Source organism: Chionomys nivalis, chromosome 14, assembly GCF_950005125.1.
Source record: "Chionomys nivalis chromosome 14, mChiNiv1.1, whole genome shotgun sequence".
Classification (NCBI taxonomy): domain Eukaryota; kingdom Metazoa; phylum Chordata; class Mammalia; order Rodentia; family Cricetidae; genus Chionomys; species Chionomys nivalis.
In genome coordinates this window covers 17,775,938-18,352,653 of record NC_080099.1, presented here as the reverse complement: position 1 = coordinate 18,352,653, position 576,716 = coordinate 17,775,938, and the positions used below count along the sequence as shown (strand labels likewise).

The 576,716-nt window shown below is 42.5% G+C and overlaps 6 protein-coding genes and 1 pseudogene across 20 annotated transcripts; 5 read left to right on the top strand and 2 right to left on the bottom strand.

The window, feature by feature from the left end:
• Window positions 1-9,279: 9,279 nt before the first annotated feature.
• Window positions 9,280-31,712, top strand: Seh1l (SEH1 like nucleoporin). Of its 2 annotated transcripts, none has more exons than XM_057788478.1 (9): window positions 9,280-9,566; window positions 12,777-12,827; window positions 16,276-16,422; window positions 17,915-18,126; window positions 20,330-20,428; window positions 23,569-23,709; window positions 24,215-24,372; window positions 27,974-28,124; window positions 29,400-31,089. In XM_057788478.1, exons 1-9 carry the CDS (start codon window positions 9,456-9,458, stop codon window positions 29,410-29,412), a joined length of 1,083 nt encoding a protein of 360 aa, XP_057644461.1. In that variant the 5' UTR covers window positions 9,280-9,455; the 3' UTR covers window positions 29,413-31,089. The 2 variants fall into 2 exon arrangements, with proteins under 2 accessions (XP_057644461.1, XP_057644460.1); XM_057788477.1 differs by having other exon boundaries at window positions 9,282-9,566; window positions 30,948-31,712.
• Window positions 31,713-37,301: 5,589 nt separating this feature from the next.
• On the top strand, window positions 37,302-126,222 carry Cep192 (centrosomal protein 192). 5 transcript variants are annotated; one of them, XM_057788474.1, is made up of 46 exons: window positions 37,302-37,341; window positions 37,823-37,993; window positions 41,702-41,869; window positions 44,003-44,131; window positions 46,787-46,926; window positions 48,642-48,694; window positions 50,487-50,607; window positions 51,641-51,768; window positions 53,990-54,131; window positions 54,667-54,794; window positions 56,116-56,656; window positions 58,088-58,231; window positions 59,574-59,638; window positions 60,697-60,903; window positions 65,670-65,781; window positions 68,039-68,169; window positions 71,044-71,863; window positions 71,950-72,070; window positions 75,028-75,196; window positions 80,413-81,319; window positions 82,658-82,806; window positions 84,433-84,663; window positions 86,996-87,121; window positions 87,287-87,430; window positions 87,555-87,615; window positions 88,158-88,297; window positions 89,702-89,794; window positions 90,442-90,560; window positions 91,626-91,802; window positions 92,699-92,789; window positions 94,113-94,289; window positions 104,596-104,856; window positions 105,209-105,324; window positions 106,889-106,998; window positions 107,776-107,908; window positions 111,274-111,464; window positions 112,081-112,204; window positions 113,002-113,107; window positions 113,809-114,013; window positions 117,016-117,095; window positions 117,666-117,761; window positions 121,616-121,735; window positions 122,552-122,673; window positions 124,348-124,477; window positions 125,058-125,116; window positions 125,788-126,222. In XM_057788474.1, exons 2-46 carry the CDS (start codon window positions 37,884-37,886, stop codon window positions 125,924-125,926), a joined length of 7,836 nt encoding a protein of 2,611 aa, XP_057644457.1. In that variant the 5' UTR covers window positions 37,302-37,341; window positions 37,823-37,883; the 3' UTR covers window positions 125,927-126,222. The 5 variants fall into 5 exon arrangements, with proteins under 5 accessions (XP_057644457.1, XP_057644456.1, XP_057644455.1 ...); XM_057788473.1 differs by having other exon boundaries at window positions 65,670-65,793; window positions 124,351-124,477; XM_057788472.1 differs by having other exon boundaries at window positions 65,670-65,793.
• A 24,626-nt stretch (window positions 126,223-150,848) lies between these two features.
• On the top strand, window positions 150,849-461,140 carry Ldlrad4 (low density lipoprotein receptor class A domain containing 4). Of its 6 annotated transcripts, none has more exons than XM_057788516.1 (7): window positions 150,849-151,075; window positions 184,910-185,049; window positions 268,380-268,854; window positions 309,810-309,950; window positions 432,661-432,815; window positions 443,372-443,425; window positions 455,069-461,140. In XM_057788516.1, exons 3-7 carry the CDS (start codon window positions 268,815-268,817, stop codon window positions 455,597-455,599), a joined length of 921 nt encoding a protein of 306 aa, XP_057644499.1. In that variant the 5' UTR covers window positions 150,849-151,075; window positions 184,910-185,049; window positions 268,380-268,814; the 3' UTR covers window positions 455,600-461,140. The 6 variants fall into 6 exon arrangements, with proteins under 6 accessions (XP_057644499.1, XP_057644496.1, XP_057644500.1 ...); XM_057788514.1 differs by lacking the exon at window positions 150,849-151,075 and adding an exon at window positions 151,596-151,865; XM_057788513.1 differs by lacking the exon at window positions 184,910-185,049.
• LOC130886581 (60S ribosomal protein L17-like) lies at window positions 375,109-375,664 on the bottom strand (annotated as a pseudogene).
• On the bottom strand, window positions 460,017-500,658 carry Fam210a (family with sequence similarity 210 member A). Of its 4 annotated transcripts, XR_009058295.1 has the most exons (6): window positions 500,463-500,658; window positions 480,602-480,649; window positions 479,568-480,080; window positions 473,639-473,750; window positions 468,112-469,201; window positions 460,017-460,062 (listed from the first exon to the last, which is right to left on the bottom strand). XR_009058295.1 is itself a non-coding variant. In XM_057788519.1 (5 exons), exons 3-5 carry the CDS (start codon window positions 480,041-480,043, stop codon window positions 468,968-468,970), a joined length of 822 nt encoding a protein of 273 aa, XP_057644502.1. In that variant the 5' UTR covers window positions 480,044-480,080; window positions 480,602-480,649; window positions 500,463-500,658; the 3' UTR covers window positions 461,515-468,967. The 4 variants fall into 4 exon arrangements, 3 of the variants coding, with proteins under 3 accessions (XP_057644502.1, XP_057644505.1, XP_057644504.1); XM_057788519.1 differs by lacking the exon at window positions 460,017-460,062 and having other exon boundaries at window positions 461,515-469,201; XM_057788522.1 differs by lacking the exons at window positions 460,017-460,062; window positions 500,463-500,658 and adding an exon at window positions 499,780-499,869 and having other exon boundaries at window positions 461,515-469,201.
• A 102-nt stretch (window positions 500,659-500,760) lies between these two features.
• Rnmt (RNA guanine-7 methyltransferase) lies at window positions 500,761-523,424 on the top strand. 2 transcript variants are annotated; one of them, XM_057789173.1, is made up of 11 exons: window positions 500,761-500,839; window positions 505,404-505,816; window positions 507,245-507,380; window positions 509,283-509,408; window positions 511,783-511,895; window positions 514,168-514,349; window positions 514,491-514,655; window positions 517,212-517,329; window positions 519,182-519,283; window positions 520,451-520,484; window positions 521,763-523,424. In XM_057789173.1, exons 2-11 carry the CDS (start codon window positions 505,418-505,420, stop codon window positions 521,798-521,800), a joined length of 1,413 nt encoding a protein of 470 aa, XP_057645156.1. In that variant the 5' UTR covers window positions 500,761-500,839; window positions 505,404-505,417; the 3' UTR covers window positions 521,801-523,424. The 2 variants fall into 2 exon arrangements, with proteins under 2 accessions (XP_057645156.1, XP_057645155.1); XM_057789172.1 differs by lacking the exon at window positions 500,761-500,839 and adding an exon at window positions 502,238-502,492.
• Window positions 523,425-539,371: 15,947 nt separating this feature from the next.
• Mc5r (melanocortin 5 receptor) lies at window positions 539,372-540,389 on the top strand. Its single transcript, XM_057789206.1, has one exon. The coding sequence runs from the start codon at window positions 539,412-539,414 to the stop codon at window positions 540,387-540,389; it is 978 nt and encodes a 325-aa protein (XP_057645189.1). The 5' UTR covers window positions 539,372-539,411.
• The last annotated feature ends 36,327 nt before the right edge of the window (window positions 540,390-576,716 follow it).

Sequence of the window (576,716 nt, the reverse complement as noted above, 5' to 3'; positions counted from 1 at the left end):
TGAGAGGCAGGCAAATATCTATGAGTTTGAGGCCAGCCTGGTACAGAGTAAGTACCATGCCAGTGAGAACTATACAGTAAGATTTTAAATATTTTTATTATTATTATTATTATTATTTTTGGTTTTTCAAGACAGGGTTTCTCTGTGGTTTTGGAGCCTGTCCCGGAACTAGCTCTGTAGACCAGGCTGGTCTCGAACTCACAGAGATCCGCCTGCCTCTGCCTCCCAAGTGCTGGGATTAAAGGCGTGCGCCACCACCGCCCGGCTATTTTTATTATTTTTAATTATGGGAGGGTGGGTAGGTGCCTGTGAGTACGGGTGTCTGTGGAGGTGAGAGGCATTGGATCCCCATGGAGCTGGATTTACAGACAGTTGTGTGCTTCCCAATGTGGGTGGTGGGAACTGAACTCCGGTCACCTGCAAGAACTTTTAAACTCTGAGCTACCCTTTCGAACCCTTTAAGAAACTCAAATCCACAAAGCCCTCTGCCCCTTTCGAGGCAAGAAATCAAGTCCCTTAGCACCACCACAAGGATACTGCTCCTATGTTTCTCTCCTACATCTCCCTCTGTTCTGCCCCCACTACTACCCTGGATACTACGATCTAAATCACCTTCTCCCACCCCACTTTATTCGGAAGGAAAACAAACTCACCAGCCACTCCTGGCTGAGGTAGGGTCTCTTCGTGAGAACTCAGGAGTGAGACCACGCATGTGATGACTGCCTTAGGCATGAGGGAACATACAGTTCTCAAATGTCTCACAAGGATTCCAGGAAAATCCTCAGGGCTGCAGACTGAAGTCTGACTTAAGGACCTAGCTTCCCTCCAGAAGCCTTAAGGACGCTCTCTGGCCATCCCCTCCATGGCGAAACTCATCTTTTTCTTCCCTGCCAAACTTCCCACGAGAGCGAGCACCTGTATCTTCTTTGCCTATCTTGTGTTGTGTTTCACAGTCCTACAGCCAGAACTCTGGCTTCCTCAACTGTGTTGAGGACAGAGTGCGTGTGAGCGGGGCTATTCTGTATTTGTGTGGTGGGAACCCGGAGAGAAAGGCGGACAGTTCCCACACAGAAGCAGTCACAGCCCGTCATATCACAGCAGATGTAAGCTACTCTGCCACTCCACGACAACATAAAAAACAAATGAACAGAAAGCAGCAGTGTTAAAACAAATCTCAGCGCTGGGGCTCTCCCTCAGTTGGTCCAGTGTTTGTCTAGCATGCGCCAAGTCGTGGATTCGATCCCTGGCATTGTATAAACTAGGCGTGGCGGTGCACATCTGTAAACCTAGTACTTGAGATGTGGATCCGAAGTTCAAAGTCATACATGATTGCGTAGCAAATTAGAGGCCCATATCCAAAACAATTTTTTAAAAATGTATGTGTCATTTAAACTGACCTAGAGCAGATAAAACATGTGAAATCTAACTCACTGTAGATCAGCATACTTCATGAATCAGAAAAGGACAGCAAAGCAGGCAATAAAAGCATGTGATCTCAACCAGTTGGGAGGCTGAGACAAGGGGAGCAAAAATTCAGGGGCTACCTATGCTCCTGAACAAGTTCAAGGACAGCCTGGACAACTTGGTGAGACTTCATCTCACAGGGATCCGCCTGCCTCTGCCTCCAAAGTGCTGGGATTAAAGGTGTGCCAGCCAGTCCTAAATTCTCAAGGAGGGCAAAACAAACACCCTTGGAAACAATAGTGTGTTTCCCATAAGCAAGGGTACCATGCCCACCCTCTTCGAAAGAATAATAACAGAAACATTGTTGGGGACTGCGGACCACCAGACCCTGAATTTCTTGTAAACAACTTGTTTTTCTCTGCGCTGAGCAACCTGCAGCTGCTCTGAGCACGAGACCCTGATGGCAGAGGAGTGGGTTCTGATGAGCCTGCAGCTGAAAGATCCTGAGAGCTGGGGTGTGGCCAAAGCCCTATGTAAGCTGCCCTGAGCACAATAAAGGGAGCATGCTTGGGATTCTTGTCTTAAGGATGTCCCTGTGGCCACATCTGTCTGTCTGTCTGTCTATCTCTGTCTGTGTTTGTCTTAAAATTTTCAGCCTAGTTCCCGTAGCAGTAGGGCCTGGAAAGGAACCAGTGCTTTACAGAACCTAAGTATGGGTAGGCTTATCCCTCCTCCATTAGCAGACATTCAGGGGCCCTAAGCACAGAGATCTTGCCTAATTGTAAGCTACTGGGTGAGCAGGCGTCACCTGGTGACACCTTTGTGTTGGAGCAAGAAAATCTTTGTACTAAAAGCATGGCTATATCAACACCTACCAAAATGACAAACAGCCTAAGGGGTCCTGGCAAGAGGATGGAGTCTCAGACCCTTCCACGTTGTCCGTACTCTCCCCTACCACAGCTGACTTCTGTTATCAAGAAGCACTTCAGACGTACTGAGGAAATCGGTGTTGAGCTCTAACAAAGCTAAGCTCTTACAGCCTAAGGAAAAGTCCAGGAATTGCGCAAATCCCGAATTCTGCGGAGATTGTGGTTCCCAGTTCTATACGAGATGTTTTGGTTCCACCTACTGGCTGCTGTCTACTAAGGCAATCCAGAGCCCTGGATGGAGTCCATCCACAGCCCCACCAGCAACCAAATGGGTGGATGGACCTGTGAAAAGGGGATGGTTCTCACAAATATAATCTGGGGGGAGGAAAGACAGGTTGGAAATTACACTTGAAGAAAGTTATCAAACAAACACTGAAACTAGTGGAGGCAGAATTTCCCAGAGAAAATGAACAGGAGATCCAGATCTAGGTATCTTTTTTTTTTTTTTTTTTTTTTTTTCGAGACAGGGTTTCTCTGTAGCTTTGGAGCCTTTCCTGGAACTCCCTTTGTAGACCAGGCTGGCCTCGAACTTACAGAGATCCGCCTGCCTCTGCCTCCCGAGTGCTGGGATTAAAGGCGTGCGCCACCACCGCCCGGCTGGATCTAGGTATCTTAAGAGATTGTGTTTTTTTTTTTTTTTTGGTTTTGTTTTTTATGTTTTGGTTTTTCAAGACAGGGTTTCTCTTTGTAGCCTTGGTCATTCTGGAACTCACTCGGTAGACCAGGCTAGCCTCAAACTCACAGAGATCCACCTGACTCTGCTTCCCGAGTGCTGGGATTAAAGATGTGCACCACCACTGTTCAGCCTTTTTTTGGGGGTTGGGGGGACAGGGTTTCACTGTGGAGCAGTCTTGGCTGAAGCAGTGTTGGTAATAAATGAGTCCGGTTTCCTGCTCCTGGGAGGAGGATTTGTTTGTGTGGTCCCAGGGACTGAACCCAAGATTATCATGTGAAGGCGCTGCTCTCTACCACAAGCCTCCGTCCTCACCCCAGGATGGGGTTCAACAGCTGCAGATGCAGGGGTACTCATTTCCGGCTCCAGTGGGACTCAACTGAGCTTGCAAGATGAGCACACAACTTGCAGTTTGTGGCGTCTTTGTATTTTGAGACAGGTCTTTAGTCTATAACCTATACTGGCCTTTGACATAGCAATTCTATTGTTTTAGCTCCCAAATGTTAGGATTACAGGTGTGAGTCACCATGCCAATAGAGCTGATTCTGACGGCTCTAGCTATTGCTACTGAAAGACCTGGATAAATCCAGACCCCCCTAGCAGGAAAAAATAGAGCCAAAAATCTAAGCAGGGAGAAAAGAATCAGAAATCTAGGATTAGCTGGTTCAGTGACTGTGTTTCAGGAACTAGCTGAAGAAAAAGTTAGATTGTAATCTTGAGAAACAGGGAGTTTCCCCTTTGTGATTATCATTGGTATTTTTGGAATATTGTGTTTCAGGAACTAGCTGATTATGACCTTGAGAGTGATCTTGAGAGGCAGGGAGTTGCCCCCTCGTGATCATCATTGGTATTTTTGGAATTTTCTATGATGCCCTCCCTACCCCTTTGGATTACTGGACTGTGGCTTCCTCCTACTGGTGGCAAGTATTCTAGCAGGAGCAGACTAGCGGCCAACCAGTAGTAAAATGACTTTCATTAGATCAACCTGAAGGTAGAGAGCAGTAGCCTACCTATACCTACACAACCCTGGGTGATGCTGTGTTCTCTTTTTGCCTTGTCTGTTTTCTTGGGTAAGATCTTCTTGTAGTCCAGGCTAGCCCTCAATCTGTGCTCTTTCTGTCTCCACCTTCTGAGTGCTGGATTTACAGGTTGCAGCACCAAGGCTGGGAACTATTCCTTTTGCTTCTAATTAGCTCTCCCCAATACATTTGAAACATTTTTGTGTGTACGTGTGTTTCAGATTCTCAGACTGAAATGGCTAAAGGGAAATGGTTTTCTGATTGAATGTTTAATAATAGTATACGTAACATCAATTACAAATTGTTGTTAAAATTGATGTTCCTAAGGGAGTCAATGTTGAAGCTTAATGAACAAAAATATATAGTAATATTAAAAATATAGATACAAAACTACAGAGGTGCTTTAGAAATCCCTAAAACAATACAGGGCAATCTCTTAGCTGCCTGCCAGAATTTGATGGTAAGAACTGACTGCTGTCATGAGGCACAGAGAAATCTAGCTGTTGCTGCCTGGCAGACTTCTTCCTGGCCAGGTAGCTTTCATATTACTGGAATATGCTATAGGGGCTGCTAGGGAAGACAAGCTAATAGTTTTACCCAGCTGTGAGCCCTGCAAACTATAATAATGCGTGTTTGGCAAGATATGCCCATGGGAGCATCAGTGGCATAACCGGTACAGGGGACTCAATAGCTTTCTGATTGGATTCAGGGCCTGTTGCATAGGAAGAAACTCATGCCTAGTATTATAAATTGGGCTAAGAATTCATTGCTGGGGAAGTCATCAGGTGGTAGGCAGAGCCTACTATTATTCTGCTAAATGGACATAGAATAAATCTACCTTATCTCTATACCTATGCATTAGTGCGGCTCTTAGTCCTTGTCAGAGAAACTTCTTTAACTGAGTATGAGGCTTAATACAGATTCATGACTCGTCAAGGTACAGAGAATAAGTATCTGTGAAGTGCTCAGCCATAAATGGGGCATTGATTTCACATTTTTTCCTCCCCCAAGTCTTAGGGTACATCTTAGAAGAGAGGATGGAAAGATTACAATTGTCAGAGATTGTGGGGCGGGGAGCTGCTGAGAAACTGTTTTCTGGACATCGCACACATGACTTGAAAGCAGTTGTGACTGCCTGCACAAGACCCGTACAAGATCAAGCCAGTCACCATTTCAGTGTGGGTGGGGGACAGCTTCACATGTGGTTTGGAGAGGTTGATGGAGAGGCCAGTGATTTTTAGGGGAGCGCAGGATTGTTAGGGCAAGGAAACTATTTTGTATGATGTTACAGTGATGGATACAAGCCATTTTATGTTTGTCAAAACCTACAGAACATATACCAAGAATGAACCCTTATGTAAATTAGACTTTGGTGTTGCTTCTATGTTGTCATCATAGGTTTCCTGACAGTAACAATAATAACAACAGTGCCTGCCACGCTGTAGAATGTAGATAGCAGAGGGCATTGTGTGCATGCAAGGGTCTATTTAGGAGAGTTCTGAATGTATTTTGTGTCAATTTCTCTGTGAATCTCAAAGCACTTTAAAAACTTAGGTTTGGCCGGGCGGTGGTGGCGCACGCCTTTAATCCCAGCACTCGGGAGGCAGAGGCAGGCGGATCTCTGTGAGTTCGAGACCAGCCTGGTCTACAAGAGCTAGTTCCAGGACAGGCTCCAAAACCACAGAGAAACCCTGTCTCGAAAAACCAAAAAAAAAAAAAAACAAAAAAAAAACAAAAAAAAAAACTTAGGTTTGTTTTTCTGAGACAGGGTTTCTCTGGGTAGCCTTAGCTGTCCTGGAACTCACTATGTAGACCAGGCTGGGCTCAAAACCACAGAGATCTGCTGCCTCTGCCTCCCAAGTGCTGAGATTAAAGGAGAGTGCAACCACTGCCTAGCATTTCTTCTTCTAAAAATCCCATTCCCTCTATTTCATATTCTACTTTCAGATAATGTTTACTATCTCTATATAAACTTGGTGTCTAGGGCTGGAGAGATGGCTCAGTGGTTAAGAGCATTGCCTGCTCTTCCAAAGGTCCTGAGTTCAATTCCCAGCAACCACATGGTGGCTCACAACCATCTGTAAAGAGGTCTGGTGCCCTCTTCTGGCCTGCAGACATGCACACAGACAGAACATAATAAATAAATAAAAATATTAAAAAAACAAAAAAAACAAACAAAAACCTTGGTGTCTAGGAGCTGGAACAATGTCCGGCAGTTAAGATTACTGGCTGCTTTTACAGAGGACCTGGGTTCAGCTTCCAGCATCCACATGGCAGCTCACAATCTGTTTGTAACTCCAGTTCTAGGGAACCTGACCCTCTCTTCTGACCTCTACAGGTACTGCATACACAAGTGATATACTACAAACATGCAAGCAATCCACTCATACACATAAAATAAAATTAATCTTTAAAAAATAATTAAGGTTAACTGGGTGGTGGTAGTGCAGGCCTTTTTTTTAAAAAAAATTTATTTATTTATTATATATACAATATTCTGTCTGTGTGCATGTCTGCAGGCCAGAAGAGGGCACCAGACCTCTTTACAGATGGTTGTGAGCCACCATGTGGTTGCTGGGAATTGAACTCAGGACCTTTGGAAGAGCAGGCAATGCTCTTAACCACTGAGCCATCTCTCCAGCAAAATATTTATTTATTTATTTATTTATTTATTTATTTATTTATTATGTATACAATATTCTGTCTGTGTGTATGTCTACAGGCCAGAAGAGGGCACCAGACCCCATTACAGATGGTTGTGAGCCACCATATGGTTGCTGAGAATTGAACTCAGGACCTTTGGAAGAACAGGCAATGCTCTTAACCTCTGAGCCATCTCTCCAGCCTTTTTTGGTTTTTCGAGATAGGGTTTCTCTGTGGTTTTGGAGCCTGTCCTGGAACTAGCTCTTGTAGACTAGGCTGGTCTCGAACTCACAGAGATCCGCCTGCCTCTGCCTTAGTGCAGGCCTTTAATTCCAACACTTGGGAGGCAGATCTCTGAGTTTGAGGCCAGCCTGGTCTACAGAGCAACTTCCAGGACAGGCTCCAAAGCTACAGAGAAACCCTGTCTCCAAACAAACAAAGATTGCTTAGTGTTCCTAAATATATATATCTTTTTTTTTTTTCCTTCAAGATAGGGTTTCTCTGCAGCTTTGGAGACTGTCCTGAAACTAGCTCTTGTAGACCAGGCTGGCCTTGAACTCACAGAGATCCGCCTGCCTCTGCCTCCCAAGTGTTGGGATTAAAAGCCAGCACCACCACCGCCAGGCAAATATTTATTTATTTTCTTTTTAAGATTTACTTATTTATTATGTATACAACATTCTGCTTCGATGTATGCCCGCATGCCAGAGGGGGGCGCCAGATCTCAGTACAGATGGTTGTGAGCAACCATGTGGTTGCTGGGAATTGAACTCAGGACCTCTGGAAGAACAGCCAGTGCTCTTAACCTCTGAGCCATCTCTCCAGCCCCCGCAAATATTTATTTTTAAAAGTATACATTGTACTTTTATATAGTGATTGTTTTTTCTGGAACCGTCTCAGAACATAAAGAGGTTACAGTTATTCATTTTCTGTGCAACATAAAAGGGTTACAATTATCATTCACTTTCTGTGCAACTGATGCACCTGGAGTCTACCTCTGAAATAGGAATAAAATATGTTTAAAAGAATTACTTTGAGCCGGGCGGTGGTGGCGCACGCCTTTAATCCCAGCACTTGGGAGACAGAGGCAGGCGGATCTCTGTGAGTTCGAGACCAGCCTGGTCTACAAGAGCTAGTTCCAGGAAAGGCTCCAAAACCACAGAGAAACCCTGTCTCGAAAAACCAAAGGGAAAAAAAAAAAAAGAATTACTTTGAGCCAGGCAGTGGTTGCCCAAGCCTTTAATCCCAGCACTTGGGAGGCAGAGGCAGGCGGAACTCTGCGAGTTCAAGGTCAGCCTGGTCTACAAAGTGAAGTCTAGGACAGATTCCAAAGCTACAGAGAGAAAAATCCTGTCTTGAAAAACAAAACAAGCAAATAAAAAAAGGAAGTATTCTAACCAAGCCAGGTAGTCTACAGGACAGCCAGGACTGTTACACAGAGAAACCCTGTCTCAAAAACGAAACACACAAAAAAGAATTACTTTTTTATTTATGTCTCTCTCTGTGTATGTGTGTCTGTTGTGTGTCGGAGAGTGCAGGTTCTCATGGAAGCCAGATGTTTCAGAGTCTCTGAAGCTGGAATTAGAGGAGGTGAACCATACAAGCCATCTCTCCAGGCGCAAATCTTTTTTTGTTTGTTTTTTGAGACAGGGTCTCTCTGTGTTGCTTTGGAGCCTGTCCTGTAACTCATTCTTGTAGACAAGGCTGGTCTCGAACTCACAAATATTTGCCTGCCTCTCGAGTGCTGAGATTAAAGGTGTGCGCCACCACTGCCAGGCTGGTCCAAATTTTTTTTAATTTAAAGAAGATTAAGGAAAATTAAGGAAAAAATAAAAAAACTGATAAGATCATTTCACTTCCTGTCTCTACAGGTTTATAAACAAATCGATCATCAGAGAACGGAAGCCAGTAATTTTGATATCTTTTTAGTCTCCTTTTTAACACAATTCTCATTCTTTTTAAATGTTTATTTTTATGTGCATACATGTTTCACCTGTATCCATGCGTGTGCACCATATGATTTCCGTGCCCATGGAAGCCAGAAGCTGACGTTATATTCCATGGGAATTAAAGAGGACAACCAACCTCCCACCTAAAACCTTGGTAGAATGAATGTTCCATCACTTCCTAGATTTGTCTGAACCTCCTGATTTTCCATCATAGGTTTCTCTCTGCAAGCTATTTTTTTATTTCACTTCTCCATTAAAGACTGGCTCCGTGCAAATAAATACTGAACATCATTTTGGGTCTTGCAATTTCTCTAGGTGACTTAATTTCTATTTCCTCATTCTGGTTTGGCTGACTCTGTGAGATCTCTCAGGACTGACCACTGTTTCTCAGGTCCTCCGAACTCTCCGTCTCAACTCCATCCTTCAGCCGTCAACTCGTGCTCGCTGAGCGGGACTCTCTAAGTCACATCTTTGGGCGTCTCCATCCTTCCTGGAAGGCTCTAGTGACGCGGCTGAGCTCCCGGTTCAAATCTGCAGCGGGAGTCTCTACTCGCCCGGTGCACCGATCACGTGTTTACGGGCAGACACCTGCAGGTTGACCCCGGAAGGATTTTCACCTTTTCACCCTCCTGCATCCCCCAGCTTCCCCACGCCGCTGCAGCGGGTTTGAGCACAGGCTCCGCCCGCACAGGGCGTGTCTCTCGGGGCGTGGCGCGCCGGGCCGACGCGGGCCGACGTACCGTACGCGCCTCCGCGGCGGTCCGGGGGCTGCCGGCCCCGCCGCCGCCCTCTCGGAGGCGGGCCGGGCAGAAGGCGGGCCGGGCAGACGGCGGCGGCCATGTTTGTGGCGCGCAGCATCGCGGCGGACCACAAGGACCTCATCCACGATGTGTCTTTCGACTTCCACGGGCGCCGGATGGCCACCTGCTCCAGCGACCAGAGCGTCAAGGTGCGCGCGGGGCGCTCGGCTGCTCGGGGCCCGGCACAGAGGGGACGGAGGGAGGGAAGGACGGAGGCGGCGAGGACTGGAGCAGATCCGGCCGAGACGCACGCGACCTGCGGCCACGGACGCCGCCGCCCCGGAAGCGGCGAGAGCCCTCCCCGCCGGCGGATTGTGGGGTCACGGCCGCCCGCGCTCGCGGTGCTCGCCCTCTGTCGCGCCTGCGCTGGAGGACTCCCGGCCTCCGGGCACTGAGCGCACGCGCGCGCCGAGTTTCCGGCGTGGAACCTGGTGGGCCGCGACTGTGGTGGCTCAACGTGGGGATGTCTTTTCCCTTTGGCCGTGTGTGTGTCTCAGTTCTGTGGGCCTCCTCGTCTGTGTTGGCTGGGACGCTTCCCTGATTGGATTCCCATGAAGGGAAAATACACACAGCGCAGTTGTGTTCTTGGTTTTTGGAAACTGTCTCAGTCCTCCAGTCTCAGCTTCAGCCACGTTGGGGTTACAAAAAGCATGAACTCCGATTAGACGAAAACCTGACATTTTTACTCTTGTTCATGCTCCCGTGGTCTCCGAAGATTATAACGAGTGTCCGTTGAATATGATACGATATATTTTTGTTTGGAGACAGGATCTCAGTTCTGTAGCCCTGGTGTTGTACCTACCTCTGCCGGGAGTGTTGTGATTATAGAGATGCCAGGCACGGCTCCACTCCTCCATCCCCTCAATTTAAAGATTAATTTGCGTGAGTGTTCTGCCTGCATGTAGGTATGTGCACCGCCTAGTGTCTGATCCCTTGGAGTTAAGGTTGTGATCCATCTTGCTGGGAGACCCGAACCCCGGTCCCTTTAAGGGCTGAGCCAACTATTGTCCGATGAGTACAGCTGGTTACAGGTAACGGACATCAGTTAAGCCCTTAGGAATGGTGTTTAGACTAAGATAATGTAGCAATACTGGGAGAGAAGGTAGTTTTGCATGCAAAGTTTACATGTAAAGACAGTCAGCGAAGGGGCTGCTTCAGCTGTCAAGCCACCAAATTGCTTTGCCGCTTTCACAGCTTGGTCGCTGGACTACTAATCTGTGCTGCCTTTGCTGTCCCTGATGATGATTTTTTTTTTTTTTTTTTTTTTGGTTTTTCGAAACAGGGTTTCTCTGTAGCTTTGGTGCCTGTCCTGGAACTAGCTCTTGTAGACCAGGCTGGCCTCGAACTCCCAGAGATCCGCCTGCCTCTGCCTCCCGAGTGCTGGGCTTAAAGGCGTGCGCCACCACCGCCCGGCTTGATGATGATTTTTTGTTATCACTTTTGCCCATGCTACTGAAAGTAGGCAAGAAATAACCATCTGAAGCCGGGCAGTGGTGGTGCACGCCTTTAATCCCAGCACTCGGATCCAGGAGGATCTTTGTGAGTTCGAGACCAGCTGGTCTACAAGAGCTAGTTTCAGGACAGGCTCCAAAGCTACAGAGAAACCCTGTCTCGAAGAAAAGAAAAAAAAAAAAAAAAAGAAATGACCATCTGGGAAGCCTTTTTATTAGGCATAATGTTGTCGCACGAGGAGAGATGGGACAGGAGAGTGACCTCCAACTGACTGACTTAGTGAGCCTCAGCAGCCTGCTTATACACCAGAGAATGGGGTCTTTGAACCACAACCATGAACCTTTAGCATCTGTTATAGCAGGTTGACTTGGCTCCTGCTTGGTGGGAAATGGTCATTGAGAGTTCCTAAGGCTCGTTATTGTAAAGAGTGCAGACAGCCATGCTGGAGCCGTGCCTTCTTGGGGCGGTCATGGGGCGGTCAGTCGCAGTCGTGGAATAGTTTCAGAGGGTTGGTGGTCAGGTTGTCTGACAGTCCTGCTTCCGGTGGAAGGGAGAGCCCAACAGTGCCTCCTGATATTAGGTTAATTAAATTAATCCTCTTCTGGGATTAAAGACATGTATCACCAACCACCCGTCTTTTTTTTTTTTTTTTTTTTTTTTTTTTTGTTACAAGATCATGCTCTGTATCCCAGGCATTTTTGATGCAAAGTCTTGCTATATGTGTAGCTCAGTCAATCTTCCTCCTTCAGTTTTCCAAGTGTTGGGATTATAGACCATGTCTGATTACAAAAAGAACTAAAATAACTTACTAATATTAACAGTGATGTAAAAAAAAAATAGACTTAGCAAATGTCAAGTGCCCCTCTGTCTTGGGATGGCATGTTTTCCCCTAGAAAAAATGAAAAACAGAATAACAAATTAATATGCATCATTATTTTTTTCCTTATTAAATTTAATTTGTTACCTCAAAGTGAAAACCCACTGTGCTCCTCCTTTCACTCCAAGCTGGTCTGGAACTCATAATGTAGACTAAGCCGACCTGGAACTTAGAGATCTACTTTCCTCTGCCTCCTAAGAGTTGATTTAAAGGTGTGTGCCACCATGACTGGCCCCACTGTGCTTTCTCAGGCATTTACAAAAATGTGGAATGACCATCTGTCTGCAGAATAGTCTCATTATTCTTAATAGACACTGTGTCCGATAACTCCCCATCCCCATCTGCCTAGGGCCCCTGGTTGCACCTTCCTAGCTGAGCTGGAACAGCACGACTCTTTGTATTTGGCTATTACTATAAACAAATCTTGTTCACAGTCCACTCCGTGCCACAGTTTGTACACTTATTTTGTCCTCGTGTTGGTGAGTTCACAGGTGAAAATGGTTTTCAGGGGCAGTGCTGAAATGCTTTCTAGAGTTGTCTTGTGCCTTAGCAGTGTGTTTGATACGCGCCCTTCAGGAATGATTGCCATCTGACGAATTGACAATTTATGTCAACTTAAAAGGTGTCTTTAAACAGAGATACACACTAAGTGTATCCACCAGATTCAGGAACCTAAACTGCTGTGGACAGTGTTTCAGTAGTCAACATTACTTCCCAAAGCATGATTGGGGGTTCACATCACACTAAGCAGGCTCAAGACCCTGGGCTCAGCATTCAGTATCAGTACATCACCAGCGATGGCAGCACCAAACAAACAAAAAAACAAAAAAACAAAAAAACCGGCTGGGGGGGAATTTGTTGACTGCCTATTAGTGCTCCTGGATGCCTTTGTGCTCAGCCCAGTGTTGCTGCACACGATTTCCAGTGAACATCGGCTTAGGGAGTGAATGCTTCCTTCTGCTGCTTCCTGTGGCGTTGGCGCTGATGTTTTCCTTGTGCTTATACTCATTTGCCTTTTTTTTTTTTATAGGTCTGGGATAAAAGTGAAAGCGGAGATTGGCATTGCACTGCTAGTTGGAAGGTTAGTTTTTATTTTTACATGGTTTGAGAAAATTGAAATGTTTGCTATTTTAGTATTAATTACTTGGTGTTCAGCTTCAAGAAAATGATAAAATTGATATGGTATTCTTTCCTGGAAAGATAGCTTCTGGTTTATTAAATTATGACTTTATTATTAAAGCAATAGGAAATTTGAGAATAAGAAAATTTGTAGGTGTTCCCAGGTATGGGATCCCAGTGCTTTTGGGTTGCTGAGGCAGGAGATTGCCATGAGTTAGAGGCGAGCCTGGATTACAGAGTGAGACCCTGTCTCAAAACTAAAGACTGGAAAAATAGGGGCTGGAGAGATGGCTCAGAGGTTAAGAGCATTGCCTGCTCTTCCAAAGGTCCTGAGTTCAATTCCCAGCAACCACATGGTGGCTCACAACCATCTGTAAAGAGGTCTGGTGCCCTCACACACAGACAGAATATTGTATACATAATAAATAAATATTTAAAAAAAAAAGACTGGAAAAATAGTAATTTTTGTAGCATTCTTTAACCACTACTAGGATTTCAGCATATTTCATGTTTTTTCCCTCCTCTCCTCAATAGTCCCAAATTTATACTCTTTCTCTGTTAAACACAAATCAAGAAACAAAAACAACCCCCTCACAAAAAATACTTACAAAACCACAAAAATGAAACAAAAAACAAGCAAAAGAACATAAGAACATCAAACGAAAGCAAAATGAAACAAAACCCCACAAAATTACCACTGAGGTCTTTTTGTGTTGGCCAACTGCTCCTGGGTGTGGGCCTGCCCTGTGGTGTGGTTGATAGACTCAGTGAGACTCCGTTGGAGAAAACTGGGTTTTTCCTTTGCTGACAAATACCAACTGCAGGTAGCTTCTTGGTTAGGATGGTACTCTGTGTCCAGTTCTCCCTTTCAGCCCTGGGACCCTCTGGCTTGAACCTGTGCAGACCCTGTTGTGTGTAGCCATAGTGTCCCTGAGTTTGAACATCAGCCCTTTTGTTCTGGAAGACACTGTTTCCATTGCCCCTGGCTTTAAAGTCTTCTCACCTTCTCCTGCATAGATCCCTGAGCCTGTTTAGGACTGAGTGTTTCAAAGTCTATCACTCTGCACATTGTCCAGTTGTTCTTCTTTTGATGTGTTAATTCCCATCTACTGTAGGAAGCAGCTTCTCTGATGTGAGTTGGGCATCTATGGGTAGAGCAGTATGTCATTAGGAGCCATTTTATTACTATGTTCGTTTATCAAAAAATAGTAGGTGACGTACCTAGTCACAGGTTCTTGGTCATTTTGGCAGAGTCAGGTATGAGTTCTGTTTCATGGAGTGGGCCTTAAATTCAGTCAGAAAGTGGTTGATCTCTTCTACAATATCTTAGCCACTACTGCTTCAATATATCTTGTAAGAGGGGTCACTTGTAGGTCACAGGGTTTGTAGCTGGGTGACCCCAACTGTGCCTTTTAGGCACTAACATCAATTTTAGGTTTAAATCATTGTCTCAACCTCTAGTTCTGTAAGTTAGTCTCAAGAGGTCATTAAGGCCATTTTTGCTTGAGGATCAGTCTTCCTCCTTAGTCTGGTCCTCGTAGACCGTTTACTTCTGCTTATAGGGTGCAGCTCTATCTTTACTTTTGATTGCTTGCCCTTTAATGTGGGGAGATCTGTCCTCTACTGGTTGGCTCTTCCCTAACCCAAGGTGACTGCAGGTTTAGTGAGAACAGGGATTTCTATCCATGGCTTCAGCCTTGCAAGGGGATGAGCTGGGATAGACAGCCTACTCCTAAGTGATTGGAATGCCTTTGTTGAGCAAGAAGACATTGACCTATCCACATGAGGCACAGTGCTGCTTTTTCATCCTGTGTTTATTGCCCTGTGGACCTGTGAGCAGTCCATGGTATCCAAAGCAGTTTCTGAGTGTTTGTCATGAAACCGTATGTTGTATGTAGCAGCCCTGTTTTCTCCTTGCCTCACATGACTACTGCCATCACAAAGCTGAGTTGCCCTGGTGACCTCCAGAATACCCTGACCCTGTAGTCACAACAAGGAAGTGAGTAGAGAGCACAGTGATGGTTAACTCTATGCTAGCGTTCCATCGTAAAAGGAGATGGAGAAGAGTCCACAGATCCTTCTTTCTGCCCCAGCTGCATGAGGTCTTGGATGTGACAGTACATACAAGGTGGAAGGGTGCCTGAAGGTGGGCATGCTGCAGTCTGAGTTGTCACCCGGGCTGACATGGGACTTGGTGATGCAGCTTAATGACTTATATTGTCCTTTGTATCTGGTTAGTTCCCTTAACAAAGGTTCATCCATGTTGTATTATGGATTTTTTTGTTTTGTTTTGTTTTTTGTTTTTTTGATTTTTCAAGAGAGGGTTTCTCTGTAGCTTTAGATCCTGTCCTGGAACTAGCTCTTGTAGACCAGTGTTTTATGTTTTTCTTTGAGACAGGTTCTCACTGTGTAGCCCTAGCTGTCCTAGAACTCAGCCTAGACTAAGTTGGCCTCAAACTCAGATACACCTCCTCCTATCCCCGAAGTGCTGGCATTAAAGACGTGTGCCGCCACACAAGCATTATTTGTTTTTATATAATACTGAGCAGTCTCAGTGTATAGATGAGCCACATTTGTTCCACCACTCACCTGCTGATGGGCAGTTTTTTAGTGTTAGAAATGTCTTTTTCCTTTCTGTCATTGTGACAGATTGCAGGTTTAGCAACATGCCATGTGCAAAGGAAACCCCTCTGTCTTCTTCTCAGTGCTGTCCTATGACTTCAAAGCTTTTTAGAAACATCCAGTAACTATTCTGTGTTGATTATTGGATGGAGATTCAAAATTTTGTTTTTGCTTGTTTGTTTGAGATAGCCTGGAACTTGGTATGTATCTGTCTTCCAACTGCTAGGATTACAAGCACCTGCTACCACACCAGGCTATTTAATTTTTAATTTTCTTTTTTGAGACAAGGATCTTTGTAGTCCTGGCTGGCCTAGAACTTGCTGTGTAGATCAGGCTGGCCTTGCTCACAAGATGCACCACCATGCCTGGTTACTAAAATTTTTAAAAATTGTGGTGACATCTTTGTGCAGACCTCATTCTTTTGTTAGAATGGGAATTTAACATTTGATTAAGCGAATATAACTTAGTGTGTCTTTTAGTTAACAGCTTTTTAAAGTAAGAATTGAAGGGAAGCGCAAAAGAGGAGACAAACAAGTGGGCAGTCCTACCCTTTGTGACATTGTTACCATGTTGAAGTTACTGCCCGGGTTCTGAACCCAGGAGGCAGAGGCAGGCAGATCTCTGAGTTCGATGTCAGCCTGGTCTACAGAAGAAGAAATTAACTCTTTATTTTGATGTTAAGCTGGTGTCTTTCTCATCTTTCTGAAGTAAACAGCTCACGTTCTATTTTCTCAAATAAACTGCATGTGTGAAAATAGTAAACTAAGTTCTGTTTTTAAATCCCTCAGACACATAGTGGATCTGTGTGGCGTGTGACATGGGCTCATCCTGAATTTGGACAAGTTTTGGCTTCCTGTTCTTTTGACCGAACAGCCGCTGTTTGGGAAGAAATAGTAGGAGAATCAAATGATAAACTTCGAGGACAGAGTCACTGGGTGAGACATTTAGTATCATACAGGAAAGCAGATCTGTGAACAATCAGACCGTTAGTAGCACCCTGACCCCTGACACACTGTTAACACTGCCCTCTGTCCGCTTGCCCCCTTCCTTCCTTCCTTCCTTCCTTCCTTCCTTCCTTCCTTCCTTCCTTCCTTCCTTCCATCCATCCATCCATCCATCCGTATTTTCTCCTCTTTCACGTTTGCTTGGCTTGCTCTGGTACTTTGTCCGTCATTATTTCTAGTGATTAAGTCAGTATTTGCTTTGCCCCCATTCTGTCTATTTTGTCTATTTGCTTTGCCCCCATCTGTCTATTTTGAATGATTTGGAATGGTAGCTAGTGCATGATTTTAGACTTCTGAATTGAACCCAGGGCCTCCTACTGTCACTGAGCTACACTCCGTGGTTTCCCTATCTGCATCTACTGTAAGTTCTACCTCAGCCTTTAGTGAATGATTGGATTTGGACAGGAGTAGTACCTGTGTGCTGCTCACATTACTCAACTGTAAAAGCAGAGCATTGGACTAGATTATGAGACTTTTCCCTGAAGTTTATCATGTAAAGTATTTTATTTTCCTTTTAATTTGTTTTTCTTAATAATCATACAACATAGAATTGAAAGCTATAAAAGGATGTATGCAGTGAGATATTCCTTTTCTCTCGCCTCCTGGTTCTGCCATAAGGTAGTTTAGTCTGCAGGCGTTTTTTTCTGTCTTTTATGTAGTCCATTTCTTTACTGACATCGACAGAAGTCGCAGGCCTTATGTTTACTGTTAGAGGATCCTAATTCATTTGATTTACTACTTGTAGCATGCTTTGTATGACAGCTCTTTGTAAAATATCTAATGTTTTCTGGTTTGAGGATCAGTCTGTCTATTGAGTGTCTTATTTAGAGTTTCTATAGCTGTGATGAGACATGACTATTATCAATGCTTATAAAGTCAAGCATTTAATTGAGGGGGTTCTCTAACAGTTTCAGAGATTTAGTCCATTGTCATCATGGCGGGAGCATAGCAGCCTGCAGGCAGATGTGCTGGAGGAATAGCTGAGCATCCTACATCTTGCCGGCATCGGGAAGTTGACTGACTGTCACTCTGAGGGAAGCTTGAGCAAAAAGACCCCAAAGCCCATCCCACACAGTGACACACTGCTCCAGCAAGGCCACATCTCCTAATGGTGCCACTCCCTTTGTGAGCCATTTTCTTTGAAAACACCACAGCGTGAATATTTACGTAGTAGGCAGACTCTTCTGTCTTTAAGACAGCAGTTAATTACAGCTCACTAATTTGTTAGTGGTTCTTATATAAGCAAAGTGCTTCATTGGAAATAGAGACCAAGGCTTCAAATGACTCTTGCAAGAATAAACACTTTGTGAATGGCAGATATGTCTTTGTGATTCTGAAACATTTCTTATTCAGATCCATCATGTTTTCTTGTTGTGTGTGATCCAAATCATATATATGGTTTTTTTTTTTTTTTTTTTTTCAGGTGAAGAGGACAACTCTAGTGGATAGTAGAACATCTGTTACTGATGTGAAATTTGCTCCCAAACATATGGGTCTGATGTTAGCAACCTGTTCAGCAGATGGCATAGTAAGAATATATGAGGCTCCAGATGTTATGAATCTCAGCCAGTGGTCTTTACAGCACGAGATCTCATGTAAGCTGAGCTGTAGTTGCATTTCTTGGAACCCTTCCAGGTAAGCTTACATAGCAAACCTTTGATAAGTCTGCTAAAACAGGCGAGAGGTTTTTCAAACTAAGAATTTGTTAGTTTGATTTCTCAGATGTACTTTGTAACTACATAATATCATCTAGAAGGAAGTTTCCTCTTTCCTATCTGGGTATGTGTCTTGTCTCTCTTATCACAGATGAATTCATCCATTATCAATAGTTTGATGAAAACATGTAGAACATTTTCTATGTATGCAAAAATAAATTGGAGCTGGGCTGTGGTGGTGCATGCCTTTTATCCTAGCACTCAAGAGGCAGAAGCAGGCGGGTCACTGAGTTCGAGGCCAGCCTGGTCTACAAAGCAAGTTTCAGGACAACCAGAGCTCAAAAGTGATACCTTGTCCCGAAGAACCAAAATAAATAAATAAAAATTAGGATATTTTCAAGAGACAGATATACACAAAAATAATGAGATACATACCAACATTAGGAGATATGGTACACCCCTATATGTATAAAACCCATATATTTTCCTTGAAGTTCCTTTTCTTACAGAAAAATACTTTGTGTGCCTTTCTTTACATATTGGTATATAATTTATAGAATTTCTTTTAAAACATTTCATTCATTCATTTCAGGGATTTCTTGCTGTGTTGCCTTTGCTAGTCTAGAACTTGCTGTATAACCGACCAACACTGGTATTGAACTTACTATCCTGCCTTACCCTCCTGAGTGCTGGGATAATAATAATATGGTCACCACACCTGTTTAAACATCATTTCTGTTTAAATGTTCCACAATGGGTGTGATTGTGTGACTATGCCATAGTTGCTTTTAAACGATGTTTTAAAGAAACTTATGCATGTCTGTCACCTGCGTGTCTGGTGCCCTTGGAGGCAAGAGGAGGGTGTTAGATCCCTGGAACTGGAGTTAGAGACCGTTGTGAGTCACCATGTGGGTGCTTGGAACTGAACCTGGGTTTTCTGGAAAAGCAACAGGTGATCTTAAGTGCTGAGCCATCTTTCCAGCTTCCCTGTTTGCTTTTTATTTTTTTAATTACTTAAGAAAAAAATGCAAATATATTTAGAAGAGTATAAAATAAAACTGAAAGTTATCTTTCTAAAATTAAATACTGTCACTAGTTTAATTTCTAGATTTTCTGGTGGCCACAATTGTGTTTGTTTGTTTTGTTTTTTCGAGACAGGGTTTCTCTGTGGTTTTGGAGCCTGTCCTGGAACTAGCTCTTGTAGACCAGGCTGGTCTCGAACTTACAGAGATTCACCTGCCTCTGCCTCCCAAGTGCTGGGATTAAAGGCGTGCGCCACCACCGCCCGGCTCACAATTATTGTGTATTTCATTTATATTGTTAGTTCTTGGTCTCAGATCTAAACTGCTTATATTCACTGATAGATGAATATAGCTCATTCATTCATAAATGACTAGTAGGTATTTGTGGTAATCTTTATAGTTATGTTGGCAATTGCAATTTTAAATGTATCTGTTCTTATGGATTTATTGTTTATTATTAAATTAATTATTAACTATATTAATCATATAGTTCTTAGACTATATGATTACTTTTAAAATTTAAAATTTTGACATTTTATGTGTATTATTGTTTTGCCTGCTTGTATGTTTGTGCAACACAATCATGCAGTGCCTGTGGAAGCCAGAGAAGGGCATTAGCTTTTCTGGAACTGGAGTTAAGAGATCATTGTGAGCCACCATATATGTGGGTGATCTTCTAGTGCTCTTAACCCTTACATTTATCCAGCCACAGAGATTCCTCTCTTAAGAAAGAAAATTAGCCAGGCAGGGGTAACACATGTACTCCTGAGGCAGAGTCAGGCAGATCTCTGTGATTTTGAAGCCAGTGTGGACTATAGACCAAGTTCCAGGACAGCCAGGGCTACACAGAGAAATTCTGTCTTGAAAGCAGGGAGAGAAAATGAAATGAGAGAATATGAGCTTATTTTGCTTCTGTTTCATGTTGAACTTTATCTTTTTTTTTTTTCTTTTTCTTTTTTGGTTTTTTTGAGACAAGGTTTTTCTGTAGCTTTGGTGGCTGTCCTGGAACTAGTTCTTGTAGACCAGGCTGGCTTTGAACTCACAGAGATCCACCTGCCTCTGCCTCAGGAGTGGACATCAGATGTGGTAGTAAGGACTGGCTAACTTGTAGGTTTCTAATTACGTTAATTCAGCATCTATGAGTGTCCCCTTCATTCCTAGCTCTCGTGCTCACCCCCCCATGGTCGCCGTGGGAAGCGATGACAGCAGTCCAAACGCCATGGCCAAGGTTCAGATTTTTGAATACAATGAAAACACCAGGTCAGAATTTTTTTAAGTTATTATTCCTTTATTTATTACTTGCATTGTACATGTTCGTTGTATATTCACTGGTTTCCTGTGACATATCATGTTCTGTGCCGTGTTTTCCTTTGTGGGTTTTTTGTTTTGTTTTTACTTATGTAAAAAAGATTTATTTTCCAAGTGCTTTTATGCGTTTATGTCTGTGTACCATGTGCATGCTTGGTCATTGGCTCCTCGAACTGCTGTTGTGGTTTGGTGGGAACCACCTTGTGGTGCTGGGAATAAAACCAGGTCCTCTGCAGGAGCAACAGTGGTCTAAGCTGCTGAGCCATCTCCCCAGCCCCATTGTTTTTTGCTTTCTTTCTTTTCTTTTCCTTTCTTTCTTTCTTTCTTTCTTTCTTTCTTTCTTTCTTTCTTTCTTTCTTTCTTTCTTTCTTTCTTTCTTTCTTTCTTTCTCTCTCTCTCTCTCTCTCTCTCTCTCTTTCTTTCTTTCTTTCTTTCTTTCTTTCCTTTCTTTCTCTCTCTCTCTCTCTCTCTCTCTCTCTCTCTCTCTCTCTCTTTCTTTCTTTCTTTCTTTCTTTCTTTCCTTTTTAAAATATTTACTATGTATACAGTGTTCTTCCTTTATGTATGCCTGCAGACCAGAAGAGGGCACCAGATCTTGTTACAGATGGTTGTGAGCCACCCTGTGGTTGCTAGGAATTGAATTCAGTACCTCTGGAATAAAAACAGTGCTTTTAACCTCTGAGCCATCTCTCCAGCCCTTTTGGGTTTTACATTTTGTTACCCTGGTTGGTCTTGAGCAAGTTCAGTTAGTTGATCTTCCCATTTCCGCCTGCCGAGTGGTACTTAAGGCATATGCTCGTTTGCCAATAAGTAGGGTGGAAGAGATGGCAAGTAGTATCTCAGTATGTAGCATCCTGTTGAGAAAATGGAAATCAATACTAAGGAATGGGATACACCTTCTGAACTAAAAGAATGAGGATGTTGAAGAGTTTTTTTTTTTTTTTTTAAATATTTATTATGTGTACAATAGTCTGTCTATGTGTATGCCTGCAGGCCAGAAGAAGGCACCAGACCCCATTACAGTTGGTTGTGAGCCACCATGTCGTTGCTGGGAATTGAACTCAGGACATTTGGAAGAGCAGGCAATGCTCTTAACCACTGAGCCATCTCTCCAGCCCCCTGTTGAAGAGTTTTCTACCTGGGGAATCCTTGTCTAAGGATTAGGTTAGGATTGTTCACTTAGAGGAGGACCTAGAGGGTGAGCACAAATTAGCTAGCCTTCTATGTGCAGAAGACAGTATTTGATAAGACCTGGGAACAGGACACAGTCACGGCTCAGGTCGGAACATCACAGGCAAATGGGACTCAAGAGCCTGTGCCATTGCTGTAGTGTCATCCTGCTGGTCATGTGAGTGCAACTACAGGGTCGGATAGTAGTTTAACTTCCGTAGATAGAAGCATTGTGGAAGGAGCATCACTGGATTCAGCGTGAAGATGCTGTTACAGTCATCCAGTTGGGAGATTATTAGTGTTTGGCATAAAATTAGGACAATGAGAAAGGAGGAAGATAGCAAGATGATACAGGTATGTGCATTTACATAGGTGATTAAGAAGTGCTTTGAGTTTTTCATAAGCATCGGTTAGAAGTATTAAGTGCTGCTGAGCAGTGGTGGTGTATGCCCTGGCCAGGAACTCAGTCTTTATTGTGTTCTTTTTCTCCCAGTTTTTTTTCAAGACAGGTTTCTCTGTGTAGCTTTGGAGCCTGTCCTAGAACGCAACTCTGTAGATCAGGCTGGCCTTGAACTCAAAGAGATTGACCTTTTTCTGTCTCTTGAGTGCTGGGATTAAAGATGTGTGCCACCACCGCCAAGGTCTTATGTACTTTTTTTTTTTTAATATTTATTTATTGTATTGTATACAATATTTTGTCTGTGTGTATGCCTGCAGGCCAGAAGAGGGCACCAGACCACATTACAGATGGTTGTGAGCCACCATGTGGTTGCTGGGAATTGAACTCAGGACCTTTGGAAGAGCAGGCAATGCTCTTAACCTCTGAGCCATCTCTCCAGCCCCTCTCATGTACCTCTTAAGTGATGATGTTACAGGTGTCTGCCATCATGCCTACTAATTTCCTCCCTCTCTCCCTCCTTTCCTTCCTCTCTTCCTCCTTCCTTGTCTCCCTCTCTCCCTCCTTGCTTCTGGTTAGACACTGTGTGCGTGGTCTTGGTTGGCCTGGAACTCACTATGTAGACCAGGCTGAACTCATAATAAAAGAGTTCTACCTACTGAGTGTTGGAATTAAAGGCATGAATCACCATGCCGCTTTCCCTTTTCTTAAAAACAAACAAAAATACCTACTAATAAACCAGATTTTAGTCTAGCCAAGTTTTGATTAAATATCTTAATATACACTTACATTGCAAGATTGAGCCTTATATTGATTGGTTCTAGGGCTAACCCAACAGAAATTTCTTCACTTGCAGGTTTGGAGGCCAGAGGTCTGAAATCAAGGTGTTGTTTGGTTGTGCTCCTTTGAAATCCTTGCTGGCGGCTCTAGTTTTGATAGCCAGGGGCGCTTCGGCTTATGGCAGCCTCACTTCATGCCTGTTCACTATTGTGTCTTTTTAAGGACACCAAATGTCAGAGTCAGTCCTACCCTAGCAATAATGAACAAGAATAGATAAATTATTTTTGATAAGGTCATATTTATAGGCTCCAGTTTGGACTTAGGAGTTAGTTTATCGTCTGGGCCGCTCTTCAGTGTCCTACAAAGGCAAGCGTTTATTCTGAGCAGTATGAGAAAAATGGAGATATATTGGAGTTTTTCAAGTTTCTGAAAAATTTTAAAAAGTTTTATTTATTTTGAGACAGGATCTCAGTATGTAGCCCAGGCTGACTTGGAACTCACGGAAGATTTGTTTTTATTTATGTGTATGTGTATATATGAGTGTATGCTGCATGTGTGCAGTTGCCTACAGAGACCGGAGAGAATATTTTCCCCTGAAGCTGGAGTTATAGGCAGTGGTAAGCCACCTGATATAGGTGTTGCGAATCCAGCTGTGGTCCAGGAAGAGCAGCAAGTACTCTTGATCACAGAACCAGCTCTCCAGTACCAACTTCTATGTCTTATTTCTTTTCTTTTCTTGAATCAGGAAATATGCAAAAGCGGAAGCTCTCATGACTGTCACAGACCCTGTCCATGATATTGCCTTTGCTCCGAATTTGGGGAGATCTTTCCATATCCTGGCAGTAGCAACCAAAGATGTAAGAATTTTCACATTAAAACCTGTGAGGTAAGTCGAATTAAAATAAGGAATTTGAGAGTGTATGTTCCTTTTGATTGTCTTTCTTTGTGGAGGTGCGGGTCTGAGGACTGCATCCTCTGGTGGACAGTCCGTGTCACCTTTCGGAATGAGGGTGTAGTTTGAATTGTCTCAGGGTCCTTTTCCTGATCTGTACTTCTTTCTGCTAGTCTGTCATATAAAGTTGTCATGTCGTTGGATTCTGAACCTCATTTTGGGGAATGATATGCTCAATTGGTTTTTTTCTTCTGAAAAAAAAAAAGTCACTGAGTACCATCTGTGGGATGAAATAAGTCCAGGTTTTGAGAAGCCAAAGAAAGTGACTCTTGTGTAGCCTAAGGGCTCAGTGGTGGGGACATAGGTGTGCAGTTAGGGAAAAATATGGGAAGCATATTTATTTGTGTTTGTATTTCTTACTTAAATTGTGTGTTTATGTGTGAGAGTGTGTGTATACACATGACACATTTTTATGAAAACTTCATTAATCTTGTTTTAGGAAAGAACTTACTTCTTCTGGTGGTCCCACAAAATTTGAAATCCATATTGTGGCTCAGTTTGATAATCATAATTCTCAGGTTTGGAGGGTGAGCTGGAATATTACAGGAACAGTACTAGCGTCCTCAGGAGATGACGGCTGTGTGAGGCTGTGGAAAGGTAAGACTTTACTGGAGGATAGTTGTTACTTCTGTTTACTTTCCGTTTAAAAGTGTACTCTGAAATAGAACATTATTTCATATATATGACAGGGTTTCTGTGTGTATTCTTGGCTGTCCTGGAACTCACTACTGAAACATATTTTTATTTTTATTTATTTTTTTTAATATTTGTTTGTTATGTATACAATATTTGGTCTGTGTGTATGCCTGCAGGCCAGAAGAGAGCACCAGACCCCATTACAGATGGTTGTGAGCCACCATGTGGTTGCTGGGAATTGAACTCAGGACCTTTGGAAGAGCAGGCAATGCTCTTAACCTCTGAGCCATCTCTCCAGCCCTGAAACATATTTTTAAAAAATTGTCTTTAATATTGTTTTAAAATAATTTTCGCTGAGCGGTGGTGACACACCTTTAATCCCAGCACTCGGGAGACAGAGGCAGGCAGATCTCTGAGTTTGAGGCTGCAAGAGCTAGTTCCAGGACAGGCTCCAAAACAACACAAAGAAGTCCTATCTCGAAAAACAAAAACAAACAAAAAAGTTGTCTTATTTGTGCTATTTTGAAATACCAGATTACTTAGTTCATAGACTTTAATGGCCAGTTGAAATGTTTTGTTTTTGTGTGGAAGAAAGCCTGTTTTAAAACTAATTAGAATATGCAGCCTCTTAGTGAAAACTAACTTGTGTGGCTGCTTTCTGGGAGAAGCCTCTGGTGGTCATTGGTAAAAGTGTTGGCCTCAAATGAATGAGGACCTGAGTTTGAATCCCCAGAACTCACCTAACAACCAGACACATAGCTCAGGTGTCTTAATTTCAGTATAGGGAACTGGAAGGCAGAGAAAGGAGAATCCTAAACAGCTCTGGGCCCCTACGCTGGTGAATGCAGCACAGTAGAAAAACAGTGTCCCTATCTTAAACAGGCTAGAAGTGAGGACTGACAGCTGAAGTTGACCTCTTCTAGTGCTGTGGCACTCATACACACACACTCACACAGACTTTAAGTCCACTGTCTTTTCTATTTCCTCTCTTTTGACTCCAAAATTCAAGAACACTGTCTTTCTGATTCTGAGCTTCTTGTAGTGCTACACGGAGGGAACTTGGTCCAAGCCATTGACGCTGACTTTGGCATCTGTAGCGTCACAGTGGACACACACTATTCTAAACATCAGCTTTACAAGTGCAGTCGATTGGCCGGTGAAGTGCAGTCTGGCTAAGCCTTATGGCTTCCCCTGATAGTCCTAGTATATATTCTGTAGTACCAGCCCAGGCTTGACTTTCCTCAGTTTGATTTTAGGGACTTTGTCTGTCCTTTTGCTTTTAAACCTTAAGTAGCACAATTAGGTCTTCAACTTTGATTCACTGGGTTGACTTCAGCGACCAGTTTTGCATTTGAAGAACGAGACCATATTGGATGAACCACTAACCTGCCACACTGAGGTTTTCTTATCGGTATATCTACACAGGTACCCATGTAATGTGTATGTGCATAGCCAAGAGACAGCTCCCTTCCTTGTATAGATTCTTTGTAAGAAAGACAAAGAATTTGAGTTCATTTGTTTTTTTTTTTTTTTTTTTTTTTTGGTTTTTCGAGACAGGGTTTCTCTGTGGCTTTGGAACCTGTCCTGGAACTAGCTCTGTAAACCAGGCTGGTCTCGAACTCACAGAGATCCGCCTGCCTCTGCCTCCCGAGTGCTGGGATTAAAGGCGTGCGCCACCATCGCCTGGCGGAGTTCATTTGTTTTTTAAAGGTTTTATTTTGATACTAATTTGAGTGTGCACACACTTGTGCAGGTTAGAGGACAACCTTGGGTGTGTTATTCAGGTATGACCTACTTTTTTGGTTTGAGACAAGGTCTTTCTTGCCTGGGAACTAGCCAAGTAGACTAGGTTGGCCAGCTGTTGAACCCCAGGGATTGTGTGTATCCCTGACACCCCATTGCTGGTATTACAAGGGCATGCCACTTCATCTGGTGGGTTCTTTTGATAGACTCAGGTCCACATGGTTGTAAGGCAGGTATTTTATTGAGTGAACTATTTCCACAGCCTGGATAGGAACTATTGTTACTAGAGAATGGTCTCCGTTGACTCTCTTGCCAGAAAGGGAAATCGATGGTAAAAGCTCTAGTGTTTTTATATTACTTTTGAGACAGGATCTCTTTGGTTAGGTTAGTCTGGAACTCGCTGTGTAGCTTAGGATGGCCTCAAACTCAGAGCAATCCTTCTGCCTCAGCTTCCTGAAACTCTGATTACAGGTATGAATTACCATGGCCGGTTTAAATTAGTAATTCTTTTTTTTTTTAAATTTTATTTAGCTTTATTTTATGTGCATTGGAATGAAAGTGTCAGATCCTCTGGAACTGGATAGGTGTAAGCTGCCAAGTGGGTGCTGGGAATTGAACCCGGGTCCTCTGGAAGAGCAGCCACGAGCTCTTAACCACTGGGCCATCTCTCTAGCCCTAGTAATTCTTCAAAAACCTTAAAAGACTTGGTTATGCGTCTCATCTAAAAATTGTTTTGACGCTTACCTGGAAGTTAACATCACTTACTGAGCTGTGGAGATGGCTCAGTTGGTAAAGTGCTTGCTGTAAAAACACGAGGACTTAAGTTCAGATTTTTAGCCCCTATGTAAAGCTCAGGCCTGTTGTTTGCAGTAAAGTCCCTGGAGCTCCGTGGACAGTTGGTGTAACCAAATTGGTGGGCTCTAGGTTCAGAAAGAGACCTTACCTCAAAAACTAAGATGAAGAGTGAAAGAGGAAGACCCCAGGGGTCACCAACTGGCTTCGCTGTGCATGTATGTGTACACATGCACATGAATGGAATTTAGGCAATCGTTGCATACATACAACTGTTTTTATTTTTTAAATGTGACCCATATTTTGTCTTATTTTTTGTGGTTTAGGAGAAGAGTACAGTGTTGTTTTTAACAAAATCTCAACTGTTGGATTTTAGCAATAGACACTCAGGAGCCAGATGCTGGGGTGAGAGCCGGCTAGCTCAGAGAGGCAGAGAAAGCCCCCGCTGACCTCCCTCCTCTGCTGCCGTTGTCCCTGAAGCCTCTGTTTCCCGCCTTTTCAAACCTCAGATTCAGTGTCCCTCCCTTCCTCTTTTTTTTTTTTTTTAAATATTTATTTATTATGTATACAATATTCTGTCTGTGTGTATGCCTGAAGGCCAGAAGAGGGCGCCAGACCTCTTTACAGATGGTTGTGAGCCACCATGTGGTTGCTGGGAATTGAACTCAGGACCTTTGGAAGAGCAGGCAATGCTCTTAACCACTGAGCCATCTCTCCAGCCCCCTCCCTTCCTCTTGACTCCCTTTTAGTCTTTCTGTTTTCTTCTTAATAATCCTAGGTTCACTAGGTTGCTTGCTCTGCCTCTGCCCCTGCCCTGTGCTTGACTTTATTTAATCCTATTTACAATATTCAAGCACAAAGTTCTTGGATTAAAGGTGTGTGGTAGGCCTGAGCCACACCACAACCAAAAACAGGTTTTTCCAGTAAACAACACTCTCAGGTTCACAGTGTGATCAAAATCCTCCGACAGTACAGGTATGAGTAGATGTTAATCATATTAATATATTTGACTTATTTTTTCTTTCAGCTAATTACATGGACAATTGGAAGTGTACTGGTATTTTGAAAGGTAACGGGAGCCCAGTAAATGGGAGTTCTCAACTGGGAAACTCAAATCCTTCACTAAGCTCAAATATTCCAAATCTTCAGAACTCACTAAATGGATCTTCTGCTGGCAGGTAGGCTCTTCTGTGGGAAAACTAGAAACCCCATCCCCTACCCTGGGCACACTTTTTATTTTATGTGTATGGCTGTTTTGCCTACTTGTATATCTGTGCACCACAATGTGTGCAGTGTTTTTGGAAGCCGAAAGAGTCAGATGCCCTAGAACTGGAGTTAAGGATGAAGGTGAGCGTCCATGTGGGTGCTGGCAACCAAACCTGTTTACTCTGCAAGAACAGCCAATGCTTTTAATTGCTGAGCCATCTCTCATGGTAGCCATACTAAAAGGTGACTTTGCAGGTGTAATAAAGTAATTCACCAATAACTGTGACACTTATTCTTGGTATTTCATTCTTGGGTCTGTAGTTAATGGCTTCTTTGGTTATAGTATATACAATACAATAAAGAGTCACTTTCGCCGGGCGGTGGTGGCGCACACCTTTAATCCCAGCACTTGGGAGGCAGAGGCAGGTGAATCTCTGTGAGTTCGAGACCAGCCTGGTCTACAAAGGGAGTTCCAGGACAGGCTCCAAAGCCACAGAGAAACCCTGTCTTGAAAAGCTAAAAAAAAAAAAAAATAAAATAAAATAGTCACTTTCATACTCACATTTTAAATGTGTAAATGTGTAATATAAAATTATTTTAATATTCCTTTAGGAATATTAATAGAATATTATATTACTAGAATGTTATATTAATATTGATAGCATAGAGTTTGGGAAACTTTAAAATCTTAAAACTGCTCTGTGGTTATCCTATTGTCATCCTAAACAAAGGAAGAAATTATATTTTAAATATTTATTTATTATGTATACAATATTCTGTTTTATGTAGGCCAGAAGAGGGCACCAGAGGGCACCAGACCTCATTACAGATGGTTGTGAGCCACCATGTGGTTGCCGGGAATTGAACTCAGGACCTTTGGAAGAGCAGGCAATGCTCTTAACCACTGAGCCATCTCTCCAGCCCAAGAAATTATATTTTAATTTTCCCAGTTGTTTTGATACTATTGTATTTTTTATAAAGAAATCTTATTTGATTTTGAGGTTTTAAGTATTTGCAACTACAGAAGCAGTTTCAAGTTAACCATAGAGAGAGCAGATTATTTTATGAAGGAAAGCATACTAGTGTTGTTGATTTTTAAAACCTTGTTTTAGGTTATGGCTTTTGTACTGTTAATTTTCTTCTGTAAATAGCTTTGGTGGTTTGACCTGTTTTCTGATTGTGCCAATAACCATCTGTTGGATCTGTGATCATTTTCCCTTTTCCATTTGTATTATGTCCTCTAACAGAAAGCACAGCTGAGTACAAGCTAGCTGGAGTAGCTTTGCTGTTTGGCTGCTTGTTGCATGCACACAGGAATGGAAATCGAACTCCTTTCCCCTTCCCCAGCGCCGTTTGATCTCTCCCAAGATGCACCAGCAGCCTGATCACTACTAAACACAGTCCGAAAGGCCTTTAAAATTGCAGTGTATATAATTTTTTGTACAAGTCAGTTTACCGACACTATAAATGGAAAGGCTTTTTGTTGAGACATAATCACCAAAACAATTTTTTGAAATGTTCTTTAGACTAACTTGGGCTTAAAAAAATGGAAAAGATTGCTACTATCCTCATAAACTATTGGGAGGAAGGAAAACACAATATTATTCCATTTGGAAAATATAGGGATATGTCTTTTATTTTCTAAAACAATAAGCTAAAATGATGAGTTTTTATAATTTTAATTTGAAAATTGAATAAATATTTTTCATAAAGATTGTTTTGAGTGCTAATTTGTTTACCTTTTGTAGAATTGCTTTATAGGTGATATTATCTACACAACTGGTTTTTCTTGTAATTAAAAATACTAGTAAAGGAGCAGATAATTAACGTAGCACCAGAGTTCAGATAAAATGGTTTGTAGCTAAACATCAAATTAGCATTTGCTGCAGTTTTTTTTGGTAGTAAAATAGTGGAAGCACTTTTAAATTTTCATCCCGTCCTCAGTAAAGAGATGGCTGTTTCTATGTCGTGCATGGATGCTGACGGTGTGCTTCTATACAACTTGGTTTCCTTTTAGACAATTTGGAAACAGAAGAAGAGTTGACATTTTGCTGAAAATTTGCATGCAGTTGAAATTCCATGTCTCAGGATTTTTAATGTGTTGTTTCAATGAATTCCTGTCTGCTAAAACTCTTGACTTTGACAAAGTTATGCACCTTTTTATTTACTAAATTGCATACATATTACGGGTAAGTTATAAGATGGAAGAATAACAGACTATAATTCTTTGAACCTTTTTAGACACCAAAATCTGTAGCGATTGTCAGTTTTTTTTTTTGCAGGAAACCAAAACTGTTCAATGGTTATATTTTTCAAAAGCATGTTGCAGTAGCCAGCTTTCCAGTGTGAGAGCGTGTTTGGGTTTGTTCTCAGTATCATGTGTGCACTGAACAGTTGTGCCTGATGCTGCAGCAAATGCAGCTGTGCTCATTCGTAAATTACGAAATCAAATGAGAGATTAGATAAGGCTTTAAAATTTATAAAATTAATGTCTCTGTAACATATGTACTGATAATTTTTTTGGCATTTTAACTTTAACAGATTTTTTTCTCCCAAATTTTTATACTTGCTTAAGCAACCTTGATTTAAGTGAGAGTCTTGATTTATACTATTATGTTCCATTGGTTTTGGCATGAATATACAAGCTTTTTTTCCTTTTTTTTTCTTTCCAGCATGTTTTCTCTTCTTTGGTTCTCTTTGTATTTACTGCTTTTCTCTTTTTCTTCTGTTTTCCCCTCCCTCCTTCCCCCTGTTGTTTTTGTTTTGGTGTTTTGTTCCTGTCTTCATTATTTCAGGTATTTCTTTCCCCCTCTGGATTCCCCACGGGCTGGATCAAGATGGTCCAGTTGTGCCCAGCTCCTTCCTCCTCCTGCTCCTCTGGTAGAGCACTCTTGCGATGCCGACACTGCCAACCTCCAGTATCCTCACCCTCGCCGAGGGTACCTCTCTCGGCCTCTTAATCCCTTACCTGAGAATGAAGGGGTTTAAAACACTGACTAAAGGCCTTGTGCAGATGCTTGTAAATGCTTTTATTCTGGGCTGCTTTTTTGTTTTTCTTCATTTTCTTTCAGAAGATCCTTCTTATTTAGGGCATGTCTTGCATGTATTACAACTGAAGTATTTGGAACCAAACCTGTCCTGCACCAGGAAATCCTGGCTTCACTAGTTGGTTACCTCTGATGAGATGAGCTTCAAAAAAAGCAACACTAACTGTGAAAGATTCCCGTATCTGATTCTAAGTGCCTGTCCTGTAATTTCTGTGTGGAGTTGTTACTGTAGAGTTCAGTTTAGCCTGTTTATAGGCAGCTTTATGTGAAAGCTTATCATTGTGGGCTTCACTCTGCATTTCAGACATTAAGAAACGTTTTTAATTTTATAGGTTGATGTTACAAATGCTTGTAAAGTAAATCATTCCTGTGTATAAAGCAGCAAATCATAAGGATATTTTTGTTTTTGTTTTTTAAATGAAAATGCCTTTCATTACTTGGAATTACTGCTTAAAGCTTTTGTAATTATTCTCCAAGTAGATAATTTAATAAAAATATTTTAAAGGATATGAATCTGTTGTCTTATAGAAACCATATGTACTTGGGTCCTGTTTTTGTTTTGTTATGAAACAAAATCTGTGTAGCCTGGCTTTGAACTGGCTCAGTGGCCTAGGATGACTTTGAACTCCTCCTGACACACCTTCCTCCACCTCCAGAGTGCTGGGATTACAGCACCACCACAACTGGCTAAAGTAGAATATTCTTTAGTCTACTTTATAGAATAGCTCTATATTTCAGGCTTGATTTCCTTTTACTCTGTCACAAAGCCAAAAAGCTGAAAAATACAAAAATAGATAAATTAACATTAAAAGATATAATGCCAGATGAGATGACTCAGTGGGTAAGGCGCCTACCACCAGACTTTATCATCTGAATTCGTTCCCCAGAAACAACATCGTGGCAGGAGAGAAACAGCTCCTGCAGGGAGTTCTTTGACTCGACACAAACCATACTGACAAATACTGACTTCAGTCTCCCTACTCAACATTATTAGTTACTGGTTTTTTTTGGGGGGGGGCGGGGGGACAGGGGGACGGGGTTTCTGTATAATCTGGCCTCTCTTGGAACTCACTGTGTAGACCATGAACTCACAGAGATCTTCCTGTCTTTGTGTTACAAGTGCTGGCATCAAGGGCATGTGCCACCATGCCTGGCTCAAAGCTCTTTTGTAGATGAAGTTAGAAAGCAAGTTATATTTGAATATGGTTACGTGATCAATACTGTGGAGCTAGTAATGTATTTTGGCCTAGTTTTCTTATGAATAGTTGAGGCCTTGCAAGGCAAAAAGATGTCTTTTTAAAAAAACCTGGGGCTAGAGAGATTGTTCAGCGGTTAAGGGCACTGACTGCTCTTCCAGATGACTGGGGTTCAATTCCCAGCACCAGCATGGCAGTTTACACCTCTCTGTAACCAGTTCCAGGGCTTCTGACACCCTCATATAGACATACATGCAGTCAAAACACCAATGGCATAAAATACAAAAAGGTGTTTTAAATTAGGTTTATGTGTGGGTACATGGATTTGTGAATTCAAGTGTTCTTGGGAGTCCAGAAGAGGGGTGCCAGGTTCCCTGGAGCTGGAGTTAAAGACTTTGTGAACTGCTGGACATTGGTGCTGGGAACTTAACTAGGGTCCTCAGCTAGTGGAGTGAATCATTCTTAAAATACTGAGTAATCGTTCAGAAAATGGAAAAATCTCCCATGCTCTTGGGTAGGTAGAATTAACACAGTAAAAATGGCAATCTTACCTAAAGCAATCTATAGATTCAATGCAATGCCCATCAAAATCCCAGCAACATTCTTCACAGACCTTGAAAGAACAACACTGGAAAAGCAAAAAAAAAAAAAAAAAAAAAAAAAATGAGGATAGCCAAAACAATCCTATACAATAAAGTAATTTCTGGAGGCATCACAATCCCTGACTTCAAACTCTACTACATAGCTACAGTACTAAAAACAGCATGGTGTTGGCATAAAAACAGACAGGACCAATGGAATTGAATCGAAGACCCAGATATTAATCCACACACCTATGAACACCTGGTTTTTGACAAAGAAGCAAAAAATATCAAATGGAAAAAAATTCAACAAATGATACTGGCATAACTGGATATTAACATGTAGAAGAATGAAAACAATTTCGTACCTATCGCCATGCACAAAACTCAAGTCCAAATGGATCAAAGACCTCAGCATAAAGCCAGTCACGTTGAACGACATAGAAGAGAAAGTGGGAAATACACTTGAATGCATTGGCACAGGAGACCACTCCTAAATATAACCCCAGTATCATAGACACTGAGAGAAACAATAAATGAGACCTTCTGAAACAAAAGCTTCTGTAAAGCAAAGGACACGGTCAACAAGACAAAACGACAGCCTATATAATGGGAAAAGATTTTCACCAACCCCACATTGGATAGAGGGCTGATCTCCAATATATACGGAGAATACAAGAAATTGGTCATCAATAGAACAAATAATCCAATTAAAAAATGGGGTACAGATCTCTCAACAGAGAAATTTATAATGGCTGAAAGACGTTTAAGGAAATGCTCGACAGCCTTAGCAGTCAGAGAAATTCAAATCAAAACAACTCTGAGATTCCATCTTAGACTTGTAAGAATGGCCACGATCAAAAACACTGATGACAACTTATGCTGGAGAGGTTGTGGGGTAAAGGGAACACTTATGCATTGCTGGTTGGAGTGCAAGCTGTTACAACCCCTTTGGATATCTGTATGGCAGTTTCTCAGAAAATAAGGAAATAACCTACCTCAAGACCCATCAATACTACTTTTGGGTATATATCCAAAGGATGCTCAATCACACCACATGGACACATGGTTAACTATGTTAATAGCATTTTTTTTTTTTGTCATAGCTAGAACATGGGAACAACCTAGGTGCCCCTCGACCAAGGAATGGATAAAGAAGATGTACATTTACACAATGGAGTACTACACAGTGGGGGTGGGGGCGGATAATAATACATTGAAATCTGCAGGCAAATAGATGGGTCTAGAAAACATTATATTGAGTGAGGTAACCCAGACCCATAAAGACAAATATCATATGTGCTCACTTATAAGTGGCGGTTAGACATAAAGCAAAGAAAACCAGCCTATGATTCACAATCTCAGAGAACCAAGACAACAATGAGGACCCTAAGAGAGACATACATGGATTTAATTTACATGAGAAATAGAAAAAGACAAGATCTCCTGAGTAAATTGGGAGCATGGGGACCATGGGAGAGGGTTGAAGGGGAGGGAGGGGAGCAGAGAAAAATGTATAGTTCAATAAAGTCAATAAAAAGAACTAAGCCAGGCGGTGGTAGCACATGCCTTTAATCCCAGCACTTGGAGAGGCACGCGGATCTCTGAGGTGAAGACCAGCCTGGTCTACAAGAGCTAGTTCCAGGACAGGCTCCAAAGCTACAGAGAAACCCTGTCTCAAAAAAAACCAAAAAAAAAAAAAAAACCAAAAAACAAACCCACGGATAACATTAAAAACTAGATCACAGATTAAAAACATAATGGGTTTAAAAAAGGGAGGGGAGCCGGGCGGTGGTGGCGCACGCCTTTAATCCCAGCACTTGGGAGGCAGAGGCAGGCGGATCTCTGTGAGTTCGAGACCAGCCTGGTCTACAAGAGCTAGTTCCAGGACAGGCTCCAAAACCACAGAGAAACCCTGTCTCGAAAAACCAAAAAAAAAAAAAAAAAAAAGGGGAGGGGATCATAACTACTGATACCGATGAAATCCAGATATGAATATTAGGTTATATTTAAAAAACATATACTTAACAAAAAATGGAAAATTTAAAAGAAATGGGAAATCTCTTGATAGTTATCACATGCCAAAATTAAATCGAATCAAATAAATAGATCTATAATACCTAAGGAAATAGAAACAGTTATTAAAATATAATATGTTCTCACTTTGTTTGTTTTTCAAGACAGGGTTTCTCTAGCTTTGGAGCCTGTCCTGGAGCTAGATCTTGTAGACCAGGCTGCCCTCTAACTCAACAGAGATCCGCCTGCCCCTGCCTCCCGAGTGCTGGGATTAAAGGCGTGTGCCACCACTGCCCGGCTAAATTCATATCTTGTAACTTGGATATTGACAGAGGCATTCCACTGAAAGCATCAGACTTTTTATTTCTTTTTTGTTTTGGATAGGCATCTCTTATAATTCCTTGGAAGATACCACTGGTTGCATGACCTCTCCTGGCTCTAAGTTCTAAAAAGATTTGCAAGTTACGTTGGAAATTCCAGTTTTTCTTTAGAGTTGGCAAGTAAGATAAGACAGCAGCTCCTGAAGTGCTTCTGTGTCCCACGGATAACTTAGGGTACATTGCTAGGACCAGGGAGGGAGACTCCGTTTACATTTATTTAGGTAATCTAGAATCAGAATTTAGTTTTTTTTTTTTTTTTTTTTTTTGCCTGTGTTTACTTTGATTTGTTCATCTCTGTCACCAAGAATTAACAGGTTGCTGAGTGATTAGGTACAAGGTTGGTGCTTTAGGATTGTGCATATTTCTTGAGTTGGGAACTCAATGATATAGGGTGAAAGACTCCTAGAAACATTAAACAGCTCACCTCCAGTTGGGTTAAGATCCTTTGTATCAATTTCTTCTGAATTCCTTTGAGCCCTATAGCTGAGGATTTTGGAAGGTTTTGTGTGTGTGTGTGTGTGTGTGTGTGTGTGTGTGTGTGGGTGCGCGCGCGCGCGTGTTTTTAATTGTTTCTCCAGGCAGGATTTCCATGTGTAGCTCTGGCTCCTCTGAAATTCACTCTGTAGATCAAGCTGGTCTCGGAACTCACAGATATCCTCCTGTCTCTGCCTCCAGAGATTAAAGGTAGTGCACCACCGCTGCCTGACAGTTTTTTGATACTGAGTTTTTATTGGATGTGAGTGATAGGTAAGTACTACAAAAGGAAAAAAAGTGTGTCAAGACAGAGTAGTCGATGGGAGCTCCATTCATTTTTAAAAATTGTCTCGGTTTTCTAAGGTAGTGTCTTGGTATGTGCAGGCTATCTAGCATTGGGCACTGTATCCTACTTCCTCAACCAGCCAAACGCAGGGATTACGGGTGTGCGCCATTAATAGCCATTGTTTCCGGAAAGTAACCCTGAAGAGGTTAACCAAGGGTGACCATCTAAGGAAGCTTTTGGCAGACACAGAAAGGAAAATGATCAAGTAAACAGATGTCTTTCCCCACCAGGCTAACCTCAGGTACAGCAACTGTTGGCTTTGTATTTCTTTTCTCTATGTTTATTTTTTCTTTTCTTTTTTCTAGACAGGATTTCTCTGAATACCTTTTTCTGGAACTTGCTCTGTAGACCAGGCCGCCCTTGAACTCAGAGATCCGCTTACCTCTGCTTCCTGAGTGCTGGGATTAAAGGCGTGTATGAGCACTACTGTCCGGCTTTTGTTTCTTAAAACGATATTAAAAAATTGTTGACGTTAAGGAATTAGCTTAGGAAAAGAGGTAACCTCTTCCCCCTTTGAGACTCTAATGTTTAATATCGACATAGACTTTTTTCCGATAAAGAGCTTGAACTGAGCATTGACAATTGTGGGATTCGTGTGGTCTACGAAGAATGGCGGCTAGGGAAGAATTTTTCTTTCTCTACTTGGTACCAGTTTTATCCTAGGCTGTTAGGCTTAACTAGCTGTCGTGACACGCGTATCCCAAGAAATGATTTATTGAACGCAAACCATTTAGTTTCTGCATCTACCAGAGGGTAATATGTAAAAAACAGCGGGCACATTTCCGCCGGAATTTTTCCCTGGTGTGTAAGGTGACTTTCCAGGCCGTGGGGCGACCTCAAACTGAGTAATTCATCCCAAGACTTTGAAGGCGGCATCTAGCTGCAGGCTTCCCGGAGCCCAGGCTGCGCGGCTTCGGACCTTCAAATCTAGGGACGCGCCATCCTCACCAATCAGAGGCTTCGGCCGGCCCCTTCCCGACGCCTAGTCCAATCCGGTGTGGGTTATGAGGCCACGCCCCCTCTCGCCGAGGGAGGGATGCCTTGCGGATTTCCGCGGCGCGCGCATGCGCACTTTCAGCGCTGCGGAGCCGCCCCTTCCGCGGTCGTTTTCCTAGCGCTCGCGACTGTGGGGTCTGGCGTCCCGGCCTGGTGAGGAGGGTCGTCGGGGCGGTGGACCTGAGGGACAGGACAGGACTCTTTATTTGTGCCCGCGCCGCGGCTTCTGGGCGGCCTCGGGACGGCCCGGCCTGGTGGGGACATGGGCTGGAGTCTGGGCTGCTCTGTGAGAGATCAGGTGCCCGCGTGTGGCCCGGACTCCCGGCCTGGCCGTGGGCTTTGGAGCGACCGCATCCTTGTGTCCTTCGGTCCGGCTAGTGACTGTCCACCTCAGAGGAAGGGACACATGGCCTCTGAGCCTTGCGGTGTTTTCTTGCAAAGTGCTCTGGCGACTGCTTTGCTGGTTTGTGATGGGCGGTCCTGTCCTTCTGACTGACATTCCTGGAAGTAATGTTTTTGTTCGCTCTTATGTCAACTGGTGTCTGCCAAGCTTCATTCACAGTTATTCCTAACAGTTAATGCAAAATGAAAGACTGTTTACTGTCTCCCTCCTTTCCTCTGCTCTTGATTTTAGACTTTGTGTAGTTAAGCATGAAGTCCCTTTGGACACAATCGTGTGGAGGACAGCTGTATATATGACAATACTTCCATTCGCAGTTACCATTTTGAAGTCATGCTTCTGGTATTTTCATTACCCCCGAACCAACCTTTCCTCCAGATTACAGATTTGCGGGCCAAGTTCATGGTAAGTTTTAGAAAGTAATATACAAAATGTTTCCCTGATTTTGACATGTATCTCTGTGTGCCAATAGTTAAATGATGGTTGCTGGCAGTTTTGACTGTGTTTTGGGTTCTGCAGGATGCACTTTTTAGACATAACTAGATACATAGACTTGCAACGACTACAGGAAGTAATCGTTTCTGTGTCCATGAATGTTATTTATTAAGTACAAACAAGTAAGCGCATATGTGAAATTTGAGGCTCCTAAACTTTTTTTTTTTTTTTTTTTTTTTGGGACAGGGTTTCTCTGTGGTTTTGGAGCCTGTCCTGGAACTAGCTCTTGTAGACCAGGCTGGTCTCGAACTCACAGAGATCCGCCTGCCTCTGCCTCCCAAGTGCTGGGATTAAAGGCGTGCGCCACCACCGCCCGGCGAGGCTCCTAAACTTTTTAGAGAAAATGGCAAGAAGGCCAGCCTGGTTTACAAAGCGAGCTCCAGGACAGCCAGAGCTACACAGAGAAACCCTGCCTTGAAAGACCAAGGGGGGAAATTAGCAAGTGAAATCCTAAAAGTGTCTACTTGTCTAAAATGCAATATTAAAATATAATAAGTAGATAGCATCGTATTATCTTCACATTACATGGTGAATAATTCCTGAGGGAAATTAGGGCCTTTTTCCCATCCAGGAAAGCTTTAGGAATGTGCTGTATACATGAATGAGGTTTTGCCTAGCTTTTTTTTTTTTTTTTGGTTTTTGGAGACAGGGTTTCTCTGTGGCTTTGGAGCCTGTCCTGGAACTAGCTCTTGTAGACCAGGCTAGTCTCGAACTCACAGAGATTCACCTGCCTCTGCCTCCCGAGTGCTGGGATTAAAGGCGTGCGCCACCACTTTTGCTTAGTTTTGAAATGTTATTATCATCATATTATGTGCATGCACACGTCAGGGGATAGCCTGTGGGAGTTGCGTCTATCATATGGGTCCTAGAGATCCACCTCAGGTCGTCAGCCTTGGTGGCAAATACCTTTACCTGAGGAGCCATGTGCTTTTTGTTTGTCTTTTACATTTTGTTTATTCAGGATCTTCCCCTGTAGCTCTGTCTGGCACGGTACTGGCTGTGTAGCCCAGGCTGGCCTGAAACCCGAGGCAGTCCTGCTTCAACCTCCTGGATTATACAAGTACAAGGCTAGATTTAGGCAGGAAAGTCGAAACATTTTGTACAGTTGCTTAAAATGTGATGGACGGTTGGGTGGTGGTGGCATGAGCCTCCGGAGGGGTAGAGAGGAGGATCTCTGTGAGTTCAAGGCCACCCTGGTCTACTGAGTAAGAGCACTGGCTGCTCTTCCAGAGGATCCAGGTTCAGTTCCCAACACTCATCTGGAAGCTCATAACTGTCTGTAACACCAGTTCTAGAGGATCTGACACCTTCACACAGATATACATGCAGCAAAGCACCAATGCACATAAAAAATGAAATTATTAAAAAAAAAGATATCTCTAACTGAGAAAGCAGGAGAGCTTAGAATGATCGGAGGTCCCCAACTTGTGAAAGTACTAATGAAGGGTGTTGGGGCTGGATCTAGATTTGATAAGAGACCACTTTCCTTAGAAGGTCACGTTTAAGTTGAGGTCATCGTCAGGAAGAAACTCGGTATGCACTTAGCTGGGAGAAGAAAATGTAGGCCTTGAGGTGCACATAGGAGTATTATAGGATATGTAAACAAGCCTGAGTGGGGAAAGGGACAGATGGGAAACTAAACTGCTTTTAGCAGGGGAATTGTGGTCCTTTAAAGTACTGTGTGTGAGGTGGCAAGGATGTCAGCATGGAATCTGGAGGTCTAAAGGTGTGAGGCCGGATGAGGGTCAGATGAAGATGCTACTTTCTGAGGGTATTTACCCCAAAGGCATTCCGACTGAGACATGAATGGGGTAATGTGTAACCTGGGTTATATAAAGTCTGCAAACTGAAACATACGAGGCAGAGGATAGACGAGACAGAAGTAACTGTGAAGTGGCCTCCTGGGCACTTGGCTGTGAAGGGAGGTGAGAAGGGAGCTGGAAATGATCAGGCCGACCGGGTTCTTTCTGCCTTCTCTATTCTGATGGAGGAGAACTTTGAACATGCTTGTAGAAATGAAGAGAAAGGAAGTTAGGAGAAAGGAAGGAGTCAAGTGTAGTGGTGTCTGCCTGTAATATTCTTGGCCCTTGGGAGGCTGGGGCAGGAGGATTGTGTGTTGCAGTGCAGCTTGGTTATATAGTAAGGCCCTGTCTTTTTTAAAGCAAACAAACAAAAATAGGGGAATGCCTGGGGAAGATCCCTGTTGTGTCGTTAAAGCGTGGCCACTCAGATTTGATGAGGGATGGCATGTAGGGGTGGAAGGTGGTGTCTAAAGGCTCGATGACTAAGATTTTTGGTATAGCTGATTAGGGGTTGGAGTTGTCAGTTTTACTGGTTTGGCAGATTGACTAGATTTTTTTTTTTAAGGATGAGAAGGATACAGAATCATGATTTATACTTTGGGTGCTTGTTAGATACCTAATACCTAGAGCCCAGCCTGGAGGTATACATTTCACATCGGATTTAAAGCCTTAAAACTGAAGACAGATGTAGGAGGAAGAGGTGCAGGACTGTGCTCCCCCTGGCGATAAGGAGAAGAAAAAGGAGCAGCTGGGGGAGCAAGAGGAGAGCCAATAGCTGTCTCTTGAAAACCATGTGAAATAGTTTCTCATTGAAGGAATAATCATCCGAATCCTGTTCTGACCATCCTACAAGCCCAGGGCTAAATTTAGATTTGTTCTTACTGTTTTTATTCAGTATTGAAAATGACTAAATTGGTCTGGAGAGATGACTCAGCGTTTAAGAACAATGACTGTTCTTCCAGAGGTTCTGAGTTCAATTCCCAGCAACCACATGGTGGCTCACAACCATCTGTGATGAGATGTGTTGCAGGCAGAACACACTGTATACATAATAAATAAATCTTAAAACAAAACAAAACAGATAAATGTCCACTTTTTAAAAGTTATTAAGATTTATTTTTCTTTACATTTATTTATTTCTTTCCTCTGTGTGTATATCTGCGTATATGTGTAGTTGTGGGTACATGAGTGCCACAGCTCATTTGTAGCTATCAGAGGACAACTTACTGATTCTCTCCTTCTGCCATGTGGGATTAAAGTTAGATTATCAGGTTTTATGGCATCTCTACCCAGTGGGCCATCTTGCCAGCTCTAAACTCAATCTGAACCCTAAAGATCATTAGTTATAGCCATCTTTGCTTTCTTTACTGGTTAAGTTTGTGGTAATTCATGTTTCTTCCTCCACTAAACCATGAGTAAGTCCAACTTGTGTTTCTTTACTGTGTTGGTTCTAAGAAGGTAAGTTTAGTATTTGATGTGTTTATCCTCTACTGTAAGGTAGCAAGGTGTTCTTTCTGTTTGTTTTTGTTTTTCGAGACAGAGTTTCTCTGGTAACAGTTTTGGCTGTTCTGGAACTCCCACTGTAGACGAGGCTGACTTCGAACTCACAGAGTGAGTGCTGGGATTAAAGGTGTGTGCCTGATGGTAGCAATGTATTCTGAGGCTTTCCTTAGCTCAGAGTATTTGTTAGTAGGTATTCTTTCTTATTGATTTTGCAAGAATCTTTTTTTTTTTTTTTTTAAGAGACCTTGTTCTTTTAATGGAAAATGGTATCGTAATAGAATAGTCATATTACTTAAAAATGCTGTTGTTGCAGTGAGATGGAAAATTTCCGAGGGATAGCAGAAGAGTCGTTTCCAAGCTTTTTAACCAATTCACTACTTGGTAATAGTGAGGTTTTGGAAAATGTCACTCTTTCATCAAATTTTGGCTTGCCTATTGCTGTTTCTACACTTGCCAGGAACAGATCCAGCATTGACAACAGGTAAGACTTACTTGAACACATGTTCTTTTCAGGCTCACGAACCCTATAATATACTGATCCACAAGAGAGCTGGATACTGAATTTTAGGGCTTGGGTTTCTGGCTCCCTACCTGCTTCTCTGGGTAATTGCCACTCTTTTATTTTCTCAGCTTACTGCTTTTTATATTCTTTCCTGCTTAATGTTCAATAATATGTTTGAAAAGACATCTGTGAATTGCGTTTTCTAGCTACACAGGAGCCTGATAAACTTTCTCAACATTGGCCTGTGATGTGGCTTTGGATTTTGGCGTCTTTTTTTCTGTGACAGTTTCCCTTTTTACTTCACATCAGCCAGCTTCATGCTTTACTGTGTTCGTGTGGCTCCTTTTCTTTGCTAGCCAAGTTTATTGAGTACTTCTGTGTTGCAAGGAGAGTCAGGCCGCTTGTTCGTCCTGGCTGCCTGGCTAGCTTAGCCCCAAAATAACCACACAGAAACTGTCTTAATTAAATCACTGTTTGGCCCATTATTAGCTCCAGCTTCTTATTGGCTTTTATATTAATTTAATCCATTTATATTAATTTGTATATGACCAAATGGCAGTTGCTTACCTGCAAAGATTCTAACTGGTGTCTGTCTCAGGCAGAGGATCCATGGTGTCTCTCTGACTCGTTCCTTTTCCCAGCATTCAGTTCGGTCCTCCCCGCCCACCTAAGTTCTGTCCTATCAACAGGCCAAGGCAGTTTCCTTATTCATTAACCAAGAAAAGCAACACACAGAGGGGACTCCCACATCACTTCTGATTTTGTTTTCCTTTTTTTTGTTTTTTTTTGAGACAGGGTTTCTCTGTAGCTTTGGAGCCTGTCCTGGAACTAGCTCTTGTAGACCAGGCTGGCCTCGAACTCACAGAGATCTGCCTACCTCTGCCTCCCAAGTGCTGGGATTAAAGGCGTGTGCCACCACCTCCCGGCTTGATTTTGTTTTTCTTTTGGTAGTACTGTGGATTGGGCTGAGGACCTTGTGTGTGTTAGACGAGCACTTTAACACTTATCTACATCCCTAGTCCTTGTTGTATGCTTCTAAAGTAACTTAGCTTGTATTCAAATAATTTTCAGTTCCTCAGATCAAATTTTTTTTTTTTTTTTTTTTTGATGAGGGGGAGGATGGGGGTGTGGGGATGTGGGGGTAGGAGGAACTGGGTTGAAACATAGTTTCTCTGTGTAACAGCCCTGGCTGTCCTGGAAACCTTTGTAGACCAGGCTGACCTCGATTTTACAGAGATCGACCTGCCTCTGCCTCCTAAATGCTGGGATTAGAGGCATGGGCCACCACTCCTAGACAGATCAAGTTTCCTATTCTTTTTTTTTTTTTTTTACCACAGCTCCCATTTTTTTTTAGAATTACTTATTTATTTTATGTATTTATGTTTTTGTCTACATGTACATCTGCACACCCAGAAAGGGGCATTAGATCTCATAACAGTTATGAGAATTGAAATTAGGACCTTTGGAAGAGTAGCCTGTTCTCTTAACCACTGAGCCATCTCTCCAGCCCCAAGTTTCTTATTCTTAAGAATCAAACCAGCTTTTATTTTAGTTTTTTATTTTTCTTATTCTAGGTTTACAACTGAGTACATGTTTGACTAAGTACATTGTGTTTATATCATTCTACATGTGATGTGTATAGTTTTCACACATGATTTCATGTATGATCTAGACAGTGTAAGAAATCTGACTATGTTTATGTATCTGACTGACATCTTCTTTGAACCTAGCCATTTGATGAGAGATAACATCCTACTTTTGGGATGAAGGGGCTGTGGTAACTCTTTAAAAGATGACTTTGCACATTGGGGCTGCGGTGTGCTTTTATTTGATGAAGCCTTGTTTTATTATTGTGTCATCCTATGACATTAGTTAATTTTGAGACCAGGCTAGCCTCAAACTTACTATAGCTCAGGATGACCCTGAATTTTTGGTCTGCCTGTTTCCACACAGAATTTTAAGCTTCTACCACCATGCCCAGAGTATGTAGTGTTGGGATCAAATCCAGGGTTTTGTGTATTTAGGCAAGCACTCTACCAGAAAACTCTGTATCTTTAGCCCAACAAGCTGAGTTTTAATTGTAATAATTTAAATCTTAATCACTTTATATAGGTGTCCTGATGTCCAGGCATCATACCTAACTGAAGGAAGGCTTTCAGTTCCTTTTGTCTCGTCTCCCAGTTGCCAGGGTGACAACACTGAGCCAAGAGGAAGATTGCAACTCAGCTTTCAGGGTGATGAGTAAGTTCTTGCCTTCATTTACACTCTGGTAAAGCTACCCTTGGTCCAGTGGAAATGTATGATGTTGTCTGTGACTACTACTTTGCACCTGTAAGAGCCTTCCTTTTAATCTTTTAATTACATTTTTGGCTTTTAAATACTTTTTTTCTGACTGTAAATGAAACATACTCATTGAAAAAAGTAAAAAATATAGTTATTAGGAAAGTCATCAGGGTCTGTTATCTATTAACTAAAGAAGAGACACTGATTACATTTCTTTTTTTTTGGGTTCAAGACAGAGTTTCTTGTGCAACCCTGGCTATCCTGGAACTTGCTTTGTAGACCAGGCTGGCCTTGAACTCATATCTACCTGCCTCTGCCTCCCGAGTGCTGGGATTAAAGGCATGTGCCACCGCTGCCCTGTCTTAATTTTTTTTTTTTTTTCGAGACAGGGTTTCTCTGTAGCTTTGGAGCCTGTCCTGGAACTCCCTTTGTAGACCAGGCTGGCCTCGAACTCACAGAGATCCGCCTGCCTCTGCCTCCCGAGTGCTGGGATTAAAGGCGTGCGCCACCACCGCCCGGCCTGTCTTAATTTTTTTAAAGTATTACATTTATGTGTGTGTGTGTGTGTTCGAGTGTACATGTGCACACTCATACAAGCCTGCCATGGCACATATGTGGTGGTCAGAGGACACCTTACTGGAGTTAATTCTCTCTTTCCACTATATTGGTCCCAGGAAATAAAGTTTGGTGGCAAATAACCTTTGTCTATTGAGCCATCTTGCTGACTTAGTATTATATTTGATCTTTAATTTTTTTTTTTTTTTTGGTTTTTCGAGACAGGGTTTCTCTGTGGTTTTGGAGCCTGTCCTGGAACTAGCTCTTGTAGACCAGGCTGGTCTCGAACTCACAGAGATCCGCCTGCCTCTGCCTCCCGAGTGCTGGGATTAAAGGCGTGCGCCACCATCGCCCGGCTGATCTTTAATTTTTAGAGGTAAAAATAATTTATACATTTATATATATGAACTGTAGAAAATCTAGAAATCTCTCAAACTAAAACTAACTTGAAGTTCTTGATGGTATAGACAGTTTTAAGGTTTTCTGCTTGATTCTAAGTATTGCTGAGGCTTAATGTGCTGAGACATAGTCAGTGCTTTGCTTCTTGATAGATGATAACCTTTGTATAGAAATATTTTTCTTTCTTTTTTTTTTTTTTGTCTATATTGGGTTTCATGGTTTTAAGTTGAAGAGGACCACTGACTCACTGACCACATCTCTTCCTCAAGAGGGCACCAGATCTCATAGATGGTTGTGAGCAACCATGTGGTTGTTGGGAATTGAACTCAGGATGAATAGGCAGTGCTCTTAATCGCTGAGCCATCACCCCAGCCGAAGTATTTTTTTTTTCTTTTTAGAAGTTATTTCTTTCTTTCTTTATTTGAGACTTTTGTTTCATTTGTAGTATTTTTTTACTTATGCTCTTTTTGCGGGTGGGGGTTGAGACAGGGTTTTTATGTGTAGCCCTGACTGGCCTTGAACTCACTGGATCTGCCAGCCTTTGCCCACTGAGTGCTGGGATTAAAGATATGTACCACCACTGCCCAACTGCCCCTGCCCTCTTTTATTGAGGTGAGATTTCCCTGTATTATCTATGAGTGTGCTTTGATTTAAGCTAGAGGTATTTAATATATGGCAGCACTAATAAAGGGATAGAGGAAAAATAGGAAGTAAAGTGTAGGCAAAGGTGTGTGGAAGCATTGCAGGACTCTTTAACGTAAAGCGTAAGGTCTCAGTCCTCTTTTTGTTGAACCCTGACTCTGTTGAAGCTTGGTCCTTGGTCTGTGTCAAATGGTGTGTTTGTTGCACTGTGGGTCTTTCTGATTCCTTTCCTGCTGTGGGGAGCTGCTGTAGACCCACAAGCTAGAAATGGATTGGAAGGAGAATTACCGTTAGCATGAACTATTTCATCTGCATGAGAAATTGTAGAAGCAGCTAGAAAGTCAGGTATGAGACAGAAGTGGGAGTAGGGTTAAACCTGTCAAATCTTCACTTTCTAGGTGTGGTGGCGTAATGTAATTCCACAGTATAACTCCATAGTATAATTCCCTACTCTAATCCCAGCATGTGGGGGCAGAAGTGTGCTGACATACTATCATTCCATACTGTAATAACTAGCACTTGGGGTAGAAGAAGCAATATCAAAAGTCCAGGACAGCCAGGTTTACCTGCAAATTCTAGGGCAACCAAGAATCCAGTGAGAGTCTATAACAAAAGCAAAACAACTGTAAAAACCTTTATTAATTCAAAGATTTTGCTGTTTTGGCAAGCATGCTATTCTAGTATCTGTAAGTATAACTCAGTTTTAGAAAGCTGGCCTTTTTTCTTGACATATTTATGTGATAGAGAAAGGGTTTTTCTCTGGAGAGGTAGAGTAGCAGAGAGACACTGTCCTTGGAGCTGATGGACTGTGCCACAGGACCCCACATGCTTATCTTGTCCCTGGAATCTATTTCCAGTTTCATTTCCTGGCTGAGCTCAGTTTTTATTTCACTGTGTATATCTATTTTCCTTTTTGAAAGATGAGGTGCTGAACTGGTTAATAGACATTTTGTAGATTTACCCAAGGTAACTAACATTTTGTCATAATTCTCCTCCCTCAAAAAATTCTGCCTCAAGGAAAAAGAGCTACATAGAAAACCCACATTTGTCACTTGCTCTTATGAAACCAAGAACAGAAGAGAAGCAAGCTGACACTACAACATCTGTTCAGTGTCAGCGTCTTTTGGATGAAGTTTCCCCTCTGGAACAAGTATCGGGTATGAACTATTCATAATTATTTCATGTATACATTTTAATAGATTTAATTTCCCTGTCCTTTGCTGGATGTCAGTTTTATTTTCTGTCCTGTGATAAACAGACATCTCTTCTTTGCCCTGGAAACCTTGCTGTTAATAGGCACAGCATGTTTCTGTTTAGAACAAAGAGTGCATTCCTGGTACTTTTCACTTTTCCTTCCACCAACCTAAACTTATTTTTGTATTAATATAATTCTAAAATAAATTGTTTTTATATATATATATATATATATATATATATATATATATATATTTTTTTTTTTTTTGGTTTTGTTTTGTTTTGTTTTGTTTTGTTTTGTTTTTCGAGACAGGGTTTCTCTGTGGTTTTGGAGCCTGTCCTGGAACTAGCTCTTGTAGACCAGGCTGGTCTCGAACTCACAAAGATCCGCCTGCCTCTGCCTCCCGAGTGCTGGGATTAAAGGCGTGCACCACCACCTCCTGGCTGTTGTTTATAATTTTGAAATATTCAGAAGTGAGTCATTTAAATTTTTTTGTTTATTTAATAATGTGATTATATTTATTTTTTAAAATTTTAAAAAGAGTTACTTATTCTTCTCTTTGATATTACATTCCAACCACAGTTTCCTCTCCTCCTTTAAAAATTTATTTTAAAGTAGATATTTAAATGATGGTAGAAATGGAAAATGGTGGCTGGGTGTGGTGGTACACATCTTTAGTTCTCCCAGTATGAGGAAGTAGAGGCAGGGGAATCTCTGAGTTTGAGGTTAGATGAGTCTACAAGTTCCAGAACAGCCAGAAGTACATAGTGAGACACTGTCTCTAAAAGAAAAGAAAACAAACAACCATAACCACCCCCCCAAACAAAAAAGAAGAAAGAAAATGTACTCAAAACATTATTACAGATTTATCGTATATATTAAGCAAGCTGTTTATTTGTATTTATTTGTAACAAATGTCTGGAAACCATAAGTAGTGAAAGGCTTTATTGTAGCTTATAGTTTCCGTGACCTCGGTCCATGTGTGGTGTTGCATCACTGTGGGCCTGACAAGATGATTGTTGTGGTGGGAGTATATGTACGGTGGAACCAAACCCCTGACTCCCGGTGAGGGAACAGGGGTCAAACTCAGGGCCTCACACATGCTTAGGGAGCACTAGCAATGGAGCTATACTCCAGTACTATTTATTATGACGCTCTCTGATATTGTAAAATTTCTGTTATATATTTTAGACTATATCTCTAAATGTGTGATCATAGTGCTGTTATCAGTTGGTAAACTTACTTTATGTGCTAGCGTGGCAGCCAGTGTTGATGTGCTTGAATTGAGGTTTGAAGATCATTTGTTTTATCCTGTACACTCACGCTTGTTGAAATAAGGGAGGCCTGTCATTTAGAACTCATTTCTGTATTTGGGCTTGTCTGCTTGCTTATGTGGATGTCATTTCTTTCCCCTTTACTAAATATCTTACTACAAAAATGTTAGCTTTACAGTTGATTAGATTGATGTTCAGGTTTCATGGCACGTGTGTAATTTTATGATACCCCATCCTAATAGTTTTAAAAGTTTAGCTGACCAATGATGGATTCCTGTGTTATCATCTGAACATGCATCTATTCTATTTCGAGCTAAAGGAAATGTTTAGTTCGTTTATTTGTTGCTTTTAAGTATGATTGAAAAATAATCTGATCCCTCGATTTTTATTTTTTCTTAAATAGACTCAGCTCTTGATTTTCACTTAAAGTCATGGATGAATAATCAAGAACACAAGGTAAATTTTTATATATTTGTTATCAATGTCTGGAGTGCTGTAATAGAGTAGAAGTTTGTATTTCTCTCTCTCTCTCTCTCTCTCTCTCTCTCTCTCTCTCTCTCTCTCTCTCACACACACACACACACACACGCTTGTACATAACAGAACTTTTGTAGCAAAATTGCAAATCTAGCTATGCTTGGTGTTATATCCTATATTCCTAGCACTTGGGATACTACCTGGAGGATTGCCATGAATCTGAGGCCCGCAGGGCTGTAAGGGAAGTCTCTGTGTCTTAGTTCCCTTTCCTGTTGCTGCGGTGAACACCTGGTGAAAACAGAGAGAAAGGGTTTACTTTAGTTCACAGTTCCACATCACCACCCTCATAGCTGGGAATTCACAGCAGCAGCTTGAGTGAACTGGTTCTATGAAATCCATAATCAGAACAGAGAACAGTGCATGCATACATGCCCAGGTTTAGATTGCTTTCTCTCCTCTTTTTTTTTTTTTTTTTGCCATCTCTCTGTAGTCGTGGCTATCCTGGAACTTGCTGTGCAGAGCAGGTTGGCTTTGAACTCACAGAGATCTGTCTGCCTTTGCCCATCGAGGGCTGGGATTAAAGGCATGTGCCACCAAGCCTGGAGTCTCTTCACTCTTATATAACCTTGGATTCCCTACTTAGGGAATGATGCCACCTACAGCAGGTGGGTCTTTTCACCTATATCATGTAATCACAGTAAGCCCAGAGATTTACCTCTTATGTGATTCTAACTTCGATCAAGTAGAAACACTATCCATCACCTTCTGTTGAAAAAACAAAGGTGGGGTGGTTTAGCTCTAGTAATAAGGAGATTCAAAGGTAGTTCTATCTGGAGGTGGTGGTACTTGCCTTTGATCCCAGCACTTGTTCTCTTAGTTTAAGACCAGCTTGTTCTACATAGTGAGTTCCAAGCCAGCCACATAATGAGACCTTGTCTCAAAGAAATAATAAAATAAAAAGAAAGTTGTTCTGGCACCAACTTGTGCATTAGATATGTATTAGATCAGATGAGTCCTGTCCTGTATAAATATAAAATCACATTGACATACAATGTTCTTAATCTTGAAATTAGGTTAATTTTGCAATTAACTCTTAAGTTGGTATCTATTGCTTTAATATATATTAAATACTGGTGTGAAGATGGACGGTGGTGACACACGCCTTTAATCCCAGCACCCGGGAGGCAGAGGCAGGCAGATCTCTGTGAATTCGAGGCCAGCCTGGTCTACAAGAGCTAGTTCCAGGACAGGAACCAAAAGCTACGGAGAAACCCTGTCTCGAAAATCAAATCAAAACAAAACAAAAAAAACAAACAAAAAAAAGCTGGTGTGTGAAATAAATGACACAAGAAAGTGTTAAATTTTTATTCTGGGCCTTAACTGTTTTTAGTAAGTTACTCATGCCCTTTAATGCTAGCTGGTTTTTGGGTTGGGAAGAAGAGAAATAAGTAGTTCTAAAAAATGATAGGAAAGATTGCTTGGATCAGGAGTACTTACTCCAGCTTTCTTAGTGTATTCACTCCCTGTAGCAAACTCATATTGCCTGAATTTATTTGTGTAGTTTATTAACTATGTTACTTGATTTGTAAGCTATGGAGGCAGTTTGGTAGGGCCCTACATTTGAAGGTGGGTCAGTGTAGGGAAGTAGAGTAGGGCAAGAAGGGAAGGTACTAGTCCATGCAAAGCCCAAATTCTTTATTGACTGACCTGTAGTTTTCACTTATTAACTGTCTTTTTTGTTGCCTTACATATAACATTTGTTTCCTTTTAGACTGTCATGCCCGATGCTGGGAAACATCTTGAAGACAAGGCTCCAAACAGTGATTTCAGCCACATCAGCTTATTAGAAAATGAGAAACTTTTAACACTAACAAACCTGGAAGATAGCTCTGGTACTATAGAATGGCTGTTTTCTGCCTTTCCTTTGCCACTTGACTTTTTGTCTTTACTGTAGTATTCATTAGACTTCGGCGGGTTATTTTTCCCCTTGTCTTTTCCTTCTCCCTTTAACAGGGCTCTGTTCACGATTCCGAGTGGCAGGGTTTATTTTTAATTTTTAATTTCTTTTGAGACAGGGGCTCACTGTGGAGGCTGGTCTAGAATTCCATAGGTAGATCAGGCTGTTCATAAATTTACCACCGATCTGCCTGCCTCTGCCTCCTAAGTGTTGGCATTAAAGCTACCATGCCCACCATTATTTTTATTTTTATTTAATTTTTGACTGAAAAGGTCTTGCTTTATAGCTCACACTATCTTTGAGCTCTTGATCTTTCTGCTTCACAGATAACTATCAGTCGATCTCTCTCTCTCTCTTGATCTGTTGCTCTCTTACTTTCTCTTTGCCTTCTTGTTTTTTTCTTTTCTTCTGTGGTCTTGGGTCTTAAATGCTGGACCTCCCCTACATGTTAGACAGACACTCTGCCACTGAATTATATCCTAAACCCCAATGTCTCTGATTTCTTTTTTTTTTTTGGTTTTTCGAGACAGGGTTTCTCTGTAGCTTTGGTGCCTGTCCTGGAACTAGCTCTGTAGACCAGGCTGGTCTCGAACTCAGAGATCCGCCTACCTCTGCCTCCCGAGTGCTGGGATTAAAGGCGTTCGCCACCATTGCCCGGCCCTCTGATTTCTTTTTTGAGATAGACTCATGTAGCTATAACTGTCCTGAAACTTGCTCTGTAGACTGGGGTGGCCTCGAATTTGCTATCATTTTTTTTGTTCCTGCCTTCTAAATGTTAGGAACTTATAGGTATACACTAACTCACTTGACTTTATGATAGTTTCTTATGCTAAGCGTAAAAACAGCTACCTAGTTGGTATGTCGTCCACTGCCCTGTTTGTTTTATCAGCCTTTGTGATTAAACATTATGTGTAAATTCAGTTGCTACTTGAAAACCTATTGTGTTTTTCATTCTACTTTATCAATAGATGATGATATTAATGATGAAGAGTTTTATGATGATCATTTAGAAGCATATTTTGAACAACTGGCTGTTCCAGGGATGTTATATGAAGCAGGAGGACAGGAGTCACCAGAAAATGTTTTCAAGTTACCTGTAAGTGATTTCAGTCAAGTACATCTAGTCTTTCTTGCTTTTTTTTTTTTTTTTTTTTTTTGTTCAGTATTGTAAATTACTGTCTGTCTTGTTAGATTTTTTTTATGTTGCTGTTTTGTTTTGAGGTCTAGTTTTATGTAGACCATGCTGGCTTCCAACATCACTGTGGAGCTGAGGATGACCTTGAACATCTCATCCATCCACCTCTTACCTCCCAGTTGCTAGGATTAGAATTGTGTGCTACTACACCTGGTTAATTTCATGTTAACATTAAACTTAAGCTTGTGGTTTTCTGTGGACTTAAAATTGATGAAAAGTTTGATTTTTTTCTTTGCCCCTTTTATTTTTCAATCAACCAAGAAAGTAAAAAGGAAGTTAAGAATTCCAGTACTTGGGAAGCTGATTTAGAAAGATTAGGATTTCAAAGTCAGCCTGGGTTACATGCAAGAAGGCAAGAAAATGAAGAAATTGTAATCAGTGGACATCCTTTCTTTGCATTGAGCAGTTAACATCTTGTTGCCATAGCATTTTTTCTCCCTCTGAATCATTTGAAAATAAATTGCATATGATTTGTGACTACACTAGAATTTATCACCAATGACTAAGAGACATTTCCCCACATAATCACAGTGCTATTAATCTATCTTAGATGCAGTAGTTTAAAATTAAAATATTTTGTGTATGGGTGTTTTACCTACATGTATGTATGTCTGTGGATTACTTGCATGCCTGGTACCCTCAGAGGCCAGAATAGGGTGTCAGATTCCTTGGGACTGCGGTTGCAGATGATTTTGAGCCATTATGTGGGTTCTAGAACCAAACACAAATTCTTTAGAATACAGTCAGTGGTCTCTGTAATTGGATATTTCCTGTTCTGACTGCTTGGTCCCAAATAACTTGGAGGCTTAATATTACTTGTAAATGCTTGGCTGATAGCTCAGGCTTGTTACTAGCTAACTCTTATATTTGGAATAACCAATTTCTTTCTTTTTTTTTAAAGAAAATAATTTATGTAACTTTATTTTATTTTATGTGCATTGATGTGAAGATACCAGGTCCCCTGGAGCTGGAATTACAGACAGTTGTTAGCTGCCATGTGGGTGCTGGGAATTGAACCTGGGTTCTCTGGAAGAACAGCCAATACTCTTAACTGCTCAGCCATTTCTCCATTCCAAATTAATCCATTTCTATTAATATGTATAGTACCATGCGGCTCATTTTTACATGTCCTCTCCCTGACTCTGCCCTCCTCCTTCCCATCATTCTCAGTTTGACTTTCCTGCCTAACTTCCTGCCCAGCTACTGGCCTGTCAATTTTTTTATTAACCAATGAAAGCAATACATATTCATAATGTAGAAAAGGATTGTTTTCACATCAGTTCTTAACCATTCTCCAGTGCCTGATCCATTATTTTTCTTTTTTTTTTTCTTTTTTCTTTTTTTTTTTTTTTTTTTTTTTGTTTTTTTTTTTTTGGTTTTTTGAGACAGGGTTTCTCTGTGGTTTTGGAGCCTGTCCTGGAACTAGCTCTTGTAGACCAGGCTGGTCTCGAACTCACAGAGATCCGCCTGCCTCTGCCTCCCGAGTGCTGGGATTAAAGGCGTGCGCCACTGATCCATTATTTTTGATTAATGTCCATATTCAAACTTGCCCAGTTATCTCTAAAATATTTTTTATTTTTCACTGTTTATGATTCATAATTTAATCAAAGGCTATATGGCCAGTAGTTGTTGGTTTTTTATAGTAACTTGAAATTCTTTTATACATAAAACAGTTTATAAAATTTAGGCTCTTTGTTTTGTAGAATGACCCATAATCTGGAAACTTCTGATTACTATTTCCCCTGATTAGAATAGGTTAAGCATTTGACATATGTGATGCTGTGCACTCCCTCCTTCACAAGGTAGATGCAACTGCTTTTTCTCCTGTTTTTGTGTTTGATGATGTCATTGTTGGTCATATGTGTCTGGATGCAGATGCTATTTTTTGTGATTAAATCATCTGTGCGATGACATCCTGTCCCCAGCAAGTCTTGATGAACTGGTGTAGTTTAATTGCTAAAGCCTCTTGGAATAAAGTATTAATTACACTAGTGCTTGGCATTTTTTTCTTTCTTATTTTTCCTTATTTTCTAACTGCATCCTTTAGTAAAGCGGAATTCTGTTCTCAATATTTTCCTCAAAATGTTCTTTTTTAATTTAAAAGAGGATATTTTCTTAACAGGCAAATGGAAACAATATCTTAAACTGTGAGTTCCAATTAGAAAATAACAGCTCTCTGGTTTTCCATGGTGCATATACTTCAGGAAGTTCTGGAACAACTCACAGAGAGTCTGAGGAAGGCCGTGGTTGTCTTCTGGGGACCAGTAAGTGTTGAAGTATGATTTGTTTGAGGCAAGGTTTTATATAGTAACCTAGGCTGGCCTGGATCTTACTGTGTATTCCAGATGGACTTTAGCTTATTGCAGTCTTGCAGCCTTAGCTTACTGTCTACTGAAATTTCAGGCATGAGCTACTCTTTCTGGATCTTTGTTCTCAAATTTGGATTTGAATTTATCTTTTTATAAAAAAAGAAAATCCTTGTTATGATTTGTTATCAGATGACTTTTATTTTCCCTTCAAATCTTCAGTCTAAAAACTTTGAGAAGAGTTTTTAATACCTGAGCAGAAGGTCAACCACCTCCTACACAAGAAATACTTCGGTACTGCTAGAAATATAGTAGTATGTTCTTGGGTTGGCCATTTTAAATGGTTGTATGCTGTTCAGACATTTGAGAATCAGAAATCATCTTTCTAATTTACTAAATTTGTCATATAAATACTAAGTATTAAGCTAAAAAGAATATTGCATTAGACTTCCTAAACTTTGACATTGTTCCATTTAACTTTTTTCTTTTTTAGGTGGCTATGCAGGTATTTTAGATAATATAAAGCAGGTAGATAATGTGTTACCATTTTATTCTTATACCTGGAGAACTGAGAAGGAAGGGGCACCCAATTTGATGGATGTTGTTCCAGATCAAAGTAGAGTAAGTTAATGAGCATTTTATTTCAACTTTTTAGGAATCTTTCATGCTTGTAAGATATTAAACTTTCAAAACAAACAATCGTTGTTAGCCTCTGAAAAATATGGAAAAATACAAAAATTACTACTTATATGATTTGTGTTTGATTGTATGTATCTTTGGTATTGCTAAAATAAGCAATTATATACATTTTCTTAGATTTAAACATCTGATGTCATGCATTTAGGTTATTTTAAAGTGCTTTAATCTAGTTAGGTGTGGTGGTCTGTGCATTGAATTCCAGCACTGGGGTGGAGGCAAAAGAGTTTAAACTTAGGTCAACTAAGCTATATAGCTGAGTTCAGACCAGTCTGGGATACTTGGGAACTTGTCTTGGAACAAAAAGAAATGAACAAATAAGCAAAAAAAAAAAAACAACAACAACAACAACAAAAAAAACCTACCAAAACAATCATTATCTTTTACTTTGCTCAAGCATGTTTCCTTTTCTTGTGTTAGACCTTTCTCTTTGTTCTGATGCCACCTGGTTTTTCCTGTCCTGAATCATTGTAGCCATTTCTGACTCCTACCTTTTTGTGTGTATCTCGTTTTTATTCCTGTGTGTCAGTCTAGCCTAGCTCCCCTCCTGCCTTCCCTCACTTGACTGAAATAGTCTTTACAGTCTAAGTCTTGGCCTGGGAGGAGCAGCTGACGAAAGGAGGGATTGTTTTGGACAGTGAGTGGTTTTAGGAGATGCAGTCCATTGCTGGAAGACTTTTGCTTGTATGTTTGTTTGTTTTCAAGATGTATAGTCCTGGCTGTCCTGGAAGTCTCTCAGTAGACCAGCTGGCCTTGAACTCAGAGATCCACCTGCTAAAACCCCTGAATCTTGAGTACTTTCGTCCTGGGTTTTTTAACCTTCTTTGTTTGAGGCTTTCAGATAGTGTATTGGCAAGATATTATGTCCTTTAGAGAGACTGAAAAGCTTTTGGATTCTACTAGAGCTAGCGCCAGCATTGGACCCAGTTGATGAGGCCCCGTAGTATCTGTCAGTCCATGAACATCCCCCCCTCTTTTTTTTTAAATTACAATAACCGAGTTGAAAACACTCAGCTTAGTATCTATAATGCATCTGCTGATAGACTTGAGCATAACCACATTTTTAATTTTGGTTTTGGTAAATTGCTTAACTTTGGCTCATACATAATTCAGGATATACTGAATACTGTATAGACTATTTACTAATAAATAAGCATGTTTTAGCAGTTGTACTGCTTTCTCTATTAAATGTTAAAATGAGTGTGAAAAACAGAACTTACTGTTGTTTCATTAATAATTTTTAAAGGAATGTGCAGGAGAGGCTGTTCTCGGGAAAGAGCTGTGCACTGTGGATGAGACACTCAGCCCTCATGCAGGAGAGGCCGTTCTGGGGGAGAAGCTGTGCACTGTGGATGAGACACCCAGCCCTCGTGCAGGAGAGGCTGCTCTGGGGGAGAAGCTGTGCACTGTGGATGAGACACCCAGCCCTCGTGCAGGAGAGGCTGCTCTGGGGGAGAAGCCGTGCACTGTGGATGAGACACCCAGCCCTCATTATCGTCACAGTACAGATGATGCGAAAGGTGGCTTTGACCTGGCTGACTCCAGAAAACGGGATTCAGAGTCTCCTCATCAAAACAAGCATTTGACTTCAGATTTAGAAACAGTTTTGAATGTGGATAGATGCTTAAACACGGAGACTCCTTCAGTGTTCATCCAGAAAGGTGGGAGTGTTTCATCTTTGAAGACTAATGGTGACAATGGAATTAATTCTCCTGATACTCTGTGGTCACCAACTTGTGAAAGGAGAGCATGTGAATTTTATGAGTCTGTTACAAAGTCTAATGACCGTAAGTGAACTATTTCATCAAAAATATAATTTAAGAAGTGTATAAGATGTTTATATATTTAGAATAGACTGATCTTCCATGTAGAACTCTGGAACATTTTAATATTTTCATGGATTTTAAAAAATTATTCTTTTTGTTTTTCCACGATACGGTTTCTCTGTGTAGCATTGGAGCCTGTTCTGGTACTCGCTCAGACCAGGCTGGCCTCGAACTCAGAGATTTACCTGCCTCTGCCTCCCAAGTGCTGGCATTAAAGGTGCGTGCCACCACTGCCTGGCTCTTTAACATTAATATTATTATTATTTCCTACAATACATTCCAGCTGCAGCCTTCCCTTCCTCCACTCCTCCCAGTCCTGTTCTCCTTTCCTCCCCATTTCCTCTTCCCTAGATTTACTGCTCCTCCATTTCCCTTTAGAAAAGAGCAGGATATCAGCATACAATAAGATATAACAATGTACGGCATAACAGTCTACAATAAGACTAGGCACAAACCCTCATCACAGTAGAAGGAGAAGGGTCCCTACAGTGGGCAAAATAGTCAGAGACATCTGCACTGCTCCTGTTAGGAGTCCCACAAACCCCCAGGTTCAACAGCCATTTAATACATTCTGGTCACATTCATTCCCACCCTCTTCTCATCCTCACCCACAAATTCCTCCCCACCAAGTCCTCATCTCATTGATGTTTTTTGTATGTTTGTTTTTGCTTTGTGTCCCATTTAGTTTAACTAGAGCCAGGGTATATATTTTTTTTCCTTCAAGACAGGGTTTCTCAGGTTTTTTTTCCCTAGCTGTCCTAGAACTCACTTTGTAGACCAGGTTGGCCTCGAACTCAGAGATCTGCCTGCCCTTGCCTCACGAGTGCTAGGATTAAAGGCGTGTGCCACTACCACCTGGCTAGTGTGTTAGTTCCCCTGGGTAAGACAGGACCCTATGAGTTCCTCCTCAGGTTATTACAGATTTTAAAGATTTTTAAAATAATACTACTATTGCATGATTGTTGCTCAGAAATAATAATGTTAAGCAGACATCTAGTGCAAATATACTTTTTTAAAAAAATTATTTTATTATGTATACAGTGTTCTGCCTACATGCCAGAAGAGGGCACCCGATCTCATTATAGATGATTGTGAGCTATCGTGGTTGCTGGAAACTGAACTCAGGACCTCTGGAAGAGCTGCCAGTGCCCTTAACCACTGAGCCTTCTCTCCAGCCCCCAAAATGTACCTTTCTGAGTATTTTTTCCTATTATGTCGCATCCTCCATTATAGACTTTTGGGTAAGCTTCGCTTGTTGCCATCAAAATGATATTTTTCTTTTTTGGAAATGGATTTTCTTTTTTCTACCCCATTTGAACAGACTTCAGCACAATTGTTAAGTAAGTTAGTTGTTACACACATCATTCAATGGTTTTGGAATTTACTTTTTAGAAGCAGATCTCTCACAGAACATAGTCTACCAAAATGAGGATGGCAAATGGGTCACTGACCTTGCCTACTACACATCTTTTACTGATCAACAAGATTTACAGATGTCTCCAAATAATGAAACGAATGAAGACTTCAGATCTGGTAGTAAGTATGTGGACAACCAAGTTTATTGTGCCAGGTTCTTGGTTTATGATGATGTTTTGAGACTAGTCAGCTTGTATTGGTCAGTCATATAAAGTTCCTTCTGAAATATAATTTTTGCATTCTGGAAATTTTTTAATGCAAAGGATATTGAAAGCAGTTACAAGGCTTGGTGGAAGGAAACAAAGGATGCGGTTTTATTTACTCCTGTCTGTTGTTCTAACAAGTAAACATTTAGGGGAAAGTGTTTAACCAGTGAAAAATTCAAGTGACAAATGAGATTATTGTCTTAGATTAGTTAATAGTTAGGTTTATATTTTTCTAAAAATATGAAATTCTTCTTCCTTAATGTCCATGGCTGATTTTTTTTTTTTTTTTTTGGGGGGGTGTTTCGAGACAGGATTTCTCTGTGGTTTTGGATCCTGTCCTGGAACTAGCTCTTGTAGACCAGGCTGGTCTCACAAAGATCCGCCTGCCTCTGCCTCCCAAGTGCTGGGATTAAAGGCGTGCGCCACCACCGCCCGGTCATGGCTGATTTTTTGAGAAGCAGAAAAGGCAACACTAGAGTATTGGAGATAATTAACTGAGAAATCTCTTAGGAAAAGCATTTTGAAATAATATTAAGTAGAATTTTGAGGTGTCAATCCAATGCTTTTTAAACACTGTGCAATGGTTAACTCATATAAACAAATTAAGGTTCTTCTATGTTTTCTTCCTATGGGCTGAGTTTCCTTCTTGCCTTTTCTTGACTGAGATTTGGTTGGTTGATGCTTTCACATTTTACTATAGTGTTTTTAGCTTCTTTTGAGTTATAGGTCCACAGAAACATATCTGTATAGATTGTACTATTTTGCATCTAATTTTGGGGGCTTTGTGGTTCTTTTGATGTTCAGTCATAGGTCCTCTGTTATGGTGATTGCTTCAGCAGACATATACCCAGTATCATTCTGGCAACAGGAATCCTGAACTGTGTTTGGCTCATTGATTTTCCTTACTAGACATAGAACATACTTAATATAATTATATAAGTCATGAGAATGGAAGTTTTGCATACTTAAAAAAATTGTATTTCAGAACTAGAGAGTTGGCCAATGGATAGAAGTGCTTGCTGTGCTAGCGTGAGGGCCTGAATTCTGATTCCTAGTATTCATGTAAAAACTGGGGTTGGAAGGTGGTAGGTGGAATCAACTTCTGGCCTCCATACCAGACCAGATACCTGCAGAGGTGCAAACCCCCACACGTATGTGCACCTATTCCAATAATAAAGTGTTTCCTTAGTATTTCATTTCCTTAATTTTTTGGTGTGTTAATATAATATAATTATGTGAACTTGTTCTTTTTTAAGCTGAAGCATTGGATTTAATTGCAAAAGATGAAGAAGAATTTAATAAAGAACATCCCTTTATACAGGTTTGCTATTACTTGTTCTAACCTAAGTTTAATTTTTTTTTGGTTTTAATTTAAATTTAGATCAAAAAAATCTCCTCCCCCAGCAGTTACTATAGAGTTACTTAACTTTTTTTTTTTCACTTTATGACAACTTTTACTTTTTTGTTCTAAACTGCTAGTTGAAAACTGATAATAGTAAAATATATCTTGGGAGGGGAGTGTAGGCTCCTGGTATAGCACTTACTTGGTACGTGAAACCCTGTACTGCATTTCCAGTGCTATATATAACAGGACTAACAACAAAACAGTGACTATATTTTTATTTTAAAAAAGGTTTGCATCTATTTATTCTGTGTGTGTCTATGGTAGGAATACTTAGGGCCAGCATGTGTGTACATGGCACATATGTGGAGGTCAGAGGGCAACTCTTGGGAGCTGGTTTTCTCCCTTCACCATGTGTCCTGGTGATCAAGTTCAACGTCTCAGGCTACTAGCCTAATGTTTTCAAAAAGAATCTTTTAAAAAATTACCTTTAATTATGTGTATGTAGTTTAAGTATCTACATTTGAGTACAGGTAGCTGCAGAGGCCACAGGTATCAGATTTTGTGGTGCTATAATTGCAGGCAACTATGAGCCACCAGATGTGAGTGCTGGGAGTGGTTTTGGGATCCTCTGGAGGAATAGTGCACACTCTTAACCACTGACCAATTTCTTTAGCCCCTAAACTTAACTTTAATTTACTTAACATCTAAAGTTTCCATGGATATCTCTGTGCTTTTTAAAAATACATTTTACGCAAGGTAATTCTCTTTATGCTTAGTAAAGATGTGCATATTCTAACTTGTATCAGTTAGTATTTGATTGAGATAGTGCATATTGTAACATGGATACAAAACTGAGATCTTCTATAGACTTTAGTAGCTGCTCATCCTTATGTTTTATCTAAATGCGTTGGGCCACATTTTGAAAAAAAATAATTTTTAAGTTTTCTTAGTTCTTTTATTTTTAGCTTTACACATTAGAAGAACAGGGAAGAACCTTGTTGATGGAAAAAATGGAATAATACCTTTTTTTTTAGGACGAAAAAATAGATGTTCAGAATACTTCAGCTGCACTTGATGCATCCTGGGTAGCTACAGTTAATTACCATTTGTTGAGAAAATCACTTGGCACGTCAGATTTCGACAAAGACGATGGCAGTTACCTACGTTTGTCACTAGGAGAGTTCTTTGCACAAAGATCTGAAGCTCTTGGTTGCCTTGGTGGTGGTAGCAGTGTGAAAAGAGTAAGTATGCAATGTGTTCAAAGTAGTACAAGTCACTCGTGTCACTCTGTGGCTGGACACAGTACCCGGGACTGGACAGGGAACATAGAAACACTTATTTTTGGCTCTCAGCTCTGGAGGCTGGGAAGTCCAGGATCAGATGGCCACATGTGGTCAACTTCTGGTGAGGGTCCTGTGCCATTGTAGCAGCTTGTAATGAAGGTGTGTGTGTGTGTGTGTGTAGTGTATGTATGTATGTGAGGGGGGGAATATGTGTGTAAGAGAAAGCAAAGAGAACCAAACTTAATTTAGATAAACCACTTTTGCCTTAACTTGGTCACTTTTCTGAAGCTACCCCAATGTCTTCATGAGGGCACATCCCTTTTAGACGAAAAGCCTCTGAAAGACCCCACTACCTCACAATACCATGATATTGGGCACCAAACCTCTGTATCATTTTTGGTGGGGGACCATAGTACCAGGTGTTTTACTTTGAATGTTATGATGGCATAGTTAGAGCATTGCAACTGTAAGACTAGGAACAGACTAGGAACTTCGTAGAATAGTAGTTAAAAGCTTACATTTTATAATCAGTCAGACCTGGCTTCAGTTCAGGTTTTTGCCTTACTAAGTCTATGACACTGAACTGTCTTCTATGCCTCAGTTTCTCCATTTCTAAAGTGTAGTGCTGTTTCATAGGATGTGTAAGATTGTACTGTGTTGCTACATATGAAGCAGTTATCACTCTTGGTCTTCTTAGATGGTTGATTGGTAGGTAGATTTCTAGGACTCATTTATTCCACCATCTTACAAAGATGTTTTCAAATAGGTTTTGATTTTAAAAAATGTGATAGGTACAGAGAATTTTGGAATGAAAGAAGTTCATATAGAGGCAGGTACTATAAAGAATAACTGAGCAGCCGGGCGGTGGTGGCGCACGCCTTTAATCCCAGCACTTGGGAGGCAGAGGCAGGCGGATCTCTGTGAGTTCGAGACCAGCCTGGTCTACAAGAGCTAGTTCCAGGACAGGCTCCAAAACCACAGAGAAACCCTGTCTCGAAAAACCAAAAAAAAAAAAAAAAAAAAAAAAAAAAAAAGAATAACTGAGCAGAAAGCTGCTTCATTGTGCTGCTTAGAATAATGTCTAAGAGGATGACATTGAACTGCATCAAATGGTGAAAAACAGGCAGCCCTCCAGAGATGTAGAGAGCCAGTGTTAACTGGTAAAGGAAAACCATTTGTGCGAGGCCCAGAGGCAGGTCTCAGAATGGTTCATCAAAGGCAGATAGGACTGAAGTGAGGGGCTAGGGTGAAGGTAGGAATGGTAGGATATTAAGAGATTATAAGTCTTTTAAGTCCAGCACTGGGGAGACTGAGGGTCCCAAATTGAAAGCTAAAGTGAGCTGAGCCATATGAAATTATCTTTAAAAAGTAATAAATAACAAGGATCTGATCATTTGGGCTTTGCTGCAGGGGGTCTCAGATGAACTTCCAGGAAGGACTAGGAGGCAGAGAATATCTAGGTCATGTTGTCTAGGTTCAGTTCCATATTGTCACTACCTTTACCAGAGGCTTGTATGGGGGAAAGCCCTAAAACACAGGAGGAATAGGAGTAGACGTAGGCTTAGTAAGGGGGAAGAGAGGTGGTGAAGGCTGGGGACAAGTATGACCTATTATAACATGAAAAGTGCAAGGATTCAAAATTTATTCTACATAGGGAATTTGAGTTACAATAGAATTTTTTAAATTTTACATTGTAGGTGTTTGGTTTGTTTGTTTGTTTTGTTTTGTTTTTCGAGACAGGGTTTCTCTGGTTTTGGAGCCTGTCCTGGAACTAGCTCTTGTAGACCAGGCTGGTCTCGAACTCACAGAGATCCGCCTGCCTCTGCCTCCCAAGTGCTGGGATTAAAGGCGTGCGCCACCACCGCCCGGCTGTAGGTGTTTGTTAAAGCTGAATTCACTAAGGGTAAGATGGTAGTAAAATGACTAAGATCCATTCAAAGAAGGAAGGTTTAGAGTCATGGCTTCACTCCATGGTGGTTTGGCTCTGATGCTTGGAGTTGTGTCAGCACTTCACATCGTGCAGGAGTATGGCAGAGGAAAGGAGAGCGAAATAGGAGAGCAGAGAGGGCAGAGGAGGGCGGGAGAAACAAGGAAGAAAGTGACTGGGGTCCCAATGTCCCCTGTAAACAAAGGCATGACTGCTCAATCCCAAATAATCACACAAAAGCTTATGTTAATTACAGAATGTTTGGCTGACAGCTCAGGCTAATTATTAACTAGCTTTTTAACCCGTTTGTATTAATCTACATTTTGCCACTTGTCTTCAAGGCCCTTTAGCACATCTTGTTCCTCTGGCAACTTTGCATCTCCCTTGACTCCGCCCCTTTTCCTTCCCGCATTTTCAGTTTGGCTTTCTTACCTAGCCTTACTCTGCCTTGCTATAGGCCAAATCGGCTTTTATTATCAACCAGTGAGAGCAACACGTATTCACAGTGTACAGAAGGATTATGCCACAACAATCCTCTTCAAGGGAATGCACTCAACAGTACAACTGTCTTCTACTAGGAACCAACTCCTAAAGATTCCATCACCTTTCATCAGTGACACAGGCTAGTCACTAGGTCCTTAGGATATAGGCCTTTGGGGAGCAAGCCAGATTCAGACTATGGCACAGTATAATGAAATCACAATTTCTTAAACTTGAGTAGAACATTTATTTATTTACATATATGAGTATTTTTACTTTTTGTATGTATGTGCATAGTGTGCATGCATGGTGCTTGTGCAAGTTAGAATAGGAAGTTAGATCCCCTGGAACTGAAATTACAGATGGTTGTGAGCCTTCTGGTGAGTACTGTAATTGAACCTGGCTCCTCTGGGAGAACAATCAATTCTTTTAACCATTGAGCCATCTCTTCAGCCCCCAAATTAATTTTTAAAAGTTATATGTATATACCTGTGTCTGTATGGATTTTTACACATCCATATAATGCTTGCAGAGGCTAACGGGGATGTCGGAGACCCTGGAGCTAGAGTTAGAGGCAGTTGTGAGCTGCCTGATAAGGATGTTGGGAACTAAACCTAGGACCTAGTACACACTCTTAACTACCGAGCTATTTCTCCAGCCCTAAGAGCCTAAGTATGAAACCACACTTTATTTTATTTTATTTTTGATTTTTTAAAAAGATTTATGTATGTATGTATGTATTCATTTATTCATTCAGTCAGTCAAGTATCCTGCCTGTAGGCCAGAAGAGGGCACCAGATCTCATTATAGGTGGTTGTGAGCCACCATGTGGTTGCTGGGAATTGAACTCAGGACCTCTGGAAGAACAGTCAGTGCTCTTAACCACTGAGCCATCTCTCCAGCCCCTTATTTTTGATATTTTAAGACAGCATCTCTCTTTGTAGCCCTGCTGTCCCAGAACTAGCTTTGTAACTCAGGCTTTCCTTGAACTCACAGAGATCTGCCTGCTTCTGCCTCCCAAGTACTGGGAAACCACACTTTTGAACTATCTTATCAATGTAGTGAATTAAAAAATAAAATACATAAAAGAGTAGATTGGTGTTTTTGAGATTATGGAAGAAATAAAAATAACCATTCTTTTTTTGCTTTGTCTTGTTTTTGAAGCAGTGTCTCACTGTGAGGCCCAGTCTGGCCTTGAACTTGTAGTTTTCTTTTTTTTTTTTTTTGGTTTTTCGAGACAGGGTTTCTCTGTAGTTTTGGAGCCTGTCCTGGAACTAGCTCTTGTAGACCAGGCTGGTCTCGAACTCACAGAGATCCGCCTGCCTCTGCCTCCCGAGTGCTGGGATTAAAGGCATGCGCCACCACCGCCCGGCCGAACTTGTAGTTTTCTTATCTCACTCTTTGTTCAGATGCAGTTGTGTGCCATTATCCTTGACTCTGAACTCTTTTAATATAGGGGATGTAGTTAGCCCTGGCTAACCTGAAATTTGTAGACCAAACTAGGCTTGAAATCAGAGACCTGTCATGTCTCTTCCTCCTAAGTGTTGGGATTATAAGCACGTACCACCACGCGTAGCTTTCTGAATTCCTTCCTTAACAGATGAACATAGCATTAGATATTAAGAAAAGAGGTCTGACTCAGAACTTTCATTTTGGTATTATGAATTTTCACATATTCAATTTACTGGGTTAATGGAAGAAACTTCCAAATGAATATCAATCAGAAGCTGAATTCATATTTTAGATCTGTGATATGAGAGCTCTGTAAGAAAGCACAAATTCAGTTCTCTTTAACAAGGCCCTTGAGCCTGTGTTTTTCTAAACTTGTATGAAAGTCAGTGGCAGTATGCTTAATTTCAAGGCATATTTTCTGCAGGTTAATCTATAGAGCAAAATATGGTATGTTTAAGTTCTACAGCATTTTGCTGCCCTCCCCCCCATTCAGAACAGTCCTTAATAAATAGTGACTGTCCTAACAGTTACTGAAGACTGACTAAAGTGTTACTTGTGAATTGCTTGTGTTTTTAGGCCAGTTACAGTGGTTAAGTGATAGCTAGGCCTGAAGAAACAGAAGGTTTTGTCTGAAGCATCTCCTCCTCTCCCTGTGTTGGCTGTGGAACCCAGGTCTTTCCCTGGGCACGGCAGGTACTGCCATGGAGAACCACCTCAAAGGTTCTATCTGGGCTTGAAGTTAAATGGCAAGAGTAGATTTGTTGAATCATTTTGATGTTTTAGTAGTATTAGATAAAATAATCTAGAGCTTTTCAAAGTGGTTGGAAATTAAAGAAAATTAATTTGTGTCTAATTATTTTTGCAGCCATCATTTGGTTATTTTATTAGATCACCAGAGGAGAGAGAACCTTTTGCGTTACTAAAACCTGATGTCTCAAGAAGTAATTTGGAAAAAGAAGTGACTCATCTTCACCAAGGTTTATTTTCAGGTAGTGGGTTAAATAAAAGACTTGAAAGAACTGTTATCTTAACTCATAATCATGTGAATCATGTGATCATACTCTGAATGAAGATGTATACACTGCTTTGTGACTTTTCAACATTGAGTGTAGATTTGTTGTTGTTTTTTTTTTAAATTTTTTGTTTTCTGGTTTTTCGAGACAAGGCTTCTCTGTGTAACAGTCTTGGCTGACCTGGAACTTGTTTTGTAGACCAGGCTGGCCAGAGAACCTCATGCCTCTGCCTCCTGAGTGCTGGGATTAAAGGTGTGCGTCACCACCTCCCACCATAGATTTGATTTTTATAGAACCTCACATTTTCTATTCAACTGAAAGTGGGGAAGACAGCCCAAATCCACCTAGATTTTTGTATAATCTACTATAGCAAATGAAAATAATTTCAAATGACCTACTTAAATTTGGCTTATTAAATTATTACTGTTAAGGAATAATAGAAATTATATTCATCGTTTTTTGTTTGTTTGTTTGTTTTTCGAGACAAGGTTTCTCTGTGCTTTGGAGCCTGTCCTGGAACTCAATTCTGTTTACCAGGCTGGTCTTGAACTCACAGAGATCTACTTGCCTCTGCCTCCTGAGTGTTGGGATTAAAGGTGTGCACCACTATTGCCTGGCCATTTAGAAAAGTCTTTGAAATTTATAGTGTAATAGCCTACATATAACATAACATTCCTGTGATATCTATGCGAAAGGTTTTTTTTTTTTAAATATACTGTGACTCATTTAGAGTCCTTTTTGTCTGAATTTGTTTCTTTATATTTATTTATTTTTTAGATTTTAATTCTGTTTTTATTATATTTCTGTTAAAATCATTATTATGTTACTGTACCATGTTTTTTATTTTGAGTCACCAACCAGCTCCCAAGTCACGACACGAAGACTTATTATTAGTTTTGAATGCTCAGCCTTGTTTAGCTTATTTCTGGTTAGTTCTTTCAATGTTGCCTGGTTTTCTTCATTTATGTTCTGCCTCGGGTTTTTTACCTTTCTTCCTCCTGTATGTTTCTATTTATTTATTTATTATGTATACAATATTCCGTCTGTGTGTATGCCTGCAGGCCAGAAGAGGGAACCAGACCTCATTACAGATGGGTATGAGGTACCATGTGGTTGCTGGGAATTGAACTCAGTACCTTTGGAAGAGCAGGCAATGCTCTTAACCGCTGAGCCATCTCTCCAGCCCGGGAAAGGTTTTTTGTTTTGTTTTGTTTTGTTTTGTTTTGAGATAGAGTTTCTTCGAGTAGCCCTGGCTGACCCAGACTCACTCTGTAGACCAGGCTGGCCTTGAACCTACAGATCCTGAAGGTGTGTGTCACCACTTCTGGCTAATAGAAGGCTAACTTTAAGTTAACTTCCGTTGTTAGCTAAATTGAGCCATTCCTGTTTCCTAACCCAATGTCTTTTGCTGCGAATATGATATTGTATACTATGTGCTCCATTCTTTTTTAAAATTTTCTTATTTTATGTTTATGTTGTTTTGTCTTATGTATGTCTGCATCATGTGCATGCGTAGTGCTGTGGAGGCAGAAAATGGCATCAGATCCTCTAGAACTAGAGTTATGGACGGTTGTGAGTTGCCAAGTGTATGCTGAGGATTGGATCCGGGTCTTCTGGAAGGGCAGCCATCTCTACAGCCCCAGGATGTGCTCCATTCTTAAATAGCCTGTATTCAAACACAGGACTTAGGATAAAGGGTCTATGTGTGTAGTTAGTTCTTTTTTTTTTTTTTAAATTTTATTATTATTATTTTTTATTTATTTTTATTTTTTGGTTTTTTTTAGAAAGTGTTTCTCTGTAGCTTTGGAACCTGTCTTGGAAGTAGGTCTTGTAGACCAGGCTGGCCTTGAACTCACAGAGATCTGCCTGCCTCTGCCTCCCAAGTGCTGGGATTAAAGGCTTGCGCCACCACCCACCTGGCAGTTCAGTTTTTATCATTCTGAAGAAGTATATAATTTTGAAACCAGTATTTGAAACCAAAGTATATTAAATTAGTTTATATGAATATTTGTAGGGGAGACTAAAATCCAGAGACTTCCTTCTATTCCCGGCCTTTGTCTAGATGTCTGTCATTGAAACAGTCTTTCTGAAGACAACTTATGTTTGCAGTACAAAGATATTTTTCTTGACAATTAATCATTTTGACTGGTACTTCTTTATCTCAGATTATTTATGAGAAATAATACAGGCCTTTAAGTTGAATATTGTTTATTTCCTATAGGAAATTTAAATGAACAGTCCCAGGCGCAGCTCAGTAAAGGCTCAATTACACTGCAGGCTGAAGAACTACAGAGTACTCCACAGGGGGATGAGAATGATGTGACACTGACTGCCAACGGGAGCAGAACAGAGGTAGCTCTAACTCTTCTAAAGGACTCAGTGCCTTGATAGGGTTTCAGACCACCTGAGGAAAACTTGTGTCCTTATTTTCCTGGCTTCAGTCTTATTACAGTGTCCTTCAAATGAGAACATTTTAAAAATCAGTTTGTAATGTACATATAGAAGAATATATAAAACAGTATTACTAGCCATTTGAGTAGCTCTGTAGTGGTACTTCTTTGTTTTAATTTGTATTCCTCTGATTGATTGCTAATGAAGTCAATACTTTTATGCTTTAACTGATTTTACATAGTTTTTTATGTGACGTTCCATTCAGTGGATTTCCTTATATATCTGGTAGTTCACTGATCTTTTTACTGAATTTCTTGTCTTGTTTTCCTAATATGAACGTTTATCTAGTATGGATTTTTCCAGAGAGCATAGTTTTTGCTGTAGCCAGTGTTTTGTCTTTTGTTTCATGTGTTGCTACATCGTATTTTCATTATTGAGTATTCTTCCTTCTTCATCCCTCTCAATCTACCTGTATCAGTACTTTTATCTCTCCCTCTCCTGCCGATCTTCCTTCCCATTTGGCTGTGCTGGAAACTTAACACATATTTAGACCAGCATTCTTTGATATCCCTCATCCTGTGCAATGCATTTCTAATTCCTTAGGCCCATGAAAAAAATTTATCTTGCTTAGTTTTCAAGCATTTATGAGATTTTTTCCAGATTTTTAAAAAATTATTTTTATTATTTTATATTATTCACTATTTTTAATTATGTGTATGAGAGGGTAGGGACTGTGTGTATATATGAGTGGCTGCCTACCACTGGGCTTAAGTTGCTGGCAGTTGTGAACCACCTGGAATGGGTGCTGGGAACTGAACTCTGGTCCTTTGTCACAACAGCACATGGTCTTATCATCCACTGAGCTGTCTTTGCAGATTTAATTTTTGTTTTTTATTTATTTATTTTTCTTTCCAGGATTTAAAATAATTGGTTTTAGGTTAATTGTTCTGTGTTTTCAATATTTTTGCTCTTAGTCATTTAAATTTTATCAAGACATATTAAATGGATCTGGATTTGTTCAGTTTTAAAAATGCAGTTTGTTTGCTTGAAGGGAACACCTGTCGTATAACTATTGCCTACTTTCATTTTTTTTTATTAATGTTTTTGTTTCATTGATGCGAGCTTTGTTAAATAAGAATGCTAAAGTTGATTGCATCTTAAAGTTATTTTGCTTTCCTTCAGTTATTTAGGTTTTAACATCATACACTATGACTATATGTTTGTCTGTTACTCATTATGAGTCTGTTTTAGCTTTAAATTTTTGAAGCTATAGTTTTAGGTTCATATAAATCAAAATTGTCTAGCTAATCAGCTTTGACCATTGCACACATCTCTCTCTGTTCCTGTTGTGTACCCTCCCAGGCTGGTATCAGCCATGTAAATACCAACTTTTTCCCTTAGAGTTGTCATGCTGTGTTGTACCCATAAATTTTTGATAGTTAAAGACAATACATTTATTTATTTCTGTTCCCATGCATGTTTCTCAGAGTGTGTGTGTAAAGATGAGAGGACAAATTGCAGGAGTCAGTTCTCTCCTGCTATGTACCGTGTGGGTCTCCAGGCATTGAATTTAGGTTATCTTGGAGGCAATTGCCTTTACCCACTCAACCATCTTGCTGGCCCTTTATACTTTTAATCTTCCCTTGTTCTTATTTTGGATGCTTCTCATTGAAGAATATAGAAAAAGATTTTTAAAAAAATCAAATTTGTAGCATTTGTACCTTTCTTTCTTTATTTCTTTTTTTTTTTTTCTTTTTCAAGACAGGGTTTGTCTGTAGCTTTTGGAGCCTGTCCTGGAACTAGCTCTGTAGACCAGCCTGGCCTTGAGCTCACAGCCTCCTGAGTGCTGGGATTAAAGGCGTGCGCCACCACTGCCCGACCTTTGTACATTTCTTCAGTGCAATTACTAGTCCATGACCATTTGAATCTTTTCACTTTCTTTGTTCCTTGTTTCCTCTGATCTTTATTCTTTTTCTTTAGGTATTCCTTTGGATTGTATGTGACTGTGTTTTATTTTTCTATTAATTTCCTACACGTTTTTCTATATTATTGATTATCCAAGAAATTATACCCTGTCTCCTTGATTTACTAATGTTTAATAAAATCTTCTCTTCCTTTCTTTCTGTTTCCTTCCTTCCTTCCTTCCTTCCTTCCTTCCTTCCTTCCTTCCTTCCTTCCTTCCTTCCTTCCTTCTTTCCTTCCTTCCTTCCTTCCTTTCTTCCTTTACCTACCTCTCTTCTACACCCCTCTTTCCCTTCCTCCCTCCTTCCCTACCCTCCCTCCCTTTCTCCCTCTTTCTCTCCCTATGTGCTTGCTTGTTTGTTTGAGACAGTGCCTCTTGTAGCACAAACTGGTCTTGAACTCGTGTAACTGAGAATAACTATACTCTTAATCTTCCTGCATATACCTGGGCACATGGGGTTCTTTTAAATATACTGTTGGGTTCCAATTGCTTTCGGCAGGAGGTTACCATTATGTATCCTGGTACACCAGAGGTGAATGTTTTAATATATGTTTATAGTTTTTACTGTTGGACCCATCTCAGTTTTATACCTGTGATTCCAATTATGTCTTACTGTGCCCAGTTTATAAATTTAGGTATGCATAGGTATGTATGTTGCCTAGGAATAAGCATAGTGTGTGTGTATGTATGTGTGCATATATCTATATATCGATAGATAGATAGATAGTAGTTTGGTGTCCCATCTGTCCTTTCAGACATCCATTAGGAACATAATCCTTGGATAGGAGACTACACTAAATAAAGATTAAACAAATTTCTACTTGTTCTTATAAGTAGAGTGAGTTTGTTTAATAAAGGTTTTTTATTTTTAGGACATTTTCTGCAGTAATAACAAACTTGAAGAACATAAAAGCGCTCTATCTGGCAGTGGAGATTCTGTACTTAGAATAAGCACCATTGCTTCAGCCATTGCCGATGTGTCTGTGAGTACTGATCCTGCCCAGCTGGTTGCCATGATGAAGGCACTTAAAAATAAAAGAAGAGACAAGACTTTTCAGGATGACGATACTCAAGAGGACTGTTCCACGTCTCATTTCTTAATTAATGATGTAGAAAAAAGTAACAGATTCAATGCATTTGATATGGAGAAATACCTTACAAAAACAGAAGTTAGTAGCTGTGAAGGTACATGGGAGCCCTTTTTGAGAGCAGGCACGTCTGACATTTGGGATTTATGTTTGCTCAAACAGCAAACTGTTCAAGACATCAGTATGGCAAATGTTTGTGCTGCTAATGTAAGGCAACCCAAAGCAGATTCAGCAGCTGTTTTCTATGGTGAAAATACGGAGAGTGAGACTCAAGAGTCACTTAGAACACTAGCCTCTCCAGATTCAGGTCTTTCGAACATGAGCGAGAATAGAAGCACAGTCATAGGGAGGAAGGCAGGCTCCATTGACGAATTACCAGATGTGCAGACCATTGAGAAAGCTGCCTCAGTTTCCATTCCAACACCCGGTAGTTACTCATCAGTAAGGAATCCCAGAGTACCGTCCCTTCGCCTTTTAGAAAAACGTGAGGAAACACAAGATAATAGAGAACACCGAAGGAAAAAGGACTGTGTCAGTGAGACAAGCAGCAGCGACAAGCGCGTCACTTTTGAAGAAGATCGTATAGTCTTACCTAAAAGTGCTGGTAGGTATCAGTGATCGATCACGTTTAAATTGTGTGGTTTTTGTTATTGTTTTCTGTTCTTATTGGAGAATATACCTTTCTGATAGATTTGACAATTTCCTCTCCTGAGAGTGGTGGATCTGGCTTTGAAGACCAGGGGCGATTCAGACTGTCTACTACACCACTCAGCCATTCTTCGCCTAGTGAAATTTCTGGCAACTTATCAGGGTAAGTGCTTACTTAACTTTATTTCTGTTTATTTCTATTATTGAGAATTTCACATAATGTGTTTTGATTAGGTATGTCCCACCTTGATTTTTAAGTTTAAAAAACTTGTGCTATATATAGGAAGATTAAATTGTAAAAAAATCATTTTTAGGTTTATCTCTTTTGTTTTTTGAGACAGGATTTCTCTATAGCACTGGCTATCCCGGCACTCTCTTGTAGACCAGGCTGGCTTTGACCTCCGAGATCTGCCTGCCACTGCCTCCCAAGTGCTGAGAATTAAAGGTCTGTGCCACCATTGCCTGGCTAGGTTCATCTCTTAAAGGTGGTCCCTAAAATATCTTTTCAATTTCTTTACTTTTAATTTTTTGAAATAACGTCTGTGCCTTGCCTTGATTTCAACAGAAATCTTCCTGCCTCTGTCTTCCCAGTGCTATTTCTTCAGTTGTTTCCCACACAATATTTTATATTGAGAAAGGGCCCATTCTCCTATTCAAGCCACTAAGCTTTGGCCAACAAGCAAGCCCTTTAGGTTCCTCCTCTCTTTGTCCCCAAGCTGGCATTATAGATACATACTGCTACAGCTGATGGATTTTTTGTTTGTTTGCTTTTGTTGTTGCTTTTCTTAACATGGGTGCTGGGCATTCAAACTTAGTTCCTCAGGACTACCTGGAAGCACATTAATCACTGAACCATCTCCCAGATCCTATATTCTGCTTTTCCGTATTTGTTGGTTTTTTTTTTAAAAAAACAACATGAAAAGTAATACTATTTCAGAATGCATATGAACCTGTTTTAGTTTCCTTTCTGTTGCTGTGTTAAAACACCATGACCAAAAGCAACTTAGGGGAGAAAAACATTTATTTCAGCTTGTACTTCCAGGTCACAGTCCATCATTGAGGGACATCAGGGCGGGAACTCAAGGCAGGAACCTTGTGAATGCTGCTTGGATGTCTTGCTCGCTGACTGACAGTCGTGCTTAGCTAGCCTTCGTATACAGTCCAAGCCTAGGGATAGTGTCACCCAAGACAGTCAAGTCGGCCCCACAAACACGCCAACATTCCAGCCTGGTGCTTCTAGACTGCCAAGTTGACAGTTTAATGCTAACCAGGACAGGGACTTTCGTGGTTTATTCAGTCTTTCTAGTATTGCTTAGTGTATCTTTGTATTTTACTGTCTTCCAAGATTATTTTACTTCATGTGTATGAGTAACGTATAGATGTAAGTGTTAGCATGTGTGTTCCTGGTGCTTGAGGAGTCTAGAAGACATTGGATCCCCTGTGGAATTATAGGTAATTGTGAGTTGCCACGTGGGTGTTGGGAATTGAACCAAGGTCTGTAAGAACAGCCAGTGTTCTTAACCTCTGGGCAATCCCTCCAGCCCCATGTTTTGTTATTTTAATAACATCAAAATGAATAGTTTTTTTTTTAATTTTTAATTCTAAAAATGTTGTCTTTTCTGGCTTCATAAGAGATCATTTAAGTGTTTCTCTGTTGAAAGACTTAAATGAACAAATTTGAGTAGCTACTGAAATGACTGAAAATGTTATGGTTTAGAAAATAATGGATTTCAGAGCTAATCTACTAACTTTCCCCAAGCTGCCTTTTTTTTTTTTTTTTTGCTGTGTGAATTCAGGCATCATTTCTGAAAAATTATTTTTCCTTCTTCATTCTCTTCTATCCTTAGGAGGGAACGCTCATGATACATTTATGGAGTAAATTCTTAAACTTGTGTCTGTGATTGTACTCACATTCATGAAGATGTATAAGCTTCATTGCCTGTTTACAGGTCAGAGGACAACCTGTAGGAGTTGGTTTTCTCTTTCCACTTTTTGGGAATCAAGCTCAATCCATCAGGTCTGGCAGCAAGTACTTTTGCTTGCTGAACCATCTCAACAGCCCTCCCTAGGCTGTGGTTATTCAGCTTGCTTCCCTTCCGAGATCTAGACTGGAGTCTCTGATATGGCTGCTGAAAAACAAAATGAGATAGAAGTAACACCAGTGTGTGTTTGTGGTAAATAGATGTGGGTTCCATAGCAAAGGCTCTGTCTTTTTTGCTTGTCTGTCTGTCTGTCTGCCTGCCTGTCTGCCTGCCTGCCTATCTATCCATCCACCTGCCCGTCCGTCCATCCATCCGCCCGTCTGTCCATCCATCCATCCATCCATCCATCCATCCATCCATCCATCCATCCATCCATCCACCCACCCACCCACCTATCTATCTTTGTGTTGGCATTGGGTATTGATAGCCAGGTTTTTGAGCATGATCCGACATTGCGCCATATTCTTAGCCTTCATCCATTGAATTTTGTTTTAGTTAATATATTGTGAATTTCTTCCTAAGCCAGAGCATAGTATTCAACAGCATGGTTTGGGGTTTTTGTTACATGTTAGCGGTGTGAACAAACATTCTACCGTTGAATTATATCCTCAGCATGGTTTTTAGTAGTTAAAGAGTTATGTTGTAAGCTTGTGCCGTGTCTTAGTTCCTTTTGTATGGCATTTGAGCTTCCTACTTTATTATCAATAAGCATAGCTTTTATGAAGTGTTATATATTTATCAATAATTTTTTTCTTTCTGGATGAATTTCTCAGATATAGACTGAGTCAATGGGTTTTTTCCTAGGTGTGTGTAATTACTCAGGCAAAAGTTACTCACTTTACGTTTTGATTAGCATTTTTTAAAAATGGTTTTATTAACTGCTGTATATCAGGTATTCAATAAATTTTTATTGAATGAATAACTAATTGTTATGTGTCTATATATGCTATTTATTAATGAAAATGAGACAACTTTTTCTTAAATGGTAGCTTACCAGGTAGGTCATCAACAGGAATATAATTGATTATTTTAATTAAAAATGGAAAATTTGTGATTGAGTTACTTCAAGCTTATAGCTAGATAGTAGTGGTCATTTGCTAATACATATTCTAACATCATGCTTCTGTTTCTCTTTCAGGTATGCTCTGGAATCTCTTAATTTAGCTCATCACCAGAAGCCCCACTCAGAGTGTGAGTTGTCTGAGTTGGCATGTTCCCATGCTGATATGAGCAGGCTGACTTATGTGTCTGAACAAGAAAACACCTATCCTATCACAGCTGCTGCTGAAAGCTTAGAGGACCACAAGGTAGGTGTCACTTGGACTGTTTCTTTAGTAAGCCTTCAAGATCAAAAGTGTTAGTGACGTTTGACTCAAACTGGAATTCTGACCTGTTCAACTTCCATGTTGCTGTTCTGTATCTTTAGAGTAAATTAATGTATGTATATATTTATACTTAAGTCTTGGCATTGACTCTTGCCCACTTCAAAAAGAAGCATCTTTGACCAAGGAAGAGAGCAGCATTGATTGGTAGGTATAAACATAAATATTTAGGAGATACTTTGACAACACATGCTTTTAGCAAAACAATAGTAGTAGGTTCCCCTAGGTCCCATGACCTCCCTGGCCATGGGCTTTTGACCAGATTTACAGTGTCTCAGGTATGAATTCCTTCCCATGGAGTAGCCCACAAATCCAGTCAGAAAGCAATTGGTTACCCCAGTAATAGTCATGCCACTATTGCCCCAGTGAGCGATCTCTCTTGACAGATCAGTATTGTAGTATGCATGGTTCATCACTGTGTAAGTCCATTGATAACTTTTCCTGTGGTCAGCATAGCATCTTTCAATGTTGTGAAGGTTTGCCAGTAGGGAGGAAGTTTTTGGGTCAGTTCTAGCTTTATTTTCCTATGCTCTGCAACCAAAGTGTGTTGTGTCTTTAGTAATAGGTTTTTACCATCTAGTTACAGTGAGCACCGAAGAGCAGTGGCAATAGCATGTGTTGTTTGGGGGGTTTCTAGGATCTCCCTGACCATTAACTTATAGAGAGGTATTCTGTACCTGGCACTGGAATTTCCAAGCTCATATCTTCTAGGTGAAGCATTATTTGCCTGTACAGTGTATCTCCATTCAAACTTTTAAAAAAAAAACTTACATTTTTATTTATTTATTTTATTATTATTATTTGGGGGGGGGGGTTGAGATAGAGTTTCTCTGTGTAACAGCATTTTCTGTCCTGGAACTAGCTCTTGTAAACTAAGCTGTTCTTGAACTCATAGAGTCCAGCCTGCCAATGCCTCCTGAATGCTGGGATTAAAGGCATGCACCACCCACCACTGCCCAGCCTAAAATTTACATTTTTAATTATCTTACCAAGTAGTAGTGGGGTTCCATAAGACTTTTTGTTATATATCCTTAATTTAAATTAACTTCCCCCCATCCCCTGAGTCTCTGTTTTCCTAGCACAGTGTTTATCTGCTGAGTGATGGGGCCTGGAAGCCTCTCTGCCACTCTCTTGGATTACTAGTCCTCTTTAACCCTATTTTCTTCACCCTGGTGAAGGCTATAGCACGAAGTCAGTGCTTGTTCAACACTCGGGACATATTTTTGTATTTTTGTTACTATTTAACTAGTTTCTGTTTAGTATATCTTTGTTTCTTTTCTCTTTCTTTTTTCTTTCTTCCTTCCTTTTCTTTTTTTTTTTTTTTTTTTTGAGACAGAGTTTCTCTGTACTCAACTCACTCTGTAGACCAGGCTGTCTTGAATGCACAGAGATCCGCCTGCCTCTACCTCCCAAGTGCTGGGATTAAAGGCATGCTCTGTCACCACACACTTTATATCTTTTTTTCTAAAGCTTTGGTTCAAGTTACAGTACAACCAAAATGATAAATGAGATAGCTTGTCTGCCACTTACACTTTTATTTACTAATTTATATTATTTTTTATAAAGTTTACAAAGAATCCTTTAATTTGAAAAATATTAGCTGACTTTGGTTCTTTTTAAGATTTATTTATTATGTAGACAGGGTTTTGTCTGTATGTGTACCTGATGGCCAAAAGAGGCCCCCAGACCTCATTACAATGGTTATTAGTCACCACATGGTTGCCTGGCCCATGTGGTTACAGGGCCCATGGAAGAGCAGCCAGGGCTCTTAACTGCTGAGACATCTCTCCAGCCTGTCTTTGGTTCTTTATGTAAATGTTTTTTTTTTTTTTCATTTTTTTTTTTATTCTTTTTTACTTAAAATTTCCAACTGCTCCCCGTTTCCCATTACCCTCCCCCTCCTCCCACATATTGCCCCCTCCCCCTGTTCCCCTCCCCCTATCCCCACTCCACTTCTCCTCCCCCTAATCCACTCCCCCTCCCTCTCGATACTGAAGAGCAGTCCAAATTCCCTGCTCTACATGAAGACCCAGGTCCTCCCACTTCTATCTAGGTCCAGGAAGGTGAGCATCCAAACAGGCTACGCTCCCACAAAGCCAGTTCATGTATTAGGATCGAAACCTAGTGCCATTGTCCTTGGCTTCTCATCAGCCTTCATTGTCCGCCTTGTTCAGAGAGTCCAGTTTCAACCCATGCTTATTCAGTCCCAGTCCAGCTGGCCTTGGAGAGCTCCCAATAGATCAGTTCCACTGTCACAGTGGGTGGGTGCACCCCTCGTGGTCCTGATTTCCTTGCTCATGTTCTCCCTCCTTCTGCTCCTCATTTGGACCTTAAGAGCTCAGACGGTTGATCCAAATTGGGTCTCTGTCTCTCTCTCGATCCATCGCCAGATGAAAGTTCCTGTGCCATTCTCCTTGGCCTCTCGTCAGCTCTCATTGTCCACCACATTAAGAGAGTCCGGTTTTATCCCATGTTTTTTTCAGTAGCAGTCCAGCTGGCCTTGGTGAGCTCCCAATAGATCGGCCCCCCTGTCTCAGTGGTTGGGTGCACCCCTCATGGTCCTGACTTTCTTGTTCATGTTCTCTCTCCTTCTGCTCCTCATTATAACCTTGGGAGCTCAGTCCGGTGCTCCAGTGTGGGTCTCTGTCTCTATCTCCATCCATCGCTAGATGAAGGTTCTATGGCGATATGCAAGATATTCATCAGTATGATTATAGGATAGGTTCATTTCAGGTTCCCTATCCTCAGGTGCCCCAATGAGCTAACTGGGGACATTGCCCTGGGCTTCTGGTAGCCATTCCAGGTTCAAGTCTCTTGCCAACCCTTAGGTGGCTCCCTTAACTAAGGTATGAGTTTCCCTGCTCCCCCATCCAACCTTCCTTTACCCCCAATCACCCCGATTCCCCCAGTTCCCCTCATCCTCTCCTTCACACTTTTCTCTCCCCATCTCCCCTCATCCCCATCCCACCCCACCCCCCAAGATTCCCATTTTTTGCCCATCAATCTTGTCTATTTCCCATAGCTGGGAGGATATCTATATGTTTTTCCTTGGGTTTACCCTCTTGTTTAGCTTCTTTAGGATCACAAATTATAGACTCAGTGGCCCCTATCCATGGCTAGAAACCAATTATGAGTGAGTACATCCCATGATCTTCTTTTTGGGTCTGGGTTACCTCACTCAGGATCGTATTTTCTATTTCCATCCATTTGCATGCAAAATTCGAGAAGTCATTGTTTTTTACCGCAGAGTAGTACTCTAATGTATATATATTCCACACTTTCTTCATCCATTCTTCTATTGAAGGGCATCTAGGTTGCTTCCAGGTTCTGGCTATTACAAATAATGCTGCTATGAACATAGTTGGACAAATGCTTTTGTCATATGCTAGGGCATCTCTTGGGTATATTCCCAAGAGTGCTATTGCTGGGTCCAGGGGTAGGTTGATCCCAATTTTTCTGAGAAACCGCCACACTGATTTCCAAAGTGGTTGCACAAGTTTGCAGTCCCACCAGCAATGGATGAGGGTACCCCTTTCTCCACAACCTCTCCAGCAAAGGCTATCCTTGGTGTTTTTGATTTTAGCCATTCTGACAGGTGTAAAATGATATCTCAAAGTTGTTTTGATTTGCATTTCTCTGATCGCTAAGGAGGTTGAGCATGACCTTAAGTATCTTTTGGCCATTTTAACTTCTTCTGATGAGAATTCTCTGTTCAGTTCAGTGCCCCATTTTTTAATTGGGTTAATTATCCTTTTAAAGTCTAGTTTCTTGAGTTCTTTATATATTTTGGAGATCAGACCTTTGTCTGTAGCGGGGTTGGTGAAGATCTTCTCCCAGTCAGTAGGCTGTCTTTTTGTCTTAATGACAGTGTCCTTTGCTTTACAGAAGCTTCTCAGTTTCAGGAGGTCCCATTTATTCAATGTTGCCCTTAATGTCTGTGCTGCTGGGGTTATACATAGGAAGCGATCTCCTGTGCCCATATGTTGTAGGGTACTTCCCATTTTCTCTTCTATCAGGTTCAGTGTGTTCAGATTGATATTGAGGTCTTTGATCCATTTGGACTTGAGTTTTGTGCATGGTGATAGATATGGGTCTATTTTCATTCTTCTACAGGTTGACATCCAATTGTGCCAGCACCATTTGTTGAAGATGCTTTCTTTCTTCCATTGTATACTTTTAGCTCCTTTATCGAAAATTAGTTGTTCATAGGTTTGTGGGTTAAAATCCGGGTCTTCTATACGATTCCATTGGTCGACTGCTCTGTTTTTATGCCAGTACCACGCTACAGTTTTCATTACTGTAGCTCTGTAATAGAGTTTGAAGTCAGGGATGGTAATGCCTCCAGAAGTTCCTTTATTATATAAGATTGTTTTGGCTATCCTGGGTTTTTTGTTTCTCCATATAAAGTTGATTATTGTCCTTTCAAGATCTGTGAAGAATTTTGATGGGATTTTAATGGGGATTGCATTGAATCTATAGATTGCCCTTGGTAGAATTGCCATTTTTACTATGTTGATCCTCCCAATCCAGGAGCAAGGGAGATACTTCCATTTTCTGGTATCCTCTTCAATTTCTTTCTTCAATGCCTTAAAGTTCTTGTCAAATAGATCTTTCACTTCCTTGGTTAGAGTTACCCCAAGATAGTTTATGCTTTTTGTGGCTATCGTGAAAGGTGATGATTCTCTTATTTCCCTCTCTGCTTCCATATCCTTTGTGTATAAGAGGGCGACTGATTTTTTGGAGTTGATCTTGTATCCTGCCACATTACTAAAGTCGTTTATCAGCTGTAGGAGTTCTTTGGTGGAGTTTTTGGGGTCGCTCATGTACACTATCATATCATCTGCAAATAATGCAAGTTTAACTTCTTCCTTTCCAATTTGAATCCCCTATGTAAATGTTTTAAATAAAATTGGTGTTTACCTTTTATTTCTTTCCTATTGTAAGACTTTTTATAAAACAATGGGTGCAATTTTCATGTGTAAGCCTGCATTTTATATTTGCTGTAGTTTTCCTTTGTATACTCTGTGTTTTAGGATACCATGTAGATTTCATGTTACTTGAGATTTATACCAACATTGGTTGAATATGTTACATTTTGTTTTATCTATGGATTTCTAAGAAACAAAATTTATCGCACTTAGAGTGATCTCACCAGTGAGCTGAGCACCACAATTGTTCGAGCCAGTCCGACTCCATCAGAGGAAGAAACTACGAAGAAGCTAAGAGACGAAGTTCTAGGTCAGACTACAGAAAAAGTATCATTGCCGTGTATTATCCAGGTTGAACCTGGTGTAGGAAAAGTGGCAGAAACTCCTTCTCTGAGTAGCGGATTTGAAGATGGAGAACCTAACTTTACATCGAGTCAAGATATTTCTTCCAGAAGTGGGGAACACTTGGAAGCTAGTGGGGTAGATTCAACATCTGGCCCCAGTGAACAGAACCTGTTTGGCCAGGCTTTCCCGAACAAGCCAGGTCTGTGCCATCGGTCTGGGCCAGCCATACCAAGCCTCCTTGTATTGAACCAGAAGACTGTGGACCGAAGTCAAAGGATAACATCCGCCGGCTTGTCGACTGCCAGCAGTGACTCCAGCAGCCAGATTCCTAACCCCTGTACCTCTGTGAATCAGCCCAGTCTTGCTCCCCACATTTCAGCTCATACTTCTGCTGCTAAGGCACAGAACCAGCCTCCTCTGTGCCCGGCACTCTGGACTGGACATTCTCTATACACAGGTCCTGTGGCCCAGCAGTATTTGGGGCCAGTCCCTTCATCTGGGAATGCCGCCTTGCCTCAGTGCCATGCAGGTGTGCAAGTCTGTGGGATTTCAGGGTGTTCTTCTTATCCTCTTGTTGCTCCAGAACATGTGGCTTCTGGGATGTGTTTAGGACCAAATCTTGCCTCTGGAGTGATGGGTCCATCTTCTCTTTATAACCTGTGTTCTACTGCTGTACACCAGAACCTGCTGAGTACAGCAAAGCCATTTCCTGTGCAGCCTGTTGCTGCAAACTGTGAAACCAAACCATGGGACTTGGGGATGACGTCTGGATTTGGTAAGATGACTTTTCTTGTCATAGTTTTTGTTGTTGTTCTGTATAGGCTGAATTTTCTCAAATGGGTCCACAAAGCTAATTTTACTCAAAGAAATGTTGGTTGAAATTGACTTCTTTATTCTTTTTTAATTTTAAAGATTTTTTTTGGTGTGTGTTTGTGAGTGTATGCACATATACACATGCGTGTGCCCATGGAGGCAGAAGTGTTGGATTTTTTTGGAGCTGGAGTTGCAGGTGACCATGGGCTAACTTATATGGGTGCTGAGATTTGAACATAGGTCCTCATTATTGAGTAACATGTTCTCTTAACTGCTGAGCTATCTCCCCCCCCCCTTTTTTTTTTTTAAAGAAAACAGGATCCCTGTTGGCCTCACTCATATTTACTGTGTGTGGGAAGTTCTTACAAGTTCTTCCTTTGTCTTATAGTGAGAGCATCAGAATGTTTCTATGAAGGGGCACTGAACTTGGCTCCGAACAGCAGTACCCTGTATGCTGACAGCTTTCTGTGTCTTTGTCTTGATGTTTCTTTCCCTCTGCACTTGAGTTTTGCTATTTCTTTAAGTAGGAAATGTCCTCCTTAGGATCATTTCCCCGAATGAGTTACCTTCCACTGGTGCTTCACGGGTGTGATGTAATGACAGTGAGAGCAGAACTCCACTCTCCTCCACAGTGTGCTTTCCCTCTGAAGCCAGGATCAGCCATGTGAGGATAGGGAAAGGGTGTAAGATAGAGCTGTGAAGGCGCTGTGTAGCCAGGCACACCTGTAGTGGAGCCTCCGGAGCTTCTGTCTCTCTCTCTCTCTCTCTCTCTCTCTCTCTCTCTCTCTCTCTCTCTCTCTCTCTCTTTCTCTTTATTTAATTAATTTTTTATTTTTTGGTTTTTCGAGGCAGGGTTTCTCTGTAGCTTTGGAGCCTGTCCTGGAACTAGCTCTTGTAGACCAGGCTGGCCTCAAACTCAGAGATTCGCCTGCCTCTGCCTCCCCAGTGCTGGGATTAAAGGCGTGCGCCACCACCGCCCGGCTCTGGAGCTTCTCTGTATAGTCAGTAGCTCATAACTTGAGAGAGGAAACGGGCATGATAGCAGCCACAAAGATTTGACTCGCTGTGAGTTCTGATTTGATTAGCTTTACCTGTGTTGTCACATTGCTCATCTTCTCAGTGCTGTAGAGAAGAGATAGAAACTGTTGGCAGCTTCCGCTGAGACTTTTTATGTCCTCTTACTAGAGCATTTATTCTATAGACCATAATTGGGCACTCCTGTGTAATGGTTTCCTTTTAGCCAATAGTGCTTTTAATCAGATGTTTACTGTAACTTGCATTTTGACTTGATCTTATGCAGGGAATGCCAGAGTACCCGAGGAACTGAGGTTTCCTCATGCCTGCTGTGTAGGTATTGCTTCACAGACCCTCCTTAGTGTCCTCAACCCAACTGACCGTTGGCTCCAAGTCAGCATCAGAGTTCTTAGTATCTGTGTGAATGGCGAGAAGGTGAGTTTTCCATGTCTGTCTCATTGGTGTCACAGGTGTCCTTTAACCAAGTACTTGACTTCTTTTTTTTTAAATTTTATTTATTTATTATGTATACAATATTCTGTCTGTGTGTATGCCTGCAGGCCAGAAGAGGGCACCAGATCCCATTACAGATGGTTGTGAGCTACCATGTGATTGCTGGGAATTGAACTCAGGTCCTTTGGAAGAACAGGCAATGCTCTTAACCACTGAGCCATCCCTCCAGCCTGGCCCTGGAACTAGCTCTTTGTTTTTGTTTTGTTTTGTTTGTTTGTTTTATTTTATTTATTTAGTTTTTTGATATTTATTGAGCTCTACATTTTTCTCTGCTCCCCTCCCTGCCTCTTCCCTCCCCCCTTCAGCCCTTCCCCAAGGTCCCCATGCTCCCAATAATCTTACCACTGCCCGGCAAAGCAATACTTTTAATGTCTAGCAAGGATCTCACACAATCAGCTACAACTGCTATTAGAGACTGGAAACTTTTCCTCACTCTGATGGCCATGTGTAAGTTGTGAGTAGGGAGGGAGGGAGTAGAGTCAGTTAATTCCTTCTATGAGATGTCCAGATTTTGTACTGGTACCCCCCAGCCACGGATGGTTTTTTTCCCTTTCTCCTCTCTATATCCTTATTTACCTGGTAAAATAGTATTGTCTCTGTCTTAGCTTCTGTTTTTGTTGCGTTGATAAAATACTTGACAAGAACAGTAGAGAAAGGTTTACTTTGGTTCACAATCCAAGGGTATAGGCCATCATGGTGGCAAAGTCAAGACAGTGGGGCTTGAAGCAGCTGGCTATATCATATTCATAATCAGCAACCAAAGAGCCCTGGATACATGCTACTCTCAACTCCCCCTCCAGCTAGGGAATGGGTGGGTCTTCCCACTTCAGATGAAGTAGTCAAAGTGATCTCCCACAGGCACGTCCAGAGACCCATCTCCATGGTGACTGTAGGTTTTATAGTAGACAGTTAACATCAACCATCCCTTCTCTGCTGTCTCTTATTTTCCTCGCTTTCCCATCTGTTACCAGAACATTAAAGAAGACAGAAATATAAAATAACCGGGGGAAGGCATTGTAGGTTTATGGTAAGATTTGGCACAGCATGTACAAATAGAACTCGTCCTAGACGGGTTTCTCAGGCTGAGAAGTACCTCTGTGTCCAGTGTCCTCTTTAGAAGAGTGCCTGTTTAGTGAATGTTTGTTCACTTGAAAATCTTCTAGGAGTGGACATAGTCCATATGTAGAGAGAATTATTTATCTTTTGCTTATATGTGTGGGTGGTGTATGCATGCCATACCATAGGTGTGGGGGTCAAAGGTCAACTTGTGGGCATTGGTTTTCTCCTTTACCAAGTGAGTTCTAGGGTTCAAACTCAGGCTGTCAATTTGCCATCAAGTACCTTTTACCTACAAGTCACCTCACCAGCTGTCAAAAAAACTTTTTGTTTTTGGATTGATTATATATTTCAAATAATGAGTTAGAAGAGTCTTTTAACACTAACGAAAGTCTAGATTTTCTAGTTTGACTGGGAAAAGGAATCTTAAACTGGATGATCAGTTTGAAAAGTAGAGCCATTTCTAACACACTATCTTGCTTTTATTTATAGGTGGATCTTTCAACACAAACATGTTTAGTTTTCAAGAATAAAGTTGTTATAAGACCTCATGCCACAGAAGAGATAAAAATTCTTTTTATACCCACAAATTCTGGAATTTTCAGATGTACGTTCAGTGTTGCTTCTTGGCCGTTTTCAGCAGATGCTGACACAATAGTGCAAGCAGAAGCTCTGGGAAGCAGAGTCACGCTCACTGCTGTTGCTGAAACCCCTGTTATTGAGGTAACGGTTTGTAAATGAGTCTTTGTCATTCGGTAACGGAGGAATTTGTGGGTAGATGGGCCACACTGTTTCTTAGTTGTTACTTAAAATTTTTTTTCTTTTAATTTTTATTTGCTTTTATGTATATGAGTGTTTGTCTGCATGTCCATATGTACACCACATGTGTGCTTGTGTAGGCCAGAGGAGAGTGTTTGGATGGGGTAGTCAGTAAACGAAGCCATTAGAGTTTTCCTCCTCAGACAGCTGGAACTAAGAACTGGGCCATTGTTTCATCCGTTTTGTTTAAAGTCTGTTCTGACCAGTGTTGATCTTTCTATGTCATCTCTCTTTTGTTAATGGAGTCCAGTTTCTTTTAACATCTTTTTGTTATAATGTCTCTTTAAAATTCAGCCAAAAATTTTTCTTCCTTTCCTTGTGTCTTCATTACCTTGAGAGCATACTGTGGAAATGCAAAGAAGGCATGAAAGGCTCTGCCTCAGCTGGAGCTCCATGCCGGTGCTGGTGCTGCCTAGACTCAAGATCTGGTGTTCTTACAAACACTCTTTTGAAATGTACCCATCCCTAGAAAGGTCCCCTATTGGTTTTTGAACACCAGGACAGTTTTTTATATGTTTTGTTTGTTTTTAATATTCCCTGAAAGAACCCTGAATTTCAGGACTTTATGTATGGTGTTTATATTCCATTTCAGCTTTGGGAAGTGTCAAACTTCATCTATCTTGGGGGTTAATTTAGACCCTGACCTTCATTGACCATTGTAGAATTCGGCTCCCACTTGCTAATAAGACCTTGATTTCCTTGTACTTTCATAAACTACAGAAGAGAAGTTTGTGTTTTAAGTATTGTCAGATTTCACATGTGTGGCTGTGAGGGTGAGTCTGTTAAGTTGCTCTGATGTTTAAAGACATACCAGTCTGCTGGGTGGTGGTGGCTCACGCCTTTAATCCCAGCACTAGGGAGGCAGAGGCATGCGGATCTCTGTGAGTTTGAGGCCAGCCTGGTCTACAAGAGCTAGTTCCAGGACAGGAACCAAAAGCTACGGAGAAACCCTGTCTCGAAAAATCCAAAAAAAAAAAAAAAAAAAAAAAAAAAAAAGACATACCAGTCTGACACATAGTACATACTTATTTTTAATCTTTGAAATGTCTACTTGACATAATTTTAAATATTGTTTTTGTATCAGACTGAATCTAAAAATACCAAGTGAAGAAGGACGCTAAAAAGAAGCCCACACTAGCTCAGAATTGAGTATAATAAAGGGCTATTTATTTAGGGGTAGACTCACAGATCAGTCCTCTGCACGAATGGGGAACAGGAACCGAAATTGCCCCCAGACCAGACCTGAGCTTTACATGGGCATATATAGTATAAGAGACCACACCCCAGTGGGCAGGTAACTTAAAGGTTACTGGTTGTAGGAATTCCTGCAGCAACCAAGATCTCATGTTGTGAAAATAATTAAGGAATTAAGAGGATTATTTAAAAGATTTTTTTTTTTGAGACAGGGTTTCTCTGGTTTTGGAGCCTGTCCTGGAACTAGCTCTTGTAGACCAGGCTGGTCTTGAACTCACAGAGATCCGCCTGCCTCTGCCTCCCAAGTGCTGGGATTAAAGGTGTGCGCCACCACCGCCCGGCAAAAGATTTTTTTTTAATTAATTAATTAATTTATTTATTTATTTTATTATGTATATAGTATTCTGTCTGTGTGTATGCCTGCAGACCAGAAGAGGGCACCAGACCTCATTACAGATGGTTGTGAGCCACCATGTGGTTGCTGGGAACCGAACTCAGGACCTTTGGAAGAGCAGGCAATGCTCTTAACCGCTGAGCCATCTCTCCAGCCCAAGATTTATGTTTTATAAAACAATTTGTTTCATCTTACGATCTAATAGTGTTTCCAAAGTAACAGTAGCCACTTTGCCTTATTCTATAGTATATTTAAATACTTAGCCTACTTTAAATGTAGACTTTAACACTAGTTTTATAGACAGCAATAAAATTCAATGGAAAATAAAATAGAATGGGAAAAGTTAGGTTCACATTTACCTATCATGAAGACACTTGTTTTTTTTTTTTTCTTTTGGTATTTTGAGACAGGGTTTTCCTGTAGCTTTGGAGCCTGTCCTAGAACTAGCTCTCTTAGACCAGGCTGGCCTTGAACTCACAGAGATCGGCCTGCCACCAACTCCCTGCCTCCTGTTTGTTTTTTTGTTTTTGTTTGTTTTTTGATCATGCTGACTCTTAACTGTTGCTAAAAGAAGCACTCTTAACCGTTGCTAAGATATTCATTAGTAATAGATTGCTTTTTATCACTTAGTCCTTTTTTCATACTTAGGTAGAAACAGAAAAGAAAGGTGTTCTGGATTTTGGCGACTTGACCTATGAAGGCTGGAAAGCTCTCCCACTCAAGTTAATAAATAGGACACATGCTACTGTGCCCATCCGACTGATTATTAATGCTGTGAGTACTAACCAAGAATAAGAGACTGCCTCCTGAATATATTGATTTGATATTATAGGCAATGCTAATTAATTTTTCCTTGTATAAGTAAATTATATTGCTAAAGAGCCTATTAACAGATGTACTGTTACGATTGTGGTGTACCTGACTTCTGTTTCTAAACAGAATGCTTTAGCCTGGCGTTGCTTCACATTTTCCAAAGAGCCCGTCCATGCTTCTCTGAAAGCTACTCCTTACTCTGATGGGATTGCTCAGCTGGTGGCCCCATCTGTAGTTAGTCACGTGATGCCTGCCAGTTACGATGGACAGGTAAGTTGGGTCAGTTTTAAAAAAAACTGGTTTAGAAGTAAAGAACAAGTTTCCAAACAACTTTTATCTCATTGGGATTAATGAGATTTTTAATACATTAAAATTTTTGTCTTTTATTTAATAGGATCCAGAATTTCTGATAGTTTGGGTTATTTTTCATAGCCCAAAGAAACTACTCACTTCAGGTATCTCTTTTCTTTTTTGGACTTATCCTATTCTATAATTAAACTTCAGATTTAAAGTTTATTTTTTTATTAATTAATGACAATGTTTTGGGTTAGTGCCAAGAATTTTATGCTATTTGGAAAATGGGGACGATGGTGGGGTACTTGGGGTTAAGCCTACATAAGTGTAGGTGGTGTAAGCAAGTGCCGCAGAAAACCCATTTCCTCTCTACTTGTCTCTCTAGTCAGACCTGGGTTTGGATTGTGTTAAAAGTCTTAACTGGTTTTTCTTTTCTTTTTAATTTATTTATTATTTTTGTGTACATGGGCATGTGTATGAATGGCACTAGACAATTGTGTGAAGTTGTTTTTTTCCCTCTACCTTTATGTGGGTTCTAAGGATCACATTCAGCATCAGACTTGCACGGCAAACACTTCTGCCCACTGAACCATCTCCCTGGCCCCTGAATTTTCTTTGGACCCCTAAGGACATGCTTTTGGATGACTGGTAAAATCTGGGACTAAGTATCTGTTTACTGAAGTAAAAGAGTAAACTTTTACAGAAATTCTAGGCTCAGCAGAAGAATTCCTGGCCAGAGTGGATATAGAAGTTGACAGCCCAAACCCTATACCAGTTCTCAGAAGTGTGGATCTCCGAGCAAGAGCAGGAATAGCTAGGATTCATGCCCCCAAGGACTTACAGGTATCCCCATCTTCTCTCTATTGTTATTATTCTTTTCTACAGGGCTTAGTTTGCTCTTTGAAATTCTATAAACTGTTTGTGTCTACTCCTTTGATATCTGGGAATAACTTTTCTTCCTGATTGTAAGATTAGCTCAATGCATGCTGTGATTAGTATTCTTTGCCATAATAAAATAAAATGGCATTTTAAACTAATTTTAAGATTTATTTTCATGTTTTAATTGTGTGTGTACACGTGTGTGTGTGTGTGTTACATGAGTTGGAGTTACAGGTGGTTGTGAGACATGTGTAGGAACTATACTCGGGTTCTCTGCCAGGAGCTTCATGTTCTTTCTTTCTTTCTTTCTTTCTTTCTTTCTTTCTTTCTTTCTTTCTTCTTTCTTTCTTTCTTTTTTTTTTGTGTTTTGAGACAGGGTTTCTCTGTAGCTTTGGAGCCTGTCCTGGAACTAGCTCTTTGCCCAGGCTGGTCTCGAACTCACAGAGATCCACCTGACTCTGTGTCTTCCGAGTGCTGGGATTACAGGCATGTGCCACCATCTCCCGGCAAGCATCATGTACTTTTAATTGTAGCCATTTCCCCAGCTCTTTAAACTTCTTGTGCTGATACAGAGCAACTATGAAGAATGTTACTGTAGGCAGAATCTCCCTCTGCTGGGTGTGGTCTTGCGCTTTTCTCAGGTTACAGCTGAGAGGATTAACTGGGGTCACTGTACCTGAGGTCTTACTGTTATTGTATCCTTTAGACCCCTGTTCAGTTCTGCATTCACCATGAGGTGATCAATCATGATTTTTTTAAAGAAATTTTTATTGTTTTTATTGAGCTATAAAATTTTCTCTGCTCCCCTCTTTTCTTCCTCTCTCCCCTTTTACCCTCTCCCATGACCCCCATGCTCCCAGTTTACTCAAGAGATTTTTTTTTTTTTTTTTTTTTTTTTGGATTTTTGAGACAAGGTTTCTCCTTAGCTTTTGGTTTCTGTCCTGGAACTAGCTTTTCTAGACCAGGCTGGCCTCGAACTCGCAGAGATCTGCCTGCCTCTGCCTCCTGAGTGCTAGGATTAATACTCAGGAGATCTTGTCTTTTTCTTTCTCCTTCTTATATGTAGACCCATAGATCCCTCTCTTGGGGTCCTCTTTGTTGTTGTCTAGGTTCTCTTGAGGTTGTATGTGGCTGTTTTTGCTTTATGTCTAAAAGGCACTTATGAGTGAATACATATTATATTTGTCTTTCTGGGTCTGGGTTACCTCACTCAGTATGTTTTTTTCTAGATCTATCTATTTGCCTGAAAATTTCAAGATGCCATTTTTTACCGCTGTATAGTACTCCTCTAATGTAATTCTGTTGTGTTCAGTTTGATAGTTTTTAATTGTAACTACTTTTTGAATGCATCTTTGCCCTACCCCATAGACTATGCATTTGTTGGCCGATGTAAATTCCTCAACAAAGCAGCCTTTGCCTCTGAAAAATGCTGGGAATATTGAAGTTTATTTAGATATCAAGGTAAGAATTTTTGTAAGAGTGATTTAGTATTTCTACCCCTTAGTTTCTGAAGGCTCCTGTGCTGGCAGCCTTGTTAGGATATTATGAGGACCGATCTAAGAATACCAAGAGGGTTGTGAAAACTGAGAGTCACACTAGCCTCAGGTGTGTACTTGATTCATAGTGAAGCCTAATGCTTTGAATATAAGAATTCTTGCATAGTTTCTTAGAAGTTTGTGTGGCATCTGTGGGTATGTAGAACTGGAGAAGAGTAGTCTGCATATATAGGTTTTATTTCTGAGATCCTTAAATGAATGAGAGCGTGATACTTACTAGTAAAAGGAGATGGTGTAGGAAAAAGATTTGAAATCGAGGAGAAAGGAGGAAGGAAATATCCTTTTGAAAAGGAGTAAGACTGGCGGTGGTGGTGTACATACCTTTAATTCTGGCATTTGGGAGGCAGAGGCAGGCAGATCTCTATGAGTTCGAGGCCAGTCTGGTCTACAGAGAGAATTCCAGAACAGCCAGGGCTACTGCATACACAGAGAAACCCTATCTCAAAAAACAAAAAAAGCAAACCAATAAAAATCTAAAAAATAGCACAGGAAGGCACAGAATACAAGGGAGCATGCTTACATGCGTTAAGTTGTGGTTTTGTCATTTTTTAGGTCGCAGCACAAGGAAGTCAGTTCTCAGTGGATCCAGAGAGTCTATTTCTTAAACCTGGTGAAGAACATGAAGTGGTAGTTTCATTTACACCAAAAGAGCCCAAAGCCTATGAAGAAAGGTAATATGAAAATATTTATAATGACCTCTTGCTTAGTTGTTTTTTACTCAGGTACAGGTACCTATTTTACTTCAACTAATATATGATATAATGATATAGCTAGCTGTGCTTTAATCTTTTCAGTTACCCTTTATGTGTATGTGTGTATGTATTTATGTATGTGTATGCATATAGTATCACTGTTGTATGTGTGATGTGTGTGGTATGGGTGTCACGTGCCATGGTGCTTGTGCGGAGATCAGGGAGATCAGTGGACAGTTTTCAGTAGTTGTTTCTCCCTCCGCCATGGGCTTGGGGATCATATTCAGTCTTCAGACTTGCTCAGCAAGAGCTTTTATCCACTGGACCATCTCACTGGCCCATATTTTTTGTCAGTAAGGTGCTTCTCTTAGTCCAGCTGAATCAAAGTTAAGAAGTTGCTGCTGGGTTTTTTCTACTATATTCTGACAAACGGTAAATAAAGCATGAAATATGGTATTCCTCTTTAACTTTTTTCTTCCAGAAAGTTTTTACTTCAGTTTTTATTTATTACTTACAATTCTTCCCAGGTCTCTTCCAGGTCCTGGACTTTGACATCTAGGTCATAAGTAACTTACAGTCAGAATATTGTTGTTTTTTGTGTTTGAACTTTACTGCATAGGACTAGCTTAGTGTATGTTATGAGGCACCTACTGCTTATCCCCAGTGTGGAGTATAGAATGCCCACATCTAGTTAGTTCATTACTAGAATCTTTTAGAAGAAAAAACAGGGACTAGTTTAAGTACGTGTTTAAGCCTTAAGTGTTTGCCCTCAACCCTGTACTGACTTCTCTTATGACCTTCAACTCTTCCTAAATTCCTCATGAAGAAAGCCCTGTGAAATTTCTCTTGTGCTACCGTGTACACATTATTGTGATAATCACTTCTATCTACTGTGTTCTTTCTCCCGGGAACCTAAGCTTTTGGGATAGAAATAATTGTGCTTTCATCACAGACTCAGTCTCTTGGACAAAGGGAGTGTACAGGATATAGTTGCCAGAAGAACTGAATATGGGACACTTGACTTGTATTTTCTTCTTTGGTTAGGATCTTGAAAATATTTGTGCAGCCATTAGGACCTCAGTATGAAGTAGTGTTAAAAGGTGAAGTTATTTCTTCTGGGAGTAAAGCTCTGCCACCTGAACCTCACTGCTCCGATATTCCACTGATTCTGTCTAATAAGCAGTTTCTGACTTGGGGAGGCATCCCTCTCGGTAGGACACAGTAAGTATTCACAGCCACCACCCAGGAGCACTGAGATTTTGTTGTCTAATTATCTAATGTTACTCTCTCAGGTGTTAAATATGACTGTATTATTCTCTTTAGATTTGAGATAAAGCTGTCATATATTTACTTGATCTTCATATGATGAGAGTAAATTTTAAAATTTTTACCATGTCTAATTTTTAAAATGCACCTCAAACTGCCTTTTATTTTCTTAGGCTTTTTAGTGAGTTTTTAGTTGAGTAAGCATTTAGGAGTGTAAAGCTCCTTTTATGGAAGGGCAGAGAGATGATAATCAAGGCACTGTTTCTTATTAAGGGAGTTTGCAATCTAGTTGATAAATTCTTAGGATAAACTTCAAATTAGGTGATAATGGTCTTCTTTTTTTGTGCACAACAGGGATTTCTTATTTTATGTTAAATGAAAAAAGAAATTAGTTTCAAAGATTCAAGGTTTTTCATACTAGCCACCTGCTCCTTATATGTCCACTTTACTTATAGTCTAATGTCTGTAAAAAGTGAGCTTGCTGAAAAGACTACTTTGTACAAATGAGACTGGTAGTTCTGACCTCTTGTTTCCGAAGGAGTTCCAGCTCCGTTAAAGATTTGATGACACATACATACCTACATACATACACACATACATACATACATACATACCTACATACATACATACATACATACATACATACATACAAATAAGGCCATCTGAGAGGATAAATTAAGAGAGCGATATTAAACTGAAAACCTTGCCTGTGGAGTGATGCCTCCAGCCTACCCAGGTGAGCTGTGGTCAGCCTGTTCTTAGACACTGTGGTCAGGTTCAGTTGACTTTGTTTTGCCACTGTAGCAATATCCATGGAAAAGAAGACATTTAAAGTGTGTCATTGTTTTTAGGCTGCAGAAACTAGCTTTAAGAAACAGTTCTACAACTACAGCCCAAAACTTGCGACTGCTTATTAAAGGACAGGACCAGGATTGCTTTCAGGTTCGTGCCACAGTCTTTGTTTTGTCTGCTATAAACACTTTTAAAGAATGATTTTGTGTAATATTTTGTTTTGTTTATGTAACAGGGTTTCACTGTATAACCTAGACTGACCTGGAACTCATGATTCTACTGTCTCCCACAGGCTTATACCACCACACATGACTTCTGCCTGATGTTTTTTTCTTAGTACAGAACACTCATATATGTAGTCCATATGTTGTCTTGTCTGAAATCAGTCTCACTATGTAGCTCTGGCTGACCTGGGATTTGCTATGTAGACCAGGCTGGCCTTGAACTCAGAGATCCGCCTGCCTCTGCCTCCCAAGTGCTGATTATAGGTATATGCCACCACACTTAGCCTAGACCAGGTGGTTTTGTATCTGTTTTTTTTTTCAGTGCTAAGGATGGAACCCAGGGTCTTGTACATACTAGGCAAGCTCTCTGCTGTTGGGCTATCTCCTCATCCAGACTGATTTTTTTGTTTGTAGCTTTTAAAGATTTTTAAAATTTTGTTTTAAATGCATGAATATGTGTGTTTATGCAACATGTACATGCCTGGTGCCCTTAGAGTTCAGACATTCTCTGGGACTGGAGTTACAGATGCTTGTGAGTGTCATGTAGGCACTGGGAACTTAACCTTTGTCCTCTTCAAGAGCAGTTCTCTTTATTGTTGAGCCATCTTTCAGTCTCCAAGAGTAATGTGAGAAGAGTTTGTGTAGCACAATTAATAAAACCCAGAGACTGATACTGGCGTTCAACCTGACAGTCAGAAAAGCAAAACAGCCAGCCACTGGCTTTTACCTCTACCTCAGTCTGAAATGGTGATCCTGACTCCAGGAATCTCAGATTGAGACTGTGTCTGAGAACTGTCTCCTTATGTCTTATATTCCTCTCTAGGGCTGGGATTAAAGGCATGCACCACTACTTCCTGGTTTCTATGGCAAACTAAGTGTGGCTACTGGGATTAAAGGTGTGTGTCACCACTGCCTGGTCTGTAAAACTGACCAGTGGGGCTGTTTTACTCTCTGATCTCCAGGCAAGCTTTATTTATTAAAATACAAATGAAGGGGACTGGAGAGATGGCTCAGTGGTTAAGAGCATTGCCTGCTCTTCCAAAGGTCCTGAGTTCAATTCCCGGCAACCACATGGTGGCTCACAACCATCTGGAATGAGGTCTGGTGCCCTCTTCTGGCCTGCAGACATACACACAGACAGAATATTGTATAAATGATAAATAAATAAATATTAAAATACAAATGAAATATCACTACAAGTTTATGTTAATGTATTTGAATTTATATAGTGGTTATTTTTAAATTGTAGATTAAGAACACTTTTGGCTCAGAAGAGAGATTGACCAGTAACTGTGAGATCAGAATTTGCCCAGGAGAGGACTGTGTAATCTCTGTGTTATTTGCACCTACTCGATTATCTTGTATGTTGGCTAAACTAGAGATCAAACAACTTGGAAGTCGTTCACAACCAGGCATTAAGTTTATGGTAAGAGAACTTTACTGCTTTTTTTCCTTTCACAGAGTTCATGTTAAGTTATAACCATTGCTTTAATAATGATAAATTATGTATTATTTTTTTCTAAGTTATAGACTTATAAACAAACTATATAATTGTCAAGTCATTAAAAGCAACCATTGTGAAATTTATATAACCACCAAGTATCCTAATGCTTTTAAATTTTCATTTCATAAAAAAAAATATAAATTTTCACTTCAGCTTGAGAAATTTGAAACATACCTGTAAATCCAGATAGTTATTCAATTCAAGAAATTATTGTCTTAACACATTTGGTCCATTATAAACAACAGATACCACAAGCCAGATAATTATTTCATTATTTTATCTGTACGTCTGTTCTGCCTGTATGTCTCTATACAACATGTGTCTGGTGCCCATGGATACCAGAAGAGGGTATTGGGTCCCCTGGAACTAGAGTCAAAGACTATTGTGAGTTGCCACGCGGGTGCTGGGAATTGAACTCAGGACCTCTGGAAGAGCAGCCATTGCTCTTAACTGCTGAGCTATTTCTCCAACCCCACACTAGATAATTTTTAAATATTTATTGCTCTTAATTCTCAAGCTGGGTGTCCTAAATCAGTGTGCCACCAAATTAACTGTCTCACGATGAATTACACTGTTTCAAAGGTGGCACTTATTTTTGACACTTTCTTTACTTTGATAAGAGTGATGTACTCTCTCACCTTTTTTGTTGTTGTTTTCTTCCTTCCTTTCTTTTTCTTCTTCTTCTTTTTTTTATTTTTATGATACAGGGTTTCTCTGTGTGTAGCTTTGACTATCCTGGAACTCACTTTGTAGACCAGGCTGGCCTTGAACTCACAGAGATCTACCTGCCTCTGCCTCCCAAGTGCTGGGATTAAAGGTGTGTACCACCACCCTCCCAGCTTCCTTCACCTTTTATAAGCATACTAATTGTAGTTTTGAAATCAGGGCTGTTATGACTTCAGCACTTCCTATAAATCCTGCTTTCTAATGCTGTTATGTTGGGGATTATTTCAGCATATGGATTTTGTGAGACGCTAACATCCAGCCTTGACAAATATCTCTTGATACAGTTTTCTAGACTATGTTCCAGATAGTAGATCTACAGAGACAAATTTTCAAAAATTGGTTTAAAACCATTTGCACAGATATGTTTAGATCTATAGATAAAAGGTGTAAATCATGGAGGAAAGAAAATAAGGGCAGCACAGTCAAATGACACCCCAGCTACATAGAAGTGAATTCCCTTCAAACTACACATTTTTCTGGCAGTGAGGCCAGAATTGAAATTTGTGTTCTCTTTGTTAATGTCAGCTAGGAATACGATCTATATGAGCTAGGCCAAGATAGCTTGTCTGACATAGGTGTTAGTATCTGTGGAGCTACTTACTTGGCCCGGTGTTCGACTGAACTGTTTGAATATGTAAGTGGTCGCCGGGCAGTGGTAGCGCACGCCTTTAATCCCAGCACTCGGGAGGCAGAGGCAGGCGGATCTCTGTGAGTTCGAGACCAGCCTGGTCTACAAGGGCTAGTTCCAGGACAGGCACCAAAGCTACAGAGAAACCCTGTCTCGAAAAACCAAAAAAAAAAAAAAGAAGAAGAATATGTAAGTGGTCATTCTTAGAACTTGTGGCAAAGCTTTAATGTACATGGGTGCATAGCACTCTGATCTGGTTTCCTATAAATAAAATTGGGTTTGTGGAAAGGCCTAAATGGACTGTGTTTTTCACACTATCCTGAATATATTATGATTAATTTTAGGCTTATTAATCAATATTTGAGGTTGTTGGTTATTTAGGGCCAAATCATTTAACAGTCACCAAGTCCTAGTTCTAGTTTGGCACTTCTTAAACAAACCGGTGTCTTCGTGCAATTTCTGCCTGCATAGATTCCATCGAACTGGGTAGAGGAGGTTTATCTGTGGATTCCCTGGCTCAAAATGGCTTGTATTTTACAAACTTACACCATTGAAGTTAAAGTAGTCTAGTAAAGTGGTACGGGAAACCTCACTTCAGATTTGTGGGAACCTGAAAATCAGTCGTCTTAGTCATTTTCACTCACTCTTGGTTGGCACTTCAATATTTTACCTGTGATGTGCAGCCTCTTGCTGTCCCAGTATTGTAGCTTAGTTCTGAGGAATGAATAGAATGTTCTGTGCTCTGAATAGCATAAAGTATGGGGACTGAAATAAAAATTATTATAATTTGCATGTTGAGCACATGATAAATATCATTAATAATTGGTAGGTGGAATATCACATTTTGTTTTCAGAATAACCTGAGATAAAACTGCTGTTTCCATTTTACATAGGTTAATTGAAGCTACATAAGGTAGAACCCACATTGATTTCTGTGTAATCCCTGTGGTGCTAAGTAACAGCTGTTTCGTAGTCTTTGAGAGCAGTGGTTCTCAACCCACGGCTGTGTAGGGAGAGACTTTTGGCAGAATCTGGAGACATTTTCGATTGCCTTACTTGAGACTAGGACAGGAGTATCATTGCCATCGGCCACACACACACACACACACAAACACACATCTCACCACAACAAATACATGGTGGTATTGTGCTTAAGAAACCCTTCTTTAGTGCAATGATTAATCTGTGTACCTGTTGACATCAAGTCAGGTTGGTTTTACTTAAAATTTTTGCTTTTGTGTTTTAGCATGTGTGTGTTATGTGTACATATATGTGCAAGTATGTGTGTGCATGCACATGGAGCCAGAGGTTGACTTTGGATATTTTCTTTAGTCATTTCACTTTATTTACTGAGTCAGACTTTCTCCGAACAGCTCTTGCTGTTCAAGAACTTTAGCCAGAAATTCTTGAAAAATAGTAACTGTTCTGAGCGTGTATACTGCTTCTCTTGATATTATTTTCTAAACAGTTCAGTAGTAATTTACGTAGCATTTATATTGCATATTATATCCTCTAAAGATGATTTAAAGGGTATGTGGGGATGTACATAGGACATGATAACAACCATGCCATTTTAAATAAAGGACATGATCATCACAAACTTTGGTGTTTATAGGTATGGGGTGGTTGTCCTGGAACAGATCCCCTGAGGATAGGACAGATGCACGGAAAGAATAGTTGTATTGAGTGTTTTCAAAGCTTCCTTTTCTTTTTTTTTCTTTTTTCTTTTTATTGATTGATTGATTGATTTCTTAAAGATTTCTGCCTCTTCCCCGCCACCGCCTCCCATTTCCCTCCCCCTTCCCCGATCAAGTCTTCCTCCCTCATCAGCCCAAAGAGCAATCAGGGTTCCCTGTCCTGTGGGAAGTCCAAGGACCACCCACGTCCATCCCGGTCTAGTAAGGTGAGCATCTAAACTGCCTAGGCTCCCACAAAGCCAGTACGTGCAGTGGGATCAAAAACCCATTGCCATTGTTCTTGAGTTCTCAGTAATCCTCATTGTTCACTATGTTCAGCGAGTCCGGTTTTATCCCATGCTTTTTCAGACCCAGGCCACCTGGCCTTGGTGAGTTCCCTATGGAACATCCCCATTGTCTCAGTGTGTGGGTGCACCCCTCGCGGTCCTGAGTTCCTTGCTCGTGCTCTCTCTCCTTTTGCTCCTGATTTGGACCTTGAGATTTCAGTCCGGTGCTCCAATGTGGGTCTCTGTCTCTGTCTCCTTTCATCGCCTGATGAAGGTTAATATTCAGGAGGATGCTTATATGTTTTTCTTTGGGTTTACCTTCTTATTTAGCTTCTCTAGGATCATGAATTATAGGCTCAATGTCCTTTATTTATGGCTAGAAACCAAATATGAGTGAGTACATCCCATGTTCCTCTTTTTGGGTCCGGCTTACCTCACTCAGGAATAGTGTTTTCTATTTCCATCCATTTGTATGCAAAATTCAAGAAGTCATTGTTTTTTACTGCTGAGTAGTACTCTAATATGTATATATTCCATATGTTCTTCATCCATTCTTCCATTGAAGGGCATCTAGGTTGTTTCCAGGTTCTGGCTATTACAAACAATGCTGCTATGAACATAGTTGAGCATATACTTTTGTTGTATGATAGGGTATCTCTTGGGTATATTCCCAAGAGTGGTATTGCTGGGTCCAGGGGTAGATTGATCCCGAATTTCCTGAGAAACCGCCATACCGCTTTCCAAAGTGGTTGTACAAGTTTGCATTCCCACCAGCAATGGATGAGTGTACCCCTTTCTCCACAACCTCTCCAGCAGAGAGGTGTTTTTTATTTTAGCCATTTTGACAGGTGTAAGATGGTATATTAATGTTGTCTTGATTTGCATTTCCCTGATCGCTAAGGAAGTTGAGCATGATCTTAAGTGTCTTTTGGCCATTTGAACTTCTTCTGTTGAGAGTTCTCTGTTCAGCTCAGTGCCCCATTTTATCATTGGGTTGATTAGCCTTTTACAGTGTAGTTTCTTGAGTTCTTTATATATTTTGAAGATCAGACCTTTGTCAGTTGCGGGGTTGGTGAAGATCTTCTCCCAGTCAGTGGGTTGTCTTAGTGACAGTGTCCTTTGCTTTACAGAAGCTTCTCAGTCTCAGGAGGTACCATTTGTTCAATGATGCCCTTAGTGTCTGTGCTGCTGGGGTTATACGTAGGAAGTGGTCTCCTGTGCCCATGTGTTGTAGAGTACTTCCCACTTTCTCTTCTATCAGGTTCAGTGTGTTCGGACTGATATTGAGGTCTTTAATCCATTTGGACTTGAGTTTTGTGCATGGTGATAGATATGGATCTATTTTCATTCTTCTACAGATTGACATCCAGTTTTGCCAGCACAATTTGTTGAAGATGCTCTCTTTTTTCCATTGTATACCTTTAACTCCTTTATCGGAAATCAGGTGTTCATAGGTTTGTGGGCTAAAGTCAGGGTCTTCTATTCGATTCCATTGGTCAACTTCTCTGTTTTTATGCCAATACCAAGCTGTTTTCAATACTGTAGCTCTGTAATAGAGTTTGAAGTCAGGGATGGTAATGCCTGCAGACGATCCTTTATTGTATAAGATTGTTTTGGCTATCCTGGGTTTTTTGTTTTTCCATATAAAGTTGATTATTGTCTTCTCCAGATCTGTGAAGAATTTTGATGGGATTTTGATGGGGATTGCATTGAATCTATAGATTGCTTTTGGTAGAATTGCCATTTTTATTATGTTGATCCTCCCAATCCAAGAGCAAGGGAGATCCTTCCATTTTCTGGTGTCCTCTTCAATTTCTTTCTTCAAAGACTTAAAGTTCTTGTCAAATAAATCTTTCACTTCCTTGGTGAGAGTTACCCCAAGATATTTTATGCTATTTGTGGCTATCGTGAAAGGTGATGCTTCTCTGATTTCCCTCTCTGCTTCCTTATCCTTAGTGTATAGGAAGGCAACTGATTTTTTGGAGTTGATCTTGTATCCTGCCACATTACCAAAGGTGTTTATCAGCTGTAGGAGTTCTTTGGTAGAGTTTTTGGGGTCACTTATGTATACTATCATATCATCTGCAAATAACGAAAGCTTAACTTCTTCCTTTCCAATACAAATCCCCTCGATCCCCTTATGTTGTCTTATTGCTATTGCTAGAACTTCAAGCACTATATTGAAGAGGTATGGAGAGAGTGGACATCCTTGTCGTGTTCCTGATTTTAGTGGGATGGCTTTGAGTTTTTCTCCGTTTAATTTAATGTAAGCTGTCGGCTTGCTGTAAATAGCTTTTATTATATTTAGGTATGACCCTTGTATCCCTAATCTCTCCAAGACCTTTATCATAAAGGGGTGTTGAATTTTGTCAAATGCTTTTTCAGCGTCTAATGAAATGATCATATGGTTTTTTCTTTCAGTTTATTTATATGGTGGATTACATTGATAGATTTGCGTATGTTGAACCAGCCCTGCATCTCTGGGATGAAGCCTACTTGATCATAATGGATAATTTTTCTAATGTGTTCTTGGATTCAGTTTGCCAGTATTTTATTGAGAATTTTTGTGTCGATGTTCATGAGTGATATAGGCCTGTAATTGTCTTTCTTGGTTGGGTCTTTGTGTGGTTTTGGTATCAGGGTAACTGTAGCTTCATAAAAGGAGTTTGGCAATGACTCTTCTGTTTCTATATTGTGGAATACATTAAGGAGTATAGGTATTAGCTCTTCTTGGAAGTTCTGGTAGAATTCTGCATTTTAACCATATGGTCCTGGGCTTTTTTTGGAGGGGAGATTTTTGATAACAGTTTCTAATTCTTCGTGACTAATAGGTCTATTTAGATCGTTCACCTGGTCTTGGTTTAGCTTTGGTATATGGTGCTTATCTATAAAAAACGTCTATTTCTTTTGCATTTTCCAGTTTTGTGGCATACCGGCTCTTGTAGTAAGATCTAATGATTCTCTGAATTTCCTCTGTGTCTGAGGTTATGTCCCCCTTTTCATTTCTGATCTTATTTATTTGCATGTTTTCTCTCTGTCGTTTAATTAGTTTGGATAGGGGTTTGTCGATCTTGTTGATTTTCTCCAAGAACCAGCTTTTTGTTTCATTGATTCTTTGGACTGTTTTCTGTGTTTCTATTTTGTTGATTTCCCCCCCTCAGTTTGATTATTTCCAGTCTTCTACTCCTCCTGGGCGCGTCTGATTCTTTTTTTTTCTAGGGCTCTCATGTGTGCTGTTAAGTCCCCAATGTATGCTTTCTCCGTTTTCTTTAAGTGGGCACTTAGTGCTATGAACTTTCCTCTTAGCACTGCTTTCATCGTGTCCCATAGGTTTGAGTATGTTGTCTCTTTGTTTTCATTAAAATCACGGAAGACTTTAATTTCTTTCTTAATTTCTTCCTTGACCCAGGTGTGGTTCAGTAGTTGACTGTTCAGTTTCCATGAGTTTGTCGGCTTTCTGGGGGTAACATTGTTGTTGCCTTCTAACTTTAATCCGTGGTGATCTGATAAGACACAGGTGGACACTGATATTTTTTTGTATCTGTGGAGGTTTCCTTTGTTTCCAAGTATGTGGTCAATTTTTGAAAAGGTTCCATGAGCTGCAGAGAAGAAGGTGTATTCTTTCCTATTTGGGTGGAGTGTTCTATAGATGTCTGTTAAGTCCATTTGCTTCATTACCTCCAACAATTCTCTTAATTCTCTATTAGGTTTCTGTCTGATTGACCTATCCATTGGTGAGAGAGGTGTGTTGAAGTCTCCTACTACTAGTGTGTGTGGTTTGATGTCTGCCTTGAGTTTTAGTAATATTTCTTTTACATAAGTGGGTGCTTTTATATTAGGGGCGTAGATATTCAGGATTGAGACTTCATCCTGCTGAATTGTTTCTGTTATGAGTATAAAGTGTCCCTCTCGATCTCTTCTGATTGATTTTAGTTTGAAGTCAGTTTTGTTAGAAATTAGTATGGCCACACCTGCTTTTTTCTTAGGACCATTTGCTTGAAAAACCTTTTCCCAACCCTTTACTCTGAGTAGATGCCTGTCTTTGTGGTTGAGATGTGTTTCTTGCAAACAGCAGACTGTTGGATCCTGTTTTCGTATCCAATCTCTTAGCCTGTGCCTTTTTATTGGTGAATTGAGACCATTAATATTAAGTGATATTAATGACCAGTGGTTGTTAACTCCGGTTATTCTTACTGCTTTTGGTAGAAGAGTTTGTGTGTCTCCCTTCTTTGAGTTGTGCTGTTGAAGGGTCGCTAGATGCCTGGGTTATTGTAGGCAGTGTTGGCAATGTTGGATTCCTTGGGTTGTGATTTTCCTTCTATTACTTTCTGTAGGGCTGGATTTGTGGCAACGTATTGTTTAAATTTGTTCTTATCCTGGAATGTCTTGTTTTCTCCATTGATAGTGAACGATAGCTTGGCTGGGTATAGTAGTTTGGGTTTGCATCCATGGTTTTGTAGTTTCTGCAGTACCTCTATCCAGGACCTTCTGGCTTTCATGGTTTCCATAGAGAAGTCAGGTGTAAGTCTGATTGGTTTACCTTTATAGGTTACTTGGCCTTTTTCCTTTGCTGCTCTTAATATTCTTTCTTTAATCTGTATATTTTGTGTTTTGATTATTATATGGCGAGGGGATTTTTTTTTTTTGATCCAGCCTGTTTGGTGTTCTATATGCTTCTTGGATATTCAAAGGAATATCTTTCTTTATGTTGGGAAAGTTTTCTTTTTCTTTCTTTTTTTTTTTTTTTTTTTTTTGGTTTTTCGAGACAGGGTTTCTCTGTGGCTTTGGAGCCTGTCCTGGAATTAGCTCTGTAGACCAGGCTGGTCTCGAACTCACAGAGATCCGCCTGCCTCTGCCTCCCGAGTGCTGGGATTAAAGGCGTGCGCCACCATCGCCCGGCTTGGGAAAGTTTTCTTCCATAATTTTGTTAAAAATATTTTCTGGGCCTTTGAGCTGTGACTCTTCTCCTTCTTCTATCCCTATTATTCTTAGGTTTGGTCTTTTTATTGTGTGCCATATTTCCTGAATGTTTTGTGATGAGCATTTGTTGGTTTTGCTGTTTTCTTTGATCAGTGTGTTTATTTTCTCTATGATGTCTTCAGAATCTGAGATTCTTTCTTCTGTCTCTTGTATTCTATTGATTATGCTTGATTATGTAGTCTCTGCTCGGTGACCTAGATTTTCCATATCCAGCTGGTCCTCAGCTTGTGTTTTCTTCCTTGCTTCCATTTCAGTTTTCACGTCTTGAACTGTTTCCATTACCTGTTTGATCGTTTTTTTCTTGGTTTCTCAGGGTATCATTTACGTATTTGCTCATTTCTTCAAACTTTTTGTTATACTTCTCATCCATTTCTTTTTTTTTTTGTTTTTTTTTTTTTTTTGTTTTTCGAGACAGGGTTTCTCTGTGGTTTTGGAGCCTGTCCTGGAACTAGCTCTTGTAGACCAGGCTGGTCTCGAACTCACAGAGATCCGCCTGCCTCTGCCTCCCGAGTGCTGGGATTAAAGGCGTGCGCCACCACCGCCCGGCCTTCTCATCCATTTCTATGAGGGCGTTTTTTACATGTTGTTTAAGGGACTCTATTGCTTTCATAAAGTCCATTTTTTCCTCTTCTTCTGTGTTAGGGTGTTCAAGTCCTTGTGTTGTAAGATCATTGGGTTCTGGTGTTTTCATGTTGTTTTTCAGATTGTTGGGTGAATTCTTGCCTTGGCGTCTGCCCATCTCCTCCTATCGATGCTATCTAATGGGTTTGATTTAATTGTAGTGGGGTGATCTGCTCTCAGTGTGGGCTTCATTATTTCATGCTTGGACTATCCCATCCCCGCTGGGTGTGCTCGCCGATGTCTCCGCCGCCTGGGCCTGCATGTGCCTGCCTGACAGGGTTTCTCTGTAGCTTTGGTGCCTGTCCCGAAACTAGCTCTTGTAGACCAGGCTGGCCTCGAACTCCCCTTTTTTGGTTTTTCGAGACAGGGTTTCTCTGTAGCTTTGGTGCCTGTCCCGGAACTAGCTCTTGTAGACCAGGCTGGCCTCGAACTCCCCTCAAAGCTTCCTTTTCCCTTTATCATTTTCTGTTTATTTTCATGCAGCTAATTTATTCTTAAAACTGTAGAAAATGAAAAAAAATGACGTATTTTTCACTTTTGTAACTGTAGGAAGTAATTTTAAACAATAGGATTTGTAGGTTTCTCCTTTGAAGGTCTTTATAACATAGGTATCTGTGAACCTTTGGTTTATTTTTTGAAGGCTTGACTCCTGTAAAAACTGTAGCAAACATCTCTCAAACCCGGTTTCCATCTCAAGCTTCCAAATCCCTAGCCTGCTTTTTGTGTACGGTCATCAGTTTAGTCCTGTTTATTGTTGGTTTAGTTCTCTCTGACAATAGCTCTGCTAAAGGACTATGAGATGGTAGGCTTTTCCCCCCTAAGTATTCTATTATGAAAAAAATTTCTGAATTGCTGAGAAGTTGAAAAATTACCACTTAGATTCTACAATTCATGCTTTGGTATATTTCTTTTACCACACAGCTGACCACGTACTAGTATATCTGTCTTTTTAGACATTTCAAAGTAAATTACAGTTGTATGCTTCACCTTACAAGTGTATGAAAGCATAGGTATACTTGTTGTTTATTGGTCTTTGGTTAAGCTTGGCTTATACAACAGGAGATGGTTGTTTTTTACATAGTCAGAAGGTATGCAGTTTGGCAGTACTGCATATGTAATAGATACAAACAAATGTGTAATATAATATGTGCTATAATGTATATGGTAGACTGGAGGTTCGGTAATTGCAAGCCCCAGGATGCAGATACTAAGACTTCAAGTGTATTAAATCTATGTTTTCTTCTGACTGTAATACATTGTCTGCTTTCTTATGTAAAAATAATTTTTGATGTGTCTGTGTGTTTTTTTAGATACCTTTGTCTGGATATGGAGGAACAAGTAATCTTATCTTAGAAGATGTTAAAAAATTATCTGACAGTTACTTGGTAACAGTGAATGACTTATTCCCTGGCAAAGAAAGTAAAGTAGTTTTTTCTATTCGTAACACTGGCTCCAGAGCAGCCTTTGTTAAAGCAGTATGTTTTAAAGATTCTCAAAGAAAAGTTTTGCTGGATCCTAAAGTAATGAGGATTTTTCCAGATAAATTTGTGCTTAAGGAAAGAACCCAAGAAGTAAGTATAAAATTTCTTCCCTAAAAAAATAGTTATATTTTGACTAGGATTAATTATGTATTTTATGGCCAAGGAGTATGGGCTAGAAGCACTTACCTGGAAGAGCTGTACCCCCCCATAACCCCCCTCACACACACAGGGTTTCTCTGTAGCCCTGGCTGTCCTGGAACTGTTGACCAGGCTGGCCTCTATGCAGAGATCTCCCTGCCTCTGCCTTCCAGTGTGCTGATTCTCATGTCTGTGTTCTACTCAGTATTGCAGAACTGTTCATTCAGCGTGAGATGACTTACTGAGGAAAAATACTGAATATTCATACTCCTGGTTTTCTTTCTTTTTCTTTTTTCTGTATCAGGATATTACTTTAATATACAGCCCATCACACAGAAAGAATGACAGTAAACCTGCAACAGAACTGTTAACTGTGTACTTCTTTGGTGGTGACGAAATCTCCAGACAACTGTATAGAAGGTAGATACTTCATTTAGAGCTGTTGGGATCTTTTCAGTGAAAGCAAGGACAGTTGATGGTTTGGAAGTTCTAGAATATACCTCACTATTTATTAGTCAGCCAGGGCAAAGAAATCCATGGGTAAAATTTGTGTGACTCATAAATTGGCAGAGTGTGAGTTAGAAATACTGGGGAAAACACCTGTGCTGTCCTGCATTCTGCTTTCTTTATTGACATGGATTATGCCCCTTTACTTAATCACCATACTTTGCACTAAGACTTCGCTCCTAACATGCTTAAGAATATATCAGATCAGTTTCAGAAAAGAGTTTAAGAACTACTGACAGATTATATTATATAAACCTACATGATTAATTTAGAATATTTCTAGGACGGTTATAAATTACTGGAAAAGGTAATTGTGTGTAAAAAGGTAAAAATGTGTAGGATGGGTTGACTTACAGATACTTTATAAAAATTGATTTAATATACTGAGTTGGAAATTTTGGAATACTGCTCTAGGTCAAGTGTGATTAAAAATGGTACATTATTTTATGATAAATTCTGGGTGCTTGCTGGGTGGTGGCAAGCACCCAGAATTTAATCCCAGCACTTGGGTGGCAGAGGCAGGTGAATCTCTGTGAGTTCGAGACCAGCCTGGTCTACAAGAGCTAGTTCCAGGACAGGCTCCAAAGCCACAGAGAAACCCTGTCTAAAAAAAAAAAAAAAAAAAATTCTGGGTGCTTCTTATAAAATTGAGTTTCTTGGGCTAGAGAAGCTAGATGAAGATCATGCTGAGAGTGACAGTTCACTATGTGATTCTTCAAACCTGACTTCTTTGTTTTTTGTTTGTTTTTATTGTTTTGAGACAGGGTCTCTCTACATAGCCCTGGCTATCCTGGAACTTACTGTTAGACCAGGCTGCCTTCAAACTCACAGAGATTCATCTGCCTCTGCCCCTGAGTCTGGGATTACAGGAGTGTGCCAGCAAGCACAACTGAACCTGGCTTCTTAATTATTTTAGAATAATTTGAAGAAATCAATTATCACATTTCATGTTTCCCTTTCTCTCTACTGAAACATAAAAAATAGTGTATTATTTCATAATTCGTATTTACCACAAACTTAGTACTAAAATTTCCTCTCCATGAACATCTGAGAATCGCAGAGATGTGTAGTTTGCTTTTCACTTCAAAGATCCTTTGGAAGACGCCTATTTTACTACTTAAATATTTCCCTAAATAGCTTATCATTATTTATTGTTTTTTTTCCTCTCACTGAGGCAAGTTTATGACCAAATCGTCACAAATAATGAGAAGATAAGTCCTCAAAAGGATCTGTTCTTCTTTCCTCTCTCATATTAAAGAGCTTCTGCTTTGATATTACTATTGAACTAAAACTAATGATTTCACTACCATTTCAGCTGACCTTCCAAAGACAGGTTGGACTCTAAAAAGTACTTGTATTAACTTAAGATATATGCTCTAAATATGAATGTATCATGCTTTTTATGGGGTTTGCCAAATACATTTAAGTCTGATTTAGTCCCTTTCTATATAAATTGAGTAAACATCTCTCCTGGCAGAGCCCTGCTGCATAAACCAGGAGCCATAAAGCAGATTCTTCCGGAACATAGTGTGCTCCAAAACATCGACTTTGCTGAAGCGTTTCAGGATGAGCTGCTCACAGATGAAGGTAAGAAGTGTAGCACCCCTGACCGTCTGGGGATGAACAGGAACGAGGTTGGTTTGGATGTGGTTAGCTGAATCTGAGCTGTGAGAGCCCGTGACTTTGAGTGTCCTCCATGGGGTGAGAATGGCTTCTTCCTCTCATCCTTAAGTACTTGAAAATCAGAGGGAAGAACTTTGCTTTATAAATATTTTTGGTTTCAGGAAAGCATTTAAATGTCAGTAAAGAGAAGGCTCATGAATGGAAGGAGGATTGGGCCATTATTACACTCTGGTTCATGCTGCTTCAGATTTATTAATTGTCCATCTCAGTGTCTGTGCTACTGGTGTTATATTCAGGAAGTTGCCTGCCTCAACTTGATATGCCCTGCTTTGTTGACTCCTATGGGAGGCCTGCCCCTTTCTGAATGGGGGGGGGATGGGAGGAGGGATAGACGGGAGGTCGGAGGAGGGAGGGGAAACTGTGGTTAGTATGTAAAATAAATGAAAAACTTTAATTAAAAAAAAAAAAAGGAAAGAAGTTTGAAGTAACCTAAATGTCTAAGCAGACAGGCCATTAGACAGAGATATGAATTTGTGATGAATGTCATTTTAAAAAGGTGTTCATTTATAAAGAAAAAGACCATTTAAATTTTTTACAGCAAAGTATCATTTTGGCAATTTGATAATTGAGATGCTTTCTACCTCAACCTAAGGGAATAATACGGCTGTGTGTAAATTCATTGTCATGTTTTCTGCTGTGCTTGTGTGAGGGCTTATGTGTTTCAAGCATGTTCTTTTGCAGCGTGTGATCTTCCTCAGCGACCTAATGACATTCAGCTCTTTTATGGAAGCATGCGTAAGATTACTCTGTCAGTAATTGGAGAATTCCGAGAATTTCTTCAGCCTTCTTCCAGTGCTATGTTGGAATCTAAAAGGTAAAGCAAATACACAGAAATCTTGCACTAGAGTTCATGACTGATATTCATACTGCAGTTCATCTTCTCCCCACTATACCACGTTTTTCTCCCATTTTCCCACCGTTTTAACGTATTTTGAAATTATTTAAAGCTTCTGGAAAAGGTCAAAAATAGACAACTTCTGAAAAACCAATACTCATATTTCCTAGTTGTTAACATATTTATGTGTTATCCTTTTTTTTTTTTTTTTGGTTTTTCGAGACAGGGTTTCTCTGTGGTTTTGGAGCCTGTCCTGGAACTAGCTCTTGTAGACCAGGCTGGTCTCGAACTCACAGAGATCCGTCTGCCTCTGCCTCCCGAGTGCTGGGATTAAGCCATTTCTTTTTTTTATAGAAATTTTTGTCTTAATCACATAAGAGTGAACTGCAGGCATGAGTAACCCTAAGTTGCTAAAGTTAGTCCTATAGTTAACTATCAGAATTAGAACATTAAACATCAGTACAGTCCATAGTGCATGGACTCTGCCAGAATAAAGCCCTTCACAGTCAAACTGGAAGAAGATCCTCTTTTTTCTTGTCTGAAATCCAAGATTGTACTGCATTTTGATGACCTGTCTCCTCAGTAGTGAGCAGTCTGTCTGTCCTTCCTTACCATTCACAGATGAGAGAGTATGGATGGATTTTCAGATCAGAACCTCAGAGTCAGAAGAATCCCATAGTTAGGCTTTGCTGGTAATTTGAGATAAGTTACCTGTGGTTCTTCCCAGGTACTTTTTGTATTAGTATCTGTTTTCTAGACCAGTTTTCCACAGATTCTCTGTGTTGAGCATATGACAAAAGGGAGCTATTTCAAGCATGAAAGTTCTGTTTTACAGTTTGGTAATTCAATAATTTAAATGATAATTTTCAAAGAGCTATATCCCATAGGCTCATAAATTTCCATTTTTTTTTTTTTAAATCACTTACAGTTGTAAGCAGATGCTACACTAAACATGCTATTACATCATTCTGTAGACAGGGCATTAGCATGCTGCCTGCCTCTGAGATTACCAGATCTACCTAAATCATCTCTTTTTTTCTGAGTTTTCCCAGTAAAAGCGAGAAAATAGTGTACAGGCCAGCTGCTGACCATTTTCCTACCATTGATTTTTTTTTTTTTCAGTTTGCAAATTCAGCTTTGACACTTTCAGCAGAACACCAAAGAAGCAGCGCTGTCTAATTTTCCCATGTGTCTCACAGGTGGTGGTGATGCTGGCCGGTCGTGGTTTTGTTTTTGTTTTTCACTCTGTAGACCAGGCTGGTCACACTCAGATTCACCGAGGGCTGGGGTTGGAAGGAAGCATGTGCCACTGTGCTCAGCAGCAGTAATATTTTTTTTTTTTTTTTGGTTTTTCGAGACAGGGTTTCTCTGTAGCTTTGGTGCCTGTCCTGGCAGCAGTAATATTTTTATAACTTTGTTAAAAATAGTGTAGTTTCTCCACTACCAAGCTAATATAGTTTAAACAAATTTCAGGTGTAGTGAATTATTACCAAATTTTTTATTTCTGTTGGTAATTGCTGCCCGACTCATGTTATTGCTATCCTGGTAGTCAGAGCATTTCTTCTCATTCTGTTCTCTTATATTCTGCAGTTCTCAGTTGGCTGTCCACTGTGAAGGAGACTTTTCTCCTTTGTATGTACTTACTGCTGGCAGGGTGGGCTTGTGTAGTCAGCACAACTCTTGTTCTCTCATCTCATTCTGATTCACTGGTCCTTTGCTGGGTCTCCCGTCAGTCCTGAGATGGTAAGAAAATACTCAGGACTTATCTGACTCAACCCTTCCCAGCTTTATGATTCTCATTTCTCTTAAAAAAAAAAAGTGCCTTTGTTTAGAAAATGACATTGAGAACCAGGGAATGCCTTGGATGTGCCCATCCTACTGTAGTGGAAGACCTAAGAAATGCATGGATTCATGTGTAAATCCACATTTCTGTATCTATTTCTCTTCGTAACTATGTCAGAAAATATGAGTTTATATAAATGCCCCCAGTTCCTTTCTATAGTATATCTTTCCCACTGTGTTTTTCTCTGACTAACCCATTATTCTCTTGCCTTAAGGTTTCACTCAATCTCCCACATTCAACCAATGCTGTTGTATTTTGTCTTCCAAGCCCAGTGCTGCAATGCACACCAGCTTCGTGTCCCCATGTGTTCAATGCCACATCCCAACCCTGCTGCCAGTAACCCTCCTACCTGCTTGCCCCTCTGTTCTCATTCCTTTGCTTTAGTTCTGATAATTTCAAAGGCATTTAAAGGATTAATTAAATTTAGCAGTTATGTATATCACAGAGTAAGGAAATTGTCCTTAGTCAGTAGAAATGCCAAGAACCAGCACTTGTTTCACCTGGTCCTGACTTTCCCAGTGCCTCTCTTGTTTTCTGGTGCTGTGAAGTCTGATTTGAAACCAAGGTGACCATGTGCTGGTTAGAAGAGGGACGGGCTTCCCCTCTGATTTTCTGCTCAGTGCTGATTGGAAGTAAAGCTGGAGCCCCACAAATGGGGCAGAGTTGGGACGCTGCACATTAACACTTCAATTATGATTTATGTTTTTGTGATTACAAAGTAAGTTTGACTAAGAATTGTTTTGTAAGGCTTACTAGAAATTAGCGAGAGTCTTCCTAGACTGGGTCAGTGTTCTCTCCTGTGCACTTTCCAGAAGTCTTTGCCTTTTCAATGGAGTTTGTGTCACTGTTGTGAAACCAGTTACCTTTGTGCAGTTAGAGATATGTTAAAGAATAATTGGTTTTTCTTTTTTTCCCCCTTTCTTCCTTCTTTTCTTTCTTCCTCCTTGACTCCCTCCCTTTTTTCTTCTTCTTCCTTCCTTTGATAGGGTCTGACTGTGTAGTCCTGGCTGGCCTGGAATGCCTGTGTAGACCAGGATAGCCTCCAGCTCACTGAACACTACCTGTCTTGGGCCTGCGGTGTTGGAATTAAAGGCATGTTCCACCATTGGGCCATTTTTCCATTAAATCTTTTAAGACATTTAAGATACAGAAATCAGGCAGGAAAAAAAAAAGGTGGAAATCATCAAATAGTTTGACTAAATGTACTCTTACATTTTTTGTTTCAATTCTCTATCTTTTCTTTTGTGCTAGGATCAGACCCCAGGGCGTTGTCACGCTTGGCAAGCACCCTATCTCAGAGCTACAACCCAAACCCTACAAAGTAATTTTAATATATAAAATATGGAGACTTTATATTTACTAAAAATTATATGACATCAAACCCTCTTACTTGTATCATAACTATTTATTTTATGAAGCCCTGATATAAAATGTGAAATAATTAGATTTGTTAATATTTTTAATGTCTCTTTCTTTTCTGTTTTTAAATATTTTCCCCCAGTGAATCTGGAACTTCTGGAAAACAAAGTGGCAATGTCTCTTTGGATGTTTTGCCAGTTAAAGGCCCTCAAGGTCCTCCTTTTCTCTCACATATTGCCCACCCAGCTCAGGACACACCAGCCTCTGCAGAAAGTTGGGCTGTCCATCCGGAACACTTGATTCTGGTAGCTCCTTCTTCTTGTGATTACCTGGGTAAGGACTTCTCAGAAGTACATTTAGGAGTCAGGGTTTGCATCCCTATAGACCTGACAGTTGATCAGTATTCCATGTAAGGAGCTAGCTCTACCTGCTGCTTATCGATGTAACAGTGATAACTGTTGTTTTAGGGCAGGAGCAAATGGTACATACATGTTTCCCAAAGCGAAGTCAGGTGAGGGCATTTTCAGGTTTATAGTCTCTCTAACCTGGTTCTGGGTAGCCAGTACCTTTGTGGTTTTCAGTAGTTGGTCAAGACTCATTTTAACACAGACTTGAAATTCCTGTTGAGAAAAGCAAATTCCTGTTGAGAAAAGCAAATAAGCTATTTTTTTTTTTTTTGGTTTGTTTGTTTGTTTGTTTTTCGAGACAGGGTTTCTCTGTGGTTTTTTGGAGCCTGTCCTGGAACTAGCTCTTGTAGACCAGGCTGGTCTCGAACTCACAGAGATCCGCCTGCCTCTGCCTCCCGAGTGCTGGGATTAAAGGCGTGCGCCACCACCGCCCGGCGCAAATAAGCTATTTTTATATAAGTACATTTACTCAGGATTCAGTGTTACTGACCTTTGTCTTTTCACTATGGCTAAATGAAATTAACATTTTTCTGGTATATTAGGTGACATGGCAAAAACTGGACGCTTCCAGATTATAAATAACTCTGTTAGGGTACTGAAATTTGAGCTATACTGGCCAGCGCATTGCCTGACAGTCACACCACAACATGGATTTATCACACCGCAGTAAGTATGTTTTTTTGTTTTTTTCTGTGTTGTTATTTAGATGCCATCATGGAGGCTTTTGTTTTGTTTTGTTTTGAAGACATGGTATGAGCTAATATAAGGATAGGGTACCCAGGGTAGACCTGGTGCAAAGCAGTCAATTCAGGCACACTAACACTGAGTGCTTGTCTCATGCAGCATGCCCTTGCTAGCTACTGAGAAAAAAATAGGGGATAGTAGAACAATTATTTTACAGATTGCCCCAGGGATCCCATAGATTAGCGATTAGTAATGGAAAATAACTTTGCTATGCTATTTTTGACAAGTGTGATTTTTTTTTCATAGACATAAGTCTAATCTCTTCATTTAAACTTCCTGAGAGAAATGTGAGAATGGAGAATATCAATAACTGACCAGTTAATATCCCTTCCCCATTTTCTCTCATATTTTCTTCCAGTTTACTGGAAAGTTAATTTGATTTGTGCTGTGACTATATCATCCCCAATTATCAAATGACTCAGAGTTTATGTACTATGACTCTATCTGGAATTGATTCTGAGATGGTATTTCTAGTCAGTGGTTTGTATTAGAAAGAGTTTTTCTTGGGTCGAGGGATTTGTGTCAGTATACCTTTGTTTACCATTGTTGGGTACTGAGGCCAGATAAGCCATGAGAAGAAGATAGGGCGAGAGCTAACCACATTCTGTTTTTTCCAGCCATAGGAAATGATTGGTTATTAGTAGAGCAGCATTTGTAACTTGACATTAATACTGTAAAAGTGAAGAATATTCTCGTTCATTATTATTATTTTTTTACAGGTGTAAAATACAAATTCTTGTGAGTCCTAATTCTTCCCTGTCCACAAAGCAGTCAATGTTCCCATGGAGTGGTTTGATCTATATACACTGTGATAATGGGCAGAAGGTGTGTCTAAATTATTTTTCTGAGCAGCATTCAGTTTCACAATCCTTAAGAACTTATACATTGTGGAAGTCAAATGAAGCCCAAATAGGTTTACTTCTCAGAGCACTTAGTATAGAGTTTTGCCCTTAGTGATCTGAACAGTTTTATTGGGAGACAGGGAATGGAAAATAAGGACCCAGAAACTACTACTAATTATTTGCTTTAAAATCAAAAAGGAAGAGAGAAGGGAGTCAGGGGAGATGGCACAGTGGGTAAAGCACTTGCTCTCTGAGTTCAGGGTCCCAGAACCTATGTAAAGACAGACTAGGAGTATGCCTCTGCTTACCCTGTGCTCCTACAGCAAGGTGTGAGGCACTGGCCTCTTAGCTAGTGTACATAGTCACAACAAGAGGCCTTACTTAAAATCAACACCCAAGGTTGTCCCTTGACCTCCTCATGAGTGCTCAGACACATGCATGTACATTCACACATACCCATGAACATACATGCAGAGGTAGTGGAAGGAAGGGAGGGAGGGGAAGAAATCTAATGCTGAGAGAGGAAATTGAACCAAAAGATTTACTTCTTTGAGATCTGAATAAACTTTAAAATCTAAATTCATAGGTGTTTCATTTGTTTGGAATTTATTATTATTAAAAAACAGAATGTGCCTTTTAAATTGGTAACTACTTTTGTGTCTTATTCATTTGAATTCATTTCAGAAAATGGTAAAGGTTCAAATTCGAGAAGATTTGACTCAAGAACCTTTACCTCATTTGGCCACCAGCACGTTTGGAATTCTTGTTCCAGGACCTGAGCCTTCCATTAGTCATTTGACAAAACCAATAACAAAACCACCTTCCACAAAAGTTGCAATTAGGAGCAAGACAGTGATTTTTCCTCCAACAGAACCTGGTCAAGCCTCAGGTACTGTATCACAAAGTTTGGGTCAGACGCCAGTTGCTGCACATAGTCTAGTGCTTCACTTTTAATAAATCTGTGCATTTGTTTTGTGTGCTAGGTCTCAAAGCTAGGGCATCAAAGCACATGTTAGTGCTTTCCTGCTGAACTTCCAGCTCCTTGTGCTGAAAGTTAATCTTGAGTTATTATGTATGAAATTTACTCCTGCTTAAGGAGAAAATTATGGAGTCGTTGGTAGCCGTTTCAATAATGGGACGTAGTAGGAGGACGCTTGTTTGTTTCCCGGCTGCCGGGCAGCTAAGACCTGAAATAACCACACAGAAGCTATTTTATTTGCAATACTGCTTGGCCTATTAGCTCTAACTTCTTATTGGCTAGCTATTACATATTAATTTAACCAATTTCTATTAATCTGTGTATCATCATGTGGCTATGGCTTACTGGGTAAAGTTCCAGTTACATGGCTTCTCCCTAACTCCTCCTCCTTTCTCCCAGCATTCAGTTCAGTTTTTCCCGCCTACCTTTATTCTCTGTGCAGGCCCAGGACAGTTTCTTTATTAACCAATGGTATTCACAGCATACAGAGGGGAATCCCACATCACCTTCCCCTTTCCGTTTAAATAAAAAGGAAGGTTTTAACTTTAGCATAGTAAAATCACATATAACAAAACAGGTATTAAGCAAGATTACAGTTACAATATTTATATATACTTTTTCTTTTATCATAACTAAGGAAAACTGTAGCTATCTATTCTTCAACTCCATTAAAGACTCCAGAAGGATATTATATTACCTAAGTAAACAGGAAGTGCGTTGTAAGCAACTTCCAAAACTCTAGAGTTGACAAAGGCGTCTCTGCCTCCACATCAATGGGATGGATTTGAAAACACTATCTTAAAATCTGAAGCCTGGGCTCGAATATCTGTGTATTCCTGGTATTTAGGTTTTATTGGGTGGTTATTACTATCCTGTTCCAACCAGGTCTCTCACCTAGTAGCTGAAGAAGAAAGGAGATGGTGTCTTAGGATTTTATTTCTGTGAAGAGATACCATTACCACAGCAACTCTTATAAAGGAAAACATTTAACTAGGGTTGACTTACAGTTTAGAGGATTAGTCCATTATCGCTGTGGCAAGAAGTGTGATGGTGCACAGGCAGGTAGGGTGTTGGAGAGGTAGCTGAGAGTTCTGCATCCAGAATGGCAGGCAGCAGGAAGAGAGAGTACTGCTGGTTCTGGCTTGCGTTTCTGAAACCAAAAGCCCACCCCACAGTGACACACTTCATCCAACAAGGCCACGCTTACTCCAACAAGGGCCAAACTTCCCAATATTGCCACTTCCTATGAGCCTGTGGGGATCATTTTCGTTCCAATCACCACAGTGTAGATGGAGAGACCAAGGCTCTGATCCTGTTTGATTTTGAGATCCTCAACAGGCTGGGTTAACTGTTGAGTTTCCTCATGTGTTAAGGGCCTATTGTAACCATCACCTCCTGGGGCACACTGAGAGTAGATTCAGTCATTCATTTGTTCAGTTATGTATATAAAGCAATGAACCTGATCTTTACCATCTAGTTGATATTCTGTAGTTAATGTCTCTTTATCCTTCTCCTTGCTGATGTTTGCTAAATGGATAGTATTATTTGAGTGTTCTAGAAAGGATTTGGGTCCCTGTCTGACTGAGTCATACGTACCTTTCATTGACTTTGCCTCCTTCTTTGTAGGCCTCTAGACCTTACTATTTACCCCAAAGGCTCACTCTGCTTTGACTCTAAGACCTTTCCTGTCTTTTCCCTGCTTCAGGGATTTCAGTCTAGTCTTTCCAATCTTGTTGATGTCACCATTGCAAGGTCCACAACCTTCATGGCTTCTACCACTTGGCTTAGGTCCTTCTTTTCTTAGAGTCCTTGATTCCTGTGGCCTGTCCTGATGATCATAGCCTTTCCCCTGCTTTCCCTTGTTAATCTTTGGTCAAACCTAGATGTCTGGCCGCTTGTGTTCCCACTCCAGCGTCAGGGCATTACTGGCCAAAACCTTACAGGCTTTGCTGACAGATTCATAGTCCCAAATGTCCCTTTATCATGCGTTCTTACCAGGAGCCCATGTCCCAGCTGTTCCCTGAGTCCTCTCACAGTTTACAACTCCTGATTTTGCCTCACACATAGAAAAGTCATCAGGCTAAATGAAATCTTTCTGTTTAAGGCTTCTGCTTAAATCTAGGCCCGTCTGCTCTGCTTTCTCAGGACTCTCCCTGCCCCCGTTCTTTGTCTCACCTTCCTTTTCTCCTTTTTTGTTGGCTCCTTTCAATGGCCCTCAGTGTGTTCTATTATTACAGACACTTTGGTCTCCACCCCTATCTTTCTCTGCAACTGCTACCTTTCTCAGCACACTCTCTGGTGGAAGGGTCCTGCTCCCAGTCCTCTCTTGGTTTGGTTAGGTGCCATCACAATGCCCGGGCAGCTTGATCAGAGCTCTCAGAAGAGCTGTTTTGCCATGTCTATAGCCTCTTAGGTGGCACTGCCTCTTCCTCCATGGACTTTTCACACTTGGGTGCTGATGCTCCTGGATTTTCCTGTCTCATCCCTTTCAGAATTCCTCAAGACTCTTGTAGCCCAGCTTCTGAAGTTATATCGAAGCCCTGGGCCACTTATACCCTGTTGCCACTCATGTCCTTCCCCCTTCTTTTTGGTCTCCCTGGGCAGTGTGACTGGCAGCTGCTTTTGGCTCACGTGATGTGTTCTTAGAGTTGTTGGACCCAGGACAGAGCCTTTATCTCCTCTAGTCTCACCTTGTGAATCTTTGACACCTGTCTTTCGATTGTATTATAATCTTGTTCTCTTGTTTCAGCCTATCAATATCCTTTGCATTATACTTTGAAAAAGAATCCAAAACAGGATATTTGATTCTCTAGAAAATTCTATTGTTTCTTCTTATCAGGTCATAAGGTTGGTCACAGAGCTGCTTGCCACTAGCCTCTCAGGGTACAAATGTACATTCTTTTTCTTTTCAGAGAACTATCTGGAACTGGAGAACCGTGGCCCCACGGATGTGAAGTGGCACCTGTCATCGTTTGCTCCTCCATATGTCAAGGTCAGTCATCTGAACTGTGGGTTGTTTCAAACCCCGAGTACAAGTGCAGGTTAGGATGTTGGTTGTTTGTGCCCCAGTTGATTCACTTGTGTTTTTTTGTGAGTTAGAATTGTGTGCACCCATACTTTTTCACCAGGTAATTCTGAGAGTCAAAATGGAAAACTTTTTTAAAGTGTAGAACAAACAAAAATGCTTGTTCCATTTAGTTTTTCTGGTTCTGATTTTTAACCTGATATGAATTAGTTTGAGAAATGTTAAGGGTTTTATACTGAGCCCTATGTGTGTACACACTGCTTTCTTTCCATGTGCGCCGTGCTCCTGTGTTCACTCATTGCTGTTGTGTCTGTCATGTTTTAGCCCATGGGAGCTGCTGTGTATCTGGGCAGAGCTCAGCTGGGAGAAGGCCCTTCCTTAGGAATATACTGAGTGTTCCTGACGTGTTATGAGGAGATTTGTCCTGTCCTCCATAACTATAAGAATGATGGGATCTTTTTATTAATTTATTGGATCAGGAAATTCTTTATCATTTGAATAATAATTAAATAATTATTTTAAATGATTATTTTCCAGGGAGTTGATGAAACTGGGGATGTTTTTAGAGCTACCTACACAGCATTCAGATGCTCACCCATTTCTGGCACACTAGAAGGCCATGGAATCCAAAAGGTGAGGTTTGGAAGTTTTTCATAGACAGCTGGTAAGAATATATTCCACCAGGAAAGAATCATATAACCTGGTCGCCTCAGTTTGTTTCCTTCAGACCAGAGCTGGCCTCAGAGCCATCTGTCCACTGGAGAAGAGGTTTGCTTGGTCCAAGCACACTTCCATTGCACAGTGGTGGGAAGTTACTAAGCAGCATCGAATTTGTTGATAAGGGTTGCGGCAGCTAGTAGTGTCGCAAAAAACTTCACTGATCATGACAGTAGTTGTGCCTACCAGCCGTAGCCTTCAAAACCCACTGTTCTTCAGAAAAAAATCAACATTGACAGCATAGTTATCAGTATATTTTCATATATATTCCTTCCAGCTGTTGTGAGCTTTTATTATTTTCAAAGTATTTTGAAAATCATTTATTTTTGAGATTATAAATACTTGTTTTCTCCTTCCCCTCCTTCCTCCAAAACTTCCCATTACTCCTCCTTATTGTCTTGCAAATTCATGACCTCTATTTCATTATTTGTTACATATATAATCCTGCTGAAAACCTTAGAGATCTGGAGAAAAGGCTCAGCGGTTAGGAGCACTTCCAGAGGACTCAAGTTTATTTCTCAGCATCCATGTCAGGTGGCTTGTAACTGCCTGTATCTCCTGCTTTAAGGACTCCTACTGAGGTCTCCCATTGGTGACTGAGAACTCCTACTGAATTGTCCTATTGGTGACTGAGAACTCCTACTGAGGTGTCCTATTGGTGACTGAGAACTCCTACTGAGGTGTCCCATTGGTGACTGAGAACTCCTACTGAGGTGTCCCATTGGTGACTGAGAACTCCCTGGATACTTTTTCCATGCATTTTGACCATTTGTGAGTTTCTGCATTAACCACCATCCCAAAGAAACTTCTCTGGTGAGGTCTCAGAGCTATACTCAGAGAGTGTAGAGAGCCAAGAATTCGCATTTGTTTGTTTATATTTAATTAGAAATGTAAGCTCCATGGTATTTTTATTTTTTATTGTTGTGTGATTTTCTCCTATGGAAATGTAAACAAATACACTTTCAGTCAGATAGGACACTGACAAATAAATCAGAGAAACAATTCCATCCAAGTCTAGCCTGGTGAATTTGAGTTACTAAATAGGAATATAGGGTGCCTCTTGGGCAGCTCCATCATTAAAAAAATAGCAGCAGTAGTGTGTAGTAAACTTTTGAAGTATTGATCAGTGTGGCACAAGGATTGAATGAGGTAATAAACATGAAAGTCTTCAGGGTGTATATTGAGTGTATGATGTGCAGGAATGCTAGCTGTTTTTCCTCTTGTTTTAATTTTTTTTTTTTTTTTTTTTTGACACAGGATTTCTGTGTGTAACAGCCCTGGCTGTACTGGAACTATCTCTGTAAACCAGGCTAGCCTCAAACTCACAGAGATCCGCCTGCCTTTGCCTCTTCCTCCACCTCAGAGTGTTGGGATTAAAGGCTTGCACCACCACCACCTGACCTTGGAGTTTAAAGAGGCACGATTCTCAGTGTTCCAGACAGATGGCCTATTTACTCTCAGTGTTCCAGACAGATGGCCTGTTTACTCTCAGTGTTCTAGACAAGTTGCCTGTTTTGTGCATGTACAGGATGTCATTGTTTTAATGCTTGCCCACTTCTCTTCACTGTGTGTTCAGCTCCCTGGACTGGGTACTCTTGTCTAGATCTGTTCTTCCTTTCCCTCTAAGCTCTCAGAACCTGGGTTCTTATTATGCTCTGCAAGGCAAGAATGAAGCATTTACATATCTTAATGTTTTAGTCCAGACTCAGAGATACTAACTCATTGGTGACCCCTGTTCTTTGGTAAAGCCAAGGCTTTTCAACACTGACTTTATAAAGCACTACTGTAAAATATTGTCACATTGTTATAGTGAGGTGGTAAGTCCTGTCTTTCCAGACTGTCCCAAGAATGGAGAGGACAGACAGTGGATGGGAATCTGGGGGACAGAGGGAGCTTTATTTGCCACATGGGAGCAACAACTTAAATGGGAATGTGGAATACAGCCCTGTGTACTACACAAGGTACCAGTGCAGGGACTGTCAGCAAGTGTTACACAACTTAAAGCCTTCAGCAGATCTCAGGATGCCAGCCAACAGTCATTCCATGCAGAGCAAGTCTGCGTGGCCACAGGCCACAGCAGGTCTGTTGTCTCTGGCATGTTTTGAAGGCTGTAAACAGCTGCAAAAAAATGGATCCCTATTTGAGTCTTGAGGGCTGGGGCAAGAACAAGTCCCCCTACCCGCTGTACCTGCAGGTTGAATCCCAGAGGGTGGAACATTAGGAGTTCCAGTGAGTTTTCTACTTGACGTAGAAGCTGTCATTACAGCAAGCCACCAAGTAGCAATCTTCTTTTCTGCCTGCAGAGCAGGCTTAGTGAATTCTGGCTGGAGCGAGGCTCAGAAGTCTTCCCTCTTTTCCTTCTCAGGCAGTCTGTCCCATTTATCTGACTCTCTTGAGCTCTCCCTCCCATCAAACCCAGGAGGGGAAACAACTCAAGGGTGTGCTCAGTCAGGAGTCTGCATTCCCTGCTACTGGGGTGATAAGGAAATACATCCTTAGCTGTCAAAAAGGGCACCCCTAGTTTTTTGTTTTTTGTTTTCTTTAGGTGTTGGTGGCTAATGACCTTTTCAGAGAGAGGGGCAGTCTCTTGCTTTCTCTACCAGGATTCATTTCTTTGCTGTTGTGGTAGTGATCCTCCTCAGACTGCAGACAGATTTTCACCCCTTGGGGGATGCAGCCTGCTTCCCCATTCCAGCTGCATTTTGAGCTCCTCCTGTCAGTTTTTGTTGAGTAGAGTTTTGCTTTGTTGCTAGTCACCACTGCAGTGACACTGGGGTCTCCCACATGTAAGGCTGTCAGATATTGCCTGCTGCTTTGGGGGTCCCCGTATGGGTTCAGTACCATTGGGATTGTGTGTGTGTGTGTGTGTGTTTCATTCCCTTGCTGCCTTAGCAGCTGTAGGGAAGGAAGCACCTGACTCTTAGAAGGTGGGTGCTCAGTGTGTTGGTTGCTGCGCTCCATCTAGTCAATTGTGGCTGTGGGCTGCCTTTGGACACAGCCTGTGTGAGAAGCAGAATTTGTGGCTGCTACTGTAAAGGTCCGGTTGTCTTCACACCCAGGGTTCTTGGGCCCTGGATACTCCTGCAGAGCTCAGATCACTGTTTGGAGCCTTCCTCCTGCTGGCTCTGCCAGGATTACCACATTCAGGTTGTGTACCTAAGCTGTATAAACAGGACAACTAGCTCTGACTAGCATTTTGACTTACTGTATGAGCTATTATAACCTAACACCATTTGCTTTATTGTGCTGGTCACCCTAACCTTCCACTATTCTCATGTCTGCACTGAGAAGGCCTCAGTGATGAGTTTGAAAGAGTAGATTGTTTCCATGGTGGGATTTTCCTCCAAAAAAGCATATACTGCACATTTGAGGGAATGGTACATATGGCTTTAGAAAAAATATATTTTAGATATGTTATACTAGTGATAAAGTTGTTCACATCTTTCTTTTAAAAGTATTTTATTAGTTTATGTATATGAGTATTTTTGTTTTTAATCTGTGTACCATGTGCATACAGTGCCTGAGGAGGCCAGAAGAGGGCACCAGATCCCCTAAAACAAGAGTTATACGTGGTGTATTGAACCTGGGTTCTCTACAAGAGTAGCTAGTGCTCTTAATCACTGAGCCATCTTTTTAGCCTTCAAACCCATTTTTTCAGAGGGAGAACTAGCCAGTGTAAATGTATTTGCTATTTCACTTGGTTTACACTAAACTTTAAATTCCTAGTATGTGTTTAAAGTTGGGGTCTGTGTGTCTCATGTTTTTCGTAGGTCTCCATCATGTTTCTGCCCAGAGATGGAGGGGATTACGCCCAGTTTTGGGATGTTGAGTGCCACCCTGCTAACGAGCCTCACATGAAACACACATTGAGATTTCAGCTCTCTGGACAGGTGAGCATTGTCCTAGGTACCACGAGCAAGTGATTGTCTGATGGAGGAGGGTCATATGTCTATTGGTTAATAAAGAGACTGCCTTGGCCCTTTTGATAGGACAACAGCTTAGATAGGCGGAGTAGACAGAACAGAATGCTGGGAGAAAGAAGCCCAGTCAGTCAGTCGCCATGATTCTCCCACTTAACCAGACAGACGCAGGTTAAGATCTTTCCTGGTAAGCCAGCTCGTGGTGCTACACAGAATATTAGAAATGGGTTAGATCAATATGTAAGAGCTAGCCAATAAGAGGCTGGAACTAATGGGCCAGGCAGTGTTCAAAAGAATACAGTTTCCGTGTAATTATTCCAGGTAAAGCTAGCCCGGTGGCAGGACGCAGCCCGCCGTTCCTTCAACAATTGTCTGTATTAAAAACCCTAAGTGGAAAAAGTCTGAAAATACATAATGATTTCCTCATATAATTTCATTTTCAGTAATTTATTGTAGCCTCATATCTTAAGATTCTTGTCAGTCTTTATTACCAGACATTTTTAGTCTTCTTTTTGGGTTTCTTGTCTATACTCCACATGAACTCATGTTTGACTTAATTTTGTAAGTTGCTGTCTGTCTGTATGTGTGTGTATGGGCATTTGCACTGGGGGGCAACAGAACCAAGCACACAGACAGTTTGCAGTTCAAGGGATTTACAGGTTGTTTTTTTTGTTTGTTTGTTTGTTTTTTTAAGAAAATAATGGAATTTCCATAAGAAAATGTCTTTGTGCTTTCTGGAGTATTCACCTTTTCTCCTTCCACTTCATGATTTTTTTCTCTGTCCAGAGCATCAGAGCAGAAAATGATCCTGAGGGCTCATGCTCCTCCAGAGATACCCTTATTAAAGTGGATGCTGCAGTTGTGTCCCGGAGGCGTGCTGTGTCTGAGACCTCCACTCACGTACCTGGGTGAGTTTCTACCCACGTCAGTGAGATATAGGTGTAGCACTAACACACCTTTGTGCTTACAAGAGTCACTTCTAGGGTATCTCTGTGCAGCCCTGTCTGACCTGGAGCTTACAGAGACCCACCTGTCTATGGAATGCCGGGATTAAAGAAGTGCACCACTGTGCCTGACTTTCATGGACATTTCTGAGGATAAATGCTTTTATTTTTTTGGATTAAAAATAACTAATTTTTGGGACTTGAGAAATGGGTCAGAGGTTAAGAGCACTAGCTGTTCTTCTGGAGATCCTGAGTTCAGTTCCCAGCAACACATGATGGTTTACAACAACCTATAATGAGATCTGGTACCCTCTTCTGGTGTACAGGCATACATACAGACAGAACACTATATACATAATAAATATTAAAGAAGAATTTTAAAAACGACCTTGTGTTTTTTTAAAAAAAACTAAAAAACTGATTATTACCCCAAATTGCTGGATCATGTGATAAGCATGTTTAACTTTAAAACAAGTTGGTAAATAGTTTCCCTCAACGTGCTTGTACTGTTTTATATTCCCATAAGAAGAGTATGAAATATTCTGGGACTGGTGAGCTAGCTCAGCAGTCATGAGTACTTGCCGTTCTTGCAGAGACCTGGAGTATAGTTCCCAATTCTCTTGTCAGGTGGTTACAACAGCATGTAACTCCAGCAGTAAGGAATCCAGTGCCTCCTCTGGCCTCCTTGGATAAAGTACACACGGGCTCTTGCATATATAGAGAGACATACATATGCACACAAATAAAAACAAATTCTTAAGAAAGTAGGGTTTTGTTAGTTTGTTTTTGACCAGGCTAGCCTACATTTGCTGCGTAGTTGAGGATGATGTTAAATTTAAGATTTATGTTATTTTTATTTGAGTATGTGTGCTTGTGTTCTTGGAATCCAGAATGAGGCATCAGATTCCCTAGAATTGGAATTAATAGGCCATTGTGAATAAACTTGAATGTGGGTGCTGAGAACAAACTCAGGTCCTCTCAGCAGGAAGTGATGTTAACTACTGAGCCATCCCATCTCTCCAGCCCTGAAAGTACATCCATTTTCTGCTGTCCACCTATCTGCTCACCTCATATTCTTCAAATTCTGATGATGCTAAAAAATACTAAAGATGGCAGGGGGTGGTGCTGGTGGGTGCCTTGGTCTTGCCCCCAAAGTTTTCAAATGGGGGGCCCTGACAGTCCTGTCTTCACAACTGGTAAGTTGGTCAGAAGCCCTGAAAGTACTGGGAAGTGAACAGGAAAAGTGACAGACAGCTAGTGTCATGCCTGTGAAACCCAAAGGGAGATTAGAAGGCAGAGTGGCAGAGAGTCAATGCATAGAGTCAGGACTGAAACAGATACAGTGCCCCCCAGCTCCGTGGGAAAGGCCAGAGAGATCATCATCTTTGGACAGTTCAGAATCGCCACGGAAGTATGAGTGGTCCAGGTGACAAGAACCGAAGCAGAAATGGGACGAAGGCACCTTCCCAATGCCCCTCGCCCAGCACTCCTGCAAGACTCCCCATGACTTCATTCACGTCGACTAGATAAACTCCAGTACAAGTCTCTGAGTCGCAGATGAAATACAAAGCTGCACTGTCTAATAAGGTACATGTAAACATTGCTACCAACCGAGTAATTGTAGACCTGTTCCCAAAGCAGGCAGCTTGACTTGAGTCACCGTGGAGTATATGCCCCAAAGGATGTCTACATGTTCCTGCCAACCAAGCTCGGGGAATCCAGAACACTGAAAGTCAATTTGCGAAATAATTCTTTTTTTGCTCATGCAGTAAGTTGAAAATATTTCTGTGGGCTTTCAAAAGGTCATTTCTTAATGATTAGAAATATATTCTATAATATTTCAGTTGTGATACATTGATTTTTAAAGTTACTTTAATACTTTAATAATATTTGAGAGGAAATTCATTTGCAGTCCATGATCTTTTATTTGAAAATCAAATTAAAAAATTCTAACTTTTGGGGCTGGAGAGATGGCTCAGAGGTTAAGAGCATTGCCAGCTCTTCCAAAGGTCCTGAGTTCAATTCCCAGCAACCACATGGTGGCTCACAACCATCTGTAATGGGGTCTGGTGCCCTTTTCTGGCCTGCAGACATACACACAGACAGAATATTGTATACATAATAAATAAATAAGTAAATAAATAAATAATTTAAAAAAATTCTAACTTTTTTCTTTCATAGACAATTTCTAGATAACATTTACATTAGTTAACCTTTAAATGTGTTTCTACTTACACAGCGCTCTTTGTCCTGCCTAATATTCAGATTGAACCTAACTTTATGCAGTTTTGTGTATGACAAATACCAAATTTTCCTACTGTCACAAAATGTCTCCTGTTCATTTCCAGCTGAAGTTTTTGAGCCCCAGAGCCCCTTTCTACATCAAACACTCGAAATACTCCTTGAGGTGAGCTTATCAAACATCACTGTGCTCTTCTGAGGCTGAGGGTACCGGACTCCCTTGAGGAGGGGTCTCCGCTCTGCAGCGTCTCTTCTTCAGCGCTGGCAGTGAGGAACTTTCTGCTCACTCTTCACAAGTATCTAAGAAACTGAAGAATCCTGCCTAGGGTGTCGTTAGTCCCTGGGATCATCACAAAATCTTAGTGTGGGGGGTGTAGGTAAGGGAATGTAAGGGTCATGGTCCTTGACTCTACAGCGAGGTTGAGAGCAGCTTGAGCTATGGGAGAACTGTCTCAAGGAAACAAAAACTGCAGGCCTCAAGCATTCCAGGCAGACATTCTAGAGTTGTACTATCTCAGTTTTAGATTTTCCTTTCCTTTCTTTCAGCAACTTGTTAAATATTAATTAGCTTAAAAAAAAATTAGAAATATGGTGAGCAGTGGTGGCACACACCTTAATCCTAGCACTCAGAAGGTGAGGCAGGTAGGTCTCTGTGAGTTTGAGGCCAGCCTGAGAGGGAGGTTCTACAGGGGGAGTTCTAGGGCAGCCAGGACTACACAGAGAAAAATTATAGATAGGAATCTGCGCTTCTTGATTCTTCCAGCCTGTGCAAGCATTGTGCTGCAACAGGTGCCTGCTGATTGCTGTCACCTCACACCTCCTTTCCTTCTCCCACAGAGCCCGACATTACATCCACATCCCGGTGCACTTCAGACCAGAGTCGGTGGGCAGATTTGAAGCTTTGCTTGTGATCCAGACAGATGAAGGCAAGAGTATTGCTGTTCGTCTAATTGGAGAAGCCCTTGGAAAAAGTTAACTAGAATACATTCTGTGTAAATGACCTGTTATATTTTGGCAATCTCATTTTTCTACACCAAAGTTATGCTGTTGTATATATTTTGTATGATAAATTCAATGTATATAAAGTATAGATTTGTTTTAAAAAATTAGTCCCTAACAAAATATCATGTATCTAGCTCACAGTGTTAACATTTACAGGGAGAAATTCTATTTTTGAATTGATTATGATAGTCTGAATAAATACAGCATATGTTTTAATGTGGTGTATTCAGAAATAAACTTGAGTTTTTTACTGAACTTGTCTTTCTACATCATGCCACCGTATAAAAATTAGAATAAAGATTTATCCTATTGTTCCCAAGCTTCAGAGTCTGTTTTGATTTCTCCTCCTCTTTTACAGTTTTCTTTCCCCTAAGACATTTCTTGTATCTGTTAGCTGGTTGCCGAGATAGGATCTTCTTATTCTGTGTAAAGACAATGGGGAAGCTCATTTGTTTCTTAATTGTGCTTACTGTATTTAGTGCTGGACACGACAGCTGCTCCTGGATGCAGTTTGGACATGACCTTTGCAGGCATGTGCCACCTGACAGGGGACGGGAAGGACCTCATACAGGGAGGTTAGGAAGCAGAAGCTACCCAAAAGGCGGAAGGTGAGAGGCTGCTTTCTGGCTAGCCACTGGTGCATCTCTTGAGCATGGTCACAGGCCCAGCCAGCAGCCTTCTGAGAAGCACAGGTGTTGGTGCAGTGTGGCCCTGGGATTTTGTCTTGGTAGCGTTTTAAGTTTGGATAACTTAAACCCAACTGCAGTTAAAAGGAAGGATTGTGTCTGATAGAAAAGCAAATCTCTGCATTCTCATTTTCTTCTGCCTAGAGATCAGACTTGCAGAGGCAGATATGTGATAACTCATGCCTGCATTGCTAGCACCGTATATATATAGTGCTGGCATTTTATATAAATATAAAAGACTGGGCCTTTAATCCCAGCACTTGGGAGGCAGAGGCAGGCGGATCTCTGTGAGTTCGAGACCAGCCTGGTCTACAAGAGCTAGTTCCAGGACAGGCTCCAAAACCACAGAGAAACCCTGTCTCGAAAAAACCAAAAATAAAATAAAAAAATAAATAAAAGACTGGGTGGTGGCAGCACACTTCTTTAATCCCAGCATTTAGAAGGCAGAGACAGGCGGATCTCCGTGAGTTTGGTACCAGCCTGATCTACAGAGCAAGTTCCAGGACAGCCAGGGCTGTTAAAGAGAGAAACCCTGTCTCAGGGGATTGTTGGGGCAGGGGGTAAGACTTGTTTTGTTATTTTATTTTGCTTTGTGAGATGAGGTCTCTTTGTAGTCTTGGCTGTCCTAGAACTCACTGTATAGACTAGGCTGGCTTTGAACTCATGGAGATAAACCTGCCTCTGCCTCCTACGTGCTGGGATTATTAAATTAAAGCTATATCCCACTACCACACTTGGCTTCTTGCAAAAGCTTCCAACATGATAAGCATGCTTTTCCCCACCCAGCTTATCAATAGATTTTACATGTTACATACAGTGTCACTTCACATTTGTGTGGGCATTTGACCATATTCAGCTTCAGAAATTTTAAGAGTGCATGTTTTGTAATGTTCTTTCTGGTCCTTCATTTCCTAAGGGCTGCGCTGTTTGTTTCTGTGAAACCACAGCTGTGCCTTTATGCTGTACTCAGGAGGAGAAAAAGTATCGAAACGCATGGAACTTTAAAAAGGACTCTACCTCCTTAGACCATCTACTGTTTCTGGACCTTCAGTTCCTATGCCTCATTTCTTGGAAACATGACATTTGGAGTCTTTAGAGCAGTTGGATAAGAGGTGTTGGTTTGTGAGCCTGCCCCCACTGCTGAGTTCATCAGAGCTGCTGATAGGCGCACGGAATAGGTGAGCTTCCAGGGCCATGGTTCCCGATGGAAGCTGCTGTTAGGCCTTTTCGGCTCGCCCCGTGTTCAGTCTTCACCTCCCTGGGCTCCAGGCTCATGTGTCTACGTGGTCATCAAATGGCAATCCCAAACTTAGTTCCCTGCCAGCCTTACATATGCTTCTCTGTGGCTTTTCCCAACTCGGCATCCCCACTAGTCACTGATCCCCTGCTGGCCTGTCTGGGGTTCTTGAACCTTAGCCATTCTCCTATCCCAAAGTTCTTCGGAGCATGGCTTTCCTTTTCTGACTACTACTGTCCAAGGTCAGAGGGGCCTTCCTGGGGCTCCCTGTCCAGTGTCCCTCCTCTCCTTTTCATGCAATTTTTCTTAGGTGTTTCCAAGTTAGCCCACTTGGGCCTGGAAGATGTAAGCTGGGAAGTGGAAAACCTAGGCGTCCTTGCTCACCAGGCACCTCCAGCCCTCAGACACCTCATAAGGCATGCACGTAGCCTGTCACTGGCCACCCAGCAGCCCCTGCCATATCCACCATATGCTTCTGTCCCGGGAGGTTTTCGAGCACTGCCCTCAAGCAGGTGACTAGATGTTCCTTCATCTTCTCAGGCAAATGTGTGTGGAAGACTAGAGAAAAGCCAAGAGAGAAGACGGGGGGGGGGGGTGTAGGGCAACCATGGGGGATGCATGTCTCCTGAGAAGATGAAACTTTAATCTTCTTTGGAACTCTTCTTTGGGGACAGTGTTCCTCAGTATTCTCTGCCACCCATGTTGCCGAGAACCTTCTCCTTTCTTCTCCCTTGAGCACCTCAACCTCCGCAGTACTGAAAATCAGTCTTAAACCCATTACTAAGGAGTGTGTAATCCCTGCAGGAGAACACAGTTGTGCTGTTTATTGGAATTGACACAGCATTAACTGCCTTCCAAACATATTTATATTCATAAACAAATGCCTTAATCAGAGAGCCTCTCTGCGCAATCAGCAGCCTTTTCCATGCTTTTTTAATGTGTAAATTTTGTTTCTTAAAGTTTCAAACAAAGTTGGCAATAATGTAAAGGTTTTTTTTTTCCCCAAAAATGCTTTTTTCTTTTTCTTTTTTTGTTTTTCAAAATGCTTTTTTCTAAGATTGTAAAACCTCTTCAGTTTTCTTTCTCTACACTTCCCACTTCTGCCTGGCCAAACCCCACCACCCATCTATCTTTCAAGGCTGGTTACCATCGAGACAAAATGAAGATATTTCAGAGTCACTTGTGCCCCTCCCATGCCTATGACATTATTGTAACTACGGAGCCTAAGAAATTGGACTTTTCCTGGGAATTTTATGCTAGAAGGAAAAGGTTGGGAGCTTGATGCCAGTTGGAGGGGCAGCTTGTCTCCTGAAGAGATGTCATACAGTTCCAACAGCTTGTCAGGTCTCTCCAGGGGACACTGGAGCCCAGGGATGCCGGGACTGAAGAGTTACATGGATTGCTTGGCTATTGTGATGGATAATCTTAGTTACCAACTCCATCTGGAATCAACTAAAACCCAAGCTGCTGGGCCCACCTGTGAGGAATTTGCTTAAGTCAGGGTATTTGAATCTGGAATTTGAAACCTGGACCACGTTTTCTGGTGGGAGGCCACATAAAAGGATATGGAAGAAGGAAGAGTTGATTTTCGCCTGTTTGCCTTCGCTCTTGCTGGTGGGTTCATCTTACCCTGCTTCTGTGGCTACCATTAAAATGGCTTCTTCAGGGTTCCAATGTAGACTGAAAAGCAGCAGCTCGGGCTGGAGAGGTGGCTCCAATGTTAAGAGCACTGGCTGCTCTTGCAGAGGTCCTGAGTTCAATTCCCAGCAACCACATGGTGGCTCAGAGCCATCTCATAATGAGATCTGATGCCCTCTTCTGGCATGCAGGCATACATGGAGGCAGAATGTTGCATACATAATAAATAAATAAATCTTTAAAAGAAAGAAAAATAGCAGCTCCCCAGCAATCCTCATGGATTCCACTGGCAGACTAGGATTGCAGAGACGTACTCATGTACTGAGCAACTCCCCAGTTCTTGGCCTTTCTGTAGCCAATGGTTTGTTTGGATGATCAGGGACTTGGAAGAGCATGATTGACTGGAAAACGGGTGAGAAAGACATCTGGGGAGGAAGTATGTACATAGATCTCTCCAAATGGGCGAAGGATGTGAAGATACTTGTGTCCCATGTGGATGCTCATCCAAAGGGGACTTCAGCTGAGGAGGAGTTCAGTAATCAGGTAGATAGGGTGACCCGTTCTGTGGGCAGTCAGCCTCCTTCCCCAGCCATCCCTGTCACTGTCTAATGGGCTCCTGAACAAAGTGACCATGGTGGCCGAGATGGAGGCTACGCATGGACTGTCACTCACCAAAGCTGACCTGGTTAACGCTGCTGCTGAGTTCCTGATCTGCTAGCAGCAGAGACCAACACTGAGCCCCTGATAAGGCACCATTCCCGGGGGTGACCTGGTGACCTGGTTGATTCCATTGGCCCACTTCCACGCAACATTGCTTCTGACCAAGGGACTCGCTTCATAGCCAGAGAAGTGCAACAGTGGGCCCGTGCTCATAGACCCTAGGGTCTTACCACGGTTCCCACTATTCTGGATTGACCCAACAGTGGGATGGCCTTTTGAAGTATTGGGGAGGGTTCCTCAGGAGGCTGTATGCCGTCTACACTTTGAATCAGTCTCTACGTATGATACAGCTTCTCCCACAGCTGGGATCCATGTATCCAGTAATCAAGTGGTGGGAAAGGGAATAGTTCTGTACCTTCAGTGACCCACTAGGACAATTCTGTTTCCTTTTCAAGTGAACTTAAGTTCTGCTGATATAGAAGTTTGGTTTCCATATGGGGAGTGCTACAGCCAAGAGACACAGCAAATATTCCATTGAGCAGGAGCCACTGACTAACAGAAACCCCAGTGCCAGTCAAAGGATACCACCCCTTGAGTTGTAAGTCAGGGGGACCCGAGAAACTCCCAAACATGCCGACATCCAGTGACACTGGTGTTGAACTGGTGTTGAAGCGATGCTCTGGATTGTTCAAATGCTTTGATGCTGGTTTTTGAAAGGCGTTGGAAATGACATCGACTGATGATAAAGTTCTAAGTCTGGAACATTTATTCTCAGACTCACTTCCTAATATGTAGTTCAGGAGATGGAAAGGTCTGAGTGCACTCAGTGGTGGTGACTGTCACGGCCAGCCACCCAGAGATGTCCCTGGGACCTGCCTTGTTGGAAAACTACACTGCAGCCATACTTGGCTGCTTTAAAGACTTTGCTGCTACAAAGCACAATGAGTTCGTTTCATTTCTGCCGTCTAATTTCAACCGTAAGGCAACATAAGAAGTTTTAAATGTTCTGGTTATTTAAATCTTTAAACCGTAAATAAAGCCATGGTTCTCTTGAGTATTGGCTGGGATGCCAGGGGACAGGTTCCTTCTAGAGTGAGTTCAAACCCCGCTGAAGCCTTGTGCCCATGGCCAAGGCAGAATGAAAGGAAATGGTGTGCTGTGTAACCCCTTTCTGGAAGAAACACTGCTAATTCTGAGCGTTAGGGAATGTGGTGGAACCTCCTTTCAGGGACCAGTCTCTACCGTGATGTAGGTTGCTTGTGGAAGGAAGAGCAAGGGAATGCCTGCTGTTTGCACACTCAGTACTGTCACACTTATCTCTCTGATAATGAATATGCGTGATCTGAAAAATGTGAAGGAAGTCAGTGCAACCAAACCAATGCACAGAGGCTAGCGAGGCCTTCAGACATCTGCTTCCAGGGCTGCTCTGAGGGCTTGGGTCAGGGCCTGGAGTCTAAATCAGACTCTACTGCTGTGACCTTGAGGGGCTCAGTCCACATACAGAATCCACCGCTGACATGGGCTGCGTGTAGTGTGTCTGTCCAGGTTATGCCCAGGCCTTGCCGTGTCTGTGCACAGCGTGCCTGCACAGAGTATTCCTGCGGAAAGCTGGTCTCCCTGTGTGTAGTTAGTCTGCACCCAGTGCCCTGTACACAGTATTCCTGAGGAAGGCTGGTCTCCCTGTGAGTAGTTAGTCTGCACCCAGTGCCCTGTACACAGGTACACTGGCACTCTGTTAGGGAATATGAAGCTGCCCACCCACCTTGAAAAATACAGGACACATGATAAGCCTTAAGGAGGCTGACAGGTACATACCCCATGGAGGCTGCTGTTTGGGTCACAAGGCAGGCGTCAGGCAGGTGCTCCAGGTGTTCTTTATTCCCTGCTATCATGGGCTCTCAAGTGAAAAGCAAGATTCCCCCAAAGGTGGGGGTGGAGTGAATGCGTCACACTTTCCTGTTCGTACCTTTCTGTCCCTTCCCAGGGCGACCGACCGTACTGGGTGGGACTCATCCCACCAAAGCTGTCCCACGTTGTAACCACCCTGTCACCAGCCAGAGCTGCCAGTCATGCTGCTTTGTGACCATGTCACCAGCATAATCAGCGAGATTAGGTGGCCACAAAGAGATCCATGAATGAGGTGGTAATTGCGTTAAATGGACAAGAGAGTTAAAGAAAGGACTTTCCTTTTTCTCCAGGGCCATGAAAGAAGTGACAGCTAATATTTTAGTGCGGCAACAAGATAATTGTGGTAGGAGATCTTTGTATGTTCTCGGGGGGAAAAATGCTGGGCGCTCATAATAAATATTCAAAGGCTCATTTTGTATCATGAATACCAGATAACTATTTCTAGTGAGACCATTTGCATTGGCCTTTTTGAGACATTCCAGCCCCAGCCTGTGGCTGTCAGAACGAGCCCCACCATATGATCCCCTAAGGCCAGTGTACTAACCTGAACCACTCTGAACCACATCAGGAGGCTGCTCCAGGCCCTTCCAGGACACCCTGCTTTCACAGGAGCAGCCGATGAGCCAAAGCCCCAGGTACGCGTCCCCTGCCTCCACCTTTCACCCTACAAAAGGAACACGCTTGGGGGTGGTGGTGGAGGGGGAGGGGTCTTCAAGAAAGAAAGTGAAGGTGTGAACACAAAAACAGCCTGCAGCCGGCCACCGCCAGTCAGCCCACTAAACCCAGTTTTTAGTAAGTATAAAATCACTCCCAGAAAAATGCTTGGGCTTTCAGAACTAAAATCTCGCCCTGCTCCCATCGAAGGAGAAAAGATCCAATTGTGCTCTCTGTATCTGGGTCAGTGGTCTGTCTTCAGCTGTGAGTGACACACATCTACCCAGATGGGTCCTGACTGTGACAGAGGCCATTCCTGCCACTCCGGGTGCCACAGGAGAAACCAGATTCACATGGCACCAAGGGCCACTCTTAGGCCTCTCGCTTGATTTTGTGGATTTCCGTGAATATCCTAATTGGAGCCTTTGGACACACTGACAGCTGACACACCCAGCACCTCTCTCTGCCATCACAGCCCTCTGTCCCTCGAGGCTCTTTCTTCCTTTTGCTTAGGAGCTGGAAACCTAAAGTTTCTGGTGTCTGAACTCATGCAAATGTCAAAACCACACACAGACTCAATGAGCCCGGGAGCCGGCTGCGCAAACCCCTGGGAGTTTTATAGGCTTTTATTCTCTGCAGGTTTTACAGACAAAACCCCACAGGGGTCCCATTTAGGGCTTTGTGGCAGTGCTCAGACAGGAGGGGCAGTTTTTCCTGCAGAAGGGCCCTCCTCTGTGAACTGAGGGATCCTGCTTGCTGTCCCTTCTTAGAGTAGAAGAGCCGGAGCAGATGGCCATGCCCTGGGTTCCTGTCCAGTCTCCAAGCGTTTACCAATCCAGCTGAAGTGGCCCTGACTTCCTGACATGAATTGTACTGGGACTCTTCAGACCACAAAATATACCCGTGTCCTGCTTCAGTGAAACACCACGCATGAGCCATAGAAAAGCGGAAGAAAACCTCAGACTAACCCTCCAGCTCTCAGCACGGATGGCTCGGCTTCTACGACAGGCCCAGTTCCCAGCCCATCATGAGAGAGGCTGGAAGGTGGCTTAGCTTGGGGCTATACTGCAGGGATCCCATGACACACCTCAGCACCTTGCCATGACACAAGAGTACATCAGACTCAGGCACAAGGAGGGAAGACAAGCCGAGGCCAGAGAGCTAATGCTCAAGGAGACAGTTTCCAAGGCAGTGAGAGGACAGAGGCCATGTGTGTCTGCGTTTGCTTTCTGTTTCTGGGATAAAACCCTTTGACCAAAACAACTTGGGGAGGAAAGAGCATATTTGGCTTAGTGATTACAGATCATTATTGGGGGAAAGCAAGGCAGGAGCTGATACAGAGGGTACAAAAGCACCCTATAGTAGGAGGCCGCTTGTTTGTTCTTGGCTGCTCAGCCCCGAAATAACCACACAGAAACTGTATTAATTAAATCACTGCTTAGCCTATTAGCCTATTAGCTTAGGCTTCTTATTAGGTAGCTCTTACATCTTTATTTAACCTATTTCTATTAATCTGTGTATCACCACATGGCTGTGGTTTACATCTGGCATCTGTCTCTGGAGGGGCTACATGGTATCTCTTGACTCCACCTTCTTTCTCCCAGCATTCAGTTTAGTTTCCCTTGCTTAGCTCTGTTCTGCCCTGCTATAGGCTCAGAGCAGGCATGATCAGAGAGAGCCTCGAGCTCATTTTGGGTGGGGTTTTTTATCATAGCAGAGGTTGGGGTGGGAGATTTCTAAGGTTTAGGACCCCCGATTGGTTGACATTTGTCTAGGAATGTCCTGGTGAAAAGGGATGGGTGCTTGCTGGGCTAAGGGATGTCAGGTGATTCTATCTACAATGGTTGGAACAGTAGGCACTTTCCCCTTGGGTAGTCTGTTCCTGGGTAGTACCTGGGTGGTTTCTGTTGAGCCTGCCATGGCTGGGCCCTACATTCCCCCCTTCACAAGTACGGATGACAGGATCCAATCATGGGTCCTGTTTACTCAGGGATTTAAGGGGATGGTATTGGCACCTAAGAACCATTGGCTAACAGATTTTTCTAGGGTAGTGACCATCTTCTGCTACCAGGCTCTGTAGCTCTGATCTTTGAGATCCTGAATGTCCTCTTTGGTTCTGTGGTTCTGCATAAAGAAAGAAAGAGAGTATCTTATCTTATTGTAGAACTATTTTAGTTAATAAATCTATTAATTGACAACTCTATTTTCCTGGTATGTCAATGGGCATTATAGGTAGCCATTTTGTCCCCCATGCCAGGGAGTTCTCCATCGCCTCAGCTTTTCAGCCTATTTTGGGCAGGGAACATGGAATGATGTGTTCTTTTCTGTAACTACTTTGAGCTGATATTGGGGTGTTATTATCAGGGCCCAAGAAGGCTGAAAGGCTAGTCAAAGGTACGGAGGGAATTCATGTGATAGGACATTTATCTGAAGCATCTGGTTCGCTGACTGTGCTAAGAGACAGGGATAATTTACATGGGTCCATATCAGCTTTTAGCAAGTCCAGGACTCTCAGTCATTTAGAACAGGTTGTAGTCAGCAGCTTAGATGTGTCTGTCAGCCAACTGGAAACCTGTTGAGACAAGTTTAAACTAGGGACAGAAATTAAAATTTATAAACTTAGAGGAAAATATTACGTTTGAAACTTTCAGGCACATAGTCTTAGTAAGAGGGACGGGGAGGAGTCCCAAGATAAGTAGAGAGAAAAATATCATCCTTAGGAATATATGGGTTGGAGAAACTTAGGCCATACTTATCTGGAATCTTTTTGACCTGTAAGAAGTGAATCCAGGTTTTTCTGAAGCCTATATAAATTTTTATTTTACAAAAGGATATAAAAGTTTTGATATATTAGTCTTACCAATCTGTATTGAAATCCATATTGTAGAAAAAGCAGGTAATGGCTATTTGTAAAGCTGCAGAAGTTCTAGCAAAAACCACAGATTTGGGTTAGATGCTTGTACATTTTTCTTTTGTCCTGAGAGCCAGGTATAGACTAGACAGAGATATCTTTGGTCTGATGAGAAATACCTTTAAGTTTATATTTAGATGGAAACCAAAATAAATCAAAAATCTTAAGCTTGTGACTGAGCACTGAGTAGTCACTGCTCCACCAGCCTATGAGAACTCTATTAAATGCTAACTCTATTAAATGAACCTTTTATACCATAGAAAGGGAAAATTATCTGAAACAGTTTTTATATCTTAAATTATTTATTTTTTTTAAATATTTATTTATTTATTAAGTATACAATATTCTGTCTGTGTGTATGCCTGCAGGCCAGAAGAGGGCACCAGACCTCATTACAGATGGTTGCGAGCCACCATGTGGTTGCTGGGAATTGAACTCAGGACCTTTGGAAGAGCAGGCAATGCTCTTAACCTCTGAGCCATCTCTCCAGCCCCTCTTAAATTATTTATATTTTTATAACTTGCGTTTATATCTCAAATCATTTTCTGAGACCCTTACAGCTTATAAACTTTTATATCCTCACATATATCCTTTATTTTTAGACCCATATCAAGGTTTGGTTTTTATATATAAAGTGAGCTAACAAGCTAGCTATAGCCTTGGGGAATAACCTGGTTGCCTGCTGCTAAGCTGACCAAGTTATAACTAGTCCAGCCATCAATAGCGTCTGAGATTCAAGAAGGATAAAATTATACCTGAGTGTAGACCAGGCAGCTTCCAAATCTATTAAAAATGACAGGAACCAGTCCATACCCAGTTAGCCATACCCAGGTCTGCATAGCATTGGAGGCATAAGTATCAGAACAGCAGGCTTCTGTCATGGCTGGTCCTACACTATCAATCAGCAGCAGTCATGAAAATGTTTCATAGACGTAACCACCAGCCCGTCTGATGAACGGAATGCATCAGTTGAGATTCTCTCTCTCTGGGGGACTCTGGTTTGTATCAACTTGCCAAAAGCTAACCAGTGCCGTGTGGAAGGCAGAGAGAGAGAGAGAGAGAGAGAGAGAGAGAGAGAGAGAGAGAGAGAGAGAGAGAGAGCTCCTTTGTGAACCTGTCTAGTTTTATGAATGACTACCTGTTCACTCCTTTCCAGAATTGGAAAGCTAGTCCACACTTCTTCCTCACCCCACCCTCATTTAATCCTTGAACTTTGAAAAGGAATAAGAAGATTTTCCTCATTTCTGGATTGCATTTCCGCAAAGAGCACAGCATTTTGACCTTCCTGCAGTTGCTGCACCGGTAAGGCAAGGCGTGACCAAGATACAAAAATGTTTCGCCAAGCTTGGCTAGTCTGGGATGCTGCAGAGGCTGTGTTAGCCCTGGGGCACTCTGTGTTTGGAACTCTGCCACCATGCTGGTTGTCAATCTGGTCTGAAGCAGAGGCTCTGTGAGGAGGGAAAAGGGGGAGAAGGAAGAACCATGCACTTGGACTCCAGCCTCTTGATGGGGTGGTGCCAGGTGCTGGTGGCCGACTTGTCCCTGAGGTCCCAGGCTCTTTGAACCTCAAAGGGCAGAGTAACCCTTATGAAATCATTAAAGGGGCTGCCATGAAACCTGCGCATAGATTTCAAGGTCTCAGAAGCATGTGATTTGAGGAACAAGATTGCTGTTTCTCAGCCTTAGCAGTTAGACAAACTCACACATTGTTCCAACAGAGGCACGCACGCACACACACGCACAGACATATGCAAACTTTTTTGTTTTCATTCTGCTTTTGCATTTAAAAGTAGCTATTCTTAGCAGATTGTATTTAGGAATAACTTTTAAAGGCAGTGAGGTTAAAATAATTACCAAGACTTGAAACTGAACAGAATCTGGAGGGGGCCAGCGACTTATTTTATTCATTATGTGTCTTCGGGGCCATCTGTGCACCAGATACTAAGTAATTTCCTCACGTTGATGTCATTATTTGTCACAGTTGAAAATGATGTCTCAGACGTGAAGGCATAGTCTAAGACAATGGTATTCCTGCCGTTCTTTTCCTTCTCTTCTTAGCCCAGACTTCTGACTTGCGTTTGTCTAAGACTGAATCACAACCAGTGGACTAAGGATTGTAACTTGAATTTGGTCTAGCTCTGTGTTTGTCTCCCTCAGAGTTCATGAGATTCTGTTTAGACAGATGACTCGTGGTTAAGAGTGCTTGCTGCTCTTGCAGAGGACCTCAGTTCAATTCCCAGCACTCCTGTCAGGTAGCTCATACTTGTCTGTAACTTCAGCTTCAGGAGAAACTGATGTCCTCTTCTGACCTTCTTAGTACTTACTTATACCTCTCTCTCTCTCTCTCTCTCTCTCTCTCTCTCTCTCTCTCTCTCTCTCTCTCTCTCTCACACACACACACAGACACACACACACACACACACACACACACAGAGTCACGTATTGCAAATTCTAATTGGTCTTAGTAAAAATCCAGAGTCAGATATAGGCCAATACTGAAAGATCAGAGGAGTAGAGTAGCCAGCCACTAGTTCTTGTCTCTACGGAATCCTCAGATCAAAGGGGCGATCCTATACCTACAAATACCTACAAATCCTCAGGCTGAATGTGCTGAGCTCCTATCTCCTCCTGCCTTATATTCTTCTCTACCCAGCCTTATTTCTTCTTGTCTCCATCTCCCTAGTGCTGGAATTAAAAGCATATGTCTCTTGTGTGCTGGGATCAAAGGTGTGAGCCACCACCTGACTCTGAATCTCTTTTAGATTGGATCGATTTTGTGTAGCCCAGGGTGGCCTTGAATTTAGAGAGCCATCTGTCTCTGCCTCCTGAGTGCTGGGATTAAAGATGTATGGCATTGTAGTGCCTGCACTATGGGATGGTACTTGAGCCAGGAACTATGCTGGAGATTTAAACACACACACACGGGGGGGGGGAGGGGCACGGGTCATCCTTGATAAATGAATGCCAAGAATGCCCACTTTATTGTGCTCAGGGGCAGCTTTTGTAGGGCTCTGGCTACGCCCCAGGCTCTTGGGATCTTTCAGCTGCAAACATCAGAACCCACTCCTCTGCCATCAGGGTCTCGTGCTCAGAGCAGCTGCAGGCTGCTCAGAGCAGAGGAAAACAAGTTGTTTACAGGAAATTCAGGGTCTGGTGGTCCACGGTCCCTAACATGCCACCACTGCCTGGCCTCTATGGCTAACTAGTGACTTAGCTCTGCGGTCTGATCTTCAGGCAAGCTTTAGTTGTTGGATCACAAACAAAATACCAACACACACACACACACACACACACACTTTAAAAAGTTTATGAGATTATTTAATGATAAATGTTGGCAAGGACGTGGGGAAGTGGGGCAAAGGGAACCTATTTACTGCTGGTGGGAATGCAGACTGGACAATTGCTGTGGAAATCTATGTGTAGGATCCTCAGGAAACTCAGAATGGTACCGCCATATGACCCACCTACAGCACTTCTAGGCATAGCTACCTATGACCAGTGTACACCACTCCTAGGCATGTGTTCAGAAGATACGTTCCATATCTTACTACAGAGCTGCTTGTTCATCCATGCTCCTTGAAGCTCTAGTCACAATAGATAGAACATGGAATCAGCCTAGATGTCCATCAACTGATACTAAAAAGTCCCACAAATATACAACAGAATTTATTTTATTAAGCTGTAAGGCAAAATGAAATTTTCAGGTAAATTGATGGAACTGGAAAAAATTGTACAAAGTGAGAAATTCAGGTCTAAGAAGACAACATATTTTCTTCCTTCCTTCCTTCCTTCCTTCCTTCCTTCCTTCCTTCCTTCCTTCCTTCCTTCCTTCCTTTCTCCCTCTCTCTTTTCCTCCCTTCCTTTTTTTAATTTTTGATTCAGGGTTTCTCTGTGTTGCCCTGACTGTCCTGGAACTCACTCTGTAGACCAGGCTGTCCTCAAACTCATAGAGATCTGCCCACCTCTGACTCCTGAGCGCTGGGATTAAAGGTGTTTGCCATCACTGCCCAGCTTATATGTTCTTTCTTATATGTGGATCCTAGCTTCAAATTCATAGATTTCTATATTTAAATTGGAGTGAGAGGAGAAGCCTGGTTTTGTGTGTGAACTTGACACAAACTAGAGTCATCAGAGAGAAAGGAGCCTCAGTTGAGGAAATGCCTCAATGAGATCCAGCTGTAAGGCATTTTCTCATAGTGATCAATGGGGGAGGACCCAGGCCATGGTGGGTGGTGCCATCCCTGAACTGGTGGTCCTGTGTGCTGTAAGAAAGCAGGCTGAGCAAGCCAGGGGAAGCAAGCCAGTAAGCAGCTCCTCCATGGCCTCTGCATCAGCTCCTGCTTCCAGATACTGACTTCCTTTGGAGATGAACAACAATGTTGAAATGTGAGCTGGATAAACCCTCTCCTCCCTAACTTGCCTTTGGCCATGGTGTTTCTGTCACAGGAAATAAGAAAGGAATCATGTCCTTTATTTGTTAAGTGGATGCATCTGTATGGAGAGGCTGCCCTTCCTCTGCAGCAGGCTCTGGGTGGAGCTGATTCTATGCCTGCGATGGACACCTGGGAGGCCAAGCTTTAAACAGGGCAGGTGGACCAGGAGTAGCCTTTGCCCTTCCTAACCAGCATTCCACCTCTCTGTGTGTGCGCACGTGTGTGTGTGTGTGTGCATATGTGTGCGTGTGCATATGTGTGAGCGTGCATATGCGTGCGTCTTTTCCAGAAACAGACTAGGTAAGGGTCAGAAAAGGGCTTGAACCTGACCCATTACAGGCCTTACTTCCTGCCTTGGTGGTTACATCATAGGTAGGTGTGGGATATCCCCCAGGTTAGAGTTCTCCCACAACCTTTTAGCCAGGCCTCTTAAGAAAAAAATGGCCAGACAGTGATGGTGCACACCTTTCACCCCAGCACTTGGGAGGCAGAGGCAGGTGGATCTCTGTGAGTTTGAGGTCAGTCTGGTTTACAAAGTGAGTTCTGGGACAGCCAGAGCTGTTATACAGAGAAACCCTGTCTCAGAAAAGTAGTTGTTCATTGGATATGCTGGTCTGTTTGTAGGGAGGAGACTGGAGCAACTGGGGAGTTCATGGAGAGAGCCTGGCTGAGAATCAGACCCTGTGGGGATGGACAAGCAGGAATGTGGGATTGGGAAGGGGAAACCTTTATTTAACATCTGGCTCAATGGGTAAAGTGCTCGCTTTGCAAACACGAGGACCTGGGTAGAAAGGCCAGGCCTGTGGCACATGCTTATACATAATACCAGCACTGGGGATGTGGAGATAGTGAAGCCTTGCGAGTTACTGGGTAGCTGTCTTAGTTAGGGTTTCCATTGCTGTGAAGAGACATCATGACCTCTGCCTCCCATGTGCTGGGATAAAAGGTGTGTGCCACCACCGCCCGGCTGACCATGACAGCTCTTACAAACATTTAATTGAGGTAGTAGCTACAGCTTCAGAGGTTCAGTCCATTGACATCATGGTGGGACATGGCAGCATGCAGGTACTGGCTACATCTTGATCTGCAGGCAGTAGGAAGTGGACTGTGACACTGGAAGTAGCTTGAGCGTAGGAGACCTCAAAGCCCACCCCGACAGTGACCTACTTCCTTCAAGGCTATACCTACTCCAATGAAGGCACACCTCCTAATAGTGTCTCTCCTTTGGGGGGCCATTTTCTTCCAAACCACCACTTAGTCAACCTAACTCACTTGGAGAATTCCAGGCCAGACACACTGTCTCAGAAAGCAAAATAAAACCAAAACAAGGCAACAACAACAAAAAGGTAAGCAGCATCTGAGAAATACCTAAGACTGACCTCTTACACATTTGCGCGCGCACACACACACACAAACATATACACACACACACACAAGCATGCATGGGCACACATACACCAATTACAAGAAAACCTCGGCTTTAGAATGACTTGAAATCTCAATTAGAATTTATAGATAGAGCCAAGAAATTCCCTTCCAGCCTCTGTTTAAGGGGCACCTTACCATCTTTAAAACTAAATGCTTTCTTTAAATAATTAATTGATTATTATTGTGTGAGTGGGCAAATGCAATGTGGAGGTTGGAGGACAACTTTGTGGGGTTGGTTCTCTCCTACCTTTCTGTGGGTTCTGGAAAAGAACTTAGATCACTGGTCCTGTGTGCAGTTACCCACTGAGCCATCTGTAAGCAGAAGAATCCTAAAAGTAGACTTTGGGCTTTCAGTAATTGATCTGAGACTGAGGTTGACTGCTGAGGTGAACCAAGGCAATGTTTGTCTGCATAAACAAAGCTGCCATGTCCAGGAAGGTGAGCCACCTCATGTTTGTAAAGAGTAATGCCCACTCATGACATCGTGTCAACGTTGAGGGGCCACAGGATAAGGAGGTGGGTGGACAGCGAGAAGTGTTCAGAGGACGGCAAGGATGACTAGAGACGGAGGTTTCAGTGCATGGACAGCGGCTGACGAAGCCGTGACTGACTGACTTGGAAAAGCAGGCAGCTGCCTTCAAGTCAGGACCCATATGGCAGAAGAGTGTAGCTTCTTTGCACGCACTAGACTACAAACCGGGGTCCTAGGAACCACACCAAAGCCCAGGTCCCGGGGAATGCCGGAACAAACGTCCCAAACTCAATACAGCCCCCTAGTGGCCAGGGCTGCTCTTGGAAGGTGCCTGAGGAAGGTGAAAACCCAGTGGGTAAGAATGTAGTTACCGTTTCTGAGACTGCCTTACGGACAACTCCTTGGAAATGCCAGGATTTATGAAAATGCAGAGCAATGTAGCTGCGCTTTAACCAAGATGCGCTGTCAGCTGAAAACAAGTTGCCCACCTAACAATTTGGGGCTGATCAGGAGTTGCTTTTACGTCTAAATGTTTTTTATTTCTCCTTCAGTGGTCAAATGAATTAAAGAGTTTTGCTCAGACTCTAGTTGTTATAAGCCTCATGCAGAGGTAATGGACTCAGATCTACATGTTTCTGACTCTCTGTTTTCTTCTTTTTATGGCAGGGTCTTTTAGGATTTGAATCTGGACTGTCTCTTGGTGGCCTGTGTGCTAAGGGCATGGTCCTTGAGTCATTAGCATTGTCAGGTGATGGAAGTTGTAAAAGGCAAGAAATGTGTGCATATGTGTGTATGAGTATGTGTGTGTATGTGTGTGTATATGTGTGTATGTATGTATGAGTATGTGTGTGTATGTGTGTGTATATGTGTGTGTATGTGTGTATATGTGTGTATGAGTATGTGTATATGTGTGTATGTGTATATGTGTGTGTATGTGTGTATGAGTATGTGTGTGTGTATGTGTGTGTATGAGTGTGTATGTGTGTATATGTGTGTGTATGTGTGTGTATGTGTGTATGTGTGTATGAGTGTGTGTGTATGTATGTGTATATGTGTGTGTATGTGTGTATGAGTATGTGTGTGTATATGTGTGTGTATGTGTGTATGAGTATGTGTGTGTATGTGTGTGCATATGTGTGTGTATGTGTGTATGAGTATGTGTGTGTGTGTATGAGTATATGTGTGTGTGTATGTATGTGTGTATGCATGCATGTGTGTGTTCTCACTGAGGGTTTGCCTGTCAGGGGGATTTTTTTGTGTGATGCCAATGTCTTTCCGGCTCTCTTTGCTTCCTGGCTGTCATGACATGAACAATGTAGTCTGCCACACAGTCCTGTCACAGTGCAACAGGCCTAGAAACACTCAAAAACACTGATTTGGGGCCTTCTGTAAAATTGGGGGTCGAGATAAATCTTTCTTCTTGATAACTTTGATTATCTCAGGGATTTTCTTACAGTGCTAGAAAGCTCGGTGACATGAAGTCTTAGCTAGGATGGGGAGACCTTTAAGGTATTGTTTTTCCACATCCAGAGTCTACTTCTCAGTATAAACGAATCAATCTCCTCCCATCAGCAGAAGAATGCTGGGGCTCTGGGGATCAATAGCAATTGATTTAGGAGCCAGTTTGGGGGAATGATTGAGAGGAGGGAGGTTGAGAACACTCGACATTAAGTAGGCAGAACAAAAACATTTGTCTGGACCATACTTTCATATTCTAATGGATCATATGTTGGTCTTTATTGCTGAAAAACAAACGGCCCCCAACTCGGTGACCTCGGTAGAAGTCTGGGCCTGGCTAGACTGTCCGCTCAGGTGCTCACCTTAGGCGGCAGTCAGGTTATCTGCTGGGGTCAGGTCTTCCTGGAGCCACAGATGTCGAGGCTCACGTGGTTGATGTTCCTTTAAGCCATGAGTATGTGGTCTGTGTTTGCTCGCTGACACTTGGGTTGCCTCCGAGATCCCACAGGTGCCCTCCATCCTCAAAGGCTGCACGAAAGAGCTCCCTGGCTCCTAATCACCGCAAGGCTGTGACTCTCTGGCCTCCTGTTCTGCTACCAGCTAGAGATGTAAAGGCACGGGAGAGGAATTCAGATACCTTAAAGTCATGTGCAGTAATGTGGTGACCAAGCTGTGCTCTCCTTCTGTGTGCCAGCTCCACTTGCCCATAAAGGGTTATGTAGGTGCAGGACCAGGGCCACTCAGGGTTAACTCGGAGTTCTGCTGCCACACTAACTTATCCTTATTCTTGTGGTTTCTTTTTTCTTGTCTTCATCCAAACAACTTGTTTTGTGCTCTGATACCTTAGATGCAAGGCTTCTGGAGTGGGAGAAGAAAACAGCCAGAGAGCCTTTTTCCCTGGCTTCTGATCTGCAAAATCCTGCACGAGCGTTTGAGGATACCTGGAAGAGGTAAAGCCGGAGGTATTTTTTTATTTTTAAATGATCATCACAGCAAAAGAACTGAGATGAGAAGGGGTTTTCTGCTCAGAGAACACAGAGCTTGTCTGGGCTGTTCTTCCTGGAAGAACTTCCTGATTGGTGGCAGATCCCTGAAAAGGGAGAGAGTAAACAGAATCATAGGTGCCCCTTAAAACATTCCCATGTTGCATCTCAATTGACCACACAGGTAGTGACAGAAGTTCCCATAGCAGAAATGATGGTGGACCACTCCTAGCACTCCCAAATGCTCCAGAATATTGCCAAGTCTTAGGGAGAGGGTGTGTTGGCTACTTTTTCTATTGCTGTGATAAAACACCATGACCGAAGCAACCTACAGTTAAATAAAGCAACCTACAGCTTTATTTGGACTTCTGGTTCCAGAGGGATGGGTGCTCATCATGGTGGGGAAGCTGGGAGCCAGGTGTAGGTGTGATAGTGCAAGCAGGAAGCTGAGGGCTCACGTCTTGAACTGCAAGCGAGAAACACAGTGTGTGGAAGGAGAAATGGTGTAGATCTTTAAACTCTGAAAGTCCGCCTCCAGTGACATACTTCCTCCAGCCAAATTACACCTCCTAAGTCTCCAAACAGTGCTACCAATCAAATGCCTGAGACCGTGGGAGGCATTCTCATTCAAACCACCACCATCGATTGCATCCCTGCAGACCAGACTTGAGTTTCTCACCAGTTCTGCAGAAGGGAAGTTCTGGGTGTCAAAAGTCATGCTCATTACAAAAGATAGTGGTTATTGTGCATCTAGTGTTTGCACTAGGGTTTATACTCCATAAATGAAAAGGGTGGTGTGGCACCCCAGGAAAAACCCTCTGATAACAGGGAGTGGCAGAAAACAGGAATTGCCTATGCGCCTTTCTCTCTGGATCCAGATGTTCAAGACCCGAGGGCTCTGGAAGAGTTAGGTAGATGTAAAGATTCAAAGGAAGATGGATAGATGGTAGATATAGATAGATCGTAGGTATTAGACTGTTGTAGGCATAATTCATTTAAAAGCTATACTGATATAAACATGTCAGTGTTCTGTTTGTGACTATGCATCTCTGCAAACTTTTAGAATTTTAAATTTTAGAATTAAAATGGAATTTTAATTCCCAGTTTGACAATGTTAGGAGGAGGAGCCATTGCAGAAGTGGTCAGGCCTTGAAGACTCTGCTCTCATAAATAGTATGACCTTCCTTATAGAAGGCTGGGCGAAGGGAGTCAATTTCTCTTTGCCTTTTCCACTCCATGAAGACACAGAAAGTGCCACGTGTGATAAACAGGCTATCAGTAGATGTTGCATCTGCTGATACGGTGATCTTGAACTTCCAAGCCTCCAGAACTGCTAGAAATACATTGTTTTTTTCAGCTTATAAACTATATAATCTCTGGCATTTTGATATAATAGTATTAATGAAATATGATCCCCAGCCTATACATACACACGTACAACACTGACATATTTCTTTATGGTAGACACTTTATACTTTTTATCTTTTCCCCCCAGACAGGATTTCTCAGTAGCTATGGAGCCTGTCCTGGAACTAGCTCTTGTAGACCAGGCTGGCCTCGAACTCACAGAGATCCGCCTGCCTCTGCCTCCCGAGTGCTGGGATTAAAGGCGTGCACCACCACCGCCAGGCTGACACTTTATATGTTTTACTTCACATATTTATCCTAATTGCCATTTTAACTGATGGACAACTTATAACTCAAGATTAAATTAAACAAAACATGTGGTTCTTTTTTTTTTTTTTTTTTTGGTTTTTTTGAGACAGGGTTTCTCTGTGGTTTTGGAGTCTGTCCTGGAACTAGCTCTTGTAGACCAGGCTGGTCTCGAACTCACAGAGATCCGCCTGTCTCTGCCTCCCGAGTGCTGGGATTAAAGGCGTGTGCCACCACCGCCCGGCAAAACATGTGGTTCTTGAGTTTTGTGTTGTGAAGCAAATTTTATTACAACACACATATATTACCTTCCCCTCCCAATTTTAAATATACAACTACTGGAGTTTTAGATTCGCCTATACCCTTGTGCATCATGTACATGCAGTGCCCGAGGAGGCCAGAAGGGGGTACTGGATCCCCCTGTAACAGAGTTGCAGACTGTTGTGAGCCACCTTGTGGTTGCTGAGAGCTGAACCCTCCCCCTCCTCTGCAAGGGCAACAAGTGCTCTTAACCATTGAGCCGTCGTTGTGGACCCCAGTGTTCTAATTTCTGTCACCAACAATTAGCTTCTTACACTTGGTCACAGTGTATAAATAAGAGGAAACCACAGTTCTATGTTTCTGGCCTGTCCTCTGTGAGTCAAACAAACGTTTATGTCATTCATCTGTGCTGTGACTGTCAGTGGCTCTAAATTAAGCTGCACTTCATCTTTGATTATATGAATGCACCTAGAACTCTATCCTTCATACACTCTGGGCAGTGGGGCTGTTTTTAGTTTTTCCTTTTGCATTTTAGCGAACAGACCGGTAGAAAGTTTCTTGCTCTTCACGTCTCTTGTCCTGCCCTGGAAGAGGAACTGCCAGGCACACAAATTCTGATGGACCCCAACCAACTTAACATTTAGAGAGGTCAGTTTTTGAAATTTTATCTATTTCAGTGGGAATTTTTTTTCATGAGCTCCATGAAAGTTGGGCGTGTTTCCATGTAGTTACTGTCCATTTAGAATTCTTCGTTGCTAAGCAACTGTTCAAGTAGCTCACCATTTTCGATGGGCCATCCTCTCACTGGGAGAACTACGCCGAGAGAGGCAGACTCTACCCAGTCTTCAGCCAAGACAGGAGCGAGGCACACAGCGGCATTGTTCCGTCAGGGTTTGACCAGAAAAGCTGGACCTTTGTGCAGGATGGGGACTGGGTTTGCTGAGGGAGGTACGAGCTGGTGGCTGGGATGAGAAACTGTGAAGTTGGTTGGGGTGGGTGTGCAATGTGGAGCTACAAGGACAGACAAACCTGGGCTGCCTTTTGTCTCTTCAACTCCAGTGATGCCGAAGATCCAAACGAAAGGCTGAGAACCTTTATAACAGCATTCCCTACACCCAGTTAGGACTTGGTGACACTGAGGATGAGTGTCTGGTGGAGACCCCGGGATGTCAAGTCAAGGGGGAGAGAAGGAACTTCACAAAGAACCACACTGTACCTGTTCCTTCCAAATATCACACAACTTTCTCTCCTGGTCTCCCTGACCAACCTTAGGGCTCATTAGAAAGGGGTTCCAAGAACACAGGTCCCACATGGCTAGGCCAACACCAAAGGAGGCAGCTGTGGCCCTGATGGACAGAGAAGATGTGGAGCTCTGAGGAGGACCTAACAAATTATCAGTACTGGAATGTTCATTTGTAAGTGGCAAATCACTTAGGAACATTTTCATTCCTTTGCTAATGTTGCCTAGATGCCATACACAAGTGGGTTTATGTTGTGGAATATTATTTTAAGATGTGCTGTATTAATTTATGCTTTGGAACATTTGTTTAATGATGCAAAGATGTGTTGCATTCTTTTATGCGTCTGGCTAGAAACAAGCCAAGCAAATGCTGGGCATTCATAAGAAAGAATAAGATTCCGTGTGTGTATTTATTTGGGAGCTGGGTGGTGGGCCCTCCAAGACCCAAAAGTAAAACAAAACACACACACACACACACACTCAAAACCAACCCGACAACAGGCTTAGATGGATCATCTTTGAGGCAACGATTTATTTTTTCCCCTTCTCTTTCCTTCTGTGTGTCACCAAACCAAACCAAACAAAACAAAAACAATAACAAAAACTGTGTAGGTTTTATCCCAACTAATTCTGAAGACAGGATCTTGTAGGTGTGTGTAGCCTGAAGCACAGAGGCAGACACATGCCGGAGTGCTTTGTGTGTGCAGACGGCCAGCATATAGCATCCCAGGAAGGACCATCTCCAGTTTATAGTTTGCTCTCTGAGGCCAGGCCATCCTGGGCCGCAAGGTGAAACCCTGATATTGAGACACAAGGGGCAGACCGTGCTCTCCTGGACCTGTTCACACACAGGTTCTGGTTCTGAGTGTCTAGACTCACTCCTTCAGGACTGAAGTTACCCACAATGCAGCTCTGTCTAGTGCCTTTTCTCCGGTTTAAAAGGCACAACGAGCAGGCTGGGTTATTTTGGACAGCTTAAGTTTCATTTAAATGTTATGCATGAGAGCTGAATAACAGAGTCATATTCTCACTCACATTCATCTTCTGGGCACTTGGGGCCCTTAGATCTTTTTTTTTTTATCAATTGCTCATCTTTTTTTCTATTTTTATCTCTTTTTAAAAAATATTTATTAATTATGCATACAGTTTTCCCTGCATGTATGCTGCAGGCCAGAAGGGGGCACCAGATCTCATTACAGATGGTTATGAGCCACCATATGGTTGCTGGAAATTGAACTCAGGACCTCTGGAAGAACAGTCAGTGCTCTTAACCTCTGAGCCATCTCTCCAGCCCTATTTTTATCTCTTTAGATGATGGGATAGTAACCTTGTATAGACTAGATATGGGCAGGGCTAATCAACACAAGATGAACTGCAATGGATCGACAACGAGAAAGATGTCCCCCCTCCCTCACTTCCTTTTCTTGGAACAAACCATTTCATTTTATTTCTATTCATCTTTCAATATTTTATTGATGTCATCTTTCAATATTGTTTACTTGTCTTTCCCATTGCTAGGCTCCGTCCATTGTCCCAAATCTTTTGAGTCCTTAGTATTTTGTTCTGTGACTAGGAATATCCGTTCTCCTCAGACAGCAGAACAAGGCTCCCTGCTTTCCTAAGCTGCCTGCCTGAGCTCTGGGGTCCAGAGAAGTGGACCATGCATGACTGATATGAAGCTAACTGAAACTAACCCAACCATAATGAATTTTACCTACAGCTAATCATCTCAATACTTCCAGTTTTCCCATGACTGTAACGTGCTGTACACACGTGTAAGGATGTGAGCAGCAACAGCTGAAATGGAAAACAAAAAATTTTGGCCGAACAGCTGGGTTCCAAGCCCCTTCTCCCCTATAGTGCGCCTGTATTATCTGGGACCCGAGCATGCCCACCTGGGAGCCAGCACAGTGCTGGACATTGTAAGCCGTATGTCTGTCCCAGCTGTGCGTGGGCTGAGCTGAACAGAGCTGGATGTGACAGTTGCTGTAGGTAGGTGGCGGTATGGTACGGGGATTCAACACCCAGTGTTGGATGCTGCCGGTCAGCAACGCTAAACCTTTATCTTTGTGGTTGGGGGTACATCATCAAATGTTTCACAGCCTCAACTTCGTCATTTGTAAAGTGGAGAAGAGCTAGTCCGCTGTCACTGTGGGGATTAAATAAAAGCAACCTGTGAGAAATGCTTCATACACAATTCTCCATTGTGGTAGCCATTACTAGATTACAAACTCTGATGGATAGCTATGATGGCTGAGAAGAACTGAAGACATAAGAAAAACTGAACGAATATTCCACGAATGGAAAAGTCACTGATACATTAACTGCAGATTTCAAAACAGTCATTTCTCCGGCATCCTTGAAGTCTGAGGTGGGAGTGGGGTAGAGTTGGAAATGGTTACTCCTTTAAATTTCCGTCTCTGTTAGACCAACCTGAAACCTGGGTTCATGTGTCTTAACGGTCTGCAGGGAGGAGAGTTTTGGCAGAGAGGAACTCGACTCTCTAATTGTGTTGACTGCAATAAAGTCGGCGGTGGCAGCAATCAATCTCCATCAAACATGGCTGGGTAGACCAGTGTCTGTGCTGGTACTTGTGGAGAACCGATGATCTATTGTCTGCACTCCAGTGGAGGTCCTGTTCCAGTTTTCGTAGGACTTGGAGGTCTTTCTTCAAGGGCAAAAGGGTCATAGTTCCTAGAGGAAGGATCCACCCAGCTGCCCAGTCCAGACGCATTTATTTCCCTAGAAGAGGGCATGATACCAGGGAGTCCGGAGGATTCGCTCCAGCCTGGAGGAGGGGGCTCCCAGACGCTTAACCATTCCCACTAACTGTCCTGTAGTCCTACTGTGTGCCCAAAAGAGCCTTGGATCAAGTTCCGCTGTGGGTGGGCATCTACAAGAGGCAGTAGGTGCCCCCCTTCCCAAACCGCACGTGGCCTACCCTCAGCGAGTGAACTCCCCTCTCACCCCAGTTCCAGGCTCTTCACCGGGCTCAGGATCCCGGGTGTGCGTTGATCGCCCCCAGAACTCAGGTCCTGCAGCCTGGGGGGCACCGGGTGTGCACCTGGGCGGGGCCGCATCCCCGGCGGCGCCCCCCGCCCCCGCTGTCTGGCCGCGCGCCGGGTCCCCGCCGCAGAGTCGGGGGAGGAGCGGCCGAGGCTGAGTTGAGACAGACCCGGCCTCGGCGCGGTGGCGGTGGCGGTGGCGGCACCCGGCCCCCAGCCCGACAGCACCGGCGCTCTCCCTCCCTCCCTCCCGTCAGCCGGCGGGGATCCCCAGCGAGCCGGGGAGGAGCCGCGGCGGCCGCCAGACAGGCTGCAAGTCCCGAGAAGGCGAAAGGGGGGCGGGGAGCTCCGGGAGCCCGGTGGCAGGTCCCTCTTAAAGAGCCACGCCGCGCCGTGTCGCGCCACCCGGAGCGCTGCCCCTCCCCCGCAGCCCGCAGGGCCGGTGGCCGAACTGCACGGTGGGCGGTCCCGCTCGCCCACCTAGGGGCTGCTGCAGGTGAGTGCCGCCCGCCGCGGTCTCTGCGTCTGGCCGGAGTTCACCTCTGAGCAGAGCCGGGAGGAGGGGGCGGGCAGAGGACCGGGATGCCCGCCAGCCAGCGCCGGCGACCGCTGCCCTGCCAGCCCTGGCGTCCCCGAGACCCCCGCACCAGGTCTGCGAGGCAGTGCCGCGGGTGGGCGCGGAGGGCGGCCGGGGACGCTTGGCCATCCTCGGAGCGCTCGGCTGGCAGAGTCTTGCCGACCGGGACCCGGTGTTGTAGAGTGTCCCGCTGAAGCTGCTTCATCCAGCAGTGCCCAGCGGTCCGGGTGGGCGCGGGGGTGCGTGCCCCAGGCGGCGACGCTCCTAGGCCTGTGTGCGAACTGCTGCAGTCGTGGGGGGCTGGAGGTCAGCAGCGAGAAGGCAGCGCGGGAGCCTCCCCCTGCACCTTGCGCCCCGGCTCTAGGGCTCCAGGCTTCCCAGCCTTCAGGCTGTCTCCCCGGGTCCCCCCACCCCCCCTCCCGCGCTCTTTGACGTCGGTCGCGGGCTGCCCGGGGCTCCTGGCATTGGTTGGCAAAGTCGATTGTCTGGGGCGGCTGCTGTTACACTTAGGCTGGGTCTCCGGGCCGGGAGGAAGCAGGCGTGTGTTGAATTTCTCTTTGACCCTCACGGTGGAATAAACAGGAAGCGAAGAGCACCCAGCCGGGCTCTGCACTTGCCTTTGTTGTGGGCTCTGCGCTCCACAGGCTGGAGGAGGCTTCCCGGGACCCCTGCGCGGCGTGCCGTCTGGGCACGGCTGGGGGCGCGCCCTGTGAGTACGCTGCTGGGAGACAGTAGGCTCTCTGTGCGTTAACTCGCTGTGGTGCCACAGAGAGCATTTGCTTGCTTGGTTTTAAACTTTTGTCTGCCTTTCTTTTTTTTTTTTTTAATTGGAGGGTTCTCGGTGTGCAGAGGTTTCAGGACTACAGGGGTGCATGGTGGGTGGGCATCATTCCAAGAGCCCACACCAGACGTGTTTGTTCCGGGTTACCTGGAGAGTCATTGCATTGGCCAGTTAGGACAGCAAGAAACTCGTTAAAACAAGTGGAGCTTCCTAGTTTCTGCCCCAGCACAGGAGTGACTGCTGAGTGTCAGTGGCCACATCCGTCAGCAAAGTGTTCTGTTTTCCCACAAAGACTCTTAATGAGCTAGAACGGATTATTTTGATTGGCTTTTCTTTTCCTCTGTGTCTGTTTTCTTTGGTTTTTTTTTTCTCCTTCTTTTCTAATTATTTTGCCACCTTGCCATCCCTGAAACTCCTCACTGAAAGTTAGAATTAATTATGACTGTGATATTTATTGGTGACCTTCTGTGTGTTCACATTGGGGTGTGACCCTCAAGAACCGTGTTAAAGGTAGACCCGGATAGAGATGGTGAGTCCTGCGGGACCTTCAGAGTAGAGTGCTGGAGCGGGGAGGTAATGTGCCCCCGCAGCTGGCTTTCCTAGGATGCTGAGGTCCTGGCTTTCAGTCCCAGCACCAGGTACAAAAAGCAGGGGCCTATGCTGGGTTAGCAGTGCCAAACTCACTTACCATGGCTCCTTCTATTAATTAGCTTGGGTGTCCCCATACTTTATCCTCCTAACTGTAGTTAACCTGGGCCTTCAGGACTATGTGTTGGTTTTCATGGGAGGTTCTATGAAGTATACACACGCCAAGCCAGGCCCACGTTTTGTATGAGAGAAGCTATAGTCTTCGAGTGTAAATTCGGCTCACTGGCATCGGGACTCTGCCTTTGCACATCCCTTTTGGGATATAGAAAATATGTTCTGTGAAGGAACAACGTCAAATTGGAATCATGACATGGACAAGAATGGGTCTGAATATTATCCACATGTATTTATTGAAATTTAATATTTGTTTTCTGCCATCCCCGTGGAAGTTCAATTCTTTAAGAGACAACTTTACTATGAATGTAGAACACAGTTAAGAACCGGAGCCGGGACCACTGTCATGGAATTGTGGCTACCATTCCCCTTGTCTAAACAACAACAACTCCTACAACAACAAAGCCCTCTAGTGTCTTAGCGTTCTGCTCTTACCCCTGGAAGAGTTCACTGCCCGTCTCTGGTTCCAGTTCCTGTAAGTTTGTGTTTGTGTTGGAGCAGACTCTTGCCGGCAGGTAGTTACGGCTATCTGCGAGTCCTTTTGGGTGCTTGCTTTTCACGACCACGATCCCGCGGTGGCGCCCAGCCAGTGCCAGGTGCCTTTTGAGTGATTCCGTGGCCATCTGTTGGCATATGATGTGAGGCTCCACAGTTCTTTCCCCGCCGTTCACCGTTAGAATATAGACATCCATAGGCAAATATTTGTCTTCCCCCAACTGCTAACTGTTCTAAGAATAGTTTTCTTGCCTGGCGTGTTGAGAGCAAGGACCCGTCTGCAGAGGTGTTTACAGCTTGGGTCTGTGCTGTAGTCTTGCTTGACTTAGCAGCCTGGCAGAGCAGCCCTGTAGCTCCTGGGTCACTGTCTGTTTTTTTTTTTTTTTTTTTTTTTTATCCGGGTTGCTGGAGGGGTGGATTCCTCACCTGGCAGGGAAGCAAAGAGAGAGAAGGATGACTTTGCTCCCTGTGTGTAGTTTCTGTCTGTCTGGTAAGTAAAGACCCCCAAATTCTGGATCCCTGTGCATGTACCCCACACTGTCAGTCACTTTACAGTGGTATGTAGGATTGGCCTATGTCATCATTTAAAGCCAAAACCGGTAGGATTCTGAGCAGGAATACCTGAAAGTGTGTAGACTGGGTAAATCTTTTTTTTTTTTTTTTTTTTTTTTTGGTTTTTTTTTTTTCGAGACAGGGTTTCTCTGTGGCTTTGGAGCCTGTCCTGGAACTAGCTCTGTAGACCAGGCTGGTCTCGAACTCACAGAGATCCGCCTGCCTCTGCCTCCCGAGTTCTGGGATTAAAGGCGTGCGCCACCATTGCCCGGCCTGATTGGGTAAATCTTTATAGAACCCCTGGTCATGTCTCCTCTTTTCTTTCTGCTGTATCTGGGCATGTGGAGTCTCCAGCATACATGTCTCCTTTGGGGTCAGAGTTGAAAGCGACAGCAGGGAAGTAACAGGAGTGTAGCATTTTAACCTGGAAAATGTTGGCATTACTCAACATGATTTGTGTGGACATGAATAGTAGCTGTTCCTATGTTTCCCTTCCCTCCTTTCTGTCCTCCCATCTGTCCTTGGCTCACTTGTTCTCTGTGTCCTTAGTCCTTTTTGGTAGAAAAATCTCTCAGAAGCCATTATTTCTCTGGTGTCAAAGTTATTTTCTGCCAGCATGGGCTGCGTTAAATGGGAATTACATCTTGACCTATATTATGAGTGTACACGGGAAGTGAATTGTGAGTTTTAAAATAAGAAAACAGGGCCTGGGGAGATGGCTCAGTCAGTCAGATGTTTGGCACGTAAGCACCAGGACCGGAGTTAAGATCCCTGGTGCCCATGTAGACGCCAGTGCTGAGCTTCAGAGATGAACGGATACTTGGAGCTTGCTAACCAGCCAGTCTAGATGATTTGGCGAGCTCCAGGTTCAGTGAAAGGGCCCTGACTCAAAAAGTACAGTGGAGAGAGATTGAAAAAGACCTGATGTTGACCTCTGGCCCGCACATGCGTGTGTATACGCATAAACACATACACATGCATGCCCGTACCCCACAAAATAGGAACAGGAATTCTGCATATGATTTGAATTTTATAACCCCAAGACCTGCCACTTTTGGGGGAGATTGTATGTGTGTGTGTATGTGTGTGTGTATGCACACATGCGCGAGTGCATGTGCTCATGTGTACACGTATGCCATTGCTTGTGTTCATGTTTGGCAACAAAAGGGAATAAGCAAGCGCCTGTACTGTTCATGGCTATGGATTCTATTGGGTTCACATTTCCAATTAATATTGGTTTTCCTCTGTTGCAGGAAGACTTGAGAATAATGTCTGTTTTGATACATATCCATTTGATTTAAATATGAATTGCTTTTCTTTGAATTCCTCCTAAAAATGGTGCTTTGGCCTTTTTAAGCTGTTTCTCTCCACCAAGCTTGTTTTCCAGTTAGGTCTTGGAAATTATGAAGAACGTAGCTGTAATTTCTCCCTTGATTGGCAGCCGAGAGCTTTCCTGGACAAAAATAAGGCTCTACTGTGCCAAATGGTTGACTTTTCTAGAATAAAAACTCTGAAGGGTATGCAAAAAGTCTTCTGGTTAATATATTGGCATTCCCAGAACCCACTAAAACCCTGACAGCCTGCCAGCTTCCACTTAACGAGGACGCAGAATGTCTGGCTCAAATTCCCATGAGTGGAGCAAGGTGGGGGCTGGATGTCCACACCCTTTATTAATTTTTAATGACGATATTTTTGTTTTGCAGATTTTTCTTCAGTAACCCCAGCACCCTCACAGCTGACCCATGTTGCCCCCCCCAACCCCATTCATTTGTTTACTTGATATTGGGAAACCCGTGAGGCGGTGGAGATCGCTGACAGGTCACTTCTGACTGGGCGGGTTCTTTGGTGGCTGATTTTCTTTCTTGTTCTCCCTTAGTTTTTGAAAAAGGAAGAGAGAGATGGGACAGAAAAGATAACAACTATTTTTTTTTAAATGATGCTTTGTTGTCTGTTGGGGAAAGAGAAGCATTTATGAAACTTTTAAGTTTGTCAGACAGTTTATATGACAGTGCAAGTTGATGCTTGCCAAGCTCCAGACAGATTGTTAATGTTACATGACAGGGATAAATAAATTACTGCTGTCTGCACCACGCTTGCCCTGCAAACCCACTGTGCAGCCCAGCTGGCTATGTGCTGCTCCCGAGGCCTGGTGGAAGGTGCAGCTGCCCAGAAGGCCTTGCCTGCTGCCCGGAGTGCTGGAACTTGGTTGAGAGGTGGAAAGGGTGTGCCTCTCACCCCTTCTGGGTTGTTCAGCAGAATCTGCTTAACAAATCTCCGTCCCAACTCACTATGTTTTTTACTAGGCTGTCCGTCTCTGTCTCCATCTTGGTCTATAGCCATGTTCTTCTTCCCAGGAAAGTGAAGCATTCATAGCTGCTCAGAGCCCGAGGTCTTCCACAGCCGTGTTTCCAAGTTGTTTACAGTTGTGTTCTTTATGCAGGTACAGACACCAAGAACAAATTGCCTGCTGTCGATGGGTGTACGCTGTCCGGGAGGGGGTTGGGTGGCACTCCTTGGGCATAATGTACTTTTATCATGGCAGTTTGACGACTCAGCTGGCAGAGTGACAGGTGTAATGAACTTAATGGTCTCGCTCTAGTTGTTAGTGGACACACTGCTCAGATTACAAAGCCACCTCCTATGTGGAGTCCCAGCCAAGTGATTTGCAATTCTGCTTGCAGATAGGACTCCAGGCCTGCCTTATTAAGTGACATTAAGGTCAGGAATTGGGTGGCTGTGAGAAACATGTGTGTGCCCTTAGCCACCCTGCTTCTGATTGCCCTGGAGCGTCTCTTCAAAGCTTTACTTTGAAGAGGAAACAACCCATCCCATCCACTCTGACTGGCCCTTCCTTCTCATAGGGTGTGGTGGGGACCCTTTGGTGTGTGTAGACTTCCTGCCCTTGGGGTTTGCAGAATGCAGGCTTCCTGCCAAACCGCTGGTTCCTGTGTGCTTGCGGGCCACTTCTCTCCAGATATAGGCAGTTACTGGGGAGGCATAACTGAGCATTGTTCCTATTGTATGTGGCCCCAGGATCTGGCACCCTGTGCTCTGAGTTGGGGTGGCAATTTCTGTAGTAGAATCTCACTGTCTAAGGCCAGAGGGCTGCTTTCTGAAAGCCTCCTTGAATCTGGGCGGACCTGTACGGACCCTGGCACACAGTCAGAGCACAGTGGCAGAAATGCCACTTATGGGTATGTGTTCTCTGCTGGATGCTCTTCTTAGAGTTGCACATGTATTGGCTAATGTGATCTTCACAGAAGCTCTGTGACACACACAGCTGACATTCACGTTGCACAGACCCAAGTCAAGAAGTTATCCAAAGTTATACAAAATGGTAAACAAAAAAAGGAGTCCTGAACAGCTCGGGCCGTCTGGCTAAGAGATGTGTGGCTTTGATACTTTGGAAAAGGGCTACACAGACAGGCTACACGTTCTTCTTCAGAGGCCAAATGAGTTTGAGAAGAAATGGGTGTTGTAAATAGAGACTGCACGTTTGTTTCCCAGCCACCCAGACATGAATAATGACATAGAAACTTTATTAATTACAACACTGTTTGACCCATGGCTCAGGTATTTTCCTAACTACCTCTTATATCTTTTAAAAATTGATTTTGTTGAGCTCTACATTTTCCTCTGCTCCCCTCCCTTCTTCTCCCCTCCCCTTCAACCCTCCCCGAAGGTCCCCATGCTCCCAATTTACTCAGGAGATTTTGTCTTTTTCTACTTCCCATGTAGATTAGATCTATGTACGTCTCTCTTAGGGTCATCATTGTTGTCTAGGTTCTCTGGGATTGTGATTTTTAGGCTGGTTTTCTTTGCTTTATGTTTAAAAATCACTTATGAGTGAGTACATGTGAAAATTGTCTTTCTGGGTCTGAGTTACCTCACTCAGTATGATGTTTTCTAGCTCTATCCATTTGCCTGTAAACTTCAAGATGTCATTATTTTTTTCTTCTGTGTAGTACTCCATTGTGTAAATGTAGAACATTTTCCTTATCCATTCTTTGGTCAAGGGGCATTTAGGTTGTTTCCAGGTTCTGGCTGTGACAAACAATGCTGCTATGAACATAGTTGAACACATGTCCTTGTGGCATGATTGAGCATCCTTTGGATATGTACCCAAAAGTGGCATTGCTGGGTCTTGAGAAAGGTTGTTTCCTAATTTTCTAAGAAATTACCACACTGACATCCAAAGGGGTTGTACCAGCTTGCACTCCCACCAGCAATGCAGAAGTGTTCCCTTTTCCCCACAACCTCTCCAGCATAAGTCGTCATCAGTGTTTTTGATCTTGGCCATTTTTACAGATGTAAGATGGAATCTCAGAGTCATTTTGATTTGCATTTCTCTGATGACTAAAGATGTTGCTAGCTCTTACATCTTAAATCAACCTTTTTTTTATTAATCTGTGTATCGTCACAAGGCTGTTGCTTATCAGTAAGGTTCTGACATCTATCTCCTTTGGCAGCTACATGGCGTCCTTCTGACTCTGCTTTCTTTCTCCCTGCATTCAGTTTAGTTTTCCCACCTACCTATATCCTGTCCTGCCATAGGCCAATGGTAATAAAACATGTTCATAGTATACAGAGGGGAATCCCACATCAGGGTGCCGTTTCTCTACTTGTCTTTGTGTAGGCCTCAGTAAGATTCTGGCCAGCTAGCCAGCTCACGGTCCTCCCATCTACCTCCCTCCCCCACTTGGTGTTTCCTCACCTCTCTCCCTGTTCTGATTCCACTCTCTGCTCTCTGGTCTGTGGTGAGAGCCTCAGTTCTGAGAACTGGACCACCAGCATCTTTGTGTTTGTTAGTTCACACCTTCAATTCCTTGAAAGAAAGGCAAAGCACAAACCAGCGGAGTGCTTTTCCACGTCCTTCAAAACTATATGCATTCCTCTTTCCACAGTGGAATATAGCTGGAGAAGCGTGACTGCCCACTTCCTAGGGATAAAACAGGTCCACAGAAGAGTGTGTGGGGTGGAGGGGAAGCTGGAAGACTTCAAAGTGTCTCTTTAGGATCACGGAGCACCACACTTCTCTCTTTGGTTCACATGTGAAGAAATTTGAAAACACATCTTGAAGATTCTGGACTTGGCACCATAGGGCATCAATTAGTTAGCCACACAGAGATACACATATACTCCTTGTGAACACTTGTGCATCTTGGGATCCACACAGAGTCCACAGGTTTGAGATTATAGGAAGAGGTAAGATCTGAGAGATGCATAGAAAATTGAGCCCTTATTGTGTTTGGGGACCTTCTCATGGCCATAGGACAGCAAAGGACAGCTTCTAAGCTCAATATCTAGCAGACATTTCTTTGGGGCTATTGTCTGGATTGTGTGCCATCTCCTATACAAATATGTATCTGGCGACACTCGTTGCGGGGGCATGTTGGAGCTTTTGCTGGGTTGGTCCACAGGCTGGTCTGGAAGGTTCTGTTTGGGCAGATGGGGTCTCTCAATGACTATCCTGGTCTAGGTTCTGTCTTCCTTGTATCTGCAACACTGTGGGTACTCAGAACTTGGGCCTGTCCAAACGTAGCTGTATCTATTAATAGCTGGGCAGAAATAAGATTTTTCTCCTGTTCATTTACTACTGAAAATAGGAAAGAAATAAGGAAAAGAAAATTTACCGAAATTGCCTATGGCTCCACCATCTCTAGAGTTGATCAGTATAAGCAGTTTAGTTGATTCTGCTCGGTTTATTGACTGGGTATAAACTTATATATAGAATCTTATCGATTGGTTGTAAGATATTGTTCCAAAATATTTCTTATGATGAGTATATACTATTCACCTTTAGAAATCTTTTAGAAAAATATTTTTAATTGTATATGTGTGTCTGTTTGTGGGTATCTTCCCATATGTGCAGGTGCCCTTGAAGTTCAGAAGAAGGTGACAGTCGATTCCTTGAGTTGGAGTTACAGGAGGCTGTGAACCAACCTACTTGTGCTCTAGAAACTGAGCCTGGGTCCTTTGCAGGACAATACTTGCAGTTAAATGCCGAGCTGATTAAGTGGTTGCTTCTCTGTGCTACACGTTTATGTCCTCTGCTGAGGCATGTCAGGTTCTTTGTGCTCGTACATTTCAATGAAGGTCTCAACCCTTCCAGACCTGTATGCTACCCAACAAAGCCTTGCCTCCCACACTGCTCGCTCCTAAATCTTGAGAGAAATGAAAATCATTTTAGTGGGGTCTGATTAATAAAAGTCAGTCTTTTATAGAAGAGCTATAGATGCAGACTGTTTGAAGCAGTTGGAGGATGCAGGAAGAGGGGATCACTCTTCCAGGGCTGGTTGTAATTAGTGTACTGTAGTTATCTTCATAGGCACCTTCATTCCTGGGGTGGAGGGACTTGTGTACAGTGCAAGGCGTTCATCTGTTCTGTGGGTGTGTGTTGGGGGCATGACTCAGTACATAGTACCTGGCAGACAGTAGGCAGGGTCCTTAGGATTGCGCAAGCAGTTCTGTTTTGAGTGAAGCCTTCATAGGAGTGTTCAACAGGGGTACAGGCATGGAAAAGACAGATTGCAGTGCAGCTTGGGTGGCCGTCTCTTCCTGGAGTCATTCTGCACCATCTGCCTGAGCTTTGAATCTCAGAGCAGGTTCTTCTGTGTGTCTGGAGGCACAGTGAGTGCCATATTCTTCCCAAGGTATATACCTGTTCTCATGGGGAGTGGGCAGTGTGCATAGTACCAAGATCTTAGCGATGGAGTCTCATTAATGGGGTGATGACCATTTCAGAGACCTGGCTAGTACAGTCCCTTGGCATGTTCTGGAGCCCATGGTGGTGCTGTGTCTTCAAATGGTACCACTTTTTGGTGAATGTGGTTGCCATGAAGCTGTGTGCTGGGTAGGTACTAGAACATTTACTCAGTATCCAAGTGTCTGAAGGTTACATGGGGTGTAACCTTCCTTTGTGTATGGCTGCCTGGAGTTGCTTTTTATTTGTTTGTTCTTAGTTTCTGGCTCACTCTTGTGCAGAGATTGACTGTCTGGGTGCCTTTTGGATATGTTAGCTGCAGGATGTCCAAGGTGGTGTTGACTCTCAGTTGGCTTGGCTGGATGTTTGCTTTTCTGCAACTTTGGCTATTAAAATTGTTGCCCCACCCTAATCATGCTTAGCTTTTGTCTTATTGGTGTTTGGATTATGACATAATCTTTTTTTTTAAGTGGTGTGGTTCTGTGTTTCAAATATTTTTCATCTGAAAAGAATTTTAAAAAAGTATGTATACAGTGTGCTGGCTAGTTTTATGCCAACATGATACAGGCTAGAGTCATTTGAAAGGAGGGAACCTCAACTGAAAGAAATGTCCCCAAGATCTGGCTATAGGGCGTTTTCTTAATTAGTGATTGATGGGGGAGAGCCCACCCCATTGTGGATGGCACCATCTCTGGGCTGGTGGTCCTGACTTCTAGAAGAGAGCATTTTGAACAAGCCATGATGAACAGGCCAGTAAGCAGAACCCCTCTGTGACCTCTGCATCAACTCCTGTCTCCAGGTTCCTGCCCTCTTTGAGTTCCTGTCTTGACTTCCTTCAGTGATGGACTATTGATGTGGAAGTATAAGCCAAAACAAACACTTTCCTCTACTGTAGGAGGAGGCTGCTTGTTTGTTTCCTGGCTGCCCAGAAACTGAAATAACCACACAGATACTGTATTAATTAAATCACTGCTTAGCTCATTAGCTCTAGCTTCTTATTGGCTAACTATTACATATTTATTTAACCCATCTCCATTAATCTGTGTATCATCACGTGGCTGTGGCTTACCGGCTAAAGTTTCGGCATCTGTCTTTGGCAGGGCTCCATGGCTTCTCTCTGAACTCCGCCTTCCCTTCTCCCAGCATTCAGCCTAGTTTTCCCCGCCTACCTCTACTCCTTGTACAGGCCCAAGACAGTTTCTCTATTAACCAATGGTATTCACAGCATACAGAGGGGAATCCCTCATCACTCTACAACTTGGCTTTCGGTTGTGGTGTTTTTACTGTAGCAATAGTAACCCTAACTAAGATATACAGTTATAATTAGCTTTGCATAGTACATCAGTTCAAGAAAATCATGTTTTTGTTTGTTTGGTTTTTTTGAGTCAGGGTTTCTCTGTTACCTTTGTTGTCATAGAACTCACTCTGTAAACCAGGCTGGCCTCAAACTCACAGGGATTCATCTGTTTCTGCCTCCTGAGTGCATTAAAGGCGGTGCCACCACACTCGGCTGTACCAAGTTTTTAAAATCTGGGCACACTTATATAACTAAAGGTCCTGTCCTGATGGAGAAGGCTGTCCCTGCCTGGTCCACTGACGAAGCTGAGCTGGTACAGGGATTTGAGCATAAACCTTGGGGTAACTGCCCGCAGTATCCGTGGAAGGACTGAGCAGGCCTGTGGCTCCAGGATCCCTGTAGGGCTTATCACTGGGGGTCGCTGTCACCTGTTTCTCCTCTAGCCATCCCTCTCGTCTTCCTGGACTGCTTGGAGACTTTGTCAACCCAGAACGTTTCTAGACGCCATCCCTCACTCTCCTGATCTCCAGCGTAACTAGTTGCCCCTTTCTTACTTTGGGAAGGACAAAATGAGCTAAGGGTGTGTGCAACCATTTGGGAGGGGTCCATTACCACACACACTGCTTCCTAAATGGACGCTATTAAGCCAAATATGAAGTGTGTGTGTAGTGCCTGCCCGGAACTGAAATGTGGTAAGAGGCCCAGTTCATGCTCTTTGGGGACTTAGAGACTATGAGAAAAATGGAATATGATATAAGAAGCAACTGGCAAATAAGGGCTCTTCCATGAGCAGACTTATAATCCAGTCTCGTTTCAGAAAAGCATCCTACATGGTGGAGAGAGAGGCCGCTAGGCCCAAAGGGTGGCGAGTGCAGGGGCTTCCTCAGCCCACCTTTCGCTCACTCTTTCCTCCTAGAACTCATATGCTGTCCAAGCCCTAGATTCTGAGAGTGCAAATACCGAAAGATGCAGGTCTGTCCCCCGCTGTCAGAAGACAGGTGTGCACAGCGTAGTGACAGACCCACTGGAGGAGGGAGGGGAGGCTTTCTGCCGACTTTGGAGGATGAAGGGAGATTTTAGTACGGACTAAAGGTTTGTGTTCTGACTGTGTCCCTCGCCTCCACTTCCCACCACCCTGTTCACACCTATTGTCCCCAGTGTGGCAGGACTGAAGAGTCTGAGCTTTCAGAAGGGCATTAAGCCAGCACTGGGAACATGGAGTAAGATAGAGCTGAACACACAGCCATGTGACTACATGTAGGGGAGGCTGATGTGTCTGTCACGGATACATGGCAGTGCTCACAGCTCCTGAAACTTCAGAGTTTAGGTTTAAATTATTTCTGTTGGTATTTTATTTCTTAGAGTTTCTGGAAAACAAACTCGTGCTCTTTAGTAAGTACTATGCTACCTACACCCCCTAGCTCCTATGTCTGTAGCTTTTATGTGCCAACAACTCAAAATCCATGCTTGTTTCACAGCGTGGACACTTAAGGGCTCCTTTCACAAGTTTTGTTCGGAGGGTCGCAAGGGACTGGCAGCTTCGGTGATGTGAAAGACTAATGCATTGCTGACGCAGAGAAACTGTCTTCAAAATACTGAGATTATTTATTTACTCATGTTTGGAGCATGGGCACTGTTTTAGTTCCTAAGAATGGGGCCTTTTAATTTAGTAAGTTAATTCCGTGTTTGACATGCACAGAGCGCGGGGCGAAGTAACATTTCTTTAACTGGCTTCATGGAATGTGCATCATGGGTAAGACACAAGGGTCTTAAATTTCAGACACTTGTGGGCACTCATGCTCAAGACAGTGAAACTGTGGTGGGAGGCAGCCCAGCATTGGGCTGTTGAAGGAACAAAGTCTTCCTGGGATAGATTGGGCACGAGGGGTCCTGACAGGTTTTGTAGTTGAAGGATGGGCTAGTTCTCCAAGGCGAAAACAGGGTGAGGAATTTTGTTGGAAGACTGTAAACAAGGACAAGAGCACACGTTTGGTTAGCATCAGCCATGGCTGGCATTCTATGATCATTGTCTTGTGTCATGGTGCCGTACTGTGGATGCCCCTCGCCCCCCGCCCATTGAGAGAGACAAACAAGCCTGTTGTATGCTCACTGTACTGGCCAGCTTTCTGTTGCTATGACAAAGATCTGCCATCACTGGCCCATAGAGAGAAAAGAGTCATTTTGTCTCATGGCTTTAAACCTTCTTGGTCTCTTTGTTTGGGGGCCTGTGCAGAGGCAGTGCATCATGGCGGGGATTGGGGGGGGGGATGGGAGGAGTCATGTGGTGGAACAAAATGGTTCATGTCCTGACCAGAACGTGAAAGCAAAGAGGATGTTGTCCTACTATGGCTTTTGAAGGCAAACCCTTGAGGACCTAGAGACATCCCACCTGCGGAGGGATATCACATTTCCCTAGACTGCCACCCTGACGCCCAGGCTTTTGGGAGGGAGCTTCAGCACAGTCATTATAGCCCCTTTGGCCTATTGTTATCGCTGATTGTTCGCACTGAGGGTTGGGGCTTGACCATTGTTGTTTAGCAATTCCTATTTGTTTACAGTTCGATAAATGATTAAATCTCATACCCATTCAGTTCCCACAGGAAGTCAGATCCATCACTTTCATGTGGGAAAAATAATGCTTTCTGTTTGCAAAACATTTCTAACTTTTTAAAGCTTTTCACAGACGACATCTAATTTCATGTTCCTTGGCTTTATGGAGCAAATAATTAGTGAAGTATACATTGAAGTGTAATTAATAAATTTGTTACTTCTATAATCAATGTGCCTTTTAGCTGAGAGTGGAATTCAACTTGGTTCTTTTTTTTTTTTAATTTTAATGTGCAAAGCCAAATTGGAAGGCAATCTCCTGTTACTGTCCAAGCCCCACAGGAGGCTGTTTCCTGAGGGCCATAGAGTCTGAGGAATTACAGTTGGTGGCGGGGCGGGCACATGGTATCTGCAATTTTTAGAGGTTAGGATAAAGCACTAGAAATTGAATTTGCAAGTATATGTAGTTAAACCCACAAGAGTACAGGGGTCAGACTGTGAAGCCCTTTCCAGGGGGTGGTGGAGAACAGAGGCGCCCTGCTGCAAGTGTGAGTTGGGGGCACACAGCAAGCGCTCATGTCCTTCCACAGGAAACACGTGTTTTCTGGGGGAATCCATGACTCTTCAAGGGCCTCAGAGAAGCACTGCAGGTTCTGACCATGTTGAAGACTCATCCTGCTGCTGGCATGATGTCCAGTCCCTTCCTGGGCCTGTGTTCCACTCACGGGAACTTCCGTCCACAGCCTAACCTCTTCCCCTTGACCCCCAACATAGTTTTGGCTTCTGTCTTGGTACAGGGTGTTCAGCTGGGGATCCAAGCTGACTTCAGCTGTTTCTTTCCTTTTGGCCCAAACTGCTTCTGTGCCTTGTCCCGGTTGCCTGTGGTGTGGTCCCGGCCGCTGAGCCAGTCCTGGCAGAGATGGCTGATGCTTCCTTGTTCCTGGTCATCTTTACCGTTGTGTGTGGTGACTATTCTCTTTCTCTGCCGAGTGTCCCGAGCCCCTTCTTGTGTTCCCAGTGTAAGCCTTTCACACTGATGCTCACACTTGCTTCCACAGTTTTCTGCCTTCTCCCTGGAAGCCCCAGGAAATGTTGCATCTGGTGCATGAGCGCCTGCAGCTGCACAAAGCTGCTGCTAAAGACAAGTACTGGGACAGCAGACTCCACCCTGTCTCTGAAGCCGGTAATAAGGACCGAGGGCTGGCATGTCTGCTGGTTTTCCTTGGGTCAGTCCCTCTTAGTTTCCCAGGAGAACAGCAGTGGCAGGCGCTTGCTCCTCTTAACAGTGCTTGAGGTCACCGGTCAATAGTTTAGGTGGCAAATGAAGTGTTTTCTGATCTCTGGTAATTAGCTTGTGTGATCAATACTTGCTAAATAACTTCTGCAGAGGACTTTCCTTGTAGTTACGCACAGCGAGTTGGTGGCGGGCTTGCAATAAGATGGCAGGGTCCCTGATGAAGGGGTCTGCCTTGCAGGAAAACTGTAGATGAAACACAGTCTTTGCATTTGCTTAGAAACCGGGCATGGGTTGCCTCAATAGATAAACTCATTATTTTGTCTGTCACTCAAATATACTGTCTGCCATCGGAAGACAGCGGTAACTGTGATCCATGAAGCTTACTTTCTCGTCTACTGTTGCTAGGCTATGGTAAGACATCAAGGAGGGGGCATTTCTTCTTGTTCCTGGAGGTGCTACAGAGGGATATCTCGACAAGGCTGGGAAAAGAATTTAAGAACTATTCTTGAAAGCAGGCTGGAGAATTTAGCATACTCTCGCTTGAAGCAGATTCCTTCTAGGACCTGGTTGTCACTTTCGGTGTCATTTAAGATAACATTGTCTAGGCAAGACTATCTTTGGGTATCGGCCGTGAACCCTGCCAGCGAGGCAAAGTTGGTGTCATAGTCAGGAGGGAACCAGGGCCCCCTCTTCATTTGCATGTGGAGAGATTTCTAGATGGAAGCAGAATCCTTTCGCTGGAGTGGTTATGTTTTTACATAAGGGAGCTTGCCCTGATTTTCAGGCTCAGAGCTCTTACCCCAAGATGCCTACTGGGCAGTTTCATTTCCAAGTGTCTCAGTCAGAGTGTAGAAAAATGAACCGTAGTGGGGGTGTGGCTCGGTGGTAAAGCCCTTGCCAATAATTATCAAGGCCATAGGTCTGGTCCCCAGCACCATAAAAGGAAGGAAGAAAGAAAGAAAGGAAGAAAAGAGGGAAGGAGAGAGGGGGGAAAGAATGGAAGGAAAAATTAAAAAAATACTCTCACTTCAAACTATATGGAGGTACCTCTTGTTCTCTCTCCTGTCCATCATTGTCCCTTTCAGGCCCTGTATGTTCACTAATATCCCCTTGGTCTCCTCCCTAATGTCCTTTAGTCTCTTGCTGTCTCATTTTGATCGCCGGCAATTCCACCTTCCCAGTGATTCAGGCCTCACAGCTGGCATCTTTAATCCATCACATAGTTCAGCCTTTGAATAAATCTTGTTGTTTATCTGTAAATGCATCATAGATCACACCACCCCTTAGGGTGCTCCCTGTGTGTGCTCCACCTGGGAGTCTGACTCCTCCCTGCAAAGCTCCTCACAAGGAGTTCCTATCCCAGGAACTCCCTGTGATCTCCCTGCCGGAAACATGAGTGTTCCTGGCCTGATTAAGGCCTTTGCTCAGGTGTCCTGCCTTGGTCAGGTGGCCTCCCCATTGTGCTTTTTCCTGTCTATGGCATTCTGTTAGAGCTGGAAGGTATCCCTTCCGAGAAAGCTCTTGAGAGCAGACAGATCACTGCCCTGTCCACTGTCCAGCAGCAATGCGGTTTTGCTAGTTACATAGACAAGTGGGCATGGGAGTTAGGGGTCCTTGTTTGGCAGGGGCCCAGAGAAGTTCAAGACTCAGGGCTTGGTGAGGCTCTGGGGCTGAGGCAGAGCAGTTCATGGGCTTCTGTCTGTGTGTTGATGCCTAGGTGGCTGTCAGGGGTGGGTGCAAGGCCATCACACCTCTGTTCCTGTGGGTTAGGTCAACTCTCAATGCAAACAGTAAGTTCTGATGGAGGGGGTAAAGTACAGGAACAGGCTTGGGGGTCATGTCACTCAATGCTCTCATCCCCCATCCCAGGGCTAAGTCTCTACTTACCTATACTATTTTCCCCTCAGGATTGGAACTGAACTTAGGACTTCATCCATGTTAGGCAAGCCTTCTTCCACTGAGCTCCATTCCTGATCTCTACATCAAATTCTTTTTTTTTTTTTTTTTTTTTTTGGATTTTTCGAGACAGGGTTTCTCCATAGCTTTTGGTTCCTGTCCTGGAACTAGCTCTTATAGACCAGGCTGGTCTCGAACTCACAGAGATCTGCGTGCCTCTCCCTCCCAAGTGCTGGGATTAAAGGCGTGCGCCACCACCGCCCGGCTTTACATCAAATTCTTGTTTTATTCTTTCCCCCACAAAATAGCTGCCTCCTACAACTCAGGAGAAGCAATTGTTTTCTACCCCATCTCTAGCTTTCCTTTTTAACTCTTTCAGTCTTAAATCCCTAGTTGCATAAATTACGGGTGAATTAAATATTGCTATATGTTTAGAGCAAATTCGTCGAGCTGTGACCTAGAATTAGATTTATGAATGTTCTAGAAATCATCTTATGAAGGTGTGTGTTTTTTCTCTATATTCTTTCTCTGTTGCCAGGAAAAGCTCAAAGTGGAGACGGTTAAGGTCTAGGAATCTCTGTTGCTCTCTTTCCAAAACAGACTAAACATTTGACTGTTTCCTGGAAGTCTGACGCACTTCCAAAGTCGGACTGTGCTTTTATTCTGGTATTGCAGGTGTATTTCTGAGTTCAATTATTTTGCTGTGTCTTGGGTTTAAAATCGACACAGGGAAAATCGGTTCCCTTGTGGAACAAGGGGACGAGGGCCTGAGAAGGACGAGTCCCAAAGAGCAGCAGTTCTCTCCACTGGTGTTTTCAGCCTGCGTGTAATCGTCCACAGCACTAACCATGTTTACCTTGAGAAAAGAGCGATTTCTTCCTCTGTTCACTCGGCACACACGGGCAGTCTTGCCTGGAGCAGGGAAAGTGCGAGCAAAGGCTGAACAGCCGTCCTTACCTTTCCTGAGAATCTGGTTTGAATTGTACCTCCTCACCCCCAATCCACAGACCCAAAGACAGACCGAAAGGAAATATACAGAAACATTAAAAATAGATGCCTTGAAGTATGGTGCTAAGGGTGATCTAAAAAAATTTTCTTTTTTAAAAATATGATCTTGTGTTTCTGTTTTTATAATGAGAACATTCCCAGTAACGGGTGTGGAACTGAAAGCCAGTTTCTGAAAAATTGTGGAAAGCAGTTAGATGTGTATCTTTTTCAGTATTTTGGAGGCAGGGATGAAGTTGCTATGGGGACAGAAAGTTACTTTTCACAGAATGATTCCATCTGTCCCTGTCTTGCTCCTGGAGCCAAGCCGGGCAGTCCTCTGTGGGACAAAGTTTGTTATTAGAAGGGCAAACAATTACACGTCAAATTGCTATTCCATCCTTCCCCTGAGATCAACATCTAGTGCTGGGGAAAGGTCCCCAGTCCTTTTTCTGAGCTGACGCTTTGCATGCCATGGTCACCTGTGTGGTTTGGTAGGCAGGTCTGCAGTCTGGAAGGCTCTGCCTCTGCTGTTGGAAGCGCTGCTTGTCCAGGATGGTCCGCGGAATCCTGCTCCCTCATCTGGAAAGTGGGGGTGGAGTGGGGGTGGGTGATGACCTTTGCATGCCTCATAGTATGACCGTGACCACGAGACAGAGGATGAGGACCAAGCGTTCCCCTTGTCCAGTAGTGCTGTGCCCACTTCCTTCTGTGATCAGACTGCAGGGCTCCAGGAAGTGCTCAGAAATGGGCTATCTGCACACGAGGCTGCTGTTCACCTGCTCGATACCAAGGGAGGCTACCACGGAGAGTGGACGTGTGGACAGTGACTGCCAGCATGCCAGTCTCTTATCACCTTGGGGGCAGAGGTGATGTGTTTGCTTCCATCTCTAAGGCCAAATGGAACCCTGGTTAATAGGAAAAGCAGTTGGAAGATGTTCAAGGATCATGGGGTCTTGTTTCTTGCTCTATGTCCATGTAGCGTGAACAACTCAAGGTCCAGTTCTCAGTGGACACTATTACATCATTAACCCGTGCCGGACACCGTGGTCACATAAGGCCCCTAGTCTCAGTTTCCCCACGGAGAGCCCCCTTCATGCTTCCATTGCTATCTAGCTCTTTCCATGCATTATTTAATTTGATTCGTTTAATTAATTTATTGGATTAGGAAGTGTCATGAAGTTGTTTTGCTTATTTCTCAAATGGAGAAATAAGGTCTAGAGAATTTTCTCAATTGGTTGGTTGGTGAAGATCTCGTTTGTATAATAAGAGGCTGGGCAGAGTGTGGTGGCTCCTTGGGCTCCTCCTTGAGTTGGTGATTGTGTCTTCAAGGATTCCATTCTGTGAGGCTGATTGCGAAGGAAACCGTGTAATAAGCACGGTTCTCATACCATCCCTGCTTGCCACGGGCTTGCTCTGAGGAGTTACCCAACACTCCAGGAGCTACTGGGCGCTGTCGATTCTAACAGCGTGGTTCAGATGGCCTGCCCTTGTCCAGGTGAGGACATCAGGTCAGACCTGAAGTGAGACAGAGTTCTCTGACTGGATAGAAGTAGTCTGTCATGAAAGGAGGCGGAAGAAATTCTCAAAAATGTCACTGTTGGATTTGTGCCCTTTATGCATTACCTCTAGTTGGCGTTTCCTTCCTTAGCTCAACCGGAAGAGTATTGGACTTTCCTATGCTGTGCAGGTTTCTTTCCCCTTGGACATGAAGTGCTTAGGGATGGAACAAAAGTAGAACAACTGCCTGTTGTAAGCTGACTTATTTTTTTCTTCCCAGAAAAAGGGTGAACAGGTGAGAAGATGCGTAGACGTGGAATCAGGTACATCCCGCTCTGAGAAGCAGAGTCTGAGGGAAGAGAATTTAGCCCCTACCTGTCTGGCCTCACACTTAAGAGTCCACACAATGGTGCCCGGGGGAGGGGCCTGCACACCGCAGCTGCACCACGGATGGTGGCTGCCCTGGTGTTTTAGCTGTGCAAATACACGTTGATAAAACTGAGCCCTGGGCGAGTCTTAGGCACACTGTGACCAGTACTCGCAGGCCTTAGCCTCTGTGTTGGCTGTGAGGAGTTGCAGAGTTTCTCATCAGAACCTTGGCATGAAGATGGCTGCTGGCATCTGTGCTGGGCCATTTGAGTTCCAGACTGGGTCAGGCCCTGGCCCGCTGGTGGTGAGGGCTCAGAGAACTGGAAATGGTCACCTAGTGAGTTTAGCCTCCTGAGTGCAGGGATCTGAAGGAAGAGCATTGAAGGGGCCACTTGGAAGTTTAAACATTCTCCATTTTCATCTAAGCTCGTATAGGGATTTCATTAGCTCTAAATGAGTTTGCCCGAATAGCTCCCTTTAAATTCTAAGTAGCTAGCGAATGAGCTGGTACGAGTTCTGACTAATCAGAATGAGTTACAGGTATTGATGATTAGTGTCTTCAAGCAAATGGAAGTCCTGGTTACCCAGCCTGGAGAGACTTCCAGTGGTCTAGGGAAGGTTCTATCGTCTTCCACACTTCATCCTCTACCTTTTTGAAGCCCTCACTGGGCACTGCAGGGTCTGGGGACAGGATAAAGATGCCCTAACTGTCTTAGGTGGTCCTGAGAGGAACAGAGTTCAGAGCTGGTTGCTAGTAGGTCTTCGTCCCTGCACACCATGGAGGGTACCCTGTGCTGTGCTTCCTGCATGGGGACGATATCTGTGACATCACACTATGGAGCCAGAGGAAGTGTGTGTGTACCCATCTCACCAGGGCCAGCTTCATCAGGCTCCTGGGACCGGGACACCCTAGCAATGTGCTGATCTACACAATCCATCCCATGCTGGTCATCAGGGACCTGACTCCCACTCAGCCCATTAAAGCAGATTCACAAGTATATAAATATTTCTTTGATTTTGCTTTGTTTTGGAATGGACTTTAGACAGATTCATTGCTTCATGACTAGAAATTTGGAAAAGCCAACTGTCAATTCATGTCATCTATGGACAAACTTGACTGGGGGTGTTTTGCGAAGGGGCATAGGTTCACTTACAGGTGGAACAGTCAGGATGCCCTCTGTCCCACTAAATGTTCAGCTCACTGCTCCCTTGTGTGCCCATCGCTGCTCTAGGTCTTTCCTGGGACTCTTGTGGCCTTTCTGTGGGTTCTCTCTACTGGGAGGCGCTGTTCCCACCACTAGGTATTCTAAGAGAGTACTGGCTCTGCTTTCTCTGAGTGTGCTCATAGAGTATGCATGTATGTGTTCATGTGCCCATGTGTGTTGAATATGTGCACAGACGCATGTGTGGCTGTACACGTATGCATGTCTGCATGTGCCATTGCTTTCTTTTTTAGAGGATAGCTTACTTAATTTTTAAAATTAAGTTCTTTGAGAACTATATATATATATACATACATATATACACACATATATGCGTATAGCTATATCTCTCTATATATTTTATCATATATTTTATATTCCTCCAACTCCCAGATGCTTTTCCTCTCTATCCAATTTCATATTTTCTCTGTTAAAAAAAAAAAGACAAACCTGTACTAAAATCAACCAAACAAACAAAAAACATCCCACGAAAAGTATGGCGTCCGATTTGTTGGCCAGCTGCTCCCAAGCATGGGGTCTGGAATATGGTTGGTACACATAAACTCAGTGTCACTCCTTTGAAGAAAGCTGATTTTTCCTCTCCCAGCAGCTGTCAATTAATAGCTTCCCGTGAGGGGCAGGTCTTTGTGCCCACCTCCTCTCCTCCGTATTGTCATTTTCTCTGGCTTCAGCTTGCTCAGGTCTTGTGCAGGAGTTACCACAGCTGTTGAGGGGTCACAGGTGCGCATCTGCCCGGTTGTGTCTGGAAAGAACGATTTCTTTGAAGTCACCCACCACCTCCCTCCTCAGATCCCCTAAAGAGAGAGGTGTGATAGCGACGTACTGCTCAGGGCTGAGTTCTTCAGTCTCTTGCTCTCTGCACATTGGCGCCATTGCTTTCTGACTGTGACTCTGCCTGCCTTCCCCTGTCAGCCACAAGGACTGAGCAATCAGCGGTTACGCTGTCAGCGTTCGTATTGCTAGTGCCTGACTCCGGTACCTGCTGCATGGCGGGTAATTGCTGAGTGTGTGGATAAGTGGGCTCACAACAGCAGCTCTCAGGGGATAATGGCACGCTGTGTTCTAGTCTCATGCTTGCCTAGGAAAGAACTGAGTTTCATGCTGTTTGTGTCTGCTGGTACCTCAAAGGATGCTCGTTTACAAAAAACCGAAGATGCTCCAAACTCAGCCCTGATTCTGATGCTTGCTATCTGCTTCCCTGTCATCGTCTGTGTCTACCCAAAAATTCAGTGTCCTCCCAGGGTGACCTCCTGCATGCTTTAGTAATTTTGAAATTCATCGTTACTTTGAAGAAAAACAAAAACAAAAGCAAAAACCCCCTGTGTTTGCACTTGGAGACTTGAGATGGGGCAGAGATCCCGCCTGGAGGTAGATAGCAAAACCTGGGCTGAGTATATTGGAACCCAGGCCTATCTTTGGGACGGAGGGAGCTGTGGGGCAGGGGCAGTGGGTCAAGACCTTCATGCTGAAAGCCACTGTTTATGGCCACGGTGAACAGTGTCATCACTTCCCCCTCCTGGCAGGGTTCTGGTGACACAACAGGGGTGCCCCGTCTAACCACAGCACTTTAGGGTGTCCCTTCAGTAGTAAGGATGCGCTGACCTCCTAGAACCATTTATTGTTACGTGTCCAGGGAAGTCCACCAGAGCAATTCCGCTTCGCATTTGCACTTCTCCCTAGTAGGAAAGTTCAGGCCACGGCCACGCCAGCCACCCTACTGCTGGCTTTGCTGGCTTTCCTTCTCCGATTGGTAAAGGGACTTGGTTCCAGGAGCTTGCAAAGAGGCTTTTAATCCTTAGGGACATTTTGATTTTAGGCCTGGAGCTGCATTCAGGTAATTCGTAGCATCTAATTAGGGTAGGGCAGACGAGCTTTATAGATTTTGTCCTGGTAGTGAAAAACTACCTGTAGATACTTACTAGCAGTTTTCATTACAGGGGTGACTTTTTAGATTATCATGGAGATTGATAAACCTTTACTCTTTAACACGGTGTGGACTCGGCATAGTGTATATAGAAAAAGAAACAAGAAACACAGACAGAGTTGTAGTTCTTTACTTACTCTCTACCAAAAGTCACTTCCAAGCAGTTATTAAAATCTTCTGCAGCAGCTTTGGCCTCCCACACAGCTCTGACCCTGGTTGCTCCAGCCTGGTTTATTTCAGCTGTTAAGCAATTAGCACCAAGGTTGGATCTAAGCAATCTCCATGTCTTGCTGATCGGAAGCTTTTGATATGGATCCTCTCTTTGCCGGTGTTTTTGGTGCATCTGGGATCTAATACCTTTGTTGCTTTTCTTCATTCTGCACTCCTGGGCTGTCCTTCACTATGAAAGCACGGGGAAGGTTTGTGTCTGTCCCCCTCTCTAGCACCTCTTCCCTACTGTTCTTGTTTCCCCAGTGGAGAGCACTGTGTCATTGGGGTGTCAGGGTAGGGCCCCAAGGAACAAGAGGTGGGGAATTAAGCGTTCTCTCCCACTCCCACTTCTGGCTCTTAACCTTGGGCACATAAATAACATCAATGAGGTGGACGTAATAACATGTCTCAAACTGCGGCAAGGAAGGATGAGGCAAAATATTGGGACAGCATTTAAAGATTTATGTCAGCGTGTGTCTGTCCCTAGCCACCCTTCCCTCCTGCCTATCTATTCAGTCATTTATCTTTCAACCTATCAATTTCCAAACTTAAATTAATGTTAAGATAAAGGTCCTTGTTTTTGCTTTTTTGTTTTTTTTCTCTTACCTGCCTATGATTTTCTTTGTGCTTTGTAATTGCTAATTGACCTTTGAAATCTTTGAGCATATTTATTGATCCACATGGATTGATGTGGTGGTTAATATTATACTCATTTACATTTACATCTGCAAGTGTGGTCACCAGAGGCTTAGGTGTCTCCTCCTCCCTTCCCTATCATGCAGAAATGGACAGACACACACACGCACACTCTTCTACCTCTAGCATGTCTTCTGAATGTTTCTATGTGGAGTTTGAGCTTTTGGCAGAGTTTATGAACTGACAGACTGCATGACTGAACACATGGTTGGGATTTCTGTCTTTAAGGACAGAATTGCTCATTTGAAAGTGCAATTTAATAAATAGTGAGGAAAAACTTGCATCATATACATCATTAGCAACTTGGCTAGGCCTGTTAGGGGAAGCAGACAAGCTCCCATGAACATGCAAATAACCTGTCTGTGGTCTCTGTAGCTTAGTTGGGACATGTCTTTTCAGACACACACACACACACACACACACACACACACACACACACACACACACACGAGATTCTGAGAAGGCAGAGGGACTGATTCTGGTATCCCGAGTCTCCTTTTGGGGAAGTGGAGAATTCACTTCTCTCTCTGGGAGCTGTGAGTCAATGCATGACAGCAAACAGAGAAGCATCCTTGGAGTGACTAGTGTGTACATTGTGGAGTGAGTAGGGGTGGTTCTGAGTCTAAAGGAGCTCAAATAGGGGCTGCCTTGCTCGTGCGGGTGTCTCCAGGACTTCCTACAAGTCCTACCATCCACGAGAACTTATTCGTAACAGAAATAAAGGAAGATAACACAGGCAGGGAGGGGAGACTTTCTTCACACATTGGGTGAAAGATATGCCAATGTTGGGGGTTGCCAGCGGGTTTTGCGAAGTTTATTACAACATAAAACCCTACTCCAACTAATTAATATTCACACAGACTTTGCCAGATGCTTTCTGTAATGTTTATTATTGCCACACTCACTTTTCACATGTGAATCTGGGACTCAGTGAGATTAAATCATGGGACCCGAGTCCACTCAGCTTCAGTGAACTGGGGCTTCCTTCCAGCTTGTGTGTGTGTGTGTGTGTGTGTGAGTGTGCATGCTTGCTTGTGTAGGTGAATGTGTAGGCAAGGGGTTGTCCTCCAGTGCTGAGGTTACAGATCTGTCCTACCACATCTGAATTTTGAAGGAAAACGATGGTGTCCGGGGCTCTGAACACAGGTCCTTCTGCTTGCAGAACAAATACTTTACTCACTGTGCGATCTCCCCAACTCCCAGCCCACATCTTTGACCTTCTCTCTGTCTTCCTCGCTATGGCTGAGAGGTCCCTAGGGAATCTGGATAGCAGTTTTCAATGGAGGAGCAACAGGTAGCATAGGTCATTTCTAACTTCAAGGGGAGTGAAGAGAAGTGAGAATTTTGAGGTCACCCTGTACAGGATTATGGGAAACCAATGTGTAAAATGCTCAGCCTATATCTCGTGGAATAGGAATCAGGACTCAAAGAGCTCTTAATTCCTCTTTTCTGTTGAGTTGGTCTCTCCCAGGGATTACAAGGCAGGCTCTGATAGACGCATGAACAGATACTCAAGAGCAAATTAAAAACTCATTGTTAAAAACGGATTCAATGTGTGAACAAAGATTGGCATTGAGGTTGGGTCCCTGTGTTTTTAGAGGCTAATTAAAGTGCATAAACAATGATAAATTCAGGTAACCCTTATTACCAGAAATCTCCACTGAGCATTTACCGTGGAGCTGATGGCGGCCTGCAGAGGTCTGGACAGTCTATATCCATCGGCTTTTGGCTATGCTGAGACCACCCTGCTTTAAGATCCCTGGTATCTAGGGATACACATACAAATACATTTCAGCATTCTCGATCTGGGGACTCAACAAGGTACTGGATGCCACTTCTGGAGGCTAGCGTCAGCTTTCTGTAAGAGCTTGACTGGAGCTGAGGCAGGGGACTGCCCATGGGTGCTTGCCCTTATCAGTGATATGCTGCATGTGTTTATTTCATGTAGCTAACTGCCACTCAAAGGACAGACCCCATGGTCCCACTGGGTGTCTGGCTAGATGTGTATGAGCTACAGTAGACACCAGAATGAAGGAAATAGGATCTGTGGCAGAGAATTCCGATTCTGTCAATGACTTGGAAATCGGCCTGTGTGGGGGTGCCTGTAGAGCAGGCCTGGTCCCCGTCTGTCTTAGCCATTTGGGACATTGAGGTGGGTAGGGTGAAACCCCAATGATTAGGCCATGTTTCCTAGTAGCCTATGTAGACCTGGGAAGATCTGCACCTAAGCTCATAGTTAAGCAGATACAGATACATCTTTCATTGTGATGGAGCATTGCTCGTTAGCATCATAGCACACAGTCATGGATCAATATTCCTTGTCACCAGCCATCACCATGGGAGATACGTGCTGTGTCTGGCTAGCCTTAGAAAAGAAAAAGTACAGTTAATCCTTTAGCATCACCGTGAAGTTCAAAGACTGTAAGTTGAACCATTGTTAGTCAGGGCTTATCTGTCTTCTTTGACACATACCAAGACAAGTTTTTTTTTCCTTTTTTTTAGTAAGGCTAGATTAATTTTGTTGCTGGTAGTCTATAACTTCATATTTTTACTTTTGATTTTTGGAAAATTGCAGCGCACAACGCCTGTCTGCGCTCTATGTGCTACCATACAGTTCACGAGCTTCTGAGCTTTGGGCAAGGGGCTGGAGGTTGAAACACACAAACACACACAAAAAGAGAGAGACACACACCTCTAGTCTTTGGTAAAAAGCCCTTTACTCAATAGCACCACGGAGGCTCATATACCCAATAGTCAGGTGGGCCGACAGGTGAAAACCTCATCTGATCCTCAAGGCCAAGGCAACACGTGCTCGTGAAGCAGAGCTGGTAAACAACTTTGACACAGCTTTCAGTAACTCAAATCAGAAGGAAAGTAAAGAGCTCTAGCAGGGAAGAGCAGCTGGAGGCCAGGACTCCAAATGGTCCCAACAGAAAACTTCTAAAGTGAAGTGAATATTCATTGCACACAGATATAGTTGATGGTGTACTAAGGAGAAAAATGATTTTGGATAACTTAAGGCCTCTGTTTCAAACCATTTTACATTTCAAACCATTTTACATTCCGATCCTTGGTTTATTTGTTTCAGGGACAGCAAAATGAGAGACTGTATTAAGAACAGTTCCACCTCTAAGGGAGGAAGTTGGCTGGAGCCAAGAGTTAGCATCTTCAGTGGCCATGCCGTAGAGAGGGGAGGGGCTTTTATGGCACATGGTGAAGACATTTGGCTCATGTGAATAGTGTGGACTTCCCTGTGTATCCTTTGCTTCATGGAGTTCTACATACAATTTTACGAATGTCTGTTAACATCTTAAATTTCCACCCAGTATTGTCATGAGTCATAGATTACCATCAGCCACTCTGGATGTCTTTGTGCCTGTAAGGTGGTTGACTTCAGTTGACTTCATGGGGTTGAGGGCAGGTGAGGAAGGGACATTCAGCCTTTGTGAAAGGCTCTTTGGACCTTCCTCTCTGCCCTAGATTCCACCCTCTGCTCTCAACTTCCCCCTCCCCCGCCTCAGCTGTGGTTGCAACTATTTTGGGGGAGCTAGACCTGCTCCCGTGTGACCGAGGGACATCGTTATTGTGCAGGAGGGACTGTGAACTCTCCCCGCATTTCTCTCTGTTGGTCGGAGAGAAGAACCTGGATGCCTTGGAGTTGGAAGTGGCTGTATCCTTCCTTCACAGAGTCAGTCTGGGCTGTTGAATTCTAGAAGCTACACAGTTTTTCTCTTTGAGCCCAAGACAGGTCCCTCTTGAGCTCCTGTTAGCTTGGTTAAGGCCATCAGGTCTTTTTTAGATAGGAAAATTTGTATTGTCCAGTCAGCATCAGTTTTGTGTTTTTGGGATTCACAGTTTGGGGTTGGTTCATTACTATAACAGAGCCACCTTGGGGTTGGTTCATTAGCATACCAGAGTCTGCCTTAAGTTTGACTCATACTGAAGCGGCCCTGTGGCCCATCTTGCAAGCATTACATTATTCTAATACACACAAAATGTTTTCACTTATGTTCCTAATGTGAGCCCACGGGAGTAAACATTATTTGAACATCCACAATGGAGATGGGGGCTTTCTCTTTAATCTCAAGTATGACTCGGAGTGCTTGAGTCCTGGGTGAATCAAGGATCGCCAGAGCCACCCCAGGACAAGTGGCTTCCAGGTCCTTTGTCCCATGTGCTCAAAGAATGAAATTTACAGAAAACAGGAAGGCGAGTTTAGAAAGGAGTTTTATTCTAGGATTGTAAATTGGGGCTTGAGAATAAGAAACGGAGTAAGCTCTGGAATAGAAGGAGTGGGTCCCTGAAAATGCAGTATCATTGAGCTGCTAGTCTAGGGGAGATAAAGAGAGAAAACCATGCCTTTTGAAGTCAGGGACTGAGGAAGTCATCATGTTCAGCAGTGGAGGTCTGCAAGCAGCTGCGGGATGGAAAGGGGCAGACTGTCCTGGAAAGCATGCTTCATTAAGCCTTCGGCAGGTGTGATGGCTAATCTCGGTTGTCAACGGGACACACCTGGGAAGAAGGAACTGAAATGAGGAACTGCCATCACCAGATGGGCCTGTGGGGGCTGGTTTTCTTCATTTCTATTATGTAGTCAGGCCCAGCCCTCCAAGGGCGGCGCCATCCCTAAGCAGGTGGGCCTCGGCTGTACAGTAAAGTTCCAGGGAGGCTCGAGGCCAGCCCAGTGAAGCAGCGCTCCTGGCTTCTGCTTCAGTTGTTGCCTCCGGGGCCCTGCCTTGGCTTCCCTCAGGGATGCACTGGAATTCAGAAGCCAAATAAACCCTTGCCCCCTGCAAGCTGGTTTTGGTCGGTGTTTATCACGGCAACAGCACAGCAGAACAGGGGAGATAAAGGTGTCTGAAAGTCAGGTGTCTGAAAAAGACTGGAGGAAAAGGAAAATAATTATGCTTTCTGAGTTAGAATTCAGAAAAGCAGCAAGGCTTAAACATGGCAGAAGTTGTGTAAGGGGAAGGGACCTCTGGACGTTATCTCACTATGGGGAAAATTATTCCTTCACCTCAATCTCTTTAGCATAGTGGTTCTCATCCTTCCTAATGCTGAGGCCCTTTCATTTCAGTTCCTCATGTTGTGGGGACCCCCTCATCGTAAAATTAGGTTTTTTTGCTACTCTGTAACTGCAACTTAGCTAGAGTTATAAATTGTAGATATGGAATAGGCAGGGTATCTGACAGCCCCTGTGGAGGTCATGACCCACAGGTTGAGAACCGCTGCTTTGGCATGTCTTCGGGTTTGTGAGGCTGACCACTAGGGAGGTGATTGACAGGCCCAGATGGATTAACTCTTAAGGGAGGGGATGGTAGTATGCAATGTTCTCATCTCTGGAGCAGATCAGAACGTTACAGGCCTTTACAGGGCCAGAGATGGGACTCAGATCCCGTTGTTTTGACCAGGAGGACGTAGCTTCCCTTTAATGGGCTTCCACAAAGTCACTTTTACACATGGTATTTTAAATCCGAAGGAGGGGCAGTGGTAATATTTCCCTTTTAGTGTTACCAGGGTAACGGAAGGTGGTATTCAAAGCTGACCATGCAAGAGGACTCTATCCTCCGAGGCTTCCAGGGCTAACGCAGCACTAGCTGGCTAGTTAATATTTCCCCTTGTCCTAGTCAGGGTCACCATTGCTGTGATGAGACACCATGACCAAGGCAACCTGGGAAGGCAAGGGTTTATCTGGCTTACACTTCCACAGCACTGTTCATCACTGAAGGAAGTCAGGGCAGGAACCTGGAGGCAGGAGCTGATTCAGAGGCCATGGAGGGGTGCTGCTTACTGACTTGTTCCTCATGGCTTGCTCAGCCTGCTTTCTTATACAACCAGGACCACCAGCCCAGGAATGGCACCACTCACCATGGTCCGAGTCGCCCCACATCAATCACTAATTAAGATAATGCCCTACAGGCTTGTGTGTAGCCTGATCTTATGGAGGTATTTCTCTGCTGTGGCTCCCTCCTCTCTGAGGACTCTGGCTTGTTTCAAGTTGACATAAAACCAGCCAGCACACCCCCTCAAAAGCTGAGACCCTAAAGTCATTTGGGAGCTGGCTCTTTCCAGCTTCTTGCCAAGAAAAGCTGCTCACTTTCAAGGTGGCTGCCTAAAAACTTCCGACCAGTTCCTAGCTCCTGTTCTTATCACAGTTTAAAACACTGCTTAGCTTTTCCTCTTGCAGAGGTCTGAGGCCTTTCACAGGCTCCCAAGTTCTCCTCTAGGCCCTCAGGTGGAACCTGCTGGCTTGGTGGGTTACTGTTTTTTTATCGTCCTAGCTCGCTTGCCAACCAGTGCCGGTGGGTATCACAGTTCGGTGGGTACCTCTTGGTGTGTGTGTGGGGGCTTTCCCTTGCGTTTGGATAAAGGAATTGAGCAGCCCTGTGACCAGTAGCATGCAATGTGAGAGAATTTGTAAGAAACTATGTACTTTGAAGGGAGGATGCCGTCTACAGCAAGGAAAGGATTTAAACAGCCCTAGCTAGCTTTTCAGGTGCCCGGAAACAGTAGCATTTGGGGTTATGCTTTCAGGATGGCTGTAAAATTGAAAAGGAAATTCCTTTAAAAAAATAAAAAAAGTTCTATGACATTTTCATAATGAATAGAATTCTAATTATTCTCCCTCTCATCCCTTCAACTTCCCATGTTCCCGACAAGTCTCTCTCCCATGTACATGTCTTTTTGTTTTTAAAATACTCCCTCGCTCTTTCATTACTGATAAGTCTTGTAAAAGAGAACAAGAAAAAAGAAAACAACCTTCCTTTAAAAGTTGTGAGATTTACCACAGACTTGCGAAGATAATACAGAAAATCCTACGCTGCCCACCCTGCTCCTCCTGATACTAACGTCTTACTTAACCAGGTGGAATACAGTAAAGCAATGTACCCTTACATACATACAACTGCTGGTGAAGAACACAGACGTTATCCGGGTCTCATGGGTGTTTCTATGAATATCCTTTTGCTGTTCCTAGGGAAGCCTAGCATGCCACGTTGTATTTAGTCACTGTGTTGGTTAGTTTTATGTCAACTTGATGCAAGTTAGAGTCATTTGCAAAGAGGGACTCTCAATTGAGACTGTGGGCTCCTATGGTTGGCCTGTAGGCAAGTCGGTTGGGCGTTTTCTTGATTAGTGATTGATGTGGGAGGATGCAGCCCCCTGTGGGTGGCACACACTCTATTTTGGTGGGTCTGCGTGATGTAAGAAAGCTGGCTGAGCAAACCAGGAGGTGTAAGCAGCAGTTCTCTGTGGTCTCTGCTTCAGTTCCTGCCACCAGGCTCCTGTCTAGAGTTCCTGCCCTGACTTCCCTTCGTGATGGACTGTGGTCAGGACCTGCAAGCTGAGATAAACCCTTTCTTCTCCAAGCTGCTTTTGGTCATGGTGTTTTATCACAGCAGTGGAAACCCTAACTAGGACACTCACCATACTTTTGAGTCTTTAAACAACTTTATTTTTGACCTTCCTCCATTGTGAAAATACGAGCTCTCAAGAGAGGACGCTAGAGAGTCCCAGCTGATGCTCTTCTCTTTGAAGTTTGATCAATCTCACATCAGTGTCCCGAGTGACTCACGCTTCTAAGGGAACCGAAGGTTTATGTGACCCTCAGCAGTCAGCAGCAGTCAGTGAGTGGCAAGGCCTGCAAGGTTGTGCCTGCTTGCAAGTCTTGTTGTTGTCCCTGGCTGATAATCTGCTTGAGTAGGTGGTGTGAACCCCTGATGGTGAGAACTGTCTGGGCTTCCTACTTCATTCTGTCGCAGTTGCCAGGAGAGACGCTTCAGATGCAAGAGGTACATTAGCAAGTTTGTTGGAAAGCTCACTCTGGAGCCTCTATTTGTCCCTTTGAATTGATGGGTAGCATTCCGTTCTCCTTGGAAGTTGTGGGGACATCTCTGGCTCCACATAGCCCCCCACTGCTTTTGAGATAATTATTCTGAGAGCTTCTAAAGTGACTGTCAAAACAACAGAGACTACCTTTCTTTAAAAAGAACTTTTTAAAGTTATTCATGCCAGGGTTTCTCTGTGCAAATCTGGCTGTCCTGGAAATGCGCTCTGTAGACCAGGCTGGCCTCCAGCTCACGAGATCCTCCTGCCTCTTCCTCCCCAGTGCTGAGATTAATGGCGTGCACCACCACCGCCTGGCTGGGAAAGATTATCATCTGCCTACATTTTGCCTTCCTTTGGTATCAGGGTCTTGCACAAATTCCTGGATGCTGAAGCATTTAGGGTTTCCCTTTGCTCTGCACATTCTGCTTACCCCAGGAAATTTTCCATTCTTATGCCTTGCTGGTGATTGGCTGCTGCTAGCGGAGTGATACCCAATTGGTGTTATTCTGAAATGATCATTGAGTAAATAAATGCGTGACTGAGTGAACCAGTGGCCTCCCAGTAGGCTCCAGGCTTTACCTGTCAAGCCATTTCATGGCGCACTTTCAGCGGCTTCACCTGCTAACCCCCTAGGATTAATTTTCATTTTAAGGAGCAGGTACCTTGAACAGAATTCAAATGCAGAGGTCCTGCAGGCTGCTCTTCTTCTTGATCTTCAAAAGATGTTAGTAGCTTATAGGATAGTTCTGTGTTCGTGACAAAAAATATATATATATATACACACACACACATACACACACACCCCGGGGAGGTTTGTGTGTTTGAAGGGGATTTCACTTTTCCAGCCAGCATTAGGATGTCTCTTAGCTAAAAATTAAGTTTCTAATACAAATGTATGTTGGAGGAGTTACTTTCATTTAATAAAGAAACTGCCTTGGCCCATTTATAGGCCAGCCCTTAGGTGGGTGGAGTAAACAGACAGAATGCTGGGAGAAAGAAGCCGAGTCAGAGAGTCGCCATGATTCTCCCACTCCAGACAGATGCAGGTTAAGATTCTCCCTGGTAAGCCAGCTCGTGGTACTACACAGAATATTAGAAATGGGTTGGATCAATATGTAAGAGCTAGCCAATAAGAGGCTGGAACTAATGGGCCAGGCAGTGATTAAAAGAATACAGTTTCCGTGTAATTATTTCGGAGCATAAGCTGGCCATGTGGGCGGCTGGGTGCCGGGGACGCAGCCCCGCCGCTCCTATTACAACAAATGTAACATTACTGCCGAAGTTCAAATGCATACATACATTCTCTCCTTCAACAAGTATGTACCATGCACTCTGTAGGTGTGCTGTGGAAGGACAGGGTCTCAGGACTGTTGTCTGATCCAGTGACTGACCTCAGATGGCCTTTGATACTTCCAGTCGTTCTTATTAGGATGATTACAAGTAAAAACCATGAGAGTAATGAAGGGAAGGATTGTCAGCTATGGTGGGATCAACCCGTCAAGTCAGTTGGTCCCGAGGGAGGTGAGGTGTCTGTCTGTCTGGGCCTGTTGTTGATGTGAATGACGAGGGGATAGATTGACCCCTGAAAAGTTAGAAGCCGGGGAGAGAGATTAAAATGACATTAACTTGTGTTCGAATCTTTCCTCCTTGTGTGGGCCATTTAGAAACAGGCGCATTTGTCCATGTCCCTTGATGCCCAGAGTTGTTTCTGTGCAGGGCTAGCTGGCTGTGAGCTCCCTGCAGAGTGGCTGCCCTGTTCCTAGGACAATATCCCTCTAGTTGTGCTGGCTTGGCCTCCTGTTTAGTTTGCATCTTGTACTTTGCTAGTTTTCCAAACCACTGGCCACACCACAAGGCTTCATTGAACAGACGGCATGAGACAGACGCATGATCTTGGAAAACCAGGGCCCCAGGGTCAAGGTACAGGCCTGCTTGACACTTGGCACACATCTCCTGTGCCCGATTCGAAGGGTTTTCTGTGGTGGGCAGGGGTCTGGGCCCTGTTCTCTGAGGAGCTCTGGGCTGGTGTTGACAGAAGGAAAGGGTGGAGGTGGAGTTGGGTGGCAGACATCACACTTGCCCACATGCTGCCAGGAGTTAGGGTTCTGAGGAAGTGGGAGGAGTTTCCACATGAGTGGTGCTTCTTGTTGGGGACACAGATCCTTTTCTTATGCTCTGCGGGTCTGAACACACACATGCACAGGCTACTTAGAGAAGTGTGCCTTGTGCTCAGTTTCTTTTTAGAAATGCAAAGCGAATCTAGGAAGAATGATACTTGAAACCCTTCCTTCCTTCCCACACGACTGAGAAGTTTCCCAAGCCCGAGGGTTACTAAGATCTGCGCAGCTGACAATGCGCTCAGGTGGCTTATTTGCTACCCGCAGGCAAGGCTCATTTTTGGTTCCACTGTGACGCATGGCCCTAACAGGAGTCAATTTGTCATGAGAGGGACTTTCTGAAAATGAAAGCTTGGAGTAGAGATAGGGATGTGCTGAAAGAAAATGAAAGTTGAGAAGCAGAGAAATCCTTCCTGTGTTCTCTTAAAGGCACAGTGATCAGCGTTCACCATGGCTTTCTTTCTTTCTTTCTTTCTTTCTTTCTTTCTTTCTTTCTTTCTTTCTTTCTTTCTTTTTTTAAAACAACTTGAACACAAGCTTTACTTATTGGATTATCTTTGGCCACAAGGCTGCCCTTGCCTCTTTGTTCTTGTATGTTACCAAATGTCAAACTGGGTGATCTTTTTTTGACAGTAAATCTCCACCAGGAAGGGTGCTGTCAACCTCTCTACCTGCCTGTATGCTTGCAGCCCTGGATATAAGCCTAGAAGTCCAATTGCTTGGTGCTTTGCTGTGAAGTTGGTAGAAGGTTTTAAGGAACTGAGGACTCAGAGGTACGCATGTAGAATTGCATGTAAAATTGCATGTAGAATTGCATGTATAACTGCTGCTGGAAGCAAGCTATGGAAATCAAACTTGTGGGCCTTTGGGGGTTTTGGATTATTGTTTTAAGGTGTGTGACTTTTGTTTATGCTGTGTCTGTTTAACTCTGTGAAGCTGTGATTCGTTGCCTGTCTAAAACACCTGATGATCTAATAAAGTGCTGAACGGCCAATAGCAAGGTGCGAGCAAGGTTAGGCGGGGCTGGCAGGCAAAGAGCATAAATAGAAGGAACCTAGAGGAAAGGGAGGAGCAAGAGAACAAGGAGAGGAGAATGTCAGGGGTCAGCCACCCAGCTACACAGTCAGCCACGGACGAAGAAGGAAAGTAAGACATAAAGAAGTAAGGAAAGGAAAAAGCCCAGAGGCAAAAGGTAGTCGGGATCATTTAAGTTAAGAAAAACTGTCTAGCAACAAGCCTGGCTAAGGCCAGGTGTTTATAATTAAGAATAAGCATTCGTTATGATTTATTTGGGAATTGGATGGTGGGGCCCTCAAACAAAAAAAAAGTCAGAAGAGTAAATATGTGGGGGAGTATGAACACCAGCCGTAGCCTACGCTGTGAGGAAGCTCAGGCTTCTGAATGCATGTGCCGGGACCATGAGCTGATGGAACAGGTTTTCATGGTAAAGGTGAGAAGGCTTCCCGGGTAGAGGAAGCCGCCTGTGCAACTGAGACATCAGGGCACGTGGCGAGCCGGGGCTGGCAAGCATGGCTGAGCGAGTGTCTGGAAGGCAGGGAAAGGGTTTTCTCTTCTGAGACCCCACTCACTCATTGTGTCTCCAAAGGCACATGTTCTTGGAGTGTTTGTCACCCCCAAGAGGCAGGGCTTAATGGAATTATGCTAGGTCATTGGGGACATGGCCTTTAAGGGCACACCAGGACCTATCCCTCCCTCCACCCCTTCTTTCTTCCTTTTCTTCTCTTCACGTCTTTTTTTTTTTTTTTTTTTTTGGTGTTGGTATGTATCAATGTAGACGTGTACCATGGTGCCCCTGTGGAGGTCAGGGGGCAACTTTGTGAGTTGGGTCTCTTCTTCCACTTAAAAAGAAATTGTGTGTGTGTGCACGTGCGCGTGCATGTGTGCATGCACACGTGGAAAGAGATAGAATGAATGTGGGCACCATGCACATGTGAAAGTCAGAGGGCACCCCCAGACTTTGCTCCTCACCTTCCCAAATCCTTCCCAAACAGGATCTCTTGTTTGCTGGTTCTGGTTCTTATGCCAGGCTGGCTGGCACCCGGGCTTCCAGGGGTTCTTATGTCTCCCCCACCAATCTTGCCGTAGGCACGCTGGGATTACAGATGCATGCTATCACATCTGGCTTTGTATGGTTGCGGGGAAGGGGTTCAGAATCAGGTCCTCATGATCGCCCAGGAGCAGGTGCTTAACCCACTCATCTCTGTGGTTCCATTGTCTTAAGGAGGGTCCCTGTTGCTGTGACCACGACCAAAGAAAGCAGCCTGGGTAGGAAAGGGTTTATCTGGCTTCTCTTCCATATCACTGTTCATCATCGAAGGCAGTCAGGACAGGAACTGATGCAGGAGCTGATGCAGAGCCCATGGAGGAGAGCTGTTTACTGGCTTGTCTCTTTCTGGCTTGCTCAGCCTGTTTTCTTATAGAACCAAGGGCCACCATTGTGATCCCACTCATAATGGGCTTGGCCCTCCCTGTCCCCCATCCATCACTAAGAAAATGCCCTACACCATAAGGCTAACATTCTAAGAAAAGGGCCAGCAACCTTATCATATGGAGGCATTTTCTCAAGGCTCCCTCCTCTCAGATGACTTTAGCTTGTGTCGAGTTGACATAATAAACCTCGTTTTGAGGCAGGGTCTCTCTTGTTGTTTCTGCTGCTGTAATGTACACAAGGCTAATTGGTCCATGAGGTTCTGGCCAATTTTCCCGTCTCCTGTCTCACCACAGAATTGCTGGGATTCCAGATGTCACCACATCTGACTTCTTATGTAAGTTCTGGAGTGGTTAGGTTTACTCAACAAGATCTTCTCACGGAGCCATCTCTCTGACTCCCTTACCCCCTTTCCTTCCTGGCCATTATAATGTGACTAGGCCTTCATCATCTGCTTCTGTAGATAGACTGGAATTAAAAAAAATCCTAAATAAAATATTAATAGCAGAAAATAGCAGAACTTGCAGAAGTGATGTTAAGTTTTGTGATGCTAGACACATTCATTGCTGTCTCCAAAAGGGCCTTGTGTCAGATATGTGGGTTGGTTGTTGGCTCAGTCTGTGATAAGCAGCTATGAGCAGCTAAGGGAGAGGCAGACACACAATCTGTATGAGGTGCCAGGCCGTGGGACTGTACAGACAGATGCCCCTGGAGTTCCGTCCATAGGTTCACACTGGGAAGTGGTGATGGTTGGGTCCCTCAGGTTAGGTTGATTAGGTACAGGGAGTGGAAGGGAGAGTTAGGAACTGGTATGTGTGGTGTGGAAGATGAGGGTGGATCCGAGCCTGTCTCGGTACCTCGGTATATTATAAAAGGGAAGGTTGGAGGAGGAGTAGGTTTCATTGCTGATTGTTTTGTTTTTTCAAGACAGGGTTTCTCTGTAGCTTGGAGCCTGTCCTGGAACTTACTTTGTAGACCTCGAACTCCGAGATTGCTTGCCTCTGCCTCCCGAGTGCTGGGATTAATGGTAAATACCACCAAAAAGACAATATAGTACTAGTGTTAGTCTCAGAGCCTGGTTTTGGCCTGCCTTTTAGCATGCCAACCTTGCACTTAGTAACACAGTAGAAAATGACTTGACATTTATTTAGGTCATTGGCAGTGTTAATGGTTGTCCACAAACCAAACTGAATTTCTTGGCAGGAAAGATTCGATTTAAAAAGCTTTGATTTTTCCAGAAGGTGTACTGTGTACACACAAGGTTTTGTTTTGTTTCTTTCAAGACAGGGTTTTTCTGTGTAGCAGTTCTGGCTGTCCTGGAACTTGGTTTGTAGGCCAGGTTGGCCTCGAACTCACAGAGATCCGCCTGCCTCTGCCTCCCATGTGCTGGGGTTAAAGGTGTGCGCACGTTTTAAACATTATTATTTCCTTGAAAATTGGAGCTGTGTTAAATATGTTGATAAATTCAGGCCCACCAACCACTCTGAATGCAGCAGGAAGTGGGGCAAACAAAGACAGCTTACCTTCAAGTCTACCCTCTTGATGTTCGAGACCTGCCATTTGGGTGTAGAAATCGCTTTTCTCTTAAATTAGGGCCCCAAACCCAGACAGTCTGATACTTTTCCGCACTCCCAATCAGTCAGGTCGCTGAGGTTAGAGGGTCACCTGAGTGCAGAAGTCTGAAGCCAAACTGGGCGATAGGCTTTTTAAAAATTAAATTTTCTTTCCCGGCTCTGCTCTCTGAGCTTTTTCCTCTGAGGATCACAGATCATCCATCCATCTGGGTCCAGGCTGGAAACTGAATCTGGGTCCCAGTCCTGACCCCATATCATTACCTGTTTTTTGAACAAAATCCCCAGGGGATTCTTGTACACTTCAAAGTTTGCGAAGGACTGCGTTAAAACAGTTGAAAGGTTTCTGAAGTTGTTCTTGTTTGGGATCAGAGTTTTATTAGAGCAGCTGGGGTTAAATCGGATGAAGGCTGGCAGGTGTGTCGCACTGGCCAGAGCAGTGCTGGATACTCGGGTCAAGTTACAAATCAACCCTAAGACTTTCTCCAGGAGCACGGTACCCCATGGGTGCCCTCTTCAGTATTGCTGGGAAAAGAACCCCCCACCCTGTAAGCTGGTGTGTATGCTGGCACGGAATAGAAGGCCCTAATTTCTAAGAAAAAGGTGAGTTAGTGAGTGGAGGGAAAGACTTATTCCCACTACTGCAATAATACAAATAAATAAAATATAAAAATGGGAGAGGGTGGTCAGGCTGAGCTCCTAAACAACATGAAGCGGGTGTAGACATTGGTAGAGATTTGTCCTGCCATGATGCTGTTTGATGTACGGTGGTGCGCTTGTTTGGAAAATATTGCCCAAAGCTCTCAGAACTGTTTGCTGCTTTTCTTTACAAACATTTCTCTTGTCTGAGCGATGAGAAAATTGCTTGTGTGGGAACTCGAGAAGTGGGGATTTGTTAATGCCTCCTCTGAGACGGGTTTGTATTCAGAGCTGTTTATGAACTGCCACCGATCATTTCCAGCTAAAACGTGCTGCTGTTAAGTCAGGCCGTGGCGAAGTCTGGGAGGACACATGCGCACAAGTTTCCAGGCTGCCACGGGTGACTCGGGCCTGTATGCTGTGAGTTTCTGTCTTTTAAAATCGGTGGCCTGGTCTGCGAGGACTGAAAGTACACAGGTTCTTGTGCAAAGACCCTGTTTTGAAAATCATCTTTCTTTTAAGGATCTCCGGAAACCCCGGCTTTTCAGGTATCAGAGACAGTCACTCTTCTGATGGTGCAGCTGGACACTTGGTGTCATACACTTTGTTCTTTTGTGACCTGTGTCACTCTGGGTGGTGCAGTTAGTTCATCATTGATAGATATGGACTCAGTGGTTGTTTTTCCCATGAAGAATGGCAGATTCCCCTGCTTTCCACTCTCATTCAGACCTGTACAAGATGGTGACCTGGGTCCAGAGTGCAGCCTGTGGCTGCGAACTGTGGGAGCTAAATCTTAAATCGGGTTTTTTTATTTATTTATTTTTTTTAATGAATCTGGATGTTTTCTAGCAGAGGTTCTCAACGGGGGAAGACATTTGACAAGGTCTGGAGACAGTTTTAGTTCTCATAACTGGAAGACAGGAGTTGTGTTAGCACCGTGAAGATAAAAAGCAGGGATGTTGTTGATGCCCTGTAGTAACAGGATATGACCATACATGGGGTTGTCCAGCCCCCAATGTCAGTGGTGCCTTGGTAGAGAAACTCCGCTTGAACAATAGCGCCTGTTTTAGTGGATGGATAAGACTAGGTAAACTTCAGAGACTATGCAGTGGCGGGAATGATGTCGCTTGAAGACATTGTGTTGTGTACTGTCATGAGTGACCCACGTGTTAGAGAGCTCCACGATTCATCGCTATTCTTTCTCAGCAGATAGATGAGTGCATTGGTTTGACTTGAACTTAGCAAAAGCTGCTTAAGTTTGGGGTGACTGGGAGTCCATGATCCTTTGTAGGAAGTGACAGGCTTCTCGAATAGAGTCTTTAGATGGCCACGTCTTTGGTCAGCTGATTTACTGTCTTCATTGTAGTTTATTCTTTTTGATGTTCTCCTACTGTTTCCTTTCCTTTCTGCCTAAGCCATTCTCGGACCCTCCCTCACCCACTCCTATCTCGCAGACAGTGTGGTCAGTTTCTCCTTGACTGTGTCTATCTGCCTTGACTCTTGCAGAGACAGCCCTAGGGGTTCATGATGCTGAAGCCATCCATTCTGAGGACCTCGTGGCTGCTAGGAGATTTCTCTAACAGAAGAAATTGACTTACTCTCGGTTGGGCTGCCTTCAATGCGCATTGTAAATTATAAAAATTTAAGAATTTAAAGGCAGAGCTTTAGTATGTCCATGTAGCTCAGGGTGGCCTTGAATCTATAATCTTCCTGTCTTTAGTCTCCTGAGTGCTGAGATTTCCTGGCCTGCACTTACTGTTCTGACAGCCACAGCTATGTAACCTTCTAACCTCTTTTCCAGGTTAGAGGGCCCAACTGACTTTCTCCATTCTTCCTCCGGCACGTGACAGCCCCTTTTATTCTGCACTCACCAAAGAGTGGTAGGAGAGGGTTGTGGGGCTCGAGGGGCTGAAGCTGAGCACAGCAGGCCTTAGGAACTGATGAGCCTGTTGGCTGCAGCATGTCAGATCTGCTCTAGCGAGTAGAGGAATTCCCTCCCCGGCAGTTCATTTCCTGGTGAAAAAAGAAAACCAGGCTGACTTCTCATGGTTTGACTTGCTAAGATGATAGGCTTTCTTTCGCCTTATTCGCCAGGAAAGAATGTGGTTTCTGAGCCAAGGCCGCGGATTCCTGGTTCCTGGTGAACTCTGATTCCTTCTCTGTGGAAAGACACTCTTGAGCAAATGCTCAGCAGAGTATCTGTCTGGGTAGAGACTGTTTCAGGAAATGTTGGTAAAAACCCTGTTTCAGTTTGTGGAATGGGGAGCCTTGCTGTTTGATCTTAAAATTTCAACCTCAGTCTTTTACATCTTTTATCCCTTTCTTGGGGGGGGGGTCCCAACTTCAGCTGTATTTGTAAGACACTTTTTGCAAAGTCCACATGCAAATAAATCTGTTGCAAGTTGATAATGCATGGAACGCACCTAACCAGTTGACTCTCAGCTTGGCGGTCCAGCACACTGCAGGACCTCAGTTGCTTCCTACCCCATCCCAGAGCAGGAAGAGTGGTGGTCACTGCCAGTGCCCAGCATTAAGAGTGGCCTACTTTACATATCTCCATTCTGGGGGAAAAAGATTTTTAAAAAGTCAAAATTTGATAGAATGGTTTTTGCAGTGTTGCTAAGTTGGAAAACACTATGTAGTCTCCAAGTAGAAGAGATCTTTATGCACCGATGAGACCCGCAGAGCCAGGAAGAGACCCACTCACCATTCATATAGCCAGCCTTGGGGTTGGACATGGAGCTCTGGTTAGAAACTGTGGTGTTTTCTATTCACTGTCCAGTTCAGAGGGAGGCTTCAGGATTTCTAAAGACACCATCCGTACTGAAGACTGCCCAAGTGTTAAAAGCTAGCTCTGAATGTCATTCCAGGCATAGATACAGTCTCTGGGCCATGCCTAGGAAGGAGAGACTTGTGGGATTTGAGGAACGGAACTACAGATACCTCCAGGACTGGAGAGCAGAGATGAAGTAGGGAATGAGAACCGTGGTCTGGCATGGCCCCTGAAGACTCAGGAGGTTAACATGTCAGTATAGAAATAATAGTTGGGTGAGGGACATCAAGGTCAGTAGATAGGGGAAGCAAACGCCACAGTACAGGGCTGCCTGCAGTACCTCGTCATAGCCAGAGGTGAGGAAGTCATCTTCAGACCATCCTGCCAAGGTCCAAATCCCAGCTCCCCTGCTAATCCACTGTATGATTTTGGATATTTACCTGGCCATCCTGTGCCTTAGTGCCCATATTGTAAAGGGAATATATTGGTTATAGTATTTTCCTAGTTTGTGGACTTCTTTTTTTTTTTTAGATTATTTTATGAGTCTTTTACCTGCCATGTATTTATGTGCACTGCTTGTGTGCCTGAGCCTGGGGAGGACAGACAAGGGTGTCGGATCCCTTGGAACTGGAGTTGTAGATGATTGTGATCTACCACATGGGTGTTGGAGAATTGAACTTGGGTCCTCTAGAAGAATAACCCAGACTATTAGCCACCAAACCATCTCTCTAGCATCCTGTATGAGAGTTCTCATAAAGCTCAGTAGTATACAGTGTATAAAACTTAGCTGGCTCAGCCCGCATACTTGTTTTAAGTGAGGGACCATATTAGCTATGAATGGGTCTTTACTAGGTTATACCCAGGGCTCCACTTCTGTTATATTAATTATTTCCTCTAAAACACAGTCGGTATTACTTTGGAATTTTGGGGAACTGTAATAGAACTCTGGAATGTCTGCAAAGGTCAGTGTGTTTGAGGGGTTGGGCTTAAAGGTGCTGCAGGGGACCAGGGAAGGAGGTGAAGCCACCTCTACCCCTGTGAAAGAGCCCCACTCATTCCCTCTCAGCCCTGAATTTCTCTAGCTGTTTGGTTACATGCCATCTTAGAGTGTGGACTGGTAGAGGGATGAAAGAGCCTGTTAGCAGGCCTGCAGAGCTGAGGATGTACCCGAGGCAGCCCTGCCAGACGGTGTTCTACATTCCCAGCCATTGAAGCACGGGGCCAGACGCTGGGCGGCTTCCCAGCTCCCCTGACTCACATCCTTAGAGCAAAGCTTTCTGCTTTTTCTCAAAGGGAATGTCCAAAATACCAGGCACACCCATGTTTAATAAGTAGAAAACCATCTTAATACGAAACTAAAAAAGAACAGTTTGGGAAGTATTTGCTATAGCTAATTAAGATAGATTTTTTTCCCTGACAGATAACCTGAGTCCTATAACTTAGGTAAATAACATTCTTGGGCAGAGAAGCCTTTAACATGTACTTCATGTTGGACACTCTACAGCATGCTCTTTTTTTCACTCAATCATTCTGGGTATTAAAGCATTGGTTAGTACTTTTCTCTGCAAATGGCTGTGCTTTGGGTTTTTTGGAGTAATTTCTCTATAGCTTTTCCCCTTCTTGCCAGGTTTTCAGATCTGGACTAATTTCTATTTCTGAGCTGCGTTGCTGAAAAGAGTAGTTGAAGGATGCATCTGAAGCCGCACACGGGTGTGTTTCATAATTGTGCTGCTTCATAAAAGTATTTAAAATACCGTCTTCCTGAATCTGGAAGATTCTGAGTTGGCTTACAAACAGATTTTGAGTGTTTCAAGTTGGAGGCAGATGGCAAATTGATCTGTAGCTTATATAAGAGCTTGTGTCGCTTTTACCTGATGTAAAGCTAAGTTGCTTAAACCATGAAGCTGGAGTTCTGCCCCCGCCCCCACTCTCCCACAATCTGTTCTCCATGTCACTAAGCCTTGCATTTTTAACTGCTAAATTTTTATTCTTATTTTTCTATGACTCCTTTCCCCATCCTCCTGGCTACTGTCTTCAATTCTCCACATGTTTTGCTTGGCTCTTTGCAACTGCCTCTGGATGGCGAGTCCTACCAGTGCTTTTGTATTCCTCCTTGGGGTATGGTTGTATCTCTGTGTTTTTTTTTTTTTTTAAACCCCCACAGAACTCTCCAACTGTAGCGTGGTCAGAATCTGCTGCAGGGTTGCCTAACACGGTGCGATGCAGCCATCTTGCATGCAGGGCTGGCTTGTCATTGCCGGGCTTCACTAGTGAAGGGCACACCTGTCTGTGTGGCCTGGTGTGAGCCTCCAGCTCCTTCTCCCTCTGCTGCCCCTACCCACTTCTTGTAGTAACACGGAAGAGCTGAAGATCTGTTGCTTGCATGACCTTGCCTTTCCAGCCTGCCTTTTAGCTCAGCTGCCACTGCCATGCGGCACAAATATCATCTGGCTGAGGCGAGCACTATTCTGTGCTCACTGTCATTTGTTGAAAACAGTGACAAGAAGCGAGGCCTTCCGCTGTCTCCAGAAACAAGATATGCCGCACCTCTTTATTTTTTCCAGGGCAGTGAAATAAATCTCGTCTGAGCTGTGATTCAGTTAGAAAGGCAAGATGGGCTCCTGGCAGTCTTTCGGGGATGCCCCTCCCCCCTGGGAGGGTACTCAAGGGCTTGTCACTCATTCACTCACCCTCCCGCTGGCAGCAGGTCCTGCTTACTTGGCGGCTTGTTAGACTGTGCTGAAATCATGTCCCTAGGGGCAGTCCCACTCCAGTTAGTCCTGGAGAACCCTTGCCCAGCTGCTCCGAGCTCAGCCGTGTGTGCTGTCCTTGGCCGGTTCCCTTCTCCCTCTTGAGGACCCCTCCCTTCTTGTCTTGGGACTTTCCTTCTCCAGTTTTGAGCCCTGTCTTCTTTGCCTTCCCCATCTGTCTGATAGGAGTTCAGGCCTGCGATTTTCAGATGTTGTTGGTGTATTTTAAGAACTATTCTGGGAGCCAGTTAACAATGCAGATTCCTAGACGCCATCTGCATTAGTTACTCTTCTGTGGCTGTGGCAGAACACTGTGAGCATCGGGGCTGGAGAGATGGCTCTGTGGTTCAGAGCACCCGGGACCCAGCACCCACGTGGAAGCTCACAGCCACGACACTTCAGTTCCAGAACCTTCTTCTGGCATCCTCGGATACCAGAGAGACAGGGTGCAAAGGCAAATATGCAAGCAAAACACCCATATACACACAATAATTAAAAATAAATAATTAAAAATAAAACCCTACCACAAGGAAAGAGAACTTCAGGAAGAGTTTATTTGTGGTTCCATAGGGTTAGAGTCCATAGTGATGGAGAAACATGGTAGCAAGAAGCAGGTACAGTGGCCAGAGCAGGAAGCTGGGCACGTACATCTTCAAAATAAGCACGAAGCAGAGAGCAAATTGCAAGTGGTACCAGGATTTCTAATCTCGAAGCCTGCCCCCAGTTAGCATCTTTCCTTCAGTAAGGCTGTATCAACTAAACTTCCCAAAGCAACGGAGGACCAAGTGTTCAAATGCCCGAGACTATGGGGGCCATTTCTTACTCAGATCACTACACTATCCGAAGAGGGTCTGCCTCAGAAGACGGCAAGGTGTGTTAGGTATTAGTGTACCTGTGGTGAGAGTTCCTGGCTTTTTGGACATGACTGGTACTGAGCTTGGACGATAGCTCCTGTCTAGACTTTAAAAACAAAGCTTTTTTGGGGGGGAGGGGGTGGGAATTTCAAAAGTTGCATTTCTCTCACAATCTCATACATAGGTGAAATATTGTGATCATATCCACCCTCTACAGTCCTCTTATCTGCCCTCCACTCCTGCCAAGCTCCCTTCCCCCTCCGACAAGCTGTCTTCCTGTTTTTGTACACTCTGTGTGTGTCTGTCTCTCCTATGGTATTTATATAGGTTATGGGTTGCTTGCATGAGCGTGGGTGGGAGGGGGTATTTATTTGAGTAAGATATGGGTACCACAGCTTGTTATGTCTAGGAAACAATTTCATAGCTCTTCTTGCCGTCTTCCGACTCTATATTCTTATAGCCCTCTCTTTTGTGATGTTTCCTGGGCCTTGGAGGGGGTTATGTAGCTGCTTCTATTGAACACTCAACAATCACTTGCCTCATCATTTTGACAAGTTATGAATCTCTGAAGCATCTACAGAGACTGGTCCGACTGAGGTTACATGTACCACTAACTCATGGGAACAAGTGTGAATGTTGAGAGGGCAGTTTGACACCATGCTCATTTAGCAAAACAACAGTGGTAGGTAACTCTGAGTGCTCCAGGTTTATAGTACCAGGAATGACTTCCTTCCTATGGAGTCAGTCTCAAATCCAATCAGGAAGCAGAAGCGTTCCTGGCACTCCTGAGACAGTTGGCATATCTTGCCTGGCAGGTTGGTATTGTTGTTTGCAGGTTTACTGACGGGTAAGACCTTTGACTTCTTCCTAGCAGACTTCCCAACACCTTTGAACACCATGAAACCTAGCCATCTGGGAGGGAGATCCCAGCTCAGACCCAGCTTGGTGTCTCTGTGGTGTGTGTTTGTGTGTGTGTGTATGTATGTGTGCATGCATGTGTGTATGCATAGCTTACATTTTAATTCATTTACAAAATAGTAGGCTTGTATATTGCTTTCAGATACCCTTAGTTGAAGCCGCAAAACAGTCCCACACCAGTTAAGAATTAGGGATAATAAAAAGGGTTATTTATTTGAGGGGAAAAACTTACAGATCACCGTCCCAAACAACAGTCTCTCTTCGCAAAACAAGAAATAGTGTAGCCTACAGAACGGGAGCCAGAAGCGAGAGAGAGAGAGAGAGCACCCCTTCCCGCTGCCTTTTTAAAGTATAAGAGACCATGCCCCATGGGCTCGTATCTTAAAGGATGAAGGAGCGGAAGGAGCTCCTGCAGTACCTCCCCTTTTTGTTTAAGTAAGAGAGTTCCAAACCCGATACAGAGCAATATACACTAGGAACGTATATCAAGTATAATATTAAGCAAGGAACATATGCTAAATGTTTTAATAAACATCCTACCCTATGGAGTCTAGGTCTTGTATAGGAAATGGCTTGGCTAGATCATAAGAGTATAGTAACTACGACTATCTAATCTACCCCATCAAAGGCCTGAGAAGGGAGATAATATTACTTGAGCAGGAAGGAAGTACAATCAAGTAACTTCCAAAGTGAGCAATATATGACTAGACAATTAGCTACCTGACCAATCGCCCAAAGACTCATTTTGCAACGTTGAATCAACCAACTCTGGCTAAGGCCTCGTGTAACAGACAGACCATTTTCAGAGGCAGGAAATTTTTCAAAACCATTTTACCCTGTCTTGGCAAGATTTGACAGTCCTGCTTATCCATTTCCGGATACTATGTAACTAGTCAGTGGTTATCGCATTGTCAGTTCCTTGCCCAAAGGCCAGTTATGCCAAGAAGAAAGCAAGCTCCAAATGGAGTGTCTTCGGTGCTCAATGTTCTCTCGGGAATAGATTGGTGCTGTCAGAAGCAATCATGTCTCATGTCAACAGAGCCCTAAGTTATTTAAATGACATGTTCCACAGATCCTTGAAATGGTTAAAGAATCCCTATCTAGACAGAATACAATCTCTATGTATCTAAAGAACCGAATTGATCTGATTGTATGTACAACAAACATGAACAACTATTGACCTATAATTGAAAATATACCCTAAAAGTTGTATCAATATACAAAATGTCCTAAACCCAGGTGGAAACATGCATATATACAGTCTGACAAAATAACTTTGTATATATGTACAAATAATGTAAACAAAAGTAACAAATATAATTTGAACTTGTATCAATATACAAAAACTATACCAATGTAAATTATCCATAAATAATAGCTCACAAGTCTTAGTGTTGGTTAACTCCCGTACCCCATCTTTTCTGCTATTTGCCCATTTCATTTCTCTTAAACCCTCCCACCCCCTACTTTGTACTATGCGGCTCATGCTGTTTCTCTTCCCTTAAGGCCTCTTCCCCCTCTTCAGCTCCTTCCTACCATCTTGGTCTCTCCACGCACTCCAAGTTTAAACGCATAAATCTGAAGATTCCAAGCTGGGATGTGCAGCATGTATTAGAAATTCTATGTGTCACTTCTCTTTCTGGGTCTGAGTTACATTGCTTCACGACGACTCCAGCTCCATCCCTTTTCCTGGAAGTTTCATATTTCTCATAGCTGAATAAAATTCCGTCGTGTGTGCGCGCCACATTTTCATATCCGTTCATCAGCTCAGGGTCATCCAGGCCGATCCCGTTTCCTCGCTATTGTGACTAGAGCAGCAATGTACATGACTGAGTAGGTATCAAGTCTACGGAGTCTCTTGGGTATATGCTGAGTGGGATAGCCGGGTCCCAGGGTAGCTTTCTGAGCATCTTCCACACTGATTTCCATATTGGCTGCCCTGGTTGACACTCCTACAGATAGTAAGATTTCCTCTGTCCCCACATTATTGCCAGTTATTTCTTCACAGTTGTTTTCTTGATGATAGCCATTCTGATGGGCATGTGCTAGACTCTCAAAATAGTTTTGATTTGCATTTGCCTGATGGCTGAGGGTGTTGAACACTTTTTAAAAATGTTTATTATCTGTATTTCTTCTTTGGAGAATTCCCTATTTAGTACTTTGGCCATTTTTTTTCCATTGGGTTGTTTGCTTTTTTTTTTTGATATTTTTTTGAGACTTCTCCCACCATCTTTTCTGATTTATTTTTAGCACTCTTATTTCTTCTCTGGACCCAGAAGCACAGAAGCCATTCTGCTAGTCTTTTTAGTTCACCGTGCTCATCTCTTTTCATGACTATACCCTTGAGGGCACAGCCTGCACTTCCCACACTCTGCATGAAGCTCTACACACTAAAGTCTGTGCAGCAGTCTTGAGAGAGATTTTTCTCTTTTGCTTCTGGTGGTGATATTCCTCTTCCTAGGGATGGGAGGATTCTGACAGTCCAGTGGCCGCCTCTTGCAGTTTAGAGTTGGAAGTGGGCATGGTCAAGAATGTTATTTATTTATTTTTCATCTTAAATCCAAAGAGCTGCTGAAGGAGCTTTTACATTTGGATGTTGGCTGGTGATAACTTTTGTGTGTAAGCCTGGCAACTGGAGACTTGCCTCACCCAGCCCTGCAGTGGTGGCCAGACTCCTTACCTGTGCCTCAACCCTGTCCTGGCTCTTCTCTGTCTTTGGAGCTGTTGTCTTCAGGGTACCATTTCCCCCACAGGGGGCATGTCACTGACTCCAGGTAGGATGAAATACACACACAACATTCTGAACAAGAGTAACACTAACTGCTGCATTTTAAATGTTTCAATGAGACTGACAATCTTTTATGTTGCCTGAACCAATCCTTCCTGTACATTTACGTGTAAGCTCTTTCCTGTGCCGTAATTTCCTGGATTTTTGGCTTATGTTTTGGTCACAGTCAACAGAGTGATGAAGAAGATGTTGACCAAAATATTCTCAGGTTGCAGTTCTGAAAAATTACTTAGCAGTTTTTAGTTTTCGTATTTGCAAAAATGTACTTTTGCCTTTGAGGGCTAAATCCATTAGAAATACTGCATATAACTGGTTATGCAGAGCCATACCATGCACTTAAATTCTTTTTCCCTGTACTGTACTTTTAAATCATCAGAGAAGTGTTTGAAGACTCTAGTTTTAATAATTGGAACTGCCCGCTCCCCCCCCCCCCCCCGGCCCCGTGTGTGCATGCGTGTGTGTATGTGCGCGCGCGCGTGCACACGGGTAATCACAGGCTCACAGCATTAGCAGTTATCACAACGTGGTCTGATCTATTTATTTAAAAACTAACAGCACCAACTCCACCTGTCACATTTTATGGTGGAATTTGAGAAGAATGAGGGCAGTTTTATCAGGATTGTGAAGTTTTCCAGGGGCAGAACTCGCGTATGTTAATTTACTTTCTAAAAACAACTTGTGCTGCGCATTCTCATCCTGGAGACCAGCTGTCTGTTTTCACTCAGACCCAGCTCTCCCTGCCATGGAACTTTGCTGGGAGCAAGGCTCGGTTTTTGAAGCTGCCTGGAGCTCACCTGCTCCCTCGGTTCATTCTCATCTTTTGCTTTTCCAGAAGGTTTTAGCCAGAGGTGAAGGTGTCGTGTTCACACTGGGGGACGGCGACCATGTGACGATGGTTGAGCACTTTTCAGGGTCCCTAGTGGAGTGACAGACGCCGAGAGTCACCAGCTGTCCTTGAAAACTTCGGCTGAAGACGGTAGGGTCAGATCAGGGCATTCATTTATTAATTTTCTTAATTTTTGCATATTAAAAGACATGGAGAGATAACGTCCCCCATACTGAGATTGCATGTAGTGTGTCGATCGTCTTCATCACGTTGCTTCCTGGTGACCTGTTGCAGACAGCATGAACTCTGCCTTTCCTTCCCGCCAATTCTGGACCTCCACATTCTTTGCTATGCTCAGCTCCCCTCTTTCTTCTGTCCCTTTTTGCTCCTCTTGCTTCTCTCCTTGCTTGACATTTCTTCCTTCTTGATCTCAGTACCCCCTTATCAGGGGGAAGTTGGCCAATCACACTGTGTGTCAAGGTCTTGCAGCTGTAACTGTCTTCCTTCTCAGGTGGATTCTGGTGACCCGAGTAACACCCCAGTTAGGTTCTGAATTTGTGAGGGCACATTTCCTGGGATGAGTTGAAAATTTGATGTGTCTCGGCGATTTGCTACCTATCTGAGTTTTATACTGTTGACAGTGAGGAAGGGAGATATTTTAATGAGTTGGGATGCAAAATGCTAGGCTTTACAATTACTCCTTTACCTACTACCTGGCAGCCGAAGCACCCCATTCTGCTCTGGGGTTCAGGTCCCCTAGTGTGGCCTGGCTCCCCCAGGCACTGCAGCTTTTCCTTTTTGACTTCCTTTTTTCCCTTTTCTCTGCCTTTAGCTTCAGATTTTATATTTAAGGCTAACGTAGCACAAAAAGCAGAACCGTAAACCACTTAGGAGCTATGCAGTGGTCTGTCATAAATCTGTATAAAGCCTCAGCCCAGCCAGTGGTTTGGATGGCTTTCCGTGAGAAACTCCTTCAGCTATGAGGTAGTAAAACAAATGTCTTAAAACAACCAAACTCAGGACAATTGTTTGACAATGTCCACCTTTTTCAAAAACTTTCCAGACCCAGGTGGAGGAAATGATTCTGAGACTTAAGTAGTGACTTTAAAAATAAAAAACAATAAATGAACATTGACATTATTTGCCAACGACTGCTTTTTTTTTGCCTGCGCCATTTTATCTCATTACCCAAATTGTTCAGACTGTACAAGGAGCTAGAGAGTTTTACTGTCTTATTTATTTATTTATTTAGTTGGAATTGGTTTTGCAGAAGTGGAAAATTGGCAGCAAGTATGGAAAGTAGCAAACCAGTTTACAGTGCTCTGGCCTTCTTAGCCTTAATGAAACCCACAAGAATGAGGAAAGGCTTCATGGGTCTGAGTAAGAGGCTGCCCAGTAGGCATTTCCTTTTCTGGAAGTTTATTTTTACACTGGCTGAGTCTAGTGCACACGGGAGAGCATGCCCAGACTCTAGTTGACTAACAGTGGCCTCGGAGATGGGCGGGACTTCCACTCTGTTATTTTTCCATAGTCCCCTGCAGAAAATGCTGGGAAATGCTTCTAATAATATTGTACAAGCAAGAGTAACTTGGTAATTAAGAAAAAAAAAAGGAAAAAAAAAAAGCAAAACTTGTGACCCTATAGAGTGCGAGTAACTGGCCTACAAAACAGTGCTTGCCCTGGCCTGACAGTCAGATGCTGTGCTCCGCAAGCAGCAGAAGCACGTGTCTAGTTTTGATTAGAATTGTCAGCGGATAAAGGAATGTTTGGAAACTGTGCTTTTTGAACAAAATAGGGTAGGTGATCATTTCCCCTCCCATGATAAAGCCAGTCTGAATGATGAGTTCAGTTGACATCAGCGCGTGTAAAGCTAAAAGCCTGAGCCAAGACCATTAGAAATAACACGTCCACACCTTTAGTTCAGCAGGACTGGCAGTGCAAGTCGCTCCCACACATGTGCTTGTCTCCATCCCCTGAATGGATAAGGTCTTCGTACCAGGCCACTTGCAGAGTTGGTGTCCACACTGCAGTACTCTCTTGCCTGTTCTTTCTGCTCTCACCCCGCTATTCCTGTATGCCCATCAAGGAGTCATCTGCATAGCACGCTGCTGGGCCCTGCCTAAGCATCAGTCACAGCAGGCCCTTGTTCCCAATTCGAACGCACATCCCTAGGAAAGTTCAACTTGGCTGCCTACCCTCCCACCTGCAGTCTAGGGTGCTTTGTTAGGGAACTCAATTGTGCTTCACATTTCTTGGGAGCTTGTTAGAAACACAGAGCCTACCTGGTGGTGGTGGCACACGCCTTTAATCTCAGCACTTGGGAGGCAAAGGCAGGCAGATCTCTGAGTTCGAGGCCAGCCTGGTCTACAGAGTGAGTTCCAGGACAGGCTCCAAAGTTACAGAGAAACCCTGTCTCGAAAAACAAACAAAAACAAAACAAACCCAAAAAACAAAACCAAAAACCCCACAGCCTTGGGGCTCACAGCAGGCTTGCAGAAGTCCAACTGGCCTTTTCTGGTGTGCAAAGTTGAGCTTATGCTAAGCCTACTGGAATGACCATTTACAAGCTATTAAGCTGTGAAAGCCAAGGCCACGATGCTGTGGCAGTAAAATGTGCTTTTGTTAAGCTATTTCAGAATATTGGATTCCAGATTCATTAGAAAAGTCCACTATTTCAGAATATTGGATTCCAATTTATTAGAAAAGTCCACACACTAGTAGTATTGGTGAGTGAGGTTTGTGTGGCTGTTTTTTGGGTTCATGAGTCTTGCAAGTCAAGGCTAGAAATAACAGTCAAGGTTTACAGGCAGGCCAGAGCTTATTTTTCTCTGAATGTCAAAATTCATTGGTTCAGAAATTGTATCAATGGATTACAATCAGTACTGAAATAAGGACCGGCAACCAAAGATGGAATGTCTTTTAGGCTGGAGGGTTAAGTATGTTTTCCAAAATTTGAAAATTATGCTTGTTTATGTATATATTTGATATCATAGCCCTATATGAATATGTAGATACAAATTTCTATTGCATGCATGATCACGAGTGATCACGGGTTCATGCTAGTGAAGTCTGTTATTTTGAGACCAGGTTTTTTATCTTGCCAAGAGGTCAGGGTTTGAACTTTTTAAGTGTTGGAAGCTGTACTTTGAGGTTTCTCCTGAGGTGTCCTCTTTAGGAATGCCAGCTATGACGATAAGGTTATGCTGGGGGTCAGGGTGGGGAAGGAGGATGCAGAGCAGGGATGGAGCTTGATGTGGTGGAAGGAGTCCCAAGTAAGCCTGGAGGGGGGTTGTGCAGATAGTTGGTGGATGCTGAAGAACCTAAGTGTGCAGGGCTGGGGAAGATTAATTAGAGTAGGTTCTAGAATCATTGGCATTATCAGCTAGTTCTCTGTGATCTATACATGTGCTGCTATGTACAGCACTTAAGTGCATGGCTGTATAGGACCAAACATAAAGACATTATGGTCTCTTCCTACCCCTGCAAGGCGGATTTGCTATCTTCATCCATTGGTCTTGAATCTTACGTTGTGATCAACTAGAAAGCATTCTCGATTGGACTCGAAAGTCACTTAAATGATGTCACCCCCCTTTGGTTATTCTGTTAAGGCTATCTTTCTAGATTCATTAAAAACAAAACAAAAACCAAAAGAAACCCATTTTCATTTCCTCCCGTGTGCATTGGGACCTGCTCCAGCAGTGTATCTGTGTGCCTCTGCACGCTAACATGTATGGAGCTTCGTGTTCTTGGTGCAGGACTTGGGAATGCCCTGTTGGCTGTAATTCTTTCCAACACTATGGCATCACCTGAGGGTGGCCTTGTCCTGTTTTCCTTCTAAATGGTTTCAGAGGTGGGGTTTCTGAGCTCCTCTGGATAAGGTATTAGAGCCACAAGTGCTGGGAGGATGGGACACTGGGCTGTTGTTTGCATAGGGTAGGTGGCCTGCGTTTTCCTTGGAGGAAGACTGTGGTTGGATGGAGAAGAGCCAGGGAGGCTCCAGCATGAGACCTCTTCCCTGCTTCTGTCTTCTCACAGACTTTGGAGGACAGTCTTGTCTGCTTTCCAATGAAGCGTGCAGTGCCTCAGCTACAAGGTCCAACCATAAGCGTTCCTGATGGTTGTCAGGGTTTTGAAGTAAGTGGACACTCATGGATACCAGGAAGGACCCTGAGTCCTGTGCTCTGAGGTCTAGGAAAGACAACTTGTTACAGTGGCAAGATGGGACATTTCATTATTGTATCTACTTTGACGAGGCCCTTTGTTTCAATTTGAGGATAAAAACTCAATCTAGGCCAAATAGGTGATGTATCTGACTTTTGAATCCCTCTTGTTCTTTCTCATCAGGTTAATGTCCATTCATTGCCCCTTGTAGCCACATTGTACAGTAATGTATATTAATATACGTTGTACATATAATGTATATTAATGTATATAGTCATGGAATAAGTATCAGAGAGCATCACGAAATGGTTGCCTTTGTGTTCTTTAGAAACAGGTGCTCAGACTTGTAGCCACAGTGAGGATGGTCAGCCAGAGGTGGAGGCTGTGTGCAGTCACCATAGCAGCATGGCCACACGTGTGCACTGGGTCGGGGTGGGGGACTCCGAGCAGGGAAGCAGTTAGAGTGTTTCCTGCCATTCTGTGACTTGGACCTCTCTGGCTGTGGCTCTTTCCTGAGGCAAAGCGTAGTGTGTGAGTCCTGCAGAGCCTCTGAGCCTCGGACAAGCTGAATCTATAACTTCCATTTCTCAATGTTTGGTCACTGTGAAATAATGCAGCCCCATGAGAGAAAGCTGACGAGCAGTTGTCCCGGACCAGTTAAAAAACATGGCTTCAGCCCCCAGGATCTAGCATGGGTGGAGTCAAGGAATGAAGTTGTTGCAGACACGCTTTTGTGTCTGACAGGAATCCAGATGCGCTGCTGTGTCTGAGACAGGGCGCTGAAGAACCTATCTTTAATATTTCTGAAATAAAAATGGCATAAAATAAAAAAGGTTTGGGGAAGGACACCTCTTTTCCTTTCCCTATCTTCTTGTGACATTGATGATTCTAGAAATACCCCCCCCCCCATTTATCCCAAGTTCTAATTTCCATGAAATAGCACTCTTGTTTTAAGGCTTTATTGTATCCTAAAATGTTCTACTTTATGGGAAGTTAGTCATCAGCTAGAGCAAATCTCATTTCAGGGCCGGGTAGGAAGTCTCCTCTAGCTTCTTCTCCATCTTCCTCTACAAGTTTCTTCTTCTTGATGGGGTGAGGATGCTGAGACAACCAAGAATAAATTTCAGGACAGCTCAGTGGGTGAGAGCACTTAACCGCCAACCCTTGTAACTTGGGTTTCATCTTGGAACACAGGTTATGGAAGGAGAGAACCAATCCATAGAAGTTACTCTATGACCTCCACATGAATTGTGGCAAGCTTACCCCCTGTCCCCACCCCCCACTTGCCAAGTACCCCAGTAATCTCAATATTCATGACTCAGAGACAGGAGGATCACTGAATTTAAGATTAGATAATCTTTAGAACAAATTCCAGGTCAGCTGAGGCTATCCTGGAAGGTGTAGGAAGAAGGCCACTTGTTTGTTCCCAGCTGCTTTGCAGCTCAGACCCGAAATAATCACATAAAAACTATATTATTGAGGCAGAGGCAGGCGGATCTCTGTGAGTTCGAGGCCAGCCTGGTCTACAGAGCTAGTTCCAGGACAGGCTCCAAAGCCACAGAGAAACCCTGTCTCGAAAAACCAAAAAAAAAAAAAAAAAAAAGAAGCTATTATTTAAATCACTTCCTGGCTCATTAGCTCTAGCTTGTTATTAGCTAACTCTTACATATTAATTTAATCCATTTCTAGAAATTTGTGTATTGCCATGTGGCTGTGGTTTACTGGGTAAAGTTCTGTCCGGCTCCAGCAGGGCTACATGGCTTCTCTAAACTCTGCCTTCCTCTCTCAACATTCAGTTTAGTTTTCCCCACCTAATTTTTTTCTGCCCTATCACGGGCTCAAGACAGTTTCTTTATTAGCCAATGGTATTCACAGCATACAGAGGGGAATCCCACATCAGAAAGACCCTGCCCCCAAAATAAAACAATAAACACAAAACAAAAACAAAACAGAAAATATACCAAACCAGACTAAAACTCCAAGTTGTACATATTCCCAGCCCTTCATAAATCACTCAGTAAACATTAGCCTCTCAGACATTAGGATTCTCACACCCAAGCCAAGAAAAACTAAAAACATCAGTTCTGTAACACAAGGCTGAGAATTTCAACCAACTCCCCTCTTCCCAGCCTAACTTCAGAAGTAGAGCATTTGTTTGCTCGTGTGTGTGAGGCCCTGGGTTCTGTCCCGAACATTGCCAAGAAACAGACAACAGAGAAGGTAAGGGAGAACGGGGGCTGACTTCTCCTTGATGCTTTTGTATTGTTCCTTCCATGCAACTTTGTCTTGTGGCAAGAAAAGCCCTTGCCACCTGTTAATTCCGGGAGTACCAGCCCATCCTGCCTGTTCCTTACGCCTCATAGGCTCTCCTGCCCACAAACATGTCAGGAACATGTCTTTCAGGAGATGGTTTGGGGTTAGCGAGATTATCGGCCCCACAGGACTGTATTTTATTACGTTGGAAAGCCACGTGTGGATTCCTTAAATACTTTGAGCAGCAGGGTATGTACATGAGGAGCCCAGCCGGCACTTCCTGTGCATGACTGTGCGTATTCTCTTGTTTCTTTCTCTGAAACCCTGGTTTTCTTAGTAAAATCATGCGTAGTCCTTTTTGCTTGGAAGCTCTAGATTTTGTGTTGAGCGTGCGCTAGGGGATTCTGGAAAAGGCATGGTGAATTCTGTAGAAGGAAGGAAAGAGAAAACCTGGGTAGGTGTTAGGCCTGCATTCTGACCTGGGACCTATCATCTTTAGCATAAGTCTGTTTCTTCCTCTGTGGGGATGCTGGTTCCCTGCCAGCTCACCACCTGCCTCCTCAAGAGGACCCTAATCTGTGGGTTATTGCTGTTTTCACAGCTACAGAGGGGCCCCTAGAGAGTTGAAGTTAGGATGGGAAGAGGTAAGTTTGTTGAAATTCTCAGCCTTGTGTTACAGAACTGATGTTTTTAGTTTTTCTTGGCTTGGATGTGAGAATCCCGATGTCTGAGAGGGTAATGTTCATGTTTACTGAGTGATTTATGAAGGGCTGGGAGTACATAATAAGTTCCTGAGTATAGACTTTTGGAGATTGTGATAGGTTTCTGTAATGAATAAAGTTTGTATTTTTACTTTGAAGTACTTTAACTATATTGAAATCAGCCCTTTCAAAAATCTACATGATAGAACTTTAGTCAGGGTTATTTGTCTTTACTGTAAAAACATATTTTTTTTACTTGAGGGTAATGGAGCTCTGAAAATACTTATGCATTCAACTTAAACATTTTTTATTATTGTGTGTGTGGGTGCAAGTGTGTACCTGCAATGGTGTGTATGTGGTGGGGCACAGCACAGTGTTTGGGGGCTGATTTTCTTCTAATTCAAGTTGTCAGGTTCATATGGTAAATGCTTTACCCTCTGAAGCCATCAACTTGTTTTGGTCTTTTTTTTTTTTTATCTAATGTTTTTTGGTATGTGTATGTGTGTGGATGGGCGTGTACCACAGTGTGTGTATGTGTGTAAGTCTGAAGATACTCTTGTGGGAGTTGGTTCTCTCTGTACTCTGGTTGGGTTCTGGAGACTGAACTTAGGTGATAAAGCTTGACAGCAAGAGCCCTTGCTCACTGATCCATCTCACCAAGCCTGAACCCAACTTTTAAACAGAATTGAAACTCAATCTTAGTTAAAAGATTTAAAAATAATGTATTTTAAAAAATCTTACGAGGTTTTAAAAATAGCTCTTTAAGAGGCTGTTTAGAACCAGATCATTGGGCCCTCACAGGGATTTGTTTAGGAATTAAAGATTTAGTGATATGAAAGGAAAATTGAAAATGAATCCTAAGTCTTTCTTTGTACCTTTTTGTAAGGAACTTTTGTTTTTAACCTTGTGCTGTTAGATAAATTGACAAAGATGATATTTGATAGAAGTTTGGCTTATTGGGATATATTTCTTTGTTTTATTTATTCTTTGATAATTTTTATGTGCATATAAAATATTCTGGTCTCTTTTCTCCTCCAGCATCCACTGAACCTCATTTCTCCCACTGATTTCCTATCCGCCTTTCAAGTTTTTTGTTTTGTTTTTGCTTTGTGACCCACTGGGTGTAACAAGGGCCACGTGATTGGGAATGGGTGTGAAGCTATCCAGTGGAGTGTGAATAAACTGGCCAGTGGCTATCTGACTGAAGACAGGGAATTCCTAAAAATGTTTGTTCAGAGAGTCCTTGCTGTGCCTGTATATTGAAGCCTTCCTCATTTTTTCTTTAGCAGTTTCAGAGTCTGATGCTGAGGTCCTTGACTTGATGGGAGTTGAATTTTGTGTAGGGTGAGAGATAAGAATTGAGTTTCATTCTCCATGTTGATATCCAATATCCTGGCACCATTTGTTGAAGATGCTGTCTTTTCTGAGCCCTCTATCCCAGTTCATTGGTCTGTGAATTTGTTTTTGTGCTGGTCTCCTGCTCCGTTTGTTACTATGGCTCTAGTGTAAGTTGAAGTCAGGTAGGGTCATGTCTCCTGCAGTATTGTCTTTGCTCAGGATCGCTTTGGCTATCTTTAGTCTTTTGTGCTTCTGTGTGAATTTTAAGATTATTTTTTTTCCTGCCTTTGAGGAATGTCCCCAGAAGTTTCATAGAGATGGGCAGGATTTGTCTATTGCTTTTGGCAGGATGGCCATTTTCACAATATTCTTCATGAACATGGGTGATGCTTCCATCTTCCATTTCCTCAGTTTCTTTCTTCAGTGTCTTCAGTCTTTTGGCTCCTTGGTTAGGTTTATTTCCAGGTATTTAATCCTTTGGTGGCTGTTGTGACCAGGATGTTTCCCCGAGTTCTTTTCTCAGCGTGTTTATCTTTGGTTTATAGAACAGTCACTGACTTTTGTGGGTTAATTTTGAACCCTGCCACTTCGCTGAATGTGTTTATCAGCGGCAGGAGTTTCCTAGTGGTATCCTCCTGCACGCCTAGAGTTCTATCGTCTGCAAGTAGAGATGCCCCTTTTCCTCTCTGTATCCTCTTTATTTCATCCTTCTGTCTTACTGCTCAAGTGAAGACTTCAAGGACTGTATTAAGGGACGTAAGGAGAGTGGATATCCTTGTGTTGGCTGGATGCTTTGAGGCCCACCCCCATTGAGCATGGCGTTGTTTATAAATTGGTTGGAGATAGACTTTTATTATGTTACAATGTGATCCTCCCATCCTTTCCTTATGAAGAGATACTGGATTTTGTCAAGGATTGGGGTGATCACGAGATTTCTGACTTTGAGTCCAGCGATGCGTCGGAACACATTTATTGATGTAAGTATATGGAACCAAGGACCTTTATTATTGCACATATATGAAGCTATCCCTGCATTTCTGGAAAGAAGCCAGCCCGATTATGATGAGTGATCTTTCTGATGTAACCTTAAATTCTGTTCAAAAATACCTTGTGAATTTTTAATCTGTGTTCATCAGGAGGTTGACCTGTAATTTTGTATTTTTTTTTTTTGTGTGGCATCTCTATCTAGTTTTGCTGTCATTAATACTAACTTTTTCAGAGCCTGAGGCCGCCTTTCTTTTTCTGTTTTATAGGTTAACTGAAGTAGTATCTGTGCCATTCTCTGAAGGTCTGAGAGAATTCTGTACAAATTGCTTGGTCCATATATGTTTTAGTTGGGAGAATTTATTTGCTTCTTCAGTCTCATTGTTGGCTGTTGAGCTGTTTAAGCTGTTTATTTCAAGTTTGGGTTAATTTTGGTGTGTCATAGATATCTAGAAGCATTCATTTCTTGCAGTTTTTCCGGTTTATTGGAACATAGATTTTTTTTTTTAAAGAACCTTTTATTTTGCATTGTTGTGAAGGTGTCAGATCCTCTAGAGCTAGAGCTATAGACAGCTGTGAGCTGTGTCATGTGGGTGCTGGGAACTGAGTTCAGGACCTCTGAAAGAGCAGCCAGTGCTCTTAACTACTGAGGCATCTCTCCAGCCCCAGAATATAGGTTTATTTTTTAAGGGTTATTTTTGTGATTTTTATAAATTCCATCGGCATCATAACATCTGCCTTGACATGTCTAATTTTATGCAGATCCTACATCTCTTTCTTTCAATAAAATTGGCTAAGGATTTTTGTCAGTCTTTTTTTAAAAAATCTTTTCAAAGAAGAATTTATTTTTTGGTAATTTTAATTTCTATTTCATTTATTTTCATATTAATTTCTTCTGTGAGCCTAATGATTTTCTCCCATCAGTTGATTCTGGTTTAGGTTTGTTCTTGTATCATTAAGTTGGCTATTTGGGTTCTTTCTGAATTTTGGAGGCAGACAGTGCTATGAACTTTCCTGAAAATTGCCTTATTGTTTCATTTTCATCCAGTTTAAGCATTTTTTTTTTAACTTCCATTTTGATTTCTTCAGGGGCTTCTTTATCATTCACTAGCGTGTTGTCTAATCTCTGTGCACTTTCTGTAGTTTTTCCTGCTGTTGCGACCTAGCTTTACTTCACTGTGGTCAGAAAGCACACAGGGTGTTGTTCCCATTTTTCTATGCTGCTGAGTCTTGCTTTGTGTCACAGTACGTGATCTGTTTCAGAGAACGTCCCATGTGCTGCTGTGAAAACGTGAATTCTTTAGTGTTTTAGTGAGATGTTCTGTAGATGTATGCCATGTATATCCAACTTATGATGTCATTTAACTTCAGTGCTTCTCTCTCTATTGGTATGAGTTTCCTGTCGGCATGAGGGGTGTGCTGACGTCACTCACTGACACCGCCCTGAGGTCAATCTGCGCCTTTATATCTGGTAGCATTTACTTTATGAAATTGAGTGTACCTTTGTTTTGAGATATACATGTTTTGAATTTTAATATACCCTTGATGGATTATTTCTTTGGCGAGCATGAAGTGATCCTTTTTGGATTTGCAGTCCATTTTGTCAGGTATGACAAAGGCTACCCACGTTCATTTCCTTGGATTCTGAGCATTTATCTTCAGGTTGTGTCTACCTTTGATGGTAAGCAGTGTTTCTCGGAGGCAGCAAAAGACAAATTCTATCTTTAAACCATTCTGTTAGGTTTTTGTTGGGGGAATTGAGACCATTAATATTCAGAGTTATTATTAAAAAGATGTAATTTAGTTCTTGTCACTTTCTTGCCTTTGTGGCGCTTTCTTAAACTTTTACTTTTCACCAGTTGTCCTGGTATTATGTCTTCATGGTCTTTTGGTTTGTTTATTCTTCCCTTCAGTCCCAAGTCCTTTCAGTACGTCTATGGAGCTGGATGAGTGCTCCTTTATTTTTGTCATGGGAAGTTTTTATTTCTCCTTCGGTTATGATAAGTATAGCAGTCTGGATTGGTAATTGATCTTGTGGCTTTAGAAGTGTCTGAGCAATCAGTTGTTGGTTGGTCAGCCTTTCTATGTGACTCTGCCTCTCTCACATGTGGTTTTCAGTAACCTTTATTCTAGGTTTTAGTGGCTTAATTATAATGTGGCACAGGGAGTTTCTTTTGGTGTTTTTTTTTTTTTTTTATTGGTATTCTGTTTCATGTACCTGGATGGTCATCTCCTTCCTTAGATTTGGGGAATTTTCTTCTATGATTTTATTGAAAACACTTTCTATGCCTTTGGAAGACGTTTTCTCCTTCCATGCCCACAGTTCCTAGATGTGGTGTTTTCATGGTGTCCCAAAGTCCTCCCATGTTTTGTTCATGCATACATTTAAAAGCTGTCATTGATCTTGAACGAATCTAATTATCTTACCTTGCTTTCAAGCCCTGAAGTTTTCCTCTCCACACGGTCAGTTAATTCTGTTGGGGAGGCTGTCCACTGAGCTTCGTATGCGGCTGAAGCAGGCTGTTGTTTCCATCATTTCCTTTTGGCTTTGCTTTAGAAATTCTCTCTCTTTTTATTGAATTCTATTTTCATATTTTGAATTGACTTCTTTGATTCAGCTGTTTGTTTCTGTGCTCTTGGAGTATGCTCGCGTCTTTGAGCTGTTTGAACCTATTTATAACCATTCCTTTGGATTCTTTGTCTGGAAGTTCTTCTGTGTCACTCTCATTGGGGATCATTGCTATGGAGTTGGTAATTTCTGGACAAGATATGCCGTCTTTTTTCTCTGTTTCTGCACTGAGACTTTTGCATCAGAAGTTGGTTGACTATGTGAGTTTTTCTTTCCTTCCTCTTTTTCTATCTCCCTTCTGCCCTTCTTTTTTCTTCCCAGGTTATTTTATTTATTTATTTATTTATTTTCACAGAGACAGTTACAATGTTTGGAGAGTCAATATAAAGTCAGTGCCCTGCCCTGGGTCAGGTCCAGCTAGCTGCTTGTTCTCATAGCCTCTGATGTGTGTTGACGTGTCCCCACATATCTAGGCAGCCTATCCCAGAGTCAAGGCTGGGCCACTTTTCACCTCTGCTTTGTGTTATGGGTTTCTCTGTACCTGCTCTGGCCTGCTCCTTGCTCCCACAGCCCTTGCTGTATTTCTGAGCCTTGGTGTACCCTTGGGCACCTTCCCTTGGGTCAGAGGTGGTCCCGTCGTGGCTCTTCATCTCCTCTGCAGTTTTGTCTGTATGCATGCACCCTACCCTGGAGCAAGCCCAGGTTTTCAGTACCTCTGCTCCTTTTCTCTACACTCGAGTCTCCCCACTTTCTAAGAGACATTTCTGAGCACTAACTCAAGTTCACAAGTAAAATTGTGGAGTTAAATATCATTCAGCCTATTTTGAAATTAAACTTGAATCTTTGACCTTTGCTTTGAAGGACTGAACTCATTCAGTTGCTATGACCATATTGTGTTATGTAGAAGCTGACTGGTGATCATTGCTGAAGTTCAAAACTAACCCCATGGGATGGCTAAGTATGTAAAGTGTTTGCCTCGCAAGCATGGAGACTGGAGTTTGATCACATAGAAAAATACTGAGCATTTGGTGGGCTGCTTAAAATTCCAGTGCTGGGGAGGTAGAGACAAAGGGATCCTCAAGGCCCTCGGGTTGGCTGGGCCAGCCTCCTTGCTAGTTTTTCAGGCCAGTGAGAGGATCTGTCTCAAAGGAAGCTGATTATTTTCTGGGTATGACACCCAGGGTTGTCCTCTGGCTCTCATCTGCAATTCCCCGCACATGATATGCTCACACATATCGTGTGAGTTCAGGATACTGGCAATGTATGTAGTTCTTTCCTGTAGGGGTTTCATAGGTGAGTGAGAAAAATTATTCACAGCTGATGGACAAGGCAGTTAATATACATTTAATATAGGAATACATATTCTCTGTATATAATTACATGTGTTCATTTTATATTTCTGAATAACAGGTATTTTTTTTTAAACTTGGTACTTTAAACCAGCACACTTAGTTTCCATGGCCGAGCTGACTGTCTGGTGGTCTGTCTGGTGTTCCATTCAGTTTATTCTGCTCGGCTTTCATAGGGCTGAAGTTAAGATTGTTGATAGACTATGCTCTTTGTGGGAAAGAATCCACTAAGCCTGTTCATGTGGTCGACAGAAAGAAATTTCTTGTAACCATGGGACTGATGTCCCTCTTCCTTTGCTTGCAGTCAGCTGGGACCCTTCTCTGGTCCTAGAGGCCCCTCAAGTCTGGCCACATGTTCTCAGCCCCCTTTGGGCAGCTCACTTTTCATGCTGGCAAGTCAGCCTCTCCAACGGCAGTTCAGGGTTCTTATATAAGGAGCTAATAAGGTGAAAGGCTTGCTTTCCTGTTCTAGAGTCTGTAGGCTCCACTATTAGCAGGAGGGAGATGAATAAAAACAGGGAGGCTTTTGGGCTCGTGTATGGGGTTAGAACTCTACAGGAACCTCACAGTGTTCTTTATGAGTCCCTTTTTGTCTGGATACCTTTGTGTGGGTGGCACTTTGGTGAGTGACATATGGTAGGAACATGACTTGAGGGACAAGTCTCTTGGAGAGTGCACAGCGGCACACAGAAGACACAGATGGCTGCTTATTCTACCTTGGACAGAATATATCCTACGTCCTGGCAGACTGGGTGCTGAGAAGTACCCATTTCATCAGAAGCAGCGCTTTACCTGAAATGGCTTCAGGAGGCAGTCTGTGAATGAGACACAGCGATGCCTCTAGAATGGATGACACAGAGTGTGCTAAGTTGGGATCAGGGTGTTGATGGTAGACGGGGTGGGGGGGAGGGGGGACCAGAAAACGCCTGGAACACTAATGCTGCTTTACTGTCAGGATAGAGGCCACAGGAAGACAGCCTTGTGGATACGATCACAGACATTATCTTCCTACCTAGAGTTTCACTACTACATAGAATTAGATATGTATTGCCAAGAAGGGATGAGATGCACTTGGGTTTGCCTTCTTGTAGTGTTGAAGATCAGGTACACTGAGCTATCTCAGTATAATTTGGGTATTTAAAAAAGAAAAAGTACTCTTTTCAGCAGGCTACCGGAAGGCTAAAACAGTAGGATTAGGATTACCCTGGGTTTAAGGCTGGTCCTTAGGTTATAAAGGAAGACCTTACTTCAAGGGGTGAGGGGTGGGGAGATAGATAGATAGATAGATAGATAGATAGATAGATAGATAGATAGATAGATAGATAGACAGACAGACCCTCACACTGTGTACTGACTTAGTACTTGATGGCATTGTCTGATAGTCTGATAACCTGAGTTTGGCCCCTGCATCCCACAGTGGAAAGAGACTCCAGGGAGTTGCCTTTCAACTTCTATACGTATGCCCTGGGATGCTTGTGTCTGTGCTCACTTCCACACACGCAGCAACAACATTTAAACAAAAAGGAACAAGTCATTGTCACAGACAAATGGGCCTGTCTGAATTTCAAAAGATGACAACCCAGCAAGGTACTGTCCGTTATTTGTGACTTCTCATGGAAGAAAATGTTTCCGTCTTTGGATGAACAGGTGTGTGTCTTTTGAGGTAAAGATGAGAACTTGCTGCCCCATGGCTCCTAGAAAAGACCCTCGTTTAGCCATACCCGTCACTGGAGACTTTTGGCTGTGATTCTCTTTTCCACGCAATACTTAATAATCATGTTTGTATTTTCATTTCATTTTTTTTTTTTTTTTTATATTTGTGCCTTCTATTGTGACAGCTCTGTTATTTTTTTGGAACTGGAGTTGGGGTAAGTTGAACGAAGAGGGACCGAGAACCAGCTCACTGAAATTGTTTGCGTTTCTTCGGCTCTCGAGGCTTTACGTTTGTAGCGTCACACTCTGTTCTCTGATTGGACGGTTTTTAGGACCCGCCCTCGGGTTTATGTAGTTCAGGGGTGAGCAGAGTTCAAGGTGTTTTCTGATGTGTGTGAAGCAGAGTTTGTGATGGAGCTGGGCAGCGGGAGGTGGTTGGCCACTCTTATGATGCCTTTGTGTGTCAATGCAATTATTTTGGAAACATGGAGGTAAAATGTTTAGATTGTAACTACCACTTAGATGGTAGCTACATGTTTTGGTAACTTGGAAATCTTTTTTTTTTTTTTTTTTTTTTTTAAAAGACCAGGTTTCTCTGTGTAGCTTTGGAGCCTGTCCTGGGACTAACTCTTGTAGACCACGCTGACCCCAAACTCACAGAGATCCACCTGCCTCTGCCTCCCGATTAAAGGCATGTACCACTACCGCCCACCTGGTAACTTTAGTCTAAGATTAGATTCAGGGCTAGTCCTGGTGGGGCTAGGTTGCTGTTTGCTTCCCCTGCAAGGATGTGTCTTTACCTCTGTTGTGTTGACTCTTGACTGATGTTATTGATTTCGATCCTGCCTAGTTGACAGGCTTCATCGGATGTTTCCTGACATCGAGTGTAAACATCTGATCATTTTTTAAAAGGTCAGGTGTCCCATAAGGCTTTTCCATGTTTCAAATTTACCAAAAGGTGTGGCTCATTGCTTCTAACAAACTCCACACTGGTGTTCTTTGGGCCAGGACAGCCCTGATCTTTTTTTTTTTTTTTTCCATCCTCCCTCTCTCGTGCCTGCTTGCATGCCTGGTCTAGAACAGTATCTGGTAAGTCAAGCCAATGCAATCCAACTTTTGTCCAGTGACGTTACAAGATGAGGATCTCCCTGAAGGGACTCTGAGTACACATTATCTGGACTCTTGAAAACAAGAAATGTATGCTTGAGATTCACGGAGGCTCCTGATTGGGAGCACCAGGAAGGATACTTTTTCACTCATGTACACAGATCCCTCAATTTAAAAAGACTTTCCACTTTTAGAGCCCCACCCCCAACCCGTGGTGCTGACCATTAGGTGTTGCGCGGCAACCTGCATTTGGCAGCAGAGTGGGTCCAGTTCCTCTCTATATGGCTGAGTTGAGTTCAGCTTATACATAGTTCTTAGTGAATTTCACTAATAGGTGTCTACACGCTTAGAACCCTAGTGATGACTCTCCCAGGGTCGATGGCAAGTGTTCATAGGAGTGAGTGCTTGGTGCATCTTATGGATGTTTGTGTTTTGGAGGTGTTCATGTGTGTGAGCTCTCTGTTAACAACATGGTGCTGGAGAATGCCTTGGTTTTGCTGTCTTACTGTTGGTGATTTTCCTACTGTGGTTCGGCACACTTGTTACCAGTTTAAAGTAGGAGAAAGTCCTCTCCTGAGGCCTGTGGAAGTGTGGGTGCACTTGATTTGCCTTTTTAACTCACATGCATTCTCCTTAAATTCACCCACCCGAGCCTAAAATTGTCTTCCAGGAGTTTTCTAAGTAAGTGAACATAGCGCTGAATTGTGCCCCCAAAGGACTGTGAAATTTGATTTACAAAATTTTGGTAAAAGTAGCAATAATTCTTGAAAATTACATAAGTATCCGATTTCTCTCCTTATATGGGATTACCTCATTCTGTCAACTATTTTAAGCAACTTTAAAATTGGTAATGGAGAACCTTCTCTTGACTGCGGTACCGTATGTGGCTTTTAGGTTAAATACAAAACTCTGTTCCTTCCCGCCAAGAGGTGCGGTTGAACTACTCGCCCTTGCCGCAGGGCCTGTTGCTTCAGCATCCCCGGGCACTCTCAAGCATAGACTTGATTCTGAGGCTTTGTCAGGACCTTCACACCTTTAAAATAGGTTCTTACGGCTGGCCATCCTGAATTTATATTTGTTCTGATACTCATAAAGCTTTGTGCCTTAAACAGCTCACGGCTGGACTGTGAGACATTCCTAAGTGGTGAGCGCTCTGGACCGGGGTCATTCTCTGTCCCTGCTCTGCATCTCTGGGAGGGCCCTGGGAGGTTAAGAGTTTGTTTTTAACTGTACCATAAACATCTTTGCGTGTAGTGGATGTGTTTGGACTTGGCTTTGAAAATGGGTTTGAGTCTCTATGTGTTGGTTGGTTGTTAAGTATTCTAAGAATTCGATCTTCTTAAAGACTCCAAAGGCACTTGCCCCTTGATCACATAACATTGGCAAGACACAGACTTCGGCTTGAGTTTTAAACCTGCCATTTCTAGACCTTTTATTACCTGGGTAAGTTGTCTCTCTGAATCTCAGCTTTTCTTATCTTTCCATGGGAGGTTTATCGTATGGAATTGTCTTTGAAATGCCTCATTCAGCATTTAGGCATATGTATTAAATGCTCAGCAAAGTGTTATTTTCCAGTCTGATGCTAGCCAGCTGTCTGTCACGGATCCTATGTGGGAGCTGTCAGGAAGCAGAGGTGCCGCTGTCTTCCTTCAGGACTGAGCGGGTTTTCTAAAACAGAGCATGAGGTATTTTGCTAGAGCTGGGCGTTATGAAATGGTGACGCGCAGACTGCTGAGATGTAGGTGAAGAAATCATTAAGGTCCTTTGCTCAGTGGTGAGGACAGGGAGCCACTTTGAGAAACACTCAGCTATTAACAAATAACCCTATTCAACCACGCTTCTCTGGCCTGGTCTTCCTATGATTAAGTTAAAAGAAAAACAAAAAAACGAAGATCAAAGGCCAGCAGTACTGGGAGGAGCATTTCCGTACAAAATGATCCCTTATCGTGCGCGAGGAAACTGAAGTGTGAAAACGCGACCAGGGGAGAGCAGTAAACGAGAGCCCGAGGTGAAGGGACGAACTTGGCCTTCAGCTTAGATTCGTGTGGAGGCCCTGGCGATGTGTCCTGTCTGCACGGAAGCTGGGCGGTGGGTGACGGGTTCCTCCAAGTTTGGGCTCCAAGGAAGTGATAGCAAAGGCACCGGAAATAAGAGGCCTGGGGAGATCCCGTCACCGTCCTCCTAGCTTCTCAGAGGACTCCAGAATTCTTTCAGGCCTTCATTCAGGATCTCCTTTTGTCTGGGACCACCATCTCTTTGCCTGTCCATTCCTACAGCTAGTGTGGTGCCTGAGAAAAAGAATCTGAGGGCCATAGCACCCCTCCCCCATTCCTCAACTTGGGGACAAAGGTGACATTAAGAGAAGCAGGAACACGGCGCAGGTGTCCGGAACATTGGACAGCTGTATTTGTAGTTTAGACTTGAAACTGTGACCAATGCGCAGAGCAAGGCTAGACGGAAGAAGAACCACTTTTGGAAGTGTATCACCAGCCCTTCAATCTGTGGCCTGAGACCTTGGAGGACATTTTTCTGTTTGTTTGATTTCTCATTCATTATTTTATTTATTTTTTTTTGTGTGTGTGGTGGGGACAGGGCAAATTTGAGTGTCATTTTTCAGGCATGATCTACCTTTTCTTTTGAGACATGGCCTCTCCCTGGTCTGGAACTTGCCAAGTATGGGAGGCTGGCCCCCTCACCTCTTTCTCTCTCTTCAGCACTGGGGATGACAAGTACAAGCCGCCACACATGCCTTTACATTCTTTTCTTAATGTAATTATTTTACATGATTCTGGGGATTGAATTGAGGTCTCCTGATTGCAAGGCAAGAACTACCTCCCCAGTTCCCTGCCCTTCTCTTACTTAAACGATACCTTTCTTCACTTTGGTAGACACACACAATTGCAGCAGAACGACGCCTTTAACAAATTCTTCTGAATTCAAGTGAGCTAGCAGCTCCATCGGCTGATCACAGTATTGTCAAACTTCTAAAGAAGGCAGCAAATTTTCCACCTAAAAAATTCTTTTTCATGGGGGAGGTTAGGGTGTGGGTGTGGGGAAAGAGTATAAAAATAAGACTTTCAGAGATTCTAGGTTGCTGGGTGTCGTTTGTATTTTTCCATGGTGCGGGAGGTTAGAAATAGAACTGCTTTTTATGGGATCCTCAGCAGCAGCTTGTAAACTTGGTTTCGTGGGTTTGGTCTGTCTGTGTGGGTGAGGTAGCTTCTGCAGCATGGCATCTTTGGGGGCAGCGCCTGGCATCCTGCTCCGGTACTTTCTTCTCTGCCTTCTGCCCCCCAGCCCCCTTCCCCACTTGGTATCACCCGGATGAGCAGCACTGGAGTGTAAAATGTGCTTTGCCAGGGTCGGGTTCTCAGAGCTTGCTCGTGGCGACTGCTGCCAGTTGTAACAGACTGTGTCTCAGCGGTCGCAGCAGAGTCGCGCTTGGTGCATCTGTGAGGGCATTTGCTGGGAGGGCATGCCCTTCAAAGAAGGCGACCTCCTAAAAGTCTGGATGTCAGTGGGGTACATGGGCCACCCTTTCAGAGAGTGTCACTGTAGAGCTGAATAATTCTTCTGAGTTCGTCCCGATGGAGTCGTTTGCTGAGTTCTTCTTGGATTCAATATAGAAAGGGCAGGGAGATGAACCAGCCTAAAAATGTTTTTCTTTTTTAAAATATGTGTTTATGTGTTGATTTAAGTGTGGGAATGCCCATGCCATGGTGTGCATGTGTGGGCCAGAGAACAGCCTTGGATTATTGTTCATACTCTTCCAACATGAGAGAGTCTCTTGTTTGTTGCTGCGTGTACACCAAGCTAGTTGACTCTGGGACTTCTGGGATTCACCTCTCTCCACATCTTGTCTTTCTGTGGGAACACTGGATTATAGTCCTGTGGTACTGTGCCTAGATTTTCATGAGTTTTAGGGATACTTGTGCTAGAGTGATATGTTTTACCCAGTGAGCCATCTCCTTAGCTCAAAGACAACGTTCTTTGACTCCTAGGGAACCTAGAGGCATTTGTGAATTCCTTGGTATCATGTACAATTCTGTTAGGGCTTTGATGGGATTCTCGGGAAGATTTTGGTCTCCCCAGAGGTAGGCGCATTTTCAAGCAGGAGATGTGAAGGTCATTAGAGAAATCATTTTAATAAAATGGTCATATGTGAGCTGTCTTGAGTGTGGGCAGGGGGTGATATAGGCAAGATTGAAGGGACAGATAGGCAGGGAAATAGGAGAGATTTGATTGTAGACTGTGTGATGTTGCAACACAAATGAGATGGTTAGATGTATCAAATGGTAAAACAGCTATGTATGTGCAACACTAAATGAACCCAGCAGGTTGTATTTATGTATTTATTCACTTATATATGTAACAATAATAAAAGGGTTTGAGGAGGGAGGAAGCAGTGTGTGCACTGAGATTCCTTCGTTTGACACCTCTGAAGGATGTGTGTGGGAAAATGGCCCGCAGTTAGATGGCAGTCTGAGACTGAGCGAGGTCAGTAAAGATTTACGGCAGGTAAAGATTTGGGGGTCACCAGCATACAGCAGTCATCTGCGGGACGAACAAGTAAGAGAGCAGCCACCTGGAAGACTGTAGGAAGCTGCATATTTCATACTCTGTCTTGCTAAGTAAAATCCGTGTCTCAGAGTCACGATTGTCTTTGATCTGTTGTCAAGATTGTTGCTTTCAGAGTGGTTGTGAGTCCTTGTCACTCATTAGTACGGCCTTGCAGGCTTGCTCTTGGCTCATTTCCGACCTCCACCCAGGTGACTTGGGGCTGTTTCCACATGCCTTGACTCCTGGATTCATGATCTCAACACAGAGTGATCTAAAGTGGCATAGATAATAGTTCACCCTCAGTGTGGCTGAATTGGGCTAGTTAACCCCTGCTTTCAGAAATCCCCTAGCGGAATAACTGGCCACTTTCCTTTAATAACTGCTTGTAATTTTAAAAATTTCATTTCTATTTTTTATGCAACTGGAAGGATTTTGCTGTTGATACTTTAGAAATAGGGATCAATCAAAAATCATGTAATTGACCTTCAGAAATGCATTTTTACTGAATACTACTTTATCGCTTAACAAACGGTAAGGATAAAATGAGTTTTCTTTATATGTCTGAGTGTGTGTATATGAATGTGTGTGCAGGTGCCTGCAGAGGCCAGAAAAGGGCATAGGATCCCTTTGGATCTGCAGTTAGTGCCTCTGTGAGCCTTGCCGTCTGGGTGTTAGGAACTGAGTGGTGCTCCATTGTAAGAGCACAGAGCTCTCCTAAATGTTGAGCCATCTCTTCACGCCCTCTATTGGGTTTCCATTCTGTATCTCTTAGGTTGATCTGATACAGACATGAGAAACACTGTGCACTTCACTCGGGAAAGTGGGTGAAGCAGGTAAGGCATTCTTCAGATAAATAATAAGGCTCTTGGCGGTACATGTCTGTTACATTCTCACCTCATACCGTGACTGTGATGACTTGGTGCTGATTTGGCTCAGTTTTGCCCCCATCTGCCCTTTCTTTATGGAGGGATGCTTAAGTTCTAATAACTATGCTGTGCGGGTTCTACATGGGGCTCAGTGTGAGTGGAGAGAAACAGATCTGTAGGTGGTAGAAGTTAAGTTCAAACTTTTTGGATGTTTATGTTAGGAAAATGCTAGTAATTAATATAAACTTCCTGCAGCTGGGGATAACAAATGAAAGGCCAGTTACAGAAATGCTAATAACAGAAAAACACATTTAAAATGTTGTATCAAAAGAGCAAAGAGTTTCAATCCAATATACCTGTTAACTAGTTTGAGTTTATTAATATTTTTTTTTTTAAAATAAAATCTCACATAGACTTACAAGCCATCAGGTAAATGACTAGTCATTATTGTCACCATCCCCCATATGATTCCTCCATGAAGACTGTAGGATGGGAAAATCAATCTATATTTGTTTAACATTTTGAACTGAGGAATTTGTAGCAATTATAATTGTGATTCGCGTTTTCATTAAGACAATAAAGCTTACATAAATTTGATAACCCTACAGTTAAATGTAAGTGAAATACAACCCAGAGCAAAATCAAAATGATATCCCAACCTTCTTTTCAGTCGGCTAAGTGATTTCCTTAGATACCTTCTACCAGCTTAGCCCAAAATACTAATAAAGGGTTATGTTTTGCTTAACGGCCAGGCCTTTATTGACATTGATTTTGGCCATCTCTGTGGAGCTGTTTGCATTAACACTATCTCAGATTTGTAGCAGTGGGAGTTTTAGTTGATGATGGGGCTTGGATACCTGACTTCAGCTATAATATTACTGACATATTAGTACTATGAGCAACAGAAAAAAAGAAAATCCATAAAGGGGTTAGTATAATATTGGTACTACAAATAAACCTATCTTTAAAATCTGCTGTTTCCAAGTGTGTTAAGGGTCATAGTAACAGTCCTATAAACGTTGGCAATAGGCCATACCTTGTATACTTTGAGACGCAAACAACCAGTAGGACTTACTGATGTAAATATTTTACTTAGAAGCATTTAAAGTACACCCCCCCCCAAAAAAAAGCAAAGATGTATGCAACGTTGGCAGAAGAACTGAAATGGCATGGAAGTAGAGCCCTTTCTGAGCTTGTAGGTGTGTTTGGGACTTTCAGGTATACCAGTTGGGTCTTGCAAGGAACCACAGCTCTGTCTTGCTTTGTACTAGCTCTGAAGGTTCCACCGCTTGGAATTTTCCACATCACTGTAAGGGGCCCAGTCTTCACCTTGTCCAGTAATTGTTTCAGATGTGCTGAGTCTGTTTACACAATATCTGAGCTCTACAAGTAAAAGAGCTCCACTCTAGGCCTTACATCTCAGGTACCAAAATCTTACGATTTCACTTTTCATTTATTCGATTTTTACAATGTGAGAATGTGAGAAATCTATTGTCTCTGTGCTTGCTTGCTATTTTGTTAATTCGACACAAGCTCTGATCATCTGGGAAGAGGAAACCTTGCTTCCATCAGATTGACCTGTAGGCAAGTCTGGAGCATTTTCCTTATTAGTAATTGATGTGGGAACTCACATCACAGGAGCAATCCCAGACAGGTGGTCGTGGGTTGTAGACTGAGCAAGTGAAGGGGGGACAAAGACATAAGCAGTGCTCCTCCTTCGCTTTTGCTGTGGTTCCTGCCTCCAGGTTCCTGCTTTGAGTTCCTGCCTCAACTTCCCTCAGTGATGATATGTGAACCGAGAGTTATAAGATGACAGAAACCCTCCCCTCCCCAGACTGGTTTTGGTCATGGTGTTTATCACATCTATAGAAACCCTAAGACTTGTTTGCAATGGCTTACAGTGTTAGGAGGGATTCAAAGTGTTAAAAATAACAGGACATGAAGCTGGATTTGGAAATATATAAATATAAGTAGAATTTAATACAGTATAGATAGTTGTTTAATCCATTAACTTTAAGATTTTTCAGCTGTGTCCTCTATCTTTGAGTCACATTGAATCAAAGACTCTGCCTCCATCTTCGGGAGACTGGTAGGGAAGGCCGAAATAAAATCAGTATTAAGAATTGCTGGTTGGGGATGCTCAGAGACGACTCAGTAGTTAAAGAGCAAGCAGGACAGGGTAGTTAGGATTCCTGAGCCCATGTAAATGCTGGTGACTTGCTTGTAACTCCAGGCTTGGAAGGCAGAGATAGGCGATCCCTAGAGCCACTGCCTGGCTAGGCTGGCCATATCGATGAATTTGACTTTGAGAGACCCTGTCTCTCAAGGTGAACGAGCAATTAAGAAAGATTCCTAACATCAAACTGGGACCTCCACAGGCACATATACACAGGTACACGCAAGGACCCACCTACACATGCATGCATTCACACGCAGGTGAACGTGCATATTCACACATACGCACATCACACACAAATGCATGACAAAAAGCACTGCTAGTTGGAATGGAATAATTTACAAAGAGACGTTGTTATCATTTGAATCTGAAAAGCCTCCCACTTGCTCACCCTTTGAGCATGTGTTTCCCAGTTCTGGTGCTACACCGTAGAACCTTCAGGGAGATGGGAGCCCAGCTCAGAAGTAGGTTTCTGTGGGGCCTCTTTGAAGGTTGTCACTCAGGCCCTGGTTCCTGTTGCTCCTTCCACACCACACTTCTTCACCATGGTGTGAGCAGCCTCTGCTGCATGCTCCTGACACTCCGCTGTGTCTTCTCCAAGGTAATGGACCAAGACCTTCTGAAACCATGAGTCAAATCCAATCTTTCTTTGGTTATTTCTATTAGAGACTGTGATCGCAGCAGTATACAAATAACTAATACAGATGTGTTATTGGAAAAATCATTCAGAGACCACCTGCCCCCGTGTTAGGGATTTCTGTTTAGCTGCAGGTCACTTGCTGTGGAGAGCTAGAATATTGAAGGGGCTGGGTGTTTTCTTGCCGAACTTTGGTACCCAACCCTCTAGGGATGGAGTATTTCTCTCCTACTTGAAGAAGGATCACTGTACTTATGACTTCCATATGAGTGTTAGGGCATTGAGGGAGAGGTTCAATATTCAGGCTGCTGGATATCCTGGAGTTTGGTTTAAGGCATGCAATTTCTCTCCCCACTATAGGAAGTGGCTCATAAAATTTATTCAATCTCATTTCACATTGAGCACGAGCCTTCCATTCAGTGGAGCCTTCTGAATTGTAAAAGAGCAGGGTGCAGCCCAAGTTCTGGTTTCCAAAAGACCCAAATGCCTAGAGATTTGACGGTAACTGTTCAAACTCCTGAAGCCCCCTATCTACTACTTTAGATAGCCTAACGTGTGGGCTGACGTGGGTGAGGCTGCATCCCTGGGGAGGACCTGCAGCCTCTCTATCTGTGTGTGTACCTGGAGGCAGCCCTGGTCCCTCTTTACTGGTGTCACACCTATTCTTTCCACCCGCTGCCACCAGGGCAAATGACTTTGTTTCCTCATTCTCTGTGACCTGTGATTTCAGGTCCCTGATCCTTAAAGGCAGAAGGAGCTGGTCATTCCTGTCTGCCCCCAGTAGAAAAGCGTTAACACGTTGTACGCCACCAAAGGCTAGCTTGCAGTTGGTTTAAACGTTTGAAGCAACCTCCTCTACCTTAGCCTTTGTTTGTGTAGACTACCATGCATCCTTCCAAGGATTTCTCTGCATTATTCTGGGAAAAACAACCCTGAAATCTTCAGGATTTCTGTCTGACCAGAAGAACTGGGAGTTTCTTTCATCAGTTGAACACTTTGGGGTACTTTATTCTTAGACTGGAACATGTACATTCTCTTTGTCATAAAGACGCAAACCCAAGTTGTCTTGAGATTATTTTATTGTTTGCTATCAGATGCGTTCTCTCTCTGGATGTGGCAACAATACATTTAATGAGCTATAAGAAATCAATAGTGAGCACAGTTTGAGAAATTAGAGTATGTAAATATGGAAGGTCTTCTGTTAACTGCTGTTTATTTACTCTCGCATCTTCGCTTCGATAATTGTAGGACTAAGGAAATGGACAGGGTACAGTGTAAGTGAGATGCATCCTTGCCAGCACCCATGAGCCGAGCTGGAGACTGTATCCTGCATCTTGGCTTCCTGAGGAAAAGTCCCACACAAGGGTCCCGTTGAGCAGCTCTGTTATGACACAGAGAGAAGCGCATTTCCTGAGGCTGACCAAACATTAGGAATTTTCTGTTTTCAGGAAATAAAAAGTTAAACAAAACTAAAGCAAACCATCAGTACTGGCAGGAGTTTGGGCCTCCGAGTCACAGCGACTCCGCCCCTTGAGAGAAGAAACTGAGTGCAGTTGTGTACGCATCCACGCGGCTCACTCGGCCCCAACCAGTCTGTTGGCAGACACCTTCACGCTTTTCCAGCTGAGCCTCAGTCTGCGGTGCTCTGTAAAACCAGCAGCCCCCTTGCAACCAAGATGGCCATCTGAAGAGAAGACCAATTGTTAGCTTTAATATGCCAACCTATGCATTTGCTTATGAACTTATCCGGTGACTAATTATCAAGTCCTGATTGGTTGCCAGCATTAATGATCAAATGGTGTGGTCGAAGGAGTTGAGGTACAGAGGGCTATGATGTCTCACACATGGTTGTGTAGCACATTAGTCCAGCCATGAGGAGCCGGGTTGAGTTTTTGTTAAATCTTTTATCTTCGTTACAGACTCATCTCTCTGTTCTCCTTTAGTAAAGAGCCATGCAGACTGGCTTGTGATGTGGGAAGGTCATTGGTTAATAAAGAAACTGCTTGGCCTCATAGGTTAGAACATAGGTGGGTGGAGTAAACAGAACAGAATGCTGGAAGAGGAAGTGAGGTAAGATACCATGCCGCTGCTCCTCTCCAGGGCAGACGCGATGAAGCTCTGACCCAGGATGGATGTGGGCTAGAATCTTCCTGGTAAGCACACCTCGTGGTGCTACACACATTAATAGAAATGGGCCAAGCAGTGTTTAAATGAATACAATTTGTGTGTTGTTATTTTGGGGCATAAACTAGCCAGGGGGCCGGGAGCCGGGCGGCAGGAATGCAGCCCGCAGCTCCTTCTACAGGCTTGGAATTAGAAACAGCTTAGGCTGAGGAGATGGCTCAGTAGGTGAAGGTGCTTGCTGCAAACCTTCTGACCCGAGTTCGATCCCTGGAACCCCCAGGGTGGGAGGAGAGAACTGACTCCTGCAAGTTGTTCTCTGATTTCTCCATGTGTGGTGTGGCATGTGTGCCTCTTTCTCTATACAAATAAATATATACATGTTTTTTAAAAAATGAGAAAGAGATGGAGAGGTGGCTCAATAGCTAAGAGAACTTGCTGCTCTTCCAGGGGACCCAGGTTTGGCACCTACTACCCATATGGCTGCTCAGGTGTCTGTTGTTACAGGTATATGGGTGCCAGTGCCCTCTGCCAGCCCCCATAGCATGGGCACAGTGCACATACATGTGTGCAGGCAAAACACTCGTACACACAAGACAAAAATAAATCTAAAAACTATAAAAAGAGAAAGAAACAGCCTAACACTGACAGGCTCACAGGAGTAAGGGTTTATTTCTTAGTCACGTTACAGACCCATCGCAGGGTGGAACAGGTATTCAACCATCCTGTTCCTTCGGGAGACAGGCAAAAAGAGGTTCCATCTCTGCCTATATAGCTCCAGGGCTTCTAAAAGTCAGGCAGGGGAACTCTGGCGAGTAAATAATTCCAAGACTCTGGCTCCAAGCTCAGGGGTTAACCACATAGCCCTGACTGATTGGCATCTTAGAGCTCTATCCCCATGTGCATGTCAGTGACTGGCTCTGGGGTAGCCCTCTCCTGTTCCTGCTTCCCTTAGCTCTCACTTTTCCTTCCAGTGTCCCCTTTCTCTCCTTCAGTTTTTTGAGGTGGGGTTTTGTTTTATACCCCAAGCTGGTCTGGACCTGTATAGTACAGGTTGCTCTTGAACCCATAATCCTTCTATCTGAACCTCCCCAGCCAGCGCTGGATTACAGGCGCTCGCCACACCAGCTGTCTCACTTTGTTTTCCTAAGAAATTACAAAAACCAAATACTTTTATTATAATAAAAGTAATAGAAAGCATATTTCTATTACTTTTATTGATATACATGCAATTTTGATTTATAGGCTGTATTTTATTGTTTAATTCACTTTTAAAAAATTATGTATGTAAGGTAGTGCTCTTGTTTGCATGTCTGCCTGCATAGCAGAAGAGGACATCAGACCCCCTTATAGATGGTTGTGACCACCATGTGGTTGCTGGGAATTGGACTCAGGACCTCTGGAAGGGCAGTCCATCAGTGCACTGAGCCATCCCTCCAGCCCTTAATTCACATTCTTAACAATAAAATGAAAAAAAATTGAGAAGCTAAAGTGTAAAAGTTACCCATGATTCCATTGTTTTCCACTTTCTGCTTTTTTCCCCCAGAATTTCATATTTAAAAAAAATTAATGTACTTTTTGTGAGGTTGTCATCATATGGCTGTGGGAAAATGCCTGAGTGCTGGAGCAGGGGACTCAAGTTTGCTCTGTAGATCCATCATTACTTACTGTGGTTCCGGAAAAGTCCCTTCGCCTCTCTGCCCCTTTGTCGTATGCCACAAGAGATAACGCTTCTTCAAATGCTGAGAGAACTCTTGTTGACGAACACGTCTGGTCCTCTGTGTTTATTTATTGACATCATTGCTGGTTTGTATTTTCACCTGTGTATTTGTAACTTTGCTTCATGGCGTGAAAATAATTACGACTTTCTCTGACAAGAGGAGTCCTGAGTTGCAGTTGCTTCTGTGGCCAATATTCAAGGAAGGGGAAGCGCTGAGACCAAGGAACTGTAGTCTTCCAGGGGCTTCGATGTCTACCTGCGTTTATCTAGAACCCACACATCACAGTCTCCTGGCTCAGTTGCTGGCTCTTCCTGACCTTGGGGTTGTACTTGGACCAACAATAGCTGGCCAGAGAACATTCTGTTGACTGAAAAGTCTTTGCTCCTGAGGAGTCCTATCCTCCTCAACCACATGTTCTTGCTTGCTTGTCTGTAGAGAGCCCTGCCTGAAGGTTCAAGTACTTTCTACAGATGTAGCCTACGGAGCCCCAGAAGAGTGAGCAGTGTGGAGGGAGGCAGCCTCTCCCTTAATCCCTCTGGCCCCATCCCATCTGTAGCCTCACTCCTGCCATGAGGCCAGCCTCCAAAGGCACTGCAGATGAGGTGATAAAGTAAATACCTGAGCCCTTTGCAGGACCTGGAATGAGGGATAACTTGTGTTCTGTTGGTCTGTGTCAGGGTCGTGGTATGTATGGGAGTAGCTATGACCTCTAGCCTGAAGGGGGGGCTGTGGTATCGGTACTTCCCATGACCACCTTCCTTCCTTGGGAGTCTGTTCCATGCAGATGCCTATACCTCTATCTCGTTTATTTAGAGGGATGAGTGTATGTGAGGTGAGGGCTTCAGTGGCAGCAGGATGAGGGCATCTGATATCTTTACACTATCTTTATTAGCTACCACTATCTAAGGACTCCTTGGTTTCATTAGCAATGAACAGAATCGTTGAAGCGGATATAGTGCAATGGTTCTCAGCCTTCCCAATGCTGCGATCCCTAAATGCACTTCCTCATGTTATGGCGACTCCCAACCATAAAATTATTTTTGATGCTGCTTCATAACTGTCATTTTGCTACTGTTAGGAATCATAATGCAAATATCTGTGTTTTCCGATCGTCTTAAGTGAGCCCTGTGAAAGGGTCATTTGACCCCCAAAGGGGTCGCAACCCACAGGTTAAGATCTGCTGATGTAGCTTACGTTCATGGGGTGAAGCCTGGCTGGTAAGAGCCTCGTTTTAGAGACTAAGAGTTTTATTTTGAAGTCTGACCGGGCACCTATGAGGATCCGAGATGAAAGCGTGGTGACCTGGCCTTTGCAAACTAGTTCATGCTCTAGACCATGCTGGCGGCTAGGTTCACGCACGGCCTGCCGTACAGTAGCTCTGAATTCTCTGTGCTGTGCAGCTTCAGGAATATTTATATCTTTTCCGTTTTTGTGTCTTCATCACTTTCCATGTGCTGGGCAGAGTAGGTGATACCAGCATGTGTTCCTCTAAGCAACTGACGAGGAAGGTGGGCCCGGAACCCGGCCAGTGTGTTCAGAGGAACTTTGTTTTAGGAGGTAGAAAAAAAGATGTCAGTCACCCAGGTTTATTAGCAATGCCTATTATTTCTCGAAGATTCTTAATATGCTGTCAGCATGTTAGAAACTAAATTCTGTAATGAAAAAAAAAACCATGTTGTTTAGCCCAGAATTTTCCAAACTTATCTGATCAAGAACAGTTTCCCCTCATACTTTCATTAATCCTAGAAGATCTTGTGGTACATCAGATAACCACGACGGGGGTTTCTTGGTGGAATATTCTAGAATGTGAGATCTGGGCATGTGATGATGGAGAATAATTGGGTCATATTTAGAAGGATTGGGGATGAAATCGGACATGGGTTATTTTTGAGATTCCAAATTCTACCAAAATAAGCCTTATAGTCCACATTGTATCGGTACAAAAAGAAACTTGGGATGAGGGGTGAGACAGTAATCTTTGTGACTAAACTCACTCATACAGAAAAATGTTCATCTTGTTAGGGAGCCAGGGCAGTGGTAACATAGAGCCATGGTTTTGTTTCATTCAAGTGTGCTCCCATTTCCACCCTTACGTTCTAAGTTAGCTAACTTCCCCTCCCTCCCTCCCTCCCTCCCTCCCTCCCTCCCTCCCTCCCTCCCTCCCTCCCTCCCTCCCTCCCTCCCTCCCTCCCTCCCCGTGTGTGCACATGTGTAGAGAAGGACTTCAGGTGTCTTCCTCAATCGTTCTCCACCTTCTTTTTTGACATAGGGTCCTCTCATCAAACTGGAGGTCTTCAATTCAGCTGACTTGGCTGGCCAGCGAGCCTCAGGGGTCCCTCCTCCTCTGCCTTCCCAGGGCTGGGACTACAGGCATGTGCAGCTGTGCCTAGCTTTTACATGTCTGCTGGGGATCTGAGTGCTGGTCCTCATGCTTGCGTGGTAGCACTTTACTGACTGAACCATCTTCTTAGCCCCCCATTCTCAGTGTGTCCAGGTAAGATTCTTTCTATGGCTGTAATGTTTCCTTGACACCATTTCTAGTCTATGGACTCTATGAAAAGATGATGATGAAGATGCTAAAGATAATGCATAGGAACTCATTATCTTTTTTCTGTTCCATTTCTTAGCAGGGTCTGAGGTGGCTGTAAAAGAACAAGCAGCATGAAGTCCCTTCACACTCACATGGCATGTTTGAGGATGCTCAGCCACCATTACCACTTGGTCTCCTTTCTCTTGGTTACCCATGCCCCAGCTCTTGAGGTTCTTCTCCCTCTCTCTCTCTCCCCCCAATCCTCTCACATAGATGTGATTATGTTTAGAAGCTGAAACATGTGAGTAACTCAGATGCATTTGCTCAACCCTTGAATAAAGACTGTAGTTATTTTAACAACAACAACAACAAAAATCCTGCAGTCTTCAGCTATTTCTGGATAAGACGAGTAATTAGCATGCCATGTGTAATTCATTGCTGGCTCTGGCTGCTTATTTCCTTGTTCCAATGCAAGCCTAATTTAGGGGACTGGATTTATTTCACTTGGAAATGTGATTTTGTGGAGACCTCTAAAATGTCATCGTGAGATTAATGGTTTTCTGTAGCCAGAGTTTGCCAAGCCTGGTGTTTGAAGCTCAATTATTAGTTTTCAGCAGCTCTATGGTGGGGAGTAACAGCTTGCTGGGATGATATTTAGTTTCAGAGAAAACTGTTAAAAAGCAACTGCTGCAAGAAGGATTGCTAGTACCTGAAGAGGGAGATGCTAAGGAAGAGAGGTTGGTCTGAGGTAGGCGAATCCCACAGCATTTCTCTGGTTTTGGTGTTGCTCATGGTAAACAGTTTACATCTTTATTATTATGAGTGGATACGTTACTGACACGCAAACATTTACAGGTCTATTGGAGGTCAAAGGCACATGTGTGCCTTTTTGGAAGCTGATGTTGCTTCTAATGAAAGAAGGCTCCCTTCAGTGGCGCAGTGAGGCGTCCTGAGGCTGCTGAGCTCCGTGGAGACCCCTGACACGCTCTCTGGCTGCAGAGGAATAAGAGGAAACTATGCACATAGCCTTTCTGGTTTGGAGTGCAGGGACATAAAATGAGAACCTGTCTGTAGTCTAAAAGGAAAGCATTTGTTTTTGTTTGTTTGGTTTGGTTTTTCAAGACAGGGTTTCTCTGTGTAGCCCTGGCTGTGCTGGAACTTATTTTCTAGACCAGGTTGGTCTCGAACCCAGAGATCTGCCTGCCTCTGTCTCCAAAGTGCTGTGATTAAAGGCGTTCACCACCACCCAACTTATATTTGGTTCTTTATTTCTAGAAGGATGTATTGGGGTTGTCAGTCCTTAAGGAATTGACGCATTCTCTGGATTTTTCCAGCAACCTGCTGGCCCCACTGTTGCCGGTTGTGAGAGCTCAGGAAGGGACAGGGTGCAGTTGAAGTTGAGAATGTGTTTGGTTACTTGCCATACACACACGGATGCTGGGCCAGCCCAGGCATCACTCACGTCCTCAGGTGTCTTTTTGTACCCACTGAAGGGAAGTAGATCACCTTCGCTCTCCGAATACTTCTTTTAATGAGGAGAAATGCATTCTCTAACCCATGAGCTATATCTTTTATATTAGTCTCTCTATGCCCTTCCAAAACAGAAAAGAAGCTAAAAAAAAGAAAAAGGAAAAGGAAAAAGAAAAAACTGAACGCATGGGACATACATGTATCGTAAAACAAAACTCGTATTCATGGGACACATTGTATCTCTTGATTGAAGTCAGCTATGCAGCAGTCCAATTGCTCCATAGTGATGACATCCCACTCAGCTGGAAGAGACCACATTGGTTATTGTCCCATTTCCGTACTCGTAGGTGGGATTACCGCTTCAGAGTGGGGACTGATGAGACAGGAGGTAGAATTAGCGTAGGCAGTTTAGGGCAAAAAGTCCCCAAAGAAAAATAATTTCTTTTGTCTTAAAGCCAAAAATGTCCTTGGTCTCTTGTAGCTTTGTCTTTTCCAGAGACCAGAGTTGCAGGAAGTATTTGGAGGCTTTGATTTTTTTCCTTTGGTTCCTAAAGTTTTATTTACTTATTTTATACCTTTGAATGCTTTTTCTGTATGTCTGTATGCGTGCTGTGTATGGGCCTGGTGCAAGTGCAGGTCAGAAGACGGCCTCAGGTTTTCTGAGACTAGAATTAGTTATGAGTCACCATGTGGGTGCTGGGTATTGCTCTTAGTTGCTGAACCCACTCTCCAGCCCCTCCTAAGAGATTTCAGGGTTACTTCTCCAGACACAGGAATGTTAGATTAGCAATAAAGGACCACAAGAGAATAGAATCTCCGGCCTGGGGAGAGAGCACATTCCAGTTGGGTGGGGTCAATCACTTGTCCAAAGGGGCTGCCCTCAGGAAGGAGGATCACTCCCAGGAAGGTGAACATACCTTAAGCCATGCTTAAGAGATAATGAGATGCTGTACTTTTCCTTCCCAGAATCCTTGTCAGCTGGTGTAGTGGCTTACAGGGCTGTAGCCATGCATTTCCTATCGTGCTTTCTTTCTGCTTGCCCACCGTGTTGATGACCATCATGCTGGCTTAATGTGAACAAACAAACAAAAACAAAACATGGCTTCTTTTGCTTTTCTCTCCTCCATTGGGATCTCTGGGCAGTTAGTTGCTGAGATTGACTGTTTGCTTGTCCTGTCCTGTTTTTTTCTTTGTTTTTGTTTTTTAAAGTTTTCTTCCAACTTTCCAACTTCTATTTGTGACTATTCTTAAATTTTATTAATAAGAGTCAGAATCCCCAAAGGGAAATCCTAATTTGGTATTATTTGTTGACTATGGAGAGAATCCCCAAAATTTCTGGTAACAAAAAGGCTAAGGGTGTTGTCAGCTAGGGACTCACGCTTACAGCACAGACTTCCCCACGTTGCTACCAGTCTACCTGATGTTTCTGTCGATGTATTTAAAAAGTGCCTTGTGATTCATTATTCTTTTTCCTCTAAGTGGGGGAACATCTGGGAGGAGTTGGGGGAGGGGAAGAATACGATTGAAATATCTTGCATAAAATTTTTTAAAATACAAGTAAATCATGAAGCTGTTAATCCCATTGAAACATGGTATTTGGGGATGACCTAAATCTGTGATCCTGGGCCATGAGCACTTATATTTAGCTCTAGGAGTAAACTATTATTAACCCCACCCTCCCCACCAAGGACATGGTATTAAGAAGAAATTAGATTAGGTTGATTGCATAGACCCTATGCAGTTGGGCAAACACTGTGACTTGAGGTGTTGTTGGACCATGTAGTTTGTCACCATGAAAAGTCATTTCTGGAATGTTTTAGGCAAAGTAAACTGTGGAAGGATTTAGGCACAATAACTCTGTATCATGGAAGGGCTGATGAAGGATCCTTAAAATCTAGTGTTTTGGGAAAGGCTAGCCATCTTGTCTTTCTCCTGGACCCCAGTGCGGAGACTCTCATGCCTCTATTGGCTTCTAGACTTTTCCACTCTGTTCCCGATTTCCCCACTGTTGTAAAGGAGTTGGGCCTTAGATATGCTGAAAGTCTGGTTCCTTGTCATCTGGGCCTGAAATGATTAGATGGGCAAGAGGAGGTTGTGAAATTTGGCTTTTAAAGGAGATCTGAGCAGGCAGCTGATCTGAACCGTTAGGATTCATTCTGAAGATCACAGGGATGGTGAATTGCTCAACACTTATGTCAGGTCTGTGTCTTGACACTGGGTCTGGCTTGGCCATTATAGATGTGTGTGTCTCTGGTGGTTTCTAGGGCACAGGTTTACCCGGGGTGACAGCGGCTGTTGTCTGTCTGTACAACACAGGATATGTGTCAGACCACCCAGGAAAAACTGTTGTGGAGGCTAGAAAACATGGTCGCCCGTAAGTAACAGACTCAACAATCACTTCATGTCTCTAAACCCAGTGGCTTCGGCCCATTTCGTATCTTTCTTCTTCGTGCTCCTAGGCTTCCTTTAGCAGCCTTAGGAACGTCAGGTTGTATTGTTTCGGTTTCTATGCTGTTCCACTTCTGAAAGCTCTGGTCATGAAAGCAGGCTTGAGAATATAGAACCGCCAACCTCAGTACCATGAGACGATGTTATGATCCTCTGAGGTTTGGGAAAGAGTGAATGATACAGGAGACAGGGGAAGCAGCTAGCTAAGAGACAGACTCTTTGACCTTTGTCTCTGGATATAGATGTAGAATCTGGAAAGGAGACTAGATACTGTGTCGTTGTTATTGTTATTATTATTTTGTTTGGGTTATACTGCCACATAGCCTAAAATAAACCCACTTATTAAGAAGGCTCATTTGGAGACCATACCTATCCTTTGCTTTCTTTCAACTGTGCTATGATGATGTTTTAATGTAGGTTTCTAGAATTTTTTTATACACTTAATGGTATAGTTTTATTTTTTAATATAGTATAAACTATCATCATTTCACATTTAATAGAAAAATAATCATTTTCCTGTACCATGCTTTCAATATTTAGTAGGTTTTAGAGACTATTCTGTGTTTAACACATCAGAAGGCCCCTTGCTTCCTGTGCTGCTTCCTTCCAGCAGCGTCCCCAGTAAGTTAGGATGTCCGATCACTTGGTGTCCAGTTGGTGGCGCTGTTTGGGGAGGTTTAGGTGGTGCAGCCTGGCTGTAGGAAGTATGGCATTTGGGGTGGGCTTTGAGACCTAATGGACAGCCTCATCCAGTTTGCTCCGTATGCTGCTGGCTTGCACGTAAACCACCTGCTTCTTCTTCCTTCTCTCTTGCCTGCTGTGTCTCCACGCCACGGCAGACTCTCTGGAACTGATAAATAAATAAAATAAAGTTGTGCTTCCATAGGTTGCCCCGATCATAGGGTTTTATCAGAGCAGCAGAAAAGTAACTAACACATCTGCCCACCTGCTTGCTTCCCCCTCCCATTTACTGTATGTCCATAACTGAGTAAGCCAGTCCTCTACAGGTGAAAATTTGGTTTGTTGACAAATTTTGATTTTTAGAATTAAATAAGACTCATTGCATATCTTGTTTCAGCTAATTTCAAGTCATAAACATAGACGTATAGCTTTAGAATAAACCTCCAGAATTGGAGTTGTTAAGTCCAGAGAAGATGCTTGTACAGTTTGGCTGACATTGTGAAGCTGCCCTCCCTAGGGTTTTTCCAGCACTCTCTGGGGCACAGGGTCTCGCTTTGCAGCCCTGACTGGCCTGGAACTTCGTAGACCAGACTGACCTCAAACTCAGAGACCCATCTGCCTGTTTCCTGAGTGCTGGCTGTAAAGTCATGTGCCACCATGCCTGGGCAGTTGCAGTACGCCTAGTAATTATGTATTACAGATGTTGATGATTACACACTAAAGATGTTGGTGAACTTAAGGAGTAATGTCTTTTCTTTCGAAATGGAAAATGATCTTTCTTAGAAATTTTTAGGAAATTAGGTTTAGCCTAAAAAGCGTTTAAGCCAATGCTGATTACTGAATGAGACACCAGCTGTGCTTGCTGTCTTAGGAAGCGGTTTCCATGACTTGGGAGCTAGGCTTAGAGTGTGGTCTGAGACCCATCCCAAGTGATCCGCACGGGTATTTCTTACTGCAAAGTGCTTGGTGGTCACCTACCTGCCTTTATGAAAAGAGGTATGTTGAAGACTGTTCTTTCACCTATTTTCACTTGGTATTATTGTTAGCTATGGCGACATCATCTTGATGAGGTGCTTGTCTGTAGGCAGGTGGCTATTTTAACTGTAAGTCTTAAGCAAATACAATGACCAAGTAACTGAAAGAACATAAGGGGAAGCCTTGAATTCCTCTAAAAGATAAGTGGTGTGCACAATTGAATTCTGTGTACAGAGAAAATTTTCTTACTTAGTTGCATGTGTCAAGACTAAACCCATGGTCTATCAACTTCTGGTTCGTGCTCTTCCCTCCCTTCCTGATTCTCTCCTTCATCGTGTATAGTTTGTGTGTCTTTTCTCCAGTGAAATTTTAAGATTTTTTTTTTCTCGAGAGTTACCAGGTTATCTGAGAATGAGCCGTGGGGTGGGGTAAGGTGGGGTGGCAGTGCACAGGGTGGGTATTGTACCCTGGTGACTGAAGCCATGCAGCCCTCATTCCACAGCATCTACCTTCTTCAGTTTGTTACATCACGGAGCTTAAAGCAGTTGATAGTGCAATGCAACCCTTCAGCCAGGCACCAGAACAACACGGAGCTAGCTGAACGGGTGAGATGTTAGAATCTGATCTGAAGACTCTGATTCTCAGCCATGGCCTCCGTTTTAGTTCCTGCCTCCAGCCAGGTGCCAGTCCTGATTTCCCTCGGTGATAGATGGTTACATGCAAGTCAAACAAACCTCTTCGTCTCCAAGTCGCTTCGCTTACAGTGTTTTATTATAGCAATAGAAAGAAACCTAGGACAAGAAACAGAAAGGAGAGACCCTGATACTGATAGTGCTACTTGAGTGTCCTTTTTCGGTGTGGCGGTACTGAAGGTGCGAACAGGCAGCCTGTGCCCTCGGGCTCTCCCCTACAGTGTGGCGCAGGAGGGCAGGGGCACTGCTGTGGAACAGTGGGAACCTGCAAAGCAGCAGGCTTGCAGGTTCTCCCTGGGAGGTGTGGCGGGCCCATCTTAGCTGGACGGCTCAGACCTCTCCTTCCTCCTCTCCCAGTGTGAGGCTTCTGAGTTTCATTTGCTCTTTCCTTCTGGAATAGCTGCTTCCAGATGGGCTTGCTCTTCAGTTCAGCTTGGCTTGGCATGTTTTGGTCTATGTCATCTGTTGTGCATAGTCAAAAAATTTTTTTTAACTTTGATTTGAACAAGTTTTCTTTTCTTATTTTAAATTTTTATTTAGAAGATTTTGTAGAGTTAGACTTCCATCAAAGAAATGATTTTTTTTTATGTTGGATAGGTATAGGTTCTGGAAACAGTTCTGCCCCTTAGAATTTTTTTTATTGATTTTATTGAGCTCTACATTTTTCTCTGCTCCCCTCCCTTCCTCCCCACTCCTCTTCTACCCTCTCCCATGGTCCCATGCTCCCAATTTACTTAGGAGATCTTGTCTTTTTTTCTATCTTCCATGTAGATTAGATCCATGTATGTCTCTCTTAGGGTCCTCATTGTTGTCTAGCTTCTCTGGGGTTGTGATTTGTAGGCTGGTTTTCTTTGCTTTTATGTTTAAAAACCACTTATGAGTGAGTGCATGTGATATTTATCTTTCTGAGTCTGGGTTACCTCACTCAATATGATTTCTAGATCTATCCATTTGCCTTCACGTTTCAAGATGGCATTATTTTTTTCTGCTGTGTATTACTCCATTGTGTAAATGTACCACATCTTCCTTATCCATTCTTTGGTCAAGGGGCATTTAGGTTGTTTCCAGGTTCTGGCTGTGACAAACAATGCTGCTGTGAACATAGTTGAGCACATGTCCTTGTGGTATGATTGAGCATCCTTTGGGTATATACCCCAAAGTATTATTGCTGGGTATTGAGGAAGGCTGTTTCCTAATTTTCTGAGAAATCACCATACTGTTATCCAAAGGTTGCCTTCTTAGCATTTTGTGCTCATGGTCAAGTTTTAAAATTCTTTTCCCGGAGATGCCATGTAGCTGCTGAAGGAGAAAGATACTGGAACCTTACTGCAAAGCATAGAAAGTTTTCATCAAAACCAGTTGTGCTCACAGAAGTCCAGAAGCAGCTTATGATATGCCTTACGTTCTCAGACTATACCTCAAACGGTTCAGATGATCAGGGTGTAATAACCGAGAGAAGATTGGTGTTCATGTTGTCTTTGAGGAAACCTTAAACATGGAGCCCTTTGCTACAGGGAAACTCTAAAAGTGCTCAGACCAGAATGCTTTATCTATACTTTTTTCTGCTGTAGTGATCCACTACAGGAAAGGATTTGGCTCAGGAAACTACACTGCCTACTGCTACAATTCTGAAGGAGGTATAGCTAAGCAAAAGGATCCCATTTTGGGTTAGAACTGGAAGCTTATGTTTAGCTGTTTCTGAGTTGACCCCCGAGTCACCTGACCACTTGCCGTCTTTCTAGACAAAGGCTTTCCACAGTCAGTGCTGCTGGTTGACTGGGGGCAGGGGCAGAGAAAATATTCTACAGGCTTGAAATACTTTTTTGAGACATACTCTCACTATGTAACCCTGGCTATTCTGGAATTTGCTATCGATACCAAGCTGGCCTTAAACTCTGCCTCCCCTGAGTGATGGGATTAAAGACACGTGCCATACACAAGGACCAGGCTGGCCTCAAACTCAGAGATACTGCTGTCTCTACCTCCCAAGTGCTAGGATTAAAGGCATGTGCCACCAAGACCAGCACTGGCCAGTTTTTCTTAAAATAATACTTCCTATGTTTGTCAAAGAACAAGGTATCTAATGACCTGGGAGACTGCAACTATTCGTTCAACTTTAACATGCAAAATCCTTTTCACATGGGTTCTCCATGTCCCTGCTAGAGCAACTGAGTCCTAGCTGGACACTGGACACGGAAAGATGAACACGTGCATAATACACCCTAGCAATGCAGACAGAAAAGGCCTAGCTATTCTACAGAGGAATCTGTTAAACTACTAGAAGTATATTGTGCTTTGTAGTAAGTAGCTGAAGTATTAATTATCTAGCATTTCCTTTGGGAATGGAGGATATCAAATACACTCATTAGATCCTGGAACTCCAAACTAATAAAACAGGTTATTCCATAAAAGGAATCTAAAAGAATTAAAAAAAAACTCAGTTCTCTCCTCTAAACAGCTGGGAGAATGTTACTTCTCTCTTTCCAAGGGTGCTATAAGGAGAAGAAATTAGAAGCTATGACTGTTGCTGGAGAAGACATAGGATTGATAGGACTTTACTTATTTTATATTCCAAATAGGTTCATTCATCCATCTGTTGAACTCTTGAGTCAACCAGGGTTTACTGGATCATTCTTGTGTGCCAGAACATATAATGGATGGGACAGACATAGAAATATGATCTCACTTCACACTTACAGAGTCACAAAGGAACAGACTTGAATCTTGGATAGTTTAGAGAAACACAGCCACATGTAACCCACACAGGGCCCCCAGTGTTCTGGAGGTCCATAGATGATCCTTCACACTAGAGGGTATCCTGTGTCCTGATGGCGGCCCTGGAGGCATGGGTTTGTGACAAACGGCTCTAATAGCTCTCAAGTTTTGGCTTTCACCAGGCTGGAGGGACTGTTAAGTCTTCTACTGTGGTGACTTTACTCGCCTGAACTAGCAGAGATAACACTTAATCCAGTGCTAAGTCTCCGACTGCCCCCAACAGAGTGACGTTTCCATCCAGTTGGTTATTATGGGGAGATTTCACAGGGATACATTTCACAGGGGTACACCTTCGGCACCATAACCACTGGTGATGCCATTGGAGTTTTGCTGTTCTTTTTAGGGAATGTGGTGAATTTGCCCAGATGTGGAGAAAATAATTTCCATAAATTTCAGGACTGGAAGAAGTCGTATTTTTAGGTTGCTTTGTAGAATTCTCTGGGATCATTCACTTGTTTTCTTGGCTCATCTGAGAAGCATCTTATCATAAAAATAATAAGAAACTTTATTTCAAAACGCTCAGGCTAGCCATTGTGGTATATGTCTGTGTTCTTAGTTACTGGGGAGACTGAGGCACTAGAATCTTGAGCCAGTGAGTCCTAAGTGGGACACACTAATAGGGACTCTTGCCTAAATCTAGCTGGGTGTTTTCTCATAAGCAAACACACACAAATAAACCTAAAATGCCAAAAGAATATCAAAAAAGGAGTTAAACCCTTTCCTGCCCAACTTGCTTCCAATCATGGTGTTTCATCGCAGCAATAGAAACCCTAAGACAGTTGATGAGTGTTGTTTTAATTCTTCCTGACTGGGCAGTGGAGGAAGTAAGGTAACTCTGGAGCTGGAAGAGGACACAGAAGAACCACTCAGATGTATATATCAGTGTGATTAATCTTCAAAACAGCAACCCTATGTAGGCAATGGTTTATTTTGCCGCATCTTCTAGAATCATTAGAGAATGAGGAAAGGTTAGCTTACTTTAGGAATACACTTGAGTACTTGGTTTCTCTTCTCTGGAAGTGAGGTTCTGCTTGTTGCTAGAATTTAAAGATGAGAGTTAGGAAAGTGAAGAGAGAGCCTTTAAACTTGGGATACACACACCGACCTGCCGTTGGGTAGGTCTGATGGTGTAGATGGCCTTGCCAGGTTGTCTGGGGTGACTGGGAATGTGGAACAGGGTAGGCTTAGGGAGAGAGCTTTCCTGTGAGGAAAAGGCAAGCCATGCACTGAGGAACTCAGGAGTGGGAGTTGCCAAATATAAATGGATCAAAGTCCAGGAAATCATAAGGACATGGATGTGAATGGACCATGTGGGAAGTCCAGGAAATCCTAAGGACATGGATGTGGATGGACCATGTGGGAAGTCCAGGAAATCATAAGGACATGGATGTGGATGGACCATGTGGGAAGAATCTGGCGGATATTTGGGATAATGGAATGCTGCTTATCTGGGCTATTATATCAGCTGCTATTTAACTAAGTGCCTTTAAGGGCTTTTAGAGCAGCTTCTAAGAAGAAAAAAATTGTATGGGTGGAAGAGAGTCCTCAGAGATGAAAGCTGCAACAACTCAATTCGCCATAAAAGTATTTCTGCTTTTAACTAGAGTAGAATACTTTATACAGTAATATTTCTACAAAGACAATTAGCAAAGCCAGATTAAGTTAAAAAAACAAACAAACGTGGTGTTGAGTACTTGAGGGACCAGGATCTTGACAAGAGAAACACAGCAATGGAACTTAACTTTCTGGGATATTTTATTCTTTAGGTATTTGCTGGCTCTTAAGGGACTTGGAAAGAGTACATAAAGAAACCAGATAGAAAGTGACTTCTGAAAACCTGGAACCGTGTGTAGAGCTTTTGGTAGAATGTCACGTTGGGAGACAAAACTTGGTTTTAATCATGAGTGCACTGTTATGAGCTCAGTTTTAAGATACAAAGAAAATCATTTGTCAAAGGAAAGAAACTTAAGTTGGCAGTGCCAAGGCTTTGGGATACAAAATTGAAGTACAAGGCCCAGCAAATATGCTAGGATTCCTGTTAAGGCCTGATCCCCAGGGCGAAAGAGTTAAATTTAGCCAAGAGAGCTTTCACCAAAGACTAGAACTCAAGATCTTAACTGATGGCACTGGTCCACAGCCTCTCTGCTCATCTCTTTAAGTCACTGGGCAGAGTCCCCGAGCATCTGTGCTAACATCTCGATGGTTGTCTCTATACTTGAAGGAATTTTTAGATGAAATCTTGGGCTCCCAGTTTGCTCAAGTATTAATGAAGAAATATTCTAGTGAGTTATGTTACAGAACATTACTAGGAAATATAAAGCTGTTTAACACATTTTCCTCTTACAGGCCACCTAATTTCCTTTTCTTTTTACTCAGATGCTTCAGAAGTTGCTCTTCATATTTTAAGTCATATTTAGTGGTGATATTGACCTATAATCCCATCTATTTTGGAGGCCGAGGCAGAAATGTTGCATTTTTGAGGCATGCCTGGGCTACAGAGTGAGTTCAAGGCTAGCCTGGGCCATTCAGTGAGATGCTATCTCCAAGTCAAAAGCTTCTACAAAGAGGCCTTAGTGTTGTAGCCTGGTGGTAGAGTGCTTGCCTTAGCATTCATGAAACCTTGGGTGTGAGCTCACTACCAAAGGGAAGACATGGCAAGTTCACGAGCTCAATTTTACTAGGACATGCTTGGGTACTTTGTGTCAGACACATGTATGGTTCCAGTATTCTTTTCATTTGTAGATTTGTCTCTCTTTTCAAGAAGTGGTTCTTCAATAGTAGACTTAAATAATTTTTCTTTTCTTTGTTCACTGCTACCTTTTAGGGATCACAGATATATATGTTCAATCACATTTACTATTCTCCAGCATGTATAACTCGGGGGTGGTGGCTGGGGTTATGCCTCGGTAGTAGAGTATGTCCCTAGAATGTGTGAGACCCTGGGTAGAAACATGATTAATCATTCTTCCTATTTTAGCTCAGTGCCCTTTCTTTATTCTTAAAATTTTCCACCATTCTTTTGTTTCCTATATATCTATTCTGACGGTGTCCGTTTAGAATCCATCTTTTTTCTTCTGTGACATTTATGTGTCTAAAATCTCTTTTCTTCTTCTAGTCCATGTTTTCTTCCCTCACTTAACAATTTTACCCTGGGTCTTATATTTATGCTTGGTCTTATTAGTCTTTCTCTCTCCGATCTGGTTCCCTTTGCTCCCTCCCATCCTCTGCCCACCCCTTCTTTTTTGCTTCATTTCCCCCTTAGTTGCCTCTGGAATTTCTAAAATGCATGCCACATCATTTGTTTATGACTTTGATCTCAGGGCAGTGTAATAGGGAACGTTTTCTATCTGTTTTTTTGCCAGCTTTTTTTTTTTCACATTTAGTTTTGTAGAATAACTTTATTCTTTTTTTTTATTTTGAAACGGTATTTTTTTATTAATTAATTTATTTAATTATTAAAGATTTCTGCCTCTTCCCCGCCACCACCTCCCATTACCCCCCTCCCCCAATCAAGTCTTCCTCCCACCTCAGCCCAAAGAGCAAGCAGGTTTCCCTGCCCTGTGGGAGGTCCAAGGACCACCCACCTCCATCCAATGGGGATGTTCTATCGGGAACTCACCAAGGCCAACTGGCCGGGGTCTGAAAAAGCATGGGACAAAACCGGTCTCGCTGAACATAACGGACAATGAGGACTACTGAGAACTGAAGAACAATGGCAATGGGTTTTTGATCCTATTGCACGTAATGGCTTTGTGGGAGCCTAGGTAGTTTGGATGCTCACCTTAATAACTTTATTCTTAAGATTTATTTCTTTGTGCTTATGTATATGTGCTTTGTTGGGTTTGTATGCACCATGTGTATGCTTGGAGCCCTCAGAGGCCAGAAGATGGTGTCAGGGCTCTAGGGACTGGAGTTTTAGGTGGTTGGGAGTTGCCTAATGTGGGTGCTTGTAGGTGGAGCTGTGGGCTGCTTCCTGCCGCCTGGGCAGGCTCCCGGCCACCCTCTAGCTTTACCCAAAATAATTACATGGAAACTGTATTCTTTTAAACACTACTTGGCCCATTAGCTCTAGCCTCTTAATGGCTAACTCTCACATCTTGATTAACCCATTTCTATTAATGACTGTAGCACCATGAGGTGGTGGCTTACTGGGAAGGATCTTAACCTGCATCCATCTTGGAGAGGAGAGCTATGGCATCTGCCTCACTTCCCTTCTTCCCAGCATTCTGTTCTGTCTACTCTGCCTAAGTTGCTGTCCTATCAAAGGCCAAGGCAGTTTCTTTATTAACCAATGAAAATAACACATAGACAGATGACCCACCTACAATCAGGTGCTGGGATCTGAACCCAGGTCCTCTGGAAGATTAGCATGCCCTGGCAGTTCCTCATAGAATATGTTTGTAAAAAATTATTTTTCTCACTTATATGTGTGTGTATGTGTTCATATGTGTATGGACAGGGGCATGTGCACATATGTGTGGAGGCTAGAGACTGATGTCAAGTGTCCTCCTCTGTCATTGTCTACTGTCCTTTTCAAGGGGTCATGTGATATGGAGAGAATCCAGGGTGGCTTTCCAGCCTTTCCAGCCTGGGCCTGCCTGCTCCGCGGCATTAACAAGAGGGATGTTTTCTGCAAGCCTGGTTCTTCTGAGTCTTTTGAAAAGATTGTTCTCTATGTATTCATTGAAACTATGTAGGTCTTAGAGGCCGCTGCCACCAGCTCTGCTCATCCTAGCTCTTAGCTGTATCCTCAGAATGTGTCCGTGAGTATGTGTCCTGCTGCTGGTGTGGCATCTTCATGTTTTGGTCCCCACCTCTTTATTTCCCTCTGCAGTTTCTTTCAAGTTTCAGAGCCCCCGGCGGTCCTTCTAGATGTTCTGAATCTTATCAGTTATAGGACTTGCAGTTCACAGGAAATCAAGTTTGAAAACTCCATGAACCTTTTTATTGTAGTCTGGCTTTTGCTTCATTACGCAGAGAAGGAAGAGGTTCTCTGTGTGCCCACTTTTTAAGATGGTGACAGTGGTTTCATAAAGATTAGATGGCTTGGTCTTGTCATCTAGCAAAAAGACAGAATGGGACTGAACAGTGTAAGAGCTGTAGCTCTCTCTACGCCATGATGATTCTTTAGTTCTGGCCACAGTAAAGATGAGGTATTTGGTCGAAGGAGCTTTGATGTTGATAATTTGTAATGGCTATTAATGGGTTTAGTTGGCAACTTAGAACAACAGAAAAGTTTTAAACCGTTATTTGGTAAAAACAATAACTTAAGTCCATTGTACACATTAAGGATATTCTCAAATAATAGGCGAATATATTTCAAAAGCCTGGTTCTCTTTATTCTCCCTTCTACTTTCCTTATCTTCTCCTCCTACTTTCTGCCCAGTCCTCTCTCTCTGTGACATGATCTATTTTGTTGTCTTTTTTTTGTAACTTATGTGAGGGCAGGTGGTTTCAGATCATTGCCTGGTTTTCCTCCCTCCCTCCCTCCCTCCCTCCCTCCCTCCCTCCCTCCCTCCCTCCCTCCCTCCTCCTCCCTCCCCCTCCCTCCCTCCCCCCTCCCTCCCCCCTCCCTCCCCCCCCCTCCCTCCCATTTCCCCTTTCCCATACTAACGTATGTTCTTCCCTGGCTTTGTTTAAGGGTTCTTTGGTTATACACTCAGAGATGGAGACAGGGAGAGAGGGAATGTTTTTCTCTTATCCTGTCTAGTTCACATGTTTATAGTTGTTGAACTGCCTGAAATAGACCTAAAAGCAGTAATGGCTGCTCTTGACTCTGACAGAGAATCCTCACCCATGAACACGGCGGTGCCCTTATTGAATGCTGTGTAAGTGGATTTGTTTGCAAATGCTTCTGGGAGTGCAAAGGTTACTATCACACATATGTTTACTCTGGCAAGATAAGGTTATGGCGAAAAGAGAAATAAACTGGACCAGGCTGTCGGTCTTTGGATTCCTACGACGAACACATTAGTTTCGGAGACTTATTTGGAGTTTTTCCCTCTGTAAGTAGAAAATAGGCTCAATTGCTGAAGCTTAGGATTTTCAGAGGGCATGTCAGCGAGCCACCCAGGAATTCTGCTCGCCCGTTGTTTTCACCTGGGTACGTTTGTGGGCGACGCCGGGAAAGAGCTCTCCTAGTGCACTTACCATTCACTTGGCTTTCAGTGAAGACGGCAAAGGCGAGTCTAGGGGAGGGCTTTGTGGCTTCTGTATGGGGGCAGAGGAGAGGAAAGCAGTCTGTGAAAGTTTGTAAAATGAATTGCATTTTTGTTTATGCATTGTTTGAGTATTGGATATGGAATTTGAGCCAAGTGACAGTGGTAAGGGAGACGGAGACATTTGATAGTTTACTTATCACATTTTAGGGACTACTCCCCTTTGTAGTTTGAGAATGTATTCATTTGTTGAAATAACTTTTTTATATGGAAAGCACATTATCTTAAATCTTCTCCTTTGTATATGTATTATGCTTTGTGTCCTTGTTGTATGTAAAGATACAGTATTACCATAGAAACATAAATCCAGAATAGGTACAGTACCCAATATACTAGTGATTTTTTTCAAGTAATGGATAAAAAATGTATTTCTTTATTAAAATAGCAAGTAAAAGGTTGTTGATGGGGTTGAAACACAGAGCCTTGCACATTCTTGGTCTGGGTAGTTTAAATGAGATGCCCTTCATAGTCTAGAGCATTTGACTACTTGGTCCCCAGTTGGCGATATTTGGGCAGTTTAGGTGGCGTGGCCTTGCTAAAGGAAGTATGTCACGGGGGGGGGGGGGGTCATAGACTTTGAGATTTCGAAGCCTCAACATCATTTCCACTCACTCCAGTCTGCTTCATGCTGTGCTTTAATATGTGAGCCTGCAGCTTGCTGTTACAGGCTATCACACTTTTTGGCTTTGACAGCGATGGACTCTTATCTCTCTGAACCCATAAGGCCGAATAAACCCTACCTTCTGTAAGCTGCTTTGCTCATGGTGTTTTGTCATAGCAACAGAAAAGTGACGGATAATCTACCACTTAGCTACATGCAGTGTCAAGGCAGCATAGTCACTACTAGTTCTTTTCTTTTGTGGTAATCTGTGTGTATATGTATAAACAAACAATTATGGTTTCAGATTTATTAAACTACAGCTCTTTGGCATGGCCAATCACCCCCATCCATCTTTAGAACCTTGCCTTGTTTACACACTGAAATTCTGTACACATTAAACACTAAGTCCTGAAGTCAAGCTCCTGGAAGCTGCCACTCTAGTCCCTGTCTTCGGGTTTAACTACCGTGTAAATGGAGTCACACACCATTGTTCCTTAGCGATGGCCTGGTGTTAGTTAGCATGGTGTCTTCAGTGTCTGTTCATAGTTGTAGCACGAATAAAAGTGTCTTCTCCATTTCCACCAGAATTGCTTGCTAAACTCTTCTTAAAGATTTCCGGAGCTTCTCTACTCTGTAGCTCCATACTGCTTCAGATTCCTCCAAAAATGAGTTTCAGTGGCCTGTGAACCACATGGTTCACAACAGCCACATCTTGGCACCAATTTCCAGCGATATTTTTGTCACCATGTTAAATTACTGCTGAGGTCTCGCCTTGGCTCGGGTTCAGGCCCTGAGATGGGGAAAGGGTCTCCGTGCAAGGAAAGTTTCTGACCCACCAAGTGGGTTGCACTCAGGTGGCTCTGAATAGCTCAGACTATCTTTATTTCTACTTAAACAGTGTTTTTCTTACCAGGGTTACATGAACAGCTTTATTATTGGCTTCTGTTTTTGATCTTAAGAAATGCATCATAATTTAAGGAATACATCGTGATCATTATGAAAGCCCCCATTGTTCCCCTTTATGCTTCCCCAATACACTGTCCTACCCTCAATATAACCTTTTTCTAGACATAGAGTTCAGCATTTTTGCAGGCTGAACTAAACATCCAGCCAGACACATCCTGCTCTCAGGGCACTGATGTCAGCTGACAGCTACTTGCGGTTACAAAGTTAAAAAATAATAGGCGTGGGTACCATGCTTTAAGGACAACAATATTCAAACTCAGACAATTCTTTCACGTCTGCAAGATATGCTTTTAACAGTTCCCTTTTCTGCAAGAGGGTCCCATGTCTCAACTTCTCTATAAAAGACAGACTTTGACAAGCACTCTTTCCCTGTTTGATGACACCATTCTGCTTCCACCAATGTAAGTACTATGTATGGTAAAGATGGATCTAGCCATGCCTCATTTTGCATTGCTCCAAGTGCTGTTTTCTCTTATGCACCTAACTGTCTTCGTTGAGTCAGAAAAGTTCCTGGGATTAGGAGTTGCAGTTAGTAGTTCCAGATAAGAGATTTGAGAAGCTTTAACCCCATGTTGAATCTTAGTGGACAATATCTGAAAAAAGAACAGAATTTCCAGGAAAAATTACAGATTTTGCATGTGTGACTGAGAAAGTAAAACTAAAAACCACCCAAACAAATCAACAATATGAGAGAGAAAAGAGCCGGCAAGCTGTATGAATTTTGCAAATTCCTATGCTGTCTCATGGACTACTGGTCCTTGCCAAGTAAGAGTGTTTCCACAGGTACTTTTCCCTGAGGAAACCTGGTGGACAGGTAGTCATATACTAGGCTGCATGGCTCCCAAGAGATGACCTGAAAAGCAGCATGTAGCATGCAGCATTTATTTCTGCTCACAGTTTCAGAAGGTACAGTCCATCGTGCCAGTGGTGGAATTTACAGTACCTTGAGACTGTGGGAGCGAGAGGATGCTTGTGTCCATGTCAGGGGGCCAGGAAACAGAAGGGAAGCTGAAACCTGGGTCAGGGTATTACCCAAGGCCATCTCTCAGTGACCCACTTGACCTCTCCATTGGTCCAGAGCATCCCAAACAGTACCATATGCTGTGAACTAAATTTTTAGATGCCTGAGCCTTTGGGGATGAATTTCACATTTTACTTAACTAAGTAGCTGAAGGCCAATGAGAACACTATTATAAGAGAGAGATGGAGTTGTCACAAAAGGGGTTGTTCCTCTTTCTACAATTATTTTAGCCACGTGAAAGCAGTACTTTGTGATTAACCGCTCACTCTAGTTCTCTGCTGCTCTGTTTTCTCTGTAACAACAAAAAGAAAGGGCTTACAGGTCTTTGAGCATATCCTGGGGAATTTAGTAAGGTGGGTGATGATTGAAATGTTGGTCCTTGATCAGAAAGAATGTCCTTAACTGATTCTCAGAGGACACCAGTTCCTCTGACGATGGTGGTCTTGGCTTATGTGTCTCAGAGATTCCTTCTAACCAGGAGGCACCTGACCGAGGTGCAACTGAAGCTTGGTTATATTTATCTCAGTCTTTGGCTTTTGAAACGACACAACTATAGGATATTTTCAGCTTTCGATGGTGATGATGGAGGGTGTGAGCTGGAGGTGAGTAGATGTTAAACTTCAAACTATGGCAAGTCTTAAGGGACAATCCCCTTTAAGTGATATGCAGGCTTGGGCACATAAGATCTCGGCCAGACTCCCTTTATCCAGGATAAGATCTCAGCTTCTCTGAGCCATTTTAGGAAGAGGTGTGTGTCAGAGTCAGACCGAGAATAATGATGCCCTGTAGGCGATCTCTTAGAAAAATGTCTTCCTTCAGAGGGATTGTCGTCTAATTGTGGGTTCAGCAAGGTGAATGAATGCAAGTGAAGAGCTACCCATACGACTTCATACCAAGTGATGATGACATTTGGCAACATTAGTCATGGTCCTGTGTATTTAGGTTTTGCTCTCCATGCTGTTTCTTAATCCCTGTGCATACGTTCATTACAGGTATTAGTACTGAAAAAAAGTCAGCCTGACAACAAAAGATCCTTGCATTCCTTTCAGGTCATGGCGTTTTCAGGTCATACAGAATAACCACAAATAACCATGGGCAGGGACGTGAGTAAAAGTACTGATTTTTCACTTTGACTTTAAATGTATCAGCCATCTAAATCATTTGCAGAGATCACTTGACTTTAAAGGAAAGTATTCACTATCATTTTAAAAAAGGCAGAGAAGAGACAGTGCAGTGCAGGGAAACTGGACACCTCACACAAGTCTTCAACTGCAGGTGTGCACTCCTTCACACTGCCAGTAGGAGGCGCTGTGAAGGTGCCTGTTCCTGGCTCCAGGGAGAAGTCTGGGGATTCTCTCTCACCTTTTCTGCCTTTATCGCTAGTGATCTCTGCAGAACACCTCCTTTTCCTCAGAGGAGGAAGGAGGTGGGTAGGGACCGAGTATAAAAATCCCACCAAGGGGCTGTAGTGATGGCTCAGCGTTTACAAGTACTGGCTGTTGTTCTTGAAGACCTGGCTGGATTTCAAGCCCCCAGTGGTAACTTACAACAACCACCCATAACTCCAGTTCCAGGGGGATCTGACACCCTTTCCTGGCTTCCATGGGCACCAGGCACACACATGGTGCACAGACCTACAGGTAGACAAAAGACTCATACACATAAGTGAAAAATTTTAAAAAAATCCCATCAAGAATTTCCTTTAAGGTTGGCACTTATCAAATGTGCCTTATCAGTTCAGTTTATTGAGGGAGTGATTCGATTTGTTAGCAGTACGTGTTTAATGTCCTGAGGATCCAAACACACCTGCGGGAAGAATTCATTGCCCTCCCGAAGACACTTGACATGGCTGCGAGGCATTTCTGTGTTATTTACTCCAGGCATGCTTCTGAATGCAAGTGTATAAGGTATATATTAAGAATCAGTTTAATAACACAGTATGAAAAAATAACCTTTTTTAGATATAAGTACTAACATGATGAAAATGTTGGGCTTAATGAAAATTGTGTGTGCACATATATATATATGTATATATACATATATACACACACACACATATATACAAAAAATTATGCCTAATTCTTATTACATATCATTTTGGCTGTTGGTTCCATGGCTTTAAATGCAGCTCTCTCCTTTGAGACAGTCAATTTCATCCTGGCGCCGAGTCAGATTTTGTTCCATTTGCTAAGAGATTAGGACATGGACCCCTGGGGCCTCTCCTGTGGGTTCTGTCATCAGGGCTCAGTGATGTCATCTTTTGGGAGGTCTAGATGGCATCATTGCTGTCTTCCTCCTTGCCAGATTTCTCGCTATAAGCTGCGAAGGGAGTGCTACATGAGAAAGGGTGAGGTGTGTGTTTCCCAGAAAGGGCCCCTCCCTTGGTAAAGCAGCTGCATAGCCGTGCCTCCTCCATTGACGGGGTCTGTCCCCTGCTAATCAGAGGAGGCTCGCGGCAGGTAGGGGTGGGCCTACTGGGATTGCTTTCAGCAACAGGGCTGTCCATAGGTGGCAGGTCTTGATTATGGCAATTTAATGAGAGCCCAAATTTGCATTTGTAGCCACTGAATTCTGTGCTAAAGACTCACCCTTGGAACAGAATGCGAGCAAAGGTGTTATAGTAAGGAAAAGAGAGAGACAGACACAGATAGATGTGGGGTGGGGTGCAATGGTGCACTTCTTTAACCCCAGGAAGCAGAGGCAGGGAGACCTCCACGAATCAAGGACAGCCTGGTCTCTCTCCATAGTGACGTTCAGGCTAGCAAAGCTACATAGTGAGACCCTGTCTGTGGCAGGGGAGGGGGGTAGCAAGGGAAGGGGTGGGGAATGGAGAGAATATCTTTTGAGCTTTCCGTACCTGCAAACCAACCTTTCTGTTAAAGGTGGTGAAGTACCGTGTAGTTTCCTATAAGGTGTCTGACAGCTGTGCTAACCCAAGAATCTCCCAGTTTGCATGGGAATGTTTCTTTGATGTGGCGCTACCACTGTCTTCAGTATGGAGCACAGAACTGGGCTTCTGTAAAAACTGTACCGGTCACCATGATAGTGATCACAGCATTTAAGATTCTTTGCAGCAAGAGCTGCAAGGTGTGACGTGAGGAATCTCATGGCCAACTCTTGCTGCTGTTTGATTTGAGACCCTGTGCCAGTGGGGTGCAGCTCAGTCTGTCTCCTTGTTTCATGTTTACAGCCAGGTACTCCAAACTGGAACTGAACAGAAATATAAACTCATTTTTAAGACAAATTCAACAAGACATGTAGAAAACCCAAAAGATAAAAGTAGAGAAAAACAAGTGACAGATCTAATGGTGTGGGAGCCCGTTTCTTAATTTTGAGAAGGAGCACAAAGGTGAGAGGGTCAGTGCGCAGGCTGCGAGTTACTTTTTAAAAAACCTCCTTTAAAAAGGACTCCGCCAGAGGAAAATGAGGCTAGAAACTAAAGTGCAGGTTTTTCAAGTGAGTGTGTGTGCTTCAATTATTCTAGCACCCAAAAGAGCTATGTCTCTAGAACAAAACCTGGTTATGTGTCATGTTGGAGGAGGGTTGGGAAGACGGCTTCACCTTTTAACTCAGGTATTGTCTGGATTACATTTGGTTTATGACCTTGGCTTTGAGGAGCTGTTTGGACAGCTGACCATAGCAATGCTAGTTCTCACGTCCATAATAAAATATGTAGTGTCTTTCACAGGACTGTCATCAAATCAATATTGCTTGTGCTCTCACGGGTACCTTAAGGCTTTATAATGATAATCATTTTCATTAAAAAATGCGAAACCTTCTAATTAACAAATTAACACCAGTAGAACACTCGTGTGAGTGGAACAGCAATGCAACTTGACTCTTGAGTCTTTGCCTATCAAGACTGGACCCAGGGCCATCATGCTTCTTCCTTTCATCTCTTCTGGGTCCAATCTTATTGTTAGGAAGCGTTAACAGGGTGCACAGAGATCTTCCTCTGAACTTTAGAAGGCTGTTCTCCAGTATATGTATACGATGATCATATAAATGCCCTACCCCCTAGAATAAGTATAACTGACCTAAAATGAGCTATGATGTATATCAAATGAAAACATTATGTAAGTGTGCCTGTGATGGGAGATTATTTTTGGTAATAATCTGCGTATAACATCTGATCCAAAGGATGTGTGGTGAGGTATTGCTTGAGTTTGGCAGTGAGAGTAACAAGTGTTAATTTATTAATATTTTTCATTCTTTTCTAAAGTGGACATTACCTTTTAAAAGTGCTCTTCACAGACAGATGCTGGTGTGTGTGTGTGTGTGTGTGTATGGCACCTATCATACAAGTAACAAGCACCTTTTAAGATCCCCCAGTGGAAGGAGGCCCATTGCTCCCGACTTCCTGCACACGTCAGGTTCATGGTGCTTTGCACAGCAGTTCTAATGGAAATGCCAGTTATGTGTGTGAAGTGTGCTGATGGTATGAGCTAGTACAGAATGGTGCCCTTTTAATCAGCAGCCCCCAGCCTGGTAGGGAAACAGGATAGACGCCGAAAGTGGTGAGGGATGGATAAAAATATTTGGCGGGTTGTTAAGTTGTCCAGTACAAGTGGTGAGCAAGGCTGTTCACTATGCAATGAGGACACAGCATGGGTGTGCAAAGTATAGCAAGGAAGGCTGCATACAGGGGCTGCTGGGAGACGCCTCTGCGTGGCTTTCTTAGGTCTCTCTCCTGAAGAGGAACTGCTGCCTGACTTGGAAAAGACCCTTGGATAAGGACTCTCCATGTTTCCAGCTTCAGTTTTCTCTTTTGACCTTACTCATCAGCTTTCCAAGACTGATTATGTGTGGGTGCACACACAGTTTGGTTAGAAAATCCTTGAGACTTCTTGTGATAGGCACCCCTCTGGATGAAATGGCATCAGTCTGACAGGCTTTTTACAGGAAATGCTTCCAGCATCAAATCAATTTCCCTGTATTAGTGACTGACATGGGAGGGCCTGGCCCATGGCAGGTGGTCCTGAGTTATGTAAGAAGCAGCGGAGAGCAAGCCACTGCAGCAAGTCAGCCAGCAGCTCCCCTCCATGGCCTCTGCTTCAGGCTTGCTTTCAGGTGCCTGCCCTGCTTGAGTTCCTGCTCTGGCTTCCCACAATCCATCAGGATTGTTACCCGGAAGTGTAAGATGAGATAAACCCTTGTCCCCCATGCTTTCTTTGTCCATGGCGTTTCTCACAGCAGGAGAAACCTACCAAGACAAGCATCTTTATTTATCGTAGTTCTGAGTCCTGAGCAAAATCTTCCGGGGAAAATGCAGATGAACTCTTGGCCTTACAACTGTTACGATGAAATGAAGGGAGCACTATGTGCAGGAAAACTAGGAAGAGTGCAACCATGAGAAATAACGTGTGTGTGAATTAGTAGCAGCTGTGCAGAGCTGGTGTGTAAGAGCTGTGAACTGTGAAATATTTGTGGGTGTCGTAGGTTCAGGGCTGACTGAAAACTAGAAATGGCGTCAGACTTTGCAATCCTTTCTGTCCTTCCCATGAAGTTGAGGAATCCAAGTTGAATAAGACATTTCCTTGAAAATAAGATGTGTAGGTTCTGTTGTTGACAAATTATGGCTCGTGCGTGGTCCACGTAATAGCTAGTGCTTAACTGTATCCGTAAAGTCTTACTGCAACATGGCTGCACCAGTCTGCTTTCGTGTTGTTGTGTGGCTTCTCTGATACTGTCACGACAGGGTTGTGGAGGAAGACAGAGACTACGGAGCTGTGTATAAAGCTGTTTACCATCTGGCCCTCTGTAGACGGTTTGCTGATGGCACCAATTGCCTTTTCCTGTAAACAGAAAGTAAACGCATGTAGGCAGTAAATACTGACAACTGATTTTCTGGCTTGGGTCTCACAGACTAACAGATTCTAGAGGTTCTGGGTATGAGCTTGTCTCTGCATCTATTCCTAATTATTTTTACTATTTTTGGTGGAGCACTTAACAGCCAGCTCATACTCTTGGCATATTCTGCCTCAACTGTTTTAGTGTGTGCGCGCGTGTGTGCACTAGCACGTGTGTGTATGTGTGTGTGTGCTTGTGTATCTTTTAAGTAAATGCACAAATCCTTTGCTTGTACTTAATTAACTAAATAATTCTCCCTTCTGCTCACCTAGAATACTATGTTTTCAAGTAAGATTATGACACCCCATCCAATAATCTATACTCTAAACCTTTGCTTATATTTTAATTTAGAATATTAATATGCTAACCCTTTTGAAAAAGGTGCAAAGTATATTTAATGAACCTAACTTGGTTTTGAATAATACACTGACATATTACATAATTTTCAACTATTTGATAACTCAGGTAGAATAAGTACTGCCTTTTTATTAATTTGATGCCCTTATCTGAGAAAGGGACACTGCCTTGTGCATTTTTCTTTAGAAAGAGATTTTAAGGCTGTTTGAGTTATTTATATAAATTTTACATTTGTTTTTATGTGTGTGCTTGCATCTGTGTTAATGCCTGCCAGGTGTAGGTGGGCATCCAGAAGGGGAAACTGAGTCCCTGGAACGCGAGTTCCAGACAGTGGCAATGGATCCAGTGTGCGTGCGGGAACCCAGTTTGGGTCCTCTGTAAGTACTCACTGTGCACCACTGAGCCAGCTCTCCAGCCTTCAGCATGGGAAACCCATTCTTTAGCAATGCATCACTATTTACAAACATTTGGTTTGTAATTTGTGTCGTTTGCACATTTTCCACCATTAGTTTGATCCTCAAATATGTATAATTTGCTTTTATGTCTTGAGAAGTTTGAGAAGTCAGATGTGGAGGAGATAACCATGTTTATCTGATGGCGAAACCTGAAATGAAATTCCTCCCTCCCCTTCTTTGAGATGGCCTCACCGTGTAGCCTCTGCCGGCCTGGAGCTTACTGTGTAGACCAGGAGGGCCCCAGACTCATGGAGACTCACCTGCTTCAGGACCCCAAGTGTTGGGATTAAAGGTGTACACTCCCATGCCTGGCAATTTCTCCTTTAAGGCACATATTGTTACATAGGGTTTCCGTTATGACATTTTCTAGTGTATTACAACATGGCTTTCTCTGGTGCACCCCATTTTATAATGCATAACATCATGGCTTTCTCTGCACCCCATTTTTTAATGCATAACATCATGGCTTTCTCTGGTGCACCCCAACACTCATTCTCGTCTCCCTGGCTCCTCTAGTTGGTCTCTTCTACTTTGATACATAATATCGAAGTTCCACATTTGGGAGAAAATGTTTTTCGTTTGTGCTATTGAACTTAAGTGATGCAGGTCTAGACCGTCCTGTTTTCTCCAGAATGAGACAGATACCATGATATAAGATACAGGCTGTGTGTGAATAAGACAGATACTGTAATGTAAGATTCATACTGTGTGTATATATCAATCAACTTTTATTTACTTATCTATTGACAGCAAAACTGATTCCGTATCTTGACTCCTGTAAATATTGCCACAACAAATGTCTGTATAGGTATTTCTGTGGTATGTTGACTTTGAGAGGTAAATTCTCAAGAGTGATATAGATAGCTAGAACAGGCTGTAATTGTTTTTTTAGTGTTCTGAGACATTTTTGTGCTGATTTCCAGAGTGGCTATTCTAATTTACATTCTTTTTTTTTTTCAAATGATAATTCATTTTTATTTATTTATTTATTTTGAAAAAAAATTTTCTGCCTCCTCCCCGCCTCCCATTTCCCTCCCCCTCCTCCTGCCCCTCTCTCCCTCCCCCCACTCCTCTTCTCCTCCCTCTCCAGTCCGAAGAGCAGTCAGGTTTCCCTGCCCTGTGGAAAGTCCAAGGTCCTCCCCCCTCCATCCAGGTCTAGGAAGGTGAACATCCAAACTGGCTAGGCTCCCACAAAGCCAGAACATGAAGTAGGATCAAAACCCCGTGCCATTGTCCTTGGCCTCTCATCAGCTCTCATTGTCCGCCATGTTCAGAGAGTCCGGTTTTATCCCATGCTTTTTCAGTCACAGTCCTTACATTCTTGTATGATTTTTTAAGTGTTCTGTTAATCTGTTCTTCTGGTCTACCTAGTCGTCTCTAGGGGACAGAAAAAACTTGAGGAAGAATAATAGGAAGCAGACGTGAAGTCCTCATCACCTCTAACGCCAACACAGCCTGCTTCAGAGGCCTGAGGGGAAGGTAGCAACGGGCGCTACTGCAGAAGTGAGTGCTGTCTCCAGCTTTGCCTTGTGGAGAAGCCTCTAGGGCTGAGTTTACTGGATTCTAGGATCTCCCTGCTCAGACATAGTTGGAAACTGACCCACATTCAACACCCCCTGGGAGTTGTTTGGCAATATATCATTTTAGGCCCTATCTCAGATCTGCTGGACTTAACTCTGGTTTATCAAAATTCCCACAGAATTCACAAGCATATTAAAATTTTGGGAAGCTCCAGCTTCAGGACATTAGTTTCCCAGAAGGGGTCAATGTCGGGATCACCTTTTGGAGCCATGAAACAGCACAGAGCTGTAGTCCCAGCTCCCAAGGGTACCAGTCCATGAGGTGCAGACCCATTGGTGAGATGGGATTCCTCTCTGATTGGCTGAAGGGCTGTTTGAGAAGGGAAGTCACAGGTGACTTTACTCACGTAGGCCAGCCGGCCTTATTCTCTGAGGTTCTGTTTCATTTGTACAGGGTTCATGGAGGCCCGCAGGCACAGCTTCTGGCATGACTGGATGTTTGCAGGCAGTCTAGATACCCAACCTCCATTCCTTTCTCTTCCAGTTCCCATGGAAACAGATGGGGGAGGGTGTGGAGACTGGGCATGGTGCTATCTTTACCCCGTTTATTGGTGATGGAAGGTCTGTTTCCATGGGAACTAGAAGGGAAAAGGGATGGTCGTGGAGTAACTAGACTGCTTTTAAATTTCAATAGCAGCCTCTGTACTCCATAAAACCCACTTTGCCCAAGTTTACAGCTAGAGCAGGAGAGTTCTTGTATCTCTAAATGTGGCTACATTTATCTGTAGGGGAGGGAGGGGGCAGTAAGAGGACGCTCCATAAATATCCTTGCCAATATTTTCTTTTTCCTCCAGGAAACCATTTTTAGGTGTTGGTATAGGTTATTTAAAAACTGTCTTTAGCTATTTTTTTGTGTGGTTTTTATTGAACATAATAACATGGTTTTATTCAAAGGAAGTATAGAGATGAGTCATTTCAGGTAGGAGAGAGTGACTTTTCGGATGGGGGAACCCTTGTAGCTCGTTCGTCATTGTGTGTTACACGGTGGCTGACTCGGTTGCAATGGAAAGGCGGTCTAGGGCCTCAAGGGACACATGAGGGGCCAGGGTCCCAGAGTAGTCACATGACTTGGATGGAGAGGTTTCGTCAGCAATAAGAAAAAAGTAAACCAACAGTACCGACATCTCTAAGTAACTATTTGACGACCACACTAATTTTTATATTGGTTTTTATTGAGCACTACATTTTTCTCTGCTCCCCTCCCTGCCTTCCTCTCCCCTTCTCAACCCTCTCCCAAGGTCCCCATGCTCCCAATTTACTCAGGAGATCTTGTCTTTTTCTATTTCCCATGTAGATTAGATCTATGTACGTTGACGACCACGCTATTAAACCATGATGAAGACAGGCCTTGGTTAAATCAGTGCGCGTTCAGCTATGTGTTGGAATCCATTAGGACCTTCCTGCTGTCTCAGCTTGCCCCTCTCCTCCCCTTACCTAAGCAGCTTATGTTCTCCCCTCAGACCCTTACGATAGAAGGACCATGCTGCATCTTCTTGAGGCTCTAACAACATCACACAATGTTATCCTGAGCCCCTGCCGTCTGGGAAGGAGTCACCAGGTGTCCATAGAGGAAGCATGGGCCTTTGTGTGGTTCCCTCATCCTCCATCACTCTGCCGTGCAGTCTGCCAGTGCCGCAGTCTAGGGAACGAAAGACTGAGGCTCAGACAGGTTGTGCCATGTGCCTGAGGAGGCTTTGGTGAGCTGCTCAGCCGACCTGGCATTCTGACTCTGGTGTATGACTCCAAAGCTGTGCCTGTCCTGGCGTTCACGGAGCCCGCATAGTGGTAACAGGTGTGCAGGTGCCAAGGGAATTTTATTTTATTTTTAAAATATTTATTTATTTATTATGCATACAATATTTTGTCTGTGTGTATGCCTACAGGCCAGAAGAGGGCACCAGACCCCATTACAGATGGTTGTGAGCCACCACGTGGTTGCTGGGAATTGAACTCAGGACCTTTGGAAGAGCAGGCGAAGCTCTTAACCTCTGAGCCATCTCTCCAGCCCTCCAAGGGAATTTTAGAGAGAGTACTTGTCTAATGAAGAGCCCCTTTCAGCACCCACCCCTTCATTCTGTTTATCATTTCCTCCAGCCAGCTAAAAGTGCCACAGCTTGCTACCCCGCGAGGTATGAAAGTTGTTCTTCATGGGTGTCGTTTGGGAGGCCGTGTTTACTTTTCAAAACTGCAGGGAGAAATGCGAAGACGTGGCTGTGCAAGGTAATAAAGTCTCCTCCCAGCCACATGTCTCTGGTTTCTCCCTTACCTGCCTCTTTAGTCTGGCTGCCCAGGGCTTTGGATCCCCGGGCCTCTGGCTGCAGAAGTTTTCTGAGAAAGAGTAAGAGTTAAGTCATTTGTTAGGTGTTGACTCCAGGGTGGGGCAGGGAACAAATAAGGGTTGGATTTTGGTAGGTTAAAAAGGCAGGACTGAAGGTGGCATAGTTTTAAGTTTTAAAAGTCTCTCTGTGTGTATGATGTGTGTGGAGGGTGTGTGTGTGTGTATATGGAGTGTGTGCATGTGTGTAGTGTGTGTGTGTGACTTGTGCACAGGTGTCCACAGAAGAAGCAGGTCCTCTGGAAGAACAGCAAGCTCTTAACTTCTGAGCCATCTCTCCAGCCCCAGGTTTTAAATGTAGAGGAGGCTGGCTGTCAGGCTAGGAGGGTCCATGTTGGTGTGGTCAGGTTTGGTGGTCGTTGCCTCTTGTAGCTGGAGTTCTTGCTGGCATCTGGGAATTCTGTGGCTCGCGTCTGGTTATAGATGTATTAAGGCAGACATCACTAAGTGTTGAATAGTGAATGTATGTAACAGCCTCTTGCTGACTTGAGCACCCTTAGGAAAGAAATCACCCCTTCTAGCTGCTCATTGGTGCTTCTGTAGCCTGGCAAGGTGGCAGGTGCGTGATGCAGGTGTGTGAGAGGCTTCTCTGATCCTTCCAGATCCAGTGTGGAAAAACGGCTGCTCTTCAAGGCAGACACATTCACAACTCCTTCACATCCAACCTCCTAGGAAAATAAGAGACCATATTGATATTTCCCTTGAAATATGTGGAGTTGGGGCGTCTCATCAGATGGTTTGGTGTGACAAGGCTTCTCACAGATGTAGCATTCGGTAGTATAAGTAGTGGCCAGTGAGAGCTCATTCGTTACACTCTTGGGCCAGTTGCTGCTGGTGTCAGCTCTGGAGCCAACCTTAGACAGTACCATTTTGTGTAGCAGCATTTAAATATCCATATCGTTCATCTCTTTGGATTTCTGTGGCCTGAGTAGTTGTTCCACCAATAGAGGCTGCCTGGGTTTTAGAACTTGGTATGTCTCAAAAGATGGCTTTGCGCTTTGCCCATGGAATTCCAAGCCATTCTCTTGCAAGACTCAACTAGATATTATCTCAAAGTTTTGTGTGAGACCCCATATTTCTCCCAGGTGGTTGAAGTATGGTGTGTTATGAATTGCATATTCATTCTGGTTCCTATAAACAACAAGAAAGCACAGAATGATTGAATTGGGAGTGGAGGAAAGAGGCTGAATCTGTGCCCACAGTATAGGCCATGACAACCTTTCTTCGCCCCAGTGGTTAGCAAGACTTTAATGGGCTTTGGAGCTTTAATTATTCCTTCAGAAGACAGGCTACTAAGTAACCCTGAGGGGTGTGTGCATGCGTGCACATGTGTGTGTGTGTGTAGAGAGATTAAGGAATGCTATGCATTCTCTCTCTCTCTCTCTCTCTCTCTCTCTCTCTCTCTTTCTCTCACGCACACACACACACACACACACACACACCACATACATGCAAACCTGTTGATCAGATTTTTTGCACTCCATTTTTGGCTCTTCTGCTCTAACATCCCACTGGTGTACACAGAACCACTGCATTTACCATGAACAAGACTGGACCTTGTAAATGGTCAGAAGTGATCTACGCTGGGTACCATGGGTGTATGACTGGATGCCAGATGAGCAATGGTGGTATGAGAATTGGTTGTTCTGATTTTCTCACGTCTGTTCACTATGAACCAGGAGTTGGCACTGGAGGGGATGGGGCAACTGGGAGTCAGCACTGGTGAGGATGGGGCGGCCTGGAGTTTGGGCTCTGGGACACTCCTTCCAAGTTTGTCAGGAGAGGTTGGTAGCATGCTGGTGGCATGTTGGTAGCATGTCGGCGTCGTCTAGTTCTATTTCTGGGTGTTTGGGAAAGCTTGAGGAATGCTCGTGAAGGCTGTAAAAAAAAAAAACCTAGCATTTTACACGACAGCAAGTCACTCAGGGATTCAGGAGAGAAGGCACACTAGCCTAGAGAAACTTTTCTGACAAGGAGATGTAAAACCTCAGATCTCCTTTCCAATGGTGCTTTCGCATTTTGATATTTTGGTATAAAACCATGAAAAGATTGGGGTTCAAGAAGCCTTTTCCTTTTAAAGGCAGAATTCTTTCTCCTATTGTGCCACATTTCACTCCTAAGCCTTCACCCACACATCTCTAATTTCGTACCCTCTCCCTTGCTTTTCGCCTGTTGTTAATTTTAGCTGACACAGGGTGATTTTGTCTATTGAGAACTTTAAAAAAAATCAAGAGAAATCAACTGACAAACCATAAAATGAAAATGATTTTGCATCCAGTTGGGTTACATATGGACCGGAGGTGGATGTAACAACTCATTTTCTCTAAACCGTAACTTATAAGTCATTTGCTGAGGAAGTTCGTAGTAACTGTAGGGCTGTGATTCCTCAGAACTCACTGGGTATTAGTGCTTCATACTTACTTTCTGTTTAAATGTGTAATAATTCACAGGGCAGATGTCATCATCCTTCATATTTTATAGCTGAGGTAATGGAGGCTACAAGTTGGGGCTGGCATTAAGTAAGTGTTCTCTGGCCCAGTGTATGGAAAACTTCTGTGTTTTAAGTGGTGAAGGGCTCAGAGCCCACCCAGGATTGCTCCAGAGTTAGATCCTCGCAGCCGTTAGCCTTCTTGACTATGGTGACCTTGGTACTTCTACAGTGATGCAGGGCCAAGGCAGTAGATTGAAAAGATGACTTGGGTATTAAAGATAGGTTCCAGGGCAGTCCGGCTTGCATTGATTGGGCGCTCGCTATATTCTGGTCTCCATCGTCAATGCCAGGGATAGTTACAAAATCTTCAGGAACCCTTCCGTAGACAGCCAAGGCAGAAAAACCAAAGTGTCTTGTGTGTAGAAGCTTGCTTTGTTTGCTTGCTTCTGTCTTCTTCTCAGCACCTAATATGATTTCTGATCAAATAATGGCCTCACAAATTGTCTATGAAATATTGTGTGCATGGAGATTTTGTGGTGTCCAGTAGTTCAGAAAGGAGGGCCTGTAATCGCAGACTAGACATGGTTTTCTGTCGGGGCCTGTTGTGAGCTGTGGCTAGGGTGGCTAGGCAGGGAGGAGGGCAAATGGGTTATTGGTCCATGGTCTCCCTTAGTCTTACTCTCCCCACTTTGCACCCAATGCTGACCCTTTGCTGACCTTTCATTTGCCTGCCATGCCCATCTTCAGTCAATTTTATCTGAAGGAAAGTTTTGTAGGAGATAAGGATGGTCCTCTAGGCTGGGGGTGGGAACGAGCCTTGAGTGGGGTGGGAGTAACAGAGTCTCACACAGCCCCCCTTTGCACCTGCAGCTCAAGTGTTTGGGACAGGTCAGACGATGTTTAAAGGAACCTTTAGAGGACTTTCTGACTCTTTGGCAAGCCCAGACCTTTTTCCTTCTTCATGTGAGTATTGTGGGCATGCCCACACGACCAGTTTTGACCTTAGGGAGTGCAGATCATGTCAGTATTCCATTTCCCAGACAGCAGGTTTGTACCGGTGTGTAATCCCTACTTTCAGCCCCCAGGCACCTTCCTCACTGGGCCAGCTTCTCCCTTGGGTCTGTGTGCCTGTGCAGAACATTTTGGAGTTTGGACCTGTATCCAAATGCCTGGTTTTAGTCCTGGCTTCGTATACATCAACATACTAACTTTTGATTTGTTCCCTACTTTCCGTGAACCTCTGGAGTTTTCTCATCCGTGAATGAGGGATTAGGTAGATGGATCCATATGGCTTCCTCTGCTGTTGGATCACTTGAGGCAGTAATCAGACTTATCTATTCATAAAGGATAGTTTTATTTTTTCATTTTTTGGCAACCCCCCCCTTTTTTCCAAGTTGGAGTTGAGCATCAGATTGCATCTTATTTATGTTTTATCCACCATTATGTTTGCAATAGCAACATTTTTAAGGAATATCACAATAATTGCTTTTCTGCAGCTTATCTGTGTGATTGAATCAGAGGATATATATACATATATATACGTATATATATATACATTGCACTTGCTTCCTGAATTCTTTGCCTGAAGGAGGCGATACTGAATTCCGAAGACAGAATCAGTGCCTGCTGAGCTACCCCAAGCTAGGATAGCTTTGAGACTACAATACAAAAACTACCTGCTGTGTTATACCCCCCCATGTCACAAAAAATGAAAGTACCGTGGAGAATTCCCTGCACACGAGCTCAGCCTCCCCTCGTGGTAGGCACATACTTCTTTGACGAACACGGAGACCAGACACCCGTGCAGCCGCTGTGGTTATGCACCACGTGCTTCTCATGCATGTTTGTCTTGTCTCCCTTGGCCAGGCACACAGCCGCAGAGGGATGTTCAGATTGGGAAGGTTCTTGGATTTCACTCTGTTTAGAAATAAGGAAACGGGAGTCTAGACAGGTGGAGGAAACGGGAGTCTAGACAGGTGGAGGGACTTGACCAAGTCTGATACTTGGGACAGAGTTCAGGAGTGGTGCTTTCCCTAGGCATTTGTGTTTTTTCTTAAACAAATATCATTCTCCTCTCTCCTTTCTCTCCTTTCTCTCCCTTCCATCCTCTCTCTTCTCCCCTTGTCTTTCTTGTCTCTTTTTTCCTTTCCCCTCTTCCCTCCCTTTCTTCCTCCTCCTCTTCCTTCTCCTCTTCACTCTGTTCTCCTTTTCCCGCCCCTCTCCCCCTAATCTTTAGTTGGATTGGCCCTTGCCCAAGTCTCTACCATATGCCCTTTGGGCAGAGGATCTAAGTGTCTGCAGCCCATGTTGGATGTGGACCCCTTAGCATTCTTTTTCTCACATCTGCCTCAAGAGAAACCTTTAGCCACATCGGGTTTAAAGGTCCCAGCAGCACTTGAGACATTCTGCTAATGTCATGATAGGATTCTCAAATGTGCTCAGTTTTCAGTTTGCCTAAGTTGAGAACCACCTCTTCAGTTTTTGGTGTTGCTTTTTTCTTCCTGGAGGGAATGAAAGGTTATCAGACATGGGCCATGTCTTGGACTCGATGGCCTGCAGCTTTCTGTTGCTTAGTCTAGCCATCACCTAGGTAACTGACACTCTGCCAGTGAAACAGTCGGCCCTCAGTGAAAGGAAATAAAAATACAAGCCCAGTGTTGACTCTTCGTATGCTATAATTTTTTTGCATGTTACTTGATTTCGAAAGAAAGGATTTGGCACTTCTCAGTTGGGCTTTGGTCCCTGCGCCCACTGTGCGACCTTCCTGCTTCCTTGATTTCAAGATTGTTTCTATCATGGAGTGTGTGTGTGTGTGTGTGTGTGTGTGTGTGTGTGAAAGCTGAAAGCAAAATGAAGTTTTCATTCTTGAATGATTCCCAGGAGGACTGTATTTCACATAAATTTTTATGAACAGCTAGCAAGGCAAACTTATCCACCGACTTACTCAGTTTGGTTTTGGGAGTGTTTATGCTTTTAAAAATGTTCCTTCCTGTGGGGGTGTTTTTCCACTGGGTATGTTCTATTTCCTTAGTTACTGTTGCTCTGTTTTGAAAGTGCTTCAAGACGTTCAAGTTCAGTATTAAGTGAATTTATTTCCTGGTTAGTCCTTCCCACCTTTCCAGGATAAATAGAACATCTGAGCTAGCATAAATTTTGTGTGTGTGTGTGTGTGTGTGTGTGTGATGCCAATGGGCTATCTTCAGAGGGTGTGATCTTGTGTGTGTGGCTCAGGCTGAGCCTGTGACCTTTTGTACTCGGTAAGTCTCCTCCCACCTCGATATTATTACCAAGCTTCAGGCTTTGTGAGTAGAGAACTACCCCGGGTTCAGAGGCTGAGGAGAACTGTACCAGCGACATGTGTACGACAAGGCCCTCCTACACGCTGGACAGTTGGGCCAGTTAGCCTCTATAGGGTAGATTTTTCTACCTTGAAGTCTTGATAAATGAGACTAGATGCTGCAATTGAAAGAACTTCTAGTCAGCGGCTTCTAAAGGTTTTTCCTGGACAGGGCACTCGGTGTGACCCACAATAGCCCCACTAGGAGGTGAAAGACGCCCCTCTTCTAGTCAAGAGGGTCAGAGCTGAAGACACTTGTGCATAGCACTCGTAAGTTCAAGGCTTGGGGTGGGTTTATGTAACAAATACTTGCTGAACTTTTGTCTGTGCGCCCATTTACCTGGTGGGAGGAACAGTGTTTCAGAAGCATTGTGCTGAACCATCTCTTTTCTTCGCTCAGACAATCCTTCAGGATTTCTTCACTGGGCACCTATCAGCAAAGGCAGGGCTGTGTGTGCGGAGGAGGTTTAGAGAATCAAATAGCCACCGCCTTTGTCCTCATGAAACGTGCAGGGAGAGAATTGTGCCCTGTGGTCAGGTCAACTGTATGGAGAAGACTGTGTGAAGAACTGGGAAGCCAGACGGGGAGGACTGCAGGCTCCGGTCTCTCCGAGGCATTTGCTCTTCTACTCCTGGCTGTTTTCAGATGTTCTCCAAAGGTCTTTCTAGTCATGGCTTCAGCCTATTATATATATAATTTTTTCCCCTGATGTATATTCTGGATATTTCTCCTTGGTCTGAGGAGCATGGATTTCCTCTCATTGTGTAGGTTGTCTTTGTGCTCTGTTGACTATCTTAGTAATGTGAAAGACGCTCTTAGTTTGATGTTAAGTTCATTCATTAATTTTGCCTTTTGTTTCCTGTGCTTCTAGGGGCATAAAAAACCAAACCCAAACCAAAGGCAATATTAACAAACGCCAAGCCTTTCATAGTTCTATCTGTGCTGTATTTGGGATTGCTTTTTCTATGTGGTGAGAGATGGGGGGTCCAGTTTCATTCTTTTGAATATGAATTTCCAGTTTTCTCAGCACTTTTTATTGAAGAGACTAGTTTTTTCCTTAATATGTGTTTTTGGTGCCTTTGTTAAAGACCAGTTAGCTGTAAATATGTGCACTTTTGGGTTCTTTCTTCTGCCATGTAAGTCAGCGTGCTATTTCCTTCTGGTGCTTTGCTGCTTTGTTTAGTTTAGGGGTCTGAATGTCTCATAATCTGCTCACACTGGCTTTGTAATCAGATAAATTAAAAGATCCTTTAGAAGATAAATATTTTTAAGACTCTTTGTATGCGTGAATGTGCATGAGTGTGTGTATGTTGTGGGTTTGTGAGCATCCAAGGAAGTCAGAAGAGAGAACTGGATACCTTGGTGTTGGGGTTATAGGCAGTTATGAGCTGGGAACGGAACTTGGGTCTTTTAAAAGAGCAGCAAGTACTCTCAGTTGCTGAGCCACTGCTCCAGTCCTGGATTTAGGATCTTTTGTGGTTACATAGGGATTTAGAACTAGTGTCCTGTCTCAGAAGGAATGACATTGCTGTTTTCATGGGTATTATATTTAATCTGTAAATCATGTTGGAGGGTATGATCATTTTGGCAATTGTAATTTTTCTAATCCATGGACATAGTCTATCTTTTCAGTTGTGTATATGTGTGTTCACTACAATATGCTTCATCAGAGTTTTGCAACTTTATATTGTAAAATTTCTTACTTTATTTGTTAAATGCATGGTTTCAAATGTGCTGTAATGCCGGGAATGGAGGAGGCTTCATGAAGGCTGGGAAGTCAAAGTGATTTTGAGGAGCTTAAAGCATATAAGGCACACTTAATTCACCAGCCCAGGGGCCTCTAGACAAGTAGCTTCTGGCTGGCACCCAGGCATGTGGTGTCACACATGGGTTACACATGGGCACACGTAAGCACATATATAAGTTGGTACACAGGCCACATAGAAGTAGACAACATATAGAGATAAACATACAGGCAGCCTGGCAAAGCTTATGCCTCTGACCGCAAGGCTATATTTATATAGAACTCACACAAAAATGGCATTCTGTGAACAATAGTTACACAATGGAGTAGATCACTGTTTACTTTTGGGGTTCCCCAGACATCCGGTGTCAGTCATTTTGTGCTGACCCCCAGCTCACCAGATGTCCACATCAGTCCTATCTTGTGTAAGCATAAACTGGCCCTCACTGCCTTCTTTTCCCAACATTAGATTCTGTCTTCTTTCTCTCCTTCCTTCCCTCTTTCTATCTTTCTTTCCCTTCTATTCTTCCTCCTCATTCTTGTAGACATTGTTTTTTTCCCTTCCTTCCTCCCTCCTTGCCTCCCTCACACCCTCTTTCTTTCTGCTTGTCTGTCTATCTTCTGTCTGTGTTCTTCTCCTCCTTCTTTGGTTTTGTTTTTTGAGACAGGGTTTCTTCTTGTAACAGCCCTGGCTGTCCTAGAACTTGCTTTGTAGACCAGGCTGGCCTCGAACTCACAGAGATCCATCTGCCTCTGCCTCCTGAGTGCTGGGATTAAAGGCGTGCGCCACCACCACCGGCTTCCTGTAGGCATTGCGAATTGGAATATTTTTATTTCTTTCTTAGTAAGTTTGCACTGATATATAAAAATGGTTCTTATTTTTACAAAGTGTTGATATTTTAGCTCTCAACTTTACTAAATGTATTAGTTCTGGCGATCTTCAGTAGACTATGTTCTTCTGCGTATAGAATCCCAGGTGTCTGCCAGCAAGGACAGTTTGGCTTCATTTCTAAATTGGATGCTTTTCATTTTTTTCTCTTGCCTTTTTTCTCCAGCTAGGGCGCCCGATGCTGTGGTGAGTGAGTGTGGTGTTGATAGATGTGCTTGCCTTGTTCCTGGTCTTAGATGAAAACTTTTCAGCCTTTCTCATTGGAATGGTATTGGCTGCAGCTCCATGTCACCTTTTTGTGCTGAAGTGTGTTCTTTCTACACCTAATGCTGAGAGCTTTTCTCCCGGGGTCGGGGGATAGTGAAGTTTATTAAACGTCTTTTCTGATTCTATGTAGCTGGTTGTTTAGAATTATCTCCATTCTGTTGGTGGGCTGTGTCATGTGTTCTGATAAGGATGAAATCACCTTTCATCCCTTGGATAAGCTTCACTTCACTATGGTGTAAGCTTCTTCCAGATCTTAGTTCTCCATCCTTGGAGCACCGATGGCAGTTGACAGGAACTAAAGACAACTGCTAAGACCTCAGGAAATCAGTTCCTTAAGTGTGTATGTGAAGTCTAAGTAGCCGAAGAAAGATGTTTGGAGATTGTGGGCTTATATCTGCTATTAGAGTGGCTTAAAATGGATAATTTGAGAGTTATAAATGGGGGTGTCCCCCTCACCAGTTACCCCAGTGTTCACAGAAGGGTCATGGTCATGGCTGAGCTGTGTTTTAATTCTTAATTTTATCGGCCTATTGATCTGCTGGTGTGTTTTGTGAGGCAAGGCCTCTCGATGTAAAGTCTGCTTCTCATCCTCTTAGTGAAAGCCTCAGCCTCCCAGGACTGGGATGACAGGTACACACTACCATGTCCAGCAGCTCTGATGCTTTCACTGGTTCCCAAGGTCCTGAAGAAAGTAACTTCTTTCTTTTTAATTTCAGCCAGAACAGAAGCAGCAGAGCGCAGAGAACACCTGCTCCGAACATCCCAAGAGCCCCTGGTGAGGCTGCGACTGCCTACTTCTTGGGAGATGCTGGCCGCTGTGAGGCCGAGGAGCCCTTTGTTTTGAGGTAGGACAGCGGGATTTCAGCAGAACAGCTTCTCCGTTCCTGACCTCACCATGGCTTCAACTCTCTGGCTGGACGGCTGATGTGACTGTGTGTCCCACATGCTGTTGGACTGTGTGCCATCCAGGTAGTGCCTGCTCACAGGGTGTGGGAGCACAGCCGGCGGGCATCAGATGCTCCCCCAAGTTGGACCAGCAGAGTGATGGACTTGGACAGGCTAAAATGGAAGTGACCTGAGGCCTTGCCCGGGCGGTTTCTTCACAACAGGACTAGTTAAGAATTGAAACACAGGCTTGTCTGGGGAGCAGTATGCCGGAAGCTGGTTTTCAGGCCACAAATGCGTTCACAGGTGAGAATACCCTCCACATAATTGGGAGGCTTTGATTTCACTATCAGGTACTGTGTAACAAAATACCAAACAACTGTATATAACATAGAGGTATATTTAAACGTATAAGCCAAAGGCCATGCAGAGTCAAGGGTTCAGGCTGCCATGGTAACCGATTTCGACAAAATAATAGTATACTTTGCCGCCTTTCTCTAAATAGGGCTGTATCATTTTCAGAACAATGCATTAGTGATTTTTTTTTTTTAAAGGGCTAGAAAAACTCTCCAAGGGGAAATACATTTCTGACCAGTAACCTTTCCCTTCCCATTTTTACTTTCCATCTTCTGGTTTATCAAAGAGCTAGCTAGTGTGGTGGGGGCCACCGTGGCCGAGTTAACTTTGTAGTTAGGATCACTCTCTTGTAAATGAACCTTCCGAGAAGCTAGGATTAAATCAGGATTTATTGTTGATTTTTTTTCCTCCTACTGGCCAGCATTTTGCACATTTTATGAGGAATCACTTTGGCTAATGCTAGAACCATGGCCGTAGATACAGTGACTTTTGATTTTGAGTTCTGGTTCTTTAATTGATTTAACTTGGGAAACAACTTTGTCTTCTGGACCTATGGCTCCTTGTTTATTGGGAGCAATATGGAACCTAGGGAAAATGATTTTATGTAAAAAGAACCTTATGGAATCTAGGAAAAATATTTTTTTATGTAAAAAGAGCCATTTTTGGGTTTTGTGTGTTTTACTTAGAAGATAATAGAAGTAGGAAAAGTGAACTGTGTTGATGTCTTATGAATCTTGAACTGTTGGCCTTTCCAATTTTGTAGCAAGAATGGGTCAGGATGTTGGGGTCTCTGGACAATGGAGTCGAGGTTCGGAATTGAGAGCCACAGGGGCATTTGGTAGACTCTTTCCTTGCTCAGTTCCTTCTCATGTCTCTGTAAATGAAGGTGCCCTAGGCCCCTGACATACTGCTCTCGGGAAGACTCTAAGGACACTGGCATGAGATGTTGAGTCAGAGTTCTGTTGTGAGTTAGATGACCAGGTCCAGCCCTGACTGCTCCTCATCCTCACTGAGGGAGTGTGGGTCAACTCTAAAGGTCTCAGCATCATGGCTGTCACCTGGGGGCCTGAACTCTGGAGCTGTGATGGGGAAGGTTATCCTCAAATGATCATGGCTAAAGATATTTAAACATAGACTCAGAAGACAGGACAAAGCTAAGCTCTCTAGAACCGTCTTCAGATATCTTGGGCTGTAATCTCCGCCTTCTAATAATTGCTTAACCCATGCCTCTCTGGTTGTTTAGGTTTAAAAACCTGCTTACTCATAGAAGTCATATTCCTTCTGTGTGGAGGGTAGTGACTTTGAAGCATCTCTGTGAAGTGGTCAGATGTCACTTAGCTTCCTTGATATCCAGAAGGCAACTAAGGATGAGAGCCAGGTAGAGATGCATGTCAAATGGCTCTTAAAAGCAGTCTGAGAAGAGGGGACCAGAATAGAAAAGACAAAGGATGTGGGACAAGATAAACTTGAGGAGGAGGAACCCTGGGCTCATCACACCAGCCTAGTCCCAGACAGGAACATCCCAGTGATGTTAACCCTGACATCACTGCTCCCAAGGATCTGAATAGTTCCTGTACTTGTTATTTTCTTCCTGACTCCGGAGGCTGCATCCACGCTTGCCTTGCCATCCGGTTCATTGTGGTTTTCACTTGGTGGTACCCAGTCCTCCCACCCCTTCACCCCAAGGGGAAAAAAGAAAAAGACAGGCCAACATGTGGCTTTCTATGAAGTAACAGGAAGCCCCACATTCTGCTTGGAGCATCCCTGCTAGGTACCATAGCTAGGGCTTTTCAGACATTAAAGCTCCAGGAAAGGATGGCTGTTACTGTAATTACCAACTGTATCTGCTCCCTGCAGCTCCCTCCGCCCACCCTGTACTTGCTGGGGGGGGAGGGGCTACACTCAGGCACCTCCTCCCCGGCTCATATTTTCTTATCTCTTAACTTTTCTCCAGAACTCTATTTCTTTGTCCTTTTTGTTCCTTGTGTCAGCCTGCTTCAGTAACAGTCGCACGAGCAAGGGCAGTATTGGTGGAAAAGTGATGACTGTGGCTAACATGTCTGAGAGCTCAGCATGCTGGGCCCTGAGTGTCTCACCTGTTTTCTTTTTCTCTTCTTTTTCTTTCCTCTATTAATCTTACAGCACCTCCGAGGCCAGTACTGTCATGCCGGTGTTGCTGGGCCATGGAGAGTGATTGGTAGAGCCCAGAGTTGGAAGTGCCAGTGGCCTTCTTTTTAGTTTTCCCTACTCGTGTCCTCCTCTATTGCTTTCTACCTTACTCTAACACAATTAGTTCTTACTTAGTTAAGTGTGTGTGCGTGCGCATACACACACATGCACACACAATGCCGTGGTGCACATGTGGAGACCAGAGGGAGTCAGTTCTTGCCCTTTATCATATGTGACCTGGGGGTAGACTCAGGTCATCAGACTTGGTGGCAAACGCCTTTCCTTACTAAATCATTTTGCAGCTTTCAGTGTCCTGTTCACGTCTAGCTATATAGTGAATTCAGTGGGGGAACCATACAGCTACCTGGGTTTTGCCCTCAGAGATCAGAATCTCATCAGTCTCCGCATCACCTAAATCTGCCAAATCAGGACCTACCTTTGTTCTAACAACACCATGGATTTTTTGTGTCCATAAAAGCCTTGAAGTGCAAAATGTCAGGATCATAGAACAGTGCTTCAGGAGAGACTGAAGATGGGCTGGGATCATAGAACAGTGCTTCAGGAGAGACCGAAGATGGGCTGGGAGACTCCGTTTCAAACGAAGGTGTGCTGTTTGCGCCTTCCTTAACTAACCATCTCATTATAAGATGCTATTGGGTGCCCGGTACTATTACAGCGCATGTATGCGTTCAGGACGATGGCTTGTAGCTTCCCCACGTTTCTAGGAAGTGACTAGTGAGACAAATCAAGGACGTGTAAAGACTTGGCTCTGGTGGTTAATCTCAATTGTCAACTGACGAGGTCTAGAGTCACCTGGGAGATGGCTTCTGGAGATTCCTGTGGGAGGCTATGCTGATTGAGGTGACTCACCTACAGTGGGCAGTGGCCCATGCCTTTCCCTGGGCTAAGATCCAGTACTGTATATAGGGGAGTGCAGTGCAAGCTGCTGCTTGACTGTGGATGTCCTGCAACCAGCTGTCCCACGCTTCTGCTGTTGTGACCCCTCTGTCACAGTGGATTTGAACTCAGATGTCTGAGCCACAACAAACCCTTTCTCCCTTAAGTTGGCTTTGTCAGGGTGTTTTATTGAGTACCAGGAAAAGTAGCTAAGAAACTGGGCTAGCCTGCCGGGGGTTCCCATAGCCTTGGCTCATTCTCTTAGCTCCTGTCCCCGCCCCTCTTTGTGTCACTTGTCACAGTTTCTATGATGTGGGGTGGAAAGATAAGAAACTGGATGAAGCTGTTGACCTCGACGGTGAAAGACAGTTATTGCTGACTTCTTAGTTGCTTTTTGTTCTTTTCATTTTCACCCCACATTTCATCCCACGTGCTCTTGAAGTAAAGATGGGAGCGAGTTTGCTAATTGTCCGGGCTAAGAGGAGAGAATGTTGCTTTGTGTGTTCTCAATGGTGTCCTACTCAAGGCATTTGTCCTTAGATTTAACTCTTGCTTGGGGACAAGGAAAAAAAAATCACTATGCCATTAATCATACCTCAACTTAAAAGAATTTGTTCCACAATCACGTAGGAAGCGATTTTGTTTGGAGGCCGAGGCTCAGGAGACTGCAGTCTGGCTGTGGGAAGAGGAGGTGGCCTCTGAGGCTATGTTTGCATGGGAAGGCCATCGCTTGTTTGAAGTCTGTGACATTGAAGGTGGTGAAAACTTGGGAGCCCTTTCACCTTCCCTCACCATGTGGTTAGAAGTCAGCTCTTCCATCCTTTGCTCAGAGTGAGTGTAGCTCTACCCATTGATGAAGATCATCTTTCCAGCGGGGTTTTTCTTGGGCTAATCTATGTATTCAGGAATTGATAGATTGTTTTTGATGTTCTCAGAACATATTGAAAAATGATCTTAGTTGCTTAGGTGATAATTTGTAGAAAAAAAAATCCCAAACCTTTGCTTTGTAAGTAATATCTGCTCACTGTAAGAAGATTTGGAAAGCGTAGACAAGTCAAAAGAAGTAAATGAGTTACAAACTCATGGCCGTCCTGTACAAACTTTCTCTCTGTTAGCAGTCTGACTTAGATCCTTTCGATCTTTCCCCCTGTGCGAAATTCCTCATCCAGAGCTGTGTTCATAATGCATGTTCAATTGTATAAGTGGATCATTTGCTTTTTGTATTACAGTATGAACATTTTTTATAAATATGGCTTTAAATTACTGTATAATATCCTTTTATACACTTGACTTTTAAAATCACTTTCCGGTCGTTGAATATGCACCTTTTCATCTAGATGAATACCTTCGCGCATAAAAGCCCTTCTGCAGGCTTGATTATTTCCGTAGGATAAGCCCCCAGAACAGAATTAACGGTCTGAAGTAGTGAAATTTATTAAAGCTTATGATTCCATTTCCCGAGAGCCTTGGTTAATCCTTCCTTTTGAGGCTATGCTAACATCAGTTCCTTTGACTTGCCAGTTGTTGCTTGTTCACAACCAGTGTGTTCTGAAGTGGTGGGCTGCTTCCCAGCATTCAGCTGAGATGGCAAAACACCCACCTCCCACTTGCATACAAGAGACTCTGGTACACGCTGTGCCACAGGCAGGCCGAAGGCTCCGTGTGAGGTTCATCACCTCCATGTTAAGTAATGTAGGGTAGTTAAAAACTTAGGTGGTCTTAAGTATACTGTTTTTATTCTTCCACAGAGCTTTTATTCCCAGCATGTTGAGGCAATTGTGTAATGATGAAGATATGTACACTGCTGGAAGATAAGACGCAGTGGCATAACAAAGACCTGGTATCTCAGGCCTCAGGGAAATAAGAATTTTAGACATTGTCAGTCAGCCTCCATCTTAGACCTCCTGCTACTGTTAGAGAGGGCCTGAAGCTTATACTTTAGAGTGACTTGGTGAACATTTCGCCAAGGTTAAGAATGTATGTCTTTGCTGCCTCTGATACCACACTTAGATACTTCAAGGTTCTGCACAATTCTTATAGGCTTAAGCAGACCATTTCCATGACGGGAGGAAACCCGTTTAACCTTGGAGAGCTATACCAGAGGATCCGATTTCTATAGAATTTGTAGCAAGCCTCTCTTATGTTTATTTTACCCACAAGGAGGATAAGAGTCAATTAATTGCCTTCAGATATCTGAAAAAGAGTTCTTTATGGGTGCGGTGGACGTATGTTCTTAGCTACTAAAGAGCAAAAGGGAAGAAGCCTTAAACTGAGTAGTTGGGATGCCTTCTTTCTCCTATTGGCTATGAGAGTGGATTTGGTCTTCCTGGAGGCGTGGCTAGTGTGCTGCCCACGCGTGCACACAGGGAGGATGCTGCTCTGAAGGATCTGAATGGACTTCTGCCTACCCCAGACCTGCAACTTCTGGTTCTCTGCTGTAGTCTTCAAGGTCATGCCCTTGGGATGACCCATAGATGACTTCAGCCCACACTCCCCAAAGTTGCCTAGAGCGTTTCTTTTAAAAGATCCTATAAACCGCTTCTCAGTGGTAGCGAGAGACGAATCATGAACAAAATCTTGGGAAAAGATCTTTGAACCATGCCCTGGTTGCCAAGCAGATCACGAGCCTTCTTAGTGCCCGAAGGGGAAGGGACCATTTGTGCCATGTCCCCTGGGAGTTGGCAGGCTTATCAGCGTCTGCCAGCCCTAAGGGACAGAGTAGTCTCCACTTCTGTTCTGTCTGAATTATCAGAAACTCCCGACGAGTGTGTGCCTTAATTCGGAGATAAAGACTTTTATGTGTCTACCTTTATTCTCAACCTGGTTACTCTTGTTGTTTTGGATTTAGAGTTCACAGAGCTTGAGACATAAATGAACTATAGTGATGATGGCTGCATAGCAGTGTGAGTGTAGTTAATGCACAGTTTACCAAAAAAGAGTATTAAAATAGTTCATTTTGTGTGATTGAAAGACTACACCTTATGTTACACAGTAAAAGTGGTTTTGTAAGCAAACTATCACCACCACCCGCGCCCCAAATCAAACCAGTACTGTTGAACTTATTTTGATAAAGATTTTAACCTGGTTCTTAACTAAGTAAGGAAGGGGAGTGAGAAGGCAGAAACGATCATGTGGTGCCGGAAGAACAAAAGTCTTTAAACTTTGTGGGATGTTCGGAAGAAAATGGTAGTTTCTCCCATCAATTTGCTCTGCCACTGAACCAACTCTTCTGTCCTGCTTTGGTACTTGCTGTGAGGAGAGGTGATTATTTGTTGCTGATCTGGTCCGTGTCTGTCACTGAGCTTATCCCAAGTCCCACTTTCTACTGCATGAGGTTTGCTTCCCTGTAGAGTATCGTTCAGGGTCCGTTCAGCATCGCAGATTGCTCATACAGTGACAGTTCCCTCTGTCCCATACTGTTTTTTTCTTTTCTTTTGGGTGCGGGTGGGGTGGTTGTGTTCTTTTTAATTGAAAACACTTTTTCATGTTATGTATTCTGGTTACAGTCTCCCTTCCCTCATTTCCTCCTGAATCCTTTGCACCTTCCTACCTGCCTGAATTTCATACCTTCTTTCCCTCTGTAGGAAATGAATAGGCAAAAAAACAAAAACAAAAACAAAAAAAAACCAACCAAAAAACCAACCAAACTAGAGTAAAAAAAACAAGTAAATAGAAAAAAAATGAAGAAAAACATGAAAAACACTTACATAGGCACACACACAAGCATCCACACAAGCATCCACACAAATATAAAACCCATAAAAACACAAAATTGGAAACCATAATATATAAAGCAAAGATATATAAGGTAAAAAAATGGACAAACAAAACATCTCCAAAAATACCATTGAATTGGTTTTGCATTGGTCATCTACTGCTGGGCATACTGGCCTGCCCTTAGGTGTAGTTTGCATCTCTGGGAGACTCCATTGTAGAATACTGATTTTTCTTCCTTTTGTAAGTGGTTGTCAACTGGAGACAGCTTCTGGGTTAGGAATGATGGTTTGTGTCCAGTTCCCCTCTCAGTGCTGGGATCCCTTATGGTTTGGACCTGTGCAGGGCCTGTGTGTGCTGCCACCATCTCTGAGGTCCTCTGAAAGGCACTGTTTCTCTGGTATCTTCCATCCTCAGTAGCTTTTATAGTCTTTCCTCTGCCTCTTCCCCATCCTTCACTGATCTCTGAGTGGGGGAGTTTGATGAAGATATCCCATGAAGGACTGAGCGTTTTCTAAAGTCTCTCACTCTGTGCACACTGGCCAGGTTTGGGTCTCTGCATTAGTTCCCATCTTCTTCAGGAGGAAGCTTCTCTGACAGCTAAGCAAGATGCCGATCTATGAGTATAGCAGGAAGTTGTTAGGTATCATTGGATTGCTATGTTCTGTTAACAGAAGAATAGTATTTGATTTTCCTCGTAGGTGCATAGACTACCTAGTCTCTGGTTCTTGGCCACCTGAGCAATATTGGGCATGGGTTCTATCACATGGAGCAGGCCTTAAATCCAACCAGACGGTGGTTGATTACTCCCATAACTTTTGTGCCGCTATTGCACAGCATATCATGCAGACAGGTCGCCATTGTAGATTGAAGGGTTTGTAGCTGGGTTGGTATTTGTCCTTCTCCTCTGGTAGCACACAGACCATGAACAGTAGTCAGCAAGGGTAAACGCTCGACTTACAAACCAGTTCAACATCTCAGTGTTCACTGAGATATGTAGGTATTGTTTTCAGCAAAGTGTCCGGTCCCCCTGCACTGGTAGATGGGCATCCTAGGTAACTTCTTAACTTGCCTGCCTAGAATCTGGTATTTCTTGGGAAAAGTAGGAGTGGAGCTAGAGGTGTTGAAACTGAATTTAAGCCAAGGGTTTTAGTGATTTGTTGTTTCTAACCTCTCTGCATGTGCTTCTGTTTTCTGCCAGCGCAAGCTGTGTTTGGTTCATCGGGGTTGCTTCTGCTCCAGCTTCATTCCCATGCACCCCTTTGCTTCTGGGACCTTTTAGTCAACGGCTCCCCGACCCGTGGATGGTTATGGAAGTTTTCATAGCAAAGTGTCTGACCTTCCTGGGTCTCCACTCGTGGTTTGGAGCATATGAAAGTCTTGGTGTGTTGGTTGAGGTCGTGTTTCCTGGACATGGTAGATCAGCGTAATTGTGGTCAGATCCCAACTAGGTGTAGAGCAGAACGACAGACCAGCAGTGCTGTATCGCGCTCACCTTTACTGACATGCCGTGAAGCTGAAAGGATCACTGTGGGAGTGATTGCCCTTTAAGAGGAGTGGGGGATTTTCAGCAGCACGATCAACATGAGGTGTAAAGGTCAGGCAGTTGGGGGCTAGGGCTAGCTTTTTGTGTGGCAAATATTTATCTTTTAATCTACCTATAAGACTGGTTTTGTCCATTTACTCAAGACCGTGATAAAAAAAAAAAAAAACAGTGATGGTTGTCATTATGGACTTGTGCCCAGCAATGAACTGGATTCTTGACTCCTTCTAAGGGATCTCATTCTAAGAAGTTGGCCTTTCCCCATGGAAGAGGCCTTTCTCTTGCTTCCTCCACCACAACACATATAGCTCTTAGGAATTTTTTGCAAGAGCCATCTAAAACAATGGTACTGAAATTGGCTATGTTCTAAGATGTGAACGTGTCCTAAGATGTTCTGTATGTTTTTAGCTAGAGGGAGAAAGGACGGTGGTGTATGTAGCATTAGATTACCCAGGTTCCAATCACGGCTCTGCCACATCAGTCTGTGTCATATTGGGTGAGAAGCAACAATTCCCTGTGCCTCACTTTCCTCACTGAGGGGAAACTGATCGCATCATTTACAGGGCTGAGGAGGGGAACATTCCTTGACTGCAGATGCATAAAGCAGTTAGAATTGTGTATGAGACATATATAGTGAGTGGGCCATAGTCTTATTCAGGGACATTGTTGCTACTGAAAGCATGGCTTTAGGGCCTCAAGAGACTGTTGGCTATAGACTCACATTATTGACAGAGTCAAACTTGCCATCTCTGAGAACTTTAGCAGCTCTGCCCGTGGCAGCATATTTTCTGGTGAGATCTGAGACACTTCCCAGAGAACTGCCCCTGTTGATAAGGAGACTTTCAGTGCTGACAGCACCGGAAGTTATGATATATGCTCATGTGAACATATACTTTCTAGTTAATTTGCTAAATCACTATAACAAAATAAGTTTCTGATTCTTGTATATATCTTTTAAGTCAACTAATGTCTCTATGCAATGGATTGTTCTGAATGGAGAGATGTGATAATTTCACCCCACAGACTTTATTACATATATATCACTTAGATACAATTTATTTTTGCTACATTTTGTAGCAATGCAGAAATATAATTCCCATTATATATGCCCATAAATGGTTTATGTATTGTCTTTTTCCTGCTGTGTCCCTCCCCCCGTCCTCTTGTCTTATGGGTTTCAGAAGTGCTCTTGAGCCTGGAGGTCATTGACCTTGGTCCTCTTGTTGATTTTCATTGTCTTTTATACTAGACCAAGAGTGTCCAACCTTCTGAATGAGGAATTGTCTTTAGTAACTTAAAAATGCCTAGGTACTTGGTGCTGGAAATGTCTTTCAAAACAGGAAAACGTGTCATTTAGTAGTTTATCTTGATGACAAGGTTCTTTGGGGTTATATCATGATCATCTATACTTGCTTTAGTGTATGTGGGGAAAGAGGGATTAGTTTTGTATATATAAGTGTTTTGGAAGCATTTGATGTACTTTTTGATGTCCTGTAAGATCCCAGAGACATGCAAGAATTTCTGTTTTTAGCAGGAATTCAGACTGGGGTTATACATAGTTGTGAGTTTATTGGAGTCAAGAACACGTATATGTATGGTTTTTCTCTTACACATTCTCTGAAAACACTTGGGTATAGGATAAGGCCTTAGTTTTCTACTGTACGGATGAATGGACAGGGTTTATCTGGTGGTTCACAAGTCCACGTTTGGATTTATTTATTTGACACATATGTATTGAGCCCTTGCTGTATATGAGGCACTGCAGTCAGGATTGTGGTACATGATGAATAAGACAGGTCTCTTTCACATTCATGGAATTTACACGGTGGCTGGGGAAACAGATAAGAGAGACCTCAACCCAAAGCTCGTGAAATTTCCAGAAGCAGCCACTACATCTTACAGAAAATAAGCTGGAGAAAGGAGATAAGGGGGTGGTGGCTTTGTCACAGTGTGGTGATGATTGCTACTAACAAGAGGGTGTGGCAAGGTCTCTCCGAGGTCCGTCCAGTGTGGACGAGACAATGAGAAAGCTGGGCTTGAAGTGAGATGGGGTTTCAGAAACCACATGACAGTCATCTATATGGTCACATGCTCAGAGGCAGGCTGGACACTTGGATAATCACTTAACTCCCTCTCACCCCCCCAAGAGAGAGAGAATCCATAAATTTTAGCAAGCAGTGTATGTATTAAATATAGCGTACTCTATCTTTTCCTTGAATCATTCCTTTGTGAAAACTGTTCACTTCCCAAACACTGGCTCCACTAACAGACCTTATATATTCAAAGTCACTTCAGTGTCTGTATTTTCTGGCACTCTGTAAGCACATGGCTGAAACACATTGGTAGAAGTTACAGGAGAGCCTGGCTCAGCAAATTCTTACTGTTAATCATTGAGAACTGAGAGCCAGTCCAGCAGAGCTGCTTCTTGAGCCTGGAGGGCCCGGACTTCTTTGCAGCAGAATTGAGGGACGTGGAAGAAACAACAGCTACCATGATCACTCTCTCCGCGTTGTATTTGGGAGCATTCTTGTGGAGAATGGCACCTGCTCTCCGCCCTGGTCCTCCTGTCTGAACCTGGACCAATCTCACCTCCTCCAGGCCATTTCTAATTGTGTAATTCCTTTCAAATTCTCTTGCTTCCGGCAGATGACACTGCTGCCAGTTTACATCAGAATCGCAAACACAGTTTCCAAGGGGAATTGGTCTTCATCCGGGGACAACAGCCTAGTGATATTACAGTGGCAACGAACGGTGGCTCTTTGCCAAGGCATTTTTCAGTCTTGACATTGTGTGCCACTTCTCACTTAGAATGAGAACATCTGACAAACTTTTCATCATATTTTCAGCAAGAAACACTGCTTTTCAAAAAGATGTGAATGGAAAATGTGCTTTTCTCCCTCCTGTTTTTCCTTCTCTTGAGGCTCTTGACCATCGGGACCCCCTTGGAATTTGGTTCCAAGTTACATGCAAATCATGACCTAAACATAAAGAATATATGACCACACAAGGAAGGAAAGATAGAAACTAACACGTTCATGGCCATCTCCTTAAATATAATACTATCCCAATAATTTCATCTCTGCCACAAAGCTTTCTTTTCTGTCTCAATGAGGGGAAACTCTTCTTCTCTTTTGTATGTTAGACATGAGCATTTTGACCATTCCAAGCACCTCCCTTGTCAATAAGTTTTAACCCACAAAGCCCTTTGTGCTGCCTTGGACTGGTATGAAAGGTGTGTGGATGATGTTGTTGGTGCAAGTCCTGAAAGGCTCCTGGATGCTCTCCGGGCTGTCTCTCTCTCTCTCTCTGCTCTCCACCAAAGACAGCTCTCACTGTTGTTAGAGACAATTTCTTCCTAATCTGTTTTCTTTATATTGAGTACAGAATTTCTGTTGGTTCTTGCTATGTGACTTTTTTATGTATATTTATGACTGATAAACTCTACCTGTAGCTTTGTATCAAATTTCAGTGTGTGTCTCACAGAATTATAAGGCTTGGAAGGTAGCGTCATGATAGAGCATTTGCCTAGCATGTATGAGTAAGACCTGTATTCAAGCCCCTATATCTCCTCAGTGCCAAAGGACTAGGAATTCTGGTTTATGCTATTGCTGTTGTTTGTTTTATGGCAGTGACCCGTGAATGAGAAGCCAAGAGTCCCTATGTATTAAAAAATGACATGAATGATTCTACCTGGGCATTCCTTTGTAGAGTGTATGGTGTCATGCAGACCCACTAAAGGAAGACGAGTGTCCTCTTTGTTCCTGGGCTTCAATAGCATATGTTTCAGTATTACTGGAGACAATAACTTCACCTTTGTACTAAACCTGCTTGCTCTAGAATTCCCAGACATGTTTAATCATTCTGTCTGCCACTGAAAGCAGAGACTGGTATATGTGTGTGTTGGGGTGGGGCCAAGGCTCTGGAATCTTGACAGAGTGGGAGGCAGACCGAGTCATGCGAGGTACACTTTCTCATGATGCATGTGGGGGCTGACTCATAGCCGGATACACCTTATTACCAGTGTTGGGGATTTCAGCATGCTGGTTCTGTTGGGCACTGGGTGAGAAGACTTGGAAGAAATTACCGAGGAGCTTCTCCCCACTTCCAAGACGAGGCGTGTGCCCTCCAGATGACGACTATGTGGGACAATCCAGTTGTTAGGGTGTGAAGGTTGGGAATGTGGCAAACGAAAGTGAATTTGAGTCCTTGACCTCTGGACACCAGACACTGATCCAGCAATAAAATGAAATGGCTGTTTATAGCAGCAATCTCAGGCCAGGACTGTAGGCCTTGACTCTTTGAAGATCTCTATAAATTTAACATGATAGCCTGATACGCTGTACGTTAGTGGAAGAAGCGAAGAACATGACAACATAGTGATGTTGATTTTTAAGATTTTCTTTTGACCGTTTTGACTTTGTGCAATGTTTTGGACAACCCAAGAATTAGTGTTGAAGAGGACACATGTCTCCTGCTTAACTCAGAATGGATGATCTGAACAAAACCCCGGAGGATCTCTGGTTTCTGTTCTTATAAAGAGCCACATAAATATAGTATCTCATGGGAAAATAGAATCTCCCTCGATTCACTGAGAGTGTGTGATTATCTGGGATAAACTTGACCCAGTGATATATTATACCTTCAGTGCTGAGCTGTGGTTGGATGCAAATATGAACAAGACAAGGTATTGGCTCTCAGTTCATTACTTACATTAATGACTTTGTAAATTTATCCCACAGTCGTCCAGAGTAGCAGCACCTGCTTCAGTTATACCAAAACAAGTTCTGACCTACCTTTGGAGTAGATGAACATCTATAGCTCAAAGAGCCACTGCTCAAGAATACAAAGAACATAAATAAATCATTCGATCTCCTTCCAGTATATCAATAATCAACAGGCTGCCAAAATCAATTAGATTGATTCACATTGCCTCCCTAAAAAAGAAGCTTGACCGACGAATAAATCTAACCTAGAAGCTGAAAGAGGCTTGTAGTGAAAATTCTGAAGAAAGAAATAAAAAGATTTCTGTGCTCATGTGCTCTAAGAATTAATGTTGTGAAAATGGTTATATTATCAAAAGCAATCTGAGGATTTCATACAGTCCCCATCAAAATCCCAGTGTCATTTTTAACAGAAACAGAAAAAACTTAAAATTTATGTGGAAACAGAAAAGAGCCCAGATAGCAAAAACACCTCTGAGCAAAAAGAATATGCTATAGGTGTCACTGTAAGCTACTACTGAGCCGTAAGGAGAAAACACATCACAGAGCTGGGGAGATGGCTCGATTGGGAACAGTGCTTGCCTTACAAGCATAAAGACATAAGTACATCTGCCTAACACCCATGTAAGAAGCTTTTGTGGCACTGCATGCTGCCACTGAAGAGGTAGAGACAGGAGGGTCACTGAGCCTTGTGGGCCAGTTAGTCTGGCTGAAACAGTGAGCTCCAGGCTCAGTGAGAGACCCTGCCTCAAAACCCAAGGTGGAAAGGAACTGAAGAAAACAATCCTGGCCTCTATATGTGTACGTACATCCACGCACAGCACACACACAGCGTGGCACCAGCACACACATAGACCTCTGTAGGTCAAAGCAGTAAAATAGGTGGCATAAATATAAACACATAGTTGCAGTCTTGCGATTGTTGACAAAGATGCCAAAATATACATCAGAGAAAAGGCAGCCTCATTATGGCATTGAAAAACTAGATATTCACATATAGAAGGGAGATAAAATACCCATCTTTCACTGTACAAAATCAATCCAAATGGATCAAAGACCATAATGTAAGGTCCAGAACTCTGAAACTGTCATAGAAAGAAGTAGAAAATACTTGGCGGAATAGACACGAGCAAGGACTTTCTTAATGGGACTCTGGTTGCTTGGGAAACCATGCTGACAATGAACAGATGGGACCTAATGAAATTTAAATGTTTCTGCTTACCAAAGAAATAGTTGATTGAATGAAAAGAAGACATAGAGAATGGTAGAAAACAGTTGTTAGATATACATCTGATAGAGGGTTAATATCTAGAATACACAAAGAACTCAAAAATCTCAACAAGAAATTAAACACCCAATCAATAAATTGAAATAAAAGTGAACAACTGCCTAGGCAAATGGTAGGAGGCACCTGGTCAGCTTCCCATGCAAACAGTGCACGTGTTGAGAGGGTGGTGGACTTGCCTTGGTTGTCCACCTGCCTGTCTGTGCTTCACAGACCTTTTCATAGCCCTTGTAACTTCTAATCATGTAGTTGTAGACAGGGACCCCAATACCTTCTAGAAGATAGGGGCTCAATAAATATTGATTAACTAGTTGATTGAGTGAACTTTTAAGGGGTAATTTGGCAGTGTTCATAAACCCTTGGATAGTGGTTATTTTTCTGTTCTTGTGTTTGAATTTAAAGGTTGTCCACCATAATCTCTTTCTTTATTGGTCATCTTGGTCTTCCCCAGTGTACTGAGGGGAGGGGAGAAATTTTAAGTTATGAGCAGGTAGCCATATAGGCGTTTCCCCTCTGTTTGGGAAGACACATCCCTATCCTTGGCCCTGTGTCAACAAGGGATCGGGGCCTCTCCATTGGTTAATGAGAGGATCTTTCCACCTAACCTTTAGGCAGGGCCTCGTTGGTAGGGATTCCCAATGTTTCTGGAATCTATTTTGTTCATCTGATTTTTGAAAATTTAAAACATTGATGATTAATAATGCCTTTTGCAGTTGTAGATGGGAGGAGACTTTTCCCCGTTTTTGTTTTATAAGGACCTCTTTGAGATATTGGTGATGTCTTTTGACAATTGCTTGACCCTGAGGGTTGTATGGGATCCTGGTGGTATGGGATATATTCCATCTCTGGAAGAATTCTTTTAATATTTTCTTATAAAATAGGGGCTGTTGTTGGTCTTGACCTGTTGTGGTAGTCCCAGTGTAGCAAAACACTGTAAGAAGTGGCTGTTGGCGTGGGTCACCTTTTCCCCTGAGTGGGCGATAGCAGGGGCCTAGAAGAAAAGACTAAGGGGACTCTCCAGTGTAGTTCTTGATATAGCTTCACTAACTGGGACTCCCCAAAGTGGGTGTCCAGGGTCCCTCCAGGGCAAGGCTCAATCAAGAACAATGTCTGGATGTTCATTCTAAATACTTAATTTTGAATAGAGTTATTACTTTAGAGGGATCATTTCCATAATGTCGGAGGGACGTGTCCCTGGTTTTTATGATCATATCAGCTATTTGACCAACTAGAGAGTACACTCTGGGAGTGTCCCCCAGGGTGGTATGTTCCCATTCTAGTGGTTGTGACTGCTGAACAATGGCAGCCAGCATGCTCTTTTTGCCTAATAATATCCAGCCTTGGATTGGAATGTTAGGGTTATATCTTGCCAAAGAAGCCTGGTGGAGCTCATTGGCGAATTCAGTGAGTACCTGACGATCCTCAGGGGGGCAAGGAAATGATCTCATAAGATCATGTAACACATCTAGTCTCCCAGTCTCTACAGACAACCAGAGCCTTACCCAGTTCATTTTCCCCAGCATCTTTTATAACCCTGATAAAGTGAGAGGCTCAGGGAGGATTAATTCACTTTGGCTTGAGTGAGTATTAATTGGGATCCCAATATATGAAATGGAGTATATTTTGTATTTTGTTTGGGGCTATTTTAAAGTCATGTTGGAGGATATCACAATAGTAGTTACCCAGAGAGCTAGCCCTGATTCCTTCAAATGCCCAATTATGAAATCACTCATATAAACATATAGAAGGGTATTATCTTTGTCAAAATAAGGATAGAGAATACTTTACAAATATTGTTGACAAAAGATCAGACTATTGGCCATCCCCTGGGGGAGAATAGTCCATTTGTATCTCTCGTCAGGTTGTTAACTGTAGGAATGGAAAAGGTGAACTTTTTGCAATCTTTCTCATGAAGAGAATTGAGAAGAAGCAGTCCTTTAGATCGATTACAGTGAGGTGAAACTGGGAGGGATTGCTGGGACCCAAGGTAAGCACCTTAAAGGGCCCCTACTAGCTCCATATAGGCATTGATTACTTGTAGGTCCTGTAACACTTTCCAGATCCCATTATGCTTATGTATCACAAACACAGGCTGTCCCAGGGGCTCATCGAGGGCCTTCTCTGTCTTTCTTTAAGTAGATTTCTGGTGATTTCATTGAGCATCTTAAGTTTAAGTTCAGGAAATGGCCACTGCTCTACCCATACCCACTTACCAGGTGCCCACCTAATGGGGAGGATCCTGGGGGCAGTGACCTCTACTTTTGGAGGTGAATCCCAGGTGTCAGGGATCTGCCTGATGACACCTTGCTCAGTTTTATCATCATAAAAGGCTAGGTGGGATCTCTGTGAGTTCGAGACCAGCCTGGTCTACAAGAGCTAGTTCCAGGACAGGCTCCAAAACCACAGAGAAACCCTGTCTCGAAAAACCAAAAAAAAAAAAAAAAAAGGCTAGGTGGTCAGTGGTAATAACAGCATTCATTTGTCCTAACAAATCTTGTCCCAGGAGGTTTGCAGACACTCCTGGGAGGATCAGAGCCTGAACTTTGCTTTGTCTCTGTTCAGCCCCACCCAAGTTATGGGACCAGCCATTTCTTGAGACATAGACCTTCCCTCAACCCCCGTGATAGGCGGCCTAGTTATGAGATCCCAGCTGGTCGGGACCTCTTCCTTTCTAAGGACCATCCTGTCAGCTCACATGTCTATCAGGCATTGGAATCTTTGTCCCCCAAAGATTATAGTCATATTGGGTTGGAACCCCTCTACCATTGGATGGTCAAGTTAACTGAAGGTGCATCTTTACTTCCTTTGGTTACGGGGGCTGGAAGGTACCCACCCCCACGCATCTAGTTTAAAGGTTGATTTGTGATGGGTTTCCAATTTCTATCAAATTTGGAGCAGCATTCTGAAACCCAATAGTACCCCTTGTGGCAGCAAGGGCAGGGAGATGAAGGGGGTCCCTTTCGTACCTGGGTCTTATTGCCCTTTTGTGGGCAATCCCTCTTAAAATGAACAAGCTGACCACATAAGAAACATTTCCCAGGTGTTTGCTTTTGCTGTCCAGTCATCAGGGCTGAATAATAGGAAAGGCTAGAGTTTGGGTCTGGGCCTGAAGGGCACCACAAGAGTCTGGTTGGTATGGGACTGGGTCCCAGCATTCTCTGATTCCACAGCCCATTGGCTCATGGACCCTTCCCTAAGGCCAGCACAAGCTATCTAGTATCTTGGTTCATACCTTTCTAGACTAGGAGCTTAGGAAATTGGTCTCTAAGCCCACTGGGGGGCAGTTTCCCCTCAAGGCTGGTCTGCACACGGACAATAAAGTCCAGAAGCAGCTCCCCCAGTCCTTGTGAACACAAAGATTATGAACTACCTCCTGAAGAAGGGTCATGGCCCAAGGGGAGTTGGAGCCATCCTTGGTCACTGCCTTCCTCAATTCTTTCCGGTCTTTAGATTCCCAAGGATACCAGGCTAGGGGGCGATTAGGGCTGGGGGCAACATTGACCAGGAAGGCTTAGGGGTCTGTAAACCCTATAGGCCTCGGCATAAGTATCCTCAGGATAGTATATTCATTTCCCTCTGGCAAGAATAAAACCACCTTATTTGTCCCATTCCCCTCTCCCATTTTATCCTTTCCTTTATGCTGGGGGCATAAAGAGGCAGCTACTCCTTGTAACAGGCAATATCTACTTTCCATTTTGTCTTTGCCTCTGCCTGCCATATTCCTTCCCCCTGGGACTGTTCTTCAGTAAATTGCACCCATTTTTGATCTTCACTCTCATCTATCTCCTTTTCTCTCCCTCTTTTGATTAATTGGTTACTTTTGGATTCTTCAGACCTCTCCCGATCTTTGACCTTTTCCTGCTCTTCCTTGCCTGTCTTCTTCCCCAAAGTTGTGTTACCCATCGTGAGGTCCCACTCACCTTGACGACTGCTTTGCCTTGCGACCAGTCACCCCACATTGGGTGCTCCATGAAGTTGCTAGGTTTCCTGAGCCTCCTTATTCCCCAGGGAAAGGTGAGCGCGCTATCCACCCATTCTACAGCCCCACAATGCAGAACAAGCAGATGCAATAGGGAGTTGAGTCAAAGCAGGAACTCAGTTTATTACTGTGAGCATCAGCTTATATAGGCTAAGTGACATCCTGTGATATGGGGGTACCTCCTGCCAATGAGAGGCAGCCAAACCCTCCCTCTGGCTGGAGGGGCGTCTACCTAGTTTTTGCTGTCTCATCCTCACTCAAACTCGAGCCAGGCTTTTCTCTGTCCTACAGGCCTCGAGGTACAGGCCCTGAGATAATTTTGGCCCAATAGCTTGTCTTCATAGTACACATGGGACCATGCCTCATGCTGCGAGTAAGTGGGAAGAGCATAGGTGGTGCAGGGGTGGCAGCAGGGCTGCTAATGCCTCTTCTCAGAGGATGGGAAGTCATGTGAGGTCACTGTAGGGAATGTGTGTAAATTCTTGATTGCCCTCTAGGGATCTGTCCTTGAATATAGATGGATATGTATCATATCGTTTGTGGTTATCCTGCCTATAGATTATTAAATAACTGTCTCTTGTTTATTAATACATGTAGGAAGACTTCAGTTACTGCTAGAGCAAACTACTAGCCCATTATAGCTTACGTGGAATCTTAAACATGTTTAAAGGTCTCTATGCAACTAGAATTTCACTGTTAGTTTTGAGACATTTGCAATTTTTTCCTTAATATGTGTAATGTTCTCTAATGTATCATTATGATTGTTTGGAAAAGGACAAATACATGTATGTATCCCAGCTGCCTTGGTCATACTATGACATCCAAGATGACCTCGGTCTAAGCCAATGTGCCCCAGCCTCTTTGTTGCTTTACTTATAGGTATGTGATACTGTGCCTGGCTCTACACCGGTTTCACCCTTTCCCTGATTTTGACTAGAGGCAAAATGATCTTTAAATAAAGTACCTTGGTAAACACAGAAATATCCTTAATGTAATACTGTCAGATTAACTCACGCATTTTCATAGCCAGCTTCCAAGACTGGGACCATGAAAATCTTACTGTGTTTGGCTAGTGGGGAGTTTTCATCAGGCTTGTGCTGGAAGTTGCACTTCAGATGCATTTGGCTGCTGTGCTGGGCTGTTTTATGTCTACTTGACACAAACTAAAATCATACGAGAGGCGGGAACCTCAAATAGGAAAATGCCTTCGTAAAACTGGGCTGCAGGCAAGCCTGTAGGGCATTTTCTTAGTGATTGATGGGGAAGTGGCGCCTCCCCTAGGCAGGTGGTCCTGAGTTCTATAAGAAGACAGACTGAGCAAGCTATGGGGAGCAAGCCAGGAAGCAGCACCCGTCTATGGTCTCTGCATCAGCTCCTGCCTTCAGGTTCCTGCCCTGTGTGAGGTTCTGCCTTCTTGGCTCTTGATGAACTGTTGATGGAACTGTGAATGAAATAAATAAACCTATCCGTCCCCAGGTTGCTTTTGGGCATGGTGTTTCATCACAGCAATGGTAGCTCTAAGACAGCTACTCATCACTAGTTCAGAAGAAAACCCCTCTTAGAAGGGAATAGCAGATTTAGGAGGATGAAATCAAAACCTAAGCATTCGGCAGATATATAGGAAACACCTTCCATATTTTCAAATTGTGTATGTCATGACCTTTAAAACTAACATCCACGTCTTAATTGTGTCAAGGACTTGTTGGAAAACATCATTTGCACAGGCAGGACCGCCATCCCCATGGACGGTCATCCCCGTGGGGAGCCATCTCCCAAGCCCCACTTTGGTGCATTCTATTGGGAATCTTATGCGCTGCAATAGTGTCTGGGCATGTGGGCATCCGCACAGGTTTTGGGGGCAAGGTCTCTCATAGGTCTGGATATCGGAACTGTTTGCTGTTGATATCTAGTTGTGCCATTTTATATCACATTGTGCAGTATCAACAGTGACCCGAATAAGAAAGCAATTATCTTGGCAGTTACTAAGTCAGAAGTTTAGCTTTTGTTCTGGTCCCAAGGGCGTTTATTCTAAATACGTAACATATGTATTGATTTGTGTGAGGATAAGAATGCGAGCCTTTCAGCCGGGTGGTGGTGGCGCACGCCTTTAATCCCAGCACTGAGGAGGCAGAGGCAGGCGGATCTCTGTGAGTTCGAGGCCAGCCTGGTCTACAGGAGCTAGTTCCAGGACAGGCTCTAAAGCTACAGAGAAACCTTGTCTGGAAAAACCAAGGGAAGAAAAAGAATGCAAGCCTTTCTGTATGCACTGCAGAGGAGTAAGGCTGCCACACTTAGTCATTTCTAATGGGAACACAGAGCACCCTAATATGGGGACCTTCATTGAAAGTGTTTTGTCTGATGCATGAATCTACACAGGAAGGAGAAAAAGACAAGATCTGAGTAAATTGGTACCGTGGGGATCAGGGGAGGGGGAGGAAGAGAGGGGAATGGAAAAAAATGTATAGCTCAATAAAACTAATTAAAAAAAGAAAAAAACATGAAGTTGGTTAGGTAGGGAGAGGGGAGGATCTGGAAGGAGTTACGGTAAGGGAAGGAATATGATCAAAATATATGAAAAATTTAAATAAAAAAGAAAGTACTTTGAGTACTTTTGCCTGAAGCCTACAGAGCATGGAGTGGGTTTTAGATTTTTGTTTTTGACATCTCAGTTCTTCACAGAAGCTAAGCCTTGTGAAAGAACAGTTGAGGTTGGTGTCAGGTTCTGTGAGTGCCAGAGAAAAGGCTGGTTTTTTTCATTAGAAATAAGCGGTCAATAGAAAGGGAAAATGGTGAGATACCTGCTCAGCTTTGATACAGGGGAGGGGCTCAGTCCTGTCTCAACTTTGGTGTACCAGACTTTGTTGACTCCCCAAGGAAGGTCTACCTCCTCTGAGAAGCGGATGTGGGGTAAGAAAGGGAGAGTGGGGGGGAGGGAGGGGGAACTGGGGTTGGTATGTAAAATGGAAAATATATTTTAAAAATAGGAATCAATGACTAATGCTACCCTGTATAAAATGTTACTGTTTCCAGGCTGAAGAGATGGCTCAGTGGTTAGGGTACCGCCTGAGGTCCACGGTTCAATCCCAGCACCCACATGGCAAACCACAACTGTCTCTGATTCCAGCCAGGGGATTTGAGGCATATACATACATGCAGGCAAAAAATATATACTAAAAACCAACATTTAAAAAATTTTGCCTTTTACAGAACTGTTATTGCTCCTTGGACCCCCACCTTAAGTAATAAGGATAAGATTTATAGGAACTAAATTATAATAATCAGAGAAAATGAAATATGATCACCAATGACAAACAATGAGATGAATAAGGTCTACTCTGAGACCTTCTTCGGCCAGAGTACATTCCAGGTGTTCTATACCTCATGTCCTCATACTGTCTCTCTTCATATTTATAATATATAGCTTAGAGAGACAGCCGGGCTATTATCTATTCTGTGGTTGGAATCATAGTTTAAACTGTAGAACCCTTTTCTCTCCAATTGGGGAGTTCTCTCCAAGTTTAGTTTTGCTTTGCTGTGTTTTCTCACAGCAGTGGGAAACCCTGAGAGACCATGTGAGAAAACCCAGCCTTGGCCTCGTCCTAACCTAGCAGAATCCTGAGGTTTCTCTGAGTCTTTTTCTCCAGCTCGCCAGTTTCTGAGTAGGAGAACTTCTTCTGCCTTTCGTACAGAAAGCGTCACTGGCTGCCTTCCACCTCGGCCTTCCTTGCTTTTCCTTCGGGTGTTCTTCTGAGAGCATCACCCACCCCATTGTTTCCTTAATTGCTATGTGTACAATTGAGCGGCCCTCTGCTGATGCCGGGAAATCAGAAAGGCAGCTATGCACATGACCCAGCTCGTGTAGGAAAACCTTCTGCAGCAATAGAGAGACAGGCCTGCAGGTACATGGGCACTGAAGACAGACATGCCGTGCCTCGGCAGGAGAGAGGCACATCTCCACTTGTACTGGTGGTATGACACATGAACATTTTGAAACGATTTTAGATACAGAGCCTTAGGCAACAAGGCAAGCAGTTTATTCCAACAGAAAAGCTGACACACACCTTGGTTCCCTTTGTAGACTGAATACCTAAGTCCCTAACTGCTGGAGAAACTATTTCAACTATTGTTCAAATTTGCTCTGGCTTAGAGATTACCTGTATACATCTTATTTTACTGATTCAATGACAACTTGTGTGTGTGTGTGTGAGAGAGAGAGAGAGAGAGAGAGAGAGAGAGAGAGCATGTGTGTGTGCATACACATATACATACAATTTCTTCAAAATTTTAACCTTTATTTTTATCTTATGTATATGGGTGTTTTGCCTGCATGTATGTCTGTGTGCCATGTGTGTGCAGGGTTCACTGAGGCCAGAAGAAGTCATTGAAGCCTCTGGAACTGGAGTTAGAGAATGATGTGAACTGCTCTGTGGGTGCTGGGAATTGAACCTGGGTCCTCTGGAAGAGCAGTCAGTGCTCTTAACCACAGAGCTCTCTCGCTAGCCCATAATTTCTTTTTATCTTATTATCTATTTACTAATCAAACATATTATTTTTGATGATAAAATGTGATTTATTTGTAACTTTGATTATAATAAATGGTATCTTCATTTTCAAAAGCAATATATTACTGTTAAACTCATTATACCGTACAGTCATGCGGGGCTTCCATTGTTTGGGCTTAGGCTCAGTGGGGAAGACCTGACATCCTTAGGAAGAGAGCAGAGACTATGACTGGTATAGTCCCTTGATTCCCAAGAGCCAGAGAATAGGCTGAATGGGGTCTTCTTGGTGGTTGTTTGCATATAGACACTCCTAGACGTGTTCCCTAAAGCATAGCCGAGAAGCTTGAAAACCCTGCTTTGTGACTGATCTGGGTATTTTCCCTTCTTTTTTCCCTCATCAAGTAATGCATCAGCCTTTAATGGGAAAGGTGCTTTAGTGTGTTGTTAGGCACAATTGCCTAAACACACAGAACAGGTCCAAATGTCTAATCTGTCGAAACTGCGCTGTGGCTTCTAACAGCTCAGCCTTGGTGACATGCGCACTGGTGATTCTCCTGCACCTCATGCACGTCTTTGGGATGGAGGAGACCTCCGTTGTTTCTTCTCTCCTCTCCTGTATGTATTTGTCTTATTTTCTGTTAGTCTTTTTTGTACATAGTCTACGCTTGGGCTTGGGGCTGCTACTATGTTCCAGGAGGTGAGCAGGCAGACGCGAGGGGATCAACGCTTTGAGCAGTACGCAGTAAAATGAAGTGAGCGATACTCATTTACCTTAGTCGCATCCCTGCAAAGGCTTGGCAAGAAGGGAGGCAGGGTGCTGTTCTGAGAAATGCAGTTCGAAGACCTTTAAAGCTAAGGGCTGTAGTAATTAAAAAGGACAAACTGGGGGGAAGAGAGAGGAAGGACTAAGGAGGAATGAGGGCATGAGTTGGATGAGAAAGAACACAGAGAAGACCAGGGAACAGGTGCTAAGCCAGAGGGACAGCCCCCAGCGTCTGTTCAAGCAAGTTAAACACTAAAACAAAAGAATTAAAATATAAAAGGGAGAAATTAAAGTATGAAATACATAGAATGAAAGAAAGCTAATCAGTCAGCATTTCTTCTTCACTGGGATACCACTATGTCCCCCTGCCCATTAGGTTAGCCTTTGCAGCTGACTCTAAGGTGACGAGAGAGAGAGAGAGAGAGAGAGAGACAGAGAGAGAGAGAGAGAGAGAGAGAGAGAGAGAGAGACAGAGAGAGAGAGCGCAAGCTACTGGTCTTTGTGTTTCTCTTGCTGGGTTCCAAAGTGGAGATCAGCTCTTCAGGAGTCCCCCTCCCTTCCCAGAGCCTTCTCTCTGGTCTGCTGTGTAATTGTGCCATTCACATGTGCGTTTCAACGCCCCGGGCTGGAGTAAGAGGACAGGGCACCCTCGCTTGTGCGTCTTGGCCGCTGAGCACTTTCTTGCATACAACTCACATGTGGCCTGATGGTCAAGACAAGTTAGGATGAAGCAAAAGGTACTTATTTACCTCAGTCACATCCCTACAAAGGCTTTGAAAGAGAGGTAGGGTACTGTCGTGGTAAATGTAGTTTAAAGCCTTTGAAACTTAAGGGTGATATTAATTAACAAACAAAAAGAGAGGAGCAGGTTTGACAACAGGGCATCTCTCAGCAGTGGTACCCTCTTTTCTCCCAGGCTGGGCGACTGGAGAGGCACAGGAGATATGCCCCAGAGCATCTGCTTCCAAGTCTCAATGCTCAAGTTTTGTTATTGTCGAGTTTGCTTGTCTGGTTCACAGTCTGGCGTGGGGTGAGGTGGGGGAGCGATTTTCTGCCACCCTGCTCTCAGCAGTCTCCAGTAGGCTGGGTCGTAGATCTCTGGACTTTTCTGGTCTGTTTTTTTTTTTTCACTGTGGCCTCCTCTTGCCCTTGAGCGGTCCTCACCTTGATTTTCCATCACAAACCAGGTGTTTTACACTGCTGCTCCTCAACTGTACCTTCTTCCTCAGAGTACACCCCTTCTTTTAGTGCCAGCATCTGTATGGACACCCATGCTGAAAGCATAGATAATAAGGACAGGCAAAATGCACAAAGCTTACCCCCAAAGTCCACAGATTTCTCTCTTCTCTAGTGCCTTTTGATTTGAGGTCAACCAATTAGTAACCTTCTTTGCAAGGCGTGTGATGCAAAACTTATGAACAATGTTCTGGACCCAAGAGACTTTACCGGTGGACTAGACAGACAGATGAGAGCGTGACAATGAGCATTGTATTGGGGGGATGCAGTAGGGTGTCATGGGAACCCACAGCAATAATACTTAGTCTTGGACAATGGTAGACGTGCTGGGAAAGCAGCACTAGCTGGGATGTAAAATTCCCTGCTTGCAGAACTTATACTCTAGTAAGCAGAGAGCTGCTCACTTGTGATTGAGTGAAAGATGGTAAGGGCTACAGGGAAAATGGAAACAAAGAACGCGGTCTGGGACTTGGGGATGGAAAGAGGCTACTTTTGAAAATTGAAAGCACTGCCTGGAATCTCAGGGCCTGGGAACTGGAGTCAGGAAACTTGCTGCAAATTAAGGGCGGTGTGGTCTATGCAATGAGTTCCAAGCTACTTGGGCTGCAGACAGAGACTCTGCCTCAAAAAAAGAGGAGGTTTTGGGCCTAGAGGGAGGGCTGAGCGGTTAAGTTGCTAGCACCTATATACCAGGCAGCTTATAACCACTTGTGACTACAGTTATAGGGTCTCCCCCCCCACATTTAAAAACAATAAAATAGATTTGAAAAAGAGGAAGTTTATTATATTTGAATATAAAGGAAGGCTAAAGCATGAATTGTGGAACCCTGATTCCATGACACATTTGCCTTGTTTGTACCACGTACCCTGCATTTTACAAATCTAGTCCCAAGAGTAGTATCAAGAAAGCCTTTTAGAACCATGGTGAACTATCAGTACTCTGTCGGTTCATGTATTTACTTCCTTCAGTGAAGTCTGAGATGAGAAAACTAAAGAGGAACCATGGAACTGTATTTGAAGGTGTGAGCGACAATTTAAGAAAGATAAGACAAACTGGGAGCAGTGACACATGCTTTAATCCCAGGACGTTGGGGAGTAGAGGTGGGAGAATCAAGTTCATCCTCGGCTACAAAACTCAACAAAAACTCAAAACCAACCTGAGATACACCAGACTCTGCCTAAGACATGGAGGGGGACAGATAGGATCAGTTGCTTTTCTGTCTTCATAAGGACAAAGCAAGACAGAAGAGGATTAACATTAGCGAAGATTAACATTAGTGAATATTTGTGCTGGAGAAATCAAATGAGTTGTTCATGAGCTTATCCAACATTGAATCATTGATGCTAGTGATCTTCCAATCCAACTGCTCTGGGCATGGCTGGCACTGCAACCAGTCCCTGAAATGAGGCATTTTGGTACTATTTGAGGTTTAATAGAGTTTGGCATGGAGGGTAGAAGGGAAAGGCAGGCGAAGGTTTAGGTTGATATGGCCTGTGATGGGAAGACAAGATTCCATGAAGGCCTGACTAAGGATTCCAGGGATCCAGTCGGGGAAAATATGGGAAGACATGACCCAGAACAACAGGTTTCAGGGGATCCTGGGGGCTGTCAGTTCACAGAGCATCAGGCTCCTAAAGGATTTTAGAAAACTATTGGCTGTTAACTTTAGAAGATAGTAATTTTGTCAGTGTTCTGATTAATAATCAAATTGTCTTGAAGTCTTTTAAGGCTATCTGAAACTTTTTGATCATTGGAAAAATAGACAGAGTGACTTAGGCAATCTTTAATTGGCTTTTGTTTGAAAAAGGGCATGTTCGGGACATATATTTTGTTTCTGTGGGTCTTGAGATTCTAGCCTGCAGTATGCTGTCAGTAGGAAACAATTTATCCCAATAAAGTCGTATCTAGGGATAAAAGCAACTATAAGATAAGAGGGTCTATGCTGTTCTTGTTAGTTTTATGCCAGCTTGACACACTCTAGTCATCTGAGAGAAGAGAATCTCAAATAATAAATTGCCTTATAAGATTGGGCTATAGGCATACATTTAGAAAATTTTCTTAATTAGTGACTGATGTAGGATGGCCCAGCCCACTGTGGTGGTATCACCCTGGGCTGGTGGTCCTGGGTTCTATAAGAAAGCAGAATGAACAAGCCAGTAAGCAGCACTCCTCCATGACCTGTGAATCAGTTCCTGCCTCCAGGTTCCTGCCTGTTTTGAGTTCCTGCCTTGCTTTTCCTCAATGATTCAGGATATTTAAGCCAAAGAAACACTTTCGCCCCAAGTTGCTTTTGGTTTCATCACAGCACTAGTTACCCTAAGAAACATAGTCCCTGCCCACCATCAGGGTTGGCTTGGATCACTGGGGGCTCCACTGTCTGCTAGCACTGAAAAGGGTGACATTTTCCGCTGTCTTTCTCCTGAAGTGTGACATGCCATTGAACATTCTGTTATGGCTTTGCACTCACTGGCGAGTTCTGGACACCAGAGACCACTCTTTATGCTCACAGAAATCTCCATCTAGAGATGAAGAAGCAGCCCGTTCAGTGCACTTTCCTTGCTTTGAGACAAACAGCATTTCTTCTCTCAGCAGGCCACTGAAGTGTATTCGTTTGAGAAGTATTATAAGGTGCCTGCCATCTTGTACTCCACCCAGTGTGGGTTGGTCATAGGATGTCCTGGCATTTTTGTAGCAGGCACTGTGACATGTCGAGGGCAGCCAGCTTTGATTCTGTCTCAGAAGGTAGGAATTTTCAAGAGAGGACATTTTACAAAGGGTGGGTGACAGATGAAGGACATTAAGCAGGCTCCATGGGAGGCTCAAAGTAAAAAACAACCAACCACCCAAACAAACCAACAAACAACCCCATGGGAATTGTTAATCCAAACTGAAGTCAAGTGCAGCTGCAGGAGCCCCGTGGACTGGTGAGAGCCATCTCCCTCCCTGGCTCTGAGTCTGTCTGCTCCCAGGAGATCAGTCAGATTGTTTCTGTTGAAATAGGAAATGAGACAGGTGGAGAATTTCAGTCTTGACACCCAGTTCTTGGGGTGCTAGAAGCTGCCAGGAAAGGAGCTGCAGGCTGTTTCCTGAACAAACAGTCCAGCACGTTAGCCAGACAATGGGCTTTCTCTGTGTGACACAGGCGTGCTGCACTGAGAGGGAACACTGGAATTTAGGAATTAAGCCAGGTTAACTGGGAAGGGACAGATGGGAAAAGACTAAATATTTATGACATTGTGGGCTAGAGAGGAAATGATTCTGTAAATAAAGAATACAGTTAAAAAAAAAAAAAGCTCTTTGGCTATTTACCTTAACAATCTTTTGTGATTTGCTATTTTTTTGGTTTTATTTCCTTCTTTTGTCTGTCCCCCACCTTTTTCCTGTCTTTTATGTATAATATGTATTTTCTTAGTGAAGATATTTGCTCAGCTAAAGAAAAATTTCTCCTCTCAAAGGGGACATCAGTAGTTAATGTGAGAGTCTTTCTGTAGGTCTTACTTTGACCCTGATTTAACAGCCACTTATTGGGTGTTTACTGTGTATGCCAAACTATGTTTTAGATTCTGGGACTTTATCAATACAACCAGGCAAACAAAAATCCCTGCCCTCATGTTTCTGTTCTAATGGCAAGACAGAGACTAGGTAGACAGACACACAGAGCATCATGCATATGTTTAGCTGTAAAGTTAGAAGATCAAGCGATGGAGAAAAATGACACGGAAAGAGGGCCACCAGGGCAGGAGTCTGGGTTGTGTTCATGGTGGACGTGTGTGTGAGGACATAGTAAGCCGTTTGTTGGAAAGGTGTGCCCCAGGCAGAGGGAAAGCAAGTGCAGGCAGGCCCAGGTTCTAGGACCAGTGTGCAGGTTGGTACCCTCCCACAAAGGGAGAAGAGGAGGGAAGAAAGGAAGGGGCTAGGGAACTGATAAAAAATCAGATCAAATTGGGGAGAAATGCTTGAGCAGCTAGAGTTTCACTTCGAGGAACATGAAAGCCCCTGGAGAGTTGGAGACCAGAGACCTGACTTGGTTTTCATTTTGGTCCCATTGTTCTGGCCTCTGTGTCATGTTTAGACTGTGGGAGGGTACTGGAGAAGGTGGGGTACTTGTTTGGAGACCATTGAAATTAGTTTTGTAGGTGAGAGGCCCAATAAGTCAAAGTGAGATGCAGTTTAGGCAAGGGTGCCTGGAACAAGCCTTGTTCCCAGATGTATTTGGGAGGTAGAATCAACACTGCTTTAGTGGTTTGGAGTATAAAGGAAAGACAGTTAAAGGTCACTCCAATGACCCCTTCATCTAGGGTGGGATTTCTGTGGTAAAGAAGGTTCATAATGGAACAAATTTGGGTGGGAGAATGTGTTATTTGGCTTTGAAGATGGCAAACTTGATGTCTTTTCTGCATGAAGTTGTTGAATGGGCCAATGGGAGGATATGGAATCTAGGGCCGGTATAGAAGTCCTATATGTGTGTAGGGGTTGGAGACAATGAATTGTTGGAAACTACGAGAGGCAGCAGTGTCCAGAAAAGTCTAGAACCCTGCCCTCCACAGTTCAGAGGTTAGGGGGTAAGAGCTGAGGCAGATGAAGTAGGCAGAGCTCATCACTGCAATGGGGGATGGTCTGGACCAGCTGTGACCTGTTAGGTGACACACTGGGGTTAATGCGAAGGGCATTGGTGGCCTGGACAAACTGTTTTGGTGTGGTGATGGGTGCCAGAAGAAGTCAATCACTCAACAGACAGCTTTCAGACTGTTTGGTGGAAGCACCAATTTCAGGTAAAACCTCACAGTAAAATCTAACTCATGTGCCTCTCTGACCATATTCCACCTCTGCTGGGGCCCCTGAGGCTCTCCAAGTACACGACCCAGGATGTTCAGGGGAACATTAGAGACTACTCAGATCAGTCACTTCTTTGTGACTGTGATAAAATATAAAATATCATAACCCAAAGGCAACCTAGAGAAGGGTGATGTCATATAGTGGGGCAGTGGCAGGAGCAGGAAGCTGAGCACTCACATCTCTCCCGCTTCCGGGAAGCAGAGCAAGTGTACTACAAGCAGAGTGAGGCTGTACACTCTCAACACCTACCTGCCCCAGTGGTGTACACCCTCCAGCAAGGCTCTATGTCCTCGGTTCTGTGACTTCCCCAAACGGCACCATCACAGGACTGTGGCAGGCATTTCTTATTCCAACACCAGACTTCTGGCTTACTCCAGAAGCCCCGTTTTCCCCATAGGACTGTGGAGAGTAAGAGTCTTACTTGAGGATGCACTATTTAGAAGGAGAGCTGGAGGAAAGCCAGGTTCCCGAGTGTCAGAAGAGCATTCAGTCCATGTTCCTTTTAGAATCTGGAATGTTCTCCTTACCCAGTCAGTGCTGAATGCATGTGTATCTGACTCGTGGTTGCTGGCCAGAAGATCAATTCATATGCTGTATGGACTTGACTTAGGAACCCAGATTTCTTCTGTAAATACCTGTGCATCTCTATATTGATTCTATTACTTGGGTGTGGTCCTCATGTCTCATGTACCTCAAATGCATCCACACAAAGGACACATCAGTGGACAGCTCCAAGATCTCATTGTAGCTCATGGTGTACTCTCTCTTCACAGAGCAACCACTGGAGAGGGTTTGGCAAGGTCAGTCTCTGTGGATGGGTGATGAATGCTCCAAGCTCTCATTACATTCAACTATGTTTATTTATAACCCGAGGGTTGAAGCTGTTAATGGTCCCCAGTAAGGCATTCAAGATTCCTCACACAGTGGTTGCCTGCCCTTCCCCCAGGAGGTCTGTTTCCCCACATGTAAGAATGCAAATGAGGGGAATCTGGGATCCCCACACTAATTTTTTATATATTGAGCATAATACTGGTGGCTATGTAGTTTTTTTTTCTTTGCACAGGAGAAAGAAAGGAAAATGGATCTACAAACAACAAGAACAACAGCAAGAAACACATATGAAATGACTAGGTTATAGGCAACTGGCAAACTACAGAGATTATTTCAATCACTGTCCCATCCTGAGGAGTGTCTAAGTCTTGTACCTAAAATGTCCTAGCTAAGATATGAGAAGATAGTAACTGTGACTATCTAGTCTTCAACCCCATAAAGACCTGAGAAGGAAAATAACATTATCTAAAGCAGGAAGTGCAAGCAAGCTACTTCCAAAAGATGCAAGAAATGATAGAAACAGCTGAAAGTCACCCAAAGTCTCTCTGTAATGTTGGGGCAACCAACTTTGGCTATAGGCTTAGAATATCTGACAGATCATTTTCAGAAGCAGGAAAATTTGAAAGACTGTCTTAACCTGTCTTGGCAAGATTTAGCAGTCACTTATATCCTGCTTGTCCAGACTGGACAGTGTGCTTACTGGCAGCAGTCAAGGCAAGGGCAATTCTTTGCCCAATAGACCAATTTTGCCAAAAAGAAAACAGGTACCATATGGAGTGTCTTCATTGCCCATTAGTCTTTATGGAGTAGATTGGTGCTGCCAGGAGCAGTTGTGTCTCATGCCAACAGAATTCTAAATTATTAAACCATTAAATGTTGTATTCTGTAGGTCTTTGACATGTTTGAAGATTACCTGTCTATGCGAAGTACATCTCTGTGCATCTAGAGACCCTAACTAACATAACTATAATTGTGACAAACATGGGTGACTATTAACCTTTAATTCTTAACTTATATAGCTTAAAGACTAAAGCTTTACATTATAAAAGTAAACAATCTTTAAGCACATGTACAGCATAAGGACAATCTCAAGGTTATAACAATATATAAAAATATCTTAACCAGAGGTAGAGATTATAGTGCAATATGACAAAAATAATCTTAATTTGTTTTAATACACAAAATATCTTAAGCAGAAGTAGAAACATCCAGTATGACAAAATAATTTTATATTTGTGTATAAAATATTGTAAACAGAAATAGGAGTATAATTTTGAATTTGTATCAACATACAAATTATTTTAGACAGGAATACAAAAAGTTTAACATGTATCAATGTACAACAATCTATACCAATGTAAGTTTTCTAAAACTAAAAGTTGCTAAAATAGTTTATAAGTAGATACACTAATCTACCTTATTACCCTATCCTATCCTCATTTTTTTCTATGCCAAATGAGATTTCTGAGTCTAATTATTATTCTGTCCCCAACCCTATAATAACTTATAACCAATCCTGAGATAAACAAAAAACCACCCATCCCATTTGTTGGGAGAGGGTGTCATTATCTTAGAATTACTTAAAGCTGTTTTAGGGGCTATGGTATTTCTATGATTAATTATTAACTAAAATAATGGTTAAATCTTAAGAGAACTAGCTGTAACATTTGTAGCCAGTCTCTGAGTAGTGGGTAAGTTCTTATCATCTGATGTTTTGGCAAGATGTTGTAAGAAGGTGGACCATCTCAGCTAGCCAATTTGGAATTGTTTTGAGCAGTTTGTAGTCCAAAGCTGATCTTTGAGTGGTGTTTATTGGCTCAGTGGCATCATTATGAACCAGGTAGAATGGTTGTTGACTCCTTCTGGAGACTTCAGAGATTGCTGTTAGGAAAATTTATTGTTTAATATGGAAAATTTAAACATTATTAATATCAAAATGAAAAGTTTAAATTTAAAATAGATATTTATCCAAAGAAAGGCACTGTAGAGTTAAAAATAAGTATGGGAAAAGATAGAATTTTGGGGAGATAATGAAGTTTTGATAGTCAAAGTCCTTAGATTTTTGGTTTTCTTCTGTCCCACACCAGGTGACTCTTAGGATACGAGACAGAAACTGAATTTTTTTTTTAACATGCTTGGATTTAGAGGAGAGAGCCATGCTCCAACTCCAAAACCAGCTTTGATTTTAATTGATTCAGGACTACATATTTTCTGAGAAGTAAAGACATATAGATGTTTAAAAAGTGAGATTTTTCCCTGTAGAGAATATTGGTACATTAGGTCCGAGTTTTCTTTGCTTGATAATTTTTTCTAGAAAGCTTGCCCTTATTCTTTAGATGTCTAAATGCCAAGGTTTTTTGATTTCTTGAAGGTGGGTATCTCTTTTGCAGTAAAGAAAAACAAAACAAAACAAACCCAGAGCTCTGCTGCAACCCTTGTTTGCTGAGTTTTCCTTTCAGCATGTCACATTGGTTGATGAAGTATTAAGAGGTCTCTCTTGTTCAAATAGAGTCTTTATAATTTTGTTGGTATCCTTAGCTTTTCTTCTCTTGTGGAAATAAAAGCGAAACCCCTTTCTCAATGTAACACATGTCCTGATTTCTATTCTGAGGTCAACACATCTTTAAAGTACACAAGCTGATTTAAATCAGCAGTTTTTTTCTATTGTCAAATGTCTCTCTGCTGTTTTTGTTTCTCATTAGCATTAAGAAAATTCAAGGTTAATAATGCATTATACAATCTATCTGTGGGTGTCTTAGTAATCCCTACTTGTTTGTCAAGCATTTATTTTAAAGTGCGATTAGATCTTTCTACGAGTGCTTGTCCTGTAGGATTGCATAGTATAACTGTAATATGCTTTATATTATAATTGTATTAATATAATAATATATTAAGAAAACTTTCATTTTACTAGAGACATAAGCTGGAGCATTGTTAGTCTTAATTTGTACAGGTATTCTCATGATGGCTGTGATTTCTAATAGGTGTGTAATTACAGAATCAGTCTTTTTAGAACTCAAAGCAGTTTCCCATGGAAATCCTGAAAATGTGCCTATTGTATAGTGTATGTATTTTAATTTTTCAAATTCTGCAAGATGAAACACATCCATTTGTCAGATTTTATGTTTTGCATATCTTTAGGGTTACTTCCTGCAGGTGGTGGAGTTTGATTATAGAAGGAGCAAGTAGGACCTTTTTTGTGTGTGTGATTTCCTTGACTTGTTGCCAAGTGATAGAAAAAACTTTTTTAAACCTTTGATATTGACATGATTTTTTAAAATGAAATTTTGAGGCTTTGAGCATGCTTCCTTTAATAACAGATAAATTTCATCATCACCTTGTACTAGTGGACCTGGCAGACCCGTATATGATCTGATGTGTGTTGTACATATGGGGTGATTTCTATTCCTGATTATGTCCTGTAAGTGTATAAATAACAAAGTTAATTCTGTTTTATCAGGAATAAATTCAGTTTCAACACGTAAAACAACTCTTTCTGCATATTGAGAGTCAATAACTATACTGAGAGGTTCTGTTAAATCCATTAGTACCGTAAGAATGGTATACAGTCCCGACTTTTGTACAGAATCATGAGGGCTTTGGGCCACTTTACTTAAATTTCCTGATTTATATCCTGCCTTTCCTGATTTATTTGTATCAGCATAGAATGTAGGGACTCCAGAGATTGGTGTTCTCAAAGCTATTGGCAGAATGAATTACCACAACAGAAGCGAGGTGCGTTTTTCTGCTGGAGGGCAGTTGTAGGGCCAAGCATCTAAATTCAAAGACTTGGACATCTTAGGGACAGCATGTTGGTTTTCACTTATCTTCTCAGATATTTTAAAATAATCCTTTTGATATCATAGTGGCAGTGATTAGCCATATTGTCAAATAGTTTGAGATCCCCCCTTTTGAGTGTTTTTTTTTCTCTTGTGAGACTTTTCTGCTGATCTTCTGATGTGGGCAAACATTTTTTCAGTGTAGTAGCATCGCCTTTCTGAAGGGCCTCACGAGGTTAGTAGTGCTACTTTACTTAGTGTAGATGGAGACTGAATTGGTTTCCCAGCAACCCAGGCTCAAATAACCACACAGAAACTATATTAATTACCACACTGTTTGGCCAACACTCATGCATATTCCTACCTAACTCTTATATCTTAAACTAACCCATTTCTATTAATCTGTATATCCTCACGAGGCTGTGGCTCCCCTGTAAGGTTCTGGTGTCTTTCTCCTTAGGTAGCTACATGGTGTCTCCCTGACTTTCCTTTCTTCCCTCCTCTATATTTGTTTGGATTTCCTTCCTTGCTCCTTTCTGCCCTGCCACAGGCCAACACAGCTTCTTTATTAACCAATGGTAATAAAACATATTCACAGCTTACAGAGGGGAATCCCACACGGACTTCAGACATGACTTTTATTAAATGCTTGTGGGGCAACTTAATTCATTACACAAGGACGAACCTTGAAATTAAATCTTGCCCTTTGTAACCTGTCTCTGAATGAGGACAGGGTCACTAGTGTGCCTGCACCTTTGTGTTGTATGCTGGTAGAGTGTGTGATCGATGTGTGTGTGTGTGAATTTGTATGATCGCCCTTGCCGTTTACATGCTACAGAGATCTCACTGTTAAGAAGCATTGCTCTAGGGATATATAATTTCTCTCTTAAGATTCTCGAAGCTTAATCTTCCAATTCAGCTAGATCAGCACTGTGGTTCTGCTGCTATTTTGACTTCCTGCATAGCAACTGCGGCAACATTCATTCCATCGTTGCTGAAGTCTGTCCTAGGATGTAACAACACATTAAGCCTTATTTGATAAAATTAGGATTAAAGATCATCTCCATGTTCTTGCACAACACCCTTTGATAAAGAGAGGGGCAGATCCATTGACATAGTAGAAGTAGAAATAAAACGCCCATTTCTGATCAATTGGAATGCTTAGTCCTGGGGTGAGCAAGGTTTCCTGGCCTTGTCCTGGGGTGCCTTGTACTACGATGGCCATACTCCTGTTACCTTGTATTTCTTGGTTTGTTTGTCTTTTACTTATTGTATGGCCTTATTTGTTAAACTTTGTTTTTATTATAGGAAATTTTCTACCTTGTAGGATAAAAGGCAGTATAGATTTATATAAAAGTCAATAAGGCATTTGGATTTCTGTGGTAAGCGTTGTGAGTATGTACTGGTTGTGGCAAAATTATTCATTTTTAATTTTAGGAACATTTTAAATATTTTAAATTTTATATTACATTTAGAGAGAGACTGAGAGAGAGCGTGTGTGTGTGTGTGTATGTGTGTGGCATAAGACAACTTACTGCAGTCAGTCTTTTCCTTCTACCATATGGATTTGGGGCCTTGAACTAAAGTCGTCAGCCCTGGCAGCAAGTGTCTCAACCCACTGAGCCATCTTGCCAGCCCAGAGACCTAGTAGCGCTGACACGGATGCCTGACTTCGTTGTTCGGTCCTCCTCACGCCGTGAGGATGCCGAGAAGGTCCCCATGGCGGGTTACAGGCTTTGGTGTCAGCACGATGGAGCCAGCATCACTGTTTGCAGGTTTGTGAATGGTAGATGTGTGAACCAAATGAGTCAGCGTTGCTGTGTGAATCTTAACAGAAATAGCTCACATAGACGGTGCTGCCAATTCACAAAAAGGGTGGTTTTACAGCTGAGAGCTAATGCTGTTTATAGGTCCTTATTTTGTGATTGAGATTCCATCTGTGAAAGCTAAACTTTAAAAGAGTGTAAGAAAAATCAGGAACAACTTTTTGTTGCCTTTTAACCACTAGGATGTTGCCTGCACCGAATGGATTAGATTTAGACCTTGCAAAGCAGATTTGCTCCGCTGTTGCGCATTGGGGTTTAGAATGCTCAGATTCTCGGGTCGCTGGGGCTTAGGTCCTGCTATTAAGATGTAGCAATTTTTGCAATGCTTTGGAATTCACATAAATACTAGGATATTCTGATTCTGTTCTGGTGTCAGGTCTAAAATTCCTTGTTTCCTCAAAGCTGGCAAAATATTAGAAAAACTTCTCTTAACTGTTCATTTCCTTTCTCTTCTGCATGGTCTGTCCTGACTGGTTAGTATTAGTTTATGCATAATTAGAATGACAGGGTAATAAATAAATAAAAAGAGTTTTCTCTCAATTTGCTTGAAAATTTGTTCTTCAACTTTGGGTAGCCCAAGGACACTGAGGTGAAGATTTGGGCCAGTGTGTCTCTAAGTCCCTATCAATGTTAAACTATGAATTTCTAAGAGATTCTAAGACCCTGAGGAGAATCCGCCAAAGCTTTGTATAGAGATGTAGAAAAGACCCCAAATTTGGAGAGAGATCTATTATCACTATATTGGCTATAGCCATTTTAATTTGTTATTATTGTTGTGGTCAGTGTGTTTGCATGCATGGAGTGGCAGGTGTTTGAAAGTCAGGACAGCTGGAGGAGTTGGCGTGCTTTTTCTCTACCATGAAGGTTCTGGAACTTGAACTCAGATCATAGAGCTCTTGGCCTCAAGCTCTTCTGTCCATTGAGCCATGTTGGCAGCCTTCACCCTGACAATTTTTATAAGAAATAAAAGGAGAATTATGGTATAAAGGAATGTTATTTTCTTTATTTGAAAAATTCTCTTTTTTTCATGAAGAGGAGTTATTTGATTACACAAAGGATTTTAACACTGGTTTCTGAGTTCTTCACTTTGCATTATACATATGAAATCACTGTGACTTTGTCATTAAAATGTTTCTAATATTTAATAATCATTTGGTTTCTCTAAACTTCTAAATTGGTAGGAATACTCAACAAGGTCCAGAAAGAATAGACCAAACAGTAAATAAAAAGTACTTTGTCTTCTTTGGTTTGAGTCTTACTCCTTTGAAAACATTTCCTAATTCTGGTGTGTGAAAGTGTAGTTTAGGAATCCAAGAGCATTGGTTCCTGTATTTCAGCAACATGGGCCCTAAAGTTCTGTGGGTCAAGTTTCTGAACTATTGCGCTGACAGAAAGAGCTGGAGGGACTGGGCACTGTATCCAAGACTCACCTGAGAACTTGCGTATTGAAATCTTTACACTTTAATAAATTAACAAAATACCACTCATTAGTTTAGTATAATATTCTTAGCCGAAGAGAGGGCTTCTTGTAAGTGAGCTGTCTACTCCTCAGGGGCAGTCTTGCTATCAGAATCACTTCAGAGAAACTCTAGAAACACCTGATGTTTAGGCTACAGCTCAAGCCATTGAGAGCAGTGACCTGGGCTAGTTTAACTAATTCCAATGTGCAGCTGGGGTGAGGGTTTTTAATTCATTGGACCATCACAGGTACCCTATTTCTTAGAAGATCATAATATGTGAGGTAAGAAGGTAGGATGGCCTTTATAAGAGAGCTCAGATCGTGTTGGAAGCCCGCCTTTATCAACACCAGATGTGTTAACTTCAACAGGTACTTTACCAGGGTCTGAAATTTCTTTGCAGCTTTTCTATTGAAGTTCAATACTTAATTTCATCATAGTATTTTTGGAGTGTTTTCCTGCACCACATGAAGAGTTAACAAATTCAGATATCTATTCTCGTCATTTTGATTCAGGTGGTCACAGGATAGACTTTGAGTTTGATGTTTGACTACGGACTTGTCACTGAGAAATTTGTGATTTTGTGAATTTGAAACTTAGCGGGTTGATATCTTTTAAGAAAGAGCCCGCTAAGCATATCACAGCACAAACCGTTCCAGGGCACTGTTAAGTCTACCTAAGAAATCCAGCTGTTTTGACAATTTACATGGGCAGCACGTTTATCACAGGCAAGTCCAAAAGCAGATCTTGACATGGAGACAAGGCAGACTTGAATAAATGGGGATTGTGGGGACTGTGACGGTACAAGCGGGAGGCCTGGATCGCTCTCTGAGGCGCCTTCTGCCAGCAGCCTAACAAACAGGATGTCCTGTGTCAGTTCTCGTGAGACTCTGGTTAGATTACTCAGCTATTGGATGAATCTGTTGTTCACTGAGTACCTGTTATAGACTGACCAGTACAGCAGATACAAAAGATGCAAGGAGGAAAATGTGTGCCCTGGGAGGAGTTAGAAGAACAATCAGTTCATACTTTTATTTTATTTGTATTGTGCATGTGTGTGCTAGTGTGCATGTGCCTGTGTGTATGGAGGCCAGAGGTCAACACCGTATGTCTTCCCTGAGCCTTTCACATTATATAATAATAATAATGATAATAACAACAACAACTTATTTGAGATAGACTCACTGAACCTGGAGTTTGCTGATTGGCCACACTGTCTGACCAGCAAGCCCCTGGAATCCTCCTCTCTATGCCTCTCCCTTGCGGTATTTGAGGTACATGCTATTATTCCCAGTTTGTGTACGTGGTAGCTGGGATTCAGACTTAGGTCATACTTTGTAGCAAACTCAGCAAATCCCTTTCCACTGAGCCATCTCCCCAGCTCCAACTCTTCAGACTCTTTGGAGAATTCATGCAGTAAATTATTTTACGGGGGCTGGTTTTTCTCTCCTTTTGTTTTATTTTTGGAGACAGGTTCTAATTATGTAGCCCAGACGAGCGTCAGACTCAGAATCCTAGTACCTCCCTCTCCGGAGTGCTTAGACTGCAGGTGTACACCACCATGTCTGGTCCTGTCTGTACCGTCAGCCCCACGTTCCCATGCCTCACTGTACACAGCAGGCGTGAGACATTGAGTTATGGGAACGAATGAACCAGCCTCATGTCGATGCATTCCCTTGCTGTTTTTAGGTTCCATATGAACGGGAACATGGCTGTCTAACTTTAAAGTCTTTCAAACTATAACAATGGCATATTCTTCATGTAGAGTCTGACCATTTCGGTGACCTCGAGACTCCTTGTTTTTGGCTAATCTTTTTTTTTTTTTTTTTTACACTGGCATTTGTCTGAACTCCAATATTCCTCATGGAAATGAAGATAAATTCTTCTCTTGACATTCCCTTTTTCCATTAAGTTAAAAATCGTTGCTTCATAAGTGAGATTCCAAACATCTGGATTTTGATCTTTCCACCATACAGGATGATAGTTTAGCTCTGGCCACATCTGGACCGTGCAACCTGATCTCGTTAGGCGCACAGAGTTAGGTGGTGCAGCCAACCAAGAGCTTGTGGAATGCACTTGAACCCCGTTCTCCTGATATTTTACACACGGTCGGGGTCTGGGAGTTTTTTTCCTCTATCCTCTCAGCTTGTGAACAAATGGGAAAATTATAATACCACTCTCAAAGACCCGCAAAGATTCTTTGACTTAATTTCTGTTCTTTGTAGCAGGTAATAGTCTCTCGGATTGCAGCTGTCCTCTCAAATGGTCTCGACGAGCGCAACCCTCTTCAGGGTCAGCAGAGCTGGGAGACACTGGGAAGCTACACACAGTCTCTCTTTCTCTCCCTCTCTCTCTCTTTTTGGACTTTTATTTTAGTAGAAAGTTGGAGTTGAAATGACTTGACATTTGATCTGGTTCTGCTGTTCTTGTCTGAGCTGGGAATTGGGCCTTGACAGTTAAGGACGCTGTGATAGTTGCCATCGCTGGGAACCTGTGATTCTTGCTGACATTCCTCCTATTAGCCATCTACTCTGTGTGAATCCTCTTAATGTCTGTGGGTACTTAAGAGTCCAAGGTGCTATGTATGGCTGTTTATGCGACTGGTTATATTTTGTTATGTAATCTTTCACCCTTAACTGCTTAAAAGTATTTATAATGTGTTAAGTTGGAAATTTTATTTCAAAGTCCCATTTAGGTGACTATTATTTTCAAACATGGATTTATACTGTTAAGGGATCCTGTGTTCAGTACAACAGGGATTTGGGTGTGGGCTCCATACTGTTTTATGATTTATCAATATGGTCCTTCACATCCATGCTTCTTAGGTAGAGAGCACTGTGCTTTTTCCTGTCTTATATTATGAAATATATTATATATATTTTATTTTATAATATATACATATACATACGCTGTTGTTAACTTTGGCACGAGAGGAATGAATCCTAGAATGGCTTGAATATTTTTGCCACAAAACACAAGTTGGAAGTGAAATTTTTGAGCCTCCTCAAGTCGAGTTGGATCTCCTAAGTTCAACCTGAGCCTCTGTTGTTGGAATGTGGGCTATGGGAGGCTGTCAAGGCTTTTTTTTTTTTTTTTTAAGCAGAATGACTCTTGCAGGGCAAGCAATGGAAGGAAGTACCCATTTGTAGGTAGCATTGTGCCATAGGCAGGTGTCAGAGTGTTGTGTGTTGCAAAGCAGGATCAGCCTCACCCAGAAGGCCCTTCTGAGTTCAGTTCCCTGGGCTCTCTAGATAATCTCAGTTCCCCAATCCTCATGGCCTGCACACAGCAGGTGGGGGGCGGTGGTAGCAACTACTTTTGAGTACCCAGCTGACTGCCTCATGCTTTGTTTCGTGCTTTTTCAGAGTGCAAATTCACCTGCACCAGCGGCAAATGCTTGTATCTTGGTTCACTGGTCTGTAACCAACAGAATGACTGTGGGGACAACAGTGACGAAGAGAACTGTCTTCTGGTGACCGAGCATCCGCCTCCAGGCATCTTCAACTGTAAGTCCTTCTGACTCACCCTTGTGACGTTATGTCTGATGGTGTTTTGAAACGGATGGGAGGTGGAAAAGTTATGTTTCCTAGTTGCAGGAGAGAGATGTGCATTTCCACCAAGGTTTGCTTCTGCGTTGGAAGATGGCATGTATAAGATGGAGAACACCATGTGTTTCTGTAGGTGCTCACTGGTGCGGTGGTTTGTAATTGGGCTTTATTGTTGATCTGAGAAGCCCCAGTTGGCTCCAAGAAGGCAGATACTATGTTCTTCACACAGCTTTAGAGACCCTTCTGAATTTATGACTTCAGAAATGATTTTAAGTAAGTGAAGACAGGTCCGTAATTATTCACAAAAATAGAAATATTTATACAAGACTCCTAAAGGTTCTGGTTGTATGTTTTGCTATTAAATACCAAATGGAAATAAAACACATGTCAGGTCTTTTAGCTGAGACTCAGAACACTGTCTTCAACTTGAAAAAAGTGAGATCGGAATCTGAAATTCATTGGTTTTGGATTTCATGATTATTATGACAAGGAAGAGGGAAAATGCAGTTTTGAAACACTCCTGAATTCTATTAGGAAAAATAGTTTATTATTTTCTGTTTTTCCACGAACCAACTGAAGTGGGTTGAGGGTGAGCATCCTTTTGTATCAGCCTACCTGAGAAGAACACTTGCCATGGTGGTCCTTGCTGTGTTCTGATAGCTGCTTCCCCCAGATCCAGAGCTGACAATAGAGGCTTGGTCTCCAGTCCATGGTACTGTTATGAGGTGGTAAAACCTTAGAGGCCTGGTACTTCCTTAGGGGTGCTCTGCCTTTCATAAAGAGATTTTGGGACCCTGGGTCCTCAGGTTTCTGCTATGTAGCCCAGGCTGGCCTCAAGCTCACAGCAGTTCTCCTGCCTCAGGGTCCTAAGTGTCGAGATTACAAGGTGTGAACTCACATGCCCTCTTTTCTTGACTTCCTGGCTGCCATGAATTGGGCACTTTTGTTCTACAGCTTGCTCTCTGATATCATAAGCTGCCTTGGCACAGGCCCGGAGGCAAATGGGGCCAGTTGCCCATGGACTTAAAACTGAGATGAGCTAAACCTTCCCTCTTTTATTGGTCATTCTAAAGTGTTTGTTCTGGTGATATGAAGCTGAGAGGTCATGGGGGTCTTCTTACTGAGATGGGTCATTTCAGACACAGTCAGCCTCTCCTGTCCTGAGAGCATTTTGAGGCATTATGTTTGGCAAAAATTAAATCTGGGGAGCTGGAGGGATGGTTAAGAGCACTGGCTGCTCTTGAGAGGACTCGGGTTCCATTCCCAGCACCCACATGGCAGCTCACAACTGTCTGTAACTCCAGTTTCAGGGGTCCTGATGCCCTCTTCTGACCTCCATGGGCAACAGGCATGTACCTAGTGCACATACACCCACACAGATAACAGTCAATGCACATAAAATAAAGTAAGTCTTTTTAAAATTAAAATTTTGTGTGGAAAATAGACTGCAAAAATGCAATTGCCATAAACTTGGAGAGGGTTAAGAAAAACAAAAAACCCACATTTTCCTCTACCCCTGCTTTAGGGGAAAAGCATGCCTGGTCCTAATATAAAAATAACTATGTTCTAGTGAATTTTAAGCCTGCTACTTATGCTTGCCATATTCAGAAGTCTCAGTGTTTATTTTCTCAAGAATGTTTGTTTTATCATTTTGAACTTTCTTTATTTCAATTTTAAAAGATGCTGGTTATTTGCTGTGTTTGGGCCTGCGCATGCGTGAGTGGGCATGCGTGTTCATGGAGGCATGTGTGGAAGGCCAGAGGTTGATTTTGAGTGTCCTCCTCAATTGCTTCTCCAATTAATTTTTTTTTTTTTTTTTTTTGTCCCACACAATGTATTTTCCTGAACCTCAGGTTTGCCATTTTGGCTATATTGGTTGGCCAATGAGTCCCCAAATTCTGCTTTTTTCTTACCCCCCCCCACCACACAGATGTACACAGTCATATCTGGCTTTTATGTGGATGTTCATCAGGTCCTCACGCTTGTGTGGTAAGCCCTTGACCCACTGAGCCACCTCTCTGGCCTCTGAAGTTCCTTATATTGGCTGTTTTTCGAGTTCTGTCTTCATGTGCTAAGAAGACATGTCTCGAGGGTCAGGACTGGCTCTGCACTTCCTTAGCGTCGGTCCCCTGCTTTCCTTCAGTTAGGTTTGTGCGGTAGCATTTGTACTGTTCAGCTGTCTGGCTGTGTGGGGTTGTCTCACTTCCTGCATATGGGTCCTCTGAAACATTTGTCGACTGGCAAAAGGAAGAGGACACAGGGAGGAGGGTGGCAGAGTGAAAGGGGGGATTGGGAACTGGGTGGGGACCAAAAACACTGAGGGCCCCTCTGTCTACCTTTTTCATGAACACTTCAAGCATTTTTGAGAGCCACATCTAAACTATAAAATGTTTTTTTTTCTTCTTTCCTGTACCATGGTGGGAATTGATCCCAGGACCTTACACATCCCAGACAAGCACTGTACCACTAAGCTACCTTCCAGTCCTCTTTTGTTTTGGGTCATAGTCTTCTTATCAAGCTTCCCATGCAGGCCTTTAACTGTAGTTCAGGTAGACCTTGAACATGTTGTCTTGCAGTGTCAACCTCCCAAGTAGCTGGGATTACAGATCTGTATCACCAGGCCTGGTCAAATGTGCTTTGGATATGTATGCTTGTTTCAAACTCAACTGCTGGGATAGGGTCCCAGTAATACAGCTTTCCCAGGAACAGACTTGTTTTTCCCTGTGTCCCAGAGCTACCATCTGCACAATTAGGGTCCAAGAGATGGCTCCTGTGTGCTCTGCAGGGGAAAGGGACAATCCAAGTAAGTTATTTAGAAACATGCAAGACTTAAGTGGTTGGTGAATACGAAGTTGTTCCAAGCTAGACTGATGGATTAGGGTCCTGGCCCTAGGACTTAGCAGTTAGACAGGTCGCTTTTGCATGAGGAAGCGATTGAATCCTCTAAGGCCTAGATTCTGGTATCTATGAAATGGGCATAATTTCTGTCATGTAAAACTGCTTAATGAAGGACCTGGGAAGAGTGAGCTACATAACTGCATCATCGTTCCTGTCTCTTCCCCTTCTCTCTCTCATCTCTCCTTCCTCTCCCCCTCCTCCCCTTGCTCCTCCTCTTCCTCCCGACATTTTCTTTGGACATCCCTTGGGGAGCTGAATCACCATGGCTTCATATGATTTGCCTTCAATGTCACCACATTGCATATGTAATATGTTTCTAGGTGTCCCAGAATGAGTGCATTCCCAGAAATCAGTGTTTCTCCTTGGCAAGATTCTCTAGGGGCTGTGCCAGCTGAAGGTGCCTGTGGCATGGCTGAGAACTACCTGTATACTGCCTCTGCTGAAATGCCAGGGGGGAAAGGCCCATTTGTACCTAAGGAACACTCCCCTGAGCCTGTTATTGGCCTGTTTTTGACTTCTTTTCTTTCTTCAGTCAAACCAAGAGGCTAATATGGAATGAGTGTATGCTTTCTCTCCCTATGCTTCACCTGAACAGAACATGAAGTAAACAAGAATTGGCTCCTACTAGCTTCCGTGTACTGTGTCCTCGGGCAGTTGGTGAGCTTTCAATGTACAGCACATACTTTTATTGGGTCATCTATGGTGGATTTCTAGAGCAGACAGACAATATACCTTTTTCAGAGTGCTAGCTCCATAAATAAGTTTCACCTTCCCACCCAGCTTGAAAAAATTAAATCCTTGTGTATTAAATATGTGTATGTGACATGTATGCACACACAGACACACCCCAGAACAACAACAAAAACCACACCTAGTAGCCCTTGTTCTTATCCTATTTTGAAAAGATCAGCTTATTTGACCTGCTTTGTTTCATTAGAGAAAATGTTGAATATTACGATATTTGATATTTAGAATGAAACAAAGTGGACCTTCTGGATATCCAGATGAGCTACATCAGTGTTTTGCCTCTTCCCCTGGCCTCAGATATGCATGTGTGCTCAGATGTCTGTGAGACATCTCATCTGATGATGTTTAGCATGAATTAAAGTTAGAAAGAAAACCTCACTGGTACTCATAGTACCCATATGAACAGCTTTTTCCCTTCAGAAAATGTTTTGGAACCCAGGCCTAGACAATCTGGTTTCATCTGTCCCTTCACTCACCTAACACTGACCAGATACTCATTGACTGAGGGTAGATTATTTTGCTCTGAAATCATAGAGTTTTATACAGATGTTGAAGGCTAGACTAGCATTGCTTATCTCATAGAGAATGTTTCCAGATGCATCATTCAATGGAAGAGAGAATGTGTGGATTGACCGAACTCCCAGCTTTTCTCATCTCTTTACTTTGCTGTTATGTTGTACTCAAAATATAGCACTCCTGTGCTGTGGGATAATGCTTTTGTATACTGTAAGATTTGTCACTCATATTGGTTTAATAAAATGCTGATTGGCCAGTAGCCAGGCAGGAAGTATAGGTGGGGTGACCAGTCAAGGAGAATTCTGGGAAGAGGAAGAGAGAGAGATGCAGTTGTCACTCAGATACAGAGGAAGCAAGATGAGAATGCTGCATTGAGAATAGGTACCAAGCCACATGACTAACACAGACAAGAATTCTGGGTTAATTTAAGTTGTAAGAGCTAGTTAATAATAAGCCTGAGTTTACAATTAATATAAGCCTCTGTGTGTTTCTTTGGGACTGAATGACTGTAGGAACTGGTGGGACAGAAACTTCCTGAACATTAAATATACAAATAAGATTAGTTTTTAAGTGCCTTGTCTGGTCATTGTGCTAGATCATGGTGGAATGAAGCAAAGAGATCCTGCTGTTACACCGCTGAGAGCTGGAAGGAAGACATGTGGAAAGATAACTGCAAACGGACCCGGAAGCAATGGATGATTGGTCCTGACAGTGTAGGGTTTACTGAAGACAGAATTATTCCCCTTGTGCTAGTAATTGTGGTTTCAGAAAGAAGACACTCTGATTGATTAGGGAAGGATGCTGGTGGGGTTTTAAACAGCAGGGATGAGGAATAGCAGTGAGGATGGTGCAGTCCTGGACAGGAATGAGGCAGCCTGACCAGACAAGGCGTATCTATTATGGCTGAGCACAATGTGAGGCAGAGTTGGAAACTAGACTGGGTCAGAGAGGAGCTGGCACGTGATGCTATGTCATCTGCATATGGTTTGCTGTGCCTAGAGCCTGATGCTAACTGGCGTCCTCGGCTAACCAACCATGTGCCGCCTCAGTGTTCCTGTCCAGTTGGGGTTTCCTGTTACACTGTATGGTCACTGCAACTTGATGGGGGTGGGGCAGGGGTGAGGAACTGAGCTCCTATTGCCTCCTAGATGCTATAGTCTACACAGTTTGGAAACATCTGTGCATGCTCAGTCTTAAGCCATCACTACTGAGGGATCTGTGCCACGGACGTTTGGAGGAAACCTAGAGTTGAAAAGTGACAGCCGTCAGGAATGACTTCTCACTTAGCTCGGGTGGAATTTCCAGCTAACCAGAAAGAATCCTATTCAGAGAAAGTGGGGAGCACAGACGCTCCTGTCCTCACCAGAGGCTGAAACTGCTTCCTTCCCTATAGGTGGCCTCATAAAACTGACGCTCACAATCAAAGGAACAGAAGCCAAATAGAAGTGCCCAATTAAGCCAGCATTTTTAACTTCAAAACTTTTTCCTGAAAGAAACCTCCCCCTGCCCCCATGCCAGTTAGGGTAAAAATAAAATAAGACATAGTCTGAGCAAACTGCTTTCCTTCCCAAACCAGTTTCTCAGCTTCTTCAGTATTGTCTCCAGTGACTCTCGGCACCAAGCAGAAACTACCATTGGTTGCCTCCTAAGCTTTCAGATGTCTTCGTGCTTGAGAACTTTGAACCTTGTAGAAAAATCTGACCATGACCGGGCTTACAGCTGCTAGATCTCTGTTGTTTCTTCTACAGTTATTGCAGTAAGCATTAAAAATAGTTCTCCATATCATGAAATATCCTAATAGATTGTGCACCTAGTTCTCTAGTTGTCTTATTTGCCTCTGGGTTTGGTTTTTGTTTTCTTATTAGTTCTGTGGGTGTTTCAAAATAATGAGGTTCAGTATGGCCACTTCATGTACACCCTGTTTGTTGATCCTCGTCACCCTGCTTAGCTTCCCCACCTCCCTGCCTCCCTTCTTGATGGTTCTCTTCCTTCTCCTTGTGTCCCATCCCCACTTTCAAATTCTGTTTTAGTTTGTTCTGTGTACAGTTTGTTTGGATTAGGATCCAAAGCCAAAAACGTGGTGATGGTGGTGGTAGTGTGGGGGATACTCTTGAGAACTTAGATTCCCCTCCCAAACCCCTTTCTCCTCCTCCCCATTCCTCTCTGGTTGTCACTGTTCATGGTTTGGATTGTTCATTTTATAGACTTCCCAAGCCAAATTTCCCCCTTTCTCCGTGGTATCAGTGAATATGCTCCTCTGTTCCTTGCCTTTCCTGTTTTCTTGCTTGATTGATTGAGCAACGTGGAGAGATTCGGTGGTGAACACGGTATGCATATGTAAAAGTACTTCACAGGGGTCAGCTGTCTCTCGTCAGCAGGATTGTTGTGTCTTTATGTGCTGTTCCTGGCTGCAAAATGGCCAGAAACTAATTCTGTACTTTCCCGTTAACTTATCTATAAGGAGATGTTCCCATCAATGGTATGATCAATTGCCCTGAGGTGTATGTCATACAGGATGAATTCATTTAAATCCGAGTGATTTCTTGATGGTTCTTCAATTACAACCGATGATATTTTTCTTGTTAAAGACTGAGGAGTTAAAATAGCTGGGTGCGCACATTCGGCTTCGGTAAGAGCCCTTTCTACTCCACTCCAGGAGCCAACTCCCAGATCTCCTTGCATTCTTGCCTGTTTCTCACCTGCTGCCATGCAACTTCATATTTATATGATTTCTGTTTTCTTGGGGCCTGTTCATTCTGAATTCATTGCCTTCTGCTGAGCCTGCCTGTCAGGCCCTGTACTCAGCTGTCCAGATCCTCCCATGGGCCCTGGTTGCCCACTGGTACCTCATTGTGAGTAGGCACTTGATGTGGGATTGTAGTGGGAGCTGCAGCTGTGTTCCTGCCGCCCCAGCTCCTGGTCGCCTGGCTAGCTTATGCCCCGCAATAACAACACACAAACGGTATTCTTTTAAACACTGTTTGGCCCATTAGCTCTAGCCCTTACTGGCTAATTCTCATATCCTGATCAACCCATCTCTCATAATCTGTGTAGCACTAGTCTTACCGGGAAAGATTCAGCATGTCTGACCTGGCGGCTTGCTTCATGGCGTCTGGCTCCGAGAGGAGCTGCCCTGCATCTGCCCAGGAGAGGAGAGCATGGCGTCTGAGCTCACTTCCTCTTCCTCCCAGCATTCTGTTCTGTTTACTCCACCTACCTATGTTCTAACCTATGAGAGCCAAGCAGTTTCTTTATTTTTTAACCAATGACCTTCCTCTATTATGGGATTCCCCTCTGTATGCTGTGAATATGTTTTATTACCATCGGTTAATAAAGAAGCTGCTTTGGTCTATGGGAGGGCACAATATAGCTAGACAGGAAAGCGAAACTAAATGCAGGGAGAAAGAAGGTGGAGTTAGGCAGATGCCATGTAGCTGCCCAAGAAGCAAGATGTGAGGTAATAAACCATGAGTCTCGTGGTAAAATATAAAGTAATAGAAATGGGATAAGATGTAAGAGCTAGCTAGGAATACGCCTGAGCTGTTGGCCAAACAGTGTGGCAATTAATATAGTTTCTGTGTGATTATTTGAGTCTGGGTGGCCGGAAAACTAAAACGCAGTCTCGGTTTACAGGAGCTGCCCTGAGTCTGTCCTGCATAAGCTTCCAACACCACTGCTTGTCTTTCTGGTTTCCTGGCCAGATCCCGCTTCGTTTTCATTGCTCATCTCAAGTCTCCCAGCTGCCATTCACTTCCTGGATGGCTCCCTGTGACCACAGCTCTCACAGCTGCTCCTTCTAGAATCACCTGTTCATCGCCAAATCCGGCAGCTTTTCCTATTTCCTTTTCACTCTCGGTCTCTTCCTCCCTCTCTCCCTCCCTCCTTTCTTCCTTCCTTTCTTTCTTTTTGACCAGTCTTTTCTCCACTGTTGATAGGATTGTTCTTTTTTTTTAAGGCTCTCTGCTCCCTGGGATCACAGGCTCTGTTTTCCAGCTGCCAGTCTCGATGGTCCCACACTCTCCTTTGGCCTAGCCTTCTCCAAACAATCACATGGCATTGTGGTCATTCCCTTGTCTTTATTTACAGCCAGACTGATGTTTGCAACTGCTCGTAAAGACTCTTTCCAAGACCCACAGACTCTGTGCATCTGGTACCTGGCTTCTTATTTCTTCCTTACCTCTAGGCCAACCCTTGTGTTTCCATTGTCTGACCTAGCGATTTGTCTACCAGTTTTGTCAAGTGGACCACTCTTTTCTGACTCTACCCCATAACCAGAAATACATTATCCTATGTGGAGGGCTGTATGCCTTTGTGCCCTGTCAAGGCCTTTATTCATCAACACATGCACAGGTTAAGTCTCAAAGGATGTTAGGTTCTTGGGAGGCAGGAACTATGCTTACCATTTTGTATACTTGCCGATCTTCCCAGAGCACTGACTATTGGACACTTGGGAAAGTATGCTTCCTCTGCTACTATTGTGTGCCCTTCAGAGTACCAGGCCTATAAGGTTTCTGCTGGAGTCTTAGCTTCACCTAGCATAATCCATGGCACATACAGTATAGAGAGCATGGTCTTATAAATATTTGTTAAGTCAGCATGTGAATTATTTTAGAAAACTCATGTCTGATCAGAGGAGGAAAAGGCTGTTGTTTGCATGGCTTAGTATATAACTAGTGGAACTGGGTCTCAAAATATTCATACTTTCTTAGAAAACTACGTCATAGGACAAATCAAAGACAATATAAGGTCTGGCTTTGCCAACCTATCTGTCCTTAAAGGTGTATTTGGCTACCATAGATACCAAACTAACCAAAATATAAGCCTGCTCCAATGCAAGTATTTTTCCTAGGACCCACAACATGGTAGAATTTGTGCCTTGTAATGAGAGAAGACTCTTCAACCAGGCAACCCCTGAGGGACAAATGACTTAGGGCCCAGGCTGTCCTTAACATAGAATATTAGGTTCTGAGTTCCAGGTATAGAGTCATTGGTTGTAGCTTTAGAACAGCTTGATAAAGTCTCCTGTACCTTGACTCTATCCTCTCTGAAGTGAGGATTAGAATACTGATATCTCTTTCGAGGATCTAATGAAATAGTGCAGAACAATCAATTACAGGAAGGCTGGCACATGGCAAACATTCACCAAATACCCCCCCCACACACACACACACCCTGGAGGCCTGTGGGCTTCCTGGGGGCGGAGTGGGGTGGTAAGGAAACTTCTGTTTGTTGAGGGCCAGCTGTTTGCACGCATCATCTCATTCGCATCTCTTAAGACATCGAGAGGCATCCTTAGGAATGCCGCACTTGGAGAGATTAGCTAATTGCTTCAGTCCCACAACCAGAGCCTGTCACTGGGGCTGGGAGATTGAATTCAGCTGTGTTTTTATTTTTGCGCATGTTTTTCCTCCTCGATGCTATTTTTTTTTAAAAACTAAGATAGGGTTTTACTAATTACTTCTTAAAAGATTTTTCGGATTTGCGGTGCAGAGATCCAAGAGTCTACTATCTTGGTGGCCGTAGAGGTGAGTGCTCCAAGAGCAACTATTTACATAATAAGGTTTAATTAATACACAGATTTTGATTGTCTTGGCTTCACACTGATTTTTAAATAAAACTATGAAAAACAAACTCGACCAGCCCCAACATGTCAGAAACCACGTCAGAGGTATACTGACCTGTCCTGGAACCCGGCTGTCCAGCTCCGTCTGTCCAGCTCCGTCTGTGTTCGATCGTCCTTATTAGAAACCGAGCTCTGAAGATGAGCTGTTGGACTAGCTCTAGTTCAGATACAACCACACCCTAAAGCCAGCGTCATCCAGCAGGTGCTTTCAGGGCTGGACCTTAATGTCTTTCTAGAACTTGCCTGGGTGCTAAGTCCCTCTCCATTCTTCAGGGTGCCGGTGGAGGGATGGAACCTCGCTGTGGAGGACATGGGACAAGGTCTTCCGGTTTGTTGTGTCGTTACCAAGGGGGCTATGAAGTTTCTGCGTGCTTAATGCTTAACCCTGGATACCTTGGTCAAGGCCAGTAACAGAGGCTGTTCTGTAAGAGCAGTGGCTTCTGTGACAGGAATCATTGCCCTCTCTTTCAACTTAAGAAAAATGAATGTATGGAAATACAATTACAGCCATGGGACAGTGATCCAGGAAAGCATTTCAGGCAAGGTGAGGGCCAGGATATGGGGGTCTCTGGGCTGCCCCAGGAGCTGTGCTGGCTCCAGTCTCAGCAGGTTGTCACTGGCCACAAATTTACCTGGGTGCTTGATGTGGGGGATGGGCCACGAGGGGTGGAAACACTGGCCTCTGAGGCCCCTTCCCTGTCCCCTTTTGTTTGCGACCATTGTTCCTCCAAGATAGTTTTCAGATCAGTTAAAAAGCATTGCAGGGTCTTGAACTAAGTATTTCTGCCTTTCCAAACAGACAAAGGTGAAGAAGGAACGGGAGGGAAAGTCTAATACACCGGGCCTTGTCTTCTCCTGCCGTGACGCTAAATTTACTCAGATTAAAAACAGCCTCTCAGATTTACATTTTGATTCTGTTGCTGCTTTCCTGTGTACAGGGCTGTCCTACTTCAGATGAAATTTATCCACTTCTTTAAATATTTAGTAGTCTAGCGTGGATGTTAATGAAAGTCTGGTGGGGGCTATTTTGGGAATCGCAACAATGATAGTAATTCTCAGTGTCAGATTCCTGCTTTGCAAAGGGAAAGAGGCATGGGGGGGGGGAGCAGGACGACGAGGAGGGAGAAACGGTTTCAGTTCTAATAGAGTTTGCCATCCGCTGGGCTGTGCCAGACAGAATGGGTCATGAATACTGTCTAGACATTCTCTGCCTGAGCAAAGCCTCGGTCTCTAAGGACACACAGTAAGACGCCTGCCGGCTTAAGTAACTGGGGAAAGTCAGGGCAAACTCTCTTGCAATCAGATAGAAATCAATTCGAATCCTGCTTCCTCACGGAGGCCCAGGAGCTGAAGAGAGGGGAGGGGAGGGATGTTAGGAGAAGAGCCCCTCCCTCCCCACGCTACTGATCAATTTTAGTGCAAACTTTTTGGTTATTAAGATTGTGAAAGGCCAGTTGTAGTAAGGTAACATCACCAATTTAAACTGTGTTCTGTCACCGAATGCAGGATAGAATTCAGATCCAGACCCCAAAGGGCAGAGAGAACTGTGATAGAAGGTGGTCATCGACTGGCCTATAAGGTTGTGTATTGAAGAACCTGGCATACTCTGGTGGAAAGTGTTGTTCCCGACTGTTCATTTTCTAGGGGTTAGGCTCTTGATTTGAAAGGGTTTAGAGACGCACTCGGCTTGACCTGCCTGATGAACATCTGAGAGCCTCCCAGAGTAGGATCCCTCGAGGGGCAGTTCTACTACTGTGCTGTAGAAATAAGATAAAACCCCCATATGTCCCGTGCTTGGCTGTGCTCGCCCAGAGATCACAGTAATGGCTATTTGACTTATTGTTTCCTGTGTCGGGAATGATGCTTGCATGATGCTGGCATTGTGTGTCTGTCCCAGAGCCTGTTTACGTGAACGTGGTGAACGGGGTGAGTGAGGTGAAGGTGGGATGCCACTAACCAGACGGGCAACGGCTCAGCTTCCTAGAGAACATCTCACTGGTCGATGTGATAGTGATGGGTCATGATTTTGCTTGTAACAGTCTGTGCAATGGTATACAGTGGCATCTGCAAGGGACCATTGTTGTGGAAGCTGAAGTTCAGAGATGTCATGTGATTATGGATCTAGTACAGAGGTGGAAGTCATCCCTGAGGTATAGCTTCAGTTGGCCATTGGAGTGGCTAGGGTTTAGTTACGTCTCATGGAGACAAAGCATAGGGGTTTTCATAAAGGAAAAGACGACAGCCTAAATCTGACAGTGACCGTCCTTTCTCTCTGTGTGCTCCTGTTATGTGCCAAGAATTGATAGCAGAGAGAAATGACGATGATCTTTGCCCTTTTCCTTCACAGAAAGCAAAAGGAAACTGACAGCTGAGGAATAGTCTTTGTGTACTCAGTGGAGGGGAAAGAAAGAGATCCTCAGTTTCCAGCACTGGCAGGTCTCAGGAGTGAGCAAGCCTGACCCAGTTCCAGATGGTGCTTGTCAGAAATAGCCCCAGAGCCGTCCAGAAGGTACTGCAGCCCCTCAGAAAGTTTGTCTTCCCTAAAGCCTTGCCCGCTGCCTGTATTCTCTTACACTTGGGGCGTAAACCGTCTCACCTGTGAGATGAGCTGCAGGAGCTAATGTCTGTAGGAGAGATGTCAGATGTGTGGGTGTGATGCGTAGGTGTGATGTCACGCGTCCCCTAACTGTGTTGGTGCCTGCCCAGGAAGCCACACTTGGCAGATCCCACAGCCTCTAGTTTCTATAATGTCCGTCTGCCCATGCTGGGTTCAGCTGTGTGCCATGGTCATAAGAGTATAGTGTTACCCCAAACCACTGAGAGAAAATGTATCCTCTTAACACAGACACATGTCTGATTTAGAAGGGACGTCTAATATGAGTTGGACGCCGCTGGTGGCCTTGTTGTGGATGTTACCTCTTTGTCTTTAGTTTGAGTTCTCGGTGTCTGCTGCATTGTTCTAAAAGTCAGGAGAGAGAAAAGCCGAGTTAAACCTTTGCTTCTTTATTCCTGGGGGCCTGGATAGTTCCTGATGAAGGGAAACAGTGCAGTGGGGAGGGGGCAGGCGTTGCTGTCCTATCTGGCCAGGTTGCGGTTGCCTTGGCAGGTTCAGTCCAGCTGTGTCTTTGTGGAGAGACAGAGGTTGAGTCTGTCAGGAAAATTGTTTGCCTGCTAACTCTTGACAGGAGCCTCCACAGAGAGTCAGCCAAAGAGAACACACCATGGAGAGATGCTGTTCTCCCTGGTACACCTGCTTACGATGTTGAAACACTGAGTGTTGGTTACATGAAGGGAGGAGTCAGATGAAGAGGCCCTAAGACTCTCCAGCTGTTTCTGATCTACTTAGGACATTGTGACCTTCCCGCAAGGTCATCAGGAGGCAGTAGCCACTGTGCCTTCATGCTTCGTGATTTCTGGTCTTACTCAAATGTTAGGCATTTTAACAGGAAACAACAATAAAACTAGACCAATTCACTTCACAGAGTTGCTAAAACAAAGTGTTAAAAGTTAGTATTTGGACTGGGGAATATTCTAGAAAAAAAAAACCCACACGATTGAGGTATTTACATGCAAAAAGTAATATAAATTTTTCTCTTTTTGAAGTATATTTCATGGAGGACATTTCTGTGGGTAGTGAACTTATGAGCCGCCAAGTTAGTCTCTGTGGGAAGTGTGGAGTGTTCAGGACCTTTCTCCACATTCCAGCTTTCTTTCATCTGGAGCTAACCTACAGCACCTAAGAAGATCTGTTATGAAGCAGATCAGGTCTCCAGTCCCAGTGCAGGAGATAGAGGGGAAGCTCTCTGGGACCCGGTGCATGTTGGGCCACCATCAAGAACAGGGCAATGGTGTCTGGAGGACCCGTCTCTCCTGAGTATCCTGGCAGGTGTACAGATGGAGAAAGGGATGGACAGAGGTATGACAAAGGACTTGTCACAACAAACCAGCTTGTTTGGATATGGGAGCTGGCAGAAACATCCCTAGAAGGGTGGGTGGCACCGTATTCTGGACATCCAGGTATGCCAGGCCAGATAGTTTCTATTCTGTGACTTTTAAGAAGTCATGGAAAGTTTTGGACAAGAAGGAGAGAAATAGATAAGGCAGCTCTGTGCTGGAAGATCTCTGGAGATGACGTGTCCCAGCACTCTGTAGGCAAGGGAAAAGAAACCCGGAGGGCTAAAATTGTAACCCTAATATATATGTTTTATAGTTGGGGGTCAATGTTAACAAATCATTTTAACTGTGGTACTGTGTGTGTGTGTACATCTATGGGAACATGTGCATATGTGCATGTGTGTGGGTACACATGCGTATGCAGGTATGTACTTGTGGAGCCAGAGGACAACCTCAGATGTTATTCTTTAGATGCTGTCCACCTTTTAAGATTAAAAATCATATTAAATATGTATGTGTGGTAGGATCAAAAACCCATTGCCATTGTTCTTGAGTTCTCAGTAGTCCTCATTGTCCGTTATGTTCAGCAAGTCCGGGAGCCCAGGCAGTTTGGATGCTCACCTTACTAGACCTGGATGGAGGTGGATGGAGGTGGGTGGTCCTTGGACTTCCCACAGGGCAGGGAACCCGGATTACTCTTGGGGAATGATGAGGGAGGGGGACTTGATGGGGGAGGGGGAGGGAAATGGGAGGTGGTGGCGGGGAGAAGGCAGACATCTTTAATAAATAAATAAATAAAATAAAAAATAAATAAAAAAAATGTACGTGTGTTCCACCGTGTGTATGTATTCCATGTGCCTGCAACAGGTGGATAAGGGTGTCTGATCTTCTGGACTGGAGTTGTGAGTGGTTGTGAGCCACCTGATGTGGGTGCTGGGAATTGAATTCAGTTCTGCAAGAGCAGCAAGTGCTCTGAACCGTTAAGTCATCTCTCTCTTTAGCTTCTACCTTGTATTTTTGAGACAGGGTCTCTCACTGGCCTGACTCTCTCCCAATAGGCTAGGATGCTTGGTCAACCAATCCTTGGGATCCATCTCTCTCTGCCTTCTCAGCACTGCGATTACAAAAGCCACTGTGTTAGTGGTTTGAACTCCGGTCCTCATGCTTGCAAGGCAAGCACTTTCTGACCAAGCTATTGCTCCATCCCTGGCTTTGAGGCTCTAAACAACAGAAATGTGTCTCTCACAGATCTGGAGTCTAAAGGCCAAAGTCAGAGTGCTGGCAGATTTAGCATCCGAGGACAACACATTTCCCAATCTCACTTTCTGTGTCCTTATGTGGTAGAAGATCTCTCTCTCTCTCTCTCTCTCTCTCTCTCTCTCTCTCTCTCTCTCTCTCTCTCTCTCTGTCTTTCTCTCTCTCTCTCTCTCCCTCTCTGTCTCTCTCTTCCCCCCTTCTTTTCTCCCTCTGTTTTTCCCCTCTCTCTTCCTCTCCCTCTTCCACCTTTCCGTCCTCTCTTCCTCATCTCTCCCCTTCTTCCCTCCCCTCTTTTTTCTCTCTCTTTCTCTTTTCCCTTCCTCCCCACTCCTCGTTTCTCACTCTTTATAGCCCCGAGGAGTGAATCCAGGTTTTTGCACATGTTAGGCAAATACTGCACCACTGAATGATATCCCCCCCTTTTTTTAATTCTAAGAGGAATTTGCTATGTTCCTCCTGTCTTGGACTCTCTGATGGGATTACAAGCACACATGGGTCACTGTGCCCACTTGCAGTCTATTTTACTGTATTATGCTTACTCATTTTCTGTATGTCATGTGTACATGGTAGACATGTGAAGGTGAAAGGGCAGCTTGAGGGAACTGGTTCTCTTTTCCACCGTGTGCAGCCTCTCTACCCACGGAGTGAACCATCTCTCTGACTCTGCAACCTTTGGTAGGAAATGTTACTTCTACTCATGATGGGTCTTTCCTTCCTCGTGCCTTCATCACCCACCAAAGGCTTATACTCCTGATACCACTAACTTGAGGACTAAAATTTCAACATAAAATTTGGTATGTGTTTTGGGCGCACGTGTGTAGATACTTGAACTGAAGTGGTATTCTTTCCATTTCTTAGGTTTCCCACACTTAAGCTCAGCATTCTTCCCATCTCTTTATGCTGTAGGTGAGCCTAAGGAGGAGGAAATCCCCTGGGAAGACCCCTTTGCTGCAGGGTAGGGATTTCTAGGTAAGCTCAATGGCCTCTAGGTATGAGCTCTATGAAAGAAGAGGCAAAGATGCAGTGGGGAAGGTTATCGGAGGGGGGCGACCCCAGCACACTCATTGAAAGTGGAATCTTTCCAATAGAGTTCGACGATAGCTCTGTTGCCAAGATTCCATGAAAAGGGAGTTTGGAAGAATCAAGGTGAAAGCCATGTTGAGATGAGTAGGGAGTAAGTCAGCATGCAGAGCCCGTCTCCCCCCACTCTGGGGTCCGTTATGACCTCCCAGGACACCTGTCACTGATGTCCTTGCCTTCAGGGTCCACAGTGGTGTGGTGCGTGGCAACAAGTTGAAACTCTTGCTAGGTGGACGAATGGATGAAAAAGCTGCATAAGGAGGGGCTGAGTCTTGGGTGGTGGCCGACACTATGGGAGGCAGATGTCTTGAGCTAGTCTCTTGAGGATGGGATCTGGCATGGTGAAGTGGAACCACTCCTCCTTGGATACACGGGAAGAAACATGCTGGTGTGCAGGTACGCAGTGAGGCACCCTCACCCTGTGGGACAGATCCGCACGGTGAGGCTTGGTTGACAGCTGCCGTGAGCTGGCTGACTTGGAGCGAAGTACCAGTGTAAGATAGACCCAGCTGGTTATACTTTCATAAGAACTTCCCACACGCCCGAGCATCTCTCTCATCAATTGCTAAGTGCTAAACTCTTGATTCACTTTATAGATGCTGTATGAGCCCATAACATCCCTTCCATATAAAGAAATTATCAGCAATGGCTTCAGTTTGGACCTGGGGTCACGTATGGGGGGCTGAGAGCCTCTAGCAGGCCAGACACAAAGGAATCCCGCGGGCTGGCTGGAGACTGTACCTGGGACAGACCTGTGAAGTGCCTGCCCCTGAATGTTAATGGCCGGTGGGCATGAAAGGGTGCAGACACATGACCTTGTTTCCGGGTGCCCACACTCTGGGCAGAGGGGAGTACCGAGGAGCTTATGCATGTGAGCGGGCATGTAAATATTTATCATATGCAGGAAGAATGGATCACTAGATGTCGGCTCTATCTCCCACCCTTTAAAAAGTCGTGATGCTGGACTTTGCTTGCTTTGGTTCTGTTTATGGATGGAAGAGCACATAGATGCATTAGGAAAACCCGGAGATCCTTGGATTGTCTTCGTGCTTCATTTAGGCTTGGAATGTAAAACTCAAAGGAGGAGTCCTTAGTGCTGTTTTCCTTGGAGGATCCCACTGGATTTACATTTTTCTGTTTTGTTTTGTATTTTTAATCACAAGTATGAGTTAAAACTAATAACCAGGCACTCGTCCTCTCTGTGGTAACCTTGGTTCATTATCACCTTGGGCTGAGGTTTGCTGGCAAAGCAAGGCTCTTTGAATGCCTGGATTTCCCCCGTGACTTCCACAAAAGCATTCTGAGACAGGGACTTTACTTCTGTGAAGTTTAATAAGATAAATATTGGTTGGAACTGTTAGCCAAGAGGGATGCTTTCTTGTAAACACTGTGGCTATTTTAAGGGTTTTCCAGAGACATCTTCGTCGTCAGGGCACACAGTATCTACCAGCACCTCCCCCACTGTGATGGAGCAGTTATTCTTTGTAGCATCCCGGGGGCTCCACTCGTCTTTCCCACCGTTAACCTTCTCATTACCCTTCAGCCCTGTCCGCAGTACTGCCGTGTAGTCTGCTCACTGGGGATGGGAGTGACGCAATGTGTGAATCCAGAGTCTGGCACCTTGTGGCACCTCGATAGAAATAGAAAACTGTGATCACAGCATTAAAATACGCTAACAGGAGGCAGGGACTAATGGGCGCAGCAAAGACACTGAAGATGTTCACTCTGGTGCTGTCGAGGCGGCTAGGGACAGAGAGGAGGAGGATGCTCTTGTCCTGAGTTGTATGCTGGCTTTTGTTTCATTGAGAGGTTCTCCAAAGGAGAAGCGTGCTGCATCTGGGGGCTCTGATGATGTGGGAGCTCTTTTAATCAGATGGTGAGAGTGTGCAAGAGAACATAATGTGCACGGGGGGGTGGTGGTGGTGGTGGTGGGGGTGGTGTGTTAGTGGTACTTACTGCAAGAAGTCAGTCATTCAATTAAAATAAATTAGATATGGTTCATATTTACCCTTCTAGGTGGAGTTGCTGCTAAAAAGAGGTCCTAAATATGTAAAAGAAAATCCAGTATGCCAAATTCAAAATTCAAAATGTCACTAACATGAAGTGACAAAAAGGTGGAACTTTGAATTTCTCACCTGGACATTTTCTTGTCCATGGACTTTCAGGACATTCTGACACGTGGCGTCTTCTCTGAATATGCTTGGCTCCTCTGTGTTGAGGCACCAGCTCCTCCATTCCCTTGCTCTCACCTTGTAGAAATCAATAGCACAAAGCACCTACTCAGAGAGCAGCCAGCCAGGTGCTCTCTGCCCACACAGGGCTGGTGCTATTTATCTTCAGTGAAAGATAGGGGGCTAGAGAGATGGCTCAGTGGTTAAGAGCACTGACTGTTCTTCCAGAAGACCCAGGTTCAATTCCTAGCACACACATGGCAGCTCACACCTGTTTAACTCCATTTTCAGGAGATCCGATGCCCTCACACAGATATACATTCAGATGAGACACCAATACATATAAAATAAATGTGAATCTTAAAAAAAATATAAAAAAGAAAGAACTGTCTCTTCAGAGGGGGTGGCCGCATGACAAGCCTGACCCAGGCTAGAACTCATCTGTTACAGGTGTGTGTAACCAGCATAGGTGTGTGTGTGTGTAGGGGGGGAAGGCTCCTAGCTTTTTCTACAAGGTGCTAGCGGATAGGAGCCAGCATTCTTGTAACACAGACCAGGAAGAGCAACACATGTTTTGTATTGTCTTTGGACATCATGTTCCCTGAGATGACAGGAAGAGCCTGTGGTCACTTTTCCATTCTTCTATCAAAGTTCTCACCTGAAGGGATGCTGAGTGGGGCCTCTGGCAGTGAGGGTGTGCAAGAAGTCTAGAAGTGTTCCGTCTCTGTATCTCTTGGGTCGATGAATGCACTTCCCAAGGCCGTGCAGTTGCTGTGGCAGGCAATCCAGTTGTACGTCAGCAAATGAAGCTCAATAGACCAGCGCTAGGATATTTATGCACTCGAAGTGGGGAGAGTGGGGGTCAGGGTACAGCTAGGAGAAGCTTGACAAAGGATTGGTGCTGAAGTGAACCTGGGCTGTGGATTTTCCTCAGGTTTGGTTGGCTGTTACATTGTTTTACCAGAGGACATTTAGGTAGGAAGCCTGGGGCCTCTAAGCTTTTTGGAAGCATATACAAATATTGGTGATCTGGAAAAAAAAAACTTATCTCCAATTTAGAAGAAAACTACCAAATTAAAGTAGAGACATTTGATTAAACATTGACAAATATGGTGACTCATCAACTAGTCAACTGTAGATTGTGTTATTAGCTGGGAAGAAAGTACTTTTTCTGGCTTTGCCATGACTTATGAAGAGCCAACGGAGATCCTGGAAAGGTCCTTGGCCACTGTGACGAGAGGGCCAGGGCTTGCGATGGCTTGCGATGGCCTCTGCTCCTGTTGGGGTGTGAGTGGCAAGCTGGATACTAGGGATATCACAGTATTGTTCCAAGTGCTTGCTCCTGATCACGGCGGGGGATGCTAAGAGTCTCCCAGCACCACCCCACAGCTAGATACCTGTCTGAGGTTGTCACCTCCTATTTCATATGGATGCTTTAGGGGTCCATTACTTCGTGGCACATGTTTAAGGCAGAAAATCAAAAGAGCAGGGAGAATGCTGCCCTTCCAAGAGTGGCTACAGCAGAGTGTGCCACCCCCTCAGCATCCTGCCTCTGTGAGGTCTCTAGGGAAGCTGTCCAAGAGCTTGGCTGCCTGTCTCCTCTTGTCTGCCTTTAGTCTCACTGCTAAAGCCATGTTTGCTGGTTTAAAGCATAATTGTAGAAATATTGGTGGTGCTAAGATAGATGGCAAATTACAACGAGTTTTTTTTTAAACCATGATGAAAATCTATATATCTTAAAAGGACTACTTCTTCATCTGCTTTTAAAACCATAGCCCCAGGTTTCTGTCTTTGAAGGGTACACTGCTTATTTTTCTCGCCTCTTTCTGCTTGTCCCCACCAGTGTTTTCCCCGAGTAGCCTTGCATGAAGGATGCCCGTTAAGAAGGCAGGTGAGGCAGTTGTCATGGCACAGATGATAACTCAGTAGATGAGTTTTATTTTTTTCTCTGTCCTTTGTGCTCTTATACCACTCAGTGGGTTCCTGTAACCCGCATCATGGTAGATGTTAGTCATTTGTTTAGTTACTTTGTTCCTGCTACTATGTGTTTGGTATATTTTGGACCCTCAATTCCATGACAAAGCTATTAAATAGATAACTTCAAAACATATTGATTTTTGGTATAGCATTTATAATATTTATGTGTGTATGGTGGATTGAAAGAAAATGACCCCCAAAGGGAGTGTCACTATTAGGAGGTGTGGCCATGTTGGAGGAAGTGTCATTGTGGGGTGGGCTTGGATATCTCTTTTGCTCAAGCTTCCCTCAGTATGAGTTTCAGTCGACTTCAGGTGGCCGGCAAGATGTAGACCTCTCAGCTCTTTATCCAGCACCACATCTGCCTGCGGTCTGCCATGCTCCTGCCGTGGTGATAATGAACAGGACTTTTGGAACCGTAAGCAAGCCATTACCAATTAAATGTTTCCTTCATAAGAGCTGCCATGGTCATGGTGCCTAAGACAGTGTGTCTGTGCACAGACATGCAGCTGTGTGTTTGTAAGTGATGGGAATGTGTTTTTAGAAATGTGTTACTGGGCACATTTGCTTTTGTGTGACTGTCACAGGATAAACTTACACAAACAGATGATATAGCCTCTGTGTTCTTAGGCTGTGAGATTCAGTCTGTTGTTGACTTAAATGCTATTATACAGTGTGTGACCATACATACACATGTACAAATCAATTATATGTATGCATTATTTTACTTAAAAATTTGGGTTTACATATTTTGTTTATAAATGTTTTGCTTGCATGTATATCTCTGTGCTATGTATGTTCTTAGTACCCAGTGAAGCTGGAAGCAGGTATCAGATTCCTTGGACCTGGAGTTATAGATGATTGTAAGCTACCATGTGGGTGCTGGGAACTGAACCCAAGTCCTCTACAGGAGCTTCAAGTGCTCTTAACCACTGAACTGTCTCTCCAGAATAATTGTACTTTTTCAAAGTAGTTGTTGTTTGAACATGAAGTACCTGTAGAAGGGCTGATGTACTGATGTTGAGGACTTGGTCCCAAGCCTATGTCATTATTGCAAGGTGATTGGATCATTAGTAGCTTATTGATGAGCTCAAACTGTGTGAGCTATTAGCAGGTAGTGTCTGGTTGGAGGAAGTAGGCCATGATAGCGATGCCTTTGAAGGGCATGCCTGTCTCTTTCTCTTTCCTATCTTCGTCTGTCTGTCTGTCTGTTTTTGTCTTCTTCCTTCTTGACCACCATGAGTTAAGCAGCTTTCCTTTACCATATTAGTTTTGCCTTGCTACAGACCTAAAAACAGTGGAACCAATTGGCTATAGACTGGAACCACAAATTCCAGCAAATCCTCACTACTTTAAATAGATTTTCTCATGTGTTTTGCCACAATGATGAAAGAATTCTGTGCATGGCAGGATGGCAGAGTGGTCTAATGTGCCAGGCGCAAATATATATTCCATAGAAATAGAAAATCAAAGCTTTATTGAATCCAGATCTACATTAGACCATTATTTTAAGCCAAAAGATAGTGAACTGCAGGTTAGCAGAATTAGTAAGTGTGAGGCTTATCTGCTTCACTGGGGGAAGGAGAATGAATCTTTGTACACACAGGCCAGAGAGAGATGGAAATGGGGAAGCGGGAAGAGAGAGAACGTGTGCACGTGAAGGAGGGAAGTCAATGTCTGCTATCTTCCTTGATCGGTCTGCACCTTGAGAATGAGTTCTATATTCACTTATTACTTATAGAAATAACTTGGGCTTCCCACTTGATTCTTCGTGTGACTAGGGACAGTTTGGAGCCTGGGCCCATGTGACACACATGCATGAGAATCAACCTACATGTGTTCTAAAACATTCACCCCATTGTTTTCAGCTGCGTGATCTGCCTTCTATAGCCCAAAGATGTCCACATCTTAACCCTCAATCTATAAAAATGTTACCTTACTTAGCAAAAGGGCATCTATAGATATAATTGAGGTTAAAGACCTTGGCAAACATTACCGTGGTCTATTAAGAGGGGCCTAAATACATAAGTTCCCCCAAAGTGGAGAACCGTCCCTGCATGTGACCCAAGGGATATGTGACAACAGAAAGAGGGTCATGGAGATGCAATGTGAAAAGGACTTGACCCATTACTGCTGACTTAGAAGTTGGAGGAAGGGGCCACAACCCAGGGAATGCAGGCAGTTTCTGGAAGATGGAGAAACCAGAAGCAGTTGAGCTTCCTTTGGCTTGGTGCCAGAGAGCCCAGCAAGGCAGCCCCGAGGACATATGGAGCTTTAAGAGAGCTGTTGAACTGAGGGTGACATCAGAAAGGAGGAGGGGGACAACGTGATCAAAATCAAAGGAGGGACCGAAGGACAGGAGCGCAGTGATGGCAGCTCATCTGCAGGGGCGGGTTCACAGTCGGTGGGAAGGATGTGATGCGGGAGAAGCAGCTTGATTGATTGGTGAAGGGTTGTGAGTCCTGGCTGACGTCACAGACCTCTGTATCCACGAGGGCACTGGAACAGTAGCCAATGCTGGTGGAGGACATCTCCAGTCCCCAAGGCAAGGGCAGTCTTGTCAACTCTGTTCATTTCGATGGTGACGATACTGCTGCTGAGTTAGGTGTGAGGTTAACTTTAGCATTACAGTAGCAGTTCTCCTGACCAGAGCTTCTAGAATGTTCGTGTCTGGATGACTGGTGGGATGTGGAGTGCCAGGATTTGGGCATCAAGCCTGGTGACTCTCCAAAGCAGGTAATCCTGGTAGGGCTTAGTATTGTTGTTAAGATAACAGCAAAATGCTGTTTAATTACATTAAATGTGATTTAAATAAGGTGAATTTTAGATAGGACTCTAAGATGTTTAGTGTCCAATAAGCTATTATATCTTGAAACTGATTTTAATCATATGTATATATATACATACACACATGCACACACACACACACACACACACACACACGGAACTATGAAATTAGCTCCTGTGTCTGTTTCACTTAGCTGATGCAAAATTCTTTTCTGTTTCCAAAATGATTCCAAGTGTATCAATATGGCAGATGGTCCCAAAATCCAGGGAAAGTCTAGCAATGATGGCTGTAAGGGGTGGAGCAGGGCAAATGGGTGCAAAGATCTTAAGCAAGTCTCCATCATTCCAGAATTTTCCTGTCGTCAAAGGGACAGAAATATTTGACCTTTTGACAGAGAACCGCTTGCTGCCTAGACTTACTGGGTATAATAGTGTCCTGTAAGCAGTGTTCATCTGACACTTCGGGGAGCTTTGCTGTGGCAATGTTTCCTGGTCTTTTTACTGATAGGTACCTGTAATGGCAGTTGTGGATGACCTCAAAGGGAACTGGAAGTTTGTGTCTACGCTAAAAACCCATGATCAAGAGTTTCTGTGAAAGAGTTGGTGATTTCCCACAGGCAGGCTCTCCAGACTGAGGCATAATGTGCGATGTTCTTCCTCAGGGCTACATCCACATGGCCTGCGGACTGTTAAGGTTGACATTAATTGATATAGATTCTCTCACCCTTCCTGGGTCTTCCTCTTTGTTCGTTCTCTCTCTCTCTCTCTCTCTCTCTCTCTCTCTCTCTCTCTCTCTCTCTCTCTCTCTCTCTCTCTCTCAAGAATATGCTGTTGTCTAGGCCCCCTTTCCTGTTATCTGTATTTCCCGGATCCCAGGGTTTGGAAGGGGATATCCATGAGTGTCATGTGAACTGTGACTAATGTTGGGGACAGGACTCCTTTGAGTTAACCTTGTTGCTCCATTCTGTTCTTTTTATGCCTAAAGAAGCTTGAGGACAGTTATCAACATAGTGTCTCAGTTCCTCACTCGTCATTGTCTTTGGAGAAGGTGAAGGACATGTCACACCGCTCAATGGGTTTGATTTCATGTCACAGTGTCCCCCATACTCACACATTTCTGGTATTTATTACTAATTCCGAGTAATCAGGTAGAAGTCATGTTTCATCTGATGGGTACTTTTGTGTTCAGGAGCGATGGTCCTGGCAAGAACACGGAGTGCATTTTGGATCTTACTGACAGCCATCTTGCATTTTTTGTGGGAAGTCATCCAGCTAAGAAATCTGTACTTGCAGAGTAAGAGAGAAAGACCCAAGATGTCTGTCTTAAAATGTGTTTCTTGTTCTCCCGCATAATTTCTGCATTTATGGGTCATGCTTGTCATCAGCCTCCCATGAGAGCTTCCCCTCCCCCTCCTAAATCCAGGGAAGCTTCAGTCTAGTTGGAGAAACCGGGGGAAATAGACATCTTTTCCTGCTTTCGGCCCCATTTTCCCTGTTTGTGTTAAATATGACCATTTCTCCCAACGTAAAGGCTTCTTTGTAGAATGTGAATGAGCTATTTACTGGTTAACAAGACAGACATGCTTTGGAGATCTTTCAGTTTGAAAAACTGATCTCTGCAAAATACAACTGTTTCTCCATATTGCTGGGAACTCTCCATTGATCTGTTTGGCCACATTTTCCATTATGGTTTTGTACAAGGAAAGCATGGCTAATAGCTGAGGAGAATTATTTGGGACCACTGGTGCTAGAGATCTAAGTCTCCCTAAACTGTTGGTGATCAGAGCACAGGAATCGCTCTAGCATGGTAAATAAAATTATACATTTCATAATTTTTGTTCCCCTTCACTCGTCTAAGCTCATGTAAACCAATAATTTTATTTCAATAGTTTGTTGAATATTTGGTTATACCTGTTATCTTTAGGTTTAAAAATCTTATGTCAAAGCCTCCCCCTCCCCCCCCCCCGTCCCGCTTTTAAATTTAAACAAGTGATGTAACTTTAGCATTGTCTGCAACATGGAATGAGTTGCACGGTCACTGAACCTAGATTCTTCTGCCAGGAAATATACCTGGGTGTGGACTGCCATTGCTTTCAGGAATGCTCTTTGCCAGTTGAAGGGCCTAAGTGTTTTGAATTTCACAGCATTGTAGATAAAGCTCTTGAAGTCTCTTCTTCCCTCCACCCCCACTCAAACCCTTACGGTTTAGGATAAAACAGGATTAGAGGATTCATAGCTCGACAGACTGAACAGAAAAATGAGGGTCTATGTTCCATATTCATATGCATCTGCTCCTCGTGCTAGCATGCTAATTGGCTGGCTGGGGCACAAGAGAAGGAAGTTCAGGCTTCCTGTTGCTCACACAGTGCTTCCTGTCTGCTGGGGTGGGAGAGAGGCAAAGGCAGTGAATGGAACCGAAAGAAAAGCCTGCTCCAGCCCAAGATGGCAGCCTCGTAGACGCCAATCCAAGCTATGTTTTCTTTAAAGCTCTCTGTTAATAAATATATTGCTACTTCAAAATTTTAAATTGGTCTTTTTTAAATGTGTGGAATATCTGAATATGTTAAAAGCTTACACGTAATTTCTTTTGGTTCCTATTCTTTTGGTCCCTTGCTTACTGAGGCCCAGTTGTCAAACAGCACGCCCTCTTTCCAGTCTCGTTAGACTTCTTGCTCATCCTGTTGGTCGGTGGATGTGTTCACATTCTGTTAGGCTATTGGAGTGAAAATGAACAATCCTTTGTAACTTCTTTGTATATGCATGCGTGCGCATACACACACACACACACATGCCCACCTGTGTCTGTGCACATGGCAGTGCCAGTGCCCAGGGAGGCCAGAGACTGAAGCCAGGGGTCTTTCCATCTTATTTGTGAGACAGAGTCTCTTGCTGACCTGAAACTCACTGAGTTGATAGTTTGGTTCGAATTTCTGTTAAGCTCAGGGTCGCTCCTTTCTTTGTCTCCCATGGGTTGAATTACAGGAATACAGTGTTGTCTGCCTGGCATTTTGATTTTTCCATGAGGGTCAAACTCGGATCCCCGCACTTACATGGCAAAGTCTTTACCAACTGGGTTGCCTCTGTTCTTACAACATCTTAGAGTCATGTGATACTGGTCTGTACCAAGGCTTTTTGAACTTTTTCCACTTGTGACCTCTTTTGACCCAAGAAACTTCTACATAATTCCAGGCATTTAGGTACACAAATCAAGCATTTACTGATAGTAAATCATAAATAAATTTATTTTAAAACAACTCTAGCATATATAATTTTCACATTCAATAAAGATGAAAGCAAGTTTGCGTACTGAAGAAATGGGTGTGCTTGTCTTTACGTAAACAATGAAATTTTGTCTGAGCGTCTGATGCTGTGGGATGTAGATCACCGGTGTTTTTCAGAGTTGATGGATATTTTGATTTTATCATCAATGCTATCAGCTTTGCATAAATACATAGTACAAAATAGCAGAATTGTATTTAGGGCTATTTGAGAAATTGTTGAAAATTCTTTTTAAATCCCAAGCCAAAACTGTTTTAACAATTTTCTTATGAAACTCCTGTCAGTCAGGAACTCAAACAGCAATTTTAAAAATCAAACATTTCAGCACAATACAACTCAAAGGCATTACTCATTTGATACACACTGAGGAATGACAATAGGAAAATATGAAAAGGCTTTGACTTCTATAATCAAATCATTACGATTCTTTAAGAGCAGAAAACTTTGCAGTACAGTAAAGTCACTGAGATTTACAGTGGACGGTGGTCTTATACCGAAGGCTTTCGGCAGCATCCATTGGCATGCGTGGCATGAGGCACACTCATTCCAGAGTGCTCAGGCTGTGTGTTCAGAACCACGGCTGCAGAGAAGTCTCATGATGCAACATGGGTAAATGTTGGCACAAACACTTCAGGTTTGTGACACATTCACTATTTATACAAGTCTTCAGTTTGTACATTCCCAACATTCAGCATGCATTCTACCTTCAGTTGTTGACAGATTCTCTGTGACTTCCACATTCAGTTATACAACCTATAGTTAAGAGACTGGGATCTATAGAAAATGTGGACAGATACAGAGTCGTGAATATTTTGTTATCAAAATGAATGAAAATCAGAGCAGGTATTTGAAATATTTGGTCTTGGAATACTACCTGTTTATTGCTTGATGGAGTTGGCAACTTTCTCTGTTCCAAGAGGCCATATTTGCTCTGATTTAAGCCCTCTTTGGTTCCCAGCACCAAAACCACATTGCATTTGGCACTAGGGCTAACCTTGTTGGTGGAAGACAACCAAAAGGAAATAAGATTTCCCGTGTAGGCTGTGGTTTGGCAGAGGGCTGTTGTACTAAGGTTGCTTTGGCAACTGCTTCCTCTTTATTAAAAGCCTTTTTTCCTCTGAAGCACTGCTACAGTATGTGTAAGTCATAGTGCAAGCCAGAGTTCCTCTCTTTTCCAAATGACTTCTCCATGCCCCCTGCTCCCTTTCTTGCTTTCGTTCCCCAGTATTCTCACCAGCCATTCATCTTCTGTATATGCCATTGTCTTGGCTGTTTTCTATCCCCCATGAATGTTGTCCGAGAGGGCAGAATTTGCTGATTAGCTCTCTTACTTGTGGGCGTTTAATTCTCTGATTAATTCCGAAGAGCAAAATAAATACCCATTGAATACAATAAGATTCAACCAATGCAATAATCAACCAATCTTTCAAATGGTACCTAGAGAATGCTTTTGAATGATAATATGCTTGGCGATTCTATTTTTAAAAGAGACCCATTGAAGGATTGTGACTCAAATAAAGTCAACAAGACAATGCATCACAGTCATAGAGAGCAGGGGAACTCTCCCAAGTCCTCTTTCTAGATACATAAATTACTTCTCTTGAAACCCAGCATCCTTTCATCAAAAAAGCAAAAATAGGAAGGAACTTATCTTTGTCCACTCAGGCTGTTAAAACAAAGTGCTATTATTGGGTGCTTTATAAATGATAGTAATTTATTTCTCAAAGCTTTGAACACAGGGCAATCTTTACTTGGGTTTTTTTGTTAGATTCATTGTCCATAAAGGCTCATTATTGAGTCACAAACAGTGGCTTCTGGTATCCTTCTATGATAGAAATGATGTCTGTATGTCCTTCCATGGTAGAAATGGTGTCTGTATGTCCTTCCATGGTAGAAATGGTGTCTGTATGTCCTTCCATGGTAGAAATGATGTCTGTATGTCCTTCCATGGTAGAAATGGTGTCTGTATGTCCTTCCATGGTAGAAATGGTGTCTGTATGTCCTTCCATGGTAGAAATGGTGTCTGTATGTCCTTCCATGGTAGAAATGGTGTCTGTATGTCCTTCCATGGTAGAAATAGTTCTTTGGAGTCTCACTTTTAAATATAAGAACACTAATCCCATTTGTTGTGATGATCTACTCTTCGCTCAGAGGCCTTACTGCCTAGCTCACAGCCTGTGAGTCTTAGGGAAACCCAAACATTCAACACATAATAGAACATTGATGGAAATTCTACACTTAATACCATATTCAATAGTGAAAGATCAGGAGAGACGGATATACTCATCTACCACTGATCATCTGTTTTTCTGGATCTTCTATCTGGGGTAAGTAGAAAATGAAAAGAAAAAAGGGGGGGGTGTCCTTGCAATGAGAATAAGTTACACCTAGGTACATGTGAGGCGATCTTCTGCATAGAAAATATCAACCAATTCATAAAATAGCCACTAGAGCAATTAAGTAAATTCAACAAAGTTGTTTAGAATAAGATCAAGATACAAAAGTTGAATGTGATTCTATACATGTGCATTGAACAGTCTGAAATGGAATTTAACAAAGTATTTCCATTTATAATGCCATTATATGGCATCTGAGGGCCTGCAGAGGTAGCTCAGTACTTAGGCTGCTCTTCCAGAGGACCACGGTTCAAGTTCAAGTACCTATATCGCAGCTCACAACTGTCTGTTACTCATGTTCCAGATGACTTGACGCCCTCTTCTGGCCTCCACAGGCACCAGGTACAAAACAGGTGCACAGACATATATGTAAACAAAAACACCTATATACATAATAATTAAAAAGAAATTTTAAAGAATAAAATACCTGATTAAATTTAACCAAGGAGGAAAGACTATACACTGAAAATTAGAGAACATTCTAAAAGAATTAAATGGAAACACTTCCATGTCTTAGCATAGCTGAGGAGATAGTTTAACCTCAAGTGATCAATAGATGGAATTCAGACCCCATCAAAATTCTAAGAAGTGTTTTTGTCAGAACATGATCCAAGAATGGAGTTGTATGAGGAGATTTAAAGCTCCAAGAAACCAGAACAAGAGTCTTGTGACTTCAGTTTCTTCAAAAACTTGAAATTGGCTGGGTGGTGGCGGCAGCACACATCTTTAATCTGAGCACTCAGGAGGCAGAGGCAGGTAGATCTCTGTGAGTTCAAGGCCAGCCTGGTCTACAAGAGCTAGTTTCAGAACAGGCTCCAAAGCTGCAGAGAGACCCTGTCTCGAAAAACAAAAGACAAAAAAAAGTTGAAATTGTTCTTGAATTATGCTTTTGTGCCCCTCCCAGGTGTAGCACATGGGAGTTCACTTCAGATTATCCATCCCAATTGCCTACTGTTATTTTTCTGGGTGTGTCTCTGGAAGAATGTGTTCCTGTCACGTGCAGCTTGCCTGCTATGTGTGGCTTGCCTTTGTGCTTTTCTTTACTCACGTGACTCCTCATAGCCCTCAGAGTACAGACTGTCTGTCTGCTGCTGAGTGAAACTGGCTGGAGTCCTGACTTCAGTCCGCCTCACTTCCTGACTCCATGTTCTCAGGTCTCACTGCCTTGTGAGGGTAAGCAGCAGGGGAAGGCTATTCCAGTTCCATGTGGAATACGAACGGAACCCCCAATATACAAAAAGTATTTGAAAAAGAACCAAGCCGGAGGAGTCATATATCTCAGTTTCAAAATGTGCACTGTGGTCAGAGCATAAGGTTAGATACATAGACGGACGGAACTGAGCTGTACACCATATATCTGTGGTCAGGCGACTCTTGAAGATGGATGCCAGGTCCACTCAGCTGGGAGGGAAGGTGTCTTTTCTACAAATGATGGCAGCATAAATGGATTTCCACACCACAAGGATGAAATTGGACCTCGGTTTCATACTACATAAGAATTTAACTCAAAATTAATCAATGACTTAAATATTAGAGTTACCCATAGGGTAACTTTTAATGACCTTCTGTATGACAGTGGATTCTTATTATGATGCTAAAATATATGGAGCAAAAGAAAAATAATAAACTGAATGCTTTCGTTCATGCAGAGACATTCTTAAGAAAATGAAAAGATATTCCGCAGTGAGGAAAGATATTATACGTTATGTACTTGATAAGAGTCTGTGAGAAAGAAGAGATGAGAGAGAAAATGAATATCCTGTCACACCTAGAAGCACTATGATGCCTAGACGCACTATAATCTGAAATCCAGAAGCCTCTCTTCCAGAGAAAGGTGGGGCAGCAGAGATTCGTGGCTGCGTAAGGCACTGAGAATAAGTGGAAGAAGACCCCTTAGCCTTAAATGGATCTTTATGACAACCTCTCTAAGCAGAAGAGGGGGCAGGAGGAATGTAAGAGTTGTGAAATAAGGCCAAGGGCTATGGAATAATAGCTGGGCAAGACACAGCCATTCTCAATCACAGATTCATAGCAGCTATGGATGCTTGTCCTGTATCTTCACAAAATGGGTCATCAGCTCAGGTCAGGCACAGATGGAAGAAGGATTCAGAGACCCTTTCCCTCACCACTGAGCTGTTTGCTCCTGAAAGTAGGGAGAATCGTTGCATTCAGTTGTGTGCCCAGTGATCTGTTCAGGCTCCCATGGATGGCCCAGGTCACAAAACAAAACCAAGACTCAAACTAGGAAGAGAACTGGTAGGGTTTGGCGATGGGAGGTGTCAACAGGGATGGAAGGAAGAAAAGAGAGGGAAGAGCCATCAGAATACACTTAAAACATGCATGAAGCTGTTTAAAAAACATTCTAATGACTTTTCTTTTTAAACTTAAGTCTGAAAATGAGCTTCAGCAAGAGTATAGAGAATTTGGAACATAATTCTGTTACTGAGAGGAATAACAACAGGTACCACACGATTTGATGTTTCAGTAGAGCGATAAGCACAGAAAAGCCACAGCTCTTTGGGATCTGCTCCAAAGACTGGAAACACATTTGAGAAGAAGCATTTGAAAGTGCTGGCCACCACCCAAATACCCGACAGGCAACTGGATAGGCATTATGGCTAGCCAGCCAGGGACGGCTTGTGTGACATATCTCGAACAGGCTAGTGCTGAGGCAAGACCTGATTCAGGTTGCTACGATCTGAGATGGCATCCTGGGGACTTAATTTCTTGAGTTTTATTTTGAGTGATAAAAGAAATTTGGAACCATATAGTGGTGGCAACTGTACAGCAGTATAAATGTGATTAATTGAATTTTACACTTCAACTGGTTAAAAATGACAAAACTCACTGCATTTTACCACAATAATTTTTTTTTAAAAAAAAATTAGTAGACCAATTTGGAGAGGGATTCGAGTTGTTGAGTTGTGTTTCTTCTTTTCCAGTCTAATGTCCCAGAGGTTTATGAATCAGAAGAGACTGTGTGGTAGGATCCCTTTGCTAGGACTACGTAGCATGTGAAAATGGTCGTCTGTGAAGCCCCTCGTATCCAAAGGGGAGCATCCCCCAGACCTTTACAAATTTCCAGAAATGTGGCTGCCAGATGTTTGCGGATCCTGGCTCCCTCCATAAATATGCTGTCACTGGAAAAGAAGTATTCTCCTTGTTTTTCCTCGGTTTCCATTTCCTAGAGACATGTTTCATTAAAAAAAAGCTTATAAAAAATACCTTTGCAATTATATAAGGAGGGATAGAAGAGCCAAACATCACTGGGTATACACATCACACTTAAGGGAAGGCCTCATGTTCAGCAGTAGATGGCCAACTCAAAATGAACTCAATGATATTTTTTCTGATGTATTTTTATGAGTTTTTGTCTGTATCTGTGTGTGTTCACATGTTTCTGCATGTGTTTCTTATACTCTTTATTTGTTTCATCCTCTTTTCTTTTTCTCTGTTCTTTTTCTGAAGAGAGAAAGAAGGTGTGGAGTTGGATGGGTGGGGAGGATTTTTGAGGAGGCGAGAGAAGGCAAGCCATAATCAGAATATATTGTATGAAAAAAATATTTAAAATTAAAAAAGATTAAAACAAGAAAAGCTGTGGGGTTGGTGTGAAGATGTCTCACAGCTGCTTCACCTGCCCAGTGTGTGCGCAGTTCTCACTGTGCACAATTCAAATCGCCCTGCACAGCACAGGTCCTGGGACCCTATGCCATGAGATGTGTGACATCTTCTACCTGATCATGATAGGTGCCCTCAAAGTATCTGATGCTTGAGCCAAGGAGCTGGTCCTCTCGGTTTAAACCACGATTTACTCATAGCTGTGTTCTCTGAGGAGTTAACTTTTTTTAAAGTGTGTGCTTGGAAAATGAAGGAGTCAGGAGAGTGTATGCTGGGAAGGAAACCCTTGGTCCCCCGTAGCGGCATTTCCTTTTTCTTCTTGCAGGGTCTCTCATCCTGTATGTCAGGTATACAGATGAGAAGGTACCCGTTGTCTTCCTCATTCCTCAGTGCCCACCCTGCCCTCCGCTTCTGTTTTTCCCTAGTGTTCAGGACAACCAGAGTCCCCCTGAGACCTCGCCTCTGGCCTGAACGCAAGGCCATTTAATTGCCTTCTCTCTCTTTGCCACCCACTGTTAATGATCAGACTACTTTCTGTGCCGAGACTGACATGGCTAAAAGAAGCATGCTTGTAGATAATGGTGTTGTATGCTATTTTTATGAGTACAATAGCAAAGTTGGAGACTTTTTTTTCTTTGAAAAGCCATGGAGATGCTGTTAATGATGTCATAATTAGTATATAGTACTTTCATTATATCCCAGTGACTAACTAGACTTGCTGACCTTTCTGACCTGTTTGCTCTGATTGGACAACAAGCCTGCTTGGTTGTCATTTTCTAAGATTTATTTGTAATTATATATGTGTGTGTCTGTGTGTGAGTATGTGCACATGTGAATGCAAGGTACCCTTAGCATCCAGAAATGGCTATTGCATCTCCCAGAACTGAAATCAATAGGAGGGTGTGAGGCACCTGATGTGGGTGTCGAGAATGGAACTTCTGTCTGCTCCGAGAGAAGTACATGCTCTTGACCGTGGAGCCGTCTCTCCAGCCTGTTGGCCAGGTTATTTTCCTTAAGACCGAATGCCTTTAAATGGAGGACAAGCCATCTGTAGCCTCAGAATGGTTAGTGGATGTCATTAAGGATCAGACTCGTGCCTTTGGCTTAGCTGGGGCTGTGTGTGAATAACAGCCACGCACGTTATGAAGCCTTTATCTTCCAGAAAGATGCTTTCACACACTTCTGTGAGGAGCTGATGTGGGACACTTAGGGCATTTCACAGGGAACGCCGTTAGAAAAAACCAGCAGCATTTTGTTTATGCCAACAGGAGGGAAACAGAGGCTCAGGTGATGACTCTCCGGTGTCTTGTACATTGAAGTGCCCCATCCTGAGAGTCAGAAGGTCTGGTGTGTGGGGAAGTGTCCTCTGGATTTGTTTGCAGGGGCGATGCTAATGTTGGTGCTTCAGTACGGAAGTTGTGGGCCAGAGGATACCATTCGTTGGCTAGGCCATGAGGGCAGCAAAGGAAGGAAGGGCAGAGTTGAAGAGAATGTTCCCGGCAGAGTGCACACCTCCAGGCTGGGCTGAGGTGGGTCCCCATGGACTCAGGTAGGCTAGAATTATCACAGTTCCATAGGAACCATTCACTGATGATGCCGTGTTTTTCTTGGACAGCACTGTTGTTTTTCTGTCTTTGGCACTAGAGAAAAACTTCACTGAATAATTAATATCTTATTATTTCAAGAGAAGACATAAATCTCATAGAGGAGATTAATGAGCAGAGGACAGCTCAGATCATAAAAAAAAGTACCAATTTTGACCAGGAGGAACTAGAGTCTTGGTTTTGTGGAAGTCTTAGTTTGGGTGAGTTTATCTTAGCCACAGAAAATGGAGATGCCCACCTTCCAGCAGTCCCCTAGGCCAGAGGGTGAAAAAGAACCAGTAGCCGATTGTGACTTTTGCTCTTCGCCTAGTCAGCGTATGGCCGAGGTCTCTCTGCACGCAGCCTTCTGTGGAGAGAACTACCTTCCGAAGGCCAAAGGCCCAGTATGAAAATCAGTTCCTTGCCCTTTGAGATCCTGGTGCTGTGTAGTTCATTGAATCCTGGAAGTGTGACAGACAGCACAGGCCTTCCTCATTTTCCTTCGGGTACTTGAAGGGGATGGCCAGCAAGCCAGGCAGATAAAAGAAGTCATTTAAGCTTCAGTTTCAGATAAAAGACTTGAGGTTCATGAAATGTTCAGTGTAACAGTGCAGCTTCTGTTCTGGGCTGCAAAACACATTAGAATAAGAACAAAGGCGCAACCCTGTGGAGTCTGCAGGATCCTGACCCGACTCAGGCAATGAGCCAAGGCTGAGGGCTTGGGCATCCTCTGAGCTCATGAAAAATCCACCTGACAGGCTCCTTCATCCCTTCATTATCCTGCCCTTGTCCTCTGTGTTCTTACCTTAATTTGCAGTTTCCTGGCCTTAGAGTTGGCAGAAAGGTTACAGAGAAACGACTTAAGATCAAGTGCAATCAAATGGTCAATAAGACCATTCATAAAAAATATGAACCATGTATGTCTCTGGCCCTGCAGAATTTTACATTATCTCATAAAAAATCTTGCTGTACCAATGTACATTTATCTGAAAATGGGAAGTTTCAGAGTTCACAGTGGGAATATAGAAACCAAATTATTTCATTAATAATATATGGAGAATGTTTGTGTCTGCCTGTGTTTTACAAAGTTTCAAAGATACTGTCAATTTTAATTTACTCATAATCTTTGTATGTCATTATCCTTTGAAAAGCATTTGTTTGTAGAAGTCAACATTAATTAAGCTTCTTAACTAGGATAAAAATACTTTGAATGCAGTGAATTCCCTGCCCCTGCCAGGCATCAGATGGGTTTAAATACCCAAAGCCAGAAAAAGCAAACCTAATTATAGCTTAAAGTTTGAATACCAGGTAAAGATTGAATACCTTTGCTTTAGAGCAGGCATTAAAAACATGTCTTCATATCGCCTGGACAACAATTCTATGAGGGAAGGAAGAATGAATTGTGAGGGTTTCTCACAACAGCTTTAGATGCTGTAGGTACTTGGTAATTTATTTTCTAGCTTAGGTGTTTCTGTCAGGTCTTTCTGAATGAATAAATCACAGTTGGATAGTGAGTGAAAAACCCTACTGGGTATATGATTCCTGAAGTGAGGTTGGATGTGTCTGGATCATGTTTTCCTAGAGGCAGTTACAGAGGACTGAAGATGATCTTGGAAAATAGCCCAAACTCTATGCAGGACAGTTGACATGAGGATTCCATCATGTTTGGCGAGAGTGATGTCCTATTTGGGTCTGGGTTCAAGATGTTTTGTAGGACAAACTGTGTTGTCTTAAAAACTGTACTTTAGGGCCCAAGATGACTTCCCAAAGTCTACTGTGGCTCCTCCTGGTTCTTGGGAAGTTCCTCTTCTAGGCAGGCTTTAGATCAGTGGAGTAGTCACGTGGTTACAAAGGGAAATGGGTAGACTGATAAACTTAAGAATGTTAACATTAGTTGCTGTTCCCAACAATGTTCTTAGCAAACATAACCAGGCCTTCTTGTTTAGGTCAGGCTGCTCATTGTTCTCCCAGTATTAGGAACACCAGGTTACAGTGATATTCGTTGTTAAATGATGCAATTTACTATGTTATCTTTGTTAACCATGTAGATGTCTGTACTGTCCCCAGAAACCATCTGGGAGTCCATGATCTGTGCTCTTGCTCACAGTAAAGGGCGAGGGAGGCTACTTTTGAGTGACAGCAATGACTGCAGACTCACTTGAGAAAGAGGGACATGGAAGGCTTCTGTGACAAACCCCTCTCCCCACCCCCCAGAAAAGTAATAGCCTAGAAAGAAAGCCATCAAAGATAACTCTTAAAAATTGTGATAGCCGGGCGATGGTGGCGCACGCCTTTAATCCCAGCACTCGGGAGGCAGAGGCAGGCGGATCTCTGTGAGTTCGAGACCAGCCTGGTCTACAGAGTTAGTTCCAGGACAGGCTCCAAAACCACAGAGAAACCCTGTCTCGAAAAACCAAAAAAAAAAAAAAAAAAAAAAAAAAAAAATTGTGATAAAGATCCTTAAAGATAAAGCCCTCCATAATTCATACTTTCTGGCCCGGGTGCTAGTAGGGAAGGACTTGGTTTTCTTTAAGAGGCTGGTCACTGAGGTTTGACCATGCTCCAGTGAGTATATGGGCAACAAAAATTGGAGTTTTTTCTCCTTCCTCCTTCTTTTCGGGGGCCACAAGGGACAGGGGACCGACCTGGGAGGACTGGGAATTGAGTGTGATCGGGTACATGATGTGAAATTCTCAAATAATAAAAATATTATATTGGGAAAAAATAAAGAAAACAGGATCTGGCTTTTTGCTGTTTGCAGGCAAAACAACTCACCATCAATGACTGATAGCACCTTAGAGTAAATGGATGAAAGAAGATATTCCAAGCAGATGGAACCAAGAGACTAGCAGGTATAGTTATTTCTAATAGCTGCAAAATAGACTGCAAACCAAAACTCACCAGACAAGATACGGAAGTTCATTCCATATTCATTAAAAAAAAAATCCTGAAAGTGTATTGCAGTTCAAAGACACAGAGACCAAACACACGTGTACCCAATTTTATAAAATAAATGATAGATGTAAAATGAGATCAATCCCAACACAGTGGTAGTGTGTGACTTAGGTACCCCACTCTCACCAATAGATAGCTCATCAAGATAAAAGCCAGAGAATCTCTGGAGTTAAATAGCATAATCAAATGAAGCTAACTGATATACATCTACAGAACGGTCTACCTAAACACTAAGGAACACACTTTCTTCTCAGTAACTGTCTTAGTTAGGGTTTCTATTGTTGTGAAGAGGTACCATGACCATGGAAACTCTTATAAAGAAAAAAGATTTAATGGTGGTAGCTTACATTTTCAGTTCAGTTCATTATCATGGTGCAACATGGTGGCAGGCAGGTAGACGTGGTGCTGGAACTGAGAGTCCTACATCTTGGTATAGGCAGGCAAAAGCAGGGAGTGGTCTGAGATACTAGGCAGTATCTTGAACATATATCAGACTTCAAAGCCCACCTCCACAGTGACACACTTCCTTCAACAAGACCACACCTACTCTAACGAGACCACACCTCCTAATACTGCCACTCCCATTGGGGGTAGTTTTCTTTCAAATCACTGCAGTAGCCTTGGAACTTTGTCAAGATGACCTCACATGAAGACACAAAGGACTTATCAATAAATACAGGGAAATTGAAATAGAATGCAAGGGGTTATCAGGCCATCATGGTATAAAGCTATCAAGAGCCAAAGAAGCCACAGAATATGCAAGAGATGAAATATCACATTATTAAATGATAACTCATTCAATTATGAGGAAATCAAGAAGGAATATTTTTAACCCTGGAATTGAATGAGAATGAAACACAAAATGCCAAAATCTTGGAGGCAGTCCTGAGAATTTTACAGCACTCAGAGCCTATATTTAAAAAAATGGAGAGATCTCAAATTAATAACTTAATACAATATACCTTAAGGCTTTGGAAAAACAAGATCAAACCATATCCAGAAGTAGTAGCTAAGAAGAAATAATAAAAACTCGGGCAATGTTGGGCGGTGGTGGCACACACCTTTAATCCCAGCACTCGGGAGGCAGAGGCAGGTGGATCTCTGGGAGTTTGAGACCAGCCTGGTCTACAAGAGCTAGTTCCGGGTCGGGCACCAAAGCTACAGAGAAACCCTGTCTCGAAAAACCAAAAAAAAAAAAAAAAAAAAAAAAAACCAAACAAAAAAACCTCGGGCAATAACAAAATAGAAACAAAAAGAATTCCAAATAATACAGAGGATTAAGGAAACAAAAAAAGTTGATTCTTTGAAAAAATAAATTTGAAAAACCCTTAGCTAATCTAACCAAAAGAAAGAATAGACCCAAAATAACAAAATCAGAAATGCTAGGCAAGTACTCTGTTCTACTACTAAGCTGTATCTCTAGATCTCATATTCTTTTTCAAAATGAGATGGGTGTAGCCCTGAAGCAAGTTATTCTGTAGATACTGACAAACTGATTCTAAAATTTACGCAGTCATCCAAAAGATTCATTGTAGAGAATTTGGTCTTGAAGGGTAAGAGCAAAACAGAGGATTAATACTGCTTGACTCCAGGGCTTACTATAAATTATAGTAATCAATGCAATATGGTATTTACAAGAGGCTAGGCAAGTGGCTAAATGGAATAGAACAGAGCATTCGCAAACAGATGTTGCCAAGTACATTCATCTGATTTCAACACAAAAGCAAAAGCAACACATGGAGAAAGGGTTGTCTTATTAAATGATGCAGGAACAATGAACATCTGTATACAAAAAGGAAAAAAAAAGAATTGAGACAAACCTACATCTTACCCAAAATAACTCAAAATTCATTACAATTGGAAATATAAAGCATAAAATCATACACAATGCTTAGGAAAAAACTCTAGATGTCCTTGGGTTCATGATGGCTTTTTTAAATATAACACTAGAGGGAAATAACTGATGAATTAGGCTTCATAACAGTTAACAATTTCTGCTTTGTGAAACGCATTGTCAAATAAAAATACAAGTCACATAGGCACAAAGACATGCCACATAGACTCTGAGAGAATGTTTGCAAAGATTAAGTAAATGGACTGTTACTGAAAATGTGCAAAGAATTCTTAAAATATGACTATAAGAACAAAGATTGATTAAAATGGCTGAACATCTGAACAAAGAAAAACAGATGCAAATCAAAAAAAATGACCAGGGTTCATACAATCACTAAAGAAAATAAGCACATGGAAACATGTTCTGTGTCATATGTTTTCAGAGAAATGCAAATTAACCCAAGATATCACTCCAGCTTTTTTAGAATGGCCAAACGCAAGAACAGTGATCCTTCTTCATCCTGGAAGAATGGGGAGCAAGCAAGACCATACTCCATTGCTGGTAGAGATATAAAATGCAGTAGCTGTTTGGAAGATAGTTTGACAATTTTTTTTCATAACAGAACTAACCAAAGGCAAGAGTATGCAAACAGTGTATGATTTGCCAATTATATTTTTTGGTGCTTTTTCAAAGAAATGAAAAGATAAATCTCGTCAAAAACCTCCACACAGATGTTCATAGCAGATTTCTAATAATTGTTAGAACTTGGAAGCAATCAAAATTCCCTTTGTAGGTAAAGGGATGAATAAATTGTGGGTACATCGAGACAATGGAATGTTTCTTACCACTGAAATGAAATGTGATCTCAAACAATGAGAAGACACAGAAAAACCTTCAACATCCATTATTAAGTGAACACAGACAGCCTGAACAGCTTCCGACTATGTGACCCCAATTCTATGACATTCTGGAAAAGCCAAGTCTGTGTAGATTGTAATATGGATGATTGTCAGGGCTTAGCAAGTAGGGAGGGACGCTGAGAAGAGCACAGAGGACGTTCGAGCACAGACCTATTTATCCTATAGGCCTATAATGCAGACACCTGCCACCATTCATCTGGACAACGTGCAGAGTGCTTTAGACTTCCATTTCAGTGTTGCACAAACTGCGGGCTTTGGGGAATAAGTCATGTCATTTCACTGATTGCAGTAACTAATCTACTAAGATGTAGGCTGTAATGAAGAGGCCGTGCATGTGTTGGGAGCGGGGATGAATGAAACCAACAAATATCCTCTCAAATTTTGCTACGAACTTAAAATTTCTGTAAAAAGCTAAAAATGTTAACCCTTGATAGATAGTCATCATGTGGATGATTCTTTGACAGCAGCAAATAACTGGGAGTGGAAATTAGTACGACAAGCCAGCCACACCATGTCCCTCTGTGAAAAGCCACACTCTGGTATCTTTCTTCTGTCCTTCTGCTGTGTGGTACATCATGAGGGGGAGCCTAAGAGAAGATGGTGTTGATGCAGATGCTTCCCTCTTCTGTGCCTGGACTTTCACCTTGACGCCCCTACTTCTGTGGGCCAATTGCGTCCTCTTGATACATGCAGTGGCTTTGGCTGTAAATACAGGGAGGCCTAATGAGGGGCCCAATGGGGTAAAGCAACGCTATAGAAATGGGAGAAGAGTGGAGGCTAGAGGAGGTTGGAGCAGAAATGGAAAACATGTTGACTGAAGCTTTACAAGGTTTTAAAAGTTGTAGGGATGGAATGGGGATCAGGAAGTCTGCTCTAGGGAGGAGGACCCTTGACGTGGAAACATGTTAGAGGCAAATAACAGAATGATGGGAAATTGAGAGAAGACCTGTGGTTTAGAGGAACAGAAGAAATTGTCTATTTGTAAGAGGCCAAGTTACTGTCTCACAACCACTTAGAGCCCTTCAAAGTAATTCGAATTGCTGTCTCTAATTTTGGATTAGTAAACACCCTCAAGTAGTTTTTTTCCCCCCTTTCACAAAGTGTAAACTTTGTAAAAGCCTGAAGGCATTCTATATCTTTCCTAGGGATCAGAATTTGTATCTTTTTAAACCCAAAGAATCACTAATTAATCATTGCTAACAAGCAGGTGTAGGTGTGTGTGTGCGTGCGTGCGTTGGCCTAATTCAGGCCTTTTTAAAGATATGTGGTAGAAATGAACACTTACTCTCTCAGAGCTCCTTGCTTTCTGAAACAGTAGCGGGGATGTCAGGGCCTCAGGGAAACCAGCATTTCCCATGAAAGCATCTTTGTTGAGAGGTGGAGAGCGACAAAGCCAGAGAAGGGAGGACAGTGGATTTTTCCATTTAGAAAGACCTTTCTATCAGTTTGATAATAGTGAAGAATCTGGTCTTTGAACTCTTCCTTTGGTAGAGTTCAAGAAAGAGCTAGAAACTCATGATACAAGAGCATGCAAGTCCTTTGTGGAGTCTTCAGTTGAAAATATCACCTGTTCGTTCAGGGAATAAATCCCTGGCACCTTACCATGGGCCAGCCCTGAACTCAATGAATAACCCTCCCCATGATTTTACTCCCTCCTGCCGGGAAAGAACCAACAAGCTGATTGCATTGTGTGTTAGGAGTTAATGAATGCTTTGGAGAAAAAGCAGAGAAAGGGGAATAACAAATCTTAGGGTGCTACAATTATAAACAGATCTTCATGGAAGGCCCCAGTGAAGGTGCGGCATTTGTCATGACTCAAAGCTATGGGGGAATAGGTAAATGTATAGAAATTACAGAGAAAGGATCCAGCCTGTAAGAAGACTCCAAGGCAGAGACTGCCTTTCATAGTTAGTTTTTCATTTTGTTTTGTTTTTGTTTTTTGTCGACTTGACATAAACCTAGACACACCTGGTAAGAGGAAATCCCAATTGAGGAATTGTCTCCATTAGTTTGTCCTGTGGATGTGTCTTTGGAGTATTTTCTTGACTTCTGATTGATGTCTCTTTGGGGAACTGAATTTAGGAACTAGGATATTCATCATGGCTCAGGACTTGTGGGACTGCTCTGGAACCAGTCTTTGGGTACAGGAAGGGGTGACACAGGCATAGGACTCCTTTGTGGGTTCCCGGGTGGCAGCAGAAGGCTTTAGGTCCACTGGCAGCGTCCGGGACCTGGTTCAGGTGCACACCATTGCTTCTTCAACGGCTATGTCATTCCCAAGTTTGTCGCTACTTTTTTGACTCTCAAGCCATTACGAGAGATTGCTGTTTGCTCAGCTGCCAAGGTGCTGCAGCCTCATCCTTGCTGCCACTGCTTTGTTCCATCCCTGCACCTGTTCAGCCTGAAGCAGGAAAGCAAAGGCCACGCGGGGGCGTCCTTAGTTGGTGGGGTAGTGCATCGTTAGGGAAGCTGGCTCAGGGGAGTTTCCCAGCCAGCTCACTAAGGGGGCCTAAAAACCTGCATAAGGGCCCCCAAATGGGTGTTTGGAGCAAACACATTTATTCTTCTGGGGCCAATCATAGCTTTACCTGTGTCTTAGTTAGGGTTCCTGTTGCTGTGAAGAGACACCATGACCATGGCAACTCTTATGAAGAAAAACATTTAATTGGGGTGGCCTATGTTTTCAGAGGAATAGTCCATTATCATCATGATGCTGGAGAAGTAGCCGAGAGTCCTACCTCTTAGCTTTGTGGGCTACAGGAAGTGATCTGAGACACTGGGTGTGGCTTGAGCATGTGACCTCAAAGCCCACCTCCACAGTGACACACTTCTCCAACAAGGCCACATCTCCTAATAGTGCCCCTCTATTGATGGCCATTTTCTTTTAAGCCACTACAACCTGTTACCACTCTGATGGAGTCCCCACCAGGGAAGTGTTCTGACTGGACTAGGGAGACAAGGTTCATGGAGACGTTAACAGCACTTTGAGGAGCCAGGGAATCATCTGCAGTATCTGCATAGTTGCCTGGAAGCATGTTTATTCAAGACAGGCAGTGCTGGAGTAACAGTCCAGATGACTGTTATGATGGTAGTCTCTTTGCTCTAGACATCCCAGGCTAGAGTTCCATACCCACTAATCAGGGAGTCCAATTACTTCACCTCCAGTACTTTTGCTTATGTATATGGAAGAGAGGGCCAGAGGGTGTGCTTACAGTATAAACTTAAAGAACGTATCATTAACACCCGCATTCCATTTGCTCAGTACTCAATGAAAGGGGTCAGCAGTCTCGTCTCTGACTCAGCACCATATTGTTTCATTGCTATGGCCCAATAACATAATTTAAAGCCAGGCGTTATAATTCTCCAGCATTGCTTTTGTCTGCTTAGGATAGCTTGGGCAGTTTGGGGGTCTAGGATTTTCTCTCTCTCTCTCTCTCTCTCTCTCTCTCTCTCTCTCTCTCTCTCTCTCTCTCTCTCCCTCCCTCCCTCCCTCCCTCCCTCCCTCCCTCCCTCCCTCCCTCCCCTCCCTCCCCTCCCTCCCCTCCCTCCCTTCCTTCTTAGAAGTTGGGTGAAAATGTGTTGCTGGAGATGCTTTGAATGAGTAGACTGCGCTTGGTGGCACCGCCTCTTCACAGTCTTAATCTTGTTGATGCACAGGAGGTCTTTCTGATTCTGTTGTCGCCTTTAACTTCCTTGTTCAGTAGTCTGAAGTTTTCACTGTAGTGGTCTTCATCCCTTTGGGTATGATTATTTTGAGAGCTTTTTGTTTGAGTTTTAAGGTTAAGTGAATAGAATTTTTTTTCTTTTTAAGATTCTTTCTTGGTAAATTTGTTATTGATATTGGAGAGGCTACTGATTTGTGTTGTGTGTTGATTTTGTACCCCAATCATGATGAAAGTGTTTATCAGATGTAGGAGCTTTCTAGTGGAGTCTGTGGAGAATTTAAAATGTAAGATTATACCCTCTGCAAATAGTTCATTTGATTTCTTTTCCTATTTTTATTCTTTAAAAAAGTTCTCTTGCCTTATTGCTCTAGTTAAGACTGTGCACTATATCAAGTAAAGTAGGAGGTGGAAATTTTTTTTAGAAGAAACACTTTGTTTCTCCCCATTTAGTATCATGTTGTCTGCAGCAGGTCTGTTGCACGGACTCTTTACTACGTTGAAGTATGTCTCTTCTGTTTCCAGTTTCTTCGGGGCTTTTAACGGATGCTGAATATTTCAGAGACCCTTTCTCTATGTACTGAAATGTTTTTGTGACTTTGTATTAAATAACATTTATACATGACTTATGGATACCCGACCATTTTTTTTTTTTTTTGCATTTCTCAAGCAAAATCTAATTGGTTGAGGTGTATGATCCTATTGACCAGTTGTTGAGTTTGCTTTGTAAGTATTTCATTGAGAATTTTGCATCTGGGAAATTGATTTTTTTTTCTGTTGACTTGTTTTCTGGTTAATAGTTATTTCTTTGAGATAAATACCTCCAGGTTTTAAAGCAAGTATTGGCTGTCATCAGCTCTTAGAGCTGCCTTCCCTGTGTCCCAAAGGTTTGGATAAATGGAACTTTTGTTTTCTTCTGATTCTAGAAAAGTTTATACTTCTTAAATAATTAACTGATTGTTCAGGAGTGTATTGTCCTGTCTCCATATTTCTATATTTTTTGGCTTCTCTAGCTATTAGTTTCCAGTTTTAGTTCAATATGATCTAAAGAATAGAAGAAAAATTCCAGTTGTTTACATTTGTTAAGTCTGTCTTTGTGCCTATACTTTGATCTTTGCAAAGAAAATCCCTTGGGCTACTGAGAAAAAAAAAGTGTATTATCAGCTGTTGGCTCAAATATTCTATAGAGGCCTTTTAGAGCCATTTGAGCTGTGATGCAATTTGTCTGAAGTGTCTCTTTTTTCCGGAATATCTAGGTGGTCTACTTCACTGGTGAAATGGGGTTATTGATGCTACCCACTGTTCCTGCATCTGGACGTGTCTTTTGTAGACACAAATAACATTTTTAAAAAATTAAATTGGGTCTATCAACATTAGTTACACACACACACACACACATATATATATATATATATATAAAGTTTTAGTGTTGTTTTGTTCCTTTTATTAATATCTAGTCATCTTCATTGTCTCTTGTGACTCATTTTGGCTTGAAATCTACTTTATGAGATCTAAGTATAGCTACTCCTGATAGTTTTTGGCTTCTGTGTGCATGGCATATTGTTTTGCATTCTTTTATTGTAAGGCTCTCTGTGTGTGTTAAGGAGATGTTTTTTCTTGTAGAAAACAAATAGTTAGATCTTGGTTTTTATTCCAGCCAGTTGCTATGTGTTTTTTAGTTTTGTGATTTAATACTAATTACATTTTAGATTGTGACTGAGGACTGAAGGTAGTTTTCTGGTGCCTATGATTTTGTTGTTTTGCTATTATTTATTTTTGCTTTTTTAAATTTGTTATCTTTTCATCCCTGTTGCTGTTGGGAGATATGTAGATTAGTGAGCCAGACATGATCTTTTCTTTCTTTGCTCTCCTTAATGATCCCATTCCTTTCATGAAATTTAGTGTCTTAAGTCTGGTCACTCCTTCCTCTGCCCTGAATCACATCGTTTATACATCTTCTGGAGTACTGCCATGGTGCTCAAGGAATTTTGAAATGTTGTTCTCTGTGGAACTTACAAAATAAGAGTTTTTGGATGTAGTAATTTTTGCTTGCACCCATTCATTCTCAGGCCTTAAAATATATTTCCCCATGCTCTTCTGTCTCCCAGGTTTTCTGTTGAGAAGTCTGATGCTACTTTGAGTTGTTTTTTTATTTGAATAGTGATTTTTCTCTTGAGTATTTTTTAACAATGATTTTTGTTAGTAATTTGTGTGTTGACTATAATGTGTTGTGTTGAGGTTCTTCTCTGGACATGCTTATTTGGGTTTCTAAATCTTATGTTTGGTGATCCATTTATTTCCAAGTGTTTGGGGAAATTTTCTGCAATAATTACATTAAATTAATTTTTTATGCCTTTAGTTTTTATGTCTGATCCTTTTTTTACACCATGGATTCTCGGACGTTTTGGACATGTTTGTTTAGTTTTGTTGTTTTATTATTTATTTTCTACACTGTTCTGTTGTCTGAATGTAGCATCTCTTCTGTTCTGGCTCCCATCTCTTACATTCTTTTGCATAATCTCGTCTGCTTGTGATATTTTCTACTGCTTTTATTTGATTTGACTTTTTAATTTCCAACATTTCTGGTGTTGTTTTGTTCCTAGAGTTTCTCAGCCATGTTCTTTTCTTAGCTACGTTCTAATCCCCCACCCCACTTTTACTTATGTGTTTGTGTATTTCCTCTTTGAAGCCATCAGTCACTTTTAGAAGTACCCTTCTGCATTCTTTGTCTGGTGTTTCAGCTATTTCATTATCTTTGCATTAAGTAACTGAGAAGCTATCATCTCTTTAGTTGTTGGGACAGGGTTTCTCTGTGTAGCATTGGAGCCTGTCCTGGAACTGGCTCTGTCGCCAGGCTGGTCTCAGATTCACAGAGATCCTCCTGCCTCTGCCTCCCAAGTGCTGGGATTAAAGGCATATGCCTGACCCTTAAATTGTATATTTTTGTGTTACAACTGGTGTATATATTGGTGTCTTAGTCAGGGTTTCTATTGCTGTGAAGACACACCAATGCCACAGCAACTCTTATAAAGAAAAACATTTAACAGGGGTGACTTGTTTCAGAGGTTTAGTACACTATGGTGTGGAGCATGGCAGCTTGCAGGCAGACATGGTGTTGAAGTAGCTGAGAGTCCTACATCTTACAGGCAACAGGAAGTCAAGTGAGACACAGGGAGGTGTTCTGAGCATGGGAAACCTCAAAGCCCGCCCCCACAGTGAACACACTTGCTCTAATAAAACCACACCCACTCCAGCAAAGTCACATCTCCTAATAGTGCCACTCCCTATGAGATTATGGGGGCCAATTGCATTCAAAGTACCACAATTGGTATGTCTCCAGATTTTACTGGGGAAATATGTCTTAGTGAGAAGCCTACTTCTTTAGACTCAGTCCCTCCGAGTGCTTAGAGAGGGGGAAATAATGGCTGCTTTAACAATACCAAACTGAACAAAAAAACCCCAATATACTTAAGTAAAACCAACCGTACATAGCCAATAATAACAGAACATAAAATGTAAAAATTAATGTAAAATGTGCTTTCAAGTTAAAAATTATTAAGATAAATGTAAAATAGGAAATGAATGAGTTAAATGTAGTGGTCAGGAAAGGGGGGTGGTGAGAAATAAGTAAAAGAAAATAAAAAGAAGAGAAAAGGAGATAAATATTTGGAAGAGGGAGAGAAAAAAGTACAAGATCATATATATATACATTTAATCATATATACAAATATATGTATATGATTATTTAATGAAGAAATGCATAAATGAAATTACATAATGTAAGAAGAGTAATTAAAACATAAAACTTTAAAAATAATAAAATCAGAATATTGAAAGTACAGGACAATGGAAGAAAAGGTAGGGAACAAAGGGCAAAGAACTAAGTGTTAGAGCAGCTTCTGGGCTGTTGTAAAGATGGAGTCCTCCAGGTGGAGGCAAAGGAATGGGCAGGGTTCGGTTGAAGTTGGAGACCCTTGTCTTTCCCATCTTTTAGTCTGGTACATAGCCTGAACTGGACAAGGGTCAGAGGTTCTACAAAACTGAATTAATTTCGGTAGATTCCTTTCTCTGTGTTTCTGGAGTTTCTGCTGGAAAAGGTGCTAGGGTACCCTGCAGTGTGGAATGGTGTGGTCCTAGACCTAGAACACACAATACTGGTGTGGAGGGCTTACCCAGCATTGGGTGTCAAGAGGCTGTCTTTCCTGCCTCTCTGTGTTTGGAGGTCAACTGATTGTAAACATTGCCTAGCAACAAAAGAGCTGGAGTTAGCTGGAGAGATGGATGGTTGTTATTAATCACGTTGATGATCCGTTGTAGTTTTAGAAGAAAAAGGAAATATTGACATTGTGTTCCATCTTTGGCTTGTCTGACAGTAAAGCATATATTCTCTGAAAGGAAAATAAAACAGGATACTTCTGCTTGAAGAGGTTTAGGGTTTTTGTTTGTTTGTTTGTTTGTTTTGTTGTTGTTAATAGGATTTGTTTCCAGTGTGGTCTCAGTTGGAGAGATTAAGAATGTTTCTCTCCTGAAGTCACATGCAGTGTTACCCACTGAAATTTTATATTTGACTTCTCTGACATCTACCTGTCTCATGAAGCACATAAGATGCATCTTCTCTTACACATTACACACATGATGTGGACATATGTGCATTATAGAAAATACACAAAATGAATATCATTTTATGGAACCTGAAGAAAGTGTTTAAATGTCTAAACATTTGGGTGTTCCTCCATTGTCTCCTAGGCTTTATCAATGACTTGCTAAACTATGGTTAAATAAGACTTTCTTATGGCGTACATGTCTTCCAAAGCTATCTTTCCATGCTTTCCAATCGTGAAGGTGAAGCTAAAGAATTTGTATTAAGTGTAAGGCCATCTGGATCCCAGGAGCTCCACCTACTGTCCTGGACGTCGGAATGGCTATTAGACTGCAGAGCTTTCTGGGTCACAAGTTTTCAGAGTGAATAAATCATTGTCTGAACGCTTGGCCTCTGCATTGAAATGCATGTGGGGCTCCTTGCTCATATGGCGGGGTTCTGAGGAAAGACGATTAAAATTCCACCGACTAGCCATAAAAATAGTTTCACTGTAGAAGTGAAGTGTCAGGCATTTGTTCTAACAACCTCACTTCATAGGCTGGGGGGGGGGAGTTTCAATTCTCATGTCAAAGACGGGAGTTTGGGGGAAGGTATGATGGAATTGAAAAACAATTGAACCCAATTTTAATCTTAAATTGGAAGATCTTGAGGTTAAAATCCTAGTGGTAAGTGAAATTATGAACTTCCCTTCTTGGTGGTTCTAGGGTTACCGTCTGTCAACGCGTGTTCTATCAGTTGGCCTATGAAACAACACTGGCACCATCATTTGCAGCGAGTCTGTCCTTTTCAGGAAAGCAAGAGCATGTGTTTTCTTCCATTCCTGCTCTTAAAAGAGGGTGTTGCTAAAAATGTTGCTTACTTAAAAAGGAAAGAAAGATGTCAAGGATACTTAAATTTTCCTTTAGCTGCTTCTTAGATCAAGCCATTATCTTTTAGAGTCTAAGATGAGTCGGGAATAGATTTATAAAAATCCAATTCCAGACCGAGAAAGGACCTTGGAGGTCAGTGAGTCAGGCCCTCCCATCTTTAGACAAGTGTTAATGTTGTACAGACATAGTAACTGATTCCCACAGGAAATATATACCTTAATCAGTTGTAAAATCACAAACACTTTGTTGTGCCTCAAAATTCAGTGAACTTGAAGAGCCCAGTCATCTCCTAGCTCCGACTGCCTTTACCACCCGGTTCTGTGTAGAATCTTCTCCTGTCGGCTCTTCCTCCTACAGCCCTGATCCTCGCTTATTTTGTAATAAATCTCTGCTTTCTTGGCTCTGCTGCCACCTCCTAGTCTCTGATCCAGGTCTAGAGATCTAGCTGAGTACGGAGGAAAAGGAAGATTAGATTATGAGATTAGATTATGACATAGACGATAACCCCAGCTGGTCTCTGTAGGACTCACGAGATATGCAGAAGAGGTGAGAACCATGGAACTTTGGAGATTTCGTTGAATCATGGAGAGCAGGAACTAAAGTAGATTGTGGACATGTTGGTCTGGAAAGACATGAGCCACGCTTGAGCAGTGAGGCATCACCTGCGATTTCTGAGGGTCTGGCTTGAAGTTAGGAGGTAAACCAGATAGCTCTATCTTGCCCCCTGCCTATATTTGAGTCTTCTCGGGACATTCTGGAGAGTTCTTCTCCCAGTACTATTATTAGTCTAATGCTTAGCAAATCATTTGTTGAAGATTTTAATGCCGTCTTTTCAGATGACCTAAGTCCTTCTGTTAAACTATGTCTCCTGGAGAGAGGAAGAGCAGTGGAGAGGAAAGTTCACCTTTAAGACAGCCAATTGCGTTCTGCGTGTCTGGACACAGAGGGACTTAGGAATTGGCACCAAACTGGGCCCTACCATTCAGTGGTTTCAGAGGGAAGCATACCATAGAAATTTGACTCTCTGTTTTGGTTAAAGTCCTCTCTACCTGAGGTTACTGAAGGGATTAGGAAATGGGAGGAAAAGGGTGTGATTTCATGGTTTGTGGCCATTGCACAAAAGTCACTGTACTAAGTTAAAGCAAATCAAAATGACATTGTATAAAATGATATACTCATACGTTTGTTGCAACAGTTCTCTAAGCACCTAAGCAGACTGAAAGATAGGCAATAAAATAGCGTGGGAGTTATTTAAAGATATTATCTTTATTAATTTAATGGAAACTTAAAACATGCATATATTCGGGAAATCCAGCAAGGTGAACTAATGTGTTTTAAAGCTATAGTGTTCTGTCAATTAGTAATTTTCATTCTGTTTGTAGCCTGGCTCCTAATGGGCTTTCCCTAGTTTAAATAAAAATAAATTTGAAACAGCTTAGTATTGTGGATTCTTATCTTTTTATTAAAACAAAAAGAAGTCGTGTAACATTTTAAAAGGGGTGGCTACTGTATTTTCTGTTGTTTCATACAGTCTGAGCTGGTCTTGAATTCTTGAGCTTCCGGCCTCAGCCTCCAGGGCGGAGTGCACACCACCACATCTGGAAGAACAAGACTTTATGGCCTCGACTTGCTGTCACTATGAGAATGGTGCCAGTGGCCTTCTTGTCATGGTGTCTGATTAGAACATCTGGAAGGACCTTAATTTTCTCATCTGTGACACACATCCTCCCTTTTGTGAAGAATAAAAATGGCTTCCTGAAACAAAATCACCAATTTGTCACCTAAGAGCAAAGGGTCAGCAATCACAGTGAGAAGAAGCCAGGGAAAGAATGACATTGAAGAATCCCTATGATCACACCCTTTGCCTACACATGGTTTTCTCTCCTCTCTCCTATCCAGCATTATTCCTGGCACAGAAAGCCATATCTTTCCACTCTGATCACTGACCCCACCATCACTTCGTTCCCTTTTTCCAGTTTCTAATAGGCTTTCATTATTGCCTATTTAGAAATGCATGATCGGCATAGATATGTTGGCTGAGATCTGAAATTGGAAATGTGGACACAAGGTGAACTCATTGTTTGGAATGGTTATTTGACCCTAAAAAAAGTCCCCCATGGCACAAGGATTTTGGTCTAGTGATAGAGCTCTTGTCGAGCAAGGTCCTGGGCTCCATCTCTAGTACCACATATCATATATGAAACATTTGGCTGACACCATTGTAGCCAGCAAATAACTGGTTTGACCAGGTCCTAAACGTGGCACTGGGAGTAGAATCCATAGATTTTCACATATTTGCATCTGGCCTCCAATTGTCTTTTGAGTTTGTTCCTCTAGAGTGTTTCCTTTTCCTTGAGACTGTGAGGATGGAGCTTCACCCCTCCTCACCGCCCCCCCCCCATTGCAGGGTGTCAGCTAACTGCCATTAGGATGCTTTTTTTGGGGAGGGTTTTAACTTGGCATTGTGCTCTCAGTCCCTTTTCTGGAGCAATGCCTGGAGAGGGCAGTATTAGTCTCAATCCCTGTAACCAAGTTATTGATGGTTTGTGACTGCCCTTGTGTTTTGTGAATACTTGTGAATTCCATATTCTTGATGATCCTCCTGCCCCCTCCCCCAGAGGAAGTTCTGTCTTTTAAAGCAGAGTGGAGGCAGAGGTCTCTCAGTAATAAGAGGGAAAGCTAATGGAAGGAAAGAGGCCTTGAGCATTCCTGTGAGGTCATCTCCTGAGTGGGGACTCTTGACAGTAACCACAGAGACAAGATCAGTAAGGGCGTTAGACAGGGTAGGTGTCCCAACCAGAGTGCCTGTAATTTGTGAGACCATAAAACAGAGGATCCAAGTGAGGAGGCGTGGCAGCCACAGAGCTGTTGTTTAGGAGGGAGGGGACACCAACCAGTGTGTCATGTGCTTCCCCATATTGTCACTGACAAGGTGGCCCGAAGAAAGGCTTCAAACTCTGCCTGCACCTACTTTTCAGCCTCCCCCTAAATTACAGATGGACAGCCACCTAGAGAGTCAGTTGTGGGAGGTGGCTGTGGAGCCTGGGGTATTTGAGGGGATTGCAAGAGGTTCTGGTACTACAAACCTTCATTGTTAGGGCAAAGTCAGGGATGGGGAGGGGAAGGAGTCTTGGCCTCCTGCTCTGGTTAACATAATTTCAGCGAAAATCTCACCTTTTCCATGTTCGATCTTAAACAGATACAATGGCTAAGAATTAATGTGAATTAGGAAAATAACAACAATAAAACTGGCAGTGGCATCAAATGAATGCGATCGCCTACAGTAGAAATATTTACCCGATGTGTCCTGCCAGTTAGAAAGATTTTGGCATTAAACCTAGACATTACCTCATCCTCCTGGGCAGACAGCCGATTGCAATGCTAAGCAAGTCTGCAGACATGAGAAGCTGAATACCTGCATGATGAGCTGAGCAGCCCAGACTCAGGGTGGAAGCAGTTTACTGAGCATTGTCTGTGTGTCCCTGGCTAGATCTCATCCTCAATCCCTTTCATTTCCTTCTAGCCCTCCATAGATGATTTTTGTCCGTTTTCAAGTTATTTTGCTCTTTTTTTTTTTTTTTTTAAACCATGAAGGGCAAAATGTTGGAAAGGTCTGCTAGCTAAGTGGGTGGGTATTCATACACCGAAACCTGAAATGTTAGGTTTAAGAGGAAACGAAAGTGTCTGACAGCCCCCCCCCCTCTCTGTCTCTCTCTCTCACTCTCTCTCTCTCTCTCACACACACACACACACACACACACACATAGTGTGTGCGAGTGTACTTCTACTTGTGAAAAGGTGAGTGTCAAGGGTTTCTTGGTTTTGTTTAGTTCGTAATGAATACAGAATTATCCTTTAAGGAAGCTGTGTTTCAGTAAGTGAAATAATATTTGGAACATCAAATATTCCTTACACTTCTAACCAGAGGAAGCATAGCACATAACTTGTCAGTGTGGCTGCACAGGCCTGAGCTCCAGGCCTTGGGCGATCAACAGACTGGTCCATCACTGAGCTTTACCCCATACAGTGTCATTGGCCTCCAACCTCTCTGAAACTAGCACTCTCTCAAGTATAGAAGTCCTGGGTTAGTGTGATTGACACAGCTAGGTTAGATGGTGAAACCATTGGGAAATCTTCAAACACTCAGAAATCCTTGAATTAAATTACCAAATATTAATTCTGTAAGTTTTCCAAATTGGTTGACGAACACTGTTCCAGCTGGAACACTTTTTCTTTGGCTGTTGCTTCAAAATGTTTTATAGTAAATTATGGTGCTGCCAGTACTGAGTGACTTCGTGTTATCGATGGTGCCACATTAAAAAAAAAAAAAATCTGTCCTAGAATAATCAGGCCCCCTGTTGGCCGTGACTAATCTGATACATTTCATGATGATTCTTTCTGAAAAATTCTGGTTTTAGTGAATAATTTAAAAATATTCTTATTCAAGCCGGGTGATGGTGGCACACACCTTTAATCCCAGCACTCGGGAGGCAGAGGAAGGAGGATCTCTGGGAGTTTGAGGCCAGCCTGGTCTACAAGAGCTAGTTCTGGGACCGGCACCAAAGCTACAGAGAAACCCTGTCTTGAAACCCCCCCACCCCAAAATATTCTTATTCAAGTCAGGCATGGTGGTGTTCACCCATATTCCTAGCACTTCAGGGGGAGGCGGGAAGGGTTCCTGAGTGCAGGAGGTAACATAGTGAAGAGAAGGATCTTATTTCTATGTAAGTCTTTAAAATTCCTTGACATTCCCCAAATTATCAAGTCACTAATAAGTTTTTAAGGCTGGAAAATGCTGAGCACAGAGATACACAGGAGGTGATCTAGTGCCATTATTTGTTGGTACTGGATAGGGACTGCCACAGGACCCGAGACCAAGGAAGGGGTCTTTCCATGCGGTGTTTTGGAGTCAAGAGCCCCCTTGACTTCAGCTGTTCTGGGGCGTCTCCGCTAGGTGAGGTCCTCACAGATTGTGTGGTTGTGCACAGCAACCGTAGCTTGCATCTGTGGTCTGTTTCACTAGACAGTCAACCACAGATTCATCTGTTTTTGTTTTTTTTCATAGGGACTGTATGTCCTGATGGTTGTTACAAGTTGGAGGATGCAATAAATACCTGTTGATAGGAGAACTGTAGGGGAGGGAGCAGGCTTGGTGTCCCACAAGTTAGGATTATGCAGTGTTGTTAATATCAGCTTGAAATGCTGGTCGTACTTACTGTGTGCATCCTGTCTGTGGTTTGCTTATGGTCACCATCAAATCAAAGGTTTAAAAAATAAACAGTTGGAAGTGGAGCCTAATGCTTTCCTTTGCACAGCACCATGAGACCATACATATGGCCCTGGGAATAAAAAGTTGGATCTTTTAAGCATATGTCCAGGCTTGTTACATGGATGGTCCTAAGTACTATTATAATTGATCATCGGAAACTGGGGTACTTTGTGCTCTGGGATTATCTCTACTCGACAGAGCCTATGAAAAGTCGTTTGCTACAGATAGTTGGCAATCTGCCACCATTTCCAGCAGGCAGCACGCTCCCCAGAAGGTCCAAGAACAGACGATGATCTATGGATGGTTCTCTTCTATGTAAAATCACACTAAAAACTAAAAACTAGTGTGAATCGAGACCTCAGATAATCTTTTTTTTTTTTTTGACTTTACATATCATAAAAGTTAAAAGACTTTCAAATGGAGTAATTAAAAGGATCAGAGGGGACTTCTTTGCAGGAAGGAGACCTGTGGGTGGGGTTTGAAGAAGGGCAGTGTAACATGGAAGGCTGGTAGGTGTGGGAAATGTGAGCATGGCCGTGTTAGGCGGGAGCCAGGAGGAACCGGACTGTAGCTCAGTTGGCAGAGTACTTACTTACGTGCATAAAGCTCTGGGTTTGATTCCTACAATGGGTTAAAACAGTCCCAACACTCAGGAGGTTTAAGCTTGAGGAGCAGAAAGTTCAAGGTCATCCTTAGTAGTTTGATGGAGGCCAGCTGTGGCTAGAGGCGCTGTCTCAAGCAACAGCAGCAAAACCTGGACTAGGAAAGCCTAGGTGTGTGTGTGTGCACAAATATGTTTACGTGTGGTTACACGTGTGCAAAAGTCAGAAGTGAACATGGCTGTCCTTCATCACTCTCCACTTGATCCACTGAGGTGGGCTCTTTGACTATATTTGTGGGCCAGTGTGCCCCAGGTATCTGTCACTTCCTGCTAAGTGTTCAGGCAGGCTAGTCCTTCAGCACAGCTTTTCCATGGGTCCTGGGGATCTGAACCTCCGTCTTCACGCTCGTGTAGCAAAGTGTTTCTGCACCAAGCCGTCTTGCTAGCCTGTCTGAGGCGAGCTTGGCTTTTCTCTGAGAGAGTACCACCCACTGTCCACCCGGAAGGTAGATAACGAGGAAGGCAGGCTGCCGCTTCAGAGAGGACGGTCTATTGTTTTAAAACAAACCCTTGAAAACTGAAAAAAAAAAAAGAGAGAGCTAATATTTCTAGGACATATTTTCTATTTTATAAAAGACACAAGTGTGGATTTTTACCTGATGGATATTGGGCAATTTTGGCCATTGATGCCAGTATTCTCACGAAGTTGCTCCCATCACTTGCCATGGCTTCTTGTGATAAATTCTGGTTTGGGGACACTGGGAGATTATGAAGGCACAGGGGGTAGACTTTGATTCTGAGGTGGTAAAACTGGCTTTGGTTTCCAGCTTGGTTTGGATTGTGTCTAATGTCTCCCTGTAGCATAGGCCCCAGCACACTGGCAACTCTAACAGATAGCAGTTTCTCCGAATAAGCTGAACAAATAAATTCCCCCAAGAGTAGGGACAACCTAAATCTGAGCTCCTACTCAGTTCTACCTACAGTAGCAGAGAAGCCCCAGTACAGACAGAGCTAAATAAAAGAACTCTGTACTATGACATTGCATTACTGAAGGTGTAGTGTTTTCCAGGGCTCTCTTTCCATGGTATGGGGCCATAAAATAGATCTGGGACTTGAAACCATATGAAAAGATCTTAGTAATCAATGAGAAAACTGTAATTTCCTGCATTTGTAAACATTTTTTTTTGTCCAAACATCTTAAAACTTTTTTTCTACTGAGGATTACAAATATGTAGGAAATGACAAAAAGTAAAGCGAATATTTATTTAGAATATTGTAATTAAAAGTAGTAGACACCAAAACCTGCTGAAAATGCTTTGAGTAGTAGCTTCGTTGACTGGGCTTCAGTCCCTAACGCGAAACAAAAACTGAGGGATTGGGGGGACATGCGTGTGTGTGGTTCGTAGTAGAATGCTTACACAGGACACCAAGGCCCCGGGTTGACAGCCAGTACCATATTTTCGAAAATGTTATTTAAAAAGCAGTTTGAGCCATGCTAGTTGTCTACCTCCTGACACGTGACTTGCTGTGGAACAAATACGTTTCCTGGTTCCGATGAAAGGCTATACTCGTTCCTTGGTTTGGGTGAGCTGCCAACCCTTCTTTTATTATTTTTATTTTTTTATTTACATGGTCTTACTGTATAGCCTTGGCGAGCCTGGAAGTCACTCTGCGGACTGGAACTCAAAGAGGAGATCCACTTGCCTCTACCCCCCGAGTGCTGGGACTAAAGGGATGTACTGTCACACTGGGTCTAGCAGCAACATTTTATGCCTTGAGTTTGCACACACACACACACACGCACACACACACACACAGCCTCAGTTCCTCTGGGTCATCTTTACCCCCTTTGTTCCCAGCACCTTCCTTCTCCTGTGACTGGCTTGAATTCACTGGCTAAGACACATTACATTTCCAGAGTGTCTTAGCACAGGGGTTGCTGCCCCGGAGGCGGCTGTTTCTATACTTACATTTATGTCGGAGTGGCTTGTTGGACCATTTCCAGTGTGACAGCTTCACTGGGCTACACTTCCATCTATGTTGGCCAGTTTCCTCTTTTGATTGCTCATCTTTATGATGTGTCAGGGAGACAGGGAACAATATAGCTATACTCTCTGCTGTCTGGAGATGAATCCCAGCCATGCCGAGTCCAATTGCCAAGGGACTTTGAAAGAAAGAAATGACCTGATGCTCATCTGTTCCTTATAGAGTGGTCTGTGGGCTGGAGGGCAGGCTGCCAAGCATGCATTTTAGTAACTCACAGTCCATATACAGCGATAACTGGAATTTGAACCATGTGGTTGAGGGGAGGCATTTGTTAATTAAATCATAGGAACCGAGCTGCGGTAGAAGGCTTGCTCGGTGTGTGCAAAAACCTGAGTTCCATCTTTAACAATTTGAAAGAGAGCAAGGGAGTGTATTCGATTTGGAGGGAGGAAATGGAGGGGGAAAGCGATGTATTTATAGTATAACCTCAACAGATAAATACCTCAAAGAGAAAAAATTGTGATGGACATGGAAATGTCTTCATGAAGTCTCAGCTGGCTGACATAAGGATCATACATGGTTAGAACTCAGGTGAAAGGGTCAGCTGTGTTCATGAACCCTGGGATTTCTGGTTAAAACTCCACCGTAAGGAGTGGAAAGACTTTCTGCACGTCACTAAACCTCTTCAGGCCTTAGTTTCTCATCTGTGAGAGGCCAGATAACCTTCACAAGGTTTCTTAACCAAGGGGGATTAACTGGTTTTTTGGGATGATTGGTATTTGTGAATTACTGTTTATAGAAAATTGTACTGGTACTGTTTCTTGTATACTGATATGTTAAATATTAAATGTGAGTGTTCCTACCTCTATTTTTGTATGAGTATGCTTATAACTTTGTCTATATTGTATTGATACTTCTACCATATTACATTGTACATTTCTACCTCTGATACTATGACATTGTTTACAGTTAAAGATCATTGTCTTCATATATTGCACAGTTGTTTATTCTTTTAGTCTTCAAAGTTAGATAGGTATTGAAAATTATATGTTTGTCATATTTATTTTTAAGTTTATCAGGTCTTTTAGTTACATAGAGATTATATTTAGTATAGATAGTATGATCTTCAGCCTCTTCAAAGAGCTGTAAAAAATGGCCTTTAATCTAACCTAAAATTTCTATGCCAAAGAGACACAATTACTCCTGGCAACACCACTCTACTCCCGAGAGAACGTTGAGCACCAGAGACACTCCACTGGGAGTTTGTCTTCTTGACAGAACTGGCCTTTGGGTTAAAAAAAGCCCATACCTCAACTTCTGACAAAGATACAAAATATCCCTAAGTGGATAAAACAGGATTGTCTTATCTTGCCAAGACAGGGTAGGATAGTCCTAAGAAAGTTCCTTGCCTTTAATAATGGTATGCCAGTTATGTTAGGCCTTAGCCAAAGTTGGTTGACTCAACATTGCAAACGAGACTTTGGGTGATTGCCCAGGTAGTCAGTTGTCTCTGTCAATTGTTACACATTTTGGATATCTCTCGATTGTTAAGTAATCTTTATTCCCTTCTCAGATCTTTGACGGAGTTAAAGATTATATAATTGTAGTTACTCTCTATGTTATTTAGACTCCTTGAGATAAAATGTTTAACAAAAGTTTTGTTCTCAATATTGTTTGTTATATTTATTATTTGTTATTATTGTATATAGTTGTATTTGGTTTGGTTCTATCTTATTTAGACAAAAGGGGGAGATGTAGGGACATAGCCCCACCCATTGGGGGCGTGTTCGCCTCGGGCTAATGTTTACGGATAAATCTGCCGGGCGTGAGCCCAGCAGCCCTTTTTTGTCTTTTGCTCCGCCGCGGGAACCTGTGGTCCTGTAAGTCTATTTCCTTATTAAAGCTGTATATATCTATATAATCTGTCTACATTCATTTGCTCCGCCACATTTGTTTGTACGGTATGGGGGTACTTCAGAGAGACGGTCATAAAGACAACTATTGCACTGAAGATAGAATGAAGGACTAAGGTTCCTGGGCTCCTTTCCTGATGCAGACGGACCCTCTCATGATCTTGTGAGGGGCTACTGACACCCCAGTGCTGGTGATGGACTCACCATCTCCACTCCAGAGACCAGGTGCAGAGATGCAGCACCTGCAGGACAAAAGGGAAGTAGAGTCACAGACGATGACCGAACTAATGTGGCGTGAATGGGGGAATAAGCGCGCAACGTACAAACCAACAACAGGAAACGGTGCCAAGCTGGTGGTGAGCTGAGCTGCCCATTTGCTTGGGGGAAAAGAAACTCAATTCAGGTTTTCCAGAGAAAAACTAACACAACGAGGTTAGGAAACTGGAAGTGATTGGAGGGAGCCAAACCTTTGAGCTTGGATTAGGTTTCCCAGGATATGCTCAGGTGTGTGTGTCTTTGCCATCGGGATCTGAGGGCTGCCAGTCGAAGGTCGAGGAGGAAATTGAGCAAGCCCAGAGGCCTGTTTCCCATCATGCTTTTTAATCCTGTAAAACAGGCTCACGAATTCTTACAGGTTAGCCTTTGCTACAAAATGGGAATGTTCTTTGGAAATTCTGAGGAGAGTGGATATATGCTGTGAGTCCTGCAATCTCTTTCTGATGGGGAAGTATTTTCCTCAAAGACTGACTGGGACAACAAAAGTGATGCTTGCTCTTGACCCATGTGTGCATCTGCTGTAGCAACGGCTTTTCTCTCATTAACCCCTCTGAAGAATAAATGCCTTTAGGCTTAAAGAGAAAAGTATAGTTTCCACTTTTTTGGCTCAAATTAGTTCCCCTGAAGCATAAAAATGCACCCCCAAGAATTCTGTCTTTTTAGTGTTATTAGTTCTAGCAAAAGAATTCCTATAGACTACAAGGGATTTGTAAAATAAGATTGTGCGTGTTGCCATGACTTTCATATTTGAAGCTATTAGTTTGTGCATAGAAATTAAGCTTATAACAGTGTACGCTTGTATTGCTTAGTTTGTCTGGGATTGGAGAAAGATTTAATTAGAAGTCAAGTCATAATTTTATTATTAATAAAATTTCTGTCTTAGTTCTCTTTAGTGGTTATGTCTTGAACTGGACCTGTGTACATAGAGGGTTAACAAGCAAAGGTGACTGTAGCTATGCCACCAAAATATTTTTACTAATGTATATTATAAATAATAGTGGGTTTCATTATGATAACTTCATACACATGTAAAATTATCCCTATCATCCTTGTTACTCCCCTTCTCTCTTCTCTCTCCCATTTATTCCCTTCCTCTTCCTAGCTGGCCCCCTTTCTGTTTTCATATTTATACCAATTTTTAAATTCCTCATGTACATCTTTACTGGCAAAACCCACCCTCATTAAAGAAATTCTATCAGAATATGGTATGTGAATTATCTTTATAGGTCCCCATGTGACTAAAGTTGCTCATCCACAGCTTTGCTTCTGATATCTGTAACTGTCACTTCTACCCGCAAAGAACATCCCATGTGGATTTTGTAGAGTCTGTTGTGAGCGTCTGGGGCTGGAAAGATTGGGGGACTCACAGCACCGGGTTCTTTTTCAATGTATCTTCTATTCCTAACAGCCTCACTGCACTTGTTCCTCACGTGCTAGATTAATACTTCTTTAGGTATATCGGCAAATTTTATCTGATTTGTAGTCCTGTGTTAAATCAGTGTGATTAATTCTTCCTTGAACATGAATGATGGCTGCATTTCATTTGAGAAAATTGGAGATTGTTTTTTTTCCCATAGACTTTTGTCTCTTCCCACTTGTAGTTAACTGGAAGTGTCTTCAGCATTGATTTACTTTGAGATTTTCCAGCTGTTTTGAGGTTGTGAAATAATTAGGTTTAAATATCATCTTGGGTGTTATTAGTTACATTCCCATTTGCTTTTAATGTTTTGGGTGTCATATTTACTTGAAAATAGATTTGGCAGCATAAATCACTGCAAACGCTAATAAGTAGAATTCTTTTGGCCCGCTTTATGCACTACCCTGGGAAAACCCTTTCCTCTCACCGTCTCTTGGCCTCTGAGTGATAGCCATGTCCTCCTCCTTGTTCCATTTTCTCTGCCTCTGCTGTCGTTCTTCCTCGTTCCTGATCTGCCATGATGTGAGGATTTACATCCCAACGCAACAGGAAGCAGCCCCAGCTGCCATTTGTCCCCTCCATGGTGGACTCTCTCCCCCTGACACCAGGAGCCAAGAATAAATCTTTCTTCTTCTGAGGTCCTTAGTTACAACTCACAGTACTCAAAAAAGTAGCCGGCACAAAAAGCAGTGCCCAGAAGTGAGGTCCTTGGTGTGATAAACCTGATCATTTGGTTCATGAGCTTTCAGAACTGGATTGTGGAGGAATAGGAGGGGTTTCTTTTTTTTTTTTTTTTTATTTTTCTTGCTGATTTTTTTTATTAATTAATTAATTTAATTATTAAAGATTTCTGCCTCTTCCCCGCCACCACCTCCCATTCCCTCCCCCTCCCCCAATCAAGTCTTCCTTCCTCCTCAGCCCAAAGAGCAAGCAGGTTTCTCTGCCCTGTGGGAGGTCCAAGGACCACCCACCTAGGAGGGGTTTCTTATTGTAACTTATAGTGTATAGTAAGCAGCGTGTAATGGGACATTCTGTTGGGAGTGTGGACCAAGAGGATGAGGATAGGTGGGACAGTGGAGGCTGTGCCTTACCAGGTTTCAGATGCCAAAGAGGACTGGCAGGAATTGGGTGAGAGGTCGTTCATGCTACCTCATGGTAACTACACTGGCTGTTGTGGGCGTTTCCTGACTGTTTGAGGGTTGAAAGGATAACAGGCTAGTATATTTGGTAGAAGAAATTCCATACAACATCCAGGTTGGCTGGCTGCCTTTAGTTTGGTTTACAATGAGAATTCCAAGACAAATATGGAGTGGAAAAAAATGTGAAGACTGTGTTGGTGAGGAAAGGGGCATGGGTGGGGTTGAAGCTGTGAGAAACGCAGGCGAGGACAAGATGGCAGTGATTGCTACGGAGGTTAGCACGGTTAACACAATTGTGGTCAGTGAGGTATAAATTAAAATAATAAAAAGAGGGCAGGCAGGAAGTTGGGTATATGGGAAGGTATGGGTACATTAGATCCAGGAGTTAGGGTGACTATAATCAGAATATATTGTGTGCAATTCTCAGTTAAAGTATGATATTAAAATAGAGAGAAATGGAGATCTTTATATTGGGACCGCATGAATGATGCCTTCTGGGCAGTGCCTCACTCGCTTAAGGCTCCAGGGTATAAAAGTGAAAGCTACTGAGAACTTTTTTTTTAAGAGTGTACCTGAGAAGATGGAGCCTCCAGGGCATCCTGGACCAAGACCACCTAGGGAAGTAGGTACCCCATTTGGTTCTGGTAGGTATTCAGAGCCCTTGCAGGCTGCCAGCTGAACCTGACATTGTTCATGTGGTGTTTTTATTAGTTTGTTTTGTTTTTGTACACATCCAGAATGCGTATTTGGGGCCATGTGCCAAGGTTCCAGAAAAAAAAAAAAAAAGCTGTTGAGGCCAGGGAATGTGTAGCAAGATTAGATTTCTCTCCTGGAGCTCCTAGGTGTGTTTGGAGCTTTGAAGGTGAACCTAAGCCAACGGTTCTTCAACATCTGCTGAGCTAAGTTGCTGGCTTCAGCTGGAGACGGCTCAAGATTTGGTGCATAGTGGTGCAAGTAACAGGGCCGTACTGCAGTTAGCCTGGTAGGATGCACGTGATGATGCCACCATCTGAACTCCAGATGCTGGACATGGGGTGCAAAGTTTATTTAATGCTTGTTTTATATCTTATTAGATTTGATCTTATGGAGAGGGAGTGTTTATTCTGTGTCATCGTATATGGGGACCTTGCTTGGTTTTTTGTTTTTGTTTTTTACCCACAGGGGTTGAGTGGCTTAGAGTTTGCTACCTTAAGTCTCAGTAGAGACTCAGGACTTCTCAACAGTGTTAGTAGTCTTACAATTAGGGGACTCCTAAAGTTAGAGGGGTGGCCATAAACCTACTGGGGTCACTTGTCGAAAATTACCCATCCCACATTTGGTCCCCAGCTAGTGGTGCTTTTTTGTTAGGTTGTGGGGCCTGATAGAGCTGAGTAGCAGGCCTTTGTGGCGAGTGGCCTGGGATTGCTCCCACTTCTGTTTCCTTTGCTTTCTTCCCCACCGAGATGTGAAGTGTGTGGGTTGGATTCTAGTCTCCCCATCTGTAGAAACCGAGAACCACTTTCATCACGTCCTTTCTGCCATGATGGACTGTATCCCTCGAAACCACGAGCCACAAGAAGCCTCTCCTCCCTCAAGTTGCTTAAGTCAAGAATTGATCAAAGTGATGAGAAAAGTAGACAAGACAGGAAAGGTCACAGGGCGTGATCACAGATAGATGCAGATTAAATAACCCATTTGTCTTAGGGTTTCTGTTGCTGCAATGAAACACCATGACTAAAAGGAAAGCTGGGGAGGAAAGGGTTTATTTGGATTTGGCTTACACTTTGGCATTTCTTTTCATCACTGAAGGAAGTCAGGATAGGAACTCAAACAGGGAAGGATCCCAGAGGCAGGAGCTGCTACAAAGGCTGTGGAGGGGAGCTGCTTACTGCCTTGCTCACATGGTTGCTCAGCCTGCTTTCTTATAGAACCTAGGACCACCAGCCCAGGGACGGCACCACCCACCATGGGTTCAGTCCTCCCCCATTGATCACTAATTGAGAAAATGCCTTACAGCTGGATCTTAAGGAGGCATTTCCTTAGCTGAGACTCCTTTCTCTCTGATGACTCTAGTTTGTGTCAAGTTGACAAATAAAAGATATCTAAGTTATGTGGGCTTGGCAGACAGACAAGACAAGATTCTAGGTTCTCAAATAGAATCAAGGAAATAACAAGGTTTCCTATTAAATGGCCAAAGCATCTCTAACTGATTGCTATTGGTTACACGGCCTTAAGGCTCTGTTCAAATTTAAAGTGTGTTTCTTTACATAATCTATTTGAAGAAATATGGGGTCTTTTATCTCAGCTCATCTCCAAATCACAGACTTGAGTGTTGCAGACTGATATCCAACTCAGAAATGAGCTTCGTGATGGCTCCCACGGCCACCCTGAACCACTGTACCTGCTGATGTCTCCACTGAGGTTCATGTCAGCATTTCACTTAGATGAGCCCAATTTGAAGACTCTTCCAAGCAGTGAATGGAACATTGTTTTATTGTGGGAATTGCTTCAAGTTTTTTCTAGCCCATTTCTCTTAGGTTGTTTGTGTCAAGGACTGTGGTGAAGTGTCTGGAATTTTACCCTCCTTGCAAGCTAAGAATTTAGCCTGTCATAGTTTTACGATGTTGGAAGAACATCTGAGACTCCTGGATTGGATTCAGATTCTCCTTGCCTTAGAGTTCCAACTGGGTGCAGATGGGTCCAAATGAATACTTGTGGATTACATTCTAGGAGGGAACCTAATGCTTATGGAACAGAAATCTGTAAAGGTTTAACCAGTAAGTATGTCTGTCCTTTGCGCTCGAAGGTATATTGTCTTACGATGAAGTAAGCAAATTACGTTTTTGCTCCAGAGGGAGACAGCAATAATCCTGAACAAAGGGGAAGGAAGTGCAGTCTCTTCTTGAAGATGTGCAGAGCCAGGTATTATGAAATACTTATAGCCCTAACAGTCAGGAAGCCGAACTAGAAGGATTGTCATTAGTACAACACTAGGCTGGCTGGGCTGCATAGTGAATTTCAGGTCAGTCTGGGTTCCAGATTCTAAGAAGAAAGGAGAGGGGAGGTGGGAACTGGCCAGATGGCTCAGCAAACAAGGGCAGTTGCTGGCAAAGCTTGGTGACTTGAACTCTATTCTTGAGACCCATGTGTTAGGAGAGAACTAACTCCTGCAAGTTGTTCTCTAACTCCTAGACATGGGCTGTGGCGTGTGTGTGTGTCTGTACACATATGCACATGGGCATGCACATATACACACAAACACATATGCACATACATACCAAGCAAACATTTTACAATTATAGTACAAAAGATGTACAAAAGTAAGGTACCCATGGAGCATTGTCCAACAATGATAACTGCGTTTTGTTTCAACACCAGCTTGGTGTCTGGAAAATTTTACCAGAAATTCACAATTCTATTGCTCATGACAGACTACAACCAAATCTATTCATTTTGTCTTCTGTGCCCTTAACAAAGGTGGATAGCAACAGAACTCCAACAGAATAAGACCATAGCCTACGATATTGATGCTTTGCCATGCTTCCAACCTAGACTCGGTTCAGAATTTGTTCTAGCTGAAGAAATCCCGGAAGCCATCAAGATATGTCTTAGAAAGTCAGACAGTGGGGTCTGCAAGATGGCTTAGTTGGTAAGGTGCTTGCCATCAAGCCTGATGACCAGAGTTCATTGCTCAATATTCAGTGGTGGAAAGAGGAACCCATGTGATAGAAGGAGAAAATTGACTCCAACAAGCCATACTTCTTTCTTTTCTTGCTCTCTTTCCTTTCTTCCTTCTTCCCATTCTTCCTTCCTTCCGTTCTTCCTTCCCTCCTCCTCCTTTTCTTTCCCTTACTTTTATCTGCTTTTATTTTATGTTGAATTTATTCCTGGCCCCCTCATTTTAGTTTCTTCAGTTTCTTCTAGGCTATCTTTTTCTTCTGCACAACCTCCTCTTCTGGCTTTGGAACAATCTGTTCCTTTTCAGTGAGGATCATCTCGATGTGGCAGGGGGAGCTCACGCACAGGCTAATCCAGCCATGAGCTCTGTAAATTCGTCAGCTCATCTTAGGTGCTTGGTTCACCTGGATGTGTTCAATGACTAGAGAATCTACATCTTTGGCCCAACATTCCTCCCTATATTTTTAAGCACGTGCAGCAAAAAGTACTATATTTTTGGCCACTGACCCTGTGTCTAGTCCTACCATTTGACATGGGTGCACCTACCGACTCCATCATACTGCTGGAGTGGAACCACAAACATGGTTTCTTTAAAGTGACACCTCTCCAAGGCATGGTTTCCCTGACATGCATATACTTTTGGTGGCCTGGGCAGTTTCACACTGTTCTTCGAGTGAACATGAAGATTTGAACCTGTTGGTTTGCACAATTGTGTAGGGTTTTCTGGGTCAAGAGAGTTACAAACCATCTTCACAGGTCGCCTCAGGCCACTTACAGAAAGTGCAAGCTGTTCTTTTGCTCACTGCACACCGGCAAGGAAGAATTCCAGGGTAAGCCTGACTTGTACCTGAACCTTGGCTGGTAAGTTGAGGCTGACTTAAATGTTTTCCAGAGACAAGGTGGCCTTACTGAGCACTAAGCTAAGTACAGAAAGTAACTTTGCTAATTGGATAATTCTCTTAGAGGGGCCTCTGCCTAGTCGTGTATGTAAAATAAGGAATCTGGTTTTCCTCCACGGAGTCCCATGAAGAAGCAATGGGAGCTTTGTTTGGGAGAGTGTTCCCACGTTGCTTGAGGGTTACACAGTCTCCTAGTGCCATTTCCTCTAACATTTCCATGTCTTCTACATCACCCTTAGGTGTGAGTCCCTGTGTTGGGGGAGGGGCTCTAGTGAATGCCTGAATTCCCCTGTGAGTGTAGCCCTGGGAAGTTTTGTATCAGCTTTTAAGGTTCTTACTCCACTCCGTTTTCTCTGTATGTGCTGACATAGATTTGTTCTTCTTCACTTCCTCTCGTGATTTCTTTCTGGTATTTTGTGAAATTTCTACTCTGGAAATTGGCATATTTTATCAGTTCCTGCGATATCTCAGCCATTCCCTCTTTAATATTGGCATATTTTATCAGTTCCAGTGACTTCTCAGCCATTCCCTCTTTAAATATTATCTCTGCTGCATCTCCTCAGTTCTAACCGTACGATCAGCTATTCTTCATGGGAAATTTCCAATCCTGTTCCTTTGGTAAATTATTTAATTTTATCATCTGCATCAGATATTTTCATATCTGAAGTTTTCTAAAGTCTTATTTAACTTTCTATGATCCTACTGGATCTCAACTCAAGATATCTGTTAATTATTTTTAAGTGTGAGCTTACTTTCCATAGACCTGCATTGGAGGACTTCCTCCTTCAGTGGGTATATGCAGAACTGAAGCGGCCTCCACTTGGCCATTTTCTATATTGGCTGTACTGGCTCGGGTGTATTTGACTGACCGAAAGTATGCTTTTAGGTTAGAAATCTGCCTAGGGACAGGCATTTGGATATACATTCCCAAGAGTGGAGATGGTTTGCCCATTGCTTCAGGAATAGTGCTTTTCGCTGTGGGCCACTGGGTAGTAGGGATAAGGCCACGGTTATTTCTATTTTCTAGTTGCACTGAAGATAACTCTTGCAGACCAAGCCTTAGGCAGTAGCAGTGCCGCTTCCTGCACAACAGAAAGGCCTTGGGCCTTTGCTCCTGTCCTGGGAACTACAGTATACATTAGTGCTGCAATTCAAGTTCACTGCTTCAGCAAATACTTTGAAAGTGAGAACTCTGAGTGCCCACTTCTGAGTTTCTACTTTCATCTGGCTTTTGCTTTCTTAGTGTTTCTTGTTCTTTCCGTTTAGAGATTGTTTATTTTACCTAGCACTCAAGATGCTTCCAGGAGAGGGGCGCTCTGGGAATGCTCTTTATGTGTTGTCAGACAGAGCGCATCCTCTCCCTGCTTTCAGAAGCAAGGGAAGTTGGTACATGCGGCATTCTTCCTGGTGTCCTGGGGGAGGCGGGGCTGGGGTCTTTCTCATTTGCCACATATTTTCTTTCTTTTGATTAACTTCCACAAATGGATTTACCTTTTCTGATAGGAAAAACGTTTTCTACACTAGCAGAAAGGAACTATTTTTTTAATTACTGTACTTCACTTTATCCTGGCACACATTCAAAACTACCGCTTTGACAGCTCAAACAGACACATTTTTCAATTTTGTTAGTTCCAATTTTTTCTAAGGATGTTTTATAGCTCAGTACTTATTGTTTAGAATAGGCGCTGCTACCTATGAAAGATTGGCCATTGAAACAGACTTGGGATTTGCTAGGTAAAATCTGCACTAGCTCCATTGCCTTTAAATAATTAATCCACATGGGGAACACCAGGGAAGTGCGTGTCTGTGTGTTTGCAAAGAATAAATGCTCACGGCCCATACATATCCTCTATCGGCTACAGAGTTTACAGCTCTTTTCTGGTAATGTAGTCAGTGGAGACTTGGGTGTAAGCTACATGACTGGTGATCCTCAGAAGAATTCATGGGCATGAGTTGACATTATATTCATTTGACTGGGAATGGCTTGCTAAGTATGCTAAACACTTTCTTGCAGTATCATCGGGAAAGAACCTAGTTGGTTTTCTGTCACCCAAGAGAGACATGGGCCTCAAGCAGCAGTGAGACAGAAAAGAATAACCACACCCTTCATAGCACTAGTCCAAGTTTTTCTACACTGTCTGCCATGTATCATTTGAGACATCAGGAGACAATGGTAGAGGATGCTCCGTACCCAGACAGAGTGGGAGGACACTGTGTGTATAACCTCAGCCGCTCCCTGTCCACACAGGAAGTCTGCGCTCAACTATTCTTTAGGATGATTCTTCCATACTAACGTCAGCTATTCTTCCGTCAGCCAAAAGAAAGACTCAAAAATACACTTCTATAACTTTGCTTGAGACTCAGATGCCAGAGAAGGTCTCTGTCAAAGAATACGGTGGGGTCTTGCTGTGGAAAATGTTTACATACCCCCGTGTACTTCTTGGAGTTGTCATTTGTGTTCATCTTCTTGAAGACTTATTATCCACATGAGATTACTGAATTAATGCCAGAGGAAGTTAGAATACCTGTGGTCGATGACAGTCTCTGTAGTTGTACAGTTGTAGGATCTTTTTAGCAAAAGGCCTTGTTAATAATAATAATAAAATGTTCAGACTGAAAAATATTCTGGCACGTGAGTCTATAAATTTGAGTGTGAGGAGAAAGTTAATTTGAGGAGAAGTGACGTGCTCAGCCCCACCCACATCTCACAGGTGCTGTCATTTACCCAAACGTGTTGTCCTCTCTCCTGCCACCAGCCATCTTTCCTTTTCCCACTTAACCCTACCTTGGGTGCTGCTCATGTAGACAGCGATGCTGGACATTTTAGACGCTAGCATTGCTGTTGTTACTTAACCAGCAGGAATATTCTAAATGATACCGTTCTTGGTCTTAACTATGAATATTGTTTATAAAAGTTGGTTGAAAAGATTAATTATATTCTTGTTAAGTGTATTTATATAATTGGACTAGTTTGTGATTTGATCCAGGTGTAAAAAAAAATTGTCCTATTGCTGAAGATTTTCTAGATTCATTAAGAGCTCTGGGTGTTTGCTGTCATTACAGATGGGGTACAATAGAATGTACCAGGACAGTTTTCAGATTGTGGCAACCTCTGTCTATGTACCCTCTGTGAGAACTTGTGCTGTCTAGAGTCTGCCAATGGGAGTGGTCTGAAAACCACAGGAGAACAGTTACCCTTCATCATAGGTTCTCTCCTAGCATGAATAGCCCAGGGATGAACTGAGGTCAGCAGGCTTGGCAGCAGCCACCTTTGCCTACTGAGCCATCTGAGTTCACATTTTTATGGTATAGTTACGTGTTAAGGAAGGAAGGAGAGGGCAGCTGCTGCCTTTGATTTGAAAACCATCATTGCCCGGGGGGGGGGGGGGTCCATTCAGTGGACACACGATGAGGGACCATGTGCATTTTATGTCATCTTTGTTGCTTACTTGCTCTGGGTTTTTTAGCATCTAAAATTTACCTTATATCTGAGAAGTGTCGTAGATTGAGAACTATGGGAAAAATTAATTCTAAAATGATAATAGTGACGGTCATTACTGCACATAAATGAATCAAAATCTTGTGGCCACCCATGTTTTCTTTAGAGCTGCTGAGTAAGCAGTGCCGACGCTTGTTTTTGTTTTCCTGGGCAAGTAACTGAACTTGCAGTGCAGAGGTCCCACGTGCACAGATGAGATAATAGCATTGCTTCCTGCAAGGGTTCGGCTGGAGCACTTCCCCCGAAGCTCCTGCTTTCTGAGGATTCTTAGAGTGTGCCTAACAAGGTCATGTGCTGGCTGTTTGGTTGCTCTGTTTATTTCCTGGAGCAGCATATTGAATCAGGAAAAACAGTCCAGTCTGCTTCCTGTTTAAAACGTGGCAAACACTTTACTGTTCTTGTCTTCTGTTAGCGGTGGTTGGTGCCAGGCTGGGCTTTTGGTCCATGCTCTTACCACGAACAAAAGGACCTCTTTCCCCACTGCCTCGGTAGCTCCTTGAAAATGGACATCATCCTAAAAGAGTATAGAAGAGCTGCAACAAAGCAACTCTTTTTATTTGTATAACATTACATGTATCCCACACATGAATTTGATATGCCTTTACGTGCCATTCCGCCTGATCCTTGGAGGTCAGAATGTCTACACGGAGTGGTCCTGAGGACTTAATTGCGCTGAGGAGCAGATGGGGGCCGATGGGGGAAGGGGGAGGTGGGGGGAGCAGGAGGGGAGGGAGGGAGAACTGGGATTGGTATGTAAAATATAAAATAAAATTATATATATGTAAGAAGAGAAATGGGATTGGTATGTAAAAATATAAAATAAAATTATATATATATATTATATATATATATATATATATATATATATATATATATGTAAGAAGAGAAGGGGATCGACAAGAATGTGAGGAAATGAGTTGGGACTGAGAGAGAAAACGTATGGGTTGTGTCTGGGAAGAGCAGAAATGGGCGCTGAAATGGTGGCATTTCATTTGTATTTTAGTAAATAAAGCTTGCCTGAGGATCAGAAAGTGCAATCTAACCAAGGAATGTAAAAATGAAGGCAAGACCATTTAGTGATACTTGTACAAGAATGAAGATTTTAAAAATAGAGGACAGTGAAGTAAAGATGAAATAGATATAAATTCCAGGACAGTGAGGTGGAGATGAAATAGGTATAAGCCCTATCATTGATCAGTATTGTTTCCCTGGGGGAAGGAACAGGGCTTGAGGACTACCTCCTCTGCCGCTGTGAAGCCTCATGCAGCGTTCTGTGCTGGCGGTGGTCACGCTTGAACCCGCAACACCAGGTCTGTGGGAATCCAGAGGTCCGGTGGAGATTAAACATCACCTTTTGAGTTGAGAATTCTGCTCAGTTGCTGGTATTCAGTTCTTCTTGGATTTTCCCCAGCCTTCAGCGGGGACTGTTGTTTTTAGGGAAATTGCCATGCGTCCTCGATGGTCACACTTCCCTCTACTCGAGCTTGTAAATCTGAGGTAGTGATGTGACCACACCTGAATTATTGGTTTTGCCCAGGAATGTTTGTCTCACCGGGGTTCCAGATGCTTCTCTGGCGTCTGCTTCCATGGTCTCCATCCAGTGTCCCAGAAGGCCAGTTCTATTGTTGGGGATTGGGTAGTTCTCATACACCAGTGTTGGTGGAAGGATCTTAACGTGGGTCACATGATGTGTGTAGGCACTGGCTTTGAGGCTGCTCTTGCCTGGTTCTTGGAGAATCTTTAATCTGGGTTGTCCTTGTAGTAGCTAGGCCAGTTATTTATTATCCTGGCCATTGCTTTTCTCGACTGTACCATAGCAAAAGAGCCTCTAATCTTCCATTGTAATAGGAATTTCCTCCATGTTTACTCTTTTTGGTGTCTTTGTGAAGTTCTGGGCATATTTGGAAGATGGTTTCTACTGTCTTGTGTGCATACCTTGGCCAGTCCTCTGTCTTTACAGTGAAAGGGGTCTTGGGCCACTGTATGCCAGTTCCCCTTCTGTTATAGATTGCTTCAGGAGGCAAAGATGAAAGCATTTGCAGCTGTCTTTTTGGCTTCTTGTCATGTGATCTAATGAGAGATTGTCTGGGTAGTTCTCACTTAATCCGATGCATCTTCAAGGCCATAAGCAGCAATCTGTAGATATTGTTGGCCATGCTGACCTTGAAGAAAGTTCTACTGTGTTGTGATAAGAATTGAACACATAGCAAGAAAGCACTTAACAGCAAGGGGTCAGTGTATAGCCAAGAGAATTTCTCAATTCTCAACCCTAGAGGAAAACACAACCAGACAAAAACCTGGATTTTACCCACATGGGGCGCTGAGCATTAACCAAGCCAATCTATGTTGTAGCTCTAACTTAGGGACCTGGAGATGACAGGTAGGGGTGGCCTGAGTTTGTGGTGTCTTGTTATGTTGTAGCAAGAAAAAACAAGTTCTTCAGTCACTCCCTGGGAACAGACTCCTACAGGTTCCTCAGTCTGCATGGTATTTTCCCTCTTGTTGGAGCAACTGTCTCCTCTATAGACTCCTTCCCTTTGCATTGTGTCTTCTTCTCCATTTCATCAGGGTCCATGGGGTCCTCCCTGGTCACCACATCCTCTGCTTTGGCCCAGTGTGGGATTCTCACTGGACTGTCTCACCCAGGACAATAGCCCCGCGGCAGCTTCTTCATGCCATTCTCTGGAGCAGGACCCTAGAAGCCCGACTGTGTCGACCACAAAGGGGTAGCTTCTCACAGGTGCTAATGCAGGGTGCCCCCAACTCCCTTCTTTTTCTCTAGGATTAGGAGTGAGCCTCGGAGCACCCTGGAGACTTTGAAGTCATCACTGTGTCTTCAGTACTTAATATGGAGAACTGAAGGGTCTTCGGACAACTGATGCTTGCTTGTTTGAAGTTTTCCTTTGACAATACACACTTCCTTTGCTTTGACATGTCCCATTTATTGCATTTGTATGTTTCGTTTACATTCTATGTTTTTTTTCTCTAAATGAAAGGACTTTATTGTTATCATCTTTAAAAGGTAAAGTTAATTAAGCCAGGCATGGATGTACATACTTGTAACCTTAGCACTTGAGAGACTGGGGCAGGAGAATTGCCACTGATTTGAGGTAGGTCTAGTGAGTACTAGACTTGTTAGTACCAAATCGAAAGACCCTTACACCCTGCTCAGGAAAAGGCTAGTTTTAAGTAGAGCCAGATCTTTTCATCTGGGACTTTGAAGAAAGAAAATCAAAAAAGGTAAGCCAAGTAGTTTGTCTGTCTTTCTGTACAGAGTCTAAGGAAAGCCTTAATTCTCCCAGTCCTGCTATGACTGGAAAAGTGAGCCTGTAGCCATCAGCTAATACCTCGGTCATACTATGTAACAAACCTCACTGAAGCTTAGGGGCTTGAAACAATAGCCACTGATTCTTGCTGACTGTGCCCCTCCCCACCGCTCTCAGACATGCTCATGCTACGGGAAGCAACAGTAACTGGGCCATGTGACTTCTGCTGCAGCCCCCACCAAAGGAGCTGTGGCTTAAAGCAGGGCCACATTCCCCTCCAGATCAGAGCTAAGCCCACAGTTTTAATCTTAGTTTCTTCAATTTTATGCGACTTTATCGAAAAAGAATTAAAATGCCAATTAAGCTGGCGTGTGTCATGTCTATTTTATCCCAGTTCTAAATTAAGAATGACCTAGTTATAGCTGCTTATTCTCGCAGGGCCTGTGAGAGAGAGCTTACATACAATCCCCAGGATTGGTCAGGAGTGTGTGTCTTTTTGCATGGATGTGAGTGAGCGCGCACGCGCACACACACACACATACACACACGCTCAGACACCTGTGCACTCTGGTCTAGATTCACTGAATCCCATTCCTGTGGGGAACAGCATTGCATTAGGGAGTAAAAAGGCCTGGGAATTAGCAGGTCTGCATCTCGAGGCCTGACTCCTCTTCTTCCTGCTGCTTTTATCTTCAGCAAGTGATTTGATGTCGGAGAGCTTTAGTGTCCTCCACAGTAAAATGGAGAAATGACTATCAAACACTTGCTGAAAGAACGAAGGACATGATGCTGCCCTTGATGGACAGGTAGTGTTTGGGGACTCTCCCTGAGCCCTTTGAGTCTATCTTTTATAACTTCCACTAAACCATTCAAGTTAGTCCCTGGCATTCTGACCCCCCAAGAACAACCTCTTTATCCTGATAATAACCCAGGTACCCAGAACATCGGAACACTTGATGGGCTGTGCCGAAGTTCAAGCGATGTCACTGAAAGTGTGAAGTATTTGCTGACAAGGGTACCATCTCAGGTCTGCATTGTGTCTGGAGGGGTCTTGGTATCTAGTGGATGGTGTGCAAAAGCCCCACCTCAGTTTGGCTGGAATAAAAATCAGTAGGTACTCTGGGTACAGAGCGGAGACGAGAATTCCAGTTTACTGGGGCCTTGTCCCAGAGAGCATGATGCCCTGATGTCCTGGCTGTCAAAAACTAAAGGTGTGTTTTCCCAAACTATGTTGGGCACTGCTGTGTCTACCCTAATGGGGGGTAACAAGGAAAAGAAGCCAAACCTTCTCCCTCCCTGAACTAAGAAATGTTTAAGGGGCTGGCATAGGCTTACATGGTCCAAAATGCAGAAATTCTTAAGCAGAGGCAGATGGGCATGAAGTGCTGTGTCAGCAGGGGATGACCCAGAGACTGGAAGTTTCTGTTAACGAGACTGTTTTAGTCTCCTTACTGTTGGGATAAAATATTTTCAGGTACCATAGTGTACTTCCTGGGGCTGTGCCTCGTGTGTTCACAGACAAGTTCATTCTACACTCCCCATAACTGTGACAAGTATCGGGGTTTCCTCCAGGTTCCCTAACTTCTACAGCCACCAGTACTGCCTTGCTACCTTGCCTAACCTAGAGTTCATCTGGGAACCTTTCCTGCCCCAATGTCTCATTGCTGCTGTTACCTACTGAGGGGAGGCCATGGCCCTGAGGCTACCTGGAGCATGACAGCCTTGATAACAGAGCCACTGCCTGGTGTTAACAGCAACACACCCGACACTGTTTGTCCAGAGTGTGCTTGGCTCCACTGCAGCGCAGCCTTCTCCTTCCCAGACCACTTCTGCAGGGTTAAAGGTGCTGGAAATAGCATAGACTCAATCACATTTGGGGGATTTTATATTATTTTGGAGGACGAGGGGTTGATTTTCTGTGATATCTGAGTGGCGCTATTATAAGCAAACATTTTGATAGGAAGTTTGTAAGATGTAGTCTCTGCACGTTTGCTTCCTCTCCACTCCCTGGAGCCACAGGACTTGTATAGGAGCCTCTCAGGGGCCCTTTTGTTAACAAGCCTATGGCAGTTTCTAGGCCGCATGTAAATGGAAAGGTGTGCTTGTACCATACGCATGTGTGCATCTATCCAAGGCTTCAGTTCATCTGGCCCTTCACTAGTTTGTCCTGGGATGTAGGGCTGCTGAAGGAGCTGGTCACTTGCTGAGGGAGCCTGCTGTACATGGTTCTTAATAATGCCCTGTGGTTTGGCAAGGACAAGAAAACCTTTCCTGAGATATAGGCAATAAAATGTGGTCAACACCTCATTAACATCGTTATTAAAGAAATGAGATTCTGAGTTCCTTAAAGACATGGAAATGATTTAAACTTACTTTGTCAGTCTCTGTCTCTTTCTATCATCTGTCTGTCCATCTGTCTGCCTGTCTATCATCTATCTGTCTGTGCATGTGTCTATCATCTATCTGTCTGTTCATCAGTCTGTTTATCAGCTATCTGTCTGTCTGTCTATCTATCTATCCATCAATTTCTTCATAGCTTCTGTTCAAATAAAGGAAAAGCAATCTCTTTTAATCTCTGTTTAAAAAATGTTTAGTAATTTTTTTTTAAAGGAGGCCATGTTCCTTTTACCTTTTCACAATTCCATGCCAAAACCTAGTTCCCAGTCTCCCACAAATGAACATTTCTCCACCCTTACATATCTGCCTGTCTTCTCTGCTTGGTTTAGAGGACTTCCCCATCCTGCAGAATTAATAGTAACCCGTCTTCATCCATGATTACTGTGGAGGAAGCAGCAGAGAAGGCTCAAAGAACAGGGAAAGGGACAGAGCACAGACAGAGAAAGGTGGAAACAGAATATTGTGAGCCATGCTGAAGGTTTAGACTGCACAGGTAAAGGAAGTAGGGCCCTTACCTTTGGTGCCTGAGTCTCAGGAGTGCACCTGTTGCCTGTGGTCTCCACAGAGACAAGCAGGCCAGGGTCAGCTGCCACCATCCCATTTCAGACTGCTTCTCCTTATTTGGGCCAGCTTCCCTGGAGCTGCCTTCTGCTTTTATTTTGGTTGGGTCTCTAGCACAAGTTGCCACTCTCTCCACAGCTCCTCCTAGACGGTGCCCTCTCTCTTGGCTTCCTAACGACTGTCTACTTGCCTTTCTGCTTGTGAGCCAGCTTCCACACCTGGTGTTTTACTTACTGGCTCGTGTGATGCTGCTCTTAACCACCTAGGCTTTCTCTAACAGCAGATATTTCAGTCTGGGTGCCGTCCTTTCCCGCTGTCTAAAAGCACACCAGCGAAGACAAACTACTCATAGCCAACATCTGTGGAGTACTCTGCGTGTCCCTGGCACTCAGCTGGGTACCCTTTACAAAGGTTATCCTCACACAGTACCTTGTAAGACCTTTTCTTCCAAAGAGTGATGGAGCTTATCCAACGTCACACACAGGCAGCAACTTCGAGCCACATTGAAAATAACAGTTTGCTCAGACGTAGTGTTTGGTGTTGAGCTCAATTCTGCGGTAAAACTCCTGTTTTCCGTTGCTACCAGTTGTCACTCCACGTCACTGACCTTCATCTTTCATATGCCCTAGTGTCAAGAGATTTTATGAAGATTCAGGCTCTGAAGTTGAGGTCTAGGAGAAACCCAAGTGTCCATCTAATAGCCTGTCGGCTCATGTTCCCCTGCTGACACACGTGCCTCTATGACCGCTGTGTTCCTGGGGCATTGACCCTTTCGTTATAGTCAAGCATCCTTTTCCATCCCTACTGGTAGCTTTTCTGCCTGAACTCTGCTGTATTTGACACTGAGCTGGCGACTCCCATTCCCTTATGTTTACTACTTATACTCTGTGTCTTTTCCACACAGAATTTTAGCCAAATGGCCAAACAACAATACATGGCAAGTGTACTTCAATTTACTTAAACTGGGCCAACTATAGATAGACATTTGGCCAGCGTTTCTTCTTTACTTCTAGGTTTTTTAGTTTCTCTTTCTTTCTTTCTTTCTTTCTTTCTTTCTTTCTTTCTTTCTTTCTTTCTTTTTTTTTTTAATTTTTACCTGCAAAAGCCTTTTGATTGGAATGGGATTTGTGTAGCTTCTAAGATGATCTGAAACTTTCACTTCCAACCTTTCCTGGAGGATTGATAAAAAGTTGTTTTGAACCATCACAGTGGGCATAGTCTTCTCTCAGCTGCTGACCTAATAATACATTCGTCTTTATGGGGCTCTTGCTGAGATTTGGTAAAAGGCTTGGAGTCTAAAGAAGGTAAAAAAAAGTACCTTCTAGAAATAGAGACAAGATTCTGCCTTGAACCTGAGGGAACTAAGGACCAGCAATGTGGTCAACTTTCTGTGTATCTGGTTTACCAATGGCCGTACTGCAACAGGAAATAAGGCCTCATACGTAGTATACTCCAGGCCAGGGAGTCATGAGCCCTTTTGGGGTCAAGTGATCCCTTCCCAGGGTTTGCATATCAGATGTCCTGCATAGCAGATATTTGCATTACAGCTCATAACAGTAGCAAAATTACAGGTATGAAGTAGCAACAAAAATAATTTTATGGTTAGGGGTCACCCCAACTTGAGGAACTATATTAAAAGGGTAGCAGCACCTGGAAGGTTGAGAACTGCTGCTTGAGGTCCTGAGGGATGCACCGTCTGTAGTAATACTCTTCTCCTTGTGAGGACACAGGACCTGAGGAAGGCCACTGAGGGGAGGAAGGGTTGGTTTGGCTTCCAGTCTGAAGATGGGAAGTCACTGCTGCAGGGCCTCGAGGCCGCTGGTCGCTGGTCGTTGTATCCACAAGCAGGAAGCAAAGAGCAACAGATGCTCGTCCTATTTATCTGTTTTTGTCCTGTTGGTGGTTAGGGTGTAGTCCCAGCTCCATTAACCGAATGCAGATTCGTGGGCGTGTCTGGGGATTTGTCTCCAAGCTGATTTCTACAGTTAGCCTATCAAGTTAACAGTCAATATAAGCGATAGAAGTATGCTTAATCTTGATCAGAGTGTCAACTCTTGATTTCCTTATCTGTGAAATGGGGATATTAATGCTTTTGTTTTACGAAGCAACACTAAAGAACTGCAATAAAGAATAGAACACTATGGTGTAAGTCCATAGATTTTCTTGAGTTTACAGGGTATCATTGAACATTGTAATTCCTGTAAATTCTTTTGTTGTGAGTGAAAAGCCTTCTCTGGGGAAGTTCAGCTCAGATTAGAATTTGAGTCTCTAGAGATGATCTCTCCTTATTGAAGTCTTGAAGGGACGATGGTTAACTTTCTACTTGTTCTTAGGGGAAAAAAATCAGGGCCCATGTTTTTGCACTTCTTTGTTTCTTCATGAGAAATTAAGTTTCCTTTGGTGTAACTTTTGATTTTGGCTTGAATTTTCCTCTGGCCTGTACGAAGAAAAAAAAAAAGGTGGCTCCTGCCAAGAACTCCTCAAGTGGAGGGATGGCTCATGTGCGCTCGCTTGCTGGACTACTAACAGCGTGTTGGGAAATCATTTTATATCTTCCAAAAACCACTTTATTCTGACATCTCTGAGGAGACTTGAGGTCCAAGAACTGATTGAATGAACCTAATGACCCATGCTGTGGGTCAGCTGTGTCCATGTCTGAAGACTGTCTGAAAGAGGAACTCGTTAGGGTAATTTTCTTGTCATTAATTACATTCGATTTTAGTTTTAAAATGTGCACAAAAATTGGTGCTGTTGGAGGCTGGAGAGATGGCTCAGTGGTTAAGAGCACTGCCTGCTCTTCCAAAGGTCTTGAGTTCAATTCCCAGCAACCACATGGTGGCTCACAACCATCTGTAATGAGATCTGGTGCCCTCTACTGGCCTGCAGATATACATGCAGACAGAATACTGTATACATAATAAATAAATTTTAAAAAATTGATCGTGTTGAGGAAGGTCCAGAGCTTGGAGACGCAGCATTTCTGTTTTGCTAGTGGAAAAGCCAGATACAGGCTCTTCTTGGTTTTGATTCCTTTACTACAGAAAGCCCCTAGATGTATATCATTTAATGTCTGTGTTTTAATCTTTGCCCTGATGGAATTACAAACAAAGTGGGCAACATGATAGTTGCATCTCAGGGCAAGGAAAGAAGTCACCCCTGAAATTTGAGGGTTAATATAAAGATTGACATTTGCATATTTGCCTCATGGTAGCCTAGAGTTTGCACTTTCAATAGGTAAAGAATTCACTGCTTAGTAATAATTCTTATATCAAAAAAGAAATCTCTAGTACTCAAAAAGTAGTTCTAACTAGAACAATAAATAACTGCCCAGACATGGGGCCAAGTGGCTGTTTCCTGGACTAGCATGGGCAACTGGAACCTGGAGATCACTGTCAGCTTCCAGACAGTTCTAGAAGCCCTGACTTCCTGAAGATTGGATGGCAGACAGCACCGACACACTAAGACTCCATCTGGCTCAAGAACAAAGACGCCACATATGAGTTGAAATGTACACAGCAGCCTGCAGTGCAATTGGGTAAAATGCTGTTTTGTTTGTTTCTGTAGCAAATCTCTTGGATTTATCTGTGCCTGTCTTTTGCTAAAACTACAAGTTTTCAAAACTTAGCATGAAGTAAGAGCCAAGGAACTCAGATCTCTGTAGCTCTTTGTTTAGTTTCCAAGATAAAGTAGATTTGTGTTTGAAGTCAAACGGACATTAAGTACGCTTGCGATTTGCTGTCGGTGGGGTGCTAGCGTTTGCAGATGTCTGCAGGTGTTACCCCAGGGCCAAGGGAAACAGGCGGCGGAGCACATTGTTTCAGGAGGAGGTGCACACTCCGAGTGCACCCTAGAGAAACCCTTCCAGATTTTTTCCTTACTGACACGTCCTGGTTGAGGACTGGAGATGTGTTTGTTCTTTGACTTTGTTAAATATATTTTTAGCCTTTTTAGAGAGTTCTCTGGGATCTGCTTATTTCTGAGTGTGCATCAATAGTTACTGGGTCTGTGGATAACAGTTAAGAAGGAAGACCCTTGGTGGCTCTGTAGCACTTTCTTCTATCTTTCGTGTTTGCTGACTAGCTTGCCCGTTCACACCTCCAAGTGGGGACTAAGCAGGCTTATGTCTGGTCCCTTTTCTGTCTGTGTTCTATTGTACATGAATGGATGTGGGTACTTAAACTAACAGACATTCCACTCTGCATGATAGGATCCCTAAGGCTGCAACACAGTCCCACCAGGAAGCATGTATCGGGTGCCTGTCATACTCGTCTGAAATGAGTCAGACTTCCACAGGCATCCTTGCCAGATTATTGAGTTGGTGCTACTTGTTTTAGAAATGTTGGGGAACATGTTAACATGCACATGCCATTCTCCCAAGATATTTAGACCAACTCACAGAGACAGACACTTAAGGAGAGCTCAGTAGCATAGGTGTGGGTGACAAGTGCACCAATGAGCAATCAGCTTCTATGTCCTTTACTACCTGCCGGGGTCAAGCACAAGACCTATAGAAATGGTTTGTTATTGTAATACAGAGAACCTGGATTTAGATGAATGTCAGCAATGAGAGTTGGGCATGCATATTATAGAAAGCTATACATTATACATTGTTGTAATAGGAGCGGCGGGGCTGCGTCCCCGGCACCCAGCCGCCCCCATGGCTAGCTTATGCCCCGAAATAATTACACGGAAACTGTATTCTTTTAATCACTGCCTGGCCCATTAGTTCCAGTCTCTTACTGGCTAGCTCTTACATATTGATCTAACCCATTTCTAATATTTTGTGTAGTACCACGAGCTGGCTTACCAGGAAAGATCTTAACCTGCGTCTGTCTGGAGTGGGAGAATCATGGCGACTCCCTGACTCAGCTTCTTTCTCCCAGCATTCTCTTCTGTTTACTCCACCCACCTAAGGGTTGGCCTATAAATGGGCCTAGGCAGTTTCTTTATTATTTAACCAATGACCTTCCTCCATCAATACATTTAGTGAAAGCTCGGTATGCTAGCTAGTTTTATGTCAACTTGACACAAGCTAGAGTCATCTGAGAGGAGGGAGCCTAAATTGAGAAAATGCTCCCATAAGACCAGGCTATAGGCAAGCTTATACAGTATTATCTTAATTTGTGATTGATAGGGGAGGGTCCAGCCCATTGTGTGAGTGGTACCATCCCTAGGCTGGTGGTCCTGGGTTCTATAAGAAAGCAGTCTGAGCAAGCCAGTAAACAGCACCCCTCCATGGCCTCTGCATCAGCTCCTGCCTCCAGGTTCCAGCCCTGCTTGAATTCTTGTCCTGATTTCTTCAATGGTGGACTACATGGAGAAGTGTAAGCCAAACAAACCCATTTCTTGCCAACTTGTGTTTGGTCATGGGGTTTGAGCATAGCACTAGAAACCCTAACTGGGACACACGGCTGTTCCTGAGGCACTATTCTGCCTTGGACCTGTTTTCCTGGCAAGTTCTTTTTCCCAGCAAGGGTGGCGCAGTGGGCTGGAGACATTTTTAGTGTACCATGGAGTCTGGTTGTTGATTTTGTTAATAGGGTAAACAAAACTTCTTTGACACCATAAATAGCAAAAGCTGTGTTCCACCCCACCTCCTAAGCAAGGGAGATATTTGAAGCAGGAATGAAGCGTTGCAGTGAATACAGTTACAGACCTGAAAAGAAAACAAAGATGTTTTTAGGAGACAGAAAGTTGTGAAATCAGCCTGACAGTAGGCATAGAGGTTGGTTTTGTTTTGTTTTGTTTTTATCTTGAGTGGCACTTAGAAAGAATTGATTGTCGATGGTGGCTGTGAAGTTCATGTGCAGTTACAAAGCACCTCCAGAAACACACACACACACCACAACACAACACCACTTTCTCTTGAGTGCACTGGAAGGGGGAGGGTGGTCAGAGCTTAAGGGCACCAGCTGACATTTAAGCTAATGTCTAAATAGGCCACTAAGCATCTGGGGGACAGAGTAGTGAATGGCAGTGACATTCTCTCCAGAAAGGGATTGGTTCGGCAGTTTCAGAGGCTGTCCGAGACCCAGGTCATACTCACTCAAGACACTCCAGAAAATGGATAGTCTGTATCTTTGTATGCTTCTGCTTTCTGAAGCCCTGTTTGAGCAAGAATTTTGTAGTGGAAGGTATCAGGAAGCAAAGCTTTAATCCAAATTTCTTAGAATATAGACTTTCTTAGCTCTCAGGTTTTAATGCCCAGACAGTTCAGGCTTATCCAGAGTTTCCTTTTCTCAGAGAAGAGAGAGGAGCATCGATGTCATTCTCTTAATGTCTCCACCGATTGCCTCTATGCATAAGTTCTGGGCACCGTTCAGAGTGTGTGAGGAAGGTGGGCATAGGTGTGGAAAGGTCTCTTGTTCTAAGCTATGTGTCAGCTTAGATGCCGGAGAATGAGGATTTTACTTCATATACAAAGAAGAAAAGGAACTCTTTGGAGCCATTCTTCCTCAGTGTCAACTTCTACATGGACATATCACTTTGGCAGAACTGAAAGGTGAATCTGAGTTAAGATTATATACTGCATTCATTTGTGTATCAGAAACGATCCAGGGATCCTATATAGCCTAGTGAGTGGATTCTTCTATACAGTCCTATCTGATTTCTGTTGGAATTTAGTGACTTTCTTTCTTTCTTTTTTTTTTTTGGTTTGTTTTTAGTGATGATGTGATTCTTACCAGAAGCCACACTGGTACCTCTTTCCCATGACTTCAGAGTAATGCAGTTTGTGAACCACTAAATGAGTTGTAAGGGTGGAGGAGGGTGGGAAGAATGGTGAAGCAGGCAAGAGACAGTATGACATCATGTCTCCCGAGTGCCTGTGGTGCTTAGGTCGCAGTGCCAGTGAGACATGGAGAGTCCTTGGAATACAAAGGCCTCCTCTTGGCGGGTAGGGAAAGCCATTCTAGTAAGACTGGGCGTATGCAGGCCCGGTAAGGGAGAGGGAGCTGACTTTATTGGAAAGTCATAGTAGCAGAGTTATTCTAAGCCCAGCGTTGTTGTGCCTACTGTCAAGGTACCATACTGAGCTGGGATGGAAGTTGGTAGCAGTTGGGAGGGTTGGCATTCTGGAATTATTTAATAGCAGTGTTATTTCAGAGCAGAGATGAAATCATTAAGTACCATTGTTTATTTGGTTTTCTTTTTTCTTAGTACCACAAGCCACACAGCTGTTTGATGTAACTGACTGGCACTGGTTGGTGGGTTTACTTGGCATCATGGCACAAGTGATAGTTTTGGCAGACTCCCTAGTTTGCACCATTGATGATGAGGCAAATACTTAGTATGATCAGACTAGGCCCAGTGTGGGGAGAATGGGGTTCCCTCCATGCAGAGCTGCTGACTTAGCAAAGGGTGACAGAGTTGCCCTCGGACTCAGTGACAGGCTTGTTGAAGGGCCTGTGGGAGATCACCAAGTTAGTTTTGCTGTGAGGCCGAGAAGTGGTCGCATGCAGAGTCAATTGGTCAGATTCCCCTTGGGGAAGGCCTCTGAAGAATAAAGCTTTGAAATTCTGGCTGGTGAATTCTAGTTGTGCACCACAGTGGTTTTATTGTTCTTTTGTTCTTGCTTGTTTTGTTGTCTTGAAATTTTTTGATGTTAGATTCTAGCAGATGTTGGGATTTGTAGTATCATGCCTTAAAACACCGTGCTGCTTTTCAGCCGAGCCAGTTTCTATTACTAGCCTTCTTTCTGTTAAGTCCCTCTCTGAGGTGAAAGGGACGATGTATGATGCTCTCTATCTTGTACTTGCCTTGCATCCTTTGAGGTCACACGCTTCTTTATTATACCTAGAAGTTAGGATTTGGAACTCCTGAACAATGTCTTCAGTTTATTGGGAAACCACTAGTGTGTACTAGTGTGGGTCTGCCTTATTAGTACCTAATAAATGTTGGCACAGTGTAAGAAATACCACCATCTTATGGTGGGGCTCTTTCCATTACCACGTGAATCTTACAGCAAATGCTTGCATTCCTAGCTCTCCCAAGCAAACCTCCACCTCCCTTGGCTGATGCCGGTGTGAGCCGTACAGTGATGTCATCTTTGGTGGAGGTGGGGAGGAGGCTGACTGGGATGATAGTTTGGGGTTTCGGAAAAGCTATGATGATGAGAAATATTTGCACTGAGGCACAGAGGGAGGCATGGTGACAGCATCTAATTGACTGTACTCCCTGCTGACAGTTTTTAACACCCTGTTGATTTTATTAAACATTCTTAATAAGAAGTTGGAGTTTTGTTTAGGCAAAAACCATAATGAAACATCTCTCTTCGTTTCTCAAGAACAGCCAAAGTATGCGCAGTTGGCTAGTTAGCATACGGTGGCAGAGCAGGGCCACAGGCTGGAGCTCAGTCTTAGGAAGATGCTGCAAGGCATCTGAAGGGCGCTCAATACTTACAAGGAAGGAGCTGCATGGGAGGTACCAAAAAGACCACTTTATTTTACCCACTAAGCATTTCAATTTAATTCATAATTCTGTTTTAAATACCCGAAGAAAGGGATCTAAACCCGGGCTGTTGAGCTATAACAGTGAGACGTTAAAGAGGCTCTGATTGTGGCCACATGAAGGGTGACAGAGACCAGAGAGAAGAAACTTAGATAATCAAGGAAGAATAGTATCCTGCACTTAAGTTATTCTTGCCAACAGCAACTCGTGTTGGCTCAAAGGGTCTTATAAAGTCTGTGGACTTTACAAGCTTCTGACTTTCCCTCCTCTTGCTATAGAAACCAGTAACAGAATATCAAGAGGATGGTTTTGTCCTTGAACTTAACTAGGTTCAAATTCAGGCACTGCCACATCAAAGTTGGAGAAATTGTACAGTAAGTATCTTGACTTCTCTGGTTCAGGTTCATTCTATAAAATCAAGATGAAGACCCTACCTCATTGATCATTTGAGTCTCTACCTCAGATTGTGTATTCTTAATTCAGAAAATTAAAAAAAAATTTTATCATTGGTTTTGAGGTGAGGCACAAATCATTATATCAGGAAGAACAATGAATAACTTCACAATGAGTTTATGAGATATATAATCTTGCAGAAAGACACTTCAGATCCAATTAGGAAGTGGTATAACATAGTATCTGTTAGTTTCTGTAATGAAGAGAAAGCCTAGCATGATTAATGACTCATGGAAATGGACATTTGCAAATAAAGATGAATGGACTAAAGGGTAAGCTGTGTGACTCAACAGACCACACTACAGCTTTCAAGTCAAGGTTCTTCTCTCTCCCTCTCTCTCTCTCTATTTGTTTTAGTTCTTTTGTTTGGTTTTTGTCTTTTCTTTTAAATTTGGTTTTGCTTTGCAGGGAAGTTTGCAAGGGCAGAGTGTAGGTTTGAAGGAATGGGAAGATAAGTGGGATTAGAATACATGATGTGAAATCCACAAAGAATCAATAAAAGTTAAAGAAGAAGAACAAGAAAAAAACCCAAGAAGAACAAGAAGGAAAAACAAGAATAAAAAGAAAGAACAAGAAGGAAGAAAGAGAACAGCAAGAAGAATAAGAATAACAAAAGCAAGAACAAGAAGAAGAAGAAGAGGAAGAAGAAGAAAGAAAGATGAACAACAAGAAGAAGAGAAGAACAAGAAGATGAAGAAGGAAGAACAAGAAGGAGAAGAACAAGAACAACAACAGGAAGAGGGAGGAGAATGAGAAAAAGGAGGAGAAGGAGAAGAAGAAGAGGAGGAGGAGGAGGAGAAAAAAGAGGAGGAGGAGTATCAAGTCCTTTGGTACCTCCAATCCAAAGGCCAGCCCCTGAGTTGGGATGGATAGGCTTGATGGAAGGGCAGTGTGGCCAGTGGTCTTGGTTCAGGATGACAACATACTACACATCACAGCAGACTGGAAGATGGAAAAGAATGGGACATGCCAAAATGGAAACCAACTCAGGCTGGACCTCTATTATCTGGGTCATTCTATGCCGCCAGCATTCTCTTTTATCCCACAGGTAGCAGCACTGGGGCCAGCTGGGGCTAGCAGCAGGAAGTGTGTGTCCCATCCAGCTGTGAGTCAGATGGGCCATTTAGGATTGCCTCATAAAGGCCCATGGATTAAGTAACTGCTGACGTATTTCCTACTTCAAATATCTGCTTTTTGTTTACACTGTGCAGAGTTCATTTTACATGCTCCTGGACAGGAGTTGATTGTGGATGAAGAAGGGTGAATGCTGTAAGGTGGTTCCATCCCAATTGTCATAGAGCATGCATGACAGAACTGGGGGTCAGATGGTGGTCTGGTTTTGCAAGTAGGTGTAATTGTGTGGGATTTCAGAAAACTAATAATGTTAAATGAGTAAACAGGGGGAGGCATCAAAATTGGATGGGACATGGGGGACAAGCATGGGGACAGATAGGAGTTTTCTGCTAAAGGAGAAAAATGGAGAAGTGGGGAACACCTATTTTCAATGATGATATTCTTCAGACAAGCTAAGAAGCCCCTGATTATGAGGCATCTGGACTTGTGAAGTTGGTGGAGTCAATGAATGAATAGATTGCCAAAGTGATGGGCAGCTCTACAGTGCCCGCTGGCCAGCAGAGGTGACTCCAAGCTCCTTTTCTATAATACATCCTGCAGCTACTGGTAGAATAGAGACCCAGAGATGTTGGAGGACATGGCACTTTTTCCTTTCTTGAACCTGCTTATATCTTGTTCCTTCTAGTCTTGGATGGATTGGGAAGGACTGCACATTATCTTGTTATCCTGTTAGAAGTTTTTATTAAAGTAAATTTCTGTAGCTCCTGCGGAGCCTTGATTATGCGGCTTATCCCCACTTCCCTCTATCTTCTCTGCAGGTCTTTGTAGCTTGGTTTCTGTCTTTGGAGGCCAGGTGCTCATAGCTCTCCCACCTCCTTGTCACGACAGATGGCTGCCCAGGTGGCACCTGGGTCCTTTGAGTTCTCGCCTCCTCTTACCCATTGCACCTTGTCTTAGATAGGGTTTCTATTACTTTAAAGAGGCACCATGGCCATGGCAGCTCTTACAAAGGAAAACATTTAACTGAGGTGAGAGCTTACGTTTTTAGAGGTTCAATCCATTATCATCATGGTGGGAAGCATGGCGGTGTGCAGGCAGACATGGTGCTGGCTACCTCTTGATCAGAAGGCAGCAGGAAGGTAGAACGAGACATTGGGTAGTAACCTGAGCATGGGAGACCTCAAAGCCTGCCCCCTCAGTGACACTCTTCCTCCAACAAGACCACACCCACTCCAACAAAGCCACACCTCCTAATAGTGCCACTCCCTATGAGCTTATGGGGGCGAGTTACATTCAAACTACCACACACCTCAATTTCAAGTGATGATGTTCTTTTAGAAGGGACAAAGAAGGAGACAGGACCTAAAATTGGTTGATTTTACTCCATGTGCCTCTTCATTGAGAAGTGTCTCTGTGTGATGGCTTACTAAGCTCATGTTGGGATTTGATGTACTTAACTTTATTTCTCCTTTGCTGAGACAAATTTAGAGCTGCTATGCAAGAAGAAAAAGATAGCTAGTAACTATTTTATTTTGTTTATTTGCTCTATGATATTGGTTACTTAAGACTTCTCTCACCCTCTGTCTAGATTTTAGGAAGCATCTAAAAAGTGTTAACAGATTAGTCTTGTGATATTATGAATGTGTAGTAAATTCGATATTTTAGTTGCAACAAAATGCAGACAGACCTGGAACGGTGTTAAAATTGTTTATGAGCGAGAAATAGATGGGGAGAAAATAAAAAAAGACAGCTTGTGATTTGTTCAGTATCACTTAGCAACATCAATATTTTTGTCTGCAAATAACAGTCTCCTGTTGAGTGCATGATGGAAATATTTGTGTACACTTCCATGTTGGCGACCTTGTGTACATACCATCTAGAGCAGAAGGAAGGACCATTTTGGTGGTTGCTGGGTTGACAGTACTTACTTTGGGTTTCTAGACACTGGTTATACTGACACAAAATGTCTGAAGATGTGAGACGAGACTTTTAAAGATGGCATAAAATACATCCGCAGGCTTTTCACGTAGAATTCAACGAAGTTACAAAGCTAGCAGAGCTCTGAATTAAAAGAATTTGTCTCTTCTAAAATAATCATTTGCATGACTCGAACATGAGCTTTTCCTCATTAGAAGCTGAAACATTATGTTCCCTGAGCTGTGCCAAAAACAGGGGAGGATGCCCATTAATAGTGGTGGGACTTAATTAATCTTTATACTTTGATACCTTTATTATCTAGATCCTGTTGATAATAGTGTCTGCCTGCCATTCATAGGAAAACGAAGGCTTTGGCCCACCACCAGCATGTTGTGGTTTGTGATTGATGCAAATATTCTGATGTGGTGTTTACACGTGAGGCAATGAGGGTTGGTCTTTTAAGCATCTTCTTTGACTTTAAAGCAGTGGTTCTCAACCTAGGGGTCAAATGACCCATTCACAGGGGTCGCCTGAGACCATCTGAAAACAAAGATATTCACATTATGATTCATAACAGTAGCAAAATTACAGTTATGAAATATCAATAAAATAATGCTTGAAGGGTCACCACACATAAAGAACTATATTAAAGGGTCACAGCAGAACTACTCCTTTTACAAAGTAGAGTTAATATTTCTTTACTGAAGTTGGCATTTGTTCAGTGACTCAGTAAGTCTACTAGTCTAGCCCCAATTTTCTCCCTCAGTATGCTTTATTTTTATGAATATTCTAGTCACATAACTCGAGTGTAATGCTTTTATCTCACTTGGTTTCTTCTCTGTGCTTGAACAGACAAAATAATATTATTTTTTCTTCTCTGGTGTCTGTCACACAGTAGGCACTTTGTAAATGCTTATTAATCAACCAACAACTAATTCATGGGTACTATAAAACATTTCAGAGGTTTTGCATTTTTACCTGTTTGTTCAAGGCCAGTTGTTTTGTTATAAATTTTAGTCAAAGTTCAAGATTAGCTTATAGTAGTATATGTAACCAATTCATTTTTATTAATTTTTGTTAAATAAAAATGTACAAAAATGTGAAATAAAGCAGTTGTGTATTTCAGTAGTATTGTATTATTTAATTTGACATGTGACTTAAGTAGGACCTTTTCTCTAAGTCTTCATGTGGTCAGGTCTAATCTTAGGGGTCATGTGTAGAATGGGTAGACACCATCTACACGTGAGTCTATGTATGATAAATTCTGGTCCAAGAGTCCAAAAATGTTTTCAAATTGATCTATGTAATTTTGGGCTACCATGACTATTGCCACTTAATAGTACTTCTTTTAGCACAATATTTTAAGGACTATAATAGAGTTTAAAATTCAATAACTATGAGGAGAACCTTTGTGGATAATTTCTACAGTTGCACAGTTTCAAATGGTGATCCATGAGGTGTATGTAGCTATTCCAGCAGGAGCTGTGGAGATTACAACTCTGCTTTAGGAGGAGCCTGCATAGAGCGACTTCCTTCCCAGTGTATAGAATCAGAGGACGATGGGGGGTAGTGCCGGTAGGCTTGACAGTAGGGCATCCTGACAAGTTCTGTCGTAAGTATGATCGCAGAGCACATCCAAACGTTGAACGATGTTGCTCATTATGTTACAGTGATGTGACACTTGGCCTTTGTAGTCACCCTCTCACGTCCCCAGTACCTGGAGGGTTTTGCAGAATTCTCTTGTCCTTCCCTTCATGATGAACTGAAGGTATGGATGTCAGACCTGTCCTATTAGACAAGCCAAACGTGTCTCAAATGAACTCACTGTAGACAGACCAAGGCCCAGATGAAAAGACCTTTAAAGTGTGCAGATTGAATGATGTGTGAGCACATCAACATATTTGTCTCTCTATTCATGTGAAATTCATAGGTGAGAATTAAGGTATGGGCATTGGGAGAGTAAGGGAGGGTGCTTGGGATTGCCTGAGTCCAGAGACTTTTTATTAAAAAATCAAATGAGCTGCGTGAGCCTAGATCAATAACCTGTGGGCTGAAGAAGGGAAAGTGACTCTTTGAGAACAAGGATGCTTCTTGGATCATGCTGCTGTTAAGCCCTCCTTTTAAGAGCAACCATGTTTTCAGGAGTAGAGCATACGTCTGAGGGAAGGGGTTGTTTAGCTGAAAAGGAGAGAGAGGGTTGACATTTTTTAGGATAGTCCACGATGGTTGTTGTTGATTACATCCGGGCATTTATCTACCTTATATTGAGGGTACACCCTATCAACCTGGTTTATTACTGTTGTGACTGGCCTTGCAATGCTACAGGGTTTGTTGCTGTACTCTACCCTTTATATAAAAAACAACTAAACCAAACCAAACCAAAACAAAAACCTAGCATATATATGTATACACACACACACATACATACACACACACACAAATACTATCAAGGCACTGTGATGAAAACTAAGCATAGACAATGTTAAAGTTTATGTCAGGCTTAAGAAGATGATCAAATACTAGACTTTGTCTATACTGTGAAAGATATCCTTAATCCAACACTGATCTCAAAAACTAGCACCTAAGGTATTTTTCTCACTGGGTATGATGGTACACACCCATAATTCTAGAACTGGAGAGACCAAGGCTAGAAGATTTTGAGTTTCAGGCTGGCCTATGCTATGTAGAGATCAAAAACTACAAAGATGTGAGCTTAAAATGTGAGCTATGTAGCAACTGCCATGTGGTCATTGCTGTGCATGTCCAGCTGCCATTCCCCTGTCCTCATCACTCCACCTGGACTCGATTGACTGAAGTACCCAGGTGCCAGTGACCAATATACCAAAGTCTCGATGGTAAGTCTTATCGTTTTCACTTTGAATTAGAAGACAACTGAAGATAGAAATAAATATAATCTCTTTTCAAGTATCAGGATATGTCCCATGTTGGAATGAACTGATTTCAGACTTAGGTTAACACTTTAAAAGGTGCTGGAGTCTGACCCTCTGGGACATTGTCTATTGGCTATGCTGTCAGTTCCTAGACAACCAAACTACTTGTGTATTTACCCAAGCTAGTTGGAAGTCTTAGGCTTGTGGACCAGGGTGAAGGTGGCAGGATCATAATACAGTAACGGAGCCGTGTTCACACATCCTTCCCAGTAGGTGTCAGTGTGCTAGAGGGAAACATTAGATGGTGGGTTTTGCCCAGAACGAAGAGAGATCCCCTCACCTCCAACCCCATCTTCTCATTTGGCTTCTCTGACAAATAGGAGCGAGCTGTTAGAGAAATGTGGAAGGAAACACCTCTGAAGGCTAGTGTGAGACCTAACACCTCAGCCACCATTACCCCAGCTGACTCATAGGGCATTGCCATGGCAACAAAAAAAAAAAAAAAGAAGAAGAAGAAGAAGAAGAAGAAAGCAATAGCTCTATAGAGAAAGCTAATCAACTGACTTGGGACTCACTGGCATGACAGCAAATATTTACCTCTAGTAGGGTAGGTACATAAGAGACTTCAGTAAACAATGCCTTTAGGCCAGTGGAAAGGGTCCCATAGGTCTTCAGGTCTTTCTGGGCAATATTCCACACCAGCACTGTTTGCTTAAAATGCAAAAAAAAAAAAAAATTGCATTAAACATATAAGAGCTAAGAAAAAGTGTGATACATGACTGAGAACTTGCACCATTAATGCGCTCTCTTCTTATATTAACAAGTATAATCAAGAATACACATAGCATAATCTCGATTTTTCCCCCAGAGGCACAAGAGAGTTGTCAGTAAACCAGGGCATCACAGGAGTGTGAAGCTTATCAGCGATCCAGTTAATACTTCTCAGACATTTCCTGCAGGGTGGGAACTGAAGTATGTTTCTGTCGTGAGAGGTGTATGACTATTACCACGGACGCGTTCAAGGACACTCCCTATCAATAAGCTGACTAGCCATGCAGGCTACCTAATATTTTAGATAGGAATGAATCATACAAACAGCGCAGTAGTCATGATCACCACTGATTATAAAGAAGTCGTTGACATTTTAAGGGAAGAGGAGACTGCCCTTTCATTTTTGCCTCCAGAAATAACAATTGAGCAATGAATAGCAAAGGGGTACTTCATTAGGTGACTGGAGCAATGGCTACATGGCCACTTGGTCACAGGGATCCCTGAAAGCTTGCTAACTGGGAAATGATATAATAGCATTCATGGGAAAATCAGTGCATAAGCCAAGCTATTTTTATAATTAGTTAATTACATATAATGACTAAAAAGCATAACAGTATTTGTCTCTATTTTTTTAGAATTAAAATATAGCTATTTCATGTATGTACACATACTTGTATATCTAAGTATAATTGTATGTACTTGTATATTTGTGCATATGAACACAGATATGTACACGTATGTACACACATATACACATATATACTGCTTCCTATTTTCTCAGAATCAAACCACTTGAATGCTGCAAATGGCTTTTTAGTGACCCTGAAAATGTCAGCCCCCATCCTCTGACCTATTTTGTATTACAGCTGTTGACTTAGAATATGTGATGCCTCGAGGCTGGAGAGCTGGCTCAGCAGGTAAGAGCACTGACTGCTCTTCCAGAGGATCTGGGTTCCATTCCCAGCACCCACATGGCAGCTAACAAATGTCTGTAACTTCACAATCTGACAACCTCACACAAACATATATGCTGGCAAAACACCAGTGCACATAACATAAAAATAAATAAATTATTTTAAAAACTATGTGATGGCTCTTCCAGCTCCAAGATTGTGAAATTTGTGAAGACTCTGTCTATGACCTGGGCATTGTCTTACTGCTTTCCCACAGGGATGTACATCCATGGGTCTAAGGCATCCTGCTTGCGATGTCGTAATCTGAAACCTAGCTAGAAGGACTCCTCTGCCCAAGTCCTTTGTTCTGATCATTTTGCAGTAACAGATTTGTTGGGTGCATAATGGTTTTGTTGTCGTTTTTGTTTCTTTGTTTTTCTTTTTTTCCTTTTTACAGTCAGTGTAAAATTAAAGAAAACATTCAATCTTTAGTTTGTTCTCTGCTTTCATTCTTTGTTGTTCAAAAGAAATAAAGGAGCCAGGCAGTTTGTTTCAGTGAGTTAGAGCGCTCAGTAGGTGGAATGATTGGAAAATGTCCCTCTGCTTTGGGGGAGTATTTGCATGAGTCAGACAGTTCCCAATACTCTAGGTGAGATTACTCTAACAACCCACTCACTGTGAGTCAGGCTGGCTGCCACTTGACTTGCTTCTATGGCTTCTGAGCAGGTATTGGGCATGAAATATAGCTTGGTGGAAATTCCCATACCTTAGAATTGATAAATTCTCACCCTTTAACTATAAACGCTGCCTGGTGGTGTTCCTCTGACCATAAGATAGCAGCCTCAGTGCTAACGGGAAGAAATGAGACTGACATTTCTTGTAGTTGGCACCTATGGACTTGCCTTTGAGATGACTCTGAGATACTTAAAGAGCTTTATAGCCACAGAGTGACAAGAATTTAAATTTCTTTCGCATTAAATTTTTTCAAAAAAAATATTTGAGCTTTGAATTTTTAAATGTTTAAAGTTTAGAACTTGTGAAAATGGTCTTTCACCAAGAGTCCAGATATCAGGGTTCACAAAAGGAATTGGAACTTTTGGAAATTCTCAATGGGAAATAGATGCGCATTTTACAAGTCCTTATGATCTTCCACTCAATTGAAAATTTGAGCTCACTTTTTCTATGGGGGTAAGTGAGATAATTAAGAGATTACTGGAAAGAGATGTGTATGAGAAAATGAATGGTTTCTTCTGTGTGATTAAATACCGCAGCTGACACCCTTGATGAGAAGCCATTTGCTGGAAGGGGTACTTCATCACTGTGAGTGGTATCTTGATTGTAGTTTGTGAGCGTGTCCCAACAAAGGAGAATGCGATCATACCCATTCACAGACAAGCACGCCGAATCTTAGCTTGTGTTTGATTCAGGGTTTATACTGATAGCTCCTGACGTTTAGAATACTAAGCATTTGCTTTCATGATTCACCGAGTGTGGAGCCGTCAGTGTGAATCTGAACCCAATTTTGGAGAAGTTGAACCTAAAAGTTTCCCGATTGTCGACTCTTTCAATAATTACAACTATTGTTTTATTTGCATTAGGGAGCGTATTTTTAAAATAGGTGTTGAACAATGATCAATATCAAAAACAGTGTAAAATAGATTGCAATATCCAGTAAGGATCACAGAGGTTCCTGATTTTACATGGCCACCCAACACTGCAGACCCCTCCTATCTCTGGGTGGCAGAGTTAATGAGACCCCTGTGGTCAAGTAGACTATGGTCTCCCCCTGATGTCTCCATGTCTTGTCTCTATATGCTGTGTTTGTAGTGAGAGTCCATGTTTTGTTTGCTGGAGGGAATATCCTAGAAATTATTGATATCCTTGACCTCGGTGCCCAGATTCCCTTCAGCCTTCTCTGTGACCTAGGCGAAGCCTCAATCTGTTTTATTCTACTAGCCCCCGAATGAGGCCTTTTACTTTCAAATTTGTTATCAATTGAATATATTTTCAAAAACGCTTAAAAGCATTTGATTTTCCAAATAAAGCCTGTACCTTTTTGTGGTATACAACAAGACAATTTGATAGTCGGGTGTATTGTGTAATGATGACCACAGTTCAGTTAATTAACACATTCATTGGCACCCATGCCATGCATCCATTTTCTAGAACTTGTTCAACTCAATTGAAAATGTGAGTCCTTTCACCGATGTCTTTCCACTTTCTTCCTGCGGGAATGACCCCTGGCAACCAGGTTTATACTCTGTCTACTGGACTTCTTGAGATTCCATATATAAATGAGATTTAAAACGCAGTCTTCATTAAGGCACCTAGTAGGGAGCTGGTGAATTTTTGAGATGGAGTCTTGAGATGGTGCCTGCCCTGCTCCTTCCCAGGAATCCCCGGGCTTCCCAGACAGTGCTTCACATGAGATCCGGAGTAGGGAGATGAAATACAAACTTGGAAACACTCAGCTGCCAAGTGCCTCTGCTGAGGACTTAAAATAGATCAGACTGAGAAAGGAGGGTAGAACTCGAAGCAACTGTGCCCTCTCTATCCTCAGCCTGCTGGGGGAGGGAGGGAATCTAACACTTTGCTCGCTTGCTCCCTCTCCATCTCCCATGTCTGACTGCTGGGGGCACACCTGATGGTTGAGCACGTTTGCACCTGAAGGTTACGCTCTTTTGTCTCTTTCTACTTTTTAATAAAACATAGATATTTATCTGTAGAAATGGCAGGCATTTCTGTTTGGAGGGAGTAACGATGTGTTTGGGGGACTGGAGTGGTTACAACATGTGATAAACGTTTAAAACAAAATCCACACAGACCCTTGGAAAGGCAGGGAGCTAGATCCAGCTGAGTTTTAGAGGTGCCTCCCAGGTATCTCAGAAGAGACTCTTTCAAATTGTGGCTGCAGGTGCCAGTAAAGGGGGCTGGATTGTGGGCAGCTGAGAGAGAATACTGCATGTCCTGAATCTTTCTTCCGATCTTTGCACAAAAGGGCAAGGCTGTGATGTGAGCAACTTGGGAATGAAAGAAAGATGTTCCTCAGTCAGGGGAGGTAGCTCAGTAGCAAAAAAATGAACTTTTTTTGTCTTGTGTATTTTCTTTCAAGTCTATAGAAGAAATGTAGGACACTCAAGTTCATTACAGAATGCCTCCCAAGCCTGACATTTGACATCTCCAGGGCGATACTAACATAGTTGCTGAGGCTGAAAAGCAAAATGACCCCAGGCTCTCCATCAGTGAAGACCTAAATCCTTAGTAGTTGCCTGGCCTCAAGGGAGATACCAAAGCCAGAGGGCTCATCCATGTTTCCAGGGTCATTTAAACAATGGCCATTGGAGACATCGGTACCTGCAGGCTGAGTGCTGGACTAGCCTGGCAGCTGCTCCTTTACTGGCACTTGCTTGTCTCTGTTTTTGAGCAAGCAGTTTTACAAATAGCTAAATAAACATGTAGAAAAAAAACAGAAAGGCCAGGGGAGGGGGCTAGTGAGGTATCTCAGCAGTTAAGAGCACTGGTTGTTCTTCTAGAGGACCCAGGTTCAATTCCCAGCACCCACATGGTGGCTCACAGTCATCCAGAGTCATAGCTGATGCCCTCATCTACCACAAAGACATAGATGCAGATAGAGCACTCATGTCCCTCAAATAACTAATAAATAAGTAAATAAATAAAGCCCTTGTGTGTACTGATCAGCCAAGGCAGATAAAGGAGGGTAAAGCCCCAGGCAGCCTTTCCCCAGCTCCTGGCCCCCCTCCATGCTCCCCAGTGTCACCCCTTCCTCCCCATTTGGTGGGCAGTGTTTTTCCTTCATTTTAGTAGCAGCCATCCAACCAAACCCCTTGTAAATTTTTTTCTGGATTTTAGGGGTCGTTAGGGTTGAGTGCATTTTATTCCTTGGGCTTTATTCTTACTTCATGTGCCTCTTGCATGTATTCCCCCTCCAAAGAAAACCAAACAGAAACAGAAGACATGTTAAAAGCGAGACACTCTGAGCTGAGTGTGGTGGCTTACTCCTGTAACTCTAGCATTCAGGATCTCCATAAGTTCAAGACCAGCCTGAGAGCCACAGAGTGGATGAGACGCTTTCTCAAGAAAAACATCGCCCAATCCCACGCTAACACTCCCAAACAAGAAACATAGGCGGCAGGAAATTGTGAAAGTTGCTCACATATGTCAATGATACTTACATTATGATTTGGGAACATAGCATGTTTTTCCCAGCATGTCATAGTCTGAAGACCAAAGTGATTATATCTCATGATTTGTACTCAGAGCAACAGTGTAAAGTAAAGCCATACCATGAAAGAAACAGGTTAGGACTCCCCATATGACATAAACTGTTCCCAGGTAGTTCTATCTCTAAGGCTTTTTCTAAAACGATAATGCATTCCTCCAGTGTCTGTAATCAAGAGGTAGGCAGGGGACAAATTAGAATGGGACTGAAGCCACAACTGAAGAAAGTATCTTCCAGACAGCTCCTGGGACAGGCCTTTGTACTGTGAGGGGCCAAGCGGTCGAAAGGAACAGAGGCGTCCCCAAGTGAAGCTGGGTCGGAGCCTGGCGGTACTGGTCTTAGCCTGGGCAGACATCCAGGGTGCCGGGCAAAGGGGACTGCAGATTCTCAGCCAGGGGCTGCCACTCACCAGGGTGATGGGAAATAACAGCCTCTCAGTGACAGGGTTGTGACATTGGCATGAGCAGCACCGCACAGCTGGACCATGCTGGCGCCCGGTTGGGCCTGCGGAACAGAGCCAGCCCAGCTGTACTGAAATGCTCATTCTTTATTCTGCTCCTCAAATCCTGCATCTCAACATACAGAAAAACAAAAGGGATGAGATTCTGGTTCACGCAGTGAGCAGACCCCTTCCCAGCTGAGAGAAGGACAGATTGCCTGTTTCTGTGCCTGCGGGTTATTTGCGTTAGGAAGGAACTTGTTTTGTTAGAGTTTTGTTGCCCTTGGGACAGAGCTCCTTCTGACTTGCAGAGTTGTGTGTTCAGAATGGAGCTCCAATGGGTGTGAGTGTGTATCCGCAGAAAACATCCTATCAAAGCAGATTGGCACTGAGCCACATGGTGACGTTCCCTGTAGCCTTAAAGCCAAGCATCAAAAGCTACCCTCTGATGCGGTTTATTGGTTGGATGTTTTTGCACATCTGGGTCATGCTCCCCCCCACCTCCCTAACTTTATTGTGGAGATACAGAAGTGTACTTTTATAGCACCTGCCCCCATGAGCATGGTACCTGACCAGGAGGGACAGGTGTCTAAGACAGCGACAGTCACATCCATTTGGCGAGAAACGATGACAAGACTAAAGCGCTTCAGCCTGAGATGTGCACTCAGAATCAAAGAGATGGCCGAGGGAGAGCTCTGGGCATGGTTCCATACCTTCCTTCCATGTCCATATTCTAGAGCAAAATCCAACCTTTCTCTTCCTCCCAGAATGCTGGGCTTGACGCTTTCCTAGTTCGGTAGAGTAAGTTATGTGCTTTCCGTGCTTATCACATTAAATGACTGCAGGCGTCTCTTGGCACAATGAGGACCACTGACGCTATGGTTTTAGGACTTTGCGCTGCTCTTGACATGAGAGTCTCCTGTAAAAGAGAGAGAGCCTGGGCCGGGTGGTGGTGGCACACACCTTTAATCCCAGCACTTGGGAGGCAGAGGCATGCGGATCTCTGTGAGTTCGAGACCAGCCTGGTCTACAAGAGCTAGTTCCAGGACAGGCTCCAAAACCACAGAGAAACCCTGTCTCGAAAAAGAAAAAAAAAAGAGAGAGAGAGAGAGCCTGATGTCTCCTCAGTCAGAAACCGAGCTGGAGCCTGATCCACGCTCCACAGCCTAGTGCTATCTTGCAGTCATTTGACTGGCCCTTCTTCCCCTTGTTGTTGTGTTGGCTTACAGGCAAATGTTGAGAAGATGAATCTTTAACTTTAAAGAGGCATTTTGAACAGTGGCATAACTATGAAGTAATTACTTACTTGTTTGAACCCTGGATAATATATTTTTATGCATTTCTCTGTAATTCTTTATTATTGAATTGTAAGCCTGATCAGTTTACATATATTGTAAAGTTGAACCTTTGTACACTACATAAAAGTTGCTTTTGAACTGTATTCAAGTGAATTTAACTCTTAACAAAACAAAACTGCATACAATACAGGGAGTGGTATGGTATAGCTCAATGGGTGAGTGCTTGCCTGACATATGTAAGGCCCTGGATTCAACCCTAGGGCCATCAAAACAAACAAACAAAAAACTCAAAACCAAAACAAGAGAAGGAGCAACAACAACAGAAACAACTCAAGCCACTAGTACATTGCTTTTTAAGGAAAGGAATTCTTCGCAATTTAAAGTGTTACTGAGTCTCTCCAGCAGACACATAGCAAGCAAAGTTCTCAATGCTAAACTTTCCCACATCATTTTCTGTGGTATACTTTAAAAATGGTTAGGTGCCTTAACTTTGCACTTCTCCAAACTGCAGATCATGCAGCCCGAAGCAGATGTGATGGTAAACTCTTGGGGATGCTATTCCATGTGAATTGAGTGGCAAGAAAGTCGATTCCTCTGGGAAATAAGGCTAATACTTCCATCGTTGTATAACGGGCAGGGAAGAGCGGGGAGACACATTTCACTGGTGTTGGAGATCTGAGATAACCGAGTGTAGATTGTTGACATTGCAGTCTGGAGACTCAGAAGGGCTCCCAAGGAACACCTCGACGGTTGCTCTGACAAAAACTGGCACATCGGAGGCCACTACTTTTAATGTGCTGATGTTGCAGGGTAGGCAAGGTGGCTTATGATTGCTGTGATTGGAGTTGGGAGCAGTCTCAAAGTGTGAGTAAAGTAAGTGGAGATGTTTTTATTCTCAAAAACTGAAAGCGCGAATCCCCTCTTGGTGATCATAAAGAAAAAAAGAAAAAACAGAAGTAAAGGATCAGGGATCTTTGATGTGCCTCGGTCGGCACAACGCGGCTCCTGTCTAATGAATAAATGGAACCTTAATAAGGAAAATTGCTCCTACTTTTTCATTTGCAGATTGATTTGTGGTAGGCTAATTTAATATCATTTGCCTATTTGAGGCATGCCTCTTAGGAAAACAAAGTCGGTTTACCTGAAAAGACACTCTGAGTTTCTAGGTGGAAAAGTGGTAGCAATGCATCACTTTTTTTTTTTTAAACTGTGAAATGGTGTCTTGTTCTGGAACCTCACACGGGCTCTTCTAGTCTTACCTCTACAGGTGAGCTGTGGCAAGACGGCGTATTTCCCACACCCAGATCAGGACGGGCATGGGGGTAAAGAAGGGCGGTATCTGCCTTCCTACTTCTTTTTGGTGGGCTGAGATGAAAGTGAGGGAAACTAATCCCTGATGGCCAGTGGTTCTGAGCCTTTGAGACTCTAGTGGAGGCTGAAGACTAACTTTGAAAAGTACAAGCGTCCCTATTGTTTGCTTGGAAGTATCACCCCAGCTCCCTGACACCCCTATACCCAAAGAATCTGGATGTTTGGGTTGGGGCTTCACCACAGTCCCTGGCATCCATGTATCCAAGGAGTCTGGAATGTTTGGTGGAAATTTCCATTCCAAGGCCCCTCCTCTGGGAGTTGCCTCGGTCCAGATTCCACCTCCCAGAAAACCCACCAAACAGTGATCCTTCCCCCAGAGAACCTCAAGACCACTCCCACAGGAGACCGAACACAAGGTTTTCTGGTCTTCCTTCCCCATCTCTCTCTGAGGGCCTGGAAGGCCACCTGGGAGCACTGGCATCCATTAAACCTGGGCTTTTTAAAATTTGGTTTGATTTGGTCTGATTTGGATTATTGCATCGGTGGAGAGTTATCGATTACCGATGTTGAACCATCTCTGCATCTCTGGAAAGCTAGCAACATGGGCATGGTGGATAATGATCTCTTTGATATTATTTGAATTTAGATTACCAATATTTTATTGAGAAATTTTCATGATTTCATTGGTATCTGTTATAATGTCTGCCTTTTCATTTCTAAATTTTAATAATTTGAGTTTTCTCTTTTTTGGTTAATTTGGCTAATGGTTGGTAAGTTTTGTTAATCTTTTCAAACCAGCTCTTTGTTTAATTAATCCTTTGTATCTTTTTTCATTTTTCTTTCATTAATTCTGATCGTCCAGAAACTCACTCTGTGGACTAGATTGGCCTCAAACTCAGAGATCCACCTGCCTCTGCCTATGGAGTGCCACCACCACCCAACTTGATTATCTTATTATCTGCTGTTTTGACTTCTGTTTGTTCTTATTCATTTATGAATCTCATAAAAATTTTAATATAAGCACTTAATGCCGGCTACTTTCCTCTTAGTCTCTGTTGTGTTACATAGATTTTGGTATGTTGTGTTTTTTTTTTTTTTTTTGGATTTTTCGAGACAGGGTTTCTCCGTAGTTTTTGGTTCCTGTCCTGGATCTAGCTCTTGTAGACCAGGCTGGCCTCAAACTCACAGCAATCCGCCTGCCTCTGCCTCCCGAGTGCTGGGATTAAAGGCGTGCGCCACCACCGCCCAGCATTGTGTTTTCATTTTTACTCAATTTTAGGATTTAAAAAAAAATCCCCTCCTGATTTCTTCAGTGACCCACATATCATTCACTAGTACATTGTTTAATCTCCATGACTTTGTGTATTTTTTGTAGTTTCTCTTGCTGTTGATATCCGCATTATCCACTGTGGTAAGACAGAATACAGGAGGTATTGTGAGTTCCTGGTCTCCTAGATTCTGTTTTACCATTCCACTCTGTGCCTCACGCAAATATCCCAGCTCTTCTGGGATGACAGGGTAGGGTTCTAGTTCCCTGCCCCTAGTGCCCAGGCCCAGAGCACTGATCTTCCTGCCATTCTACACAGTGAGTTCAACTCGAACACTGCTTCTTGTCCTCCAAGCTCCTTGCTTGGTCTCCTGTAGCCTGTCGGTTCTCTTGAACTTGGAGTCATCTCTGTTCCCTAACGTTTCTGTCTGAGCCACTTGCTGGGTGTTTTCTCCTGATATATGGAAGTGCGTCTCCTTGGGTAGGAGGTGAAGTCCTTGGTTCTCCAACATCTTCCCATAAAAGAAAAGATATTCCTTTCTGACTGTTGGTGGCTGCTGAGGGAAGATGTCCTTCTCCACTAAGCTTGAATGACAGTACTAAGATCCCACTTCCTGTTGTTTGGAGGACTCTTCCAGAAACACTGGTGCCCTGCTCACAGATATCTCCTGATCTCCTCTCCTGCTTGACTGTCTTATTACCCAGGGAAGGTTACAGATTCAGGTTTCTGGGTTTCCTGGTTTATGAAGCAGTAAAGATGTTTTAAAATATAGCTTTCTTTTTTACAAAAGACGAAAAGCAGCATCACTTAATTATAGGTTCTGCTTTTGAAAAAATGTTTTATTTTTAAGAGTGCTTGCTTACATGCTTGTCTGTGCACCGTGTGCACGCCTGGAGCCTATGAAGACTAGAAGAGGGCATCCGATCCCATGAAAATCGAGTTATAGATGCTTGGGAACCACAGTATGGGTGCTGGGAATCAGACCTGGGCCTCTGGAAGATCAACCAGTGCTCTTAACAACCAAGCCATCTCTGTCGCCCTTATAATGCAGTCTTTATGGAGGCCTGTCTAGCTTTCTATCTCCCCCCTAAGCTGTCTGGAAAATTGTCTAGCATATTTCAAACATCTGAGCTCCTTGCATTCTGTCTGTTCTTGATAGACTCCCTTAGATTCTTTGGGGAATTCTCTTTGTGAATGTGAAAAGGGGGCTCACACTGTTATAAAAAGAAACTAGTGATCATCCAACTTTAAAATTTCTTCTCAGCATTGGCTCTGAATTTTGTCTGCCATTCATTTTCTAGTCCTCCTTTTTAAAGTTTGTCCAGCACCTTGAACCTAGTAATTTTAGTTTTGTGGTTCCTATTGACTCCTATAGCTTTACCAGTGGCTATAAGTATCGGTTGTGAATCTGTGTTGGTGGCTATATGTTGCCAAATAGAATATTTGTTTGACTATGTAAAGATGTGTTGCATTTGTTTGTATTGCAGAATAATTGTTTGACTATGTAAAGATACGTTGCTGTTTCACCTTACATTCCCATAAGGCACTGGATTGGGCCGATATAAAACTGAATGACCAATAGCTAGGCAGAGGAAGGATAGGCAGGGATGGCGGGCAGAGAGAAAAGGGGAACCAGCCAGCCAGACACTGAAGAAGCAGTAAAGCAGGAAGGATAGTGCGTAGATGAGGTAAAGAACCTCAGGGTAGCATGGAGATGAATAGAAATGGGATAATTAAAGGGAAAAAAAAGAGCTAGCTAGAAATGATCCTAAGCTAAGGCTGAGCATTTATAATCAGTAGTGTCCATGTCATGCTTTGGGAGCTGGTGGTCCGAGAAAGCCTGCTGCAGGTGTGTGTGCAGACAGCGGCTAAGGGCTAGACCTGAGTGTTCTCAGCTCAGTAGCCATGCTTACCAGAACAGAGTATGTACACGTTTGTGTGTATATGTGTGTGTGTTGGTGCGCTTATGTACATGTCTGTGTAGATGTGTACATGTAGGTATTTTGCAAGCCTGTGTCTGTAGTGGGGGACAGACAGGAAGTGTACTGATGCATCTGATGGCTTATGGCTTCAAGCACTATATATCTTTTTTATTTTATTTTATTTTTTTTTTTGGTTTTTCGAGACAGGGTTTCTCTATGGTTTTGGAGCCTGTCCTGGAACTAGCTCTTGTAGACCAGGCTGGTCTCGAACTCACAGAGATCCGCCTGCCTCTGCCTCCCGAGTGCTGGGATTAAAGGCGTGCGCCACCACCGCCCGGCTCAAGCACTATATATCATCTCATGATTTATTCTTCATTGAGCTATGAGATGAGCATGGCCTCTGAGTCCATACTAGACGAAACGGGAACCACTCACCTACTGCCTGCGCATCCTTAACCAAGTGCCGTTCTCTCATTTGGCCTCAGTATTTCCTCCTGTAAACACAGTTGTAGTGATTTATGCTGTGAGGGAAGGGAAAAGAGCAGAAATGTCAGCACAAGGCCCAGCACAGAGGCTGTGGTGGTTTGAATGAGAAACGACCCCCATAGGCTCACGTATTTGAACTTGATCCCCTGTTGGGGGTGCTGTTTGTGGAGCTCATGGAACCTTTAGGAGTTGGAGCCTTACTAGAGGAAATCCATCACTGGAAGCAGGCTCTGCGAGTTCATAGCCTCATCCTGCTTCCCACTTACGTCATGTTTGCAGTTGAAGGTGTAATCTCTTAACTTCTGACCACTGGCTGCCATGCCTTCCCCACCCTTGTGGACTCTCTATCTAGAACGATAAGTCAAAATAAACTCTCTTTTCCCATAAGTCACTTTTGGTCATAGCAGCAGAAAAGCAACTGGTCCAGAGGTCCTTAGCGATGGCCAGACCCTTCACCTTTGAACTGCCTAGGAAGGCAGGCATCTCCTAGGAGAACAGGAGAAGGGATGAAGGCAAATTTGTAGTTTTTGCATTGACCTCTGGGTAGGTATTCAAAGCAGAATGGTGGGAGTTAGTTACACTGTTAACTGAAGAGTTGCATCTGAGCCGCTCTTTGGAGGTGAATTGCCTTTGAGGTTGTGTGTTATTTCAGAGTAAATGTAATTCTCTCTCAGGGCAGTGACCTGAGGCCAGCAGTCATGGCTGACCAGGTTGGAGCGGGTAGTTGAGGTGTTCAGGCTAGGATATACAAGCTCTTCTGCTTTGTCCACTGTGGTACTTTTGAGTGGGTGGTGTATGGTGTTGGACTACAGTCGGGTTTCAATTCCCCTTGCCCACTGGACGCAGAAATGATACAACACAGAAGGCAGGCTTTATTTCCTGTTCGCATACATCTAAATCAACACTTGATATGCTTTCATGGAGAGAAGGCTTCTGGTTTTTATCAGCCATTCAGATTATCTCACTCATACCGTTATATGTTAGCTAATAAGAGTGGCTATTTAAAGACTAATATCACAGACTCATACAACTATGTACAGTTTAATATTGTAGTATTATTTTATAAGCTCAAAGTTTTGTTTGTTTGTCTATTTGTTTATTTTTAATTCCAGTATGTTTTCCTCCGTTCCTCGCCACCTTATTATTGGCGTGTAATGGGTTCTTTCACTGAACTGGAAGCTCACTTTTTGGAATAAGCTGTGTGGCCAGTGAGTGCTCTGAATGAGATTATCTCTGTCCCCTAATCCTGAGGTTACAGGCATGCACAGCCATGCTTGACTATTTACATGGGTGCTGGGGACTCAAGGTGAAGTCTTCTTGCTTACAAAATAAGCACCTGTACCCACTGAATCAGCTCTCCAACCCCACACTGCACTTTGAACACTTAGAATCCAGTTATATGATACTAGAAAGCACTGAACTGAAAGCTCAAAGTTTTGTTTGTTTGTCTGTTTGTTTATTTTTAATTCCAGAGAGATAGAAAATAGTTTGGTCCCAAGTGCTTTTGGGAGAACACACGACTACACCGCTTTCAACTGAGAAAACAGACTACTTTTGCATTTGGTTTTTGTTGTTTTGTTTTTCATTTGAGACAGATACATATGTTTACGTCGCTGAGGTGGGCCTGAAACTGGTTGTGTAGTGTAGGCTGCCCTTGAGCTTGTGGTGAGCCTCCTGAGTACTGGGGTTACAGGCGCGCACCCCTATACCTCACTGAAGAGTTAACTTTTTAGATAATTTTTATTTGCACCAAGATAAGCCCCTATAGAGTCAGAAGCTAGGTCCCGGACTGTCAGTATGGTTTTTATTCGTTCCTTGGCCTAACAGTCGATTGTTGGTGACTTCATACCAGCCCAGCACAGTTGAGATGCTGTGGGTGCAACAGCGACCACAGAAGCTCCTGAGTGAACGTACTCTGAGGCACGGTGTCGTGGCTGTCTGGCTTTGCCATTAGCCCTTGGAATGCCTCAGCTCTAGAGCTCTGGTGTATGGCCGGATTCAGCAAACACCGCACATTCAGAGCTCAGTCCTCTCTCCTTTCACCTGTGATAGCTGATTTGTTGCCCTTTCCAATCAGTAGGAAAATTTCAATTATGTCTCATGTTCTTTGTTCCCAGCAACTGCAGGAATTCATGGCCCTATTCCCCACCAGCCAGTCTCTGTGGATGGTTTGAGTGGTTAGGTGGAGGTGTGCCTTCAAGATTCATCTTTCTTCCTCACACACGCTAGACAAATAATTATACCCTGCAACTTCTTTTAATTATGTTTAAGCACAGGGTAAATTTAAAGTCAGAATATGTCATGGCAAAGAAAGCTAAGTTCTGTGAAAATAATCCAGCCGTGAGCACCTTAGTATCTGTCTCTCCATTCACTCTGGGCCCAGAAGAAATCCTAAATATTGTCTTGGCCTAACAGAGCTTCCCTCCCCAACGCAGTGAGTTATAAGCTGTGTTTGGTCCAGGCTTTAGGCTCTGTGCGGGGCCGAGCAGGACAAAAAGAGAGGCTATCCTTATTCACAGTCTCCACTGGTCTTGGTGAAATACTAGATGAAGAGGCAAGAGCTCATTTGTATCAGAGCTGACAAACAGGGCAGCCTTGCAGCGAAAAGCAAATGCAGATGAGGCCTCTTCCCCGGCCAGGATATGAATGCGCCTCATGCTTGTCTGACCCTGTTACCCATGGTCAAGTGCACTCGATATGGTTTCCATAGCATCCAGACAGCCTGAGTACCTAATGTCTACCTGTCTAGTCAACACATCAGCTTTACCGGAGGGAGAGAGCAGGAGTTGGTCACCGGACTTCATTTCCTATCGGGAAGAAATCTGTTGCCCACTCTCCCTAGTCTGATGTGACTACTGGAAGCCCCTGAGCTATTTTTGGTGTCCTGAATTTTTGCTGTTGTTGTTCTATTTATTTCATGAGCTTTGTTGCTTTTTAAAGAGGTCTTTTAAAAGCCTTTAATATTGAAGAACACAAAGATTATGTCCAGCCAGGGGGGATTTCCAGCCTGCCCCAGGTGAAGGATGTCCACATTCACTAATGCACCAATGAGAAAGGGTTATTTGATGACCAGTGATTTTGGCGATGTAACTTCTGCCCCAGATTTGATTAAGCCTCCATCCAGACTTCCTCTTCCAGGAGATTATCTTTTAGCACACGTTTGGCTCCCCTCCCCCTCTTGAAGCCCATTAGGAAAATTAAAGCATTTAATTATAGTGATGACTTTTACAGATGCAGACAACCGCTTTCCCAGATTTTCTCCAAATGTAAGCACACTTGCTCCATCGACCAAAATATCTGTTACTTAACACAAACTGCTGTGAAGTTATATGGAGAGCACATTAGACACAGACACATTTTAGAATATTAAGCCTGTTTTAGGAGGAAAACAATCTTGTTAATTAAGCCGGGGAAACAAATCAAGTAGGAAAACTGAAACATTGCTAATTATGAACTTTTTCTTAAGTGAATTTGGCTGTTGAACAAGTAGGTCTCCCTGACTTCTTTAAAAAAAAAAAAAAAAGACCAAACATATTTCTTACATGTTATATAATGCCAGACAGCGAGTGGCTGATTGAATTAAAGTCATGTGCAGTAAACTTCTCATTGCTCTTTCTTCCACGTAGAAGTAAAATTCTTTACTAGGTAGTAAACCTAGTAAAGCATAGGCACTGAGAAGGACTTTGAATCTGAGCTATGAGTATTTTATCTCTCTTCTTCTAGTCAAATTAGTTTCAGTATGATAGCAATTACCATATTTTAAGGAAAGCCTCAGAATTTTGAAATTTGTACACACACACCTATGCCCACAGAATAGAATATTGTAGTATCCAACTTTTAGACATGTTCATGTCAAAATGATCTGGATGCCTTAAAACCATGTGAGAGCTAAAACTGGGAGTGGTGCTACTTACCTTTAATACTATTACTAAAGAGGGAGAGACAGGCAGACCTCTTTGAGTTCAAGGCCAGCCTGGTCTACATATTGAGCCCTAGGCCAGCCAGGACTACATGGGGAGATGATACCTTAAAAAAAAATATGGTAGATCTACAAGTGCATGTGTCCTTGTGCCATGCTAGTGTATCTCCAGGTAAATAAAGTTCAGAGAAATTTCAACACCAGAGCTATGCAAAACCATGGAAGAAAGCAAATATTTAGGGAGCTTGCAAAATAAAATGTTAGGTACGTGTGTACTCATTTTCTTTTGGAATATCTTCACTATTGAAACACTGCCACTCCTTAGGTAAATGGCAGTCAAATTCTTTTAAAACACTTTTAAAAATGTATTCTTTAATGATTTCATATGTGACTATATTTTATTATGATCAGAAGCATCCCATTCCCTTCTCCTTAAGACCTTCTCCTTCCCATCACTTTCCCCCTACTTTGTTGTCTTTTATTTTTAATAACTCACTGTGTTTATTAGGGTTACATGCACGTGTGACTGTGTACTATGTACTGAATTCATGGGTGGCTAATGCAGGGGCTAAACCACTGAAGAAAAAGAACCCTGCCTCACAGAGCAGCCAGTGACTACCAAGAACTGCTCAGCTGTGGGTGAAGCATCAGGCACCCCTCCCTGATGTGGGATGTCCTTCTGTATATGTGTTGCTTTTATTGGTAGATTAATAAAGTTGTTTTGGCCAATGGCTTAGCAGAATAAAGCCTGGTGGGAAATCCAAACAGAGATATAGAAAGTCAAGGAAATGCCATGTAGCTTCCAAATGAAAAAGATGCCAGAACATTAGCAGTAAGCCAAAGCCTTGTGGCAATATGTAGATTGATAGAAATGTGTTAACTTAAGTTGTAAGAGCTAGCTAGGAATATGCCTGAGCCATTGATGAAACAGTGTTGTAATTAATATACTTTCTGTGTGATCATTGGGGTCTGGGTGACTGGGAAATGAAAAAACAGTCTCCATTTTCACCTCCTCAGTCCATGTTGGGAGATGACAGCTCAGTCTTGTGTAGGCCTTGTGCCATCAATTCATTGGAGCAGTGGCCATGTTGTGCCCAGAAGACAACACTTCACAGCACCCCTTCTCATTATCCAGCTCTTACATTCTTCTGTCCCCTCTTCTACAGTGTCCCCCAAACATTAATGGGGAGTGGTGTAGATGTCCCTTTTAGAGTTGAGCACTCCACAGTCACTTAGTCTTGACCCTTTAGCCAGTAATAAGTGTCTGTATTAACTGCTTCCCATGGCAAAAAGAAAGAAGTTTATCAAGGCTGAGAGTTGCACTAATCTATGGATATAAATGTAGATGTTTAGAAGGCAGTTTAGACATCATGTCCACTTAGCACAGCAGCAGTAACAGGTTCCTTCCTGCAGCCTATGGACCTCCTCAGCCAGGGCTTTTGAGCTGCTTCATAGTACCAGTTGTGAATTCCTTTCCTGTGGAATGGGCCTCAAATCCGATCCAAACATAGCTGGTTACCCCCATAACAGGCCACTGTCATTATCAGTGGGTACATCTCACTTGGCAAGTCAATATTACATCATACAGGACCTCCCGATTCGATAAAATCTCAATGACATTTCTACTCCAGTGGCCTCTGTGGTGCTCAAATCCTAGTGGGGGTCAGAGTGTCCCACCAGACTAAAGCTCAGTTTTCTTCCCCATCCCTAGAGTTTCTGTTTTTCATTTCTAGAAGGTTCCTGGGTAACTTTTCTGGGCGAGGAGAGAGCCTTTGAGAACTCCTACCCATCACATAATATTCTAGAACTTGTTCCATGTTGGGTATTAGTCTTACTCCTACTTTGCAAGTGCTCATTGAACTCGTGCTAATGTTAGGAACTTTGCTATTGCAAAGCCCTGTGCTGGTCTTTACTGAGAGTCAACTCAGAAAGAGGCACATATGCCTTCAGTCGGCCCGCGAGTAAATGAGCCAAAGACTTGCTAACCCCCAGGCTTGTGTTTGGTTTCAGAGGGTGCTATGGCTGCAGGCACTGAGGGGTCAACACAGTTACATCTTTTTCTTAAAGACCTCTTGTCTCCTCTTCAGAATTTGTTTGATGGTAGATTTTACATGTAACTTCTCAGATAGACCCATGGGTTTTTTAAATATTGGTAGGACCAATGCCCAGCTGAGTTAAACAGATAGATAGATAGATAGATAGATAGATAGATAGATAGATAGATAGATAGATAGATAGATAGATAGATAGATAGGTAGGTAGGTAGGTAGGTAGGTAGGTAGGTTGGTTGGTAGGTAGGTTGGTAGGTAGGTTGGTAGATTGATAGATTGGTAGATTAGATGGGTGGGTAGGTAGGTAGAGAGAGAGATAATATTAAAGAAAGACAGGGTCAGTTCTTCTTGATATAAAATCCAAAATGACATTTGCACTGTAGTCGTTCCCTCTTGTGTGGGAGTATGTGCCCTGGCTTCTCTCATTCCTGGAAAGACCTTCCTTCTCCTCTTTCTGAACAATTTAATTTTGAGCTTCTTTACTTTGAGTGAACCAATTAGAGCAGTATTTTACATAAGGATTTTATAAATAAAATGATTTTTAGAGGCAAAAATGAGTCTACTCAGTGTCTGTCACTGAAGTGTTAGCCTCCTTTTTAATAAATACTAAAATAAATATGTGGGTGGGCCTTGGTAAGGAAAATATTTTCAAATATATCATCAAAATGATGCATTGTTTTAACTTTCAATTTTCTGCCTTGCCCTTTGTTGACCTTCAAAAGAAAAGGGTAACTACCTGATCTCTTATATCCACCCAATCCTGTTCCTTAAAAGTCCTCATGCATCCTGCTGCCTCTGTGCTCCCAAGACTGAGTTGTTCCCATGGGGACAACACAAGGGTAAGAAAGATAAAACCAAGCTAACCTTGTCTTGTAGATCAGGTTTCCTCAGACCATCAGAACATCATGTTGGCAGGTGTGTGTTTGAGACCATCTAGCCCATACAGCCCTCACTGGCTTAGAACTCACTGCCAAGACCAGTCTGGCTTTGAACTCAGAGATCTGCCTGCCTCTGCCTCCCAAGTGCTGAGGTTAAAGGCGTGGCCTCCCCAGCCAGCTGCCTTGGGTTTGTGGACAGCCAGAGGCATTCTTATATCACAGGATGGAAATGTGTAGCTTCTGTTGGAAGCGGCTTACCTAGTAGCGGTTCTCTGAGACACAGTGCTTTTACTCTTGATCTGTTGGCTGTGTTCCCTCTCCTTACAGAGCCAGGGAACCAGCCTGACCCAGGACTTGGGATTTTAGTGGAGATAGGAGAGGCCCTCCTCACTTCCAGAGTTCATGTTCAATAAGCTTAAACAGCACATGACAATTTATCAATATAATGTTTATTATACAATCATGTTTTGTTGTTGTGATTATCATTTCCTTTAGTTCTTTGAGCATAATAATGATGGGCACTATCAAGTTTTTCTGTTGAAGTCCAACATTTAGACACTATGAATAGTTTTTATTGTTTGCTTTATTTCTTTTGTTTATGGGTCACACTTTCTTGTTTCTTTCTTTGCCCCGACTCTTATCCTTTTCCTGAGACACGAAGCTCAGGCTAGTTTCAAACTCATGAACCTCTTACCTGTGCCTTCCAAATGCTGGGATTATTGGCATGTACCTCTGTGCTAAGTGGTGGTTCACTTATTTTGTTGAGAAGTAGTCATGGACATTTATGATGATAGAGTCTGTGAGCTGTCAGTTCCAACCCCATCCCTGAACCTGTGGTTCTCTTGTTCACGTAATGACTTGGCTGAGCTGTTTTATTCAGCTCTACCTTGTGCCTCACACCTCTCACATTGCTCTCCCGAGGACGTAGCCTTGAGCAAGACAGTCCCGAGAGACCACAGTAATCTTCGCAAGACTGTCTGCCATATTTCTTTACTCCATATTCCTATTACACTGTCTGCCTTGGTGGTATTCCCAGCTGATGATTTCCACTAATTGTTAGCTGATTGCTTTGTTATTCACTCTGCATGGGCATTAATTGTCCCAGGCTGCTTCGGTTAAACTCAGGCCCCTTTTGCGGAGATATTCTTGTGATAGCCTTTGAGCTGTGGTCTGACCTCTGAGAACTATCCTCAATTCTTGTTTTCGTTCTGTGTACAATTTGCCAGGCACAGAGCAGTGCAGTTCTCATGGGAGCAGAAGGTACTTCTCAGTCATTTACTACTAACGTCTCTAGTTTTTAAATCATCTTTATGCTTGAGTTGCCCCTTAATCTCTTCTAAATAATTGTCTCTTGGAGAGGTGGTTCAGCCCTCTCTCATGTGGTCGGACTCTACTCTAGACAAGATCTTTTTAGTCTCTGCTCCAGAGGTATGGGGGGGATTATTGGATCATTCCTCTCAGAGTAAACCCCGCCCTGTGCCCTGCTTCCTGAGGTGGTTTAGTAATAGATGGTGGGGCCAGAGTCACTACCACTCTCGGGCTGTGTGACTTCAGCCAAGCTACTTTACCTTTCTGTGCCTTAGTCTGCACATATTTAAGATGATAATATCTGGTATTAATTCAGTAGTAGTTGTAAGCGTTAAGTGGGGTAGTGACATGATCTCAGATAGTTCTGAGATGTTAATTGGCTCTTTATGAGTACTGTCTTGGTGTTAGCCATGACTGATATTATTTGGCTTACATGTCCCTCCTTTGTGCTTTCACATGGCATGTCTGTTGAACATATCACTTCACAGTGCCTGTGGTTGCCTGCACAAGCCCAAGTCAGACAAAATTCCTGCATGAGTGGACAGGAGCCCCTGAGACCCCACTCTTGGTAGAGGGGGTATTGGTAGTTGACGGTTGCTCACAGAAGGAAAAGTCACTCTCCTTTGGGGGTGTGGCTACTGGTAGGGTAGCCTTGTGATGGGATGAAGGTCTCTAGGATGCAAATCTGGACTACCATAAACATGGAATAATTGATTCCTCTTAGGAAAAAAGCATTGCGGTGGTTGCGCACATGCTATGTAAGACAAACTCTAAAAGCTGTTAGCACGTGGAGTTCCCTTCATAGTAAGAGGTTATCTTAAAGCATTTTAATCTTTTAATCCATTTCGTTGACCCATTGGCTTCATAGTCACACACATTTACCTTTGATAACATTGTCCCAGCATGGAGCTAATTGGACACGGATAGCAGTCTCTAGATTTCTATAGAAAGACACCTCTGTATTGCATTTTTTTTGAGCACCAAGGATACATTAGTAAATTTCGCCATGCTACAGGCTAATACAAATATCAAATGATTGCTGTGTTTTGAGTCTTTAGGGGCATAGTATTTATATTCCTTTAACGGCTTCATTCTGAACTTTTGAACATAACAAATTCTCACACTATTTCAGTTTGTAAAGACTGAATTCCAAGGTATAACTTTTATGTGAAGAAAAAAAAAAATCTCAGAGCAAAATTTTACAGCACAATCAGAAACCCCAAAGAAGGGGAATGGATAATAGACAGAACCATTGATTCTTAATGGGGTTGTAAGCATTTGAAATACAAAATGGTCCTAAGAGTCTCGTGGAAATGGATTTCTGAGTTGATATATCCCTTAATGTCCAAAAAATGGTAATCAGGCTGAAAAAAAATCAAAACGAGTGCTCATCAGTCTGCTGGTTAGCTTCAGGAAGCTGTCCATTTGTGGACGGACGATATTTGGTTTACTGTTCACCAAGCAAAATGATGGGTCCATTGGAGGTTTCAAATCCATAGTCCATTTCCTTCTCACCTCTACCTGCTATTTAATTTTAGACTAAGTATTCACTCTCTGAGTGTTGGGTCCCTCATCAACCAATTGAGAACAAGAAAGTATAGTTTTCACAGTTGGTGTAAAGATAAAAAATACACAGAGTTCGGAAGTTTCTAGACTACAGCAGCGACACTTTATAGAGTTTTATAAATGCTGGCTTTCTGTTGGCATGGATGCTGAAACTGTGTTTGTGCCTCTTCAAATGCCCTTTAACTGTGAGAATTTCTGTTTTGAGCAGAGGAGAGAACAGCTATGGCAAAGGAGCCCATGGTAGAAAAAAAAAATCAGAGGCTGGGCCAGACTACATGCTAAATGGGATTGTATAAACAAATATTCTTGCATAGCAGAGTACTCTTTACTCCCCTGGCCCAGCTCTGACCTATTAGGTTTTACTGCTTCAACTACTAACTCCCTGCCTCTTTTGGCCGTCAGGGAAGCCCCACGCTTCAAGTTCCCTTAGTTTGTCTTATACTGATCATGGCTGAAAGCCAATCCTCTGAGCAGGGTCAGTTCTTTAAGACCCAGTGACCTACAGCTGGAACCTGAGACAAGTTCAGTGCCTCAGCCATGTAATAACTAGTAAATACGCCTCAGAAAGGTCTCTCAATATGTACCATTACATATTGATCTAACCCATTTCTAATATTTTGTGTAGTACCACGAGCTGGCTTACCAGGAAAGATCTTAACCTGCGTCTGTCTGGAGTGGGAGAATCATGGTGACTCCCTGACTCGGCTTTTTTCTCCCAGCATTCTGTCTGTTCACTCCACCCACCTAAGGGCTGGCCTATAAATGGGCCAAGGCAGTTTCTTTATTAAATAAAAGTAACTCCTCCATCAATGCCCAGTGATAAGAAAGTTGACTAAACAACATAAATGTAAGGCCATTAAGAGCAACTATGTTGATTCTTTTTTAGTTTGTTTTTGTTTTGTTTGAAACAGGGTCTCGCTGTGCAGCCCTAGCTAGCCTGGAGCTTGCTATGCAGACCGGGGTAGCCTCAAACTCACAGAGATCCACCTGCCATGTGACCCTATGCCCAGAAGATTTTTAGATACATGAAGTGTTCATAACATTCTAGAAAAGTCAACTTCAAAGTTGGTTATTCATGACTGCTTCAAAACACAAATGTGTCCAGCAGCAAAGAATAGAAGGGGGTTTCAGAGCCCATGAAACTGACTGAATCCCCGTTATTACAGGAGACTTAGAGGGGTAATCCTCTGGTGGAGAGTGGGGTCACGTCAGCTATCATGCTAACAGCCTTTGACCAGAAACTGCTGCCCCTGGTCTCTCAGGCTCCCCAGGCTTTAGGAACAGTTGATAACTGAAGACCAGGGAAGCTGACTTGAAGTGGGAGCAGTTTGTAATTCTTCTTGCAGCCGGCTCTTCTAGAGCATTCCATGAGCTGACGATTCTGACAATCTACCTGGAACCCCGCCCCAATAGTCACTCAGCATTATAACCCTGAGGAAAGTCACCAAAGGAAGGAGCTACATTTTTAATTTAGAAATGACTGAAGAACAGCCACGGGGCCTTGATTTGACCATATGCTCAAATGTAAATTTCCATGCTAAACATCTGCCTCTTTGAGCTAGGGAAAATGTCCCAAAGATCTTCTTGGTAATTCTCTTGCTCCTTTTCTGCTTCCAGGAATTAGAACAGGAGAAAGTGCCGTCCTCAGTGCTTGGACCTGCTGTCATGCCCCAGGTGACATTCTCGGGCTCTTAGCAGGGACTGATGTCCATTGCCCTTATTTCTGACTCTGGTAGTAACCAACAGTTTAGTTTTGTTTTGACAACTCTTCCTACAGCCAGCACTGTTGTCGCAGCCCACATGCCATCCCTATTTACCCTAAATAAGGAGAAACAAAAGCTATTCTCGGCAGAGCACAGTGCCTGTGGTCGGGGTTATTTGCAGTGTGGCCCTGGTGGCACTCTGCCCTTTTCACTGTGGCTGCCAGGTGATTTTTTTTTTTCCTCTGAAAACTGTAACAGACATGCAGCCTTCCACGAAGCCTCTCCACACGGCCTCGGGCCATCAGCATGCTTAAGGGAGGTTTTTATGAACATTTGAAAAACACCGTCTAGACCTCCAGAGAAAGTGGCTACTTGTACAAAAGGAACCCGGGACGTATCCTCCTGGGAGAGGTCTCTGCTTTCCTATTTGAATGGCCCCTTTGTATCACCTGGGGCTATTTTTCTGTAATTTCAGAACTGTTTGAACGAAAACTGCGCAGTAAGGTTGAGAGGTCTGGTTTGAAAGGATTCTCTCAATGCTGGGTTTGTGCCGCTACTCCATGAGAGAGATAAGAGAGAATATGAGTGTGAGCGCTTCTTGTTGTGGTGAGGCACTGCCAGCTGTCAGCGCTGGGAGAGCTGCTGTAAGTGGTCAGGGACCTTGCCGGGAGGAGGATCAAGAAAGATAGCGTGCAGCCTGGCTTCCAGGGGGAGGGATGTGGTGGGTGCTGGCAGCTGGATACACAAGGCTGGCGGTCCTGCTTGCCGTGTTGTCACGGTAAGCACATGCTCTATTTCCTCATCTCTGAAAAGCTTCCAGCAAAGAGGAAGGGGAAAAAATATGTTAAGATTTTCAGATCCCCTCTCTCTGCTGAGTCTGATTTGCTGTTTGCCTGTTATCAAAAGATTATTGGATTGTAATAGGATAAGATGCACTGTCTAGCTGCATTCTGTTTGCCTGCGTGTGTGACATGCTGGGGTTGTGACATGTCTGGATGTGAACTGTCTGGGTGTGAGGCCAAACGCAGAGAAAGGCGGACTAACCATTGATATATGTTGTCGTCAACAACACTGAGTGCTCTTGGGATTGGAGACCGGCTTACTCTCTCTGCGCCAATGCCAGCTTCCTGCCGCAGACCTCCTGATTTCTGTTGATGGCGGTTGATAATTGGTAGTCACAGTCTGTGGTCGGAGCCACAGTGTTTGAGTCTAGCACCTGGGCTGGGCCCCTGCTGATAGAGTAGAAAGAGACATAAGAACCCCCCCCCTCCCCCACACACACCGGCTATCACTACAGCTCGGAGCTGCCTGGAGAGGAGCTGGCCTGAAGTTGAAAGATGGTTTGAACTGGGTGGGCTGTGCCACAGCTGGATTCCCCCTTGCCAAGGACTTGATTATGTCCATCGAGCAGCTAAGCAACAGCACACTGAAGGAGGTTCAGTTTAAAGACCTGTTCCTTAAAAAAGGTACATTTGCAGGGGGCAGCTGTGGGCGACGCGTGGTCTTCGGGGCTTGTTGCGGGTTGGTTTTCTTCAGCCCTTGGAGTTTGGTCTGAGCAGAGCTGAGCAGAAGAACAAGTCTCCCTTCTCAGGAAGCCTGTTCTTAAACGTGGCAATAGTGGTGTCTCCCATCAAATCGAGAGGTGGAGGCAAGAGGATCCGAAGTTCAGTGTTTTCTTCAGTAACATAGCAAGTTGAGTGAGTTGGAGGCCAGCCTGGGAATACAGGAAGTCTGTCTCAAGAAGAAAAAAAAGTTTGTTTTGCCTGTCAGTCTGTCAGCTCTCTCAGGTGGGAATCGTAAGGGAGCTTTTTCTGTCTTCTTTGATTTGCAATTAGCTTGTTCTGCTCAGAGATTTTATATATAAATATAATTAGTTTCCCCCTTCAATTGCCCTAAAAGTTTCCCTTTGATTGATGGTGGTGTTTTTTTCCACCCTGAGTTGTTGAAAACATTTGAAAGAAAATGTATTTCTTTCAATGGGATTGGGTCATTGACTAGTTTTTCAGGTTATCAAATTAACAGGAGATATTGGGAAACAGAAATTGGTTCCAAGAGTGATGGGGAGCTAAGGAGAGTAAGAGGCAAACAGGCGGCCAGCTAACCAGTACTAGAAGCCACCACTGGGACTGGGACAGTTCCATGCGCAGCTGTATTTCTTCTGACACCTTCTTAATAATGTGGAGGTGAGGCGCGGGTGGATCTGAAATGACTTCTGTGGGGGCGGGGAGGTCTGATCTTAGGTACTTTTAGTTTTAGCATGGCAGGGGATGAACTTCTTTGCAAAGGTTCGTAACTACCCCACCATTCCTCTGCGGGTTTATTTCTTTTTAGCGACAATTCTGTCAGTCATCTTTGACTGGGAGATGTTTAGGTCAGTTTTTTCTAAAGAGATCAGGGGAGTCTAGATGGTGAGGTATGTAGAGAAAAGTCGTATTATTGGACAGGTGCTTCGGCCTTTGATGTGCCCTCAGCTGGAGATACTTGCAGAGTCTGTATTCTAGGGATTTCTTAGCCGGTCTAATCCTTGTTGACTGCTACCCGGCCAGCCCGGTGCCTCGGGAGGTACCTGGTTGGGATGGAAGTTGGGGAGATGCGCCTTTGTGTCATCTGCTCCACCTGTGGATCGCAGACGACACTTCCAACTTTGTTGTTATGCGAACTGCCTTATGTAAATATAGGAATGTAACTGGAATATAGCAGCAGATAATTTACAGCAATCAGGAGCCTTTTCTGGTGGCCATTTGAACTTCCTTTAAATAGGAATGCTGGGTAATCGGTGCAAAATATGAAACCCTTTGCTAAAATGTTAGCATCATTAAAGTTGTTGGTGAGTGTTTGCCAGGATACAGTTCTGAATGAGACAGTGTATAAACAAATTAGGAAACAGAATTTGGAAGACCCGATCTCCTTATATGTAATACACACTAATTCTACATCGATGATTAAGACCTGGCCCACGGCTCAGTCTCTGAGAGAAGGTCAGAGGACAAAGGTCAGAAAGGAGTGTTAGTATGGCATGGACTCTGTGCCTATAGGAAGCAGTGTGAGGGTCAGGAGCCTGCTCTCAAGGGGTCAGAGACAAACTTATAAAGGAAGATACAGCCAGCAATCGTGAAAACCTGGTTGTTTTTATAGTTCTATTTTTTCCTCCCTTTCATTGTCTTGCTCATTAACAATTTTGTGTAAACTCACTAGCCACAAAGAAAATTGCAATTTTAAAACTTTAATATAATCATAAGCTGTAGCCCTTATTGTTTTGCCTGAACTTTTATCTGTGAAGTTATTTTTTATAGCAGAGGCTAAATATCGCCCTCAACTATGGAGTTTAATGAGTGTGAATTTTCATTCAAGCATTAAAATCTCCAAGAGTTTTTATACCAATCATCTCCAGCTCAAGACAATTATAGGCTAAGTAGATCCCAGTTCCTTCCCCTATCCATCTCCCTGTTACCCCTAAGGAGTTTGGAAAGAATCTGCCCGACTATAGGAACATTCAGCAACTGAAAAGTGTCACAGACCCATAAATAAAAAAAAAAAAAAAACCACCCACCCCCATGGCTGTCATCTTATTGTGACACCTGTTTCTGCCGAGCAGGACAGAGACAGGAAGGAAATGCAGACACAAGTTCAGTGTGGAGAAGCCAAACCAGACCAAGCCAATGTCACAAAGTCGGCCTCTCTGCCTCAGCAGTGGTGCGGAGTAGGAAGGGTTTGCAGGGAGGGGACTGTCTAGAGGGTGGGATTCTGTGGCAGGCTGGTCATGTTCTTCCATTCTCTGTGTTCCCAGCCTGTAGTGTGAAGGGGAATGAGGGAGGTGGAGGGGTTTCTGTTGGTACAAGTAGGAGGTGAATCACTCAGAGGTCCTGGTGAATGACCTAAGTGTTCTACATGGCGGCTCCCCCACAGGCGGTCAAAGTGTTTGTTTTGCTGGTGAAAGGAAGGGCTCATGGGGCCCATGCCATGTTCTTCCTTTAGAGGTTTGCAGTCAGGGAACACATCACACATCTGGAACGTAAAACTTAAACATTTAGAAACCTCGACTCCTGCAGATGAGGATGTATTTGTGAAAGAAAGACTGAAGGAAAGACGGTGCTAGCCACCCCACAAATAGAAGTGTTATATTAGGAAGCCAAGGGTGGTACAAACGCATCTCCCCAGAGTTCATTCAAAATAGTTCAGACATTCATGCCTCCTGGAGGACCAAGGGATGGACCAGCCTGTTCCACACAGTTCTGTTCCTGCGGTTCCCCACAGCACGGCTCAGAATTTCTTGGAGATGTTTCTATAAAGACAGAGATGCCATCATCACTGCCGTCATTGTCACCATTTTACAGTAATAAAGTAAGGCACTGTGATCCCTTCCTGTAAGTTTGAAATTTTATTGTAAAATTTCTGGTGTGTGGCTGGCAATGACTCATCCATTGCACCTTAGATTTCAGCCTCATAAAAGGAACAGGAGCTCAGAAATTCTGTTTAGCCTCAAGTCCTTTACTTGCGTGGCTGCTTTTTGCCTTACTTCTGTTGATATCCGTAACTACTGAAATCAAGGAAACCTGACCGGTGGGCTGTGTTCAGAATCCATAGTGATTTACACGAAGATTCGGAAACCTCAAAAGCATCCAATTACCCTTTTAAAATGCTGTTGTTCCTGTGGGCTTAAAAAGTATTCCCATCTTAATATTTCTTTCCAAATTCATTCTCTCCCCGACGTCCCTTTCCTAACCTACCCCTCCAAAGCAAAACTAAAGCGTCTTTCCTTCACGTGTCCCCCAAGCTCCTCGGACCATCGCACGCTCTCCGTCCCCCACCACGTGAGAACAAGCTGCGCAGATTTGGGGCATTCTCCTGATTAAAATAAATGGAAGGACAGACACTGGGGGAGGGAAGGGCTTTCCACAGAGCAGGACCCTGGGATCTGCTCATCCCTGAGGACCACCCTCTGTTTAATGGCTTCTACTCTGAGAATCCCCCAGAGCTGGATGTTTTTACTCTTCCTATTTTCCCACTTTTGGTGTTTTATCTCTTAAAACTTAAATGAGAAAAGGATCTGTCCTCACTGACTGTTCTGCCCCAAGTTCAAAGAGTAGATAGATTTTAAAATATTTTCATTTGATGATACCGTGTGCATACATATGTATGACGTGAATGTCTGTCAACATGTATCTGCCACGACACCCATAGGTAAGTCAGAAGACAGCTTTGTGGGGAGGGATCATTCCTCTCCTCCAGGGATCAAACTCAGATAGTCAGACTTTGCTGAGCCATCTGCCCTGCTCTAGCCCTGTAGGCTGTAGTGTTCCGCTCTGGGTACCACACCCCGTGCAGCCCCCCCCCCCCGGGGATGGCCTTCAAACAGCAACATACGTGTGCTGCTGCTAGCCATAACTTGTGAAGATTCTGGCCTTAGGGATCGGATACCCTGGATTTCAATCTTGTTTGCTAAAAGAGCTGCCTCTCATGCCTGGGTTGAGTGACTCAAGCCTACTGTTGCCCCAGGGGCCCACTGGCTATTACTGTAAGGTCGATTTCCTTGGCCAATGCCCCACCTCCAGGGACCCTATTTATACTTCCAAAGCCCTCGAGTCAGCCTGTTGCCTCACCTTGACACAGGTCTTAGCTTCCTGATTCTCTGTCACCTGTGGACCCCTAACATTGCTGGGCAGCTTTTGAGCCCTCCATGTCCCTGCCAGGGCTCTGGTCTTCTGCTTGAAGCTGCACTGCAGTTCTGCTGCAGACAGCTCAGCAAGGGCGGTGCGCTCCGGTGGGTACACATGGCAGGTTTACAGGAGAGCTTAGGATGGAGGCTCAGAAGCACCAGTCCTCAGGAAAAGGATGAGAGTAGTGAGGACTCTTTCTTTTAAGGGAGCATGTATATACACTGTTTATGCAATGGGGGATCTTGCTCACCCTTGCTTGGATTTTTAAGTAATGTATCAGATCATTTCATTCAGAATGCCCTATGCTGTCTATACCCAAAATATAAAATACAACACAGAGATCTAAACATGAAAGAACAAAATAAAAGTTCTTAGAGGAAAATTTGGAATATTAGTGTAGCCATGAAGAAAGAAATGAGAGAATGATGCCATGAGAAATATTGTCTGTAGAGAATCTCACAGAGGAATTTATAGAAATGAGAGACAAGGTCTCTGGCTCAGGACTGCTCCCTTGGCTCTCTTGTACCTGTTCCTGTGGAGGTTGCTGCCTTGGGCCTGCTCCAGCAGAGGTCACTGGCTCAGACTTGTTCCCGCAGAGGTCTCTGGCTTGGGCCCAGTCCTGTAGAGGTCTCTGACTTGGGCCTGCTCCCTCAGCGGTCACTCCCTTGTGGCTGTTCCTGTGGAAGCTGCTGCTTCAGGCCTGTTTGTCCTTTTGAAATAACATCTTACTTTTAATAAATGTTTCTTGATAGTCTACTGACAAATTTGGGTCAGCACCCACATATACTCAGTCTCTTTCTCTCTTTCTCTCTCCCTTCTCCCCTTCCTCCCTCTCTCTCCTTGCCACCCCCCCCACAATATTTTGATCATAATTAAAAGGAGGAGGAGGTATTTAGTAGGCCTGCATACCAGTGCCTCTGCTTCCTCCAGAGTGGCATGGGGTGGGTACAGTCAAGGGGAGCTGCGGGGCTTCAGCAGAATTTGACTGTTTTCTTCTATAGCCTTTAATTTTTTAAAAAGTTCTATAATAAAATCCTGTTCAGATGAAATTCTTTTATACAGAAATGCCTATGGGATTATGAAAAATACTTTTCTTTGCTGCATCTCCACAGCTTTCCACATCCAGGGAAAGTTCATTTAGGGAGAGCTGTCGAGTGAAGGGTTAACCCAATGGTCCATGTCTTTGTTTTCTTTTCCCTCTGTGTCTGTCTTCCCACAAAAGGGAACTCTGGTAAATGCTAGGGCGTGCTTTAACCTGGAGGGCAGCTTGTGTCAACTCTGTTGCTTCTCTGTAAACATGAAAAGTTGGCCCAACAGAGCATGATTTAAGATTCAGCCTTCATTTCTAAACTCCTTTCCTTTGGTCTGAGTAGAACTTCCTCCCTCTGTCACGTTCTGTACAGAGGTGTCTGCCCTTGGATTTGCGCCTGGCCTCATAGTATAGACCTCAGGGCCTCTGCAGGCCTGCATTGTCCTGGGCAGCCTGCATTCGCCTGGCTTGCCGGTAATTGCTGTCCTCGGGGAAGGCCCACTTGGAGCTGTGTGTGTGAGCTCCTTCTCTGTGCTTGAGTAGGTTCCTGAGTCACTCTTGCTCTCCCTGTAGTTGGCGAGGCCTCCTAACTACCTGTCAGGCACCACTGTGTGCTAATTACTGAGGATGCAGTGTCAGCCACAACAGACTTACGACCATAGTTTGAGAAACCCTGGGTGCACACTCAGCTTCAGCTCGGGTTGGGAATGCTGAAGTGGGGAGGGGAGGGAACCCAGACATGTGTGTGCAGGGCGCATTAATGGCTGTGGGGTATCATTCGTAATGTTAGTGTTGGAGGCCTACCTTGGTCTTACCGCTCAGACGCTGTGCCTGCAGAATGGGGGAATGCTTTCGAAGCCGCTTACAAAGGCAAATCCTCCCAGGACCAGACGCTTGAAGCTACTCTCGTAATATTTATTTTCCCTTCAACGCCCAGCTCCTGTGAGTTGAGCTCTGAGAAATTTTACTCAACCAGAGAGGTGGGTTCGTTTTCTAGAGAGGTTGTGTAGGTGTAGCTTCAGTTGGGAGAGAATTCCTCAACTCTGCTGGAATGAAGAGATAGATGGTCACCTGACAGGACAGGAGTTGAGGAGACAGTCTGAGCTGGCCTGAGGTTGGCCCAGCGTACACAGGTGCCCATTTTGCACCAGCCTCTGGTGAACTCACCAGGCTGACCTTGAATTCCATCCTGTCAGTGAGGAAAGTTGTAGCCAAAACCCTGGAAGCCTTGCAGGGCCAGCAGAAGGTTTTTATAAGGCTTTAAGTTTGAAGACCAGGTTCTAGAACTTGGCAAAGCAGAGCAACAGAGATCTATGGAACAGGGCACTCCCAGAACCTCCATTTGTCCAAAATGTTACAATACCAACGTCCAGCAAATGACTGACCCATAGCATCTGCAGGCAGAGCTCAGGTGTCACCCTGACCCAGCCACACATCTGCTTTATGCCTCCATTCTCTTCTTCTCCTGAGTGTGGTCATAGTTTCTGTGTCCTCTGGGGACTGGATCGGAGGGGTCATAACTGCAGCTGCAGGGATGTAGAGCCAGGAAAGAACGCACATGCTGGGCCCTTTGCTTACAATCCTTCTTCTTCCTTGCAGCGGAGCTGGAGTTCGCCCAGGTCCTCATCATCGTCGTGGTGGTCACCGTGATGGTAGTGGTCGTCGTCTGCCTACTGAACCACTACAAAGTCTCCACACGTTCCTTCATCAATCGTCCCAACCAGAGCCGGAGACAAGAAGACGGCCTGCAGCCGGTAAGTGTGAGCCTGGGCCATCTGGAGTGCTCTTGGGCCCCGTTCTGGAGTTGCAAACCCAGGCAGGGTATAGCAAAGGGCTAGAGGGCGGGGGAGCCCACCTGTCAGCTCACCGCAGTACAGAGGTGTCAAGGGCTTTGGGTTGATGGCTAACTTTGAAAAGCATGTACATTGTATACAAAGAACTCAGTGGATTCTCACTTGGAGCCAGTACCCAGTCAGGAAAGTGGCCCTTCCTAAGCTCGCCCTGATCATCCATCTGTGAAAGTCTCCATTTGTTTATTGGCCATTAGCCCTAATTGGGGTTTGCTAGTTGTGGCCCACATGCTCGTGCCTTCTCTCTCATGTCTGGCTTCCTCCACACAGTCCTAGGTTATACATAGATCTGTGCTTGAATTTAGTCCTGGAGTTGGTCTAGGGTTAAGTGATGTCCTCATCCATCACCAAGTGTGTCTGCAGTTCTTGGGTGTGAGTCAGCTTAAGGAGACAGTGGGATGGCAAGCAATGCGTGCCTTTTTAGATGGAATGAGATGAGCTCTCGGAGGTGAGGGACGCTACAAGCCATCAAGCCAGGCTCCTCACTTTGGCATTTTTAAACGTTTCTATTTCTTGCCCCCAAACGTCTTTTCTCCTTTAGTAAAAGAGTATGATGTAAGGCTAAGCTGACCCATAACCAAACTTGGGAGGCCAGGGGGTGCTGGGCGTGTTCTCAGCCTGATTTATAACCTGTGAGTCCGGTGACTTTTAGCAAGAGACTTGGAAATAGTGCATTTAAGTGAGTTTGAATTCTCAATGTCAGTGTAAGACATAGGAGGTATCTAGTATCCATCTTCCATTTTCTCCGTAGCAGGAGAGCCTACTTTATGGAGTGTCCCTTACTAGAACCAGAGAGATGCCCGGCCACTGCCTGACTTAGGAGAGGCTGTTGCGGGTATGGGGTGTAACCATGGTAATGGGTAGTGTGGAATGGCAGCTGTGTCCTTCTCAACAGGGCAGGGTCATGCTTAAGTGGAACCACAGTTCTGCCCAGGGAACCTAATGGCTTGGTGGTCCTTGTGTGCATATGCAAGCACAAGAGGGAGCAAGAAGGGCATGTCTTTCTGTATGCTGTATACACCTCATGCCTGAAGTACAGGCTGGGGCAGTGATGGTGGACATGACTTGACCTAACAGTCTCTCTTCCTTTCGGCTTTCTGCATCGTCTCTTGATGCCTTCTTCAGTTTCTCCTGGTCCCCACTTTTGCCTACTGGCTCCCCTGGGCCTGCTTGATTGACTTCTTTATATATGACAGTGACTTTCTGTGGCTTGTCACCTGGTAACCACACCATCTACCCCTGACATTACAGGTCATTGTACGAAGATGGCTCCAATTTTGAAAGAGGGAGCAAATTCTTCCAAAGTCCTGAGTTTAAAAAGGACATGGAAAATCTTGTTATGGTGGCCATTTTAGAGCCACACAGGATCTTTGCTTTGCTTTAAAATAAGGGCTATGGATGCCAACCACTCCTTGGTAGCTGTGGTACAACTCTCTCACATCACCATCAACAGTAGGCAACAGCACTCAGGTGTGCACAGATTGCCAGGGATGCTTGATTCTGGGCATCAGCTCTATTTCCTAAGTGGACCCAGTGTAGTTCCTTATTCTAAAATATACCCACTTTCCTTTCCTGCCTTGCACTTTGTACTCCAAGAGGTCTCAAATACTCAGGGTTCCTGTATGGGTGACATAGGTTCTTCCAGTCCCTTGTCTAGGCCCCTTGGACTTGCCTAGACTGCAGGTATCATCAGCTTCCAAGTGCCCGTGTCTCCACAGGACCGACCCTGCAGGCATTGCATTCTCTCTCTCGCTGTTACCCCCTTAGGTGTTGCATCGTGGCCACAGGCATCATGGTCATGTATTTACCAAGGGGCATTTACCAAGGAAGACTGTTCGAGAGGGGCAAGAAGCTAAGTTCTTATGTGCTTTCACTTGGGAAGGCACTTCTTCTTTATTTGGTTCCCCGCGCTGGCCTCCCTGGGAATATGGAGAATGTGGGCCAGGAAGTAATGGCATGCCAACTGGAAGAACTTCCCTTTCTGGAAATTGGGAAGGCGACTTTGAGCAGTCCTGCCAGGATGCATATTGAGTAGCAGCAAAGACCGTCAGTAGTTCCTGAATTTTGTCCACTGAGGGTAGTTCTGTTAGTGATGTTGGTAAGCTGTGTGCAGAGATCTGGGTTCGGCTGCTAAGCTGGAGCTTGTAGAAAGGCATGCCTTTCGTGCCCGTGTTTATGACCTGGGCATGAGAAGAGTGTGGCCTTTCACTCCCAAGCTACTGGATAGCTTCCCCCCCCTTTTGTTCTCTGAATGATACAGAGTTGAGCTCCATCCCTCCCCAGGGTTTATGTATTTTTTCTCTGTTAATCACTGTAGACATCAGCCAGCTTGGGAATGGGCTCTCGTCCATGCTTCATCAAATTCAAGGTGTATTTCAACACTGACCAGAGGTGCACTGATCTTAGACCAATTGAGGATGTAGTACTTCAGAGATAGTCTGATCATCCCACAGTGCACAAGAGACCCCAGGAATCCCCTTAGTGCTCAGTGCCACCCGCGCTAGTGCACTGTTAGCAGGGAAGGCCACCATCATCCCAAGCACAGTTTCTCTGGCTGCTTTGAGTGTCCATAAGGAGACAGAGTTGTTCTGAGACTCTGCATGGTAGACACTTTCCCTAGCCATTTCTTTCTGCCTCTGGACCTCACTTAGCCATTCACTGGACCTCATCTTAGCCAGGAGAGCAAAGTGACCAGGAAAGAACGTCCAGCTCTCATCCTACCTGACTGAGGTCAAGGCTCCATTACCACCCTTTTGATCCTACTGGGAATGCTTAGGTCTCACCAGCCCCGTGTTTATGAAGTGGGCATGAGAACCCGTTGTCCCCTCTTCTTCAAGTGACTGGTCCACTCTTGACAGCTTCTAGTTATTTTTCCAGGTTGTCTCCCATGCCCTTTCAAGATGATAGTCTGTGTTTACCCAAAAGAACTTGCAGGAATTGGGCAGTCACGTCATGGAAGAGAGGATGTTCTGTTCTGGTTCACACTACTTGGCCAGCCAGGTTGCCCCTGGATGGGAATGTTGATTTGTAGAACTTGGGGCAGAATGACAAGTGAGAATGAAGGTGTATATACACCAACTTTGCCTCTGTCAGGTGACTTCGAATCTGTTACCCAAGTCCTGTTCCTAGATCCCGAAGCACTTTTGATTAGCTAGCACCCAAGTCCCAGGCTCACCTCCCCTAGCAGCGTGGGCAAGTGCCTTAGCCACTCTGCTACTTGGCAGCATGTAGGTGCAGAAGGTGCCTGCCAATCTTTCAGTAGGAAACCCCTTATTGTTCTGAGCCTGAGTGTTGCAGAGATATTCTATGTTTGGGGTCTTTTGCATACTTAGTACAGATCCGCATGAGGTCTTTAGTGTGGTTGTAATGTTGTGTTCATCTTTAACTGGTTGAGAAAGAGTGAGCCACCTTTCTTCTTATGAGGGACATTTTGCTTTGATCAAAAGGAAAAGTCAGGCCCTCAACTCTTATTTGCAGTATCTCATTCTGTTGTCCAGCCCGATCTTGAACTCACAACCCCTGCCTCAACCTCCAAGCCCTGGGATCATAGGCGTGCATCCCCAGCCTGGCATGGGAGTTATAAGAAAACATTGCTTAGCACATGGGACTGAAAGCACAGGGAGAAAATGAAAATAAATTAAGTGGGCTCACGTTTCCAGAAAACAAAACACAACAAACAAAAAGGGAGAAATGCCATTGTGACAGCAGAGACTGCTTCTGCTCATTGAGGAGCGACACGTGTCTGAGTGAAGGAAGTGTGGCATGTCCTGTGACTCTCTGGGACAGGACCTTCCCCTCCGTGGCTAAAGTCTCTGACTGAGAAGGAGACTTGGCTATGGACTCCCCAGCTGTCTGCAGTCCAAGAGCAGCCTTGGAAGGAAAGGCAGTTGGAGGACAGCAATTCCTGGCGGCAGATAACAGCCTCGATCCTGAAAGCATTGGGGCTAAGCAGCCCCCGGTAGCTGTACCTTCCAGGACCTGCTGAATGTGCCAGGTGCCTTTCTCAGCCTGCTTGTGCCTTTCACATCCCTTTTCTGGCAGTGGCTTTCAGGTGGGCCCCCTACGTACAGGGGATATTGGAAACCCACAGACGATGCTCTGGTCCCAGGAAGGGTGTAGGGAATGGAGGGCTGGCTACCATATCTGTTTTCTTCCAAAGTGACTGAAGCATATCTGCTTCTTTTCTGGTCTCCCCACTTAAATTGTGTACAGAAAAGTGTTTATAAAATGATGGGGAAAAATATTTTCATTAGGGTCTTATTAAATGATGTCATTGTCGTAGTCCTGTTTCTAATATGCTGGACTAAAACTAAGTGTGCCAAAGGATTGCCTGGCAGAGTTGATGGGTTGGAAGACGATGTCATGGGGGTGGCGTCCCTGTCAGTGTTATCCTGGCACCTTTAAACCAGATGGAGTTGTCCATACTGTCCAGTCACCATTCTCCACTATTTCATAAGATGGGGAAACCACATCTCTTAACAGCCGAGCAGACAGTCGGGGTGGGGCAGTGTTTATCCTGAGACTCTCAACACTGACTTCCTGTTGCCAGTTACTCTGTCTGCCTCCCTGCCTTGGCAGGAAGAGCTTCAGCTGTCAGGTGGTCACTGAAAGGGTTTTGCTCTTTGATATATCTGTCTGAAGCCCTAGGAAACAGATTAATCAGAATGTACCCATCCCTCCAAGGATGGGAAGAAGCAGAATCTGAGGAGGATGCAGCCAGTTCCCGTTTGAAGCAGCTTACGTGGACAGTTTTAATAGCCACATTTATCTTTAAAGTCACGTGACTCCCATGGTCCTCTTTATGTCACCACTGCTTAGAATTTAGAAGTGCCTTGAGGGTTCACAGGTACTTGGTTTTCTTATCAAGAATACTTCTTTTTTCTTCTTCATGATGTCAAGTCTTCATTTTTCTATTTCCTGAAGATAGGTTTGAGCTTGGGTATCATCCAAAATCCATTTAGGATCAAGTCCTATGGATGATTGAGTGATGTGGTAGTAGAATACCAGGCTGGTGCAGGCCAGGTGACTCTGGATGAATGCTATCCAGCTTACACACTGAGCAGCACCAAGTAGAACACCAGGCTGGTGCAGGCCAGGTGACTCTGGATGAATGCTATCCAGCTTACACACTGAGCAGCACCAGGATCAGAAAGGACCACAACCAACTGATGCTGCTTCTGGAAGGCAGTATAGACAACAGCACCTCAGTGGCATCCTTAAGACTCCCACGCTGAGGGGCTGGAGAAATGGCTTAGTGGTGACTTGGTGCTGTTCAGAGGACCCAAGTTCTATTCCCAGGACTCATGTTGGGTGACTCCAAACCACCTGTAACTCTAACTCCTGGGGATCCGATGCCCCTCTCTGGTATCTGCCTACCTGTATCCATAAGGCCTATACCTCCCCCAACACACATACACATAAAAGTAATAAAAAATCTTAAAACCTCCTGTGATGAGAATGTATATGCATGGTGAGTTCTAGACCAACCCTAGTTCCACACTGAGACTTTCTTTTAAAAATTAAAAATCCTCTTTTCACATAACAAAAGATGCTGGTAAGTCCAATCTTTAGACTCCAGGGAGGTTTGTATTGGTGCAAAATGTTTGTAAAAATAACATGCTAAAATAATTTATGAATATTTAAAATTTTACTTATTAGAGGCAGGGTCATATCACGGCACATGTGTGGAGGTCAGCGAACAACTCTCAGGACTTGGTTCTCCTGCCACCGTGTTTCAGGGGTAGATCTTAGATCCTCAGACATGCACAGCAAGCCCTTTTAACCACTGAGCCACTGCAGGTCCCCAAAATGTCATCAACAGCACTTTAGTAACCTTTTAAGCTTATAAGTCATTAGCATTAATCAAATGGTAATCTTTCTCTTGGTATGACTATAATAAGAGTTTCAAAGTTTTCCGGATCACTCTGAAATTCTCGGTGGCCTCTGCTGAAGAGCCTCCCCTCCAGGGCTAGTTTCTGGGCAGAAGTTAACCCCTTGCCAGCTTTTCCGTGGCATGAGTAAACCATCTCTCTCTATGCAAAGAAAAGACTGGAGCTGGTAGCAGGATGGTGACAGCCAAGACTGTGAAGTCTGCCAGTCCTCCAAGCTTTCTTAGTTCTGGCTGGCTTTTATTGGCGTGCAGTGGTTTGCTCCACCTCCCCCAACCCCTCCCCCCTTCCCCAGGCCTCTCTCAGCTGGGGAAGCACCTGGGGGCTTTTTCTCTCAATGCACACTGCAGTATTCTACAAATGGAAGGATTCCAAGTCTCCCCTTCCCAGCAGGTCTTCCTGGAAGATTTGCCTGCCTCTTAAGGGATGTGTCCTAGATTGAGCAGAGTTAGGAGTCTTAAGAAGTCTGATGATAGATTTCCACGCAGGAATGAAGGGGGAAGTGTGTGCGGCTGCCAGTGGCCACTTAGCGGGACTGGCTTGATTTCTGAGCTGATACTGCCCCCTAGTGTAGAAAGGATAGTACGCTAGTATCTGGATGGTAGAAAAGTATATGAAAAAAGGCAGAGAAGAGAATTTCTCATCAGAAAGTAAAGATGTTGCGGAACATCTGAAAACCACTTTGACCTCTGCTTTGATATTCTCTCCATGGAACAAATACAAAAATAGACGTGCAATGATTTGATGCCATATGAGACACTTGATCGCTGACAGAAGCCAGAATGCCAAGCAGTGGTCTCACTGGTGATTCCCATTACTCTCTGTTGTGCTAAGGAGAGTTTAGCGGAAAGCACAGGCACGAGGAAGGCCAAGCTCTGAGAATGTCCTCACACGTAGTCACAGAACCCAACCGGCAGGCTCTGGCCCACAGCTGTCAGCAGGTTGTAATTGCAGACTGCCTTCTTTTAATTTAAAGCATTACCCAAGATATATTGAAATAAAGGAGATTGTAAGGGGCAACAGATAACCATATATTAACAAATTGGACAATCTTGATAAAGTAGGCAAATGGTTAGAAACATGTTCCTAAAACTGACTTGTGAAGAAATAGAAATCTGAACATACCTTTAACTATAGTAAGGGGATTGAACAGATGAGTAAAGCAACTTCCCATTATGTTTTCTTATTGTATTTTGAGACTTTGGTCCCCATCTAGTGGCACTGTTTCAGAAGGCTGTAAAATCCTTAGGAGGTGAGATCTAGATTGAAAAAGTGGGTTGTTAGGAGTTTTTCTTGAATGTTAGTAGCCTAGACCTGCTTCTGGCACTCACACAAGGCATGAACCTGGAGGCAGAAGATGATGCAGAGGCCGTGGATGAAGCTGTTTCCCCACTTCTTCCTCATGGCTTGCTCTGCCTGATTTTCATAGCATCGGGAGTTGGCCCCACCCACAATGGGCTGGGCCCGCCCACATCTATCACTAATTATGAAATGCCCTATAGGCTTGCCTACAGCCTGATCTTATGGAGGTGTTTTCTCTGTTGAAGTTCCTTCCTCTCAGATGACTCTAGCTTCTGTCAAGTTGACATAATACTAGTTGGCACAGGTTCTCGGAAAGGATGAAGGAAGGTCACTTGTTAGCAGGTGACATGGTCTTAGGAGCCTACCAAGACAAAGAGGAACGTGCTATAACTAATAAACAAGAGCCATCAAAGTAGCAAAGCTACGAAATTGGTGCTTAGAAGTCAGCTGTGTTTCTTTAAACTAGCAACGTATAGTCTGACTTTATAAGGAATTTTAAAAAGCATTTCCATTTACAATAGACTTAAAAATAGTTCAAAGTAAAATTAACAGAAGAGACTAAAGATTTATTCATCAGAAACCATAAAACACTGCTGAAAATTTAAAGACAAAAAGTGGAAAGACATCCTATACACATGAATAAAATATTGACGTCTTAATATTTTTAGAAAGTCGTTGCTGTCCACAGAAATCTACAAACCAGTGATGCTTTTTGCAGAATTTTTTTTAAAAAAAAATCCATCTGACAACATCTATGATTTCACTGGGGACCCTCAATAGCCAAAATGACTTCAAAGGAGAACAATAAATTCAGGAAGTGGTCTCATAATTCTTGATCTCAAAAATTAATGCAAAGCCAACAGTAATTAAAACAGTGTGATATTAGCATACAGGGTGGTGATATATGCACCAGTGGAATTACATTAGGCAGCTCTGAAATAAACCTTCCCAAAGACGGTCAGAAGATTGTCAACATGAATGGCAAAAGCACTCAGAAAAGAACAGGCTTTTCAAAACTGATGTTGGGGGCTAGATCTCTCCATGCAGAACAGTAATGGATCCTAATCTTACAGTACATCTAAAAGTTAAAATGGATTGATTGATTGATTTAGGTTTTTTGAGATAGGGTTTCTCTGTAGCTTTGGAGCCTGTCCTGGAACTAGCTCTTGTAGACCAGGCTGGTCTCGAACTCAGAGATCTGCCTGCCTCTGCCTCCCAAGTGCTGGGATTAAAGGCGTGCTGGATTTCATTTTTAAAATTTATTTATTTTACATCCTGACTGCAGTTTCCCCTCCTTCTCCTCCCAATCCCCCCTCAGACATCTCCCCTCTGCAAGCCCCCACCCTCTCCTCTTCTGTTTCTATTCAGAAAAGGGCAGCCCTCCCAAGGATATCAACAAAATCTGACATGTCGCGTTGCAGTAAGACTAAGCCTTCCCTCCCCCCCCCCCCCCCCGTATTAAAGCTGGCAAGGCAATCCAATATGAGGAATAGGGTCCCAGAAGCCAGCAAAAGAGTCAAAGATAGAAATTCTGGGGGAAATAAAACCACTGGGAATAATCATTGCCATTGTGACAGTGTGAACCCCTCATGCCTGGGTCCTTGATGGTGCAGTTCAATGATTGGAGCTTGACACTAAGGACTGTGGGAGAGAAGAATGGGGACAGGGATGGCAGGATGTGAGAGAATCTCAGAAATGCCAGTAGACTTGCTTTCTGGAGGCCTGTGCTAGTCACCGGGTGGTCAGCAAGCAGGAGCCTGAGAGCTGCCGCCACCACTCTGCCATGCTGGGGAGGGGATCAGTCATGCCATTTGGTTTAAGTCTGGTCCTTCACCTGTTGCCCGACCCGGACTGTAGTGGTTCATTATATAATTTTATAGTCAGACCTTTATGCCGACACTTCCTCCGAACAGCTGGGGCAGCTGATAATTTTGCTACTGAGTTCATGATATCTTGCGAGTATCTTAGGAACGGGTTGTATGTATCGTACAAAACAATGTGTTTAGCAACGAAGCAAGTATTCTTATTAGGATGCCGGCCACAGTGTGGGCTTGCACCCGAGGGCCTGGGTGTTTCATTGTGGACTTTACAGTTTGGGGAAGGTCAGTCATCTCCAGAGGTCCAATATACATATTCCTAGAAGTTCAAAAATGTAGGATCTTTCTGTGGCATTAAATGTTCATGGCCCAGGAGACCCTTGTAAACAGCCAATAATCTGAACTCAAAAGGCATATCACCTTGGGGTGCTTTGTAAACACATTTATGGTGTGGGGGAATGGCTGCCCCAGTAATGTAGTTATTCGTTTATTGCCTTGATAGTCTAACCTGTTTTTAAATTTTTCATTTGTAAGTCAGGCAGTAGTGGCAAATGTCTTTAATTTCAGCACTTGGGAGACAAGAGGAAGGTGGATCTCTGAGTTCGAGGCCAGCCTGGTCTACAGAACAAGTTCTAGGACAGCCAGGGCTGTTACACAGAGAAACCCTGTCTAGAAAAACAAAAGCAATTTTTTTCAGTTATATATGTATGTTTATATGAATGTATGCATGCATATAGGTTTGTTTGTGTGGCCTGGTGCATACGTGGAGGTCAGAGAATAACGTTCAGGGGTCACCTCTCTCTTGCTACACCATTTGGATGTTGGGGACCAGACTCAGGTCCTTGAGCTTGACAGAAAATGCTGTGCTATTTTGCTGGCCTTGGCCAAACATTTCTTGAAAAGATCCCTCCTAGTTATCACATTGTACCTGTGAATATTCAGGCTGGGGAATAAACTCAATAGAAGACTTTAGAAGTTCATCCAGGCTTTGGAAATTGCAAGTAATGTTGAGAGGTGACCTGGATGTGGGTAGTATCTCTGTGACAACCATAGACTTCAGGCTGTGGTGCTGAGGGGGACGGTGGCACTTGGTCCTGGAGGGCCATGATGATGCATTCTTCTGGGGAGGTCTAGACATCGATTGAGTATAGTTCGACGGTCATTTGAAGCACATGGTTATGTGAGCTGGTATTTGACTTCAGCTCCATTACGTCCAGGAGCTAAGCCTTCTAATTTTTCTCTTGGGTCCTAACCTTTCACTTAGATGCGAGGCCTGCAAGGGGATCAGAGATTTCCTGTTCCATGCTTTAGATAAGTCAGCCATTGTCCAAAATGCAAAACGATTCTTGTTTTAAAAACTTGGGTGTGAAGTTTTTTGGGCAAATGCTGTTGTTCTATGAAACAAATGATTTTCTTATCTCTTGTTCCTCACTTCTCTCCTCCCCACCTCCAGGAAGGGTGTCTGTGGCCTTCTGACAGCTCCGTGCAGCGGCCAGGGGCTTCAGAGGTAAGGTGGAGGCTGTGGGAGAAGCCATGGCCTCAGCCTTGGATTTGAAATCAACCTTAGGATGAAGTCATTGTTTGGTTAAAAGGGGGCAAGGTGGGATTTGCCCTTAGAACCATGTGTCTACGCTCTATGCAGAGAATAGGTTGAAAATGGTTGAACATTGAATTATCTTAGAGCTACCAGCTAGACTTTGCAAGTGTAGGCATAGTTTGTACATGCCAAATAGCATGAATTCTTCTCACATGTCAAATTTAATAATAAAACATTTGAGGCAGGGTCTCAGCATATAGCCCTGGCTGGCCTGGAACTTGCTGTGTGAATTAGGCCAGCCTTGAACTTAAAGATCCACCAGCTTCTGCCTCTCAAGCTTGGGTTAAAGGCATGTCCCATAATGCTCATCGATTACCCAAATTTTTAAAGTGTTTCAATATAAATGTAAAAATAACAAAACGTAGGTGTACAAAGATCATGGAACAATCAAATGTGTGGAGCCCAATGTAGGTGTTTGCCTTCAGACTAAATCAAGTTCTCTCAGAACTTCTCAATATCTGCCTGTAGAAAAATAAAGAAGTCATAGTGGTCTCCTTCTGACCTACACAGACTCCATGCTGGTCTTTCTTAATTTAACTAATATAAATATTTATGTGCTAAAGGTTAGCAATAAAATGCAGACAGAAGATAGATTTATTTAACATATGCCTAGCTCATAGCATTGAGTAGAGTTGGGCTTAGAATAAACTTTAGGAGTAAGGCATTTTCTAAATTTTATTAAGAGGATCAACAGAGAATTCTAACCTAGAATCATTCAATTGGAATTTTCATGTTGCCACAATTTTACCACTACATCTTGTCATTCTAGTCAAGTTTTATATTTGATTATAGAACAAATAAAACTCATTTGTTTCTAACTTTGTCATGTATTGAATTTTTAAGATAGTATGCTATGCCTTTAAGTACAAAATATGGTTTGATACCCATCAGTGGTTATATGTATATGCATTAATATATCAATCTACAGATGTAGCTGTACACATGCATATAACATTTTTCTTCTAGGAGATAATTGGGATAAAGGGAGATTTATTTATATAATGAACTGTTGCCTTAACATTAAATGTAATGGGCTTTATTATGTCATTTTCATACTTGATGTGTCTTACTTTATCCATATTTGGTTCCTTCCCCACTGTCTTCTCTTCTTCTCCTGTCTGACTGGTTCCCTTCCTTCCCCCAGTAGCCTCTTCTATTCTTATCACATATATTCTATAACCCTCTATTTCACTTCCACTAAGATTTTTCTAGTGTTCTCTTTATAACTTCATAACTCATGTTCCCTTTATAACTTCATAACTCCTCTTCCCTAGTCCCCCTCATTGTAAACTAGGTTCTTCATATAAGAACAAAACATGAAATTTCTGAGTTTGGTTTATTTTACCTCACAATGATTCCAGTTCCATCCATTTTCCTGCATATATCACAATTCCATTTTTCTTTATTTGTTCAATATGTTTAATCCATTCATCTGTTGATGGATATCTAGGCTGGTTTCTATTCCCTGGATATTGTGAATGAGATAACAATAAATATGGATGTGTAAGTACTTCCTTGGTGTGTTTCCCTGAAGTACTTGGTACATATTTGTAAGGTTGTATAGCTGTGAACTTTGGTAGTTCTGGTTCTTCCATTCCTGTCTTGTGGAGCAGGCCTTAAATTCAATCAGTAAGAAATTGGCTATCCCCATAACATCCATGCTACTATTGTGCCAGAGGGCCTATCTCGCCAGACAGCTTACTTGCTCTTGTAACTCAGGGTTCATAGGTGGGTAAGATGGAATCGTTTGCGTTTTCCCAGTGGCTAAGGATGTTGAACATTTTAAAAGGCCTCTCAGCTATTTGCTTTCCTTCCTTTGAGAATTCTATTTTGTTCTGTGCCCCAGTTTTAATGGGGCTGTTCGTTTCAAGACTGTCAGATGTACAGCTGGTAAAGACGTCCTCCCCCTTCTGCAAGCTGTCTCTTTGTTCCTATGGTAGTGGCCCTTTGCTGTGCAGCTTTTTCGTACCATTTGCCAATTGTTGGTCTATACTACTGGGGTCCTGTCAAAAATTCTTTCCTGTGCCTATAATTTGAAACATAGTTTCTATTCTGTTCACTAGCAGTTTCAGGGTATCAAGTGCTATGCTGAGGTCCTTGGTCCATTGGGAGTTGAGTTTGGTGCAGAGTAAATGACAAGGGTCAACTTTAACCCTTCTACATCGAGCTCTTCAGTTTCATCAGCATCAGTTGTTGAAGATACTGTCTTTCTCACAATGTACACAGATGGTCTTCCTGTCCAAACTCAGATGCAGGCTTAATTGGGGTCTTCAGTCTGTGCTGTCAATCAGTGTGTCTGTTTTTATGTTAGTACAATGCTATTTTCTGTAGTATAGCTTCACACATCTGGGCTGGGGATAACCTCTGCAGTTTTTATCGCTCAGGATTATTTTCGCTATCCATATCTTCAAGCACTAATATCCTCTTTTCCACTTGATCATTCAGTTGGCAAGGCTTTCCACGGAGCTTTTTATTTGGCTTATTAAATTTTCTATTTCACATTTTATTTCAGTTGGGCATTCAGAAATGCTCTTTACTAAATTGTTCTTTCATATCCTGATTTTTTTTCCTTGTGTCAGTCAGCAGATTGTGTTTTTGTGGTCTTCATCCTGGCTCTTATGCATATCCTCTTTGAGTCAGGCTTGAGCATGTTTATAATTAATATTTTGAAACCATTAAATTGTCTTTCCAAGGGGAGATAACTATAGGAGTCCTTGTTTTTGGAGGAGACATTCTGTCTTGTTTATTTCTGGTATTTGTGCTTTGCAATGGGCTTTAGGTACCTAAAGTTAGGTCATGTTTTTCTTTTGTTGTTGTTTTTTGCTTTGTTTTGTGGCTTTTGGTATGGCTATTGCCCTACCTTTGCTGTGTAGACATTTGGATCTCTGTTTGCTATTACCCCAAATTGTCAGATTATGGAATAGCTGGTATTTCGAGTTCAGTCTTGGAGCTACTAGGTAGTGTTGCATGAATGGGGTCCCAGATCACCCGAGGCTAAGGTTATGGGCTGCTTCTGAGTATAGAAACTAACTTTGCTTAGAGTTAGAAAGTTCTCACTGCAGCAGGTTCCCAAAAATCTGTGGACGGTTCAGTCAGTTCTGCTGGTGGTCCTAGGTAAAGGATTGAAGTCACTGTGGTAGTTGGTGGGGTATGTAAGACTTGAGGTTCTTAAGACAGTGGGGATGGAGCTGCAGCAGATGTGGGGATCCCTACCAGAGGGTTGTGGCTCAGGCACATGCTCTTCAGGTGACAAGGGTGGCATCGCGGCTTGAGTGGGGTCTCTACCTGAGGTGTTCAAGGAACCTAGCCTTGAGGTGACAGGGGTAGAGTTGTGTTGAGAGTGGGGTTCCTATCTAGGGTGGATGTTACAATGCTATTTTCATTTGCATTTCCTTGATGGCTAAGGAGGTTGAACACTTTCTCAAATATTTATTAACCAGTTCCTCTTCTGAGCGGTGTTCATTCAATTGTTGACTTATTGATTGACTGGCTTTCTTGGTGTTTAGTTTTTAGAGTTCTTTGTATAATCTAGATATTCCCAGTCTATGTGGAGTTGGAAAATATTTTTTCCATTCTGTGATCTGTATCTTCACCCTGGAACTTGTTTCCTTTGCTGAGTAGGGGTTTTTAACTTCATGTAGTTCCCCCCCCCCATCAATTCTTATGATTATTTTCTTTGTTGATGAAATTCTTTTAGCAAGACTTGCTTATGCCACCATCTACCTCTACTTATTTTACGTGTGTTTTCCATCAGCAATATAAAAATTCAGGTCTTTGACCCATTTTAAATTGATTATTGTATAGTATAAGAGGCAGGGATTTTGTCTTGTTCTGCCATATATAGAAAACTAGTTTTCCCAACATTATTTGTTAAGGAGGATATTTTTTCCTCCAAGGGATGTTTTTTACATCTCTGTAGAAAATTAGGTGGCTGTAGACATTTAAGTTTATCCTAGGTCCCCTAATTATCCCGTTGATCTACACGTCCGTATTTGTGCCAGTTCTTTGCTGGTTTTGTTGTATGGCTCTGTTATATAATTTGATATCTGGAATTATACTTCTAGCATTACTATTTCTACTAATGATTGTTTTGCCTATCTTGGTTCTTTTATGTTTCCATATGAATTTTAGGATCGCTTTTGCTAGTCTGTGAAGAATACCATTGGGTTTTGGTGGACATTGTACTGGATGTGTAAACTGTCTTCAATAATGCAGCCATTTTCACAGTAGTAAGTCTGCTAGTCCATGGGCATGCAAAGTCTTCCTGTTGTCTAATGTCTTCTCTTCCTTTCTTTGCTGCTTCCAAAACTTCACTTAAAGCCAGATTTATGTAGTAGCACACACCTTTAATAACAACGCTTGGGAGAAAGCAGCTCTCTAAATTTAAGTCCAGCCTGGGCTACAGAGTAAGACCCTTTTAACACACACACACACACACACACACACACACACACACACACACACACACACCCCAAAACAAGCAAACAAATAAACAAAACCATTTTATTTTAGAAGTCCCCATCTCCTTGGCTAACCCTAGATGTTTCGTTTTTATTTTGAAGCTATTGTGAATGAGATTTTCCCCACCTTGTGTGTTTCTTTTAGGGAAGTTCATTATTGATATACATAGAACCTAATATTTTGGTGCGTTGATTTTTGTATTCTACTTTGTTGAAAGCATTTACCAAGTCTTAAAGGTTTCTTTGTGGAGTTTTTAAAAAATGGTTCTTTAAATACAAGATCATGTTGCCTGCAAATCAGAGTAACTTAACTCTTCTTTCTTTCCTGTTTGGATCCCTTTACATCATTCTCTGGTCTTTACTGCTCCGGCTAAGACTTAGAACACTACATTGAGTAGAAATTGAAAAAGTGAATACCTTGAATTCATTCCAGATTTTAGAGGAAATACTCTCAGTGTCTTCCCACTTAGTATAATGTTGGCTGTAAGTTTGTCTTATATAGCCTTTATTTTGTTGAGGTATGTTCCTTCCATTTCTAGTTTCTTCAAGGCTTTTGCCATGAAAGAATGTGACCTCGTTAAAGGCCTTTTCTGCATCTATTGAGTTGATCATGTAATTCTGTCCTCAAATCTGTTTTGTGCTGAGTTATACATCCTGATTTGCATTTGTTGAGCCAATGTTGTGTTCCTGGCATGAAATCAACTTGGTCTTGTTGATGTGTTCTTGAATTTGGTTTGTCAGAATTTTGTTGAGAATTCTTCGCTCTATGTTCATCAGGGAAACTAGTCTATAGTTTTCTTTCTCTGTTGTGCCCTTACACACTTTTGTTATTAGGGTATTCGTTGCCTTTGTAGGATGAGCTTGGTAATGTTCCTTTCTTTTCTATTTTATGGCACAGTTTTAGAAGCACTGATGTTGGCTTTTCTTTGAAGGTTTGGTAGGAGTTGATAATAAGTCCATCTGGTCCTGGGCTTGCCTTTGTTGGGAGACATTTTGTTACTGCTTCAATCTCATTGGTTGTTATGTCTTTTTTTAATCTTCTTGACTTAATTTTGTACATCATGTTATGTCTATAAATTTAACTATTTTTTCTTAAATTTCCCAAGAATAGAAGTTCTCAAATTACTTTTAATGATTCTCAATATTTTACTGAAATCTGTAGTAATCTGTCCTATTTCATCCTAATTTTATTTGTGTCTTTGTTTTGGTAAATTTAGTGAAGGTTTATCCATCTTGTTTTTGTTCTTAAACCACTCTTCATTTTACTGATTCTACATATTTTTTTCTTTTCATTGCCATTTCATTAGTTTTTGTTATACTGTCTTGGGGTTTGCATTGTTCTGATTTTTCAAGATCTTGGTGACACATCATTGGGTTATTTGAGTTTCTTTTATTTGTTAATGTAAGCACTCACATTTCCACTGAGAACTGCCTCTCCATATCGCAGATGTAAAAGTTAACTTTTGCTTTCATTTTCAAATGATTTTCAGAGCTTTAAATTTGTCTTCTTGATTTTTTTTTAAAGGGCCGATTGGTCATTCAAGAGTATGTTGTTTAGGACTTGGGATGTGGCTCAGTCAGTAGAGGGCTTGCCTAGCAGTCACTCTGGCTTTGGTTCTCAGCAGTGAGTAATCCAGGTATCCCGAGCTGTAATCTCAGTGCTCAGAGGCAGAGTGGGAGCAAAGTCAGAACTACAAGGCTGCATCTTGACCCTTGATGGCCAGCCTGCAGAGGCAGGGAAGAAGAGATGGGAAGGGAGGGAGGGGAGGGTAAGAAGAAAGAGAGAGAGAGGGATTTTTTTTTTTTTTTTTTGGTTTTTCGAGACAGGGTTTCTCTGTAGCTTTGGTGCCCGTCCTGGAACTAGCTATTGTAGACCAGGCTGGCCTCGAACTCCCAGAGATCCACCTGTCTCTGCCTCCCGAGTGCTGGGATTAAAGGCGTGTGCCACCACCGCCCAGCTGAGAGAGGGATTTTTATGTGCTTGTGTGGGTTTTGTTTTTCTTGCTGTTGTTTTCTATTTTCATTGCACTATTATCTAATAAGAAACAAATTCTTTCAACATTTTAGTGTTTGTAGCCTCCAGTGTGGTCTTTTTAGAGATTTCATGGACTCCTGAGAATAGCGTGTATTCTGCATCTGTTGCACGAACTATTCTGTATTATCTGTTAAGTTCATCTGACTCGTTGTGCGCTTTAACACTGAGTCTTCTTTGTTGATACTCATCTTAGATGATCTATCCAGGGATGGAGTGGGTTATTTAAATCATTCAACAGTGTATCATCATCTATGACTTTTTTGTTTTATGAAATTAGGGGACCTCCTGTTTTGTCATATATATTTATGCTTATAATATCTTCTTGATTAATAATTCCACATTACACATTATTAATCTTTCTCTTCTAATTTTGATTGGAAATCTGCTTTATCATATCAGAATAGCTATACCAGCTTGATTTTCATTTGCATGTTAAATTGACTTCAGCTCTTTGATTCTCGGTCTGTGGGTGTCTTTATCATTGAGGTGTGTTTCTTAGAGTCAAAAGAAGTTTTGGTATATATATTTTATCTAGTCATCCAGTCTATCTCTTTATTAGGTTAGTTGAAGCCATTTACATTTAAGGTTATTATTAGATATTTGCTAATCCCTCTACCACTTTTGTTAGTTGTTAGTCTAGCTGGTTATTGTTGGTTCTCCCTTGTTTACCTATTCCTCTCATGAGTTTATTCTTTCCTGTGGTTTCTTCCCCCTCTGCACATAACATTCCTTTTAAGTCTCCTCTGTGGTTTTGGCTTAAAGATCAGAACTGCTTTGGTTTGTGCTTGCCTTGAGATGTACTTACTTCTCTGGCAACCTTAAAACAGCTCTAGATATATGAACCAGCAATTCTTTACTTTCGGGGATTGAAATATATCATCCATGCTCTCTTGGCTTGTAGGGTTGCTGGAGAGGTCTGATGTTAGTCTGATGTTCCTGCCTTTGTAGGTGAGTTCTTACTTTTCCCATACAGCTTTTAATTGTTTCTTTGCCTTGTATTTGCTGTAAAATGTCCTGGAGTTCTTCTCTGGTCATGTCTGTTTTGAGTTTTTAATGCCTGTGTTATTGCATGTCTGTCTCTTTCTCTAGATTTGGGACAATTTCTGTTTCTTTGAATACCCATACCCCAAGCCTTTAGTGTTTATCTCAATGCGTTTTTTTTTTTTTTTTTTTTTTCTATTCTGGGGATTCTTGATTGTGTCCTAAAGTTCTTAGCCATTACCATTCTTGTTCATTTTTTTTTCTGTTTATGTTTGAATGTAGTGTTTTGTCAACCTTGTTCTGTATCTTTTTTTTTTCCTTTTTTGGATTGGGTGAGTTTATTGGTGAAGATTTCTGTGTTTTTTACTTGATTTCTTGAATTTTGTACTTTCATCATTTGTAGGTTTTTTCTCTCTACAAATCTCAGCTTTCTTGCTGAAGTTTTCTTCTATGTTGTTGACTTTTTCTTTTCTTTCTTTCTTTCTTTCTCTCTCTCTCTCCCTCCCTCCCTCCCTCCCTCCTTCCTTCCTCCCTTTTTAAAAACATATATTCCTATTTTCTTGTCCACTTTGCTGATTTCTCCCTCTCTGTTGCTTTCTTTTCCAGGTTTTGGAATGAATTATCTTCTTGTGTTCTCTCTTACAAAAAACAAAACAAAACAAAAACTAAACCAAAAAAAAAAAAAAAAACCTCAATCTTCATTTGGCATTTTATCAGTTTCCAAACCCTTGAGTTGAGCAGTTGCTGAATTATAGTCTTCTGTGGAATCATGCAGCCTTTTCATGGTTTTGCAGCTGTGCCTTTTCATGTTTTTTTTCTTATTTTTGTGTGTGTTTTTTCTTTGTTGCAGTGTGCACATCCTGTTGGTTTGGATATCACTTCCATTGTAGGGGCGTTATTTTATCCAGCAACCTATTCTTGAGAGCTCAATTCCCAGCACCACGCAGAAAAATAAAACTGTTGTAACAGTAGAAACAACATACCATATATGATATGGAAATACTCTTAACATTAATGACAGCTCACCAATATATCACCAAGTAGACCATATATAAGCTAGTTGTGGTATGCAGCTTTTAATCCCAGCACTTGGGAGGCAGAGGCAGGTGGATCTCTGTGAGTTTGAGGCTAGTCTGGTCTACAGAGTGAGTTCCAGGACTGTCAGGGTTATGAAGAAAGACCCTGTCTGAGAAAACACACACACATACACAGACACACACACACATATATGATCATGAAGCTGAAAATAGCAAAACCATGGTAGACAGTGCTATAGGTTTAATGCTACCGAGTGTGAAGTAGTAAGTGAATGAAGTGGAGGAGCGAGACAGGCAGAGGATAGAGCCAGAGGCAGCAAGATCAAACAAAAGGGCAAGAAGATGAGAGTGGAGGGAAATTGTTGTTAAAGGACTAAAGGGCAAGAGATTGGGGGTAGGGAGAAAATAAGGATTTCTTAATAATGCATAAGTTCAAAACAGATTTAGATAAGTGCAAGGGGAGTGAACACCGTGAATATTTAAGGGCTGTCAAGATCGCTCAGTGGGAGCCGGGCGGTGGTGGCGCACGCCTTTAATCCCAGCACTCGGGAGGCAGGCGGATCTCTGTGAGTTCGAGACCAGCCTGGTCTACAAGAGCTAGTTCCAGGACAGGCTCCAAAACCACAGAGAAACCCTGTCTCGAAAAACCCAAAAAAAAAAAAAAAAAGATCGCTCAGTGGGGAAAGACGCTTGCCTCCAACCCGATGACCTGAGTTTCACCCCAAGAACCCACATGGGATGAACAGAACAGACTGCTGCAGACTGTTTTGACCTCCACATGTACACCATGTGTGAATGAGAACATGTGCTCGTAAATACAATATATAAATTTTATAACTTAAAAACACTAAAAATAATATAAAGTAAAAATACTATTAAATACAGAGCGGGGAAGGGAGGAACTAGAACAAAAACAGATATAAGGAAACCAAAGGAAGAACAAAAGTCTTCAGTAATTGAAAGATGCATAAAAATGATCTTTTAGTCATAACATAAATATCTCTTCATTTATTAAAAAATATTTTATCATAAAATAAAAATAGGTGAGTATGAAGGGGAATAATAAAAACATTTAAAGAATACAGTACAAATAAAAGCCCTGATATGTGTGAACCACAGAAGGAACCATGGCCAGTAAGACAGGTAAAGAGCCTGCTGTCCAGCCTGAGTCCCAGAACCCACGTGATGCAAGGAGAGACTGCATTCCCACAAGTTGTCTTGTGGCTCACTTTTACATAGGTGCTGAGGTCCATGTACCCCCTTCACACAAGTAAATAAAATACATAGTTTTTGACTGATAAAAGAAATTCCAAAAGTGAAGAAAAGGTGTGGTGTTGGAGCATGTTTCTAGGCTGTTGGAAACCGGAGACAGCCATGTCTCAAATGCATGGAGTCGGGGGCTGTTGACTTGTGGACTTGTGTTTCCGTTGCCGAGTCTGTATGGTCCAAGTGTATGGCGTCTGACAGAGCTGTCTTTTTCTTGTTGGTTTTCCTTTACTTGCCAGGTGTCTCTGGCGTCTCTACTTAGCTTTGCAGTGAGCAACAGTGCTGAGGTTGGCACAGGGGGAGCCTGTCTTTCTACATTCAAAATCTCCTGTTCATCACCCTGCTGGAGGTTTGCAGTTGGTCGTATCAACTACACCTCTGGAACTTCAGAGTTCTCCAACTTTCTAGCAGCGAAGAGAAGAATTTAATTCATTTACTGGCCTCAGATTCAGAACTATTCATTCCAAGGTTATTCTCAATCCAAGGTATCTGTTTCAAGCCACCCCGGAAGAGAGGATCTCTTTCTGTATACATCGTAGCATGAGCCACGCCTCATGTGGCCACCCACCTTTGGCCTGTCAGTGTCTATTCATCCTGCTGTTCTCAGCGCTTCTCTGGGTCTTCCCTCATCCAGGGCCTATGTCAGGCGAAACTGAGGTTTGCTGATCTGCAGCTGTTCCTCGTGGTAGCTCAGTTTTTAGCAACAGATCCTATCTCAGTGTGGTGTGATAGAATGGGTTTTTCTCTGCCACTGATCTGACTGCTCACGGAATCGCTAGCTCATTAAAGCCTGGGATTGGCGGGCTGAGGGCCCAGCCTGAGGGTAGGATTGCCAGTCTTTTTCCTGCTTACCTTTTGAAAATAATTTCTGGGTCCCTCCCCTGCCAGTCAGGGAACTGAGGGGCTGAGGCTATGTTGAGCTTACTTCTCTGTATTGCTTCTTCCCCCTCCCTCTCTTGACGTCCTTTGTGGATTTCTGATGTGTTTCTGTCTATAGTAATGTCGATTTTCCCTTATGCTGGCTGTCTCTTTCACCTGCTCATATAGAGGCAGCCTGTACTACCATTTTACCAAGAAGACCCCAAGAGATATGTTTTAAAAAAACTATATACTTTGAGTTAATTTGGGGGAAAAATCTACAATTATATTTACTTTGAAATTTTCACATTAATAACTAAAAATAACTGTAGCAAATATGTATTGAAATAACTGTGAAAGTCCAGAAATTCAAAAGAAAGTCACTTTTCTGGTTTATTTATTTACAAAAGTAACCTCAGAAACCCCTCCTCACTTTGCTCAGTCATGGGTTTTAGAGCTGTCTGGTCCCAAGAAAGCAAGAGGCTTGTCCTGTCTTGTCTTCTATTTTATGGGTAAAGCCTCTGAGGCTTGGATGAGGTCACCTGTGACTTGGTTCTCAGAGCCACAACATAGCATCATGCTTCATGCCTCATCCCTGTCCCCCACTCTCTCCACTCTGAGGTCCCATTTGAATCCTTGTCGCCTGCCTAAATAACTCCATTACATCCAAGTCTTCAGTTAGCTACTGTTCCCTACTGAAGTCTAGCCTTCCCGGATATATTAATACACATTGGGCTTCACTCTGCCCCCTCCTTTAAGTTCCTGATAAGTTCTTTTCTGTTTTGCATGGGAAATGGTGCGAGGGGGTGTGAAAACTGGTGTGAACACAGAACAAGCTTGAGCTTCCCTGAGCCTATCCCCTTGTTGGTCACTGTTGTACTGAGAATGTCCTCAGGCCTCTTCTTTTTCCTTCCAGATCATGTGTACCCCACGGGGCAGGGATAGGTTTACCACCCCATCCTTCATCCAGCGGGATCCGTTCAGTCGTTTCCAGCCCACCTATCCCTACGTGCAGCACGAGATTGACTTGCCTCCTACCATCTCCCTGTCAGACGGGGAAGAGCCGCCTCCTTACCAGGGACCCTGCACCCTACAGCTCCGGGACCCAGAGCAGCAGATGGAACTCAACCGAGAGTCTGTGAGGGCCCCACCCAACCGAACCGTGTTTGACAGTGACTTGATAGACATTTCTATGTACAACGGGGGACCATGCCCACCAAGCAGCCACTCGGGCATCAGTGCAGCTACCTGTAGCAGTAACGGGAGGATGGAGGGGCCACCCCCTACCTACAGCGAGGTGATGGGCCACTACCCAGGCACCTCGTTCTTCCACCACCAGCATAGCAACGCACACAGGGGCAGCAGACCACAGTTTCAGCCGAACAACTCAGAGGGCACAATAGTACCCATCAAGGGCAAAGACAGGAAGCCTGGGAACCTGGTCTGAGTCCCTTCAGAGTGCACTTTGCTAGGAGAGAGAAACCTCGGAAGGGAGAGAGAGGCCCGCTGGCTCCCCTGCCAGTGTTGTCCGGCTTTACGTCGTACAGCTGAGTAAAACCAAATGTGCAAACACGGTCTTCGTTTCCGATTCCTATCCTGGGAATTGCATGCAAACAAGACTGAAACAATGCAAACTTGCATCTGGTTTGACCACAGTGTTCATCTTGGGGGCAGGGGTGGAGATGGGGCTAGAGATGGTATGAGCTTGGCAAAGGGCGTACCAAGGAACCCGAGGAGGCTTGGAAGACTTCATGAAAGTAAGACCCATAAAGGTATTTTTGACCTATTTAATTCCAAAAGGAGACTGCATATAAATGAGGCCAGAATGGCCTGTTTTTTATAATTAACTGAATAAAGAAGGAAGAATTATTATATATTATCACGGGGAAGAATCAGTCAGTTTGCTTTTTCTCCAAAGGTGTGAAACTTTTATTTTGTTTTAAAAATGAGTCAAAACTCCTGTTTTGTGTGCCAAGGTATAAAGTGGATAGCGGAGCAAGAGGAAATAATTTCTGTTGATGGTATGCTTTAAGAGTTGCACTATCGTAATGTTTAAAATATGGACGAGGGAACCTATGTTGTGTGAAGGTCTGTATGTTGTCTTGTCACTTATGGGTGGCTATTATACCCAAGGAACATCCTTAAGAGTCCTACAGAGTCATACAAGAAAGGGTTTGGGGAACGTGCCCTGGTGTTTACTGAGTTCCATGCATTTAAAAAGGGGCATGCTGCAAGGATTTGCAGCCAGCAGTGCACTACTGCAGTTATTTGGAGAGGCAGGTGGAGAGAAACACCTGCATTGCGCATCAAGTGTCATACAGAGCTAGCCTTATTCCCAGCAGCGTCAGCAATTTAGACTGTTTTCACTGTAGCATGAAATATATTCAGATACATACCTTATTTTATGCAATAAATTGTTTAAAATGCGAGATGGTTATTTTGTGTACTGCTGAACTATGTGGCCTCTCCCATCCTAGGCAGCTCTGTTGAGTTCTGCAAGGGATATTCTGTTCAGCACCTGGCACCAGCAGTCGCCCCCAAGCCCACTTGGTTGTCTAAATGCCATACTGGTGATGGTTCCTTACGCTTACTATGCCTCTGGGCCTGACACAGGGACAGATTTGGCATAATAAGCCATTACAGATCACCAGTGTTGCATGGTAGAGGAATCGGTGCTGGTGCAGACTCACCTCTGTGTAGCCAGTCTTTGTACTGTGGTTGGTTACTAAACAGAGGTGGTGGGTGAGGACAAGGCATGGCAGGTAAAATTGCAGCTGGAAAATGAAGTCAGTTTACTGTTTCTAATATTTCTAAACATTCTTGTGCACAATGAAGGACCCCAGCAACTTTCTTCTGCAGATATAAGAGCTGTCCCTGTAACGGCACCACGGTGGGCTCATCTGCAGCGGCAGGCTTCTTTCCGGTGGTCTGACTTCTGCACGGAACAGGAATGCAGATTCAGAAGCAGGTTGACACCAAATAAGTGTGTGTGTTTGTGTGTGTGACTGCGTGTGTGCCTGTTATTGTTTTCAGAGGTGATTATGGGAAGTAACGCTACTCTTACCTGAGAACTAGAGATTATTTGAGGCCCCCAGTCCTGTCTGACCCCAGGTGTCTCATTTCTGCTTATCTTGGTAGGTAGGCCCCTGGGTTGGTCTGAGACTTGTAATCTCTGTGGGATTTACCCATTTCACACAGTAGCATCCAGAGGAATACTCACAGTCAAAAGGAAAGAGGACACATAGGCAACAGTTGTCAGTTCATGCTTGAACACTGCTCGGAAGGATGTACACATGAAGGTCTCTGGGACTCTGGAGTTGCTTTTCTGTCTTGACTGGTGACATTCAGTGGCCTCTCAGGCTACAGGTTAACTGGGCCAAAGATGACCTTTCCCACTTGCTTGAAGTTTCTGGCTCCTGGTGACCGATGCTTTCAGACTGTGCTTGAATGGGGCCCTGAGATTTGATGGCAGAGGAAGAAGTAGGTGTCCTTGCTGGGATCTCACTGGTAGAGGACTTGGCATGGATGACAGCCAGGGGAAGGCGAGGTTATGGCTCTGTCATTTCAAATCCTAACTGTAGTTTCGGTGAAGCTGGCAATCCCACCCTTTGGTTTCAGCTCCAAATGGCTTCTCAATCCTTATTTAGTCTTACTTTTCTGCCAAACATGAGAAAGAGCTAAGATCAGAGACTTGTAAATTCCTCTGGAGCTTGGCAAGCATATGGAGATTTTGTAGATGCCAACAGTGCTGATGAAACACTGGGTACCCTAGAGGACTGCCTTTTTAGTGTATACACACACCACCTGTGACTCTGAAGTCTTTGAGGCTGGACCTCTTTAAGGAATTAGTTTAAAAGTCAAAGCTAAGGCCATAAAAATGAACAAGGCCATTTCTCTCAGCTCAGGGAGATTTAGACAGTAAGTAGCCTTCTGGCTCACAGCTCATGCCATGCTGTCTCCTGGCTCTAAGGTGAGGACAAAGTAACAACTGTGAAGACACAACCCAGAGTGGGGGCTGTTGTCTTTCAAAAAACCGAGAACCCGAGGGTTCAGTTTAGAAAGCAGCGAGTTTAGGCAATTGACAATAGGTTATAATGATTATTCCCATAAGGCACTGAAGGAAATGTTTGCATGGTTAGAAGGAGCAGTCCTGGCCACGCTACTCTGACTTATCTGTTGGCTCGTGGATTTTCAGGAATATGAAACACAAGACATACAAAGCCATCTACTGGAATTCATTCTTTTAGCCTGCATTTGCTTTTTTAGAAACTCTATAAACACTGAAATATTTAATATAAGAGATTGTGAAGCCGACTCATCCAATTGTTTATGCCCCCCCCCATGCCTTCCCCACCAGACACATACCTAGCCCACGAGAGATCACAGCATGGCGGTGACTAAAGCTTACAGCAACACTGAGAATTACACTTTTCCTTAGTAATTTTTAGCTCCAACTCAAGAGCCAAGGATAAGGAGCCAAACTGGGATGGATGCCTCTTCACACAGACATGGGAATTGGGTACAAAAAGAGTATTATTAATATTTTGAAATTCTAAGTAGCTCCATTTGCTCTTCATCTTTATTGGGATCAAAAGGAAGTACGTTCAGAAAGCTGCCTTGAACTAGAAGAATCTATTCATCTACCTGCCTTTCTCCCAGGTGGTTTTACATCTCTTATCCAACTGCTCCTTTGTAGAAAGACTCCTAGGGTAGGCCTTTTAGATGCCCTCAAGCTCTCTTTCTTATCGAGGAAGTCCATGTGGCCTCTTTAGGTCCTGCCGACACTGCTGGAGATAGAGCGTGGCCATTCCTGGATTCCAGTTGGGCTTTGGAGACACAATGCTGTGGATGTGCTTGCAGAATTTGCTCAGAATGGCAACTCGATACCTCTGAAAAATCTCAGCAGTCGGGACGAGCAGAACAAAGAATTCTGTTACCGTTTTGTTTTTCTCCCATGCCAGTCACCCATCCAGACTTGCTTGCACCCTAAAATCCCATGCAGTTTCATGGTTTCCTTAGATTGTACTGATTCCAACACACCCTGTTGTGTGGCTGCCAGGAGCTGTTTAGAGTCCTTGGAGATGTAGACAAATCACAATAGCATCCTAAGTCTCCCATAGTCATAGGTTTTAGGAATAAAGATGTCATTTGATAGCTGGCTCTGCCAGCTGGATGTAGCACAAGGTTAGTATCAGAGCACAGGGACATCTTGCTGAGCAAGGAACTTCTTGCCATACCCATCTTTATCCCTAGGTGGGCTGGAGACAGTGTAACATGACAAGGTTAGGCTGGACAGTGATGCAGCTGCACACACCCTCTGGGGCCCTAGCTCTGCACATCCATCTGTAAGCAGCTGAGGTGCCTTGTGTTCTGCTATCAGATGTAGGACCCCAGCCCCGGTGTGCAATGCTCACCTTTGCTGTGCCTCTCTTGAAATGGTGCTTCTTCAACTGTTTGCTTTCATTTGTAAGGTGCTGTATATACGTTGAACATATGCACATACTCTACCCAATGGGTAGAACAAGAAACTAATACTGTAATATATTGTATAGATACCAGTTTTGCCAGAAATGGTATAAAACTTAAGAATGCCTATGTACTCCATCTTTTGTAAGGACACTTGCAAATGATTACATAAAGTCTATGTAGTTTATTTTCCTATGAAATATATTAACACCATGGGATGGAGTCTGAACAGCAGGCAGCAGTTTATGACCAGCACATACACAGGAACTGAGTTGCACCTCTGCTCTGAAACTTTAGCAATCTCTAAGATGTTTTTAATCCCTTTAGAAATGGACCAGTTTGGTTCTTTTAGTCAGGGGGAAAGCTGTATTTCCGCTTGCTCTCTGTGCAGGCCTTCTCTCTCACTGCAGTACCAGCTGCCAGGCCTCAGTGGGATGTGCAAACCTTTGAAGAAGACATACATGGTGTCAAAAAACGAGTAACCTGCAGCCAAGGCAATTTAGCCTCATGGCACTGTGACCCTTTGTGTCCCATGTTTCTCTGTGCCTTGTCTTGTAAATGGAAGCAATGAAGCCAATGGATTGTCTGGAATTTGTAGGGAGAGAGTGCCTCAGAAAACAGACCCATCGGAAAAGATGATTAGGGTAGGGAAAATGTTTTGGGTCGTCACTAGAGAATTGCCAATCAGCTGAGAAAAGACAGACTTGTAAGTGCATTCCTATTGTATTCTGTGGTAGTCCTGATCCCTCAGTTAGGTTACATGTTAGACTGCACGTAAAGTCACACTTCGCCCTTCCAGCTCCAGTTTAGTCTTTAGCATCCAATTTTTAAGTTTCTTCCTTTGTCTCCCCCCGCCCCTCTCAAGCAAAAAAGCCTTGGTGTCCATTAAAGCCACCATGGAATGAAGTGTTAACAGCGATCCGTGGAATGCTGCCATCCAGTCTAATCCAGTATGTCACTAATGATGTCTGGGGAATTCCAGGCTTTTTATTTTTTCTGTGGTATGAGCTCTGACTTTGGGGATAATTCTGTCTGACTTTCAATCAGGAAAAAAAAATGCTCCAAGCTATTACTACTTATTCTGAATGTGCAACTCTTAGTGCCAATTCGGTCCTTTTTAACAGCTTCCTGCAAGAGCTGGGCAAAAATGTCAATAGATCCCTCCTAAGTCCCATCCAAGTCCAAGTCGGTGTCTCTGTCTACTGCAGGGTACACCCTCAGGATCCCTGAGGCCAAGACCCAAGGCTCCATCACTGTCAGAAAATGAGCACTCTACTGAGCATGGGAATGTTCTAGACTCAGTAGTAAGATGCATGATCAACTCGGTTCTGCACACCCGGCCCTGGCTGAGGATCCCTCTCAATGATGCTGCTTCTATCAGATGCACTTGCCTTTCAAAAATCTCAATTCCAATTAATATCCTTGTTGAGTTTAAAGTTGTTTTAAAATATATACACTATCCACAACACTTAGTTCACTTAATTTTATTATAAAGTAATCTACTAAAAAAGTACAACTGTATTTGCATCTTCCGATCTTTGTGAGCTATGATAATCAGAAGTCAAAGTCCTTTTGTGTTTAAACAACCATGTGCTTACTCTTTAACGTAATTCCTGGTTACATACGGGAAATGGTTCACAGCTGTCACCCACCTGCATCTTTTGCTCAGGTGGGGATACAGTCTAGACCTCAGGTCTCTAACTGCAATACTTTTGATGAAAGACGTTGCACAAGTGCTGTTTGTTAGCGATGAAATCAGGTTTCTGCTTGTTCCTAATGCCATGATCAAATCATAGCACAAACTCATTAAAAATAATCAGTAACAAATATCTGTTCCCTGGGGTTTTGTTTTTTCACCTTTCAGCTACGACATACAAATAATAGACAACTGATGTGTGACCAGTCTCAGAAAAATACTTTTTTGTGGAGATGGGACCCAGGAAACAGTTCTTCTTTGGGCTATACCCAAGCCCAAAGGATACTGCTGATCATTCTCTAGTTACTGACTCGAGAAAAAAATTTGTGTGCACACACACATGTACGCATGTGCCACAGCTGGTGTGTGGTGAGGATAACCTGTTTGAGTCACTGCTCTCCGTCATCAGGTGAGTTCCCAGAATGCAGTTAAACTGCCAAGCTTGGCAGTGAACGTTTTTAATCCCCAGCTCACTGGTTGGTGGCTGACTTTTTAAAAGGATTTCCTAGTGTTCTATAAACCTGAGCAGATGACATCACAGAACTCTCAATTCTGAGTTCTAACATGGGACACTCAGAATTGGTTCCTGAGAACTTCTAACCCCACAGGGGCTTTGGATGGCTGTCACACAAAGCCAGTCACACAGCAAGCTAAGTAGGTCTGGCAACAAATACTTAATCCCACATTGGAGGCCTTCAGCTGTTCTATGACCTACACAGAGAGGAGCGCATTTTATCTGTGCTGAGTAAGTGTATAGATTCTAGATTGTCGACACATGTATGCATAAACGCCACATAACCTACCAAACAGGATATGTGAATTTAGCATGATAATAGATTTATTTTTCCATTTCTGTAAATTTGCAATAAACAAATAGAAACAATTTCAAAGTCCTACTGGAATAATTGCGTGGGCCCAAATTCTAGTCTACTTCAGATTCAAAGTGAAGTTTTTTTTTTGATGAGGGGACTCTTACTCACCAGCAGACCACACTGTTCAGCAGCACAGTAGAGGCTGTCCCCAGAGCTCCCAAACCTAACAGCAAGCAGTGTGAGCAAAGGAAGAGAGGTGCCAGGCTCTCCTGCCCCTCTGTCACTGGTACTGACCACCTCAGTACTAGCAGATTTGAGTTCCTCTCAGAAAGTCCAGCCCAGGTTCTCAAGAGTTGCTTCAGGAGAAGCAGGAGGACATCAAGAGGCATTGCTAAGCAACAGGCTTTGATGTTACAGCAGGAAGGTTGAACCCTTGAAGAGCATGAAGCTGGGACTCTAGTTTACAATGGAAGAGTGCCTCGTGGGATATCTTCCGCCCAGATCCCCTGGCTGAGGACCTAACAAGCTTTGAAGGCTTCTGGTAAGGCCTGATGCAGAAAACAGACAGCAGCTCACCCTGGGCCTTCTGAGTGAATATGCTACTTAAAACAGGTTAGATTTCCCTCACTTTACTGTTTTGATCTGTTTGGCTCACACAGATTCTAATTAAAATGGTTCTGTAAACATTTGCTACACATGGTAAAGAACAGTTCAGACCTTGGGCACAGCAGCCTTCAGACGGTTCGAGAGCTCACCTCTGGTAATTAGTGTCCCTGGATGGAGGTAGTTCCAAACTCCTATCTATAAAGCATGTGCAATTGTTTCAGCCAAGCAGAGCTAAGGCAGAGACAGCAGCCCACCACACCCTCAAGTGTCCACATGAGGTGGCAGCTGCTAGCCAAAGAGGCCCTATTGTCCTTGCTGTCCACTTGAAGATATGGGCACATTAACCACACACTGTCTTCTCCGTGCAGGTCCTGTGGAGGCTGTCCCTGCACACAAGGCACACATCTGCCAAGGCAGTGAAGAACACACAAGCTTTGCTGCAGTTGTGTGGAAGTACCTGGAGTTTTGTTTTCATTTTATGGTACTGAGACTACTTCATAGGAAATCTTCCCTCTGGCCAAATGAATCGTGAGCTTTAACCTTCCTTTTCATGGGACTCAGAGAGGGCAAGCACTCAATTTTGGTGAAACCTAGTATTTCCTAAGGATATCTTAAACTTCACTGCACCAAAATTTTCCATAAGTAGAAGTTCCTGATGGCTTCAGATCTTCTAGGAACTGGCAACAATTAAATGGAAAAATTAGTCTCAGTGGCTTTCATGTATGGCACTGACACAGGTTCAGACACCATGACCACTGTTGTCTAATACTATACATGGATGGGAGGAAGGAAAAGGAGACAATCTGAGAATTTCTTGAGGCCAAGTGGTCCCTGATTTACGAAATATTTAACATTACTATTTATACTTAATATATAAAATCTAGACTTGATTGAGGTTTTTCTTCATTACTTTTAAATGTGGTAATTAGGAAAAGGCAAAAGGTATTATATGACCAGAAGAGAAACTAGTTTCAAGTATGGATTTAGTTGTGTGAAAATTGCAACCTGAATGCTTTGCTAAGGCCGACTTCACTAGATGGTGACGGAGGACAGAATGAGACTGGACCTACCCTAGCCCATCCAAAACTAAAGCGGAAAAACGAAGGGATAAGGTCACAAAAATAGTTTCTATCTCCCTTTCAGATCACTCTAAAAAGAGGATGACCAGATGAGTCTAAAGGAAATCAGGTTACAAGGTTAAAAGCCAAAAGCTGAACGGTATCAGCAGAAGAGCCAGGCTATATATTACTGGCAAATGTGATGAACTGGCTTGACTTTTATTTTCCTTTAAGTCCAAGAGCATGGCCTGGCATACTTAAGTACCTGCCACAGGGGAAAGGGACCACATGAACTTCAGACACAGGTCTTCGGTTTTTTCTTAACCAAAACATGGCTTCAATGTCCTAACATGACTCATCAATGTTAAATTCCACAGTTCTCTAAGCCTTGGGTTTGAATTATTATCAGTGAAAACAAAGGTAAAAGCTAACAATCTTAAAAACAAAACAGTGCAATTAGTGAATAGCTTGCTCAACAAATACCGCATTAGGTCTGTGGACATACCTGACAGTATTTTTTAGTTTGGGAGCAATGCATGCCTGTTTGTTACGGGTCAGAAGAATACAGAATACACAAGCTCCCGTAACCTGACTCTGCTTCACCAAGGAAACAGAATAATGTACTTGCTGCCCGAGGTCTTGGGCAGCAGAGCCCTATAACTACACTGCCGCGGCCGAATACCAAGCAGATAAGGACACCCAGCGCCCACTGGATGAGAGAAACAGCAACAGTGACAACCTGGACACACAGAAGAATCCTGAGGAGGTATGGATTCAAATGAGTAAAAACACGCTTGTCAGAGATCTCCAGTCTAGCACTCAGGCGCAAACAAGGCAACAGCTAAACTATGTTCATGTAAACATTGCTGCCCTTCCTAAAATCAAATCCAGGATTAAGAGCTAACATTTAACTGGAAAAGGATGATACAGAATTGCCATTTTGTGGAGTATCTTTATGGAATTGTCAAAATATGGCAGAAAGCGCCTTTTACTATGTGCATTTCATCTTATTAAAACAAAAAGGATGAAGTTAGGTTTCAATGTTGTTGCTCTAGAAACTGGTGGGTCCAGCCAACTGCAGCTGGAAGCTTCAGATCCCTGGAAGAACGCTGTGCTGCTGTGCACCGAACAAAAACTGTGCTCACAGACCTGTTGAGCAGACTTGCACTGGGCACACCCCTTGTATGCGTCCTTGCTTCTCATGTCAGTGATGCTAACATTTAAATTAGTCAAAGTTCAAGACAGAAAAGGCCGGATAAAGGGAGGTGGGTAAACGGGGGAAAGCAAAATTTCCAGCTAATCCACTTTCAGGAAAATCAGGAAGCAGGAAGCATACTTTGGCATGGAGTCATACTTCTCACCACCAAGGTTTGTTCACTGGACTGATTTCCCCAAGAAAACAGCATGACATACTTCCCCATAGCTCACTGAGTAAGAAGCCATATTCTACACTTGATACCTACTTCCCCAACAAGGTCATTCAAGCAAATTCTCACAACAAACCATGTCCCGCTCTGCCCTCAAGGGCTCTAAAATAACGACATTCTTCCTACTAAGAAGAACATTCTTATCAAAATAACCAAATAATTGCCACAGGATAATGAGGATCTGTAATTACCGTTAATGACTATTAGTGATGTATAGGGAAGAACAGACCTTAATTTTCAAAGCTTAATCCTGGAGACACAGGTCAACCACAGACTTGTTTTGACTGGTTAGAATGATCAAAGGTCATAGAAGTCTCGAAAAAATCAATCCAGCGAGCCTAACTCAGCATTTAACTGCGAGAAGCTCAGAGTATAAGAGAAAGTTTCCTTAAGGGGGCCATGAAAGGTCAAATTCTGGGAAAGGAGTGGTCCTTAGACCATTCCAATCATCAGGAAGGATGAGGTCCAGACTTTGCTGTCCTTTGGGTATATGACTTTCTTCTTCCTTCTCTCATGGAACCTCTACTTAATACAAACTGGTAAATAACATACACATGGGCCAATGAAGACCAAGCCCAGTTATTATTTGAAGAATGTATGAGTGACAACTTCCTCACTGCCTTCCCGACACCTCTTCTGCAAATTTCCAATACAGAGATCCACGTATCCCTCAACACATGCTCATCGGGCATGGGGCCAATGCCTGGATAATTCATCATGTCCCTGCTAAAGTCAATTAAACAGTGAGTTCTTAATGCCAACAAGTAAGTGACATGCAAGAAGGGCACTTAATTGGAACATTTAAAATTACCTTATTTTAGGTTTTATGGAGACTCAGTTTTGGAAATCTGAAACAATATTCAGAAAATGAACTGTAGCTACCAAGAAAATTATTCCTCTAATTCCACAACAACCTCTTTTAAGAAGCCCTTTAATAATTTTAAAAAAAATGTGCGTATATTGCAAAATTCTCTATTTAAAAAAGAACTCAGAAATATTACTAATTTTTCCTGCCTCAATTGCAAAATTCACTTTCTGCCAATCTCATTGCTAGTGTATCAACCTACAATATAGCTCAGCTTGTATTTTGAAGCAGTTATGAAATCTTGAAGACATGAACCCAGTGCAAAGGACAGTAAAAGAAGCTCAATGTGTCTAAAATACAGCTCCATTGTCTTCAAACAGCTCTTCTGCCCATACTATAAAGATGCTTAAAATCCCTACAACTTTGGCCTAGGAACAAGACAGCCTCCCAGTTCTAGCTCACCCCGAGCATAAAGCCCTTCACTCTTTCATCTGTGAATGAGAAGATGGGGGCAGATTTTAAGTAGAAAACTTGGAAATATTTCAAGTCTTAGTTTTATTATTTCACTGTGGGGAGAAGGCTATTCCCAATATACAAACTTTTCGCCTTTGGTGAAATCCAAACAGCACCCCATTTTGCACAAAAGGCTCTCAATAATGATGTGATGTTTTAAAAGGCAGGTTTTACTCTTATTCTTTAACAAACCAAGCTTCTTACCTAATTCATTTTCTTTTGAACTTACTAATTTGCTGAGCAAATGTTTTCTGTCTATTAAAAAAAAACTCAGTCACAGCTTCATCTGTGACATCGGCGTATTTTTCAAAAGGATAAATGTGCACACCAGATGTGGAGCTTCCTCGTTTCCCTTGCAGCTAAGAGAAGCCCATGATCTGTTGTAAATAAAATGCAGTTTGGCATATACAAATCTATATTATACATTTTGATAATTTAAGTTGACATGTACTGTTGTCTGCTATCAACACATTGCAGGATCCCCTGCAAGTTGGTTGTTGTTTGTTTTAAGGATAATATTAACAACAGCATTTTATGACATCTCTGATGCCAAATAGTAACAATATAACTTCTTAAATCTTTAGGGGCCTTTTCATCGGATTTAAAAGCAGGATACAAACAGCTCCTTATTTGCTATAATTGGCGAGACACAACCCAGACTTAGAACTGGAGGGTGATACGACTCCAATGGACTAGGCAGAAGATATCTACTTGGGATAAAAGTTGCAGTCTCATGATTATTAGCAATGTCTTCAGAGCTCTCAAACTACCTCCACTAGATGAAATGCCCTATGCTCTGAGACTGGTAAAAGGTCTTAGGAGAAAAACTTCTATATTATCACATTTAGCATGGTATTCTTGGTCGTTTGGGGGAGGGGTGAATGTTAATACATCAGCATTTACTATCTTCCTGTTCAATAAATATGCTAAGTGTGTTGTCCTGCTTATATGAAAGGGTGCCATCAACTTGTAGCAGTGCACTGAACACTGCCTCAGATTAATCATGCTGCCAACACACAACAGAGACCCATGACGAATTCCTCTGTAATTCTCCAACCCAGAAGACTCCGACCATAGCATTTTCACTTAGCGTTTCAATAAAATGACTAGATATCTCAAATGTGAGGTTATCTCCTTATTCTCTAAATTTGGCCAAATTAAGATTTGACATAAATTCTGTCACAAAGCAGGGGCTGAATGGGATAGCTATGTGGCAAGGTCTCTGACATTCTTCTGATGGCAAGTCAAAACCAATGCCCTTTAAAGAGGCTATTTCTTGCGCCAGTGTCAACCCAAGGGTTAGACAGACCTGAAGGAAAGCTCAGAGTGCACCCACACACAGACATTCTGCAGACATGGGATTTGCCTGCCAGCCCGATTCATTACAAGCTAGAAACAGTCAAGCAGACTTTAAGCAGGAATTCTTCCTTCCAATATGACAAACACTAACCACAATTCTAATGGAACCTATGACAGATAGGCCTCTTTTGTTTTGACCAGGGATATAAGGACCCAAAACCCACAGGGCTGACGTAGTGGAGAGATCTGAGGTGAGCCTCCTTGGTGCACTGCTCACCTGCTCTCCACGGACCCACCATGAGCATCCATTCTCAAGCATGCGCAGCTACCGACTTGTTCCTACCCAATCAGCGGTGGTCTTTCAAAGCTTGATGGAGTTAAGAAGAGTGAACTTGAGTTGCTGATGTATGTTATTTCAATAATAAAGTTTATATAAAACTTTCATTTTCTTCCAAAGATTGGCTGGAGAAGACAGAAGTGAATTACAAGAAAGTCTGACAGTCCAAGTGTCCAACCACCATGCATAGTTAAGTCTGAAAAAGAATTTGCTTTAAAAATGTGATTTTGACAAGCTCCAGTTAAAAACCATTTTACAGGGTCCATTTCATCACATAACCAACATATCTTACTAATAAATGTAAGACTGGATTTATACAACCTTCTTGAACTAAGGGCTACATGTTAACTTGTCGGTAACTTCTCCAGTCTCTTACCCAGAGTCTGAATGGTGTTCATCCCCACAAAACTGGGCACTTAGTGGCCTTCACACTGTAAGTGGACTGACCAGTACACACACTGCAATGTCAGAGACCGTGAAGCAGATTGGATTCTGAGGCTATGGAACAGGAACTCTGACTTTGAGGGCATTAGCTATTGCTTATTACTGCAACTCATAAAATTTGTATGCTGGGTTCATTTCATTTTGAAAAACATTGATTTTTTTCCCCCTCCACTGTTATTTAACTTAAAAACAAAAAACCTCTTTGTTCTTTAATCCTCAGAGGATTGATATACACACTTAGGCAAGCAACAAAAAAAAAAAAGAAAAGAAGGAAATTCCGAACATGTTCTTTGCCCCCAGTCTCCTAGGGTTAAAGTGTGGGGTTTTCTGTAACATCTTACATAAGGCACTCTTATTCCACTTTTTTCTTAAAAGAAACTTTTTCTTTGGTTTCTTGTAATTTTTCAGTGAGTCTGTCCTTTGTCTCCTCCATTTTCTCAGTGATGAGCTCCTTAGTCTCCTCCATTCTGTCCTGCAGATACTCCTTGACAGGTGGTGGGGTTGACATGTACCCCTGACTTCGCAGATACTTCACAGTAAAGGACGTTCCTCCCAAGGTCACAGTATAGCGGGCAGGTGTTGCAATCTTGGGGAAGAAGGAGGAAACAAAAGCAAACAGGCTGATCAACACCTGATTATGACTGTAAACAAAATTAAGTTGGAACTAAACATTTCGGTAATAATCAGCATACACTTCTGTTAGAGAAGGCGAGTATAATACTCTATCATTTGTCTTTCTAACAAGGGCTACTTTTCTGCAGACTTATTTTAAAATGTCTGTCCTCAGACCATATGACTTAAGATTTCAGGGTTATCACAGACAGCTGCACTGACACCCTAATGAATGCTAATGAGCATGGGGGCAGAAGGAGGGTGTGATTCTAACAGTAATACAGGTGCAGGTTTCTGTGCCCCAAAATCTCTGACATGCACTATCTACCTGAGCTAAAATGCAGCCAAAGTTCAAACAGTGGGAGGCTGAGCAAGAGTCAGATACTTCTTTGCTGGATTCACGTTTGCTCTACTCTCAAATCGTCTCTCTTTCTGCACGTCTGCTACCATCTCACCATAGGGTCCGGAACGGACGTCTCCCAAGGCCACGGCAGCTCTTCTTTGTTTTCATCACAACATAAGGACAAAAACTAAGAGACTTGAACCAGTGGAAGGGCTTTGCAAAAACAAATGGCCACCTGGTACCGGGAGCTCAAGCAGGCACAGCACAGCAAACATTCAGAAAGCACCTGCCATTCTTCTCACAATTGTTCCTCTAATCCCACCAAGCCGCTCTCTTTAGTTCAATGGCCTCTGTGGGACCACACTCACCATTGACCTGATAGCAGCCTGGGCCCACTCTAAAACAGCTCCCTCTGCCTGACTCCCATGCACCTGGTGCCAGGACCACCCCCACCTGGATTTTCTCGGGCACACTGGCCACGTCACTGTAGCTTTTGAACAAGGTCTGTAGACTCTTCACTTTCACACTCCCACGATGGCCTGTCCAGGTTCCTGCTTTTGGTGTCATCTATATATTAAGAATTCTTAATTTACATCTCCATATTGAACGCCTTCCCTGAATTCAAATACACATATAGCCAACTACCCAAATCATTTGCACCTGAATGTCTGACTTAATATGCACAAACTCACAGGCCTCAACTGTCCCAGTCAGACCTGCTTCTTCCAAAATTTTACTCACTACAGAAAATGGTAACTTGGTCTTCCATTTACTCAGGCCAAAATAAATAGCTCTTAATCAATTTAACGTAATTTGTATGCGTATCATTAGGAAAGCCCATTAGTTTTTTAAAAACATACCCACCATTCAATTGCTTCTGACTGCCTCCCCAGGTACCACTTGGGTGCTGACATGAGGACATGCAGCCTAGACTTCTGTAGCAGACAGCCTCATCCTGATGCCCCAGCTTTTTACCCCCGCTTCAACATGACAGCAGTTGCAGTGATTTGAAGTCACACGTTTAAAGTAACCAATAGTTTCCCTGTAACACACAGGCTCCTAATCTGCCAAGTCTTTCTGCTTCTCTTGCTCATTCCAGCCACAATGGCTCCTATCTAACCCTCTGGTACCTAGCATCCTGCAGTCCTCAAAGCTCCCTCGGCTGGGAAACCTTGTCTCCCTCTCCTCCCTGCCAACTCCCAGATCAACCTGTTAACTGCTCAGAGCACTTCCCATCTAAATCTGCAATCTAGGAGGACCACAGGTGGGGGCTACGCGTGTGGTGATGGGGGTGTGAACAAAAAAACAACACATACCAAAACATCTCCTTACCTGGTTTATTCTTTCTTAAAATATTTACGTGTATGAGTGTTTTGCCTGTACATATGTATGCACACTGCATGTGTGCCTGTTGCCCATAGAGGTCAAAGGACTGAAGTTACAAATGGTTGTGAACCAAAAATGAATGCTGGGTTTCGAACTCCTAGTCCTTTGTAAGAGCATCAAGTGTTCTTAACTATATTCTTTCTTCTTTTTTTGAGGCAGATTTCTCTGTTGTAGTACTGGTAGTCCTGAAACTCACTGTGTAGACTAGTCTGGCCTGAACTCACAGCAATCCACCTGCCTCTGCTTCCTGAGTGCTGGGATTCAAGGTGTGCACTACCATCACCCACTATATATTCTTTCTTCTTAATGATCAGTAACATTTAGTATAATTTAAATATACACACACCATATATGCACACATGTGTATGTACATGCATGCTTGAGTATTTTCAACCCTTCCTTCTCTGTCTCTCCAATTGCCCTTGACCTGCCCACTCTCCTTCCCTAGAATACGCTCTCCAAGGGAATTCTTTTTTCTGATTATTAAAAGATACTTTATTTTAACATTAACACAGAACTTATATAAACCTGTATTGAAATCATCATCACCATTTAGCTATTAACACACTTAAAATTGATGAATGTAAACCAAATATAAACTTTTTTGGCATGAGAGCGCACAATTTTGAGTACAGGAAACCTAAGAACTACCTAAAAAGAAAAAAAAAAGATACTAAAACAGTAGGAGGAGAAAAATACATCAAAATTTTATGATATGAATGATTTTACATGCGAGTTTAAGAAAACATATGAGCCTTTCTGAAAAGCCATCAAATATATTCAAGCATCTGAACAGTTACTCAAGTATTCCTTTAGGAATATTGGTTATTTTTGCTGTTAGTATATACTTACCTTAGAACTACACATTTACAAACCTTGCATCTTTATTAGATAATAAAGCATGTTAGCAATTAACTAAAATGTTAACTACATAAACTATAATATTATTTGGTAGGTAAAGCATTAGAAAAAGCAAAGTCTCTCTCAAAATACTAACTCATACACTTCATGTATATATTTGTAACAAGGCCTCCCAATTTTCCAGGAAAAATAGATTACCGTAAGTGTTGCTATTTTTGTAAGAATATCTATGAGTCTCATTTTCCAGGATTCTTCAATGTTTTCTGGTATGGGTATATAAGTATACTAAGCAAGAAGGATGCAAGATAATCCAAAGAGCCGTGTTTTATTTCCCATGATAAAACTCCAAACCTCTCTCTGCTGATAGTCAAATTGCTACCTCATATATAAATTGCTAAACAGTAAGACAAAACAGTCCAAGGGAATTCTTAGCAGTGCTTTGTTTTCTTCTCTCCCTTTCTTTTTTAAAGAAAGGGTTTCACTGTCTCAGAGCTTATCAAGCAGACCAGGCTGGCCTTGAACTTTCTCCCAAATGCTGGAACTAAAGGTGTGCTCCACCACACCTGGTCTGACAGTGTTTTCCTTATCAGCGAATTCCTGGTGTGAGCGCTGGACAAATCTGAGCCAACTGCAGTGCAAGTTAAAGGAGCTCTGATGTGTAACCAGCTAGCTGCCCAGTACTCTTTCCTTACGTCTATCATACCTCACTTTGGAGCTTTGCCTTAAGGAAGAAGGCATCTCTGTTGTTCTACTTGAAGTCCTGTGGGTTAAAGAAGAACTCAGGACATACTCCATTTCTCACCCTACAGAAGGACATGAGGAGGAAAATCCACAGGGTCTGTAGGTTTCCAAATATGCTAAGCACTAATGCACCTCAAAGTACACCAGAGAGTGCAAAAACACAAACACAGGCCCCTGAATTCCCAGGGGGTTCATGAGCACATAAAGAAAACTCTTAAATCAGATGCTATAAAGAAAGGAGTCAGAAAAAATGACTTAAACCACCATCGTGTACTCTGATATGTTATATTTAACCTACCACAGCTATAAAACACTGTAAAATATGAGAAAAACAGCAATTAAGCTCTGAGAAAAATTATCTGAGATCTCAGATGATTCTAGTAAAGATAGAAAAAAACATTACTTCCGAATAATACTATGTCACTCTATGTATTTTTACACAGCATAACACCACCACATAATAGTAATACACAATACTGTAAGTCATTATTCTACACACTTTTACATAGAATAGTAACATCTACTTTTCCAAAATATTCATTTTATTTGGATATAGATATCATAGAATCATATTTTTAAATGAAAAATGAGATTAATATAGCCGAATTCTATGATGTACAATGAGATTTCCCCTCTACAATAAAGGCAGGCATAGAGACTTTCTATAAAAGCAGCACTGTGTACACCCTGAGAAGTTATAGACTCTCTAAAGTGAGAACACCTAAGAACTAAGCCTGGACTGTGCCACACAAAACAGTGTGAATTCAGTCTTCACAATCCCATTTTCTAAAGAAGGGTAAACTATTATAAATAATAAAGCAAATGCTAAATTTCAGTAACTGAAGTCAGGGCAGGGGGATGCCTGAGTCTGGCAGACTATGGCTTACCTATTTTTTAAGACACTTCTTCCTAAAGTCATAGTTTTATTTTTGTTACTTTCTGCTCATTAGAAATACAAAATGTGAAATAGGATATATATATCCTATATATATATATATATATGTATGTATTTAAATATATACATATATCTTTAATTCAGCTCAATGTGAGTTTCCTAGGGAGGGTAAGCAAGGAACCCACCTTGAACATGGCGTATGCTGTCAGGGCGTTCCCACTCTGGGAATTTTTGAGAATGTCTACTACACTGTCAGGTAATCCAATGACCTCTAGGAAAGGGATGACATTCACTCCTCTGAAAAAGAAACATATAATTTAGTCACGTATAAACAACCCTTTAGGGACAGGATTTTCAGGAAATTAACTGAAAACATAAACTACAAATTTGCCATAATATATATTCAATTCTATTTGCTCAGGAGACTAAAAGAATAAGGCTCAAGAATTGGAGACCAGCCTGGGCTACATAGTGAGCAAATCAAAAAACAACAGTAACAAATCCACACCTACCCAAACTAAACCACCACCACCAAAAATAAATAATTAAATAAATAAATAAAAGTCTAACAGCTGATTCTGTGTGACTGAATGCTTTCATTTCACTCTCTCGAAGTTCAACACACAAGTAGTACTGCCATCCTGCATTTCACAAGGGCATTAAATTAGTGTATTTAAAAAGCAGACACTTTATTTATAGTCAAAGTAATGGCTTTAAGTAAACCAGGAGAGCAGGGTCAGAACTGTTTATTTGATATTCATCTCCTCACACAAATACCATTTTCTTAGGACACGTCAACTCACAGTTCAGGATCTTAAATTCTTACCTTTAAAACTTCATCACTACCACTTCTGTGCTATCATGCAAAGAATGAGTGATTCTGTGGGCTTGGCAAAATCCAACTATTCTAAAAGTATGTATTCTTGCTTATCAGACAAAGAATGTAATTATTTGTATCAGATAAAGAATATTTATAATAATTATTCCTTATGATAATAAGGTAAGGAATAATTACAGTATATTGCAACAGATTCTTGGAGGTAGGGAAGGTAAAGAAATTCCAAACTGGTAAAGCCCTGACTTAGGTAATTTTAGTTTCCTCATTTTATTGTACCACACTGTTTTAATCTTTCCTCTATGTATTTGTATCAGGACAAGGAATCATCCAAACTTGTAATTATCACATTCATAAAATTCAATACACAGTAGTATATGGTTAATACAAAAAGTATATTAACATAAAATCTGTAATTTAAAAATTTGCCTCAGTATACTCGCTTTTTCTCTGCGCAGTCTCCCCCCCTCCCTAGATGTGGAAACTCTAGAGAGAACCAGAGAGGACTTTTGGGAGTGGGAAGAAGACATAGGGACTTTTAGATGTCCAGGATAGCACCCAATCTGAGAGTGAGCTTGTTTTCTCATGCATGGGTCTGGTTTAGCATATGACAGTAATACGTAGCATCCCTTTCTTCCCGTGTCCCATCCCTGGCACTTCAAAGTGCACCTTTAACTAAGGCAGGGTGTCATATTGCTCCATTATAATTGTCTCTTTCCCTTGTTATTAAGTAAGGGAATTGCCTAGACAAAGATAGTTGGATGCTATTATTTTTAATATAAAAATAATGGGTTAACTGTAATAAGGCCCCTGAGAGTACTCTGAGTAGACATCGCTAATCATTACCCAGGAAGACTAGCTAGCATCAAAAATAAGAAGAAATCAGAATGGCAGAAAGAACCATTTTAAAAAGGTAAAATTAAAAATCAACCAGGAGTTCAATACTATCATTTATCTGCATATTCAAGTTTCTTTTAAGACAACAATACAATCCTATTAAAGTAAGCCTCAGTATTAGACTTGGTCTTTTAATGGCTTAAGTTTTTAAAGCAACATCTTATAACAAGCTATTAGCACAAAGATGATTATGAAATTATTTCATTACTTCCCAGTTCCAACTAAACCCAGCACATAAAATCTATGCATTTAACACCAATAATAAGACAAAATTTGGCCAAATAAGAACCCCCTCCCCCCCCAGAGACAGGGTTTCTCTGTAGCTTTGGAGCCTGTCCTGGAATTAGCCCTTGTAGATCAGGCTGGCTTCGAACTAACAGAGATCTGCCTGCCTTTGCCTCCCCACTACCACCCAGCTGAAAACTTTTATCATAAAGATAAGAATCTAAATCAAGCCAGAAAACTCAATGTTTGCCACTTTGTGGTCGGGCAGGAGTGCGCTTTAACTGTCTGTCAGTTTATGACGGTTCAACAAGGCCTAAGAAATATTCACTATCTAGAGGAAGTACAGTAAACACCAGCAGAGCTGTGGCTGAGAGCGCACCTGTGTGATTAGGAACCTGAGTCTATGGACACACAGTATGGGCAACACAGTTGTTATTGAGCCATAAGTAATTACATGAAATACTTATGTTTAGAGAACAGACCTCTGCTACCTTTTGCCAGACAGTAGCAGTCAGGAAGCTCAATATAAAACACACCCATTAGCATAATTTAGCTCTGTCTGAAATACATTTAAGAGCTTCAGAACATTGCCACCTAGCTAAACATAGAATACTTTGCTTTCAGACTGTGGGAGTAACTAAGACAAACAGGTCATAAATACAACATTGATGCCAATGTCCATCCTTCCAGAAACAGTATTTTCTCCCTTTCTCTTACTAGTAGAAAGGCAACCAATGCTGGGCGTGGTGGCGCACGCCTTTAATCCCAGCACTTGGGAGGCAGAGGCAGGCGGATCTCTGTGAGTTCGAGACCAGCCTGGTCTACAAGAGTTAGCTCCAGGACAGGCTCCAAAACCACAGAGAAACCCTGTCTCGAAAAACCAAAAAAAAAAAAAAAAAACCAAAAAAAAAAAAAAAAAAAAGAAAGGCAACCAATAAGGAAAGAGTGTTGTCCAGTTAGAACACTCTTAAAAGAAATACAACGTTTCTGTTAGCTGAATGGAAAACTGGAGCTTAATACAACCGACTTCAACCTGACAGTAAACCGTTCCCACTGGAACATGTACTAATTCTGTTTTCTTTTGTAGACAAGAATATTTTATAAAGTATTACTTGTGGTTAAGTCATCCACTCAAATATGTGAACTTTCAATCATGTATAGTCTGCACTCATTAGGACAGGCTGTCATACTGGGCGGTAGGTGGTGGCTCTAGGCCACAACCCCAGGCAAGCAGGCAGTCTCACCTCTATATTCTGACACAGCATTTTACAGGAGAAAGTCAAGATCATGTATGACAGAATCACCCCTGCTGCTTTAGATGAACTGAAGAATCTGAAATACAACGATTATCTCCAGAATACTTGGGGTCTGCTTTTTCAATAAAATAACTTGTTTATCATTTGATTGTGTTCTGACAATAAAGCTTGATTGGAGTTAAAGGGTGGAGCTAGCCATTAGTTGACCAAAATTAACCATAGAAGTTTGAGCGGGCTAAGGACAGATTTAGAGACAAGAAGTAGAAAGGCATGGCTGAGAAAGGCTCTTGGCTCTTTTGGATTGAGGAAGGAGAGGGAGGGAGGGAGGGAAAGGGAGAGGGAAAAAGAAAGAGAAAGGGAGAGGGAAAGGGAGAGGGAGGGGAAAGAAAGGGGGGAGGTTTCTGGTTGCTTCTCTGCTGCTTCTCTGATCATTCTTTCTGATCATTCAGGTTCTTAACCCCAGTATCTGACTCCCAAGTTTTTATTGATATGCTATAATAGGCCAAAAAGCAACCTCATACTCAATTAACTAAGGACATAAGGTTTCCTCATGAGACCAGAAACTGGGAGAAGACATGATCTTTGACAATACTGAACCACAAGAATCCTCAAGTGGCTCAAAAAAGAAAATGCATTATGTCTAAAGCCACATATCTGATGGCAGAATTAAATGGCCCCAAGAATTGAGTAGCTTCTGTCAAAAAATAGGGCAATTCTGAGGACTTCTACAAATATTAAACATGTATAGAAAGTCTTTAACAAAAAATATAATGCAAAGAAACAGAACAGTATCAATTACATAAAGAAAACCTGTCCCTCTAGAACTGCAGTGAGAAACACCCAAACCCTTGTTTCCCAGGAAGAGTAGCCTGCTTCCCACCACCTTGGGACAGATACTGTAGCTATCTTGGTAGATACTCTAAAGGAGGGAAGATACTCTAAAGGAAGACACTTGTCTTTCTGTATGCAGCTATCAGACTGTTGAGGCAGACAGAGGTCTCCAAGAACTGGAACTACCTCAGCTGTCATCTGCTAAAGGAAAATGCTAGAGCCCTTGAGGCCAGCCAAAGGGGGAGCTTGCTGACTTTGAAGGACAGATATGAGACAAGACAATGGTGGACAGTGATGGATGAGACCACACTTTGATCAGAATTGATTAGTTATGCCTATCTCTTGTCTTCTGTTTAAACCTAAACCTCACATCAGTACCACAAAGATGGACTCAGGTTTGTGTTTGTGGCTGGTGGTGACTGGACTCATGCTGGTCACACTGAATAAATCAGCTTTCTCTGCTTTTACCATTAGTTGTCTTTTAAAGTAGATTATTAAAGGGGGCTAAGCCTAGGCCCATAATTTGACCCTAAAAACGCCAGTAATAGTATTTTTCATTCAGCAGGTTCATCAGCTTCTCTGCCAAGGGGTGAACTTATACACAACGGTTATATTTTGTTAATGCCTTAACACCAAGGCATTAAACACAAATAAGGCATTAAAAAATTAGTGGACTTTGATTAGAAGAGTTAACAAGTGTTAACAAGAGTTAACAAGTTAAGGTCACGGCATGTGGCCCTTGAGGGCAGAACTGCAGGTTTCCCTGCTTTCCAGCAGGGTGATGAATACACCTTACCTTAAAAGGCAGGAACTGTAACCAAAAAAAGATGCACTTGACTACTTTACATTGAATACCAGAGGGTAGGCCCACCAGTCTCGCTTCCCATCAGAACAAAATGACTTAGCATGCTATCAGTCAGAATACATAATCAGTCTCAGCCTGTGATGAGTTCATGTTAGCTAGGCTCTGGGGCAAAAGAGCCTGTGAATTTTCTACCAATACTATACACTCACCCAAATGAGTAGTTTTTCACATGTAGAAACACCATAGAAACATGTAAGTATAGAACTCATGGTTTGGCTGCATTTCTAAAACCTAGTACTTAAGTTGGAAAGATGGCTCAGTGGGTTAAGGTACTCACTGCTAAGCCAGCCTGAGTTCATCCTCTGAGACCCATAAGGAGGGAGAGAAGTGCCAACTACAAGTTACCTTCTGAACTCCACATGCATACCCACCCACCTATCCAACAACAAATAAATGTAACAAAACAACAAGGACCTTACTTTTGAGTCCTCTTAAACATGCAAAGCTGTCAGCAGTGAGACCAGGAGATGGCTCAAAGACCAGAAAACCTATTTAGTTTCAGTGTGGGCTCCACCTCTTATCAGTTGAATTAGCTTATTTCCCCTCACCCAAACTGTTTCCATATTCATACATGGGAAGAACTGTATCACTTACTGTATTTGGTTGTTGGAGGAGTAAATGAAGACGGCAGTTAAAAACTGAGCAAAACACTTGCACCCATAAACAAACATTAGATATTCTCAATAAAATGTGATAATAGCTATAAAAAGTAGTTTTCCTCTGTCAATCAAGGCATGAGACAGAGAAGGGCTGGAAAGAGAGCTCAGTGGTTAACAGAGTATGTTGTTCTTGCACAGGACCAGAGTTCGGTTCCCAGCTCCTAAGGAGGGCAGCTCACAACCACCTATAACTCCAGCTCTTGAGGAATTTGATCCTCTGGCCTCTATGGGCACCTGCATTCACATGCACACACCCAACACAGACACATAAGCAGTTTAGAAACAAAATAAATATTAAAAAAAGTTAAGGGCCAGTGAGATGGTTTGGTGGGTACAAGTGCCTGCCTGCAATCCTGACATGAACTCGATCGTGGCACACAAGGTGAAGGAGAGAACTGACTCCCACCAGTTGTCCTCTGACCTCTATGTGCTTGACCGCCCCCTGCCCCACATACAGATAACAAAATAAAAACTAAGGCTTTCAGCATAAACAAGAAGACTAACGTGATAAAAAGTGGGAAGGCAGTCAACTAAGCAAAGACTTACTTTATAGCTGCATAGTAAAATGTTCCAAACCAAATACCAGAAGTTATTAGATGCACAGGAATTAAGACTTTTCCATATTGTCTGAAGGTTTTCTTAAACCGTTGATAAAGACTAATAGACTTGTCTTGTAAAGGATCTGGCTCTTCCTTCTTTTCTGATGGAGTTTCTTGGGATGTGGCGCTGGAAGATAAAACCCTCTTGGGTAAAATATCCTGCTCCCATCGTTCCTGGTGAAGGACTCCCTGCTGAGGTGGCTGAGCATTTAATAGATTCCTTCGCTTTGCAAGGCACTGCACAGCAGGTAAATGTAACCACTGCTTTCGAAGGTGTGGTGTCCAAACTAGTCTGTATTCATCTCTATGCCAAGGTAATGGTCCTTTTATGCTCCCGTGGTGATCAGAGAGCTTGGCTTTCAGTGGTTCCAAGAATGTCCTGAGTGTCAGCCGAGACATAGTCCGTGGTACATTCCATTGCATTTTGAAGGATGGTGATGGATTTCAGCTTCTACAGAGACTAGATTTAGAAAAATTATTGTATTACATATAGATTTTCACTTTAAGTCAAACTATTTAAAAATTAACTATAATTCATTAGAAATAATAGGACAGACAAACTGACACCTAATCTGGCAGGAAATGTGGTTAAGTTACACAGTTTTCAGGCACGGGATTTTAACATAAAACACATTCTTCAAACACAAGAAGTCTACTTAGCAGGCATCACAAACGGTAACACTAAGAAACCCTTCCACCACTGAAAACGGGAGGTTTGCAAGGACTCTTCTGTTGTACAGATCCGAGTACAGATGTTTGGGGACATAATTCCATGCACTTTGTTCTCAGATTCTGCCTAAGCCAACAAGTAAAATAATAACTACTTTAACAATGTTCTTACAGAATTGTGCTATTTCTGGTGGAAAGCTACTCTGTAAATACAATAAATTCACAAGTGTTAATGTTTGGATATTTGTGATTAGTATCATCTATTCTATAAAAGCCTTTAAGCAAGTAATAATAAAGTTCTAAATCACATACGTTATTGATGATCGTAAGAAACAGCCTGGTATTTTATCTTCTTTCCCCCTATATCAAGAAAAGAGAAAGAGAAGAAAAGATGTCTCATGATTTGACTTGGCATTAGTGTTGATACAGACTGACAAGGTACTTAGGAGAAAGGAAGATTGCAAGATGGGGGCCAGACTGGGCTACAAAGAGTGATTCTGTCTAAAGAATTCAAGGGGCCAGAGAAATGGCTCAGCAGTTAAGATTACTTGCTATTTTTCCAGAGGACCTGAATTCAGTCGCCAGCACCCACACCAAGCAGCTTACAGCCCTTTGTAATTCCTGCTCCAGGGGATTCAACACCCTCTTCTGACCACAATACAATCATGACAAGATATTAACCCCCTTACCTCCACTGAAAGGTAAGACATCATTTTAAAAGAATGTGGACTTCAGAAAAAGACAACGTTTAAACTTAATCAAGAATATTTTGGGGCAAATTATTTAGTCTCTTTAAATCCATGTTTTTTAGTAGCAGATGGAATTATAAGAACCACTAATGTATAGTCCTTGTTCCATCCCAGCATTTTTAAAAAAGACTTATATATACTTCAGTGTGTATGCGTGTGTCAGATTACCCTAGAGCTGAACTACAGGCAGTTTTCAGTCATTTGACATGCGTGCTGAAAATCTGTCTTCTGGAAGAGTTGTGACTGCTATTAATGACTCAATCATCTCTTCAGACCATTTTCCACTCACATATTTCAGGGCTGTCCGGATGTCCTTTAAATACATAGTAGCCTAAGTGGTATATTTTAGCACATAATAGTATATTTACTGCCCATTCTTTCCTTCCTTCTCATTATTTCCTATCCCTTCCCTTGGGCATCCCCAGAGGCCAGAATGTCCTGTTCTCTCTTTGTAAGAATTATAGGTAGAAATGTATGCTCATAGTAACTGTTCTAATTAACAGGTGTTTTGTCCTCTGTATTCATGCTCTTGTTAGTACTCTCTGGCATTGGAGTCAGTTGTTTCTAAATCATCTTTCTGAAGCAATTTTGTGTGTGTGTGTGTGTGTGTGTGTGTGTGAGGTTTCTTGTAATCCTTTTCAAGAATGGCATGGGAAAAGTCTTTGCCAGTTATTTCATGGTAATTTTTAGGTTCATTTGTTGAACCACAGGGCTAAGTCACTTGTCACTGCTCACGAGTCTCTGAGTATGTAAATTTTTGTTTGTTTCTAATTATGGAGTCTGGCTGACACTGACTGCTGCAATTTCTGCATAATGTAAGACAGTGAAGTGTCTTGTTCAATGTCCTGGGACCGTACTCTTCTGGAGTCTGAGGGCTATAACTCTCCATTTTTCTTGAGCTTTGATGGCTAGTTGGGGTATCATCTGACCAGGCAGGGCTCCATTTCTGATGTTAAAATGGTATGCTCTGCCCTTGGAATGAATTCTGGCAAGTCTACCTCCATTTTGTGTATCCCTTCAGTGAGGAGCCCTGACTTGAAGCCAAGATCCCTGCTTTGTAAGCACTATTTAGAGCAACAAGTTTCTGGCCAATTTGAACACTTGCCAACTCTTTTGGACTAAACTTTGTCCAGTAGAGCAATGGCACTATATACCTGATTATATTAGACCTCTTGCGAGTGTGACAGTCTGCATCCTTCAATGCCTCATAAGTAAACTAAACTTTTTTCAAAAAGCATATTAATTATTTGGTGCTATGAAAATTTAATTTTCCAGAATCTTACTGGGATAAAACTCTTGTTGTGTATGATTATTTCTTGATCCAAAAGAGCCATGTGCTATAATGACTTATAACCTTAATTGTGCACTAGAAGGTATGTATTAAGTTTTATAAGGCATAAAAATAATCTTTTAATGTCTTTTGAGCTTGTTGTTCTTCTCTCCAATAAAATTCTGTGACTTTCTGTGATTTTAGGATGATGCTTACATAGGGTAAGTGTTGCTTCCAGTAACCAAATAGAACTTGGCAACCTCTATGCATCTTCTTTAGGTGTAAGCACCCCTACTGCCCTAATTTTGTTTTCTCTTGTTTTTGATTATATGCCTGCTATTTGATGACTGCTGAAGTCCTAAAAAAATTTTTAAGTGGTGTGTGGTCTTAGTTTTTCTTATTAATTCCTCCTCCCCCATCACCTAGCCACTTTCCTGATCAACACAGAACACTCTGTGACTAAATTGTTTCCCCATTTTTCTTCTTCTTTTTATAAAACCACACAGTTCCTCAGAGTGTCGACAACAACTGGGTTTTTATCTTACAAGGTGATTTGGACAGTTTTATTCCAATTAAAGTTAGATCTCATTGTACAAGGTCAACATCACTCTGACACTAAAACCAGACAATGATACAACTAGTACCACTGATTATATTAGACAACACTAATATAAACTCCCCCCTGCCCTCCCCAAATATTGGCAAATTAATTCTAATTATACAACCAAAAGTTCATACAGCATGCTAGGTGAGATTTACTACTGGGGTGCAATAATGGTTCAACATAAGAACATTAAAAGATCTAACAACACATCAGCTTAATGAAAATTGTAATTGTAGTTATAGATGTAGAGAAAGCATGTATGTAATAGCTATCCAAACAGATCAGGTATGGAAGAATACACAACTTTTACATGTGACAAACCTATAGTCAATGCGATACTAAAATGAGGAAACCTGAAACTGTTTCTTTTCACATCTGAATGCAAGTATATCTACTTTTTCAATACATAACTTTAGCCAAAGCAATGATGAAATATGTATATGAAGAGAAAAATTATCTTTGTTTGCAAATGATACAATCCATAAAAACATCTAGACTCTACCAAAAGACTCACAGGATTGGCAAATATAACAAGCTGCAAGATACAAAACCCATAAAGTCTATCATTTTTATTTATGAATTAATAACATGCATTCTTTGGGAATTACACCTAACTGTGATGCAGACCCAGCTTTCCTCCTTCCAGTGGATTTTCCCCTCTAACCCACTCGCGTTCCATTGTGTCAGCCTTCGATACCAAGACACACTATCCACCTGGGACCCTGCAACCATACCAGGCTGGGACTAAGGTGACAATTCATACTATCCCTCTTGTTCTCCATTACAATCTCTCCATTCTTTCCCGCAGCTCTCCTCCCACCCCAATTCCATTCACTGAAGGCTCTGGATACAAGTGCAGGGTCCCATCCCCTGCCCCCATCCATTCATCTCTCCAGATTATTCTCTGTCTTACTGTAACTTCCACACACTGCATTTCTGACTTCCTGGGGAGTTCATCTCTTGGTGCGGACAGGACCCCTTAGCTCTTTCCCTTGGCTTCTTTCAGCCTTCCGCCTATTCCTTCCATCTCTTATTTCTCTTTGCCACCATCCAACTACAAAAACATTCTCTGGAGGCAACTCACAGCCACACACTTTCTGAGATCCATAGTGAGCAGCAGAAACCAAGGACCAAAACACCCAGCCTACAAAAATCAAATGTCCACAGCTAGAATCACCCCAGTCATCAGACCTCCAGGTACCTCTAGAAACCAGCACAAAAAGACAATCTGCTTCCACCAGAATCCATAACCTAGAACGAGGCCCTCAGAAACATAGAAGAGCTGAGGCACAAGACAAGGGCTTCAAAATAGCAATTATGAATATGTTCAAGGACATTAAAGAGGAAATAAATAAATTCCATAATAAAGTCTATGAAAACAGAAATAAACAGAGGGATGAAAATAATGAGAACAATTCAGGGCATAAAAGTAGTATTTAACAAAGAAACAGAATCACTAAAGAAAATCCAAACTGAGATAAAACTGGAAATGGAAACCCTCAGAGACAAGTCCACCAGTAGAAACAGAGAATGATGGGTGCTGAAGACATGGAAGAAGACATGCACATACCAGTCAAGGAAATGTCAAATCTAAATCCCCATGCACAAAACACGAAGGAAACCCAGGTTACTATGAAAAGATCAGATCTACAAATTATAGGACTAGAGGAAGAAGAAACAAAAGTTAAATGCACAGAAAATATTTTCAACAAAACCATGAAGAAAAACTTCTCCAACCTAAAGGAGATGTCTATCAAGGTATAAGAAGCATATAGAACATCATATAGGCAAGGCCAGAAAAGAAATAGCCTACAGCACATTATAAAAAAAAAAAGACCAAGTAACATATAAAGGTAGTTCCATTAGAACAGCAGTTTCCAACCTGTGGGTCATGACCCTTTGACAGGGGTCACCTAAGACCACAGGAAAACACAGATATTTACATTATGATTCATGACAGCAGCAAAAATTGCAGTTTTGAAGTAGTGGGGGGGGGTACCAGAACATGAGAAACTATATTAAGTTTGCAGCATTAGGCAAGTTGAAAACCACTGCATTAGAATAATACGTGACTTCTCAATGGAGATTCTAAAAGACAGAAGGTGTTGTGGGAATTCATTCAGCCAATAGCCTTTTGGGTACTGGCCTATTAGGACGTGATCTGAGGTAGTACATGTGGACTGGTAAGTGCAGAGCTTGCTCTTTCTCTTGGCTGGTGGTCTGGATTCTGTTTGTTCACAGCTCCCAGTGTCCACAGAGCAGAGGAACACAGCAGTTTTCTTATTATGAATGTTCCCCAAATAAACACTTGTTGTCCTCTATTCCAGGTGCTCGCAGACCTCGTGAATTGCACCTACAAGACCTGGACAAATGTACTACGAACTTGAAGAGATCACAGATGCCTGGCTAGACTATTATATACAGCAAAACTATCAATCACAAATGATGAAGAAATTTGGTTTACATGATAAAACCAAATTTAAGCAGTATCTATTTAAAATCCAGCTCTACAAATGGCACTAAAAGGAAAACTTTAGTCTGAAGAGTTTAACCACATTCAAGAAAACAAAGGAATAACTAATCCTAGACCAGTAAATCAAAAGAGGGGAGAAAACTCACATCATAACAAAATAACAGGAATTAAACAAACCTTAGCTCATTGATATCTTTCAACAAAAATGCCCTCAATTCTCTAATAAAAAGACAGAGACTAACACTGAATAAAAAGATAGCATTTGTCTTCTGCATTCAATAAAAATACCTTAACATCAAGGAGAGACATCATCTCAGGGTAAAAGGATGGAAAAAGATATTTTCCAAGTAAATAGACCCAAGAAGCAGACCAGAACCAATCAGAAGAGGTAGGGAAGGACACTACATACTACATCAAAGGAAAAATCCACCAAGAAGATACTGCAATTCTAAACATTAAGGCACCCAATAAAGTGACCAAACTCATAAAAGAAATGCTGTCATAGTTAAAAATCACACACGGCCTTCATACAGTGATAGTGGGTGACTTAAATACCTTACTCTCAGCAATATACAAGTCGTTCAGATAAAAGCTAAATGGAGAAATGCTGGGATTAAATTAATACCATAAACCCAATGAACCTAGCAGATATTTACATAACACTGCATTCAAACACAAAAGAATTTAACAACTTCTCAACAGTTCATGGAACATTTTCCAGAACAGATCATATACTTGGACACAATACAAGTCTCAACAGATATAAGAAAGTTGAAATATCTTGCATCCTATCTGACCATCATGAATTAAAGCTGGATACCAACAATAGTAGAAACAATAAAAAGTATACAAATTCATAGAAATACTACTAAATATTAAATAAGTTATGACAGAAATAAAGAAATTGAAAATATTCTGGAATTGAATGAAAATGAATACAAAATATACCCAAACCTACGGGACACTATGAAGGGTGTCCTAAGAGATAAGTTCTAGCACTGGGTGCCTATATAAAAAACTGGAGCGATCTCATATTAACAACTTAACAGCATACACGAGAGCTACAAAACAAAAAGAAATAACACTAAAGAGTAAATAGCAAGAAATATTCAAACAGCTGAAATCAATAAAATAAAACAAACACACAGAAATAATTATTGAAAGGAAGAGTTGGTTCTTTGAGAAAAATCAATAATATTGATGAAGCCATATTAACTAAAAGATGAACAGAGAAGATCCAAAAAATAAAATTAGAGCTGTAAAGGGGGATACCACAATAGGAACCAAGGAAATTCAGAGATCTTAAAGTGCATACTTCAAAAATCTGTACCCAACCAAACTGGGAAAACCTAAAATAAATGAATACATTTCTTGACATAAAAAACCTATGAAAGTCAAACTAAAATCAGACCCATAATCCCCAGTGAAGTAACAGTAATTAAGAACTTTCCAACAAAAGAAAGCTCAGGGTCTAATGGAGTAAGCACAGAATTAAGACCTTCAAAGAATAATTAACACCAATACTACTCAAATTATCCTATAAAATAGAAACTGAAGGAACATCGCCTAATTCTTTTTATGAGCCCACAATTACCCTAATAACTAAACAACACAAAGATTCAATGAAGAAAACTACAGAACAATATATAAAAACAGATGGAAAAAATTACTAATAAAATATTTGCAAACCAAATTCAAGAACATATCAAAACAATTATGTACAATGATCAAAAAGGCTTCACTCCAGAGGTTCAGGAATGGTTCAACACATGTAAATCAATAAACATAAAACACATAAAAGGACTGAAGGACAAAAATTATACAATCATCTTGGTAGATACAGAAAAGACTTTGAACAAAATTCAATATTCCTTTATGAAAAAGTCTTGAAGCCATTATCATTCTAAATCAGTGATTCTCAACCTGTGGATTGATCAGATACTTACAATTCATAACAGCTGCAAAATTACAGTTATGAAGTAACAATGAAATAATTTTATGGTTGGTGGGTCACTATAACATGAAGCACTGTATTAAAGGAACACAGCATTAGGAAGATTGACAACCACTGAGCAAAACAGATAGAAACGCAAAGCAATTCTAGTAAAATCAGGAACAAGACACGGCTGTACTCTCTCCATATCTACTCCATATAGTTCTTGAAGTGTTAGCTAGAACAATCAGAAAACTGAAGAACAAAGGGATATAAATAGGAAAGAAAGTCAAAAGTATTTTCATTTGCAGATGATACGATTTTATACATAAATGACCCTTAAAACTCTACAGGAGACTTCTACAGCTAAGAAACACTTCCAGCAAAGTAGCAGAATATAAAATTAACACATTAAATTAGTAGCCTCCCCATTTACAAATGACAGACTAAGAAAGAAACAGCAAATAATACCTTTCATAATAACCTCAAGCAACAACAAAATGGATAACTCTAACCAAGCAACTGAAAGTCTTGAATAATAAAAAACTAAGATGTTTCTACATCTGAGAAACAAATATCCTGGCACAGATGGCTCTTTTGGGAAGTCCTGCTACGGAGCACTTGACTGGGGTTTGCGGGGATATTGGCTGCATGCTATTTGGAGACAGAATGGATCCACTGCTTCCTAAACTTGGAGAGATGAGTATGACTCTCACTCGTACCTCTGTCATGAGACTAGACACTCAGAGAACCAAGAGGAAGGAGCCAATTGCCATGCACTAGTGCCACTTACTAAGCTGAGCAGTACAGACAGATTTGTCTCATGTGATCAAAAAACAATACAGATACATAATAAGGGCAGATTCAGACAAAAAGAAACCTCTAAATGGGTCACTGTGTTAAAAAATATGTAGGTTTGGGAGAGAGGAAAAAGAATAAAAACAGACATAGATTAATAGAATAATTTAAAGATAATAAAATGAGGTCCCTGAAAAAGAAAGAGTAAGAAAAATTATAATAAGCCAAATACACAGAGAGTCTGGACTATGTATATTATTTTGTTTTCTCTGAATTTTCTGACTGTTAATAAGCTAACTGCTGAGAGACATTTGATTGTGGGGACTGCTAAGTTAAATCAATCTATATATTTTAAAGTATCTTGACTTCAAAAATTGGGCCTAAGGATATGTTGCTTTGGGAAAGAGGCTTTGCCTTTGTTTCCACAGAAGATGAGAAGCTGTGAATTCCTTCCAGGTTAATATGGTTTGGTCAAGGAAGACCTCCTTGAAAGGTCTCCAATGGGAATGATGGCCCAGGTGATTCAACATCCACAAGTGCCAAGGATGCTGGCTGAGATGGACAAGCCACACACAATACTCCAGTCAGGACTTGACCCTAATCCTGAATTTCCTCAGGGTACCCCAAAGATGACTAATGCCCCATATCAGCAGGAAGTAGTCTAGAGAAATATGCCTACATTTGCCCAAAATGGATGTTTGTCTTTGTTTAGGGGGTTGGTTATAGATTGCTATTGGTCATAGTAAAACCAACCAACCAAATAAATAAATAAAAGGATGGTGGCTAAACAAAGAAGTTAAAATCAGAGATCTCTTTCTAAAAGAAGAAAGGGGGATATAGTATACTATAGATGGGGAAAAAGGTTAGATTATTGAATCTACTTTAATCCAAAAAACAATCTCAAAACATTTTACATTGCTATGGATTTTAGCTTATTGATACAAATTTAAAGTTAACTTTGTTATATGTATATTTCTACTCTTGTTTAAGGTATTATGTCTATGCAGCTCATTCAAAAATATAATGTATTTTAAAAATGTAATGAAAAATACAGATTATGCTGGGTGGTGGTGGTGCATGCCTTTAATCCCAGCACTAGGGAGACAGAGGTGGGTAGATCTCTGTGAGTTCAAGGCCAGCCTGGTCTACAAGAGCTAGTTCCAGAATAGGCTCCAAAGCTACAAAGAAACCCTGTCTCGAAAAAAAAAAATATAGATTAATGGTCATCTATTAAAAAAAAAAACCGTTATGTTAGGTATGTTTTCAAGGTCATACACAGATATATATATATATATAGATAGATGGTCTTCAAACACTTCAAAGACCTACGGAATATGGCATTTAATATGTTTAATAACCTAAGGCTTTTTATGAGACTGAGACATGCCTGCTCCTGACAGTACCACTCTACTTCAGAGAAGATGATGGAGTTTGCTTTCTTCATGGCAAAAGCTAGCCATGCGGGCAAAGAAACTGCCCTTGTCTCAATTGCTGACAGTTTCTGTCCAAACTGGACCAGCAGGACACAAAAAAGGCAACTGCCAAACTTTGTCAAGACAAGGTAGATCAGTCCTTCAAAATTCCTTGCTTCACAGGAAAGTCTTTTAGACATGCTAGGCCTATGGGCCAGAAGTGGATACCTCAATGCTACACAGGAACTTTAGGTCCAAACATCTTGAGATTCCTCTGTTAGGTAACATTTCACCCTTCTGGTTATAATTAATGTAGACAGACCTCTGTGTATTTCTTTGGATTGAATGGCTGCGGGACTGGGCGGGACAGAAACTACTGTCAACAAATGGCACCAACGTGGACAACTACATCCATATAAAACCTGAAAGAGCTTGGGAAGTAACTCTAGACGCAAAAGAACACAGTTAAGCACAGTTTCTTGGTAGCAGCATTTTCTTGGGTGGCTCTGTTTGTTAGAGGCAAGCACATCTCATTTAAGAAAGGCTTCCTAACTCAGCTTTAGCTGCAAAAACCTCGTAGCCCTTTTAAAAGGCCCCACCACAAAACACTTAAATGGTGTTTATGAATAGCTGACAGCATGCTTCTTGGTGGTGGCAGGGAACTTGAAACTCCATAGAGTTCAGGCAATAAACATGGCTCCTCTGGCCAGTACCTCCGCCATGAGGCTAGACTCTCAGAAAGCTAAGAAATGGGATAGATCCAACGGTCAATGCCACAGCTTTAATCTTAGCCATATCACTTAGCAAATTAAAGACTCATGTGGTCGGAAAGAGAAATATACAGTTAAGATAGATTCAGATAAAAAAAACTTTAAATGGTTTACAGTGTGTGAAAAACATATGTAGGCTTAGGAGAGACGAGAAAAAGGATAAAGTCCTTTTTTAAAAAAAGAGACAGTAGCCGGGCGGTGGTGGCGCACGCCTTTAATCCTAGCACTCGGGAGGCAGAGACAGGCGGATCTCTGGGAGTTCGAGGCCAGCCTGGTCTACAATAGCTAGTTCCAGGACGGGCACCAAAGCTACAGAGAAACCCTGTCTCGAAAAACCAAAAATAAATAAATAAATAAATAAAAAGACAGTAGTTGGGTATAGTGCCTCCCAGCACTTCGGAGGCAGAGGCAGGCAGATCTCTGTGAGTTCAAGGACAGCCTGATCTACAGAGTGAGTTCCATGACAAAGATATGCAGAGAAACCCTGTCTTACAAAAACAAAAATGCAAAATAAAAATAAAAGAAATAGAGATTAAAATAAAGCTACGAAAAGATGGAAAATACACAGAGAGTCTGGATACCATATGTTATTGTATTGTCTTTGAATTGTTTGAATACTGAGGAAGGAGCAAGAGACGCTAAAAGACATTTAATTATAAATGCTGCTAGATTAACCCAACATCAATATTTTGAAAAGCCCTTCAAAATTTAAGTCAAAAGATATGTTACTTTGGAAAAAAGATGTTTTGTTTCTTTCCACAGGAAATGAGAGGCTGAGGATTCATTCCAGGTTAAGAAAAATCATGTTTGATCAAGGAAGATCCCCTGAGAAATCTCTGATAGGAGCAGATGGCACAGATGTCTGAGTTCTACATCCAGAACAGTTTCAAGACTGCTGGCTGAGAAAAATCAAGCCTCACAGAATACTCCAGTCAGGACTTGATCTTAATTTTAAATCTTCTTTAGGTCCCCATAATTACCAGCACCCCCAATCAGCAGGAAGTAGCCTGGAAAGCTACGCCTACATTCTCAAAAAATGGATTATGGATATTTATATTTGTTTAGAGTATTGGTTACAAGTTGTTATGAATAATGGTCTGGAAAAAAATCTAAACAAGGAGATTAGATTCAGAGTTCTTGTTTTGGAAAAAAAGGGGGGGGGGAGTGCTTGGGACAATGGTCTTGTACCCTGTCACTGGTATTGTTTTAATAAAACGCTGATTGTCCAATAGCCAGGCAGGAAGTATAGGAGGGGCGACCGGGCAGGAAGTAGAGGTGGGGCAATGAAACAGAAGTTCTGGGAAAAGGAAAAGGAAACACTCAGTCTGCAGTCGTCACCCAGACCAAGAGGAAGCAAGATGAGAACGCCTTGCTGAGACCAAGCCATGTGGCTAACACAGACAAGAACTATGGATTAATGTAAGATATAAGAGTTAGTTAATAAGAAGCCTGAGCTAATAGGCCAAATGGTTTAAAATTAATGTAGATCTCTGTGTATTTCTTTGGTATGGGTGGGACAGAAACTACTGTCAACAACGGAGGAGTGCTACTTACTGGCTTGTTCAACCTGTTTTCTTATAAGAATCCAAGACCAGAGCCTAGGAATGGCACCACCCACTGTGGACTAGGCCCTTCCCCAACAATCACTAATTACAAAAATGCCCAACAGGCTTGCCTAGAGCTGGATCTTATGGAGTCATTTCCTCAATGGAGTCTCCCTCCACTCTGATGACTAGCTGTGTCAGTTGATAAACTAACCAGCAGAGGTGAGTACGACAGAGGAGCAGATGGCACGTCAGGCCAAAGCAGCAGCCCTACCACTTTCCTGTGCTGACACTCAAAGGGAATTAGGTCTGTTGTCCTTTCTCTACCTACTGCACCAGAGCCCTCTGCTGCTTTAGTTGTCAGTAGCAGCAAAGAACCACAGAACATCTAGCAAGCATCTCCTATTGCCTAGCACTACCCCCGTAAACTTCACTCTTGTAACCCATCTAGGGGTACGGACCAGAATGCCTTATTTTCTGTTTTACCTCTCCAGTACTTACAATATACCAAAGCAAAATAGTCATAAAATTGTCCTGTGTCTATTTACTCTAAATTAAAAACATTCATTCCTGGATGGAGAAAGCATATAAGTCTCAGACAGTTACAAGATTCATGAGGCTCCTCACTAAGATAGACTTGGGTATAATTGTTTCTTTGGTCTGTCTTCAGGTACTGCTTATGTCTCACTAGGAAAAGTCATGAAACTAAACTAAATGAAAGTGTGTGGGTATTTTATTGACCAAGCACTTAACAGTACACAGAGCTGTAACCCTTTAGCACGAAGAACAAATTTGTATAAATATGACCACTGCCTTCAAGCAATTTATAATTTAGTTGTGAAAAGGTAAATATTCCAAGGTTTGAGAACGACTCATCAAGTATGAGTCATAAGCCTACTGGATATTAAGGAGGTAAACAAAAACAATAAAAACAAAACAAAACAAAAAAAACCAGAAGATGCGGTGAACTCTAGTGATTAGGAGATGATTACCCAGGATACATTTTAAAGGCTAACTCAGACATAATAAAGAGAAAGAAGGATGGTTATTCTAGGTGCAGGCAGAAATAGCAGGTGGAACAATACAGAGAATCAATATGTAAGGAACTTTTTCAAGGTGTTATTTTTGGTTCATGGCTGTAGAATTTGTCTATAGGTTCTGCACTGATTTGGAGACCATGGAGACACAGAACATCCCAGCAGTAAGAGCCTATGAAAGTGTCTACCTATGACAGACAGGAGGCAAAGAAAGAGGGGCATGGAGACTAGGTACAACCTTCAAAGGCTTTCTCACAGTGACCTACTTTCTTACTGGAGGTTCCCACCACCTTCCCTAAACAGCACCATCTGCTGTGCATCAAGCACTCAGCACCTGAACCCGTGGAGGGCATTTCACACTTCAACTATAACAAAGGGCAATGAGAATTAAAGCTAGCATTGCAGTGTAGAATTGCAATGTACTTAAGGAATTACAGGAGACTTTGAATTTTTAGCAAACAAACTGATATTATGGATACTATGTTAAAGGCACTACTTATATACAGAAATGGCAGAATGGGGAAAGCGAACTTGGTAGTTCTTGAAACTAGATTTTATTTGTACAGAACTGTCCTAAACAATTATCTAACCTTTGATAACCAATTATCTTTGACCTTTGAGTTTTGTACACAGGAATCTTCTGACAACAAAACGACTTTAATTTAGAATTCTATAAGCAGAATTTCTGTATTAGTGAGTATTTTATGTTACTTAATACTAAGTTGTTCAGCTCTATCTACTGGAACAGACCTTCAGAATATGGAGAAGATTGACATGAAGCATATGGGGGTGTTTTAAGGAAAGCAAGGCTGTGTGAAGATTATTACCATGGCTCTAATACCTACATAGTTACATTACAACACAATCTCTGGTTCAAGATCTAAAGGCCAATACCAAATCTCAAGTAGGTAAATTCCAGGTCATATAATCACTAATAAGATCGAGTACACATTTTTTGGTGTGTATGAGTATGTGTGTTTGCATCCTTCTGTGGCTGAATACTTAGACAAAAGCTTCACATGGACAACTCAGAGCAGCTGTTAGTGCTTTCTGTAACAATGGCAGCGTTCTACACGCACTATGTATAAGGCAGGTGCTCTCACAGGCAGGTACTCGGCACTTGGAGTCTAACTAGTATGACTTAAGTACCCCAAAATTTCAGGTTTACTTAAAAGACAATAGTCACAGACTTCTGAAGCTACTGTAGACAGGAAAACTTCAGAAAATAACTAAAAACTAAATTAGATACTATGTTAACTGAACTACTCCACTCATCAGTGAAATGGATTCTATCAGTTGCCTACTCAGAATACTTTTAGAAGCCCCATTTAGGTAGTTTTATTAACTTTTTCTGAGCCTCAATATTGAAATCTGATTAAAACTCCACATGGGGGTGGGAGACCTGAAAGATGGCTGCTAAAGGCACTTGCAGCTAAGCCTGATGGCCTGATTTGGTCTCTGGAAGTGTAAGGAGAGAAACTTGCAAATTATGTTTTGACTTTCATATTTATCCACTGGCTCACATGCACACATGCAAGGGCACATATACTCGTACCCACAAAATGTGGGGAGAAGTAACAGTCGATGGGTTTTGATGCCTGTCAGCAGTTCAGAGTGGGCTTATGACAGAACAGTTTAGGGAATGGGAGGGTATTTCCTATGCATACAATGGAGACTAGAGAAAGCTTGGCAGCTTTTCAGTGTCTAAGCCAACCTACCATGGGCAAGGCAGAGCTAGAGCTCTGGAACAACAAGAGTTTCCTTGCCTTTTAAACTTCGTTATTGTCTTTTTCCTTTACTGTTAGAGCCAACTTAAGTCCATTTCTGCTACCTGAAGCGGAAAGTAATGTACTGGTAAAACCAGGTGAGCAGAGCTATCGTCTATCACTCTGAGGCACTCCACATACACAAAACTGCCATCTATTTGGTTTTCCTCCTCACACTGCTGAACTATTTGGGCAACATTTATGGTATAACGTCTTTTACACATTAACTGACTAAGGAACATTTTTGAGTAAGATTAATGCTGCCTGCTGCCTGAATTTTCAGTTCCATCAGTGCTTATAGAACTGTTTTAGCTTACACTAGCCCAACTATGTTGCAGATATATTGTGGAGAAAAAGCAAAATACAAAATCCTTAGAAATCTACTATCCAAAGTTTAAAAGAAAAGGTACATAGGTCGGACAAAGATCTTTTTTGAATGACAGACTAAAGAAGAACAACAAAAAACATATACTAGTGGGTCTTTTGATAATACAAAGGTTAACCAATTTGTATGAAAATTAGCAGGGGCCAGTGAACTAGAATATCATATCTTAAAAATTGTTTGGTAGGTTCACGAAAAAAATTTTAGGTAGTAGTAGAGCAAAAGAGTTACCTAAAGTAGGAATGGTATTTCAGAAGCTAGAAATCGATACGGGTTCTTGCTATATCATTTATGTTAAGAATTATTTTGAAAAAAGGAGGGGGAAGGATCAGAATTGAAGATTTTACTTTGCCCCAAATACTCTAGTGCCTTAATTTATTGACCTCTTATCTTAAAGATCTCACCCTATAACACACTTTAGCCACCCCATTTTATAAACACTTCGTGCATTTCTACTGGTAATTATCAGTAGCTATACTCCACCATGAACTCCTACACGTCTGCCACTTCCTCTAGACTGCCACGGCAAAGTCTTTCTCATACGGAGTCCCACCTTCAGTTACCTTTCTGAGGAAGGATGGAAAGCAAGGGAAGGACAGTGACATGGGGGAAAGCCTGGGAGACGGAGAAGGCTACACTGCTGGGGCTTATCTGTTTTGACTACTGAGAAGGGAGGAAAAAGAGAATGATGAATGCACGCTGCCGGTCAGTTTTCCTTCTCCATTATACAGTCAAGGATCCCAAGAAGAGAATGGTCCACAGCACACCAGCCTTCCCAGCTCAATGTAATTAAGACAACCAGCTGCTGCAGAGCCAAAGGCCCACCTCCCAGGTGATTCTAGATCCTGTCAAGCTGACAGCAAGAGCCATCATGGCTCCCTTATTAGGAATATAATTCTTGGTACAAACCTTTCATCTCTCTCTTTCTTTCTCCCTTTCTTTTCCTGGCCATTCTGATGGCAGGATTGTTTCAGCTTGTCTGACTGGATCCCTGTTCCCCTTCCTCTTTTCAGTCTACCTTTAATTGGCACTTCCTTCATTCTCTGAAAGGCTCTGGAGTTTAAGAATATTATTTTGAACCTAATTACCTGTTAGCATACTGTCCTAGCGGAGGGATCCATCAGCTGTAGTTGTTTCTGCAGATGTAATCTATGTGAGAGTAGTACTGGGGATTGGGCCCTGTGTCCTGAGCACACATGTGGACAGTTTAGCTATTGAGCTATACTGTTGGTGCACCTCAACCCTGCTGTAAATCAGTTCTACTTGAATACAGAAAACTCCTCAATTTGAAAGAATAGGGCTTAAAATACCTAATCATGGACTGCACCCCAGATAAGTCCCAATAAGCATAAGAAACATGAAAAATCAAAGCAATGTGAGTTGATCAGAAAATAATTCATTCTACAGTAGTGAATTCCACTGCAAGAGAGGTATGTGGAATCTCAAATAACTCAACAGAATGATTGTAAGAATGTTCAATAAATTCAAAGATGACATGAGTAAACTGAATGATTTCAAAGAAAATTAAATAATCAGCTGAACAAAATAAGACAATATAGGATTTGAAAGGGAAATTCAATAAAGAAATAGAAACCCTGGGGCTGGAGAGATAGCTTGTCCTGCATAAGGCCTGGAGTTCATATACCCAGATCTATGTAAATGCTAGGTGGACATGGTGGGCCACCTGGAATTCCAGCCTGGAAGGAAGGCAGAGAGGAGGTCCTCAGAGCAGCTACCTATCCAGACTCACGCAGGTGAGAGCTGGGTTTGAGTGGGACGATGCCTCAATGAAAATGGCCAAGAGTAGCTGAGGATGATTCCCACATGCTCACACATGTGCATGCTCACTCGCACACAATGCAAACATGTATATACATAGGCATATCCAACACACACACACATGCATGAAAATGGGGGAAACAGACACAAAAAATAGGAATTTTAGAAAACCTCAACACTGTCAAAAAATTCAGTGGAAATTCTCACTAATAAAACAGATCAATTGGAAGACAGAACACGGGGTCCTGGAAACAAGGTAGATGAATTAAAACAGGCAAAAAAATAAGAACATGTGAGATCTATGGGACATCAAAAAGCCATGGTGGAAGGACAAGAACCAACACCCAATGATGTCCCCAAGGCCACACTCATACGCAATACACAATCACAGACATCCACATAACACACGTAGATGCCTCCACTGAGATATTTTAAAGAAGAAAAAACATAGCAAATATTGCTGTTTGTAGAAAAGGGAATCTTTATACACTGCTGATGAGAATGTAAAGCAATTCAGCAAATATAGAAAAAAACTAAAAACAGAACTGCCATATTGGTTCAGTGATCCCACTCCTGGCAATATACACAAAAACTTCAAACCAATATACTACAAAGAGACCTCTTACGCTCGTGTTTATTGCATCACTACTCACAACAGCCAGCTTTTGTAATTAGCCTAAGTATGCATTAACAGGTAAAGAGTGGAGGAAATGGAACACATATACAGAATAGTTTTGTTTAGCCATAAAGAATGAGACTATGGTGGTGGCGCTGGGGAGACTGTCAGTAGGTTAAGTGTTTGCCTGCATTTGTGAAGATCTGAGTTAGACTTGCCAGGACTCATGAGAAAGCTGGGCCCAGTGGTGACCGTCTCCAATCCCAGTGCCCCACAGTGAGATGGGAGAACACAGGAGAATCCCCAAAAGCTGCTGGTACAACAAAGAGACCTCACTCCGCAAGGACTAACAGTGAAGGTTGTATTCTGACTTTCATATTCCTGCCTGCACTCATGTACACACCATAAATACATCCACTGCGCACACACACACACACACGTATGAAATACTGACATCTGTCTGGAAATGTATGTATGTTTGGCTTTTCAAGACAGGGTTTCTCTTTGTAACAGAGTCCTGGCTGTTCTGGAACTCACTTTGTAAACCAGGCTGGCCTTGAGCTCATAGAGATCTGCCTGCCTCTGCCTCCAGAGTGCTAAGGTTAAAGGTGTGTACTACCACGCCCATCTAATAAAAATAATTTTTACAGCCACCCCCATAAACACTCTCAGTACAAAATCCACAGGGGAGATACATAAAACAAACAGGAAAGTTAGACACAAGCTTGAAACATTTATAACTCTAAAATAGTGGTTGTTCTTGATAATAATCACCTTAAATCAACAGGTAACTACATCTACAAAATATCGAGATTATCTGATTAAATATTAGGTACTATAGCCTGAGTAGACATATTAGTGATCACTCATAGATTCTATTAAATATTCCTTTCAACCCTAGAAAAATCCTTTTTAAAAGAATATTTTATTTTCTGCTTTGAAGAGATGTCAACTTTCAGCTCGGCAGACATAGTTAATCAGGAGAACTGTCACTTTTGGAGGGACTATTTAGAGAAACTAAACAAAACTCTACACTTTCTGTTCCTACAGAACAAGATCATTCTTAAGAAGTTCCAACATCTTCAAGATCATTCTTAAGAAGCTCAACGTCTTATCTACATGTTAGATACAATGTTTCAAACACTATATTCAATTTAAAAACAGAAACCACACATTAAAAGTGCACCTCGGAAAGATATATTCTTACCTTCTTACAAATGGTTTCAAACAAATTTTGTTGCATTTAAACATAAGATAAACATTTTCCTTCTTGGTGCTTCAGTCATTCATTAAGCAGGTACTATGTAGCAGGTGCTGTTTAATGAACCCGAGCTAAGTCACTGAGGAACATGATGGCTCCAGTCTGGGTGGAGCTCATAATCTGGCAAAGAAACACCCTTAGCCAGCTGTTTTCTCTCCAAACGTGACAACTGGAGTGTTAAAAATTGTGAAAAGAGTTTCGAAAATCTGTGTATTGGGCAACTTTCAGTTTTGAGTGTGACCTTCCTAGGACTCCCTGTCTGATTATTAGCAAATCCTGGGTCATTTCCTAGGCCGACCTTGGCAAAGAAGCTTAATCCTCATCTGTAAAACAAAATAACCCTACCTACCCTACTGGGTTACACAGGAAAAAGAGCAAGGAATGTGTGAAACGGCAGGAAACACGAGATTATCTGCTATTATTTCAACCCAGTTTCCAGAAAACCAGACAGCACTCAGACAAAAATGGGAATAAAGGTACCGCTTAGGACATTTTCATCTGTCACAGATAGTTCCCGCCCGCTTTAATATTCCAAGAATCCTTTCTCCATCAAGTCATTTTTTGTGCGTCAAAGTCTACAAAGAGGTAAAGTTTGCTTATCTCCTTCATAACATCAACTCATTATGGGAATCGAATAAACATGGAGGTAAGAGGCTTTAAATCCATTAGGAGAAAAATTTAATACCTGTGTGGTCGGTGTCTGCCTGAATTGCCAGCATCTGGGAGGCCTGACACACGAGGATCATGAGTTTAAGTCCAGCCTGAGCTACATAATGAAAGTCTGTCTTTAAAGTTTTTTAAAGCCAAAATTAGGCTAATTTTCTCTGAGATGACAATAGCAATTATTTGGGGGAAAACAACAAAATAAAACAAGACTCAATTCCTGGATTCAACAACGCTTCAATGTGCAGGCAGCGCGCTGGGGTTCTAGGACCCACAAGACCTTTCTTTGCATTGGTCAATACTCACGAGCGGAAATTAACTCTTAAACTGGCTAATGGCAGATAGTAAAATACACAATCCCAGTTAATCTGAAATTGATTTCTCATACTTGTTAAAAGGGAAGTCGTTTAAGGGTTGTAAAGGACTCACCAACCTCAGAAGGGCTAATGTCCACAAACTGCAAGTGGAAGCTGTACAGTGCAAAACTTGACGACGCCAAGGCCATGCTAATAAAACTGCCGACGACCAAATAGGTAGACTAGCAAAACACACTTTCAAAGCTGCTTTGAAAGGATCAAGTTTGCTGAAGAGCAATACAGGATACACTGCAAATCTGTGGGTTTTCCCACAACTTTGACGGAGGGATGGTGAGGCACGTTAATGAACTACCTCACTCCGCAGGAAAGATTCTAACCCCGACCCTCATCTTGGGGTGAAAGCCTGTAACGGTATGCCTCCCTGGAGCGTGGGGCCCGACTACAAACAAGGCGATAAGAAATGGCCCGCCAGTCCCAAAGGCGAAACTGTTGGCTATTTTGGAAAGGACACCCCGACTAGCAAGGACGGACGGAAGAGCAGGGCGTTAAGAAGCATAGCGCGAGAGGGTGAAAAGCGGTGCCAGGAGAGCGAGGTCTGCCAGGACTCCTGAAGGACCCGGGACAGGGGTGACCTCTTTCGAGCGGCTCCGGCAGGGGGCTGCTGACGACTCCCGCCTGCAGGAAGGAGGCCGCCACTCGCCGTGCGCGGCGCGCCCCGCTGCCGTCAGACCCACGCCCGCGGTGAAGGTGCCCTCCGGCCCCCTCCCGGAGCCCCACGGCCAACAGGGACCCAGGCTACCTCTCAGGATGTGGGAGGGGGGTCTCCACGGAATCCCGCCGCACGGGCCGGAAGACGCTGCCTCGCCAAGGCGACCCGGCCGAGCGTGGGGCAGGGTGCCGTGTCGCGGGACTCAGGCCAGCGCTAGGCCTCCACCGCCCTGGCCAGCCGCGCCCACTAGCAACGTGCTCCGACCCTCCGTGCCCGCTCGCAGGTCCACAGGGCACGCCACCGCGCAAGGAACCATGGGACTCGTAGTTCCGGCGCGGAGGAAAAAAACGCTCCAGGGTCTGGCTCTCCAGTTACAAATCCCGGGCGCACTCCCCGGAAGTGACGTAACAAGGCACGCGTGGCGCCGGCCGGCGTTTCCGCAAACAGAATCGTGGATGTCTGTGTGGGTGAGTGTGGCGTTCGGCGTTCTGGCCTGTCCTTGGTTCTTTGTCTTTAGCCATGCGTGCCTAGAGCACAGCCAGGCCGAATGCCCGCACGCCTGGCTGGGTTCGCTTTCCTTCTGCCTCCTCCCGTCCCTGCCTCGTGGGGTTTATTGTGCCCGTAGCCGGAAGCAGTGTGGACGCTGCTTGTCTTGAGACGGTGGGCGCTGTTGCTCCTCCTGACCACGCTAGTCCAGGGAGGAGAAGCTCCGGTGCTTCTGCTCGGGCCGAGGGGCTGTGCTGAGGCTGCGATGGGCCGTGTGTGGTGGTGGGAGGCAAAGATGGTTTGTTCTGTCCGGAGCAGTGCTGTAGGAACCTGAACCAGAGGTTGAGTAACAACAGCTGGGCCAGGGGTGGGGGTGGGGACAGATGAAGCAGTGGAGAACTGCTTGCCCCCACCCCCTTTCTGTTTCATTGATTTGTACCCCGCTCTAGACAGTCAAGGTGGTTCGTCGAGGTCATACTTGCCCGTTCGCTAGCAGGCAGAAACTGGGATAACCAAGAAAAGTGTTATACTTTAGGGTCATAGCCTTTGCATACCCCAACAAGCGCGTTTCTGCCACCTCAGTAAACCAATTAAAAGAGCCTAGTTAATAATGAAAAGCAGAAAAAGGAGGCTTACTCTGTGTGACACATTGGGAAGCAGCACCGAGATATCCATATAATAACCATTCCATCTTTGTGGGTCCTGAAATGAGGGTGAGATCTAAATAGGGGGCAAGAAAAATGCAGTCTGGCCAAGGTGTGGTCCCGCCTACGTTTCCCTTCTTTTTCCCTTTCTGTAAGGTGTTCCCACTCTTGTCTGGCTTCTTTCCCTTGTCTCAGCATAAGATTCCTAGAGGAAATAGTCATTGATATTCTCTCTTTCTATCGCCTGTCCCTCTGCTTCGTGCGCCCCCCCCCCCCGTGTTCATTGTTTCAACAATTTAATAGATCAACACACCTTGGTATCTCTTAAGAATATCCTGATTTCTGTGAGGCGAGTTAGTGTGATTGCAGACAGGTCAAAATACCCATCTCCACGTCGGTCTACTTTTTATCATAAATTCTTCTCTATTCCATCGTGATATCTGTCTTTCAAGTATTTTCATTATTATCATTGATGTTTTATTATTATAATTATTGCTGCAAAGCTAAGTCTCAAAGCTAGAGCCTAGAGAATGCTCTTGTGAACCAGAATTCCTAGAAGGAAGCTGTGACTACTAAGCTCTCGACTGATTTTTAGAAAGGAGTGATTCGGATAAAATGAAATGTTGCCGGTCCAGATCCTGCGGATCTTGGCCCATCTCTAGCCTTCTTATTAGCCACTCTGCTCTGTATGTGACCATTAGGTAAATCTTTAGGAATGTATAAACAGACCTCTGGTTCTGACCAACTAAAAGGCCAAGGATTCTGTCAGATAGCACTTGGGTCCTATAGCTGAGATTTCCTTTTCTGTGACCCACCTACCTGGTATTTCCACCAATGTATTTGAGATTTAGGATTCTCTTCTGTTACTATAAAATTTGCTGAAACTGTTAGCATGTTAGAACATGGAATTTGAGTAACCTAAATCAGTGTCCCTTAGCCACTGTCACACAAATTTGGCTCCAGAATAAACTATCTCCTATCCTCTTTGAGGTAAGAGCTATTGCTTTCTTGTATATCAGAAAGATACTCTATAATTGAGTTGTTTAACACATAAATCTAGACATAACCATTTTGTAGTTTTGAATGCTTTTATGATAGCTAATCTGTGGAAGTATAGACTGTCTGAATAAAATTCATCCTTAAATACCAATTCTAATTTTAGGCAATAATTACAACTAATGATAACATTTTGCATGGTAAAATAAGTAAAAATAGACATTAAGTAGCAGAGGAGAAGTAGTCGAGTTTTCATAATTCGATGAGTAATTTTCCTTGATACTGATTTGTAGTAGTTACTCTGTAACTGATCTTCCTAGTTGGTTTGTTTTTATTCTCTAGTTCAGTTGTTCCTATGTAACATGTTTTGGTATTCTGTTACTTTGAGTCAATACCCAAAAGTTAGTGACAACGAATGTCCTGAAATCCTTCCCAGTTTCCAGTGACTCATTTTTTACCTGTCCATGTAACTACTGTTGTCTTTTCTTTATGCAGAAGACCTTTAAGAATGATTTACCTCTTTTTCTTTTCTAGCGTTGTGATAAGAGACTGACCAGGACAATCTTTTAGTAGAGTTTATTTGGGGCTTATAGTTTCAGAGGGTTTCAGAGTTCATGTCAGGGACATAGAAGCAGGCAGGCATGGTGCTGAAGCGGTAGCTGAGAGTTTACACTGATTCAGAAGCACAGGGCAGAGTACTGTGTCTGGGAATGGCCTGACTTTTGGAACTACAAAGCCCATTCATGGTGACATGACCTCCTCCATCAAGGCCACACCTTATCCTTCCTAACTGTGGCACCAACTGAGATTAAGCATTCGAATATATGCGCCTATGGGGGCCATTCTCATTCAAACCACTACATGTCTTTACTTTTAGAACTTGAAATTTCATGGTCTCTCCTTTTTTTGATTTTTGATTTCCCTTTTCATCTCTTTCAGTAACACAGCTTGATAGTTTAGTAGAAGTGTTTAAGCTGTGAATTTATTGACTATTACACTCCTTTGTAGTACTAATTCGGCTTATTAATTGAAGGAGCTCTAAGGAGGCCATTAACAATTCCCTTGTAACAGATGACCTCTCCTTCTCCCATTTTACACAGATGCCTTGGCGCATATTTGAAGCATCTTAATGGTCATTACACTGAAGACTGAATCTTAAAGCTGTTCTAAATCTGTTTCCACTCTTCACTTTCTGTACAATTACAGGGTTCACTATTAAACAAGGATTTCAAGAATCTTAGCTTCCTGTATTATTTTTTGCATAGACTACCTAAGGGAGCTACTTATAGAAAGGGAAGATGTATTTTAACTCATGATTTTGGAGACTTCAGCTGTTATGTTGGTGCGTGTGTGTAAAGGAGGAGGCAGTTTACATCATGTTAGTCAAGTGGTAATTACTGACAACTAGGCATGGTTTACATCCATTCTCCAAACAGCCCTTACCTCCCTAAAGTCTCTGGAACCCCCAAAATAGTGCTACTAGCTGAAGACCAACCAAGCATTCAACACATAAGCCTGTGGGGGAGTTTCACAAACAGCAGCAGTACCTGTGCTCCAGCCTCAAAGTCTGATAATGGAAATGCACATAGCTCACTCTTAGTACCTAGCGTTAGCAGTTCCAGTGCTGTTCCAAAGTCTACGCGCCAGGTCTCTTGACACTCGGGGCAGGCCCTTTGCTGTGAGACAAATGACATGGTATGCAGGTGGGAATCCAAAAGATAAGACTGCCAGCAGGAGTATTTTACAGCGAGCCAGGCTTACAAGATCTCAGGGAACAAGGATGCTTTGGGGGATCGGCTCTTCATTCATACTATGCTCTGGTAGAGAATTTGAAAAGATTTGTTCCTGCAGTGAAACTTTGTCTTAGGCTAAGTTTAAAGCTAACAGACTAACCTAGTGGAAGGAATGTCAGCATTCAAGCTGTTGTATGCTTTTTTGTTGTTTTTGCTTTTTGAGATGCGGTCTCACTGTGTAGCCCTAGCTGGCCTGAAACTATGTAGACTTGGCTCCAATTCACAGAGATTCTTTGATCTTTACCAGCCAAGTGCTGGGATGAAAGGCATATAAAATTGTTCTCAGCTTGTAGCATGGTTATCAGTAACTACTTTTGACTAGCTTTACAGTGAGAATTAAGAGCAGAAACCTGAAGTTTGATAAAGTTATCTTATTACAACATACTAGGTCCACATATACATATTGTTTCAAAGTCTTCCCTCAGATCTGCAACACATTGTCAGGTAGTCACGTGTGGCAACCCCACTTCTCTGGTATTAGTCTTAGTAACTTTTGCATCACTGTGATGCCAGAGAAAGCAGTTTAAGGAAAGCAGGATTACTTTGGTTTGTATTATTTGAGTTTCAGTTTGTGATTGCTTGACTCTTGTACTTGGGGCAGAATATTATGGCACCAGTAGTGTGTGAGCAAGGAGCTTCGTTTTATAGTGATGGACAGGAGGCAGAGAGGCAGTTGTCATGGATGGGCATAACTTTCACTGGTATCTCTCCGGTGACCTACTTCCTCCAAACTAGTCCCCATGTACTACTATGTATTTATAATTTCATATTATACATATAGAAGCACTTTTTAGTCCTGGTGTGTGTAAGCTTTTGGCATGATGAAACAATGCCATCTACAAAGTTCATGTTTGAGATTTTCACCAAACAGTTTATGATTTTTGTGTTGGATCACATTTATAGCTTTAACGAATGACCGTAAGTGGTACTGGACCATAGATAGGTTAGACATAACTGCATGACTGAAATTGTTTAAACTCCTAAAGCTAAATAACCAAGTTGATCAAAATTATCATAGAGTCTTAGCATTAGTGTTTATAAATAATACCTTTTATTTATTTATTTTTCTTTTTGGATCATTCCGGTGTTGATTGATGACGTTTTGCTGTCAGTACAAGAACCGGAAATGGAAAGCTCTGCAAAAACAGAAAAATATGAAAAGATGTCTTTTGACAAGGCAAAAGTGTCCATAGATTCTGAAACAGAATCTCCTCCAAGTGTTAACGAATCCATTGCTGCATCTGGGCCAAAGCTTTCTGAGAAGACTCCTACATGCCAGCCAAAAGTCAGGAAAGAGTTTGAAGGTGGTCTCATGGAGGAAAATTCGAGTTGTGTGGAGGACTCTCCATCCAAGAAGAGAAAACTCGATGTTGAGAATGAGGAAAAATGCTCGGGTGATGATGGAGGTGTCTCAAAGAAAAGGAAACTGGAAGGGGGTGATGTTTCCGGAGACGAGCCTTCCTCTGGAGGGGCCACCCAGAGAGAGAGAGAACTGCAGTCCGAGGACGTTGCAGAAAAGCGGAAAGTATGCGTCGTGATTTGTGATTCAGTGCTCTGATCACAGGGTGGTACAGCTGTGGATGTGTATGTATGTATGTGTGTGTGTGTGTGTGTAAGATATGTATATATCTTAAGGCACAATGGACTCTTATCTTTTAAAATTAAAATTTGTTAAGGTGAAAGTTGTACTATGATCATTTTCATTTCATTTTGGAACTTTTATTTTAACCAGAACCTTGAAAACTAGTTTAATAAAAAGCAAACTATAGAATGTTTTTTTTTTTAAAGATGGCAGTATGTGGTCCTCTTGAGTTATTCTTTTTTCTTCTTTTCTCTTTTATTTAAAAATTTATTTTATGTGCATTGGTGTTTTGCCTCAATCCATGTCTGTGTGAGGGTGTTGGATCCCCTGGAATTGGAGTTCCAGACAGTTGTTAACTGCCCTGTGGGTGTTGGGACTTGAACCTTGGTCCTCCTCTGGAAGAGCAGCTAGTGCCCTTAACCGCTGAGCCATCTCTCCAGTCCCCCCATTTTTGTTTTCATTTTTTAAATCAGGTGTTTCAAGTTGCTAAATGTCAGAGTTGTGCCCAGCTTTCTTCAGTTCTGAGCTGTAGTTGTTTCCAGCGTCTAGTCGGTTTACATAGTTATTTAGTGTAATTTTGGTTACCTTGAAAAGGCTGGTGTGAAGCAAATGCTAGCAAACATTTATCACATTGGGAAGGATTCTGAGGCCAAATCTGCTACTGGAGACAAAGAATATTTAAATAACAGTAACATTTGCTATCAGGCCTGAAGAAGAAAGTAACAAGCGAGGCTTTTACCAGACATGTGAGATAATAGGTTAGACTTAGGTTTTGGAACTTATACTGGCAGATTTTTTTTTCAAGTAAAAATTTACCCTTAAATTTGACCTGTGAAGTAAGTAAAGATGTGCTTTGAACAGGGAGATGGCAAGTGCTGGAGTCCTTTATCCACTATGAATTGTTATAGAAATCCAGGGTTTTACTAAATGCAGGTAGAAAACTGTTGGTTAGAGTAATAATGAGTACTAAAAGTCACTGATATTGAGTGTGATTACTAAATTCTAACTTCCCAAATGTATGCATTATATAATCATAATAATTCCTACTGAATTATTTACTGAATTAATTACTGAAAGTGTAATAGCTTATTTTTCTTTTAGGAAGTTGATCCATCGACTGCAATTTATTGTTGAATAAATTAGAACTCTGGAAAAAGAGTAGTTTCCTTAGAACATGTAGCCTTAAATTATATATTTCATGATGAAGACCTTAAGGAATCAGGGAAACACCACTTAGGTGTGGTAGTAGTTGCTGTATTTCCGTGAAATTCCCTTCAGTTGTGTTTGTCCTTCTGTCATCAGGTGGTACAGGGCGTTTGCTTGCTTTCTAGGTCTTGCTCTGACCTTTGACTTTTGTCCTTTTGGTTACAGAAGCTGGAGGCAGGACACAGCTCTGCCGTCGCTGCCCACTATAACGAGCTTCAGGAAGTGGGTTTGGAGAAGCGCTCTCAGAGTCGCATCTTTTACCTAAGAAACTTTAATAATTGGATTAAAAGTATCCTTATTGGTATGATTGCTCTTTACCCTTTAGTTAAGAGATTTAAAATTTTATTGAATTACATTTTACAGTGCTGGACATTGAAGCCAAGGGTGTATGCATTGAACGTGCTCTACTAAGCTGAGACACAGTCCATTTCTTTTTATTTTCCCTCCCATTTTTAATCATATATTAAGCTACAAAGGCTGTTATTTGTTTTTCATTTTGTTGGCTTTTAAAAGCGAGATAGCCAAAAGTAGGCCTCCAGATAAGTTATTGTTTGCTTTTGGTTTATTATATGGGATATTAATGATGTTTAGTTGACTAGTAAGTTAAACAGGCTTTCATTTGGCGGTGTGCTTCTTTGTACTTCTAGTCCTTGCTATTTGAAGCTGTTATATAACTGTCTTGCTCTAATAGTTTCAGTGCGGTGGCTCATGGGAGTGAACATCGCATTTTGTTATGTCAGGAAAGACAGTGTTACTCTGACTCCACCTACAAGCTTTAGTGAGTTGGCATCACTTATCATAGAGCTTGTTTGTCTTTTGTGATTTCTTGGGGAAATAATGTTTCCTTTGATGATTGATAAAGACATACAGCATTGGAGCTAACATGTCTATGGAAGCTCACCTTTAAAATTAAAATGGAAATAAGTAGAGAAAATATGATTTAGAATGTAGTATTATTTCCTCTAGTTAAATCAGACTTGTATGTAAGTTTAGAGAAATTTTAAAAATGGCGCACGCCTTTAATCCCAGCACTTGGGAGGCAGAGGCAGGCGGATATCTGTGAGTTCGAGACCAGCCTGGTCTACAAGAGCTAGTTCCAGGACGGACTCCAAAACCACAAAGAAACCCTGTCTCGAAAAAAAACCAAAAAAAAAAAACAAATGCGGTTTTGAAGTTTCTTTATAGTCAAGTTTTTTGTTTTTTTTCTTTTTCTTTGATTTTTAATTCATGTAAGTAAAGTTAAATGGGAATTCTGGCAAGTTGACCTTTAAAATGTTTATTCATTTAACATGTCATTTTGTTATTTTGGTGGGTAAGTATAAGATTCATGACAGAAAGAAATATGGAATACATATGGTACTATTAAAAGCTACTGTAATATCTATGCTAAAATGCAGAAATATTTGTACTGAATATTTTAGCCTCCTAAATAGTGCATACACAAATGATAAAGTATACAGAGTGATAAAACAGGAAGAATAAGTGTCAGATTCCTTGTATCAAGTTTAGTACTGCTGAATACTTCATTTATCTCAGACTGTTAATAGGCCTTTTAAACCATTGTTTGAACTTTTGCCTTTTTATGAGTTAAAGATAGTTTTTGGGTATTTCTTAAGTCTGAGTATAGACAATAAGAATCGATTACTGCTACCTGTAAGTAAGTCAGTTTAAGGTATGAAGTTAAACATTGGCTTATGGGAAGAAATAGAGAAAGCTGTAAAAAATACAAGTTAGTTTCTCTCTTTTTTGTAAATGTCATAGCTTTTTTTTAAAATTAGAACTTAAATCTATTTAATGTTGACTCAAAATTTTTTTTTTTTTTTTTGTTTTTTTGTTTTTCGAGACAAGGTTTCTCTGTAGCTTTGGTACCTGTCCTGGAACTAGCTCTTGTAGACCAGGCTGGCCTCAAACTCACAGAGATCCGCCTGCCTCTGCCTCCCGAGTGCTGGGATTAAAGGCGTGCGCCACCACCACCTGGTTTGACTCAAATTTTGAAAGCATCCTTCAGAAAACCATTTTAACCTTGTAAATGGTAAATATGTTTTCTAATGCTAAAGGATCAAGTTAGTTATTCTGTTAGACTTTGGAATACAAGATTACAAATTGACAATACATTACTGTGTTATAGTTCATATGCTCTGTCAGAAGTTGCTGTAGTAAAAATCGAGAAAATGTATTATGATTATTTTATCTCCTGTTTTAGGGGAATTTTTAGAAAAGGTACGACAAAGGAAAAATCGTGACATCACTGTTTTGGACCTAGGATGTGGAAAAGGTGGAGATTTGCTCAAGTGGAGGAAGGGGAGAATTAGCAGGCTGGTGTGTGCTGGTAAGACAGAAACTGACTTGGTAAAGAGTGACTCTGGGGACCAGTGAATGGCCCAGTGGGTAAAAGCACTTGCCGTGCAGGCCTGACAACCTGCATTTGATCCCAGACCCCACTTAAAGGCGGAAGGGAAAATGCCTACTTGTGCTTAGTCTCTCACTTTTGCTCACGTACAGTGATAGTAGCAATAACTAAATCACTAATGAGTTCTAAACATCAGAGTTATTTTGGTCGATTAGGTGAATGGGAAATTGGAAGGTTCTCCTTGCCAGCATGATGCTAAGGTATCTTAAGGCCACTTTTCTCCTGTGACCTATGCATATGTTAAGTGTTTTGAAATATTAGTTATGTTTTTCTGGATGGTTGTTACAGTTTATAGTAACTTGTCCTGGGAAGGACAAATTGTTGTTGAAACACGATGAAATTCCCATCGTGTTCTGTTTTATAGGCTGCAGGAAGTACAACAGCACTGCCTCCTAAAGTACCGCTCAAATGAGGAGTTTTTACATTTTCTTTATTTTATGAGCCTTGTATACTAAAAATATTACAGAAGAATGAATAATTCTTTGTGGGCTATAGCTGTTGATGTTTGACCATGTTAGAAATCAAGCCTGATTTTTAATTCATACAACAAAAGTTTAATGGGAATTGTGGCAGGTGTTTCTATAGCATGTCGTTTTGTTATTTTAGTGACTAAGCAGTTGTAAATGAAAGGTGGTGTTGCCTTTTCAGTAACTGCTTACTCCTTTTGGGTGAACAGTCCACAGGTGGCATCCCTGTAAGGGATGTGGGATCTGATGCCTTACAGACAGATGGTACATATTCTTCAGACTCATTGATCTGTCTTACATTTTCAGAATGGTTTAATAATACCCGGAAAATGCTGTTTCCTAAAGTTCTGTAGATCTTGTGTGTGATACTGAGAAATACAATTTGTTTAATATCATTACCAGTCCCGAAAGTGGTTGATAAAACGTTTCCCCCCCTTCTTTCAGAACTAATTTTTTTGTTGTTATTTTTTGTTTTTTCTCCAAAGTCAAATTTTATATCTGGTAATAAGTACTATGAATTGTGTCCCTTAAAATGACTCTGTTCATCTTCAAAAATACATGTATAGTAGAGTTTGATGGTTATTCTTTCAAGTTAAAGTGACTTACTTAAAACACATGACCACTATTAGTTGTACCAGACTTTTTCTTTTGAGCCACCAAAATCATGACAGTGCTGACCTAGCTTAGGCTCATTTCTGGCTGTTTTAACTTACACTAACCTGTTCCTCTTTATCTTCCTTTTTGCTTTGGGACTTTTTACTTTTCTTTGCTTCTTTATATCTTACTTTCACTGCTTCTCTTATTTGATTGACTGGCTGCTGCCTGACTTCTTGCCTGGATTTCCTCATTCTCGTCTCTTTTTCTTGTTCTTCTTTCAAGCCTAGATTTCTTCTGTTTATTCTCTCTGCCAGCCAGCTCCATGTGTTCCTCTCCTGCCTAGCTTTTTATTTAGACCAATCAGGTGCCTTAAACAGGCAAGGTAAAACAAATGCAAAACATTTTTACATAATTAAACACACATCCTTACATTGTTAAACAAATGCAGCATAAACAAATGTAATACACCTTCAAATTCTACAACAATTAGCTCACAACTCAGAAGAGATATACTAGGTGCTGTCTAGTAATAAGAAGTTTGCTCCTCACTGTACCACGGTGGTGTTCAGAGATAGGAATTAGATGGCCAAGACAACTTCTTACTGCTTTATGAAGGATATTCTAAATGAAACTGACTTTTCCCACTGGGTGTGATATTGAAGAGCACAGGACAGACACTGTGCTACTGCTTTGCATGTATCATCAAGAACTGTTTTACCCATCGTTCTTTCTGTCAGCAGTGCAGATCTCGAAGGACAAGAACAGAAACATTTCAGTATGAAAACGGTAACTTGGTATTTCATGAAATGAGCTTATAGACGATGTTAGGTTTTATAGTTCAAATTGGCATCTAAGTTGTCTGCCTCATATTTTGAATGAACATTTAAAACCTGGGGCTGGCAAGATTTCTCGGTGCATAAAAGCCCTTACTGCCTAAGCCTGACAACTGAAGTTTGATCCCCAGAACCCATGGTGGAGGGAGAGAACCAATTCCTAAAAGCTATCATATAATGATGATGATAAAATCAATCATCCTAGCATTTACCTAGCGTAAGTACTGTGAAGAAAGTTTCTGCCCTGGAACAAAGGAAGCAAAGCCTTTGTTTAAAGGAACTAGATAGAACCCTGTTACAGGCATTTCCTTGACTTGTGCCTGGATTTCATGCCCCACTTTATCAGTTGAGTTGCTAGTCTGTGTTAACATTTCCTGACACCCTTTACCCTTCTAGATATTGCTGATGTTTCTATGAAACAGTGTCAGCAGCGCTATGAAGACATGAAAGGTCGTCGTGATAATGAATATATGTTTAAGGCAGAATTTATAACTGCTGACTGCTCAAAGGTACAGAATCTTTATTGTTTTAATTTGAGATTTATTTTTATTTTATGTGTATGAGTGTTTGTGTATGTTTTATGTGCACCACAAGCATGCTTGATACCTATGGAGGCCAGGAGAGGATATCAAATCCCCTGGAACTGGAATTAAGGATAGTTACAAGCTGCCATGTAGGTTCTTGAAATTAAAACTATATCCTCTACAAGAGCAGCAAGTGCTCTTAACTGCTGAGCCATCTCTGCAGCCTCATCTTTTAAAATTTATTTTCTTCCTAGAGTGCTAGGGATCAGTTGCAGGGCCTTGTGCATCCTGCATCTCCCATTTATAAAATCAGCTTGTTTGTTAAAATGTGTTTTGAAACATTAAAAATCTTAAGGCATGCAATTTTGATTTCTACTGGAAATTTATCCTTGGATACTTTTAGGAAAGTGTACTTTTAATAATTGGGTTTTTGGAATCACTTTGTTTCTTTTTGATTTGGTCAAGATTTGTTTTCTAGTAGTCACCCCTTACTGTCCTTAGGCATCGGTTTCAGGAGCCCCAGAGTCCACAGAAGCTCAAAGTCACTTACATAAAATGGCATAGTGTTTGTTGATAGCTACACACATACTTGTGCATTCTTTAGAAGCGTGTTCAGATGATTTTATTATTGTACCTAATACAGTGAAAATGCTGTGTCACACTGCATTGTCTGGGAAGAAAGTGTCAAGGGAAAGAAGTCTACCGACTTATTTAAAAAATAAATTTTCTGGGCTTGGAGAGATGACTCACCTGTTAGGAGCACTGATTGTTCTTCCAAAGGACGCAGGTTCAATTCCCAGCATCCACATGGCAGCTCACAACTGTCTGTAACTCCAGTTCCTGGTGACTCAACAGCTGTGACAAAACATCCAAAGTACATACTATAAAAATTAAAAAAACAATTTGTCTTTTGATTCTTCAATCCATTGTTGACTGAATTCAGTGTTACAGAACCTAAGGATTTGAAGGGCTGCTTTATTTTGCAATAGACCTGGACTTAAGTGTGTTTTATTCAACTTGTTTATAAGGATAGTTTCCTATCATGCTGGAATCATATGTTTTCTACCTTCCATTTGTTTCTGAAAGTCCGAACTGAATTGATGTCTCACTGGGAGGGAACTTGATGTTTTTTGTCTTTAAGTATTAGGTTTTAAAACATTTAAATTGTACATGTTTAGTAGTCATTTTGTTTGCAGCCTTGAAAATGAGGAGGAAAAGGAGTATACTGCTCAAATAGTGCCTAGTTAAGCACTGTTTCTTTTAGATGCCAAAGGCTGAATGTTTTTGATTTTCGTTACCCAAGTTACTGTTGAATGTCAGTTTATTTTACTTCTCAAGACCAACTTAAATGTTATATAACATTTTAATTACTATTATGTGAGTACAGTGTGTGTGTGCACGGACATGTGTGCGTGCATGTGCGCATGTGAAGGTGGGGCTTCATTTGTGCCATAGGTGCCACAGGTAAAGCCCTCCTTGTTTGCTTCTGTTCTTTATATCCTGCTAGTTGTTCTGTTCGCTTCCAGAGGATTTTCTGTGTCCACCTTATCTCATAAGAGGGGTGGGCTGCTGGCATATCCTAGCATGTCCTGATATACATGTATCCGAAGGACCCAAAGTCAGGTTGTTAGACTTGCAGGGCAAGAACTTTTACCCACTGAGTCATCTCTTTATCCAGATATACATTTTTAACATGATTTCAGAATCTTCAGATTTTTCAAGCACTATGAAAATCAGGATTGGGATTATTTTATGTGTGTGTGTGTGTGTGTTGGGTAGGTGGGTGAGTGCATACTCATATAGATGCATGTGTGTGTGTTGGTCAGGCGTCAGCTGTGGGTGTTGCTCTTTGTTTTCTGAGCAGAATTTCTCCCAGGGGCCTTGGGGTCCTTGATTAAACTGCCTGCCCAGTGAACCCCTTGCTACTGTTTCTGTCTCCCCACTCTTGGGATTACAAGCACACAACATTGTACCCAGCTTTTTACGTTGTTTCTGGTCCACTAACTTAGAAACTTTAATTGTGTTATCTGCTCAGACCTGCAAAATGTTTTAGGCCAGGGTAAGAAAAACATTTTTTTTTTATAAAAATGATCTTTGTTATAATATGTACATGACAAGAGAAAGAAGAAGTTAAAGATTGGTGAAAACTATTGGTTACTGTCTATTTTAAGAACCCGACATTCTGGTAATTTGCTAAAAACACTTTTAATCTATGTTGTATTAGTTTGGAACCTTAACCCATTCACATTTGTTACAGGAACTTTTGGTTGAAAAACTTCATGATCCAGAAATGCGCTTTGACATCTGCAGTTGTCAGTTTGCTTGCCATTACTCCTTTGAGTCCTCGGCGCAAGCTGATATGATGCTCAGAAATGCTTGTGGAAGGCTTGTCCCTGGGGGCTATTTTATTGGTACCACCCCCAATAGCTTCGAACTGATGTAAGTAACTTGAATCTAATAAAATTTGTCAGATACCTTTTTAAATTGCATCATGTAGTTTTTCACATGCATGATATTATTGCTAGAATTAAAAATGTTAATCACAATTCTTTTATTTTTATTGTGGAATAACCCTAATAGAAAACGCCTTGAAGCTTCAGAAACAGAATCATTTGGAAATGAAATATACACTGTGAAATTCCAGAAGAAAGGAAGTTATCCTTTATTTGGCTGCAAATATGACTTCAACTTGGAAGGTGTTGTGGATGTCCCTGAATTCTTGGTCTATTTTCCATTGCTAACTGAGTAAGAATGTCTTGATCTGTTGCTTTTTCTTTTCCCTCATCACTTATCCTTAGGGGACAACATTAATATTGCCATTTCATATTGTATTTGAAATGCAACACCAAGAAAAAGCCTTAGCTGCAGAATTGGTGTCCACTTTAAATAGATTTCTTTCCTAAGAGGAGAGAGCCAACCGCTCCTACTCAACACAGAAGATAACTGACCCTACAGGGAGCAAACACAACTTTGATGATCTAAAAATGAGAAAGTCTAAGATCTTCCCTGTGAAAGAGATTATCAAAAATTTGTATTTCAATATAGCGTTGAAACTGCCCAGTGTTACTGTTGTTTTGTTCGTTCGATCTTTCTTTCCTTCTCTCTCTCTCTCTCTCTCTCTCTCTCTCTCTCTCTCTCTCTCTCTCTCTCTCTCTCTTTCTCTCTTTTGAGACATAGTCTCTATTATGTAGTCTTGGCTGTCCTAGAACTTGCTATTAGACCAGGCTGACCTTAACCCTCACAGAGATTTACCTACCTCTGTCTCCATAGGGCTGGAATTAAATGCATATACTATCTTGTCCAGCTTCTTACAGTATTGATTATAAAGTCCTGGTTCATAGGTGTAGTCTCCCCATGCACATTAATTCCTAAGAATTCTAGTGAACTGCAAGCACAGGAGAAATTGAAGGAACTGGACTTTTATCATGTGGCTTCAAAACCTTGTCTCATACACACACACACACTAATCTGCAGGATTTTCCTGCCAGCAGAGTATAACAAAAGCCAATTTAGATGGAGGCTATATTCAGATGACCAAATTTCACTTTGTAGTCTATGGAAACAGACATCTTCTATTTTGAATATTAACCAAGGAAGCAGGACTGTTTCTGCTTAGCTAAATTTTGCTGGTTATTATTTTAATCTAGACTCAGTCACCTTTTTTTTTTTTGGTTTTTCGAGACAGGGTTTCTCTGTGGTTTTGGAGCCTGTCCTGGAACTAGCTCTTGTAGACCAGGCTGGTCTCGAACTCAGAGATCCGCCTGCCTCTGCCTCCCGAGTGCTGGTCAGTCACCTTTTAACAGTAAGCATAATGTTTTCATTATGCGCTAGGTTGGCGGTTCATCCATGTAGTCCCACACTCAAGAGACGGATACAGGAGGCCAGCCTGGGCCACAGTGTAAGGAAAGAAAGTAGAGAACTGGGGAAGGAGGGAGAGAAGGAACGACAAAATCAAGTAACAAAGACATGACAAGACATAAAAATAGTGAATACACTGTTATAAGCAAACAATTTAAGATTTTAAATCAATTTGCTTTTTATTTTAAAACTTAATCAGCTTTGGGAAACTTTCCTTTCAACTTCATAAAAGAAGAAATTAGTTTTTTTTTTTAAATTTGTTTTGTTTTTAAGCTTGGTGTTTTTGCTTAACAAAATTAGTAGTTTTAGTACACCCTCCAAAAATAAAAGTATAAAATGAAATACTATTGTTAAACAAACTTAGCATTATTTTTTACTTAAATTGCTTGAACATAATAAACTTAGAAAGTTGTAGATTCTTACTTTATACATAATTATTTTTATCTCATTAAATTTCTTTGAGAATTTTATGTAAGAGTTAGTTTTGATGGAATCCATCTCTCCCTCCCTAAATCCACTTCTTCCCATGTTCCTCACACATCCTCAAAATTTATTTTCCTTTTCCATGATGATGTTGATGATGATAGTGATGTTAATTATCGTCACAGAAATGGAACTCACGACTTCCAACATTCCATGTAATTGGTACAAAGAAGTAAATATGTTCTGGGGCAAACCTTAGTATTTTGAAGTTAGGTTAAAGTGGTACACGACTTTAATCCCAGTATTTGGGAGGCAGACAAGTAGTTTGAGGCCAGCCTGTTCTGCAAAGTGAGTTCCAGGACAGCTAGAGAAACCTTGTTTCAAGAAAACCAAATTTAAAAAAAGAAGAAGTTAGGTTGAAGGGAATCCTGTAAAACAATCTGCAAGAAACCATGTAAGATACAGTTTTGACAAAATAGTTTATTTTGCTAGAGAATACAGGAGATGAAAATGATTGATTTAAGAAAGACGCTGGCATTATTGCAGATGTGAGGAAGTGAATAAATAGAATTAAAGCTAGAAAAGGGCTCCCTATGACCCTTTGTTCCATGACCTCTTTATCGCTCTAAAGGAAAACCTGTCTGCAGCTTATGGCTGTGTAGGATGCTTGCTTCTTCATAGGCATCTAGGTTGTTACTCAGCCTTCACTTGTTTTACTTTGCTCAACATAAGTAAATAGTAGCAGTTTTAGTTAAGCCCAGATGTCACTGCTGTCATTTTTAAAGTAAACTTTATGAAATTAAAGGACCAGAGAGATGGCACTGGTTGCCAAGCCTGATGACCTGAGTTCAGACCCTGAACCCACGTTGTGGAAGGAGACAACCTTCTTCACAGAGTACCTCAAGTTGTGCTCTGCCCACTACCCACAAGCACACACATATGAATTTGATGAAATGCTTTTTTTAAAAAAGAAATTACAAACATTTGAAAACCTTTCTATCATTTATCTTTTTTGGACAGAATGGCAAAGAAGTACAATATGAAACTAATATATAAAAAAACATTTCGGGAGTTCTATGAAGAAAAAATTAAGAACAATGAAAACAAACTGCTCTTAAAACGAATGCAGGCCCTGGAAGTAAGTGTACAGAAAAGTGTAGAGATTCTAGGATGTGGTGAATGTGTTTGGTATTTTAGACTCCTTTCAATGGTCTTCCCACATTGTGCAGTTAGGTGTGCAGTTTATAGTTGCTGTGGATTCTCTGCCTTCGAGGATGGAGGGACAGCAAGACCAAGGATAGATCTGGTTTGGGTGCTTTAGTCTAAAGTAGAGATTTTAAGGGGTTCTTGATGTGTGCAGAAAGTCTTCTGAAGCGTACGGCCTTTGGCTGGCTGAGCTTTCAGCACTAGCTCTTTCCCACTCCCATGGTCCTCAGAGGAGGGAGGATGACTGGGAGGCCAAGGGCCAGAACACTAGGATCCCAACAGTCTGATGCCCGTGTCTGCTTTCACTGAGAACTCTCTTGGGAGGCATTTCTGAAGGGGTTACTCCCTTGAGAGGTGCTAGCTTATATGCATTATGTAAAGTTTTGTTGCTGTTGGGAAGGGCAGTTTTGTTTCTTGCCATTTATTTGGGTCATCTGTCAGTTAAGGATGAGGTGTTTGCAGGTACAGACACCATCTCAGGGTGGAGCTGGTAACTTGTAAGGTGCCTGGATCACAGCAGAGTAAAATTCTGAAGCTTTGTGATATGGTGACACTAAAGTCGAGAGATTGAAACTCAAAGGAAACTTTAAAAATTGCTTTTGTTCGGATTGGATAAGGAAGTAAAACTGTGAATGCTAAGGATGTACAGGTCCCACAGAGCCACAGGCTTTTTGTGTGCATTTCAGTTTTCATTTTTTCATAGAAGGTCTCGCTTAGGTCTTGGTCTAGGCAGTGCTTCTGTCTCTTCTGAGTACTGGGTTTATAAGCGCTTGTTACCAGGTACAGCAGCCCAGTATACTCTAAACAGCAAGCCAGCAGCTCTGTTTCCAGTACCTGGATATGCAGTAAGATGTTTATAATGAAAAGGGAAAACAGGCTCTGGGGGATGGCTCATTTGGAAGACCTGAGTTAGAGCCCCAGAACCTATAAAATAGCTGGGCGCTGTTGGGGGCAGAGATGACTTAAACACTGAGCTCCAGAAATGTGCGAGACCCTGTTTCAAAAATGAAGATGGGTGATCCATCCAAGGTTGACTTTTGGCCACCACCTACGCCTACCCCAAAGAAAGGGGGAAAGTGAGTAAGTAGATTTGTGAATCATCCCCATGGAAGTTTCTTAGGACAACCTAGATTTTTTTAAAGGGGCTACATCCAGCCCAGTTTCTTAGAATACTAAAGACAAAAGACTTGTAGTCTATGATGTATTGCTTAAAATGAATTAAACATAGCTCTGGAAGTAATTTAGATACTACCTTTTCTGCACAGTTTTTAGATTATAACAGAAAAAGCCTTTTGCCAGAAGTCAAAACGTAAATATTTTCTGCTAAATGATCCCTTTGAATATTAAATTATGTAGTTTCCCCAAGCTGTAAATAGTGTTATATATAAAATTATAGAAGTTGACCAGCATTTTGGAGATATTTCCCTCCCCTGCCTTTTTCTCTTAGGTGAAAACTGTATATAGGGTTGGAGAAATGGTTCAGCAGGTCAGAGCACTTGCCATTCTTGCAGAGGATTTGAGCTTGATTCCCAGCACCCACATTAGGTGGCTTGCAACCATCTGTAATTCTAGCCTCAGGGGATCCCCAAGGACCTTGTGGTCTCTCCGGGTACAGAATCACTCACGCTTGTGTGTGCATGCACACACACAGACACACCTTTAAAAGAATAAAAGTATGTGTAATTGTGAAGTAGTACTCAAGGATTGTTCTTACCATTTTAGTGGTTTACTCTGTTATAAATGTAGCGAGATCTCTTAACTAAAATTTGTGTTTGCTTCCTTAGCCATACCCTGCAAACGATAACTCTAAACTAGCCTCTGAAAAGGTCAGTGACTACGCACATGCTGCCGAGTACATGAAGAACAGTCACGTAAGGTTTCCTCTGGTAAGTTCCCAGCTTTCCGAGTTGGAGAAGGAGCATGCATATGTGGAGACAGGGTATTTCACTTGTTCACAATATTTAGGCTTACTTAAGTCTTACAAATTTGGCAAATAATTATGTTTTCCCTAAGTTGTGAAAACTTTTGATGCTGTAGCACGTAAAATGTATTTCAGTGGGTAGCATTGAGAGCTTTTATAAGGCAGCTAATGGTGAGGAAAGATCATAGCCTTGGTTTGCAAGATTCTTTACTAACTCTGTTCCAGAGACAGAATTCCAATTTCCCTGAACTTAATGGGGGATGGGAGAATAGTATATTTTCATTTGTATTGACTTTGTGCAGGCTCTCACTTTTAAAAAATTAAATATGTGATAGTAAGAGAAGCCATAACAGTCCCAGTGAAAACTGAAGACATTTTTTAAAATATTTATTTATTTATTATGTATACAATATTCTGTCTGTGTGTATGCCTGCAGGCCAGAAGAGGGCACCAGACCTCATTACAGATGGTTGTGAGCCACCATGTGGTTGCTGGGAATTGAACTCAGGATTTTTGGAAGAGTAGGCAATGCTCTTTACCTCTGAGCCATCTCTCCAGCCCCCAAATTGAAGACATTTTGATAGCACATTTCTCTTAACATCTTAGAATATTCTTTTCTTGATATTTCTTCAATCTTACTAGGTCCTAGAACTGACACTGGATCTTATGAAGTCAGTGACTCCAGCAAAGCTGCAATATCTTATCGTATTAAAATTATTGTTTTGTTTTTGTTTTTTTGACAAGTGTAATTTATTTTGTGATGCATACTTTGTGGTTCTTTTGGTAAAATTCAGTATTTTTCATCTTTAAGCTACAGGCTTAAGGTAGGTGTTTATTTCAGCAGCAACTCAGCAGTGAGACTCATTTTCAAAAAGAAATGACTGTTTTTTTGCTAAAACATTTGCTAGTTCCCAGTACCATGAATCTGTATAAACTGAGAGTATGTCTTTAGTTTTTTCAGAAAGTTGATCTTACTGATTGTTTTTAGATGTTTATATCATAATGTTACTTACGTGCATTGTGTATGTTTTTATAGTGAAGTTAGGGGATTTTGCCACCTGTCTTCTATTAAAAATAAGCTTGTTTTTACTTCTGCATTGAATCTAAAGTTTCCTTTCTTTTATAATTTTAGGGAACCTTAAGTAAGTCAGAATGGGAAGCTACAAGTGAGTATATCATCCAGCTACCTGACAATTTCAATGATACTGTTTTAAGGGAATCGTTAAAACTTGAAAATGTTAAGAGTTTTTCTGATATATTTTGTTTATACTGATACACGTATCTCATATATATATCTGTATAATTTCCATTAGCACATTTGCTTAGTGACAAATGAAAATACTTGGAGGCTGTTATTTAATAGACTTTCATGAGCATTCATAAATATTTCCTTTACATATTTATTAATAAGCAGCTGCCTCTATTTTCACCTCGGGGTCTGTTGAATTGTTTGGCTTATAGGATATTCCTGTGGAGTTACTTTTTGACCATTCATATGGTGACAGCAGAGGGGGAATAATATAGAGCACTAAGCAAAGCAGAGTAAGCAGGGCTGATAGGGAATATGTATTTGGAAACAAGTGTTACACAGATACATTCTGACATGAGGCTGGTGACAGAGGATCCTGCACGGTCCTGGGCTTCTGCAGCAGAGTGATGTAGTTCTCTACGTCAGCTTGCAGATCCTTGATGTTAAGATAGAAGGATTCTGATCTTTTATCTTGGGAACTTGAGCACAGTTTCTGCTGTCCATTTAATTGTTTGTTGATTATCTTGAAGGCAGAAGTAGTAAGTGGAGACACAGTATTAGTAAACAGTGAATGTTGACTCGAAGAATTATATGAAAAGACTTGAGGGGATTAAAACACAGACAAGTCTGCCTTCTAGAGTTTAGTGGAAGAAACAAACTCAAATACTGTCCGACAATTTAAATGCTGAAGAGAGGAAAGTAGATGGGGATTTTAAAGGTAGATCTGTCTGAGAAGTAATATTAATTATTATTGAGTGTTGAGTAGTATCTGAAGCTGCTGTAAACATTTCATCTGTTGTAATTCACTTAATCCCCCAAACATATGATTTGGCTATTATGTCATCACAGGAGAAGGCATTTTAAAGTTTGGGCTTAATGACAGAACTAATCTGATTGACTGAGTTCCCATTCTCATAATCATTACCTCATTGAAGTCCTTACTATGAGTAAGATTTCAGAAATTTTGAGTTTCAAATTGTGTATCTGAAATCAAATTCTAGTGTTCTTAGTGTTGTTAAATGGCTAAGTAGATTTTTGTTTTGAAATATACTTAAATGCTTCCTTATCTACCCCAAAACCACCCAAGTAATAGAACTCAGAAAATAAATGATGTTTTTCTTTCTCAGTCTGCTTGAAAACGTTTTTCCTGATGGTAGGAATAACTAAACTCTAACTTCTCTTACTTCTTTTCTAGGTATCTACTTGGTCTTTGCCTTTGAGAAGCAGCAGTGAGCAGTTAATTGCCTCCGAGCAGCACTCCATCCTTACAGATGGAACAGACCATCTCAGATACATTTGACAGCTGTTTGTTTATTTACTAGTAAGTTCTCAATGTGTAAGATGCTGCCAACAAGCCCAGTGTATAGATTTGACACTGTCTGTGACAGGTTAGCATTGTGTGTGTGTGTGTGTGTACATAAGAATGCTTTGTCTTTACGATCTATTTTTATGTAATAGTCTAAGAATTGGTTCCCTCTGCTATCAGAAACTATAACAAAGCATGTCAGAGCACCTGACCTCTCCCCAGTGCTGATTGCTGAGTGTGTTTACGGAGTTGAATTTACAACAGCTGTAGACTTGGCAAAGGAGTGCTAGCTTGCCGCCGTGCACTCCAAGTTTTGTTACAGTGTTTTTCAGTATGAAATGGATTGTGTTCTATACATTTGAATGTAAGTGTTCAATTATATATTGCTAAAGTTATAAGATTAAAACTTGATTTTAGATTGTTATTAAGAGCTACCTGGCTAGATTTTGACTGTGTTTCAATAAAATAACTGTTTGCTAATACTATGAAATTCTGAGACTTTATAGAAGATTTTAGATGGCAGCATAGAGATATTGTGGAATGGTTTGGTATTCTGTTAAGAATTTCCTACCATAGAAATTAATATATCCAATTATTGAGATTAATTAAGGTACTTTTAACTTTCTTCATTGGACAATGATTCAATGGTTAGATTTTCTTAAGATTTGTGAAAATGCCATGTCATAGTCCTGTTACATATTTTCTTCAGTGCATGTATGCAGGTGCAGCAGGAGGTGTGCCGTGAGGGAAAGAGGTAGACTTCAGGTGGATCCTCACCAATAGGAGACCTCAGTTAGATGCTGTATCCTTCCCAATCCCAAACAAGCAAGCCATGCTCTTTTCTTCCACCATTGGTATTCACACAGCAGAGTCCACTGTCTGATTGTCATTCAGACATGCATTTGTTGAGGCATATATCATATAGAGGTTGGCATGGCTGCCTTCCAAGTATTTACTTGCTGTCTCACAACCAATAAAATTGTCATTAAGTTGTCAATTGCAGAATTGACTTCTAGAACTGATGCCTGTGTGAACTGCTATTGTACATTTACGAAATCTGACAGCCTTTAGATACATCAAGAAACTTAAAAACGAATACAATTATATTTTCTTTTAAAAATCATGTATTTAAAGGACAATTTACAAAGATCATGCTTTCTATAAAAATCTATAGTACTTGCTTTAAAAGTAGTAAGCTTTGGGCTGGAGTGATGGCTCAGCAGTTAAGAGTTCTGGCTGCTCTTGTAGAAGACCCATATTCAGTTACCAGCTTCTAACTGTCTCTAACTCCAGTTTTTGGGGCTCTGACACCGGTTTTGGTCTCCATAGGTACCAGGCATGCACATAATGCATATACATACATGCAGGCAGAACACTCATACATACAAAATAAAAATAATTATTAAAAAATTAAAAGCATAATCAGTTTATATATTGTCACTGCTCATAGTATTAGAGAGTATCTTTTGTGCAGGGTTTGGGGTGTGGGAATGAAAGTTCTTGCTCTTAGAAATTTAGGCTCATTTTATCCCTGGGGAAGACACTACTAAGTATTTTTTTTTTTTTTTTTTTTTTTTTTTTTTTTTTTTTTTTTGCCGCTTTTTTTTTTTTTATTCTTTTTTAATTAAAATTTCCACCTGCTCCCCGTTTCCCATTTCCCTCCCCTCCTCCCAAATATTGCCCCCTCCCCCCACTTCCCTCCCCCTCTCCCCACTCCTCTTCTCTTCCGCCCACACCATTCCCCCTCCCTCTTGATACTGAAGAGCAGTCCAAATTCTCTGCCCTGCGGGAAGACGAAGGTCTTCTGTCTACTTCCAGGAAGGTGAGCATCTAAACAGGCTAAGCTCCCACAAAGCCGGTTCATGTATTAGGATCGAAACCTAGTGCCATTGTCCTTGGCTTCTCATCTGCCTTCATTGTCCGCCATGCTCAGAGAGTCCGGAATCAACCCATGCTTATTCAGTCCCAGACCAGCTGGCCTTGGTGGGCTCCCAATAAATCAGTTCCACTGTCACAGTGGGTGGGTGCATCCCTCGTGGTCCTGATTTTTTGCTCATGTTCTCCCTCCTTCTGCTCCTCATTTGGACCTTAAGAGCTCAGACCGTTGCTCCAAATTGAGACTCTGTCTCTACCTCGATCCATCGCCAGATGAAGGTTCTAAGGAGATATGCAAGATATTCATCAGTGTAGGATAGGGTCATTTCAGGTTCCCTCTCCTTAGTTGCCCAAGGTACCAGCTGGGGACATATTCCTGGACACCTGCGAACCCCTCAAGAGTCAAGTCTCTTGCCAACCCTAAGATGGCTCCCTTAGATAGGGTATATACTTCGCTGCTCCCGTATCAATCCTTCCTATATCCCAACCATCCCAATCCCCCGAGCTCCTCCCATCCTCCCCTTCTCATGTTTCTCATCCCATTTCCCCTTTGCCCCATGCCACCTCACCCGCAAGTTCCCAGTTTTTGCCCTGCAATCTTGTCTACTTCCCCCTCTCCATGCGGATGACTATATGATTTTCTTTGGGTTCACTTTCTTATTTAACTTCTATAGGATCACAAATTATATGCTTAATGTCTTTTATTTATGGCTAGAAACCGATTATGAGTGAGTACATCCCATGTTCCTCTTTTTGGGTCTGGGATACCTCACTCAGGATAGTGTTTTCTATTTCCATCCATTTGCACGCAAAATTCGAGAAGTCATTGTTTTTTACTGCTGAGTAGTACTCTAATATGTATATATTCCACACTTTCTTCATCCATTCCTCCATTGAAGGGCATCTAGGTTGTTTCCAGGTTTTGGCTATTACAAACAATGCTGCTATGAACATAGTTGAACAGATACTTTTATCATTTGATGGGGCATCTCTTGGGTATATTCCCAATAGTGGTATTACTGGATCTTGGGGTAGGTTGATCCCAAATTTCCTGAGAAATCGCCACACTGATTTCCAGAGTGGTTGCACAAGTTTGCATTCCCACCAGCAATGAATGAGTGTGCCTCTTTCTCCACAACCTCGCCAGCAAAGGCTATCATTGGTGTTTTTGATTTTAGCCATTCTGACAGGTGTAAGATGGTATCTCAAAGTTGTTTTAATTTGCATTTCCCTTATCGCTAAGGAGGTTGAGCATGACCTTAAGTGTCTTTTGGCCATTTGAATTTCTTCTGTTGAGAATTCTCTGTTCAGATCAGTGCCCCATTTTTTTATTGGGTTCATTAGCATTTTAAAGTTTAGTTTCTTGAGTTCTTTATATATTTTAGTGATCAGACCTTTGTCTGTTGCAGGGTTGGTGAAGATCTTCTCCCAGTCAGTGGGTTGCCTTTTTGTCTTAGTGACAGTGTCCTTTGCTTTACAGAAGCTACTCAGTTTCAGGAGGTCCCATTTATTCAATGTTGTCCTTAATGTCTGTGCTGCTGGGGATAAACGTAGGAAGTGATCTCCTGTACCCATATGTTGTAGAGTACTTCCAACTTTTTCTTCTATCAGGTTCAGTGTGTTCAGACTAATATTGAGGTCTTTAATCCATTTGGACTTGAGTTTTGTGCATGGTGATAGATATGGATCTATTTTCATTCTTCTACACATTGACAACCAGTTCTGCCAGCACCATTTGTTGAAGATGCTCTCTTTTTTCCATTGAATACTTTTAGCTCCTTTATCAAAAATTAGGTGTTCATAAGTTTGTGGGTTAAAATCAGGGTCTTCTACTCGGTTCCATTGATCGACTTCTCTGTTTTTATGCCAATACCAAGCTGTTTTCAATACTGAGGCTCTGTAATAGAGTTTGAGGTCAGGGATGGTAATGCCTCCAGACGATCCTTTATTATATAAGATTGTTTTGGCTATCCTGGGTTTTTTGTTTCTCCATATAAAGTTGATTATTGTCCTCTCAAGATCTGTGAAGAATTTTGATGGGATTTTAATGGGGATTGCATTGAATCTATAAATTGCCCTTGGTAGAATTGCCATTTTTACTATGTTGATCCTCCCTATCCAAGAGCAAGGGAGATCCTTCCATTTTCTGGTATCCTCCTCAATTTCTTTCTTCATTGACTTAAAGTTCTTGTCAAATAGATCCTTTACTTCCTTGGTTAGGGTTACCCCAAGATATTTTATGCTATTTGTGGCTATCGTGAATGGTGATGCTTCTCTGATTTCCATCTCTGCTTCCTTATCCTTTGTGTATAGGAGGGCAACTGATTTTTTGGAATTGATCTTGTATCCTGCAACGCTACAAAAGGTGTTTATCAGCTGAAGGAGTTCTTTGCTGGAGTTTTTGGGGTCGCTTATGTACACTATCATATCGTCTGCAAATAATGAAAGTTTAACTTCTTCCTTTCCGATTTGAATCCCTTTGATCCCCTTATGTTGTCTTATTGCTATTGCTAGAATTTCAAGCACTATATTAAAGAGGTATGGAGAGAGTGGACAACCTTGTCGTGTTCCTGATTTTAGTGGAATAGCTTTGAGTTTCTCTCCATTTAATTTGATGTTAGCTGACGGCTTGCTATAAATAGCTTTTATTATAGTTAGGAACGACCCTTGTATTCCTAATCTCTCTAAGACCTTTATCATAAAGGGATGTTGAATTTTGTCAAATGCTTTTTCAGCATCTAATGAAATGATCATATGGTTTTTTACTTTCAGTTTATTTATATGATGGATTACATTGATAGATTTTCGTATGTTGAACCAGCCCTGCATCTCTGGGATGAAGCCTACTTGATCATAATGGATAATTTTTCTAATGTGTTCTTGGATTCGGTTTGCCAGTATTTTATTGAGTATTTTTGCGTCGATGTTCATGAGTGAGATTGGTCTGTAGTTCTCTTTCTTGGTTGTGTCTTTGTGTGGTTTTGGTATCAGAGTAACTTCAGCTTCATAAAAGGAATTTGGCAATGACTTCTCTGTTTCAATATTGTGAAATACATTAAGGAGTATAGGTATTAGGTCTTCTTGGAAGTTCTGGTAGAATTCTGCATTGAAGCCGTCTGGACCTGGGCTTTTTTTGGTGGGGAGGTTTTTTATAACAACTTCTAATTCTTCGCGACTAACAGGTCTATTTAGATTGTTCACCTGGTCCTGGTTTAACTTTGGTATTTGGTACTTGTCTAAAAAAGTGTCCATTTCTATAACATTTTCCAATTTTGTGGCATACAGGTTTTTGTAGTAAGATCTAATGATTCTCTGAATTTCCTCTGAGTCTGTGGTTATGTCTCCCTTTTCATTTCTAATTTTGTTAATTTGCGTATTCTCTCTCCGCCGTTTGATTAGTTTGGATAGGGGTTTATCAATCTTATTGATTTTCTCCATGAACCAGCTTTTTGTTTCATTGATTCTTTGGATTGTTTTCTGTGTTTCTATTTTGTTGATTTCAGCCCTCAATTTGATTATTTCCAGTCTTCTACTTCTCCTAGGTGAGTCTGCTTCTTTTTTTTCTAAAGCTTTCAGGTGGGCTATTAAGTCTCCAATGTGTGCTTTCTCCGTTTTCTTTAAGTGGGCACTTAATGCTATGAATTTTCCTCTTAGCACTGCTTTCATAGTGTCCCATAGGTTTGAGTATGTTGAGTCTTCGTTTTCATTGAATTCAAGAAAGACTTTAATTTCTTTCTTTATTTCTTCCTTGATCCAGGTGTGGTTCAGTAGTTGACTGTCCAGTTTCCATGAGTTCATAGGCTTTCTGGGGATAGCATTGTTGTTGAATTCTAACTTTAATCCATGGTGATCTGATAAGACACAGGTGGTTACCGATATTTTTTTGTAACTGTGTAAGTTTGCTTTGTTACCGAGTATGTGGTCTATTTTCGAGAAGGTTCCATGAGCTGCAGAGAAGAAGGTATATTCTTTCTTATTTGGGTGGAATGTTCTATAGATGTCTGTTAAGTCCATTTGATTCATTACCTCCCTTAATCCTCTTATTTCTCTGTTAGGTTTCTGTCTGATTGACCTGTCCATTGGTGAGAGAGGAGTGTTGAAATCTCCTACTATTAGTGTGTGTGGTTTGATGACTGCCTTGAGTTTTAGTAACGTTTCTTTTACATAAGTGGGTGCTTTTATATTAGGGGCATATATATTCAGGATTGAGATTTCATCCTGGTGAATTGTTCCTGTTATGAGTAAAAAATGTCCATCTCCATCTCTTTTGATTGATTTTAGTTTGAAGTCAACTTTCTTAGAAATTAGTATGGCCACACCTGCTTGTTTCTTAGGTCCGTTTGCTTGATAAACCTTTTCCCAGCCCTTTACTCTGAGTAGATGTCTGTCTTTGTGGTTGAGGTGTGTTTCTTGTAAGCAGCAGAATGTTGGATCCTGTTTTCGTATCCAATCTCTTAGCCTGTGCCTCTTTATAGGTGAGTTGAGTCCATTGATGTTAAGTGATATTAATGACCAGTGGTTGTTAACTCCGGTCATTTTTCCTTTCTTTCTTTCTTTCCTTTGGTAGTAGAGTTTGTGTGTTTCCCTTCTTCAAGTTGTGCTGGTGAAGGGTCATTAGATGTCTGAGTTATTGTGGGCATTGTTGGATTCCTTGGTTTGTGATTTTCCTTCAATTACTTTCTGAAGGGCTGGATTTGTGGCTACGTATTGTTTAAATTTGTTTTTATCCTGGAAAACTTTGTTTTCTCCATTTATAGTGAACGAAAGCTTGGCTGGGTATAGTAGTCTGGGCTTGCATCCATGGTCTCGTAGTTTCTGCAGTATATCTATCCAGGACCTTCTGGCTTTCATGGTTTCCATAGAGAAATCAGGTGTAAGTCTGATAGGTTTACCTTTATAGGTAACTTGACCTTTTTCCTTTGCGGCTCTTAATATTCTTTCTTTATTCTGTATGTTTTGTGTTTTGATTATTATATGACGAGGAGATGTTTTTTTTTGATCCAGTCGATTTGGTGTTCTGTATGCTTCTTGGACCTTCAAAGGAATATCTTTCTTAAGGTTGGGAAAGTTTTCTTCTATAATTTTATTAAATATATTTTCTGGACCATTGAGTTGTACTTCTTCTCCTTCTTTTATCCCTATTATTCTTAGGTTTGGTCTTTTTATTGTGTCCCAGATTTCCTGAATGTTTTGTGATGAGAATTTGTTGGTTATGCTGTTTTCTTTGATGAGAGTGTTTATTTTCTCTATGGTATCTTCAGTGTCTGAGATTCTTTCTTCTATCTCTTGTAATCTGTTGGTGGTACTTGTCTCTGTAGTTCCTGTTTGTTTATTCAAATTTTCCATCTCCATCCTTCCCTCGGTTTGTGTTTTCTTTATTACTTCCACTTCATTCTTCAAGTCTTGAACCATTTCCCTTACCTGTTTGATTACTTTTTCTTGTTTCTCTTGGTTTTCTTGGGTATCTTTGAGATATTTATTCATTTCCTCTACCTTTTTGTTTGTAATCTCTAATTGGTTGTGGCAGTTTTTCACCTCCTGTTTAAGGTCCTCTATTATTTTCATAAAGTTCACTTTTGAGTCGAATTCTTCTAATTCTTCTGAATTAGGGTGTAGACTTCTCATTTCGGGATTCCTGGATCCTGGTGATGTCACGTTGCCTTTCAAGTTGTTGGGGGAATTCTTGCATTGGCGCCTGCCCATCTTTTCCTTCAAATGGGGGCAGGAGAGGCCTGATGTCTTGGACCAGTCTTTGCTGTGACTAACTCTCTAGGTGTATCTCCTCAGTGTAGGGGCAGGAACCGTTCCCTTCCAGATGAACTCCTCAACACCAAAACATGGATGCGTGGTATTCCAATGACCCGCGTAAAGAAGGCCGGATGCAAGGGGTCGGGCGGGGTCCAGTAGAACACAGGCGACACTGCAGTACAAGCTGGAGGTGCCTGTGCTCCCTTTCGGGGGTTGCTGAGTCCTGCCCGCTAGGCAGGCACTCACTGCTCTGGTTGGGTAGCCTTAGTGTAGGGGCGTTTGTGCTCTCTACTGGGACAGTCCGCCCCAGGATAGCACACACTCACCCGTCCCGATGAAACTTCTCGGCACCTACACAGGAACTCCTGGATGCCCCAATGAGCCAGGGACTAAGGGAAGTAGGGCGCAGGCAGAGCAGGTCCAGCAGATCACAGCAGAGACTGCAGACCCAGCAGCAGGGGCCCGCTTTCCCTGGCGGGGACCTTGAGGCCTGCCCTCTAGTCAGGGACTCACTGCTCTGGGTTGGTAGCCTTAGTGAAATGGCAGGAAACTGTTCCACAGCTAAGGACCTTGCAGACAAGGCAGGCTTGGGGGTGGGGATGGGTGCGGGTGTGTAGGAGAGAAAGCCCTACAGCAGGTGCTGGGGGAGGGGCGTTTGTGCTCTCTACCGGGACAGTCCGCCCCAGGATAGCACACACTCACCCGTCCAGATGAAACTTCTCGGCACCTACACAGGAACTCCTGGATGCCCCAATGAGCCAGGGACAAAGGGAAGTAGGGCGCAGGCAGAGCAGGTCCAGCAGATCACAGCAGAGACTGCAGACCCAGCAGCAGGGGCCCGCTTTCCCTGGCGGGGACCTTGAGGCCTGCCCTCTAGTCAGGGACTCACTGCTCTGGGTTGGTAGCCTTAGTGAAATGGCAGGAAACTGCTCCACAGCTAAGGACCTTGCAGACAAGGCAGGCTTGGGGGTGGGGGTGGGGGCAGGTGTGTAGGAGAGAAAGCCCTACAGCAGGTGCTGGGGGAGGGGCGTTTGTGCTCTCTACCGGGACAGTCCGCCCCAGGATAGCACACACTCACCCGTCCCGATGAAACTTCTCGGCACCTACACAGGAACTCCTGGATGCCCCAATGAGCCAGGGACAAAGGGAAGTAGGGCGCAGGCAGAGCAGGTCCAGCAGATCACAGCAGAGACTGCAGACCCAGCAGCAGGGGCCCGCTTTCCCTGGCGGGGACCTTGAGGCCTGCCCTCTAGTCAGGGACTCACTGCTCTGGGTTGGTAGCCTTAGTGAAATGGCAGGAAACTGCTCCACAGCTAAGGACCTTGCAGACAAGGCAGGCTTGGGGGTGGGGGTGGGGGCGGGTGTGTAGGAGAGAAAGCCCTACAGCAGGTGCTGGGGGAGGGGCGTTTGTGCTCTCTACCGGGACAGTCCGCCCCAGGATAGCACACACTCACCCGTCCCGATGAAACTTCTCGGCACCTACACAGGAACTCCTGGATGCCCCAATGAGCCAGGGACAAAGGGAAGTAGGGCGCAGGCAGAGCAGGTCCAGCAGATCACAGCAGAGACTGCAGACCCAGCAGCAGGGGCCCGCTTTCCCTGGCGGGGACCTTGAGGCCTGCCCTCTAGTCAGGGACTCACTGCTCTGGGTTGGTAGCCTTAGTGAAATGCACTACTAAGTATTTTGATAGCTTAGCAGGTTGGGAAAGCTTTGTCACGATTCATGATTTTAGTTAATAGGTAATGCATCAATTTTTAGTCTCTTTGTGTCCTTTCCTTTCCATTCCATTCCATGGGTTGTTTTTAGGAGAGAAGAATTCCTCAAAGGGTGGAGTTATTGATGGCTATCCGAAGCAACAAGAAGAGAAATGTGGAGTTCCTAGGCCCTTTGCTGAGGAATCATAGAGAACTGGACTGGGTCTGAGATGGGATCTAGTTGTTATACCTACTGTCATAGACATAGGAAATTCCCATGAGGCCACTCTGCAGGAAACAGTTCAAGCAGCTACCTTTTTCTTTTTGTGTTGTTCTTATCTGTTCAGCCTCAATCCCTACACTGCTCCTTGCTGAAGTTAAATGACTCAAGATGAATTCTTGAGGACAAGAATGGGAAGGTGGCATTTGCCACTTTTATCAACAAATGAGACTTTTTTCCCCAGCAAACTTGGAACCTACGTGCTTAATTTTGTCTGGATTTGTGGTACCTCATGAGAAAAGCATGACTTTTCATTACAGAATCCAGGAAGAGTCCCTTATTTTGGGCTCAGTGATGAGAATGGTTCAGAGGAGCTGTTCAGACACTCCCAGGCTTGCCACACAGGGCGTCCTCCAAGGTTGAGTTTCAGAATGAAGATGAGTGGCTGGAGACATGACTCAGGTTAAGAATGCTTGCTACTCTTTGAGAGGACTGGAGTTTGGTTCCCAGCACACACAGCAGGTGGCCCACAACTGCTTGTAATTTCGGCTGCAGGGACTTCCAACACTCTCTTCTGGGTTCTGCTGCCACCTGCACACATGCACAAACATGCAGACACATATAAATAAAATCAATCTGTAGAAATGAAGATCCTGTGGGCCGTGAGAATGACACAACTTGATCTGGAGATAGTTGGCTTGGGGGCAAATCTGCATTGCTGACGTGGAATTATTTGGGTCTAGAATTTACTCGGGGAAGCACTCTCATGTATACAGTGTTGATGGAGAGAAATTGAGGAGTTGTCAGTCTGTACCAATCCTCTGGTGGCTTAACGTATACAGAGAGCCTCAGTCCTGCTGGAGCTGACTCATGCACCTCTTCAGTGCCTCTGAGCACCTCACAGACTGACTCTCCTCAGTAAGAGAAGAGTCGCTTACGCGTGATGACTGAATGCCAGAGAGAGCATACAGACTTTCTCAAGACCAAAGCATAACATACATACTCACTTCCAAGGGTGGAACAGGTGAGTCCTGCAGCCTGGGTTGTTAGTTATTGAGGCATTTAGGTGTGTTAATTCCTCAGTAAGGTGCCCCAGTAAATAGGGTGCCTGGTAGGAAACAGACTAGCTCATCTTCACAGTGTGGAGACCTGGTCTTCTAACCATCCTTGTGGGATCTATGTACACCACAGGTGATGGTGTTCCTCCAGCCTTACTGTGTGGATGTTTCAGTACCAGAGTCTCTAAGAGAAGATACAGAAATGATGCTTTAGTATCAGTTAAATATGTAGACCTAATTTTGTGGATTTGCTTGTTTAACCTCTGTTGAAGTGTTATATCTATACAGGCAGTCGGATTCCTCACAGAACATGCATGAATTCATAAGCCAGAAGCTGGAGCCTCCCTTCCACTCACTGCTGTCCCATCTACAACCACCATCCGGTTCTAAGCAAAAATCTTGTTTCATCTGGCTTGGAATATGTGAATGAAATTAAAATTACATTCTTTAGCTTTCACTTGTCAGTGTTGATGAGATTCTTATTCTCAACAGTTGTGCATTGTTCTCACGATTGTACAGTATTCCCTTGTGTGAATAAACATTATCCAATGGTGTTTTGGTTCATTTCTAACTTGGGAACTGTACTACCACAGTTACCTAGCAAATGGGTTTTTGTGCACATAGCTATATATTTCCTACTAAGAATAAGATTGCAAAGCCGTAATACATGCACCATATTCATATTTATTGACAGCTAACAAGAAGCTTTCCAGAGTTCAGTTACCTTACATTCTTGATAATACCAGCTGTGGTTTGGATGAGAACAGAGGTTCAAATATGTGTTTGAATACTTGGTCCCTAGTTAGTGGAGCTGTTTGGAAATGGTTAGAGGTGTGGCCTTGGAGGATGTGTGTCACTAAAGAAAAGACCTAAATTAATAAAATTAGAGGTGTAAAGGAAGTGTCATAAAAGACCCCCATGAAATCCAGAGGGTTTTAAGGGTACACTTCAAAGCCCATATTCTACTAAATTGGAAAAGCTGAGAGAAATGGATGAATTTCTTAATGAATCTGACCTACCAAAGTTAAAACAAGAAGATATTTTTTTAAGAATAAGAAATGACATTGGAACATTTAAAAGCCTCCCATCTAAAACAAAAGCAAGGTAGAAGCCCAAGTCCAGATGGGTTTACGACAGGACTTTACAGGAAGTTGAAAGAGCTAAAACCAATGCTCCTCAAACTGCTCCATAAAACAAAAAAGGAAATTATACCTCCAAATTATTTTTATGAACACAAAGACCCAGATACCTAAACTAGATAAATGTATAGAAGACGAAAATTCTAGAACAAGCTCCTTCATGAACACAGATACAAAAATTCTCAGTAGAATGTGTGTGAACTGAATTTTAAAACACTTCCAAAATGATAAATCATCTTCATCCCAGAGATGTGGGAATGATTTAACACATGAAAGTCAACAAATGTACTCCATCGCATAAGTAGACTCAAGGACAGAAATCACATGATGGAGAAAAGAGCATTGGGAAAATCTAGGATTCCCTTATAAAAGTTCTGGAGAGTCCAGGGATACAAAGAATAGAATAATGGCAATATTCACAAGCCCACAGGCAACAGCATGCTAAATATAGGATACAATGAACGAAAATTACTAGTTTTCCTAAATACCAATGACAAACCCTAAAAAGTAAACCAGGGAAGCAATTCTGTTCACAGTAGCTACTCTCAACTCCGTAACTTAGGATAGATCTAATCACAGAAATGAAAGACTAGTATATTCCCCAGGGAGTGGACTAATATTAAAATCAAGTCAAACAAATCCACAAATGACACCAAGTGGTGGTGTGGATGTGAGGTAAGGGGAATATTCACTGTTGGGAGTAAAAACTTCAGTCACAATGGAAACCAGTATGAATGTCTCTCCAACATTAAAGTAGATCTATTATATGACCCAATAGTACTCCTGGGTAATATACCCAATGACTCTATATAGAGATGTTTACTCACCACGGGTTGGTGTTGCTCTGTTTACAGTAGCCAGGAAATGAGCACATCCCAGACGTCAGTCTGCTAGTGGATAATGAAAATGTGATAAATACGTACAATGGAATTTTATTCAGTTTTAATGAAAATGAAATGATGAAAATTGCAGGTAAATGGATGGAGCTGGAAATGCCATATGCTTTTTCTTCTTTTTATCTTTTATCTATTTATTTTATTAAAAATTTCCGCCTCCTCCCCGCCTCCCATTTCCCTCCCCCTCTCCTCACTCCCCTCCTCCTCCCTGTCCAGTCCAAAGAGCATTCAGGATTCCCTGCCCTGTGGGAAGTCCAAGGTCCTCCCCCCTCCATCCAGGTCTAGGAAGGTTGCACATCCAAACAGACTAGGCTCCCACAAAGCCAGTACGTGCAGTAGGATCTAAACCCAGTGCCATTGTCCTTGGCTTCTCAGTCAGCCCTCATTGTCTGCCATGTTCAGAGAGTCTGGTTTGATCCCATGCTTTTTCAGTCCCAGTCCAGCTGGCCTTGGTGAGCTCCCATTAGATCAGCCCCACCATCTCAGTAGGTGGGTGCACCCCTTGCGATCCTGACTTCCTTGCTCATGTTCTCCGTCCTTCTGCTCCTCATTTGGACCTTGGGAGCTCAGTCCGGTGCTCTATCTCTATCTCTATCTCTATCTCCATCTATCGCCAGATGAAGGTTCTATGGTGATATGCAAGATATTCATCAGTATGGCTATAGGATTGGGCCATTTTAGGCTCCCTCTCCTCAGCGGCCCAAGGAACTAGCTGGGGACATCTCCATGGACACCTGGGAACCCCTCTAGAGTCAAGTCTCTTGCCAACCCTAAAATGGCTCCCTTAATTAAGATATATACTTTCCTGGTCCCATATCCACCCTTCCTCCATCCCAACTATCCCATTCCCCCAAGCTCTCCCCATCCTCCCCTTCTCGCTTTTCTCTCCCCATCTCCCCTTACCCCTATCCCACACCCACCCCCAAGTTCCCAATTTTTGTCTGGCAATCTTGTCTACTTCCGATATCCAAGAGGATAACTATATGTTTTTCTTTGGGTTCTTCTTATTTAGCTTCTCTAGGAACACAAATCATAGGCTCAATGTCCTTTATTTATGGCTAGAAACCAATTATGAGTGAGTACATCCTATGTTCATCTTTTTCTCAACAGAAGAAGTTCAAATGGCCAAAAGACACTTAAGGTCATGCTCAACCTCCTTAGCGATCAGGGAAATGCAAATCAAAACAACTTTGAGATACTATCTTACACCTATCATAATGGCTAAAATCAAAAAACACCAATGATTGCCTTTGCTGGAGAGGATGTGGAGTAAGGGGTACACTCATCCATGGCTGGTGGGAATGCAAACTTGTCCAACCACTTTGGAAAGCAGTGTGGCGGTTTCTCAGGAAATTCGGGATCAACCTACCCCTGGATCCAGCAATACCACTCTTGGGAATATACCCAAGAGATGCCCTATCATACTACAAAAGCATTTGTTCAACTATGTTCATAGCAGCATTATTTGTAATAGCCAGAACCTGGAAACAACCTAGATGCCCTTCAGTGGAAGAATGGATAAAGAAAGTGTGGAATATACACATATTAGAGTACTACTCAGCGGTAAAAAAACAATGACATCTTGAATTTTGCATGCAAATGGATGGAAATAGAGAACACTATCCTGAGTGAGGTAACCCAGACCCATATGCTTTTTCTTATGTAGATCTAGCTTTCCTTCTTTAGACATGTGTATTTCAATTAGGAGTGTGGAAGTCAGGAATCTAGAAAGTCATGGGACTTCAAGGGAAAGAGAGTAGAACACAGGTGGTATAAAGAAGGAAAGGGGAATAATGAGGCAGAAAGTGGGGTGAGGGGTGGGAGGGAGGACAAGGCATAACTAACTGTAAAGTTCTTTGAAAAAAGCCCCATGGAAACCAACTATTTCATAAACTTCTTAAGATATGTACACATGCATGTATAAAAGTTTAGGTGGAGTTACCATATACAAGAGGATAGTCTTTCTCCCATATGCCATAGACTGGTGCACAGAAAGTACAGTGACAGGTTTGTGCTATATTTTTTTCTACTTGTTGGTCAGTGGGGTCTCACAGACACCCCCCCCCCCCGCAAACCTTTAAAAGCTATTGCCATGGCTTTGGTTGTCTGTAGAATTTGATGGTAAGACCGTCATATTTCTGCCACATGGAAGACATCACGTAGACAAGTGATAGAACACGGAGAAATCAAGCCAGTACCCACCTGGAAGCTTCATCTATATGGGCTAGCTTTCATAGGGTGGTGAGGAGTGCATCACTCCTGGTGGAGAGAAGTAATCAACATTCTTATCCATGGAGAGGCCTGCAAGCTATGATAATAACCAGCTTGGCAAACTATGTCCTTTGGTACAGCAGTGGCATAGATATTATAGCAGCAAGCAATCGCTTTCTGGTTGAATATAAAGCCTAATCCACAAGACGGAACTCATGCCTGGTAATAATGTTAACTGTGTCAAGAACCCCTCGCTGAGTAGATTATAAGCCCTGCTATGACCTGCTTTTAATATTCTACTAAATAGATATAGTATCAAACTGCCCTCTAAATACTTATATTTATCACTATAAATAGAGGGATGATTCATTATATGTAAATAAATGTATAATATACTATATAAATGGACTCAAAGACAAATCACTTGATTATCTTAGAATAGATGCAGATAAGGCTTTTGAAAAAAAACCCAACATCTTTGTAGTAAAATGTCTGAAGATACTAAGAATACAAAGAAACTACCTCAATATAATAAACGGTATATATGACAAACTTATAGTTAGCATCTTATTAAATGGGAAAAACTTTAAAGAATTTCCACTAAAATCAAGACTAAGAGTAACTGCTTTTCTCCACGCTTATTTCGTACAATACTTGAGACTTCAGCTAAACCAGTATGATAAGGACATAAAAAGGATGAAGATAGAAAAGGGAGAAATAAAATTATCCTGTTTGCAAACTTTTGTATGTAAGAGATCCTAACGAATCTGGATCCAGAAAGAACACAGCAAAGTGGCAGAATGCAAAATTAACATCAAACCAGCAGCCTTCCTGTACACCAGTAACAAATATATCAAAAGGAAACCTGGGACATAGTCCCTTTCAAAACAGAAAACAACAAACACACAAATCCCTTGAAATATACCTATACGAGGAAGCCCTGTGTAAAGAAACATTTCTAACACTGAAGAAAAGAATTGAAGATTCTGGAAGATGAAAGGACCTCATATGCTCATGGATCAGCACATTGTGAAATGGCTATAATATCAAAATGAATGCACAGATTCATTGCAATTTCCATCAAATTTTCAATAATGTGCTTCACAGAATTAGAGAGAGAGAAAGAGAGAGAGAGACGTGTGAGTAGCAGGCATACCAGTGAGCCACTTTGTCCCAGAAAAACAAAGAACAGAGCAGATCAGGTCCTTGGAGCTGGGCAGAATTTTAATCAGTGACTTAGAGGAAGAGAGACGGAGAGGCAAAGAGAATCATTAGCTGGAAAAAAAAAATCCATCTGTGTGACCCTAGGGGAAAAGATTTGTCACCCTGGAAGCACCGCAGAGCTAAGGGTTGTGGTGAACCACTTGGTGGCACTGTAAACACGACTCCTAAGCTGCCGTGCTGGTGGCAGCAAGTTGCTGGAGACCTGAACTCAATAGGCCAGAAAGGCGGCCAGCTGGGCGGGCGGAGGTGGTTTAAAGGCAGACTGGTGAGGAGCTAGGTTAGGTTGGGAGGAGACTGCGCCCTGGGGATGGCCTGGCTTTCTTGCGGAGGTTCGCCCAGGTGGGCATCAAGAGCTCACGCAGAGTGAAGCATCCAGTGAGGGCACCTGGCCGGGATGCAAGGCCAGAGCCGGAGAAACAGACACAACTCTCTTTCCCAGAATCCGCCTGGAAGAAGTGAGGAATCGTGCTCACCTTTACATGGAGGAGAGCAGAATGGGTAAGCCAGTTTGTGCAGCGAGATCGTGAGGCAGCTGGATGTGATGTTTAAAGCCACAGGAGGATGGGTCTATACCTCTGAGGTGTGAACGTATTGTAAATGATTACAATCCAATAGGCTTACCTTATTGTTAATACAATGGCTCTTTGAGGCTGCCTTGTTCCAACATTTCTCAGTTATTTCTTCATACTGTGCTTATGTGGGACATTAAAATTAGCAGTCAGACCCAATGAAATTCAGATTTTTCAGAGTTTAAAGAAAATATTTATTGAGGGAAAAGTACTGTTGTTTTTCTCTCTTTAACATACTGTAAAGGAAGCTTATGTATTGGAGGTAGCAACTCCGTGTTTATTCTCAAGCTAAGCAACCACTGCTGTAGTCTGTTGCAACCCTGGAAGAGTATGCGTTGGGATTTTGAGGAGAGGTCTGGTTAGTGATAAGAACACAGGTACATATGTCCTTCTCAAGGGAATGTTTGTATGTTCTTCAGAAATCTGGGCTCATTCGAGAAAAATATGATACAGTAGCCCCAGTAATGTGAATATCTGGAGACTGGCTAGGACTTTTATGGAGTTTTGATAGAGTTCATGGATGTGAGAGGGAACTTGGGGGGCAAGAAATCAGACATGGAAAGAGTAGCTGCCCTTGGCATAGAAATGGAAGCTATTCCTGTAACCCGAGGGTGACAGAATATGAGTAAATGGAAGAGACCTGGGGAAACATTAAGCTGTGTGTGAGAGGGACAGAATTCCAGGTACCAGGAGCACAAGTCAGAACGAGGCAAAACGGGGTCTGGTTTTCAATATGTTGTGTCTAACCACCCATTTCGGCATGCTTTGGCTTGCTTTTGGCGTGCGAGCATGACCTGTATTGGTGTGTACTCTTAAATTCTCAAGACTATAATAACACAACAACAAACAAATCTATCTTACAGTACATTTGATGCCCAGACGTGGAGGCATTTTCTTCCAGCCATGAACTCCTCGTTTCAACTGCATTTCTTGAATTTTACCCCGAATGCCACAGAGGACAACATTTTAGGACCAAATGTCAAGAACGTGTCTTCAGCCTGTGAGGACATGGGCATGGCTGTGGAGGTGTTCCTGACGCTGGGGCTCGTCAGTCTCTTGGAGAACATCCTGGTCATTGGGGCCATAGTGAAAAACAAAAATCTGCACTCACCTATGTACTATTTTGTGGGCAGTTTAGCAGTCGCTGACATGCTGGTGAGCATATCCAACGCCTGGGAGACCATCACCATATACTTGATAAACAATAAGCTCCTGGTGATAACGGACACCTTCATACGTCACCTTGACAACGTGTTTGACTCTGCAATCTGCATTTCTGTTGTGGCCTCCATGTGCAGTTTGCTGGCCATTGCCGTGGACAGGTATGTCACCATCTTCTACGCCATGCGCTACCACCATATCATGACGGCCAGGCGCTCGGGGGTGATTATCGCCTGCATATGGACTTTTTGCATAAGCTGCGGCATCGTTTTCATCATTTACTACGAATCCAAGTATGCCATCATTTGCCTCATCTCCATGTTCTTCACCATACTGTTCTTCATGGTGTCTCTCTATATACACATGTTCCTCCTGGCACGCAACCACATCAAGCGCATAGCAGCGTCCCCCAGATATAGTTCTGTGAGGCAAAGGACCAGCATGAAGGGTGCCATTACCCTCACCATGCTACTGGGGGTTTTTATTGTGTGCTGGTCTCCCTTCTTCCTCCACCTTGTCTTGATGCTCTCATGTCCCCAGAACGTCTATTGCTCTTGCTTTATGTCGTACTTCAGTATGTACCTGATACTCATCATGTGTAACTCAGTGATTGATCCTCTGATCTACGCCTTCCGCATCCAGGAGATGCGGAGGACCTTTAAAGAGATCATTTGTTGTCATGGCTTTAGACTAATTGGTAGGCTCTGTGGCAGATATTAGACATATTCTCTCTCTGTGGCTCTCATTTCTCAGTCCTTAAGGTTCAGCCAGGGGATGAGCAAGGTCCCTAGGAATCTCAAATGTATTCATTCTTCTTTAGCTCTTCTGCCGCTGTGTTCTTAAACCTGTGTTCATTGTGTATCAAAAGTATGCATACGTGGATTGTCTCCATCATGGGAATACATGTCTGTGATGTGTATCTTTTTATGTCTTTCTCTTTCTCTACTTCCCATTCCATTTCTAGGAGGCTTTGCTACCCTCTACCTGACCTCAGAAGTGACCTTATGAGATGCAGAATATCACGAGCGAGCTGTTCTTGAAAGAAACACCGTGGAGGTCTATGACACCATGAGTGGCATTTTTGTTTTGTCTTTCTTGTGAAAAGGTGGACACAGCTTTTGCATTCTTTTCAAGACTAGAGAGACATCCAGATCCTTTCCATTCGAGCTTCCATTTTATTTGCTCTGGGTGTCCCTACAGCTGTTCTATCCTAGACTTCTAGTTTATGGCTTGGATTTAGAATTGTCTGAGGATCAACCTTAACTCCCTATACGTCTGTCCATCATAGTTTTGGACTTACTCAGGCTTAAAGTTCTGAACTACAACTCTTGCTTCATGTTCTGTGAAAAATCTCCATGCCTCTTTCTCCCTGTAGAGGGACCCTTTCTACAGAAGATTTTAAAGGCAGAAGAGCTTTCAAGTAGAGTCCCATAAATAGCTTGTGGGCATGGCCACCTTCCCCTCTAGGAGCTCAGCATAGAAAAAAATGAGCTGATATTAACAGCAAAGGTTCACAAAACCTTTAGCAGGTTGTTTGCCACTGATTTGAAAAGAGCATGTAGCCTTTCAAAATGTGTCCTGTTCATTTGTATTTGCTGAGAACTCACAGGCACATCTCCGAATAAGAAGTTAATGTTCTCATTTGTAACCATTATAGAAAACGGAGGCCACTGTTGCCATGGCTGTCACAGGGATGTGACTGGATACAGGCTTCCTCTCATATGTACAGAGCAGGCACTTTTCCTGTTTGTAATTTCCATGTTGAGTCTTCTGCCCAAGACTCTTGAACATGAAGCAGAGTGACTAGAGTTGCAGGCCTAGGGGCAGAAGAAGATGCTGGTCTTTGAGGTTACACTGCTCATCTGGACATGCAACCCTCATTAGGTTAATTCTCTGCTCTGGGTGCTAAATGACTTACTACAAATCCCCACTTTTATATCAAGGAATCTAAGAACACGTTCAACTACATTTTAAACTCTGGGTAAACAAAATAGCCCATGTGTTCAAATGTGGCTATATTTGGGAAAATATATGCATATAGTAACTTGTTAAATAATAAGCCAAACTCTGGCACTCAAAATGAAGTCCCCTTAATAGAAAAAGGAGACACATACATGTCAAACATGTAGCACTGTATACTAACTTTGTGTTCCTGTGGGAAATATATTTGCTGTAATATATGTGGTTCAAAGAAATTATTAGTAAAGTAAAAGATAAATCAATTAAAATATATTTCTATATAAGTGATAGAATAGATGGACTAAATTATACATTTGAATTGGTTGTTCAGATATGTGACATTTGGAGGCATTTTTATCTTTGTGGACATTTTCTGATAGGTATTACAAAATGAGAATGTACATACCTTGGTAAATTTTACTTGAAAATATTTATTGTCTATAGTATTGACATTCAAAAGTATATTAATCCTACAAATAAAATAAAATTTATACTTTATTATATATTGTTGAAAATGTCTTAGCATATAATTATTCTGGGACTATCACTTATTATGAGCTCAGTAAGGAGTTGGCAGTACTGGTATTAGAAGTTCAGCCACCCAAGAGCCAATGACATGAAGTGTACCAAGACATAACTATTTCAAGGTTTGCCAATACATGCACACCATTCAAGATACTTTGTATAGTTAAATACAAAGTGCCAAGACATGGGCTAGTATATGTGACGTGAAATGACACCTCCACACCTCTAATGGCGCCTCTCCCTGGTGGATGTAGAGGCGAGTAGATGAGCTTTGAGGTAGGTGAGTAACTGAGAAATACCCCAGGTTACTTCTAAATCCACAAAGGGATAAAGACAAGGCAATCCTCCTGCTGTAGCCTCCTGAACGTTGAGATGATAGGAGTGTGTTAGTTCTCCTAGGTGGGATTTTGCATTTTTTAAACAAGCTCCCAAGTACTGTAGGTTCAAGCTCCCACTTTAAGAAACCCGAGGCTCAGCAGTCACGTGACAGCAGTTTATTGCTAGTTTTTCTCTCCTGCTCTATGATCATAAAAAATTAGCAGAGACTCTTGCAACTATTTAGGGACTGGATTGCTTAAGGTCTAATGTCTGACTCACACCCGAGAACTTCTTTTCTTACTCAATTTCCCTCATAATGTCTACATGGGCCAGGGAAATCCTATATGCTGGAACATTCGCTGTTCTTAAACAGTGTCTTTAGTATGCTCATCATGGTCTCAGGTGTGTGACCAGCATTGCTGTTGTATTTTTAAAGAGTGTATAGACCATGGTAGTGTGTGTGAGGAGAACACATTGTGCAATTAATAAATCTGCACAGTATGACCTTATATACCTGGAAGTAGGGGTCTGATACATTCCTGCACTGGTGCACATACCGCAGTTTCAGGGCGTGGAGATAAGTTTGGAAAAGCTCCTAGGTAGTCAAATATGCTTGGTCCTTTCCTTCTTTCTCATTAAGAATTACTTTCATGTGTGGAAAAGAGGACCTAGTAGATCTAGTAAAGTCAAGGCAGAGGAATATCTCAGTCTGTAAATCCTTGAAGAATGGATTGAATTTAAACAGAGAAGCCGGGAACACAGGACAGAAAGGCCATCTGATTCCAGTCAAGGGGAGAGGGAAAGATTACTAAATTGTGTAAGAAATCAGAGTCTAGATCCATGGTCTTTCAAAAACAAGAGAGTGATATAATCTATGTCAAGTCGAAGAAGGCTAGAGTCATCTGAGAGGAGGGAGCCTCAGTTGAGAAAATGCCTCCACGAGATCAGGCTATCAGCAAGCCGTGTGGAGCAAGTCAATAAGCAGCATCCCTGCTCGGCCTCTGCATCAGCTCCTGCTCCCAGGTTCCTGCTCTGCTTGAGTTCCTGTCCTGACTTCCTTCAGTGATGAAGAGTGCTGTGAACGTCTAAGCCAAATAAACCCTTTCCCCAAGTTGCTTGGTCAAGGTGCTTTATTACAGAAGTAGTAAACTTTAGTAAGACAGTATTGTACCTTCCTGGGACAGAAACTAGGGAACACTTAGAAGCTTTTATTTTCTTTTCTTTCTCTCTGTTTAAATGATATGATATGATATGAAAAATCCTTATAAGTTAATTTGAAAGTCACTCGTATTTCCACAGAGAGTTACGGGAGAAGGCCAAAACTCCCAAGAATGGTGAAAGCCAAGGCCAGGGGCTATGTTATGTGGCAGGGATGGATAGAACAGGAAGTAAGTTATGTTAAAGGTGTGATCCCTCAGTAAGATACTCACTTAACCAGAAAGTTTCAAAAAAGGAACTCAAGCCTAAAATGGCCAGGCCTGTGACTATCTTTCTGTATCATGTCCCTTTTTCGTTCAGCATGCAAAGCCATCTGTTTTGTTATCTTTCACATCAGAATTCATTGTGTGTCTTTCCTGTTCTTCCTGTCCATCCTTCTTTCCTCCTTCTCTCCTTTCCCTTTGTGCCTGCCTCCCTTGCTTTCTCCCTTCCTTCCTCCTCCTCCTCTGTTTCTCTCTCTCTCTCTCTCTCATTTCTAAAGAAAATCAAACTTTGTTAAGCCTTTCAACCTTAGGTGTAAAGAAAAGATATCTCCAGACATTTTTTTTTCCTATTTGTCTTCTGAAATTATGACAGGACTCTCTGTGCACAGAGTCAGGGAGAAGGTCAGCTTAGTCTGTGAGTGTTCTCCTGTCCAACTTGACACTTGAGCATGTCTTGATCCTGTCTGCTAGCATCATGTAAACTAGAAATACATGAGCATTGAAAAGTTGATCCAGGAATTTTGCAACAAAACCTTAATTTTTTTAAAAAGGTAATTCCTTATTTTAACCTTCTTTACCACTAACTTCCTTGGTTACTTTTATTTTACCTTAGCCATATCACTGAGTGCTCTCTTCACCAACTCCACAGTCTTCTCTAAGTGCCTTGCCTCTTCTGAAAACATCTTTTCCTGGCTTCTGTAATATTCCCGATCCTGATTTAAGACCCCTCTTCTCTGGGCAAACATTCCAACCTTGTCTGTCTCTTTTCTCTGTCTCACATTTAGATGTGTCTTGAGTCTCTATCTTTAGCAAATTTTCTTTTCTTGTTTTCCAAGACAGGGTTTCGCTGTAGTTTTAGAGTCTGTCCTGGAACTAGCTCTTGTAGACCAGGCTGGCCTCGAACTCACAGAGATCCACCTGCCTCTGCCTCCCACGCGCCACCCGGGTGCAGCTTTTCTTTTTTATGTCTAATTCTTCTCTCAGTGATTTCATCAACTTCTACGATTTTAGCTCAACAAATAAAATGCTTGATTAGCATATATGTTAATTCTACATGTTAATATAGGCTTCAGTATAATATCTACATTTGCAAACAGTATGCAGTTGTCCAGGTTAGCTCAGTTTGGCCCACTCTCTATGCTCCTTGGCCTCTAGTAATCACTGTAGTACATTCAGGTTTACTTAGTTTTTAAGATTTTGCATATGAGAGAGCTTGAGGCACTTGTTTCTCTGTGTGTGGTTTATCTCACTTAGGATAGTGTTCTCAAGGTCCATTCATTTTGGTCTAAAGGACAGGACTTCATTCTTCTTTCTTCTTCATGACTGAATAGTACCTCACTGCATATGTGTGTGACACACACACACACACACACACACACACTCTTACTTTAGTGCCCTGTTGCTGTGATAAAAATACCCTGACGAAAGCAACTTAGGGGAGAATGGGTTTAATGGGCTCACAGTCCTAGCAACCGTGCAACCCTGAGTGGAAGTCAGGAGGCAGGAACTTGAAGCATGTCACATGCATAGTCGAGAACAGCGAGAGAACGGATACATATGTGCTAGTACACAACTCCATCTCTCTTTCGTTCAGGGCGGGCCCAGTCTGTGAAATGGTGCTGCCCACATTCATGGCATGTCTTCCCACCACAATTATCCAGTTAAAAACCTGTCTTAGTTAGGGTTTTATTGTTGTGAAGAGACACCATGGTCACAGCAACTCTTTCTCTCTCTCTTTCTCTTTTTCCAATTTAATTTTTTCCAAGACAGGGTTTCTCTGAGTATTCCTGGCTGTCCTGAAACTCACTCTATAGACCAGGCTGGTCTCAAACTCGAAAAGATCTGACTGCCTCTGCTTCCTGAGTGCTGGGATTCAAGAGATGCACCACCACCGCTGCCTGGCGTATGGCAATTGTTATAAAGAAAAAGATTTAATTGGGGCTGGCTTACAATTCAGAGGTTTAGTTCATTATGGTCATGGCAGAAAACATGGCAGCATGCAGGCAGATAAGGTGCTGGAGAAGGGACTGAGACTTCTACATCTTGATCTGCAGGGAACAGGAAGTGAACTGGAGAGCTTCTGAAGCTCAAAGCCCACTCTCTAGTCACACTCCGCCAAGGTCATACCTACTCCAATAAATATCACATCTCTGAATAGTGACACTCCCTTTGGGAATAGTTTTCTTTCAAACTACTATATTCCACTCCCCGATAGGCTTGTAACCATAGCATAATTGAGAAATACATTTGGTCTAACTTTCAAAGCCCCATAATCTGTAATAGTCTCAAACTTATTTAAAAGTCGAAAGTTTAAAGTCTCTTCTGAGACTCATGCAATCTCCTAACTGTAACCCTTGTAAAAAAGGAGATCACATACTTCCAACATATAATGGAACAGGATATACATTTCCTCCCATTCTAAAAAGGAGGGAAAGCAGAATAGTAAGGAAATACTGGACCAAAGCAAGATGGAATACCAGTTGGGAAAACTCCAAACTCTGCCTCTCCATGGCTGATGACAAAGTGCTCTTCAGATCTCCAATAAGCCAATAAGCAGCATCCCTCTACAGCCTCTGCATCAACTCCTGCCTCCAGGTTCAGGTTCCAGCTCTGTTTGAGTTCCTGTCGTGTTTTCCTACAATGATGAACCATGATCTGGAAATGGAAGCCTAATAAACTCTTTTCTCCCCAACTTGTTTTTGGGCCATGGTGTCTCATTGCAGCAGTACAAACCCTAGTTAAGACATCTGGTACCTGTGTAGTGGGTGTCGCTGTGACAGACCTGGCCTTGTTTTGGGGAGGATTGTGGAAGGACTTTGAAACTTTGGGCTAGAAAAGCCTTTGAGCGAAGCGCTCTGTGGGATGTTCTGTGGGAGGTTGGAAGATAAGAATGTTGAGAGCAGTGCAGAGGATGGAGGTCTGGCTTGTGAAGTTTCAGAGGGAAGTTTAAAGACTCTATGGGAACCATTTATTATTTTGATTTAAGAGTCTATGGTTCTGGTTAGTCGGGGCTGAGGAATCAGCTGTGATGACATGATACCAACACTACTAATGGAAACCTTGCCTTACTGGCACAATTGGGGCTGGTTACCTGGAGCTAAGAAATTAGTGGTGATTAAGAAGAAACCAGAACCCTTGAGGTGAATCTTCTGGGGAGTATTATCTGAGAGCCCAGAAAAGCTATGCTGCAGATGTGGCCAATGTTGTACCTTGTACTGACCGTATGCTTGGGAATATGTAAGAGTCACCCAAATGGCACTGGTTTTGAAGGCATGAAGGGATCATGGAGAGCAGCTGATGCTTGATACTGTGAGAGGCCAGGAGAGGCCACTGGTGAAGGTGCAGCCTCAGTGGCAGATGAAGGTTCAGGACTGAAGGGGTCTTCCAAAGAAGATGAAGCTTGGCACCATGAAGAGGGCCTATGAGAGGCTATTGGTGACAGTGCATCCCAGTTGCAGCAGAAGACCCCAGCATTTTAGAGATGCCAGCACCATTGGATGACCATCAAGAGCAGCAGCAGCAGTGGAGTGGAGCCAGCTGGAGCCTAGAAGACAAACTGTGTGTGCTGCAGAGGGCAGAGCTGGAGAAGTGACCCAGTCCTCTGGAGGAGTCCAGAAGAGGGGTGAGTGGATCCTGCCATTGGACAGTTGGAAATCGGTTTTGCTTTGATTTGATTGTGACTGTGCCCTGATTTGTTTCCTCCTGAAATAAGAAAGTATTTTATTGGATCCCACAATTGAGAGACTTTGAATTTTAAGACTTCAAACATTAAACGAGATTGGCTATTTTAAAGGCCCTGAAATTTAAATGTGTTTGAATTTGTAAAGACTGTGGGACTTTTAAAGTTATGTTTTTGATGTGAGATTTGGGGATGAATAAGAAAGGAAGGACTGTGGCCTAATGGTGATGAGTTTGTGTGTCACGTTGACAAGGGGTCGGTTTTCTGGCTGGTTTTGTGTGTCACCAGCAAGAGTCATCAGAGAAGAAGGAGCCTCAGCTGAGGAAATACCTCCATGAAATCCAGCTGTAAGGCATTGATCAAGCAGTGATCAATGGGGGAGGGCCCAGCCCACGGTGGGTAGTGCCATCCCTGGGCTGGTGGCCCTGAAATGTATAAGCAAGTAGGCTCAGCAAGCCAGGGAAAGCAACTCCTTCCATGGCCTCTGCATCAGCTTCTGCCTCCAGGTTTCAGCCCTGCCTGAGTTCCTGTTCTGACTTCCTGCAATGGTAGCCTGTGATCTGGAAGTGTAAGCCAAATAAACCCTTTCCTCCCCAAATTACTTTTTGGTCATGGTATTTCACCACAGTGATAGAAACCCTAACTAAGACACTATGTAAGCCAGGCTAGCCTGGAACTCAAAATCGTCCAGCTTCAACCCGTCAAGTGCTAGGATTACAGGCATACACTACCACTTTTGTATTGAATTCTAAACTCAGAAATCGGTTGCATTTATGTGACTTTTTATATGTCCATTCATTGTTTCCTTTTCACAACAAACTATTTTTGAACACATGGATTCATACCCTGTCCAACTCCCCCCTAGTTAAAACAAATTCAGACTTCATACTCTAAATGCTCTTTTTTTCCCCCAAATCAATGATTTCATTTATAAAACTCTTTCCTTTTTGTATGGCTTACCTCCATCAAAAGATAGGGGAATCTCAATTTTCCATTAGTACTTGTAAATGAAAGACTAATGTGCTTGATGGAGTATTGCATGAGTTTCCCTGTAGCATTCTAGACTGAAACATGCTGCTTGGGTAACTGTGAGTGGGTAGGTATACCAACCATCAGACTGTACTCAAAGGGTACAGGCTACGAGACTTGCATACTGTACTCTTCTGGCCCAGAATGAGGACATTATTCTGGTACTTCTTATTCTAGGACATTAGCTGTCCTTTTTGTGGCACCTGGAGGCGTGATTCTGTACTACTGTGGGTATTTGATAAGGCACAGTGGAGAGGCCATGCTGGGTTTTGTAGAGAGTATAGATCATCTGTCTCCTTCATTCTACCCTGACTTCCAACACATCACCAACTGTCCTCTTTCCAGATGGTTTGGGAGCCTTGGACTGTGGCAGCCTTGAACTAGCCTCTTTGCCACCCAACTCTGTGAACTTCCAACTTTAGAAATTCATTCGAAGTTCTAGTCTCCAGGGTCTCCAGTCTCTGCACTCTTACAACCCACCCATTTTATGCTTCTGACTCATTTCTGCAGAGGTTCAAGTAGGTGCTTGGATTTGTACACCCAACCCCTTGTATGAGAATTTTTTTGAGTATGGTTTTTAGAGGTGGTTTGAATTCAGCAGGTCTGCTTCTCAAGCAAAGATAAGGCAGGTACAGACTCCCTTTTCACTTTGGTTCTATTCACAAACTGGCAGCCACACCTATGACAGGATTCTGTGCAGATGCCAAGTAGGTGGAGGAGTCTTATCTGTGCTCAGTCTTTTTCTCTTGTTCTAGATCCTAAGTAGAGAGCAGCTATTTCAAGAAAAGAACATAATCAGGGCCCGAGGAGAGGAACCCACAGTTCAACGTCTCAGGGTCTCTGGCCAGAGCCATCCTTTTGGCTGTGTGGTGAAACAAGCTTGAAAAGTGTCAAACTCACGCCAGTAGGTGACAGTGAGCAGATTCCCCTCCCCCCGGTCTTCCACCCAAACCTCCCACCAATTGGTAAACTCAAGTAGCCCCAGGTGAAAATTCTCAAGCTCTCATAAGGTGCTCAGAATATTCTGAGTGTACTTTTGCAATGCCCAGTGTGCTTTAAAGGGATTAACTCAATACTCTAACCACCTCAAAAAGTAGGTAAATAGTCTTACACCTGTCAGAATGGCTAAAATAAAAAACACCAATGATAGCCTTTGCTGGAGAGGTTGTGGAGAAAGGGGTACATTCATCCATTGCTGGTGGGAATGCAAACTTGTGCAACCACTTTGGAAATCAGTGTGGCGGTTTCTCAGGAAATTCGGGGTCAACCTACCTCTGGACCCAGCAATACCACTCTTGGGAATATACCCAAGAGATGCCTTATCATACAACAAAAGTATATGCTCAACTATGTTCATAGCAGCATTGTTTGTAATAGCCAGAACCTGGAAACAACCTAGATGCCCTTCAATGGAAGAATGGATGAAGAAAGTATGGAATATATACATATTAGAGTACTACTCAGCAGTAAAAAACAATGACTTCTTGAATTTTGCATGCAAATGGACGGAAATAGAAAACACTATCCTGAGTGAGGTAAGCCAGACCCAAAAAGAGAAACATGGGATGTACTCACTCATATTTGGTTTCTAGCCATAAATAAAGGACATTGAGCCTATAATTCGTGATCCTAGAGAAGCTAAAAAAGAAGGTGAACCCAAAGAAAAACATATAGGCATCCTCCTGAATATTAAACTTCATCAGGCGATGAAAGGAGACAGAGACAGAGACCCACATTGGAGCACCGGACTGAAATCTCAAGGTCCAAATCAGGAGCAAAAGGAGAGAGAGCACCAGCAAGAAACTCAGGACCGCGAGGGGTGCACCCACACACTGAGACAATGGGGATGTTCTATCGGGAACTCACCAAGGCCAGCTGGCCTGGGTCTGAAAAAGCATGGGATAAAACCGGACTTGCTGAACATAGCGGACAATGAGGACTACTGAGAACTCAAGAACAATGGCAATGGTTTTTTGATCCTACTGCACGTACTGGCTTTGTGGGAGCCTAGGCAGTTTGGATGCTCACCTTACTAGACCAGAATGGAGGTGGGTGGTCCTTGGACTTCCCACAGGGCAGGGAACCCTGATTGCTCTTCGGGCTGACGATAGAGGGGGACTTGATTGGGGGAGGGGGAGGTGGTGGTGGGGAGGAGGCAGAAATCTTTAATAAATAAATTAATTAAAAAAAGAGTCAGAACAGATTAATTTAATCCCTCCAAAAATACTGAAATTAGATCCTTTCTGAGCAGGTGAGATGGCTAAGCCATTAAGAGCACTAGATACGCTCAAAGAAGACCGGCTTTGATTCCCAACACGCATATGGGGAAGCATAACTGTCTATAAGTCCAGTCCCGGGGATCTCTTCTGTATTCTGAGGGCACCACTTACGCATGTAGCGCAGCATCGTACATGCAGGCAAAACACTCATACATATAATATATTTAAAAACTAGATAAATGATTTTAAAATCATGAGATCCTTTTCCTGACTGCTCTGTGTTTTCTAAAATGGACTTAGGCCTCTGTCCCAAAGAACCGTCTGGCCCCAATTCATCCCCTTCCATGAAAACAGTTTAGATATGGTCTCTAATAATTGAACAGACAATGTGCTTTGAAACAGCTTGTGCTTCTGGTTAGAAAAGTACTTTCCTGTATGAGCAGAAGCTCCTGGATGTCAAGAGAAAGTTATCAGAAACGGAGGAAGCCTTATCGGCTTCTGCTGTCTGCTGCCGCCTTGGTTCTGGTGACAACCAATGTCTTAAATAAGGATAACGGTCCTGGGTTGGGGAGCCTCACTGACAGCATCAAGATTGTCAGTCTCTTGCAACCCTTCAGTTGGAAGGCCTCCTCTTCTCCAAGCATTGAGTCCAGCTCATTGCCTTCAGAGTGGGCAAGATCTAATCAATCAACCCGTCCATCAAGGTAAGAGTGCCTGCTAAGATATTCAGGATCTATCTGTGAGATCATATTTAGTCCAAGAAACATTTGCAAATGCCACAGCATTTATCAGAGGAAAAGGCAACTGAATAATGTTCTCAAAAGAAAAAAAAACAAAAAACAGTGGATAATGCTTTATCTTAGGATAATTACAAAAATATGGACTATGAATAATAAAATTTTGACATCTAAAAATTTCTAAAAATGGTGATAAGGAAAATATGTATCTTTATACATACAAGCTCATAATATAAATAAATTATATACTAGCCCCCTACAAGATTCCTCTCTATCTTCTGTATGCACCATCTCTGATGTGCAGATACACTGATTGTACACCAAACTGACAGGTAGTCAACCCTTCACCTCCTTACTCATTGAAACGCTTCATCTTCTGTACAAATCAGGTCTGGTGAGCCCATTAAACATGTAAGTCCTTTGGGTGTTAGTTTTCATAGGCAATGTGTATATGATTTAAATTATACTATGCAGACTACTCTCTAAATAATGAGGTTGCTATGGGTAAAACACATCGATTAAAATCTTCCCAGTGAGATGGAACAGGTTTGTACTGTTATGCGGTATTGAAATTTCTCCTTCACGTTTCGAACTTAAAATGGGCAGGGTGAAAAAGCTAAAATGAAAGAAAACAACCAGAAGTTGTTCCTGCTCAAACTATGGGATTGGTTTATGCATTGGGCTCTGGAAAGAAGATGAACAGCAAAAGCACCAACTCTATGAAGATGCAAATGAGGCTCCATGTGTCATCAGCCTGATTTGATCGGAGCAAGCGGCCTTTGCTTTGAAGCTGACAGACCTAGGTTTGAAAGTCACCATTATAGATTATTGTACTAATGACCTTCAATAAATCGTGTTTCCTAAAAAAAAAAAAGTAGGTAAATATTACTAAGCATTAGCTAGCGCTCAAACCACTTGTCTAAGGTCGTACTCCTAACACACACTTGTCTCTGAATCCAACTTTATGAGCTTTGAGAAGTCATCATATCCTTCTGTTTGTTTGTTTGAAGTCAATAGTTGTCTTTGCTGACTTTGGCGTCCTGAGGCTCTCTGCATGTGCCAATTGGATTCTGTTGTTTTTACTTTGGCACAGTGGCCGCACCTTTATCTACTGCCATCTCAGCCAGGAATTGCAATTCTACAGCTGGCCTACTTATCTAGCAATGGCCTGGCTGCTCAGGCCACAGCCTGGTGAGAATTCTGCTCCTGTAGGTACCAGCCCTGTCACTGCCTCTAAAGCTCTATCATTCTAATTATGACTAAGACATGAGATTTAAAAGCTGGGATAAACCTGTGAGCTCAGAGAGACTGAGTAACAACTAGCTAACCCTCTCTCCTTGCTGACATCTACGGAAAGCCTGTTTCCACTTTGCCAAACTACAAAAGTATGTGTCATTCTGAACCCTATTCTACTAGTCCCCATGTCTCTCCATCTCCCTGGATGCCCTCTGGTGCTCTATACTTACTTTCTATCAACTAGTTAATAAACCAGCCTTCTGACCCAAGGTTCATTTTATCTAATTAATACAAATGCAAACCCAGGGTTCACAGTGTGATCAAATATCCCCCAATGCTTCCTCCTTTTGTCTAAATAAAAAGGAAAAGTTTTAATTTTAACATAATGAAACTAAATACAATAAGAACAATTATTATCAATTAAGGATTACATTTGCAATGTCCAGTCCATTTGTATTTGGCAAATTCAGAGAAACTCTAGTATCTGTCCTATCTTAGTGAGTCCAAAGTTTTTGCACCTAGTTCACTTGCTATTCTAACTTGTGCTACCAACCCAAAGCTATCTTAGGCCCCAAAACATTTTCTTAGATAAACAATTTAAGCTTTATGTCTCTCAATCCATTTACCTCTTTTGGGAGTTTCTTTTCTGAATTTGGTAACAAAGAAAACTGTAACTATAAGTATTTCATCTTCAACTCTATCAGAGACCCAAGAAGGAAATACTATTACTTGAGTAAACAGGAAGTGCTGAACAAGCATCTTCCAAAACTGTAGAAATGACTGAAGCAGCTGGCTGCCTGAACAGTCACCCCAGGTTTCTTTGCAATGCATCCTTGGCCTTCAAGCCTAGAATATTTGACAGATTTTTCTGTGAAGCAGGAACTTTGAAGATCTGTCCCATCTTGTTTTAGCAAAGTTTAGCAGTCTTTTTCTTTGTGTCCTGATTGTCCAGTTTGTACAGTATACTATCAACAATTGAGCAAGGGCAGTTTCTTTCTCAAATGGCCAGCTTTGCCACAATAAAGCTAACTCCATATAGAAGTTCTTTGACACCCATCTTCCTTTTATGAAGTAGATTGGTGCTGACAGGAGCAGACACGTCTCACTGTCATGAAAAGTTGCAGGTTATTAAACATTTTAAATGTCATATTCTGTAGGTCTCTGAAGTGTTTGAAGAGCACCTACCTAAAATGTATCTGTTTAATATTGAAAACATACCTAATATGACTACAAGTTTGATTGTTATAGATGACTAATAATCTGCATTTTTAAATCCTCCTAAACAGTTTATAATAATAGCTTTCAAGGTCTAAAACTTTATGTTACATTTTAAAATGAGCTGTGTATTGCAGAAACGTATATAAAACATAAAAGATAACTTTAAATTTGTATCAATATACAATAATCTATACCAATGTAAAATATTTGAGGTGAATAGTTATCTTTTTATCCTATATTCTTATATTCCTACTAAATGATGACAAACATTCACAACCCATCCTACCTCTTGGGAATGTAGGTGCTGTGTTCTCTAGACTGGTTCCTATTGTCTGGGGGTGACAGCATCCCCAGGGATTCCCCTTGGGGATGTGGGTGCTGTGTTCTCTTGATTGCTTCCTATTGTCTGGAGGCAACAATATCCCTACAAAACCCTGAGAAAATTGAAATAATGGTCAAATCCTCAGAAAACTAGCTATGACACTTTCTGTCCAGTCTCTTCATAATGGGAAAGTACATGGCTTGTCTGAAGTCCTGGCTAGAATAGTCTATGAGACCAAATGATCTCTGCTAGCAGCCTTGAAGTTGTTCTGAATGTAGAACTCCGAGGAAACTGCAACAGAGGTGCTCTGAAAGACTGGATCACCTGGGCTACCCATTTTTATTGGTGTCTGGTTCCTTTTTTTTTTTTTTTTTTTTTTTTTTTTTTTTTTTTTTTTGGTTTTTCGAGACAGGGTTTCTCTGTGGTTTTGGAGCCTGTCCTGGAACTAGCTCTTGTAGACCAGGCTGGTCTCGAACTCACAGAGATCCGTCTGCCTCTGCCTCCCGAGTGCTGGGATTAAAGGCGTGCGCCACCACCGCCTGGCTTGTCTGGTTCCCTTTTTACAGTCTTTTGTTTCCTGTGGAAAGAAAAGTATAACCCCAGTCAATACATTTTCTGAAGTTTGTTTTAAAGTTAAGATAGCCCTAAAGTATCTAGGTTTGTTTAATTCAATGATTCCTTTCACAATCCCATGTCTTCCAGCAGCTGTCATTCACTCACCAACATCCAAAAAATTCCAAGTCAACAAAGTACCGTACAGGATCCAGACCCCCTGTGTGTGGCTTGTTCTTTTTATATGACTTTACTCTTTCTTTAAAGTCTTTACTTGATTACTTTTAAACAATTTATTTTTTCCTATGACTGTCTATACTCATTTTCTTTCCTTTCTTAAAAGCACCTACACACAGTGTAACCTCTTTAAATTGTTTTTCTGTCTGGACCTGCTTTATGTGTGCCTGTAGCATTCTCTGACCATGTGAGCCAAACCTTAAACTGCCAAGCAGTAGCTAAGCCCTTCACCATGGCTCTGGTGGTTGCCTTCATCCCTTCCTCAGGTCCATGAGAGCTGAATCTTAAGCTCACTGGCCTGGCCAAGAACTGCGTTTAACCGCCCTAGCTCTAGGAAGCTGGTGCCTGTAACTGTGGCGGGCATTTTTACTTAGCTTACTGTTTCTACTTAATGTACCAGCTGCTCAAGTGTTCTGATGCACAGTGGTGCCTCTTAAAGGAGTCATATCCACTTTTGCCAGCTTTCTCAGGCCCTATGTGGAAATTCAGGCCCAATGTTGGGCATGATTTGTAGTTGGGATTTTCCTTGGGCTACCAACCAGCTAAACAGCTTCCAAATAAAGACATAGAGATTTATTATTAATTATGACTGCTTGGCTTTAGCTTAGACTTGTCCCACAAGCTCTTTTAACTTAATTTCACCCGTTTCTATTCATCTATGTATTGCCTTGGGGCTTTTTACCTTTCTTACATTCTGTATGCCCTACTTTGTGCTTCCTCCATGACTGTCTAGCTGGCCCCTGCCGTCTCACTCTCATCTCTTTTTCAAGCCTAGATTCCTCCTCCTAACTACTCTCCCTGCCCAGAGGTTCTGCCTATACCTCTTCCCTTGCTATTGCAAGCCCATTCAGCTTTTTTATTACACCAATCAGGTGCCTTAGACAGGCAAGGTAAAACAGCGACATATCTTTACACAATTAAATACATACAACATGTCTTTACATGGTTAAACAAATGTTCCACAAAATAAAGAAGTGCAGCACATCTTTACATAGTTAAGTAAAGGCAACACATCTTTGTACAGTTAAAAAAATACTCCACATCAGGATCCTGTGCTCCCATATCAGAATTCTGGCCTTTCATGTGCATGTACATGGGTACGTGCATGTGTAGCAGGAAAGAGGTGGGTATAGGAAATTCCAGGTAAGATTTACTGGCCAAAACCAGGTGCTGCAGTGACTGTATAAAGCCTGATATAGATCCTGATTGTACAGAATCTATGATAGTCTTCTCAGGGACTACATTAGAGGGCATCCTGGAGATTCAGAGTCACTATCAAGTGACATACCTCAGGCAGTATTTTCCTCCAGACACTATGCTTGCTTAGCTGCTTCTGCTAGGAGTGCCTTAGGACAGCCTCTCCAGCATCTTACAAGTATTTATGAATGGCAGGAGGAGGGGATAGGAAGAATAAGACAAGGGAACTTGAATCACAGGAGAAGTGGACATAAATCAGAGGAAGAGAATAATAATGATATCAGGAGGGCTCTGTGAAAGACCATACCATGATAGTGGCTCTTTCATGACTCAAGTATAAAAATAGGATATTGCTGTCAAGTTCGGGAGGGTATCCAAGAGGAATAGCAATAGCGTGTCATGTTTGAGTGTCTTTGGGACCTAATAGGTCTATCAATTAGGTCCATTCCTGGTACTAGATTTGTTTATTGGCTGCTCTGTGGTGTCTAGTCAGGTATCGATTCCATGTTGTAAGGTAACTTTAAATCTTTTTCTTTATGTAGTTTAGGAAGCTTCTACAGTGGTAGGTTTTGTACAGCTTTTTCAAAAGGCATTTCATGTTAGTTAGCCCTCCCTATATTTCCTTTTCTACCCTGCCCTCCCACTTTTACCCTTTTTAATCATAACCCATATTATTCCATTATCTCTTCCCCACTTTTTGTTTGTTTGTTTGTTTTTAAGACAGGGATTCTCCTTGTAGTCCTGACTTCCTGGAACTCACTCTGTAAACCAGGAATTCAAAAAGATCAACCTGTCTCTGGCTCCTGAGTATTGGGACTAAAGGCACAGACATCACTGCCTGGCTTTTATTCTTTACCTTCTTTATATCACTGTATTCTATGTCTGTGCCCTTGAAACACCCCGTCTATCCTCAATGGCCCTTAGTAGTTTTCTAACCACTGTGAGTATTCCAAATGAAAAACACCCGTATTAAGATTCAAAGATAATCTCCACATATAAAGAGAAAACACCATGTTTTTCTTTCTGAGTGTGCGTTACCTTACTCAGGCCGATGGTTTTTTAATTCCATCCATTTATTGGAAAATGCTATAATTTCATTTTTCTTAATAACTGAATTAAATTTTGTTGTGTTAATATAGTGCATTTTCACTATTGATTCATCAGTTAGTGGAAATCTGCTTCCTCTTTCTAGATATTGTGAACAGAGCAGCAATGAGCACAGATGGACAGGTATCTCTGTAGTAGGATGTACAGTCCTTTGGGTATATATCTTGAGAATGGTAACTGGATTGTATAGTAGAGTCATTTCTAGTTTTTTTTTTTTTTTTTTTTTGAGAAAACTTTGCACTGATTTCCCTATGGCTGCAGTTTACACTCCCACCAGCAGTGAATGAGTATCCTACCTTCTCCATATCCCTGCTTTTTTCCTTTAACTTAAACTGGTTTCTCTTCACCTATATTTTGCCTTGGAGCTTTTTACCTTTCCTTTCTGTGTGTCCTACTCCATCTAGCTGGCTGGTGCCTGCCTGCCTGGCTGGCCCTAGGCTTTTCCCTTTTATTCCTCTCTCATTTCCTCCTTCTTTCCCCCCTTTCCTTCTCTCCTGTGTCTAGTTTTCCCCTCCTACTTATTCTGCCTAGCAGCCCTGCCTAACCCTCTCCTGCCTAGTTACTGACTAGATTTTTATTTGACCAATGAGGTGCCTTAGGCAGGCAAAGTGAAACAAATGCAGCTCATTTTTATATGATTAAACAAAGGCAGCACAAACAAATGTAGCACATCTTTATATCATTAACAAAAGCAGCAGAGAAACAAATGTAACACAGTTAAAGCAGTATTTCACAGCAGAAACAAATGTAACATATCCTTGCCCAGTTAAAATAATATTCTACAACAGCCACACTTCCTAATAGTGCCACTCCTGTTGAGGACCACTTTTCTTTCAAATCACTGTCCTCCCATTTGCAACAGGAGACCATAGGCTAGTTTGTCTTTCATGGCTTGTAGTTTTGAGTTCTCTGGATTTAGTTTATCTATTTACTTATTTGTTGTGTTATGGTGCCGGGGATGGAACATAGGCTTAGAACATACTAGTCAAGCATCCATCATAAACTATATTCCTTAGTATTTTCTAAGTTTATTTAAATATTTAAATCCAAACTCGGTCTGGAAGTCAGATTTTATTTTATTTTATTTTATTTTTTTGTCATTGGATTTGGTCCAAAAGAAACTAGACTGACTACAATGAAAGGACTCATGTAGACAAGATGTGGAAAAGAAAGGCAATCATTGGTTCAATTAATCCAAAGAGCCAAAAACTCTAGATAACTATATATGCAGAAAGTATGGAACCATGACCTTAAAATTTCAGAGTAAGGTACGGAATCTGTTAATGACAGTTTAAACGTAGTGACCACAGTGGATAAGTTTATGTCTGTCCCAGGCCAAGATAGCCATCTATGGAGTACATTAAGGGAAAAAAGGGTCCAGAAATCAGAGGTGATGGAAAACATCATTTGAGCACCCCTATAAAAGACCCATGAAACATGTGTGCAACTGATGAGAAAAATACATTGCCCAACTCCATTCTGATTGCTCCTTCTAACCCTTCTCTATGTCACAGCCAGAAGAATTATTTTGAGCTTGTTGATCTTTTAGAATCAGAGACTAGAGAGATGGCTCAGTGATTAAAGAGTACACCTGTTCTTGTTGAGGTCCTGGGTTCACTTCCCAGCATCCACATGGTAGCTAACAACTGTAACTACAGACCCAAGGGATCTGATGATATCCTTTTCTGACCTCTGTGGGCATATTGAATGTGATTCACAGATACACGTGCAGGCAAAATACTCATGCACAGGAATTAAGAAATATTTCATTTTAGTTAAATCTCTACTAAATGATAAGAAAGTTAGACAAATGCCTATAAACACTTACTAACCAAAGTGATATCTTTAATGTCCTTTTTCCCTTGGTCAAAGTTTCAGCTTAGTAGTATAGTAAAAGAGTCTTCTGACTCAAAGGAAGACACCTGGAAACTTATTAAATAACTTGTAACATATGATCCCAGACTCTCTGTGATTGTTACCAGTTTAAGATGTTAGGACCTGGTGAACCTTCCACAGGAATGGTTGAAGCAGCATTGAGAGCATGAAGACACTATCAAGGATTGTCGTCCTCAGATATCTGTGAGGGGTAGGATGGAAAAAGTTGGAAACACAGCAGAAGAACTTTTAAAATTTATCCCTAAGCTCAGCAGTCATAAAATATTAGAAACAAAGGGACAATGTCAATATGAAAACACAACTCTCACTTTAAAAGGCATAAGAGATAATTCTGGAGTCAAATATAATGAATGGTGGCCTAGAAACAGGGATTCCGGTTACACCAAATACCACATGTCAGCACAGTAAGTTTTGTGAAGTTTTCATAGTAACAGAACAAAATATAGGAATAAAGAAAAGCACTTAAGGTACTTTGGTCTCAACATCATATAAGGAAGTTACAGAAAAGTAGGGAAATATCTGCTAAAGGTGTTGAATGCTATCTGATGACATTTTTAGCCTCTGAGTAGGTAGAAGCTAGTTATCTGTCAGTTCATGCCAAAAAGATTTGCTTAACAGTCATAAGGTTGTTATGTCAGAGACAGGCGTAGGCAATCCACGTCTCTTACAAGGGCTAAATATAGCTCAAGACAATTGGCTCTAGGCCTACTATATTCTAACTCTCTACAAGCATAGAATTTTATTCTATCTATCTATCAGCCCTGTAGAATTTATGTGTGTGTACACGTGTGTGTGTGCATATCATTGTATGTACATGGCTGGATGTTGGAGACAACTTGTGGGGGTTGCCAGTTCTTTTATCCTATCATGTAGGCTCTGGGGATTGAACTCGGGTCATCAGCCTTGGCAGCAAGCTCCTTTACCCACCAAGCCATCTCATACATCTCAGCCCTTATACATACTTCCCTCTTATAGATATTTTATACCAACACCAAGAATTCTAAATCAAAGAACTCAAGATATATACCCAAAGGACTGTATATCCTACCAGAGATACCTGTCCATTTATGCTCATTGCTGCTCTATTGACAATATCTGGAAAGTTGCTCTGATGGGTTCTCTGTTAAACTGTGTCTCGTAATACTTTTAAATAAAGAATATTAAGATTAATGGAGAATCTATAGTATTACTGTGTCTGTTTAAACTCAGTCATCATATATCAACAAAGATATTTCTGTGGTGGTGTTGCGGGAGCTTCTTCCGCTCCTTTAGCCAATAGCTGCTGAGATACCACTCCACTGGGGCGTGGTCTCTCTCTCTCTTTAAAAAGCAGCGACAGCCCTCCTCTCTCTCTCTCTCTCTCTCTCTCTCTCTCTCTCTCTTGCTTCCGGCTCCGCTTCCGGCTCCTAGGCTCCCTTCCTGATCATGCATAGGGCTGTTGTCTGGGACGGTGATCTGTAAGTTTTTCCCCTTTAAATAAATAACCATTCTATTAATCATAATTCCAAACTGGTGTGGGATTGTTTGTGACTTATGCCTTCATCATGGTAGGTTAGAATCAGGCCCAAAATGTTCCTGTGTCTAAATATACCATTTGTCACTTGGATAATTCTCAGATTTTCATAATATGTCTTTCCATGAGAGGCTACTGCCCAGGCCTAAGGAGGTTAGAGAGAGAATTTCAGAATTTATCATCAATCCTGAGCCCAAGTTGCTCTGTCCATTGCAGACAGAAGTTGGCAGCTCAGTGACCTTATTCCTAAGCTGACAGGAAAAATTAAAAATTAAAAACACTGAAATTATAAAAATCCAAATGGAGCTTATGAAGTTTCCCTGCAAATTATAATATAATATAATTAACAATAATATATGAATTCAAAATCAAAAGGGGTTGAGGGGAACACAGGAGGAGTTAGACAGTGTAGGGATGATTGGAAATGATGTAATACTCTACTTGTATATGAATTTCTCAAAGTTTTAAAGTTAAAAAAGTCCAAATGTGGGGTATTTTGTGTTTCTTTTTGGATTCATTCTAAGGCGTTTTAAAAATGATCCCATTGTCTGTGAAAGCTAGGGCTGCTCAGGGACTCTTGTCAGTTGGGATGAGCTTCATGGAACAAGAACTTTCAATTTTTACCTCTAGTTCTTATAATAAATGCTCCAACCCTAAAAGATAAAAAAAATCAATGCCCAAAGTTGACAATTAGTTAAAGGCATCTATGAAATAAAAGAAGGCGATACCAAAGATACTAGTAGGTCTCTAGTGTAAAGACTTTCTTTTCTAGTGTATCCCCAGTGCGAATGGTTTTCAGGGGTACACATTTACTTAGCTTTCTTTCACTGTTTAAGACAGTCAGTGTCTTGAAAAATCACAGCATGCTCTGCTTCAACTATACTGGCCGACTGGCTTACTAAAGCTTGTCCATTTTCCCACACTAGAATTTGGCTAAGGTACAAGTCCTGTTCTTATTCAATATGTAGATAAACTCCTCTGATCTCCTAAGACAGATTCACACTTAGATTAGAATTCCTTTTTTTTTTTTTTTTAACAGCCCTTAGCTTGCAAAATCCACAAACCCTTCATGGACAATCTCCAAGTCGCCAGAGAAAAGAGCCTTTCTTCAGAATAAGAATCTGACTGTGGCTGTGACTGCTCTTTAAGCTGAAAAAATAAGGTTGTTTGCACTTTCTCCATTTCCATTCTTAAAAGGCAATTACTTGAATTTTCTTTTAGACTCACAGAATCTTACAGGTCTTGCGCCGTGTCTTTGCTGGCATCTCCCTTGAATTATTTCCAGCAGCCTTTCTTCTAAAAGGATTCTACAAGCGGGCCTTTGGCCATCTCACACTGGCTCCAGAACAGCGTGCAGCCTCGGGACGATCAGGTTACGTGCAGCCTTTCACAGCATTTTTGTAGCTGTGAGTTCTCACTCAGGAACTCATAGATGTGGGAGGCATGGCTTATTTTATTCTATAATTGGACCCAGTGACTAAAACACACACAGTTACCACAAAGTAGTCAGGGTGGCAGCCAAGTTGTTAGAAATTTCACCTCACCAAGTATTAGTAAATGAGCTATATTTGTTGATCCTACACGCTATTGAAGGTTTCCTCAATTCTGACCAGAGCCAACATTTTTTCTGGTGAACAGACTAATATCTTATGAAACCCATCTCCTAGCACCTTCTAATCTTTAGCTCAGGTGTTGTAACCCATACAGAGCTGCTACTTGTTACTCTTGTCTGGTAATCAAAACCAACTGTGGGAATGTATAACACAGATTTTGGCCCTCATTAATTTAAAGACGCTAAACAATCTTAAGCTAATACATTTTGTTAGTAGGTTGGTTGTCTGTCAAACACAAAGAAGGAGGGGGCTGAGGGAAAAGGCTCAGTTAGTTGGCAAAGTGCGTGCTGTGTAAGAATGAGGACCTGGGTTTGGATCTCTGGCACCTTAAGGCAGAGTTATACGCATCTGTAACTCTAACACATGGGCGGGAGCAGACACAGGTGGATTCCTGGATCTCAGTTGTCATCCAGTTTGTGAGTGTTAAGTTCAGTGAGAGACCACGTCTCAAAAGATAAGGGTTGGAATGTTACTGATAAAGAATCTGAATGTCGACCTCTGACTTTTACATAACCCACTAAATAAACACCCACTTTCTCTACATGGTGGGCCTATCTGTCTCTCACCTGCCGCATGTCTCCTTGCCTGGGACCTGCTGGCTCCTTGTGGCCCACTGCCCACTGCAGCCACTCAGGGAACAGTGCCGTTTTACTTTTACCATAACACTCACTACAAAGGAGAATAAATTTTCTTCAAAGACCTTTATGCTGTGATTCAGCCATGAAGGTGACAGAGGCTTATGCCTATGGTTCATTTTTGGTTAATTTCTCATTGGCCCAAAGAAGGCTGTAGATGAAGACAAGGTATCAATCCTCCTACTCAGCTGTGAGCCCTATGAACTATTAGACAAGATGTGCCCACTTGTACAACTGTGGCACAGCTAGAATGGAGGATAATCAGCCACTCTTTGATTGGATTGGAGGTCTACTTTCATAGGAGGGAATCCACGCCTGGTAATGTAAACCTGGCATGACAGGGGAGATCTGAATACTATTGTTTAGCCAAATGTATACAATATCAAATTGCTTTCTAAATATCTATTTCTTCGAGACAGGGTTTCTCTGTAGCTTTGGAGCATGTCCCGGAACTAGCTCTTGTAGACCAGGCTTACCTCAAACTCACAGAGATCCGTCTGCCTCTGTCTCCCAAGTGTTGAGATTAAAGGTGCGTGCCATTACCACCTGGCTTCTAAATATTTTGTATGTTTGCAGCCATAGACAAATGTTACTCTTGACTTTATTCGGAGATACTTCTTTCCAGTAAATGGAGGTAAATGCAGTTTCATGGCTGGAAAAGGTGCTAAGAGTAAGCGACAAATGTGTGCTAAGTGCTAAACAATAAATTTATACTACCCCCTCTAAGGCTCAGGGAACACAGCAGAGAGGCGGAAAGAATGTAAGAACTGCAAGATAGGTGTGCTGACTTGTTTTATGTCAACTAGATACAAAACCACAACTGAGAAAACATCCTCAACAGATTGGCCCCTGGGCAAATCTGTGGTACGTTTTCTTGACTGATGATTTGTTGGAGCCTGCAAGGCTGTACAGGGAATGCACAGCTGACAGACAAATAGGCAGACCCACGGGAAGTGTGTGCGTACACATCCACGTGGAATAACCCCTTTTGCAGAGCTGCGGGAACACTTGTCTTTTGGAAAAGTCACTGTCATATCTGCAGAAACCTTGTGAAGCCATGATCCTTCCCTTTGAGATGGGGTTCATTCCCAAAGCACCTCAGCAGCATGACTGCTTCCTGCTCTTTTGTGGGTGTCATCTTGGGGGAGACCTGAGAAAGCTGAGTTCTGATCACATCCTGGGGTAGCTGGTCTCTTTATCCTGTCCAGGGTTTGTGGTATGGAACTGTCTGGTGTCTCTTGGACTTGACAAGGTGTTGGCAGAACAGAGGACAAAGTTAAGTTTAGGAAGAAAAGTGTTCAGGACCAGGGGATTGAGAGGGGTGTATCTGATCTGTTTAAGGCGGATCCTTCAATTCAGCTCTCTGGAACTCACAAGAATTTTTTTTAACTTTCCCTTACAGTACTTGTTGACTATTGGTCCCATGCTGGTATTTAGCCTTAGATAGAGTTTACTACTTATTTTGGGTTGCATTCCCAAGCAACCCAACTCCGGAAAGACCTGGGCCTGTCATGCTGGGGGCCACTACTGGCCTCGCACTGTTTTTTTTCTTCTTTGTCTTTCATAAGTATAAATGTCACCTGTTAAGTTAGAGCCAGTACAGTTAAGCTTGGACCCAGCTCTCCAGGCAGATTCTATCCTGTAGTTATAATTTATCTATACCTGATAAACAGCCCTCAACTGGTCAGAGATCTGGGGAATATGGCATTTAAATGTTTAATTATTAAAAGACTTTTCATAACAGAGAGAGACAGGTTGTCTTCTAGCAGCAAAACTCTTACTTCCTCCAGAGAAGACAAATGGGCACAAAACAACTTCTGTCTCCTAGTGTTAGGGAGAAGTAGCACAACTATACAAGGAATTATTGTTGCTCCTGGAGTCATTGGTGCTGATTTTACCATCAAGATCAAGGTGATGACTCATTCACCAAGTGGGGTTTCTGTAGTAAAAGCAGGTCAGAGGCTTGCACAATTAATTTTACTTCCTGCTGTGCAAACCAAAAAATCAAAGCAAGCCTGAAAAAGGAAAGGACAGATTTGGTTCATCAGACGCATATTGGCTACAAGCCATAGGTCCTCAGAGACCAGAACTTACTTTGTACATAAGTGGAAAAAGATTTTCTGGTCTTCTAGATACTGGCACGAATATTTCAGTTATAATTACGAGCCAATGACCTTCTAAGTGGCCGAAAACGGAGACTATTACTCAACTACAAGGAATTGGTCAGACTAGAAATCCTGAACAGAGTAATAATGAGCTGCATTGAAGAGATAGAAAAGGCCATTAGGGAACTTACCAGCCATATATTATTTATTTACCCATAAATTTATGGGGCCGAGGTATTATGTCCAGAAAGGGGGTATATGTATCTTCCCCAGCACAGCTGTTACTAATGAAAGGTTTCAGCAAGGATTATTACCTAATCAAGGTCTCGGCAAGGATAATAAGGGAAAGATCAATCCTATTGTACCAGATGGTAGACCTCCTAGAGCAGGATTAGGGTACTTTTAGGAGAGGTCACTGAAGAACCTGTACTCCATGCAGACCCAATAGTATGGAAAAGTGATGAACCTGTATGGGTAAATCAGTGGCCTCTAACACAAGAAAAATTACAAGCTGCCCAGCAGTTAGTGCAGGAACAGCTAGACAATGAACACATTACACCATCTGGTTTACCATGGAATTCTCCAATTTTTATTATTAAAAAGAAATCAGGAAAGTGGAGATTGATTCAGGATTTAAGGGAAATTAATGCAACCATGCAGCCAATGGGAATGTTACATCCAGGGCTGCCTTCTCCAACAGTGATACCAAAGGGCACCCATAAAATTATTTTAGACTTAGAAGATTGTTTTTTTTACCATCCCTTGGGTGTCACAAGATTGCCAAAGATTTGCCTTTAGTACCTGTCAGTTAATTTCGTAGAGCCAATGAAGAGATAGCAATGGAGCATCTTACCTCAGGGTGTGGCACACAGTGCCACCCTATGCCAGAAGTTTGTAGCTCAGGGTATACAAAAGGTTAGAGATGAATTTCCACAGGTTTATATCTTGCTCATAGGGATGAGGAGATTTTTTTTCTAGAGACATACGGATTATTACAACAGAGCCTAAGCCATGCAGGGCTAATTATTGCTCCTGAGAAGGCACAGAGGCACCCACCTTTCCAATATTTAGGTCATATGTTATATCCTCCAAAAATTATGCCTCAGAAAATAGAAACCAGGAAGGATGGTTCAAAGACTCTCAGTGACTTTCAAATGTTGTTAGGAATTATCCAATGGCTAAGGCCTTATCTAAGATTTCCCACAGGAGACCTCGAGCCTCCAAGTGAAGTCCTTAAAGGAGAAAGTGATCCAGATGACAGCAGGCAGCTTTCAGAAACAGCCGGACAGATTCTCTCCCAGATAGAGCAGGCTATACAAAAACAGCAGATACGTTATATTGATTACAGCCAAACATGACAGGCATGTATTTTATCCACAAAACTAGCTCCTATAGTGGTTTTATGGCAAAACAGGCCACTTTATGGATGCATCTTTGTGTATCACCAGCTAAAGGTATTAGATCCTTATTTTGAAGCAGTAGCATGCTTAGCCTAGAAGAACAGGATAGAATCTAGGAAATATTTTGGCAAGGAACTGGCTACAATTAACGTTCCTTACACTAAGCAGCAAATTAAATGGTTATTCCAAAATAGTGATTCTTGAGCAACTGCATTTGCTCAGTTTCAAGGTCAGGTTGATAATCTTTTCCCAGATGACCAGTTACTGCAGTTCACACAACTGCATTCATTCATTTTTCCTAAAATGGTGGCAAAGATCCCATAAAGGATGCTTTGTTAATTTTCACCGATAGCTCCTCTAATGGGAGGGCTGCATATGTGGTTAATGGTAAAGGGCATGCCGTGCAGACAGAATCAGCTTCAGCTAAAATAGTTGAGCTGCGAGTTGTAGCTTTAGTGTCTCAAAATTTTGCAAAGGAGGCATTTAATTTATATACTAACAGCTGATATATTTATAGTGCTCTTCAAGTTCTAGAGACCATCCATTATATAGAGTCTAGCAATAAATAAGTTAAGATTTTGTTCCAGCAGATTCAGGAGGCTATACAACATAGAAAGTTACCATGTTTTGTGGGATATATCAGAGGGCATTCAAGTCGTCCTGGTCCATTAGCTAAAGGTAATACTTTAGCTGACAAACTTACAAGAATAATTGCTCTATCTCAAATTGAGCTTGCTCAGTAGTTACATTGTTTGAACCATTAAAACACTTTAAGAAAGCAATTTAAATTGACCAGGGAAGCTGCTGACCAAATTGTTAAGCAATATGAGAGATGTCCAAAATATTTACCTGTTCCTCATTTGGGGGTAAATCCTCGAGGACTGCTTCCTAATCATATATGGCAAATGGATGTTACTCATATTACTGAATTTCGAAAATTGAGATATGTGCATGTGACAATCAATACATAATCAGGATTCATGATGGCCACTGCACAAACTGGGGAAACGGCCAAGCATGTAATAACTCATTGCTTGAAATGCTTTTCATGCATGGGAGCCCCAAAAGTAATAAAGACGGACAATGGGTCCAGATATGTTAACAGAGCATTTCAAAGATTTTGTGCCCAATAGAATATCATACATAAGACCAGTATTCCTTATAATCCTCAAGGGCAAGGAATTGTGGAGCGTGTGCATAGCTCCTTGAAAACACAACTCCAAAAAGTAAAAGCAGGGGAGTTGTATCCTCAGACGCCACATAATGCCTTAAATCATGCACTGTTTATACTAAACTTTTTAAATATGGATGTCCATGAGCTATCAGAAGTGGACAGATTATGGCATAATAGTACAAAGGCCACCTTTGCTAAAACAAGGCGGAGAGGCCCTTGCACTGGAATATGGAAAGGGCCAGGCTCTGTATTAGTCTGGGGTCGACGGCATGTCTGTGTTTTTTTCCCAGGATGAAAATCAAGCGAGATGGCTTCCAGAGTGACTGATTCGATGCATTCAGTGGACCTTATGGCATCATAGCTGATAATGTCCCAGCAGGAGAGACAAAACGAAAAGAGATGGAGGAGAAACCCATGGTCCAGCTTTCTCTGCCTCCACAGAAAGGAATGGCTGATTTAGGACCTGCTGTGGCTGTCACTATATCTGTAGCTGTTGCTGTCACCACTCTGCGCTGCAGGTGCCATTCTGCACTGAAAGATGCTGAGCTGCCTCCAGACCAGACACAGCCAAAGAGGCCCTGCCTAGGCGACCTGACCACAATGACTACAGTTTTCTGCAGTTTGAATCCTGTTTGCTTTGGAGCTGAGATACAGACTGAACATTTGACTGTTTTAGTCTCAGGGACACAGAACTCATTTTGATTAAAATATCAGACCTGAGAACTAAGACATAAGCTTTCCCCTCAGGGAAAGAAAGACTCAAAATAAGAAATGACTGAAACCCCTCTTCAGTTAACAAAGGGGAGAGTCTAAGTTTTAATGGCTCCTCAGAGACTGCAACTGGTATTTGATAACAGCAATGTCATTGTACTCTTACCAATTAGAAAAGCTTTTCTTGTCCTTTGATTAATGTGGATTTAAGAAAATTGTGATATGTTTAATTGTTGATTCATTTTTATGGTATTGACCAATAATGCTGAGAATTATGGTACTGATCTGATGATATTTGTAACTGCATATAAGATGTTGAGAAAAGTTTGACACACTCTGTAAATGTTGGAATTTAATCATATATTAAGATTTTTAAATTTTTTTTTTTGTTTTTTTGTTTTTTTGGTTTTTCGAGACAGGGTTTCTCTGTAGCTTTGGTGCCCGTCCTGGAACTAGCTCGGGTAGACCAGGCTGGCCTCGAACTCCCAGAGATCCGCCTGCCTCTGCCTCCCGAGTGCTGGGATTAAAGGCGTGCGCCACCACCGCCCGGCAAGATTTTTAAATTTTGATATAATGTAAAAGATTTAAGAGGTGCTCTAAACTAACTGAAGAAACATTTTCAACTCAGGTGTTTCTCCTCTCCTTTAAATAGGAGACTATAGCCTTTAGGAGCATGATTAATCATAAAGTATTATAATTTATCCTGACAAGAAAATAAGGCTCCAAGACACAAAGCCCAAAGGTATCTCTCTCCTCTTATCTCTTTTCTTCACAGAAATCAGCAGTCAATGACGGGTTTGAAGTTTCTTCCTCCCAGAAACTTAAGACAGGAAGTTGAAAAAATAAAATATGCCTGACTTCCAATGATGGGTAAATTTGGGTAGAGGGAGAGGTCTTTGCCCAAGGCAGACATGATCATCTGTCCTGTTGCAGAAGCACAGGTTTTTATTTTAAAATTATTAAGAGAGAATTGTTGACTCCCATGGGAGGCCTTACCCTTTCTGAATGGAGATGAATGAGTGGATGTGGGGCATAGAAGGGAGATGGAGGAAGGGAATGGGAGGAGAGAAAGGAGAAGAAACTGTGGTTGGTATATAAAATAAATAAAAAAATTAATAAAAAACTGCTGGGGGCCCTTTTATTGTACATGCTCACCACAGTGAGCTTACTGGTTGTGGTATCAAAGTGACCCTGCATCTTAAAGAAGAGTAGACAGACTGCTGAGAGGAGATAGAGATGAAGGAGTGACAAAGAAAAACCCACTGATCTTAGGCCATCCGGCTACTCTTGATTTGGAGAAGGAAGTGAGAGGAAGATAATGAAATAGTAAATGAGGACAGTAAGGAGATAGAGGGAAAAGGCTGGAGATGCAGTCACAGGCGAGGAGTATTGCAGTGTTAGGGGTAAGAGGAAGGAAGCCATGAAGATTCAGGAGGAATAGATTGGTCAGCAGTCCCACATCTGTTTGGAGATCCTTGAAGACAACATGAAGGAGGAATGTGGAGAACTATACTGGAGCCTCACCAATGACTGGGAAGGACAATTGGCAGTCAAGAGTTTCTCCATAGAAGGGCAATTGGAATCCATAGCATTAGTTTTCGTTTCTATGTGGGTTATCTTTGACATCACGGAAAGCAAAAGGTGAAATAACAATATTCAATACTATCACGTGTTCATCACAGATGGGTTGCTATTAGAGTGTCATAACTTTTTCATAGTGTGAGTGACTCGGAGGACTTGCTACTGAGTATACCCTGAGAGACTTGCTAAAACATGGCTGATACTGCCTTTTCTTAGGTGTTAATAATAGAATATAAGAATATGAAGGTGGGATCCCTGAGGATGAAGCTGGGCCTTGAATGGAGGATTAGGTGTTTCTACGTGGAAATGAGTGCTCTGTATAATGTCTCATGGCCTCAAGCAGTCTTGAATGATTATGAGTTACCAAGTACCTTCTGCTAATGCCTTTTCTTTTTCTCTGTGGACCCTGTGTCTAAGGCAGGAAACAAAAGATCCATGCCCTACCCTTATCCAATTTGAGAAAGGAGTAAGATGTATAAATGATTTTCCTTTTTCTTAAAAAAAGAAATATTTATCTTTATCTTTATTTTATTTTATTTTTTAATATTTATTTATTTATTATGTATACAATATTCTGTCTGTATGTATGCCTGCAGGCCAGAAGAGGGCACCAGACCTCATTACAGATGGTTGTGAGCCATCATGTGGTTGCTGGGAATTGAACTCAGGACCTTTGGAAGAGCAGGCAATGCTCTTAACTGCTGAGCCATCTTTATTTTATTTTTAAAAATTAATTTGTTTGACAGTTTTACATACATTCAGCTCTTCACATTCTCTCATCTTCCTCCCTCCCCCCACCAATCCCTACCTCATCCTACCAAGTCCCCATTCCATTTTAATGTCTTGTTTTGTTTTTGATTTTACTTTGTGACCCACGATGCTTAACAAGGGCTATTGACACAGGCATGGTTGTGTAAGTTAGCCCCTGGAACCTGAGTAACTCAGTAGTGGTTACATCATGTCCAATTTGTGCTGTCCCTATGCCCTTGGGTCATCAGCTGGAGAAATACTGAACTATCAGGGGCCACACCCTTAATAAAACTGTCTTTTTCTCTCCCAAACGTTATCAATTGCTAATTAATAGGTTTTATGCCCACCCCCCATAGATTTCTTCACTGATGCAGTAAGCCAGATCAAGCCAAACTGGAAAAGTATAACAACAGGTTTATTTGAGCAAAGTTACTCCTAGTCAGGTTCTCCAGTCCTAGAGACAGAGGTCAGAGAAGCCACACCCAGAAACGAAAGCAGGGAGACTTTATAGGTTGTAGGCCAGAGGTGATGATGTGTCTACCACTAGCTGCATTTATGCCCAAGTGTGGTCAAAAGCTGAGCCCTTTAGACAGGGACTTGGCTTGGCAACTTCAGGGGAGGAAGCTGCAGTTGCCGCCAAGTATGTGAAACTGGGGATTTTGGCATCTTCCTTTGCTTGGGGACTCACCGACTGGGCAGAATTTGGAGAGAGACAGGAATGGGCTTTCTGGATCATGCCGGGGTGTGCTGGAGGTTCCAACTGAGCACCAATAACTCTTCGGTTATGAGTGGGACTTTCCACCTGCCTCTCCTCTCCATGCTGGGATTTTGTTTGACTTGAGCTTGTCCAGGAACTGTACACGCAGTCACAACCATTGTGAGTTCGTGTGTTCTACTGTCCTATTGTATTTGGAGACGGCATTTGCTCAGAGTCATCTGCCACTCTCTGCCTCTTACAGTCTTTCCACACACACTTATGCAATGACCTCTGAGCATTATCAGGGAGAGGGCAAGTTGGATACAGATGTTTGATTTGGAGCTGAACATTCAGTCTCTTCTTCTATGCATTTGACCAGTTGTGGCTCAATATGTTAATCACCACTTGCTGCAAGAAAACAAAGAAAGCCAAACCCGATCCTTCACTGACAAGGTTGGAAGATGGACTAATTTGTAGGCATAGGTTTCTATAGGTCTTTTCTAAAGGTCTTCAGTGTTAGTTATCCTCTCCCCATGTTCTCTTCTCTACCCTGTCCTCCCACGCCTCACTCCATCTAACCTCTGCTGTCCCATAATTCCCTTTAACTTCTTTGTCCCATTGCATCCTATCTTCCCTCTCTTGAAAACTTCACTTTCCATGGTCCCTTACTAATTCTCTGACATCTGTGGCTTTTCTAAATGAAACACACATATCTGAAGCATCAGGTCTACAAATGAAAGAAGACATGTAGCATTTGTCAGAGTTCCTTCCTTCAATCAGAAGTATTCTTTACAGTTCCATCAATTTACCTACAAATGTCATATTTTTTCTTGTTGACATCTGCATAGTATTCCACTCGTGTAAGCATATCACATTTTCAGACATCTCTGTTGTGGTATAGAGAGTCTGTAGGGAACATGCCCAGGAGTGGTATAGCTGGATTGTGTGTAAATCTAGTTTCACCTTTGTGAGGAGCCTCCACACTGATTTCCAGAGTTTGCATTCCCGCAAGCACTAAGTGTTCCCATTTCCTCACATCCATGCTGGCATTTTTTTTCTCCTGTTTTAAATCTTAGATGTTCTGACTAAGATAAGATAAAAGTTTTAATTTTCATTTCTCTGACGATTTTAGGAGTTGTTTTTCAGGTATGTGCATTTGATCTTTTTATTGCTCCCTGTTTAGTTCATTATCACATTTTTAATTAGGTTGTTTGCTTTCTTGATATTTAGTGTTTTGAGTTCTGTTGCATTTATAGGTGATAAAGATTTATTTCCCACTCTGTAGGTTGTCTCTTCACTGGAGTGATGGTGTCTTTTGCTCTACAGAAGCTGTTTAGTTTCATGTGGTCCCACTTGTCAATTACTGTTCTTAATGATGTCTGGGTCCTGTTCAGAAAGTCTTTTCTAGGTCATATAAGTTCAAGAATATTCCCTACTTTCTGCTCTATCAGATTTAGGACATTGGATTTTATATTGAGTTCCTCTATCTAGTTGGAGTTGAGTTTTGTGCTGGGTGAGGGATAAAGATCTGTTTGCATTCTCCCTGCAGCCAATCATTTGACCAAGGTTGTTTGTTGAAGATGCTACTTTTTCTCCAGTGCGCATTTTTGGCTTTTCTTTTTTCTTTGGCAAAAATCAGGTGGCTGAGGGCTCATGGACTGAGTTCTCAATTCAGTTCCCTTGATCAAGGTGTCTGCCTGTATGCCAGTGATATATTGTCTTTATTATTACAGTTTCTGTAGGAAAAGTTAAAATCAGACTTGGTAATATGCCCACTATGTTTTTACTGTTCAGGGTTGTTTGGTCTGTTCTGGGTCATTTGTGTTTCCACAAACAATTTTAGGGTATTTTTGTTTGCTTACTTTTTCAATTTCTGTGAAGAACTGCTTTGGACTTTTGATAGGGATTGCTTTGAGTGTGTAAATTACTTTTGGTAGAATGGCTGTTTTCACAATATTAATCCTACCAACCCATGAGCATGGGAAGTCTTTCCATCTTCCTGTATCTCATTCCATATCTCAAAGTTTTTATTGGAGCAAGTTTTTCATTTCTTTAGGTAGATTTATTTGAAGTTATTTTTGAAGCTATTGTTTCTCTGTTTATTTCTCAATCTGTTTGTTATTTGTAGATATGAAAACTACTGACTTGTGTGTGTTAATTTTGTGTCCTGCTACTTTGCCCAAGGTGTTTATCAGCTGTAGAAGTTTCCTGGTAAGGGTTTTATGTTCATTTGTGTATAAAATTATATCAGCTGCAAATAAATACACTTTAACTTATTCCTTTTTTATTTGTATCCTCTTGATTTCCTTTAGTTGTCTTATTGCTCTAGTTAAAATTTCAAGTACTATATAGGTACGGAAAAAGGTGGATATCCTTATCTTGTTCCTGGTCTTAGTGAAAACGCTTTCTGTTTAGGTTGATGTTGTCTGTGGGCTTGCTGTAACTCACCTTATTATGTGTGCCCCTTGTATCCCTAGCCTCTCCAGGACTTTTATCATAAAGTAGTGTTGGATTTTGTAAAAGGCCCTTTTGCATCTAATGAGATGATCACGTGGTTCTGTTTTTCAGTCTGGTTATGTGGTGGATTGTATTCATTGGTTTACATACATTTAATCTTCACTGCATCTCCAAGATAAAGCCTTGTTGATCTTAATGGATAACCTTTTGGATGTATTCTTGGATTTTGTTTGGAAATATTTTATTGAGACTATTTTACATCCATGTTCAGCAAAGGTCTTGACCTAACAGTTTTCTATTTTTCTTGGGTCTTTATCTAGTTTTGGTATCAAGGTAATACTGGCCTTGTAAAAAGATGTTGGATGTGTTTTTCCTCTTTTGTTCCATGAGATAATTTGAGCAGTATTGGTGTTTCTTCTACTTGAAATGCCTGGTAAAATCTTGGGCTGAATCTATCTGGTACTTGACTTTTCTTAGTTGGGATATTTTAAATAACATCTCTTTGCATGTTATGGGAATATTTAAATTATTTCAATTTGAACTGGCATGTTATATTAACTATAAATTCATATATTTCTTCTAGATTTTCTAATTTGATGGGATATAGATTTTAAATTATGTGATTATGACTGAATTTTCCTGATATCTGTTATAATGTTCCTGTATTCATCTCCAATTTTATTAATTTGGATTATGTCTTTCCTTCTTTTGGTTACTTTGGCTAAAGGTTTATTAGTTTTATTAATCTTTTCCAAAAGCACATTCTTTGTTTCAGTATTCTTTGAATTTTTTGTTTTTATTTTATTAATTTTAGCCCTCATTTTAATGAACTTTTGTCATCTACTTTTTGGGCATCATATGCTTGTGTTTTTTAAGCTCTTCAAGTGCATCATTAAGTTATTAATATGCAAACTCTCAATTTTTTTGATATGGGCACTTAGTGATACTTTTTTAAAAAGTCTCACCTTCATTGCTTCTCATAGATTTTTTTCATTCAACTTTAAGACTTTTAAATTTCCTTCTTGATTTCTTTATTGACAAAATTATCATTCAGTAATGTGTTGTTTAGTTTCCATGAGTTTGTGTACTTTCTATAGTTTCTACTGCCTTTGATTTATAGTTTTAGTCCACTGAGGTTAGGAAGAATGCAGGGTGTCATTTCAATTTTCCTATATTTGTTGAGACTTACTTTGTGCCCTAATATATGGACAGTTTTGGAGAATGTTCAATGGGTTATTGAGAAGAACATGTATTCTTCAATGTTTGGGTGGAATGTTCTACAGGTATCTGTTAGGTCCATTTGGTTCATAATATAATTTAACTCGATCATTTTTCTATTTAGTTTTATTTTTCCAGATGTCCTATTTATCGGTGAGAATAGGTACTGAGATCACTCCACTATCACTCTGTCATGCTTAGTCTGTGATTTTAGATCCAATAGGATTTCTTTTGTGAAATATGGTGCCATGGTTTTGGCCATTGTAATAGCCAATGAATAGGTTGCTTTTCTTTAATGAGGATCAAATATTCCTCCTTGTCTCTCCTGAGTAGCTTCTATTTAAGTCAGTTTTGTCAGATATTATAGTACCTATGCTTGCTTGTTATTTCAGTTCTATTTTCTCAGAGTACCGTTTCCTGTCCTTGTACCCCAATGTGGTTGGTACCTATCATTGATGATGAAATATGTTTCTGGGAGGCAGCAAAAAGATGGGTTCTGTTTTCTAATCCTATCTACTAGTTCGTGTCTCTTTACTGGAGAACTGAGACCATTGATCTTTAGAATTAACATTGAGAGATTTGTATTAATTTTAACCATTTTGTTGATTTGCTTTCTTTTCTCGGAATTCTTTTGATGGTAAGATGTGCTTCTTGGATGCAGAAGAAGGATGAATCCCGTTTTCTAATTCAATCTGTTAGTGTCTTCTGATTGGGGAGTTGAGGCCATTTATGTCTAGAGTTATCAATGAACCATGTTTATTGATTCCTGTTATTTTGTTGTTATGATGTGGCCCTCCCCTATCTTTTGAGTTGGTGGGCTCAGATGTTTTTCTGGCAAGCCTGCCTTTCTGTGAGATTTGGTTTTTCTCTTTTGCTGCTTTCAATATCTTTTCATTTTTCTGTACGCTTAGTGTTTTTATTGCTATATGATGTGGGGATTTCTTATGTGTTCCTTTCTATTTTGTTTTCTCTATGCATCTTGCACATTGGTTGGCATATCTTTCCTTAGATTTGAGAAAGTTTCTTCTATGACTTTGTTAGAAATGTTTCTTGTTTCTTAGACCTGGGTTCTGTCTCCTTTTTCTGTACCTATGATTAACAAACTTTTTAAAAATAGTGTTCCAGTTTTTGCATATTCTATTTCTGTTTTTCTTAGATTTAGCTTTTTCTTTTTGGAGTGATCCAATTCTATTTCCTTAGATAAAGCTTAATATCCTTTCTTGCACTTGACCCATTTTTTTGGTGTAGCTTTTATGAGTTTTTTCTTAACTGAATTATTTCAAAATTTATTTCATTTTTGTTTTTCTTCAGAAACCCCATCTCTATTACATTCTCTTTTCATATCTTGAGTTGCTTTCTAATTTTATTCATGGTCTTGAATTTATACATATTCACTATATGTATAATAATAGAGCATATTAATATCTGATATATGAATTCATTATCTCATGCCTCAACTAAGTAGCTTTTCTCAGGGAACATTATTGTCTTGGTTATTCATGTTGTGTTTTGGTCATAGGCCCTTGATATTATAGGTATGT

What these genes read in the sequence shown, in the direction of transcription:
- Seh1l (XM_057788477.1), top strand. Translation starts at nt 9,456, where the DNA reads ATGTTTGTGGCGCGCAGCATCGCGGCGGACCACAAGGACCTCATCCAC. An exon ending in ATTGCACTGCTAGTTGGAAG is followed by an intron (nt 12,828 to 16,275) that starts GTTAGTTTTTAT and finishes TAAATCCCTCAG; the next exon opens with ACACATAGTGGATCTGTGTG. An exon ending in TTCACATTAAAACCTGTGAG is followed by an intron (nt 23,710 to 24,214) that starts GTAAGTCGAATT and finishes ATCTTGTTTTAG; the next exon opens with GAAAGAACTTACTTCTTCTG.
- Cep192 (XM_057788472.1), top strand. Translation starts at nt 37,884, where the DNA reads ATGACAATACTTCCATTCGCAGTTACCATTTTGAAGTCATGCTTCTGG. An exon ending in AAGAACATCCCTTTATACAG is followed by an intron (nt 59,639 to 60,696) that starts GTTTGCTATTAC and finishes CTTTTTTTTTAG; the next exon opens with GACGAAAAAATAGATGTTCA. An exon ending in ATGCCCCCAAGGACTTACAG is followed by an intron (nt 88,298 to 89,701) that starts GTATCCCCATCT and finishes CCTACCCCATAG; the next exon opens with ACTATGCATTTGTTGGCCGA.
- Ldlrad4 (XM_057788513.1), top strand. Translation starts at nt 268,815, where the DNA reads ATGCCGGAAGCTGGTTTTCAGGCCACAAATGCGTTCACAG. An exon ending in AAGAAGACGGCCTGCAGCCG is followed by an intron (nt 432,816 to 443,371) that starts GTAAGTGTGAGC and finishes CCCCACCTCCAG; the next exon opens with GAAGGGTGTCTGTGGCCTTC. An exon ending in AGCGGCCAGGGGCTTCAGAG is followed by an intron (nt 443,426 to 455,068) that starts GTAAGGTGGAGG and finishes TTTTCCTTCCAG; the next exon opens with ATCATGTGTACCCCACGGGG.
- Fam210a (XM_057788519.1), bottom strand. Translation starts at nt 480,043, where the DNA reads ATGCAATGGAATGTACCACGGACTATGTCTCGGCTGACACTCAGGACA. An exon ending in TTTTACTATGCAGCTATAAA is followed by an intron (nt 473,751 to 479,567) that starts GTAAGTCTTTGC and finishes TTTCTTTTTCAG; the next exon opens with AGGAGTGAATGTCATCCCTT. An exon ending in CAGCATACGCCATGTTCAAG is followed by an intron (nt 469,202 to 473,638) that starts GTGGGTTCCTTG and finishes TTCTTCCCCAAG; the next exon opens with ATTGCAACACCTGCCCGCTA.
- Rnmt (XM_057789173.1), top strand. Translation starts at nt 505,418, where the DNA reads ATGGAAAGCTCTGCAAAAACAGAAAAATATGAAAAGATGTCTTTTGAC. An exon ending in TAGCAGGCTGGTGTGTGCTG is followed by an intron (nt 509,409 to 511,782) that starts GTAAGACAGAAA and finishes TTACCCTTCTAG; the next exon opens with ATATTGCTGATGTTTCTATG. An exon ending in TAACTGCTGACTGCTCAAAG is followed by an intron (nt 511,896 to 514,167) that starts GTACAGAATCTT and finishes CATTTGTTACAG; the next exon opens with GAACTTTTGGTTGAAAAACT.
- Mc5r (XM_057789206.1), top strand. Translation starts at nt 539,412, where the DNA reads ATGAACTCCTCGTTTCAACTGCATTTCTTGAATTTTACCCCGAATGCC.